At 34.0% G+C, this 490724-nt stretch overlaps 9 protein-coding genes, 1 long non-coding RNA gene and 1 pseudogene across 14 annotated transcripts; 7 read left to right on the forward strand and 4 right to left on the reverse strand.

Annotated features, from left to right (window-relative positions):
• Positions 1-1037: 1037 nt before the first annotated feature.
• On the forward strand, positions 1038-71295 carry LOC132705321 (uncharacterized). 2 transcript variants are annotated; one of them, XM_060675841.1, is made up of 2 exons: positions 1038-1314; positions 66813-71295. In XM_060675841.1, the coding sequence occupies exon 2, from the start codon at positions 66836-66838 to the stop codon at positions 67754-67756; it is 921 nt and encodes a 306-aa protein (XP_060531824.1). In that variant the 5' UTR covers positions 1038-1314; positions 66813-66835; the 3' UTR covers positions 67757-71295. The 2 variants fall into 2 exon arrangements, with proteins under 2 accessions (XP_060531824.1, XP_060531825.1); XM_060675842.1 differs by lacking the exon at positions 1038-1314 and adding an exon at positions 21593-21731.
• Positions 71296-71762: 467 nt separating this feature from the next.
• Positions 71763-102444, forward strand: LOC132704484 (hypoxia up-regulated protein 1). Its single transcript, XM_060674497.1, has 10 exons — positions 71763-71901; positions 71995-72610; positions 73518-74036; positions 75744-75950; positions 76008-76364; positions 76422-77523; positions 78888-79188; positions 84271-85525; positions 85822-85841; positions 91217-102444. The coding sequence occupies exons 2-10, from the start codon at positions 72001-72003 to the stop codon at positions 91364-91366; spliced, it is 4521 nt and encodes a 1506-aa protein (XP_060530480.1). The 5' UTR covers positions 71763-71901; positions 71995-72000; the 3' UTR covers positions 91367-102444.
• Positions 102445-106869: 4425 nt separating this feature from the next.
• On the forward strand, positions 106870-107442 carry LOC132704485 (uncharacterized). Its single transcript, XM_060674498.1, has one exon. It carries the CDS (start codon positions 106870-106872, stop codon positions 107440-107442), a length of 573 nt encoding a protein of 190 aa, XP_060530481.1.
• Positions 107439-108206, forward strand: LOC132704486 (uncharacterized). Its single transcript, XM_060674499.1, has one exon. The coding sequence runs from the start codon at positions 107439-107441 to the stop codon at positions 108204-108206; it is 768 nt and encodes a 255-aa protein (XP_060530482.1).
• Positions 108207-112741: 4535 nt separating this feature from the next.
• Positions 112742-127116, reverse strand: LOC132704960 (tubulin-specific chaperone cofactor E-like protein). Of its 3 annotated transcripts, none has more exons than XM_060675319.1 (7): positions 126979-127116; positions 117245-117510; positions 116534-117184; positions 114797-114981; positions 114243-114474; positions 114076-114182; positions 112742-113431 (listed from the first exon to the last, which is right to left on the reverse strand). In XM_060675319.1, the coding sequence occupies exons 2-7, from the start codon at positions 117497-117499 to the stop codon at positions 113392-113394; spliced, it is 1470 nt and encodes a 489-aa protein (XP_060531302.1). In that variant the 5' UTR covers positions 117500-117510; positions 126979-127116; the 3' UTR covers positions 112742-113391. The 3 variants fall into 3 exon arrangements, with proteins under 3 accessions (XP_060531302.1, XP_060531301.1, XP_060531303.1); XM_060675318.1 differs by lacking the exon at positions 126979-127116 and adding an exon at positions 124518-124728; XM_060675320.1 differs by lacking the exon at positions 126979-127116 and adding an exon at positions 119501-119647.
• A 3794-nt stretch (positions 127117-130910) lies between these two features.
• LOC132705446 (calumenin) lies at positions 130911-132698 on the reverse strand. Its single transcript, XM_060676033.1, has 4 exons — positions 132457-132698; positions 132072-132303; positions 131611-132019; positions 130911-131559 (listed from the first exon to the last, which is right to left on the reverse strand). Exons 2-4 carry the CDS (start codon positions 132293-132295, stop codon positions 131233-131235), a joined length of 960 nt encoding a protein of 319 aa, XP_060532016.1. The 5' UTR covers positions 132296-132303; positions 132457-132698; the 3' UTR covers positions 130911-131232.
• Positions 132699-133098: 400 nt separating this feature from the next.
• On the forward strand, positions 133099-134006 carry LOC132705447 (uncharacterized). Its single transcript, XM_060676034.1, has 2 exons — positions 133099-133438; positions 133491-134006. Exons 1-2 carry the CDS (start codon positions 133265-133267, stop codon positions 133596-133598), a joined length of 282 nt encoding a protein of 93 aa, XP_060532017.1. The 5' UTR covers positions 133099-133264; the 3' UTR covers positions 133599-134006.
• Positions 134007-143204: 9198 nt separating this feature from the next.
• LOC132704695 (uncharacterized) lies at positions 143205-481481 on the reverse strand. 2 transcript variants are annotated; one of them, XM_060674871.1, is made up of 9 exons: positions 481353-481481; positions 377839-378009; positions 343750-343796; positions 222587-222715; positions 198621-198708; positions 192312-192397; positions 161224-161331; positions 148633-148692; positions 143205-143759 (listed from the first exon to the last, which is right to left on the reverse strand). In XM_060674871.1, exons 4-9 carry the CDS (start codon positions 222689-222691, stop codon positions 143673-143675), a joined length of 534 nt encoding a protein of 177 aa, XP_060530854.1. In that variant the 5' UTR covers positions 222692-222715; positions 343750-343796; positions 377839-378009; positions 481353-481481; the 3' UTR covers positions 143205-143672. The 2 variants fall into 2 exon arrangements, with proteins under 2 accessions (XP_060530854.1, XP_060530855.1); XM_060674872.1 differs by lacking the exons at positions 343750-343796; positions 377839-378009; positions 481353-481481 and adding an exon at positions 226455-226567.
• On the reverse strand, positions 228846-233097 carry LOC132704489 (piggyBac transposable element-derived protein 4-like). Its single transcript, XM_060674504.1, has 3 exons — positions 231543-233097; positions 230395-230677; positions 228846-228942 (listed from the first exon to the last, which is right to left on the reverse strand). Exons 1-3 carry the CDS (start codon positions 233095-233097, stop codon positions 228846-228848), a joined length of 1935 nt encoding a protein of 644 aa, XP_060530487.1.
• On the forward strand, positions 237567-238269 carry LOC132705618 (uncharacterized). The gene is made up of 3 exons (XR_009619474.1): positions 237567-237644; positions 237704-237834; positions 237888-238269. It is a non-coding gene; the product is annotated as an uncharacterized LOC132705618 (long non-coding RNA).
• Positions 413090-416466, forward strand: LOC132704497 (farnesol dehydrogenase-like; annotated as a pseudogene).
• Positions 481482-490724: the final 9243 nt, after the last annotated feature.

Below are 490724 nucleotides of genomic sequence, written 5' to 3' on the forward strand. Positions count from 1 at the left end.
ATTCAAAAGCAATTGGTCACTTTCTCATATCTATGAATAGACCATACCATAGCAACCATTCGTATTTAGGTAATGTCCCCTAACCCAACATCAATTTTATCAATAATTTATGAGATCTCTTTTGGTTGCATATTCGGGACAACCCCACCACAAAGTACCCGTTAAGAAACGATTTACCCACAACACCCAAACAGATAGAAAAACTGCCACTGGCCTAATTTACCCGTTTCCCAATAGATGTAAAAAACATCTTATCAATTTATTTTTCAAGAAATGAAATCACATGCCACCGCTAAGTGGGCGAAAACTCATCGTGGAGCGGCATCGCCTGCATCGCAGCCATACTCTCTTAACGAGTGAATTATAACCGAACGGTTGCGTTTTATTTTCAAACTAACGACGGTGGAAAACGCGAGAACATCCGAAGAAGTTATCGAGGCATTCGAAATACATGTTTCTGTCCGTAACAATTTCTCAGTACAATGAGTGCTGAGAATAATTCGTGTTGGTTTGGGGTCACTCGATTCAGTTTAATACAGTCGTTGATCTTCGATTACCATTCACGAAATTTTTCCTCTCCCCGACGTCGAGTGTTCATTTAACGCGACGTTTCCCAAACATCGGAAACTCAAACAAACAAAAGCGATAAAGCGCGCCGTCACATCATCACCCGGAGCTCCGTTTATCTCGTCCGAAACCCGAAAGAAAAACATCGATGCACCGAAACCACACACACAAAATAAGAATTTATCATAAAAAGATAATAGTCTGAACAAAAATCTGTCTCAAATACCCTTAATTCCGCCGAAATGAAGCAAAGTTTCGAATCGACCTCGGAATCTGCATTCGTCGATGTCCACTTGCGCGGCGTTACCCGCTCGAAACCACTTTCCGCAACACGGCGCTCGGCGGAAAGCAGTTTCGGCAACGGCGATGGTGAAACGGCGAAGCAGCGACCCCGGTCGCTATCAAACTTTCCTACTGCGAAGCTCGAAAAGGTAGAGTTAACGATAGCGCGCAAGACAGTGCTACACAAGTGCTCGTGGTGGAATAGCACAGAAGCGCGACCAGGCTCTCTTTGCGTCTATTAACACAGTATTTTAAATTTTTTCATAAGCGCCTTCGGAGGTTTGAATGAATCTCGCGCCGCGCATTTTTTTCTCGATTTCATTTTGTTTTCGCGCTCACCGGGACCGCTGGGGAGTGAAGTGTTGACCACCACGGACATAGGTAGTTGGTGCGGAAGTGTTTTTTTTTTGGATTACTGTTTTTGGATTTGCTTTTGTGGCTAGAAAAAAAAAACTCGAAGACCAGGTAAGGAATTTCATATTGCAATTTGTTGGTAGTGGAGGAGGGGCTTTTATGAACTAGTTCTACCGAGCGTTTTCAATTGTCTGGGTTGCGTAAGGCAACCACCATATTTTCTTTGTGCAAGATCCAATAGAGATAAACAAGGTCACTTACATTCTATTCCCAAAGTCGTTTCGAGTAAATTTCTTACGGTGTTTCGTCAAGTCTTTGCCGTAATTTGCTAATTGAAACTGCCGCTTAATTATGTGACGAAGTCGGCGCGGCGTAGAAAAAGTATCTGGCTTATTTGCATCGTAACGACGTCTGTAAATTAAGTTGGTGACTTTATATTTCGGAGCTACGTGAACGTTATTCGATTGGAGAGATCGTAGTCGACAAACATCCGAATCATTTTTTAACGCGGCTCAAGGTAAACATTGGAAATAACCTTATAGTTTAGCTACGTGCAGGTTTTTCCTTGTCCATGTACGTACATAAATTTGTAATTGCGTCAGATCACGGCGATGACGTAGGCGTTGTTGATTTCGGTCCGATCTTGTTTACGATGTCGTATAGCGTATTGAATCGTGCTGAGATTCAACCCGTTGCGTTTAGACACTCAGCAAAGTTCTACATTGGTGGCAGATGGTTGGAAATACCTGCCGCATAAAAATTTAACTCGTGTGGTACTTTACACAATATTAATCTTGATAAGTGGGTAATGGGCGGGCGAAGGAAAGTGAATTTCCCGGAAAATTCTTCCGTAATCGCTTGCGGTAGAATCGAATTTGCCATTATGACCTGAATTTCCCGTTGTGCCAGTCTGGATAAAATATACCTTAGTAAGTACCATTATGGTCTAAGGGGCCATCCATCATCATTCGGGTCAAGTGGATTTCCCTCTTCCCTTGTTACTTGGTCACATTTGTATAATATGCCGTCACTTATTTTTCAAATTCAAATTTGGAAATTGCAAAAACCAAAATGAAACCTGATTAGAGCCTAAGTTTGGAACATGTACCTTGCCGGAGTTTGTGAGTAATCCCCCCCCCCCTCCCAACCATTCTCTTTGGATCCACAACTTCCTTCTTGATGCGTCAAATTTCTCATGGTTTTTCTGAAGGTTATTGCATAGGTACTAAAGCAGGATGACGTTGACCGCGTCAGGGTTATCAGTTTCAATAATTTAAAAACTTATTTACGACAATTATTTTTATTGGGTTAATCCTGTGATTTCACAGATGTTACGGATTCTACAAAAGATTTCATAGATTTGTAAATTTGTAAATTATTTTTCAGATTTCACCGATTTTGAAAAATACTTTTTAGATTTTGTCGACAATTTTTGTAATCCGTCATAATTAAAAATATATTAAGCAAAAATGATTTAACACAATTAGTGGGTATTTTCGATGATAATTCTTAATTTTCTGGATATAAAAAAAAATAAAGCCAAATAGGAAAAAAAATTATGTCCTTATCTCATGCCTGATATCTTATATATCTTAAAAATGCCAAGTGAGTTTGTTGAATTCAACACACATTAGATGAGTGGACAATCCAAAAAATGCAAATGAAGCATATCAAATACTTATTTAGTCACACAAAGAATTTTTGTAGAATAATTTGTTTATTATTTAAAGATGATTTAACTAATGAAAAGTGCCAAAAATTCAGAATAGAATAGAAATAAGGTTTCACGGATTTCACAGATAACAAAGATTTCACAGAGCAGGTACACCAAATTTGCCCCTCGCTTTTAACTAAAAAAAAATGCTTTAATGGTATAAGGACATGATCCTACTACAAAATACATTGGAAAACACTGATTCTGAAATTGACGTAGGAATTCTTTCCTACTTCCTAAAGTAAACAAATATAAAATGAGCCAGCCATTTATTACTAATTGAGCGGTTAACAAACTATTTAAATATGTATTAAAATGCAAAGTGATACCATGATTAATGTGTTAGTCTTATTCTTTAAATTATAATCTAAATGACAAAATTTGGGAAATGATATGACCGACCAACACGCAATAACCAAATCGCGAGCGAAATAGTGATCCTCTCAAACTAATCGAAAACCTAACCCTTAGTGGGGACACTAAAATGAACTAGGGTTTGAAATTTGAACAACAATAACTAACCAAAACGGTAATTGTTTTGTCGTTATGGTAAAGTTAACGTGTACTACATGGGTATTGTTGTAATCGTTTGCCAATAAGTTGAGCGTTTCATTGTCAGATTGATTAGATAACAGTATCAGCGCTACCAACGCGGATAGCGCGCGATAGTCAACAGTTTGGAAATAAGCGACGCTTCAAATGTGCTTAAAACTTTCAGTTGTACATCGAAGGTGTCATTTAATATTAAGCCGCGGTCTTTGTGTAGAGCAGTAAGTATAACCAGGAGGGTAGCACCCTTACCGTGTACTTTTAATTCATAGTTAGCGGAATTTGATTGGAGTAATTACCGAACAACGACAAATCGCTGACGAAAACCTCGGACACTTGACAACGTCGCGCCGCAGCTGTTCGTCGACTTCTGCGTGACGTCACGCAAACAGGTACTCGACTGCAGTAAGTGAGAGACGGGTGGCACGGCCAAGTCGGTGTAGGTAATCGAGGACCCAAGGATCTGCATCGTGGTAGTAACTGACCAGCAGCGTTCCGCTTGTTTTTTGATCAAAGATATAATGTAAACTAGGTAAATCGTACCTCTACATTAAAGAGCCGTTAACTGGCGAGGTTTTTGCACCAAATCACTTCGCTTGACGCGCGCCGCTGTTCTGGCAAATTCGTGCGACATAAAGGCCTATCCGCCATGATTTATTTATGGAATCGTAGACAACGACTAGGATATCGGACACTTGCGTGCCTCAAAGTCCTATATAATCGCGAAATTGGAATCACAAAACAAGTTTTTAAGTCGTAAAACTTCCCAAGTTTGCGCTAAACATCCGAAGATATAGGCGATTGCTCAAGGCTCAACCTTAAATATTAAATACCACCTATTTTTAATTTGTTAATTAGTTTTGATTTAAAAAAAAAACATGAATTATTTGTTTTTTTTATTTTAATTCATTTTTTTAAACTAATCTACTCAACTAATATTTCCGGTTTCAATTGTATCAACATTTATTAATAATTATTAAAAGTCTTAACTAAATGATATGAAAAAATTTACATTATTCGATATAAAATAACCAAGTTAACATTATCTGATCTGCCATCTTAAAAATATGTCATCAGCTATGTGAAATCCGTGAAATCTTTGTAATCTTTGAAAATCGTGAAATTATTACATGTTTCTAAAATTTTGAGTCTTGGCAGTTTTCATTAGTTAAAATCATCTTTAGATAGTAAACAAATTAATGTAAAAAAATTCTACAAATAATGAAATAAATCTTTTAGGTTATTTGTGGATTGCGTATATTGTGTGGCGTTTTGCATCTTATTTTTATGCTTTGCTTTATTTGTAAATTTTTTAGACACAAAAAATTAGTAATTACCGAAATTCATAGCTAAATATATTAAACATGGGAAAATATTATTTGTACGTATATCCTTTTTAAAAATTTATGGTTGTATTTTTTATATATCATTTTTACTCAAAATGGGTGTAGTCTGGAAAATTATCTAGAAATCTGTGAAATCATTGTAGAATCGGTGAAATTTGATATGGGAGAAATCTTTGTTAAATCTGTGAACTTTTGCTTGAAATCTGTGGAATCACATATTTGTGTGAAATCTGGCCTTCAATTTTATTATTAAACATTTAGTATATTAGTATTTTTAAATATAAAAGTATAAGTATGAAATGTATGTTTTAAAATTTAACATATTCATTAATTAATTCATGAGTTTTACAGTGACTTAAAACTTTTTTGGAAAGAGGTTTTAAGATAATGTGTTTTATATATGTAAATTAAATTTTAATTTAATAGTTTCTTAATAACGACGCAATACAAAAGTTTTCCATGTATTGTAAAAATTATTTTTCGAAGTTAATTTAGAGTCAGTAAAATCTTTGTGAAATGCGTGAAATCTGCGGAACTTTGTGTACCAAATTTGGATTGTAATGTTCCAATACCCTAGTACTCTATATGACGCTTAGAAGTATTATTAATAAACATTTTATTATTAGGATAAATGGACGTCCAAAAAGCAAAAAAAATAGCTCGACGAAAAAAATGAACGTTTCGTCGATAAAATATAATCAAAACGTATTTTCGCTGTCGTTCGAGTGTTAGGGCCGAGCGAGTGCGTATTATAATGAATATAAACTGGTTCCGAGAGACGAGGAAATCTGAACTTTGAGGGGGTTTAAGGATCGATATATGGAAGAGAAAGAACATTGTAGGATTAGGTTACAGTTTCGTGGCCCGAGGAGGGTTCGCCAACTTTATAAAGGCTTGTATGTATCTGAAAACCGACATCGATCTATATTAATACCTGGTTCGGCGTCGGGCGATAATGAACACGCGTTCTTTGGCGATGTAGACAAATTTGCCACGTCTTTCGTTTTTGGCGAACGTTATACGCTTTGAGAACTTTTCGAAACTTTCTAACGTTGAGTTTTTATGTAGAAGTGATTTTGTAATTCCAATACTTCGAATTGAATCTCTTTTAAATTTTCACACCATTAAAAAATAAACATTGAGGTAAATCACCATCCAAAGGCGGTACACCAAATTTCACCCAAAATTTGACAAATTTCATAATTTTTTAGGGCAAAACTATCAAACTTAAAACTATTAAAGTAAAAAAATACTTCAGACGTTTGTTCACAAAGTGGAAAAGGGTATCGTCCGTGTTGGCTCTGCTATTTTTTTCTCTCTTGTCAAATTTGAATAATTACATTCCGAGGTAAATTTCTTCATGAAAAAGAAAAAAAAAGTGAGAAACTAAATTTTCGAGAAAAAAAAAAGAAAAATATATTTATGTTCGTTTTGAAAATGTATGCCATTTCTAAATCTATTTATTAATTTAACACTGACTGTCACTTTTTGAAAAAAAAGTTTTGTATATCATTTGTACTTCATATTTTTTAAGTTAAAAAGCTTCAATTGAACAACATATCACGCATAAACCTATTTAAATTGTATAATACGTATGCTTATGTAATATACTTCTGGTTACCAATTGCTATTTCTCAAAATTGGTTAGGCTGTAACCAAACCCTCCTTAGACACATTCTAGTTTATTTAATTTTAATTATTTTCTTTAATTATTAATTTTTCTTATTGTTTAATTAATTATTTGAACGTTCTCAAAGTACTATAGAAATAAGTTATGATTTAATAAATATTTATTGTTTTTTGGTTGCTTAGTTTTGGTTAGTTTTGATTATTAGTTCTACTTTCTGGAAATATTCTTATATTATTTATTGGTGTTTAGCGACCCTGCAAGAGTGATTACTTTGAATTATTTTATGAATTTTGAAAATGAAAGCAACGACTTCAATACTTTTCTAGTTATTACGAAAATGTCGGCTGCTAATATTTCCAATTTCAGCTCCTTTTAATAATGATTTATGTGCGCATTTTTCGAGCGTTGTTTGTTGAAGGCCCTAAATTTACATTTGTTACACAAATTGTTTTAAAAAACCCATGGTGGATTAGACCAATGTGCGTTGTTTCATCAGAAAGTGAGACGATCGCCAGAAAACGTTTAAAAGCACCGAAGAGAGATTGACACATTCGGAAGCTAAACCGATAGCGAAACTAATGCATTCGGCAAATCGCACAGTAATTTCGCTTCACGGGGCAGTGCGTTTCATCAACAACCCTATATGAATTAATGTGCCGTGTTGTTTCATCTGAAAAGCTCATATGAAATGAACGCGGTCACGAATGTCGAACTCTCGATCGAGGCAGGTGTTCGTGTTTAAAGCAACTTAAAGTTAAATAAGCTCTATATGACAATATAGCATAAATGTTATAAAATAATTGTTGTTAACTTGATTCGCACGTTTTTCCATAAGAAGTGGAGTGTTTTACTACTCCATGCTGAGCATGTTAATTATTCGTCCTGATATTTATTAAAATCTATATAACAATCGCAGACCTTATCTTACTTGCTGATGATGCCGAATTTATTTGAGTAAAGTCAAAGAATATTGGGCAACGAGAGTTCTTCAGATTGTTTGCCGAATACCTAGTTCAGATTAGGGCAACTTAACTAGTTCATCTGAAAAATGTATTATATTTTACTATGGTGTTAGGCCATGGAAAGGTTCTGCTTACGCACACAGCATTTTTGTTCTCTAGTGAATAATGTGCATAGCCGCCTATACACTGACAACAAGGATTCCTTGATATGAAGAAATTTGACGTTATGTTAAGGTCGCTGATGCATTTGAAATGGGCGAAATGTATATATGTTTTTATTCAATACAAATTATATGAAATTCAGGCATTAACTTATAGTTTTGGTTAGAAAATTCGGAATCTTAAATGAAACGAATTATTAGAAGCCGAAAAAAGATTTTGTTTTTCGCTTACTCCGATTTTATACACCAATTAAAACTAATATTTGAAATGACACTTCATTGCTTATTCAAGGTATTTACTTACTTATCTTTCAATATTTTCATTGTATGGCTTAAACGATACTTTTCAAAAAGATTTCTGAATTCCTCTAAATCAGCCATAACTAACCAAAATTGCACAATGCCAACACCGCTAGTGCAATGGCAATCCGGCAATTTTTATCAGTGTACGGACCGTTTTTTTTTAAAGAGATTCGTGATACTTCAATCAATTTGCCTCGTGGAAATACAGAAATAATTATGTAAATCCTTTCAATATTTTTTTTTTGTTAAATTGTTTACTGGGCCATTGCCCACTTTTATACGGCGTAAGTAGGTGCAAAAATTACGTCTTGTCTGAAATAATACGTTTTTTCATAGAAAATTTTGAAATCTAAATTTACCGCCAAGAATGGAATGGAATGGATCACTAGAGATTTCATGTCACCGCCGATAATGCACTAACTTAGGAAGCATGAAAAAATTTGTGAGGTGCTCTATTCAAATGCGCATGCGCGAGATTTAAAATCGTCAGATCGTCAATAGGTTTAGATGCGGCATTTTTACCATAGTATTTTCTCAAAATGTGCTTAGATGTTCTGGGAAAACGAGTTAAGTGTGTGGAAATCGCAGTTTATGCGCTGAAAAGCTTCTTTCGCGAAAATATCAATGTCGCTTACGGCGCACCAATTTTTATCGTGATAATGCCAGTATATTATAGTGTGTAAACTTTCATAATGTTATTACACCATTAAGTCACCCTTACGTTACCTGTATTTACAAAGTTTTATAAAGTATTTTAACACAATTTATGTAGGTAGAACCTTTTGGTAAGTATTATTAACTGTAATAATATTTTATAACATTAACCATTTCTAAATGAATATTGTTATGGTTGATGTGTTTCAAAGGAAATATAAGCAACTCATAAATAATTTGCAGGAAAACAATTGAGATCGAAAAACTTCTTCAGTCACTCTTTTAATAAATCCTCCGCTCCACTCGTGACTAAAATGGCGTTTATCAAGCTTATGACATAATCTACTATCTTTAAAATATATCGGTGTGCGTAACTAATCTTTCATCCAATGTTAGACCGTATTTTCTAATTTCCTATAATGTTGGGAAGCTAATATAGAAAAGTGCCGAAAAAGCTTTTTAAACCGAGGCAACTTATCCCGTATTTTTGTTGTGTTTACAACCAATTTATTCACAGGTTATTACTGACGCAGCGGGAAATTCATCTGAAAAGTATTCGGTTGTGTACATGCGGGAATACCTAAGTGTGTGTATTTTTAGGAACTAGAGTTCAAGTATACATATCGGAATACACCGGCGTGCCGTCCCGTGACTAAATAAAATCTTTTAACGACAAACGAAAACGGAGAGGAGTGTATTACTTGGAAAAATGTGACGCGGTAAGTCGCGGTTAATTAACTAATTTTCGAAAAAATGTTTGGCCGTAAAGCGAGCGTTATAACCAGGCGTCTATTAAAAAAACCGTTGGTGTTTGAGAAACGTAATTGCAGGGAAACGTTTCAATGTCGAAATGTATAGCGATCGTGATTCGAGGCGATTTCGGGGCTTATAAATTATTACTAAATTATTGCGTGCATTTTAACCGATGTTAAGCTTCAATAACCATTCACGCTTTGTTTGCCGATTACTGAGTTAGATCTATGGGAACATAGGGGAATAAAAACCTCGGTATTATTCCTTTTCACTGCTTTGTTTATAATAATTATAATAGCAACAATACTCTGGTAGAAACACTAAACTTAATTCAAAAAATTGAGCAACACTGATTTGGAAGAACCCCAGGAGATTAAACAAGAGCAGGATCGTAAAATTCAGATGATTGCAACCAAATTCCACATTGGAATGCCTCTACATTCAGGGTGGTCGGGGAATATCGTGCATTGTTATGAGAAGCCCAAGCAAAAAATATGCGGCGGTATTTACTCCAAAGTAACTGCACTGAATTTACATCAGCGTAACTTAAATCCTGACACTACTGAAGCTAAAGATTTAATACGAGACTCGAAGCGAAAAGCACTCCATGGAAAATACCCAATTTATTTGGATAATGCGCAAAACGGCCAACGGCAGTCGATGGTCTTTGGTGACAATCAGAACAAACGCGCAACTACGAAAGACATATCTTGAAGACACCTGTGGAGGATGTGCGCCTCAGGTGCGAAGATGCGTTCACGGTTGGTCTTTGGTGACAATCAGAACAAACGCGCAACTACGAAAGACATATCTTGAAGACACCTGTGGAGGATGTGCGCCTCAGGTGCAAAGATGCGTTCACGGTTATGAGCATTTGCACGGCCACGAACCTCCATCATAAGTTATCGCACGACTTCAGACTTCGGAATAAAATGGGACCAAGCCATAAATACTCACTTCTAGAAAACAAAGAAACTATATGTAGGCCAGATATTATAATTATAAACAAAAATATCAAATCAAGTTTGGTACAGATCAGCAAACAACTTTAAAATTATCCAAGCTCTACTAAACGAACTCAAAAGAGTGTGAAAATTGAACAGCATAAAAATGATACCAGTTGTTATGTCTGTAGAAGGAATTGGGACAAAACGTTTCCAAAATATTAGGGATATTGGTCTACTGCATCGCACATACGAGTACCTATGCAAAAAGCGTTATCCTAAACACCTGAAGTAAAAAAAGCAAATCAGCTGCCCTGTAGAATTTAATGCTACCAAGGGTATTAATATAACTATGTTTGGCACCCAATTTGAACTTTGATGGAGATTCAGCCTGACCGACTCGCTGAAATACTCAGAAATATGGTTGTATTTCCGGAAGTAGATAACTGAACAGTACATATGAATCTTGAGCCTTTTGTAAACCGCTTCTATCAATCTGGGGCAGGTCGGTCAAAAACTACCCTACAATCTGCAAGTTTTATAGAAGAAGTTAGTTGGCATAGAACCAAACTATCTCACTGTCTAGGTTTAACTTCTTTCCTCAAAGCGTTCTTATGTGTAAATTAGATTTTTAATTTGACATTCGATTTTTGAGGTAAAATCAAGACATGACGCGAGAATCTAAAAACTTAGGTATGGCCGCCAAGCACTAACATTTCTCCCTTGTAGTGTGTCTTAAAGTATATACTTTAAGACAACTATAACAATAAATATGACATCATCGTCTTGGTTTTTGAGGGTTTCTTCCCCAGAGGGTAATTACGGCTTCAGGTAACCAACAACCAATAATTTGTTTATAGTTAAGGGACTAGTCAGGTAGATGTCGACCTGGTGTCAGCTGATATCAGTGGCAGTGTTGAATATCCCCCTTTTTGAAAAAGCTTCTTACTGTCATGAGATGTTAAACAAATTGTCGAAAATAGGTATGAATGTTAAAAAAACGCCAATATCCTCGATAGAGGATATTCCGTTTATCAAAACCAGATTGCTCCTACTTTAGATAAACTGAAATGGAAGCTAAAGAAAGCTGAAAACAAAATTTGAGATTGATTTAAATACCGCAAAATAGCCAAAAAACAAGTGCTGATTAGATATTAAATTACGTTTATAATTTACTTAGAGGAAATACGATACGGTACCGAATTGATTTCAGTACAGACAAAAGCATCTTCAAATAAAGGAAAGCGCATCAGTGTAATTCACGGGACCGGAAGAGCGAATTATTCCAGACTTCTGCTGCTGATGTTTGCGAAAAACATTAAGGACTGTGCAGAACTATTTCGCAAAGTGTGATTGTATTGGTATAAGCTAGAAGGGTTAGACTGCAGGTAAGATAGACCCCAAACCATTTAATTTAAGTTATAAATTTAATTTTTGCACCACCCGTCGTTTATATATGGGCAAATGGAATAGGAACTATTAACTTCGCTAATAGTAAAAGAGGCCAAAATCAGATTAAATACTAGTAAATACCAATTATAACGAGCTCTTTACCGCATTTGGAACAAATGGTACGAGAGATACGGCTCCAATAACTCTTCCCGCCTTAAAGAAGGAAGTTATAATTTAAAAGAACAGTCGTTATTTTCTATATGCTCAGCGGATGGCATGTTATTACTCAACCTATAGGCAATAAATTGCTTTCGGCGTTGCGATGGAAACTATTAAATCCTAATCGTTAAATTTCCGTTTTTTCGTTTATTTGTAATCGGAACGGCAAAAACCAACGCCATCTGGGAATTCACCGCGATAACCGGAGAAGCTTTTCGCAGTTCGAAACTAGTTTTTAGGAGTTGTTTAAGTGTCCGTCGGAAATAATTAATCCCGTAACTAAGTGTAATGGAACGTCTCCCGTTCCTAATTTGCGAGCGCATATCGTTTTGTTTATGGGTTGTGTTTATCTTTGACTAGCGATGGTGCGTCCCGTGTTAAAGGTTATCGATAATGCAGCGCACCAATGGCTGCGAATCGAGCGCCACGAAAAATCAAAAATCGCTAAGGTATTATGTAATTCAGTGAAATGTAAATTTAACCTGAATCTTCAATGAAACTTTGAAATATTTGAGTTTATGTACATCCGAGCGTATATAATTGCCCCATACTTTATTTTGCTGTTTTGAATAATTTATTTTGAAGCTGGAAGAAAAGTATAACCTAAAGAACATTCAAAGGTCATCATTAACTTTAAGAGTTTCTAAGAGATATGGCGATAGCTAAAAATAAAGTAAGTGTGCTGTTTTGTTTCAATTAAGTTCTAAATGGGTAGACCAACATCATCGGCCAGCACAGGATGAGTGACAGAAGAGGAAGTCAGGAGTAATGTGTCTCTGAGCTACAGAATGTTGGTGGGGCAAGGTAAAATTCGAGGTTAAAATTTCTTCATGTCGAAATCTTATTTAGTCTAAAATAAAATATTATTTTGCAACAGAATCAAGGAATGCCATTTCCTTTAAACCTATAACGGCGGTGATCTATAGAATTGTACAATGTTATGAAAAATTCGTACAACAAGGCTGCAAAGATCAGAACGAAAAATGGGAGATAAATCTGAATTTGTTTATTTCAGTTTGTTTTGATCAACAACATTTGAGGAAACTGGTCTTGGCGAGGATGCTCTGCAGAATCCATTTTCATAGATTAAACGTGAACAGAAAAGAGATTTGTACCTCAATAAGTAACTCTTAACGAAAGTCAAACTACATTTCGGACTAAATAAAGCTTTAGCCATGACTGACAAAGCATGTTGTTTTCTAGTGATTTTAGATGGAGATAAATCTTTTTGATCATTAGAAAGTCTAATACGCATATAATACATCACACAAATATCTCTCAATACCGGAAGTTTACAGCATTCCATGCATATGCGCCTAAGAATACATTGGAGAGACAAGAGGAAAAACATCAATCGCCATATCGATCGAAAGGCAGCGGTATGACGTCACGATCATTCCCGCGGATTTACTGTCGTTTAAACGGTGTCACAACTTGAATTATTTATTGCAACTGAAATTTTGGGTTTTGAGTTCTGATATTTGGTATGCGTTATTTCTATACATAAATAAACGTATTAAAGAAATAAAAAAAATGTTCATGATTGCCCCTCGAGTCTACCGTTTTTGCATCGGTCAGAAACAAATTTCAGATTTCTCTTAAACTTGACATACGCGCAGCAACGGTTCGAAAATCGCAAGAAGCAAATCCTTGTTTTGATGTGGAAACAAACCTAATATAAATAACAAATGCATTGTTCTATAATCGCGAGTAATCGCTTCAATTTTTGGATCGCGCGAGATTGCCGTAATAATACGTTCTTCGCTTTGTTTGAAACACATTATAAGTTTCGCAATAAAGATAATGGCCGAGGGAAGAGGAGCGACTTGTAGTCGGACGTAATAAACGTCCAATAAAACGTTGCGGCGATAACAATTAGCGTCCCGATGGGCAATTTCAATAAATTACGGATTTCATAAACATCAACGAAAACACTATTAAAACGTCGACCCGTCGTCCGAACGGGGAACGCAGAGAATCAAAAATCTCGGTCCATTGTTTAATTCCGTTAAGCTGGCAGGTCTCCAAGACAATAATGTCAAGCAGAAGTTCAAGTTTCAAGCAAAACAAATTAGTGGGTTTGCCTCTCATTTAAATATTCAGAGACTTCTCGGCGCTAACAACGGGCAACGAGTTTTTTCCCTTTTCGCGTCGCATTAAACCTTTTTATCGCATTAAATATTTTCGATTCGGCGATCCTTATTTGCAATTTTTATTTCAAATCTGCGGTGCGCCCATTTGAGCGATTCGGCTCCGCAGAGAGGGATGTCGAAAATCGGATTAGATTTTCGCTGTTTTTCGTACTTTTTACGATGACGCGTTTTCTTTGGAACTTGAACGCGGAGTTTTTTGTTTGCTCCGAGCAAGGTCAAAGGAAAATTTCTCATGAGTCTAACGCGCAAAAGCCGATTTTAAGATGAAGCAAAATTGTATTAGGCTTGTTCAGTCACTATAACCGATAAGGTTTCCCCCTTTGGACTCGCGCATGCGTACTGATTTCAACCAATTGATTAAAATAAATAAATGGCATGGTAAATAATCAAACGAAAAATATTATTCGGTTATCAACAGCAGAAGATTTGCATTTTTGTTTGAAAATTCCTGCCCATACCACAATTTTACGAATAATTAATAACTTCGAAGAGCATGGTTGTTTACTTAATTGTAGAAAATGCTTACAGTCTTCTGACCAGCAATCTGTTCCCGAGGGTCCCTTAAATGACCTAAGGGAACGTCGACCGTTGGAAGTTTGTGCTTTAGTAAATGTAAACTTTCCGTGCAATATTCAAATATCCCGGAAACTTGAGGTAGAACCAAGAACAGTGCAGAATATTCTCAAGAAAAATGGGTACAAGTGTTATAAATTACAGATCATGCAGAAGATTTTACCAGCAGATCATGAGAAACACATGGTATTCTGTAAAGAAATGATTTGACGAGCTAACCAAAGTGAATATTTTTTATCGAATATTTTATTCACCGACGAATCTTCATTTAATGACACAGTATCCGGAAAGGTCAACGTATGGGCTGGTATTTTAAGAAACTATACCATTGGTTTTCTTTTTATTGATGGGAATTTAAATATAGACAAATATTTAGATCTTTTGCGTGATCAAATAATTCTAGCTGTTCAAGCTCTTAATATCAGCCAGTAAGTTGGTTGCCCCATACACAATGCTAGTAGAGTTCAGGATTTTCTGAATGCAGCATTTCCTAATAGCATAATAAGTGGAAGAGGAATAATCAAATGGCCATCTAGATCCCCAGATCTAGCACCAAATGATTTTTTTTTTGGGTTACATTACCTAGCACTATTTACAGGCACACACACGATCGTGCAAATAATTTAGAGAAACTTCGTAGTATTATTAGCAATGTGACTGCTGAAATACAGGCCAAAGTTCGTTAAGAATTTTATGATAGGTTGGAATCTTGGTCAGCTAAAAATGGTGGACTTTTTGAATCTCAGATTTTTTTTGTTTTAGTTTTATTTTTCAATTCTGGTCTGGTTCTGTTTTTTTTTTTCGTTTTCATTTCAGTCCAAACGAAAACGTATACGAAAACAAAGAACAAAAAATAGGTATGTTTTTTAAAACACTGTAAAAAAATGCGTCAAGTTTAAAAATCGAATTCCAAGAAGGACGCCCCTTCCTAAGAATTAAATTATACTAAAAACTTATTTCTAACTGAAGCCTCATATTATTGGGACTGACGAGACATTTGGCAATATGGCAAAATATTTGCATCTCACTTCGAATAATATTTTTCGTGGCCTGTGTAATCAACACATTACCAACGTGGAAGTAGTGCCCCAGATAGGAAAAGCCAAAGAAATAACATTCACTATTACGAAAAGGAAGATTGAATACCTCAAGTGATGAAACATAACAAACTCCATTTATTGTGGCATAGTCCAGGAAAAAATAGACAGCAGATGAAGACGAGGACATTCGTGGTTCCACAACTTACCCAGTGATAAAATTATTCAGAAGTGTAATCAATAAAATTTGAATTGATGTGCTGATCTCCAGTGTCCCTGACGAACATGGCACATAAAGAAGCAGCTATTTACAAATCTTCTGGATTCCTCCTGCGTCGGTTGTTGATGAATCGAACTTGCTGACGTTTCGGGACTCAGGAAGAATCCAGAAGATTTGTAAATAGTATTGCCGTAGCCTGTGAAAGATTCTTTGCAAAAAGAACATGATGTAGTATATCTTCGTAGTATGAATTAGAATAGAATAGAAATGGAATAGAAATTCTTTATTGTTTTATAATCCTACACAGAGTATATTAACATTATCAAGAGGTGCATAAAAATATATATAACATTTGGCGACAGCACACATATTTCACTCAATATAGTAATATAGTATAAAACATATGAAGACAAAATTTACTACATTAGAAAAAATAAAAAATAAATAAAAACAATAAAGTAAGGGCTTTATTTTATGTTTATTACATTGTCTATGAGGTTAGCAATTGGCGTATCGGTCTCTGCAATCGAAAGGATCTTTTGTGACTTCATGGCTAGGTTTGTCTCTGTGATTAAACTCCTATAGCTTTGATAGTTGCTCGTTGCTTATGGCGTTCTCTTCCACTCCCATTAAGTCCGCAGTGAACTTTCCATTCTTATGGCCTTTCTTTTAAAGCCCAGCAGGTATGCTGTAAATTTACCATTCTTACGGCCGTTATTTTTTACCTAAACAGGTGTGCTGTAAATTTGCCGGTGAACTTCTACGCAATTTTTGGTCTGTCCTCATCCTGGCATGTCCCTCCACCATTCTCTTTCCCTTTCTATACATGTTTTGATGGTTGATTTTGCTCCGCGCCAAAAAATTCTGCTGCATTCGCGTGCTACAGCGTTACTTTATTCTGACTTGCCATCTCCCTTAATGCCTTATTACAATCCAAAAGTAACAAAACGAAACCAAAACAAAAAAAATGATGTGCTAAATAGTCATACGCAGAATATGATCAAAATGTCCGTGTTTGTACAGTGATATGATTTTAAGCCTTTCATTTGAAATGAAAGTATTTTTATGAAACATATATTTAAGTTTAATAAGACCCCTTTTGAAGTAAGTTTGACGGGGAATTAGATTAATCGACTGAGACAGTTAAAATGAATAGTAAGTGCTTTATTTAACCTTCATTGCTTTGTCTATGTCTGGCTAACAACTACTTTACTTTAAACAACAATAATTGTTGAAATTATCCTTGGAGGAGCATCCCAAGATCATCATCTGTAATCAATATAGTATATTCACCAGTTATGCTACGAGGTTTATTTGTTTATGTTTTTAGTATACTAGAGAAGGACCAGAATGCATCCCTGAGCGTTCGCTACAAGTGTGTCTACTACTAACGTCTCAACTTAGGATTGAATTAATTTCTAATTTAATTTATTTGCGACGGACTATCAAAAGTTTTCGACAAATCCATGCACACCATATAGTTCCTATAGTGCGCGAATAAGGGCCTCCTCTAGTAGATTTATTCATTCACACATTTGATAAAGACACGGTGTTGTCGAAACAATTGTCATAATATATAATTTCGTGAAAATCTGAACTTTTAGTTCTTATTTATTTTGATTAATATACTCATTTTATTTTAATCCGGCACCCCCTAACCTAAGACGCATAAGATCCGACACAATCGGAGGATCGAGAAAATACCGTCATTTCACGCTACGCGTGTGTCGGGCGTTTCAATCGGGTAACTATTTTTGGACGGCGAATGTCGTCGGTCTTATAAGCGGTATGAAGTTTTCTATAACATAAGCGAGCTTTCTCGGAACGGATGTGCGATACGTCTATCTGAGCGTGATTAATTATACTAACGACTCAGTCCCTTAAACTTTTCAATGTAATTTATGTTTCGTCCATGCAGTTGTAAAGGAATTTTTGAATCCACCGAGTGTGTATTGTTTGTTGAACCCCAAATGCTGCTTTGCTAGTCGGTTTAGCTTCGTTTGTTCGATTTTTAAATCCGTCAATATAGAGCACAACTGTCAACATCCTAAACAAAATCCTCAAGGGGTGGTTAGCTCAATAGAACGCTGCACGGTTTCTTCCAAAACCCTTTGAGAACCTTTCAAAACCTCTGGAAATAATTTAATAATTTAATTTTAATAAAGTCGTATTCGAAATCTAAGAATAATCAGTTAGGGTTCACCATAGAGAAAACTGATAAAAAAAGAAAATTGTAGATTCACTGGTAAATATCGCTAGCGCCACCGTGGGCTACAGTACGAACTAATTCTTGGCGGAGCATTTGAACAAGGAATTTTAGAGGATAGTGATTAAAATGCAATGCTTCCTAATTAATATCACTCCAACTCAATAATATGAAATATAAAACGTTATAAAAATAATTCGTTCGTTTTATTATAAAACTTACATAATTACAAAAATTATGTAGTAAACTAAATAAAAAAATGTAACTTAAATGAAAATAAATACCCCTAAAATTCAGTAAAACTATTCAAGATTCAAATTTGCAGGGTGGAGTCAGACAAATGGTCTCATAATGACATTGGCTGAAGGCCGTATAGTTTAAGTCTAAAAGTTTTAAATACGAATATAGCCACAATCTTAAGTAAGTATTATACGTTCATGCTCATTTGCTAAAATAAAAAACACAAATATCAACGGAGGTGTATTGTGTTTATTTTTGCAGCCGTCATGCAATCTAAAAAGTTATTAACTAGAAACAATTATTTCTAGACTATTTATTTGCATTGTTTTGGAATTGTTTTGATGGGACTTTGCGATGTGCCAAAGCTAAAGAGTATTGCAAATTGAAAACCAAACCTATAAATAATACGATATCGAGTACGATATAGCGATTGATTAATTGTATCTTTAATTGTGTCAGCATTTTAGCGCGTATTTCAATTTATCTAGTTTACTTGGAAACAGTAGATAGAGAATTGAAATATGGGACAAAAAACAGAAGGAATGAAATGCGACATTAAATGTTCCAATACGGTCGTCTGCCCAAATGAAGCCTCATAGGCCAACAGACTAGAATAACTTCTTTCTAGTGTGCCTCTCTCAAAAGCGCAAAATTCGCAAAACCACCTAACGGTTCGAATTTAAGATCCAAGTATCGCTATTCACTCAGAGGGAATTAATTCGTGTTTACGCTCTGGTTAAATATTCAAATTTAATGTTTGGAGTATAATATAAATCTTTATCGGTCCCTTCAGAAATAACTCGAACGAAAACCGTTTTCGGAGATTATTGAACCCTAATGGTTATCTCGAGTGACACGACGGACCCTTTTCACTACTGCTTCACTTAGTAAAGCTCGCAGACGCACACGTGTTTACATATTGAAATCTGAGGATCGAGCGAGAAGCTTCACGTGAAAATCTGTCGCGTTGCAACATACTTTGTTAATTTGCTCCACATCATGTGGATTTTCGTGAAATTTTGAAAATCCTACTCGTAAGTAACGTGACAGGGCACCGCCGGAAATATATATTTTTAAGTGTTTTAAAATTTATTTTATCCAGAGTGTTTCCCAATACATGCGCTGACTCGAGACAGCGCTGCAGCCGAGGCTGCAGAATCGTCATCCAAAATTAAAGAAAAACGTTCATATAAACGTAAAATTGGATATGTTTAGTTTCCAAGGTTGCCAAGTCTTTTTATTAACGTTAAACAGTTTTGGTAATTTCATTTATAATAACAAAGGGCTAATAGCGTTTTAATTAAATTAAAATTGTGGAAGGTATTTATTTAAGCTAATTCTATTGTATCAAAGAGATAAACGCCCCTGACTTTTGCAATTTTTGTTATTTACTTTGAATAAGCCGCTAACTGCAGTTTTAAATTGTGGGTAAAGTTGAACAAAGTTTAAATTTTGAATGTTTATAAGATTCTTTGCCCTTTTGCTTATTTTTAATATAATAGCGTGCCTACGCAACCTTTTGGGACAGTTAGAACAAAACAATTTTTTCATGTTTTTTGTTTCAAAAAACAACCCCGAAAAAATTTCGTTGTAGTTATTTTATACTGTTCCTGTGAGGTGGTGGAGAAGAAATGAACGTTTCCACGCCTTGAAAAGGTTTATAATACTGTGTAATTGGAAAAAACCCAATCCGAATTAGTTTTTCGCCTAAATAGGCATGAATCGATATTATTTATTTTGTCTTTGGCAAATTGGATACATTTCTCAATATCTAACGAAAAAGCTGGTATTTTCTACACTTTGCCTTTATTTTGAAAAAAATATTATATCTTTTTTCGGATTTGATGAAAAAGTTTCTATCGAAATTTAGATTTAAATTTAAATTTAGTTAAGAATGCTAGAGATAATTTTTTTAAAAAATATGCAGCAAGTGTATTCTTATAATAGTAATCCTTCCGTAATATTTTATTTTTGTTTTTATGGTAAAAAATAAAAACATTTCTTTATAGGTTTGTAGTGATGACTTTGATCCAACGTTTATATCAGAAACTACCCTTCATTTTAAACAAGGCAGCATCCCTTAAGTTTTCGCGTTTGTTTTGAAACACCCTGTATATGGTTTTTGTTCAAATTATAAAAAAAATACATCGGGGTCGATCCAAATAATCATATACAAAATTCGATATGGTCTTTAAAAAAATAATAATAATTCGTTTCGATTTTGGCGTTAATGTTATGTTAATATGTTGTTGCAGGTAGTCTGGAAAACGCGTCAATTACGTCTTAAACAACTCTAGTTACACTTTAAGGAAAATATTAAAATAAAAGGTTTTAGTTAGTTAAATTACTCTAATCGAAATTTTCGCAAAATCATGTTGAATGAAATATACATTTCGTTGCTAACAGCGCAATGTACTTGCATTTATTTCCTCGTTATTGAATGTGTTTTTTTATAATTTGCTAATACGTATAACATCCCCGTGGATTGTTTGAAAAAAAAATATTTTTATTCCTTACCAAAGAAATTAAGTTAGGAATTGTCATATAATTCGGTAAATAATACAACATTTCTAAATTCAATATTTTACCTAGCCAAGCATTAACAACAAAAATAAAGAGAATTATAAACTTTCAGAAATTATTTTCTTAAAATTTCATTGCAGTGTACTAGGTAGTTATTAATTGTTTATTATAAAAAAGAACAACTTTTAAAAAATCTGAAAGCAAATATGGATATCAATTTTTTACCTCCAAAGGAATCATCCTGTATATTAACAATAAATACATATAATCGGCAATAATGGATAAACCAAGATTAGATTATCTTTCATTTACAGCAGGTAGATTATAAATAACAAATAAAAAATCTGATTTTAAAAAGAACAAAAATGTGATTGCCCATCACTTTGTTGTTACAACCCTTCCTTCAAGCAGGCTTTATAGTATTAGTACTTAGACGCGGTATCAAAAGAGTTTCTGGCTGAAAGGAAATTGTATTCTCCGTATCACGCCAGCACATTAACCTCTTACCATAATAAAACACTGCCAACAGTTCAAAATGCAAGCAAGAGACCTCTCGTGCATAAAAAAAACATGTTTTTTCTGCCCACTGCACGAGGCTTCGCCTTATATCGGGATCGGATAAACTTTTTTTTTGCCTGTTAATTTTGTTTTTTGTGATAATCCAAATCAATAGCACGACAAAATCAATACCCAGGTGATAATTTGCTAAAAAACTGACGGTTTTTTAGCAGGTCTTGATAAAAACTAGGCTATCTTAAAAAATATATTAGTTCATCACATTAGATGCTATTTGCCATGAGACAAGAAAGGAAAAGTTTCATTTAGAATTTTTCCCATCACCCACCTCTCGCGTACTTGGTTGGTGGTCTGTCAAAGGAGTAGAACCAGTGGAAAATACTTAAAGCACACCATGATATTTGTGATAATAAGCAAGAAGAAACGAATACAGGTAGGTAAATAATATTTTGTGTTATTATTACATTTTTAATTAACCTTTCATCTCGTAAAAGGTAGCAGTATGGTATTCACAAAACGTTTTCATGTTATGTCCTTTTCGTGTTTTCTTGCAAAAATGTTAATTCATGCATAGTTTATTTATGTTAATGTTTATATTTTTTAGATACTTACTTATTTTTATTCTTATTCATATTGCAAAATTTCTTTATCTTCGAAAAGAATGTACATGATTAAAAAAAAAGTTAACCGTATAAATTTAAGTCCAATATGCTCTTTACTATTTTTTAATAGGAAATTGGGGTATTTGGTTTATTATTTATTAACAATGGTATAAATTTATAAATTATGTTTTTAATGTTTTTATTTTCTTTTGAGGCACTCGAATGTCGCTTGACAGTTCTGTAGATCTTGCTACTGCATTGTCTTCCTCGAGTTCCACACAAAGATAAAGAAAAAAACTGTAAATCAGCCTAATTTGAGTAGTTTCGCAATGCAAACGGCTGAAAAAGAAAGATTGACAAACAAATAGCGAAGGCAATTATTGCTACTAATTTGAGCTTCCGATGCATTGAAAAAAAGTAAAAAAAAACTTTTTTTTTTTTCTGTCAGGGCAATGTGTGACTTGTGGTCGATAACAACTGAAGATGGACTAGCGCTTCTTTACGGAACTATTGATACTTCGGGAAAACCTCATACTTCACAATATTTGACTGAAGTAGTTTGTGACCTAATTTCTTTATGTGACCCTCATGGGAAAATAGACGGACTCAAAAGTTATAACTTATGGCTGCTCTGCACCATATTTTGAATTTACTTTGCAAAAACTTACAATGCCAGACGTCAAAAAACATATAATTCAAATTGTTAAATATTTTTGCGATAACCATCTAGCTAGAGCGAAATTCAGTCAAGCAGGAGGCCAAGCGTTGCTAATTGTTTATAGATGTACGTCACTCAGTGAGATATATTATTAAAAATCTGTGAAGAAAACAAAAACGAAATTGATTTGATCATTTACCAAAAGGTTTCAAATAATGGGCTTAAACATGCAGCACAGGAATATTTAAGCATTTTAAAACCAATATCAGCTACTCTTGATATTTTGCAAAGCAAAATCGCTGCTATCTCAGATGCTGTAATATATCTTCGAGAATGTTGTAGAATTGCCTTTATCAAAAATACAAAAAATTCAAGATCGATATAAGCAGGCACTCACGCCATATCATTTCATGTTGAACCCTCAAAAGAAAAAATGTGAGTTAACACCCGAAGAAAGGAATCTGGATTTAGAAACAATTAATAATTTTTGTGGAAACACTGGACTTTTGCCATTAGTAATATAGTTGAATGCCTGCAGTTGCCCATTTAAAAGGATGAGCCAGAAATTGCGAAACTGCGACCAATAACAAAACAGTTCCTCTGTGTAACTGCATTCTCAGTGTCAGTAGAACGAACTTTCAGCACTTTTGGTTTTGTACATTCAGATATAACGAACAGGATGGGGATCGAAAAAGGGAGAAAATTAGTATTTGACTTTAAACTGTACAACGAAAATGCAGAAGTATAATGTTTTTTGTCTAATTTTTTTAAAGAGTTGTGCCATTTGTGTTGGTCTCAATAAAAAAGATTTAAAAAAATAGAAGTTTGAATCGTGAAACGCTGGTGAAAGCCAACAAATATGTTATTAAATAAAACAGCGGTCACAACAAAGATTTGGTTAGTTTTGCTCGACGCGTTAAAAAAAAACGTTAACAACATAAATGTTTACATACGGCGTACGACGCGACGTTAAAACCTCCCATTATTGCACAATAATTAATCCGGCGCGTAGGCAGGCAACGAAAATGATAACAATTTAAGTATTGTGTTCGGTAGGTTTCAAATGGTACGGCCGCAGCCCCGCCATGGAGTTTCTCAACAGGTTATTGACCATATCGTTTCGATGCTCAGAAGATATGCAACGGTATGCACTTGTAATTACAAACTTCGAGTTGCGTATACCTTAATTTTCTTCGTTCAATTACCGCGCGGCGGTCGAGATGATATTTTGCGATGCACTTGATAATGTTAATTTGTCGTTTGGAGGAGCTACGGGACTTTTGACATAATTCGGTTCTTTTTTAAATCAAATCTTGCCCCATTCTACCCGCTTTATACGGAATATAATAATCACGATCAATTTCTTTACAAATCGAAATCTAGAAACTAGCAATATAGCACTGAAACACGGAATTTTTCGAGGGGATAGTCTCAGTGCCCTGTGGGTTTTCCTTGCGTTGAATCATCTGTAAGAGAGCGATTGACTCTACTGGTTAGTTTCATCAATCAGCCTAATCGACCGTTTCAAGGTACCAGGGCGATCTTCAAAAGGAGACAGCGGATAAAACAGCTTCACTGCACTGGCTGAGGAGCGGTTACATTTTCCATGTGACTAACCATTAAAGATAATGTTGTCAACACAAGAAGCCACCGCGAGTACACATCTTGAAAGAAAGAAAATATTGACAGAGACAAGTGCAGGAAATGTGGTTTTAGTTCCGAGCTCTACAACACATCATGTCCGTTTGCCAATGCCTAGCAGGCAATAAATCCTTGGAAAGCCATAATAAAGTAGCCGCCATAGTGTACCAAGAACTTCTTAAAGTGCATAATATTGATCAAGATTCCCAAACTCCCTACTGTAAGCTGGGCCGTCCACCATTGTTAGAGAATGATGTGTGATGGTGGTGGATGTATCGATACCAAATAATAATAATATGGACACGTAAATAAAAGAAAAGAGATTCTCTACATAGAAATCATAGGATTACGTATGGAGTCGGTATCTCAGTGAAAACTTGCCAGTCTATGCAGACACCACGAATATAGTTAGGTCGTCTCTGGACACGTAACCGCAGCGTTGTGAAAGCCGATCTGTCACTGTAAAACATACCGATGTCTTTGATTTTCCATAATATGGATGAACCAGTGCGCAAAACAAACTTTAAAAAAAGTAATCATGGCTGAAAAAAAAACACTTACAACTACATTAATTAAAATTTTAAGTATTTTTCATCTCCTTTAATTATTGTTACTTCCAGAGATTAACAATGAAGATTTTGTGCGGTTTACATGAAGATTATGGCTTTTAAAAAGCTCAATCGGTCAGTGATTTTGGGGTGTCTGAAGTATAAAGAAGGAATAGGTAGGCAGTGGCTCGTTTATTTTAGTTTTTATTCCTTTCATTCGGGAAATGTCTAGAACATCTTTCTTTGTTCATAAATATTAACTCCGCTAATTGTAAAAATAAAATAGTTACAGGGTGAGTCGAAACGATAGGTCAAATAATGACAGAAACTTTGTGGGAAAATATTTTCACTTTCACTCTGCGATTTTCTAATATTGCATTGAACTTTGTTCAACTTTTTTTTTATAAATTTAGCAGTTTTTTAAATCTTTTTTTGAAACTTAGGACTTATTTCGTTTCATAAGCCTCTTAATTTGCGTATTTTTTTCCTCATATTTAATTTTGATGACAATTGTAGTTTTTGAGATACGTTAATCGATAAATTAAAACTTAAAAAATAACCAGTAGTAAATAATAACATTTTTTTATTTTAATTATTATCAAAAAAGCATGAAAAAATAGTGATTTTAAAAATAATTCTCAACCGTGGGAAAATAGTGGTCAATATTGGGGGTTTCTGTAAATTCTATGCAAATTCTGTGCAAATGTCTTAGCATTGGAAAAACTTAAAAATGAATGAAAATTTGTGTTGTATGTTGCTTAGTGATTGTTGCTGTTGATTGGTTGATTGTGTTGCGATTTCTATGGTATTGTTTGATAAGCCAACAAATGGTATTTTTTTAACTTTTAATTTATTACTACTCAAAAATGCAATTTTCAACGCACTTGTGTATTGTATATTAAAAATATGCAAATTAAAATTCTTATTAAACGAAATAAGTCGTAACCGAGAAAACCATTTTTTTTGTGCTAGTATGCCCCAAAATTTACGTGAAAGGCGTGACCTGACAGAACAGTTATGCATAGCTACCAAGTTTCAACGAAATATGTGAAAAACTGCAAGGTTTATAAATAAAAATATTATTTTTTAAATAATGTTAACATTATTTCTCTCTAATCACGCGCAATGTTCAACAAAGTCGAGTTCATTATCAATAATATCAATAAGTATTTCATTTCGTTCATTTTTTATCTGCTATTTTTAACTCGTGCAATTTATTAATAACATTACATGGTTTATCTAAGCTTATTATCTTTCAAGTGTGTATTGTTTTCCTTTTAGCACTCTTAAATGTTACGCCTGCTTCGTATAGTACGAAGGAAATATTTTCTTGTATATTTTTGGGTTATATGATTGCCACTGTCTTTGAAGTCATTTAAATAATATTTGATTACTAGCTATAGCTATAGCTGTGTGCTATGTAATACCTGACGGAATAAAGTATTTCTTTCGATATCTCCGATTAAGTTTTGTGTGATGAAAACTAGGTTATTAATTCCAAAAACAAAGTGCACCAGATACACTGTTGCAAGTTACATTTAAGCAAATAAATAACGTTAGGAAACCAAGGCGATTCGAGCGACTTTTACTTATATTATATTTACCGTGCAAATGGTAAACATACGGCAGATATTAATTAAAACTTATAAACCAAGATTGTGTGTGACGCTTTGACTGCTTAATAAACACACAACTAGCGGATACCGTTATTAAAGTCGACCCGTGGAAAGTTTGCCGGTAAAAAGCGTTTTGCAACGTAATATAACGATTTACTCCGGTTTCCCACAGCGTAGAACAAAACGCAAAATATTCAGCAGATATTTTATTTTGTGCTTGTTGCTTAACGATCGTTTGGTTATCTTTTTAGTTTTCGCCGGTCCAATTGCTTAAGAGGATTGTTACACATCAAAGTAACAACAATGAGAGCTTTCGGTGTTTTCAAAATGGTCGTGAAAGTTACTGTGTTGGCATTAGTAATTAAGGAGACTGTATTATAACGAAGTTCTTCCAAAGTTGGACGAATTTAAGAATTTTTTGGTAATACTAGGGATGAAATTGTTTGTGCGCAGATACATGAAACAAGTAACTGTTGCCCTTATTATTATCTTTCGAAGAAACGACTATCTGCAAAAAGTTTTATGAACAACGCTTTAGTCACGAATTGGTTTAATAAACGAATGACCGAACAAGTTTTGTGGTTCATACTACAATATTTTTATAAGTAACCAAATTTATACCAGGACCATGTGGCTATTTGGGATTTTGAAAGGATGGTTTTGAGAAAATGTGTTTTTCTACTCCCGTCTAGCATACGGGAAGCGTCACTTTACCGCTTCGTCTCCCACGAATCCAAGCTACTTCGGACATTTCCGGGATTTTACCCCACGGGTTTGGGAGCAATCGGATATTTTCGGAGATATTTCCCACGCCTTGAATTTTGACGTTTGTCAATTCTGTTGTTGCGTTGTTGCATAATATACTATTACCTGTTCGACATATTTAAAACCTAGGCCTCTGTATTTTATTAACTATCATTTGACTATATTTTCTATTGTAATTCGATAAATAAAAAATACGTAAAAAATTAAAAAGATAAAAATAAGAGGACGTTAAAAATTTAATGACTGCGCCCTTGCATTGTAAATTTGTACCCGTAGGCCAGTTTATCAGGACATAAAAATGCAAATGAATCGAAATTTCTAAGGTAATGAATATTTTGGTATAATGATATATATGTCGCTTTTATCAAGCGATCATTAACTCTACTAAAAATCTAACTTACCGATGATAGTTTTGTTCTAGAATAGTTCTGGAAGTCCGCGCAGATAGGCGTTATGGATTTTTTATATCTTGGTTAGTTTTGGTAAATTTCAAATCGAGCTGTAGTGTTGAATGAATTGATAAAGTTAAAAGTTAATACTAATATAAAAGTGATACAGATTTATTATGATTAAATAAATAATGTGTAAAAAGTTACGAGCATTTTGACTGATTGATAAATCATTAGTGCTGCAGCTTAAGGGCAAATGCGTGTTTAAAAATTCCAGGTTCAGTTTAAACTATATGAACTATTCCAAAATCTATAAACTAGACCTTCTTTCACCAGCGTAACGATTCTCAGGTAAAGTTCGAATTTTTAATGCAATATCAATTACTGTTTGAAGTTAAAAACTATAAATGATCGATCGATTAACACGTTAACACGTTTATGGAACTCTGCGGTATGCTATACTTGTTACAACCCTAATCAAGTATTGGAAATTAACAAATTTTATTAATTTGTTGATTTATCTAAGCGGTAACAAGTGGAAAACAATTTAGGAAATAAATAATATCTTCTCAAGCAATTACGTCCTCTGGTGGTCATTTCAGTAACTCCTTTTTGCTTAATACGAATAGTTCAAGTATTTCTATACTACGCTCTTTTTTGTTTGTACGGCAAATAAGCATTATTATTTTTATTATCTATATATAAAATCATTTTGTCGGTCAAAAAGCGACCAACGTTTCGCTGCAATCCCGCCAAATTTCGTTCGGAACGTTTTATGCAATTTTCGATGGCGTAAAATGTTGATAAAATAAAAGGGATATGCCCGTCGGGAGCCCATTAAAAATTTATTCGACCGCTGTCATCAATATGGAAATAAATTATTTTGTGAAATATCGTGGAATATACAAGCGGCACGCGATCAAAATATTTCATTAGATATTTTTATGCTGGAAGACACGGTTTTCGTGTTTCCTTTGCGGCGGACGGGATATACGCCTTTTAGGGGGGGGCTCTCTTTGTAGTTTCCACGACATGAATGGGATTTTGTTTTATCGAAAATAAATTGGTTTCTCTCGATTATTGCGCGACGGTCGCGATAGTGTTAGAGTGTAAAAGTATTTGTGTAATATGTACTACGCTGATTTGATTTGAGTACATTTAAAAGGGTAATTAATTTCAGAAGGACTTGTTTTAAACATAAACCATTTGAAGATATATATAAATATTACAACAGAAAATTCTTCAAATATTGTAATATGTTGGATGGGATTACCGGATTGTTACTATGTTGTTGCATTTTTGTTTATTATTGTGATATTTACCAAAAAAATTGTACGCACTTACACATAACGATCCTCTAATTAAATTTTTAAGTTGATGTGGAAATTTATGTTGCAGTAAAATCGTAAAGCCTAATGCTCGACTTTGGAAACTGGTTATTGATCTTTTAAAAAGGTTTAAATAAAAATAAATCATCAATGCATTTCTTCAATCTAATGCAACTTAACGTGCTTGAATTTTTAAGTTAATCGCACTATTAAGCAAACTATATCACTATAAACCAACCAAAACTATTAAGATCCTATGCAAAGTTGACTATCACGGCAAACAAAAGTAGTTGCGGAATTATTATAACGGAAATAATTAATAGAATCTATACGTACGTGTGTACGTCCAAACGCATTTAAAAAAACAGATGAAGTTCCAGCAAGCCATAGTGCGATAATATTGGAAATTGCAATTTGCAAGTGTTCAGCATGCAGTTGAATGAATTCACTCTCGCCTTTTTGTATTTTGCAGATTATTTCACTTACTATTTTTATTATGATTTCGAAAATTTTATTGTTTAATTGATTGGAAAGTGTCTATATGAAACTCCTTTACTTCTTTAATGGCAAATGTCCTCTAAAGCAATGAACGAACGATATTTTAAGGCCATGTTATAAAGAAAACTTAAGGAAAACAAAAAAACAAATACAAAAACATCTATAAATTTAAAAGTTGCCGCTCAAACCGAGAGAAAAAATTAAAGTTGTGGAATTGACTAGTCTAATTTTTTTGTTCACATTGACCAGTTAGTTGACCGAAATTATTTTAAAAATACCATGAAATTTATATTTTTTATTTATATTTATTTATATGGTGCATTACGTCTCCGTCGCGTCGTTCTGAGAACTAAATGGAGTCGATATTATTATTCTCCGAATCGCTATGGGTAAATTGGACATCACAAACGCATAACAATTTATTATAAAATTTATATTATTATTAAATAATGATGGATAACACTCTACAATTGCAAGATGTTATTTAAAACATTTTTTGACTACTCAATTAAGAATTGGTCAATTAACCAGCCCCAACATTACCTATATTGAGGTATCTACATTTCAATTCAATTCATTCAGTATATTAGAACAAGTGGGGTCTCTAAACTAATAGCATAGAGCACGCCTCCGTATGATATTTGGCACAAATAAATGTTTAAGATATGGACGTTCGGAAACAAGGACAAACCCAGAATAAACTATAAAACCACGCTGACGTAATTAGTGAAATACGAAGTATCGTCCGCAACGAAGTAGAAGGAGTCTTATGGTAATCATAGACTTTCACTTGACGCATGCGCCGCGCGATAGACATACTTAACGGTTGGCAAATCGAGGTCGAATCGTCGAAGCCAAATTTTAACCATTCACTTTTTAGGATTTAAGCGGATTTTTGGTAGACATGTCGAATTAATTTGAAAGTGAAATTTTCATTCTCTTCAAAATCCGCATAATAAATATGCAGTTTTTGTTGCTTTACTTGCTACAGAGTGTTTTGGATGTAATGTTATTAATTATTGATGAAATATTTATTGGTTTGATCATTTTCAAAAGTGCCAATAACTTGTTTCATTTATGAAATTTATTAGTGCACTTTTATAAATCATCCGTGGCGTGCTTCGATTTCAACTATACCTCTTGAATGAATGAATGAATGAATACAAACTTTCTTGGAAATCATAGTTAACGGTGTGTAGATAAAGACGTAAGACATTTTTAGATCCCAGCATGTTTTGTGTGGGTACGAGTAGACCGTGCACCGTGTATATAGCTGTCAATATCAATTGAAGACGTCAAACAGACACTTCAAGAATTTAGCTAACCGAAGAAGAATTTTAATTTTTTAAATTATTCAAGAAATACGTTGTTCTCAATATAATAGACGAAACACAATAACAATACGAAATATTAAAATATAATCTAAACCTAATAACACTTCATAACATACTTTGCGTAATTTTGATACATTTTGAATTTGGTTGGTCGCTTAAACTATATGCTACAAAATGCAAAATTCAATAAAGAATAAAGGTGACGCTTTTAAGTGTTATTGGTAACTATATACTCGACCCACTTATATCTCCACCAAAAAGTTCAAAGTATTTGAAATGTTAAGTCTATCTAATTCAGAAATAGGGTTTTCATGTTAAATGAGTTGAAAAACTACTTTTTCTACTCTTTTTGTTTAATTTTTTCTAACACCCGTGCTCGGTTATTAATTGTTATATTATAAATTAGTTATAATCTATTCACCTTTCATCCGCTTGGTTTCTATTGATCGATAACCAGCACCTTTTACCCTAGATAACGAAGGCAAGTTTAATTTTATTTATATTCGAAGTTCTGGGGAAGTTCAATCATTAGATTCGGAAGAATTTGTGTGGTGCAAATCGTACAGTTTTGCTTTTATTACTCCGTACTATAATTTTGGTTATTCGAATTTTGAAAATAATTCTTTGAGAAGGCGTTGGTGGAAAATTACGCTTTACTTAGGAGAATGTTCGGAAAATGACGTAAATGACAATTCCGAAAGTCTTTTGGTGTAAATTCGATAAGAAGTCTTTGTAAGAATGCGATTTATCCTAGCGGGCATGATTATTTGTCTGCAACTCGTTTTTTCCAGCTGTGAGAACAAACCAAACGTTAGGTTAGTATTACAAAGCGATGTTTAAATATCAACTCAAAACACATGCAAACGAACTCTACTCTTTCGACTGTCGGACACGTCCGCAAATTCAGTTCAAAATCAAAGATCTCGATTTGAGGCGAACGGCGGCGTAGTTTCTAAATTCTATAATTGAACCTATTGGGTATTTCATCTCCTTTCACTTGTTAAAAACCGCGAAGTGTGTTTCGTTTTTATTATGTACCGTAACATTACTTCCTGGTACGTTACGGGTAACATTTTTATGCAACCATTGAAAAAAATAGACCTAATGGTATTGGACAAGTTTTAACTACCGCTGAACGCCAGAAGAAGTAATAAATGAGGATGTTGTCATTGCGAATCACCTTTAAATATGTATATTTTATGATATTACTGTATACCCAGTAAAATTTCAATGCCGTCGAAACCCGTATATATACGAAAAACTTTTTTGTTACAAGGCTAGCAATCAACATTAAACCAAAAAACTACACGCAGCACAACATCTCGGAAAAAAATTAATCGCGTTGACTACTCTTTTACACACATTCTCCAATATGCAAATGCGAACCCACTTGTTTTTGTAATAAGGCGCGAGACTTTCTCTTCTGTGTGATTCTATTTCTGTGTATATTCTTTCGCGAAGCGCCGGCCTTGGTGAAGAATGTCTTCTTTATGGTGCCGCAATCCATTTTCACCTTGCTCATTTTTCGAAGCATTCCAAATCTGAAGTTTTGTTATATTTAAGGAAGCGCTTATTCTGTTATTATATGGTTGACCGCGGAGGTTATTATGACCCATTTTTTCGGCAGTTCTTAAAACAACAATTTAAAAATGTCAAAAAACATGTTTTTTTTGTACACTTCCTGTTTTTTGGTTGGTTAGACTAACTAAGACTAAGACTAACTAAGTAGTAGTCGAATAACCGTAGATAGATCGCATAACTAAACTGGCACCGTATTTTTGTGACCAAAACAATGATTATGCAACAATATCTCGTTAAATTAGCTAACATGACAATCTCCAAATTTGTGTTTCTAAGATTTCTAGGATTCGAGATTTTTTAGATTTCAAATTGGGTAAATTGAACAAAAAAAAAGAAAATAATTTCCAATAGCAACGAAGCTTAAGAGCTAGAGAAGAAAGAGAATGTGTGAAACAGAAACGTTCACAAGCAGTGACCGTCCTTTAACTAATTTATGCCTGTTACCATTTACCATAATTATTTATATACGTATTTTCTTTTTTGTTTAAATCGTTGGTAAGTAAAACTTTCCTGCTGCTATGACGGATGTTGGGTCAAATGCCTTTTACTTGCTCCATATTTAATTGAATTAGATTTTCTCTAATATAACGTAAAAAATAAGAACAGTTGCTGATCTCGGAATAAAAATGCAACAAATTCCTGTAGTAACATTACAGTATATCCTAGTTGTATAAAATTAAATAGATGAAAATCAAACGGAAAACAAAATGCTGGATCCAAAAATGTAAAAAATACCGGCGTCATTTAAAATTTGAAAGTTACTGTCATTTTCAGCCAAACCGGAAGTGAATATTGTTAAAAAATTTAACGATGCGTTTTGTAGATTTTTTTGTTGGTGTTTTGAATATTGAAAAACTTTGAATGATATTAGCGGTCAATCTTTGAGTTATTTCAAAACGTATTAAAAGGATGTAGAAAAAATATTTTAAAAAATTCCATTTTACAAAACTATTTACAAAACATTACAATCATCCTGTTGGCATTTTACTTTGACAAACTTAACAAAAACCGACTCAGGAGGAATCCAGAAGTTTTGTAAAAAGTATTACAAGTAGCCTGTGAAAGTTTCTTTGAAAAATTAAAAAATATATTTAAACAATGATTTTCGTTGTCATCGTTATTGTTCTGATCATTTGTTAGCCAGATGTAGAAAAATTGTTTAATATTAATATGGACACGGCACTAGTTTTTTAAAAAGCGTTTGACAATTAATATATTAATTTTTTATTATAATTCAGTACCTCGGATAATAATATCAATACATCAACAACTAGTATCTAGTATTCAGAGTTTATCATAGTCCCTATACATAGTTTTTAATCCATCAGAAAGTTTATTGTGTGTTGAAGCTGATTTGAAAATATTTTTTTTGTTACATATTTGTTTCTTACCACTTATTTTGCAAAATATGCATTGAATTAAAGTTCGAGAAGCACATCCCACACAAATAGTAGAGAATGGTACAAAGAGAAAGCTATCAAATAATTTCTACTTCTACATTCGGGAATGTTATTAGAAATATTATTTACATTATATATTATTATATGTTATTTACATTATTTGGCATTGAATTAAAGCTAGAGGAACATATATTCCACACACGAAGTACATATCTAGAGTGGTTCAAAAACAAAGCTGTCAAATAATATTTACATATTGGGTCCTGTTTACAGTGTTTTATTATTAGTTGTAAAGTCTATGTTATTTACTATCGTATTCTTTTAATTAAGCAGTATGCAACCAGTCTGTTCTATATTAATTTTTATTTTATTAGACAAATAGACACATAGACCTTGAAGGTTCGATTCAATACATCCCGATGTTTTTTTCTGAAGTTTATTTAGAGTAATTATTGAACGACAATAAATGAGGTTAGGATTTAGGAGTAATTTTAAAATTTGTTAATGTCTCCAAAAAAAATCAAATCTATTGAAACAATCCTTTCGTTCTCATCTTTATTGTACCGGCCATCGGTTATAGAGTCTGATTTTCTTTATAAATTCAGTTCCGGTTCACTGAAACTAAAGCGGTCTGATACTAGTCTTCTTCGGAAATTACGAATATGAAATAAAAACGAAAAACAAGATTGCACGTGCCAGAAGTCAATATACCCGTTTTGTTATTTGCGTTGTAGTACAATGTACCCACGGCTGATTGAAACCGCAGCGCGCGCTCTCACACACAGGCACACACATTCGCAACTCTACCTGGGCATTCCGGTTTAATAACAGAAAATCGTTTTCTATGCCCACGGATCGCAAACTCTCTAGATTGGCGTATCTAATTCGAAGGAAGTACCGAACAAGTCCCCAATTAGCACAGATCACGCGGCGTTTATTATAACAGTTCGTTTTCGTCCTCGCAGGCCTTATAGTCGCCGGGAAGCTTGTCGATAATTTCGTAACATTGTAAACGGCATCTACGTCGCGGCTGTATTAACTCCGCGTAACGGTGCGAAAATACGAGAGGCCATATTTGCCGGAAAAATTGGAAATGCGAAAGAAAACACCATTACTCACGGTAATAGGGTTATACAACGCTCGACAACCCCATAAATTTCTTCGCCGCGTTGCCGCGGTTTTAAAAATTGATATTGAACGAGTTAACAACAAAACTGCGGCATTTTATCGGCATTATGTTAAGCAAATGTAGAAAGATTTTTTTTTACTGATCAGGCATGCGTAAAGTTTCACTTGTGGACCTCAATGGCCGTGAACAGTCACACCGATGGCGTATCATCTAAGAAACGGCATACTTCTTGCGGCGTCCCTCAAGGATCCGTTTTGGTACCCATTTTGTTCTTAATTTAAGTTAATGAGTTAACGCAACTTGAAATCACAGGCCGATTCGATTTATTTGAGGATGATACGACTGTGACTTGGTGCAACGAAGAGTTAAAATAGCTAATAATAACTACTAAGATAATAAAATATGATTAAGAGAAATTCACTTCCTTGGATTAAATTATTATGCTGTTATGTTGGGTATGGGTTTCTTTATCGACGAAAATTTGGAGTTTCATATTCACGTTTATAAATTAAACAAAAAGTTACATATACAACTCTTATTTATTTTTATTTTTTTGCGCTCGTGTTTAATTTTGTTGTTTATTTCTGTCTGTGTTCTACGTAACATATAAGATGGCGCAACTAATTTTTTATCTGATTTTTTAAACGAAACGTCCCATATCTACTTTGTCCTGTTCCGTTGTTGCGATTGGAGATTTTCCAAAATATTCGTTTTTATGGAAGATCGGCAAGAATTCGTTACCAAATAGCTATAGTATGATCTGAATATAAAAATAATACATTTACATCTACGCTGCTTGCTCAAAAATACGTTTTTGTTGTTACTTAATAACGAATTTTGGTATTTTTTGCTTTTATTTGCCATCGTCGGATAAAGAACGTATTTAAGATCAATTAAAGATAAACCCACCGTGGATGGCGAAAGTGTTAATAAGAATTAAAATAAGAAAAACATGTCGATTTCGGTTATGATTTCAAGGGAAGTATCGAGTCTAAAAGATAATTGACGTATTGGTATAGAACATCTTTGAAGTAATTTATATATACAGGGCTCCCTATATAACAATAAGTTAATATAATCTTTTAAGCGATTAATAGAAACGTTAAAAAACAGGAGAAAAATTAGTTTTTAAAAGTTCGGGAAGTATATAATTCAGAATATTTTTTAATCGTTTGTCTTTCAATTTTATGGAATTTTCCTAAATAATTACAATGTGGTGTTGAGTGTCAATTATTTTGTTAAATTAATTATATTGCATAAAATATTTCATTACAGTTTTTCCGGTAAAATCTTTCAGATATGTATTAACTTTGCACGTTTTTCTTTGAAATTGAATCGGCAGCGAAGCTCGTTTGTTTTCTCTACTTACTAAAATATATCCGCGTAATCGTGGCAACCTCGCTTGCCGTCCGGATCTTGTACAAAACCGTAATAAAAGAGTTCCGTTTTTATGCCTCCTATTTCCCCGCATTTTTATATAAGTAAAATGTTTCACGTTTCATGTGCTTGCGTTTGTGTACGGGCAACAAGTAGCCCTACGCAGAATGCGTCTAATGAACAAGCCTAAAATTAATGTTAGATCGCGATAATAAGTATAGTCCCGTGTGAGTGTGCATGTGTAGGGCGTTATATGCCCACACGAACCACACTTTAATGATAGAGAATTAGAATTGGTAAGAAGATTTTAAGGAAGTACTTAGTTAATTTGTCTTGGAATTATATATATGGAAGACGTGATGTTCGTTCTGTCTTTAGTAACCTGGAAACAACGTTTTGCTGATAAAAATATAGTGAATGGAAATATAACGAAGCGGACAACAACGACAGACTACCTCCTATTAAAATGAAAAGACAAAGTAATAATCCAACATTGATAATAGTAATAATGTTTATTAAATCAAAAGCAAATTAAACAAAACAAAAGAGAAGAAAATTATAAAAAATTACTAAGGTAGATGGTAGTTCGTAGGAAAGAAAAAAATATATTTTCCGGAGCTCCACTACTTAAGTAAAAATGCAGAAATAAATCAATCCTTCATTAAAAGTTAGTTTGACATATTTTTAATGGCTTTTTATTAAAGATGATAAAAAGGCTGAAGCAAGTACATATTATATACTGAATTGCATACTTAATTAACTGTATTGTATGAAAATTAAATAAAACGAATAACCTATAAATGTATCAACATAGTAAATTTATATCAAATTGCTTGAGATTCGGCAGAAAAGTAGAGTAGAGAAAGTATCAAACCGAGCAACTAACGTTGTTGTTCCTTTTTGGTATTTATAATCTTTTTTAAAATTAGTCGATTTATGGATATGGAGGCACCTGGAGAATTTTGGGACTTGTTTCGACAGGAATATTCCTTGTTTTCTGGCATATTGGAAGAGACAGTTAGTTATTTGCTTTAATTTAAGTAGGTGCTTGCGCGGTTGGTATATTATTTTTTGTACAATAAGTAGAAAATATGTTTTCAGGGTAATTGTCTTAGGATCTTCCTTCTTCAGGGGATTTGGACAATCTCGTACGACTATTAAATACTACGCGATCGCGGTATATTTCGGTTCGTTGCTCCGCCTATTGTTGTATTATTCTATTTGAATATAAAAGTGAGAAGCCGTTAAACACAAACGTGATCATATAACCAAAACAGCGGGGTCATTTACTGAAGTGCTGCAGCCTTTCGTTTTTGTTTTCTTTTCGAAAACGAACGGATGTGAATAATATGTATAAACAATCGCGTAGACGCTCCATCAGATATTTATTTTATTCTATTACCGAAAATAAAAGTTTTTTAGAAGGAATCGCGTTCAATTTTCTTTATCGGCCAAACCTTCCTCCATGCCGGTCGCTAACAAAGACGTGCAAGTTTCGATAAAATTACCTAACGCTGACCCAGTAACCTACTTGACAAGAAGCTACTACATGAATTACGTCTTTCAGTCGGAACTCGTTTCAGAACATATTCCGCGTAGTAGCGATCTTTGTGTAATATTTGTCAATATATATATTGCAATTGCCGTAAAATTGCCAAACTAACGTAAATAATATGTTATCATTGTCTCCAGATCATACATTCCCAAGTCGCATTCTCTGTCACTGCTTTCTGATTTTCCGTTTTTACAATATTTAGCGATGTGATGTTCGGAGGAAAAATGTTTACAATAATCTCTTAATCGGTTATAAACTCACTCGCAGTTGTTTGATTAGTACAAAAACTGCATTTTCCATTTTTGATCGACTTTTTGTGCGACTAGACAAGACTGCGAAGCACGAAGGCACAAGGGAAATTAGTTTTATATTTATAATTTCTTAGAATTCTTCTGGAATTCCCTTTGAATCTTTCGCGAAATTCCCTACACTCTCTCTCTCTCTCTCTCTCTCTCTCTCTCTCTCTCTCTCTCGCATTCTTCGCAGAATTCCTTGGAGTTGATCTGGAATTAGTTAAACGAAGATATAAATGTTCCAGCTAGTTTCCTTCTCATGCGAAAAATTACATTACATTGTGTTATATGTCTATATTTGAGCTGAATGCGAATTTTATTTTCGGCCATTAGAAACGCCGGAACTATATTCTACCATGACGCATTTATTTAGTGTCTAACGATTATTCTGGTGGGTCCAGTGTGAACGCTCAGTTTAATCTTGCAATAGCGGGTCAGAAAGTGGACCCGTAATTCCTTGGGCTTCGCGGCAATTTTGTCCTTATTTAAATTTTTTCGTGATCAAAGTCGACAGAAAGTGTGTCGCGGTGGTATTATGATTTTACGCTAATTTCTATGCATGTAATTTAAAATGTATCGTTTGCAAGCAAACCATTTCCAAAAATAAAGGCAACTTTCAAATGTCGTGACTACTAAAATATTTGATGTCACTAAACTAATTTCATAGAAAAATTTTCATCTTGTCGTGGGTTGTTGCCTCCCCATATAACATAGACTCTCTTACAGTAATCGCTAAGGTGTAACTTGAAATTCGTGTATTAAATTATCATTTGTATTTAAAATTTTGACTTGCAGTGATTAAATAAAGTGAACGAATTCGGAGTGAAGGAGTTAGATTAACGAATATCAGCATATCAACATTTCTGAGAAAATATATATAATATGCCCACAAATTAAATTAAAATATATTTTCTTCAGCAGCTTAATAAAACAAAACAATTCGTGTTTTAAAATCTATGTGTTAGATTTTTGGATTTAATTGGGCAGTTTATCTAGTATGACGGTGAAAAAAGTTTAGATAAAAAGAGGTTTAGAAACTTGGTACGTAATATAAGCAAACATGTTTTTCATGTGTAGTTTGTGAACGTAATTCTAACTACCTAACTAATCGTGAAAAAAGAAACATGGCGATGCCACTGTTACCTTCGTTAGCAATGCAGAACTGAGGACTACATCACCTTATTTTTTTTTTAGTAAAAAAACCTAGGGTGTACTTGAGGGGTTCTCCAAGGATCTATACTTGGGCCAGCGTTATTTTTCGTCTAACTTTTTACAACGTCGGACTTCAACATAAATTCTCAGTCCTGTTCACTAAAAGGGTCAAGAAAGTAACTGGACTTTACATATCACATATTTCTGTAAAACAATAATTAAGCACTTTTTTTTGAACTGCTATTACTAATTATTTATTTATTATGAGCAGGTTGTTTAAAGTTAGGTGTACGTGTTACCTCAGAACCTGTCAAGGTCAAAAATTTGTAATTCCAAAGTGGTTTCGATTCACTTGTAATTTCAAAATATTGTATTGATTGTCTATTTTCCAGCTAATATTTCTGTATTGTATAAATTGTTAAAATCTTTCGAACTATATATATTTCATATTCATCCTATGAACGTAGTGTGCCTAAAATATTTTTAAATTTATGTTAAAAGTGACGATTGCAGGTTTAAATATATTTGTAATGCATAACTTCAGGATGTCCAAAAAGGAACATAAAAAAAAATAAATAAAAATCGTTAAAAGTTTATTTTTTATAAGGTTGCTTATTTGAAATAATTGTATATTTCGTAATATTACCAATAAAACGTTTTTCACAAAAGTTATTTACATTATCTCATATATACAGTTCTTCGCGTCTTATTAATTTGGTGTTTAAAATCTTCGAGCATTGTTATTTTTTGTTTTTGAGGAGTTGACCGATAAGCATTTTATGTATGGTTTGGCTGATGGCAGTGCGCCGGTAGCTAAGCGATTATATCAAGAACGCATTCCTAACAGAGCTAGACCAGATAAGCGAACATTTTCAAATATACATAGAAGGTTGACTGAAACCGGTATCTTGACGCAAATAATCATTTAAAAGGTGCCCATCGAACTGTAAGAACTGCAGAAATTGTAGAACCAGTTTCAAATTCTATTGATGAAAATCCTTAATTTAGTACTAGAAAAATTGGAAATAATCTGAATATCTCGGTTTGGAAAATGTGGCAGGATTTTCTATTGTATCCATATCATATTCAAGCGTCTCAGATATTTTCCCAGCGTGTTAATTTTGGTCAATGGTTTTTGTACAAAATTGTTTACAGATGGAACTTTTCCAGAAATGGAATTGTTGAAAATTACTTAATTGGAACCTTTTAACATAAAAATCAAAATAAGTTAGAAACTGGGATAGCCTATTTGAAATATATCTAGGAAGCTCCGAGGAATTAAATATACTTAATATGCAGGCCCTATACAACACTTTAGTGTAGTAGCAGACGGTTTTATTTATTACTATTTTATTATGTAAAAAATCCATAGCGTTCTGTTGGTTTTTGTTTGTTCAAGTTGAAAGTTTTTATCATTTCTTAATTTCGCCATATCACTACACAATCAAAAACATAATAAAGTGTTCTGTTATTGTTTTTTCATCATAAATCGTATTCTTATCAGGGAGCGCGTCGCGTCGGTTAAAAACAGACTGGTGTATAAGTGACGTATTATTCTAAACAAATCAAAATTAATTTCACAAATCCGTACGTACGAGGTGAATATCGGGTCGCCGGCTCCACGGGGCCTATAAATAACCGCGGAGTAATCGCGATTTAGTTACATATATACCGAGAACCGCAATAAACATCTTTATCTAACAACTCGCGCCTCGGAAATTCAACGTTAACATCATACAGAGCGTTCCGCTAAATTGGAGCATTTAAACTTTGCGTCACGTACCGGGCACATAAAAATAACCGCCTGCCTTTTCCCTTCTTTTATTCTGTTATTTCGTATTTTCCGGTTTCTGGGAATATGTAAGTAATTGCGTTTTGTTGTTAAATTATTAACGTCATTAATTTATCAAAGGAATAACGAAACTTTTTTCTCTGAATCGACCAACGTCCCGTGCATACCAAACACTTACCCGGACTGTGCTACGCAGTTTCCTATAAACATGCGGCGAATTAAGAGTGATCTCTAACTAGGTAACCACAAACTGAACTTTTCGGACTCTGGAAAGGACTTCTGGGTATTACATTGGATTCTCGGCTTGTTTTCGAGATGCACGTAAATGCATACGGGTGACTAATGGGTTTAATTAAATCTTTGATAATACTTTTTTACAGTCTTGTCAGACTCGTGTTGGAATATGCTACTGCAGTCTGGAATCCAATGTATTTTAAATATATAGAAATTTGTAAATGCTATAAATTATAGATTTAATAGACAGAGACATTTTATTAGTGAAAACCTTCGTTTCTATTGTATGCAGTCTTTGAAAAATCGTAAAACAAATTTTGATTTAGTATTTCTTTATAAATTTGTAAACAATTTGATTGAATCTTCTTTCGTTTAAAAAAAACTTTAACTGTAATCCATTCTTCGAAACAGGCATACGTTCGCTGTATCTACATATCACTCAAACTACTTTTCTAACTCTCCTATTAGAACACATGTTTCCGGATTTTGACCTATTTGCTCTGAGTTTTGAAGCCTTTAAACAAGACGGTATACCAATTAATAACACACTAATTAAAAAATGTAATTAGTTCTTAATTTGGTTTGTAAAAAATAATTTAAACTGATACTGACTAAGCATCTTTTTTTGTGACTTGTGCTTTCCTTTTATTGTTTATAAATAAATAAATAAACTGTCTCAGAGATTATTGAATAGTGTACCTTATGATTTCATTAGCAGTTGCAGCTCTCTCAGTCATTATTATACAACGTACACTGACATCATCGAATCCTGTGCGAGCAACATTATTTCATATACGTAAACTACATACTACGTTCCATATAAATTGTAAAAAAAAGTAGAGGTCTGACAGAGAAACGAATAATGCTAATAATAATGGAAAAACTCACGGGAAAACGAGAAAGTCCTAGCTAAAGTCTCTTTTCACTTTTAAAAACAAGCGTACAATCAAAGAGCGTACCTAAGTGATTTCTAATTTACGAATAACCAAAATCACTACTATTTTCACCAACCACATCTCGTAGATTTAAAATCTGCAGATAAAAAAATAACCAATAATTTTTGATCTATAGCTCTGACCAGTAATTTGTCAAAAATTTGAAAAATGTATTAAATTATGCTTAATCCGAATAACTCGATAAGAATCAGAATACCAGGCTAGACTAAACTCTAATACGGAGGAAGCAGTCGAAAGCAAGAAATGAATGGGAATTTTTCTCAACCTAGGGAAAACATTTGACACAGTGGCGCACCAAAACTTGCTAATAAAAATTAGAAAACTGGAAATGGGAGAAATTGTTAATAAACTATTCCAATCTTGGAGTGTAAAAATTAAGATGCCCTTAGTAGTTTTCCAACAGTGAATGTCTTACCCGCAAGGGACGGTGCTCAATCCATTGCATTTAAGTTAATGAGTTAGTTAGCTTAATATTCAAGGAACAGGGAGACACGGTTGAAAAATATAAAAACTTGGTATCATAAAAATCATTTAACCCTAAACGTTGATAACTCGTACATTCTTGGGTTATCTTGGAGTCCTTATAGATTCAAATTCAGGATGGCAAGAGTTTGAATACATCTCTAATAAAACTAGAAAATCAATCTATAAATATTATTAACTAAGCCAGGTTATGATTACAAAAATGCTAAAGAAGTTGTACTGTGCATTAGTCTGCAATAATTGGCAAAAAAAAATATACACAAAGCCACACAAAATATCAAGAAACACTCAAAAAACAGTAACTGCTTTATTCCAAATGCAAGACTCTCTAAATGTCAAACACATACTTTTTTATACCATACCAAAAACATTTAACATGTTACCCGTTGAATTTAAGAATAAACCATTTCATAAAATAAAAATAAACTCAAGCAGTGGCTAATAAATAATCAAAGAACTTGTTCTGTGCTAAGCACACTCGGTATAGGCTCTGCCTATTCTTGTTACACGTTCTTTAAAACTCATTCCATTTGTGTCTTTTATAGTGAATAATCCTTAAATTGTTGTAATATTTAAAGCAAAAAGTAATTTTGAGCCATTTTCGACACAAATTTTATTATATTGTTTTGTAGTTTGTTTTAGGAATTTGCAAAAATAGTTTCAGCACCATGTTAAGTGCACACGCAGACTGTGAAGTCCACAGTGCATGATTGTTGGTCAATGTTATGTTTTAATTAATTTTGTTGAAAATAAATGATTATTATTTTTGATTACAATATGAGTGAGGATGTCGTGTTTTTTACTGATAATTTTTTGACAAAAAGTAAAATATTTTTTCCTTCTTTGCATGAACTATAAAGCAACAACACTCTTCACAAAAGAGAAATCCCTTGCTCTCATGCTAATGGTGAAATGTTATTTTGACAGTTTAATACGTGTCCAAAAACAACAGACGAGCAAGGTCACCGTAGTTATTATTGTTACATAAACGGAAGTTTACACCGAATTTGTTTTGGACCTGGATTGTTTTTTTTTTTAAACGTTAATAAATCGTGCATTAAGTACAAATAGAGATGTATTTCTTCTTAAAATTTGCCCAAAGTGACTTACATCGTTTCCTCGTGTGTTTTTTAGTAACATAAAATTCCAAAAAGTGAAGTTTAAGGTTACATTCCTATTTAAACTTGGTTTTGTGCGGTATGTAAGCAAATAGGCTTCTTCAAAAAATACCTTCATGTTGTTTAAAGACAAAAGCATATTTTACAAGGGTGATGAGACTATCTAAAGAAGTTCTTATTGAAGTTTAATGTTCTGAGACCTGTTAATCTAAATTCGGTGTTGATACACAAGAACTTCAGATATTTCTTGTGTATTCGAAGTCGAAAAAAAAGGAGATGTGCCAATCTGATTTGACTACGATAAATAATTATATGTTTCGTGCGAAAATTTTATTCTTTGGTATAAATTGTGTGGACGTTTGATAGAGAGCTTTTTAATGATATATAACTTATGTATAAGATTAGTAAACACCTTTTTAATGGAATTGTCAATATGTTTTGTCAATCTTAAGTAGTTTTTCTGTACCTACAGTAAAGTTTAAGTGATTTTGCTGTTGTTTCTTTGTGGATAATTCCAAGCAACGTCTCTGAAGTACCTTTTTGAAAGTTCATCCCTCAGTATATTCAAAATTTACTTAGTATACACAAGGATGGTAATTCGAATAAGTCGTTCATATTTCAAATTTATAAAAAATTATTATTAAACCTTTCTATCATTGAATTTGAGTAACACCGAGACGAATGGTAACTTATGGTATAAATCTTAGACAAAATCCGACAAAAATGTGTTTGTGCTAAAAAGAGACCTTGTATATTTTGAAATAAGTATTTAAAAAAAAATAATAAGCTCCGTTAAAAAACATACAAATTGCATGGTCGCGAATAAAAAAGTATATGCTACGTCAGACGAATTTCGACCTCCCTTTGTTTCTAATTTCGAAACATCACCGTCATTGATATCAAACAAAATTAATTGATGTCTAGCAATTCCGTAATTATCGGAGTCCCTTTAGCACTCCTAGCGTTTTAGTAGTAAGCGTAATATTTGCGTTCGAAAACAGTTTTAACACAATTCCCCGTTTTATCTCGGAACTAGTAAACAGAAACAAAAAAAACTTGTTTGCTGCTTGCGTAACCTTGTCAATAGATTTATTCAAGGCTCTGCCGCTATAAGAAAGTTATATTATTCGTTCAGCTTCAGGAGTTATTAAAATTTTTCTTTTTATTTTTTTCTTAAATTCAGCATTAAGTGCAAATAAGATGTGGTTTCTATCACTGACCATGGTTTGATCGTTAGCAAATAGCCGCTCATACAATAAATTATATATTAGTCAATTTTAGAAGCTTATGCCTTACATAATTGGGAATTTAATTTAAAATATAGTGATAAATAACGGAGATATATTACCTCACCACTTTATAACTTTAAAATGAAATGCTGCGCACATTTTTACTATCTCTAATAGTTTTGGAGATAATAGGGTAAAAAAAATTGAATAAGGAAAAACATTTTAACCAAAAGGTAAAGGTAAAGGAATATTTTTTATAGTTAAATACCTTATATACTTTTTTCCTTCTGTTTATTGTAATTGGTTTGTTTTGGTTTTCCTTTTTCTGCTTCATACGATGTGAATAAGTAAAATATATCACTGTTTTAAAAACGCCTACAGACAACAAAAAGTACTACCTCAAGTAATGATTAAATCAGCTAATTAATCATTTATAATAACCTAGCAGGCATTTTCACTGTTTGGCTGCATACAGTATGTTCTAATAGAAGTGGTGTTTGTTTTAATAATATTTTCTGTAATTTACTCTAAAATCATTATCTTCACAGCCGCTAGTAAATTTACAAAAGATAGTAGGTCTTATAAAGGAGCATGTAGGTCTAATTTCCCGACAACTAATATATTAAGATGTTTCAACAACGAAGCTACCATATTATAAGGTTCCGAAGTTAGTGTGGGTACTTAATGTTTAATGTGGGGTTAATGTTTTTCTACTCCCATCTGTAAAATACCTTATTACCCACCGATCTAGCGTGCGGGAAGCGTCACTTTACCACGTCAGTTTCGTTTCCCATGGATCCGAGCCACTTCGGATATTTCCGGGATTTTACCGCACGGATTTGGGAGCAATCGGATGTATTCGTGTTGTTTTGCGAAAATGTACCCAAATACTAACGGTCGTATGCAACACGTTCGGCAAACTTTTTAACTCGCTTGTTTATTAAAAACTCGCTCCGCTCGTGTCAAATAAACTCGTGAGTCAATTGCCTTTTACCGCATATAATATACTATTGCCGTGAAATTACCTTCATTCTTCTAAATATTTCTAGCAAATTCGAAGAAACAATTTCTATAAAAGCGCATCTCCAAACTAGAGTCGAAACCTGCCAAAATAATCAACATAAAAGCGATTAATTCGGCAGAATCCCGAGTGTGTTTATGAAACCAGCAAATAAATTACGACCGATTCGAGTTGTTTAACTGAAAGCTCTTCGTTATATATATTGTTCCGAGGCTAAAACGGAAAGCCCGAACACCGTTTCAGACTTCGATGTGATTAGATTGTTGCTCATTTCGTTCACCGGAGGCTTTTATTTCGGTTGCCTTACATAAAAAATCCTCCCCGATGATAATACAAACGTGTTTATTTTTATACATGCAACTGGCACGCTGTAAGACTAAAAAACAAATACAGGAAGCGTTTATTTAGCGAAAGAAATGATCGATTTGGATTTTTCACTTAAGTACACTAGCAATTTGTTGACTTCGTAAACAATATTTGAGTTCAAAAGTTCTATTGTCGCGAGTACCTTTGGCACGAGCGGAGCGAGTGACTTAAAAAGGTTGCATGCTGTTTCTGCGACCGTTAGTTTTGGGCTACAATTTTGCAAAACCACACGAATACATTCACTGACCACTGACCGCCAGAATTAACAAACGTCAAAATTCAAGCCGTGCGGTAAAATCTCCGAAAACATCCGATTGCTCCCAAACCCGTGCGGTAATATCCCGGCAATGTCCGAAGTGGCTCGGATCGGTGGAAAATGGAAGTGACGTGGTAAAGTGACACTTACCGCATGCTAGATCGGTGTATAAATTAGGTAGTAAAAAAATATATTTTGGAGACGGGAGAGAAAAAATCCTTTTTTTAAATCATTTTTTATTATTGAAAAATAACGTCATCAAAAGCAGCCCTGTCAGAAACCGAAAACTGATATGAAGGGAGTGAAAGTGCACAAGAGGCATTTGGTTATCTATTTTCTTGACACTCGAAATACGTTATTTTTGGCGTTAACTGAAGATGAGCGCATGAGTACTTGACCCTTTTTTTATAATCAATGAGAAGGTTGTTTCTTTCATATTGACTTTTGAGAAATTTTCGAATTATAGTTTTGGATTTACAAAATTTCCTTGCTTAAGACAATTTTTGTTAGAATTAATTAGCAAGGGTTTTATAACCTTGCTTATAATCTCCTTCTTTAAAAAATAAATTAGTTTTGAGTTAGAAAATATCAAGTTCATAGTTCAATGTCTTAATACTCAATGAGTTTAGCTCCTAGTACTCTTAATTTACTTATGCTCGAGTGTTCTCTTCTAGCGCACATGCTTCCGTCGATAATCCCGCATTAAGGGCTAAAATTCAGTTTAATAATGGTTAATATATTCGTTAGTTGAATTCATAGGGACGCCATTTGCTAACGACAGTTTTTTTAGAAGCCGATTAAACGCGAGTTATGTTGCTAACACGCCGGGAATTAAAACCTATAGGAAAGGTCATGAGCGAATAGCATAACGAACTACCTGTTGGCTCAATTAAAACGATCTAAGCGCACTGCAGGCGGATTAACATTCTTTTAATGGGTCACTTTCTCTTATATATATTTGACTTTCACCCTGGACGACGACTCGGTTACAAAATATTAGAATGTGCGATGCGGCGACGTCGTATTGGTGTAATCGCTAACGGCTGTAACCCCATTTTTTTTAAATCGCCGTACTTTAATTTTTAATTAAAATTTACGCTCCTTTTTATATAAACAAGACAATAGCGGTTCGTGTTTTTTTGTGGTTAACGACGGAACGGTCATTTTTTTTGCTTTCGTGAATAATAATTGTGGTTTTTATTACTCCTTGTTGCTTTTAATCATTTTTTGAAAGAAAGAAGTTAATAAATTTTACGTAACAGTTAAGTTTTATTGTCCGGTGGATTACTACCCTTCCGGGTTCCTTTTATTGCCACATAGATAGTGAAATACAAGTTTCTTTTTTTTTGCAAAGAAACTTCCACAGGTTACTGTAATACTATTTACAAGTCTTTTGGATTCCTCCTGCGTCGGTGGTTGACGAACTGAACTTGCTGACGTTTCGCCAATCATCCTGTAGGCTTCTTCAGCGCTTAACTGTAACTGGCATTCTACTCTGTACCTGCTTATATATTCTTGGAAGGGGGCGGATCTAAAGCAAGTGCATGACCATTATCTCGGATGACTGATTCTTATATTGGTGAAAGGTAAAGACCTCAGTCGCGGTTAAGATTGTTTGGTTGTTTAGTGATTTCTGTTCTTTGGTAGAAGAATTCATTACATGCTAAAATTTTACTTTCATCGAATAAAATTTGATGTCCGGTTTCGTGATTGTATTCGACAACTGCTGATGAGTTTATTTGTCATAGTCTTAAGGTTCTTTCATATTCGGTCTCTCAAATGTAATCTTTGCCGCATATGGATGGAATGCTGTAAACCACTGGTATCCTAAACGGAATTTTGTCTTTGATGTATCCAAGATGTTTAGAGATTTTTAGACAATTGGTAAACCTGGATTCGACGCAATATTCCTTAATAATTTTTGATATGTGGTCAGTTGATTTCAGACTCATATCTGTAATGTGGAAGTAATTGAAAAGAGGAGGAGATGTAAGGTGTTTTAATTCTGGGTTCAATGAGTCGGTGCTCTATAAACAGAATAACCCAATGTTCATTCTGATTTTCTATTGTTAAGAACATCTAAGAATAGAAGATTATTATTAGTTTCCAATGGTAAAAAGTATGTTAGGGTGTATAGAGTTTAAATGGCTGTTAGGGAAATTAACAAAGGTATCATCAACGTCGAGTTTCCATAATTTCGGTTTTAGATGAAAGGTTTGGTTCCAGATTCTCGGATTTTAATATATCTGAAATAATGTTGAGGGTTTCAGGAAGATGGATTCTACGTTGAAACTAACCGGAATATCCTCTGGATCTAATTTAATGGTTTTTAATTGTTTAATGCAATGAAAGGAATTAGGAACGAATGGTTATTTTGGTTATTTTGCTACACTATATGTTGGTGAACCTATTGGAGGCCGAAGTGGTAATCCTGGCTTGTCAATCTTAGGAAGTGTGTAGAGACGAGAAATCTATAAGCAACCAAACGATCTTAACTGCCGTTCTTACCAATATGGGAATCAGTCATCATTATCCGAGACAATGTTCATTACTCTCCTTTATCTCCGCACCCTTCAAGCAATATCTAAGCAGGTACAGAGTATAATTAGCATTTAAGCTCTGAAGAAGCCAACATGATAATTAGCGAAACGTCAGCAAGTTCAAGTCATCAAAAACCGACGCAGGAGGAATCCAGAAGACTTGTCAATAGTAATACAAGGTTGCATATCTCGCTCCAGAAAATTTGTACCCAAAGCATATTTGAACAAAACCAGATCCAACACCTTGACTGACTTAGAAGAGCAGATAAGACCCAAAATTCCAGCTATAACACCGAATGCTCTCCAAAACACTGGGAATTTACAGACCGCTGTCAAATAGCAGAAAGACTTCAGTTGCATCATTTAATAAAACAAGTAACTTATTTCTTTGTTTTTTTTATTGTTAATTAAGTTTACCAATTCGTTTCAATCATTAATTATGTCGTTCATAAATTAAATTCTAGTTTATTGATTGAATCATTAACTATTTGCGATTTTTGTCATTCCTACAAAAACGGCTGAATTTGGATATAGCATATGTTACACTAAAAATACTTGGAATTTTTCGAGCAATCCAAGACTGGAATACTAACGCTAACGATTTGGTCAAAATTAGATTGTGCTTCATTGGTGCTGTTTAATAAATCGATAAGAAACTATGTAATTCTATAATTTCATCTTGAAACTAACATGTGCATGACAATTATTATTACTCATTCTTCTTAAAAGAAAAGCATTGTCTGCATTTGGATTGAAAAGGAACCCGTTCAAAGTATAATTAATAGATAATAAAACATCACAAAATATTATTTTAAATGTTTAAAATAACAATTTAAACATATTATAGATTTTAAACAAAGAGGTCAGGATAAATTGCAAGGAAAGTCCTTGTATTATGTTAACGCTGTTCTTAGGCAAGAATGTCCTATTTTTTAGTTTCAGGCGCATCCTTTATTGACTTAACAGGTTTTCTTATTAAATATAATATTTTTATTTGAATTAAATTAATACCTCTACTATCTAACAAGATAAAACAACAAGTGGACTACAGAGCGGGAGCACGCAACCCTAATGGCGGCTTTATCCCTTTGTTCTATTGGTTGGTTAAAGTCACATTACGCCAGACCCCCTTTTCTTTTTAAAATTTTAAACAAATCTTTTAGAAGTAACAACCGACCCCCCTTAAAATATAAACGTTGGAGTTTAAATAATGTAGTCATCTTATTATAAGACGACGGAAAAATGTCCTTTTGTAATAGGCAAGTAATAATTTGTTTTGAACAGAAAAGAAAAGAAAATCGATGATGGTTTAGAGCGACTAAACTAATAATTTGAACAAATCCATATCAAAATATATTCAAACGTACCTAAAATCTTAAATTTTGATTAGTTGAATTGTTAGAGTTGATTTATTCCAGGGTAATTTCTTGTGCATTTCTTTCTGACAATTGTAAGATGTTATTTAAAATATTTTGATCAAAATTGACCAGTCAATTGACGACGATCAATTGACCAACCCCAAAACTATGTAGCAGTCTAAGTAGAAAACCCTGTATACTAAATTCCATAAATTAGAGTCTATTAATTCCTGAGATATATGATATATGATATATGGTATATGGTTGCGTAACTTTTGCATAACTAACCACATATGCTTATTCAACCATCGTTCTGCGACATAGAAATTTCGAAGATTAATTCATCCCTATCGGAAAACTGGAACCTGTTTTGGAAGATCGTTAAGCAAGTTAGCATCATGAGCAGATAATATCAACTGCTTACATGATCTGCTTGATTATCAAAACGATCGTCCAGAGCGCAGCATAACTCAATATGGTGTTGCAAGTTAGATATCACTAATTGAACCCCACAGATTCAGATTATGATGATAACATAGTAGACCATCTAAAAAAAAATAACACACATAAATCTTATCTATTGCGAGGTATTATGCCCAGGAAAAATCTGATCATGATTTATGAAGCACTTGTCGAGTCACTGTTAAATTATGGTGTATAACTGTCATCTAAACTAAGTACAAATAATACAAAACCATAGCATATTGCGCCATAAACACCTAGAATCTATCCAACAGATCTTTTGTACAACAGGAGCTTAAGAGTTTTTATTTGATAACTGCGTGCAATTTTGTACACTTAACCGAAAAGTGTATAAGGACTTTATTGGCCGTCATTATGAAACAAGCCGTTATCATGAAACTTGCCGTAATTACGAAACATGCCGTACAAATAGTCAGGGACAACACTTTTTTTCACAAATAGGTTAGAATTATTATAGCCGATACGTAAGATCCAGGAAAAAACTATTTAGTACAATGTTTAAAAGTCATTTTGTTTTAAATAAGTACGCCTTTTTGGCATTTTAGATTTTGTTTTATGAATTTCTCTCTGATACTCGGATACATATATACAGGGTTTTTCACTTAAAACTCCGCACGCCAATAAGTCCAAAACGAAAAGAAATATTTAATTTATGTAAAAAGTAGTCAAAGTGTGGGGTCAAGTAGATATTTCCTAAAGTTAAAAAAATTCGACGCCTGCAAAGAGCTGGGCGTCGCGACGCGTCGAAAAATTATTCGATTGCAGAGACTTTGGAAATACGCGCATACAAAATTACATATTATTTAAAAACTTTTTTGTTATTTACTCAAACTTATTTACTTTACCCGTTTCTAAGTTATACCGATTTAAAGTAAACATTTCTTGATTAATAAAAAATGTGATTAACGCTTATTTTTACAAGTATGCCGTGAATGTTAGTTACTATGACAATCATTGTTATCGCAGTTGTAAGTGCAATTACAAACGTAAGTTGTTATTGCTGTATCAAAAAATTGTCACATTTCGTCACAAGAAATATTCAAATTTGTTCGGTTTAAAAAAAACTAAGAATTATTATGTGAAAATGGTGCAATTTAGCAATGAAGAAAAAGTAGACATGTTACTGGTGTTTGGAGAATGCAGATGCAATTGTAGAGAAGCAAAAAGAGTTTACGCACGGCGTTATCCGCATAGAAGAGTCCCCGATGCAAAAACCTTTTCAAGTTTATGTAAAAACTTAAGAGAATATGGCAGCTTCATAAAACCTAAAAGAGATAGGAATAGGACTGCTACAAATGATGAAAATACTGCTGCTGTAATTCAGCAGGTTGATAATAACCCCAAGATATCCCTATCCGAGATAAAAGAAAATACCGGTGTTACTATAAGTTCTTCGTGGAGAATTCTACATAGAAACTCTTTTCACCCGTACAAAAGTAAACTAGTTCATAAACTAGAACCAGGCGATTATGCTAGAAGAATGTATTTCTTAGCGACATTGTCCGATTTGTATAGCCAAGATGCAAATTTTCTCTCGAAAATTTTATGGAGCGACGAAAGTCGATTTCAAAATAATGGAATCGTTAATAGACACAACTGTCGTTTTTGGTCCGAAAACCATCCTCGTTGGATTACAGAAAGAGGTAACCAACGAATTTTTAGTATCAATGTTTGGTGTGGCATATTAAATGGATTCCTTATTGGACCTTACTTTTACGAAGGAACTTTAAATGCAGATCGCTATTTAAGATTTCTTCAAACTACACTTCCGGAACTATTAGAAGAAGTGCCTCTTGACATTAGAATGAATATGTGGCTACAGCAGGATGGAGCGCCTGCACATAATGCCCAAATAGTAACGAGGTATTTGAGCCGAGAATATCCCAATAGATGGTTTGGTACTAATGGACCGGTAAGGTGGCCGGCGAGGTCCCCGCACATTACACCACCAGATTACTTTCTTTGGGGCTACCTAAAAAACGTTATCTATGAAGAACCTATCGAAGATATGGCTGATCTCATTAACAAAATTAGTGCAGCGTGTGCCGCTATCACAAGAAGGGCTCTCCTACAAGTGACCCAACCAAGCTCATCTGTTAAAAGTTTTTGATAATTGTGTTCGAGCAGACGGACATAATTTTGAACAAAATTTTTGAAATGTCTTATTATGTAGTTAATTGCAATAATAATTTTGGTTATTAACTTGTAGGTATTTTACTGTTTTTTTATTTATTTATCATGTTATCAGAACTAAATCGATAAAAAATAATAAATAAAATCATACTAAAATAGTTGAAATCTATTGTTTGTAATTGCACTTAAAACAACTGCGACAACAATGGTTGCCATAATAACTAACATTCATGGCATACTTGTAAAAATAAGCGTTAATCACATTTTTTATTAATCAAGAAATGTTTACTTTAAATCGGTATAACTTAGAAACGGGTAAAGTAAATAAGTTTGAGTAAATAACAAAAAAGTTTTTAAATAATATGTACTTTTGTATGCGCGTATTTCCAAAGTCTCTGCAATCGAATAATTTTTCGACCCGTCGCGACGCCCAGCTCTTTGCAGGCGTCGAATTTTTTAAACTTTAGGAAATATCTACTTGACCCCACACTTTGACTACTTTTTACATAAATTAAATATTCCTTTTCGTTTTGGAGTTATTGGCAAGCGGAGTTTTAAGTGAAAAACCCTGTATATACTACTAGACTTTCCAGTTATTCCATACATACGTGCCTGGTAAACAACGAATGTGAAATGGTGCAAGTAAATGCAAAATTAAAATAAAAACTAAATAAGTTGTAAAATTCTAAATAATACGAACCACATCCGACATTTCCATAAATACCGATATATTAAGTTAAAATCCTTCTTATTTTAGTAAAACTTTAACAACGTCCTTAACTCCGAACGAATGCTTGCAATAGGGATCGAGATATGTCATATTATCCTTACAATTTTTTCTCAATTATTTATCCGCGCAAAAATTTTCGTTCCGTCGGCATATGCGTGACCCGTATCCTACGTGAACAAATAAAATCATCTGCTGAATGAAAATCGTTTACTTCTCCGCCGTATATATCGTGTTTAGAAGCGGAAAGACCCTTATCGCCCGAGGTTTATGCTCTCTTTCCCTTCTTTTGTACACTTGCCCTTTATTGGGGGTAAAGCGGCGAACGAACCCCATTACCCTCTTGATTTATGTTTTTTGTATTTGTTAATTTAATGCGTGATTCTACTGCAAATCGTTAAATTTTACTCGGGTCCACCGACGCCTTCCATCTAGGTAATTATTTCAATTATGACAGACGTTTCATCCCGATTCTATCTCTAATTGACACAATTATTCCTAGATTAGTAACAATACTATTGTTATTATTCGGCATTCTATATCTAGGAAATGGCTACTAGTGCTGCCGATAAATCACACGTAAAATTTGATATGAAATCCATGAAATCTTGGTGAAATCATAAGTTGCTTCTAACATTTCGAGTTTTTAGCACTTCCCATTGGTTAATTCACCTTTAAATAATAAGCAAATTAATCTACAAAAAATCCAATATGTGCTTAAATATCTATTTGCGAGACTATTTGATGTCTAAATATCAAGAAAAAACATAGTTAAACCTGAACAAATAAAAAAAGAAAAAAAAACACGTTTTTACAAAGCATTTCAAAAATATTATGTTTTCATCCGTTGTGAAATTTTATGGAGGTTATAATGACAAATCTCTTTCACACTTTTTTAAGTGAATTTTTTATATATATGTTTTGCTTTGTAGTTTTTTTATTTACTAGAGAACTCAAACATTTTTCATATAACCTTAAAAAGTATTTTTCAATATCGTTTAAATCTGGAAAATCATTTAGAAAGTTTTGTTAATATGTGTCGATGAGACGCTGTGTACTGAAAATTTTGAGTTCGCTCATGTACAATCCTAATGTTTGCAAAAAATGGCTCTGTCGGCCACTATTAAAAGTTTTTTTAGTCTAGACTATAGATTCGCCGTTTTTGCCTGAACTAATAGAGTATTCTGCAACAAGTTTAACACTCAGAAGTTTATCAACGTGTTTCATGTGCTATACTTTTCCCACGACCATTACGAGTGATTTAAAGCGTTTACCAAGTGTGTTGCACACTATACTTTTTCTACGACCGCTAGTTTTTGGGTACATTTTTGCAAAACAATTCGAATACATTCACTGACATGAGCCTCAGATTTTAAAAACGTCAAAATTCAAGCCGTGTGATAAAATGTCCGGAAACATCCGATTGCTCCCAAACCCGTGCGATAATATCCCGGAAATGTCCGAAGGGGTTCGGATTCATGGGAAACGAAACTTAACGTGGTAAAATGACAATTTACGCTCGCTAGATCGGTGTATAATTACGTATTTTACAGAACGGAGTAGAAAAATATATTAAGACCACAAAAATTGTACATACAAAAGCAATTTCATATAGCATTTTAAATGTTTTGTTTTATTTTATTAACTTAAAAAATTTAAAGTAAATTAATTTTAATTAATTTTGTTGGTTTTTGGAGAAAAATAAGATCGGTCTTATAACGGAGCATGTAGATCCAAATTCCCAACAACTAATATATTAAGATATTTCAACAACGAAGCTACCATATTATTCCTAAGTTAGTGTGGATCCTAATTTTCCCACAAAATTAAATTATTCAATTCACCGTAATGGTCTAACTGATTAATAATGTTTTTCTACTCCCGTCTGTAAAGTACCTAATTACACATCGATCTAGCGTGCGGGAAGCGTCACTTTACCATGCCAGTTTCGTTTCCCACGGATCTGAGCCACTTCGGACATTTCCGCGATTTTACCGCACGGGTTTGTGAGCAATCATAACTGTTAAAATTATTAGCGGCGTACTATTTTATTTAGAAAAATTATAGAACATATAAATTTTACGGACAGGCTTCAAGGTGTGCAATTTCAGTTTCCCTCCTCTCCTGTTTTAGAATCGAATTCGAAAAAGTGAAAATAGTTTTTTGTTTAGAACTATATATATAAAAATATAAAAAGTTTATAAAAATGTATGATGTATAATACGGTTCGACGCTAATATCGTTTACTTAACTGCCGGAATAAACACGGGCGAAAATCAAAACAGACTCGTCTTTAAATTAGTGACATTGAAATACTTTCAGGTAAAAAGGCTAACCCTAAAAGGTCGACGGTAAATTGGACATGCCCGCGACCGTTTTGAAATTTAAATGCGACTACACAAACGTCCAATAAATTATTATAAATAATTCAGTAGGGCTTGTTGACAGACGTTCTGTGTGCACATGTGCGCCCCTAAAATGCTTATAATAGGAAAACGACGATGCAAGAGATAACATTTTTATCGTCGACCTAACATTTGACCGACCAGTTCATTGTTTCGGATTTCCACATTTTAGGCGTATTGAATTAGGTTGGTATATTGCACTGTGGGTAGATCTTTCAAGTTAACCACCCAAAAATCATAACTCCATAAAATTTGTATCGCCAATCGGTATCTACTAATAAACAATCGCAATATCGTTTCTGTGTCACTTTTTGGGTATAATTATGTATTTATTAAAGTATGGGCCTAGTATGCTTTTGCAAAATATTTTGGTAGCGTTTATACGATATCTCAGCCAGATCCATGTTCATCTTCAACCGTGCCCTTTAATTACGATCTAGTCAACATACTATATTTACCATCCAGGATGTCTAATCAGCAAGCAAAGCACTCAAAGACAAAACGAGAGACTGTTCCCACGTATTGTGTGCTCCTTTTGTAACCATTTCTAACCTGGTACTTGAAACGGGTGTTTCTCCAGAACTTTGGAAAATTGCCGAAGTTTAGCCGGTTCTCAAAAAGTTGATCCTTCCGCAGTTGAAAATTACCGACCTATTTCGATCTTATGCAATTTTTCGAAAATATTGGAAATAAAGTACTATTATTATTATTATTATTATTATTATTATTATTATTATTAAATGTATTAATATGTTTTGTGATGACTGTTTCATCTTGGAGAATTTTACAATATAATAATTTTTCATTGCTTTAAATTTACTTTTAGTACATTATTCTGCAGGATGCAATATTACATTATATCATATGCTAATATGAAAGTTTACCAAGAATTATGACATTAAAATGTGGCTGCCACCCGAATTGATTGAATATGTTTTGTTTTTTTGGCCCGTAATCAATGCGCCAAAAAGAAATTCTAGATTAAACCCGTGAAAATAATGATATTGAGCCAAATTTGCGTTGGTAAAACGTTGCTCGTAAAGTTCGAAATTATTATATTTTAAGTACTTAAGGGGTCCCTTTTGTATTTTTTTAAATTTTGTTAGAGAAATGATCAATAAGTAAAAAAGGTCCTACATTTACTTCGGTTAAATATAATTTTCACAAAAAAAACGGCTACTGAGAGATCAACATTTCGGAGTTGCATATGTATAGCCAGTTCGGGCCATAAACAATTAGTTTACACGTTACAACTAAATTGACATTTTTTTTTTAAACAAACTTACTATTTTTCATTTTTAATAGTGTTTTACACAAAAGCATACCAATTCCTTCGTGTGAATTTGAAAATATCTCTTTAAATCTGTATAAAACTGAAGCATTGACATTTCAGTGCGGTATACATAAAACGTGTCGGTACACGGGATTTACGTCTGGAAGTGACGCAAGTCAACACGAAAACGACACAATGTTTTGTTAATTCCAAAGTTCTTATTCGTAATTGATATATTTTCTTCTCATCGTTGCTATCTAAAAGGTTTTCTGGAAAATTATACTCCCGTAAACGTTGATGTACCGATTCTGAAAATGCCACCCTCCGCAAACGCTAATAATTGATTTCGTTCATGCGTGAAGCCATTTTGTTGAGTTCTTTTGAAGACGGACCATCTGTCGAGCGAATCCAAATTTAAAGTATGTATGCGTTTCTTCTCATTTCGGTATAATTCAGTCAAATTTTGTATTATGTGCTAAACCAAATTTTTGCAGTCTCGACTTCACTCTAGACTAAACTTTTTTAAATGGTATTTAAAGGGCTGTAAAAACGAACAACTAGCAAGCTGTGATTGTTCATTCGTTCATTCATCCATTCATTATTTTCATTCATTATTCCTTATATGTTTTAAGAGTGAAACGTTCTAAAATAGAAGTATTTGCGGATGATTGATGACACTCAAATAACCCACATTATTTTAAAGTGCAAGCAAGTATTAATTTAGGATTTCCAACAAGGTTAATAAAAATAAGTTGTACTACGGTTTTTCCAAAATATAAGTAAATAAAAACTGTCGTTTTGTGGGCTCTATATTTAAAACTTGGACGTCCCTGTTGACAACATTTTCCGTTAAGTATATCATTCAAAGTTTAATAAACGGCATTTTAGAAACCAGTTCTTTAAGAGGTGCCTGAAGAAGTTCATGAACTTTTTTTTTTATGTTCTTTGCATATAAACTTATTGATCTAAACCAGATTTTCGGTAAAGTCTCTAAAAATTTAATTTTGAATGATTTGAGTACAATATTTATTTTTTTTAAGTTAACATTCTTGTCGTAGATAAAAGATGTAAGGTTTTGACTTCTTCATTCATGTATGTGTCAAATTCCTTATAATTGCCAAATATATAAGAACTCTGAACACGAAATTAGTAAACCATTATCTTACTTAATAAACAAAATTTTTGCAATAGGAAACTATCCTGCAGAATTTAAAATGTCTATTGTAAAACCATTATTTAAAAATGGCGACAGAAAGCTCCCAGAAAGCTAACAACCTATAAAACAACAGCAAAATTTTTTGAGAAGATCCTTAAAGAGATATTAATCTAGTTAATAGAGGAAAACAAAATATTAAATATAAATCAATATGGATTCCGGCAAGGTAAGTCTACAGACGATCTTTGCGAGGCCTTTGACACAGTTGATCATAAACTGATGTTGGAGGTCTGGCAGGAAGCGGAATACCTTGGAATTTAAAAATTATCTTACGGAAAGAATACAGAAAATTAATAATAATTATAGTTTAAAAAAAAAACATTTCCTATGGTGTCCCCCAGGGATCCGTTTTAGGGCCAATATTATTCTTTTTTTTTTCATAAATAATTTCTACTATGTAAGTTTTTATATACGGAGATGATTTTTGGGATAATCTTAAAATCAAAGTGGAAAATGACTTCAGTAAACACTTGAACTGGTTTAAACAGATATCACTTACGGTGAATGAAGAAAAAACACTATAAATTATTCTTCTGTACAACTGTTTAGGGAGTCGAAATGTTTTACGGTAAGGCAGTTATTTTTTAAAACAACGGTTTTAAATATTTTCAAAAATAAAATCGAACTACAAAATATAACTCATTCTTACAATACAATAAATAAAGTAAAGGGAAATGCGATAACAAATAAATGTAAAAAAACAAATAGGGCAAAGATCTTCTCCATTTTTGCAGGCTCGTTTTTATAATTTCCTATATGAGGATTTAAGGCAGAGATTCATAGTTTTTACATTTATTAAGTGTTTTTAAAAAACATCTCAAAAAATGTATTCTATCTGTAAGCCTCGAATCAATAAATATAAATTCACAAAAGAACACAAAAGTAAACAAAATATGAGAAAAAAATAAAATAACAAAAAAGGGGAAAATGTCGAAAATAAAAAGACTAAAGATTACATGTAAGATTTGCTTATTTTCAATATCAAATTTGAAGTAACATTTTTATATTCCTTTAGACATTATTTATTAACATCGCTTTCTGCAATATGTGGCAGGGTAAATTTATGATATGTGATCCCGCACAACTTGAGGGTTTTAGTTAGAATTTTCATTTGTTTATTTTCTGGATATACATGATGTGATTATTTTTAATTTAAATTTGTCGTTGTCTACAGAATAAGCATATTATTATTTACTATTATTATCATTACCATGATCATTATTGTTATTATATTATCATTATTATTATTATTGTCATTCGCAAGTACTTGGAATTTTTCAAAATATAAGGGATCTTAGAATATCCGAAGTGTAAAGAAGAAAGAGGTGATCAACTTTAAAACGCGCGATTCGTTAAACATTGTCGTGAGCCATTTTATTACTTATTAGCTGATTGACTCAAATAATGATAAGATGCTGGTCATTAATAGATTAAAGAGTGTAGCTATATTTTTGATATAGATCGTTTTGATACATTCCACTTGATCTCATAATAAGTAGATAGTGCGCTAATTACACATAACGTTCTTCTTTGACCATTTCGTTATTTTTTGTTATGAATTGTGCGAGATAGACCACCAAACCGCTCTGTTTTAAAGATTATAAATTCGCCCGTAAGTGCGTTTGCATCGTTCGAAAATTCAATTCACTTTGCGCTCATATATTGTACGGTTGTTCTACCTGCCGCGTTTAGTTGTCATGCATGCAAAATACCGTTTTCCTATGCCACAACATTATTCACGGCGTATAAGTGAAGTAACGCTTTCAGTCGCTACTTCAATCTCCACGCCATTAACGACGCGAAATTTTTGCGCCGTAAGTTCGTTTTCGTGTTTTGTAGTTAAAACATCAAAGAAGAGAAGTACGCTTACGAGATTTTTCATTAAAAAAAAACACTTCCCCCCAAAAGAAACGGCGTTGAAAAAAGTATTGTATTACTAATCGAGTTCAGAATCAAAATATACGAAGTGCGAAGAAATAAGTTTTGCTTAATTGATTTTTCTTTCGGTGTTCAACAAGCCGCGTCGACGTACTCCGTGACAATCATCCGATCTGTAACAATCGCCGTTCGGTTTGCAGCGTTTTCCGTTTTGTTTCGTACGACCTTGTAAAGTGCTTGAACCAACACCGTTAGAAAAGTCCACGGCGAGGCAGCAATTTACATTGTAAATTCATACCGTGAAATGAGCTAACAGTATTTCGCTATTAGTTACCAATCTTTTACGATACAATGACGTCGAAAAAATATGACGATAAGTACCTCACGGATTGAGTAATAGTTATCCATTTTTCAACAATGCAAGAAACGATAAAATAAACCCGAGCTTTTAAAGTGCTATTAGCTTGACGTTGATTTTTTTGAAATTGGACTACAACGTTACGAGGAATGGAAAGGGTCAAATAAAGCAATTTTTGAAAGGATATTTATTAAGCATTTAAACGAATAATAGTTGATGGTTCAGTTTGAAATTTGGTTTAACAGTTGTGTGGAAAAAAGTATGGAAACTTTTTAATATCACGAGGATATCTGTTTCTGCAAATTATAAAACATCGTTGACATAATTGTAATATTAATATTTTTAAATTTTAAAGAAATTTCAATTACAAGATGGAAATAAGTATTGAAACTTTTTTTATTGTATGGAAAAATATTTTACAAAAAAGTATTTTGTAGCATAGCTTCGAGCGTATACCCCAGCCCGGCACCTTCTAGTTAGACATAGAATTCACCAATTTTTGCAGAAATTTGCGACCACTCTGATTTGGTATTACTAACGATTTTTAATATTGGAATGCATTCGAATTCGCCGATCTAAGATATCCCATGGGGTATTGGTATTGGTATTAAGGGGGGACGCCCCCGCCGACCAGATGGGCCCGTTGTGCCCTCAGGCCGCTCTGGAGGGCGTCCAGAATGCCGCCCCTCCTATAGAAGGTAAGCAACTCCTTTAGCCCAATACCGTGCACTGAGTCCGGATCAATCAGGGCCGTTCCGAAGACTCCCAATCTTGCCCATGTCAAAGCAGGGCACTCGGTGAGCAGATGATACGGGGTCTCCTCCCCTTCCATGCACCACCTGCACTCCGGGTTGTCTCCAATGCCTAGCAAGCAAAGATGCCTCTTAAGCCTGCAATGTCCTGTGTAGACCTCTGTTAGTGCTCTAGACCCCCTACTGGTCAGTCTAAGCAGCTCCTTGGTCTGAGGCAGGGCGGGCCCATCCATCATAAGCCTGCCTCATTCCCTGAGCAACTCTCCAGCCCACCGCGGCCAGGTACCTCGCTCAGGCTTCGAGAGCTCCCCGCCTCACACACGGGGCGATCCCCAAGCGGGGCTCTGGTCCCATATGCCTATGCGAGGAGCCCTCCCTGGCTACCGGCGTGACCCGAGACCCAGACCAACGTGACCTTCCTCTCCTCAGCCACTCTCCTCAGTACCCCTTTACACTCCTTTATCAACAAGGAGCGCGTACGCACTGACTTCAGCGCCATAAGTGCAGCCCTACTATCCGAGCAGAAGAAGACCCTCCTGCTTCTGTGGTTCAGCCGAAACACCTCTCTAGCCGCCATCAATAAAGCGAAAATTTCCTCCTGAAACACAGTGCAGTACTGACCCAGAGGGACCGACAAGCTTGACCCCGTTGTCTCGCAGTACGCTCCAGCTCCGGCCAAATCTTCCATTCTGGACCCGTCCGTGTACCAGACAAGTCCATCACAGGACCCAACTCTACCCTCTCTCCACTCTTCCCTTGATGGGAAGAGAAAGGTCCATTTATCAAAGAAGGTCATCTCGGGGACCATGACGTCACTCGGCATGCCCATGACCCCGCGATCCCCGGGCCAGCCCTCTAAAATGTCGTACGGGCCCCGATTGAAGGTTCCCTCCCTCCAGAGCCCGCAGCTCGTCAGCCACACAGCCATCCTGGCCGCCTCCATCCCATTGGGTTCAGATCTGGCCAATTTTTTTTTTGTCTAAATCATTCTTTCACTAACTTAGATGAGTGCATTTCGTTCATTTTACCCGGTACTGAAATAGTTGACCCTGTCCCAGATCGAGAAAATCATCCCCAGACCATTACATTCCCCCTCCATGTTTTACAGTAGAAATTTGGGACTTTGACTTGAATCTTGCGCTAACCAGCCTTTTTGACATATTAGGTGGTTTTATCAATCCTGGAAGTAGTTTTACGAGGTCTTGCCGACTTGGACGTATTATTCACATCACGTATTTATGTTTCAACTTTTGCTTTTGGAAATATTTAATACCGACTCTTTTTACCAATTTTCAATAAATCTAAAAATTTTTGTTTAAAATCAGGGCGGGTGGGCGTGGTAAATTACTATTTTTACACGACATTTACAGTGTATAATCTGAGTTTCAGTACATTTTTCCACCACTGTCGGTCAAAATTGTTCCGCAAATGCCACTTTGGGATTTCAAATAAAATATCCAAATTTTATTTGATTTGGATCTTGTTTACCTACTTTGTTAACATCTGTTTACGAAAAAAATTGATGTTAATAAATTAAATTGACTATTTTTTCCGCAAGGAATCCAGAAACATTTAATTTAAACAATTTAATAATGATAAAAACCAACCAAAATTGCAGTTGCACTATTTATGTACTTATCCTTATACCTATTTTTCACCATTTTTAAGTGCTATAATAATATTTCTACTTTGAGTTCCAAGAAGTTTGACAGTAACAGACAGTTTTGCCCCATTCGATCGAGGCACCGAGGTTAAGCAGTTACAAGTAATTTATGAAGAAGAACCCATCATCTAAAACTGGTACACCCGATTTCACACAACCAGGCAAGATTTTACGTTTTTTTAACAAAGATTTTACAGATTTTGCGATGATTTTACGGATATCACTGTTTTTGATAAAGAATTTTTAGGTTATTTGCGGTTTTTGATATATGCACCTTCTTTATAGTTTAATTTGTTTATTGTTAAACGATGTTTTAATCAAGGGAAACAACATTTCAGAAATATATAATTTCAGCTATTGCACGCAGTTATAACACAAAGATTTCACAGCTGGTACACCAAATTTCACGTGCCCTTTACACGTATACATGACGTCTGTTGTGATGTATTTCAAAAATATATGGGCAACTTTCCTCAAAAATATGTGCAGTGGTCATAGTGGAATTTTCGAATTTGTTTTTCAGCTATCATGTATAATATAAAACGTGTATCTTTATAATTACATATACACCCTTTGTATCCTTGTAAAGGATATTTGGACAATGTTCTCATTCCTTGTACGGGAGAAACTGGACAAACGGTACATATTATCCAGGTTACGTGTTGATAAAGCGTGAGGTTAACGAGTCATATGAATATTAATAAAATGTACATATACCGTTCCGACTTTTGCACAACATACGGTTCATTAGAAAATCTTGACAAGACGTAACCATTTATGAACGTGCTAATTAGCTTGCTTCAATTGTAACTCATAACGTTAAAAGATTATTATTGACAATCCGACTTTATTCCGATCGTTTCAAAAAAATTTTATTATCCGCCCGATCGATTTGCTGTAAGCAGAGCGTCTATACACACAACAATTAATTTTAATGGGATTTAATGCTCTAATAGGATTGCGGCGGATTATCTGCAAATACAGTTTTGTCTGGTTATATTTATATATTTACTTACGGGAAGGAAGTTTAAAATAATTCCTCGTTGCTAATTGTCTTCAATGTTCCGTGAAATGTCTATACGACTGGTTTTTAAAATTCAACTTGAACAGCGTAATAGTATTTTTGAAAAAGTGAACCACGCAATCAACTCTTCAATTCAATACGCAAAAAAATATATTTATAGAAATAAGGAACGCATCGAACGCATGTCTTTGTTATTATGTTATTATTTGTTTATTATATCTCCGATAACAGTATGTTGAATTTTCAAGGTATTCGTGTTTGTGGAATGGGTTTATAATCTATCCATTTGCTTACACAAGGGACTGAAAAATGGCATACGGATAATATTGATAATGATTTAATAGACGAATTTGTCGAATTTAAATAATTGCCTCTTTCTCTTTTTTTTTATTGCTCTATTAGTCACTAATGAGATCTTTACGTCTAGTTTATTGCAAAACCTTATTTATCAGTGACTCATTTGCCGCGGGCAAAAGTTTGGGACGCGTTGGCCCAGGTATATTCCTTGTTTCGCCGTTCAAGTTGAGATTGGAAACCAAGATGTTTTCCTTCCGTTATAATGTCTAACGGTCGCTGTTGCGTTTAAAGCAGTAACTTTCGATTAATTGGTATTAGTTTTATTAAAGGGCAATAATAAAGAAATAAATATATACTTAATGGTCAAAATAGAAAAAATATGTACTTGGAATTGTCTATTACTATAGTAGTTTGGAAAAAAAATAAGTACGAAGAATATCAGTGAGCAAATGTTAAATTTATTCTTACCCTACCCTACCCTTTGGTTCCGAGAGAAAAAAAATTACTCCCCCATTAAATGGAAATTAGTTTGGATACCGGTCACGCAAATTTGTTGGGATTAGCACCAAAAGAACTGAAAGCTGTTTTATTTTAAGGTCTTCAAATTAAAAGCATCTTGTTCAAGATCCGCCATCAATGAACGAGACTGCATCTAACGCTTAGTGTTCATTTGTTCAAGTAGTACAAAATGAGTATTACGTAGAATTAGTTTAAGCTAAGCTTTCATATTCATATATATTCTGGGTTGCATATAACATGAATAATGAAAGTTCACTACCTCTGCAACGACATAGGTCGATTTCCATAGAACTTAGGTGATTGTAATGAAGAACAGTGGAAAAGATTCTATCAAGATGGAAGATCGTTGTCAAGGACGATGGGATAGGCACATGATGTCCGACTGCGGCTAAAGCTTTCAGCAAGACTGTCCTAGTAGCATCCTGGAAAGTGGTAGCAAAGAACATTTTTACTTGACAGATGACTAATGAATGTTAATTTCGTTTTTGTGCCCATAGGTTGTTTTGTTTCTCTTAACTGTCAATAGAAATATAACATTTATAACGTGAGAGTACAAGATTGCTTTCGCAACCTCGTCGCTGCGCGACTCCACCTCTCCATGCGGCTTTATAAATTAAAGAAGTCGCTTCGCCAACCTAAGCCAAGACCCCCATTTGCACTTTTTAATATAGTACAAAATGTCCCGTCCACTTTTTGCAATATGCGAAACCATCAAATATAAAAATTTTAGTTGTCCATACTGTCGGTGTGGCCATGCAATACAGAGTGATAACTGAACCATAGTCCTCTAGTTATCTTCAATTTTCTGTAAAAAAAGAATCCATTTTTTAGTTTTTTGCAATTTGTTGACGCACCCTGTACATTATCAATAAATATTATTCCTAGTGATGTGAATCTCTCTGTTTAAGATTTTTTATGAACGTTGCAAAGGTGGTGTTTATTTTTTTGAAAATAGTTCCCGACCTCCAGCCCCTCCGTTTTAATAGGTTCCGTTAGAGGACCTCGTGCGCTAAATTTGAAGTGGATAGCTTGTCGTGTTTCATTAAGATGTACGAAAAACTTAAGGAGCCAAATATCAATACTTTAGCTCAAACTGTTTCGAAATTATTCGCATTTTTATATATCATCGATATAGAACAGAGAACGGAGAACAGACAGACAAACTAATTTTTTTTAGACGCTGATCATTTCTGTCCCCTATATCTCTGCAATGTCAATTTGCAGAGATATAAGTTACGTTGCCAAGCGCGTAAATCAAATATAGACCATTAGAAACTAGGTGCATTGGTCCTTTTAGATTATGCACTCATAAATGACCTAACGACAGCCACCAACATGTATGTTGGTCTAAGTGATTTATTTCGAATAAATTTGTAAGTGGCCAACATAAAAAGTTTTTTTTTTGTATCTCTGCTATCGACCTTGTGACGTTAGTTTGATTACCGTTTTCGACAAATTGATAACAAGATTCTCATGACGTCACGCACGTTACTGTCTACAACTCTCTTATCTACTACGATATCGTTATTTGAACGTAGAATCTGAAGGTAGTTTTCTATTGTTGCAGATTCGTCCAAGATTGTACAAGCAATGAGATCCCTTGAAGTGAACGAACCTCTGACTGCTCCGATGGACGAAAACGACGACATATTCGGTCCTCCTCGCGTTTACTCAGCGAGTTCGTTTGCTCCGAAAAATCGACCCTCTATGATCTCGGCCAAGTACAAACAGAAGGAGGAGCGACGCAAGGTGCTCAAAATCAGCCTAAATAAGCTCAACAAAATCGAAGACCCGGAAGCAAGCCTGTGGCGGTCGGTCTTGATCAACAACACCATGAAACGGCTCCAGCAAGAAACCAGCGACGAGAACTTGCAGAAGCAGCAGCTCAACTATCCCCGTTGCTACGACAACGATCATTATTTGAACATTAAAACGGAGTTTTTGCGAAACGAGAGGGCCCACGACGAGCAGGAGAACGAGAAGGTACTCGAAATGTTGATCGAGAACGATTTCGATACGAAGCTGGAGGAGGAGATCAAGAGCGTGAGCATCAAGAATATCGACATACTCGATAACTTGGTCGACAGCAATTCGACCAGCAATTTTTCTTCGGTCTCTGAAAAATCGTCGCCCCTCAGAAAGCGTTCGTTCGACGACATGGACGACAACGACAGTCAGGACGCCCTTTCCCAATTCTACATGCCCCCTACGCCGAGGATGCTAACCGGCATCGACGATGACGAAGACGTCAACATTGTCGACGAGGATCCCCTGATCAAAAGACTCAAAATGGACGAATCCTCTGCCCAAAGCGAAACGTCGAAAAGTTTCTCCGATTACAGTGTTGCCAGTTTTATAAACAACAATATATCGCCTTCGAGGTACTTGGGCGGGAGCCAATGCTTGCTAGACGAGTCCAGCACCAATTCGTACAGTTGTGGCCACGCCTCCATGTTCTGCGAGCTTCAGAGCAACGTTTATCACAACCTGATCGCTTCTTTAGAGACGTAACGTTGTCAACGCAGCATGTGAGCAACGATATGGGGCTTTCAATTTCTCATGTGATATAAACGGTACGGTTAGGTTGGCTGCTTTGATATAAGATTTATGCTACCCCACTCAGCCGAACTATTTCTTTTCGATTATCCGCGTCCATGGAGAAAATTAATTAAAAAAATCGAGTCGTATATGTTCCCCGGTAAATATCTATTTTTCTGACTTTGGGTGGCGGGAAGTTTGAATCAGGGAAGTCTTTGAATTTTGAACATAAGTAATAAAACCGCAATGTTTCGTAATTAATGTCGCATTATGTCAAAAATAGAAGATATAATACTCAACAGAAAGCAAAATCAAACAGCGAAGCTCCTATTAGAGGTTGCTTATGCTTTATTATAACAACATGGTCTTACATTTTTTCCTTTCCAATTTCCAAAGCTAAGCAAATACCAAAAACAAATACCTATTATATTATTTCAATTATTTTAATATAATTTTTAAATAATGAAAGCCCCTTTACCCATTTTATTTAACTCTACAATACCTGAGTTGTTCCAAGCTGTGATTCGTTTTTCACCAATACGACTTAAACTTGACAGGTACAAACATAAAAACACCCAGCATAAAACAAAACACTAATACTATTCGCAAATGTTCTGGATTGCTGACGTTTCGCCAATCACCCTGTTGGTTTCTTCAAAGCTTAACTAAAACTGGTTTGCAATCTACTCTGTACCTGCATATATACTGTTGAAGGGAGGCGGAGCTGAAGCTACCTTCCATCAATATCCGAATCAGTCAGACAATGTCCATGCCCTGCTTTAGCTCCGCTTTCCCCAAACAGTATATAAGCAGGTACAGAGTAGAATACAAACCAGTTTCACTTAAGGTCCGAAGAAGCCAACAGGACGATTGGTCAAACGTTAGCAATAACCGACACAGGAGGAATCCAGAAGATTTGTGAATAGTTTTATGATGATGATATTTGATAATTGATATTTTGTTTTCCGGTTTTTTTGCGTCGATCACGATTTCATTATGATCGCTAAATACCCTCCGACGTTTTTCCTTTTTTGATGAACTATTCCAGCGGGCACAGATAAACGCGCAAAGGCCCACATAAGTGGTAACTCGATTTGTTAAAATTTGAGACGTCTCGAGTTGCCGCATTTAGTTCGCCACTCTCGTTTTATTAGTTTTTCTCTATGGCTGCAACTTTTTTTTACGATTCTCAAGAAAAGTCTGGAAAATTGAGCCGCGCAGCACTGTCCGACTCGTCAGTTCCTAATAATATCTTGGCAGTCGCGATTTCGCTGCGCAAGTTCCTACTCAATGGCGATTGGTCGTTTCTCAGACATCACGTCGGAAAAGAGTGGGGTTGTGTAAAGGAGCATCGCGATTTAAAGCAGTTTTCTTACATTTTTAATAGCTCTCTCTCTGCGGCAGCAAAAGTTGACAATGGCGTCTCGCGCAAGCGCAGATACGTAACTCGTGGTCCACGTAACATTAATCGCTCTTAGACCTGATAAATAGTAAGATGTACAAAATGAAGTTTCTTTTAATTGACTTAAACTTCTTAAGCGTAAGACATATGTGTATGTGTGTATGACATCTTTCAATTTTTATATATTTATACCAAATAAAGTTTATCCCACCCTATGCTAAAAAAGCAAATTTTCAAGTGTTACAATGTTTCGCGTTTTAAAAATTTATTCTTTTAAGTAGCCCCCTGAACATTAAAAGACAATTTGAACGACATATAATAGTCGTGCTCTAAGGCGACTGTTTCGGAATTACGTACCATCTTTGTCACAATTTAGCTTTATGTGGCTGGTTATAAAAATAGTGAAGAGCAAAGTCTTAAAGTATAAAATACTAGTTTGGTGTTTTTGGCACTAAAATAAAGTCAATTAATTATTCAAAGAGCATGATGGCCAATGATTCTGGAAAGGTTAATTTATACCTTTATTGACCAAAAATAACCATCAAATAATATAAGCGGGAGTTCCATATAAAAATCTTCCAATTTGTTTTACTAGCATAAGGCAGCACGAACTTGAATCTTTTCAACGTTTTGGTATGGTATTTGTACAGTATTTAAAATGACAGCTGTTTCTACCTGGCCAGCCAGCGAAACTAATTACCCTGTACATCTACATAAAAACCATGGCCTTAAGAAGTTTTATGTCAATACAATACATTGTTTGTATTAAACTTTTTTTTGTAGATCTTACAATTTCCCAGATCGGATGGTGTTGGGCCATCTTATTTAGACCCCACTGTACTTGCGACTCTATCAGTGACAGTTTGTTAATCAGTTTTAATGTTTTGTCTCATCTTTGAGGTCACCGCAAACGCCTTTTGTATTATATTTGTTAAAGCGGCAAGTAAAAAATCGTTCTCGTTTATTGAAAATCAAAATGCAATTAGCATCGATAGAATGGCCTATTAACACCGATAGCGATCGAAAAATATTAATTGTAATAGGTACGCATCATCGATCGCTATGAACGATGGCCTAGGTAAATTCGAACTTTTTTTTGTTTGTTTTTAAGTTTATGTTGCTTCATTGTCTTAATAGTCCGTATAGTTTCATTGACCGTTTCTAGTATTCTCCACGATCTTACTCTATTTCGTTTGTTTACCGGAAAAGTTTACCACGCACACACGTACACATGGCGACTATAAATAGAGAGCAATCAGGCTGTGATACTTAAATAATTAAAGCGTACGTTAATAGTTGAAATATATATTTCGGAGAGGTGACGTGATCGCACTTTCTTCCGTATTAATGTTCAAATATGTCTCGTCGCGTCATTCTAGCTAATGTGAAATTTCGAGGTTTTTCTACGTAGTGGCTTGATTGGTAGCTGCGTGAAACGTAATACGTATATCAGGGGGTCGCAAGGGTGCGGGGACGGGCCCGATAATTTTAAAAAATCGACACAACAAAAATACGTAAAATATTGTGAAGGGTTCGTCCCGCGCCGCTCAGGCCGTCTGTAATTTTATTGGTTCGCTTCCTCAAATCGGAAGCCTATTATCATATGTGTGAGTGTTACTAAATAGACAATTTAAACGCGTTTTATAGAATTACTGATAGGATAAGTTTTAGCGTTTTCAAGCTTGTTTTATTAAATTCGCGATTTTTTACATTCGTATGTGTATTTTTTGACTTGCGATTTCTGTATTATTATTTTATTGTTAATATTTGCTTTGTATAGTTTTATCATTTCCTGCAAAAGGCGTAAATCCTGTTACTCTGCCTTCTGTTTAGTTAATTGTATTTTTATTTTAATATTTAATAGTTTTCTCAAATTTAATTTAGTTGAATCTTTGTATTTATTCACCGTTTATTATTGCTGTTACGTAAGCTTATGAGCGTTACATATTAATAAATATGTAGTCTTATTTTTTGTATAAAATGTTTATTGGTGTACCAAATCATGTATAATGTTACCACATTCAGACTTGTCTCATTGTATATTACCATTTATTGTATAAAATATGCGTACATGAAGGCATCATTCCATTTGAGGAGTATGCAATAAAGTACCTGCAAAAATTCATATTGTTTTTTGTTCTTATTTTTCCCTAAAAGTAGTAGTGATTAATATGGAAAATAATGACGGATTCCCGCAAGCATCATGCTCTGAGGTGCTAATGAGAGCCTATAGGACACCTTACTATATATGTAAGAAATTAATAGTAAAGAGCTAGCTATATCTGACATCAGATATCAGAAATAAGTTCTTTAGAGAAATTAGGTATTTGAGCGTTTTGAGAATAGAGAATACTCGTTAAATCGCAGAAATGAGAAAATAGAGAATAGGTCAAGGCAAAAATTATACCTAATTTTTTTACTGTCCCCATCTGCCGCCCAACTGTTGAATTAAATTTAGTGTTTGGGAGCGTACATTTTCGCGGCATATTTTGTCAATCCTTTGATAGATGGCGCATAGCGTGAGTGTGAGGCGGATTACAATAAGCCAATGAAAAATTGCCACATTTGACAGATGAATTTGCATTTGACAGCGAAGCCGGTTGTCAGCTGTGTTGTGAACACTGACGTGGTTAAAAGTTTTTCGATGATAAACGATTATTACTGAATCAATTACGACACAGATTTCTAGTCCTCGGAGAAATTGCAAAATTCAAAAGTAAGTACACATAATTATATATAAAATATGATCGTATAACCTCAAAATGTATTGTCTGTGAAATTCATTCAACACATGGTATTTTAATTTCAGGAGAACATGAGACTGCCAATTACACTTTTGTGTTTAGTAATATCGCATATGCGGATAACTAATGTTGCTTCATTGGCGGTTATGTCAGTAGATCTGGGTTCAGAATGGATGAAAGTGGGTATTGTCTCGCCTGGAGTTCCAATGGAAATAGCCTTAAACAAAGAATCCAAAAGGAAGACTCCTGTTGTCATTAGCTTTAGAGATAATGTAAGATTATTTGGGGAAGATGCCCAAACTGTAGGTTTAAGATTTCCAAAGCAGGCATACAGTTATTTAATAGAGTTACTTGGTAAAAGTATAGATCATCCTTTAGTAAAGCTATACCAAAAAAGATTTCCATATTATGAAATTGTGCCTGACACAGAAAGAGGTTCAGTGCTTTTTAAACAGGATGAACAGACATTTTACAGCCCTGAGGAATTAGTTGCGCAGCTCTTAGCTAAAGCAAAAGAGTTTGCAGAGAATGGAGCTCATCAACCAATTAAAGAATGTGTTTTGACTGTTCCCGGTTTTTTTAACCAAGTTGAGAGGAAAGCCTTGTTACAAGCGGCACAAATGGCTGGCCTCAAAGTGCTGCAGCTTATCAATGACTATACAGCTGTGGCCCTCAATTATGGTAAGAAACTAAACATAGTTTTTGTAATTATGACTTCTCCTATTTGCTTGTAAAACCAAACCTATTTTTGTTTAAACATTTGTTAGTTTCCAGCCATTCAGAAGTACTAAAGTTGATATTTTTAAATGGCATCCATAAGAAGATTTATTTCGAAATAAACATTGTTCTGAATTATATTTCTTCCTTCAAATATCCCTATTTATGTTTTACATGCTTTGAAATAAAAAATATTTCTGTGATTTTACAGTTCCTGTTCTATCAGGTTTATCTAAAATGTAATGCCACCAATGCAGTTTAGTCAAAAATGAAAAAAAAAGCTAATAACATAACAAAAAAATGTTTTTCCATTTGATTGACTCATTTTACATTCACAACTCTAAGTTGGCACAGTTCTTGGATATTATTACACTACAGGTATAAATCTACATTTTTCTTTTTCAGAGCTTTATTCAACCGAATTCCATTACAATACTCATTGTAGTCTGTTAAAATTAACAAATATGTCTACTATTTACAAACCTGGATTCGACTTGCGTCGGTTGTTGATGAAGTGAATTTGCTGCAACAACCGACTCAGGAGGAATTCGGAAGACTGTTGAATAGTATTTATAGTAGCCTGTAGAAATTTCTTTGCAAAATTAACAAATATATCTTTCGGCTTGAATATATAAGCGGGGTCGAAATAGGTTTATTTAAATCAGTTACTCTCAAATATATTTATAATACAAATAGTTGCTTGTAATACTATTTGTCACGTCCCATAGCTTAAACAAAATAGAATGCACAACCAAATTTAACACACTATGAAATTAAAATTTAAATTCCTCTTTCAAAAGTTTATTTGCGAAAAAGTGATGCAACAAGTCAAATATGCACTTATTAACGCTTCCATTAAATTAATTTTTAGGCATTTTCCGTTCAAAATCGTTTAACGAAACAGCACAATATGTCATGTTTTATGATATGGGTGCGTCTTCCACTACCGCCACCCTCGTCAGTTACCAAACATTAAAAACAAAAGAGAGAGGTTACGTCGAAACAAACCCGCAGGTTAGCGTTCTCGGTGTGGGATACGATCGAACTTTGGGAGGCTTGGAAATCCAGCTGAGACTGAGGGACTACTTAGCCACGAAGTTCAATGAAATGAAAAAGACACCAACGGACGTCTTCGAAAATCCCAGGGCTTTGGCTAAATTGTTCAAGGAAGCCGGCAGGCTGAAGAACGTTCTGTCGGCTAATGTGGAACATTACGCCCAAGTTGAAGGATTGTTGGATGAACAAGACTTCAAATTTTTGGTTACCAGAGACGATTTGGAGGGATTGATAAAAGATTTGTTTGATAGAGTGCCTAAACCAGTTGAACAAGCTTTACAGGCGGCCCATTTGACGTTGGATGTTATTAATCAAGTTGTATTGGTTGGAGCAGGTAAGAACCACTGGTCGAATGAATATTGCTGTGTATAAGGCAGGAATATTTCAAAGGCAGGGTGCTACAAGGAAATTTGGAAACATAACTTAAATCTATTACTTCTATTACTTGAAGCTATTACAGGAAAACAAAGTGTTGTGCTCGAGTGTGAGTTTCACCGCTGAAACTACTAAGCACTGCTATTTACGAATGTACAGTGTCTTTTTTTTAAACAATGGGTACCCCCTATGTTATAACACTCTGATCAACATGAGCATGCAGGTGTTTTGATCTATATTTAGGGTTATTGTAATTCCAAACAGAATAAAGTGGTCAATGCAGAAACAAAATCTTTTTTGGTCTTCTCTGTTGGGGCTAGATTGGCTGTTAAAAAAACGTGGACTTAAAATGGATCTATTTGTCATTGTATGAACAAAAAAACGGTACCAAATCATTAGGAACTGTTTTAAGCTCAAATTGGTACTTTTTCGGGATTAATTCTCATTAACAAGTGCATTATATTTAAAGAACTTTGGCGAGATCACCCCTATCAATTGTGGTAATAAATACCATTATGGTTGTCAGGTTGTCAAAATTTTAGATATCCTTATTTCCAAGTTTAGTTTTGGTTTTCGAGGTTAAATAATGTAAAAATTAGCTAAACAAGGAAAGACTTGAAGTTTTCTTTATTTATTGTAAGAATTGAGAATTTCTGTTTTTGAATTAAAACTAATTTTAAGGACGTTAAAAGCTTTTAGTTCCGTATTATTGTTAATAAATATGTCTTAAACAATTAGTTTTTTGTTGCTGTTATTTTAATGACCAAGAACTATGTTTTTGATTTTATCATTGGATCTGATAAAAAAAAAATCAGAACTCCTTTTGTCAAATCTGAAACCATTTAGCGGTTTTGGACACACAAAAAATTTGTGTTATTGCATTTTCCTTATGAATGAGTGTGACAAATTTCCTCTGGGTTAGAAAAACTGTGGAAAAATTATGTTAAAAATGTTATTACTTTAAAAATTTAAAAATTTGATTGTGAGAATTTCATATCAATATTTATGCAGGGTGTTATCGAAGTGACCTTTAATGAGTGAATGCAGGGTTTATAACAAATGTAAACAAGTGGAAAAAAATACTCTTAATGGTTGGAGCGTAATATTCCCTAAAAAGCTCCAAAGTTTTTGAAAAAATACCTAAAGTTTTCCGTATTAATTTCAGTCTAAAACAAAACTACATATGAACGCACAAAAATGTATCTGTTGCTGCAATGAATATGCACGGTGGCATAAAGAAAACCATATTATAATTACCTCGGTTTTCAGTATTTACAATAAAATTTTTGTAAAATTCCTTCAATTTTGACGAAGTTTCTTGTCTTTTTTAATTTAAAATAAAATGTGAACCAGTCGATTTGTCACTTTAGGGTTTTTTTTTTGTAATTTTAGGTCTTCAATTTCAGCAGAGGTCAAAGTTATTTTTAAGATTTGTAATGAGAATAACCTAAAGTGACAAATCGACTGGACCACAGTTTTATTTTAATTGAATAAATAAAAAGAACTTGGTCACCTTCTTTTCAAAAGTTTTTGCAAAAAAGGACCTTCATGGGAATATTTACATTAAAATGGCCTTCCCAGAGTATGTAATGTCATATATTTTTGTCACTTTCGGCTATATGGTTCTGGTTTTCGTCTATAACTTCAGTTTGTTGCCCTTTTCTAGGTACAAGAGTTCCCAAAATTCAAGAAGTGCTGCAAAAAGCGGTTAATCAAGAGTTAGCGAAGAATTTAAATACCGATGAAGCCGCTACGATGGGTGCCGTGTATAAAGCAGCCGACCTAAGTACTGGGTTTAAGGTGTCTAAATTTATAACCAAAGATGCTGTTCTTTATCCTATTGTGGTTACGTTTCAAAGAGATGTTGGGGACGGTACGCCGTAATTATTAGCAGAATTACATACTGAGTAACAAAATATTAACATTTTAGGTGTCAAAACTGTTAAACGCACACTCTTTGGTCTCATGAATCCCTACCCTCAAAAAAAAATCATAACTTTCAACAAACACGTCAGCGATTTCAACTTTATCGTGAGTTACGGCGAATTGGAGCATCTGCCCGGAAACGAAATTCTCAATCTTGGGGCCAAAAACCTCACAGAGTACAAACTGACTGGGGTCGAAGAAGCCATTAAGAAAACTTTGGGTGAAAACATGGAAAGTAAGGGAATTAAGGCTCACTTTAATATGGACGAGTCCGGAGTTTTGCATTTGGCAAATGTAGAATTGGTGGTGGAGAAAACAATTTTGCCATCCGAGGAAGACGAAGGAACTTTGTCGAAAATAGGTTAGTGCTGTAGTTTAGACATGATGGAGACTGATTTACTGTTTAATTACACCGTAGGAACGACGTTCAGCAAATTATTTGGTGGTAAAGAAGAGAAACCGGAACCGGAAGAAAATCCTCCAACGGACGAGAAACCAGTCCATGAAGTGCACGAGGAAGAAGCGAAGCAAGAAAACGTCAAAAAGGAAAATTCCACCTCGGATGAAAAGAAACCAAATACTATGGAATTTAAAAACAATACGGGAGCGCAATCACTGAAAGAAGAAAAACCAAAAATCGTCACCGTAAAGGAGCCCATACAGTCGTCGGAAATCATTCTTTCATTGGGCGTGTTAGGCAAGGACCAATTGGAAAAATCACTGGAAAAGATAAAGCTTCTCGACGATATCGAACGCGATATTAACAGAAGAGCGACGGCTTTAAACAATTTGGAGAGCTTCGTTATCGACGTACAAAATAAGTTATATGAGAACGAGTACAGTGAAGCCGGCACGGAAGAGGAAATCGGAAAAATCCGCGATGTTTGTGCCCAAATCTCTGATTGGTTGTACGACGAAGGTTCAGATGCTGATGCCAACACTTATGAGAAAAAGTTAGATGAAATTGCAACCCTCACAAAACCACTGTTCAGTCGAGTTTGGGAACACAAAGAAAGGCCTGAAGCACTGAAAGCTTTGCACTCGATGTTGAATCATTCCAGTACGTTTTTGTTGACTGCCCAAAATTTAACAGCCGAAACTAATCCTGACAAGGACATCTTCACCGATGTAGAAGTGGAGGCTTTGTCAAAACTGATTGTTGAAACCACAGAATGGGCAGAGAAAACAGTGAAAGATCAAGAGGCGTTAAAAAAGCACGAGCCCGTTAAGTTGACGGTAAAGAGTCTCATGGACAAAATAGGAGCTTTAGATAGGGAAGTAAAGTACTTGATAAATAAAATTAGGTTATTCAAACCTAAAAAACCGGAGAAACCTGCGGAAGAGAAACCGACCGAGGATACTGGCGTAGCAGATGAAAAAGTAAACGTCGAAGAGGAAGTTAAGGAAGAAACTCCGACGATAGAAGAACCAGAAATAAATGCGCAGGCAACGGAAAATGGGGAAGGAGAAATAAAACCCAGTGCTGTAAAGGACGATAAAGATTCTCACACGGAGCTATAGTAAAGTTTATGTAGTATGAACAATCTTAGGTGCATTTAATTTAATTTTAATTTATTTATAAAAACTTCCATGTCATCAATAAAAAGTATTTTTGTTTGTTAATTGTTTTGTAATTATAAATTAAAATATTATGGATATTTTCTAAAATATTTAACAGACTTTAACTTTTTTCATTTCAATGGAAGGTAAAAATTTAAAATAAACGCAATTATCACTAGACCTTTGTATATTGAAAATATTCTTAAATAAACAAAGTGGAGGTGATCAACATATTAAAGTAGATTCAGGCCTAGACGCTGTGCAGATGTAACTGTTATGAGATCATTATCAAAGAATGAAAATGCCCCTTTCGCCCCTTTACTTAATGTGGTTTAATTGTTCTACACCTTTTCCTAGAGAAGGTAACTTTTTTCCGCGCATGCCTTTCCATTTCACCCACTAACCTTGGGACCATTTTCTTTCTAAACTGCGATTTTCACGCTTAACTCGTTTTCCTAGAACATCTGAGATCTAGGCATATTTTAACAAAATATTGCCGAATTCAAACTTATTGATGAGTTGTCAGTGGCCATGTTAGTTGGCGAATATCGCAAGGTCATTGGTTAAAGACGAAATTTTAAATCTCGCGAATGCGTATGTTGAATGGACCTCATTTTTTTTTTCTTAATTACGTCATAAGTTCTTGCACTGTCAGCATAGGCAGGGCCTCTATATGTCTAGTACGTATATGATGTTAAGTAAGCCTTTGGGCATTTTCTAAAGGAATCACTGAACTCTAGTAAGATTAGCATCGATTTGTTTTTATTTTGTTAGTCGTTTGTTAATTTAGTTTTAATTTTGGATTATTATGACCAAATGTCAGAACGATGAACTTGTGACATTTTGAAAATTATACATATCATTTTTTAGTGGTTATGTCCTATGTTTTCTTTTTTTTGTCGCTTTTATAGTAGACCTAATGCTTATTACACTAAACCTTAAATTTAGAAGAATCGATGCAAATTCAGAAAATCGTTCTTCTGTCTTATTGGATATCAATCGGATGGCAGTTTGATTCACCAGACGTAACTCTTTTAAGTCACTAACCAAGTGTCTTAAAATACTAATTAACCATTCCCTAGCAAACTTGTATGGAGAGGTAATGCGCTTATGTTATAAGCTATTATTTAATAAAGGCTTATTTTATAACAGAATGGCCGTTTTCGATTATTGCCATTAGGCCGTGACTGACTTTAACTCTAATATTTAGTTACTTTCTTTTTAATAAAATAGTTTTATTCTGAATTATTATTTTTGTTTCAAGTGAATCGGCCAACGTCACTGCACCAGCATGTGCTGACGCTAACTGATGTGAATAATTTCGTCAACTTATTATTCCATGGTCTATTCCTTTCTGCAGTTCGTGCCTGTGCTTGGCTTGGCTTGATTTCGCCATTTTGTTTCCGGTTATTGTCGAGTTGGGCGTCGCTTCGCTTTATTTTAAGAAATTATATCTTGTAATCGACATGGATATTGAAAAAGGAGTCAAAGAACCAAAAAATGAAGACGTTAAAAAAGAAAAGTCGAATGTAGATCACGATGGGGAACCAAGGCATCAAAGTTTTGGTAATAGACGTGGAGGCGGCTTTAGAGGGAACCGCTTCGGTGGCAGAGGAGGACCAAATGTAAGTTTTAATCCAGTTTATCATATGTGTATACATATTTATTCAAAATGCGATTACGAATTTGTCTTTATATGGACAAACATGCATTCAATTTATCGTGAAATTAAGTTTTGAGGTTCTTATATGGTCGCTAGTTCAAATTTATTCTTTTAGTTTCTTCAAAATATGTGCAAATTTAAACTGGACTTCTAAATTGCAAATGCGATTTGTTGGGTAACAGTCAGGGAATATATATATTTTTTTATTAATCTTCGTTTTTTGCCATTTTACTTATATGCTGTAGGCGTTTTCTTTAAATACAATTTTTTCGTTTGGTTTTGTCTCTATATAATTATATTTGTTATATAGTTAAACCAATTTGCAAAAGTTGTATCGCTATGGCAGACATCGGAATTGATGATTTTTTTAGTTGCTCTTCTGTTGTGTTGACCGCAAAAAAAAATTATTTTCAGCATTATTGAATTTTTCGATGGTACATGCCATAATGAAACTAAATCTTTATTTTTTAAATATTTTTCTATTATATTTCTTTTTCATATTCAAATTCTCTCTACATGTAGTCTGTTAGATTGAAAAAAAAAATTGGTGTTTGGTTTGGAGCTTGGAAACTTTTTTTGTATATAATTGAGAATGGCGTTTGGAGATTCAGATAATTTATTTAGACTCTCAATTTAGGTATTTTAACTATTAGAAATTGGAGCAGGAATGCCAACTATATTAAAAGTCCTGTTATTCTTAAAAAGTTATATAAATTAAATCCTAAATCCTTACTATGACAGTAATAGAGTTTTCTTGTGAGAAAATTTGCATTTTTAAAATTCTAGTTGTAGAATCTAAAGTTTTTAAGGTGCGAGAGACTTCAGAATCAATGCGACCGCTTTAAACAATATAAATATTTTTCTCGATTATAACAAGGAATCTGATATTACTTGATTCAACCTGGATGTGACTACGTCTGACAAAGACGTTTCTTTTTGACTTTACTCTTGTACACCAAATTTGCATTATTGCGCATAGAATTTTTACAGTATTGACCACGCGAAAAACCTTATTTTCGCAGGGTGTTTATATAAATTTTCTGCCTTAAAAAGTTGAACAAAATAAGTCGTTGAATCGACCAGTCAATATTTTTAAATCTTTTGATAAATCAATCAATTACTGAAGTGAATTACAAAATACAATGACATAAACAAATACAATCAAAACTGGATCAGTTGTATAAAACATACACAAAATATAATAAAAGAATACTGGAAAAAAAGATAAACTTGATTTAGCAGTACCACACAATTATCATTTCTGGTAGTAGCAGTTCCAATTGTGGCTCTGATGATGAAGATGTTTATTTCATCGTAAATACAAACGAAATATGGTTTACTTGTGTATTTACTCTTGGCAAATGATTTTGTATACGGTATGATATATGTTTTTTTCATTTTCCGATTTTTTTGGTATTGTTTTAATTTTTATCGCTTGGACAGAGTTTTCGGATAATAGTTTATTAAACAAATTATCATAATTTAACCGTAATCTATTATTACATAAAATATACATGAATCCATCTCTGAGTATGGGCATACTAATAAAATTAATAAATGCAAAGTACAACTGATTCTGTCTCTTTTATTCCCAAGTAATATAATCGTGATCTGTTGAAGTATAAGTGGAGGCAAGATGAACAGTCTATTTTATTCTCCATAATCAAATTAAGACTACTATTAATGCATACAGCAAAGAGGAAAGTAGTGTTCTCGATAATCAAACTTAATTTTTAGAGCGAAATAAATTATTTTTATTAACCAACTTTGCTGAATTGGCAATTGATGAAATAGAAGCGATAACTGGTACGGCTGTCTTGCAAGTTACATACTCATTTGGTCACCTAAAAAATAATTGTTTTAATATCTACTTATCAAACAGCTTTTGTATAATAGTCGGATTGAGTTCTCGGTTGAATCAAATAATCACTAAAAACAAAATGTCAAACTCAGCATGTGCTCAATACATGGAAGACTCGCTTGTGTATTTCCTATTTCCTCTTATTGGTCACTAATTCTCATAGTATAACCGTATTTTACATTCAATTGCCACAAAATTGCCTTATTATTTTAGAATTATAATATTTTCTCTAACATCTAACTCTACACACTCTCATTTTCGATGATGAGACACCATAAGCATGAAATAAAGATTTCACTTCAAAAACGCCAAATGTCGGCAAAACTCATAATTTTAATTAAAAGTTTCTAAACGTAGGTGCATAAAAAAATGTAACCAGTGAAATTTGAAAAGGACAAACATATTTTTTTTGACAGGATGAAGTAGAAGAAACGGTAGTAAATCAAAATGTAAAAAATCAGACACCACTCTGCTTTTCATCAGCCAATTAATAAACTTTAATTTATGAGGTGTTAATTCAGTATTGTATTGATTTGTTTTTCTCACCAAGATAATTTGATCTGAAGTACTTAATTGTACTCAAAATTAAAAAAAGATATACCATTCCAATTAGTCTTTCGGATTACTTCCTTTAATATCTACATTTAAAAGCCATAATTTGCGTGTGCAGTGCAGTGTGGGTTTCTTCATAGTTAACAACACATACTAAATCGTTTGAGAATTTTAATTTTCTTTCTATTTGAGTTGCTGATGGCGCCAGAGTCCGAAATTCCAAAAAATTAAGCGATTCTCAAATTTGGGATATAAGTTCAAGTAGACACGAAATCAATTTGCAAATGTAACGGTTTCCACCTAGTTAAAATTTTAATGAACAGTTTACATATTAAAACTAAATTTACGTTAGAGATCTATGTGGCATAAAGTACTCGAGTAACAGATTTATGGAAACCGTAACCGTATCTTATAACGTCTATAAGTACAATGGACTTCAGGAAGAATAAAAAAAAACTGATTTAAACGTCTCGTCTCGATAAAGATTGTGTGCAACACACGACTTTGGGCAGAGCGGGATTTGTTTTCTACTTTTTTATATTTTTAATTTGTTTTCTTTTTTCCTTATATACTACTTTTATTTCCAGTTCTAGAAAATTTCCATTTTTGAGTTACTGTTTGTTAAGGATCAGACATAATACGCAAGTATCTATTTGAATATTCCGTTCAGTGTCGAGAGGTTGAACTTGAACTTTTTGTAATTGTTTTGGACTCCTTTTTTGTAATCAAAAGAATAAATTTTGGGATACTTTCTGTATCATTTTGTTGTGAAATAAATATTATTATTATTAATACCTATTTTTCACATTCTAATAAAAACATTTTAATCAGTTTATTTTGGAATATATAATTTTTCGTCCCAATGTTATATATCGTTGACAAGAGAGAAAAATGGTCTAATTAATTCAACTTTCATTGTACTCAGAGAAGTGGTAGGATTCTCAGTACATCTCAGCAAATCTGCTTTACCAAAATCTATATATACAAAAATCTATTGTATGATTTCCTTCCTTTTGTGATATCCATCACATTTTTTATGATTTCATTTTTTTTTTAAATATAAATTGTTAATTGTTTCTAAAGTCAGATTCTCTTCTTCAAGTGTTAACTCATATTTTTAACTTTAAGGGTTCAACATACATTCTAGACAATGATATGCTGTGAGTGTCTGCTTATATCGATCCAGAATTTTTTGTTTGTGGTAAAAGTAATTCTACAAAATTCTGGAAGATATATTGTAAATCTTTTCACTGCTCTACAGCATCCGAGTGTTTTTTTCTGCAAAATATGAAAAAACTGATATTGGTTTTAAAATATTCGTGTGCTGCATGTTTAAGCCCAATATTTGACACCTTTTGGTAAATGGTGGAATCAATTTGGTTTTTATTCTCTTCACAGATTTTTAATAATATATTTCACTGAGTGACCTCTTTAAACAATCAGCATCAAATTATCGTTGCTATTTGTTTATCAATCTTTTCTTTTCAAAACTACTCAAATTAGGCTGATTTTCCGTTTTTTTTTTTTTGTTTTTTTTTTTGTTTATACTTTGCGGAGGTTTCCAAAAGCTTGACAAATCTGTGGTAAGTGTTGTGGAACTCGAGGCAGACGATGTAGTAGCAAGATTTACAGAACTCTCAAGCGACATTCCAGTGCCTAAAAAAGACATATTTTATAAATTTATTCCGTTGTCAATAAATGATAAACCAAATACGCGCCCAATTTTCCTTTCCTAAGATAAAGAAATTATACGATATGAATAAGAAATATTATTTTTTTTATGTGTCGTAAAAAATAAAAATAAGTAAGTATCTAAAAATTATAAACATAACGTAAATTAAATATGCATGAATTCAAATTTTTGCAAGAAAAGACAAATAGGACATGACATTTTTTAATTAATTAATACCTTAATTCTTTTGAAAACGTTTTTCTGAATACCATATCCTTTACTAGATGGAAACTTAAATAAAAATGTATTCGTTTCTTGCTGCTCATTATCGCAAACATCATGGTGTGCTTTAAGTTTTTGAGCTATCGTTTTAATTTCTTTATTGCATATTTTACAAATCGCTCTACACCCAGATTATTTAGATCTGTTGTTTTAATGTTAAAGTGTCATATGCCATATTTTCTTTTCTTCTCGTCATTTAAATGTTTTCGCCTAATGGTCTATTTTCCACAAGTTCTCCTCCTTTGACAAACCAGCTACTAAATACGAGAGACGCATTCGACAACGACAATTTATAGATCGAGAGAATAACAGGTCGCGAAAGAAATTTTCTTGCAAAGAGCGCGTGCTTAGTGTGTATATTGTACTATATTGTTTATAGTGGTTTTAAAATATTTTGTAATTGGGGAAATACATATTTTTATGAAGTTAAAAAAAATATATTATTAACAAAATCAAAGTTTGCCCAACACTGTTAGTCCTTTTTTTGTAAAAATATTTTGTCTGTTTCTCTATGACCTATCTACTTTGTAGTGCTTGGAATTAATTTGAATAAAATTTTTATAAGAACTTTCAGTCGATTTTGGACTTATCTGTTTAGTTCTCTTGTGGAAAATCTTAAAATGGTAGATTTATCTTTTATTGGGGATTTTTAAAGTTAAATGTTTTTTTTGTTACAGAGATCTGGCGATAGAGAGGGCAATTTTAACCACCGCAATGATGGAGACTTCCAGGGCGGTCCGAGACGTGGGCGTGGCGGTTACCGCGGAGGTCGCGACGGTGGTGGATTTAACCGGCAAGACGATATGGATCTCGGCGGTATGGACCAAAGGGGTGGCGGTCGCGGACCCGTCGATAAAATTCAAGAAAAACTTAACGCCCTTTCCGGGCCGACGTTCGATCTGCCTCCGATCGACATGAGCGAGAAGAAGTTTAACGGTCGAAACAGGCTATACGTCGGCAATATCGGGAACGAGGTTACCGAGGAAGATTTGATCGAACTGTTCAAGCCTTTTGGCGAAACCGCGGAGATTTTCGTCAACAAGGAAAAGAACTTCGGGTTCGTCAAGCTCGACTATCACATGAACGCGGAGAAAGCGAAAAATCAACTCGACGGTACGGTTTTGAAAGGGAGAAATTTGAAGATTCGATTCGCTCCCAACACCGCCACCATAAAAGTGAGGAATATCACGCCGATGGTCACAAATGAGCTCTTGCATTACGCGTTTAGTCCGTTTGGGGAAATAGAAAAGGCGATAGTTTGCGTCGACGAGCGAGGCAAGCCGACAGGCGAAGGCATCGTTCATTTTACAAGAAAATTCTCAGCCACACTCGCGGTTAGAAAATGCACCGAGGGATGTTTCTTCCTAACATCGTCTTTGCAACCGATCGTCGTCGAACCGTTTGAAGTTGTCGACGACCAGGATGGCTACTCAGACAAGAACATAAACAAGCGCAATCCCGACTTTATGAAAGAACGCGAACAAGGTCCGAGATTGGCCCACCCGAATAGCTTCGAGTTCGATTATGGTCAGCGCTGGAAGGCGCTGTTCGAACTCCATCGTCAAAAGGAAGAGGCGTTGAAGAAGGATCTGCAACTTGAGAAGGAAAAACTCGTCGCTCAGATGGAGTATTCCCGGTACGAGCACGAGACCGAGATGCTACGGAATCAGCTGCGGGCGCGAGAAATGGACAAGGAGAGGCAGAAAAGGGAATGGGAAATGAAGGAGCGTCAGGCGGAAGAGGAAAGGCAGAGGACGGAGGAGGCGATGAGGCGTTCCCAGGAGGAGATGGAAGCCAGGATGTTGGCCAGCCAGGAAGATATGAGACGAAGACAGCAAGAGAATAATTTGTTTATGCAGGCGCATAACTTGGATAGTCTTTTGGATCAGACTGAGCAGGCCTATGATACCCCTTCATATGCAGATGCTCCAGGTAAGACATTAAGTTGCGCAAATTTATTTTGTTTCTTTATTTTCCTTTATTTTCGAAAAAGATTTCTTTTTTAAGTTATGACAATATGATTAAAATTACTATCAATATTAGCAGGCAGAGCTTCATAGACTTTTATATCCTTGTAGCCCTTTTCAAACAAAGTGGGGAAATATTAGCTGGAATCTGCAGATGTTTTTAAAATGAATGTACATATTTTCATATAGGCTATAGTTACTTTGAAATAATGTTTATTTTTATTTTTTTTATGTTTTTAATTATTTTATTTTTTTTTTTAGCTGGAGGCGGTGTTGATGTGGTAAGTGTTTTCATGTTTAACGATTCTTTTTGGGTTGCGGTTATGGGTATATTTTTATATATTTATAATAAAATAATAAGGGCATTGTGAATATCGCTGCAGCTTAGTCAGGTTATTTTGGAATTGGAAATCAACTTATTTATTCCAGGATTATTTCTTGGCCAATATCTTTTGCCTTTGGTCATTTATCCGCAAGTCGAAGCCGGGACATATTTCTAGGTTTTTAATTGAAGAAGTAAAGTTAAAGAACGTCCTGTCTAAATAATATTGAAATTTGCAGCTTTAATCTTGATTTTTCTTTCAGAATATGCTTTGCTATGTATTTGGTGATTGATTCTATTGTTTTGGTCAATATTCGGATAAAGTACTGAATAATTTGTATATTAAACATTATCTGATGTTGTCATACTTGAGTTATTTTTGTAAAAAGGTTTTGAAAGATTGTGAAGAATTCGTTATTTTCGAGTACGCTAAGACGAGCTTCGTTTATTATTGTGGGGTGGGGCTATAAGAAATTAATTGTCAATTGACTGAAAAAAGTCGTGAACCCTATAACGCGTCTTACAATATTTATAACATGATTTCGATCGCAGTACTGTGTGTGAAATTATTTAACGCTGATTGAAGATCGAACTTTATATATTGCTTAGAAAATTTTATCCCTAAATTGGCAAAAACGTGGAATGTGCGGTTACCTCTATACTAGCAAAGCTAAACAATGAATTCTTCGGAATTAACCGCGAGGGATATGAGTTTTTTTGCGTACCTTTGTTTGTTATTGATCTGATATTATTCTTTGGCGCTTCCGTGATTTATGAGAGTAGTGTTAATATTAACGTATTGCTGCGTTGCAATTAAGAAGCGGCCTGAACTGAATTGCTCGGGAAGTTTGGTAAAAAGTCGATAATTTACAATCTGGTATTTGAAATATTCGAAATTTGGACTAAAATTGGCTTTCCTACCGTCGTTGAACCGTTTTACACCTGTGTAATTGTTGTCATTTAGCATTTATTTATTTTATTAATATTATATTTTGAAGCCAATAACACACACATGTGGTTTAGCAGTTGGTGGTGTATTTGTTTTTCGCTGAATTTCTACTATTGCGAGATTGGAATAATTATTTAATAACCATGGATATTTATACTAAATATTATTATTAGTTATCATTACCATTATTTAATTATTTAAAAACCAAATTTGAAAGTTCTTGTTGAAGTGTTACTAAATTTGGTATTTTTCCCCGTTTGAACTGATTAAACATACGAATAGAACTGAAATATTTCTTAAACGTTATTATAGTATTGGCCGCTTTTTTCTTTAGTATGTTGTCACGCCTTCAGATAGCCATTTTTCCTATGAAATATTGTGTAGTATTTCCTATTTCCAAATTTGAAAAAGTGATTATTTTTCTATAATTCAATATTCACGTTGGGAGATTTCTCTTGTTGTGGTGTCGTCTGCGTCGTCTTTAATTGAAGATTTTCATTTTGATATTGTTTCTCCAAATTCTTTTTATTTTACAATCGATCACTAGCAACTTGATAACCGAATTAATATATCTCTACAACCATAGCAAATTTCAGTTTGTTTGTTATTTCGCAATTTTTATTCATTCAAAACACCTGGTTTTTCTGCCGTCCGAAAAGGCAGTCTGATATGCATTACAGGTTGCCCACAATTAACTCTTGTTTTATTTCTCTATGGATTAGGTAATTAAATATTCCAGATTGATTTTTGTTTATTGTCTTATGATGTCGTTGATGAAATTGTCCGTGTTTTTTCTATGGTACATAAAAAGATTCAAAGCAATTACTTTTTTTGGCTGTGTAAATTCCACTATATTCTAATCTCATAATGTCAAGAAACCGATTCGTTATGAAAGTTTTTTCTTCATTTTTTTGAAATAAAAGGCCACAATCTGGAAAATTGTACTAGACTTGTTACATTTTTAAGCGAAGCACATTGCATATTTTATTTGGTTTGCCTCATTCGTCTTGTTTTAAGCGTTTCATAAAAATATAATATTTTCAACATTTAGAAGTTCATTTTTAGTTCACTGTGACTACAAACATTAGCAGGCGGAGAATAGATGTTTTCGGGCTAGTTTCACTATCCACTCACTATCAGCCAATCACTTAAGAACACGAAAACATAATTTATAGCCTCTAGTGACTATTCGCGATGAAAAAGATATAAGTAAGCCATGTGAGAATTCTAAATTATAAACGCACAATTTTACTAACAATAGTATTAGTATTAGTAGTAGTACAATCAAATGACTTGTTAAAATTTAAAAAATATGTGTGAGATCAGCAATATCTACAAATCACATAAAGCACAATACAGCGCAAATATACGACAATTAAACATACGGCCGGTATACTTGGTCGATACGCAGAGTTCTGAAAAATGGGGGGAGAAATCTCTGTAATGTTTCGCGGTTCGATTGAGATGAGCTTTCTTATTCTTTTATTGTTCTGTGCTTAGATCTGCAGCATACTATTCTTTGCTTTTTATTTAAAAATGTAATGGAAATTATGTTGGAAATTTTGTATCATACAGGACTAGTATAGTAATATAAAAAAATCTGGTGCATAGAACAGCACAAAATTATATTTTTCTTTATGTACAACAATTTGCGCCGTTCAACAGTCGTGTTCATTAGACGACGAAGCCCAAAAGTTTTGTTAATCATCAGATATATAATATCTAATTAGTTCTGTTTCATGTAAATGTGTTTTAGTCGTAATACGAATTTATGAATATCTAATATTAAGATATGTAACTAGAAAACGGATCATATTCTTAGCTTGCGGTGTGCCGATCATCCGGCATTTTAAATATTTAGAATTTGTACCATTATAAATTATTATATTCGGTTTATTTTTATCATTAACCGCGACGGGTATAATTATAATCAGATCAATAACAAACACTTCGAGGTATTTAATTATGACTAGCTTTAAAAATTGCTTAATTTGTATGGATTTCAAACAGTTTTTTCTAAGTTTTTATAACTAATTTATTTTTTGCTATTCTTAATATCAATCGATAAAGCTAGTCTATTGATTAACCGGGATGATTTAATTATTTTTTTTGTGATGTGGACCACATTTGTTGGCTATTAATGAATTTTTGATTTGTGAGGTCATTAACAAATATGACCTATTTATAAAAGGTTTACCGTCAAATAGCTGAGGTTCGTGCTGCACCTGACGCGATTAAATACACTAATGCCTCGCTTAACACGTTCTGAAAAACATACGGGTACTTTTTACAAATAAGAGATACTATTAGAAACGTTGTTCATTTTCTAAAATCTTGCTGCCTTCCAACCTCATATACCTTTTTTGGTATGCGAATAATGCCAAAACAAATAAGGCGAGAAACCAGGATCACGTTAAGTGGGGTATTACCGTATACTTACCAGTTTAAGTTCGGGTTTATGTTTTCGAGATTTGTCTCGTTTAACTGATGAGATTTTGATTTAGCTTGTTTATGAACACCAAATTAAACCAATTGCAATAAAATGTGGATTTGCCAATTGATTATTGATATAGGATCTTAAAATTAACAACTGTACTCCATTCGCAAACAAGACAGAGTAATAAAATGATATGAAACCCTGGCCCGAGTTGTAAAATATAACGATGGCCTATTTGCCAAATTTTATATTTTTGTAGCATTTACTATTATTCATTATTATTTAATTTTGAAAAATGTTTGAACGCGGTATTGGCATTATTATACCGTAGGCTTTGTTTAATCGCATTTATAGATAGATTTATAGCAAAAGGAAGGACAATATGGCTGCCATATTGAGCTCAATGCGCAAATGATAGGGCATATGAGAATATCAAGCTCCATAGGAACGAGAAGGTATTTTTGGCTGTCCCTAACCGTTTAAATTTGAATTCAACAATTATGTGGTGCCAATAGAAAAATAATGCACTGACCACGGCAACAAATCGATATTTTCCGGGTTTCAAGAAGTGTCTACGCCTGTCTTATTATTTCTTTCACCCTGCAAAAAAAATCGAAAGAAAATTGTTACTCCCGTTTATATGATTTAAAAATATTTATACCAATATCGAAATAGAGAAAATCGCGCGTTTTTTGCTGACCTGGTATACCAACATTTTATTATCAAAATAAACGGAAAAAATAAAGAAATTCGGGATATCCGTTTGTTGAGCTACATTGGATATATAAATTTAACATTGTCTTCAAATTTGAGCGAGGAATTTGAAATAATTGACAGCCAAAAATTGTATATATTTCTGGATTGTTTTGTATTGCTATAAATAATTAATTAGTCTCATGGTTTGGCATATTGTCAGTACCTTTTTTATTTGGTCTGGAGTATTTATTACTATCTCTCCAAATGAACAGAGCGTGGTATGAAGTAGGTTCTCATTTTTTTAAACCATTTGTTTGATTCAATGATGAAGCGTTCAATTTGGTGTGGATAAGCAAATTAACTCTGGTTAATTTCGACATGTAGGTCTATTTCCGGATTGGGCCAGTATTCTTAATTTTAAGGAATACGGATGTTGTGAGCAAAAAAATGGGGGGGGGGCGTGTTTTTCTAAAATTTTAAAATGCTGTATTTAAAAAAAAATCTATTAAAAAAACAGGGAAATTTTTACTCCACAGGGAGGAATCTATTCTGTGGGTCATAAATCATAGAAATTGGGGAAAAGGCAAGATATACGTGTTTTTCTTTCGTCTTTTGTGGTTATTCACGATATTTTTGCTATAAAGTTAATATTTAGCCAACTGGCATGACATTATCATTGCCGACTATGGAAAGGCTTTGGGTGAGATTGAGATTGGAGGAGGTCATTTTTTCAAACGGTTCCCTTTTAAGTTTCTAAGAGAAAAGATATTTCGACTAACAACACCAATCTATTGTTCCACAATTTGTGGGTGTGACCACTAATATTTGAAGCTTTTTTATGGTAGAGTTGATGGTATATTGGATAGTTGTAGTTATTGAACCACTATTCTCCGTTCCATTAAAAATAACAGGTTAACCCGACGTTCATTGGGTTCATGGTCGTTGAAAAATTTGGCAACATGATTCCTTTCTCCCTGTTTAAATTCTGTTGTCCGATTTTGGTTTGCAGAGAAATGTTTAGGGAACAGAAATCTTAAAACCTTCCTGGGGAGTAAAATTTTTCCCTTTTTCAAGAATAGGCCACTCAGCGCCCTTTTTATTAGCTCAGGAGATGCAAAAATAAATGCCCGTTTCGGTTAGTGGATCGCAATTAATGCAGAACAAGGAAATACGCGAAAATGGTATATTAAGAAACGCTTGTGAAAGTTCGACCGAATAATGTCTGTAACATGGTCTTGTATTATTATGCTAGGATCCGAAACAATTCATGAGCTCATACGAGCGACACAACCGTTATGAGGGACACGAGAATGTCGGGTCACGTGGTTCGAACGTTGGAGGTAGAGGTCACTGGGTGTCCGATCGTCGTGACGATTTTCAGAACAAAAGGCGCAGATTTTGAAATACCGAGGAGCCGCCGCCCGTTTGAAATATCTGTCGCCGTGTGTAGTTTCGGGCGTTTGCGTGCAACTATCCCATTCGCCTTTTTATTTTAGTTTTAAATTCTTGAAATTAAATACTTAACCGATAAATTTCATTTTTGTCTTGTAAGTATATCATCACGTAAAGTTCGTCTCGAATGCTCTTCTCCGTTTTATCCAGGTTGTGGATATTTTGCACTACAAACTTTATTCTCCACAATAAAATACGATAAAGATTATCCAGCACCCGAAAAAACGAATTTTTTATTACTGGACTTGAGCAGTTCTCGGTTTGATGAAATTTTTTCTAGCGTTTGAGACAATTTTATTTAATGTAGGAAGTATTGATAATTGTACCGTTGTAGTAGTTAGAGGTTATGCCCTAATCATCAGTGTGTTTCGTGTCCTGATTTTACAAGTTGTTTTGTCATTTAATTGATACACAAATTAATATAAAGTAGCAATGTCTGATTTAGCTTGAAAATAAAATAGCGGCCACAGTATTGGATGCATATGATTTTATTACCTATATACTGACGGAGATTCCTCTAAGCAACCCTAAGAATCTGATTTTTATCTGCTGTTTTCTTTGTAAGTTCAAAAATCTTGCTGAACAAGTGACTTAATTATATTTATAAAACGTTCACTTCTTTGAGCTGACTGTTTTTCTGAGGGCTTTAAGTATTAATTTCATACCATTTTTCTATCTGTTCCAAGAGCATATTTGTTGCTAGGTGGTTTCCTAATGTTTTGATTAATTTAAATTTCGTCTTGCAAACGATTTCCGTTTCTGCTTAGATAGCTACTGAATTTTTTAATGTGTTATGCAACTTCGTGCTACTGGAATTGTTGAAGTTATGTCATTTGGTTTTTCTGTTAGTTTCGAAGCCGTTGAGTTGTGAGGAGCTCATAAACAGTTTGACTGTTCTCCGTATAAGGAAGTTTTTAATAGAGCAAGAGGGACTTCCCGTTGCCTGTTGTTGCAGAACCAAAAGTATACTGGGTTGCCAATTGAGGAGAGTAGTGATTTTAGTTTGTTTAGTTAATCTCGATGCGATTTGTCTACAATTTAAGAAATTAATTTTTATTTTAAATAAAGCAAGAGTTATGAAGAACTTCAACGAAATAGGACTAATTTCTTCAAGAGTCGTAAAATTTACAGAATGCGGTTATTTGTACTTTTAGAAGAAATTTTGAAAATTGTAATTTATTAAAAATATAGAAAGTTTTACTTGGGTAAAGTTCAGTCAGAGCATTTGTGTGGTGCATCATAGCATAACATCTTTATTTAGTTCATGACTTAATGTCAAAATGCGCCAAACTTTGGTGAAAAAAAGCAGGACTTGTGGATTGTTTCACTCTGGAAAAAAATGCGGCGAAACCGCTTTTACCCTTAAACGCAAGTATTTACTGTCCATACTGGAAATCATTTTATTTTTATGAACGACCAATTTAAGTTTCTGAAAATTATTAATGAGTTAGGTACTGATGTGTTATTGTAGCGTGTTGCTGATGCATTCGATATGTCTGTAAGATCGGTTTCTTAACTTGTTTCTGGAGGCATCAAAACCGTTCATGAACATAAAGTTGTTCAAGAACATGTCGCAGTAGAATCGTTATGCCAAAAATTTTCCCAAAATCGAGGGTACTGATGTTTCAAATGGTTTATTGATTCATGCATTAAAAAAGTTGAAATTTTGTTGGAAAAAATGCAGCATTTCCAGCAGGATATATGTGATGGAACCAACCATACATTGCTCATAAACGACTCACATTTTTGAGAGAAGACCTGAAATATCAGGATGAGGCCTTTTCATTCAATTCAGTATTTTTTAGCGAAAAGTAGAATTTTTCTAATCTATGAACAGAGGTAAAAGTTTTAGTTTTGTACCTACGGACACTCTCATTTGGTCAATAGTAATGGTGAGCGATGCATCGAATATTTTCACAGTTCTCGATTTGCATGAATCAGTTTTTATTACCCTTCTTTGCTCTTTGCGTTGTGGATTTTCGTTTGTGTTGTTGAAGAAGAGGGAGTTTATCAAAAATAAACCTACCTAATGGATATTTGTTTTCTCTGATATATTTGAAGCGTTTTATTTTGTCCGTCGTGTCCGTACGTCTCAATAAGTCACTAAACCAAGTTGCCATAATCTCATTATAACAAAGTCGTACGTAAGTACATGGCCTTTCTTGCGAATGACGGTTTTATGACCATGTTTCTAGTAGGTTCTATAACACGATGACTATCGTCCCCGTTGTAAAACCCATACAAAATAGAAATTAAATTTTATTGTTAGAATTGCATATCCGAACGTACCTATTGTAAACTTATGAATTAATTAAAATCGGAACGCATCTAAAAATGGTAGCAATATAGTTAAGACCTACGGATCATTTTTGATTCCGTCACAATACGTGACGTAACTGCGTAACAATTCTGACTGGAGTATATTCGTTATTAATGCTTCGATATTTGTTTTATCTTTTTTTTTTTCTATTTAAAACTTTTAATGTAATTTAACAATTTTTTGTCAGGCGAAAAGGGATATGCATCAATTTTATTCGAGGAACTGCCTGGAAAAATGGCTGAAATAAATTTTTATTTGGAAAACAAAACTTTATATTTTCAGCAGAATCTCAAGGACATGCAGTGTGATATCAAGCCAAGAGCCAAGGAGTAGCCACAACAATGCATGTTATTTATTTTTGAGGGATGAGCACACCTCTCGTTAAAATTGAAAATATTTGATTGATTTGTTCAATATCAATTATCATGTCTATCTGCGAACCACCCCATGATAAATAATTTATTTAGCTCCGATCATTTTCTTCAACTTTTGAGGATTTTTCCATGATTTAGGTGTGATGAAGTCAAATATTTTGTTTTATCTTGGTCATCTGGCTAATATTTCTTCTTGTGGCTAGTAAAAATTACAAAGAATAAAAAAATCTCCAAAGTTAGGTGAGTATTACGCACATAAGATTTAAACATACGTGTGTGCAAGACTGAAAGGACGAAGCATGAAAGATTTTTTAATGTATGTTACTCAATTTGTATTATTTAAGTGAATATATAGTGTGATGATTATAAACTGTTTTGCATGCACCTATAAACTGTAAAAAGTAAGTGGCGCAAGATGAACTTATCAATTAACTGAATTAATATTTTTGAGAAAAATTAGGTCGCATTTATACTCTATGGACTGAGGATAGAAATTTAGTTCAAGTGAAGAATGCGAAAACCCAGTCTACGATTAGGGCGGATATAATCGCAATGATTAATAGACACCAGTAAGCATCGTCATAGTCGTATTGTATTATGTACATGCTCCAAAAGAGGTAATTCAATATACCAACAGTATAAACGCGGCCTAACATTAAATCATGTTTTCCGATTCGAGTTAGGATTCTCGAAAGATCTGGTAATTCGGTATTCGTAGTTATAGTTTTTTTTTGCTTTTACCAAATAATTATTTACACATGCAGATGAAGAATATGGTCTGCAGTTCGCCAACGCTGAAGAAGATCAACAATTTAATTGGTCGATGTTCTTAAGGTATTTCATTAGTATTTTAGTACAAACTAATTATTTTGGTATTTTTGGTTTATATACAGGTAGTCCCTAAATTAGACGTCAAAGTCGCATTTTTTCCGCTCTATAATAGTGACAAAGTGGCATACCGGAGTGTGATTTTTAGGTATTAACAACTCGACCCAATAAATTACTATGTTTTTTCCGGTTCCATAAACGCTGTCCATAATTTCGTTGTCGACTTTAGTGTTAAAAATTAAGAACTATTTTTTAGTTAAAAATATTGCGGTATATATTATATTCTAGACTTATTGGAATTGTAGAAAACCATCACGGATTGCTTTTACTTCAGATATTGTGAAATATTTTTCCTAATGAACGGTGACAAGTAATCTCGTTTGAATGATTTTATTATACAAAACAAAAATTTATTTTGAAAAATGAAGTCCGTGTCACTGTTATCAAGGCGCAAAAAAAATCTTGATCCAAGAATGAATTAATTCCGCGAGTGGCACTTGGGCGATGAATTCCTTGGGAAAAGAAAATAAGGGAATGTTTTTGTTACTTTAAGACTAAATTAAACTTAATTTAATAACTAACGGGTTTGTTTACTTTACGTTTATCTTAGTCTTGTCTTAGACAAAAATTGCATTTACACAATTATTCAATTCAGGTTAAATTTAAAATACTTGGCAATTTCAATCCATTATTCATAATAATTAATTTATGTATTGAAAAAAAAAAACTTAACTTTGCAGCAAAATCGCTCCTTTTTCAACTGAGCCTCACTTCCCGTCAACTACAGATTTGAAAACTCCCCAACAGAGACTGAAAGCTATCCAACCCTTTCCACAAAGGCTAATATCTTTTTGCGATTTAGTACCCTTTTGACCAGTATTTACATAATATTCACATGGAATCACAAAAAAAAAATCAAAAATAGTTAAGTTTAGCATCGATTAACTCTTTTTTTGAGGAGTTTTCAAAGTTACCGAAAAATGTATAGATGTACAAAGTTTTGTACTTGATTTTGTTATTTGTAAAACTTAAAAATGCTGTTTAAATTTTGAACATGAATAAGCCACCGGTTCTATCATCAAAATAAATAATTGCGATCAGTTACCCGAATTTCTTTTTGACTTTTTATAATTGTTTTTAGATTTGGTTGTCAATAATCGCCATTTAATCTGTTTCCTGAATCCTGTCCTCTTTTTCCTTGAAATCAATTCTACCCTTTAAATGAAAGATCATTGTTATCTACGAACTATTGTTAGCAAAGGAAAAAAAATGATACGTGACGTTGGTCCCTTCACAGGTGTTCAAATGTACTTTCAGGTTATCGGACATGGCCGTTATGGGAGACACTGTATAAAGGATGGTCGGAATTATGATGGAGCGCATTCACCAGATAAAAATAAGTAAAAATGTTCATGTAAACTGATGTGTAAAATGACACTTTCCGCAAGCTAGGTCGGCCCATAATTGGGTATTGAAGAGAGTAAGTAGAAAATAGTATATTATGCAATAAGTGTGGTAAACGGCACTTGAGTCACAAGTATTTAATAAACGAGTGACTTAAAAAGCTTACCGAACGTGCTGCATACTATACTTTTTCTACGTCCCTTAGTTTTTGGATACATTTTCGCAAACGTTGGAGGAAGTTCATCATCAGAATCAAAATCATCTTCTCCTGCATCTTTATAACAGTTTGCAATAGTGTTTTTGCTAACTTCCTTCCAAGCGCAGTGAATACAATTTACAGCATCCAATAAGCTCACTGAAAACGTTTGTCCATCACAAATTGCTTCTATAATCTTTATGAGCACACTTTAGGGAATGGATTTTGCGTTGATCCATGGGCTGCAGTTTTGAACTGGTATTGGCCGGGAATATTATCTACTAGAAGATTTTTTTTTCTTCAATTCTGTATCCCATTGGAGCAGCTCATCGGTTAATAAGTCAGATGTCATCCACGTTTTGCTGTTTGACCTGTGCTTGACTGGTAGGGTCTTGTTAAAACATCTTGGGTTTACTGCTTTGCCGATAACAAACAGCTTTCTCTTTTCCGTCCCAGACATGTTTTGCAGTAACCAGAATTGTTATTCGAACCTTGGACAATTTACCACCTGCACATCTTTCTCCTTGGAATTCTGTCTTATTAGGGGTTAGTTTGCAGAAAAGGACGGTCTCATCGGCGTTAAAAAGATTGTGCGGTGCCATAAATTTTGCAAAGATCATGTATTTCAAAAAGTGTTCATTATACCGAGTGTTTGCAATAAACTGGTTTGCTATATACGAACTCCACTGTATTTTCTTAGCAATATTTCTACTCTCTGTATCTCCAAAATGAAGCGTTATCCATGATATCATAGGTAACCAACAACCATAATGAAGCATTTTAGGATATGTTTATACGATTTTTTTACGTTTACTTTATTTTTATTTATTGAATACGGTGTTAAAATGTCTCTATTAGATATAATTTGGACCACCATGAACATACAAGAATGAACTCGAACCAAAAACATTTATTCTGACTTCATTCATATAAGTTTATTCTTAGATTTAACATGATTTAATTCAGTATCGTATTTGTGTTCTTGTTTTGAGAATAGCATTTTATTATATATTATTAGATTTAGTGAAGAATTGCCATATATGTCAATTACTGACGCATGTGAAACGTGCACATCTCTCTATAATTAGTCGTGGGAAAAAGTCTTGCAATTTGAAAGAAAACCATATCGAACTCGTCGACATAGCTCGAAAACAAACGACAAGGCCGAGAAAAAAAAATGTCTTTTATAACTAATATGTATAATTACTTTCACATATGTTGACGATTTTGTGATGTAATTTCAAATCATTGTGTCCTACCTTTTCCTTTTCTTTTGATGACGCATGGGTTTTGAGGCGACGTCATTGTAGTCCTTATTTATAGTGTTCCTTAATCTTTCTTGCTGTATTAATACGAATTGATTACGACGTTTAATTCACATCTTCCCACATTCAACAAAAAGTCGGTAGGGACGATCGATGTGATTATGACTGCACTATGATTGGATATTGAAATGGATTAAACGGGCATGGCGGTCAACACGAATAAGCCGAATTTCTTATCATCCAGCAGAAATAATCGCCGCCCCGATACATGAAGAAGAGCTGCTATGAACTTTGGAGGCAGCTAGAAGATTTCAGCTGCAACATCCAAACATGTAGGAGGGTTTTACATTCCTAGGAGAGATTCCTTTGAGCGGTGAAATAAGCACATCTATTATTAAAATCTAATTTTTTTCTTTGTACTTGCCTTCATTTAACTTAACCGCGAGAAAAAACATGTTCTGCAGGTATTCAACGAAAACGTGTTTGGTAATTACAAACTAATATTGTTCGTTTCAAAATACTTAACTTTATAGTAGTATTTATTCTTTTTGTTTGGGATTGCCATGTGAGAACTACCGAGTAGCGAGAGCATTTTACTGATCACTGCGCACTTATCTATCTGTACCGGGTGATATAAGTGAGAAAAGTTTAACTCTAAAACGGTAGACGAAATATGAATTTTATTATACTAATATGTCGTCGAATGGTTGCACTTTTGGTTTGAACTGGAATAACTTTAATTTAGCATACTTTACGCATTATACGTTTTGGTTAGTTGATTTAAACGCTGAAATTATACCTGACTTAATTTACCAAAAATTAACATACATTGCCTATTTTGAGTAGTTTTCTCTCGTTTTTTTTTTTGTTTGTATAGTTTTCTAAAAATATCAAGTAGTATTTCCTCATTTGAGTATGATTATGCAATGTGTTTTGGGATGTTATTTTAAGTGCAAATGCAAAAATCTTAATTCACTGTCTACTACAAAACATAGAAATGTATCGTTTACCAAGATTTTTGCTTTTCTGGAACCGGGGGCAATCGACAAAGTTTGAACTATCGTCCCTGGGGGTATTAAGGCCCACAAAATTAATGCAAGAAATATTTAATTAAATAAACATCGTGCTGGTATTTTTATTTAAAACAGTTCCCTTGTAAAAAACACAGAAAAATAAAACGTTACAAAATATGAAACAGTTTTTCTTTAAAAAATTAAAAATTAAATTATTTCTGTAATGGAAAATAAGCAAATAAACTACTCATCAACTCCAGACATGTAACAGGCGCCCGATCATCTTCAGATAGCCCATACAATCGTCATGCATCCAAGAGATACAGTTTCTACATTGTCTCGTATTTGCTACTCTGTTTTCACAGCAGATAAGGCAAGACCAGTCCTCATCTTGAACGACATTTGCCGAGCTGCTACTACGTAAAGGCACAGGGAATCTTTTTTAACTTCCCTGGAGGCTTTAGACTTTAAATTTCCTGCTGGCTGACAGCTTAGGGTAGCAAAAGGTAAGTCATCGATCATATTGGAATCTTCCGAACTTTCCAAATTACGGTCTGCATCAGGATCTTCTGGACGAATGGGCTTGGTTTTCATTTCAACTTGCTTTCATTGTTTGGAAGACCAACTGGGCCCAGGAAGATGATCTGATTTGAATGCCTTTTTTAGACGTTTCTCATTTGAAATCTAAAAAAATATATTTCTTTCTGTTCATTTGTTTCCGGTTGTTTGCGACCGGTGTTATATCGGGATAGAAACTGTTTTCTTTCGAAGGAGTAACCTGAGTTAAAACAGCAATAGGAACATTATTATCTGAGTTAAAAACGTCAGGTTCATGTTGAATTCCTTTTTGCTGTGTGGGAAGACTTGGCCCATATGCATGGTCAGGAATTACACTTTTATCAAATGGGTAAATCCCTGTCGCTCTCAATTCATTTGTAATATTATCGATGTTAAGACATCTCCCCCAAACAGGCGTAAAAACTTCAGAACATCTTTTTTTGTTCATTTTCCTATCTGGGAATGTGTCGCAATAGCGCAACAACTCTTCATCCGAAAAATGTCCGAAAGAACAGATCACGCTTTTGTCGAGGTGTTGATGTTCATCTGTGGTATTTGAAGGAAGGCATAATTAGTGAATTTCCAGTTGGTCGATAAAATCAACAATTGAAACGTTGAGATGTGGCGCAGCACTGTCAAATATTAAGAGAACTGGCGGCTGAATTAACTTGAAAAAATTACTAAAATAATTAATAAACAAGGTAGTGGTCATGCTACCTTTTTGGGAGACATTTTCACTTGGTAATTCGTAATTCGTCACTAAAATTTGATTTCAGCGTCTGCCCTTTAAACAATATCATGGGTTGCGTTTGAGCAGATAACAATCTTACAATTTTCAGCATGTTCTGGAGCAACCGGATGGATTCGCTTGTTCCCTGTTTTGCCAATGACTATCTGTTGATAATGCAGGGTTAGTCTGCATCCATGTTATCGGTTGATGTTTGAAGCTATGGTTTTCGAAAACATTCTCAGGTTTTTCAAAATAGTCCTTAACAATGAAGGGATTAAGCTTTGCCGCCCTTGCAGGATTCATTGACTGGGGCCTTCTGTTGAGACAAGGAAGGATATCGCTTCATAACTGCTTTCACTTAAAGCATTGTTTTTTCCCATTGTCGAAACGGCTTGGTTTTCAACATACTTGAATATGCTTCGCCGTAGCGCCTTTGGTGTCAAGGGCAATCCTATGTCAGAATATTTAATGATTTTCCGAACTAAATCAGTTCACATCAGGTCACATTGCTATGTTAAATAAGGAAATAAGATTTACTGGCCTAGTAATTGCATTAATGTGTAAACTAAAACTTGATTTTGCTATCATTATTATCTGACTTGTTTTTTGAAAAAACGCTAATGTTCAACCATAAATTTTTATAGATTCGACCGGACACATGGCAAAACTTTGAATACTATCAGTCGAAAACTGTCAACCTTAATTTGGGTAACAGATCAACACATAGATGGGGATATAATACTTAGAAATTCTTTTTTATTGTTAATTGGGTGTACGGGTCTTATTACCTGCGCGGGTCTTATTACCCACAGGGACCTTAGAAATAATCGTTTGGCAAAAAAGTAAAAACTTCTATCCGTGATTTTTGGCTGACTCTCGTGACTTTACTATATAATAATTATTGTTATTATTAACTTTTATTTAAGTAAAGAATCGTTTAGTTTTAATATTCCAACTCGGAATTTAATGTCATATATCCTTACATTCTCATAACATGATATGAATATTTTCCAATAGAAATTTGATCACTATTAATTGGCTTTTTTTTTAGTTAGAAGTTATCTCTTTTGTTTCAGTTATTTTTTTAAAGGTTGAATTTATGATTAATTGGAAATTAAAGGTCAAATAAAAACTGCATTTCATCACCGCAACTCGTTCTCTTCTACGCAACGTTCAGTATTAATATTTTAAAGGGTAGGTAGGTATGAGAGTTATGTCGATTGAACGGAGACACTCTAAGGATTTTTACTGAGAGATTCTCCTATATCGGTTGAATCGATAATTGAAACCGTCGTACACGCCTATCCTGTAACGATTAATTGATTTGGAATACTCTATTTCTCTCATGTGCTATCCTTGAAACCTACACGCTAAGTTTCGGTAAGGTATATATAGAACTCATAAGAGTACCAGCCCAACTTGTTAGCTTGTTAAATAAATAGAGTACACATTAAAAAGTGATCAACGTTAACTGAACACGAAATGCCCAGAATCACGAAAACATTTCTAAAGAAACCTGATATATCGAAACAAATTGTTGTAATGATTTATACAATAATTGTAACTTATCCATTCAGCGGTGATTTCTGCTGAAAATAATTTGTATATACTTAACCAGTACTGCGCAGATCATATGAGATATGAGAATTAAACTGTAGGCGAAAACAACTCTTTATGGAGCACCATTAAAATTATTGGAACTTGAGTCTAGCGTTTTAGATTTAATCCCCCGAATAAATGAACAAATTGAAGGTTAAAGAGAAGAAACTTCTCGGCGGAGTTCCCACTGGTTCGGAAAATTTGAAAAATAAATTTAAGGTTGGCCTGGAATATCTGTAGGTTGAGTAAACACTATGAAATACTCGGCGTGGGTTCTCACCATCCTGAAAAAGTCAAGACATTCCTAAAACGTCTGCGAGTTATCTAATTCAGTGTTTTAATGATTTCGAAGAAACGTTACAAATTACTAAGTTGGATGTATAGAATAAAAGTACTTTTTAAACTACCACAAATAAGGTTTTCATTTCGTCATAGTGAATAGTTTGAGAATAAGAGTTCGGCAGAATCAAATATATATTTGTTTAGTTAATTAATTTCATAAAAATAATTTTTAAATAAATAAAACATCCGTGTAATTTGTCTCAACACACTTAAATTTTTCAAAACTTACAAACAAAAATGTATTCTTCGCGTGAGATTTGATGACAGTTATTCATTGAACATTGGCATTATTTATTTTAACCTGAATTTTTCCAACACTGATGAATTTGTGGAAATAATAATAATTGTAAGAATTGAAGTTGGCAATATTTAAATTTGCTATAATGTATTTTTTCTAATTTCGCAGGGTTTGTCTTTAAGAGGACGATCTTGTATCCTTGGTTGGTCTCCGACTGTCACTGTTTCCAGTTAATAGGTAAGAAGTCATAAAAATCGACTCATTGATTAAGGACCAATATTATCTCAAACCTGCAGTTTCAGGTAGATCTGGTTACTGCTAATCACAACATGCGCTATTTTTAGCAATACGGATATTTGGGTGGAAGTATGACAACAAAGTGGTAAACAAATTCTCAGGGAGTAAGTTGATTCGACATCAAATCGCACAAAACCCTAAAAGAAAATATCTGCTCATTAATGTACATTGGATGCCCGATGGACTGTGAGTTGGATACACTTTCAGACGTCTTTTGTACTGAGCTATATCGGGGTATGTTGTATGGATCACTTTTCGACGTATAATGGACATTATGGGCGGCCAATGATTTTTTATTGAATTATTAATAGATATTGATTATTGAATTTTTAATAGATAGTCCTAAAATTATCCCTTCCAGTAAACTCGATGAACATATATTATTGGCCACTAGATATTCTATGTATGTATTACTGAAAGTTATTTATACAAAATAACCATTAAAATGGTCTAAATTTACTAAATATGGAACAAAGGCATTCATTTTGTACTCTTATGTTTTAACTGCATACATTGTCGGTTCCTTTGGCTCTTTTAAACAGTAAATGTTCTATCATATATATATATATACAGGGTTTTTCACTTAAAACTCCGCACGCCAATAAGTCCAAAACGAAAAGAAATATTTAATTTATGTAAAAAGTAGTCAAAGTGTGGGGTCAAGTAGATATTTCCTAAAGTTTAAAAAATTCGACGCCTGCAAAGAGCTGGGCGTCGCGACGCGTCGAAAAATTATTCGATTGCAGAGACTTTGGAAATACGCGCATACAAAAGTACATATTATTTAAAAACTTTTTTGTATTATTTACTCAAACTTATTTACTTTACCCGTTTCTAAGTTATACCGATTCAAAGTAAATATTTCTTGATTAATAAAAAATGTGATTAACGCTTATTTTTACAAGTATGCCATCAATGTTAGTTACTATGGCAACCATTGTTATCGCAGTTGTTTTAAGTGCAATTACAAACGTAAGTTGTTATTGCTGTATCAAAAAATTGTCACATTTTGTCACAAGAAATATCCAAATTTGTTCGGTTAAAAAAAAACTAAGAATTATTATGTGAAAATGGTGCAATTTAGCAATGAGGAAAAAGTAGACATGTTACTGGTGTTTGGAGAATGCAGATGCAATTGTAGAGAAGCAAGCAAAAAGAGTTTACGCACGGCGTTATCCGCATAGAAGAGTCCCCGATGCAAAAACCTTTTCAAGTTTATGTAAAACTTAAGAGAATATGGCAGCTTCATAAAACCTAAAAGAGATAGGAACAGGACGGCTACAAATGATGAAAATACTGCTGCTGTAATTCAGCAGGTGGATAATAACCCCAAGATATCCCTATCAGAGATAAAAGAAAATACCGGTGTTACCATAAGTTCTTCGTGGAGAATTCTACATAGAAACTCTTTTCACCCGTACAAAAGTAAACTAGTTCATAAACTAGAACCAGGCTATTATGCTAGAAGAATGTATTTCTTAGCGACATTGTCCGATTTGTATAGCCAAGATGCAAATTTTCTCTCGAAAATTTTATTTAGCGACGAAAGTCGATTTCAAAATAATGGAATCGTTAATAGACACAACTGTCGTTTTTGGTCCGAAAACCATCCTCGTTGGATTACAGAAAGAGGTAACCAACGAATTTTTAGTATCAATGTTTGGTGCGGCATATTAAATGGATTCCTTATTGGACCTTACTTTTACGAAGGAACTTTAAATGCAGATCGCTATTTAAGATTTCTTCAAACTACACTTCCGGAACTATTAGAAGAAGTGCCTCTTGACATTAGAATGAATATGTGGCTACAGCAGGATGCTACACATAATGCCCAAATAGTAACGAGGTATTTGAACCGAGAATATCCCAATAGATGGTTTGGTACTAATGGACCGGTAAGGTGGCCGGCGAGGTCCCCGGACATTACACCACCAGATTATTTTCTTTGGGGCTACCTAAAAAACGTTATCTATGAAGAACCTATCGAAGATATGGCTGATCTCATTAACAAAATTAGTGCAGCGTGTGCCGCTATCACAAGAAGGACTCTCCTACAAGTGACCCAAGCTCATCTGTTAAAAGTTTTTGATAGTTGTGTTCGAGCAGATGGACATAATTTTGAACAAAATTTTTGAAATGTCTTATTATGTAGTTAATTGCAATAATAATTTTGGTTATTAACTTGTAGGTATTTTACTGTTTTTTCATTTATTTATCATGTTATCAGAACTAAATCGATAAAAAATAATAAATAAAATCATACTAAAATAGTTGAAATCTATTGTTTGTAATTGCATTTAAGACAACTGCGATAACAATGGTTGCCATAGTAACTAACATTCATGGCATACTTGTAAAAATAAGCGTTAATCACATTTTTTATTAATCAAGAAATGTTTACTTTAAATCGGTATAACTTAGAAACGGGTAAAGTAAATAAGTTTGAGTAAATAACAAAAAAGTTTTTAAATAATATGTACTTTTGTATGCGCGTATTTCCAAAGTCTCTGCAATCGAATAATTTTTCGACGCGTCGCGACGCCCAGCTCTTTGCAGGCGTCGAATTTTTTAAACTTTAGGAAATATCTACTTGACCCCAAACTTTGACTACTTTTTACATAAATTAAATATTTCTTTTCGTTTTGGACTTATTGGCGTGCGGAGTTTTAAGTGAAAAACCCTATATATATATATATATATATATATATATATATATATATATATATATATATATATATATATATATATATATATATATATATATATATATATATATATATATATATATATATATATATATATATATATATATATATATATATATATATATATATATATATATATATATATATATATATATATATATATATATATATATATATATATATATATATATATATATATATATATATATATATATATATATATATATATGCAACTATGTCACTAGAAACTAAACAGCTGCTCCCATCAAAATGCAAGATTTAATTTTTAAACAGTTATATCTAACCTCCATACATTTAAATCACTGGCCAAGCGCATTTAACTCTTAAGCAGTTTAATAAGTTTTTCAGTTTTTATGTAGATAACAGTACTCACACACGCGCGCGCGCACACACCCACACCCACGCACACGCACACACCCACCCACGCGCGCGCACACACACACGCAAACGCACACACCCACACGCAAACGCACACATACACACGCGCGCACACACACACACACACACACGCGCGCACAGACACCCACACCCACGCACGCGCACAGACACACACACACACGCACGCGCACAGACACACACACACACACACACACGCGCGCGCACGCAAACACACACGCACGGAAACACACACACACACACGCACGGAAACACACACACACACACACACGCACGGAAACACACACACACACACACACGCACGGAAACACACACACACACACACACACGCACGGAAACACACACACACGCACGGAAACACACACACACACACACACACGCACGGAAACACACACACACACGCACGGAAACACACACACACACACACACACGCACGGAAACACACACACACACACACACACACACACACACACACACACGCACGGAAACACACACACACACGCACGGAAACACACACACACACACACACGCACGGAAACACACACACACACACACACACGCGCACGGAAACACACACACACACACACACACGCACGGAAACACACACACACACACACACGCACGGAAACACACACACACACACACGCACGGAAACACACACACACGCACACACGCACGGAAACACACACACACACGCACGCACGGAAACACACACGCACGGAAACACACACACACACACACACGGAAACACACACACACACGCGCACGGAAACACACACACACACACACGCACGGAAACACACACTCACACACACACGCACGGAAACACACACACACACACACACACGCACGGAAACACACACACACACACGCACGGAAACACACACACACACACACACACGCTCGGAAACACACACACACATACATACATACACACACATACACACACACCCGCAAAAACCACATGCCAACGACGTTCCACGGGCAATCAGTCATCGTAAGGTGGATCGTCGAAAACCAAGAACAAAGGCCATTCTTGTGCAACCAACCGAGGGTCGAACGTACGCTGATCTTCTTAAGGAGATCAAAGCCAAGGTCAACCCGACAGAAACTGAAGTGGACATAAAGTCCATAAAACAAACGAGGCGCGGGGGCGTTCTGCTAGAAATGACCCGCAAAACTGAAGACAGCACCGCATTCACGGCCGCTATTAAGACAGCAGCCGACAATATCGGTACCGTCAGAACGCTGATACCTACAGCTACGATAGAGATTCTAGACCTGGACGGAGTCTCCACTGAATCTTACGTCCGTGATGCACTTGGGCGAGACTTCACGGCAAACCTTGAAATCAAGCGAGTCAACCTAACTAAAGTTACCCAACGAGGTCAAAGAGCGGCTTTTTGCGAGATTGACGAGACCAATGCGGTCAAGGCCCTCAATAAGGCTCGCATAAAGGTTGGGTGGGTTAGCTACCGCGTACGGCCGGTAGCGAAAGTGGTACGCTGTGCCAGATGTCTCGGGTATGGGCACGCGATGCACTCCTGCAAGGGGCCAGGCCGCAGCAAGTGCTGCTTTAAATGCGCAGGAGAAAGTCGCAAGGCAGCCGACTGCATCGAGCAACCGAAGTGCTTTCTATGTCCGAATGACGTTAAGGACAGCCTGTGGCGTATTCCTGGCTCCGGAGCTTGTAAAGCGTTCCGCGCAGCCCTAGCTGAAGCGATAAGGGCACAAAAATGATCAGAGTCCTTCAAGGTAATCTGAATAGGTGCATACTAGCACAACACTTCCTTCGCCAAAGGATTTTAGAAGGTAAAGTCGACATCTGCATCAATTCCGAAGAACATTCAAACTTCCACTACGGGTTATTGTTCGCAAATGAAACTGGGACAGTAGCACTATGGATCGCAAATACAAAGAACGTTACCGCAATCAACAGCGGAAGTGGAGCAGGCTTTGTCTGGATTCAAACCCCTACAGCCTACTTCATGAGCGTCTACCTCTCGCCTAACGAGGGAATCAGTGTGTTCCGTCAGAAACTGGCGACCATAGAGGACGCTATCGTCAAGTTCAACGGCGGAGTCATTGTAGCTGGTGATTTCAACGCCAAATCGGCAGAATGGGGCGCAGCGTTCTCTGATACCAAAGGCAATGAAGTCGCTGATGCCGCAGCAAGACTCGACCTCATTGTACTGAATACTGAAAATACCACGACATTCCGGAGATCAGGGTACCAAGAATCCATCCTTGACATTACGTTAGCGACCCCAGGGATTGCGAACACGATTGAGAGCTGGACCGTATCCGAAGAATACAGCGGTAGTGACCATCAGTATGTGACCTTCAGTGTTGGACTTGTACCTGGCTCGGCTCCGCAGTGCACCCTATACAAAAGAAAGTGGAACGCTAGCAAGCTTGACCTCGATGCTCTACGAACATACGGAGCATACCAACTCTCCAGAGAAACCCCAATCCAAGCACCCGCAAGGAGACGGAAGAAATAGTGACAAGAACCATGAACGTTATTCTCGACTCATGTAACGCTTCTATGCCACCACTGAAAGTTCGGGGTGCACACAGACCGGCATACTGGTGGTCACTGGAGATAGCAGAATTACGAAGAACATGCCATGTGCTACGTCGCCGCGCAACGAGGGCTGCAAAACGTTCACCCGATCAGGAACTGTATGTGATCGAGTCCAAGCACGCAAAAAAAACCTTTGAATAAAACCATCAAAACACAGAAAGCGACGCTATGGAAAGACTTATGTAATGACCTCAACAATGATATCTGGGGTAAAGCCTACCAAATTGTCACTAAACGACTTGGAAAAGCTGCACCAGAAGCGCCAAAACCCCCTCCGTGATGTATAGCATCGTGGCGGAGCTGTTTCCCAAACACGCGCCGCGGACGAAGAAACACTATGTTAAAAGTGGCGAAACGACTCCCTTTACTACCAAGGAACTGCAAGACGCGGCAAAGACCATCAAGATAGGAAAAGCACCCGGCCCAGATGGCATTCCAGCCTTGGTGATCAAGACTGTAGCACTGGAATACCCGGACATACTCCTGGGCACCTACAATGCATGTCTTGCAACTGGCACGTTTCCCACGGTCCTGTTGGACAAAGGAAAGGGAACCTCAACACCTTCTTCGTTTAGAGCACTCTGCATGCTTGACATCGCTGGGAAACTGCTCGAAAAGCTCATTCAAGGCAGGCTTCGAAACGACATTGACCGTGCTGGAGGTTTTGCTACCAACGAATACAGGTTTCGGAAAGGTAGATCGACGATCAACGCGATTCAGATGGTGATAGAGACTGCAAGAAGAACATGGTCTGGTAGTCTCAAAACTCACAAAGTATGTTTACTTCTAACATTTGACGTTAAAAACGCCTTTAACAGCGCGAATTGGGGAGATATTCTGGACGCCCTAGAACATAAATTTGATATAGAGCCAGACAATCTGGAAATGGTTGACGATTACCTCGACGAAAGGACGCTAGTTGTAGAATCGACGGAAGGTCCGCAGGAGCATGAAATAACGGCCGGCGTGCCTCAGGGCTCAATCATGGGGTCCGATCTAAGGAACGCAGACTATGACGAGCTCCTGAGGATCCCGCTGACTGACACCATCGAAGCCTGGCTTGAAAAACATCACCTGACACTTGCCAAGCAGAAAACAGAGATGGTTGTACTGACTCGACAAAAATGGTTCCCTAAACCATTCACCGTAAACATGGGAGGTACAACTTTGACGTCAACGAGAGCTTTACGCTACCTAGGGGTAATGATAGACGAAAAACTATCTTACCGTGAACACCTTGATAGTGCATGCCAGAGAGCTAGCAAGACGGTATCCAGCTTATCAAAGATCATGGCCAACACGATGGGACCTCAAACCAAAAAAAGACGAGTCCTCCTCGAAGTAGTTCACTCAGCACTGCTCTACGGAGCAGAGATATGGGCGGACATCATAAAGCAGAAAACATACAGGCGCCAAATAGCAGCAGTGCAACGGAGAGGGTTGCCTGTGCATACCGCACCGTCTCGGAAGCGGCAACACTGGTCATTGCGGGAGCAACGCTTATCGATCTATTAGCGTTTGAGAGAGCCAAGCTCTATGACGCTAAAAGGAAATGCGACAACTTCAAGGAGGCAAAAACAAGGATAAAAGCGGAAACCCAGCAAGAGTGGCAGGACCGATGGACGACGGGGGAGACGGGCAGATGGACGGAGCGTCTGATTCCGAACATCAATGTTTGGCTTTCTCGGAAACACGGGGACACAGACTTCTATCTGACCCAGCTACTGACGGGACATGGACAGTTCAACGCTTATTTTTTAAGATGGGCTTACACAACACCCTTATGTGTAAGTACTGTCCTGATAAAATTGACGACGCCGAACATACGTTCTTTGAGTGTGCTCGGTGGAAGGACTATAGAAGTAGCACCGAAGAGATCATAGGCGCCAGGCTCTCCCCCTCAAGTCTGGTGACGTCTATGATCGAACAGGAGGCAAACTGGTCGGCTGTTGCAACCTACGCACACACACACCGCGCACGCACGCGTGCGCGCACGCACAGAGAGACACACACTGACACGCACGCACGCAGAGAGAAACACACGCACGCACGCGCAGAGAGACACACACACACACACACACACGCACCCGCGCGCGCGCACGCACGCACGCACAGAGAGACGCGCGCGCGCACAATAATAATAATAATGAGTTTGTTAAATGTTTAGTATAGGTAATTCTGTATAACGAAGAGTTATTATTTTACAGTACTTGCGAATTACTGTCTGATGTTAAGAACACCAGCGAGGAAAAAAGAGACAATGAAATCACCGAATGAAAGGGATACCGAAAACTAAAGCTCTTGTAGAAATTTACGAAAAAAATGTGTTTCGAAAATGTGTGTTTTTACTTACCCAACTTACCCTTACAAGTTTTACGAAACAAAATGTAATTGCCTACTAAAAAATTGTTTTATAATTTTAAAGCTATTGAGGACGAAGCAAAATGTCAAATGTCAAAAGCAAATATGTATTGGTCCAGCCGCACGAAAAAGTGCACATTGAGATACAGGATCCAGTTTAAGAAAATGTTACTTTGTTAAGATTGGCATTTTCTGAAGTGCGCCACCGGATTCGTCGTAAAATATTATTTAGTTTTTTTTTTCATGTCAATAAAGTAACTAGTAATAGAAATAATAAAACCGGCAAATGTTTAGAAGTACCCGCCCTGTATCTTCTAATCTAGTTATCATAGATCTTATTGCGCTACTAAAAAAAAGGGGACCTTTCCATTTTTTTGTATCTCCCACCATTAGTCTATTTCCTATAATATTAACTGAAAATAAAATGTCTATATATAACTCAGTTGACATTTTAGTTGGTAAAGCCAGTTACTAGGTTTTAGGCAAACTCGACTAAGCAGATAGTGAGTTTTCTGCGTTTCACTTAAATTGGTTCGTTGTGAAGTTAATCTACCACACTTATAATCTGATTATTTTGGCATTTTGAATCGACGAAGCTGAAGTGAGACTTTCGGTATGCTGAACTGGATAATATGCTATGTTTTAGAAAATTTTTGACAGGCGTATTTACTTCATTTTATATGATATAATCGAGAACACGTCGGTAAAACTTTTATAATGTATCCATTCCAAATATCGCTTAAAGAGGTAGGTATTTTCTCGGTCTACACTTATAGCATTATTTATTCAATAATAAAAACAAACTATGAAATAAGAGCGCTAAATACATACGCACTCTCGATAATATAGACACTTATGAAGCACCAGGAAAAAAAAAACGCACTCGCGATATTTAAAATCTAGTTTGTAACCGGTAACTTTGCATTGCATTCAACAACCAACATGGCCGCTAACACATCGTCAATAGCTTTGGATGTTGCATTTTTACGACAGTATTTTCTCAAAATTCCCTTCGATATCCTTAAATTTTGTTCACATTGGCTCATGCTTAACTTAATTACGTAGCTCTGGGAACAGACAGGATTTTTGGTTAGTTTAAATGTGCCTAACGAATAAAATTAAACGATCTTTGGTTACGTTATTTAAAGATATAAAATTTAATTAAATCCTAGTTAAAACGAGACCCTGATGCGCAAAAATACATTTAAGACTACTGTTAAGGTGCCAGTAAATTTAAACTGAATTTTAATATTTCTTGGAACGCTCCATCTTTGTCGTAAAGGGCGAATCATTGAGTAAAGTAAAAACTGAGACGAGTCTCAAAAGACCGCCATCTGAGAGCAGTGCAATAAGCTTATGAGCATGTCCAGATAGACTGCAGTAAAATAAATTTTGTCTAGATCAAAATCTCAAGCCATGCTATCAGTTTTCGTAACTGAATTGGTAAACAAAATCACGACCAAGCATTAAACTAGAGATGTTGTTTGGTACGTCTGTGAAAAGACTAAGTAATAAAACTCCGACTTGTTTAATAATTTGTATAGAACTTCTGAAGGTATCTTTTTTTGAAAAAACTGAAGTTGCGTTTCCGAAATAACAGGTAGTTGCACTGGGGAGTCCCCTTCTTTTGCAATTTTTTTTATTTATGAGTTTTTTTTTCAACAGAGTGTCCAAATCTTTTAAACTAAATACTAAAATAAATTATTTTTCGGGGCTTGAATTTATGACGTAAGCAATGTTGGCAAAAATTGATCTTATATTGTTAGTAGAGCAATTAATAATCCTTTTTTTAAATTGCATTCAAGAATTAATTATCCCCTATCCAATTCATTGGGTTTAATTAACTATACATTCCACTATATATGACATGCTGTACCCGAAATATAAACATACAAATAAAATTGGATCTCCTTAAAAAAAATATTCTAAATAGGTCAAACACTCAATAAGTATGATGTCCATAATACTTCAGAAATTATATTCTGATTTGAAATTTTCTTAGTTGAGATTTTTCAAAATTAAAAGGTTTATTGTAAAAATAAAACTATAACAATTATACTAAACATATACTTTTATTCTATATAAGTACTAATTATATTAGTAAAATTCTTATCAATATAGTTAGGTTATCACTTATCACAAAGTGGGTTGGTAGTCTTTCGGACCATCACTACACTAAAAAAAAACGGATTATATCCTCCCCTTGAAACACATTTTAGATTTATCACAACAAAGACAGTTTTCATAGGCTGTATGAAAATACCTTCGGAAAATACGATAATGTAAACAAAACAATATATACTGCACAGCAGTCATTACAAATAAGATGATCATGCCATAAACTTTGAGTAAGAACTCTTATTGGCAAAAATATCACAAACGTTACAAAAATAATAAAGTAATGCTGCTAATAGGGTTAATAAATAAATCTAAAATATAACATTTTATTGCTTTTCTAATGTTACTGTGTACTCTGCCCGATACCCGAGGAAATTTGTTGGATATGGCAAAAAGTTCTGAATAAGCAGAAGTTCTATACTTACATACTTTATTGCGGATCTAGCAGAATTGACTAGCACTCTTGCTGATTTTAAAAATTCTTCCCTGCAGTTTGTCACTTTCCAACAAATTTCCTTTAACCTGAATATAATCATAAAATGTACCATTTTCTTGTATGTATTTAATCTCAATAGAGTTAAAAGTTTTACCGGTTTTCCGAAAATAACTGCTACCATATATATTCACAGATTGTAAATCTCCTTCTCTTTGCTTTCTGAAAATCTTTAAAAAATTCCAAATTCATTTTTCTGTCAAAAAGTGAATGCAACAAAATTTTGTATACAGTCTCCTTCAATGATTTTTTTAATTCCGAAAAATTGAATATTCTATAGTACTTATTATTGTTATGTTAATTGTGTTAAACTGGAATTAAAACTAAATAAATAAAATAAATAATAAGACTGTATACTTTTACAAAAATAACAGTTTCAAAATGTAGTCGTTTCCGCCAGCAATTTTAGGGTTAGTTAGCTGTCCTAAGGACAAACTAGATATAGTTTTTTTTATTTTACAAGTTGTTTAAGCATATGCAGTGGCTCCATTAATTTTCTTCCTAGGGCTTTTCTGTGTTATTGATTGATGTTAATATGGTCTGGGTCTTTTGCCCCACAATTGAATAATAAAAGAATAAGATAAAAAGATTCAATTTTCAAAATTTTACAAATATTTTCTCAATTATTAAGAACAACATTTATGTATTTTTTTATTGGTGTTAATATTTCTTTGAGTAATCATACAAAAATTGGAACACTACAGTTAGTAAACACTGAAAGGCATCCCTAAAGGGATTACTAAAAATATGATAACCTAAAAAGTATACTGGTGGAGACGCTTTTAGCTGTAAATCAAATACAAGGTATAATTACTTTGTTTCGCTAAGCGTTCTTCTCTTGCAATCTATTATGATCTCATCCCCCGATCTAATATTGTAACTATAAAGTTGTTTGTGTGGATATTTCATTTCTTCTGGACCCTGATGGACAATAGAAAATTAGGCAACAAATGAACGGAAATAAGTTTCAAATTTGAGTACCTGGATGTCCCTGAACTCTTGGTCTACATAAAATAACCTCATTTTGGCAGCAGAGAATCCGGCAAAGCTTTCTAATTTTGATTTTAAGTCGCTAACCGTTCGATAAACGTCGACGGATCTAACCTCACTGTTGGTCCCACAAGTAAAAGTAACTTTTACTCTCTTCTCTGGTCTGAGATCGACGTTAACTAGGGGGTCTAGTTTACCATGAATTTGGACTAGTTCAAAGTACCTATAAGAATGAATTAATTCATGATATGGGTTCACGAACAAATTTGGTGAGTGAAATAGATTAAATTTTTATTTATTTTATTTATTCACGTACAACGTGTTCTAATTTTCGTCAAAATATGCGATTGAGTGCAGAATTAGAACTACAAAGATAAGGTGAATCCTCATAAGAAAATCATCAATCATTGCAGTAATTGGGTAAAACTAGTATTACAAATATTATGAAGAACAGTGTATCATTTTTAAAATCAGTATGAATTATATTAGTAAATTTAGCAGACCCCTAGGTAAAACGATTTTTTTTAAGAGTTCCGATTCATTACCTATCTGGGCGATCACTTTCTGGCTTATCCATGTAATACCGAATAAAAGCTCTTTCGGCATCCTCTCGTTCGTCTGCCGAAATGGCTCCGCCCCCGTTGAGAGTTTTAACATTGGGAAGCCTCGCGATCAAAAGCTGCCGTCTTTCGTGTTCTGTGTATTCGTTGCTTTCCCATAAAGGACAGCCCTGCGGGGATGTGCCAGTAAATTTTGACCGTATATTTCAATAGCATCCATTAAATTTGATTAATTGATTATATACAATAAAAATTCAAAGCGGAAAAAAAAACGTTTCATAAAAACATTTTTAAAATAACTAAATGAATATTTATGTGTAGATGACCATATGTGCAAATTTAAAGTGAATATAAAAGACATGAAGAGGCGTAAGACATCTTAGTGCTACTGAAAGGGCAAAAGAAAGGAAGTGTGAAACTGAATTTTATCAAAAAGGACACACAGTACAGTATTTACTACAGTTAGCTATAAATACAATTATGCACATAACTAGGTATATGGATATAGAGCACTGAGGTGATAACGCAAGCACCTTTTGTAACAAAAAAAAATTGAAAAAATAAAGGGAAATGATAATTTCTCGGCATTAGGTCCAGTTAAATAGGTGGGAGAGTTGTTTTAAAAAAATGTTGTGAAGTGCTGGGGAGTGTGTGAAGTTTATGGGCATGCGTGAAAGACTATCCTGACCTGTTTTTTTTTAAGAAACAAACTTTTGCATATTATTATCCCTCATTATGAATACATCTTGGAATTCATCAATGTAAAATTCTGGACATTTTAAATTAACAGTTTTGGGTATACATCCAAAATCACTTTGAGTGTCTCACTCGAAATAGAAATAGAAAAGACTTTTTCAAATAACTGTTAGCAAGTAATATGATTCAGATACTTGAAATGGTGACTGCTATCAAATTTAAAAGATATAATGTAACATCAAACATTGGTAACAAACCAAACTCCCTGTATATCCAAAAAAGTTTGTTCTAATTCTCTGCTTTTAAAAATTGCAGTTCTGGATGGAAAATTTCAACTTCTTGCTCAAAAATTACATACAAAACGACCTTCCAAATAATAACTCATCCAGTTATGTAATATAAATAATACATATTTTGGTGTTCCTGATTTATTTGTCATAAAAATTTGATAAACTAGTCGTTGTATTTTCTGACCAATACATTTTTTTAAAACCTTGGAAAGGAGTTAATATTTTTAATTCCTAAGTAATATCATTTTGTATACGATTCTTTTCGGAAGATTTTAAGAAGATCAATTTTATTTGTTACAAATATTAACAGAGAAACTTTGTTTGACCATCAAATTATAATATGTAAATGATTTTACAGAGAATTATCAGACAAAGACAGTGATACTCATTACTAGCCGTCTTTTTCTATTGTGAAAATTTGCGTTGCTTTTTATTACGCAGGGGCCATTTCAGTTAAGATCGAGGCCATTGGTAGCTGGTTGGGTTTCCCCTTTAAAAGTTACATAGAAAACGTCTTTTTAAATGTAAAAATAATTAGTTATGGAGTGAGGGTAGAACGAAACGCTTCAAAGGAGTTGGTTGCTTTCCTCAAAGGGACCAAATCCTTATATTTGACGTCATATCTTCTGCTAATTTTCAGCAGTGTTAATTTCAATGCGTTGATTCGACTTCCTTGGAAACAGCTTTTATTTGAAGTAAGATACTAACGCGTACTAAGCAAAGATGCAACTCTCACCTGGATTCTCACGCAGTGCAAATTGGGAAACTTTGAAAGTTTGCCGATATCGTCCCACGAAGACAACATTGTCGAGTTAAGATTAAGCACTTTGAGCGTTTTAAACGCGTCGTGAGGCGCCTCAATGTCGTCCCATTTCCCCGAACCGCTCCCCTTTGTGTCGTAATTTTTATTACCTCCAGAGTTCTCTTCTTGGGTTTCCGCTACCTCGATAGACTTTATCGGACATTCGGCCAACACCAAAGATTCGAGTTTTGGAAACGCGTATCCTAATTTGCTTATTTCTTTCCAGTCGTCTACGGGATTACCGGTAAAATGCAAAATGCGTAAAACCGAATGTTTGTGCTTCACTTTGTAATTTTGGCAGTCGCAGTTTTGGTTATCATTTTGTGAACACTCGCAGTCTTTAGGTTTGTGTAAATCTACGTTGTTGTAATCGTTTAAGCTGAGGTGCAACTCTTCAAGGCAAGGAAGGTGGTCTAGGATTTCTTGAACGCTATCCCAATTGACGAAAGTCGAGTTCAAAACTAAACTCTTTAGCTCCTTCCATTTGGTACTTTTGTCCAGGTTGACTTCGAGGGGTTTTGACAATACGTTGAAACTTAAGTTGACGAATTTTAGGCGGGGCATTTGTTGCAAAATTCCAAAAACCTAGAAGTGGCAATGGTGAAGCGCTGAAATTATATGCAAAGACGAAAAGGTTCAACTCACTTCATCCCAATGGTTCAGTTTATTTTTGGCAAGGTCCAATTCCTCGACGTTGGAACATTTGGCAACCAACGCTTCTTTTTCGCCGGCTGTGGCAATGTCGCAATCATTCAATACCAGTAACGCCGGCACCAAGGCTCTAGGTGATTTGCATGGTACAAATATAGCAACCGAAATACCAGCTTCCTCATCGGAACCTTCCGAATCAGTGGAACCCTCGCCGTATTTTTGTTCCAAAGCTTCTAATAGGGAAGGCATTATGAACAAGGCTAAAACAAAACAGAATATTATACCTTACAATAAAGAGAATATAGAAAATTATTTGTTTCATTACAAATATGTCGCCGCCCTTAGTTTTAAATGGTCGATACTCTCACATATTTTGTTTTGGATGTTATAGATTGTTTATTTTTGACTCGAATTATTTATCGGTCTAGACTAAACAGTTATAATTCTGTCATTCGTAATATTCGCACTGGGCAGCGGGGAACACAGGATACACTTTGAGAGCTGTAAGTTACTAGCATCGGTCAACGACTATCACAACAGACTAGTCAGGGAAGCCATTGAGATACAAAAACACCCGCACAATTTCAACCGAAAGGAGGAAGCCCTTAGACTCAACCAAATCTGGAACCCGATCCTTAGGAACGCCCGAGCAGTACCGATCGATATCCTGAGACCAACCGAAGCGGAACAAGCCCCGCCCACCACCAATCGCCATAAATACAACCTGCGCAGGAGAAATCGTCAGTCTACGTCCAACATCGGAGATGGAAGGACCTCTGAAGAAGCTCGCCACTCGTGCTTGCGAACCGTTAGGAAGTAATTCCAATCGACGACGGCCTTTAAACCCGAATCAAGATAATAGCTTATTACAAACGAATTTTGTTGAAATTATGTATGGTGAATGCTTAACAAGAATTGCTAGGTTTAGGTTTTTAGGGGTTTTTAGAAAGAATTAACTAAATTAGGAAGTGGTCGATTCGGAGCGGTGGTTAAAACACCCGTTAAAATTATATAGCAGAGTTCTGTAAATTGGTTTATCCATGTTTTTAATTTAAAGACGCAAACATAAATCTGACGACATCAGCATATGTCGATATTTAACAATATGGTGACTAGCGATCTGAATAGAGCTGACCCTGGCTTTCAGAAAACTCAGTATATCGTCTTTGTTTTTTTTTATAATCAACCCCCAAAAAGTAATAACGACCTTCATACCTATTGTTACTGGGTAAACCCAATACCAATAGATTATTCATAGGTAAGAGGCGAGCCAGGTAGATGAGAATGACATGTCGGCTGATATCGCATTTGGAAAACGCTTGTCATTAGTTTGAGACGGACTACACCGTGATTACAGATGCCGCTTATCGAGAAGACGACTGCGATATAATAGAGAAGCACCTATCCCTGGCCAGTCAGTTGAAAAATGAAACCGTAGAAACGGGGAAACAAATAAAAATAACCAATTGCAATAAATAATAGTTAATAGTAGTGTGTAAATGGTTACAACTCTAACTTTTATTTTATATGAAATAAATTTTCAGCTACGTTAAGTCTTGCGCACATTAACTTATTTGATTTCCCCGTCCTATTTGACGAATCCTTAACATTTTTTTAAACGCAAGTTTTGGATTCGTTAATGCTATCAATTTTCATTCAATTTAATAATTACAAAACAACCATCTTTCATTCGTAGAATTATTGCTTGAATTAAAAAAATCTTCAAAAAACTCAAAAATTAGCACCTTACCAGCCAGTCTACAGGGTAATTCACGCTGGATGGATAAAATAAAACAAATGGAATGTATTATATTTCCCTATATTTATCTATAGCGGATTTCGAGAAATTAATTATTTTGCTAACAAAACTAACCCAAGCTTACATAATTGACTGTATAAAAGTGATATAGTTTGTTATAATTTTTATTATTGACAGATTTAAATAGTATATTAAGGCGATTTATTAACAAATATATTTTAAAAAAATCTGTTCGTCTGATAAGATTTCAATCTTAGTTGTCTTAAAAATGCGTTTTTTATGTTTCTATGATTAAGAAGCGCGACTTCTTGTTATGTGTGGTTTTTAAATACCTATTTTTTTTTGTGCTAACTAAGCAGAATATTTCAAAAATTATTTCTCATTTTTAATATTATTAGTCTCATTGAGAAGCAAAGGGGGATTATGCGTCAATTTCGGTAATTTGGAGCATTAACTGCTCTTTGGCGTATTGAAAATAGCTATGAACTTACCCCCTGATATAAGCTCTTCCCAATTAATACCTGATGTTAATAAATAACACCACAAAGGTATTAATAATTATTGAATTAATTAGGAATTGTACCGACAATGCACGCAACACATTCAAAAAATTAACGGCCTTGTTTCAAGTGAATTATTTCCAACCCAAGGGTCCTCATAAATTCTCAAAGAAACTAATTGTTAGTTTATAAATGCCGAGTTTAACTATAGGAGCTCAAAAATAAAATAAATTGCAATGCAAACATTTTTATCTCGGATTTGATTTTGACGTGAGTTTATCTACTAAAAATTCACAAATGATTTGTTTGTGTATACTTATTAGATTTATTGCATTGTCTGAGTATGTTGCCAAGTCGTTGCTGGAGCTGATAACAAAAATATGAAACTACGGGTCCGTTGCGCTTTTCCGTCCCAGATTTTCGAATAATTTTCTTTTAGCGCTCTGCGTACCGCTCAACTTATTATTGCGCACCACACCTCGCTCAGGAGTTAGAGTTGTATATTTTTCGTGACCTTCATTACTTTAAAGTTTATTTTCGAAAATGCTCAATTTTGGTTAGTTGTTTCATTTCAATAACTTTGTGACTCGATCCCCTATATGTTTATTCTGAAAGCGTCAGAGGACATCTTAAAATTGAAAAAAAGAGAGAAATGTAAACCACTAGCTCCTTACAATTTTCAAACCGTTCTTGTCCGCATATCAAGTTTAACAGAAATGTTGTTGTCGATCGATGTTGCATAGACTAATTTTGATATGTTTAATAAATATTTGAGAAGGAAGACCAGCCAACCGACTCTTTTTAGGTTATCTTTGTTTGTTGTTACTTGAAAGTTCTGGAATCATAATTTATCATCAAAGAGTTGGCAATTATTCATGTTCCCATAACGCTGAACTTTGTGCCTGTAAGTAAGTATTGAACATTGTATGTGAAAACGACAATACTCAATTACTACTCATACGAAATAAAAAAAAAAAACATTTGTTTGGTATCTATTGTTGACAAGGGACAAAGTAATGGTCAACGTTTTCTATTCAACCTCAATTAAATTACATAAAAAACGAAGGACATAATACAAGTAACTAACTATAGCCAGCGTATTGCAGTTTGCTGTTTCGTTCATGTAATTTCATTGGTTATCCAATTAATTAAAAATCAAATCGCGTTACGCGGGTTAAGTAACGACCAAATAACTATAGTATCATTATTTGCGGATACTACCTCCATAATATCAAACGAGATTAATAAATATTCGGCTTTTATTTAAACGATAGATGGACAAGGCCAATACGTAATACGCGTACGTCTCGTTTATTTCGCGTTTTAATTTTAGTACGCCGCGGCCTTCGCGAATTTTCAGCGTAGTGCCTTTTAGAAAATATGCCGTGACGTAATAACGCTCATCTTCTGCGTATTTTGCCTTATCGCCCTGCCATCTTTTCTACCTATACCACATGGGTAAATATTCTTATTCGTTGAAAATATTAATCGTAAAACTTGACTTTCGAAAAATTGGAATAATTTCAAAAGCTGTAAAGATATTAGTTCGAACCTTGAGCGCTTTCAAGGTGAGTGATGGATAATATGTCAATTTATAATATCAAAATTCCATTTCAAAGTGTAGAATTTTTCTTAATACCTAACAACATTTTAAAATTTCCTTTGAGACATGTTTCGTCAAATGTTAAATATTTGCAAAAGAAAACGTCTCTAACTTTCGTCTTTAAAACTCGACACCCCATGTCTCTCGCAACCCCATTCTCACTTCTTTTTCCGTTGTCTGTTTTCTAAGCTAAGGGACAATCGGGGTCTATTTTTCCAAAGATTGAAAGGTCAATGTTTTTCAGATCTAATAGTGATCGAATCGTCAATCTCGCATAATACGTAGCGTACTATCGCCTGTGTCCAAAACTAACTAAAGTTAAATACCGACATTGCGCAGTTTTTATAATTTTATGTTATTGTTGGAACTTTGAGGACGTTTTACTGCGCGTTGAGTCAAGGTTGCCAAGTGTTCTGCAAAGGTGAACACAGACGGATGAATATTTTGACTACTTCTGTCTGTCTGTCTGTCTACTACTGTCAGTGAATAAGGTAAGAGTAAGAGTGGTAAGAAAGCCGCTAGAATGTTGCGAATTTTGACTTCACATAATTTTAAGATCCCAATAGAAAACTCAGCAACGCTTAGTACGCTGGGTGCCAATCCAAACGTGCCCCGTACATGTGTTCTGCCACCGTCTGCTCAGAAAGAGTAGCATCAAAGAGAAAGCGACAGATGGAACATTATGGGCGGAGCTCAGACAGCTTTTTTTTTCTTGTACTTACTATAATCAAATTGTACAACGAAACAGTTATAAACGTGTAGCAGATATTCCAACTTATTTATCGAAACTAACATGATATTAGACGAACATATTTTTAGATCATTTGGCAACATCGGATTGTTTGACGGGTATCAGTCTGACAGTGGGTTGTTTGACTATAGTCAAAAAATGATTTAAAAAAAATCATGAAGGTATTTGGGGTAGGCCTTGGGAAAACGATTTATTAAATATCTAAAATAGTTACCTTATTTATGCTTGACAGATATCTAGATATTAAAACAATTATTTAAAATGATAAGGAACATAAAAATTATTACTTGTTAGCACTTTTTGCAAATCTCAACACCAGTATTTTAATTTATAAAGCTAACAAAAATGTCGACCATTCTTTCTAACGCACAACCAACATACAGTTTCAATCCTCTCCAAAGCTTTCAGAATAAAAAGAGGTTGCATTCGCAAATTTTCTGGTTTTGGTTTGCCTTTTTTACTAATTATCGGTCATAAAGCTATGTGAAATAAGGTACCGCAAATACTTCATGAAAATTTAAAAAATACAATTTTGAGAAGTAATTTATACAAATAAATTGTTAAACATCTTTGAGAAGCTTATTATAATTAAATTGGCCTATACTATAAGATATAAAGATATAAGATATAAAAATATATAGATAAGATATAAAGATATAAGATATATAAAAAAAAAATTTTTTTTCAAAAAGACAAAACCATTTAGGAAACAGCTGAGTACGTCACTGAATTCGATGTAAAAATCCATATCGCATTCGCTTTTCACCTTTCCGACATTTTTATAGGGTATCCGAGCCTTGCGAAAACGCAAGGCTCTGTCTTCACTAACAACGGACACCGGGACTAAAATGGGACACAGTGTAGATATTATATAGGTATTACATAAAATAATATACGATTAGCGTATTTTCTATTACGTTTCGACATCTAGAATATATACGTGGTGTTGCATTCTTTTTATTTCGCCTCAAACACACGAGTACGGCCACATTATGTAATAAAAAAATTTGTTTAACAGCGATAATAATTTGTTTTGAACTTCTCTCGTACATCGAATATTTTTTCAGATAAGACGATAAAACATGCGTCCTATGCAGTCGCACTTGTATAACGTCGCAGCAAATTTTAATTACAATACTTTTCCAGTCGTTTTTTAAAGCGCAATTTCGTTTGATGCGGGACATTTTAGATCTGTGTTAAAAACGACAGCTTTCGAAACTTGCCATTATCTTCTTGGTTCGACCGTTACATGTTGCCCATTGTAGGTAGGTATACCTACGACGTTTAGCGAATCGGTCTAAACGTGTACAACCTCAATGTAGCGGCGATATCCGCTCGGAGGGATAAGCGGTCGTAACTATTAAAACCACAGAAAACGCATCGATCCGTGTAATAATAATTAGGCCCGCGGTGTTGCGTCATCTCAAACGCATGTGCAACGAAATCAGGGAAATGAAAGTAAAATACGAAGCAAAAAATTATATGAAATGATAGTTCACATCTATTTAAACAATTATGATTTTTCGCGTTCGCGCGAGCTCGGCGATCGCGCGCCTATTGCGCAAAACGACCACAAGAAGTTTGCGACGTTGCCTGACTTCCTACCGTGGCCTATTTTTGGTAGCGTTCCTCCATTTCTTGATCATTTTTAGTTAATAATGCTTTAAAACTTATTCTGGGTTACAATTTATGTAGGCCTTTAGGTTTCTAATACCTTTGACATAGGTCAGTAAGGTATAATTTGTTAAATATCTTAAAATCGTTGAATTTGTAATGAAAAGTGCCTCGAAATACTCATACACATACCTTTTTTGAGCATAATAACAAAAAACAGTTTATTTCTGACCAAAACTAACTTTTAAAAAATCCCAACTCATTTATTTGGTAATTTTCCAGTCTCTATTTCACTATACAAATTATACACCAGAGCAACTGGAATTTATTTTAAGCAGGTCATTTTATAAAGAAAGTCAGATTTGTTCAATAAATTTGGTGCACACATTCACACCTTTTGCGATTCATAGTATCGTTTGCCGTTCAATGAAGAAGCTATGTGACAAGACATATTAAATTTAAGTTTGGTTTAATTAGGCTTTAGTGTAATTTAAAATTTAAGGAAGCTTTAAGGAAGTTAAATCTATGCAAATATCGTTGCAGGCTTATGAACACCATTTAAGCATTTAACGTAATTGAACAAATAAGAGAACACGTCCAACTTTCAACTTAAGCTTCAATCTTTTAACAGCTTCCGTGTAATTCGGCTTGCGCAAGTGAGCTAGGAATATCAACCGCCTTCTGGTACCAAGATAAATTGAATTTTTTAACATTTTGATATTTAAGTTTAATTTTGTAATTGCCTGTGATTGATAAATTTGTATAACGGAAGAGACAATTGAAAATTTCTTTCAGTTCAAATTAAAAGTTACCGTAGAGTTTTCACTTAAATTACATTGAAAACGTCAACTATTAGGTTAAGCCAATAACGTAATACACCTTATCCATAAACTGACATCACAAAATAGTGAACCATTATTAAACTTTGGCATCCAAAATAGGATTTTATTCCTAACTTGACAACACCGCACGGAGCCCAAGGCTCTCCGTTGTTTACATAATAAACCGATCTACCGCGAAAACCGCCGAACGCAGCTTACCTGGACAACAAAGGATCGAACACCAATAAACAAGAAAATAACATAAAATTTCCTTAGGCGATGGTGGCCATCCGAAAAATCGCGTTAACCCGAAAATAGCACCGATCCAATACCTCACGCCTGTTTAGGCAATCTAAAAGGAGCTATCGACGAATGGCGTCCGCCATCAAAGCTCTATCTACGGCCAACGTATAACACGCGCTCGCTGGTCGAACTTCGACTGGCTTGATTCGGGATCCATTTCGCCAGCGCGCTATCTGCGCCAGTGTTTTGTTTTCACGATCAGCTGTCAGAATCAGCTGATCCGGATTAAACTTGATTTTCGCGAACTTGCCTTTTGCGCAGTTATATTTTCCGCGCTATATTATGGAGACGTAATATTTTCCCAAGTTTCTAGATAATAAATTAATCCAAACTTGATACCCAAAAACACTACAACATTGACAGTTCGGACATTTTCAGTACCATATTTCATAATAAATTTGGTAATTAAAAGATCCACATTTGATGATCAATACGTCATTGATAAAATCAACATGATGCAATGCGACAATCTTGATGCACTCTTGGCGATTGTTTTCGTATGAGTTTCATGTTGAATTCGTCGAATGATTTGTTGTGCTGATATCACTTAAAAAAAATAGTTCGTTTGGTATCATTGGAGATTCAGTGCCTTTATGGATTCATGTTCGGCATTAAAGGAAATGCTTGCCCGTTCTATCCAATCCAAACACAACACAATTATGTGAGAAAGGTGTGGAATAATAAAATCTTATTAGGTATGCAAAGGGACTACAGAGCCACCCAACTAAACACAATAATAATAATAGTTTTAAAAATTAATTAAAGTCTATTTCAGAAGGGTGTGGAGTAATAAATAATTAGATATGCAAAGGGACTATAGACTGACTTACAGCGTACTTAAGCCGCTTTTATCGATTGATTTCATTGCATCTAACCTGAAAACTTATGGCCTAAGGAATACACAATGTAATCTTTAATCTTACAGGGAGGAACAATAACCGTTAGACAATATGGTTTATTTGAACTTATACTTATTTTTATCCACAATTAACTAGTGAATACTGATTTTCAAAAATATATAAAAGAAGTTTAGTTATAATTTATAATATTATAATATAATTATATTTATTATAATTATATTTATTATAATTAATTATATTTAATATAATTCATTAAGAAATTTGGTTATTACATAAAAAATCACCGTTTGTAAAGCCCAGTCGCGTGAATTGGTTGTGTGATAGTTCCGTTATACCTTATATTGATAGTGTGCACGTCACTTTTAAATATTTTTTCGTATAAGTAAGGAGGAGATTTATTCACCAAAATCTTAGAAAATAAGCAAACGAAGTGCGTATATCTTCGATTTTGTATGTTTCGCCATCCTACCATATGGAGAGTGTGACTTATACCCTCAAATTTTGTTACACCGAATATATCAATGTGATTCAAACATGGACGAAAGATAACATCACAGAAACTAAGTTGTGATAACACTTACCCTCAATGACTCTCACAACAATGCTATTGTTTTCCTATTTAAATAATCCTTGTTTTGGTAAATAATCGTTAAATTGAAGCAGTAACCTTTTTGAAAGCATTTAGATATGTGATTTGAAAACCGCAATTCACTGTCCAACAGTAGACTTCAATTTTTTAAGGTGTCATTATACTGAATTAAAAGTGATTCTTTAAATGTATGTAGAAACTTCTGTTTTTCTTATATTCAAACAATGTAAAAACGGACTTGTAAGCATTTAGTTGCAGGCAGTGTTTCTAAGAAATTAATAAATCTTCTTTGTGCAATGAGTGCGATGAAATCTTTGAAATAAATTTTGGTAAGTCTTGTCCTCTTGGTTATAGGTAAGTTTAACAAACCATTTTTGAGTATTGCTTAGAGCTTTCAAATGACATTCAGCTACTCCACTCCATCCTAGTCCCATACAAAAGATGTCATTAAAGTAGGAAGAGGTACAGTAGTCTATGCTGATCTTGTTCGAAGTATTGCTTGAGTTTTTTTTATTTATACCTGTATAGTTATTCCCAGATATTTACTTGATGGTTCCTTTCCGGATTTCTTCATTATTATTTATTTTAAAAAAACTGAAGCTTTTCAAACGAATCTAATAAATTGCAAAAGGTAAATAATATTTCTCAATCTTGTTCGGCTAGATGTTTTAACTCATTCCAAGCATCTAGCGAGCAAAAGACAGCGGTTTAATCTAGGAAATTTACAATTACAACGCAGAGGCTGCGTTTGGTAGCGTTAAAGAGTACTCTTACACTTTTAAAGCCATACCGAGCAATTTGATAAATAAAACCCTAAATTTATTTAGAAAATTGGTTATTATTAATCGAGTATTTTCTAACAGTTTAGAAAGAACCTGCGACCAAGCTGTTTTAAATATACGCATCACCACCAGAAAGATTTGCTCACCGGTTTTGGGATTCCTGTGCGAATTTTTGTCCTGCCTAATAAATATAAGATTTGTCAAATCGCTTTGGAACTTTTTGGATGCTTCGACATAGTAGGGGATATCGTCGTCGATTGCAAAACCGAATTAGCAAAATAAAACACGAGCGAAACCATTAGGTACTGCTTTCAGTTTCTGAATCACGGACCGTAAAACATTATGCTACACTGAATTACGTTATTATTTTGGAAAACGGTCGGTCATTTTTAGCAAAATAGGTCAATGAGCAAGTGGTTTTAGGTCAGGGAATTCAGAGGGCCGTTTGGTTAAATTCGGCCTCCGTGCCAAGTTCTCCTGCTTCTATTTCTGTTGCCGTAGGATGTGAGTTATATATGTTCTATAATAATAATTATAACATTTCAGTTAGAGTTTTGCAGTGGGTTGTTTGCAATTCCGCCGATAATAAAATTCATGTGTTTTAATGAAATACATCAAAAAGTCTCGGCTTAATATTTAGACAACCTTGATTCTCGGTATTATTTTGATCCATTTATGGAATACGGATATTTTAATAGGCGGTCATACGAGTTTTAGCGAGCCACTAGACCGGTCAGCCTTGAGTGGAGAACAAACGACTCATTCCTCGTCTAAGTCGCTATAGCTGTTTTAATAATTTTTGTCCGGAGTATCGGTGGCCCCGGAAATAGGCGGGTTACATACTGAAGTCTAAATAAAAGGTGCAGTCTAAACATTTCTGTACGGTAAACTATTGTTCGCCATCTCAACCTGTCGTCCTGCTTTGTACAGAGGTTTTTTAAATTTGTGATTTAACCTTTTCATAAAAATGGTTAAAAGTGATTTTATCGACTAGTCTGGAAGTTAAGACTTCTTGAAATGATATTACGTTTATAGGATTTTCTAGAATAAAATTGAGCATTTTCCCATTGGCTTAAGCACTGATTTTAAGGATGATATTGATTTCTTCTTCTTCTTCTTTCTATTGCATCTGGGATGATTCCCTGTTTTTCTTTACATCTTTGTCATATTTAGTCATTTGGAAGGTTGTCGCCCCACCTTTTCCTACGTCTTCCAAGGCTACTTCGTCTTGTTAGTTATTTATCCCTCGATATTTTCACTATTCTTTCTTCCGCCATATCATCAATGTGTTGATTCCATTTTATCTATTCGATCCCAACACCCATCATTGGTGTTATCTACCCCGCGCACTCGCTTAATATCTTCACTTGTTTCCCTATCCTTGAGTGTTTTTCCCGCTATTTTTTTAAACTATTTTCATTTCTGTGGTCTCTAATATTCTTTTTGTTTGCATAAATGAGTTCAGGTCTAATATCAATTTATATATCCGGGCTATTGCTTCAGTTCAAATGTGTTTGTTTTCGCCAGATGGTATCGTTCAGCTATGCAGCTTCCCTAGACGCTCTTAGAGCTTGGTTGCTTGCTTCTGTCTCAATATCTCAATAACTCCTTCAGATATTTCAATTCCTAAATATTGAAATTCCATTTCCTGTTGTACTACTTTGTCTTCAACCACAAGTTTCCATCTAATGGGTGACTCATCGATTTTGTTTTTGCCGCTGATATAACCATATTAAATTGTTTGGCTGTTTTATTGAACTGGTACAGAAAAAAGTCTTTGAGGGTTATCTTCGTTCTCCGCCACAAGAACCGCGTCATCTGCATAGCACAGAATTTTCATTTCCCTATTTCTCATTTTGTATTCCCTTAGTTTGCGAAGTTGTTTTATTATTTCATCCATTACGATGTTAAAAAGAAGCGGGCTGAAAGAATCCCGTTGCCGAATACTGGCAGATATTTTTTGAGTTAGTTTGCCATTTATTTTTGCTCGTGCGTTATTTTAAATGTATATATTTTCAATTGTTTTGATGATGTTCAATGAAATTTGTCAATTGTAAAGAAGGTGTATTATATCTTTCAATTGTATTCGATCGAAGACTTTCTGCAAGTCAATAAAATACATGAAGGTTGGTCGGGTGTATTCGATTAATTTTTCTGTTTTTTGTCTTATAACACAGATGATATCTGTGCAGGATCTTCCTGATCTAAATGCTTATTGTTTTCCTGATAGTATGATATATTCATTAATATTGATCGCTACTATCTTCGTAGTTAACTTCAGGGTCGCACATAGCAAATTTATGCCCCTGCAGTTCTCGGGTTTTTTTTATCTCCCTTTTTGAATAAGAGAATCATAACGCTAGTTCGCCATTCATCTGGTATTCTATGTTGGGCGAAAATATTCTTGATTAAAGCTGTTCCTTAAGCTTTTCACCTTTATTCTTTAATTTTTGGAGTGCCGTTACTATATCTTTTTTTTCTACATCGATCTCATCACCTGTTATTATATTTGGTGTATTGGGTTCAGTTTTGGCCTCCTTTCTATTGTAAAGTTCCCCCAAGTATTTCATCCAAATATTCTTTTCTATGTGTATTGTATTTACAAACTCATTTGTTTCTGTTCTCTGGTTTCTTATTAATCGGCATATTTGCTTCAGCATTCCATAAAAGTAACGTTCTATCCAGTGCTGGCCTGGGATATTGATTTGTTGTTATTTATGGATATAATAGGTTCGCCTAAAATTGTTTTTAATATTTTTTATTATAGATTTATATTCTAAACTATGTTTTTATATTATTTATTCATGAAAGTGTGAAGTAGTAAATGATTCATTTTACTAGTATTATTAATATTATTAGATCCATGGTCTATGATCTCAAAATATGGACAAAAAAACAAATATATTTTTTTTAAATCAACGTTGGCAAATCTGCATCGTTTCTCTACCTATTGTTGGGATCCATAATCCAGTAAAAATATTCTATATGAAGTATACCATGAGTATGCAACCAATAAAACGCTGCCGTATTTTCACTGACTTGTTAGTAAATGATTTTCTCTACTCCCGTCTGTAAAATACCTAATTACACACCGATCTAGCGTGCGGGAAGCGTCACTTTACCAGGTCACTTTCGTTTTCCACGATCAGAGCCATTCCGGACATTTCCGGGGTTTTACCGCACGGATTTGGGAGCAATCGGATGTTTCCGGCGATATTTCCCACGCCTTGAATTTTGACGTTTGCCCATTCTGACGATCACGTCAATGAAAGTATTAGTGTGGTTTTGCGAAAATGTACTCAAAAACTCAGGGTCGTAGAAAAAGTATAGTATGCAACACTTTCGGTAAACTTTTTAAGTCACTCATTTATTAAACACTCGCTCCGTTCGTGTCAAATAAACTCGTGAGTCAAATGTCGTTTACCGAACTTGTTGCATAATATACTAAATTCTTATCATCTAAGATGAGCATTTACTTTCCTCGCATGGCGGAAAAATGTATTATTACACACACTTAACTGCAAAAAACTAGTATGTTTTAGGTGATGTTTAGATTTCATAAACGAAATATTAATTAAGCCCAGATCTCACAAATCACCAACCATTTATAAACCAAAAAAAAAACGTTCGACTAGTTAATAAAAATAATGAAAAGGCAAATGTTTTAATCAGTCTATTAATACCTGATGTATTAATGAAATTATAAGTTTGCAAAAAAAGGAAATACACTTGAAATGTGGAAATACAGTGTTCTTTAACAAATTTAGGTAAGTCCAGCAGCACCTAGCTAAATTTTTGTAGGATTTAATTTATTGTTACAGTTTTACCTTGTTCAAATTTGGCTAAAAAAATCTATATAATTCATTCGATAATTTCTACATATTTAATATAAAATCAAATGCCATTATGTTACTAAAATAATTGCACATAAAGACATATTGCACTATTTAAATGCTATAAAGTTACTAAAAAAATGGCACACAAACACATATTGCACTAATTGTAGTGTTAATGCCAATAATTACTTTAAATACAAAAGTAGACATATTTTATTATTAATTATTATTATTATTATTTATTATATTTTTATTCCTTTGAAGGTATAGTCTGTAAAAAATAGATATGCATGTATATAATTAATTTAATCATTTCTATATATTTGGTATAAAATCAAATGCCATAGAGTTATTTAAAAAATGGCACATAAACACATTGCACTAATTGTAGTGTTAACACCAATAATTACTTTAAATACAAAAATAGACATTTATGTAAAGAATATTAACGTCATATCAGTATTACTGTCAAGGAGATTCACAATATAAGTAATAGGACACCTTCCTGCGGGGAAGAAACCGAAAACAATAGTAGACGTTTTAAGCTAAATAAACGTTACGCTTTTAAAATTCATCATGTCTTGTTAAAGCTTCTCCAAAATCTGTCGCTTGAGACCCAACAAACAAATCGTATTTCTCCAACACTTCTTCCTTTGTTAACTGTTCATCGGCATCTGAGTCTGCTTCATAAATCAAATGTCTGGCTTCAGCGTCTGCATGATCAAAATCTTCAGGAAGAATCCAATTTTTCACCTCTTCTTCATCCATGTAGCCGTCACCATCTTTATCACGGTAAGTGTTAAACTGCTCACGTTCACTTTTCACCCAATCAGGTTCAAGTTCACTTTCCTCACTATGGTACATGTCACCAATATATTCATTCAATGAAATCTGAAACATATATTATTAATTTGATTTATGCTGCATTGAAATGTAACTCACCTTTCCATCATTATCCTTATCAATATCTCCCATAGTTTCTTCAACTACAATATTTCTCATATAGTCAACCTCTTCTGGGTGTAGAAATGCAGCAAATTCTTCCTTTGTTAGTTCATCATCCCCATTCAAATCCGCTCCATGCCACCGTCTTCTATCCCTTTTTAACATAGCTTGGTAAGATAATGTTTCATCCCTTTCTGTGACATCATGAATATCATCCAGGAAACCATAAACCAGCTTCTGATAATTCTCCCAACTCACTGTTGGATTATCGTCTGGGTTTTGTTGTTTCCACTGACGATCTACATCTTCCGAAATGTATCGCTTTTGTGTGTAACGTATCCAGTCCTTGAGTTCTTCCCGGGATATAAAGCCATCGTTATTGTTATCAATTTTATCAACTATAATCCTTAAAAACAAAAAAAAATAGTACTTTATTTCGGTATATCACAGCAATTTACCCCAATCTTCTCTTGCTTTCCTCAGGAGGCAGCTGATCAAACGTTTTCGCCTCTTCACCAAGAAATGCTTCATGATCATATTCAGGGTTGTGTTGTTCATTTTCGAAGTGTTGTTTGTCACTTAATTCTCTGTCATATACTCTTTCTTTTGATGTTTCATCCTTAGGAAGCCCGTAAATAATTGTTAAAAGGCTGAGTAACAAAATTACGCCAAATTTTCTCATTTTCAAAACTATAAATTAAACGAAAGGAAATTAGGTCACCCTAATGACTATAGTATATGGAGTGATTCAATTGGTCCATCGAAAACGTTAACACCGGAAACGATCGTCTGTTAGAATCATAAAACGAAAATAAAAATATCTCTAGAACATCTTAAACTTACTTAAGATTACAAATGGCAAATATATTTACGGACTGTAGATTGAATATATCTGTCAATATGTTACATTTAATAAATTTCAGCTAAATTTCTTGTATTTGTATTTAAACTGAAAACAGATTTGTAATTTTGACTTCCCACAAACTTATAAGCACAGTTAAGTCGTGTCTCACGTGTCGTCGTTGTCAAGTAATTAAAAACCGTATAAATACCCCTTACATTTTCTTTTAACCTGAAATAACTGTGGCATAGATAGCGTTTGGTTAGCCAAGAGGCTGGATAAGTTTCAAGGAATTGACCATGGAATTAAATTGGACATCGGTAGGCCACTACCTTTACACACAATTGAGAGGACAGAATTCCCCAAATAATATCCAGACTAGCGGGTTCACCGATTTGTTAAAAATAAAGTTCTAATAGTTTTTTTTAACATAGAAGACCGAATATGGTGTACTTATATGATTCAAAGAACGGCACTTTTAAGCATTGGAACAAGAATAAAAGTTATAAACGGTGCAATAAGGCAATTAATTAGAACATTGATTATGTGCTCCCTCATAATTCTGGAGTCGGTACGCCTTATTATGGACTAAATCCTCCGTTCGGAAAATTAAGTCTATCAGCACTTCCAACCAATGCTTTTAGGAAACCATTAATTCTCTTTGGCTTTAATTAACGGAAACAACTTTATTGGAAGAACTCTTAGAAAATCACAACATAAATAAAAAAAGCACTTCTAAGCAATCTTACACAATATATAAATCTTTGAAGAGTGATCGAGCTAATCATATATCTACTGCTTCCGGATGACATGGCAAAAATGTTGCTAGTTTTTTTACTGTCTCACATGGTCCTTAGCCAGACCCGTGAAATTTTTGTAGACGATGAAGTACCTATATTCAAGGTTGATGGCCACGACAAAGTCGAAATTGCTGAAGACGCTAAAGAAGAAATTGAACACGCTCCTTGTCACATGGAATATCAGGTAAGTACGCAATAATACTGAAATACTGAAAAATGTTTCTTAATATTTAAAGGTCATGAAACGGGTTGTCGGTACATGCATCAAGTTAGGGAAAACGGCAATGGGTTGTGTGGCAGGGAATTATTTACATCCGCTACATCCTGAATGTATGGCGAGTTAACTTCGAAGATAAGCATGGATGGAAAATATGGATTTTATATTTTTATTTTTCGACTGTTATTTTTTGCACATGAGCACCGCGTTTTGTAAATAAACATTTCCATGTCTGTCATGCGTTATTTGTTGTTTGTTTATAGAATAGCTTCCTTTTCATATCGCCATAGTTTCGGTTGTCAAAGATAATATTGTTTGTTGAGGCCGTGCATTATAAAATGTATTTTCTTCGTCATTACATTTCAGCATAATCACAAAAAAATCCCGCTGAGTAAACACATCATTATTTTTCTACCCAAAACCACTTAATATTTACAGCATCGGTGTTGCCGCTTCTATTGAAAATTTGCTACAACTCAAAATTCTCAATTAGGACTTCGGATAGCATTTTTTTTATAAAATAAAAAATAAACTCAGACAGGGGCTAATAAATAGTAGAATAACTTGATTGTGTGCTTAGCACGAATTACGCTGGGTAGACAACAACCCTTACATGTTATAATATTTAAAACAAAAAACAATTTTGAGCAATATATAGTCCATAATATAGGATATAGGATGAATTGTATTGTATTATTTTGAAATCTGTTAGATTTGGGAGTTTGCAAAAATAGTTTCAGCACAATATTAAGTGCACACACAGACTAGGAAGACCATAGTGCACGATAATATTATTGTGGAATCTTATGTTGTAATTAACGTTGTTGGAAATGAATTATATTATTATTATTATAGTGTTTTCCTGTGACCGGCTGTGAGTTTCGCACCGAATTTATTTTTATTTATTTTATATTCGTATGAACCTCCTCCAGATTCATAAGTGGCAAGTCAAATATGTCAAAATAATCAGATTTTTAGAGAAAATGGCTTTTATTTCGGCATCCTTTCCGTTTAGATATAGAAATATTTTAGGAACGTTTTTTTGGCTTTGAGTCAATTTTTTATGAGAGGGCAAAATCATTATTTTCTAAACACTCTGTCATCGTAAAAGGCACCAGAGAAAACGGGTGCCCATGATATTGCTCAACTGCAGCCACATAAGAATATAAACTGGGGTAGGGGGTTGGAGTTTGGAATATAATGGGGGTTGTTTGAGCCTAAAAATATGGAATATTTTACAAAAATGGTCAGACATTGGCAACGGAGCGGACAATGTAACAATATACAGGGTGCCTTATTTAAGTTTTTATCCACTTAACTAGGTGAGTAGCAACACATAATTAGACCTAAATCTAAGTAAATATATAGAAAAAAAAACAAAAAAACAAAGATACATCAACAGAGACAACTCCCTTTCTATCGCTCTATAAAGTTATGATGAATTTTTAAATGAAATTATTTTGCGATATATTAATGCACAGTAGACTATGCTCTTGCACTTCATATTAATTTGTGGCGTACACCATTTCACAGAAATTAAAACTGCAGAGAATAAGCGAATCTCACAGCATCCTCCAAAGATATAAGGCATTACGGGAGTTATACAATACACTCAGAGATGTGCTTCTCAGATCGTAGGTCAACATCTGAGCAGTCCCAGACTAGAGTCAAAACCTAAGTGACCAAATTTTCAGCAAATTTCTACCTCTCGTATTTCCAAAACAATGTTCCATGGACCGTGAGACACCCTGTATGTGAAACTGCAGAACGGCACTTTCGAGAGTGTCTATCAATCCGTATTTGATAAATGGCTCTCTTGCAAACGCAAAGATGGCGTTTCGTATTTCGGCTAAAGGAGGCCTAATGAGCGAATCTATTTTCGAAACACGTAACCGTTTGACATGGTCGCAGATTTATATTCCGCACGCGTATTCGAGCCTGTTTACCGAAGTCACGAAAGCTTTTAGGAGCCTTCTTGTCTCTGAAGTGCGCCATGTATTTATTTCGTGATACCATGAATGGTGCGTTAAGTAGCACTGATATCTATAACGAAACCGACATTGTCCTTTATTGGTTACAATTTGCGGCATTTTCATCTCCTAATAAAATTCGGTTGATTTCGTTAGACCAGTTTTTTAGGACATTAAAACCTTACTTTCGCAAAATAAGTGCAGTATCGGCGCATTTTATTTCAAACGAGCCACTTCTTCGCTTTTTTCTATCGTACTCCTGCGGACCACTGTGCGACTTTCGCAAAATTAAAACTTTGTTTTGTATGCACCCTGTGCAAAGTAAGAATAAATGTTAGTTTGTGCCTGTAGCAGTGATATTCTATATTTTGTCTGGATGGTAAGGTAAGGTAAGGTAAGCATGTATTCATTCTCTTGAACGACAACGTATACAAAATACACAATACAACATAGAAAACTTAGTCGTAGTAATAATAATAAACCGCTTGAAAAATTGCAATTGATATACATAAGTGTAAGTAAATTAAGAAAACATGCAGCAAAAGGATTCAAATAAATCGCAGCCCTCCAAACAAAGCCCAAATAATGTTAAAGGCTCTTTTAAAAAGACAAATCATTATTCCAGATAGCAAACAATAAGCCTTATATAATAAGTAAATAAACAATAAATATCCAAGAGGGAAGGACAAAGGAAAAGGCAGGAATAAAAGAGAAGAATAGGAGAAATTGAATAAAAATGAACAAGTATTGCAAGGCACTACTGTTGACGTTTGAAGAAAATTATTAGAATTTTTATGTGGTAAAAAAAAACAAAATATATCTTTTAAACAATCTTTATTTCTAAGTACATAGCTCAACTTTTGATTTATTTTGATATATTTATACATGTTACATCAATTTAGCAATAATATAAAAACATTTTACACCGAATTTTCACAATATAATTTCGCGCCCAGGATGACACATGTTACAATATTGTCATGTGAAAATGTTGCGCCCAGAGTTTTTCAAAATACGTCTTTGAAAGACGTAAAAAATAGAGCTGTATTTCACAATGCAACGCACAAAAATTGCCTAACTTTTTTATTATGAGGTTTAAAAGTTGTTTTCGATCGAATTGTTATTGTGTTGGATCTTAGTCAATAGATATTGTCTTTTGATGAAATAAGTGTAGCTCGGTTTCGCTCTTTTCGCCATATAGGCTGGTAACCAGGCCGGATGGGCCCAGAGGTCCGTGGTAGAAGCGAGGGGACCCGCGTTTTTTATGGCATCGGTTAATTTTTCTTTTTCGACGAGTGTCAGTAAATGAATCGTTAACCTTATTTGTACCGCACCATGATACACCTATCAACGAGGAATCAAATCAAAATCTTACTTTTAAGTTAAAGTAGGAATTCTTCTTGCGGTACCCGGTGCAGCAGAAACCTGTAATTTTTGAGGTTATTTTGAAAATAAAATTTTTAAAAAGCAGCCTCTTCATCGCTTGAATATAACTAGGGTTTTATTTCTCTAAAGTGGTTGCAATAGAAAAACAATTGAACTTTGTGTTTACGAATTATTTAATAAAACGGGACACCTTGTATGTCCGTTAATCGATTCGCACCGCTTTCTTGAATATGAAAGGTTGTTATGATTTTTTGCAACTCCAAAAATTGATGTTTTATCTTATTTGTTATGCGAAATATAAAAAGGCAAATACAAAATTTGTTGTTTTTGTCTATGGGCCGTAGAGTCGTTTATGGGGAAAAATCTTTAACATCGTAGATAGCGGTAACGAACATCAAATTAGAATATTTATGTAAACTTTAACAATGAATAATCCTAGCAATATGTCTTTTATCTTAAATCTCGTGACTAAATAGATAAAATTGAAGTTGACTCATAACTAATCCATAAAAAATTTGTTTTGTCGAAAAATGTGCCAGTTGATAAATGAATAGTGAAGGATTAAAAAAAAATGTTTTTTTTTTGTCGCAACCGCGAAAATTAATTATATATTTTCTTATTGACTTTATTAAAAATTAATTCTTCAGTTAATAATTTTTTTATTCATAATTATTTTTATTTATATTTAGCTACTTGTAATAAATCAATTAAATGATTGATTATTTAATGAAATCTCCTCCAACCATGTAAGATTTGAAATGAGTTTGGATGAGTTTGGATGAGTTTATAGTACAGGAAAGTTTTATTTTTATGACTCCTGTTTAACCGCTTGGTTAGTTAGTTCCTTGACATTCCAAATATATTATTTTAAGCGTTAGCGGAAGATGACAACTTGGGTGCATTTTTTTATTAAAAAGGGATTTTATATTAAATTGGTGTGCAAGAGGACAAGGTTCCTTCTCTTCGCTTGCAACTTCACTTTGAGAGAAGAACTACTTTTGTAATTTTGATACTGTCATAGCCGGCTGAGGTCAATCAACCATCATACACAAGCGTGTAATTGGTTGCATACTACCGTCACATGTGTTCACTGCTTTATGTTGTGTGCCTCTGGGTACAAAGTGAAGCTTTAGGGGATTAAAAAATTAATAAATATTAAAATTAAAAAAAATAAATAAAAAGAAAATAGCCTTACGAAGCCATAAATCAACAAACCTTTCGACCCAGTGATTATTCGCATTTACCCTAGAACGCTTTCGAGCGCGATTGGAACGGGATTTGGGATTTGAAAAATTAGGATTGATATATATTAATGATTTTTTGACATCAACCGTATCGTCCGTCCCCGTCTAGATCCGTCTAAACAGTATGAGCGAGGTAAAAATGCCACCGCATTTTCCGAAAATGGTTGGTTACTTTTGATATTTGAAAAGTTTAAAGATTTCAAGCGTTTCATAAAATGAATTACTAGTCGCCTCAATTGCAACTGAGAATAATTTATAATTTTAGTTTTTCTAATGCTTTTGGAATAAAAACAAAGTTAATGGTGATGACTTAAAAAAGAAACGCCGGATTGCACAAATTTTAAGAGGATTTATAGATTTATAGTCAATAATATGGATTAAATCAAGAAATCAATTTGTCGTTTATTAATTATCAATTATCAATTTTTGTTTCTTAACATTTCCGTTTTTGTATCATTTCAATATATTTATTTTTCTCATTGATTAGGGCTTTTTAATGAAATATTATAAAACTGGGCTAACAAAATTCAATTAATCGTAATAAAAATTGATTGTAACTAGTGTGAGCGGTAATAGTAATTGCGGCAGGTTTTCCAACTTTATATACACGCATGTTTTCATTCATTTATTCATTCGGTTCATTTTTGGTTACATTGCATCCGGAGTCATTAAAATGACCAGAAAGAACAATAAGAAAAATATATATATATATATATATATATATATATATATATATATATATATATATATATATATATATATATATATATATATATATATATATATATATATATATATATATATATATATATATATATATATATATATATATATATATATATATATATATATATATATATATATATATATATATATATATATATATATATATATATATATATATATATATATATATATATATATATATATATATATATATATATATATATATATATATATATATATATATATATATATATATATATATATATATATATATATATATATATGCTTTGTATTTGCAATTTTGTATTACATACTTTTGAAAAGCTCATTATTAAAAAAATTAACTTTGTATATCATAATTTGTGAGTTTCACCCTGTACACACAAGCCAGCTTTTTTAATAAGGCAAGCACGCCCTAAACTTATCAAAAATAGGAAACAATGCAATCTAGGAGAAAAGTATTTGAGTGACTTTTGCTTAGTTTGGTTATGCGTCTTTGAAAAGCTGGTTGGCATATACATTTTTGTTGCCAGTTTCAGTATGCGGATTTTTTGCTATTAAGGAAGGACCACAACTAAACCACATACAACTACTAAAACTAAACAACAGAATTTGTTTTTTTTTTGAAAAGAGACATTGAACTTCTTCGTGCAAATGAAAATTGAATTTGATTATTATCAGTTAGTTACTTGGTGGCTCTTAAAATTGTCATTTTGTTTATTGTTGAACATCTTGCGTTATCCTACACTACGGTCACCAACTTTTTTCAAATAAAAAATAGTATTTTAAGTGTGAAAATAATATAGTACACCGGCAACAAATACATATATTTAAAAAAAAAGTCCTATTTTTTTCGGACTTTCCTTTCTGTACATGTACATGTCTTGCAGGAATGTAAATTTAATTTAGTATTAATTGGAAGTTTATTTTTTATTCATTGTAAACGACCCTGTTTGCTATATCTTCGATAGTTCATTAACGAAAAAAATGCCTCCGTAAAAGCAGATACGGTAGGCATAGAGCGCAAATGGAAAATGTGTTGGCATTTTTGGTCTGGCCGTTTGTCCTTTGGTCTGATGATTAAGCAATGCAGGCCTTAGTTTAATTTGTTGTCGACCTTTGATGGCAAACATATAATATTTTTGCGTATCTTCTAAGCTGAAATATAGTACAGGGTGTGTCAATGTACAACGTAAAGTTCATTATCTAATTGGTTTCAAAAGTTATGAGAAAATGGTAAATACAAAAGTTGTACAGATTGTTAGGGTTCACAAATTAAAATTAAGAATATATAAACGAATAAAATGTATTTTTTTTAAAAACGAACACCCTATTTTTAAATTTTGTTGTGAAATCCTCTTAAAATTCTTCAGATTTTTTATTAATACATATACCTGAACTTAATAGCTTTCCAAAAATTTTAATTTGTCTAAAAAAAACTAAAATTAAATATTAGCGTTATTCGAAGGTGGCGTACAAAATAAACGAATATATTTAGATAATTTTATATTGAAAAATTTCAATTTTCTTTTTTTTTCCAGAAATCTTATATTCACAGAAAAATTATGTTGGCTTAGTGGTCTTCACGAATTGATGCAGAGTGTATTTTCAACTATTTATATTCAATTAAAATACAAATTTGTTCGAAAGAAAGACAGGCGTGTTTACTCATCAGACAGTGGTCAATATGATTTCTGTCTCTTGACAAATGAATATACCAATAAAATAGCAATGCTATTCAACACTTACCAAAGTAATTAATGTTAAATACGTATAACAACAAATTAACTTGTCTTATTTTTAATAATTATTATGGCGCAATAAATGTTCAGCACTATGCCCTTCTACTTGTAAGGTACTTATTTTGTAATTATGCATATTATGTTTCTTCACTATCCGTCGAAACTTCGATAACTCGAATTTTTGATAAGTCGAACCAAATTGGTTGGCAATAGCGTCAAAAGTAGGAAATGCGTGTTAGTTTGTCTCGATTACTCGAATATCTTGATAACTCGAACGAAACGTTTGGTGCCAACTTCGATAAGTCGAATTTTCTCGGGGAACCCCCTAATTCCGACCGATCTTAACCTGTCTTTTTGACGTATCTATGCAAGCAGTTGAATTTCTGTGCTTGCTAAGTTCACTTGTATGATTTACTACTTAATACTAAGTGAAAAATACTGTCCCTATTCAATTTACACATTATATTAACGACATTTTTGGATTTTTGCATTTGTTGATATGGCATCAAAACGTACTTTAAAAGCTTTGTCTGTTGATCAAAAATTCAAGGTTATAAAAGAAGCGGAAAGTGGCTCAAAAAATATAGATGTAGCTGTGAAGTATGGGATTTTGGCAAGTATAGTGTCTAAAATTTTGAAAAATAAACATTCAGTCATCACCGCAGTGGAACGTTTCGAAAAAAACAAAAACAATAACATTACACTAATGGATTGTGTTGACGACGTAACTACCGCATGGAATATCGACGTTAAGCCTAAAACAATTGCCAATTGTTTTAAAAAAGCCGGTTTTCGTCAGTATTCTGAATGGGACGAAGAAGATGAGATTCCCTTGATTTTCCTAACTGAACGATTGAAAGAAAAGAGTGAAGACGAAATCCAAATAGAAAGCTAGTTTAAAGCTTGGACAAACATTAGAGGTATAGCAGAAGGTAGCACCATCAACGATTTTATACATGTGGATGAGGATATTGTTACTTCAGAGTTTCCTACTGATGAAGATATTATCGAGTCCTGCAGATCCGAACCAGTACAGTTAAACATCGAAGATGACTGCGAAAGTGACACGATGGAGGAGGATTGAACAACCGATTCCCTCTATGATTGTTTAAATAAAATTGAAGCTTTTGTTGAAAACCAAAATAAGAAATCCGGTCGTCGTCGTCAGTCACAAATAATTGACTTTTTTCCAGTAAAAGAGTAAACTTTAATATGTACATACATATGTATGTATATGTGTATACATACTATGTTTATATATACTGGGTACATATACAATACATTTGTATGTACATATATTACGTAAATGTTATGTAATATAATGTAAATAATATATACATACATTTGTACTACTATTTCATAATTTTCGTTTTTTGTTCAAAAATCATAGATATTAGAGCATTTATGTAACGTATAACCCATTTTAAAAAATGAATGAATAAATGTTCATTCACAAAAAAGTACATGCATTTCTAGTTTTTATTGGTAACTCGAAGTCTTGATAACTCGAAATTTTCAATGTATCAAATCGCAGTTCGACTTATCGAAGTTATCGAACAATTCTTTGACACTCACCATAAATGTAAAACAAATTCTAAATATCTACGTTTGCATAATTATACATTATCTTGCTTTGTCAAATAAATGCAACTTTTAACTATGAAAAGGCGATAAAATAAAAAAAAAATATATAACAAAAACTAGTATTTTTTTTTAAGCAAAATATTGGAACAACTATTAGGTTTAGGGTAAAAAAAAAGCGATTTTTTTTTTGGATCTGACGCACAAAAACTGGTTGCTAGTTACCTCTAGAAAGCAATTACCATGTATGAGCTCTTAATATTAATCGGAAGGTTATCCTCATTATAGTTTTGCATTTCCGATTTAGTCTCATAAATAATTATATCTTATTACCAATAGATCATTATGCCAATTTTATTGATAATTTATCACTGTTTGATGATAGTGTACCACTATATATAAATTCTAGGGTTAAAAAGTTTAAGATCGATTAAAAGAACATCAATTCGATTATTCAAAAGGACTTGAGTGACTTCTTTTTTTCAAAAATTATACCATTTGATTTCCTTGATGTGGACGTTGCATTGTGTGCTTCAAATGAGACTTATAAGGAAAATGAAGAGTATTTCAAACAAATAAAAGATGTAAATAAAGCAGCAGAGCGTGGAGTGGCGAGATAGTTTCAATATTTGCTGCACGATGCAAAGAACATCGAGGACTATTTCCTGACTGTAATAAAAGTAGATTTGTATAACTAAATAAGTATAAATATATATATATATATATATATATATATATATATATATATATATATATATATATATATATATATATATATATATATATATATATATATATATATCCGAACACTCGAAGTGTATATACATATATATATATATATATATATATATATATATATATATATATATATATATATATATATATATATATATATATATATATATATATATATATATATATATATATATATATATATATATATATATATATATATATATATATATATATATATATATATATATATATATATATATATATATATATATATATATATATATATATATATATATATATATATATATATATATATATATATATGTGGAATTTTACAGGGAATTCAAAACAAAATTTAAAAATGAGGTGCTAACTTTTGAAGACAATGAGATAATTGTACTCTACCATTGACTCACACTGTGCAATACTTTATATATTATATAATATAGTACCGTTGGCAACCACATCATGTGCTAAAGTAACAAGGACGGAGATACGAATGTCTATTTCACAATAACGCTCGTGCGTTTCATTTATTCCGACGAAAAGTGCTGTGGCGCGAATTCGCACGAAATCAATAATAAAATATCCGAAATTCTTAATGCCGGATTACAATATTCATTGGCCAAAGCCGAACATCCGTTCCGGACGGTAAAAGTATTCGTATTAAGTGGAGCGCAAAATGCAAATAACTTTCAAACTTTTCGAACTCGCCAAACTTTCGGAGAATTCCGGCTTTGTTCGTCACGTCACCGCGTGGCGGCGTCCTAGTCGTCATCCTGCACGCGAAATGTTCGACGGATGTTCCGTCTTTAAATCAGAGCTCGATTATTTCCGGTTCCTTCCAGTTTATCCCAGCGCGCAGCAGGTTGCAGAACCGCATAACGTAACTCACCGCCACGATCTGAAATTTTATTTATTTTAGTTTTTAACGATTTTTCGAAAAGTGTATGTTTGAGTTCATTCACTCATTCATTCATATTACTAGTGCAATTTGCCAGCACGGTTCTTATTTCTTTAAAAAATCTCACACAAATATAATTAGGCGTTCACGACTATCGGGGGGTTTCGAATTAAAGCAGTGGTTCCTAGCATTTTTTTTTCACTTTCAAAATTTGTTTTTTTCCAGTGAACCTCTGGACATCCACCTGGGCCACTTTGGGGACCACTAATCTAAAGTCTAGAACACTTATGAACAGGTACCGCTGGTTTCATAAAAAAAAACTGATACGACACTCAAAAGAACAGTTTTGAGCAGTGTATTATAGGCCACCATTTTCCTATTTCTTATACTGTCGCTGTCAAATAAAAAAAAATTGTCAGCGTTATCACAAATACATTAGAAAATAAAAGCAAGTGACACATACGAGCAGAGAGTAAAAAGCTAAAATTGTGACCAAGATAGAAAATGGTTGCCGTTTATCAGAGGTAGCTCAACATTTCAATGTAAGCAGATCAACTGTTTTTTGCATTAATAAATAGTGGAGACAAGAAGAAACGTTTGAAAGGAAAAGGGGATCTGGCAGACAAATAGTTAGCTCAGTTCAAGATGATCAGGCGTTCCTTTGGATAGTCGAGGATGACCCTTTCTAAAGCCCGACGAACGCTTTTACTACCCCAATTGAAGGAAGATTTAGTAGTTACAATTATGCCCAAATATTGTAGAACAGTGGAACAGTGTGGAACAGTGTGAAACAATGTGGAACATATTTACCCGGAAGGTAATTATATTTTCCAACAAGGCAACTATCCATAGTTGCACAATGGCTTCAAAAGACGAACATTGAAACCTTGCCATGGCCAAGTAACAGTGCTGACACTAACTGACACTAACTGACGCCGAAGCTGTGATTGTTCTTCTTCTTAAAGTGCCGGTCCTCTGTGGACGTTGGCTATCACGTTGGTCCATATTACTTTGTTTACTGCGGATCTGAATAGGGCTGTTGATGTCATTCCAGTCCATGCACGTAGGTTCCGCAGCCACGATATTCGTCTGCGTCCTGCCGATCGTCGACCCTCTATTTTCCCCTGTAAGATGAGTTGGAGTAGGTGGTATTTCTCATTGCGCATAATGTGTCCAAAGTATTCCAGTTTTCTGCGTTTGATGTTTGCTAGTAATTCCATTTCCCCTCCGATGCGCTCAATGACCGTTTTATTTGTCACATGATGTACCCACGAAATTCTGAGGATGCGGCGGTAGCACCACATCTCGAAGGCATCTATACGTTTGCACGAGGCATCGGTAAGGGTCCATGCTTCTGTCCCATAAAGGAGGACCGAGAGAACATAACAGTTCAGGACCCTTATTCTAGTGCGGATGCTGAGGGATAGGTTACAGAGTATGTTTCTCATTTTGTTAAATGTGCTTCTTGCTTTTTCGACTTCGGCACTTTATTTCTCGAGAGTGGTCCCAATCTTTGTTCAAAGTACAGCCCAGGTATGTAACTGTCTCTGCTGCTTTGATGGTTTCGTTGTTTGCAGTAAACTGTAGGTTTCCAATATCGTTTTTACTGATAATTAATATTTGTGTTTTTTTACAGTTTATCTTCATACCGTATCCTTCGCATGCAGTCGCCACTCGGTCCACAAGTCTCTGAAGCCCCTCGGCAGTGTCGGCCACAAGAACGGTATCATCCGCATATCTCAAGTTGTTTGTAATTTGACCATTTACTACAAGTCCGTCCTCTGTATCATCCAATGCTTCCTTGAATATGCAGTATGCAGCCCTGGCGCACTCCCCTTCCAACGCTAAATTCTGCTGACGTTGTGTTTTCTACTCGAACCATAGCCTTTTGTTGTAAGTATAGTTTTGCTAGGATCTCCGTGTCTCTGTTGTCCATTTCTGATTCTCGTAGCATTGCGATGAGCTTATCGTGCCGAACCCTGTCGAAAGCCCCCTCGAAGTCTATGAAACAAGTAAAAACGTCTGCATTGACGTCCCGTGCTCGTTGGATCAGCACTTGTATGGCCAACAAGGCTTCTCTAGTGCCAAGTCCTCTCCTGAAGCCAAACTGATTAGCACTTATGTTCTCGTCGAGTCGTTTGTAAATTCGTGCTTGTATTATATTGAGGAAGGCCTTTAAAGCATGACTCATCAGGCTTATAATTCTGTACTCTGAGCATTTAGTTGCGTTCGCTTTCTTGGGTAGCGGGATAAATGTTGACTCAACTCTTCAGCATATCATTGAGCGTTACTGTAACGAAAATAGGGTCGCGTCAAGGGTAGCTCCAAATAAGATCTTCAATGAAAGTGAGGAAAGATGGATTGTAAGAAAGGTATCGATTTATCACAAAAAGTGCTCCAAAAATGTGTGTCGAGGTGGAAAGACATTTAGGAAAAAAGGTATAGACGCGTTAGATTGGCACTCGCCAGAGAGCATATCGATAAACATTTAGACTTCTGGAATTCAGTAATATTTGCCAAAGTAAACTTATTTGGATCCGACCAAAAAATATCAGTATGGATAGAGCCTAAGGAAGAATTAAAATGGAAAAATTTAAAAGCTATGGTGAAGCACGGTGAAGGTGGAGTTATGTTATGGGGCTGTATGTCATCTGCTGGAGTAGGTAATATGCATGTCATTGAAGCAAATATGTGTATTTGGATATATTAAGACAGCATCTGGATGTTAGTGCTCAAAAATTAAATATCTCTCATGACAATGATTCAAAGCACATGTCATTTCGGGTCCGCAGTTGGTTGCTTTATAACCTCCCAAATGTTATTAAGACACCAGACCAGTGACTAGACTTAAATGTAATTGAACATTTGTGGGTGATATTAAAAAACAAACTAAATGGTCCCCAATATCTAACAAGAATGAATTCAAAGTAAAAATTACTTAAATATGGAACACAATTTCCCCGGAGTAATGAAAATTCCAATTGTTCCATATCTCACAACCAATCATATTATCCCCTATGACTTTGACTGATATTATGGATGACGTAGTAAAAGCACAAGATGAGAACAATGCTACGGTTCTAGTTATATTTGATCATCAAGGTACCTTAATGTCTATTTTAAGGTATATTGATTTTGATGCGGCTGCCTTCCCACTAATAGTCTCATTTTTGACCGATAGGTATCAGAGGATCGTTTACGATCGCTGGTCTTCAGATATAGTTAAGGTTAGAATGGGAGTCCCTCAAGAAAGTATTCTCCTCCTTCTCCTCCCCTTCCCCTCCTTTATGGTATATATATATGTTTAACGTCGTAAATTATCTCCAGTATTTTTCAAAGAAAATTCCACAGGCTACTGTAATACTTTTTACAAAACTTCTGAAGCTAACAGGATGATTGGCGAAACATCAGCAATTTCGACTAAGCAAAAACCGACGCAGGAGGAATCCAGAAGTTTTGTAAAAAGTATCTTCAGTATTGTAAGTATCTTTTATACGCCAACGATATCCAGATTTACACATTCTTTTCGCCGGCGCACAAAATAATTAAGTCAAAATATCCTCCCTATCTTCAACTAATATATCGTACGGATGTTCACAACATTAGTATTCGTATACAACATTTGCTAACTATACCTGTTCATAAAAAAGATTTTTCCAATTGTTTTTCCTAGCAGATTGCGTTTATAATTAATAAATACAAAATAAATGATTTTACCCAATCTATTTTCTCATGAAATGCAAATTTTTGACACTCTAATAACTATCACTGTATTTTAACAATGGCTAAAGAAACATCCTTTTTTCTCTTTGCCTGTAGGCTTATCTTCTTTCTTTTCTTTCTTTTGTATCCTGGCATTCTTCTATACCGTTCTCTACACAAGGTAAACTTCAATTACTGTATTTAAGGCGAATTCGAAGTGTTGTAATGTGTATTATTTATTTGTTATAAGTTTAGTTGGCTTCAACAGCACCTTCCGACGACATTATTGTTTACTATTTTACCACGTTCTCTGCGTATGCAAAAATTGCTAATGCTCAATATGCTGAAGGAATCAAGTGTGTTCTAACCAAATCTAAAGTTGCGAGTGGGATATCTGTAAACAATACCTCGAAGAAGACCATTTTCCGCAGTTTAAAAAATGAAGTTGAAGAAGAAGAAGATAAAAGTTAATAAATCAAAACATCGTACAAGGTTGACTGACGATAATTTAGAAAATTCTTTACGTCTTTCTATCAGTGGAATAAATCCAAATTTTGCGGTTTAATTATAATGTACCTATTGTTTTCATTTCATTTTGTTATTGTATTAAATTTTTCATATTAATAATCCATAAATTTTATAAAATTATGAACACTACTTTGAAATACGCAGCTCGCGAACGTATTTGCATATTAAAGTTTGGCCCACAATATGTCAAAGGTTGCCCATACCGGATTTCCGGATTTAGGCTTAGGTACACAGTTTCACAAAACAACACAACAAAAAATGTCATTGCAAATTTAATTAACTAAATTAAAATTAAAATATAGTATAGTACACTACACTTTTCTGAAATAGCCTATAACGGATTCAAAATTATAATTGGCAAAATGTTATCGTGTGGGGAATTCAATTTTAAAGCGCGTTACGCGAGGGAAACTCTCTCCGTCCATAATATCATCAAAACAAAACAGATTTCGGTGTCGGCTCCAAGAGTTAACTAAACACCAAATCCGAGGAAGAGAAAGGAAACAAAACAAAGAAGAAAAAACGTAATTTAATTTGGCCGAGTTCCCTCCGAGGGACCGGAGGAAAAATATATAAATTATTCATTCGGCACTTATCTGGAAACCCCGAAACAGGCTTTTTACAACTTTTATTTTTCACTTACATTAATCAGCGTCCTCGAGATGAAAAACGCCACTTCTGCTTTGCACAGCGCGTCGAATTCCTAAAGAACACAAAAAAATGATTATAAGGCGAGGAAAATTGATATACAATGAGTTAAAACCTCAGCCCTGATAAATGCCGAAGTTATATGGTATCGTTTATCAAGGCAGACGTAGAAGTCGTTTATCTTATGCCCGATAGATACGGTACACCTTATGCATGTGTTTCCCATGTATTTTTTTCTAAAATATAACTTTATTGCTCATTGCTCATTGCAGAAAAACTTTGTATATAGCACTTTAGTCAAGCAAAATATTAAGTATACTGTATTTTTGGTAAGGTAAATTTAAGTTGCTTTCAATGATTCCGGTTAGCCAATTAAGGAGACTCGGACCTATCTCCCGTGGTGGGTGGTGTTCGAACATTTTCGGAAATAATTGTCAATAGCTTCAAAATGGCTAAACGCATTTTACCAAATTCAACTGAGCAGATTGATTTAGATTGCTTGCATCGCCGTGTAACGGGTTCAATTTGTGATTGGCTACTTCGACTTATGTTTCTCACAGGTAGGTTAATAATGCTCGGAGACTACCTATCGAATGTTTTATTCTCACAATTACACACTGTCTTAATCCTCAAAACTACTGGTATTGCTAATTATTCTTCACTACTTCATTCTGTTCGAACACACTGTAACTGCTTAATTGATTGGTGTGGTTTGCCTGCCCTAAAATAAATGTAAATAAGTGCAAGCCCTTACTCACTTTGCTACCGATTTAAAGCAGTAAGTATAGGACCCAAGCAGCTCAGTTTCTCAAAATATGGGCGGGGTATAGAAAAAAATAAATAAATAAATAAAAGGTTGGAAACCCGGGCGCCAGCTAGGATAATACCCCAACCTATACTAAAATTTAGTGACAGTGACTAGTGTCCTTGCTCACTAGCCACCAAACAAACTCACAAAGTTAACAAAATCCTAGGCAAATAAATAATAAATAAACAAGACAGGCACATCAGTTTAAATCTCCATATATTGGCTACTGGATCAGATTCTCAATCACAGAGCTGGGAAACTGAGTACACGCCAAATACTTAAGTACACAATAAACACAGGAAGCTTGGTTACGATCGATCGTTTACAAACAATTATCACAATTGGTTACTTTATCTTTACCCTAACTCAGCTCTTTAATTTATATTGGTGTTACACACATATTGAAATTTGTGTTTAATAGGCATAGAATTAACCGGAACGTAAATAAAATGGGCTTATCTGTGATCCTCCAGTTACCAGCAACGAACGAGTGGGGCAAGCTCTAGGACAGCTGTTCTGTATACTGCCTACGTTTGAGAGTCCTTTTCTTAAGTGGGGATAGAACATTTTGTATGTACAAAGTCTCGTCTCTCGGTTAAAGGCGGGAGACATAAAAAAGTGTTTCACGTAACTAAAAAATGCCTAAGAGTACGCCCAAGGATACACACATGTTTGCAGTTATAAACTATAAAAAATGGACCTGGTGGCGAGCTGAAAAATAAAAAATAAAAATGTCGGAGAGACATATCCTATGACAAATGAGAAAGGATTAGGGAAAGCATCGTTAAGAAAATAAATAAATAAAATAAAGTAACTAAATAAATAAATTTAAAAAAATCTGGTTTCAGATTTCTCTGATCTGGAAGACAAATGACGAGGAGGTGTAACAGTGTCTAGGTGATGATCCAAACAAACCGATAGATAATCAGTAATATTTGCACCCTGAGTTAGTATCCATATGGAATACTGAGATAACCATAGCTCAGGGGATTTCGCCAGAGGTGAAAAGCACATTGTTAGAAAAATACACTTTACAGGGGAATTATAATTTAGAGCCCAGCCAAGTTAAACCAAGATAATACCTCGTTAAGTGATACGGTCAGGAAACATGATGATCACTTTATAGACACTCGGAGATTGCTTGAAATAAGAATTGCTTTGTTAGGCTTGGTGATTTCTGAACTGTTAGAAAACAAAGAGGAGGGAGTAGATAGACTGCACATTTTGGAAAAATTATGTGATGTTGGAAAAGTGTTGGCTCAAGTAAATTACCCTCAGTTGTTTGCTCGTAAAGCGTATATTTCCCCCGGACTGGATAAAAATATTCAAAAGGTCTTTGATTCAAATACAATTGGCACCCATTTGTTTGGAGAGAGCCTAACCCAAAAGCAAAGGCAATCCGAAAAACAAGTTTGGCATTGAACCCCAGTTTGACGGTAAGAGCTACAACACCAAGAACCAATCTACTCTGAGTACCAGGAAGTTAAACTGAAAAATCCCACCTGTTGGTCAACCAAACTACCGACAGGTTGGCATCACGGTACGGAGTCGAACTCAACAAACGAAAGCGGGAAGAGTAAAGGATTTTTCTTAAACATTGGCGCCATATAACAAGTGACTCAAGTTATAAGATTACGTTTGCTAGGAAAACGGGACCAAGTTTTGTTTCGAAAGAGCAACAGTGGTGTAGCTAAGGATATCCGGATATAACATTAGCATTGAATAATTTGTTGGTTATCGGGGATATATAGCCTTGTATATTTGATGAAGGTCAGTTAATTGCATCTTGTTTTCAGTTCCAAACCCAGATGGTACAAGAGATTTTATATTAAACTTAAAAGAGTTATATAGGTTTATCGATAGAGTCTATTTTAAGATGGAAGATATTCGAACCGTTACAAAATTATTACCGCAGGGTGATAGTAAAAATTTTTTTGAGGTTTAATTTTAAGGGTAGATTATTTCAGCTTTGTTGCTTGCCATTCGGTTTATCTACAAGTCCATATGTGTTTACAAAATTTTTAAAATCTGTAACAAACCACTTAAGAGGAGAGGGTATGTTTCTGCTGTATATTTAGATGACATTCTTTGTTTTGGAGCATCATATAAAAGTTGTTTATGTAACACACATGCAACGATATCCATATTTACTTATTTAGGTTTCCTTATAAATTATAGAAAGAGTTCTGTACCTGCACCTTTTTAAAAACAACTTAATTAATGGCTATGTTAAGATGGTTTTTGCGGTAGACGATGTTGCAGAATTAGAGAGTTTTCGCGGTTAATAGGACATTTAATTTCAAATTATCGGGCCATGGATTATGGGTGGATGTATAGTAAACATCTAGAACGAGAGAAATTTGTAGTTCTCATTCTTAGTGATGGTGATTATGACCATCATATGGTTATATCGAAGACTTAAGATTTCCTTTGGTGGATATTTCATGTACAGAATTCATCTAACCCAATCAGGAAATTTCAGTTTAAGTTAAAGATCTTTTCGGCTCAGAAAGTCCTTTGCAAAAGACTTAGAAAATTGCGAAATCCTAATTATATCAGAATACGACAGCAATATTATATATAAATAGAATGGGGGTGTTCAGTTTCCTCGTTAAAAGGGGTTAACCAGCTCAATTAGCAATGGTGTGAACATCGAAACATATGGTTATTTGTATCATACATCCCAACCAGGTATAATTTTATTGCAGATGAAACATAATTAAATACAGAATGGCAATTAGCAAATTGGGCTTTAAGGAAAATAGTTTAAAAAATTGGTGAACCCCAGATTGATTGTTTTGCGCAAAGTGTTTTGAAGAAAATAATATTGGAAAAATCGGAGGAAATTTTAGTTTTAACTTTATGGACTGCGCAATCCTGGTTGGTATCCTGCATTCCTTTCTCTGCTTTTAGAGGATCCTGTTATTTTTAAACATGATGTAGGTTTACTTCTCTCTCCTTGCAGAACAGTATACCATCCATTGGCAGCTAAACTTACGTTGATAGCAGGCAAGCGTATAAGCGCATCAGTGTCATCTTATGATATCTTGTTAGCGTCTATCTCCAACGCCATACCTAAGCAATATGATTTAGCGCTAAAACTGGTCTTTTTTTTGTTTTACTAATAGAGTATGTCCCTTTTTAAATTTGCTTTTAATGATGTGTAAAATTTTCTCACTCAGAAATTTAATGGAGGTGTTTCTTATGCAACTTTGAACACCATTAGTTTAGTGATTTGATTAATTTCTTATAAATCTGATCCATGCAAAGGTCAGATAGTAAAAAAAAAAAATTTTAAAGGGATTTTTAGGAAAAGACCTTTAAGGCGCAAATATGAGAAAATATGGGATGAGTCACTTTTTTTAGATTTCATCAAGACATTTTTCGATTGAGTCTTTGTCGTTACAGAAACTGACTGAGAAGGCTCTCGTGAGTGTACATCGGGCACAGACGTTTACCACTATAGATACTGATAATACGAAAAAAAAGTAACGCATCGTAAATTTCATCCCCTCCTAGTATTACCGTTTTTTGAAGAAAAAGCAAAACTGTGTGTAACAAGTACTCTTGTACAATATTTGGAAAGGACCAAGCTTTTAAGGGGTAATGTGAAAATTTTATAACAAACTCATTTCGGAAGAAAAATAAAAAGATTAGAAGTCTGGAAGAAGGATTGTTATTTAATGGAAGAAAAAGAAAAAGAATAGAAATCTGGAAGAAGGATTGTTATTTACTTTATTAAGTGTTGAACTTTAATATTGATAGATAGAAGTTGCGTGTTGTGGGCAATGTTTTAGGTCGAATAAAGATGCGTTTTGCTTTAAACATCTACGTTATGTGTAATATTAAAGAACGAAGCTGAAATATAGTTAAATGATTAAACAAACTTACCTAAGTGAAATTACCTTTAAACGTTATGAATTATGATATCGATAGCGGTCGGTGGTGAAGAGGGACCGGGAGGGGATTATTTTTTGTTTTCAGGCTTTGAATTCGTGACGTCATCGGAGGTCGTAGTACTACGTTATGTGTACTCTTAAAGAACGAGGATGAAATATAATTATGATCGAACTTCACTAAGTTCGTTTGATCATTCAATTACCCATCTGTCCACGCGAAATTTTAAATTTTTAAAATTGTGTGTTTTGAAAAACAAAGTATCAAAAATTATGATGGCGGTGTGGTGTTTAAGTGCCAATCACATTAAGATTTTATTTTATGTATTTTGGGTGTTGTGTATTTGGGTGGCCTTATTTGTAAAAAAAAATGTGCATTTATATGTATATATCTTGGGTTTTGTCACCCAATAAAATAATAATAAATATTACAATAAAATCCATTATTATTGTTATTATTGTTATAGCTGAAATAAAGTGGTAATGAAAATGTGCTTTTAAATTTGTGCTGTTGCCAGAAAAGAAATTAAAAAATTTGTAGCCGAGAACAATTTGTTTAAAATAGCATTCTATGCAACAAGTTATACTTGTTATAAGATCATTAGTTTTGGGGTATATTTTTGCAAAATCCGCTACTAAAGTATCTAAAATTTTCGAAAATGTTCGCGATCCCGAACAACGGAGCTGACGTCTTAAAGTGACACACACTTTCCGCATGTTGTGTGCATAATTGGGTATTCTAAAATGGGAAGTAGATAAAATATCACTATTAATTTAGCAAGTGGCTACAAATATTTTTCAATTTTGTTTGATACATTTTCATATCATGTTAGTTGACGAAGTTATAAGTTTAGGGCAAAATTTTCTTATATTGAATTTAAAAATACGTCTTCAAAAATGTTGCGCCAACGAATTTCTGTTTTCCTTGGGATAGTAAAACTTGATTTCTGTGTAGTTTTTTAAGTAGTAGTAGTATTTCATATCTAATAAAAATTACCTGACTTTACCATTTTATTTTTAAGGAACATCTATTACATTTTTTTCCTTTACACTTTGTATTATTCACTGCTATTCAGAAACATAATAGTAAGCTATGACTCGCCGGGGTGAGACTGGTGTTACTTATACATACATTTCAAGTTTAGGTATTTTATTAAACTGCGTAATTCGTGGAATGTTAGCAACTAAATTATATTTTACTCTAAAACCGTAAAAGATCTAAAAAAAACGTAACGTAAACGTTATAAAGTTAATTAAATGAAAAGTTTGTAATGGAGACAAAATAAAGCACATCAAATTTGATTTTTTCATTTTTTCAACTACAGGGTGTTGAAAAATGACATTCCTAAAGATGTATACTACATTTCTGTCCCGTGATTTCTCGCCCGTCCTTTTGTCGGACGAGTTAAGGAACACCCTGTACAGTTTAAAATAGGCTTAGTACGGTTGTGACACATTATTTTTAGATCATTTTATTGCCACGATAAAAATTGTGTATATCTACGCATTCACAAATTGAAATGCTACAGATGCCACTATCAATTTAATATTCCAAAAATACCCGCTCCAAAATTTCCCTCATAGGGGGTAAAAAATATGTGTGTTTATATCAGTTTTCCCAAATGGCTTTCTATATAACGAAGTCGCTTTTTCGAACGAAATGGGCCAGCCAGCAGCCGCTCGGGAAAAACAGTTTTTTTGTACGCATTTTCCGTGTAATAAACTTTCAAATAAATTACGTTTATACCTTCACAGTGGGCCAAATCGCTTGGTTCTATAATGCGGGACCCTTTTTCAGTTAATGAATTTATGAGACCGTTATACAGAAAAAATGCAATCCAGTTCTGCATCGTTGGCACAAAAAAGTAAAAGCGTGAGACCACTAACTCGGAAAGTGCCAGTTCCTCCTACTTAAGGACCGTATTCTCAAGGGTTGAGGATGCCTTAAAAACTTTTGAATGGGCGAGATGTGTTTCGCAAATTATGATGTGACATTCTATAGGCTTACTTGGCGGAGGAAGCCTTAAGTATCAATGAGGAAATCCACCCTAAAGCATTTGTAAGTAATAACAAATTGATCTGTAGCAAGTCTGCTCTATAATATATAAAAACTCGCAATGGATCTTAGTTGACGTTAGATGTTAGTTGATAATGAAAATTGTTAATACATAATGTGTTACTTGCGGATTATTAATAAAAACAAATTACTTTGTAATATACGGTGCGGAAATTTTGTGGCCAAAGTACAAAGTTTTCAAAAAGTTTTACTTTGGAGATTTGCAAAGTCTTGTTAAAGGCACACATAAAATTACTTTCATACTATACAAGTTGAAAATATCAAAGTTGTATTTTTTTAAATGGAATCCCCTTTAGCCTATATCATTTTTGGATTCTACAATCACAATAAGTATGCTTTGATACCTTAATATTAAGGTTTTTAAATAATTTAAATAAATAGTAGAATGTATATATTCTGATTTTTCATGATTCTGTCTCATTCCGTTCGTGTGGAGTAGTACAAACTACCACAAAAATTATCTTATAATAATGGTTGGTTACTCTGGGTTAAAATGTAGTTGCAGTTTAGTAATTTCGCTCTTATTCTTTAAAAATGTATTTGAGAAATTAAAAATTAGGTTTTATCTCGATATAAACGTTATTGAAACATACATTCATTTTGGTCGTAGAATCTAAAAATGCTATAATATACAGGGGGTTACATTTAAAGAAATGCAACTTATGTGTTATGGAACAACTCGTGTAGTATGGAACTAATTTTAAAAAGTGATCATAATACATTCGAAAAGTGAAATCGTTGAATTTTTGTGACCTTGTATGTTTAGGTAAATATGTGTATATTTTGACAATTTCTTGCAAAAATTCTGACAAATAAATACTGCTATTGTTTGACAAACATTTTTTTTTACACATTAGAAAGTTAAATATTTTGAATTTCAAAGCATTGCCATTTCTAAGAAAGTTGTATGCGTTTTTTCGGAAGTTTTTTAAGAAATCAGAATATTATGAATTTTACTTTATACAAATATTAAAGGAAATGATTGTTTAATCAACAAATAATACTGTGTAAATAATTTCAATGAGAATTTATCGGTAAATAGGTTAATTGAACACCCCATTCTCTCATTTATATTAACGAGCAAGACAAAGACAATAATTACTCCCTAATACCCGTGATTTTCTATTAAAATTTTCCTCACTTTGCCATTTAACTTTAAATTGGGTTACAAAGTCGAAATATTCATAAATATATTAATTTCCTTCATTATAGTTACAAAAAATAATAGTTCCAAGATTTTATCTTAATTATTACAATAATCAGATCACACTTCTATGTCAGTCAAGCAAGCAGAACTGATGTACTTCTTCGATAATTTGTTAATTGCACTGTTAAACAATATTTTTCCATTTCCTGTTCGTATAAGTGTTATAATGGGTGTTTTTTTTCGCTATATAGAATTTTAAGTTGGCATTACTGTTCAAGATGGCGACCGATTTAACAGCTGTCAAGTGATTTATTCTCAGTTTCGTTTTGGCAATTCATCATGAATAGTCTCACGCCTGAACAACGCTTGCAAATAGTGAAATTTTATTTCGAAAATAATGGTTCTGTGCGGAATACGTATCGCGCACTACGTCCATTTTATCGTCGATAAAATCGTCCATCAGAGCAGTTAATTCGATTAACCATGGAACGTTTTCGCACCACGTTTACTCTTATTGATAACTCGCATCCCCAGATATGCCGTACGGTGCGTACAGAAGAAGCTCTTGCTGTTGTAGAGCGTAGCATTGAGGAAGACCCGAATGAGTCCATCCGCCATCGAGCACAGGAATTGGATGTGTATCCATCCACTTTATGGAAGATTTTGCGGAAGGATCTTGGTTCACGTGCTTACAAAATCCAACTCGTGCAAGAATTGAAGCCAAACGATCATCAAGTAAATGGGCCCAAAACGAGATTGCCGTTGTTCCCGATTTTCATAAGCGAATTTTGTTTAGCGATGAAGCGCACTTCTGGTTGAATGGCTACGTCAACAAACAAAACTGCAGCATTTGGAGTGAAGCTAATCCTCAAGTGTATGTAGAAACACCGTTACATCCAGAAAAACTGACTGTTTGGTGCGCTTTATGGGCTATGATTACTAACTCTTTCATTCCTGAATTGAATGACCATGATGTCCAGGAGATGTGGTTTCAACAAGACGGCGCAACATGTCACACAGCTCGTGCCACAATCGATTTATTGAAAGACACATTTGTTGACCGCCTAATTTCACGTTTTGGACCTGTGAATTGGCCTCCAAGATCTTGTGATTTAACACCGCTAGACTACTTTCTGTGGGGCTATGTAAAGTCATTGGTCTATGCGGACAAGCCACAAACACTTGACCACTTGGAAGACAACATTCGCCGTGTTATTGCCGATATACGGCCACAAATGTTGGAAAAAGTCATCGAAAATTGGACGTCCAGATTGGACTACATCCGAGTCAGCCGTGGCGGTCATTTACCAGAAATCATATTTAAAATGTAATGCCACAAGATTATCGTTCGGAGAAATAAAATTCATGGCAATCGAATAATCCGTCGTTGTTTAATTGCAACTTAAAGTTCTATACATCGAAAAAAAACACCCCTTAAGTAATTAAACTTCATAATATTATTATTATTACTGAGGGTTTAGTTATTAAGTTCTTAAAGGACACCTACAGGACGGTTGCAAGTCATAATGAATATAAAAGTCCATCACCTGTTTACGCTTAGCAGCAATTGATCATAAACCTTTTTCGCCTGCAACCAACGTACGTAACTCCTAAGGGAGCACCGCATGAGTGATAAATCGAATTATAAAATGGGATTTATCACTTTTTCCATTTACAGTCGGGCGAAAATTTATAACCCATATCTTTCGCGCACGAAAGTTAGGAAATGCATTAGCATTTTACCCTTTCTCAGATTGGACGAAAAGATGTGATTTTCACTGTACGGACGGAATCAGATATCTGTTAAAATATAACGAAATATAACAACGATCTCGCATAGGCTATATTTATAATGCTTTGTTGGTTAGTTGGCATGCAGTGTAGTAAACCATGATATTTTTGTCTTGAAGTAAAATTTTGTTGGAACTTACCTTAGGCATTCGTCGATATGTTCACACAGATTTAACAGATTATCAATTGTAATTTGCTGAGAAAAAATCTTTGTTTGTCGTAATAACAGAAATAATTACCACGGAGTTGTTGTTCTTAATATTTAAATAGTGTTTCTTTAAAAATTCGATTTTTTGGCACGAATCGTAGTTTGCTACTACTTGCTGAGATTCCTCCAGTTTAAAGAAAACAGTGATAAGAACATGACTAATTCAATGTCAATAATTACGAAACTGAAGAATGAACATATGTCCTAAACATATTTTTTAATATCTGTATATCTGTAATACCACTGGAATTTGGTACACATGTACTATGTATCAAGAGACATTATCTAGTGCAGGAGAGTGTAGGGCAAGGCGCCCAACTTAAGCTTTTTATCATTTTTTGTAGATTTTAACTAACTTTTACTAAATTTACCCGAATTTTGGCGAAGCTTCTGGCAGTCGTGCCTCACTCTCCCCTTTTTATAATATTATATATAATAATTATAATATTATATATAATAATTACCATTATTTATTAAAAAATATTTAATAAGAAAAATGTTACTGATTTGTAACTATTTTTGTGTCGTTTTTTAAAGAAACTTCCACAGGCTGCTGTAATACTTTTTATAAAATTTCTGGATAAAACTGAGTAAAATGCGAGCCAGTTTCAGTCATTATTTTTATAAAAAGTATTTTTGTATCGACTAAAAAATTTGTTATTGGTATTTATAAGATTTTTGAAAGTTCTGGCTTTAGGCTAAATCCATAGAATTTTCCAAAAAATAACACTTTCCATAAATTAATTATAATTCAGTTATAATAATATGGGATAGCTTTTTTTAGAATTTTTAAACTGTCCATTTTACCTCTGGTATTACGCAAAGGGTTAAAATTGTACAAATCACCAGAATTTATAATTATTAGAAGAAAAATAATTTTTATTTATTGCTTTTTTTAAATCCGATGTACAGTTTTGGCTTAAAAGAATAAAAATCTCTTCTCTGCACGGTCACAACAAAATGTTAATATGACATCGGCCAGAGAAATTAGTTTTTATTTTTAAGTCAAAATCGTGCCAAGGAGCAAAAAAAGAGATCAAATCTGCTTATAAATTTTAATTTAGTTTCCAACTAGTATCTTTTAGAAAAAAAAATAGAAGCCTTTTTACTTTTACAGTTTTAATGAAAAAATATACCATACTAACAACAAGATAAATAATAAACGATTCTTATTTAAAAAAAGAACACTACCTACTATTAATAACTTTTAATAAAATTGTCTGTTAATAAATTAATAACAACCTTTTTGAAAAAAAGTAGAAAATAAAAACTAGATAAGTTGATGAAAGTGACCTCCACCTTGAAGGGTACACCTTTCAGCTCTTTTCCTTATATTGCCGCGTACTCTTTTAAGTATAACTCTAGTGTTTCTTCTAAATCTTAGGAAGCACTTATGCAACCCTTCAGCTCTTCTACGGTGTTAACTGGGGTGTGAGAAACCAGATGTTTAAGATGCCCCCATAAGAAAAAGTCCAAACTATTTAAATCTGGTTACCTAGAGGGTCATGGTTGAGGTCGGTCGCGACCTACCTATCAGTTATAAAATGTGTGATTGAAATATTGTCTTACTGGATTACATGGATTCTGTTCCTAATTAAATATGGTACTTCTTCTAGCAATATTGGCAAATACCCTCCTAAAAACCGGATATAATTATCGGCATTGAGCCTTTCTGCTAGAAAAAATGGTTCAAATAAGTCATTTCCAACAATTCCAGCCCAAACATTTACCGAAAACTGTTCTTAATGTTTAAATTCTGCAACTGCATCTGTAATCTGTGAATAGTATTTCTTAGTCAAACAAGGGATAATGCGCAATTTTGTCCAGAAATCATTGAACAAAATTAGCACCTGGGATATATCAAGATTATTTCCAATTTTTTTAGTACTTCAGTTCAGAATTGTCATTAATAGAATTTAAAACAGCTTCTTCAATTTCAGGAGTTCTTACAGTTCTTACGATGGGCCCCGTTTAAATTATTATTTGCCTTCAAAGTACCTGTTTCAGTCCACCTTCTATGTAGATTTGAAAATGTTCGCCTATATGTTGTGACTCTATTAAGAAAGCGCTCTTGATATAATCGCCTACCTTCCAGCGCACTGCCATCAACCGAGCCATGCATAAAATGCATATCTGCTAACTCCTCATTAGTAAACTGGACCATTCTTTTTTAAAATAACAATTCTAGGAGATTTTAAATTTATAAGTGGCGAAGAAATGAATTTAAAACCTGATATCCAACAACTTTTAAACAACCATCTTACAGACAGCCTAGAATGATAAAAAATAATTCTAAAGATTTCAAAAATACTCCTCAGAGCTTACGTACTTCGTATTCGTACGTTGGTTTTTTGAAGTATTTTAATAAAACAGATAGGCATTTAAGTTATTAAATAATAATGATAATTATATAGGATATTAAAAAAATATATTTTAGTTATATATTTAGTTTGAAAACTTTACCATCCTGTACCTGAAAAATTAAGATGTTCATATGAAGTTTTATTTTTAAAATGGATCCAAAAATCGCCTCCTTAGTTAGCGACATTCAATTAGAAAACGCTATGTATATTTCCCAACTACTTTCAAGATATTAATAAGGTATTTCAATGCTTGATGAGACTAACTATGTAGGTGGTAAAAAAAGGTGGAAATTTACCTTGTTTACGTGATCTCTGAGGACATTGGAATAAACCATTGCGACAGCCTCCAACGCCATGAACGTTATCGAGCCAATAACCCATGGTATAACAAGGTTAAAATTTTCCTGAAATAAAAAACATACTGTAGCGTATTAACTTAGGTAGTTGTTTACGTAACAAGAGGCAGAAGTTACTCAATATTAAATGACAAACAACAGTCTTCCTGAAAAAAAAAAATATTCCGAATTTAAAAAAATCGTCCGATACTATTTGGGTGAAAATTGGGGAAATATGTTTTTGGTATCTAGATAGAAATTAGTATATTATGCAACAAGTGCGGTAAACGGCATTTGACTCATGAGTTTATTTGGCACGAGCGTAGCGAGTGTTTAATAAACGAGTGAGTTAAAAAGTTTACCGAACGTGTTGCATACTATACTTTTTCTACCACCGTTAGTTTTTGGGTACATTTTCGCAAAACAACACGAATACATTCACTGACATGACTGTCAGAATTGACAAACGTCAAAATTCAAAGCATGGGAAATATCTCCGATAACATCCGATTGCTCCCACACCCGTGCGGTAAAATCCCGGAAATGTTCGAAGTGGCTCGGATCCGTGGGAAATGAAACTTAAACGTAAAGTGACGCTTCCCGCACGCCAGATCGGTGCGTAATTAGGTATTTTACAGACGGGAGTAAAAAAAGGTAATTTCCGTTGATGATGAACATCAAGAGAGCTTTTCAACAACAACAACGTAATTTTGAAAAGGGAGAACAGGATCAGAAACTAAAAATAAATCTTTATTAATATGCAAGAGACCGACAAAGACAGAACTTTATTAATCGTTCAAGTAAATTTTACAAAATAGCATAGGTTAGTCGACAGATAATATGGCAAGCGGTTTGACAATAAATCATATGTATAGAGTTATTTTCTATATTTACGTACCCACCTACGGAGGTTAACGGAAGTTACCGAGAAAAACTTTTAAAATAAAACAAATGCGCATCCCAAAGTTGAGAAGCAGTAGCAAGTTTTTTATTTTTAAAAGGAACACCCAATACATTTTCTGTCAGGAAGAAAGTCCTTTGTTTGCAGTTGTTTATTTTGCTCTATTTAGAACTTTTCAGAAAATCGTGAAAAGTCAGTCTCAATTGTTGCTGCAAAATTGGGTATGTCATATTACAAGATTAAAATGTTATATCACGGCTTATCTGAAGGTTACTATTAAAATTATTTTTACTGTTATATGTTAAAATAAGCATTATTGGGCAAATGAAAACCCACATAAAATTCAACAAGTAAATATACAGGGTCGTAGATGGGTTCCTGTGTGGAGTAACATGCTGAGCCAACCAAATAATAGGACTGATTTTTCTTGACGGATATCTGACGGGTAATCGCAATTTAGATTCAATTCAAAATAATATTGAAAATTATTTGGAAGGCCTACCAGTTCGCCAATACAATAACCTGATTTGCTAACAAGATGAGACACCGCCCCACAATACCGATCTAGTTACTGAATACCTAATTGGCATTTATGATCATTGGATAGGCAGACATGCCACAATTCAGGGACCCGCTAGTAGCCCCGATTTAAACCCTCTTGATATTTTCCTATCGGGAACTTTAAGAAACGGAGTATACAATGACAGACCTCAAGATATACGAGTGCTGAGACAAAGACTTGAAAAAAAAATGCTCAATATATTGTTATTATGAATTGAGAGATACTGTTAGAAAATATATGAGAAATAATGGTGGATATATGGAAAACACATGCCATTTACTTCACGTTATATCATCATTATTGTTCTTTGAATTATCGTTGTTATCCGCTTTATTATCTTTTGTTGTTGTTGATGTTATGTTCTTTAGAAAGACGCACTACTTGAAGCTTTTTTACTCTGAGTAACCCATTTTCCGCACTGAAGGTTTCAATTTGTGGAACGCCTGGTCAATTTGATTAACATCTGTTTAGTTAATCAAAAATTTAAATTTAAAGAACGGTCTATCCAAATATCAACAATCTATATATATATAAAATCAGGAGAAAAAGATCTTTCGTCATAAAAAAAAATATATGGGTGCATTTAAAAATAAAAAACCGGCTACTGCGCATTTGTTTTCTTTTACAAGTTCCAAAGATAATACTGCAAAAATTATACAACTTTTGTATTACATTTTTTTGTCGGTGACTTCCGTCAATCCCAATATATAAAAAATAACCCTGAATATTATGAATCTGACACAAACTCACAGTTATATTGTAAGTTTTGTTTGCTTAAGCAGGTCCAAGTATTTATAAGCGCTATACAATGGAATCTCTAACAAAGATTGCTTCATTATCCTTTTGAAATTTCTGGCTAGTACAGACTGAATATTATTTGGTAGGGCATTAAAAATTTAACATTGATCTAATTTATTCTGAGATGACGACAGCCTGGAAAAGCGAAGAGCTATAGCTTTCTTTCTCAACCCAAGCATAATACCGTAGGAGATCAGACTATAAGATATACCAAAGTGTGTTGTTCCCAGGACTGGTGGCGCCACAGAATGGAAGGATTTGCTGCGATGAATAACAAATCTTAGGAGAGTTATCTTGAACCCATGATAGGGTCAATTTTTGTGTATGTGTTTTTTTTTTGTGGTCGTGGTCATTTCTGCTTTATCCAGTAGCATTTGTGGGTATTTAGCTTCCATAAATGTAACCTCCAACTATTACTAAATAAAAACACAAGACTATCGTTCTATCGTACTATCGTACCTAAGCTATATTTATAACTCGTATTCAGTATCTACTTAAACGCATGAAATACTTGAGTTCAGAAATTATTTCTTGACATATGGTGGTTTTCGCATTAAGTGACAATTTCTCCCAACAGAATGTATATTTTTCTATCTAAATTGTGTCGTTGTAATAAGTACAGTTACTTATTACAAAGACATATATATATATATATATATATATATATATATATATATATATATATATATATATATATATATATATATATATATATATATATATATATATATATATATATATATATATATATATATATATATATATATATATATATATATATATATATATATATATATATATATATATATATATAAATATATATATATATATATATATATATATATATATATATATATATATATATATATATATATATATATATATATATATGTCGCGTTAACTAATTAATATTATTTCTTATTTTTTAAATTTAAAAAATAAGAAATCTGTGAAATCATAAAGTATTTTTAAGTTTTCATTGTAGTTTTGAGCACTTTCTTACGTTGAGATGATGAACATGTATTTTGTATGGATACAACGTTCATTATATTCAAATTTCCGAGGACAGGTAATATATAATTCAGGGAGATTCATAAGGAAAATAATATGAGCGAGCCCAATATGCCTGACAAATAAGTCGCTGGTTTCGGAATTTGCTCATTAATGGAAAAGGTTTTTATAGAATATTAATAATAATTGGTAGGTTCAGGGTTTTTGACATAAATTGAAAAGTTTGACACAATTGAAAATTATTTGGACGTTGCTCCTAGAGGGCATTAAAGTTACCGTATTATTTAGATAAATAGAATGATTCTTGTTTTAATGCGTCGCGTTATGGTTGAAACATGATGACAATCTGAAAGAATGTTTAATTTTTAGAGAAAATGTACTCTTGATTATGCTGTCTAATGCTCTCTGGTTTTTCACTGATTTGCATTTAAAAAGTTCAAGGTATTTCTTCCAATTCCAATTCTTCCAAAAAAGCTACATTGAATAATAACAATGCACCGAAATTCTGACGCTGCTATTTTCTGCTAAGTAGACTTGTGTCAGCATTTGTCAAGTTTACGTGTCGAAATATTTTGGTTAGTTTCATATAGCTATTATTCACGTAAAATGGCGCATCGAAATTTATTGACGATCTGTCAGCGGCCATATTGATTTTTGAATGCTGCTGAAGGTCATTGGTTAAAAATCATATTTTAAATCTCGCGCATGTGCCTATTGAACAGACCTTCTCATAATCTTTTTCAATGCTTCTATATCTTTAGAAATTATTTCGTTAGTTTACCTGCTTATTACTACTTGCGCAAAGGTATTAGCAAGTAATCACAAAATACAACGACATAATCATTTTTCTAGCTAACCGAAACTCCGTTCATATCATTATATTTCGGTTCAGCAATTATTGGCTTGAGATTTACCAGCTCGCCTACAATTTGCTCAATTTTTACAAATTATACAAGCCGCAGGCACGAATTTCCTTATAAGATTCTTTTTACCGACTAGACTACATTTGCAAGCTTTAATTGAAAAATAAGCAAAAATTATACATTTTAAGCATGAGTTTAAGTTGAACATTTGGTGCGGTTCTTTCAGCATCATCTAAATGTTCTCTAGAACAAGAAGGGACATTGTTTTTCAACCAAAGAGTTCAGGCTTAAATCTTCTGCTCATACTTCTCAATATGGTTACACTTGAAGAATATAGTATGCGTTGAGAAGTTAATTCTTTGCAACACCCGGGAACATCTTTAGAAATAATAGAGAAGTTTTGTTACAGAGCAGTTTTGTATTTTAAAGAAGCTGTTTTGCGTCGCGTCGCGTCGCATTGTGTTTCTGTCGTGCTCCTGCGGATCACTATGGAACTTTCGCAAAATCATTGTAATTTTATTGTTCATCCACTCTGTATAAAACGTAAATCACTTTTCGCCGAACTTCAGAGTTTACAGCAACCTTTGGTAAATTTAAAAATTTGTACTAGTAACAGCGATTATATGTCGCTCACCCTGTATGGCAGACTAAAGCCGGCAATTTTCTGGGTGTTTTTAATTTTAAGTTATAGCACTGTAAATGGTTTTCGATAAAATATTTGTTCCCTGAAATCATGCAGTATGTCGTAATAGTAAATGACAAAAATTGTAGCCCTCGATGCGTCCTATAAAAATATATAAATCAAATGGACATGTTTTTTACGAATTTTGATATATGGTTAATTATTTTCTCCCGAAAAGAAAAATTTCCAATGTATTTTAGATTTCTATTTAGATTTTAGAAGTTCAATACCTGCGTCAAATTTAAAGTCGATGGCTTGAATTTTCGGACACTTATTGTGTTTCATAGCGATGTAGAAAAAACAGACAACTCAAATTTCAATACTTTAGCTCAAACTATTTGGAAGTTCTTGGATTTTTATGGCGCGTCGACAGAGATCAGAGAACAGAGAACGGATAGACAAAATTAAAAAAAAAATTTTTTCGACGCTGATCATTTCTGTACTAATGGTGGTCGCGTAGGACCTAGGGATTTCGGTTCGATTTTCATCACGTTTCAACCATAACTCAACAGACAAAATAAAGTATGATTCGAATTTTCTAAATAATACGGCGAAACTAGCGCCATTTAGAAACAACATCCCAATAAGTTTCGAATTAATGAGAAAATTGGGAATACAATTTAAACTTGGGACGCTCTGTATCTTCGAAAACGGCGACATTTATGTGGATCATATCGAGCTCAATCATAATATTTTGGTGTCCAAAGTCTCCAGTTTCGAGATTGCCCATTCTTTATAAATTACCCTGTATGTTCATCGGATTTACTAGATGATAGATAAAAACCCAGAAACAATTTCCGCTAACAACGCGCGGGGATCGTATCTCTTAATAAAAGTCGTGGCTTTAACCGATTGCATTCCCGATTCCTTATATTATTTGGAAATTTCCCGCGTGCGACGACTGTACGAAATAAATGGAGTTTAGTACTCTGGTAATCTTTTGGGTGTTTGTATCTTGGCGAGGATTTAGGAGCGCGATACCGAGAAATTGGAATTCAGTGGTGTAGGTGCAGACAAAAAGAAATCTCGAACTTAAATTGAATTCTTAGTCTGCGAAAAAAATCTAATTTAATTTTATACTATCCAGTTCTTGAATTTCTAAATTTCAATCATTTTTAATATAGAACGTAATTATTTGTATCTAAATCTTGGAGAGCGAATTCTAAAGGGGAGGTAAATTTCTTCATATTATAAAAACAAAGATATACTCAAATAAACATATCCTCCTAGGAAAACGCATGGTTCAAAGCAGTCAAAAAATCATAATGCCTACGTCTACACATTGTAAAATATCGAGAGTGAGCCTGGCAAATTATATTCAATAGCATCAATACTTAAATTAAGAATTTCAGATCTCCAATTTAAAACACGATCAGTGCTATGTACTTCAGCAGACCAATTGGACGGGCCTTAGATTAAATTCGCAGAAAGCGCTTGCGTCTATCAAACTTGTTATTAGATATTATTTAGGTATTCGGCAAAGCCTTTTGGAATATTTTTGGTGAAGCAAGTTGACGCGATAAAGTATACAAATATTTTTGAAAACGATGGAGAAATTGCCGACTGGCTGGGGGATTTCGAGGTTATTGTTAATATTACTATATAGGGACAGTCACACAGGAAATGGTTTTGAATGGAGTTCCCCACGGTTCCATCTAGAATCTGATTTTGTTTAGCACTGCCAAACGGTCTGTAATGTACATTTCTACTCAGAGGACACTCCATGGTTAAGAATTTAACTGAAAAAATTATCGCCAAGCTATAACAGACATGCAGGACCTAGAAAAAGTACTAGAGTGTTCCGAAAATCATCAACTGGAAATCAACGCAGAAAGATGGCGAACTTTACTTTGCAATAACAACTTCAAATGAAAATGTTTTCTATAATATATATTGAAAGGCAAAAATAAAATAAACGGATTCACTCCTTTTGTGTCATTTTAAAAAGTAGAAAAAGGTTTATTTTAATATCAGAATGTACAATCCTGTTTTATTTCTTTCTTTTTCTTTCATTTGTAAAACAGCTAAATCCGGATTTTCTCTGCCTGTGGCACCATTTACCATGCCCAGCATATATATTCTAATACTAATATTTACTAATTTATAATAGCGTTCCCCAGCAACACCATGACTTTTTTCTTTTTTTACATAAAAAAATCTTTTCCATTGTGATTCCTTTTCTTCATTTCAATTACTCAACAAATAGAACAAAAAATGTAACAATACAAAATTTTTTACTATATTTTCTTTTTCATTCCGCATCTTAATTCGCTCATGATTCAAAATTTCATATATATAATATATATATATATATATATATATATATATATATATATATATATATATATATATATATATATATATATATATATATATATATATATATATATATATATATATATATATATATATATATATATATATATATATATATATATGATGACACTATACTCCGGGATATCATCCGTTCGCTCGTTGAACTCCGACTGGAATCCTGCATCCGACTGGAATCCTGCAAATCCTGCATCCGACTGGAATCCTGCAGACGTTTCGCCAAAATCTCACTTGGCATCTTCAATGCTCGCGCTCCGAAAACACTTCGAACACTCGGAGCGCGAGCATTGAAGATGCCAAGTGAGATTTTGGCGAAACGGATGCAGGATTTGCAGGATTCCAGTCGGATGCAGGATTCCAGTCGGAGTTCAACGAGCGAACGGATGATATCCCGGAGTATAGTGTCATCACATTTTTCCATCCGTGAATCAATACGTGAGAATATATATATATATATATATATATATATATATATATATATATATATATATATATATATATATATATATATATATATATATATATCTATTTGTATATTTTTCAATTTCCAAACAGTTTCCACATATTGTACAGCTTTTTTCTTAGGACTTTTTTACTGGTCTTCAATGTAAATAATTTGAAGTACTGGTTTCAAATTCAAATTAGAAAGATGCGAATTCTCATTATCAGATTTTTTATTTAAATGTAATAATGTGTTACTTTAATGAAAACGTTGTTTTCTTTACCATTTTTGGACTTTTTTTATCATAGATTTTGGTATTGAAATACAATTTTTTTTTCGCCGTCTCTATGAGGTATTTTAAAGCAGATTTATTTTAGGGTCTGAGTACCAATTTGGGGAAAGACCGCCACTTTTTTCTTGACTTTTAGTAATTTGTTGTTAATTTCTAACTATCGAGAAAATGTTTTAGTTTATTATCCTCATTTTAATCGATTATTAATACTGGAAATAAAATTATTGGGTAGGATTTTATGTACCGGATATGGAACTGTAATATTATTGGCGTATTAGATATGTCTTGCGAACGGATCAACTTATTTACTTTAAATTAGGCTGTAAGAGGAGGTGTCCTACACTCTAAAATTGTTTCAAGCGTTGCCACTTCTATATAAACGTGGCAACACTTGGCTTAGTTTAAATGATACCCCCCGTATATCATTTGAATTTTAAAAAAAAAAATTTCAAGGACTTATTGAACGATCCTCGTATTTGGCCTTCAAAGCGATTGAAATTCGAATGGTGAAACTCCAGAATTGTATTCTGCCAAATAAGGAGCGCTATGGGCTTACAAAACGCCTGAAATTTATTACCATATCATAGTGTAGTGTGTTTGGTTTGAGCTTCAATCGAAAATGGAATCTTAGACAGCCAAACTCTAATTAATTTATTACTTCTCGAAAGCAATCGTGGAGGGGGAAATTACAAAGATTCCAGCAGGTGAGGCGGTGGGCGGTGAATTTCTCATTGAGTAAAATTCTCATATTGTGTGTAACTGGAGAAATTAAATGCGGAAGAAATGGAACTCCGAAATTGCAGGTATAATACTCCACGCAAAATTCCCAAAGCGTGGGTGGAACAGCGTCGCGGTGTCATTTTATATAAAAGCGGAATAATTAACCATAAGGTAATCTGCCCTTTACGTTAACGAAGTGTGATTTGGGTCTGCGAAAATTTTTATTTAACAGTGAAACAGTTTCTCAAATCCTATATTAACCACCACTGTATTCTAGTACAACTTGTTATAAGTGACTCTTATTTTCATTTCCGTTACCGTGGCAAATTGTGTGTGAAGGTGAACAAAAACACACAACTCTTACCGTGATCCTCGGAAACAAGTGTTTTGTTATTTTTTCCACCCCCTTCTGTAAAATACCTAATTACAATTTTACCATTTTACAACGTCAGTATCGTTTCCGACGGATCCGAGCCACTTCGGACAATTCTGGGATATTACCGCACAGGTATGGGACCAATCGGATGGTTTCGTCAATTCTGACGGTTATGTCAGTGAACTTATTCGTGTTGTTTTGCAGAAATTTACTCAAAAACTACCGGACGTCGAAAAAGTATTGTGTACAACACATTTGGTAATAGTATATTATGCAACAAGTGCGGTAAACGGCATAAAAAGTTTACCAAGCGCGTTGCAAACGTTAAAATTCACGCCGTGAAGTCAAATCTTCGAAAAAATCATAACGCTCAAAAACCCGAGCGGTAATATCACGGAAATGTCCAAAAGGGCCGCATCCGTGGGGAACGAAACTGACGTGGTAAAATGACACTTTCGGCGCGCTAGATCGGCGTATTGGACAGATCACACGTCTGTCCTTGTATATATATAATTTTTTTAATTATTTTATTTTTTGGCAATTTGCAAAGAGAGAAAGTTTTCTTATGTTTAGTCGGGTTTTTGGGACAAATAATTTTGTGCGTACTCAAATAAAAATTTAAGTTGCTGGAACATTTTTTACGGCGGTATGGCCGTTAAAGTTTTTTTTTGCGTCAACCGATCGGGAGTGCATTTATCATTCCGTGTGCGGCAGCAGCGAGATCTGTTGCGCGTTTTCCGCGAAGGGAACTTTAATTCTTAAGATTCTCGTTGTGCGTTTATGTTGTCCGTGGCGTAACACCCGGTCAGTTCTGCGAATTGAGTAGCAGAACTTACACCAAGGAGGAAGCAGGCCTGCTGAGGAGACGGAGGCGTGCGCTTAAGGTAAGACCTCAAACTTCTTTAGCGGCCCGTTTGGCGATCGGTATTATTTCTAAATTCTTAAAGCCTACAGTCCACTTTAAAGCTCTTCCGAGCTCGCCGCCCATTTTCTTTTCATATCGGTGGTTAGCAACCTCTAGTTTTACTCCGGGAAAAGAAATTATTTGGTCCTAACGATCCGAATTCGCCAGTTTTTAGCCTTAGCTACGCAACGGAAAACATTTCTCTCTTAGAGAAGTTAAAATAAATTCATTATTTCAATCCGCATTATTTTGATTTCGATTATTACCACGGAGAGGGCACAATTTTAATTAAGTTACTTGAAATTGGGGTTTAAACATTTTCTGCCAAGATCTAATTAATTCTTGAGCAAAACAAAAAAAAATCGATGACCTTCGCATTCCTTTTATGTACCTTTCGTCCATACAATACGCAGTTGTTCATTTAGATAATTTAATTTTTAGTCAGGTAAATAGAGCAGGGCACATAATTTAATATTAGTGTGTGAAGACTTTGACCAGTTTTCGTTAGGTTTGAACCGTTTATTTTTTACTCACTGAGAAAAAAAAATGGGTGATTATAAAAAGAATAAAGTACTCCGGTCGACTGAAATTCATAAATTGAACGAAATATACGATGTTGCTCTGAAAGTTAATGCCGAAGATGAAAGTTTTTATCCCATTCTTGAAGCTATGTATAAAGAACTTGAGGCAACTCGAACCAATTTTTATAAAATTCACAATAAAATTATATCAATCATATGTGAAAAGGAAAATGCGGATGAACTATTCAAGATTGAGGATGATTTTCGGAAAAAAATCGATATTCAATATTATAGAATTCAAGCTATTTATACGCAACGTTTAATGAAGCCGATGACGCAATCTGTTGCTATACCGGGTGAACAATTGCCCATCTCTGCATATTTAAATGTACCCAAGCCTGAGTTACCGACATTTAGCGGAGAAGTTACCGAGTTTCGGAGTTTTCTCGATCAACTTGATGCGCGTGTTCATACGGTCCCCCACTTAAAAGCGATTGACAAATTTAACCTATTAGTTTCTTGCTTGAAAGGTGTCGCTCGGGACGCTGTCGACCATTTGGATATCACAGCAGATAAGTACACAATTGCTTACGATTTACTAAAAGAAAGGTTCAATAATGTGAGAGTTATTGCTTCAAATTTATGGAATAACCTCGTAAGCTCACCCAAACTTACCTCAGACAATTCAAAAGAGTTATGCTCTTTATTAGATACGTTTTCAAAAAATGTCGCAGCTTTGGAAAAACTAGGGTTACCCACGGAATACTGGGATTTTATACTTGTTCAAATGATGCTGAAAAAACTCACGGTTTCTCTAGTTACACGACTTGAACTTCATCACAACGACAGTACTATTCCAAGTTATGATAAATTAAAGCAATTTTTAAGTAAAAATTGTCTGGCGTTGGACAATATTAATTTTCAAACTAGCAAATTTTTCTCAAAAAGCCAACTTTGCCCAAATCTACAGCAATGCTGGCTCAAACTGAAAATCCACCAAAATGTCCTGTTTGTAAAAATTCTCATTTTATTTATAAATGCAGCGAGTTTTTGGAAAAATCTCCCGCAGAGCGCTACATCTGGTTAAGAGGGGAAAAATGTGCGTAAATTGTTTAGGCTCTCACCGTTTTAGTACCTGTACATCTACGTGGAGTTGTCATATGTGCCACAAAAAACATCACACATTACTTCACTTTCAGTCAGCCCCCGCTAACAATGATTCGCTTAAGCTCTCTGACCACATAAATCCGTAACTGCAGGTTTTTCTTCAGCCAATTCGAGCGTTTTACTTTCCACTGCTTTTGTCGAAATACTCGACGGTCGCGGAACCTACCAGCCGATACGATGCTTACTCGATTCAGGAAGTATGTCATCATTCATAACTCAAAAAACAGTTAGCCGGTTAGTTTTACGACCGTCTCCCCAAGAGGTTCGTATAAACGGGTTAGGCGCCATGCATTCGCAAGCTGATTTAGGTGGAGTAACTATATCTTTTAGACCGATATATAAAACTCATCCTGTTTTAACCGCTGACGCTTTAATTCTGAAAAAAAATTGCTAAGACCAGCCTGCTTTGGATATTAAACATGGTCACTGGTCCCACATAACTAATTTACACTTGGCCGATGACCAATTTTCCCGCAGGGGACGGACGCATCCCTGGATCTAAAGACCAGCCCGACGCAATTAATACAATCTTCGGCTATGTCCTTACGGGGAAAATAAATAATTTCAAAGCGCCTGCACTCGCTACGTTGCTTTGTCATCTTGAGGACACGGTTTCCCTTGATCAACAATTGGACAAATTCTGGGAATTAGAGACAGTTCCTGATGCACCTCGTTTATCTCCCGATGACCTTAAGGTGGAACAAACATTTGTCAGCACTCACCGGGGAGACCAGCCATCAGGTCGGTTCATCGTCGACTTACCTTTTAGGGAAGAAGTTCCTATCTTCCCAAATATCCGATCTCTGGCTTTACAGAGGTTTTATTCCCTTGAGCGGAGACTTTAGAAGCAGCCTGAGATTTACTCGCAATATCGCGATTTCATGAACGAATTTATTGCGCTTAACCACATGGAATCTATTCCAGACGATTCGTTCAGTTCCCCTCACTGTTATTATCTATCCCACCATTGTGTTTTAAGGCCGGAAAGTTTAACCAGTAAACTAAGGGTGGTTTTTAACGGTTCCGCACACCTTCCAAACCAGCCTTCCCTCAATGATAAATTATTCACCGGTCCAAAACTCCAGAGTGATATATCTACAATATTATTAAATTTTCGTTTATTCAGTTGTGTTCTGACCGCCGACATTTCCAAAATGTATCGTCAAATTTTGGTTAATCCGCTTCATACGGACTACCAACGAGTTCTTTGGCGCAACACGCCTAACGAGCCTGTAAAGGACTTTCGAATAAATCGAGTCGTGTACGGTCTTTCTTGTTCGCCTTACCTCGCCATACGATGTCTGCACCAATTGGCGGTCGAGGAAGGGCGTAAATTTCCCCTAGCTGCCAAAGCCCTTAAAAGGAACACCTACGTTGACGATATTGTCGTCTCTTGTTGTTCGATCCAAACCGCTTTAGCTCTGCGCGATGAACTCATCGCATTATTAAACACGGGCGGTTTCGAGTTAAAGAAATGGTCCAGTAACAGTCCCGCCGTATTGGAGGGAATTCTGACATCCGATCTGGCGATTAACCCCCTTGAATTTGTGAGCAAACTGTCTTCCCCGACTCTAAGGGTTTTAGGATTAGAATGGGATGCTCCATCCGATACCTTCCGATTTAAAGTGAAGGCTTTTGATTCCGGTTGCACAAAGCGACTCCTTTTGTCCAACTTAGCGCGGATATTCGACCCCTTAGGCTTTCTATCTCCCGTCACTCTCCTCATTAAGCATATCATTCAAAAAAATTGGACTCAAAAAATCGGTTGGGACGACAAACCCTCTAACGATGTGGTTCGTTGGTTCGAAATTTCTGTCCTTGGAAATCTAAATATTGCGAGACGCCTTTTACCTAATGAGATGTCCAAATTGGAAATTCACTGCTTCGGCGACGCTAGCGAAATAGGTTACTGCGCTGTGTTATACTTTCGATGTTTAACGTCGTCAGCCTCACCCGTCCTTCATTTCGTAACGGCTAAATCTAAAGTCGCGCCTGTCAAGAAAATAGTATCAATTCCGCGTCTGGAATTATGTGCAGCCGTGTTAGCGGCTCGCTTGGTGTCATTTGTGGCCACGGCTATTAAGTCATCCGATATCGAAGTTACAGATATTTTCCGTTACTCTGATTCCACGGTTACTCTGGGTTGGTTGAGATTTTCTCCGCACCGTTGGAAGACTTTCGTCAGTAACAGGGTGTCTTTTGTTCAGGAAAGAGTTAATCCTTCCAGTTGGCATTATGTCTCATCTAGAGAGAACCCCGCTAACCTTGGATCCCGTGGTTGTTTACCTTCCGAGTTAGTGAACAGTTCTCTATGGTGGGCGGGGCCATCTTTTTTGCATTGCAATCCCATTATTTTAGAACGTGACCCCACCGACGTCCACGACCACGAATTAGAGGCTCGCACCTTAAACCTCCATACCACCCAAGCTTCCACAAATTTTCTAGACACCATGCTCGAGAACTCTTCATCCTTAAACAAATGTGTTCGGTCGAGCAATCCGCAGGGTTTTGTCCAAATGTGTCAAATGCTTTCGAGTAAACCCCTGTTCCTTTAATGGGAAACTTACCCCTATTGCGCATTTCCGAACTTAAGCCCTTCAGCACCGTCGGCGTCGATTTCGCAGGACCTTTCCCAATTGTAATGTCCAGGATTCGAAAGGCACCGATCCTTAAAGCATACCTAGCACTCTTTATTTATTTATTTTATGGGAGTCCAACATCAAAACGGTTAAGGGTCACATAGCCCGTACGATTGGGGGAACAGGTATTAACTTTTGAGGAACTCTACACTTTATTCACCCAAGTCGAAGCGATAATGAATTCGCGCCCGTTATGCCCTCTAAGTGAGGATCCGAACGATTTGAATGCTTTAACACCCGGGCACTTCCTCACAATGGCGCCTTTGAACGCCCCTCCCGAGGACCTCGTGCAACACGTCCCGAACAATCGCCTTTCTCGTTGGCAGCATCTCTCAAAATTTCACCAACAGATCTGGACTCGATGGTCTAAAGAATATCTCCATACGCTCCAACAAAGAGCCAAATGGAACAGTCTCTCTCCAAATGTAAAACCGGGCGCTTTAGTGATTATAAAACAGAGCAACTCACCTCCTTTACAATGGCCCATTGCTCGTTTAAGCGAACTCCATCCCGGACCTGATGGTGTCGTCCGAGTGGCTACCATCCGGACCATCCGTGATTAAGTTGTGTCCCTTGCCTATCAACCCATGACAATATTGCGTATTGTGGTGGGCGGTTATGGACAGATCACACGTCTGTCCTTGTATATATATAATTTTTTTAATTATTTTATTTTTTGGTAATTTGCAAAGAGGGAAAGTTTTCTTATGTTTAGTCGGGTTCTTGGGACAAATAATTTTGTGCGTACTCAAATAAAAATTTAAGTTGCTGGAACATTTTTTACCGCGGTATGGCCGTTAAAGTTTTTTTTTGCGTCAACCGATCGGGAGTGCATTTATCATTCCGTGTGCGGCAGCAGCGAGATCTGTTGCGCGTTTTCCGCGAAGGGAACTTTAATTCTTAAGATTCTCGTTGTGCGTTTATGTTGTCCGTGGCCTAACATCTGGTCAGTTCTGCGAATTGAGTAGCAGAACTTACACCAAAGAGGAAGCAGGTCTGCTGAGGAGACGGAGGCGTGCGCTTAAGGTCAGACCTCAAACTTCTTTAGCGGCCCGTTTGGCGATCGGTATTATTTCTAAATTCTTAAAGCCTACAGTCCACTTTAAAGCTCTTCCGAGCTCGCCGCCCATTTTCTTTTCATATCGGTGGTAAGCAACCTGTAGTTTTACTCCGCGAAATGAAATTACGTATTTCACAGAAGGGAGTAGAAAATAGTATACTAGGTAACAAGATTGCTTTCGAAAAATCGTTGCAATGCAACTTTCACAAAATCGACTGTGACGGTAGTACCTTGTAGAATTAATTGTACTGTCCATTTCCTTCACCTTTTGCTGTTTGGCGAGTGCTTCTTAACAATTAAAATTCTTGTTTATTAGGTTCATATCGATTTTGCGATTTGAACACATGTTCTTTTGTAGACTCGGTTCCTTTAGTTTCGGACTTGTACTCCCCGGCCGATTGTGTTGCCGAACCATAAATATTTTATGCTGCAACGGCGGTGTGCGTGGCCCCTTGTTCGCTTGGTTTTCTCTTAAGTGACACCGGTTTACTGAGAGATACTAATGCAAAAACAGAGTATTAGTTGCGCATTAGAAGGAGTCATAACCATTACCATCTGTCACCCTATGAGACTAGGGACCACATTTGCTTTTCATTGCTTCGGTATTCCTTGGCGAGCCTAGTAAACATTGTTTTGTTTCTTAACCTATTCTTCCTCGATTTTCTGTGACTGGCCGTCCGGTCGCCACCATAGATAGCGTTCGGGTAGTTCGATCTCGTTGACGCAATCTGGATTCTTTGACACGGGCCATACGGCATTCACCACAGATATAGTTCGGTTGTTCATTCTACTGGCGGCGTACCGTCGACTAGGTTGGCAAGAGTGGCGTTTTCCCTCTAATTTTTTGTGCCCGTTTAGCCTTTTAATAAAACTGGTTGTCTGAATCGTCCGGCATTTTGTACGCTAGCTTTTGAAGCTTGGGGTTGTGGCAGGTTTTCTTTTGTGTGACCGATTTCTTTTTGAGCCGGTAGTGCTACCCCAATAAGAGGGGGATATGTAAATTGGTCACTAATTTATGATTTCCCATACTTTTGGATCTATTTGGAGTTTGGAATGGGAATCTTCCTCAACGAGGGATTTTGAAAAGAATTGTCATTGCCCCACATTTCCAGAAAACCCTCGAATCGAGGGTTTTTTTTTTAATTAGTATTGTACGTATTGTTGCTCCGTTTCCCGCAAACCTTCCACGTGGTTTCTTCTTTCACCGGAATACCAGACCAGACTTGGTGTCTTGCAGTGTATGCTGTCTCTTGGGCACATGTTTAGTTGTGGAGTTTCCCCTATCGAGCAGCCGGCTTTCCAGACGGACTTTGCTAGGTTAACTGGGACTGCCCACCTGCGGCTGTCCCATTGAGCCACCATTCCATCTTGGCTTGGTTCCCGGGATAGTGACAGACAGTTGTGTAACGTTCGGGACATCTTGAGGTTTGGGTAGCTTAAGTGGCCTGTTCTCTTCAAGAACGGTTTGCGAAACTTATAGCCTTAAATTATAGTGTCTTACATTCTTTTGCACCGCCAAAACTTGAAGGTGAGATTTGACACTCACACCTACCACCAGGTTGAAGGAAATAAATTATTGTTCGTGATTCACTTGTTTATTTCCTTTACGGGTTGGAACCTCGGGTTTCGAATCACGTGGCGCCTACCTACCACCTTCCGGGACTGACCGAGGTGCCCTTCACCGCCTTCCAACCTGGCTTTGGTTTAGTATTTATTTTTTTCTTTTCTAGTTTATTAATTTTTCTCGGTTGTTAATGAGCTAGCCTAGGCATTGTCTTACCTCATTATTAAATTACGAATTTAATTAATTAATGCGTTTCTTTTTCACGACCCTGAGATGGAGAGGTAAGAAACTGGCGCCCAACTGAATATTTTTTTGAGTGTGTTCAAAATCTTTGATTCTCTTCAAGTTTCGGTGGTTCTTTTATAACAAGTTTGTATACATTGCTGTTTTACTATGCAATGCATTTCATTTTTGCGGTTTAATTAATTAATTAATTTTTGATTGTGTGATATTTGGACGATATCTATACCAGGTGGATACATTTTTTGGTATATATCCCTTTACTTGTGGAGGATAACTGTTGCTATTTTTTTTTCAAATCGGAGCACTGCGGAATTTTTGTATATTCAATATCGGTAAAGTTGTATTTATGTTTGCATTGGAAAACTATTATTGTTAAGAATTTTTTTTTGGAGGTGTCAAATTTCACAAAATTCTAGTACTTGGCTGGTGGTTATAACGGTGACTTCAAAATTGAGAGAGCAGTGTGATTGCAATCCTCCGACCTCTTCTGTGATTTGGAAATTTATTTAAAAGCTTTTGGAAGTAATTACCGATAGTTCTGTGTACTTTGCCACGTTTTCAGTTTATTTTTCGCGGATCTTATTTGATTATTACTATTATTATTATTTTCAATTTGCGGCTTCTTTGATCAGCCACAGGGGGCCTAGTGCATCGCTAGTTGTGTGCGGGTGGTATTGTGTTGGTCCATTATTTAGTGGCTTCTATTGCGCTGTCGTTCTCCCGTTTTTCTTTTTCTATTTTCCTTATACCAGGAAGGGGTGGGGAATTTAATTATTTAAATTTTAAATGGAGATTAATCGGCTTAGGAGTGATGAATTGACGTGGGAGTTAGCTGCTAGAGGTTGTGATGTGGGGTCTACAGTGGATGAAAAGAGAGCTCAGTTGCGGGAAGCATTTCAGCGGAACATTCGGGAGGATATTAACATCCATTTTGAGCCATCTTCTGAATTGGGCATATGTGCATCTAAGTTGGATGGATTGGTGGGCCTTATTCAAGAGTTTGATGCGGAGAATAGAGAGAATGAATTCAAGAAAATTTACAGCAGGCTAATGCATGTCAAAAGCAGATTGCACAGAGTGGTAGCTGAGGCTCAGGACTTGAAATCAAAAAAACAAAACCTGATGTTTTTATTGAGTGGGTGTTTTGACGCCTTGCAGGACGCGAATCACATCGCCAGCCTTTGCCAGACTAGTGTTGGAGCAATGTGCACACAAAATGAATTTATTCATCCGGAGAGAATGGATGCTCCTGTGGGTAATTTGATAGATCTGGGAGGTGCAGCACCTGATCATAATCCTACTTTGGAGAGGCCGGGAGACTCTGGATTATCACGATCGCTCAATAATGATGTAGATTCCAACCTTACAGGGAACTCGTTTGGAGATGCAAGGAGGCGAATAACGGAATTTGAATTGCAGAATTTAGCTCAAACAATCAACCGTCGAGCCTGTACCCAGTTGGCCGATCGGTTGGCCGCATTTACAATTTGTCCGATTCCTTTTATGACTGAGGAGGCAACTTCTAGTACTCGTCGAGTATCATTTGCGACTAATCCTGACTCAAGCGCGGTACCAATGATCCAAACGTGCTCTCAATCCGGAGGAAACAGTACTTCTAGGCCAAATGGCAGCATATCGTTAATTACAAACCCAGTGAGTCACATTGGTGCACCGTCTCATGCAGGCTTGTCTAATGAGAAAGGTGTGCCTCGAGCCTCAGGATCATTCGTATCAATACACAAATGGAACGTTTTCTTTAATGGTAGTGGCAGTGTCACTTGATTTATTGAAGATATAGAGCATTTGGCGGAGTCGAGAGGAGTGACTGAAGATCAATTTTTCCATTCAGCTTACCAAATCTTGAGAGGAGATGCACGAGATTGGTATACGCCCCGAAGGCGGTCGTTCCTTGACTGGCCCGACGATATTAAGAGACGTACTCAGGGTCAAGATGAACGATTGCTATTATATGTTACAAGGATGCAAAATCTTTTTATGAAATTGTCTTCTAGCAAGCCGTCCGAGAGCGAGCAAGTTAACATTATTAGAAGAAATCTATTACCACACTTACAGGTAGCCTTGTCCCCCACCTACGCATCCTCGTCTAGTGCAGGAACCTCATTTGGCGTATCGTCGGCAAACTGCAAACCGTCCTGTTCAGGTCAGAGCGGTGGAGACGGCAGTCCAAAGTCCTAGAGCGCAGCCTCGCTGTGATTTCCCAAGGAGACCAATTGAGTGTTGGAATTGCAGCCAGACGGGTCACAGACGATCCAGTTGTCCTCAATCACGTCGCTTACTTTGTTTTCGATGCAAGCAGCCAGGTTATACTATTAGAAACTGTCCAGAGTGCTCAAAAAACGAGACTCAGGGGAATTAAGTGGTCGGTTAGTGTCCCCTGTGAATGTTTCGACGACCGATAATGTACACACTTCTGCTTTTCTTCAGAAGCAAGCATTGATTGATTACGTAATATCCCATTCAAATCAGGATCAGAGACCGCATATAGAGGTTACCGTTTTGGGACATCCCATTCTGGGTTTGTTAGACTCTGGGAGTAGTGCCACTTTAGTTGGGAAGTCAGGTTATATGACATTGATGCATTTAGGTTTGAAGTTGGATACCTCTCGGAAAACGTTGTGCTCTGTTGCGAGCGGAAATACTTGTCGGAGTATTGGATCCGTAAAGACGCCAATGTCCCTGATGGGGAGGGTGTCTATTATAGATGTTTTAGTGGTACCGGAGCTATCAAATAACTTAATTTTGGGAACCGATTTTTGGATTTCAATGGATGTAGTACCGAATTTGAAAAGGAACGAGTGGCGTTTTGGAGAATACCCTATTGTGGAGGTTTGTGGTATTACGGACGAGAGCACTTTGACTGAGGACCAACGAGAAAGATTGAACTCTTTAGTGGATGAAAAATTTGAAAGAATGAGCAAAGGTTTTGGGGTATACTACAGTGGCGACTCATGAGATTGTCTTAGAGGAGACCGTTAAGCCCATTAAACAGCGATATTATCCCGTTTCACCCTTCAAGCAGAAGATCCTTGATGAAGAAGTTAAGAAAATGCTTGAAATGGACGTCATCGAGCCTTCTAAGAGCGCTTGGTCTTCACCAGTACTTCTTGAGCCCAAAGAGGACAACGCCTATCGATTTTGTGTAGACTACAGGGCACTTAATAAGGTTACTAAGAAAGACACATACCCTTTACCATACGTTTCATCAATTTTGAACAGGCTGCGTGGAGCCAGATATTTAAGTTCCATGGACATTAAGTCGGCATTTTGGCAAGTGGGAGTGAAGAAGGAGTGTCGAGAGTATACCGCATTTACAGTACCACAACGGGGACTTTTTCAGTTCAAGCGAATGCCGTTCGGGCTTACTAACGCACCGGCAACAGTATGTTTTGGTGTATCTGGACGATATTATAATAATTTCTCCCGACTTTGAAACGCATTTAATCATTTTGGGTAAGGTATTTGATCGCCTAATGAAAGCAGGTTTAACATTAAGCCCTGGGAAGTGTAAGTTTTGTATGCCCTTCCTTAATTATTTAGGATTTGTAGTTGACTCTAAAGGTCTTCATGTAGATGTCAGAAAAGTTGAAGCCATAATGACGGTTCCTCCGCCCAAGAATATTACAGAGATTAGGAAATTTCTAGGTATGGCTGGTTGGTACCGAAGATTTGTGCCAGATTTTTCCACCCTGACCGCGCCGTTAACCAAATTGACCCACAAGAATGCCTCTTTCGTCTGGGATAGCAATTGCGAGGCTGCCTTTAATCATATTAAAAATGCACTTGCCTCAGCTGCTATATTAACGTGTCCAGATTTCTCGAAACCCTTTGTCCTTCAGACCGACGCTTCTGCTTATGGACTTGGCGCTGTTCTGACCCAAGAATCGGGCGACGGAGAAAAGGTAATCTGCTTCTTGTCACGTTCGTTGACAAAACAGGAGGGTAATTATTCCACTACTGAGCGTGAGTGTTTAGGTGTCATTTGGGCTGTCGAAAAACTGCGTAATTATCTTGAAGGGAGCCATTTTACTATTGTCACGGACCATGCTTCACTCATTTGGCTTAATAATCTGAAAGACCCAACCGGAAGATTGGCCAGATGGGCTCTTCGTGTGCAACCCTATGATTTTGACATCGTACACCGAAAAGGGAAAGATAATGTCGTTCCGGATTTTCTTTCGAGAAGTGTCCCGATCAACGTGGAAGTTGTTAGTACGAGCCCTGAGCAAGTCCTTGATTTTGGCAGTAGTACTGATGCGTGGTATAGGAAGATGATAAGTAATATTGAGAGTCGACCGGAGCAATTTCCTCAATGGCGTGTGGAGAATAATATTGTATATAAATATGTAAAGTGTCCGATTCCAGAACTTACTGCTCAGTCTGACTATTGGAAGATTGTAGTACCCAAGGACCACCGAAATAAAATCCTTAGGAAGTATCATGACGAGCCCGTTTCCGGTCATGTTGGAACTTATAAGACTTATTGGAAAATTCATAATAAATATTTTTGGCCGAAGATGAGAGCAGATGTAAAGAAGTATGTTCGTAGTTGTCGCATTTGTGCCCAACACAAGCCGGAGCAAAAGGCCTCAGCAGGTCATATGGGTACACGACCTGAGATAAACCGCCCATGGCAAATGATAAGCCTTGACTTTATGGGACCATAAGTTCGTTGCTCTGTGTCCATTACGGAACGCTACTTCAAGCGCCCTGTGTCGTTTCGTGGAAGAGCAAATATTTCTGGTGTATGGAGTGCCTCAGTTCCTCATTTGCGACAATAGCAAACAAATGAGAAGCAAGGAATTTAAAGCCTTGTGTTCCAGATATCATGTGAAAATCTCGTATACCGCATATTACCACGCGCAGGCGGACCCTGTTGAGCGGTACAACAAGATTGTGAAAACCATGGTTTCCATCTATTTGGGAGAGAATCACAAAGAATGGGACAAAAATCTTGCTGCAATTGGATGCGCTATAAGAACCTCTCGAAGTGAAACCACAGGTTATACCCCATACTTTGTCAATTTTGGACGAGAGTATGTCGGAGATGGTACCGAGTATCGTTATATGTTTAACAATGGTAATGATGATCGAGTTGAAGTACAGACCGAGATGAAAGCACGCGTAATAGGTTATAGAAAACTTTTTGAGGATGTCAAAGCCCGTATAGCTAGAATGGCGGACCGATCCCGTAAAATATACAATTTGCGTAGGAGACCAGTTCACTATCAGGTCGGAGATCAGGTTTGGAGGAAAAATAAAATTCTCTCCGACGCGTCGAAAAACCTCAATGCTAAACTTTGTCCAAAATTTATAGGCCCCTTCACGGTTAAGCGTAGAATAGGAGGTTGGACGTATGAGTTGACGAATAGTCAGGGTAGGTAGTCGAGTGTTTGGCATGTTAAAGATTTAAAACCTAGTTATTTTGCTTCTGCTAACGATTGATTTAGTTTTGGTGAACAACTGGTTTGGATTTACAATCTATTCTTCAGACAGCTGTTTTCGTGGGTTAGAGGTGGGTTACTTACTTATTAATAAGCACTGAAGTTTATGAATTTTCTGTCTCTAAACTTTTCAGTTGCTGTTTGAAGGCCGTACATCGATGCCTCACCAGTCTGTTATTCTTTTGACAGATTTGGTAAGCTTTTTTTATATACTAAATCATATTGAGAGTGTTGGAGAGTTATCACCAATAAGGTAGGGCTCCTGCGAGCTCTCACCTTTTCTTTCCCGATTAGTGTCTTTGGTCTTGTTATGCCAGGTTGATCTTGCGCGGCCGCGTGCGTCGGTTTCGCTTGGTGGTGGAGGTGTAATCCTGTGGGCTGTTGTGAGGGCTAATACACGAGACTTGTTTACCGCTGTAGTAACCTGTGCAATTTTACCCTACTAGGTCGACTTAACATCGCGGTATATAGATTACCGACGGCCTAGTGTTACCACTCTAGTCTGGAGGTTTTCCCTTCTGCTTCCGGTGGATTTCGTCGTTGCGCTGTTGTTGGGGATCACTTGGGTATAGCTAACCTCTTTTAAAAATTTTTTTTTTCGGCTTCTTATACGGCTCTCTGGCCCAATGGGTGTCGTGCGGTTTCACTGCTGCGTCTCGCAGGTATGTATTGGTGAGTGCGATGGATGTCTTTGGCGTGGAGCTTAGTATTGGGGGGCTCGAGATTGGCCCGAATGGTAGCTTCGGCGAGCCAATCAATTTATGGGAGGTCTCGGCTACTGGTATTCAAGTGGCCCGCCTTAGGTGTGGTAGTGTCTGATGTGCGACAGTAATGGGTTAGGGATTAACCTGTCAAAATTATTCAATTGGTATTAGTGGATGCGCAGGCTCCACTAGGTAGTGTCGAGCCCAACAAGAGTGCGCGCGATACTGCTGTTTCACTAGTTGTAAGTTCTTGTTTTTTTTTTCTTCGGGCTTCACCGAGTTTTCGGGTGATATTGCTGCTCTTTTACTAATATTTAAGTTTTTTTTTTCGGGCGTTTCGGCAAGTTGTACGCTATTTTGCTGTTCTGGTGGAAGTCCATGTGTCGATCGGTGTTCACCTCTGACGGAGGAAGGGGGGAGTGTGACGGTTTCATATTTCAATGGTAAAATTTAGCATTTTTAAAGTACCAGTGCTGGCACATTTGCGAAGTAACGGGTTTATTTTATTAGTACCTTGTAGAATTAATTGTACTGTCCATTTCCTTCACCTTTTGCTGTTTGGCGAGTGCTTCTTAACAATTAAAATTCTTGTTTATTAGGTTCATATCGATTTTGCGATTTGAACACATGTTCTTTTGTAGACTCGGTTCCTTTAGTTTCGGACTTGTACTCCCCGGCCGATTGTGTTGCCGAACCATAAATATTTTATGCTGCAACGGCGGTGTGCGTGGCCCCTTGTTCGCTTGGTTTTCTCTTAAGTGACACCGGTTTACTGAGAGATACTAATGCAAAAACAGAGTATTAGTTGCGCATTAGAAGGAGTCACAACCATTACCATCTGTCACCCTATGAGACTAGGGACCACATTTGCTTTTCATTGCTTCGGTATTCCTTGGCGAGCCTAGTAAACATTGTTTTGTTTCTTAACCTATTCTTCCTCGATTTTCTGTGACTGGCCGTCCGGTCGCCACCATAGATAGCGTTCGGGTAGTTCGATCTCGTTGACGCAATCTCGATTCTTTGACACGGGCCATACGGCATTCACCACAGATATAGTTCGGTTGTTCATTCTACTGGCGGCGTACCGTCGACTAGGTTGGCAAGAGTGGCGTTTTCCCTCTAATTTTTTGTGCCCGTTTAGCCTTTTAATAAAACTGGTTGTCTGAATCGTCCGGCATTTTGTACGCTAGCTTTTGAAGCTTGGGGTTGTGGCAGGTTTTCTTTTGTGTGACCGATTTCTTTTTGAGCCGGTAGTGCTACCCCAATAAGAGGGGGATATGTAAATTGGTCACTAATTTGTGATTTCCCATACTTTTGGATCTATTTGGAGTTTGGAATGGGAATCTTCCTCAACGAGGGATTTTGAAAAGAATTATCATTGCCCCACATTTCCAGAAAACCCTCGAATCGAGGGTTTTTTTTTTAATTAGTATTGTACGTATTGTTGCTCCGTTTCCCGCAAACCTTCCACGTGGTTTCTTCTTTCACCGGAATACCAGACCAGACTTGGTGTCTTGCAGTGTATGCTGTCTCTTGGGTACATGTTTAGTTGTGGAGTTTCCCCTATCGAGCAGCCGACTTTCCAGACGGACTTTGCTGGGTTAACTGGGACTGCCCACCTGCGGCTGTCCCATTGAGCCACCATTCCATCTTGGCTTGGTTCCCGGGATAGTGACAGACAGTTGTGTAACGTTCGGGACATCTTGAGGTTTGGGTAGCTTAAGTGGCCTGTTCTCTTCAAGAACGGTTTGCGGAACTTATAGCCTTAAATTATAGTGTCTTACATTCTTTTGCACCGCCAAAACTTGAAGGTGAGATTTGACACTCACACCTACCACCAGGTTGAAGGAAATAAATTATTGTTCGTGATTCACTTGTTTATTCCCTTTACGGGTTGGAACCTCGGGTTGATAAGTCTACCTTTTTCGAATCACGTGGCGCCTACCTACCACCTTCCGGGACTGACCGAGGTGCCCTTCACCGCCTTCCAACTTGGCTTTGGTTTAGTATTTTTTTTTTTTACTTTATTAATTTTTCTCGGTTGTTAATGAGCTAGCCTAGGCATTGTCTTACCTCACTATTAAATTACGAATTTAATTAATTAATGCGTTTCTTTTTCACGAGCCTGAGATGGAGAGGTAAGACGACGTAATTATACTGTGCATACACGCAGTATAAAGAGTCTTTTACTTTAAAGCCACAGCCAACTATGATAAATATAAATGTACAAATGATAAAGATTTACAAATGATATTTTTTCAAGTATCTCGCGCAACCCTGTACATTAGACAAAACCTTACACCCTCTCTTGACAAAATTCACGATACTGCTTAAACCAAATAATCTTATGTTTTATAGTTTTTCATTTACGACTAATAATTTAAGCAACGAAAACGGCAATTTTCAGAGACTTTTTGATTTTTTGCCCATAATCGACACACCCTTACATAATTGAAAAAAATTTGGATATAGAGGTTATAGCCTTCGATCTCCTACGTTTCCTGGTCCAAGAATTTTACCGATAGAGAAAATGGTTTTCGAGAAAATAAGTTATTCTGAAACCACGCAGTGCGCCGTAATAATCAATGAGGTCATCACATCTGGACTCAACCCGAGGTATCGGATTTTTTCAATTAACGGGTGATTCAATAAGAGTTTCCACATTACAATAATAAAAAAAAACTCGGAAGAATATAAAAATATACAAACATTTTTACTTGCCAGTTTAGATTAGTGTATTACAATTAGGTATGAAAGATGATGTCATTCAAATGACCCCCGCGACTCATGTGGCATGACGTAATTCGTTTATTGAAATTTCCTATCACTGACACAATTCAGGTTCTATGCCGGCTATTTCGCTTCTAATCTGTTTCAGCTCTGGAATAGTGTTTGGTTTATTTCTGTATACTCTGCTTTTTAGATACCCCAAAAAAAAATCTAGGGAAGTAAGATCACATGATCGCGGCGGTCAATTGATATCGCCGTTACGTGAGATAATCCGGCCAGGAAACCTGCCCCGCAGCAATTGCATCGTTTCTCTGGATGTGTGACAAGTGGCTCCATCTTGTTGGAACCACAAATCTTCAATGTCCATACCTTCCAACTGCTCCCAGAAAAAATCAGTATCATGTTTTGATAGCGAACACCATTAACCGTAACAGCGTTCTCCGCATTATCCTCGGAAAAAAAGGGCCAATTATTCCTCCGCACCAAACAGTCACTTTTTGAGGATGCATTGCTTTTTGAACAATCTCTCTTGGATTTTCTAATCCCCAAATACGAGCATTGTGTTTGTTTACAAAGCCACCAACGTGAAAATGTGCCTTATCGCTAAAGATGATTTTCGTTGAAAAATGAACCCCTATTTGAACTTTATATGGGTGTAGATGCAAGTCCTTTGTTAAAATTCGCCGTGTGGTTGAATACGTAAGACCCACTTGCTGTGATCGATGACGAATCGATGTGTTTGGATCTTCGGCTACACTTTCGCGAACAATGGCAATATTTTGATCTGACCGACCTGCACGAGCACGTAAAGGACCTTGAGGTTAGTTACAGATCTAGTTTGCTCAAAATTTTTGAACCACATTCCAAATGGTCCTCTCAGAAGGTCGATTTTGCGAGCTGAAAAATTCACGTAGAGAAATGCATTTTTTCTTGATCGACCATTTTCATAATAGACTTGCACAATTTTTACACGTTGTTCAGTCGTATATTGCTCCGTGACTAATTTTGTTTATGTTTTGAGGTTAGATGTTTCCTTTGACACTGTTTGATTCTATTGGTCATATTTTTACGTTCTTTGATTCGCGGTTAATAATTTACTCTGGAAAAGAACAATTTTCTGGGTCTTTTAGATTTTTGTCTATAATTGGAAAACCCTGAAAGTAATCGAAAAAATGCTTGACATAAATGTTATAGCACTAGATCTTCCACGAGTTCTGGTTAAAAAATTTTGATGATCCGGTCAATGGTTATGGAGAAAAGCATGTTTTTTTGTAAGCCAAAATAACCAAAAAAAAGATTTTTTTTTTAAAAATACTTGATGAAATTTGATTGCACCCAATTTCCACTGTTTAAATGTGGGCATGGACTTTTACTTCTCTGATAAATTTGAAGTCGATATTTGCAAATTTAGGAGACTTAACTTAACACTATCTTTTAGTTATAGTCAGTTTTCACTATTAGGGGTACCCATTTCTCAGTTTTTTTGAAAATGCGGCCCACCCTGTACATTCTTGAAAAATTATCAGGAATAAAAGAGCCAAATGTTGTCTTCTCGTTCAAGAATTTTTTCGGTTGCAGAAGCAGTTTTCGAGAAATTATTTGTTTGTTAGACCCTTACAAACGCGATTTTTAATTTTTTTCCTGACCCCCCAACCGCCCAATTTAAATAGGTTTCGTTAGGAGACTAAGCGTTATTCGCCTGCCAAATTTGAAGTCGATAGCTTCAATTTTCAGCCACTTATGGACGCCGGAGTTTGAACGCAGCCATTTTTACATATCTTATACATTCCATGGAGTACAAAAAAGGAGCAAAATTTAAAACGTGTAGCTCAAACCGTTAAGAAGTTATTGTCCAAAAACCGAGAACGGAGACGAAAAAAAATGTTTTTTTTTCGACGCTGATCATTTGTGTGATGATTTCTATGCCAATGGGGGTCCCATAGAACTTATCGTTACCGAGATCTCGAGTTTACAGAAAAGCGCGTATAATTTCGAAAAATTCGATTTAATCGATTTTTCAAAAGTAACAAGTGCGGTTAACGGCATTTGAGCCCCTAGTTTAGTTGGCACAAGCGGAGCGAGTGTTTGATTAAAAAGACTTAAAAAGTTTGCCAAACTTATTGCATACTATACTTTATCTACGATTGTTTAGTTTTTGGATACAATTCTGCAAACAAACACGAATTGACAAACGTCAAAATTCAAAGCGAAATGTCCGAAGTAACTCGGATCCGTGAGACAAGAAACTCACGTCGTAAAGTGACGCTTTCAGCACGCTAGGTCCGTGTATAATTAGGTATTTTACCGAAGGGGGTAGAAAAACTTTATTAAACACTCGCTCCGCTGGACTCCGCTAGTGCAAAGTAAACTCGTGTCTCAAATGACTTTATCAAACTTTGAAAGATACCGTTGTTTGTGTTGTTTTCTCTTACAATATCGATTCTTTATATCCATAATATTTTTTTTGTAAGTAGTGCGCATAATATTAGTTTGGCGATCGAGAATTGATTTTCAAAAAATGATGTGGAACTGGTTTAAAATCAATAAAATCAGATAATAACTGCAACTGTGAAAATAAAAGGGTAGTTACTAATTAATTATTGTTAAACATTTTATAACAAATGTTTTTAATATTTATTTGATGGAGGCACAAACATTAAAATACGAACAATCATATAGTTTTTACAAGCAGTATAGGAAATATGTATTTCACATACGGTGTCATGGCAACATAGGAAAATGAAAAAAAAAAGGTCACTTCAGCACCTCCTACATCACAAGACGTTAATAGTATTAGGGAAGAGGATTAAAAACGTTTTAATTGCTTTATATTATTGAAATGTTTAAAATATACTACAAATATGTAGAATAGGTAAAAATTGTCTAAAATAGTTAAAACTGGTCAATAGAGGTGGGTGCTTAGAAATTATAAAAACTTTATTTTATTACACTGGTTAACAAAAAAAAAAAATTGTGTTTCGGTTCGCATGCGTAAATTCTGATTTTAGACATTGAAAAAAATCCAAATTTCCATTTTTAGTTCATAAAGTTTGATTTTGCCTGATTTACGTCGATGAGTATACTTTGATTTATTTTACAAGCCAAAAATGGCACTTGATTGACCTAAAAATGATAGAAAAAGGCATCAAGACAGTGTAAATATGATGTTGATTCATTTTGTTTTATTTGTGGTGAATTCATTTTAAAAAAATGCTTTGTCAAACAATTTGAAACTTTGCGAAGCCTATTTTAATTACAAAATCAGAAATCAGGATCAAACTGGGTACCACACTTTGTCTGCATTAAATGCAAAAATTCTTTAGGAAGTAATAAACTAAAATTTAAATTTAAAAAATCCGACGTACGAAGTTTGCGCCGCCAAGGCAACGCTGATCTTCCTTCAACCTCAGCTCCGATACCACTTGATAACAATTTTCCCGTGCCATCACGTTCAGATAGCACTGAAGTTCAAGCGTCTCAAAGTGGCACAGAGTCCGGTACATCTCTAACCAAATAGTGATGGTAGTGAATTTATGATAAAATCCCAAAGAATTTAGTGATTTAGTCCGAGACTTGAACCTATCCAAGAGTAAATCGGAAAGTCTAGACGACACGACTAGAGCAATGGAACTTGCTCCAAGACGATGAAGAAATAATTAATCAAAAAAGTTTTCTATGTTTTTTCGCAAAAGAAGCCGGTATTTTAAAAATGATGACTTCACCAAGCTTCTTAGTGCTTGTGACAACTGAGCTTGGATGAGTTTTAAAGCAGTAGTTGATTACTTCCTCGGAAATCATAGAGCTGACAATTATAAACAATTGATTAAAAACATGCTTCAAAGCTTTAAAACTATGGGTTGTAGCATGTCTCATAAACTTAATTTAAAGATAACTTGGATGCTTACTTCGAAGAAGAAGGAGAACGTTTTCACCAAGATGTGATGGACTTTCAACGGCGTTGTCAAGGGCAGTACAACGAGAGTATGACGGGAGTTTATCCGAGAGAGCCGACACGAACATAAACAAAATACAACAAATATTCATTTTTAGACACTTGTTTCTTGTTATTTTACCTTTATATGCTATTGCTAATTACAATTTTTGAATAAAAAAGACACTGATATTAAAAAAAAATGTTTCTTACCATAATTTAAAGTAAAGAAGAAATGAAAAATATGAAACTTATTTTTTTTTAGATCCTTGTTTTTAGTGTAAGGCAATCTGAAATTTAACATGTAGATAGACCGAAAAATCGTGTGTCGGTGTTATTTTTTAATGAATCTTTCGAAGAACATATTTTTGTATCTATTTTTGGTATCAAAATCATTTCAAGAGCATTATATAAAATTAAATTTTATGAAGCACTTGAAGCAGTAATAATAGAACTTTTTAAATGTGGCGTTGTTTTCATAGAGACTTTATCATTTATTTATGTCTTCCCTCGGAACCCTTGTCATTTTCTTACATTTGTAGAAAAAATTCTATTACCTTGGAATTTCACATATTCTATAAAATATTGAATATTGAAAATAAAAGATTTCCGGACATGTACAGAGGGGACCAAATTCGACAATTTTAAAGGGAAACTCCATTTTCTGCAGGAGTCAGATATCTAAGTCTTACCGTTTATGTCAACGCCAAAGTCGGGTCTAAATATATCTATTGATTTCTCCGACTGAAAGCCTTTTGTTATAAATAAATATAAAAATAAAATATACATAGGTGATTTCTTTATAGGCAGCGGATTTATATTTTAGTAGTCTTGCGTTTTTTTTTTAATCAATAGGTACAACTTGATCAAAAAGTAACATTAAACATTGAATTGAAAAAATTTTATTAACGAAAACACCCCATTTTTATAATTTTATCGTATTTAGCATTTAAAAAAAGGTGGCTTTATGTAACGTTGCCTATTTGAAAAAGTTATAACTTTGGAAATATAAGCAGTACAACGTTTTTATTTGTAAAAATGCGCTGACCGAGAAATATGCGAAAGAAAACAAAAGTTCAGTTAAGGGAAGCTTTAACAGGTCCACCACAAACACACACATAAAATATTCATAAAAAGACTTACCTTATATATTCCTAAAAATAAGACAATGCTTAAAACTACCATAAAGAGTTGCGTTCCAATTATCACTAGATAAGCGATTTGTACACCTGGAAAAGAAGAAAAAAGTAAACAGATCCTGTTAACTCTTACAAAAATGAATTATATATATATATATATATATATATATATATATATATATATATATATATATATATATATATATATATATATATATATATATATATATATATATATATATATATATAAATATAACTTACACAATATACAAAGCAGCAGTGGTAGTTTATTCAATAATAAAAAAATTACCAAATAACCGTACGCGACATATTAAATTACAGGAATAAGAAATAATTAACATTTTTAGCATTTTCGTGGGATGTTAAAATCAGTCTAACGAAAAAAAGTAAGCTTTGGTAACGTGCTTAAAAATATAAAATAATTAATAACAGCAGCATTAAAACTCATAAACTAATTTTTCAAAGAAACTTCCACAGGCTACTGTACTGCTTTTTACAAAACTTCTGGATTCCTCCTCGTCGGTTTTTGCTTAGTCGAAAATACTGACGATTCGCCAATCATCCTGTTGGCTTCTTCAGAGCTTCACACAACACCAACTCAATACAAGTTTCAGTGAAGCTCTGAAGAAGCCAACAGGATGAATGGCGAAACTCAGCATTTTCGACTAAGCCAAAACTGACGCAGGAGGAATCCAGAAGTTTTGTAAAAAGAACTCATAAACTGTTAAGGTGAGATGGAGCTGTTAATTAGAGACTAGCCGCAAAACAACTAACGTACAGCAAGCCGGTGAACTTGGATCCGAAAGTGAAATCGTTAATCAGTAATTATCTTTAGTAGACACATCAAAAGCAAAAGTAACCAAAATCACCAACACCAAAAAAAAAAGCAAGTTTACCGAGACCTCAGACGCTTATCGCAAAACAGATGGACAGCGATGGAAAAATACTTATTTGATGCCCATTGCAGTTATTTTTTTTGTAAGTCAAAGTTTGTGAGAAAATTTATACACAACAAATAAAAGTGTTTAAGAGTTGCAGAGTTTATTTGGTGGAGCTGGTGTCGAATTCCTAAAATTAGCAATGATTGCATCAAAAATTAATCGGGAACCTTTTGTAGCGTTAGTCATAAATAAGTGTTTTAAGTAATTTAAGTAGTTTTAGTAAACCAAATAATAAGTCCGCTTGACTCTATTTTTACTGTCTTTACATTGAAAAGTATCTTTTGCAAGAAAGCATAGCAGTTTGCACCACACCGACCCCTATAATAGGGAAGTTGAACATTATTTTTTCTTTAATACATTTATTTATGTATAGAAATAATGCATAACAAATATCAAAACTCAAAATCCAATGTTTAAGTTGGAATAAATAATTGAAGTTGTGACACAAAGTTATTCCTTTCAAACAACACTAAATGCGCGGGAATGATCGTGACGTCATACCGCTGCTTTTCGAATGATACGGCGACATGTTATAGTGTTATTCTTAGGTTATAGGCCGAGAAATATATTATTTACGTTTATTTTTGGCTGGCATATAGTTTTTATTTAATCTATGACAGTTTGTATTTGTGGTATTTATTTGATAATAATGGAAGCAACACAAAAACAATATTACAAATGGTGCCATCGTGTTTTGGTACAGCCCATAAAACTTTTTATTCGTCTACCAGAAAATAAAAGTCGTCGTTTTTTGTTAACATTATATTTAGGTGTCACGTTAACCTTAATCTTGCAAACATTTTTAACTCTTGGAATTTGTACCCATCCTATTGCAGTCTCCATAGGAACACTTTGAATTTTAAAAACTAGGAAATTTTAAGACTGTTTAAAAAAAGGCTTCGGTCAGTTTCATAACTTTTTTTTTCGATATTAAACACAAGGTAACAAAATCAAGGGACAGGATTAAAACTAAAATTAAAATTAAAACCACCAAGGCGAACGCGTTGTCGTTCTCTAATAGCTTCTCTGCTACCGTCCGGCTGTCGCGTAGTCTAACGAACGAATTGACGTCACAACCGGTCATAGCCAATGGCAGCGCGTTTCAAAGAGGATTGATATTTTACAATTTTTAATTGCTTATATTTATTACATAGAACTTCGAAATTATTTGATTTTTGTGGTTCTTTTAATAGCAAAATTTATAAGCAATATTTTTCAAATTAAAATTTTGTTCAAGTTCCCTATTTTTCAGTTAAATAAATCGACTGTTTGATATTCAATTCAAGAGTTCGCATTTTGTTTTCGACTGTGTAACACTACAGATAACATCAAAATTCGGTATTTATATAACGGCTTACGAATAGTTCAGTTCCCAATGGTATACAATTCAATTTCGAACGATTTTGATATTTCAACCACGCTCTATTTTTTGGAATTTATTTCTCGCCATCAATTCGCACTATAAATATATTTGCGATTCGATATTAATTTGTATTTGATTTTCATTCGAATGTGTATCCGGTGCAATTCGCGCAAATACAGAATTTAATAATAATTTTGGTATTAGTTTTCGGCGCTCCGAATAATTTTATCATTGATAACACGATAGTGTTTATATGGATTCCCACACACTCGCAGAATACAAAAACTTGCGAGTCCCGTTTTTTGTATAATAAGTGTGGTATGCCGGGTCGATGGTTCTACCTTTGCTGTAGCCAAGCTTTCACGAGCTAAAATTAATACAGCCGCATTAAATGCATGATTCAGTATAAATTCCTACATAAAAAATGATGGGAGGTACCTTTACCATTTATGAAAACCTTTGATTTTCCTTTCAATCATTCTGTTGTGTTTTATCGTTATGAATGTTTAGTTCCCATAATATGAGAGAGTTATTAGTTTGTAAGTTTTGCGTTAGGTTGGGATTGACGCACTTCTCACTGGGTTATTGGGCTCTTGTTTGACTATTTAACATTCGTATCGTATCGTTGCATTTTTTTTTCAAAAAATTATTTATTCTTGGCCATTATGTCAGAAAACGTCATCTAGTACACAATCGCAATCATCGCCATCCAAGATTTGAATTTCTATCAGCTTTAAAACAGTGTTCACTCTAAGTATCATTGAAATATGAAAATTTTGCAAAAAACTGGGTTTAAAATGCAAGATGGCAATTACCCCGTCTGGTGCCAGTTTCGGAACCTCAAAAATAATTTACAGCATTTTATCTTTGCCGATTTACTTAATAATTATTTTTTCAAATTTTTAGGAACATCCGTTTCTCCAACCATACCTCGGTACTAGGACACTCAGTATATGTCGAGTGCGGTTTTTGAAGTAATAATCATTTTTCTCCAAAATGTGATACCACTAAAACTTTAACTTAGCTGCCACTTGAACTCGCAGAAAGCGCAATAGATTTATCTAGATAGAAATAGTATAATATGCAACAAGTGCTGTAAACGGCATTTGAGTCACAAATACTCAATTTGGCGCAAGCGGACCGCAGCAAAGCGAGTGTTTAATAAACGAGTGACTTAAAAAAATTACCAAACGTGTTGCATACTATACTTTTTCAACGACCGTTAGTTTTTGGGTAATCCTCTCTCTCTAATTTTCATTCTCTAACATGACTGTCAGAATTGACAAACGTCAAAATTCAATCCGTGCGGTAAAATCTCCGAAAACATCCGATTGCTCCCAAACCCTTGCGGAAATGTCCGACGGGGCTCGGATCCGTGGGAAACGAAACTCACGTGGTAAAATGACGCTTTCCCCAGGCTAGACAGGTGTATGATTAGGTATGTTACAGAAGGGGGTAGAAAACATTTATTCCATAGTGTGCAAGGTAGTTTAAAATTAATGATTTGAAAATAAAAGTTATGCATGCAGTTTTAGATCATGATGTTGCGGTTCAGATAGGGATACTTGTGTATATAAAAATTTGAATTTCCTTTAAGTTTTGAATCACAGTCATATTGTATTTGCACGAATTTTCTTTCATTAATTGTTTGCAATTCGTTGAATATCCTCCAAACCCTAACCCAAAGTTAAAACTCCAGGTAGCGTTTTCAATGTTTACGGTTCGAGAACAATTGAACAAGTGACTGAGTGAATAAAATATTGTGATATTATGAGAAGAAAATAAAAAAAAAAAACAAGACCCTGCTCATATATTTTTGTTTTGTATCTAAATATTAAGTAAAATATTATGAATGCAAGTTTTAAAACTGATTATGTCCTAAAACAGTAATTGAGCGATTAAGAGCATGGAGTTCCATGGTTAATTAATGCAAATTTTTTTGAAATAATGACTACTTTGAGAATTTTAGACGTAATTTCATTGAATGTTTTTTTCCTTTTGAAAATATAAAATTTAGAACTTTTGTGCGTTTCACACCCGAACCACTAACTTTGAACGACCCTGTTTACCATGGAATAAATCTATCTAAAAATTATCAAAAAAATACTCAAAATTTAGTGATCTTAGCCGTATTTCAGAGGCTTGGTATTGTATGATTGTCAAGGGTGGTCCCGTGAACGGCAGGTAGACATGGACACGCACCTTAACGTTTAAAATTAGAATTTTCATTACTTTCTAGCAGTTGTTGGCAAAGTTTAATCTTGAAAATGACTAGTCTTTCTGAATTTGTTGCTGAGAAACGGATTAGTAAAATTTCGCTTTCTAAAGACGAGAACTTCGTCACCAAATCACATTATTCAGAGTTGCAAGAATAGTTGAGATGTGTTGAAATATGACTGGAGTCCGAGAGCCAACAATAGACCGAGTTGTGCACGAGGATAAACACGGCTCACCAAAAAGAGGTACAAAAAAAAAAGACTGTAATAAATAAGCATGAAAAGAATAAGGATAAGAAGAATAATACGCTAATTTTATTTAAAAAAAGAAATACCTACCTCGGAGAAATTAATGTCTGAAATGAAACAGGATGATTGCATTGCAAACATAACGAGAAATTGTGGAAAACTTTGAAGGAAATGAATTTTCATTTCGAAAAAACTCAAAACGGAAAATCACTGTTAATACAGAAAGATGAAATTATCTGCTGGCGATAATATTTGAGAACTGTTTCGAAGGGAAAGCAGGAATAGAAAATTTACGGCAGGCAAGCTTTCATGGAAGGATGGTCTAATTTATTTGTTGGTGACGACTTGATAGAATTTCAATCACAACGAATTGGAGACTATCATGAAGTATGAATGTTGATGTTTTTAAAAAGTACTCTCAGCAAATGTTATATGTTATTCCTCCTGATTCTGTTTTAGTCATGGATAGTATCAGCTACCACTCAAGAAAATCGGAAAAAATACTTACGTATAACCTTGTGAAAAAATACTATCATTCGTTAGCTTACTGAAACTAAGAAGCAATTTCGGTAAGATATGCTGAAATAGGAGCTATCGGAGATTGTAAATTTGGTAACGAAATTTGTTTTCGATAAAATCCCTTCGATAGTAGATTTTGATTTAAATAATAATTGTTATTACAATTTATGTATTTTCATATTATTCTTACTTCCACATAAGCTTTTATTTGCTTGATTTTATTAATTAATTATTTCAATTATCTGCTCATCTCTATAATTATAATCATGTGTAATTGCGATTATATTTAATATTTCGATAATCTTCTTGCATTAACGGGGCTTCTAGATTAATTTCATTCGTCAAACTCGTTTTTCTATTGTATGGCAATTAGTGTGACCGTTATTTATCAACTATTCGAAGTGTGTAGGGCTTAAAATAAGGAATTTATCGAAAAGTATCACTGCAATTTATCTGAACTTTACGATATTCGAATTAAGAAACATAGAACAACAATAATATAATTTAAACCTTAAGGCGATCCAGTGCGACAAAGGCAAGCTCTGGTTTGGCATAAATTATGGGTCACAGTTGACGTGATCGGACCTGCCTTCTTATTATTTTTCCGTTTGCTTAATATTCTGCGCCAAAGCAAATTGTGGCTAAATTAGTTCGGAACCTTTGAAGAATGTTAATGACTTTTTGACCTATTAATAACGCCGCCCAATTAAAGATGCTTGAAAAACAAAACAGCACTTTAATTTTGTTTACATTCTGCACGCTCGGCAACGAAAGCACGCGGAATTAAGGAAATTTATATCTTTAATTAAAACCGGTTAGAATTGTTGTTCCAAGAAAATATTCCTCCTCATTTCGGAAGAGTTTTGGCGTGCAATCTTTGGGGTTGTTCTCGGCTCTTCAAAGGATTGAACTTAATTATAATTCGCTTGGGGCTTTGAAGGTTTGGAGAATAATTTGTTACGAGGGTAGTTTTAATGAATACGCAATCGAATTGAGTTACTTACCATAATAGACATCTTCCAGCGATACAAATTTCTTGCTGTTTACATTTATCCTCCAGCTCGATATTAGCACCACCAGGATGGATATATTCTGAAACAAACACAAACGGTTTACGAAGTAGGAAATTGGCAGTTAATTTTAAGCTTCTATACTTTCGCGGTGATCCCCGGAGCTTACAATAAGTTAATCGCACTTTAACAAGGTTTAGAGTTAATATAAGTTTAACGTTATCGCTGAACGTAAGAGCCCATTTAACGGAAATTAACCTGCGGTGTAGGCGGTTTAATCGGCTTCCATGCTTTCGCAAACCGAACGAAAATAAAACTATTTAATAAGTCCTTAGTTTAACTGGAACTCCGGAAATTGAGAGCGCATATTTTAAATGTTTACCTTCACATTTTTTGCAGCTTAAGGTAACTGATACCATGGATTTGTAAAAATCCATAGTTTTTACGAAACTTTGTATGGATGTATAAAGAAGGGTCCACACTATATAACAGTAACGTACAGGGTGAAGTATATCAAGAGGGACTTATTTTCATATTTTGAATTTTGGCATTAGTCAGAAAACGCGCAACCGCCATACATCTCAGGAATTATTAGACTTAAATTTGTGAAAATTCTAATTAGGCTGGATCAAATGGTGACGTAGGCGATGCTGCCACATTTATGGTTTTTCCCTAAAGTACCAAACTTTTGGGTAGCATAGGGAAAAAACCGTTAATGTGGCAACGTCGCCTATATCACCCTTGCAACCAGTCTAATTAGAAACCACTGCATACTAACTTTCGCAAATTTAAGTCGAATAATTCCTGAGATGTATAACCGTTGAGCGATTTTTGACTGTATGAGTAAGCTAGTGCATCTGTTAAAAATATTATTAACAGGGTGTGTCATGTTGTCCTGCTCAACATCAGCTTTTGTGATTTGTAATGGAACACCCAGTATTTTATTTAATGTAAGTACCCCATATCTGAGACGAAGAGTTGCTGAGATATTTAATTTTTTCTGTAAAAAAATGTACTTTGTTTAAAACGAAATTACTCATTATTATACTGAAATAACTTCGACCACAGGGCTATCTATAGACGTCCTATAACATTTCCTAAAGCTTTACAGAGTGTACCAAAAAAATGGTCCCTAACTGACAAGTTTGGTTGATGAGCAACGTGCGCATGCACGGGAACATCAATTTGTCTCACACGACGTGTTAAACCCATCCCTTGGAGATGAAGATACAAAAACCAAGGTATTTGAAGATCATGTCACCCCTAATTCAGGGAATGTATTCATGTTGTTTTACAAAAATGTTCTAGAAAAAGTATAGCTGTATGTAATCAATTCTTCAACTAAAGAAAAAATTAAAATGTCTAAACAACCAAACAATCTTAACCGCGACTCAGGTTTTTACCTTTCATCAATATATGTATACCACAGGGAGTGGTTATACATGGCAGCTCCACTGGGGTACTGTGCCTCTGAAATTTGTGTGATATTGTATTGTGCTCAGAACAACAAGCACGCCTATATATGCAGCAGTAATGTCATATCTTGGAACGAAGTCTTTCTTTCGAATAGCAGATAGAGTGACGAAGAGCGGGGTGAATAAATGTCTCGGAAGGCATTTCTCTCCACGCCTCAGGATAAAAAGGGAGATCTGTCTCAATAGCGCACGATTACAAACGCTGGTGCTGGTAGGAATCCCAACTGTATTTTCGAGAATAGCAAGAAACTCCAATTTTTCTAACCAGCCGCGCATTAGGAGCTGATTGTATTGAGTCTGAGGATTTACCCAGAATTCCTTGCGAGTTCAGGGCCTTCTAGTGGAAGAAGCGAAGATATGCCTAATCGCTCTAAAGGTCTGAATGGGGATTAGACAGGAACGCCCTGTAGATAGAATAGGAATAGGGATAGACCATAGCAAAATAGATAAGAAATGAAGGTTCATTTGGTTTCTTTAACAATAATTTAGTTATGAATTTTCTTGCCCGAATTACCTTGTTCAAAATGGATATCAAAACATCAAATAAGATTTCGAAACTGCTTCTCTATGGTGAACATATGGCAAACAACGCTTTGAAGTACTCAGCACCATGTTTCTTAAGTCAGCAATAGCCAGGATATCCTATCGCAGGAGAAATACGGAAGATTCATTTTTAAATCCCGATACAAACTAAACGCATGTCAATACTTAATAATAATATTTATAATAATTATTATTATTGCTTTACATATAAAAAATATTCACTAATTCTGTCGTCGGTGGCCTTTCCAAAATCACCGAAGCTCTATCGAAATTTATATTCCGAGCACAAAGGATTTCGATCGAAGGGCCTTAATGTGTCTGGGTGTACGTTTGATTTGACGATGGTAAAAAAAGATACGCGAGAAAGCTTCGTTCCAATCCTTCGTGGAATAATATTATATTGAATCGCCTCTCTTCCGGACCACGTCGTCGTCCGCTCTTTCATCGCCGAGATAAACTCTTTACTTTAGTAATAACGCGATGAATGGCAGATTCCGGGAACAATTCATAATCCCAAATTGAATTTTACTTCTCGATATCTTAACCGATATGGAAAGGGTCCGCTTTATGCGAAAATCTGCCGGCGGGAAATTGAAAAGATATTTTAAATTTTTGGTACGAAATTCGGTGTAAAATATACGCTTTCCGAGTTACCTACGCGAACGGAATCAATATTTTTCGTCCGAATTGATTGACGTTGGAAACCAGTGAGTTCAAAGTTAACACCCGATTAGGTCTGTTTTTTTTAGAAGATATTAATTTCGTTGTGTCCATCGATCAAATGGGGTCAATTTTAGCTCTCATAAATGTCCACTAATAATAACAATAATAATAATAATTCACTTTATATGGTCAATCAAAAAAATAATTTTAAAAGTAGTGACAAAAAGGAGCCCCTCTCGATTATAGCAACAAAATGTGCCTATCATAATGATAATTGCCTGAAAGCCTAAAAGCGCCCAAGTTTATTGTAAGACTAATAGTAAAGAAAAAAAAATATATTTGACGAACAGAAATAAACTTTGGCGCCAAGGGAAACAACCAGAGAAAAAAGAAACCCAAAACCGAAATCGACGGTGAAATTGGTATGGAAGAACATATTACGCCAAGAAACAATTTTGTTTTGTACGTAATTTAGATTTTATTGATTTGGTGTAGATAGATATCCCTATGTTTATTATCTGACTGGTAAGATTATTCCAAATCTTCCTTGCCACATATGTAAATGATCTCTGGAATGCCGAAGTTCTACGACGAGTTACTAAGTCAAGTTATTCCTTGTTCTTTGGGAACGTCGAATAAGTTGGAACCTCTCGTTTAGATAAGTTGGTTTAACTAAAATATTGAAATTATTTGAAAATGGAGATATATGACTACGGTAAAATATGGTCTTGGAGCGTTGTCAAACGTCAAACTTAACAAATCCTAAAAATAGACTTATGAAGAGTGTTTTGGACTGTTGTACTGTTGGAAAATGGCATTTCCCAATGTGCATAAGGAAGCATTACATTCTAGACTGTACTGTACAAACTATCTTGAAATATCCGCTTGCTTGCTACCTTCCATGAATGCATTCACAGCTCTCTGCCTCGAGTTTTTTGACCTTGGAATTCCGGTTGGCATGACTAATCCAGCACAGAAACGTTAAGAACAACCTAAAATAAATCTCACACAATTACTTTGACCTTTACATTCGTTGAAACAAATTATTTAAATGTTGCTTTTCTCTTGACGCCTTATAATTATAAAATCTACCTTCCAAAGGGCAAATCATTAATAAGTAAAGTTAAAACAGCCCCAAAAAACACCGCCATTTAGAGAGCAGTGCAGAACGCCTTTTGTTTGTTTAAGGGCCGACGTTACTTTTTGGTTGCAAATAAGAGTTTGTGTCGAAAAGTGATCTTTTACAAATGCAATTTATTTTCTCAAAAAACTCAAATGCAACGATATCACTTTTATTGCAACAAATATGGGTCTAATAATGGGTGTTTTTTTTCGATGTATAGAACTTTAAGTTGGCATTACTGTTCAAGATGGTGACGGATTTAACAGCTGTCAAGTGATTTATTCTCAGTTTGGTAAAGAAAATTCATTATGAATAGACTCACGTCTGAACAACGCTTGCAAAAAGTGCAATTTTATTTCGAAAATAATGGTTCTGTGCGGAATACGTATCGCGCACTACTTCCATTTTATCGTCGACAAAATCGTCCATCAGAGCAGTTAATTCGATTATCCATGGAACGTTTTCGCTGCACGTTTACTCTTATGCAGCTTCTGTACGCCGTACGGTGCGTACAGAAGCTGCTGCAGAGCGTAGCATTGAGGAAGTCCCGAATTAGTCCATCCGCCATCGAGCACAGGAATTGGATCTGTGTCCATCCACTTTATGGAAGACTTTGCGGAAGGATCTTGATTTACGTGCTTACAAAATCCAACTCGTGCAAGAATTGAAGCCAAACGATCATCAAGTAAGGCGTAGATTCGTCGAATGGGCCCAAAACCAGATTGCCGTTGTTCCCGATTTTCATAAGCGAATTTTGTTTAGCATTACTGTTCAAGATGGTGACGGATTTAACAGCTGTCAAGTGATTTATTCTCAGTTTGGTAAAGAAAATTCATTATGAATAGACTCACGTCTGAACAACGCTTGCAAAAAGTGCAATTTTATTTCGAAAATAATGGTTCTGTGCGGAATACGTATCGCGCACTACTTCCATTTTATCGTCGACAAAATCGTCCATCAGAGCAGTTAATTCGATTATCCATGGAACGTTTTCGCTCCACGTTTACTCTTATGCAGCTTCTGTACGCCGTACGGTGCGTACAGAAGCTGCTGCAGAGCGTAGCATTGAGGAAGTCCCGAATTAGTCCATCCGCCATCGAGCACAGGAATTGGATCTGTGTCCATCCACTTTATGGAAGACTTTGCGGAAGGATCTTGATTTACGTGCTTACAAAATCCAACTCGTGCAAGAATTGAAGCCAAACGATCATCAAGTAAGGCGTAGATTCGTCGAATGGGCCCAAAACCAGATTGCCGTTGTTCCCGATTTTCATAAGCGAATTTTGTTTAGCGATGAAGCGCACTTCTGGTTGAATGGCTACGTCAACAAACAAAACTGCAGCATTTGGAGTGAAGCTAATCCTCAAGTGTATGTCGAAACACCGTTACATCCAGAAAAACTGACTGTTTGATGCACTTTATGAGCTGGTGGAATCATTGGTCCGTACTTCTTCAAAAACGATGATGGCCAGAACGTTACAGTCAATGGTGATCGGTATAGAGCTATGATTACTAACTCTTTCATTCCTGAATTGAATAACCATGATGTCCAGGGGATGTGGTTTCAAGAAGACGGCGCAACATGTCACACAGCTCGTGCCACAATCGATTTATTGAAAGACACGTTTGGTGACGGCCTAATTTCACGTTTTGGACCTGTGAATTGACCTTCAAGATCTTGTGATTTAACACCGCTAGACTACTTTCTGTGGGGCTATGTAAAGTCGTTGGTCTATGTGGATAAGCCACAAACGCTTGAACATTTGGAAGACAACATTCGCCTTGTTATTGCCGATATACGGCCACAAATGTTGGAAAAAGTCATCGAAAATTGGACGTCCAGATTGGACTACATCCGCGCCAGCCATGGCGGTCATATGCCAGAAATCATATTTCAAATTTAATGCCACAAGATTATCTTTCGGATAAATAAAATTCATGTCAATTGAATAATCCATCGTTGTTTATTTGCAACTTAAAGTTCTATACATCGAAAAAAAACACCCCTTATAATTATTTTGAGCTATTCCTATCCATAATGGCGCAGTCTAGCATCTTCTACGAATTGAAGCAGCTCAAAAATTCCAGCTAATTAAATTCTTTTTATTTCGAAACAGATTCACTTCTATTACAACAAAATTAAATTCTAAAATAGAGACTGTCTCAATCTGCATTTAAATGTATTTATATTTAAAATTTTTTGGAACATATCGCTTTGTCGGTTGTTTTCTTTTATTCTATATGTTATAGGTTGGATTAAATGATGACAGGATTTTTATATTTTTTGAATTCTTTTTTTTTATCGGTTTGTTTGAAGCCAACACTTAAACTGTGATAGCAGGATATGCCTTCTATACCAAATTAGTCTTAAATTGAAATACGCCTTTTAACTAAATATTTAAGATGTTCTCTAAAATGAAAATTAGTATCGATTGTTACGAAATTTGATGCTGATCAGTAAATATTAGTTTAATATTGTTTTTTGTAAAATCTAAATATAAACATTAACTTTTGACTTCTTTAGAGTTATTTAGTATAAAATTATGCTCAAAGGAAGTTGCATATGCAGGCATGTTTACCGGAAACTGATAGGATATGTGGGTATTTAGAGCTTTTTAGATATGAGATGTATTAATAAGGAAAAACAGAGGACTCAAACTTGAACTCTGTGGCACTCCAGATAAAATTTGAACACTTAAATAGAAAACATTTTGATTAGATATTCTGTGACTTTGCTCGTTGACAGATAATAATATAATTAATACTTATTCAATATGATTGAGTATTGAGATATATAGATCACCGCTATGGAGGTACTTACTTCAGATCGTATGAAAATTTCGCAGTAATTGTATGCCTTTTAGTTTTTCAGTATTATTCGAAACGATGTCCTTCAAGTAACTCGATATCAAAAAAGGAGGCGGGCCATCTAATAAAGGCTTATTTATCCTCTTTAAAGGGAATTTTATATCGAATGTGTTGTGCGTTATAGTGCACAACGTAGCGACATATTGTTACTATATTAGCAAATGTGTTCTAAAAGGGGACATTTTCTGGAACTTCAGGTAATGAATTATCTAACCAAAACTTATGAATTATGAAAATAAGGCGCCAAGAATTCCATTTTCACGAGTTTACTGAAATATTATATTGTTATAGCATAACAATAGAAAATCAGCTCCAGCTCTTCTACGTGGAGCATTCCACCAATGAAATTCAAAAAATAAGAAGCTTTTAAAGAAGTCCTATATCTCTGGCTCTATTTTCATACTGTTGATGGACTTCCGGTCACGAGCTGCTGGACTGTCCAGAATTCAGAAACTCAGAAACAAGCATATTCGAGAAAAAATGACTGTAGAAACAACGATCATAGGCCAGCTCTGAAAGTACGATGATCTGCACAGAATGTCTGAAGAGTGAATTCCCAAATAACTAGAGTAAGTGGAAATAGCGGTAGGTCGAAAAACATATGGAAACAAAGAGTTTAAAAGGCCATCTCAGAGATACATTTGATGCTAGGAGAGTAGATCGACCAAAGGCAGCGAAAATTGAGAACTCAATGGAGTGGATCCTTAATACCTTTATTTTTAAGAGTTCTAAAATATTTAAATTATAAAAATCAGGATTACTGGGTTAATACAAACAGAAACACGAAACAAAAGAGGGGGATAGGTTATTTAAATTTGAATGATTTGTTCAATCTTTGGTAAATATGTGCTTTTTCAATTTTTATATGTCCCCCAAAGCTGATTTATTAGCAAATAAGCTTCTTTGTGATCCTGTGCTTCCTACTTGACCCACATATATTGTTGTAGATTTTCTTTTTAATAATTTACCAAAGCAAAGAAATCAGGAAGTTTGTTGGCTTTTGGTTTTCAAATAAGTTTTTTGGTACAGTACTTTAGTAGGGTTTTATGTTAATTGTTGTTTACTGTAATCTTTTTATTTTGTTTGTATTTTAAAAGATCAATTATTTTAGCTACTTAACCTAGACTCGCTATAAATTTAATAATCTATAATTGTTAACAATATTTTTTTAATTTTGCTTGTGTTTTGAAATTTTAGTTTCCTCAGACCAATAATTAATAAACGCACAATTATAAAATCTGCTCTCGCTAAATCTATATTAGTATTTCTAGTTTGGTCCGAAGTGATGGCAAAAACAATTTTCACTCAAAAAAGTAGCGAATTGAATTGAAAGTGAATATTAAAATAATGTTGTTTGTCATTTCGGACCATTGCCTATACAACCATAAATCTCAAAATTACGTAGAAGAACCGTCTGAATTGAAAAACCTAACTGGACATATTGCTAATCACTTTGCCATTGGCAATGATGAGTGGAATCCGAAATTCGCAATCGAATTTTAACCGAATCAGAATAGCGCGAATGGAAAATGACAAAACTACTCACGCCATACGTTAACTAAAGCAATTTTGAAATTCGAATTGACGTTTTACATTTCCATTCATTTTGCTGATGAATATACCGGGATTAATTTCGCATTATTATTGTTGCGTTATCCCCCGAATTCAAATATATTGCGCTCAACTAAGTTATAATTTGCATTGCTAATTATATTGATAAAAGGATTAGTTTTTGGAGGAAGTCGGTATTTGAATAACTATAGGAATAGGTATACAAACATCAAACTTCGGTATTAACTCCAATCAATATTATATTCTGCGAGACGAGAAATGGTGAAAACGAATGAAAATGGCGAAATATCGGATTCTTTATTGCGCCCAAGCTCGCGTGACGTAAAAACAAATGACGTCACACCTCGGGAAAGGAATAGGCAATAATTATTTTAGTAAACTCATAAAAATGCAGAAATGTTTTTGACTTCCTTCGATAGTAACATGATTACATGATTGGTTGGTTGCACAAAACTCAAGAAAAAAATTGATTTTACGTTCTCTACTCTGAAATACCCAATTATCTGTCACTTTTGAATTTCAGTTTCGATAACCACGGTCGTAAGTCACTTTGGCCGCTTGCGGCACTTCAGCAACGAGTTTTTTATATTTACGTTTTTGGTCATAGTATTTTGACGTTTGTCAATAGTATGCCGCATACTTATAAACATATTCCGCACTTACTTTTTTATTTCTAGGCGAAGAACACATGTAGCGGTAAGTATTTTCAAAATAAATGCATTAAATTTACAAAAATATCTTCTTGTCATAAATTAACAATAATTGTTTTCGGTTTCCAAAGGAGACTTAGTTCTAGGAAGGCGTAGAATTTCCACATTTCTAACGATGGCATAATTTCGCTTCCTTACTTTCACTCACTGGTTCGAGTATATACAAACTAGTGAGAAAAGTGTCCTTTATGAAACTTGTTGCATATTAAATGATTAAAATTTACAAGTCGACTCTGCTTTCGTGGAAAAAATTGTTAATGACACACCATGAATTGACTTTAACATTGTTAAATGGCAAACTAGCGATATCAAAACTGCATTTCGATATTTCTTTCGTAACCGGTTAGTAAAATAAATAAAAACTTGAAATAATGTCTCATCTTTGGCAATATTTTTAGTATACATATAATAAAAATAATCCTAATAATTGAATATTAATTTTTGTTTTTTTATCCAAATATCTAAATTCACTGCTAAAATAAAACAATTATATTTGAAATGTCAATCATAGCTAATGGTACAGAAATCTGCTTTGGAACTCAAAATGGCAAAAATTATAACTTAAGTGTCAATCATATCAAGATTGTATTTTTATGGCCTTATTTGCAAAAAAAAAACACCTTTTCCACGTGTAAAAGTGTTTATTTTTTAAACTTTGACAATTCCAATGTTCCTGTTAGAATCTATGCGATGGAGTTATCCTGCCTGTGTTACTGTTTTTGATTATTGTATTACTTGTATTTATAATTGTATAATTGTATCAATAATTATCATTATAGTATTAATTATTAATATTATAATTTATATACGTTTTGCTTAAAGAACGAATATTAGCTTTTAATAAGTTTTGGTATAATTTGCGAATTAGACAAATTGGCGAGAAACTGGACTGTAAAATTCTTGAAGCATTACCTTATTGAGTGCTTTAAAACTTATTGTGTTTGACGCAACGTTCTTCCGAATACCGAATATAGCAAATTGCTTTCCTTTTAATGTTATGACAACAAACAATAGAAAAAAGACCAAAAATGAATTAAACTATTAATACAAAATAAAAACGTAACGGCATCCTGAAGCATATTTCCAAAGATGGCGACATTATTGGGATTTTATTTCTTTTACCGATATAATTGTTGATTGGATATCTTTTGTTGCAAAATGAAATCGTTACATTTAATCTTTCCCCTCAAGTAAGCGTTGGTCTAATGACATTTATTTCAGAAAATATTCATAACCCCCTTAAGATGTATAGCGAAACTATTGCACGAAAAAGATTCCAATTTATTCTAGAAATTCAAAATAATTTCCAGCATTTTCTCTTCGGTGCTTTACGTTTTTCACCCCAAATTTTTACTACAATTATTACTTTTCAACATAGGCTCCAGTGCTTTTCTCACAAATATAGCATGTCATGCAGTCATGCATATATATTGTATCAGCAGAAAATGTATTAATGTGTTCCACATAACCAAAATTCAAAATATCAAACTATACAACCACTTAGTTCAAAGAAGGATAAGTGAATGAAATGATTTTTTTATTCCGAAATAAACTTTAAAAATAAAAGCTTGAATCGAAATTTGATTGATTCATTGAAATTTGAAAAATATTGCCGTTCCTTTTTTCCTGTTAATCTACGGGGTAATTGAGGTCTTCCCCCGGGGGGATTAGGAACGCTATAAGGCATTTATAAACGACAATGTGTTGAATTTTTCTAATGAACTAGAATTTATTTGTACGGCATAAATCACAAACGTAACCTTTACTAATCTCGCAGGTACTACATTGTTCATGGGCACATAGTTTACAAATGGCACACATGATCCAATGGTCTCTCGGTGGGGATTCATACTTTTCATTACACATTATGCAATGGCACTCCTTTTCGTTTTCATTGCCTTGTAGAGCCTTCTTCAAATTTCTGGTTGCTTTATCCTTAACTTCTGGCTTTTTTGTATTGCCACAATGTTCTTTCCTAGTTTTTTCGTTGGAACTTTTTCTTCATTAGCTTTTCTTATTTCGTCTTTACTATTTTTCCTGCAGTTGCACTTTTATCAGTGTTCTTACTTATGTTAGCAATTTTGTTGTACGCCTTTGTAAAAAGTTCTTCGTATCGTATTGGCTTATGCGTTTACCAAGATTGTTAGCCATATAGAGTTTATATTTGTTATTGTATCACACTTTACTTGAACTGTAAGATCCAGTGGTTGCATTTTGTGAGAAGGAATGAACTTGCAGGTGGTGTTTTCGGCAAAGCTCGTATGCTCTGAAACTGATATGACTTTCGTTATTGTCGAAAAGTAATAATACTGGTTCTTCCTTCTTACGTTTCACAGAAAAATTGTCATAAGTATTATGGAAAGGTGGGCTCGTTTATTCAACCAGAATTAGAAACCGTGGTAACCATGCCGCTATTACAGCTTTTAGGTAATAGTTCGTTTATCCTTTCTTCTGAAGATAAATAAGGGAGGTAAATGCTGATATTCTATCGAGTGAAGTAGCTTCTGGAGAACTTAAATTCATAGAAGCAGCTGCCAGCTGGGTTTCCTTATTAAAATTGTGTTTCAGTATGTTAACTTCAGCAATTCGAAAAACAATTTTACGTATTGTATTTGGTGTCACGCCATAAAAAAAACTTGCAGCAATTAAGGATGTATTTTTCTAACTGGCACTTCGATTCTTTATTTTGAATTCATTTTGTCTGATTTGTTTGAATAATTTCGTTTTTGGTACAGAGTATTTGGCGCCAGCTTTGCCCAATGTGAGCCTGCAACTGCCCAAGCTCTGCAACTTGGTAATTTTATTCTGTCTTTATAACATATTTAATAACAATGAGAAGAAACTTGTCTTGTGTAATTTTAATTATTGTGATTTGGCTTGAATCATCAGGGTAGAACCCGAATACGAAGAGTTCAAAACTTATGTCTCCACCTTGTAAATGGGATTCGAAAATTTTATCATCTTTATAGCGATATAAATTGGCTGAGGATGGATGCTCGCCATGTTTCGTCACTCCTTTTCGTATGACTCAGTGCGTTGTTACAATTCAACACCCAAACACTGTTTATATAAAAAAAATATGTTAAATTCGTTTTAAGCTAACAATAATTTTTTCATATTGTAAAACTGTTTATGGTTTTTATAGGATTTTTTTATATAGGTATTGACCCCAAAAAGGTTATACTTTTATTGTTATCAATTGCTTGTAATCTTCAGTATAGTAGCTTTTAAGCTAGACTGAGCCAGACTTGTGATAAATTTATTGTAACATACTCTTGTTCATGATACATTATTATTAATATTATTATTATTATTATTATTATTATTATTATCATTATTATTATTATTATCATTATTATTATTACTATATATATAAACCTTGTATATTTCCAGAACAGTTAAAAATAAGCAGGATTGTGCCACTACACAAGAAGGGAGATACCAACGTCCCCTCAAATTATAGACCTATTGCAATCATCCCTATAATAAGTAAGATTGTCGAAATAATTTAAAAAGATCATTTACAGAACTATTTTGAAAAACATAAACTCTTGTGCAAAGAACTGTTCGGGTTTAGGGGCGTTAAGTTAAGTGTTAAGTTTTGTTGGGAGCATTGTCGACGGCTTTGACGCTGGTGAAATAGCAGAGGCCACCTTTTGCGATCTCCCGAAGGCTTTTGATTGTGTGGATCATGGAGAAGCTCGAGTGGTATGGCATCAGCGGCATGCCTCACAGATTATTGCGCTCTTGCCTGAGCGGCAGACTTTAGTGTGTCGAAGTGAATGGAAGATTCAGTAGTTCTGGCTTGCCGGTATCGTTTGGAGCATCACAGCGTTCGGTCCTCGGGGCCCTGCTGTTCATAGTTTATATCAACGATTTGATTTCCCACATACCATGTAAAACTACGCTCTACGCTGATGATACAATTCTTTTATCCCGAGCAAGGAACCCATATGAAGTATTGATAGTGTGACCAACAAGACTAGAGTGCTTGAATGGTTCGGGTTACAGTTAAACGAAATTAAAACGAACCATCTTATTTTCTCTTGTAGCAAGGTGCACAATTTAAATAATGCTCCCGTTAAGGTACTTGGAGTCTGGATCGATCGTTCTCTTTCTTGGAAAGATCACATTGAACACCTTTGCCACACACTGTCAAGTCAATTGTTTCTAATTAGATACTTAAACAAGTCACTCATTCCTATTATGTCAATACTTGCTTATTTCGGATTGTTCCATTCGCACTTAGCGTGCCCCATTATTTTGTGGGGTGGTTCCATGCATGTCCGCAAGGTTTTTCTTATGCAAAAAAGAGCGGTACGTGTGATTGCTAATGCAAAACCTCGTGATCACTGCCGCCCGCTCTTCTCAAAGCTTAACATTTTGACCTTACCATCACTATTTATTTACCATACAGTCACCCGAATACATGAGCTAAAGAACGATATGCCTAAGCACTAATCACTAGACCAGGGGATCTGAATTAATTGTCCAGGGAAATTCTAGGCTGTGCTCATCCGAGATGAATAAATTGTACATTAATTGCTACAATATTCTATTCTATTCTGTTGTCAAGAACTTATCGTACACTAAATTTTATAATATAATAAAACAATTTCTATTGGAGAATGCATTCTATACTACAGATGAGTACATCCGTGTTGCGTCACGAGTGTCTCCATATTACTAAGTGGGATTTTTTTTTAGCTAATTCTTGTTTCAATATATACTATTTGTCAATTTGATAATTATGTTGCTCCCTATGAATGTTATTAGGATGTGTTTGATATTGTGTTAATTCATTTTCATTCACAGATGTGACTTGCCATTTGTTGTTCTTGTAATGTATTTAATCGCCAATAAAGTCTACAGTCTAAAATCTATTATTATTATTATTTTTTTTTTCTCCTTATTAGGGTAGCAGCTTTAGTGGGGTTTATTAACCAGTCATTAAAGTTGGGGGGGGGGAAGGTTTATGTCTCCGGGATATTCAGGGTCTTTCGGACGATTTTGCAAGTTTCAAGTATTACGGACTTTTGTATTTTTGTAACGATGGTTTTATTCGTTATATTCAGTCTTTCCAGGTATCCTGCAAGCTTCTTGGTAACTAGCTCAGTGGCCGATATAATTACAGGGATAACATGTACTGCTTTTAGGGTGAGTATTTTTTTATATTCCTCTGCCAAGTCGTAATACTTATTAATTTTTTCTCTTTCTTTCTGTTCCAGGTTGTGGTCCGAGGGATGTGAGACGTCGATGAAATACGCCTTTTTATTAGCCTTATCCAGCAGAATAATGTCTGGTCTATTGCTGGCTATTGGTTTATCTGTTACTATAGGCGTATCCCAGTATAGCCGATAATTTTCGTTCTCAAGAACTGGAGCAGGTGTGTATTTAAAATATGGACTGTATTTTCCCTCTCCTAGGTTGCATAGCATTGCTAGTTCTTGGTGTACAATATTTGCTGTTAAATTGTGCCTTTTGGTGTATTCAGACGGAGCTAGCGTTTGACATCCTGCTATTACATATTCGATGGTCTCTGGCACCCGTCCACACATACGACATTTATCATCATCTATTCTGATCTTTTGGATATACTTCTTATAATTCCTAGTCGCTATGCTTCCATCCTGAATAGCTGTGATAAATCCTTCAGTTTCAGCGAATAGCTGCCCCTTAACTAACCAATTTGTTGATTCGCTCCCAGCAGTTTTTAGACTAGCTGGATATTTTCCATGTAGGGGCTTGCTCAACCACTTTTCTTTTACCTCATCAAGTGTTTGTATCTCTTTTATTTAATTTTTTCTGAGATCTACAGCTGAGTATCTATCCGACTGACAAGCGAGCTTATGCAACGTCGAAGTATCTTTTTTTACGGTGGAAGAACTTCTTTAACTGATTTACTTGACGCCTATGCACTATGTTGAGGTCAGCCAATCCTCTTCCGCCCGTCGATCTTGGTAAGTATAGTCTTTCAGTGCATGCCTTAGGATGGTGAATTCTATGCTCTGTCATGAGGGTCCTTATTTTCCTGTTCAGCCTCTCCAAGTCAGTGTTAGACCATTTTAATATACCAAACGTGTACGTGATTACCGGTACCGCCCATGTGTTTACAGCTTTAATTTTGTTTTTTCCGTTTAGTTCCGTTTTTAATATTTTTATCACCCTGTTTTGCAGTTTAGTGTCTATATTAGCCTTAGCATTGTTCTGATTATTATTATTATTATTATTATTATTATTATTATTATTATTATCATCATTTATTTATTTATTTATTTTTTAATTATTATATAGCCTTGAGTTCGTCCAGAGATTTTCTCTTTATCTTTTCAATTATTTGAAACCTTCCTTCCATGATTTTTTTGAGTTTCGGGAACAGGAAAATGTCCGGTGAATATGGCGGCTGAGGCATGATTGTGCAGGTGCAATTCTGGACATTTTCTTCGTCGTGCGTCTCGCAAATGGTACATAACTTCCAGGTACTCTTTATTGACCGTACCACTTTGTGGTAAGAACTCTTGATGTACTACGCCACGCTAATCAAAGAAAACAGTAAGCAAAACCTTGACATTTGATCCAACTTGACGTGCTTTTTTCGGTCTTGGCGATTCTTGGCTCTTCCACTGGGACCACTGGGGTTTGGTTTCGACGTCATAAACATGTACCCATGATTCGTCATCAGTTATGACTTTTTTGAGCATATCACGATCATCATTAACGTCATCTAACAGCTCTTGTACTCCTTCTCAGTGCTTTTGTTCAAAATGAAGCAGTTTCGGAACAAATTTTGCTGCTACACATTTTATGTCCGAAACATCGAAAAAATTGCATGCCGACGTCTTCAGTCACTTCTCTAATAGCGATTCGACGATTTTTTAACACCATTTGTTTCACTTGTTCGACGCTTTCATCAGTTATTGACGTGCTGGGGTATTCAGAGTGAGGTTCGTCATCGGCGTCTTTTCGGCCATCTCGTGATGAGCTGGTACCACTTATAAACTACTCAAGATTGGCTGGCACAACGCAACACGCTGTATGTATGTATGTATAATAGATAGAAATGCAATAAATAAAATCTGTACTTAAGGTTAAACACTTATTATTGTATTTAACTTTTTTTTTTCAGTGTGGTACTTATTGAGACATTTTAACTGGACCACTCTGTATATCATCAAAATTATTATATATTTCAAAAATACGTAAACTGGCCAGCCTAAATTGATCTAATTTAAAATTTGAGTATCGAAATAACGATATAATTTAAAATCTCTTTTGACGTACGGTTTTCAAAGAAGCTTTAATCATTTGAAATAAAGAGTATTCGATTTCCAGAGTCCTTAGCTGAAAGGGAAAATAATATAAGAATAATCCAATACGACGGGGACGCGAAAGATTCAATTCTCATTAGTATAATATCTTTTTCTGGTATCTACCAAATGAAGATAAAAATATAAGGTAACGGCTGAAATGGCGGAGTTATCTAAAGTCGAACAATCTTCCACAAATTTCGTCAGCGGCATAAAATTTTGCGTAACTCGGAATCCGAGTCGATATAAATTGTAATGACGATGATATTTTTCGCGTTGTTTCCGAATAATTTGGAGTTTGGCCACACACAATTGAACAAAATGCGAAAAACGATGTATTCATATTTGGAACCAAATCCTTACGAATTTATCATATAAAATGTTATCGCGGCAGTCGCAGTTTTTATTTGTCTTATGGTTGTCCGTACAATAAAACGGCCTTATTTGTATCTGTACGTGGCTGAATATATGTTTCGTTCGTAAAATCGCAAAAATGGGATCTGATATATGTTTGCTTCGGACCTGAATTCAAACATGTCTTAGGCTAACAATAAATTCGGTGAATTCTTTTTCTACCTAAGGCTTGACCACCCACACCATTATAATATTATTCCGAATCATTGTGTTTGTTTAAGTCCATTTCGTATTATTATTTTGGACCCATTTTAAATTTCCTTGAGGTAAGAGGAAATGGATGACATTTTATTGACAGCAGTCATTCTTAAAATTGCCATTGTTATGGTGACAATATATGAAGAGCGAAATGTGCAGAAGGTCACAAGTGTCAAATCACAAAACTTGAATTAGGAATCAATAATGTCTTGCATAATTTAAATAAAAACAAATTTGTTGAACAAAATGTAAAACGGTTTATAGATTTTTTTTTCTACTCCAATCTGTAAAATACCTAATTACACACCGATCTAGCGTGCGGGAAGCGTCACTTTACCACATCAGTTTCGTTTCCCACGGATCCGAGCCACTTCGGACATTTCCGGGATTTTACCGCACGGGTTTGGGAGCAATCGGATGTTTTCGGAGACAATTATGATGGTCATGTTGATATATTCGTGTTGTTTTGCGAAAATGTACCCAAAAACTAACGGTCGTAGAAAAAGTATATTATCCAACATGTTCGGTAAACTCTTGAAGTCATACTTGTTGCATAATATACTATTATTTTAGGAACTTAAAGTTAAAACGACCCAAGTATATTATCATATATATTATTGCATACGTAAAGTAACTTGACAAACTATTTATTGAACTTAAAAAAACACTTTATGATTTAGTATATATAGCAAAATGCTAATGTAATCAATTTCAGTTCGTGTATTCTCTTATCTTCTGGATAAGCTGGTAATAGGAATCTTGGTTTTTTGACTTTAGGTATGGTACTATATTTTGTTTAAAATTCTTTACTCTGCAGAAAGGAGTTAGTTTAGAGTAAATATTTTTTTCTTCTCCCTTCTGTTAAATCCCTAATTATACATCGATCTAGCGTGCGGAAAGCGTCACTTTACCACGTGAGTTTCTTGTTCCACGAATCCGAGCCCCTTCGGACTTTACCGCACGGCTTGAATTTTGACGTCTGTGAATTTTGCCGGTCATGTCAGTCAATGTATTCATGTTGTTTTGCAAAAATATACCCAAAAACTAACGGTCGCTGAAAAACTATAGTATGCAACACGTTTGGTAAACTTTTTAAGCCATAAAACACACGCTTTCCTGCGCTCCGCTCGTGCCAAATAAACGCTTGCAGTAGATTGGTATCTAATCTAAGCATTATAAGATTCAAAGAAGTTTTTAAATTCTCTTTTGCCATGGACATCCAGTCGATGAAGTTTCCAATGTGTTTGACTGTAAAGGGTTTATTTTGCTTGGCGCTTGCAATTATTTAGATTAAACCACGTGGAACGTGGTTTTTCTCGCCTCTTCACTTATTAAACCCCTGTCACACGATTGAAGTGTATGACCCGTCTGAGGAAATTTATGCAACATTTCATTGAAATACCCTTTTTCAACGAAATTAATGTAGACTGCCAAGATTCCTTGATTTTTAATTTGACCCCCGCAGCTGTCAGATCAAAGTATTAACGACTTTTTTGGAGTGTTTAATTGGTTTGTTAGAAAGTCAAAAATTCATTTCATCCCAATTTTTCGGTGGTTTCATCGCACACCCAGTATAATACTATTACATCTCCGTGCGTGTCAATGATGGTATATAGAACTGTTTTTGTAAATCAAAGGATATAACACAAGGAAAATTTTGGGCACTTTCTGCTTTTTTATGTTGTAAGTTTCGCTTCATCTGCACGCTCTTCTTTTCAATGGCGTTAGCAGTTTTAGATGGAATTTGTGTAAATCACGTTCGCTGCAGATGTCAACTCTTGGAGGGTCAAAGCAAAGATTGAAGTTATGTTTTCTGCTGTGTACAGGGTGGCCCGTTTAAGAGGGGCCTGTATCTTATCTCAAAACCTACGAAGATTACAAAAAAAAATGAAATACAAAAGTTGTTTTTATTCAAATGACCTTATGTCCTTTTTTCTAATTTTCCTCATCCCCATCATCATTTTTTTATATACAGGGTGGTACAACAAAGTTAATGTTTTTTTTTTAAATAGACCAGCCGACATTTTATTCATTTCATATACAAATTCGAAGATATGGGTATGGGTCTGTGATGCACCGTTATGAACTTATTAGCGATCATCTTCGGAATTCGGATTAAGTTTAAACCATCATTGTTGGTTTGCTTATTAACTTTTTAAACTTTTTCCATCAATTATTTTTACGAAAATAATGCTTTTCTTTACGCGATCATAAAATATAAAATAATTTCTTAAAATACTGCCAGGTTTCGCAAAATGATCCTTTTCTCAGTTTTCTTAAATGAGAAACCCTGTATATTATTGGATTTTCGAATTGCCACTTTAATAGCAATTTCAATTATATAATATAGTACGGGTCTTTGACTTACCGTCTGGCTTAATTGGCAAATATTTTCCAATAATACATAAATTCTTTTAGATTCATAATTCAAGAATCTTGTAAATAAGGTCCTTAAATGGAGAAACAGCCTTTAAAATATATTCTTGGCAATATATATATATATATATATATATATATATATATATATATATATATATATATATATATATATACACAAAACGGTAGTCGTGACCGGCTAGTTGAACAACAAATTTTAGTTAATTGGGACCGATACCCCAATTAACTAAAATTTGTTATATATATATATATATATATATATATATATATATATATATATATATATATATATATATATATATATATATATATATATATATATATATATATATATATATATATATATATATATATATATATATATATATATATATATATATAATAAATATAATAAACAAAAAATTGATGATATTATTATATATTATGTATATTTTCAGCGTATTTTTTCAGACTTGCACTATTTTCTATTTGTTTTATTAGGTTGCATTTTTTTTTAGGCTATTTTGTAGGTACATGTATGTATATGAAGGAGGAAAAAGTTGGCCTATTGGAATGTTACATCGTCAATAACAAAAGTTCGGCTCTTGCTCTCAGACAACGTAGAGACAAATTTCTCCATAGGCGATTGATAGGAAAAAAAAGATTTGCAAAAATGTACCAGCAGTTTCGAACAAATGGCAGTGTTTTAGCGAAAAAAAGTAGGAGCCGAACGGTTTTGGATGAAAATACGCAGCTACATATCCTTCTGCATTTTGAAAATACTCCAGAGAGCTCCACCCGCCTTGCCGCTTACCACACTTGAAACCTGTTTAAAAATTAACAGTTATAAGCCATTTAAATTGATACCAGTACAAAAACTACAAGAAGCAAATTTCAGCATATTTCAAAGTATAATTTGGACCAATGAATCAATATTTACAACGTCTGCGGTGTTATTTAATTATTGAAGTTAAAAAAAAATGTGTATTGAAGTAAACAAGCATGGGCGAAGATCTGTGAAAATATGGTGCCCAATCTGGAGATCTAGAATTTTAGGACCCATATTTTATCAAAATTTAACATCCTTACGATATTTAAACTTATTAAGGAACGAAGTACTTATACATAATAATATTTGTATACAATAATATACATATACATATAATACATATACATATAATATAATAAAATACCTCAAATAGAGCATCCAAATTTAATTTGACAGCAAGATGGCGCTCCGTACCATCGAAGTACTGCAGTTACGCGATTTTTAAACGAAAGTTTCAGAGAGTGGATTGGACAAAACACAACCATCTCCTGGCCAGCGAGGAGTCCAGATTTGACCCCCATCGACAACAGTTTTGGAAGTGCAGCAACGAGTTCTCGCGGCAATGCACTGAATGAAACGAATTACGTCTCAAATTTAATTAATTTTACTTGTAAGTAATATGCATTAGTAATTAGTGTTAATTGTTTTATTCATTTCACCTAGACATTTGAACGTAGAAATAAATAATTTGCGACATTAGGCAACATTGTGCAAAGCTTAATATTCTGTTTTTAATATGACTTCTTAACAATGCTCTAAAATAGTTGTGAACAGGTTCATATCTTAATAATTTAAATCTTATACCCAGTTTTTAATTTCATCTCCCAATTAAGCCAAAACGATAAGTCAGAGACCCGTACTATGTTATATAATTGAAATTGCTGTTAAAGTAGCTATTCGAAAATCCAATAATATTCATGGTGTCTCATTTGAGAAAATTAAGAAAAGTATCATTTTGCGAAACGTTCCAAGGTCGAGTATTTTAAGAAAATATTTTAAGTTTTACTAAATAATATCTGCACGTACGTTGTTTCCTACTAGCTTTTGGCATATTAGCAGAATAAGTGCCATATTTTCTGCGCTTTATATTATCACTACGACTTGCAAGCAGAGTTGTATTTACAAGAGACATAAAAAATAGTCTAAGATTAGACGCATGAGGCTACAATTGCGGGCAGTAACAATGCTGCGGGAGACTTTTCTTTCCTGGAACGCAGAATTCTTTCTTTTTCTAAAGGTGTCAAATGTTTCTTCGCTCTTTACTGTCTTGACGAACGTTACTGGTTTTGATCATTTCCTGCCTTTGAATTTCTATTGGAATGTCATCTTCTATACTCGCTGATACACCACTTTTATTTGCAAATTTTCGCTCATTTTGTGGTTTAAAATGTAAAAAAAACAGCACCAACGAAAAAGCTGTTAAAGCTGTACAAGACAAAGTAACATATGTGTTCGTCATGTGCAATATTGTGACTCTTAGGCCTGTTTATCGGAGATTTCAAATCACTCCTAAAGATGGCGGCATAAAGGTTTATGTACAAGTTCCTGATGGTAGGCTGCAAAACTGCAACAAAAGCCGTTTCTAATAAATTGACACATATGCCCTTATGGATATTTCACTCTTCGTATGTATTTAGACAATGGACTAAATAAAAGTTTATTAAAAGAGTTTATTTGTTGTATTATTAAGGCTCTTAAATGTTCTTTTGAGTTGATATTTTTCGTCCTTTCTTTCCAATGATTCTTTGTCGCATATGCATGGAAGGCTGTAAACTTCTGTAAACGTTATTTTGTCTTTGAGAGATCGACGATGTTGGAAAATTGTTGGACAAGTGGTAAATCTAGTTTTGTCATTATATTTCTTAAGAACTTTTGCATTGTGTATAAGGAAGGACAACAGTGGCAACTGTGGGGTTGCTTTCTTGGGAATGTGGAAATTACTAGAGAGAACAGCAGATGTAAGGTATGGGTTTAGTGACTCGGGTTGAGAGTTGATAACCGATGATTTTCGGGCCGGATAGTGATGTGATAATGCATTAAGGTATTGGTCTGTCTGCATAGATTTTCTGTACACAGAGTGACCTTATATCTAAGAAGGGGAAATTATTATTACTTCCATTAGAAACTCAAATAATCTCTTGAATTGTCAAACAGATGTTAGGTTGTATAGAGTTAAAAATCTCGTTGAGATTCTTGTCCATGGGGCCAAATAACAAAAGCATCTTCAACATACTGTTTCCATAATTTTGGTTTTAGATGGAAGTTGTTGAGGGCGTTTCTCTTAAAGGCTTCCATATCTATTCGCGATGACTGGTGGTAATGGAGAACCCATAGATATCCCCGACGTTTGTTCAAAAACTTCAACGTTATAAAAGAAACATGTTGCAGACAAACATTTTTCAAATAAGATGAGAAGGTTTGGATCCAGATTCTTTTGGATTTTAATATATCTGAAATAATGTTGAGGGTTTCAAGAATATTGACTTTAGTAAAGTGGAATTCTACGTCGAAACTAACTAGAATATCCTGCGGATCTAATGTTATGGTTTTTAAATGTTTAATGAAATGAAAATAATTAAGTCCGAAACTATCAGTGGTCCCTGTAAAGGATTTCAATATATTTTGTTGGAGTACCGATGTTGCTGACAATAGGTCGAAGGTGTAGTCCTGGTTTCTGAATCTTAGGGAGTCCGTAGAGGCGAGGAGTTTTAGAGTCAGGGTTTTGACAGACTTTTTCACGGGTTCTGATGATAAAAAGCCTTAGTAAGAGATTTAAGGTTGGGTTCCATAGATTATATAGGATCTTTTATAAGCTGACAATAGGATCCGTCTGTAAGACTATCTTGATTTTTTTCCTGATATTCATTTGTGTTCATGACCACTATTTCCTTTATCTGCTTTTAGAATTACGATGTCGGGGTTTGATTTAAGAGATTTTAGAGCAATACGTTCAGGCTTTGGAATATTAGATTTAGGAGGTTTTGTTTTTTAAGAATTTTAGCTGTTTCAAATCGAATTTCATTAGCTGCTTTTTGGAACCTTTTGCAAGAACTGATTTTCCTTCTCAGAAAGTTGATGCCATGATACATCTACCAACGTTTTTGGTAGTTCAGAATTGTTGGCCACAGTTTTTCAAATTTTTGAATGTGGTTCTGAGTAGAAGATAAATGAAGATTTTCAACTTTGTCGTGAATCGTGTTTGAAATGGTATTGAACTCGGACGGGGACAAACAAGATGGAAGCAACTTCAACATGTATAGACAGACGAGTCTTATTGATTTGTTCTATTTCGTTACGGGTATGATGAATGCTTTCTTTTTGACATGATTGGATATTTTATGGAGATTAGGGAAAACGTTATGGTCTCTACAACGTAACAAAAATGTCAAGGTGCAGAGTAATCTTACCAGTTTCATTCGGTGATCTTTTAACTTTCTGCTTTGGCACTTGATTTCCTCTCCATAAAGGCTTGTTAACTGAACTGAGGTGGCCTTTACTTGATGAAAATCCATTTATCAAAATAAATAAGAACTATTTTGGCTTGTTAACTTTTTAATGATATTTCAATAGGCAAGCAAGGCATAGCAAGTTCGATTCCTCAATCATCGACGTAGGAGGAATCCTGAAGTTTTGTAAATAGTTGAAATATTTTGCCTCTATGTTAGTGAGAACATGATTATTTTCCATAATTCTGATTAAATTTCAACAACTAACTCCATATTAATATCCTCGTTGTCCATGTGTATACAGAAACGTTAAAATCTGCCGCTGGAAATGCGCTATTGTCGGCATGCGCCGGTGTCAGTTAAAACCGTATTGTTCTCGCAAACTCGTGAAACTTCTCGTAATCCTCGATTATTTCAACTCGTGTCTGAAACTTACCAACGTGTATATCGCAGCGATTATGGCGGTATGTTTTGCGTTAAGTACTCGGAAACAACCTCTGCCGACGACGACTTCATAAGGATCGAGCAGGGCGGATTTCATTGCAAACTACAGCATGCCGACGCTCTGCGAAAAAAAGGAAAACTAATTATGGCATAAGTAACAAAGCGGAATAGAGAGTGCTCTAAACGCAATTAATATCACCGCGGAAAATGCAATTTGCACGGAGTTATTGCGGAACTTAATCTCAAATATAAACCGGCGCTTAGACGAATGCGCATGCTAACTAATTGTGTGTTATTTTAGAATAAACGTCACGTACTGCGTTAGGAAATTAATTTATCATCATGGTTAAGTTATCAATTAAACACACCAACAAATATTTTGTGATTTGAGTGACTGAACTCACTGTATCTAACTAACGCGTTCATCTGTTGGATCTCTACCACGAAGGTTTTGATACAAGAAGAGCTATAATTGAGTGGCTGCCTTGGTTACCCGACCTAGTGCTATTAGAATTTTGTTTTGTGCAAAAATACAGAAAACAGAACTCCACGTGACACATGTTAATATATACGAATACTCGAGTGTTTTAGAGGGTACGACAACAGTTTGAACATTAAATTGATTAATGCGATAGGTTTTTAAGAAAAATTAAAGAAATTTTTTCTTTTTTCAAACTCGTTGGTATTTCAGAGCTTCATTAATATTTTTTTTAAATAAACGGTTTTCGATTACTGAAAAGTATAGGTTTATAAAAACCTTTTTTACCTTCCCGTCATTAATATTTCAAAAAATAAACAAAAAAATAAAATAGGGACATCCTAGCTTAGGGGTTTTCTCCTTTTTCATCTTTCGGTCTGGTATAGTTTAGCATTGTGTTTTCTAATTGAATGTCAATAATTACGGGGGCGACTTTTGGGTCCATTTTAACATATGAGCATATGTCCAAAATGTCTTAACTTTTGAGATACAGGTAAAGTTTTGAAAAATGAAAAAATTTAATGAAATTTGGCACACATGCCGTATATATCGAGATGCATTATTTAGTGTAACACATTTTTTTAATACAACAGTGGCGGGCGTGCGGATTTCACTTGTCTATTTTGCCAGACATTGCTGGTACTCCACTGATTTCTCTTAAAATAAAAATTATTCTTACAATATCCGATGATTTCTAAAGAAATTTAATTCCTTAATGTTATTCAATCCGATGTATGGTTTTTGCTTAAAAGAATAAAAACCCCTTCTCTGCATGGTCATAACAATATCGTTAATATGACCGCATGCATAGAATTATTATCATCATTATTTTGTATTTAAGTAATGATCTCTCTGTATTATTAAAATATGAGGTGTATTTCATAAATCTTTATAATTATTTGTTAACATTGTAGTAGGCTGTGTGTGTAAGAATTATGAATTCTGTTGGTAAGGCGGTTGTTTGATAGTTCAGTTTTTAAATTAAATTCTTCCGGTCTTATTAATTTGGTGTTTAAAATCTCCTAGAATTTTTATTTGAAACAAGAATGTTCAAGTTGATTAATGAGAAGTTGACAGATATGAATTTTATGTATGGTTTGGCTGATGGCAGTGCGCCAGAAGCTAGGCGATTATATCAAGGGCGCTTTCCTAATAGACTCAGTCACACCACAGGCGAATGTTTTCAAATATATATAAATGAAATGTATATGACTGAAACAGGTACTTGACGGCAACTGATTATTTAAAAGAAGCGCATCGGTCTGTAAGAACTCTAGAAATATAAGAAGCAATTTTTATTTCCATTGATGAAAAGTCTGCACTTAGTACTAGAAAAATTGGAAATAATCTGCATCTATCGCACGTCTCGATTTGGAAAATTTTGCACGATTTTCTATTTTACCTATATCATCATATCCTTTGCGCGTTATCCCTTGTTTGACCAAGAAATACTATTTACAGATGAAATGGAATCAGAAATTTCCATAATAACCATATTTGGGCCGATAAAAATCCCCACGCAATTGTAGAATTTAAACATCAAGAATAGTTTTTGGTAAATGTTTGGGCTGGAATTGTTGGAAATTACATAACTGGACTCTCTTGCCTGCCAGACTGGCTAAAGGGCCTTAATTATCGCCGATTTTTAGAAGGGTATTTGCCAATATTGCTAGAGGAAGTACCATATTTAATTAGAGCAGAATGGCGGCGCGCCTGTTCACTTTGGTGTTGCAGTAAGAGAATATTTAAATCTCACATTTAATAACCGATGGGTAGGTCGCGCCGGACCTTCACCATGGCATCCTAGGTCCCCAGATTTAAATAGTTTGGACTTGTTCACAAGGGGCACCTTAAAAGTCTGCTTTATCGCAGCCCAGTTAACACTGTCGAAGAGCTGAAGGATCGTATCATAGTTCGATTTAATAAGAAACACTGAAGGTATACCTCAAAGAGTGTGTATCAATATGACGAAAAGAGCTGAAGCGTGTATCCTTTACGGTGGAGGACACTTTCAACAACTTATCTAGTTTTTATGTACTACTAATTTTTCAAAAACTTTGTTATTAATTTATTAACAGACAATTTGGTTAAAAATGATTAATAGTAGGTAGTTTTTTTTTAAATAAGAATAGTTTATTATATATCTCGTTGTTAGGATATTATGTTATTTCATTAAAACTGTAAAAGTAAAAAGAACAGTCTTATAATATTTTTTCTGAAGCACACTAGTTGGTAAACAACTGTTTTAGATAGATATTTTATTTTTCAGAAAAAAAATTCTCGATTTAACCAGTGCAGTGGCGACTTAATTGTCCAAAATATTATTTTGTTCATAGACAGTTAGTGGCACCTCACTGATTTCCTTAAAAAAATAATAACTTTTGCATTCATTTGTGAGCAGATTTGATATTAAAATAAACAATAAAAACTCATTTCTTTGCATGCTGCCATATTAATGATTTGTTATGACCATGCAGAGAAAAGGTTTTAATTTTTTTAAGCGAAAACCGTACATCGATTTGAAAAAAATCAAAAAATTAAATTTCTTTAGAAATGATTGTAAGATAAGAAGATTATTTTAAGAGAAACCAGTGGCGTACCAATAATGTCTGCCAAAATTGACATGTGAAATTTTGTGCACCCGCCACTGGTGTATTTTAAAGAAATTGTGGTATACAAAAAAATGCCTTCTGATACATAGAACATGTGTGCAAAATTTCATTAAAATATCTAAAGTGGTACTACAGATATTATAAAAAATATATTATTCTTGAGAACTTTAAAACCCTCTTTTTAAAATTGAACCAAAAATCACCCCCTTAATTTTTGACCTTTAATTAGAAAACACCCTGTATAGGCCATGTCGATGTTGATTTTTTTCGATCCAATTCAACAGCTCAATATTTGCCATCTAATAACGACGGGAGACACTCCGACGAAAATTGAAATACAAATTCGGGTCCTCCTCGACCCTCGTTTACACACGCGGACCGGTTTTCACATTTTCAACGAATTCGTCTCCTGACCCCTCTCGACTCCGAAAATCCCACTACCGTTAAATGCACCGGGCACGATAATAGATTAATGGAATTTGTAAATGGGCTATTCACCGCGGCTAGGAATTAAATTCGCGTGCCTCCGACGTATTATTTGAATTCCTGAACAAATAATATTCACCTTTCGTCAAATGTTTTGCCATGCCCACTGGATTAACGTGGTTACGTCGAAATTTCCGACGCGAGCGAATATCTCACTCGATTCGAGGGTTAACTGAATAATGTTTCGTGCTAACACGAATATGGCCGCTATTTGCTGTCGCATAAAACTGAATAAAATATCTCCTTCTACATCTTATTTATCAATGATTTCGTTCATCACCTACCTTTCTTGAAAAAAGCCTTTCTTTCTCGGAGCCCTTTCATTTTATCCATTATAAATCCTATTTACAAAACTTTTGAATTCGTCCTGCGTCGATTGATGATGAACTGAACTTGCTGACGATTCGCCAATCATCTTATTGGCTTCTTCAGTACTTAACTGAAACTGACGCGCATTCTACTCTGTACCTGCGTATATTTTGTTTGAGGGGGCAGGAGCTAAACCAGGGGCATGAACATTGTCTCGGATGATTGATTTCCACATTGGTGATAGGTAAAGACCTAAGTAGATTTCTAGGGAATCTCGGATTTTTCGTTGGTAGAAGAATTGATTACATAAATTTTATGTCCGGTTCCGTGCTTGTGTTCGGAAACTGCTTCTGGACTCATTGTCTTTGGAAGGTTGTGTGCATTTTGTGACGGAACGCTTAATATCTCTAATGTGCAAATAATTAGAGAGACGAACAGATGCGTTAATTTTGGGTTCAGTGATTCGGGCTGGAGATGGAAGAAGTACCGGTGAAGGGTACTTGGTCCTATCTCGAAATTGTAGTAAAAGATTAGGGTGAAAAAAGAAATTAGACTAAAGCGGCCAAGGGAAAGAGGTAGATATTATCTCTAAATTTCTTGAATGACAGCTAGATGAGGCGTAATCACATTCGTAAATTTTAAATCCAGTTTTTGAAGTAAATGCAAATGCGAAGCATCGTTGAATGGTTGGTTTTGGGAGTGTCGGAAATAAATATCAATGACTACATCGCTAGAGGGAGTGTTACGACATCGCCGCAAGTTAAATTTATTTTATTATTATTAATTTATATCACTTTTATTGCAACAGAGAGAGCCAAATAGGAGTTTAACATTCTGATGAAAACCGCATTTTAGATATATTTTTTCTAACATACAATGTTAGTAGAAAAACTAGAACTGGAAATAATTATCAGAATACCTAACAATAATTTTCCTTCTTATTAGTTGCGTTTTAAAAATTAACTGGAATCATGTCAAACAGTTGTAGAGGTTTTTTATTTTGATTTAGTTCAAAAGTGAATACTCATATTAAGTGAATATGTGCAAAACTATTTTTGGTTTTCAACCCTTCTATTGATATTATAGATTAGGAAAAGTATATCCAAATGCCGTGTTTACTAGCGTGTTAGGCCCTTATTTGACAGTATTTTGTTGCAATAAAAGTGGTATCATTGTCTTTAATTTTCTTGAGAAAAGAATTTTTATTTGTAGTCATGCCCGTGATACAAGCAATCTAAATCAAACCACCCGGGCCTCCGAAGTTAGCCTAAGAAGCCTTTCCAGCCGCTCGAAGTTTGACAAAAGACGCTTAGTCATTCTGAAGTTATTGATGTTTATTTCCGTAAATGTTCGGACACAACCGCCTTTCCCCTTAAGTGGTAAAAGCAACGAAAAAGAATCGAATTAAAAGATTATTATTTCCTCTTAGTCGCTTTAGTCCTATAATTTTTTACTAGTAGTGTTTACGACAACTACTTTTCAAGGTGGTCGGGTGCTCCTCCTAATTGGCTGCAATAATTGTCAAGCAAATAAATTAATATTAATATTGGCAATGCTCAAAAATCTGGTAATGAACTAAAATTCGGGCCGTAACAACGTCTTTGCAGCTGTATCCTACTGGAGTTGTGTTCTAAAAAATTCATAGGCGTTTTGCTAATAAAAGATAAGAAAATAAAGTTTTTTTGAAATTTTGATGTTATATTTAGATACTATTTAATCACCCCTATGACAGAAGATCTATATGGAATATTACCTGAATCGGTTATATTAAGACAGTGTAGTAGAAAAAGACGGCTAGCACTTGGAATTCTTGTCTTTTTCTTGCTCGTTTATTTAAATAGGTAAGTGGGGTATTAACATTTTTTTATGACTTTATTTGCATTATTATTTTATCTTCAAACAATATTTTCTTTAATCATTTGCATAAACTAAAATTTAAAAGAACTTCTTATAAAAAACCTTCTAAAAAACGCATCTACAGTTAGAAATTGAAAATATGCAAGTTTAGTTATGTGTTAGTAATGTATTAAAATATTTATTATTAAATATTGGTTAGAAAATAGCAATATGTATTTTTTTGGGAGTATTAATCCAAAACATATTTGGTAAGTATTATTATATTTGGTATTTCCTAAAGAAGGAAACAAATTTAAACTTTCTTATTAAATCAATAGGTAATAATAACTAAAAAAAATTAAATTTAATAGTACTAAATTAATATTTATTGATCATGCGAAAAATTTAGCAGTAACAATCGATACTAATTTGCGTTTTAGAGAACATCTTAAATATTTAGTTACAACAAGCATATTTTATACTCTCACAGTTTGACTATGAACCTTGTTTGACACAAATCCGGCATTTACTCATAAAATTATTTCACTACTACTGCAACGTATGACTATATTTTCCAAATCTTTATATTTCAGTCGATTACCCTGCACATTCAACTTCCACACAATTCTAAAATTTCAATAGACATTGAAAGAGTTTCTCTTGAGTAAGCTATAATAATGGCAATGGGTTTTTGTGCAAGTGCTGCTGTTCGGGAGATTACTTCAGCGATTTCTAACATTTTTTTAAAGTTCTAAAATTTAATTTTGTTATAATAGAAGTCAATATGTGTTGAAATAAAAACAATTTAATTGGTTAGAATTTTTGAGCTGTTCAAGTTCGTGGAGGTTGCTAGACTTCGCCTGTGTGTATGTTATAAACAGTATTATTTGTTTTTAATAAAGGCTGTGGTGTATTTATTTTATTTATATCTAAATATTACGCTCAGTTATTTTGAAATTATTTTATAATACTTAATTTTTGTAATTAGAGATCTTTTGCATATTTACGTACATACATATTTATATATTTTATTTATATAATAACCCAATGAGTATTGTTCACTGCAAAGAACATGTAATGTGCAATAGAACGCAGCACAATATTTTTTTAAATGTTTATTAAGTAACACTAGCACGTAGATAATATTATACAGACATGAACAAACTATTCTGATTTTTGTGTACATGAACTTTTTTTCTGTTAAACTTACCGATTAACCGTGCGGAAAATGTCACTTTAAGACGTCGCTTTGTTACCCATGGAGTTTAAGCCACAGACGGTATTTTGACGTTTTGCAAAAACTAATAGTCATAGAGCACTTATAATATGCAACACGTTTATAAAGTTCTTTGAACACTCGGTTATTAACACTATACCGGCCGTTTAGAAATCCTAATTACGTACGGCGCTTGCCGAAACATTGTCCTGATACCTAACTACCGAATACCGTCAATGCTCAGTGATGTTGTTATAGCTGAGAGCCGGCATATTTTATTTTAAAGTAGGATATAATATTAGGGCTATTTGATTTCAATTGAAAAAACCGGTTTTATTTTTTCGATGGGGGGCAGGGGGGCGAAGTCGGGGGGGCTATCTCGGAAACGGTACGACCTGGGGGGTCGGGGTTCTCGCCATCGAATTCAGAAAAAAATCTCGAGGAGGAAGCGACCTCAAAAAATCGCTTTTGAGGAGGTAGCCCTTTTTCGGTTTTTCGAGGTTTTCGGAGTTATTTGAGGTCGGATCGGGGCGCGGACGGTATATTCGCGTAGAGGGGCCCGAGGCGCACCGGAACCCTCAAAAAGGACGCCCCTCAAAATTGAGGAGGTATTGAGGTTAGGGAGGGTCTCGTCTCCTATGGGACGGATCGAAAATTCGAGTACCTACGTCGACGCGCCTATACCCGGGCGTCGTTCTGAAGGCCCATGTCCTATACCCGTCTGTGGAGTTTTTTTTGAGGGCGCCTCCTCAAAGTTCAAAAAGTTTGCTATCTCCGAGGTTTACCGGCCGAATCGCTTCGAAACCGGCACGGGGGGGTTTCTCGGGTCGGAAACGCCGGATCCGCCCTCAAAAATCTCCTACCTCAAAAACTCAAAAATATGACCTTTTTCAATGTTGTCGTTGAACGCGTCGATTAAGGTCGCGTTAGGTCCGGCCGGGTTCGGATCGATACGGGAGGTGGTCGAAGGAACGGCCTTTCTTACGATACCCTCCTCCCCGATCTCCTCCCAAACGGGGGGCGACAAGGGGGGATCAAAAAAAAGGACCGCGTTTTTCACTTTCCCAAAATCGGAAATCGAAAATTCCGACCTCGGGGCGTGAGTGAGGTCGCGGAGGGGCGTCGAGCGCCGCCTTGCCCTACCTCCTCAAAAATTCCTCAATATTGAGGTAGCGTCGGATTTTTGAGTATTTGAGGTCGGGGGCGGACCCGACCCGGACGCCCCGAAAGCCCTATACTCAGGCCACGCGTCGAGCCCGAGATCGACAATTGGCGAATTTTTTTGTTGAGGTTTTGAGGAGGTCAAAGGTCAAAAAGTTTGCTATCTCCGAGACCGTCGTTCCGATCGGGACCCAACTCGGTAAAGTTCTGGAGGAGGTCGGGGGAGGAAGTACCCGACCTCCCTCCTCCTCCCTCCTCAAAAAAATTTTTGAAAATTTTTCGGCGGCGTCCCTTTCGAAAAATTCCCCCTCCCGCCCTATGGGACCGGGAGGGGCGCCGAATTTTTTTTAAGTAAAGGGAGGACGGGGCTTTCGCCTGACGCGGTCGGATCCGAGGTCGGTCCCATAGGGAGGGAGTGCCTCCCACAAAAAAAATGCTCAGTGATGTTGTTATAGCTGAGAGCCGGCATATTTTATTTTAAAGTAGGATATAATATTAGGGCTATTTGATTTCAATGCTACATATTTCTCAATTTTAGGTTTTTGTAGTATGATAAAATAGTTCACTCGGTTGCTAAGATGGATAGAAATATAGTTCTGTGCAGTGTTTCGATTAATAGATTTTAAAATATTTAATCTTAAAAAAAACAAGAAAAAAATACCAACAAAAATTATTTTTATTATATATTGATTTATTATTTAGATTTAATAATTTTTTTTTGTGTGATAATCCTCAAAACATTTTCCCATACATAAAGGAATTACACAATATGAGCACATGAAACAGGTTTCCTTCCTTTTTCCGTTTTTTTTGCAAACTCTGCAGCGCTTTTGAGGAAACTTCTTATTGCCTGAACTAGTAATTTTCACAATTTTATGTTGTCTCATGTCTGCAGAAAGTCTCATTGGTGCATCTTCGCGAGAAACTCTCTTGGATACATTTCCTGGACTCTCTGAATGAACATATCCTTTTTCAATCCAGTTTTGCGCAATATTTTTCAAAAAAGATGAAAATTTTATTTTTTTTCCTGGATTCAGAACCTTGAAGACAACAAATGAATTGAACAGTGCAGTATTTAATATGAACATAAAAGCCTTCTTTGTCCATTTCACAGTTTTTCTTATAATAGGATTATAAGCAAGGTATTGGTCTGCTATATCAACTCCCTTCATGTACTTATTATATTCCAAAATTGTTTCTGGTTTTTGTATCAGATCGCCAGTTTTTCGATTTATTTTCTGGGTTTGTATCATTCGAGCCTGGTGTATTGTTGAAATCATTCTTACAACTCTTTTATCTTTCCAAATATGTATTAGAATTTCACCTTTTCTACGGAAGTTGTGTTGTCCTTGTTTTAAAGTAATTTTTTTTAGATCGTGTGGTAGCCCGCGGTTCTCTCTTATAGTTCCACAAATTCTTATCTTTTTGTAGAGTAACTTCTGTGCTAACTGAACACTGTTGTAGTAATTGTCCATGTAAACATGGTGCCAAATATTTCCATAACCATCTAAAAGGTTTACGACCAGGTTTTGCAATGTTTCTCCATTGCCACTATATAATTTAAATTTGCATATATATCCAGTGTCGGATTCACACAACATTCTCACTAATAACCCATACTTTGTAATCTTTCCTGGGTTGTACACTCGGAAACTTACTCTACCTCTGCAAGGAATCATGGCTTCATCCAACGATAGATTTTGTTTTGGTTTATAGACTTTATCAAACTTCTCTATAAAGTATTGCATTATTGATTCTACTTTAACAAGTCGACTTGCGTCATCAGGGATTGCACTATTATCGCAAAAATGTAGTGATTGTAGTATTTGCCTGAATCTATTTCTAGTCATGATTTTACCAAAAATTGGTGTTTCCATGTACGGATCAGTAGTCCAATAATCGTTAACATTATTTTTTTTTACTTGTCCCATCAATATATTCAAAGCTAAAAATTTCTTGATTTCTGTTATCGTGGTATCTCGCCACTGCTTTGTGCTTTTTACACGTTTATATTTATGCATGTTTTGCATATAATATCTATTTGTCTCTGTTACTAATAATTGAAAAAAATCATCATCTATAAACAAATCCACCACGTCTGAAATATTTTCTGCATTTCTTGGGAACACTTTAACCCCAGAATTTCCCAAAAATGGGTTTACTGTAATATCGTTATCGATTTGGGACCAATTTGATGTTGAACAGTTCTGTTCGTTTTCCAATATCGTGTCTTCTGAATCGCTGCTTTCAGATTCACTTATAATTGGCAAAACATTTCTTTTTCTGCTACTTTCTGCTAAATCTGTATCGTCGCTGTTACATTCTTCATCATTTTCAAACTCAGATAATATATCGGCACATACCTCATTACATTTATTAATTAATTCAAAGTCGTCTTCTTCCATGATATCGCAGGGCAAACAATTAAATTAATATATAAATTACTTAATTAATCAGTCAATTCGTAAGTTAATTATTGCAGAACACAAGCTAACTCTTAAATTATCAGTTATAATGTGACATTTACTATGACAACAAAAAACGTACTACTACGTCAACGGCGCCTAGATTTACAACCAAAAATAACGTACCACTACGTCCACGGCACCTAGATTTGTCACAATTAATGACGTATTACTACGTCAACGGCTACAAGATTTTGGATGAAAAAAACGTATTAATACGTCAACGGGCACTAATGTGTTAAACACCCGCTGCTATGCGTTCTGCCGAGTCTAAATAAACTGGTGACTAAAGTGTCGTTAATAAAACTTGTAGCGTAATATGCACTTTTTTTTGCTTAATGGCAGATTTTACTAGCGCCATTCAAAATATATTTTACGTAGAGCAATTAACTATGAAATTTTACCGGTTAATTTAGACTGACAATTTGTGGGGAATAAGTAAGGTGTAGGAGGAAGGTTGGAAACCGCAAAAGGGCCTCAAGTGCCCTTCTCCCCCGCTGGTGACTATACTTGTCATTAAGAAACACATCCTTTTTGCTGTCAACGTTTCAGCTACGAAAGTCCGGGAGAACGACCAGCTTCGTATAACGAAATGTTTTTTGTTGATTGGCCGTGTAACGAAATTAATAAAATGATCGGGTGGCTGCCTAACGGGAAATAGATCCTGTAAACTGATGGTTTTTTCTTGTAAAATGGGCGTTTTTATTTTCAGCAAATGTTGTTTGAAATGACCACCAATGTTGGTCAAACTGTTGCAAATGTTTATAAATAATATTTTTGCAATTAATGACCGTAAAGATTACTATTAATTTCTATAATTCTATATTTCAGCTCAATTGAGAAAAATTATCCTTTTCTACTACTTTCTGGAAAATACCAAATTATACACCAATCTAGAGTGCGTGAAGCGTCGCTTTACCATGTGAGTTTCTTGCCCCATGGATCTGACCTATTTCAAATTACCAGGATATTACCGCACGACTTGAATTTTGACGTTTGTTAATTCTGACGATTATCTCATTGAATGTATTCGCGTTGTTGTTTTACGTTTATTAAACTGGAGACTCACATGGCGTTTACCACACTTATTGCATAATGTACTACAAATAATGTGGCTTTAATGGCTCTATAAAATGGTGATACCATTTGAAGCATTTCAACAAATTCAATTTGATTTTGGAATCTAACCAACAGCGTATCCGTACTAAAAATTAGCAATGTAGGTCCGCACATTTGTTACTCAAATATTTATATAATAATTCCGGTCCTGGTGAGGAACGATAAAGTTGTTTTGATTATTGCTCCGTGATTAACTCCAAATTTGGAAAGAATTACGAGCAAATAAATTGACTAAGTGATTACAGTGCAAGCAAATGGTTTACGACAAAGCATAGTGAAGACAATCCATGTAAGATTAAATCTGTAAAATCCGGATTCACCGATAAAGGTCAAGATTCGACGGGTAGACCGACTGACGACTTTTTGCGCGGTGAATAAGGCAATTTCAAAAAACTTTCCGATAGTACGATAGGAAGAACAGAGTGAGCTTGGAAATAATTGCGTAAAACATAGAAAGATAATAATTACTGAGTAAATATGGACAGCGACGGTAATACAACGGATGAGGGACGAAAAAGAGATGAACCTAATATCTTTGAGAGGAGTAAAAAAACCAGTAGAACCCCGAGCAAGACGCCCGAATCTAACGAAAACAAATGGGATTTACTTCTACGAGAATTGAGAGGAATTAAAGGAGAAATGCAACAGATAAGAGATATAAAACAGGAAGTAAAGCAGATAAGAGACCAACAAGAATACAGAGAAGAAGTGAAAAAACTGAGAGAAGAGATCAGTAGCATAAAAGTGGAACAAAAAAGAATTCAAAATGAATATATGAAGCAAAGAGAAGAACTCTTGGAAATCAAAAATACGCTTGAAAGACTGGAAAAGGCATAAAGAAAGAATAACATTGTTGTGAATGGATTACCAATTGATACCAGAGATCCAAATTTACTTAAACAAACTATAGGAAAATTTCTGAAACAGTATCTAAAACAAGAGGTTAACATCAAAAAGGTACATAGATTAGGAGAAAAAATATATCTAAATATATCTGTATTGAGTAAGGGACTCATAAATAAAAAGGAAATTTCTAAGGAAACTAAAATGAAAATTTAAAAAACAATTTACATGCCAATCCTTACATATGGCTCTGAATCTTGTCAGATAGGGACAAAAGCAAAATTGGAGCAGCAGAGATAAAATACTTGAGGAAAGTGAAAAGAATGACCAGAAGAGACAAAATTAGAAATGCACTTTACAGAGATTGGGCAGCACTCTACAGGTTAAAAGAGTTTGGCAGAGTTAAATGCTGGGAAAATGGAAAAGAGGAAGACCCAGAGAAACGTGGGACAGCACATTGGGAAAGATTTTCAAAAAGAGGGGACCAACATGGTTAGAATCTAAAAACTTAGCACTAAATAGAAAACATTGGAAACTTTTTATCGATAGCTGAATTGCATGCAGAAATGTCACCCTTTCACCCTAGTTGCGGAAAGGGACTAGATTATAGATATTTATATAATAAACAATTAAGCATAATATCAAAAAAGTGTAGTCCAGTAGAAGTTTTACTCATGTGTATGAAGACAGACAGGAATACAGGAATTACAGGGTGTCAAAGATTGTTTTCCATTGCATTTTCCTTAAAAAAGTTTTCTCTAGTTTGTCCAATAGTTTCAAATTTTTCGCACTTTTATATTTTCAAATTAAATTTTGCACAAAACCCTTAATGCCAAAACTTTCCTAAAAATTTTAGAAACCCACAATTAAAAAAGCTTTAAAACATACCCTCAGTTATTGTATAAGATTTGTTAGGTCAAGAGTATGTTTTTTAATGGAATTTAATTTTAAGCTTTGAAAATTTGCAATACAAATTGAGGACATTTTTTTAATGTCACGCGCAACTAAGGAGCTTTGGTATTAAGTCCAATTTGGTCTAAAGATACAGTGCCACGCAATATTTATTTCTCTAGTAGAATCAGCCCTTAAAATTTTTGCTTATCATTTCAGAAAACTCTGTACATGAATGTGAAAAAATGAAGAGAAATATCGGTGACAGGGGAATTTTCAATTTCAAGTTTTTATTTGATTTCTCCCCCTCGTTCTGCGAGAACTGTGTTTCGTTGTTCTTTTAACAATGTAAAGTCGCTGGTTCTAGAGGAGAGTCGTAAATTACGTTAAAAGAAAGAAAGGTTAATTTTGCCGCTGCTGTTGGATGGATGTGCCAAATTAAGAGTGTCCTATATATATGGAGACAAACTTGGAAGGGAAAAATCGCCTATAGAAAAAAGAGTTTCGTTATATCTATTGCAACTTTGTATATTATACACAGTTATATTCAACACTGAATCGACGAAGGATTAACAAGATAGCCAAACAATCTAAAAATATGTTTTTTTTACTGATTCAACCTTTTCTTAGCAACGCCATAAGTAAATATCAAATTAATCAGCTTTTTAATAATAAAATAATAAAATAGGAGCTAACAGTTGCTTTGAATAAAATGTTTTTTGAAAATCATGACTTTTTTGGTTCGTAACCTACAGCAAGTAAGAGAAGTCCTTCTTTTATCCCCTAGAAAAACTTGATATCTTGTTTCCTCGCGGATGATAATAATAATAATTTCAATTTTGTAAACTGCTTCGAGATATTTAACAGGAAATGATAAACATTCGAGTACCTCGATCGGATCAAGTTACGAGATACGCCCGTTTCCCTATCCCTAACTGCACATCCTACGTCTATGAACGACCCTTAAATTTGGTAGTACTTAACATCAGTCCCCGTTTTCCTGCCCCGCAGCACAGACTTATATTTTAAATGGAAACGCCAGAAGTCTCTCGTCTCTCAGAAAATCCTTTGCTAAGGAAGATGAATTATTGTAATATGGCATTAAAAAACTCTGACGTTTATCTGACAGTAAAAGCGGGGATGCTATAGATTTTCGGCGTAATTGCGGGTTCAGACAGGGAAAAGTGGAAGGCGAATGCGGAATGATAAGCGAAATACGGTTTATAAATATAAATTGTAAATCGTTCGATGATCACCGTGAAATGGTTCGAGCACGCAAATTTGCAATTTTTAACTTTTCGAAAAAATTTTACACTTTATAGGAGTACAAAAGCTGTTATTCGACATTAATCGAGATTAAAGCATTATTATACGGGGTGTCCCACGACATGACCGCAATAGTTTGGGAGTGTGTTGCCGGGGTAATTTCAAGTTAAAATTGTCAAATGAACAAATACCGGGAACGCTATTTTAACTGATCTACAACCGCTTTATTGAATTAATTGTTCCAGGATTACGTTCGGCTGTTAATATTATTATTAAAAAGCCTAGATTGCTGAGAATCTTACATACTGACAGTAAACGTCAAATTTTGAGTGTTTATTTTCGTGTGTTACATTAAAATTCTCTTTAAGGTACAATGTTTACTTTTTCGAATGAAGAACATTTACTATGTTTATGGAACTGTTTTTAGCAATACGTATCGATGCATCGACAGGCAAGTTTCCTACAGCTATTTCTGAACGTCCCCTTCAACAGGAACTTGCTCAAGAAAAGGCAATACTTAATACAATTGATGCTCAACCTTCTACTAGTGTGTGAATCGTAGGTAATAGACTAGGCCAGATGAGATTATGGAGAACTTTACACAATTTCAGGAATTCACATTGTTGGGCACTTGAAAATCCACAACAAACTTGGAAATCCCATTTCAAGATAGATTTTCGGTGAATATTTGGTGTAGCATTATTGATGACCGCATCATTGGTTCGTTTATAATTGAGGAATGTCTTACGGACATTCGTTATTTACCTTTCATTGAAAATGATCGTCCAATATTGCTGGATGATATTCCTTTTAATGTAAGACAACGAATGTCGATTCAGCACAATGGCGCACCTCCTCACTTTGGTCGCTAAGTAACAGAATTTCTTAATCAAAATTATACAAACCGCTAAATTCAGCAATTCCTTGGCCGGCAAGGTCGCCTGACCTTAATCCCTCAGATTACTTTTTATGGCAGAAACTATTCTTGCTGATCCTGAGACAGTTAGCAGCAATTCTAAGAAAAGCTAAACTATGTATACAGTAACTGGGTGGACATTTTGAAAAAATAGTGTAATAAAATAAAATATAAATAAATAGATAATAATAAAATATAAAATTAAGGGTTTTCCTTTAAATAGTCTTTAAAATTTGAAATACTTGTAGCTCAGTTAGAATAGCGTCCCGGGTATATGTTTATTTCATATTTTTAACTTGAAACCAACCCAGCAACATACTCCCAAGCTATGGTCGTCATTTCGTGGGACACCCTGTATAAGTCAATTTTTAAAATTTTATTGCTTATTAGAAACACAATAATTCCATTATCGCTTTAAAAATATTAACGGATTCAATTTAATTTTTTTAAATAGAATAACATAAAGTAAATTCAAATCCAGTCTTATCGTGCCGATTCATAGGTTACTAATTATATGAATCAAATCAGGAAACACAGCTACCAAAATTATATGCAATATCAATTATATTAGAACAAAGCAAAACATTATTTTTACAAATATTATGTTACAGTAGGAGTGACAAAAAAGCTAAATGCTATTTATTAATTAATAACAATATTTAACAGTCAAATTTATGTTAGAAATCGTCTAATATCACTAGTGTTTAATACGCAGCCAGTCATCAAGAAGCAGTGCGGAAACAGTGGGAATCAGCTTAAGGAAATAGGACATAGGAAATTATGTATAGAGAAATCATAATATAATGAAAGTAATAATAATATTACTAATAATGATATTAATAATAAGAATATCAATAATAACAACAATAATAACAAAGTCTCTCGACAACTTGTAAGACATTACAATATAGAGTTATAATTCAAGAGTGGAGACATTAGCAAATTCGAAAATAAAGAAAACATCAAATTAAAAAAACACGAACTATCACAATATCCATATCCATATCTATACCACTATTATTGTCCACAAAATATACACTAGTATATACATCGTAAATACAAGAAATAGACGCGCATCATAAACTCATAGTTTTTTGCTGGTTGGCCAAATGAATAATACATATACTTGTTTAAAGGATTTTATTGTGGGGAGGGATGTTATATCATAAGGTTTTTCGTTAAATATTTTAACTGCGTTGTAGCTAAAATATCTGTGGAAAGTCACCGTGAATATAATTTCCTCTGCATGTTTTATCATACAAGTATGACGGCGTCTTATTAGCGTTTAGTAAAAAAACACAGGCGGCGAACTGAACTTTATAAGGGTCCTCCAGCGGGAGATACTGGGAAATACTTTCGGAGATGATAAATAAAACGAATACAAGCATTTTGAAGGCGTTGGAGTTTCTCCTTATCTCGATTTAGTATCAATATCAATCAATTACCTAACCAAAACTAACATAGCACAGAGTTTAGGAATGATCCAACCAACGATTTACTATAGTCCAAAAGTATGACACAAAATGTTAATTTAGAATCAGCTGCTCTTAACAAATGATCAGTAACATAAAGCCAAGCAGGAGCAGTGCTGTGAAGAGATCGGAACTCTAACTGAACGTCTGTGAGCATTCTGTTATCGCATAGGAACTGACGAAGTTCTTTAGTTGCAATTTTTTCAACTAATTTTGTGATGGTGGGCAAAAATCTGATTAGTCTAAAATAATTAATGGTATAACTTTAGCTTGCTTCCAAGAGTCAGGAAAAAGCCCAAGATAGAGGACACTTGTTAACAAGGAGAGTGATATCAATACCACCGACAGATCCAAAAGAAGTTAAAGCAACATTAAAACTATTAGGTGGACCTAAATTGTTTTCAGACATTAAAATAGGATTGCCGTGCAAATAAAGTCTAGTCAGAGTAGGAGCAGTGTTAAATGTGCTTGCAAGCAATATCTGACTTATGACATAATACCAGGAACTTAAACAAAAGAAGCTGCTTAATGTTATTGACAAAAAAATTAAAAACCTTCTCCAGTACCACAATGATCCTCGTTGTCAATCCCGTCAGTCCCTGTTTGGTTTTTTATTTATTTATTTAAAGAAGTCTACCTAACAGGCAAAAGCCCAATTAATAGGGACGTTGTAGTACAAAGTATTAAATAGTTACAGAGGCGTCAAATAAACTCAAATGCCGTTTAGCGCACTTTTTGCATAATATACTATAAAATTTTCAATAAATTCATTAAAAAATGGTAATCATGGAGATCGCTAAGAGACACATAACCAATTCTATGTAATAATATTGTATGCGAAAAGCCTTGTGGGGATATACTCCGTCCAACTTATAACATACATCAAAAACTTGCGCTGAGTTTTTTTCCAAGTTATTAATATAACAATTGTACCTAAGAGACCAAAACTACTGATGCATACTCCAACTTAGACCTGAAATCTGAGGTATATAATATTTTTATCACTTCTGTACAACGTACGCTAAATCCATAGCTTTTTGAGGCTTCCGTCAGTACTTTAACATGAGGAACAAAGCATAATTTCGAGAAGAATATTACTCCCAGGCCACAAAAAGTGTTGGACTGGGAAAGAGTTTTATGTTATGTCAATGTCATTAACGAAAATGTTGCATACTAGTTGGCCGAATATTGAGCCTTGGGAAATGCCTGAGGAAGCAATTTATTCATCTGAAGTGTGACCGTAGAGATAGACGTACTGTATAGTAGCACTAAAATTTCGATCTATTCGATAACCATTATATTACCTCACTATCAGAAACAAAAATTCCTCGCGGACGTATTGTTAAATATTTTGACTGTTTGGTAAGTAGACCCTTAACGTGATAGTAAATTGAAACGTACTTGTCAGCTTTCTTAGGTATCACCATACAGGGGGCAGAGTCAGAATGTAGGTTACTATTGGAGTGAGATGCCTATGATGACATTAATTGCTACGGTCCGAGAATACTTGCTTTAAGCCTGGCACATGCGCCTCGATACACAGTGCAACCAGATACATTATTAATTTATAATATTATATTTCATTAATTAATGTGAACCAAGACATCTTTTGAGCTTGGCCGAATTTAAGACCATCATCTACATATTTTTCGTAATGATGTGGAGGCAATAGTAGAACCTCATGGCCATATTCACCCATTATTTCACCTATGGGACATTTTTCGGTGTCAGCATATTTGGTAAAGGATTTTGGTTCTGTTCTATAAGTCAGTGCTGAATATTATTTTTCTGCCAAGACAAAATAGGTTTCGTATTTAAAAGTTTTGAATGATACGCTGCGTTGTATAATGACAGAGCATCCAAATTTGATATCAGTTCTTTTAGCCATTTTTCAAACATTAGTGAAAACTTTTTGAGTTGGAAGGAAAATTAAAATTTGCCCCTGGAATATATCCTGTTGAACATGCAAAATTAAAAGCCGTTTTCCCGTGTCACATCCTTTCCTCTTGACACATTTTGCAGATCCATCTTACTCAGGTTTCGAACCTTTTTCATTGAAAAATATCGATGTTTAATATCCAACACACTGCATTTTTTTAGAATTTCTTTTAAAACAGAAAGAGTTGTATTCGTTTTTGATCTTTATACATCATAAATCGCATTCCAGAGAATTTCTATTTTCACATCTTCACTCAAATCTTCAATCACGGGCTTTCTTCGTTTTCACTAATAAGAACTGAAAGTTCAGGTTTTCACGAAATTATATATTTTTACATGACAATTGTTTCGACAACACCGTGTCTTTATAAACTTAGCAGACACAACTTTTTGCAGCACTCGTACATTAATAGAGAATTAGACTGTTTAGGGATCGATTGCGAATTAGCAATTAAGAACATTAACGATTCCAATTTAAACAGACATGTATTAGCGAATATAATAAACTCTCAATTAATAGACAACAAACACAAAGAAATTTCTCAAATGTCACTAGTAAAAACTATCAAAAACAAAGCTTCTGAAAATAACATAATATTTACACGTGCAGATAAAGGGAAGACAGTTACAGCTATCGATCTCCCAGAATATATTTCGGTAAGCAACAATTTTCTTAAACCAGAACTTTTCCAATGTATCAAACACGATCCTACCGAATTATATCAAAGAAAAGTCAAGGAAGTAATTACTAACTCCACACTATTTAGTGACAAAGACAAATATTTTTTAACAATTATGAATCCACAACCGGCGAAATTATATTCTTTAGTTAAATTACGCCCATTAGACCAGTCGTGTCTTATGTAACAGCTCCAGCAGTTAAACTCTCAACAAAGTAGTAAATATTTTAAAGTTCCACACAGATTTTAAACCAAAATTTGCAATAAAAAATTCATATATCCAAATCCCTTCTAACGCAACACTTTTGTCTTTTGATGTACAAAACTTGCAGGTTAAAAAACAGGTTAATCCATTGGTGAAACAAGATTTATTAGATTGCTTAATATTATCTTTAGACCAAAATTGTTTTGAATTAAATGGACAGATTTACATATCTAAAGAAGGTTTGATTATGGGAATCTCACTTCGTCCTTTGTTGACCGAGCGTTTTATGGATAATTTGCAAAATATCATACTGGAACATCCTTTAAGTAAAAGTTTTCTATGATGGTATAGATACGTGGATGATGTCTTTGCTTGCTTTGTTGGAACGGACAGACAATTGAATTCTTTTTTAAATTACAATAACTCATTACATAGACGTATAAAATTCACTATCGAGATTGAACAGGATAACTCTATTAATTACTTAACTATTACGAAAGCGCAAAACAAATTAGATTTTTGAATTTATCACAAATCTTCACGCACGGACACAGTCACACATAACAGCTCAAATCATCCTTATACGCACAAAATCGCTGCATTTCACTCTTTTATACACAGACTTCTTAATACGCCACTCTCAACAGAAAATTACAGTAAAGAACTTAATATCATCAAACAAATTGCACTGAACAACGGCTACAATCCGTCCATTATAGATAAAATTATAAATAAAATACAAATCCAGACAACAGTAAATTCAATTTATCCGAAACCTAATACAGAACACGAACAATTTAAAACAATTACATACATAGGAGAACCTAGTGAAATGTCCAAAATCTCAAAAATCAGGTGTCTACAGGATGAAATACGGATCTTGTCCTGAAATTTATATTGGACAAACACGTAGATCCTTGAAGAAATGCATAAACGAACATAAAAGAGCGTTTAAAAACAATAGTCTAGATTCTAATTATGCTACACACTTAAACACAGAAAAACACATTTTTGACGACAATTTTGATATTTTACATACAGCCACAAAAAGTAGAAAATTAAATTTATTGAAAGCCATGGAGATTAACAAAATGACATTCAAATGTGTTGCTTAACTATCAATTAGATTTAAATATCTCGCCTTTATTGACCTTAAATTCTCACAACTTTAATTAAGGTTTTATGGTCATTTTTCGGTATATATATAGTAGCAGGTAGTTTGTAAATATTACATTTGATAAAGACACGGTGTTGTCGAAACAATTGTCATGTAAAAATATATAATTTAGTGAAAATCTGAACTTTTAGTTCTTATTTATTTTGACCTGTAAAAGGTTTTATTTTTGGAAACTTATCGCTCACATTGAACCACCGCTATTATTATTAAAGTTAACCAGGTTTTTTCAAAGTAAGCACGGCATTCATTCCTTACAATTTTTAACCCTAACCCCTTCGAATAAAATCGAATCACGTGTTTGCGAAATAACCTTGTCTATGAACATCGAGTTGACACTATACCAAGGGTTCAATTCAGGGAGCCATTCAGTATAGGCAATTTTACCTTAATCCATATATGTGTGAAACAACTGTTAAGATATTTTATCAAATAGCCACTTTAGCAAATAGCAAATTTGATAAAATTGATAAAACAATTTTGGTGTAGAGAATAAAAAAAATTTACATATAATTTCTCTGCTCTACATTCTAAAATACTCAATTATGCGCTGATCAAGCGTGTGCACAGTAAGACTTTAAAGCGTTGGGAAATATCTGCATATTTCGCATATTGACTGAAATATGGGTAGATAGTACGCAAGACAAAACTTGGAATGGGCAATATCACGTAGCTATATATACGTTGTAGACTCGATGCAAACACTACTAACAATGGCGACGTTATGATTTATCATTTAAACAATAGTCCTAATTGGGTTAATTTGAAAATTGTCCAGAGGCTCACTCAAGGGCTGTGCGGACACTGTACCGAGTATTTCATAGATTTAAATTTATTTTTCTACTTCCTTCTGTAACATTTCGAATTAGCATGCGAAAAATGTCATTTTTAATATTATTTTTTAGAACCTTGGTTAGGCCCAGCAAGTGGCCGTTTTCTTCCCTCCTTGACGGAATCTGCATTTCGTGTTTTATCCCACTCCCGTTAGGCTTAGCTGCTGAAGTTAAGCCTGCAGTGGCCTGTAAGTAGACCTTCCAATATATTGACTGCCTTTTATGCACTCAAAAAAACTTCCTTTTAAAATGTAAAAGAAATCACCTTTTGGTGAAAATATTGACAATTTCACTGACCAAAATTTATCATTATATGTACGTCTGTAGATATTCTTTTAGTTTTGGTGAGTTAGTGGTGTTAGTGGTTAGTTAGCAGTTGCATACGTTACGGTGTGTTTACCTCCTAGAGGTATTTATAAAATGTTATTTTAATTTACGTTAGTTATTAGCATCGTGGATAATTTATGGGGTGCTTTGTATTAATAGTTAGATATAGGAATAACTTGTAGAAGATTGGTTTATCTTTCCAAGGACATCATTTCAGATATAGTTTCATAGTAGAAACTTGGGAAAAGTGATGTTGGAGAATGGCTGACTTATTATCTCGTTTGATATCTTATGGTGTGGCTTGGCTGGCTTGGCTGGTAGGTGGATCGTAATTTTTTTATTACAATTTTTTTCGTTTTAGTTTCTGTTGCACAGTGTTCTAATAATAATATTAATAATAATAATAATATCTGCTTGAAACACTGCTGTTAGCTTGCCACTTGGAACACAAAAAAATTTTTTTGAGCCGTCTCACAGTGTTATGTACCGTGGACAAAATTACTTAAAAAGTTAATTTTCAACTTTTTATTTTTAGCATTTTTTGTTACAACGTTGGGAAGATCATTTCTCACTTAATAACATACAAACATTATTTTATCTTGGTTAGTTAGCTTTTGTTTAGCCACGCCTCCAAAGTTTCACAACTGTTAACGTTAGCCGAGAATTAAATATTTAGCGCGACTTTTACTGCACTTCAAAGTTATTTTTTAAGTGTTTAGTATTATTCTTTCTGTATAATTTAAAAATAAGTACTTCATATTGTTATAAATTAAATTACCGTGAAGTTTTTTGAGCGAATTTTATAAGTTTGTGCAGATTTTATAGCATTTTAATCTTTGTCCAATTTTTTTTTTAAATCCCTTAGCATCACATTCAAATTTTTTTAATATACTATTCATAAACTATTTTACTATTTGCTTAAAAAAACCTACTTGCTTTGGGTTGCGATTTACGGAGTTATAATTTTTTTTAGTGACATATGTTACAATAAAAAATAAAGACCTAATAGACGTTTGACTCCAAAAGGTTATCGAAAGCAGTCGGTTTATGATAAAATCCTTTCCCTACTTGGTATTGAAGAACCGTCCAACAGTTTAAAAAATCAAATTATGAACTGTAGCAAAATTTTTGGCTTAAAAATGGCCACTAAATACGACAAAGTATGTCGCTCCCGCAAGCGACTTTTGGAAAAAGAGGTGGCCTGGCTGAACCAAATTATGTATTACGAAAACAATTTACCAGAAAATTCCCCAGGTTCTTTTTGAAGAGGCTTCAATTAAAACAAAAAAAAAAGACGCGCAGCCGAATTACCGGACAGAAGTCCAGAGGAACTACAGTTTGCTCCACAAATTGTAGCTTCGGGAAGTACGAGTAATCTTAGAAATGCGATTGGCCATTAATGCTAAAACCCAAAATTTTCTTCCCAGCTATTTTCAACTAAAAGAAGCCAAAAAAGAAAATTTTTAGGCAAAACAATAGAAAGCATTTGAAATTTAACTAATTTACATGGTTCAACGAAACTAAAACTTATATGCAAGTATGGCTTTGGCGGTAGTTCTGGGCATAGCCAATATAAACAAAATTTCAATAGCCCTGAAAGCACAGACGAGTTTCTATTCCTTATTGCGATGATGCCTCTAAGATTAATTGATGAGGAAACAAGGCACGAACGATGGCGAAATCCTAGACCCTCCTCTACTTTGTATTGCAGAACCATAAAATTTTTATTTCAAAAAGAAAATGCTAATCTAGTACGTAATGTAGAAAAAGATTTAAGGAAAAAATTCAAAATTTACAAGAGTTTGCAATGCAAACTAGGGATGGTATAATATGTAATATTCGAGCTGATTTGTGGCTAACAGTGATGGACGGTAGTGTCACAAACATTCTATCAGAAACAAATTCGGCAACAAAATGCCTCATTTGCGGAGCCACACCTAAAGAAACGAAACTGTAATTGATCGTCCATCCAACTTAGATAACTACCGCTTTGGTTTGTCCACTTTGCATTGCTGGATTCGTTTTTTTGAGTGCCTTATTCATATCGGATATCTAATGCCAATAAAATCGCGGGAAGTTCGAGGCACCGAAAACAAGGCCATTTTAGACAACAAAAAACGAATCCAGGCAGAGTTTAAGGCTAAAATGGCTCTTACAGTGGACAAACCAAAGCCAGGGTATGGCTCCTCAAATGACGGCAATACCGCCAGAAAGTTCTTCAAAAACTCACGAATCAGCTCAGAAATTACAGGTGTTGACCCAATGTTAATAGAAAAATTTTCAATTATATTGCGAGTGTTAGCCAGTGATGGTGTAATTGACTTAGATAAATTTAAAATATTACTAAACGAAACTAGAATTATGTATTTCAATCTTTATGATTGGTATAATATGCCCAAACACTGTACACAAAGTTCTTGTACATGGCTGTGAGTTAATCAATGCCTTCTCATTACCAATCGGTGAACTTTCTGAGGATGCTCTCGAAGCTAGGCACAAGGAGGTAAGAAGACATAGATTGTCTCACACCAGGAAATTCTCTAGGTTAGCATCAAATAAGGATTTAATGCGCATACTTCTTCTCAGCTCAGATCCTTTCATTGCATCTACAAGAAACATAACTAACAAAAAAAATGGACAGTCTTATGAAGATATAAATAAATATTTAAAGCATGACAAAAATTTAAGTTATAACAATTTAGGTTTAGATATGGAAGAATTCTCTAATTATAATAGTTCTGATGACTTTTTTCATGAATAGGTTTCAATTTTGTTTTTAAGTTTTTTATATCTCTGTTCCGCACCAAAACTTTTCTTTTTTAAATTTTTAAAAACAGGTTTACCTACAATTGTGACTTGTCACAATTTTTTTTGTCTAAGTCATTTATAAATTTACATGTTTATTCCACTTCTTATCCATTTTAAGGTATAATATAATATATAAAATATTAGGAAAAGTTTTTGTTCTGGGGAGTAGCACCGTGGTTGCTGCGCCCTCTACCGAACACTAAATAAACTGCCAATAATTTTGTGTGTGCTGTTAGTTAATACATTAAGTTATTAAATACCGTTTACAGAACTTAAATGAATGCTTTCATTTTTAAAATATTGAATTTTGTCTTTATACTATATAACACTGTGCGTCTGTGTAACAGATTGTTTCTGTCCCTATTGGCAGGTTATTTTTCCATTCTCCTCGGATTGGGATCTGGGTCCTGTAATGTCACAGATAACAATTTTATAATAGAATAGTATGAGACTAATCGATACAAAACTTTGCCGTACGTTGAGGTTTCATCGTATGTGAGATCCCAATGTTAAAAAAAGATTTTTCTGGAATATTCAGTGCAACTGAAGTTCTTCGGAATAAACTTGCTGCTTATTTGAATAGCTACTGCTTCTGATTTCAATTTTTGTATTTTATTTTATTGCATCTGGATTAATGAATGTAATCCAATGATGTGACCTGTATGCAAGTTCTGGTTAGGAAATTTCACGAAAACTTAAACAAAATAAACCAAACCGCGAACGCTCGTCGTGTTATCAGGCGAAAGTCACGTACCCCAAATAAGTTAAGCTGCTTTTCTAATAGGGCGAGGGTAATTACTTATGCAATTATTTTAAAGAGCGGTCTTGTATTCGCCTACAACGTTGGAACCACGAGGAGCTGTACAGTGAGAGATTTTGATAAAATAATAGTGATAACATTCTGCGAATAAACAAAAAAAGGGGATGTTCAAAATACGGGTGCAGTTACAAGTGCTCTCATATAGGATGTTTATATACAGGGGTTATTCAAGCGATACAGCAAGGAATTCTGTGGCGAAAATGCAGGGTTTTTAAAAAGTTTTACTTTTGGGATGTCTAAAGTCTGATTATGGTAACTTTTTATACTTACTTTATTTTATTTTTCTATTTTTCTATTCTGCAAAAAGATTTCAATAGCATTATTCATGACAATGTTTTTTAAATAATTTAGATTTTGTCAAAATGTAACTTAAATTTAAATTCTCAAATAGATAAGAATATGCAAGCAATTGAACTTAACAGGGAATGTATTTTAATTTACCTATTGCACGGTTTAAGGTTTCGAATTTATGATTTTTTGTGTTAACTAAATATTTGATTTATTGCATCTACTTGACTATGGTATTTAGAAATAACAGATAATTTAATGAGGTAGCCAATTTGATCTGATTTTGCTGTGAGGTCTGTGAATTTAGATATTTCATGATTGCATTGATGATTTTCTATTACTATTCTATTACTCAAAGTTACAACTTCTGTTTAAAAATCAACGGGTACAACAGCTAGGATAGTACTATAAACACTAGCATCTAGAATAGCAATTAAAAAGTAATTTATTATCCAGGCTACTAATTAATGAAAACTTACTTAATGGTAAAATAAAAAAGAACGAAACAATAAATTTCCACACGTTTACATATTGATGGGTTTCAGTGTTAAAAGCGTCTCTAATATGCATTTTCACATTATCTGGTGTGGTTGGAAGCGTATTATAAACAATTCTTTTTGTGTATCCCCATAAAAAGAATTCTACTTTTCATTAGATTCCCAATATTTCCAAATTCCATAGGCAACGAGATGTAATAGAATTATTCATTTTTCCCACCATTCCAGATAATTGAGAAATATATTCTCTGCTAAGTTAAAAAAAGTCTATAAATGAATAGAAAGGTTTTTATAATTTTGACATACAATATGGTCTATTGCAGATTACATTTTAACAAAATTCAAATTATTTAAAGCACCTTATTTGGACATACACTTATTTCCAAATCCAAAAATGCACACATAATACTTTTAATGCATTTGCGACAATATGTATATTATAGATGTAATTTCAAAAACGTTTTTTTTTAGTTATATAACTTACTAAATTTATAAGTTACTGAATTATTAATAAACAAATTCCTTAGTAATAAAACAAGTTATAATCACTTCACTTCATGTATCTCCAAGATATTTCTCCTTTTCGATTAAATCAGCTTCTGTATATTCCGATTTAAACTATTTATTTTGAACAGCGATCTGACCACCGCAGACAGTTCGTTAGCACTCAAAAATCTAGAACTTTCGTCTAATGTCAACAAATAACGACTCATCTATTAATTTTATATTCTATTTTTTGTATTGATTGATTTTTTATGTTATATAAATTTTCTATTTTCAAAGGGCTTACTTTCTCTGCTGGTTGTCCGGAATTTTCTCATTTAACTTTCTTGGCTTTCCAGCATACAGTAATTTTATATGCAAAAGAGCCCAAGTAGTATTTTTCTTTTAGGTTTCTTTTATGTAATTTAAGTTTTAACGTCAATTTATACCTTGATGATACCAAAAACTTGTTTTACGACGAAGCTGGACGGACATCATAGCCAATCAATTTTTGACTGCAAATAGGCTATTATTATTTTTTTTTAAATAAATATATTTGTTCCTTCCTTTTTCGGTTCACTTCCACGCACTCAATTTAACAAACCTTTAAATCTTGCCTCACCTTTCTAATGAAAGTCTTGATAATGGACGACAGTTGTCTCCGGATACTGTGTTTTGATTGCCAGCTATCTCTGATCAATAACACAACGCACACCAAATTTAACTTGACAGGTCAGATCAAAGGGCTGTTTCGTGAGTTGGGTTATGGTGAGTGGTGGAGCAATCCATCATATATCAGACTGAGACGGCAAAAGAATGACGTCGTAGAATGTTTTAAGCCAAAACTTTTTCAAGCAGATCTCAACATTGCAATCGGTCCACACTACACGAACTTTTACTCAAGCTTTGCACACTCCGATATACCACCCAGCTACTTAAATTGCCAATGGCTAATGTCCATTTTAAGAATTATCGTACAAGTGAGTAGTAACATTTTATTGAAAATCTCCTGCGCTTATCTCATTAAACCCGATCAGATTTGCTCCGCATGTACACTAATTTAATTCAGTTTACCACTTGCCCGATGTAACCCTATTAGTTTACTATTTTGTTTTTTTTTTGGCTGATGTAACATCTGATGCGAATTTCTTGTTGTAGAAATCTAATTTCTGATAAACAATAAATAATAACAAAAAATATTAATATTAGCGAATACCAAACATTTTCATATCATAATCAAAATAAAATTATATGAATTTTTAAAGTCAGATGTTCCAGTCCACAAATAACCAATACTGGTGCAGCCAAAATTATAGTACAGTATTCGGGCCAACCCTTAAACCCGCAGTAGGTATAGTCTGCCTCAATTTTCATCGTGCTGGCTGGAAGTTACCTGCCAACGGCAATAAACCTCGGGTCCGGTAGGTACGGCAGAACACTAGGGACAGACTCTCAGAGGTTTTGGTAATAACATATTTTTTTTTCTTCATTTAGGTGGGTATAATCCTATTAAATTACACTTAGAAAAAACAATGACATTAAATATAGACAATAAATTCATAGCTTGAAATATCTATACATAATTACCTTTTTTGCTCTAAATATCTAAATCTAATTCTGTTGCACTAGCGGAGTTCTCATTGAGATTAATTATAATTGGATTTATGTTGTTTTTTACAGAAATGTGAGAGCCCTCCATTTTTATAATGTGCTGTAATGAATTTTTCCAGCTCTCAGTTGGTATGTTATTAATTTCATTAAAACTAGGAGTAACATTTTCTGCTCTGACTTTTGATATTACTTGGTTCCACAAATGCTCTACGGAGTTAAACATGGAATGATATGGAGGAACCAGAATGCATATGAATTTAGGACTACTAAAAGTTGCGCTTTTTTGTAACTGAATTCAAAATGAATATGATTTTCTAACAAATATTCCTAGATTTCAGTTTTTGAACTTGATGAGCCTGGTGGTTTGCAGACTGCTGTGGTAGCTTGAAAATATTTTTTAAAACATTGTTTTGAAACCAATTTTCAAAAAGTTCGGCACTTGCACCGTCATGATAATCCAAGCTAGAATCCTTAATATTTTTTGCAGACAGCAGCAAGCAGTTTCGGACAAATCCGTCTTCTGGCCCAGCGTGTATTATTATGGTGATAAGTTTTCCTTTATGTGAAGGTGCATTCGTCTGACAGTTTTGAGTGGGATCAACCCATCCTTTGGATACAGTGTCTTGTGTATCAATGTAAATTATGGATATGTTGTCTAATCTATACTTTTTAATTTCCTGAAGGTAATTAAATCTTTAAGTGCGTAATTTGTGTGATTCCATTACTACTTTCCTTTTGTCTATTTTTCGGTCCTTGAATCTCATTTTACAAACAACTGGGTGGCAGGGCTTATATTTATATTGGTTTCATCGTCTTCTAGCTTCTTTTTCAGTTTCTCCAAGGTAGGAACAACTTCGCTTTGATAAAGAAAATAAATTTCGCTTGTTATTTATCTCCTGATCACTATTGTCTATTGAGTGAGTTTGAAAATCAGTATGTTTTGTGAGTAAACAGGTTTCTTTTAAAGTTCCTTTTTTAATAAGTTGATAAGCTAATTAAAGTTTCATGTACATTTTTCACAACCTGTTTTGCACCAAGCGACAAACGCACGATTATTCAATACTGCGACAAAAATGGTCAACACCCAAGAAATATATCAGAAAGAAAGAAATGCACCTGACCCACCTCCGGCTTGTTGCTTAAGTAAGAATAAATGTTTTGTTTATGGCTTTACCCAATAACAATAGGTAATAACATCGTCAAAGTTTTATTGGACAGGCTTCATCGGAAGCCAACACGATGAAGATTGAGACAGACTATACACAATCGGTCATGACTATCAGTAAAATTTCCGTAGTTCACTTAGGAATTTGTTTGAAAAGTTAATACATTTCCGAAAACATCTTGGTGCTTTAGACACTTTAAAGAAATGATTTTAGATCCGTTTGGTTTGCTAACTGATCCTTTGGTGTGCGAAGCTACCTAAAGGAAAAACATTTAGTAAACTATTTTTGACGTGGATGGCAGCTAAATTTAGGTTACTCTTCAGCCGACGTCCTGGCGATTCAAATAAAATTAGGTAATTAAATACATCATATGACGACGTCAGTGCAACGTCAACATGTAGCGAAACAAACTTATTTTATTTAAGGAATTATCTCAACCCGTTTCATTGTAAACCAAATAAAGTTTCCCAACGCTGATTGAGAGTTTTTGTTCCGGCCAATCCGCACTCTCCTCAAAAAGCGAATCGACCGCGTCTCGCTGCAAGCAGGCTTGTTGGAAGAATATATTCTTAACTGCAATTATGCTTTTCTAGCCCCTGCACGAATCGCTACAAGTCTTAATAATTGACATACTTTTCCGAATTGCGAGGTACTTTCAATCGGGCTTCACAATACTTATATCAACGTATTTTTTCGATAAAATCTAGTCTCGAAGCTTACCGTTCAATATAACGAGGGAAACGGCTTAAACTCCTCCTCAATTTAAACTGGAAATTGATTGTCGTCCATTTTAGTCGGTGTATCTTAGACAGTTCAATGGGTCGAGAAGCGTTATCCAACGCGAACAAACAGGGCATTGAAGTCAATGATTTGATTAATGTGTGTTTAACAGTTCGGTTCCCTTTTTCGTTGGGCTAATAATATCCGAGCTCGGGCCTCAAAAGCGGAGCCTCCGCGTTAACGATCGCCGTCTATCTAACGTCTTCAAAATAAGTTTCAGATTCACAAACTGTGTTTGCTATTGACGTAGCGCACGAATTGAGATTTGTTGCCGATTATAGGGAAGCGGCTCCACGGCTTTTACGAAGTTGTCACGCTCGTATGTCTAGTCAAAGTTATAGAATAAACTTTGATCTAGTTAAGTCTTTGCAAAGCGAAAAGATTAGTTTAATTAACGTGCTCATGCTGGAACACTCATCATCACTGCTCGATGAGCATGGTGTCACTACAGTTTTGAGAAATGACACCAATACTGTTTTAAATCAAGATAAAAAAAACTTCGAGATAAATTTAGAAGCGATAATGGCAATCTTTGGAAAACTTTGCATTATCTGGGTGGCCAAGACGAGCAAAAATTATATGGCTGTACTCACAGGCATCCAACTAATCGAGACCGGAAAGATACACTTCCAATTAGCACTTCGTCACTGCCGGAGGAGTAAAAGGTGCTGCATAATTCTTAATTTCAAGTCAAAGATATGTCTTCCGTACAAGATGATGAATGATTTCAAACTCACGCTATAGATACGACAATTGTTAAACCTAGGATCTGGCTTCCATATGTTGACGATACTTTCATCACCTGAAATGGAATTTATAGACAGCTAGATTTCTTTGTGAATCATCTTAATTCCTTGCGACCGTCAATTAAATTTACCGATGAGAAAGTGAAAATGAAAATGTAAAAATAATGGCTCTCTCAGCACCTCTGCATATAGGAAACCTACAACCAGAAAGTATTTAAATTTTGAGTCTAACCATTTTGAAGCAACTAAACTAGAAATCATGCAATGACTCTGCAAAAGAGCGATCACAATATACATTGACGAAGCATCACTCGATGTAGAATTAAGATGTATTAAAAACGATTTACGGCTACACTAAAAAATGTATGGAGATTCTATTCAAGTCCGGAACGACATTAATGAGCATACTTACAAGAATAAAGCCAGAAACATCGCCTCAAGAGAAAGAGTTTATCTACCAAATACCCTTTGAATGTGGAGAGTTATATATCATTCATATACGAGGTCTGTTCAAAAAGTAAGGTCACTTTCGTTATTGGGCGGGCTACGTACCTTCGACCTTCGATATTTTTGTTATACTGGTATACATATCCTTAAGATATGTTCGCAGTTTCAGCCAGTTTTCACGTTTACTTTTTTATGGGACAGAAGCGTTAGCCGTGTTTCGTGTTCTCGGCGATTTCCTCCTTTCAAAAAAATGGAAGAAGGAATTTTCATAAAATTTTGTAAAAAAAAATGGAATACATTGCTTCAAAACACTTAAAATGTTGACAACGGCATATGGTGAATCCATTTTAAGGAAAAAAAGATTTATAAGTGGTACAAGCTGTTCCAAGATGGCCGAGAAGACACCGATGACGAACTCGCTCTGGACTCCCCAGCACGTCAATAACTGATGAAAGCGTTGAATAAGTGAAACAAATGGTGTTGAAAAATCGTCTAATGACTACTAAAGAAGTGGCTGAAGGAGTTGGCATCACTATTGGCTCGTGTCATTCAATTTTTTCCTAAGTTTTGGTTAGTTTTGTAACAGCAAAATTTGTTCTGAGACTGTTTAATTTTGAGCAAAAGGACCATCAAAGGAGCATTGCTAAAGAACTGTTAAACGACGTCAATGATGATCCTGATATGCTCAAAAAGATCATAACTGACGTCGAAACCAACACCCAGTCGTCCCAATGGAAGAACACAGATTCGCCATGACTGAAAAAAGCATGTCAAGTTCGATTAAATGTCAAGGTTTTGCTTACTGTTTTCTTTTATTATCGTGGCGAAGTACATCAAGAGTTCTTACCACAAGGTCGTATGGTCAATAAGAAGTTTTTTTGAAGTTTTGTAGGAAAGCAATTCATGGATTTTGCATCACGATAATACACCTGCTCACTCATCGTTGCTTGCACAATCATGCCTCAGCCACCATGCTCACCGGATATGGCCCGCTGCGACTTTTTCCTGTTCCCAAAACTTAAGAAACCCATGAAAGGAAGGAGGTTTTTGCAATGATTGAGAAGATAAAGAAAAAATCGCTGAAAGAATTCAAGTCTATACGTGCTTACCAGATAACCCAGGATTACTTTGAAAGGGACAACTCTTTTTTTTTTTATAAAACTTAAAAGTAACCTTGCTTTTTGGATACAACTTGTACATCATATATCACGTCGAAATGGTAACAATGCGATCTCCCTTAGTTATACATATTTCTATGGATATGTTTCTACCAATGTCGATGCAGGGACAGTTAATAATTTTTTCATCCTCTTCTAAATTCTACGAGGCTCATGGGCTGTACAGAAAATTTCACGTTTTTTTTTTAATTAGAAAAAGAAACAGAACAAGAAGTGTTACATAGTTTTTTAGCAATTAGAATCTCCGGTAGGTGATGTGGACAGAATGTATTTGGTTTTTCTCACTATTACTCTCGCACTCAGGCACACGATCTATTTCCAAAAAACGAATCCATCTGAGTTTTCCGATTTCCTATTTATCGATATTTCACCAACCAATTTGGAGGAGAAAATTCTATGTACTCCAATAACTTTTCTCATTGAAGAAATTAACGCTCTTTCTCCTGTTAAAAACCAACTTAACAACAAATCTATTTCATTAACTAACAGCGTAAAAAATTTTGCAGTTAGGTTTACTGATCTGCATTCTTGCATCGAAATCGGAGGAGTTGGCAGATGATCAAGAACCTCTTAAAATACGAAATCAAATTAAAAGTACACATTAACCATTAAACCATTAAACATATATATATATATATATATATATATATATATATATATATATATATATATATATATATATATATATATATATATATATATATATATATATATATATATATATATATATATATATATATATATATATATATATATATATATATATATATATATATATATATATATATATATATATATATATATATATATATATATATATATATATATATATATATATATATATATATATATATATATATATATATATATATATATATATATATATATATATATATATATATATATATATATATATATATATATATATATATATATATATATATATATATATATATATATATATATATATATATATATATATATATATATATAACCTATTGTTTTGGTCTATTTAGTAAAATAAAGGCACTTACTAAAGTTATTTTCAGTAACATTTTTTTGATATTTTTGAGGTCTTACTAAGTTCGAAATGCGCAATTCATTGCAGTAAAGATAAATATGGCATTCCATAAAATTATGACATGTATCGTAGAAGTTGTAAATCTGACAACCTTGCTGTTGTTTCTATACCATTTGGCAAAATGCCACGTAGGTATTGTATAAGTATAGATGTACAGAATTTTTAATTTTTCTAAGATAATCTTAATCGAAAATGATGGAAGATCACAAACATAGTTCAATACAATCAGGGAAATAAAGACAATGCACCCAGTGCCTAATTTATTTAAAAATTAAAAGCAAAAGAAGTACAACCAGTATTTACATAATATTTCGCCAATTGGAACTTCCGTAGCAGTATACATATATAAAAAGAAATGTACAATAAGAATGAATACATTGTTGCTTCATTTCATTATGTCGGTACTTCTATGAATTTTAAAATTCCCATTTTGCTTCAAAGCTATCTCTTGCCGGATAACATTTGGTGTGTTTTGGTTTCCCCTCCATGAACTGGAATTTCCTCTACAGCTGATTTCCTTTTTGTTTAAAAGATTTCAGTGAGTATATTTGTAATTTGCTTTCCCAAGAGCAATAAACAATGTTATTTCACCACTGGAACATTACAAACAAATTTCAAAACTTTCCTATTTTAAATTTGAACCTGCTACTGCTAATTGAATCTTTTTATCGTGTTTTATATGCGACGCGAGAAATAAAACTTTTCGAGGAGGCAACAAAACTTTGTGTGAAAATACGTCTGTGGCAAGCCACAACGAAATACGACTACTTTTCAGGAAAAGGTCCACCACGCGAAGAACGTCGTTCTATCCAAACTTAAGATGTATTGTTAGAAGTTTAAACTAGCCCGCATTGATGGTAAAGGTTGTTTTGTATAATAAACCAGCAAAACTTCACCAATACAGCCTCTTTCTTCGACACACACAGTTAGATAGATCTTTTTAAGGGTCTTTTGGTAATCTTGATTATTTTGATAGTGGAGAAAATAAAAATTTAAAGTAATAAATTCATATGCACCATAAACCAATTAGAAACAGCAACATACCATTTATCTACTTCATAAGAAAAATGTATGGCTATCCCTGGTATATGTCAGCAAGAGAAAATCATAAAGTAGCAGAAGAATGATTTTATTACTATGTTCACATCAAACTTGGCTTGATGAAGCAGTTTCTTAAAGCCTTACACAAAAATGGACAGTGTTTCAAATATTTGGTAGAGCAATTTCCTGCCATATCTGATGCTGATTTGATAAAAGAAGGAATTTTTGTTGGCCGCAGATAAGAACATTATGCAAAGATAAGTTCAAAACACAATTACCAATGTCGAGAAAAACGCCTCAGTTTCATTTAAAGAAGTAATTAATAAGTTTCTTGGGATCTCTAAGGACGAAAACTACGAAAGTATTGTTCAAAATATGTTACCACAGTTTCATCGTCTAAGTTGTAATATGAGTTTGAAAGTGCATTTCCTGTTTTCACACTTGAACAATTTTCCTGAAAATCTTGAAGCAGTTAGCGAAGAACAGTGAGAGAGGTTTCACCAAGACGATACCGTACGATGGATTTTAAAACGCGATATGCCCTAAAAACGCAGCTTTCTGGAAAAAAGACGAACATTTCACTCAAAAAAGCCTTTTTTTTTCTACTCCCGTCTGTAAAATACCTAATTACACACCGATCTAGCGTATGGAAAGCGTCACTTTACCACGTCAGTTTCGTTTCCCACGGCTGCTTCGAACATTTTCAGCAATCGGATGTTTTCGGAGATTTTAATGCACGGTTTGCATTTTGACGTTTGTTAATTCTGAGGATCGTGTCAGTGTTCAGTGTGTTGTTTTGCAAATTAAATACTACGTGCTATAAGCTACAATTAAAATCTGGAGGACTAGTGGGTAAGTAAAGTGACATTTATGATATAAGTGTCCTTCAGAAATTTTACATACCGTTTGCAAGAAACTTTAATGATTTTTACAGTTTTTATATTAATATCTTATATACTAATATACTATCTTAAAAATTTAATTCTCTCGAAAGCCATATCGTTGGATGATTTTTATTCCAATTACAGTCTTTTTCTTTATACAATCTATTTAATGATCAATTGTAAAAATTAAATAAACAACATAGCGTTTTAAAATTGTGTTTATTCCGTTGTTTATATGGAATATCCAATAATACATCTCTCTCTGTCTAACGTGCACAGTTAAAAAAAGACAACAATATCAGAACCGATCGGAACGATAAACGAATTGGTTTAATGGCAACTAGTAAATATTTTGTATGAATAGTACGAAATTTGGTAATCCGATAATCTGTAATTATTTTTAATTTGTTAAATTGTGATTTTTTGGTGACGGTCGTAGAAAAACTATAGTATGCAACAAGTTTGGTAAAAAGTCAAATGTCGTTTACCGCACTTGTTGCATAATATACTTTTTTTTTACTTTTTTAAAACTAGGATTCCACTTTTTTACTAAATAAAAAAATAAGTTATTCTAGAAATATAGTTTGCGTAATACAAATAAATGCATAGCATTTTTGAAATTAGTATACCAAAATTATGCAAAATCAGTTTCCAAAATAAAAACATATGCCAAAAATTTTAATTTTACAGACCTGCGTTATTAATGAAGTTAATTTTTTTTTGTATTTTTCTATATTTTTCTGCAATATTTAAGGTTAACAATAAAGGATATAAACTAGACAACTTGCTTATGAGCTCAACAAACCCAGAGAACATACAATAGTATATTATGCAACAAGTGTGGCAAAAGGCATTTGAGTCATGAGTTTATTTGGCACGAGCGGAGTACCGGGTAGTGAGCGTTTAACAAATGAGTGGAATTCCCACAATGAGCGTCGAATTTGAAACACCCTGTACAGAACCTACACTAATTTGCAATTTTTAAATAAAAAACTTGTTTAAATCCGAAAAGGCATATTATGCAGTAAAATGGAAAAAATACGACCTTGATATTTTAGCACGCATTTTAGCGGCAATGTGTCGTGTCGTGCACCTGCACACCGGCTTGCTTTTTTGCTAAATAGGAATTACAGTCGGCTGAAGCGTCGAGTATAGAATTTCAGCGAGTCGAAGGCAATCATCAGCGAATATCCAAATATCTTCAGATGTGAATGTGAAATAGGTTACCGTACTCCTATCAATTATTATTACCTATTCGAGAATTAATACATTAATTAATTAACGATCTGGGTGCCAGAGGCAGTATCGCTCAGTCAGGTGAGTCGGGATTAGTGGTTTCCGGCTAAAGGAGGTGTGGTTTGGCCGTACACGCGTCGTAAGTTTTGTACTTGAATATTCCTAGAAATTAGATAGGTATGGTCTGTTCATAGAAATAAGAAAGTGATCAATTGCTTTTGAATGGGATTATCCAAGGGTGGTCATTAACATACAATGCAACAAGATTATTAGCTAAAGTTTCGGAATTTAAATTCAGGTAAAATTGTGGTCCGTAATAGAAAATAATTTTATACCTACCTGTGTTTAATTTTATTTGGTTTGGTATACTACTTAGTTTAAGTTTATTAGTAATTATTCTTATTTCGTGTCTAATGCAGCGTGTGTTGAATCGTGTGCGAATTATGCAAAATATGTGCTCAAGAGATGTTCCCGCCCAAATGTAAAAATCACTATTCTATTGAGACTAAGGAAGTTATAAACAATATTTATTTGACTCTCATTGAACGTGGTGCCAGCAAGCGAGCATATTTACAAGAAATGGCCACATTGACGATAATTCCAACATCAACTGTATGGAAAATTGTGAATAATCCTATTTCAGCGAGGAAAAAAAGCAGCGATGCTGACATTTTCTCGAGTGTAGATGAAAGTGATCAAGATAATATACGGTGTAAAATTTACCAGTTATACGAGGAACAAAGCGTGCCTACATTAGATATCTTAAATAGGAGGCTTGAAAATGATGAAACCGGTGTTAAATGTGGAAGAACTACCTTATGGAAGTGCATTCAACACATGGGTTTTAGATTTAAAAAAATTGAAAAAAAGCAAGTTTTAATGGAATCTTTTAGAACTGGGAAATGACGACTGTAATATCTAGAAAAAATTAGGATTTACAGAGAACAACAAAGGCCAATTATTTACTTGGATGAAACCTGCTTCGACTCTTATGATACCCCGGAAAAGGGTTGGGTTGACTCAACTGATAAGTATAAAAAAAACGCGCCACCAAAAAGAGGGAAAAGAAAGTTGGTTTAAAACCAAACTAGTTCCAAACATTCCTCCTAATAGCGTCATTGTAATGGACGATGCAAGTTATCACAGACAGTTGACTAAAACCCCTTCCTCATGTGACACAAAAGCAACAATCCAAAACTACATGTATAATAACGACGAAGATTATACCAAAAAGCAATTAATTGAGGTACTTCCAAGCTTGAACCTACAAAAGGAATACGTCTGTGATAATTATGCAAAAAATCTAGGGCATACCGTTTTAAGGCAGTTTAAGACATCCATATTGCAGATAATATAGAACAAATAATAATTAGAACAGGCGATGATAGCGATAGTGATGCTGATATATTATGTGAATAATTTGAAGTAATTTAAGTAGGTAATAAAAATAATTTGTAATTTTATTTTAGATATAAACATAAATACATAAATGAATAAATATTGTTTAGTATCTTTCCTAACAAAACCCCAAATAATTAAATTATAAGCAAGGTATGGGGACCTGTTCGGCCATATTTCATTCTTACAGCGTGGCCGGGTCTTTCCTTAATTCGTATCACTTAATCACTTTCTTATATCTATGAATAGACTTTACAGTTTTCCTCATAGAAAACGGGTATACTTCAACCCGAAACATAGTTGTTTTACAACCGACCTCGTTATTAACTTTGCTTACTGTTTATTACTCCAAAACTCCAGCTCCTTATACAACACTCTGTCGAGCAGATCCTTACCCGTAACAATTCCAGGACCATCCTAGGAATTTATCTATTCACACTAACAAGCGGGATATAAGTATGTTTTCCGTCCGTTGGGCCGAACAATTCTTGAAACATGTATATAAAAAAAATAGTACAAAGCAACAATTTATTAAGGTCTATTTCATTACATTTCTACATAATATCATTATTAATATACAAAATATTAAATATAATAATAATAAAGTATCACTTAAAAAATCGTCACTATCGCTACTGTCGCCACCTAGTTCAATGATCAACTCCGCCACTATTGTTCTCGATAAATATTTCCTTCTATTACTCGTTTTTCATAGTTAGCTTTGTACTGATATTTTATTATTTTATCACTAAATTTTGGTGCAGTGTTATTTCTTCTTATTAGCGCTTTCAACGCAGACCATTTTTTCACCTCAGTCGAGTTAAATATACAATGATATGGGGGTAATCTCAAAATTTCATGTCCGTTTTGTTGTGCTATCGAATCGATTTTGAAGTTTTCATTAAAATAAAAATTTTTATTTCAAGAAGTGTTGTGAATTCTTCTAATTTGGGCTGGATGATACGAGGCATTTTCCAACACAATAACAGTATTTGGCGATAGTTTTGGTCAACAGTTTATTTTCAAATCAGTCCTCAAATATTTCGGAAGTCATGTTTCATGATAATCCACACGTTTTTGGCAGACGTAAGCAAGGCATCTTCCATCCAACCAATTTTAGACCCAGCATGAAAAATTATTATGCGTTTTCCATGTGAAGGTACATCTAGTACACACTTGTTACTGTTATCACACCATCCTTTTACTGTGTCCTAAGTGTCGAACCACCTTTTGTCTAAATACACTATTGGCCTATTTTGCTCTCGAAATTTTTCAATTGCATTTAAATAATGCGAAATTCTTTGATATTGCATTAGTAGTTGACCCAACCGAAAATCCATTTTCTTCAAAAAAGTACGCAACTACTCTTTGGCACAACTAAAAGTCTATTAGTATTTTTTTATGCAGTTCTTCTAGGGCTAAAACAATATTCACTTTATAAGGGTCATAGATAATACGCCTAATTAAAACTGCGTGTTCCTCTTTAAAAATTCGCCAAGTACCAATGTCTTCTCTAACTTTGCTCTCCCACGATAAAATCTAAAGTAAGATGGACTATTCACGGTGCAAGAGAATCTAACGAAGGGGCTCCCGATTTTACTGTAAATTTTAATGTTGCGACTATTTTGCATTCGCAAATTATCGAGGGTGGTACAGAAACGGACGTAGACTGCGTCCAACATCGGAGATGGAAGGACCTCTGAAGAAGCTCGCCACTCGTGCTAGCGAAACGTTAGGAAGTAATTCCAATCGACGACGGCCTTTAAACCCGAATAAAGATAATAGCTTAAAATATCTAGTTTTTAGTTATCAACTAGTGTCCTTCAAAAAAAAAATTAGAAGACTTTATTTTACTTTTACGGTTTTAATGAAATAATATAACAAGATAAATAATAAACGATTCTTAATTAAAAAAAACTACCTAATGTTAATAATTCTTAACAACATTTTTTGTTAATAAATTAATAACAACCTTTTTGAAAAAAAAGTACAACATAGAAACTAGGACTCATACTTCAGCTCTTTTGTCGCGCACTCTTTGAAGTATACCTCTAGTGTCTCTTATTACATCGCAGGAGGTTCTTATACGACCAGCTATTTAAATCTGTGGACCTAGGGGCCATAGCTGAGGTGCACTGCTGCCTACCCACAGGTTATTAAATGTGTGATTTAAATATTATCGTACTGCAACACTAAAGTGATCAGGCGCGCTGTCATGCAGGAACTACATTCGTTTCCTAATTAAATATGGTACTATATCTAGCAATATTGGCAAATCGGTGATAGTTATGGCCATTTAGCCTTTCTGGTAGGAAAAAGGGCCCTATTAAGTAATTCCGAACCAAACATTTACCGAAAACTGTTCTTGATGTTTAAATTCTACAACAGCATAGGCGTTTTCATCGCCCCAAATATGGTTAGTGTAGAACAATGGATAATGCTCAATTTTGTCCAAAAACCATTGACAAAAACTAACACGCAAGGCAAAATCTCTGAAAGTAGACTCGTTGAATATGATATGGGTACAATAGAAAATCAGGCAAAATTTACCAAACCAGGAGGTGCGAGATATTCAGATTATTTCCAATTTTTCAAAGTAGAATTTAAAACCGCCTTTTCAATTTTTGGAGTACTTACAGTTCAATGGGCCCCTTTTAAATGATTATTTGCCCATAAAGTACCTGTTTCAGTCAACCTTCTCTTTTTGATATATAGCTTAGCCTCCGATCACTGCGTTCGGGAAAACCATACCTAACATGCATATCTGCCATGTCCTCATTAGTAAACTCGACCATTCTTTTTTAAAATAACAATGCTCAGATATTTCAATGATGAAATTGATAAGACGCGAAGAACTGAATTTAAAAACTGATGTCAAACAATCGCCTTGACAACAGAATTAATAAGTCTTACACTTACTTACTTACTTACAGCCTACTGCAATGATAAGAAATAATTATAGATTTCAAAAATACACCTCAGAATTCGTATTCGCACTTTGATTTTTTGAAGTATTTTAATAAAACATAGAGACAATCGCTGCCAATGCTGCCATATTAACGATATTGTAATGCGCTTTAGAGAAGATTTTTTTATATATTCAAGCGAAAACCGTATATCGGATTAAAAAAAAATCAAGAAATATAAATCAGTAGTGTACCATCAATGTCTGTCAAAATAAACATGTCAAATTTTCTTCTGTTGGACATATTAGGCCAATTAATTTCTTTCATTTTCGTTAGGTTTGTGGAATTCGGTCTTTTCATACCCAAAATAAATATAATGCACGCAGAATTCTGCATTTCGACCATCTAGGCGATGTTCGTACACTATGTCACAATAATTAAAATGGGAGAAGTGGCAGAGCTCCGTATATATTTCGATCTAGATATCGTCTGTGGGTGATTTTAAAGCACTCTATTTCGGACAGATTGGTTCAAATAGTCGAAAAAATGGTCAATAATATTTTTTATGCTATAAATTATAAATTAAATTAAAATGAATTATTAATCAGTCTCTTTTTGTTATTGTTATTTGTTACGTTGCGTTTTGCAGAAATATTCTTAGACATTAAAGTCATTTATCTAATTTTAGTAAAACTTGATTTTTCAGGGATTGTTTTCTTTCCTTTCTTCTGCCTTCAATTCGGAAAAAGAACCGACATTGAAACGTGTCGATCTCAGATTGTGCTAATTTACTAGGAAGTCATCAAGCACTTTTTTCTACAGGTCCTCTCGAAACAATTTTGAGATCAGGCGTCATCGCGTGCTTAATAAATCAATATGGAGGCATCGGGTGAAAGTTGGGAAGTGTAAGAATGTGGTCCTACAGCCGTAAGTTCTGTTATCTGTTATCGTTCATGCACTGAAAATGTTGGATAAACACACAATAATTTCACTAATTATCTTGCATACTTGCAAAAATCGATGAAATCGAATGTTTCGAAAGCCCGTAGTTGTTGGTACAAAAGTGATTAGAGTCGAACACTCATTTCTTTTTTTCTGTTTGTTTGTTCTCCGTTTTCTGTGGAAAGTATTTTATGGCGATAAATTTTGAACCTTTAGAGATAAAATTATGATTTTTAGCTTCTTTTTTCTATTCTGCAGGTCCACACTACATATTTAAAAAGGGCAAAAAGCAAAGTATACGAAATTTGAAGTTATCGACTTTTATTAAGGGAAGATATAGAGTTTGGCCTCCTAATAGAATCAATGGAACCTGGGGGGAAAAGTATTTAAAAATATCAAAAACTACATTTTTACTGGTTGAACCGTTTATAAAGATGCAGAAGTTTTTAAACCCGCAGACAAGACTATGGGCCACCAACTTCTTTATTCATTATGTATCAAAAATCTACGGGGTGTACCATAGAAGTTAAGCGAGATATTGAAAAAATACACTTGGAAATCGCTATTACTGGTACAAAATTTGTCATGACTTTGAAGTTGAGTTGAGTGTGTTTCACGGCTGATGGTACATTTTATACGTTTACGGAGGACGGTAATTGGATTGTTCTGAAAGTTTGGTTAGTTCCGTAAGCGCCGATGCTCTGTCGATCTGAAAAATTATTAACGGTGCCACGTTGCCGCTTCTTTGAAAAAGCAGCCTTAACATTGAAATTTTAATGTCATGTTTACTATTGCATTTTCATATCCAATCTTATACATATCAGCGGTTTTCGAGAAAATAATTATTTTCTTCTTTCTTCATTGGTCCGACCAAAACATAGCTTCAATTAAATTTTTGTGACTACGATGCTGGAGCCAGCAGGAATTTAAAATTTTGGACATAACCTATGGAGGTGTCGAACATAATTTCTTAATATCGAACGTAGTCCTATATCATACAGGGTTGGTCAAAACTAATCATTTTCCGACGAGATTCAAAAATGGTGAAAAGTGTATTTTTTTTTAATGGAACACCTTAAATATTATCAAATATTCTGAAAGCAAATTAAATTCGCTAACAAATGATGTATCTATATCATTTGATTTCTGAAATAAAAATAAATTTCTGGATTACTTTGGCATAATTCATCTTTTAGGTGGCCATGAAATAGCCTTCTTAAATAAATTATTTTGCTTTTAACAGTTCATTATTGATTGTGGTGCAAATTTTGTTGATGAGATATTTTAATGAAACGAATCATGATTTACGACACTTGAAGGAAAGAAAATTTGTCAGATTTAAGAAAAGCTTGACAAAGCATTTTGAAAACTATTTACACTAACAAAATATAAAATACTTAAAATAAAAATGGCACACAGAAAATAAATCCAATTTTCTACTTCAATTGTTCGAAGTGTTCACCATTGCATTCTAAACACTTTAAAATCCGTTGAAGCATGGTACAATGAAATAAAATGCGACGCACAGTATACGTATTTTGCCAAAGTGATCTAGTTTACTTTGTACAGGTATTTGGGTGATCTACTATTGCTGAATTAGTTAAAAGTTAATCGTCTGCTGTCACTGAATTTTTCAAAAGTTAAATAATAAAACGTATTTCATCACCTTTATGAAAACGAAAAACTGAAAGAAATTTTTTCTTGTTATTCCATTGGCTTAACAATATTCGACTTCGATCGCCCCTGAAATGGTAGCTTTGTTTGTTGAAAATGCCCTCCCTGGAAAATTTAGTTTAGTTAAAGATCAGAACCGTTTCACAAAAATTGAATTCTATTTTGATTATCCTCCGATTCCAGTGCTTGAAGTTTCAAAAATTTATAATGAAGCATTTATCGTATAGGCTTGTTGACGATTGGTCTGTCTCCATTTCTCGATTTGTATTTTTTTCTCTTTCTTTATTAATGATTTCTGGGTGCATAGAAATTAATGTTTTTTTTACAATTCTGGTTTCTTAGTTCTGGAATTGCTTTGGTTTCGGGATATGATTTAAATATTGTTGAAATACTAACCGCGCATGAATATGCCTTGACAGGGTAACAAAAATCCAATTGTACTTTGTCTCTTTGTTTTCCATTCTTTACTTCTGGGAGATCTTTCCTATTTTTCTCCCATTCATTTTTACTTGCCTACTTCACTTAGCGATCGGTCGTTGTTATGACCTGAAATATCATCGAGTCAAATATTTTCTACTTTTGGAAGTTCGGTGTTCCGTATGTGCCGATTTTACAAATTGGTGTGTGAAAATTTAAACAAAAATTTGTTGCGTAACCGAACAATGATGATGATGATGGACGGATTCTTTGGATTGAAGCATAACTTATTTCTAAATATTCTCCTGCTCTTCTTACGGAAGTCAGGTCATAAAATATGCTAGAATATTTATTAGGTTTTCACTTGACATCACAGGTTTCAGTAAATATCACTCCGCTTTTAGTTTCAAACAATAATTAATGAAATTATTTTGCAGTCCGCCGAATTTCTTTCCCATTGGTCCTAAATCAGGATACGAGGTGTGTTCAAAAAGTAAGGTGACTTTTAAGTTTTATCAAATAGTATTTATTTATTTATCAAAATTAATGTTGCTACTTTAAATCATCCCCCCCAGATAGTACAATTGTGAAAACGTTTTTCCCAATCCTCGATGCACTTCTGGTAAGTACTTTCTGGTATAGCCTTGAGTTCTTTCAGCGATTTTTTCTTTATGTCCTCAATCGTTCCAACCTCCTTCCTTTCATGGGTTCCTTGAGTTTTGGGAACAGGAAAAAGTCGCAGGCGGCCATATCTGGTGAATATTGTGACTGAGGCATGATTGTGCTTTTTTTTTGGCGAAAAAGTTAGACACAAGCAACGATGAGTTAGCGGGTGCATTATCGTGATGCAAAAAACTTCAAGGTAATACTCTTTATTGACCCTAAGACCTTATGTAAGAACTCTTGATGTACTACGCCACGATAATCAAAGAAAACAGTAAGCAAAATTTTGGTATTTGATAGAACTTGACTCGCTTTTTTCGGTGTTGGTGATTCTGGGTTCTTTCTGTGGGACGACTGGACAAAATTTCGACTTCATATCCATATACCCATGATTCGTTACCAGTGATAACCATTTGACCGTTGTCAACATTTCAAGTGTTTTGCGGCACTGTATTCCATTTTTTACACAAAATATTATGAAGATGTGAAGATTTATGAAGATTGGCGATCACCCAAAACACGTCTAACGCTTCCCTCACAAAAAAGAGTAAACGCGCAAACTGACTGAAGCTGTGAACATACGTTAGAGACATGTGTACCAATATAACAAAATACAATCAAACATCGAATTTGCATAGCCCGCCCTATTACAAAAGTCACCTTACTTTTTGAACACACCTCATATATTTCATTGAAGTTTCTTCATGCTGCTGAATAAACAAATTCAACAAGACTTCATTTCTTTCACCCTACAATTAAATTTCAAATGTATTTCAAAGACCAAGTATGTTTTTTTTAGTTAAGAAACAACGATCTTTGCAGAGACTTCGATGAAAGATGAAAATCAAGTGGCATGCGTGTAAAACGTTAATCAGAAATAACAACCCCGACATGACATACGCCGTAACTTTATAAATTAAATTTGACCTGTCATAAACACGCTCAACTGAAGGCCGATTACGCGAAGGCAATTTTTCAGTCATCCCGGTCTTATCTGATACTCTCCTTGGGAAGTATCAAACTCGGTTAACAACTTTTCGAAAAGTTGGCGAGATATTTATCATATCCGCGCCACCCCGCACCGCGCGACCACCACCCTCGCAAAAAGGGGTTGGATATGCAGATTTGCCTTCGGTTGACGTGTTAAACGGCGGATTATTCCATGCTTAAATTTATACGGTCGTAAGCAAGATAAGCCGCGACGCTCGTGTGTTAATGATCAACGTATCGTGATACGCTTTAAGTATACGGTAGAACAAACAAATAAATCCATGTAGCGAATTTATACGGGTGCTTCAAAATAATAGAAGTTTATTTCCAACAGGTAACATTACCCAATTACAGGAAATATTAACTCATATGATATATTTACATCATATGATATTTTTACAGGAGACTAAAAAGGTAATCTTAAATCTACTAATCTTATAACTAAGAGAAAAAGAAATAAGAAGAAAGAAAAGCCAATCGAAGTTGACTAAGTATCGAATGGAGACCATCATTATATAAATCACAGTGCTATGATAATTTGTTAAAGGCAACACACATTTTGTAAATAGGGTTTTGAGACTGTATATTAGATCTGGATAACTGTGTTAAGAAAGTTGATTGATGTCTCCCTAGCAGCCGAGGCACGTAATGAACTGACTTGTAGAGAAATGATACAGATTGATAGTCTCTGCGTAAACTGAAGCAGCACAGCGATCCTTTTCAGTAGAAGATCATGATCAACTCCCCTCTCAACCAATGGTGGCTATGCCACCGAGCCATAGTAAGACTTGGACATAACGTAACAGTTAAATAACAATTTAATAGTACCTGAGCTACAAAAATGCTGGAATTTCTCATTACGAATCCTAAAATTTGCATTGCACTGGAAACCATTTTATCTGAGGTTCAAAAGAGAATGTCTGGTCAAATAAAATCCCCAGATGCTTTACAGCGGCAAGTCTATTCAGGGTAGTACCCTCCATACTATAATTAAAAACTATAAGAGTTTTTGTGCGGTGCTAAGAAACCACCACATCATACTTGGTGTTAAGATGCAATTTATTTTTAGTACACCACTGACTGACAATATTGATGTTGGCCTGGAGAGTCATGCAGTCCGTGCCGGTTTTTCATGCAGCGATATATATATATATATATATATATATATATATATATATATATATATATATATATATATATATATATATATATATATATATATATATATATATATATATATATATATATATATTCTCACGTATTGATTCACGGATGGAAAAATGTGATGACACTATACTCCGGGATATCATCCGTTGAGTGAGATTTTGGCGAAACGTCTGCAGGATTCCAGTCGGATGCAGGATTTGCAGGATTCCAGTCGGATGCAGGATTCCAGTCGGAGTTCAACGAGCGAACGGATGATATCCCGGAGTATAGTGTCATCATATATATATATATATATATATATATATATATATATATATATATATATATATATATATATATATATATATATATATATATATATATATATATATATATATATAGTTTTAGGTAATCTGCATAGGCAAGCTTGAGGCAGATGATCAAAGATATGGAATGGTCTATAAATATATTGAACAGAAGTGGTCCAAGGTTAAAACCTCGAGGCACATCAGACGGTGGAACAAAAGGAACTGATCTAAAGCCCTCAATCTCAACGAACTGTCAACTGTTTACCATTTTTTTTGAGACGCTTTTTCAATCAGTAAGTGATACCTTATCTTGTCAAACGCTTTGTGGAAGTCAGTGTATATAACATCAACTTGACCTTGCTGGTTCAAAATAAGATGTTGTTGGCATACATATTTTGCTGATTTAAAAAAAAATGAATGTATCCGATACGAGGGCTGCTTTTTAAGTTTTTACAAAAAGTGAAACAGAAACGAACAATTTACAAATTTCCTGGATTCCTTCTGCATCGGTTGTTTATAAATCAAACTTGCTGAAGTTTCGCCATCAGAGCTTAACTGAAACTTCTACTCTGTCCCAGCTTATATTTTGTTTGAGAGGGGCGGAGCTAAAGGAGAGGCTGGGACATTGTCTAGATGACTGCTTCCCATATTGGTGAAAGGTAAAGACTTGCGTCGCTGTTAAGATTGTTGATTGCTTAGGGATTTCGATAGATTCTCGGATTTTTCGTTGGAACGCTGTAAACTCCTGGCATCTCAAATGGAATTTTGTCTTTGACGGACCGAAGATGTTGCTAGATTTTTGAACAAGCGGCAAATCTGGTTTTGACGTTATATTGCTTAAGATATTTCTATATGTGCGAGTGTTGTGAATGTAAGGAAAGACAAGAGTGGCAAGTGTGGGGTTTCTTATGAACACATTGTCTTTGGCAGGTTGTGGTGAAATGTAAGATGTTTTAATTCGGGGTTCAGTGACTAGAGTTGAGACAGTTTTACGACTCTGTAAACATGAGAGTTGATAACCGATGATTTTTGGACACGATGATAATGTGACAATGCTTTAAGGTATCGGTCTGTGTAAGTAGGTTTTCTGTTTTCTGACCATATGTTAGGTCTGATTTTCTATTGATATATCTAATGGGAGATTATTATTAGTTTCTAATTCAATGGCGAAAAGTATGTTAGGACGTATACAGTTTAAATGGTTAAGAAAACTTGACCCATGAGGCCAAATAACAAAAGTATCATCAACGTAGCGTTTACATAATTTTGGTTTTAGATGGAAGGGGCCCAGGGCTTTCTTTTGACCAAATTTCGCTACATTCATCAGTGACTAACACATGACCACGACGAAATTTTGCAAACCAATTGTAAAAAATCTTCGCTAACGGTGCGTCATTACCAAAAGTTGTTTGAAGCCATTCTATGCATTGTTGTTAAGTGAGTCCTTTTTTAAAATCATCCTACTTGAGTCTTCACGGGTGATTTTTATTTTTGCATAAACTTGCTTCTTTTAAACTTTCACTGTTAATACTTATTCAGTCAATTTCCAAATTGCCACCTTCTGCGCAATAATAAACCTCAATATTTACCAATATAGCGATGACACAATTCATTTTTTGCCTATACACGACACATGCTGTATATAATTCAAAAAATATTCGAAGTAGAGATTATAGCCCTAGATCTCCCACGATTCTTATTCCATGAAAGTTCCCAATAGAGTAAATGGTTTTCGAGAAAAAAAAGAAATGTTCTGACCATGCAGTACTACGTAATTTGTCAATGACATCATCGCATCTAGACTGAGCTCGAGAAATAGTGATTTTCATATTTATTTTTTCAATTGTCTCGAGCAGCGTGTGTGATAGACAAAAACCATAAATACAAAAATTGTAGCTCTCGACGAGGCCATGTTTAACCTAAATAGCCGTATTTTTCACAAATGTTTATTTAAGGCTAATAATTTACTCCCGAAAAGAACAATATGCGGGGTCTATGAGATTTTTGTCTATATTTGAAAAACTCTGTAAATTATAAAATAATACTTCAAATAAAAGTTATAATCCCGGATTTTCCACGTTTCCTGGTGCATAAATGTTACCGATCGGGTGAGTAGTTTTCGAGAAAATATTTTTTTTCTAGAAGCGAAAATAATAAAAACAAATTTTCAAAAATTTTAAAAAAATACTTTGAGACGTTGTGTGCCCAACTTTTAAAGTTCAAAGGTGGTATGAACTTTTTCCTTGCCAAATCTGAAGTCGACAGCTACAAACACCGATTACACTTTTTAACACACCACAAAAAATCCCGAACACCCTGTACAATATGTAAAAATTTTAGCTGTCCATACGCTCGACATGGTCATGTGAAAAAATGGGACAAGTGAAACATGATATTATAGTTATATCCAATTTCCTTTAAAAGAAATACCCATTTTTAGTTTTTTGGAAATTGCCGACCCTCGTTGTATATTTCCAAAAAATATAATGATTTTTTGATCCGGGCCTTGAGCGTTTTGTCGGTCAAGAATTTTATCGATCAGATTTATCGTTTTGGAGAAATGATTTTTTTCTCAAACCCTTGCAAACACGATTATTATTATTTTTTAAATACTTTCCGACCCCCCAACCCCCCAAGTGGATAGCTTTAAATTTTGGGCACTCATCGTGTTTGATAGCTACATTCGAAAAACAAAAAAAATGCGAACAAAAGATGAACGCCACGTTCCGATTGGACCATTTAAAATAGGCTTATGTGTCTCCTAGGTTGTTTAAAAGGAGCCAAGTTTCAATTTTTTTGCTCAAATCATTCGAAAATTATTCGCGCTTCTAATGAGTGTCGATAGAGAACGGTATAGAGAACGAAGAACAAATAAACAAAAAAAAATTCTTTCGACTCTGATCATTTTTGTACATGGCGGTCCCCTAGTTCTGAGATGTAAGTTTCGTTGCCTATGGTGTATACTTTCGCAAAATTCGATTTCATCGATTTTTCGAAAACAATAGGGTTGACTGATTCGTTGGCTTTAAGTCACTTTAATTTTGGGGATGCTGTATTTGGCCCATGTTTGGCTCGTGTGTCATCAACAGAGTACATAAAGGGTCCAAAAGTCAAAAAGTTTGCGTTTCATTTATGATATATGTGGCATGTAGCAGGGATCCAGTTTTATATAAACTTCGAGAAACAAAGTGTCTAACAATGTAAAACAGGCGTAAATTACACTCAGTTAATCTTTTCCATAATATAAAATTGAATAAGTATTCCCAGTACCTTTATAATAAAATTAGCTATTGCACTGAAGTGCGTACGCTGCACTTGAGATTTCGTCGCTATATTACTCCTCCACCGCATCAACCAACCTTCTTTCAAAGATCTTTCTCTTATAACGTCTATGATCTATACAAAATGCTTAAGCTTAAACCCATTTAAATGTCTTTATAGAAAGTACCTTCTCGAAAATAATTGTGTGGAATTTGTTATTTTTCTTTTTCCTTGTTTATTGTTTTTATTAGTTTCTTTTTTTGATTTTTCCTTGTATACTATTTTTATTTGCAAGCTTTTGCATTTATTGCTTATCTTAAGTAACTACTTTAATATTATTTTCAGTATCTAGAGGATTAATTTGTAATTGTTTTCAATTCCCTTTCAAACCATAAGGCTGGATTTTGTGATACATTCTGTATTATTTTGTTGCGAAATAATAATAATCATTATTATTATACATTCAATTTTCACAGGTATCTCCTGGCAACAGCAAGCGCTTATTTATCGGTCCGAAGAGATAAGATGATACGCTTATTGATAGCGTTCGCAAACACTTTTTAACAACTCATCACCCTACGAACTATGGCGCACGTTTCTAATCGCACTGATTTCTGTCTAGGCATAATTCTAGCCCCAGCTATTGTAGACTCCTTTTATAGGTTTTTTTGGTATTTCTCCTGTTTTACATAAGACAATTGGGACAACAACCACATGCGTCGAATCTCGTCTGCCAAAGGTAAACATTTTGTGATTTTTCTCTGCATAGGCCTTTTCTATGATTGACGATAGCGGTACTGCAAAATCCACAATTAAGACTTTATGCATATTTTTTGAGCTAAGTACTATATCTGGGATATTATTTGGTATGGGACGATCAGTGATGATTTTTCTGTTCCAGTACAGGCTGGCGTTTTGATCTTCACGGAAGGACGGTGGGTCGTACTGGTAGTATGGCTCATCAGAATTTACTCGCATGTAGAGCGTACTTTTTGTTGGATGATCTTCCCACTCTGTCAGCATTGAGCATACGCCGAGGATATGATCCAAGTATTCTGACTTGTTATTGCACATCCTACACTTCACGTTATGGAGTGCTTCATATATTATTGCTCTTTTAGATATTTTTGTGACGATTACCTGGTGTTAAATAGCGTGCTTCAGGGAATATAGCCCCCAGACGCAGGTAAACACCTTTCTATCCATCCCGTCTGATTCTATACCTGTCAAGTATTTGCCGTGCAGGGGCTATCCTCTCCACTGCTGCACCTGCTGATCGGTCGCCTAGTTAAAAGCCGAGTCTGCAAGTCTCAGTGATGTTGTCTTTCTGTCTGCCCTTGAAATCACGGGGTCTTCGATATTATGTCGCTGATGCCATTGGTCATGAAGAGAGAAGTCAGGTCCGGTTTGGCTAACAGGTGTCCTTGCGTTAAGATTCTTACATCCCTTTTGAGTTTAGCTATTTTTGTGTCCAGCCCTTTTTGCCATGGGTTTGCTTCTTAACTCCTATGACTTACATGGAAACGGCTTAGCAATACAGACAGAGTGCCGCACAGACACCAGAGTGTTAGAGAGGTGTCGTGATAATCTCGTTTATTTTCTGTATGATCGAAGGTGTATTTGGTTTAAACTTCGGCCTTGGTACTTTAGGTCTAGCCCGAGGGTCTAGACCATCGTATTCAAAATGGGCCCTCTGGAATTCTATATCTGCCGAGATGGCTATCCTATCCGGCGTTAGTGTTCACTGCAGGTAGATGGTCAATAGCCAGGCCCAGCTCCACACCTGTCTCTCATCTGATGCAGTTTGTGGTCGTTGGAAAAGGTAGACCTTCGTTGATCTATAATATTTTGCACTGACTATTTTTGAGTGCAGGGAATTTTTCTAGCATTGTGGAGTTCTTGATGAAGTTTTAAGTGATTCTAATCATGTTATCTGAAAATAGAATCGAACCATGTACTGGTTCATGCTTTTGGTCTAAATGGTTCTTTGCATTGACCTGCCCTGCGAAGTGGGCTGAGCTGTAGCCACCTCGTTGTCTGATAGTGCGTCTCTGTTTTCGTTGGTATTTCCGTGTTCCAGTATTCGTTGATCCTGTTTTCGTGTACTGTGCGTCTGTTGCAGGTGATTCCGACCCAGGTCCTGCTGCCCTGACCCACCAGAGTAACTCTTGTGCCTTGTGATTATAACATTTCAGAGAAGTTGCCTGGCGGGAACCTTTGAAGAGCCTTGCCACTCGTGCTAGCGAAATGGGATCAATTCTAAATTTCCATTCCAAAAAATTGCATGTTTAGCCTATATTAAGCCAACTTAATTTGAAATCGCCGGGCGAAGCGAAGTGGTCCCATTCTACGATGAGATACTCCGGGCAAGTGTCGATAATACCAAAAATAAAAATTGCTTCCTCTTTATACTGATCTTTCCAATTACGTTTGTTGATGTAACCGACAGTTTCCAATCTTAATTGTCGATTTGAGAGTTTCAGTCTTGGATTGGAACCGAGGGTGTCAAAGTTGCCAAAATACAAAACGAACGCCGATAAACCTAAGTGAACCATCGTCACCGAATAAAATGTAATTTTCTCGGATAATTAAGTGTGCGAAAAACTTGTCTACATGAAACATGTTTTTAAGTTTTTAATTGTGAAACTTTTAATTAAACTTCATCGGGAACTGCGTCCCGAACAAAACTCTAAACATTCGCTCGAAATGTGATTTGCCCCCGCTACGAGCGCTTAATTGCGGCATTTCTTTTTGTTCGCCAAATTGGTCAAAGTTTTACGCAGATTGACACCGTTTATGTTAATTTACTTGCCTTTGAGAGGCTACGCCAAATGAACCTGCAGCATTATAGCAACGATTCCAGAGTACTTTAAATATGTATATTCGGCCTGGCTTTTGCATAAAAAGGCAATAGAGTCTTCGCTCTCTGAAATCTCCGCGTATATATTTTGCGGTTTTGGTCTTTTTCCGCCAGAGAGTTCCCAGAGAGATTTGAAACCGTTTCGTCTCATACAATTTATAAACTAGCCTCTGACGAATACATTTTGGTTGCACTGTGTACTAGAAATTTTAGTATTAGTAATTTCTCTACTGTTAACGAATGATCGACAACACACGCTGCAATATAATTATACTGGGTTAAGGGTGTGATTCCTTGGATTAGGAAAGAAGGTTTCTGTGAATGTAGAATCGAATTCGCTTAATTTTTGTTATACTGGTTGTGCAAATAAAAAAACGGTTTTTCTTTATTTCCACTGAAACTGCTTTAGATATTTTGTTGAAATCTGGCTGGGGCATAAAGCACTTTTTTGGGTTAAAATTATGTTTCTGCTTTCACCAGTGGCTTTCGTGTAACTATGACACTGAATAATCTCTTGACTTTGTGTCGTTCGGAGAAGGATTTCCAAAATTTTTATTTATTATTATTATTTTCTCTGGCAGAGTGTGAAAAAAATTGAGTGTTTTCAAGGTAATACAGTCAATTTGAGATCTACTTTATAATTTTTGGAGTGCGACATTGTACTTTGGTAGAATCGCCTTCCTGACTCAGTTTGAAAATCAAGGTATATGCACATAAATGCTTTTTTCGTCGGAAACCCTTCGTCGAGCAAGAAAAAGTCAAAAGGTCATTTTGACTGGGAAATGAATCGCGATTTAAAAAATGCACGGCGTAGCATTTTTTTCTATAAAAATTTTTAGTATGCTTGCTTCGATGCTATGGGCTAAAAAAGAAAAATAATTGTCACTCAAAAATATTGTTTCCATGCACTGTAGGCCTCCATCAAACAGTCAACAAAATATCTAAAGCAGTTTCAATGAAAATGATTTTTTTTATAATTAATATTGATTATTATGAAACACTCTGTATAATAAAAACACATTTGCACCTTTATTAGTGTAATGTTTAAATAACGTCGATATGGTGATTTCTCGAGAAGTGACATTTATCAACATTTTTAGTCCGTGCAGTTCATGTTGTGCTTAGACAATTTGATGGTAAATAGAAGATAGTATTTGTAGTGAGACATTGATAGAATGTATTTTAAAAATTTATTTTCAATATTTTATTGTTTATCATACACATATTTTTATTTGTTTTTTAGCGTTACTACTTAACTTAGTTTTTAACCTATAGTTATCTGATTATCCAAAAGCGTTCTTGTTCATTGGCTGTAACTTCGAATACATTTTATTAGTTTTTGCATGTCCTTGCTAGTATTTGGCCATATTTTTGATAGAAGTAAACCATTTCATCAAAAAGTAATTACTGAGTTCTTCCTTTCACCGATTATTTTCTTTTTGGACTTTTTCACAACGTATCTGTAGATACAAATGCACTAACCATCACTTTTTCCATATCCTTAATATTCAGGTGTAGGAACCTGATACATCATTTGAAAGGGTTTTTGAGTAAGTGACCTTTTCTACATAAAGCTATTGAATGAAATCTTCCTAAACTGTAGCCAGAATTTACCTAAACTGCTTCCGCTCTATGATGACTGGTATCGGATTAAAACCCGAAGCACTAAGTCGGCTAAGTTAAAGTATACTTTCGCTTTCGTGGTAAAATCTGTTCATCGATATAAGAAAGTGACTAACTGATACGAATTAAGGAAAGACCAGGGCAAGCTGTAAGAATCAAATATGGCCGAACAGGTCCGTACTTTGCTTAGAATTTAATTATTTGGGGTTTTGTTAGGAAAGATACTAAACAATATTTATTTATTTATTTATGTTTAAATCTAATTATAAATATAATAAAATTATAAATTATTTTTATTACCCACTTAAATTACTTAAAATTATTCACATAAAATATCAGTATCACTATCGCTATCATCGCCTGTTCTAATTATTATTTGTTCCATAGTATTTGCAATATGGATATACGATTGTTCTACTTTTTCTATATGTTTAACAGAATTTGCCCAACTTTGTGGAGGGATGTTAAAAACTTCGGTTTCTATAAGTTTGAGGACATTCAAATAAATCAGCGGTAGTGTGGGCATTTGACTCACCAGTTTATTTGACACGAGTGAAGCGCAGCGGAGCGAGTTGTTAATAAACGAGTGAGTTAAAAAGTTTACGAAACGTGTTGCATACTATACTTTTTCTACGACCGTTAGTTTTTGGGTGCATTTTCGCAAAACACAAATACATTCACTGACATGACTGTCAGAATTGACAAACATCAACATTCAAAGCGTGGGAAATATCTCCGAAAACATCCGATTGCTCCCAAATCCGCGCGGTAAAACTCCGGAAATGTCCGAAGTGGCTCGGAATCATGGGAAACGAAACTGACGTGGTAAAGTGACGCTTCCCGCACGCTAGATCGATGGGTAATTAGGTATTTTACAGACGGGAGTAGAAAAATAATTTTATTGCACAAAGTCCATACATATATTGGCAATAAATATCGAACGGAGCAATTATTAGAAAATCAAGTCAAACACGATTTGTCCCACTGCAAGCAACTTTGTATAATTAGTCTAATAACTCGCATATAAGCCGAATTGAGAACTGCACGAAACTGTAGCTATTGTCACTCGTCATCGCGTATTCCTTATTGCGACACATTGCAAAATTAAGTTGTAAGATTTAGCAAAGTTAGGTACACGCCCGTCAAAGCGGCTTTGTCCCGAAAAACTTTTGTTTGTCGGTCCACCCGAAGCATGCTTTGTGCGGCACTTCATAGGGAAAATTTGATTCCATTCCCGATTAAAACGAAAAACAGTTCTGCAGTTTTGTTTGCGATAGGTTGTCCAGATCACACACATACACACGACCAACGCGATGCGACGGTAGAAACATAAATATTTGGGCTATGCGGACGCGGTATCCGTTTCGGCTTTCGGGTTTTAGCTTTATGTAATTAAACCCGATTTATTCATTTTATGGGATGCGAGCAGCGAGAACGAAGAGCTGAGATTTTTATCAAGGCTAAAATTGAATTTGTTGGCGGGAATTTATTTTAGAATTGATGACGGTTGCACAGCTGAACTAGACACACAGACAGAACGGAAACTCTACAGGATCTGCAAAAGGAGAGAACATTCTCATGCCGCCACCTATTTGAGATGTACAGGTCTCCGACGCTCAATGAGAAGCCCGGTATATCACCAGTTTTCAACACATTTCTACTTTTTCAAGAGTGGTAAACTGCGCCCGTAATTAATAAACTGATAATGAAAATATAAAGATTAAACAAAATAAGATTTCGTTTTATGAAACTTTACTATTCAGCTACAAATATACCAATTATTTTGAAATATACCTCGTACCTGCAGTTATATCAAAACAGAGATACCATAGTAAATATTGTTCAATTTATAAAAATAGGACGTAGTTTAGGCTTGGCGCAGATTGATGATGGCATACTTTAAGCATTCTACAGAAGTCACAACATTTATTGAATATGTAATAGAAGTTTTCTATAGAGTTTAGAAGGAAAAGCTTGCGAGAAGAACTAGTTTTAAGGGAAAGACAAAATACACTAGATTTATTTTTTCTAGATTACTCTACAACATATCACACAAATTCAGTTGTAAATTCTATGATAGCGAAAGTGTCAGGTCCAGATTTATCCGAACTATCTGTAATCAGAAAAACAATGATGTTAGCATTGCATAAATATTCTTTTATTAGTATTTTATTAATAGCGCTCTCATCGCTTTGATTTTTAGATGTTGGTTATCTCAGTTTTACCCAGTAGGACCTTTCTGAAGAACATGATGTGAACAATGTCTACTCGTCACAGTTCATAAGAATGACGTCATTTTTTTGAGAGAAGGGCTTTGCGCTGATCATTATGGCCTTAGCTCCGCCTTTTAAGAGAGAACGCGGTAGCACACTATCTCAACTCAACTACAGTTGTTAGTTATTGGCTAGACAACTGGGAGCAGGCATTGAAATAGTTATGTTTTTTTTAATTTATTAAAATTGTGTTCGTTTACTTTTTAAGTTATTTTAGAAGATCAGTGGATAGTAATAATGATAATAAATATTTATTTTTCTGTATATACAGGGCGGAAATTATCAGGATGTATATAAACATCGGCTACAACGACCATTAAAATATTCGTGACATTGATATACAAGTTCCTTGAAGTTTCCCAAGGCTCCATTCGTATATTCGTATTTAGACATTTCAATTTCCAAAAATGTTCTTATCATATGTGCATTGCTTTTATGCAGATGACACTCAGCATTCGTACTCGCCCCAGCTTCCACTTGAAATTTTCCAGTTCTTTTATGACATCAAAATAATTAAAAACTGAAAACGCATATTTAAACTTTTAACATGTTAAACATGTTAACGTGTTCTGTTTCTCCACAGGCTTATTTCTTTAGGTATTACTGTTCTCTCTTATATTAAGCAATTGAAAGCTCTCAAACAATAATATAATATAAACTATAAATGTTAAGAAATTAATTCATTATTTAATTAAGTTAAATTAAAACAAACGATGTTAAGATTCTCACAAATTGTGTATTGGTGTATGACAGCTACTTCGATAACACTGTGCCGTCATCAAATAGAAAACATTACAATTTAGATTTAACAACGTGACTCGATTTAAATCCAATTTGTCATTAAGGTCTCCATAGAATTCGAACTTTTTTCATGCGCTTTTTATGTTTGTTAATGTGTTTCTTGAACGTTATAAATGATTATAACCTGTTGAACCATTGAGTATTGTGTGACTTATTGTTATTGTTTTCTAAATGTTGCTATAGTGCTGCTAGGTTCTCTATGCATTTTATTGTTTTAAGAACTTTAAATGGTGAATTCAACATGTGGTAAATAAATTATCTTTCAGTTTATTATTAAAGAAAATATCAAATTTTTCCAACTGCATTTCTTCAACCAGGAACCTTTGCCGTTCTGTTCAGTATCTATGATTCCTTATTTAAAGATATTGCTGATATTGACGCTCCAGCACAGCACATATTTATCTTACAAACTTGATTTTCATTTACAATTATCCAAACGAGTGAAGGTTTTAATGGATGGCAAGAATTCTTCGCACACAGCATTTCCAACATTTTTCCAGGTTGCTCATATGTCATAAATATAATCTCGAAGATTTATCCACCCAAGATAAAATGTAAGAGGTCCATCTCGAAAATTACGGCTGCAAAGAAGCCATTGTTTTCGACTGAACAACTGCTGTTCCGTAAATGGAGTATATTAAATTTGTCAAGTTGTAGAACAAATTTATAAGATCAAACTTTCGTCCCTATCGAATTTAATGCCACGACGGGAAGTTGTAACTGAATTACACCGTCGAAAAGTATGATATTAAATCTACCAATTTCGTTTGAAAAGTTAACGAATTTGTGACGTTCCACCACCAGGTCGTATCGGTCTAATAGGTTAGTTTATTTCAAAGTTTAGTCGCAGTTTAAGGTTGACATAATTATGGACGATAGTCATTGAAGTACGACTCAAGCACGGGACGTTCACCCAAAAGTTAGTCTTAGTTGTGTGATGGTTAGTTTTGGTTGTCCTAGTTTTGTGGGGTTTCGGGAAATTTGTACCAGTGAAACGCACAAAATTAATAATTAAATAATTAACTAATTAATTAATTAATGTACTGGAATTATAAAGGTGCTAAGTGACTTCGACTTACTTTTTAAAAATCTTACTTAAATCTTGCTAACTTCACCTTAGCGGTTCTTTCTACTTTCTCACAAAACTATTCACTGCAGAGACGTGCTATTTATGTAGCACGTCCAGTAAGTACCATCAACAATTTCCAGGCTTGTTGTGAACGTAATTTTTCTGAAAAATAACACTAGCTTTTAAATGTCCATTTAAACTTAGTCAAGTAAACTAACTAACCAAAACTAACATTACTTTTGCTACCTCGCTTCATTTTTGAGATATAGAGGGCCAAAAAGCCCCGTACCGTAGTTATTTTTAAACTAATCGAAATGAAAAACTGTTACTTATACAACTTTTTTGCCTGTCGTTTTTGGACTAAGCGCACTGGTTCAAGTCAAGGATTTATGGGACGTAACTGTAATAACAAAAACAATAACTTAACTTTGAAACTTACAAAATAATGCTAAATCCAAAAAAATATGATCTACAAACTTTTCTTTTAAGTTTTAAGTTTAAGGCTTAAAGAAAAATTTTCATAAACGCTCCTTTTAGTCGGTGCATATTTTATAACGTTCTTAAGCAATTCGTTCCTCCAACTTTGGTTTTCGTGTCTGAAAGTAAAAAGGCATTAAATTTATAAATATTCATAGACACGAAAATGTTTTCTCGATACGTACCCTTAATTCATTTTCTATCCATCGAACTAAAAAAAAATGGGGACTGCCAAAATGTTGTATTACTAACTTACTACTGTGTTTCTTTTCGATGTATAGAACTTTAAGTTGCAATAAAACAACGATGGATTATTCGATTGACATGAATTTTATTTATCCGAAAGATAATCTTGTGGCATTAGATTTGAAATATGATTTCTGGCACATGACCGCCACGGCCGGCGCGGATGTAGTCCAATCTGGACGTCTATTTTTCGATGACTTTTTCCAACATTTGTGGCCGTATATCGGCAATAACACGGCGAATGTTGTCCTCCAAATGGTCAAGCGTTTGTGGCTTATCCGCATAGACCAATTACTTTACATAGCCCCACAGAAAGTAGTCTAGCGGTGTTAAATCACAAGATCTTGGAGGCCAATCAATCGATTGTGGCACGAGCTGTGTGACATGTTGCGTCGTCTTGTTGAAACCACATCTCCTAGATATCGTGGATATTCAATTCAGGAATAAAAGAGTTAGTAATCATAGCTCTATACCGATCACCATTGACTGTAACGTTCTGGCCATCATCGTTTTTGAAGGAGTACGGACCAATGATTCCACCAGCCCATAAAGTGCATCAAACAGTCAGTTTTTCTGGCTGTAACGGTGTTTCGACATACACTTGAGGATTAGCTTCGCTCCAAATGCTGCAGTTTTGTTTGTTGACGTAGCCATTCAACCAGAAGTGCGCTTCATCGCTAAACAAAATTCGCTTATGAAGATCGGGAACAACGGCAATCTCGTTTTGGGCCCATTCGACGAATCTACGCCTTACTTGATGCTCGTTTGCCTTCAATTATTACACGAGCACGTAAACTATGATCCTTCCGCAAAATCTTCCATAAAGTGGATGGATACAGATCCAATTCCTGTGCTCGATGGCGGATGTACTCATTCGGGTCTTCCTCAATGCAACGCTCTACAGCAGCAACAGCTTCTTCTGTACGCACCGTACGGGGTCTCTGGGGATGCGAGTTATCAATAAGAGTAAACGTGGTGCGAAAACGTCCCATGGTTAATCGAATTAACTGCTCTGATGGACGATTTTGTCGACGATAAAATGGACGTAGTGCGCGATAGAACCATTATTTTCTAAATAAAATTGCACTATTTGCAAGCGTTGTGCAGGCGTGAGTCTATTCATGAAGAATCGTGAAACCAAACTGAGAATAAATCACTTGACAGCTGTTAAATCGGTCGCCATCTTGAACAGTAATGCCAAGTTAAAGTTCTATACATCGAAAAAAAAAAACATCCATTATAAGATTTAGTTAATAAGCTTTTTCTAGCGGCGATATTTAGATTTACGTCGTTTCCGTCCTCAAGCATTTGTCAGCTTTTACAGTATTATAAATGTAAGGATAAAAACAGCATAAGACAAAAGAATCCTTGCAGATATTTTTTTTATTGAATGAAAAGACTTAATAGGACTTAAAAAGTATCTCTCTTAAATGTTTTTACCATAAATGAAGTATTGTATGTCGTAATAAATAATTAAAATTTGAACAGAACAGTTTCCCGCGAAAAATTTATTGTGGACATTTCAGCTGTTGGTGGCATCAAGAGATACGTTTTCGTATTGACAGTTATCAGCTTAATATTTTTTCGTGAGTTTCCAGTTATTTTTGAGAAAATTGTTTATTGTTACTGCATCGTACCAGGTTGTAAAATTACAACCATTATATTACCTATTCAAGAAAAACAACGAAAAATATTTCCAAATGCCATTAGTGGCGAATCTGGAGATATTTCATTGAAAGGCCTCTTTTTGAAGATCATTTTAACGACAGCACTTTAAACTCTACTTTACGCGTCGATGAATGTCACACGAAAAATTATGTATTAAAAAAAATGTGGATAGCCAATGTTCAGTGCAATATTTACCTAATAATAAACAGGTTCTTGTCCTATAAAATTTGTATCTAAAATTATTGTTTCATCTCTAATTAAGTTGCCTAGTCTAAAGTTCCTCGGAATCATCTGTCTCGGACTTTAAACAGAGTACAACTTCTGAGACTAGTAATTTAAGCGATACTGAATTTGAACAGTTTTACAGAAAGAAACTAAAGAAACAATATCTATGTTCAGGGCATATCGTTTTAGTTGCACATGCAGAATCTCCATAACTTTCCCTTTTAGCTCAAAAACAAAACAAAAAATAGACAAAATAACTTGCGTACTTATACCAGTTCAAATTGAAAAACGTCTGAACTTATTATAATTACTTTTACGTTTTAACTTCACGTTGCTCAACAAATGTAAACAATTCGTTCTTGGCGAAGATCAAAGGCGGCTTATTAGGTTGTGCTTTTATAAATTCTACGAAATAACAAGATTTTGTTGTGATATCACTTGGTACCAGTCAACGTTAGAAAAGAATAAAATCAAGTGCAAACCACAGACATTACTTTTTTATTTAAGGGCAAAAATACACCTACGTTATTACTCGTTCGAAGCAAATGCAATTGGCCCGAAAAGTCTCTCACTTGTGAAACTATGAATTACTCTGTTGCAAATAAATAAACAATGCCTTTATTTAAATTCTCTCAAAAATTATTACTGTAGGTGGTGAGATCTAGCACAATGCTACTCTATCTGGGCACCTACAGATGAAACATTCGAGCAGTAAGTAAGTAAGTAAGTAAGTAACAAATAAGAGAAAAAAATAGTTAAATGAGAACACATAACTATGTAAAAAATACTACTTGTACTCTAGCTTTAATTTGACAAGTATTTACGAAGAACCGTTTTAAGGGAGGATACCGTTGGTTACTTTTTATTCTGGGCTGATAGAGAGTTATAAATTGTTACAGCATTCGAGGTAAATGGACACTGAAAAAGTGCAATTTGATGCCTAGGTGTCCTATACTTGTCTTAATGTTTAGTATTTTTTAGTGTAAAGGTTTGAATCTTTAATCAGTTTTGAAAACTGCTTAATATTATATATTATAGATGCGATATATGATTGCACTTTCGAACGCTAAACTAGTGAACAACAAAACAACAAAACAGTAAACAAGAATTTTGGGGTTTCTGAAGACTCACTCACTTTTTCTCTATTATGAAACACAGAAATACGCAGACACTGCGTAACAATGACCCAGAGATGAGAGGGTGAGTGAGTCACACAGACTTAATGTTTACTGAGGCACGCAACTTTAATTTAAAATAAACATTTTTGCAATAGTACTGCCACAAGCAATTTTTTAAAGAAACTTTTACTGTAATACTTTTTACAACACTTCTGGATTCCTCCTGCAACGATTTTTGTTGAGTCGAACTTGCTAACGTTTCGCCAATCGTCCTGTTGGCTTTTTCAGAACTTAATTGTTCAGCCAAACCAGAATGAAAGGCAAAATCGAAGGTCGCAGAGGTATTGGAAGGAATCAAATGTTATGGCTAAAGAACATCCCGGATTGGACCGGAATCCGCAGTGGCGAACAACAATTTAGATTAGCCGAAGACCGTGATCAACTCGCCAATGTGATTGCCAACGTTAGGGGGACCTGATATGGCATCGAAAGAAGAGAAGAAGTAGTGCCACCAGGTTTCGGAAGCTCAAGCTAATGTCAAATAGAATCCCTATTTTTTTGCACAGTAATCTGCAAAGTCATAGTATTTAAAAACATATTTTAAGTGGCCTACTACGATCCTTGCCGATCATAAGTTGTGTTATTAATATAATTTTTTAAACAATTACCTAAGTCCGCAATATACAGAGATTAAAGAGGGATGCTAAGCTAGAGCACACCATGGGACATCATTCCATATTTAAAAATTTCTGCTTTTAGTTTAACTCGTTAATTTCGCACTGCCAAATAATATGCCAGGAGTTCTATAGAACCCGGTCCAAGACCCAAATACTTAAGCTAGCCACCAGCAGCCTGTAATCGAAGGCATCAAATGCTTTACTATAGTCCAACAATACAAGGCAGGTATTTAGTCCCTGATCACCGACTTTATATATATTATCAAACATGTGTAATAATCTTGTTGTTCTGCCATGTGGCTGTCGAAATCCAGACTGGGGGGCAATATTCTGTCCACAACCTACGGTGTTGATATAGGATCTTTTCAAATAGTTTTCAAAGAGTAGGCGGTATACTAATAAGCCGAAAGTGTTGGAGCTCAATGGTGTAATAATCCCAAATAATAATTTTTGGGAACCGGTATTACATAAACGTTGTTCTATGCACAGGTAAACTGCCTCAGTCAGAATTTATTTTAAAGGAGCAGTTATATCCGTAACAACGTATCTTAAGCGAGACGTGATCCGGACCGACAGTATTGGCATTTTGGAACATAATTTTCTTAACCTCTTCTTCGGTGACTTCATGAAAAGACAATTCGGATATTAAACCACAAATTTTGCTAGAACTATATTACCGAATAGTGTGTTCATTTTCTTTTGAGAAAGGTACACTTTTGATAAAAGTATCCAGGTATCCTTTTAAACTTGTAATTTGAATACGCCTTTTTTTCGTTACAAATAACACGAAACTTTGCCACAAAGGCGCATCATGAATTCGATATTAATTATGATCGAGCCGGCAGGGACTCTAGTAAACCTAGATGCTTCCTGGTATATATTAGGATATATTAGTATCCACTATTCATAAATACTTTGTGTTATGCTAATTAGAATACAAATTAATTAATAAATTTTAGTCATCATATTCCGGGTATTCAGATGAACTATAGTCGTTGAAATAAAGAGGAATAATAACGGACCCTTAAGTGTTTACTTCAAAAACGGTTTTATGCCTTGCTACAAACCCTTTCACTTGCGCCCATACCCATTCTAAAGGGTTTAATTTAGGGTGATATTGCGGAAGGCGACATACCGATATATTTTGTCTTAAAGCGATTACGTAGACAACAAATTTGGTACAAAGAGGTTTATTCAAATTTACAATCTACACTTGCTCCTTTTTCAGGATATCTTTCTGAAATTGTTTTCAACGAAGTCGATGAATGACGCCATTTGTTTTCCAAGAAGAAGTGTGCATTTTATCGGGGTTTCTTGAGTGATTTGCTAAAAGTAATCTTCAAAAACATCAGCATTCTATAGTCTTGATAGTCACTAGTCCGTTGTAATTTAAATGCTACTGAAAAATCCTTTTTTGCTGCCAAAGTGAGTTATTCTTTATGTTTTACTTTTTTTATCATTTTTACCATGAAATCTTGTCTGGGGTTTTTTTTCGGTGTAGTCTTTATTTACGTAAGTTTTATCGAGATAATAGGTATTCCTGTTTTTCCTTAAAAAGTGTCTAACTGCTCTTAAATATCGTTGTCAGCAGAAGATAATTTGGTATCTCTCCATTAAAAATGAGTTTCTGTTTTCGTTCATTCTTTTTTTATTTCAGGAAAATTATAACTCTTAGGTAATTGGATATTTGACTAAAATATTTTAAATATAACACTCTATATATCAAATATTTTGTACAAAATAGATAATTCTTCTTTTAAATAACACGAGTGTATTATTCTTCTCAGGCTCTTTTCTTCTGTATACTTTTCTTTGGTGATCCGGTAGGGTATGGTTTATCCTCGTGCGCAAGTCGGTATATTGTTGACTGCTAGTTTGGCCTTTAATTTTAATTTTGACTTACCCGTACTGTCTGCGATTGTATACACTAAACTCTCGGTGAAGAAAGTAAAATAGAGGGAAGAAAAAACCAAGGCAAAGAAAACTCACCGAAGTCTGTTTTTCCCCAAAACCCGTTAACTTTGAACTCGCGTATACCGGACTTTTATTTCGTAGGTTTACCGATCGATGCTGATTTTCGACTGACCTAGATGGGTTCTTAAGGTGGTGTTGCCGAGCATTTTACCGAAGATATAAAAACGCAAATAAAACAAAATAAATTCAAAACGCAAATAAAACAAAATAATATTTCAACTATATTTATTAGCGATGGTGGGTTTTGGTAGCGAAGAGCTTTGAATATATTGAAACACTGACTATTTCCAAGAACGAACTTTGTTGTCGTATCATTTTAAAATATGGAATAAAAAACAATTAGATTTCGTTGTTGCCTTTGCGGTGTTATTACCGTGTGGCAGACCTTATATTGTACTAAAGAACAAAGATGAAAGGAACCGTACGACATCTGCCACATTCAATGCAAGTATCAAACTATCTCGAAGAAAATTTTCCGGGTTTAAGATCCTATTAACAAGAACGACGGCGATAGTAGCTACCGCTCGTTAAAAGCTTCCTACGCCAACACACAGTAGCGTTGCCGTTAAAACTTCGTTACAGGTAACCCGCTTCCGCGAAATGTAAAGCGGAAATCCCTCCAATAAAGATTAATGTTAAGTCAGGTTTTCGATAGACGTAAATATAATAAAAATTGCACAAGGTGTAAAAAATCGTGGGTGTGGTAATTCCTACAGTTTGAGGGAGTGAGGGGTGTTAAAATTGTCAGTTTAAGAAATTGGGTCTCCAAAATTGTAATCTAGAAAACTAGATAAATGTTAGAATGAGAAATCTATAAAAACAATATGTTTCTTTTGCGATCCATGCTTTTAACAACTTTATAATAGAAATATGAAATAAAATCTTCAAAATTACATTCTAAACGCATGTCAATGCCCTTACCACTTGGTTTGATAAACGCCATTTTAGTAACGAGTTTGATTTGGTCCAAGCCGCCAGAATCGACAAATGTAAAATTACCATCCGTGGCTAAAATCTCTCGAAAATATCCCGAAAAGTTTTAAGTGTCACGCGACCTTGAGTAACAAAGCTGAAGTCGTAAAGTAACATTTTCCGAACGCTTCATCCGTATATATATTTCGGTATTTTAGATCATAATCTTTGTCTCTTTAGTTTGAATAAACATTGAAAATTTTAATTCTTTTGTAAACCACTATTAAAAGTTTTTAGTAACGAAGAGGTACATATAATTGATAATTATATGATTATATAATAAAAAAACAAATCGTGGTCAGGATCTCTATATTGCGTAATAAATTTCTTTTCGATTTGGTCACCAATACACAAAAAATAATTTGGATCTACTAAAGTCGGCTATTTACACCTCTCGCCATCAAAATGACCAACTCATATTTTTAAAATGTTAACATTAAATTTGGCAAAGATTTACTTCTCTCATTATTGACACATTGTTTTGGAACACCTTATACAGTTATACAGGGTGTCCCGTCAACAATTTCGTCAATCTGTTATGGGAAAATTTTAAATATTGAGAAATCGGGTATTTGACTAAAATATTTTTAAGATGTTATGATGATTTTAAATAGATCACCCCATATAGCATTTCATTTTGCCATTAAATAGCTAAACCTGTAATTGTTTCTATATAAAACCTTTTTTCAATGAAATATGTAACAAATAAAAAATGTAAATAAAAAATAAAGGATTTTGTTTCTTAAAGCAAACTAACGAATGTTTCTATCTTGGAATTAAAAATTACGGTCACATTGTGTGTGTTTATGTAAAGATTTGTAGTATAGGAAATATTAACATTTCAATATTTTGTGAATAAAGCTGATAACTTCTTCCGAGTTAACCATAACGGTGTATAGTAGTTTCATTTAAAATAAAATAGTTGATACCTATTCGGCATAACCGGAAGTGAAATTTTCTTTAAACAACCTATAGTAATATTTTTCAAGAACCATAAGAGAAGTTTAAAGTTAACTCAAGTCGCAACTGATATATTTCTTAGTATCCGAATCTACAGTGAAGTACAGGGGGCTCCATATCAAATTCTAAAATTGCTACTGGCAAGATGTGTTTAGATCTGGCAACTCCGGCCACCCATTATCTCCGTATACCAAAGGTGAAAAGCTTTCCTCCAACTTCAAAGTAATAAAATGGGACATTACGCTCAATTTCGATGTTGGACATAGGCGTAGGTAAATTTTTTGCAAAAAAATGATTTTTGAACCTTATTGGAAACTCGATACCAATAAATAGGCTATTATCGTTCTGATACAAGGGAAGAGGATTTTTATTGTTTATGAATCGAACTTGCTCACGTTTCGCCGATCAACCTGTTGGCTTCATCAGAACTTAACTGAGACTGCCTCGCATTCTACTCTGTACCTGCTTATATATTGTTTAAGGAGCTAAAGAAGGGGTATGAACTTTGTTTCCGATTACTGATTCCCATATTGGTGAAAGGTAAAGTCACGGTTAACGAAATATGGGAACCACTCATTCGAGAGCAGAGATATTAAGCGTTCCATCACAAAATACACTTTACCACAAACTTCTGAAGACAATGAGTCCGAAAGCAACCCCACACTTACCACTGGTATCGTTCCTTGCAGTCAAAACATCACTGACCACATATCAAAAGTTCTTAAGAAATATAACGGTAAAACCAGATTTACCACTTGTTCAAAAATTTCTCAACATTTTCGATCCGTCAAAGACAAAATTCTCTGAAGAAACCAACAGAATGATTGGCGAAACGTCAGCAAGTTCGATTCATCAACAACCGACGCATGAAGAACCCTGATCATTGTTATGGTCTGTTCATAGATATAAGAAAGTGACCAATTGCTTTTGAATGGGATTATCCAAGGGTGGTCATTAACATACAGTGCAACAATATTATTACCTAAAGTTTCGGAATTTAAATTCAGGTAAAATTGTGGTCTCTAATGGAAAATAATTTTATACCTAGCTGTGTTTAATATTATTTGGTTTGGTATACTACTTAGTTTAAGTTTATTAGTAATCGTTCTTATCTCGTGTGTAATACAGCGTGTGTTGAATTGTGTGCGAATTATACAAAATATGTGCGAGTCTAGTGTATCTCAGGATACGCTCCAGCCCAAATGTAGAAAACACTATTCTATTGAGACTAAGGAAGTTATAAAATGTTTATTTGACTCTCATTGAACGTGGTGCCACCAAGCAAGCATCTTTAGGAGAAACGGCCACATTGACGAAAATTCCAAAAAAAGACGCGATGCTGATATTTTCTCGATTGTAGATGAAAGTGATCAAGATATAATACGGCGTAAAATTTATCAGTTATACCAGGAACAAAGTGTGCCTACATTAGATCTTAATTAGGAGGCTTGAAAAAGATGAAGCCGGTGTTAAATGTGGCAGAACTACCTTATGGAAGTGTATTCAACACATGGGTTTTAGATTTAAAAGAATTGACAAAAGGCAAGTTTTAATGGAATCTTTTAGAATTCGGAAATCTAGAAAAAATTAGGATTTACAGACAACGACAAAGGCCAATTATTTACTTGGATGAAACCTGGTCCGATACTTATGATACCCTGGAAAAGGGTTGGGTTGACTCAACTGATTAGTGTAAAACAAACACGCCTCCCAAAAGAGGTAAAAGAATAACTACTTTGCATGCTGGCTCTAAAGATGGTTGGATTCCAAATGGACTTTCTCTGTTTGCGAAATATATTAAAAATTCTTCTCTGGATTACCATGAAGACACCACCGCTGATTTATTTGAAAGTTAATTTAAAAACAAATTAGTTCCAAACATTTATCCTAATAGCGTCATTGTAATGGACAATGCAAGTTATCACAGTAGACAGTTGACTAAAACCCCTTCAACATGTGACACAAAAGCAACAATCCAAAACTATATGTATAATAACGACATTACTTTTCACGAAGAATACGTCTGTGATAATTATGCAAAAAATCTACCACTGTATATTTAATCCCATTTAACATATTCGGCACCAACTGAAATCTGCCATTCGTCGTAACAATGTTTTTCCCCATGTTAACTCCAATGTCCTCAAACTTATAGAAACTGAAGTTTTTAACATCCCTCCACAAAGTTGGGCAAATTCTGTTAAACATATAGAAAAAGCAGAACAACCGTATATCCATATTGCAAACAATATAGAACAAATAATAATTAGAAGAGGCGTTGATAGCGATAATGATACTGATATATTATGTGAATAATTTTAAGTAATTTGATTTAATTTTAGATTTAAACATAAATACATACATAAAGAAATAAATATTATTTAGTATTTTTCCTAACAACACCCCAAATAATTAAATTCTAAGCAAAGTACGGACCTGTTCGGCAATATTTTCATTCTTACAGCTTGCCCGGGTCTTTCCTTAATTCGTATCAGTTAGTCACTTTCTTATATCTATGAACATACTTTACCTAGCAAGAATTCTTAAGTTAGTAACAACCATGATTATTATTATCTCTTCTTGAGTTTTACCAGTTGGCGACAATATAAGGTATTGTTTACATGGAAAACTTCTTTAACTTTATTAAATAGATCACAGATCCATACATTTTCAGTTTGCGAGCTGCTCTTAAAACTCACCATGGCCACAATATTTATTGAGAAGACAGTGGCGAATTGTAGTGATAACAATTGAGCTTTAAATGGTTTAATTTACTTATATTTTAAAACATCGGGAACTTCCTATAACGGTTTACTTTTCCATGGATACCAGCAAACTAAATTGGTCTTTTGTGGGTATATTTGCATTTAATTTGTTTTTGTATATAATGATTATTATTAATATGTATTACGACATGTAAATGGCATCAGTTGCTTTCAATAGGACCCCCAACACGAATCTTCTTTTAGAAGTTTTAGAAAAAGAAGAAACAAACAAACAAAAGAACAACATTTTCAATTTTTCAAGATATAGTTAATTATCGCTATAGCTTGTTAAGGAAACTGTAGACGAAATTCGCTGAATATTTTATACGTTCAAAAAACTCATCGGCAAAGTTTTCGCGAACGAGTTATGACGTTTGCCCCAATGCCCGCCCCGTCTTTTTAAAATCAAATTTCAACTTCCGCGTCGGAATAATTCCAAATGGAAATACAATTCGGACAAAAATTTAATCGCCGGTGCGTCGGTTACCGTAAAGTTAAATCGCCAAAACTTTTCTAGATTTTTATTCTATTGAGAAATATGAAGCTCGCCGGTTTGGAAAAATATCACTTCTTTACATTCGAATGAATGAAAAGCCTTGAAAACAGGTCGCGATTGCTTTTGCAATCTTGGTGGATTAAATTTTAATGGAAATTTTTTTAAAAATGTGTTTTACGATTTACAAAGTTTTGATACTGGTTTTTTGTATTTGTTTTGTGAATTGTGTCTGAATTTTCAAAAACAGAACTGCAAGAGGAATATAAAAAATCTGATTCCGTTCAGGTCGACTAAACTCCATAGGGCGTTGAATGAAGCCTAATAAAATTATTAAGGCGCACCTGATGGTCCAATAAAAAACAAGATTGCTTTCGACAGATCTTCGGTGGGCAGGGCGAAATCGTAGCGCGTAGCGCTAAGCAGACTCGCCCTAGAGAGACGCTTTTTTTAAATCGTGTTCCTCATAATTTTATGGCGCATGCACCCTGTATAAAGCCACGTCACGCCGAACTTCACAATTACGATCCCGTTCAAATAAAATTATCCCATCTTGACTAGTTTTTCATTTATCACCAATAATTTACCTTTTTTCTTAGGATAAACACCGTCTCGGATGACTGATTCCCAAATTGGTGACAGGTAGAGACCTGAGTCGCGATTAAGATTGTTAGGTTGAACAGTGAACAGTGTTCGAAGTGTTTTCGGAGCACTTCGAACACTGTTTTCGGAGCGCGAGCATTGAAGATGCCAAGTGAGATTTTGGCGAAACGTCTGCAGGATTCCAGTCGGATGCAGGATTTGCAGGATTCCAGTCGGAGTTCAACGAGTGAACGGATGATATCCCGGAATATAGTGTCATCACATTTTTCCATCCGTGAGTCATTACGTGAAAATATATATATATATATATATATATATATATATATATATATATATATATATATATATATATATATATATATATATATATATATATATATATATATATATATATATTTCGCGATAGTGGAGAACCCATAGCTGTTCCCGACGTTTGTTCAAAAATTTGACCGTTATAAGAAAAATATGTTCCCGATAAGCATTTTTCAATTAAAGTGAGAAGGTTTGGTTCCAGATTCTCGGATTTTAATATTAAATGATGTCGAGAGTTTCAGGAACTTTGGTAAAGAGGGATTCTGCGTCGAAACTAACTAGAATATCTTGTTTATCTAATGTAATGCTTTTTAATTCTTCAATGACCTGAAAGGAATTATGTACGAAACTGTCAATTTTCCCTGTAAGGAGTTTTAATAAGGAAGCTACATATTTTGCTAGAGATTATGTTGGTGCTGACAATAGGTCGAAGGGGTAATCCTAGTTTGTGAATCTTTGAAAGTCCGTAGAGACGAGGAATTTTAGAGTCGTTAGGGTTAACAGATTTTTTCACGGAGTCTGATAGAAAAGAAGACTTAATAACAGATTTAAGGTTGCGATCCATAGATGGCGTAGGATCTTTTTAAGTTGACGATATGATCCGCCTGTAAGAATATCTTGAATCTTTTCCTGATATTCATTTGTAACCGTGACTACAGTAGCATTTCCTTTATCTGCTTTTAGGATCACGATGTCTGGATTGGATTTTAGAGATTTTAGGGCAATGCGTTCAGGCTTTGCAATATTGGATTTAGGAGGTTTTGATTTTTTAAGGATTTTTGCGGTTTCAAATCGAATTTCAATAGCTGTTTGAGATGGCAGTTTGTTTAGGATAGACTCGACATTTGAAATGATTTCCTCATTTGGAATAATACGTGGCGCAAGGACGAAGTTGGAACCTTTTGAAAGAACTAATTTTTCAGTTTCCGAAAGTTGGTGCGATGATACATTTATTACAGTGTTTGGTAGTTTAGATGGTTTGATGGTTTCCCTAGTGTTGACGTTAGTTTTTCAAATTTCTGAATGTGATTTTGGGTAGTGGATAAATGAAGATTTAAAGCTTTGTCATGAATCATGTTTGAAAGGGTATCGAACTCGGATGGGGACAAAATTGAAGAATTTTCAAGGTGTAGAGACAAAAGAGCCTTATTGATTTGGTGTATTTCCTTACGGGTATGATGAATTCTTTTTCGAAGTAAAGCGAAATTAGATTTTTAAAGAATTTTATAAGGGGATGAGGTTGTGATGTGATGGGACATTTTAAGAAAATTGGGGATAACGTTATGGTATCTACAACTCCGAACAAGCCAACAGGATGATTGGCGAAACGTCAGCAATTTCGACTAAGCAAAAACCGACGCAGGAGGAATCCAGAAGTTTTGTAAAAAGCATTACAGTAGCCTGTGGAAGTTTCTTTGAAAAATTATAAAAAGGCTTGTTGAATAAATTAGGTGGCAAATAGAATATATAACGCTCTTCCAATATATTTGGTTGTTTAGTGTTGACTATGACATTCTGAAAGCTATAGGTTAGCTGTGAATAAAATTAAGTGGGTGATAAATTGAATAACAATGTGAGTTAATTTAAGTTTAAATCAAATATTAATATGAATTTAGCCACAACTAGTAAGTTAAATTGCATTAGACTGGACAAATGAACATAAAAATTTCTCAAATTCATTGTGCATTTGATATATTTTTGAATGTATTATCTAATTGTTACTTTAAAAAGATATGTAACAAAAATTATTTATTTTTCGGAAATCATGTTTTATTTTCAACCTCCTGCATTTTTTTAAGGACTAACACTTTCCGCCGCCTCTATTGATACAATTTTATGAAAATTTATGACACGCTAATATATTCAAAGCCGCAGTCCCATATTAAACGTCCGCAGGAGCATAAAAAGTGGAAGGTGACGGATTCGATAAATTTAACAGTGCTGTTTGCTTTTCCACTTAACTTCATTTGACTATACCCATCTTAAAGCATGAATGCAGGCAATGAATGTTTGTTAATAACTTGATATGTTGGTTTACTTTTATAGATATATTTGCCAACTCTATAAAGTCGGCTACAAAGGTACAAATGAGGTTTATAATTATATTTGGTGCATTATAATTCAAACGTTCGGTTATTAAATGTCTATCACAACTTTGATTGAAAATATAATAAAAATTAGTTAAAAATTTGTAAATATCATTCGTTATTGCCGACATTAGATAAAATTCTGAAATTTCGTTATAGCACGCACGTTTAAAGTTGTTTCTGTTTTTTTTATCTGCTCCAATAAACAAATTTTGGTTATCAGTTTTAAATGTACGAGTATTTTACATTTACGTTCCCGTGTCTAATATCGTTTACGAGATCATAATTGCGGAGCACGAATTTAAATTGTCCGGTCAGTATGTTCGGAAAATATTTTGAGCGAGAGAAATGGAACCATTTAATCCGTTTAATTCCTAAACTCTTCTACTGAAAATTGGATCGAGTTTAACATAATTTAGCGTTAGTTTCACTTAAAAACTGCTGAGTTAGCAAATGGCGACCGGTGATTTTATTTTATTCCCAGCGGCTCTCTGTATAGGAAATTTGCACGTGACAACTTCGCCATTCGGTTCGCATTATGACGATGCCATTAGAGTTGGGTTATTAGTTTGGAAACTACGTTATTAAAACAGCTATAGGTTGGCAATTATTCGAGTTAAATTACTTGCTGAACTTCCACTTTGCTAAAGAAACAGGTATCTGAAATCGATCAATTCTGCAAGATATTGCCACAGCATACTCGAGAGAATAGCTCTCGATAAATACACTCGCTTTACAAAGAACATTAGCATTTAGTGACTTCGCTTAACATAATAGCAGATGCAGTTAAGGGGCCAGATACCGAGTCTTTCAGGATTTTAGTCTGGACCGAAGACAAGCTACCAGCCGCTAGTCAAATTCTGACTAGAGAACACTGCTGGCAACTACCTCATAATGATGACATCAGCAAATGTCATTAGAATCCGCTTGGTGTCGTAATCGTAATCTTTTATGAATTCGAGAATTTCTAATTATATACGTAATGTCAATTCTAAACTACCATTCGATCTTTTTTTTATTAATTGAGATAATATTTGCACTCCAATTCCAGTAGGTTGCCACTTGTCCTTACAGAATTCCATGACCTTGTTTCACATTTTTTGTTAAATTTTGGATACTAGAGCGCGGCCTAGCGGTGACGTCATTCCCTAGATCAGATTCGGCGTCAACATCCAAGTGGAGCTCGTTTAATTGCAAAATGGCGAATTTAGGAGTTGTGTACGAAGGTAATATTGTAAAATGAGTGGAAATGAAGTGCCTAATAGGTTTTATGTGGTCCCTAATTGCCCCAATACTTCCTGAAAACTATTTATTTATTTATTATGTATTATTCTTTTGGCTGAGTGCGATGCGATTTTTTTGTCAAACAAAACCCGAGCTGTTGTGAAAATCATTCTGACATAAGTCTTTCATATCGATTACTACTGATTGATTTACTAAATTTAAGTTGTCAGTTGTAAGTACTTTTCTGATATTTTTATCTTTCTAGGTAGCAGAAACATATAAAAATAACACACAGTTTTGATTAAATTTATAACAAAAAATTGAACAACTAACAAAAATTGCCAAATCGAAAAGTAATAAAACATTTTTTAAGAACATGTATCGAGTCGCTTTACCCAAATTGTATGTACAAAATGAAAGATACTCAACATTGTTGCAGTAATTAAGAGCATAATTCAACATCGGCACATGAGCAGTGCGATTATTGCACCCACAATTCATTTACAATACAGTGCTGTTGACAAAATTTTCCTTGGATTCAGAATCCAAGCTTTGTAATTTTCCGTTATAGTTTAAACAAATTTAGCTTGGACATGGACGTTGAGTTTGATGCTGTTAGATACTCAGGCTCGGCGAATTTATTAGCTTCCTTCGCTTTTATCCCTTCCATATTAGCAGTTGCAGTCAGTAGGAGCACGTTTGGTCTTTTACGGGATTTTCTTCTACCTTGTCTAGTCTGGAAAAATATGCGGATTTAAGGGCAATATGCCTGTCTTCTTAAAACCATTGCCCGCGTTTTGTACAGTTATTGCTTTCTTATAGGATTTGCCAAAAAGATATTCACTTTGTAAGTTACGACCCTGCATCAGTTTAAGCCACAATATAATTTCTTGATTAAAGTATCGTACAATGTTTGGATTCTAATGGCCGGCAGAGAGAAGAGAATTATTCCGCTTCCTTTGGCAAAATTTAGGGCGTCAATTGCTTTGTCACTAATATTTCCGTCTAATATAAGTAGAACTTCGTCGTTTTCGAAGTCTTGATGCCGATTGGTGCCCCATCAGTTAATTTATTTTTCATATTCCTTCGAGGAAATATGAGAAATGAAGGTACAAAATCGCTTGTTGCGCCCATACAATAAACAGCAGTTACGTTGTGAGGCCTTTGAACGGTGGATAAACCTGACGCATCAACATTTTACTGTACAGTTCTGTATTACTTCCTGTAGTATTTTAAAAAACCTTTCAAATTGAGGTTTATTAAAGGCCTGTGTTCTGGTAGTAGAAGTTAGTTCGGGCTTTCTTAAGCAGATATTTTTATTTCTTTGTCGAAATCCAAATAACCACTCTTGATCTGCTCTTTTGTCCTTATTAAAGCGGTGATAGCTAGCCGTTGCACTTGCATGTAAAGTTAAAAATCTTGTTTCAAATGATTTGCACGTTGTCTTTCTATTTCCAAAGGGAAAGTAGTCCTGAATCTTCTCTTTGCTATTAATTCCTGCGCCATAAATTGGCCTTGCGATCGATAATTCACTCCACTTCTGACATTCAGCAGATCTTTTATAATTGTATGGCATTAATTTTAAAAAGAATATGCACGCATGACACACTGTTTTGTTTAATTTTTTTTAAATAATTTGAACAACTAATAAAAGAACTAGCCAGCTTAATTAATGCTGGTATTTTAGAAATTAAAAAAAAACACACTATTTATAAAAATTGGTAAAATAAAAAGTAATAAAACATTTTTATAGAAGATGTATCGAGTGATTTTACCCATACGGTAATGTACAAAATGGTATAGGCAAAGTTGTTGCAGTCATTAAGAACATAATTCATAAACAAATATTTTGGCACCTTTTGGTATACCGACAAATGCATGCATTGCACCCAAAATGTCATTTGCTTTTGAGCGCGAATACAAATCGTTGCGGTTAATGCATGGGCAGTCAGTCCCATCGTCGCTGTTGACTAAAGGGATCTTCCTCGGATTTACAATCCAAATTTACGGGCTTAGTAATTTTCCGTTTTAAGCGAGACAAACTTTGCTTGGACATGGACGTTGCCATCGACGCTATTAGAGGGTCAGGTGAATCCGGACCAAGGTTTATAATTTTGGTGACTTTTTTCTTGGTGTTGTTAGTAGCTTCCTTTGCTTTTACCTCTTGGATATTAGGAGTTGAAGTTATTACGAGTAGGTACTACCTGGGCATTGACAGTCTGGAAAAACACTGATTTATGGACCATATATATGCCAGTCTTCTTAAAATCATTGCGCGCGTTTTGTACAGTTGCTGCTTTCTCATACGATTTGCCAAAAAGATATCCAATTTGTAAGTGAGTTACGACCCTGCCTGGATACTTTTTAAGCCATAAAATAATTATTTCTTTATAAAAATATCATCCAATGTGTGTGTCAGTTCCTTTGTTGCTAATATGTCCGTCTGATCTAAGTAGAACTTTGTCGTCCTTGGAGGCTTTCACGTGGGACTGAAAATGAGCAAGCCATTTATAAAATATGTTGATAATCATCCAGCCAGACTTTTATGCTACACCTACGGTGCCGATTGGTGCCCATCATTTTTCATATTCTTTCGAATCATTTGAACGGTAGATAAACCCGCCTCATGAACATTGTAGATACGAAATATTATTGTTTTCTATTTCTTCTTTTAGTATTTAAAAAAAAAATGTTCAAACTGAGGCTTGTCTCCTGGTAAGGGAAGTTGGTTCCGACTTTCTTAAGCTGATATTTTTATTTCTTTGTCGAAATCCAGATAAGCACTTTTAACCTGCTCTTTTTTTCCTTACTAAATTGGTACTCAAACTATTTTTTTTCTGATAACTGATAAGATAGCTCTTGTTTCCATTAGTTTCAAATGATTCGCAACTTGCCTTTCTATTTCTAAAGGGATGGTCGTCTTGGATCTTCCCTGCCAACCAACTATTAGGTTCTACAATTTTAATTTTCTTAATCGCATGCCGTAAGGTTGCTTGAGGAACTCCGAATACATTAGCCGCTGTCAATCATCCCATTCCATTTTTATCCACCGCATTAATTACCCTTGTCATCGATAATTCACTCCCCTATTGACGTTTAGAAGATCTTTTATAATTGCATGCCATTGTTTATATTTAATTTTAAAAATATTTAAAACATATGATATCATTCTGGACATTGTTAGCATATGTCATTTTGTCCATAAATCAGATTCATTATTTATTCTAAATTAAAACAAAAAGCACATTTACCAAATATATATGTCGGCGCCCTTAGCTTTAAGTGGCCGATATTTTCTCATATTTCGTTTTGGGTGTTTTGAATGTTTATTGTTGACTCGCCTTATTTATCGATCTAACTTGAACAGTTATAATTCTATCATTCGTAATATTGTGGACCCATGGGAACCCCACTTTGGCATTTTGCCGAAGTGAATGGAACGTGAACCAGAGAAGATAGAAGATAAAAACACTGGTTAGGTAGGATTTTTAGGCTATGTTGTAGTTGATCTCGCGGGTCGCGGATCGTTGGATTCTCTTTCATAATTAATTAAGTGATTAGATTATATATTTGTTTTAAGCATTGTGTAGTGCATTCTGTTAATATGTCCGAGAAGTCTAACACAATGTCGCCTCGCTCGCCATCAGAACCACCCACCACGGGATTTTATTTCTATTTTAATATTTTTATTATATTATTTCGATTATTTCTTACGATCTCCGACATATATGATTAACCAAATGTGACTACTTAACATGCAGACCACTAGTAAAAAATGCCAAACCTAATTTGAAACTAAAACTAAATATCGTAACGCCAATATTCAATATCGATAAGAAAAACTCGAGCCCAAGAAAAACATGTAACCGGATGTCCGTCATACTCGATAGGGTACGCGAGCCGGACTAAGTTTTTCACAGCATTGCCTGGCTATAAAATACCTTCCGGCAGCACTCAAGGTCAACGGTGTTTTTAAATTTGTGGCGCGATTTGAAATACTATGTTGTTCTACCCGTATATGTCATATTGTACGTATTTCCCCTACTTAATCTCGAAAATATATATTATTTCGAGGATTTCAAAGTTCTTTTATATTATGCATATTATAAATACATAAAATAAAAATTATTAAATTAACAATTTACTTCATAAATTTCAACTAATTAACCGATTTATTTATCAATTTGATACGGATGTTTCAATTCATATTTCATCAACTAAATTAGTGACTTCTTTTTTAGGTAAAACAAGATATAGAAAATTATATGTATGGGGGGATCATTTACATTTAAGATTTTATTAAACGTTTGGGAAAAAAAACGTCAAATAGAAAAGTTGTTCAAAAAATTATAAGCTATTTCCAAGATATATTTTTATATATACTGGGTGTTTCAGAAATCATCCACAGATAAAAGATATACTTTTAATGAAACACCCTGTTATTACACGCTTAATAAAATCTCCTAAAAATTCTGCACATTTCCTCTATAATATGTCCTATACCCAAATCCAATATTTTTGAGATATATGCGCTTTTAACATAAAAGCAAAAATAAAAAATAATAATATTCTAGAATTTATAATTTATATCTTAGGTGGCTGTGAAGTAGGTTTTCACCAAAAAACAAAATATTTGTTTATAACTGACAGTGACAGTTATCAGTTACAGATTAGGCAAAACTTAAGTTCTTTTTATTAAAAAATGCCTTATTCTGAGAGAGAAAACCAATTAGTTTTGAAAACGTTTGCTAAAACCACAATGAAAAAAGGAAACTACAACTACTCAGCTGTTTTTTACATAGAATCATTTACAAAAAATCCCTCCTTATGGTGAACTTTTCTCTACATTGATTCTTTATTAAATTAATTTAATCAATTATCGTGTGAAACTATGCACCTATAGTACGTACGTCACCTTCAAACCAGTTCATTACCATATAAATGTCAACTTCGACTAAAGTTTCAGAAATCTGCATTTTATAAACCATGTTTCAAGTGATTCACTACAAAACCACTTAAAGAACAATATTACTATAAAAACCAAATACACACAACGAACACTGTTTACAGAATATAATGAACGCTACCAATGCAGGGAATGACGCCACGAATCTGTCGACTCTTTCTAGCGCCTTACGATCTTTGAACTTACATAACTTCAAAATGAAAAAAGCTAAATGCATAAAATTTTTATGTATGTTTTAATGACAGAAGGGTATCGAATTAAGTGAAAAAAAAACTGCGAATCGAATGTTACAAACAATCCCATTAATTTAACTCATATTTACGGTATACAATTAAATCGAAAAACAATCCGTAGAATACTATTTTATGTAGAGTATATTTTCTCGGACACGCAAAATTTTAACAAAACAATTATGGGGTTATTAATAAACTGGGTAAGGATAATTATTATCTATCCATACAACATTGTTAATAAAATACGCAAAATCTAACTTATTTTAAACTACTCTTAGTGAATGGGCTTAGCATTCTCGTTCATGTACTGAAACAAGATATATATATATATATATATATATATATATATATATATATATATATATATATATATATATATATATATATATATATATATATATATATATATATATATATATATATATATATATATATATATATATATATATATATATATATATATATATATATATATATATATATATATATATATATATATATATATATATATATATATATATATATATATATATATATATATATATATATATATATATATATATATATATATATATATATATATATATATATATATATATATATATATATATATATATATATAGTTTATATTTTGTTTTTTCTTAGACCTTCTCTATATTTATGTTTAGCTTTTGGTTCTTGGGTTATAGGTCTTTGTATTAAAAGCGATTAAATTTTTTTTTGTCCATATATTGACGTTTCGGTCTTCTATGACCTTCTTCAGAAAGGGGTAGTCTAAAATTATGTTATAGTACAGTTCTTTTTTTTTTACATATACACAACGGAATTACAAAGAACCTTACCAAAAAGAGACAAACACAAATCTTAAAATTGAAGAGGTAGCATCATATGGAAGTTTATACTTTAAAAGCTTTTGGTTTTGTCATAGTGCCTAGAAATATTATTGTTTTGGTTTTTTCCAACTATGAGAATAAAAAAGTCATACCCTTGATAAAAGATAAAAGTCCAACAAAAAATGATTTGTATACGGCACTCACACACATAATACACACAAATTTAACGAAACAGTTAAAATATATATAAGAGTTTAAAATAATAATAATAATATTAATTCCGATACGCGAGGTTTGCTCGCGTCGACGTTACTGTAAAAACATCGTACGATGCACGATTGTTTTGGTGCAAGGTTCAGAGGATATACAGAGTGTTTTTGTTAATTTATAATTTTTTTCTTTTATTTATTTTAAATTATTTTTATATATTATAATTTTATATTAATATATCCCTATGTTGTTACTTTCATTGTTGTTTTATTTCAGAATGTTGCAATATAACTTACTGAGATTGTTGGTGTCTGTTTTCGAATTTATAGAGTTCTTATTTTTTTGGATCTCAACCATTTCCAGAATTTCCCTTTTTTTTGTATTATTTTCGGTTTTTAGAATTTTTACTTTCGCAAAGTTGAAAGAATGCTTGGTTTCCGCGCAATGACTCTTCAGGGCAGTCGTATTTTTTTTGTCGTATTTGTGACCATTAATTCTGTTTTTAAGATACTGGCTTGTTTGACCGATGTACACACCCCCACAATCGTTGCAAGGTATCTCGTAAATGACGTGACTCTTCTTTTCGTCCGGTATCTTGTCTTTTAATTTACTGAAAATGTTTTTTACCAAATTGTATCCTTTGTGAGCAATAGTAATGTTGTGATTCATAAAAATTTTGCTAAAATTTTCGGACATATTGGGTATATAAGGAAGCGAAAGATAATTTTTTTTTGTTTTTGTTGGGTGTTGCTTTTTTGTTTAGTTTGGTTATAGAATAGGTGTATACGTTTTTTGAAAATGGTGTTAATTAATCGTTCCGGATAGTTATTTAGTTTTAATGCTTGTTTTGCTTTAGTAATCGATTTTTCTCTGAAATCCGGATCAGAGAGTTTAATTGCACGGTCAGCCAAGCCAATAATTACGGATTTTTTTTGCGATATAGGGTGCTGGGAGTTAAAATTAACGTATCTGGAAGACCAGGTCACTTTAGTGTACCATTCGGTTTTAATTCCTTTTTTTAAATTATGAAGGGTTAAATCTAAAAAGTTGATTTTACTTTGGAACTCTATTTCTATTGTAAATTGTAATTTCTGATGGTAGCTGTTGAAGAGTTGAAGAATTTCGTGTTGTTTGTTTTTTGGTATTGCCGTTATGCAATCGTCTACGTATCTGTAGAAAAAAGGTATGTCAAAAAGGGCATTGCTAAGGACCGACTCCTCCAAATCTTCCAGTACAATTTGTGCGATGGCGCTGGAAATTGAAACTCCCATGGCGCATCCGTCGATTTGTTGATAAAAAAATTTGTTGTATGCAAAATAGGTTGATTTTAGTGTTATTTCGACTGCTTCTAAAAAGTCATCGAGCGGAATATCGGTAAAGGTTTTGATGTTATCCCATTTTTTGATGATTACTTGCTTGGCAATATTTATTGGAATGTTGGTGTATAGAGAAGCAACATCTAACGAAACTAGGATGTAATCGTTGGGTAGAGAAATATTTTTAATTTTGTTTTTGAAATCAAAAGAGTCTTTAATATAGTATCTATTTTTATGTATTACGTTTTGCAGGATGTTCTTTAAAAATTTTGAGAGTTTTTCAAATGGTGATTGGATACATGATACTATTGGTCTTAGAGGGATGGATTCCTTGTGAAGCTTGGGTAATCCATAAATTCTGGGTGGCTGAGAATTAAGAATTTTTAAGCTTTGCGCTGTGCTATGGGAAATGTATAACTTTTTTTCCCAGGAGGACACTAAGTCGTTGTTCTTTCTCTGAAAAATAGCTGTTGGGTCGTTTTTCATTTCTCTGTAGGTGGTAATGTCTTTTAGTAGATCTAGCATTTTTTTGTCATACTGAGCGTCCGTCATAATAACTGTTTTATTTGTTTTATCTGGTATCAAAATTTTGAGTTCTTTATGTTGTTTCAGGAAACGTTCTGTTTTTTTAATTTTAGCGCATAGTTTTGAATTTTGTTTATTTTGATCTGTTTTTTTTGGTTTTTTGTTGAATTTATTTTTGTAATTAGTTATTATATTGCAACATTCCGATCGCACCCCGTCCCTATTTTGAGTGTTAAGACCGTTTAAGGAAGTTTCGATACCTGCAATTATGTCACCGATTGGTAACTGATCGGCTCGTTCTAACGGTGTAGCAAAATTTGGACCAAGACTCAAAACTTCAATAACGGTCTCTGTTAGATTTTCCACCCAATCGGTGACACAAATATGATGCTACCTCTTCAATTTTAAGATTTGTGTTTGTCTCTTTTTGGTAAGGTTCTTTGTAATTCCGTTGTGTATATGTAAAAAAAAAAAGAACTGTACTATAACATAATTTTAGACTTGCCCGATACACCAAAAAAAAAAAAATTGTAGGTAATATAAAGACCCAACCCAGTGTTTCGAGAAAAAATTGTCTCGATTTATTCTACATCTTCTAGAAATTGCGAGAAGAGTTATAAATAAATAAACGTATAAACCGACATAAAAGCAACTGTAATATTATTATTTTGATAGTGGTCATAAGTTTAAATTTAGTTCCACCAAAGAACCCACATCGCTAACCGTTAGAAACTCCCAATAGCAAAAATGCTTTATATACATAAATTTAAGAATGAATTGGTTAATTTTAGATCACATTGTAGTAATTTAAGCTCAAGTTAAATTATATGTTATATTTTTAAGGTTATTTACTGATTTTTTTTTGTGCATTTTCTTATAACGCCGTGTTTGTTTATTGACGCAAACTGAATACAGTCTAATTAGTGTCTCTCCCTTAATCACTGTGAGTTGACGTTGTTATTTTGTCTGTGTTTGTATTTCTGCTGTTACCGATTTTATTGATCTGTTCTAAATTGTACTACTTTCGAGGAAACCACGATGTTAACTATTCACTTGATAGATTTTACAAAAAAAAGTCCATATTTTGAAGAAACTTGCACAGCCTGTGGATTTCTTAGATTTCTTTAGAAATCCAGAATATGTACTATGCACTTTACATCACGTTCAATTTTTGATTGATGTATGTAATTATTATTGTTTTTTTTCTGTTCTGTGTGTGTTCTTTCGTTTCCGCTATTAATTCTTAGTGGTTGGTTTGTATCTGGTATTTTTATTGTAATATTATAATTTTCCATTCTTGACCACATCCTGTATTTTTGCTTATTGGTCCTGGTAAAGTTTAAACGTATTCAAAGAAACGTTTGCCAAAACTCCGACGGTTAATTTGTTATCCTAGAACCGATCACTAATATTCCAGTATTCGTTGCAGTCCGTGTTTTTCCCAGCAAAATGTACGCTTAATATTTTAAAATTTAATAGTATCTGGATACAAAATACTGCCGGAAAATGGCATATTAAGTAATAATTTTTATTTGTAAATGAGGTAGAACTTTTGCAACCATATTGGATGAGACACACAGTTTCTTTTTAATCAGCACACAATTAATTTAATTAATTAATTTTCTGCAAATTCTTAACTCCAACCAATTAATTTTTCAATTGTAGAACAAAATAGGCTTTCGTTATGCGATTAACTTATCGCAATCGTTAAATTAAAACTTTTTAACTAAGGCATAATGCGTTCAGTAAAACGGACCACCTGACGAACAAAATAAATAAACTTGTGCAACTTTGATATAATTTCGTTATATATAAAGTTTTATGTTCCATCGGAACGAGACTTGTTTAAAAACATACATTAAAAAGTTTTTCAATTCTATACGGTCGTTTTCAAACCGGCTGTATATTCGTAGAGAAGTTTGCGTTATTAAAACGTACGAAATAATGTCCGGAAATGGAAAAAGGAAGGAAGTTTCTGGAGCTATTTCTTGACGGATGATTATTCTGCAACTAGCGCGCAAATGAAGGCGATAAAGTTAAAAGGAAAGGAAATAATAAGCAATTTTAACAGATGTAAAACTTATTCTAGATTATGAGATATCGGGAGTCAACATAGGCTCGAAAGTCCAAAACCTAAATGGATGAATGTAGAACCAAAAATAGCAACATAGATTTTGCAAAACCCCCATACAGACATATAAATAAATGAAGTGAATCTTTATTAACATGTGATTAGACATAGCGAGTAACATGAAACTCAAAAAATACTCAGAGAAAAAGTTATAAATCGGAACGAGATTCATACCTTTAACCAATTCAACCAATTCATTTTAACAATAATTTATTAATAAACATTAATTAAATAATTCATATCTGCCATTTCCGTGTTAGTGTAATTAACCATTATTTAAATAAAACTCTTATGAAAAGATTAGATAATAAATTTTGGATTAAATTAGTCGCCTTAAGAAGCAACAGAGGTAATTTAGTTAACAATAATTCCTCCCCCCGCTTTAAAAAAAAAATAACAAAAATATGCAGAAAGTTTTGATTCCGAAATTAAACATTTCGTTTTTAAAAAACAATTTTACTAACAAGCGAGCTAAGATACATCTGTCTGTTAAATGGGGTTAAACATATATTTGTTAGCGATATCTTGTATATGGCCGCCAAATGTCACGTATGCTGATTCAGGACGGCGAGCGGCATGCGATTCCAGCTACACAAGAACGAACGGCATTACGACGTTCACCGAAGAGGCGAAAGCCAATGTTGTAAGAGGTGGTGAAATAGAACAGTGCTTTAGTTTTTGGGGAAAGTTTTAGTCAGCGTTGACACCCTTACGCAACCCCTTAAGTTTACATCAGAAGTGGGATAGTTCCGTGTCCAGTGTGGCAAAAACAATACGAATTATTAGTGAAAATAGTGTGACCCGAAAATAGCGAAAGACAAGCGGATATAATGGTCGAGTCTATTCCTGAACTTTCGAAGGGTACAATGCAGTGGCAAGAAACTTTAATCACTTTAATCGCTGCCCAACAACAACAAATTGCTCACTTGGCGAAATAAAAAAATATGGCGATGATATCATCGTCACATTCACAGAAAACGCCAACGCCCAACCGTCTCATAGCAGCCGGATCAAGTACGCAAGCGTCAACATCAATATTCAAATTAACCAGCTACGATCCGGATAAAAGGCGCTTACGCTTGTTAGAAGGATCTACGAAATTAAAAGACGAATTAAACGTCAGCGCTAATTTAATGATCGCTAAAGCAGGCGAGGCTTTGAAAAATCGAGGTTATCGATACTGTTGAGAATGGCGACGGATCAGCCGATCTTGAGAAAATTTTTGTGTTGCGTTTCCGGATAAAGAAACACCCTGAGCTCGAGCATTTAAAGCTGCCTCATTGCGAAGTCGTAATTATAATTCTTTGTATGACTATGGAAATTAGAAACTTTGCAGTATATACAGGTTTTACGCAAAAACTGCCCTGGGACAAGATTGAATATGGTTTAGATCACGCAGAAGTACGGACCTCATTCCATATACAACTATATCAATCCGATCGTGAGGTGATGACATTACTAAGCGAATATGATGCAAGACGAAGTGCAAAACGTGCTTTGGAAATTGATGAGATGTCTAAAAGAAAACTTCGTTTTGGGGAAAGACGAGAGATAAGCCATGAAAAATCAAACATTTTTAATGGATCGTGTTTTAATTGTGGCCTCTAAGGACACCATAGTCATACTTGTCGCAATAAACAAGAGGCACTAAACGCAGTTCGAAAAGCGATTTTAGGTTCATCCAAAATTGAGAAAATTGACAACAGTGGAAGTGGTTGCTGACATAAGAATGGGAAACCCAAAAAGACATTTTCACTCGATGCGATAATCAAAACAGACGATAGATCCGTGCTTTCTCGGGATTTGGGACCCAAATTGTTTATGCTATCGGTGTTTGTAATTTAATCACTGTTATGGATATTACTTATGCGGTCGTTCCGGATATTGTTACTCCAGGAAACATTGACCTAATTATTGGAAGGAATGTCATCAGTCGACGTTGTTTACGAATCGGAAAAAAAAATTGGGCTCGAATTACACCATAATCTGCTCAATATTTCGAACGTAATGACTCTAACAGGTGTGGATAATATTGTGATTAATCAACTTGACTTAAAAAAGGGGTTGAAATTAAGAATAGAATCTTTTATAGTCTTTTATAGTTTATAAGAATAGAGTTCTACAAAAATAAAACTCCCGACCATATTATGACTCGGGAAATGACATTAAACTTAAAGGACACGACTCCAGTAGCGTATCGAAGTTGTGCCTTTAACAAGCAGTGAAGAGGCAATGCAGAAGCTGGAAAATGTACTTAATGCGCTATTTACCAATCGGTTTGCTTTGAACTATGAAAACAACATTGACTGCCTAGAAAACAAATATTGACTGCCGTACTTCCTGCCATAGAAGAAAATATAAATTCTATAAACCATTCAGTAACAGGTTATACACCTAAGGCATCATAGCAGAAATCCGAGGTTTCCAGCCACTTAGCACTTCCTATTTGAAGCACCACCAAGCAATAATTTTGTTGAACTTGACAAGGCCGTTGCAGATACTCACGGACTTTGTTGCTGTGGAAGATTCAATCAGAACTCCTCAAACTATTTGATGAAAGAACAATCACGCTCACTACTCAAGTGTTTAACAAGATTTACAGCACCGGAAAAATTCCATCCGAATGGCTGAAATTTGAATTTGTTGCTATTCCGAAGAAAACACGAGCAAAGAAGTGTGAAGAATATCGAACAATAAGTCTTATGAGCCACCTTTTAAAAGTATTTCTTAAAATCATACACAGGAGAATATACAACGTGTGTGAGAGCCAAATATCACCAAACCAATTTGGCTTCGTAAAGGCAGTCAGTACTAGAGAAGCACTCTTTGCAGTGCAAGTCTTGTTCCAGAGATGTCGAGACGTGAATTGCGACGTATATTCATGCCTGATTGACTATCAAAAAGCATTTGACCGAGTAAAACACGAAATTATGGTCAAAATACTGAAAGAAACAGGTATCGATGACAAGGACCTGAGAATTATCGGGAACCTCTATTGGAACAAAGTAACTAACCTTAGAGTGGAAGCAGAACACACCGATTACGTAAAAATAAAACGAGGGGTCCGACAGGGTTGCATACTTCCACCGCGTATATTCAATCTCTACTCAGAACGCATCTTCAATGAAGCCTTGGACGGCATGGACAGGGGAATTTTGATAAATGGACACAGGCTCAACAACATCAGGTATGCTGATGATACAATTGTCTTTGCTGACACTCTCGAAGACCTACAGGCCCTGATGAACAAAATTACCCAGCGCAGCAGTCGATACGGCCTTGAAGTCAACGTAAACAAGACCAAACTTATGATAATCAGCAAAGAAAAAATCACAGGAAGTCATCTAATTATAAACCAAGCTGCTATCGAAAGAGTGGATCACTACAAATATCTGGGAACCATCATTAATGAGGACTGGAATAACGCACAGGAAATAAAAACACGCATAGGAAAAGCCAGATCAACCTTTAACCACATTGGTGCATTTTTCAAAAGTCATAACCTCACCCTTGACACTAAAGTAAGGCTCCTGCGATGCTACGTCTTCTCCGTTCTTCTTTATGGTGCAGAATGCTGGACGCTCAACGAAACCACAGCCAAAAAACTGAACGCTTTCGAGATGTGGCTGTACAGGAGAATGCTAAAAATCCCCTAGATGGCAAGAGTAACGAATACATAAGTTCTGAGAACAATGAAAAAAGACCTGGAACTAATGAACACAATTAAAACCCGCAAATTAGAATACCTAGGTCACGTTATGCGGAATGAAGAAAGATACGGTCTGCTGCAGACAATCCTACAAGGAAAAATCCTTGGACGAAGAGGACCAGGCAGACTCAGGATATCATGGCTTAAAAATCTCAGGACCTGGTTCAACAAAATATCAACGCAACTATTCCGAATTGCGGTAGACAAAGTCCTAATCGCTATGATGATCGCCGACATTCGCAACGGATAGGCACCCTAAGAAGAAGAATAACATTATTCACATGTTTGAGTAGCTGAAAAGTACACGGTGATCTTCAATTGTTCTTTGCATAGGAATTGATTGGGCTGTAATTCGAAGCATTTTTCTTCCTGGATATATTGATTAGGAAGGATCAATTATTATTAGGAACTGGCAATGGAAACAGTAATTGTAATTGTAATGGTGATTTGTCTTTGTATCAGCCAAAGGAAATTCCAAAATATATGTAACTTGAAAATCTTTAATAAAACATTTATTTTCGATAATTTTTTTAAAAAATATTTTCATTAACATTAACAAAAGTGAATATTCGATGATATTCTTTAAATTATGTGTTTTCTAGTTCTACCCGCTTAATTATTTTTAATAATAATAATAATAATAATAATAATAATGAAAATAATAATAATAATAATAATAATAATAATAATAATAATGAATAGTCTTTATTATAGTAGAACAAAAAGAATATACTAATATACTACAATAGAGTTGAACAGGTGGCGCGGTCTAGCAGCTACTTCACCTGACCACCGATTAAATATAGTAAAATATTGAATTTAACAAGAAAAAAAAGCTAACAAATATAAATAAGTCCCTTACTTAAGTCCACCCAAGATTCACAATTTGACAATTTTAAACAAATCAAAGGGGGATAAAAAAGAAAGAAAAAAATAGCAACTGCAATATTCAAAAACGACTAAAAGAAATAAAGGCAAAAAAAATTAAGCGGTTCAGCCTCTCCTTAATCTCACCAGCTCTTTTAAATTCTTTTTATATGTAGAAGTGGATGCACAAGTAATAATATCCAGTCAAAGTGTAATGGTAAGTTTAAATAGCGTTATATGTGAAACGCAGCTGTGCTATGCTTGGGAACATAGACCAGGTTACGGTGACGAGTCGCCCCGTTATCTATGTCACTACCCCTGACCAGTCTATCATAGAGATACCGGAGCTTTTCGTACCTAGTAATTTTATACACTTATGTAGATAGATGCACAAAATACTTTTGAGACAGATTTAACTACTGAGAATCCTTGAGTGCCGGCATTATATGAGCGAATTTATGCAAACCATAGCTGTATCTCAAGCAGGCATTTTGCAATTTTTGTAAGCTGTATCGGTATTTCCGTCTTAGAGCCGGCCAGTATATGACGTCCGCATATCCCAATAGAGGGAGTATAACAGACTACCACAATTCAAGTCCAATTTCAGTAGATAAGTAGTCTTTATCCATGTAAACGGATCAGAAACATCTGCTGGGTTGCAGCGAGGCCCCGTATTAATGTTCAAATAGTTCAGTGTCTTCCAAAAGCTTTTGGGATCTAAGCGCAATTTATAACTTACACAAGCTTTTTTTTTTCATATCTGAGAGCCATAGTAAAAAGGTTGCGCAATCATTTTTTGCTGCCTCAGTCATTAATTTTTTGTACTTAGACAAGGCCTTATTTCTCAGTCGTTTCATAAGTCTCAAATTATCAGTAAACCCAGGTGCTGACGCTTTGGTTATCTTTGATGTTTTCAGGGGAGCATGAATATTGAGTAAATTATCTAAATTTGAACAAAGGACCAATGATTAGAGATTATTTTAAATGTTTTTAGTTTCAAAGGAAAGATCCCTGGGTTTTCATTTAGGATGTTGAATTTTACGTTGGTAGCTGAACCGTCTGTAAGAATGGGTATTATTTTACTTTCGTTGATATCAATTATTACTTTTCTTTTATTTTTGGGATTTTCTATTTGGATTTTGCCGTTTTCGAGAATTTCAGTTAAAGTGAAAGGACCTAAGAATTTATTTTTTAGTTTATTAGATCTTTGATCTGACGTTTTAAAAAACTTGAGAACCTATAGTAAGAATTGTAATGGTTTTAAGTTAATTTTATTTAGAGTTTTTTGTTTTAAATAATAAAATAATCAGAAAATACGTGCGTGGTAACGAGATTCATAGGGTCCCGAGAATCCGATGTCCGTGTTCGAATGGGGTGAAATTAGTTATCGAATGCTGTTGTAAGCAATAATAGCATAAGGGTGATTTAAGCTTTTGGATCAATATCTTTCAATATTCGAAGATGTTCGATTAATGTAGAGTGTAGACGCTCTACGGGGGAATTTCGGGGAGTCGTGAAATGTATTTTAATTTTATGAGGCCTTAAACTTGGGGACACCTAGAAATGAGAAGAATGTGATAAGGAAGTGCTTGTCCAAATTTCGAGAAATTCTCGATAAATGTCAGGAATTTTTTATTTCCTGCAAAACGTGTCAATGTGTACTATTTCAAACGGTCTACAAAGGTTAATCGGGTGGTTTAATATTATTTTTAGATCGCCGATAAATTGCGCAGTTGTTGATGTAATTGGTTGCATCCGTTTTTAGGGATTTCCAATAGTAGTTTCAAAAATTTTAGGGTTTCATCTATGCCACGGTGGTTTATTTTGCCTTCGTGTTTGTATTTAATCAATAGAATTTTCTCGTCTTCTTTAACATTGTGAACTAATTTCGTACATTCGATTAGTTGCTATGATTCGAAGTTATTAAGGTATTGTTTCAAAAATTTGCTAATTATTTCTACGTTTAAAGCTAACGCGTGAACTATTTTATTACCGTCGAATATTTCTTATGTTACTTTTACATTCTTTCATTAATATTTGTGGCGATTTGTTAATCATTTTCATCCGTGTTCGTGGTGTGAACAGTGTTTGATCTATCGGTTGGGTTCCGACTTATTTTTGGTTGATTAACCGCAATTTGATTTTGATGAAGCTGGTTTTAATAAATTATTTGATATTATTTTTATTTTTTAGGATTTTTTTATTTTATTGGGGTCGAAACTTTCATCAAGAAATTTAGTGATGTCCTGATTGATATCTCAGGGAAAGTTGATTACAGAATCAGTTTCAATGGCATTAAGCTGAATTCGGGAAAGTGCGTCCGCGTTAGTATTTTACATTCCTTTTTTATATAGTATTTTATAGTCGCATTCCTTAAGTCGAAGTCTCCAACGAACTAATTTAGTGTTTGGTTCTTTGAGATTGAATAACCATACGAGGGATCTATGGTCAGTATATATTTTAAATGTCCTTCCATAAATATAGGGGTGAAAATATTTACATACAATACTTAATAACTCCTTTTCAGTGGTGGTATATCTTTGTTCAGGTTCAGTTTCATTTAAAGTGCGCGAGGTCTAAGCAATGGGATGATCGTTTAAAGAAGTGCCTTGTGACAATACGGCACCAAAGGCTACATTTGAAGCGTCAAAATTGGTCCATTGATCAAATTTTTAAGAAATTCCTGCGAGTGGACAACTTTCGAACCCTTTTTTGAGCACAATGTAAGGAGTCTTGTGTTCTGAGCAAAGTTTTTGATGAAGCGTCGGTAATAACCGATTTTATTTCTTTTTGCGATTTTTACTTCACTAGTGATCTTATTACCTAGGTATGCTACTTCTTTGTAAACGAATTCGCATTTATCTAATTATAGTTTAAGAATAGATTGTCTGGGACGCTCAAAAACTGACTTCAATCTATCGATATGCTCTTGCAATGAAAAAATTATGATATCGTCGAGATATACCAAACACATCTCGTTTTGGAATCCTCGTAGAACATTATTCAACGTAGAAGAACGTAGAAGGGGCGTTTTTAATTTCAGACGGCATACGTTTAAGCTCATAGTGTCCAGTCTCGGTCGAAAAAGCCGTTTTATAAATGTCGGTGGGTTCCATCTTAATTTGATGAAAATTGTTAGCGAGGTCCAGGGTTGTGAAATGTGCCTTTCCTAGTTTATCGAGTATGCCAAAGATGTTGGGAGGTAGAAACTTTTCCTCAATAAGTTTTTCGTTTAATTTTGTATAATCGAATACAATTCGTTATTTTGGTTTGCCTGACGCATCCAATTTTTTGGGGACTACCCAAATGGGACTGCTCCAAGGAGAAGTGGAGTCATGGATAATACAATTTTTTAACATCTTGAAAATTTGTGTATAGACCTCTTTTTTATGAACGTAGAGGTATCGGTACGATTTGGTAAAAATGGGGATGTCTTTATTTTGTGTTTAATTTGGTTAGTGAACGTTAGCAAAGTTTTTTCGCAATAGAAAATGTCCCGATACTTGTAGCACAATTTACGTATTGCTTCGTATTCTTCTTTGTTACAATGTTTTAGCCGTAATTCTTTCAAATGTTCTTTTTGCAAGTTGTCACATTTGGTACAATCAAAATTATCGTTTATTTGTTCCAACTGATTAATTTCTGTTTCCTTAATTAATTCAACTTTAAAAGATTCTAAAATTTTGATCTTAATTGGGTTTTCGCTTGTGTTGCTGATAGTTGCTAGAGCAAAGTAATGTTTTATTTTTACTAGTGATACAGAGATTTCTGCATGACCAAGGTCTGTGTAATTTAAAATGCCTATATCACTGGATTCATTGACAACATTTTAGTAGTTGGAGGTGGAATGATTGTTTCAATAGGTTGTTTATATTAATTATATTCGATATTGTTTTGACAATATAAGGGTAAAATTGCATATCCAGTTTGTACATAACAATCTTTTAAATTTTTAAATTTAAAAAGTCAAAAAGATAAAACTTTAACATTTAAAAGAATTAAATATCAGCAGATTCAGAGATACGACGTAGCGTGGGCTGATCGTACGAAAAACAATTCAGTTGTTATCGTGCTGGAAGAAATATGATACGCAGGATTAGGTTTAATTAAACTGTGACCGTTACCTGTGTCAACTAAAAAATATGCATTTATTTCCGGAAGGTAAAGGACTGGCAAATTAGCGTTGGCGTAATTATTTAAGTGTACTATCTCTGTTGCTGAATATTCGGGGATTTTGAAAAATTTTGATTTGATGATTTATCGAAATTTACGGGGTATTCAAAATCGTTTTAAGTTTGGTCGCGATAGACATTACTTTCACATTGTTGACTAACCTCTGGGTTGAGTTATATTGATCGAAATTTCATTTTATTCCTTTGAATCACTGGGATGTTCGATTGATTGATTGAAAAGTTCAACTATAATATCGCGTAGAGGGTTGACTCGTGATGTGTTTTTTATTTTAGCATTACTAGAAGAGGAATGCATCGATTCACGTCCTTATATATATATATATATATATATATATATATATATATATATATATATATATATATATATATATATATATATATATGCGCTATATAATAATGGTAATAATAACAATTGTATTAAATTTGTTTGCGGGAATTTACATATAAAAACAAGCGAAATGGCCACTGAACTCCTGTAGCCTATGTACTAGAAATGGAAAATGTCTCATTACCTAGCTGTTTTTCATTTCAAAAAGTAAGACACATTATTGTTATGTTATTCGCAGATCGTTTTTAGTCTCTGCATGCTGCAATGCGACGCCATTTACTAGCCGGAAATGGCTGCGTTAAGTAAACGCAGCAATAAATATTATAGGTCTATAATTCGCCCAGAGCAAGTCAGCCGCAGGTCGTTAAAATGTCTTCCGCTTTGCATCAGATACAAAAACTTGCCTGCATTTGCGTCAGCAACACTAATACGCAGATATTTTTATTAAAATCTCGCCCGAAGCAATTTTACGTTCGCCATGTTCGTTCATTGGCCAATGTAGGTGCATATATTCAAAATGCACTTTTGCCTTCATATTTCGTTAACGAAGGGTCGATGTTTTCAATACATATCCTCTAATTGTTGTCAAAATGGGTGTTATTTTCACGAAATGGCATGTAACGATCTATAAATTTTCTCAACGAAAGCAAAAACTAAAAATACTCAATATTCGAAACAGGGTTTATATTTTATATTTCGAGTAATACAGATAACACGCGTGATTGGCATACAATGAACTAAGCCGTGCGAACTCTAGTGTACTATGCGATCTGAGGCAATAGTAGTAATAAAAACAATTTATTGAGAAATTTTAAATTATTGCACAAAATTTTCATAAAATTTGTTTTATACCAATATAAAGTAATATACTTATTAGGGTGGGTAAAAAAACATTTTTTTTTAGATCTGACACATAAAAACTAGTTGCTAGTTGCCTCTAGAAAGTACTTACAACGTATGAGCTCTAAATATTAATGGAAAGATTATTCTTACATTACATTACATTTGCATTTTCGATTTAGTCTCATATACAGGGTTATTCACAGTGAGTGTCCTATTAGACGTTTATGGAGAACGACTTAAGGTAAAAACCTGAAATTTTGGTTACTTATGTAAGCGAATAAAGCTACCTATGTAAAACATTTTTGGTCATGCGGTGTTGTCAGATATACTCGTAACGTTAATCAATTTTCGTTTTTAAAACGGAATACCCCGCATATTATTACATTTTTCGATTCTGCGAAACATTCTGGAACTTTTTTATGTAACATGTACCATACCTATCTTGAACATTTTCGGAGATAAAAAAAAATTCTAAGAAATTTGCCACAAACAAGCCGATATAAAATATTTTTTTTCGCAACTCGTACAGCAAAACACTTGAATTTTCCCTATTAAAATATTTTATCATAATATAGTATTAGAATTAACTTATCGCTTAGCTTATCGCTTACATAAGATAACTCCAAATTGGCAATATATAAAAATCCATATTTTGTGGGAATTTTTAAACACCTCATATTTTATATTGGCACGTAAATAAGCAATTAATTAGCCATCTCAAAGTACCAAACCAGGGTATATCTATCTTTACTGGTTTTCGAATTATAAGCAAAAAACCAGAATATTGCAATTAAAGCGAATTAAAGTAATCACATTTCATCTGGATACCAGGTACAATTAACAAAAACTAACAATTTTGAATTGGATTCCCAATGAGTTTTTAGTAAATATTTTCAATCTATTGTAATGCAAATAGGAAAACAATTCTTGTTCCATCATATAAAATTATATACCTTAATACAGTATTAGTAGAAAAATATAAATTGTTGAGATTTAGTTATACAAATCGACTTTTATTACAGTCACACTGATTATATTCAGGGACTAACGCTACTTTTATCTCTGCTGAGTCACTTACAACTTTCATTCACTGTTATATACCGGGTGGCAACGAAAGTACTATCCACACCGGCATTTTAAAACAGCTTGAGATAGAAATATTCAATTTGTTGATAGGGCTGAATATTGTAAACTTTGGTAGTATAAAAACAATTGAATGTCGTTTCCGGTCTCACCGAAAATATTCTCAACTTTATAATTTTGAATATAACACTCTGTAACATTAATAAAATTAACAGTTTTTAAATAAAACCGTTAAAAAATATATCACAAAGAGTAAGAAACCATCATATTTATTGTTTTGTCATAAAATAAAAAAAAATCTTAGAAGTTTTATATATTTTTTAACGGTTATATTTAAAATGACTATTGGCTTTCGATATAACGTATGTTAGGCAAAGGTTGTTTACAATTGTTTAGTGAGCCCAAAAAATTAAAAATATACAAATGATACGTTATCTCAGAACCTGTAAAAGATATAAAAAAATAAAGACAAAATGCTTCACTCATGCTTTTAAAATATTATATTGCTTTGTAAACAGGATGTCTGTATTTTCGTGGGCGAGCAATAAGTTACAACCTGCATAATATTATATGTTGGTATTGCTCGAAACTTTCTAGCCATATTTCATATATAATAGCCTATATCTCAAGTCTTGCCATTTTCGGCATATTTTGAATTCTTTCTCAAAAGTGAACTTCCCAGGTTTAAATATATCTATGGTTGTTTCTGGCTGAAAGGCTTTGTTTTGGTACTGATTTTCTTATAGAAGGGGATCTACTTTAGTCGTCTATGATAAAATATTAATGAAAAAGTTGTTCACAGTCATTTCTTTGAAATGGAAAAACCCCGTTTTTATATTCTAATTGTAATTAGCATTAAAAAGGAGGGAAACTTTGTGTAAAGTTCCCTATTACAAAAAGTTGTATTTTGGAAATATTTACAATAATATGATTATGATATAATCTATCAGTGCTTTGTTTGTTTGTTGCGAAAAAAAAAGAAAAAACCGTCATGTTTTAACAGTCATACATTTTAAGAAAAGGACTATACAAACTTTTTTTGAATTGAATAGATGGAAGCCCTACAAATTGTTATTAGTGCAAATAAAACAAGGAGATTATAACAAAATATGAGAGTTTTGTAATGTATTAATGGACAGACATTTTGATGAAAATATTTTTCATAAAGTTGCTTATATATTGTTATAACAGAAAAAATGTATTATTGAACCAATACAAATGAAAAATAAATAAATAAACATAATAAATAGAGCTACTACTTTATGACGAAAACTTAAATTCTGCAATATATTTTCAACATTTTAGTAAGGGCCATAAACATAATCAAGAAATAAACTGGCTTAGAGAAAACACACAAAACAATCTTGGGTGACCTGTCAGCAGTCCAGATTTTGACTGCCATGGACTATTTGTTTTGGGGTATCCTAAAAAATATTTTATGTGAGTAAAAACAACAGCCAATGAATTGGTCCACGAAATCTAAGGTTATGTTTCCTTAATCAAGGTCAATTTGTGCAGAACGCACTTTCAAATATGAAAAATAGTCTTCACAAGATGGCAGGCAAATACTGCTACAATTCTGTGTTCTTATTTTAGTAAGCATAAGTTAGGTTTAACAATTTAATAGTGAAAAAATTGTGTAAAGTATTAATTAGGGATATATGAATGAATATCTACAAAAAACTATTCCTCGTCTATAAACCAGTCCTAAAATTTTCATATTATTCATTTAACACTGTTTCTTGCCGGTTTCTGTATATTTGAACATTATGCTGTTATAATGTCAATATCGACTTATTTTTAAAAGGGAAAAACGTTTTATTACATATATTTGAAAATCTATAACTTTTTGTAATTTTTAAAGTTTGTAAAGTTTTTTAATTAAGTTGAAATGATTTTTTAATGTTAGTGTTTGGCCACCCTAAAATTTCGATACCGACCACTAAATGTCAAAAAATGTCGGTCTGCACTAATTTTTAATGCTAAATTTCCCTAGTACGGTCCTCAACCTCGTTCATTTATTTACTTATCGCCACTAGCCTTCACTGCAATTTTTTCGTGTGCTCCCCATAAGCAGAAGAAAAAATTTAAGAAATTACTTCAGTTATTAGAAAACTGGTAAGTATATTGTTATTTTATTTTCTTTTTTTTTCAGTTTACCGAGACAAATGTCTTGTTTTTCAAATATGAGGGTTTACATATGTAATACCCTTAACAGAATTTACATGAATTCTGAAGTTTTGGACCGTCAAATGCAGTGCAATAACATTAATTTTTTCAATATAGTATTCACATGCATACTAAATAGAATACAATACCCTTAACTTTACTTTTTGTACAGAATTCATATCAATTCTATTGTTTGGCACCGTCAAATGCAATAACAATATTTTCAATAAACTATTGAATATATACTATATATATATATATATATATATATATATATATATATATATATATATATATATATATATATATATATATATATATATATATATATATATATATATATACTATGAAATATATTGAAATTGAATATAATACACTTAACTTTAGTTTTTCGTACAGAATTCGTATGAATTCTATGGTTCGGCAATGACAAATGAAGTGGAATAACATTAATTTTTCAATATAGTTTACATGTACACACTAAATTGAAAATTTTAACTCTCGTCTCAAACGTTTGTTACATGAACAAGCGGTCGAGGCTTATCGGTTGCCTGATTTTATCTTGGAATTCGAGTTTTTAACTTCTGATTTTTTGCAGGCTCCTCTGTAATTTTTTGTAGCAAGGACTCAAAAATGGACTTGGATTCCGATACCCCTCTTTAAAATTGCGTGCAATTTTCATCTGCTGTTCAAACTAGTTTTATTGATGATATCGCTCTAAATATTTTATCGTTGCTAAGTAACCAATCCTCGATTATTAAAGGCCCTGAAGTTCACTCGGATGTAGGTGCTCTTCTTAATGACTTCCGCCTTAAAAGAGTTGAAAATGAATTTCGAATTACCGCTATAGATTCTTATCCACGTATTTCCAACTGCCCGGCCCTCCAACGTCCTGAAATTAATCGGGAAATCAAGTGCAAATGCATTAAAACAGGATAATTTTCTACGAAAACTGCAATCTCAGTTGGCGGCTGGTATAAGTGCTTTAGCGATTCCGCTTGGCGAACAGTACGACATAATGAAACGGAATGCAACAGAACTATCAAAGAAGGAGCTGGCAAAGAGGTGTGATCCACCAAAAATATTCTCGGGTTTCCACACATTATCGCTGTCTAATTATTTAGATAAATGGCCTCTATTCACTAATTACCATATTGTTTTCTCTTGGATTTCTTTTTATAAGATTCCTTTTAACAATAAGCCAGAACAAACCCATCTACCTAAACAATGCTTCTCTATAAAAGAGTTGTCTAGGTTAGAGGACGCTATTGCAAAATTATGATAGGTAGGGGCAGTGTCAAAAACGCACCAAAAATTTGGGCAGTTTTGAACACCAGTTTTCTTGGTTCCCAAACCTGATGGTTCGTTCAGGTTTATTTTGAATCTCAAGGCTTTGAATCGCTTCCTATTATCTCGCCATTTTAAATTAGAGGATCACAGGACGGTCTTTAAATTAGTATTCCCAATTTGTAAAATTCTTAAGGTCTAATGGCATTTTCTGTGTTAATAATTTAGATGGCATTCTCATCATCAGTAAGACTATCAAACTACAAAATGTTTTTTGGTGGTTTCTTAGCCTAACTAAAAGAAAAGTTTATTAGTGCCTTCTCAAAGTGGTACCTTTTTTTGTTTTGTTCAAATTGACAAACTTTCATCAAAGGAATTATGTTGCTGGCTCAAATTATAGGAAAATTTGTAGCTGCACCCCACTGTTCAATACGGTTGGGTTCACCTAAAAATCTTAGAACCAAAAAAGTATTTCGCGTTATACAGCAACTCTATTTTACTCTCAGAATGTATGAAATCGGAGCTATATTGATGGTACTAGGCTATAAGTTAGAAAGGTCCTTCTGTAGTGACAAATTCAATATTTGCTCTAAAAATATTTTCTGACGCTTCTCTAATAGGCTGGGGTGCCAAGTATATGAATAAGGTTGCGCATGGTTTATGCCATTTTAATGAAGAAATGTTTTCTTCACTGTGTCCCTCATATATTAATACCAAGGACAATATCCATGCAGATAGGAAATTCCGTTCTACACTAAGTAACACAGAATATGAATTATCTACTTATGCTTTCCGCGATATATGTGGCTGTTTTGGAACAACTACGATTGACACACCTGCTTTACAACTCCTTGAAAGGATGAATGTTTCTATGCCTTTCAAGAATGTAATCTTATATTAAAATTTTTACAATTGCTGAAAAGTCCACGCTAGAATACTTAGCCCTGGGTTTCTGTCTTTTGTAAACTTCTTGCAAACTCTCCTTTTTTCACCTTCCAGGAAACTGTCATCCACTATGGCAAAGTCTTTCCCTGGAGGCTGGAATGTTATCCAGGAGCCTTTTCACAGAAGAGCTGACTCCTTTATTAGCGTTAGTCACAAGCTACAGACTACAAACTCTGACAAGCATCCGTTAAATTTCCAGATAGAATATAAATTAGAATTTCAGATTAAATTTCATCAAATAAACATTTACAACCATTATTAGTAATACCATATTTTAAGGTAATTTTACCTATTTGCTTGGGAACTGTTATTATTGATCATTATGAACTAATCATTAGTGACCTTCGTCTCCCTGATACTGACTTATTTATGCTAACTGTTTACAAACTTTTTTGATCAGCGTCAACGCGAAGATTGAGCAAATGCATTAAGCTTACCCTTGGGACTAGTGGCATCGATACCATCCATTTTTCGGGTTAGATCACTCGCCATGTTGCCACTTTGGCAGGCTTTAGGATAAGAATATCCATTGAAGTTATTATTAATACGACAGGTTGGACTCAAAAGTCCAACATGTTTGATAGATTTCATAATCGACAGTTGACAGATGACCCTGCAGCATTTGCTAAACGGATCTTAGGCTCTGTGGATCGTTACTTGTATTTAGTTTTAGGTATTTGTTATTTTAATATAATTATGTTGCATCGTTGTTGAGGAAATTCTAGACCTTTCTCTTTAAACATCTTCAAGTAGTTATTGTAATTCGAAAACGGCAATATGAAATATAAATAAATGATCAATGGACTTACTTTGAGGAAAATTGATCCATATTATATGAGTATTTCCGTTCGAAGAATTACAAACCCATCCCATCATTCCACCCAGATTGATCTAGAATTTTTAGCAAAATTCCTGTGATCATTTTTTCTTAAGGTAAGTCAATTGATAATTTAATTATATACAATTTAAAATAAGAAAGTTATTGCTTGTACCTGTATATATAACAATATCATATTTTGAAAGTATACGTGATTTAAAAAACTTTTTTGTGTTCAAGTTTTTTAATGTTTTTTCCAGGTGCTGAGATAAAGCATCATGCAAAAATGCCTAATTTTTATTCTGTTCAAATAAAAATCTTCCCGTTTCTTCCGTTCCGTTGGTGAATGGATAACAATTGGCAAAACCAAACGTAGGTTGTACTTGCTGCACTCGAGAAAAACAAAGAAATTTGGGATGAAATCAAGGCCAAACAATTAAAATTAAAATGGTCGTTGGATCAGCCTGTAGTGTCTTTGTATACCTAATGAGGTTTTATTATTTTACACCTTTCTGAAATATACTCTAAACTGACATCTATTATATAATAAAGCATTGTTATTATGTTGCGTTGCTTCTGTTAGATCAGCGACTTCATATGCTGTTTTGCTTTTTAACTCTAGTAGAGAATTTGCTTCTAATTATCAAAAAACAACCTTTGAAATATGGCGCCGAACAAAAAAGAGACAGTGGTATGTGGGTGGTTGGTGCTTAGTGAGTTTTGGAAGTTCTTGGTATTAACGTGTCGCACAATAAAGTAAAAGCTGCGGTCTTAATTCCACCATTCCAGTTCGCGAAACTCTCTCTGATCTTCCTTCGTCAGTTTGCTAACCACACAAATCAAACACGACGCATGTCGGAAAAAATAACGATAGCGCTGTGGGTTTAGGAAGCGGGAGCGGATACGAGAAATTATATTGATTTCGACATATTTCTTACCCTTGTTATGAAAAAAGATAAAGCTATATAGGACGAAATATTCCTCTGTGAAAAATTGGTGCGAAACGTTCACCTAATCTGTTTATACCGGGTGTCAGCGAAAATCTGAACTAACATTTCACAAGGTCTTTTTTCAATTGGAAAAGATGATAAGATTAATTATTAAAACAGTGTTTTCAGTTACAATTTTTGTTCATTAACTTATCAAAAATAAAGCCTCAATTCAATTACGTTTTTGTTTCAAAACTAGTTAATTTTATCGATATTAAATAATAAAAATAATATAATAATGTATATCATAAAATTAATGCGTTTTGGTATAATAAATAACACAACAATTGTATTTTCTAGAGATCAGAGATGTTTGTTTTTTAATTTTTACATGTTTCTATATTGCCAGGGTCTGATGTGCCTCGTTTATTATTTTTTTTTAAATTATTTTGGCTAACCACAATGGCTGTCTGATCAAAATATTGATTCGCTAAGCTTAGCTTTGAATTATGTTTCTATGTTTCTGCCTTCTAAACATTGTATTATTGGCCCATTTTATGAACAATTTCGCTAGCTAAGAAAATTTTTAGAAACTTTATCTTTTGTTTTGGTATTTCATAAAGCAATCGGAACTTTCTCAGTAAAATATTTTCTTGGCTTGAGACTTAGACTACTCTCTTTTGTAAAAGACCTAATTATACACGGATCTAACGGGCGGTAAGTATCAATTTACCACGTCAACTCCGTTTTCCACGGATCTGAGACACTTCCGGACGGGATATTACCGCACGGGTTTGAAAGCAATCGTATGTTTTCGGAGATATTAGCGCACGGATTGAATTTTGACAATTGTCAATTCTGAAAGTCGTGTCAGTGAATGCATTCTTGTTGTTTTGCAAAAATGTTGTTTATAATATACTCGTGACCCCACCTGTATAAAATAATAGGATATTATGCAACAAGAGCTGTAAAAGGTATTTGAGTGACTAGTCTATTTGGTAACTAACCCACGTCAAAATTCTCAATCCTTGTATAATTTGGTATTCTTGATAAGGTGGTAGAAAGTTTCTTTGTTTCGTTATAGTCACTTCGGATATATCCGGGATATTACCCACGGGTTTGGGAGCGATCGGATGTTTTCGGCTTGAATTTTGATGGTTACAATTCTGATAATAATATTACACATCACTTAGTGAATGTGTTCGTGTTGTTTTACAAAAATGTACCCAAAAACTAGTGGTCGCAGAAAATATATACTATGCACTCGGTTATTTTAAAAAGAAAAATTCATATGAAGATATGACCTAGCCGTCTTAACTTTCGAGGATGGTAAAGTTTTCAAAAATTAAAATATATTTTTTGAATATCTGTAAAACCACATTATTTTAAAATACACCAGTGCCTGGCATACGGAATTTCAAATATCTATGGTGATGGTATGCCACTGATTTCTCTTAATATGAAAATTATTCTTACAATCTCCAATTATTTCTAAAGAACGAAGAATTTTCTTGATTTTTTTCAATTCGATGTACGGTTTTGGTTTAAAAAAATGAAAACCTCTTCTCTACATGGTTATAACAATATCGCTAATATGACAGCACGCAAAGAAATTAGTTTGTATTTTTATGTGAAAATGAATAAAAATAAATTAAGAGATCAAATCTACTCATAAATGAATGCAATAACTGTCTATGAACGAATAATATTTTGGTTAATTAGGTCGCCACTGCACTAGTTAAATTGAGAACTTTTTTTCTGAAAAATATTATAACTCTCTAAAACAAAATATCTAGTTTTTAGTTACTAATTGACGTCCTTCAGAAAAACAATTTTAAGACTGTTCTTTTTACAACAAGGTAAATAATTTTTAACGAAAAACAACCTTTTTGAAAAAAAGTAGAACATAGAACTAGATAAGTTGTTGAAAGTGTCCTCCACCTTGAAGGATAGACGGTTCAGCTCTTTTCCTCATATTCCCGCGCACTCTTTGAAGTATACGTCCTGTACAGTACAGTAGCCTGTGGAAGTTTCTTTGTAACATTAAATTCAGGATATTCGTCAATAGAATTTAAAACTGCTTCTTCAATTTCTGGAGTTCTTACAGTCCGATGGGCTCTTTTTAAATGATTATTTGCCATCAAAGTACCTGTTTTAGTTCACCATCTATGGACATACTCGGGTATCTGGTATGAATCTATTTGGAAAGCGCTCTTGATATAATCGCCTAGCTTCCGAAGCACTGCCGTCAGCCAAACCACACATAAAATGCATATCTTCCAACTTCTTATTAGTAAAATCGACCATTCTTTTTGAAAACAACAGTGCTTCGATATTTTTTAAACACTAAATTAATAAGAACGCGAAAAACTGAATTTAAAAACTGATGTCAAACAACTGTCAGACAACCGTCTTGACAACAGAATTAATAATTGTTACGGACACAGCATGCTACAATAAGACATAGTTATAAAATTTCAAAAATACAGCTCAGAGTTTACGTACTTCGTATTCTTACTTCGATTCTAGTATTTTAATAAAACAGATAGATAATAAATAGATCCCTACATCGGATTGAAAAAATCAAGAAATTAAATTTCTTTAGAAGTGACTGCAGATTGTAAGAATATTTTAAGAGAGATCAGTGGCGTACCATCAATAGTTGCCAGAATATGTATGTGAAATTCCGTATGCCCACCACTGGTATATTTTAAAAACATTTGTCGTGTATCAAGAGGTACTAGAGTAGTACCAAATTTCATTAAAATACCTAAAGTGGTATTACAGATATTAAACATTACCACCCGGTATTTCAAAAATTAAAACATTTACGACATATGTTCATATGCAGTTTTATTTTTAAAATAGACCCAAAAATCGCGTCCTTAATTATTGCCATTCAATTAGAAAAAAAACCCTGTACTATTATATACTTTTCCAAACAAGCCATGACGTCTTCGTATCATGTAATTATTGACTTGGACCTAAAGTAGTTCCACTCCTTGGACTAAACCAAACTTGGTTGATCCATCCAAATCGTCATCATCAGCCTTTGTCAAGTCCACTGCTGAACTTTTTGCATCCAACTGCAACACAAACCACATTGTAATATTTACAATATAATGATAAATCTTTATATTTATCTCTAAACGTCCTGTATATAATTTGTTATCTGCGTTCAAAAATTGAGCAATTTTATTTTCATTCTTTTCCACGAAGCCGCGAAATGTAATTTATATTTTTCCTCTTCGGCTACAAAAAAAAATTAAAGGGAACGTGCTCAAATTGGAATCGGGCGGAATTATAAGGGTTTTAATTTATTTGAATAGATTTGCATATTTTTAGATTTAGATTGCGTTTTTTTTATGAAAGCCTATTAATTTAAATCGGGTAGGAACGAGAAGGTTTTTCCGTCGTAATGTTTGAAATAAATTTTAAGCAGCCCACGCATAATATTGTTGAAAAATGCTATATTTTATGAATTCGCAAAGTGTTGTTATGGTAACTTTACTTCCAAAAAGTGTTAAACCATCAAAGTTGTATTATTTATGGGACCCTCTTTTTATAGTATAGCATTTTCATTAGTGGATTATACGGATGTATCGGGGTGTGTTTTAGTAACTTTTATGATAGCTAGAAATTAAGGTTTTTTTAAATAATTTGAAATATGTCAAAATGTAATTTAATTTTAATTTCTCAAATATATAAGAAATATTTAATTTTTGTAAGCGAAATCTACAGTAAAGTTTTACCACAGAGCGTTTTAGATCTCAATTATAAAGGCTTCCCCTATTATACAGGCTGGCCAAAAATGTATTGTATTGAATGTATATTTTACTTACCTATCGGATGGTTTAAGGTGTGAAACTATTCTCGTTTTCAGAATACCCGAAATTATGGTGTTTGGTGCTATTTTTATTTTTTTTATTTGTTTATTTTATTTCAAACAACATTAAATACAACCTAACATTCCCTGCCAATAATATGGGGCACTATGGACTTCACAGTTTGTGTGTGCACTTAACATGGTGCTAAAAATGAAATGAAAATGAAATATACAATTATATATTATATATAATAATATTGCACAAAATTTGTTTTAAATATTATAACATTTAAGGATTATTAACTGTGACAGATGTGAAGATGTGAATTTTAAAAAAGTGTAACAATAATAGGCAAAGACTATATCCAGTGTAGTTATACAATTCGTACTAAGCACAGATCCAAAATATTTTATTATTTAGTAGCCACTGTTTAAGGTCTTTTTTATTTGATCAGTAACATGTTAAATAATTCTAGTAACTTGAAAAAAATATATTTTTGGCATTTAGTTAGTTTTGCATTTAAAATAATACAGTTATTATTTTGTTCGTGTCTCGTAGTATTCACATTGCTTTTTGCAAGTACCTAACGCACAGTAGACATTTTTGTAATCATGACCTGTCTGAGTTGATAATATTGATAAACTCCACTTCTTTTTGACTGGAGACCTCAATATTCCTAGAAGCTATATATATGGTACTTAATAATGACAGATAATTTACTAAGGCTCTTAATTTGGTGTGGTTTTGCTGTAAAATCTGTTTATTTAATCAGCTACACGTGTTCTTGTATTGGGTTTTGTCTGACACTTCCACTTTCATTAAATTGGTGTAATATTCCTAAAAAAATGTGTGTTGGGCTGATTTATTTCAGGAAATCTTTGCGGATTAACTCGAGAAGCCAATAAACAATTTTGATGGCATTCTCTAAGAATAAAAATCATATCACTATACTCACACATTCGACAATACAATAATTTCAAATAATAATATCTCTCTGCTTTTTACAAAACTTCTGGATTCCTCCTGCATCGGTTTTTGCTTAGTCGAAATTGCTGTCATTTCGCCAATCATCCTGTTGGCTTCTTCAGAGCTTGACTGAAAGAAAAAGAAGAAAGCTCTAGACACCTTTCATCTAAAACCAAAATTATGGAAACGCTACGTCGATGATATATTTTTTATTTGGCCTCATGGTCATGAAACCCCAGTAGATTTTCTTAGACATTTAAACTCGATACACCCTAACATACGTTTTACCATTGAGTTGGAAGCTAATAATAACCTGCCATTCTTAGATATACTCATCAATAGAAAATCAGACCTAACATTGGGTCATTGTGTTTACAGAAAACCTACGCACACAGACCGATACCTTAATGTATGGTCACATCACCTTTCGGCCCAAAAATCATCGGTTATCAACTCTCTTGTTTGCAGAGTCGTAAAACTATCTCAGCCCGAGTCACTGAAAACAGAATTAAAACACCTTACCTCTGTTCTTCTCTCTAATAATTTCCACATTAAAGATATTAAACGTTCCATCAAAAATACTCTTCACCACAACCACCACCACCATACCACACCACCACTGTGGTCCATCACTGACCATATATCAGAAGTTCTAAAGAAGTATAACGTCAAAACCAGATTTACCACTTGTCCAAAAATCTCTCAAACATCTGCGCTCCGTTAAAGACAAAATTCCATTTGAGACGCCAGGAGTTTACAGCATTCCATGCATATGAGGCAAAGAATACATTGGAGAGACCGGACGAAAAATATTAACTAAGCTCAAAGAAGAAGAAAAAAGAAAAAGCCTTAGGACTAAGACAAATAAACTCATCAGCTGTTGCCGAACACACTCATGAAACCGGGCATAACATTGTATTTGATAAAACTAAAATTCTTGCATGTAATCAGTTCTTCTACCAACGAAAAATCCGAGAGTCTATAGAAATCTATAAACAACCTAACAATCTTAACCGCGACTCCCAATCTGGGGATCAATCACCCGAGACGGTGTTTACACCTCTCATTATCGCCCACCACAACAAAATTAAAAAAACAAATTGATGATAACGCCTTATCCCTAGTCACAAGTTTTTAAAACGTGGTAATAACAAATGCATGAGGAATATTGGGAAAAAATACAAAAAAAAAAACAGAAATAATGTCTACAGCAAATTTTGTAGATGCAATAATTCTTTCTAATATTTAATTTTAAACCTATTAGAATTTAAATTTACCAGCTTATTAGGTATTGAATTATAATATTTTATGACGTTATACGAAAAACTCATCCGAACCACAGCACTCTCATGAAGAGACATTGTTAAAAAATCGCTAGCTCTATCATTCATGTTATGAATTTCGGGCCTAAACACTATTCGTTTCCGAATCAAGGAAGAAATATCGGGATCCTTTATAGTCTTTATTCTACGAGACTGCATGATAAACTACCCAATCTGTTTATAAAAATTAAAAATATGATCATATTTTCTTAAGTCATACACATAGCGCACACAATGGTTTTAATTATTTTTTTGAATTCTACACTTACTTTCATTATTTAAACAAAAACCCTATACAAAATTAAGATTTGATAAGACAAGGGACTCGCACAAGTTCTGTCTCAACTCTTGACCTTAAATTTACTATTATTCTTGAAATCTTAGCTAGCTATCAAAGCAGATATCGAAGTTCTTAGAATTATTAAGGAAGTTAAGCACTGTGCCATCAATTAAAAAATTTTTTCCACTCCCGTCTGTAAAATACCTAATTACCCATCGATCTAGGGTGCGGGAAGCGTCACTTTACCACGTCAGTTTCGTTTCCCATGATTCCGAACCACTTCAGATATTTTCGGGATTTTACCGCACGGATTTGGGAGCAATCGGATGTTTTCGGAGATATTTACCACGCATTGAATTTTAACATTTGTCAATTCTGACGGTCATGTCAATGAATATATTCGTGTTTTACGAAAATGTACCCAAAAACTAATCGTAGAAAAAGTATAGTACGCAACACGTTCGGTAAACTTTTTAACTCACTCGTTTATTAAAAACTCGCTCCGCTGCGCTTCGCTCGTGTAAAATAAACTCGTGAGTCAAATGCCGTTTACCGCACTTGTTGAATAATATACTATTATATATAGCGTGCGGGAAGCGTCACTTTATGACATCAGTTTCGTTACCACCGATCCGAGCCACTTCGGTCATTTCCGTGATTTTATCGCATGGATTTGGGAGCAATCGGATGTTTTCGGAGATATTGCCCACGCTTTGAATTTTGACGTTTGTCAATTCTGACGGTCATGTCAGTGAATGTATTCGTGTTGTTTTGCGAAAATGTACCCAAAAACTAACAGTCGTAGAATAAGTATATTATGCAACACGTTCGGTAAACTTTTTAACTCACTCGTTTATTAAAAACTCGTGAGTCAGATGCCGTTTACCGCACTTGTTGCATAATATACTATTACAGGTGAAGCAACATTTACACGTAGAGATCCCTTTACTTCAAACATAAGTATGCGTTTGATCTAAAAAATTCCCATTTGATAATTGAACGGCATTTGCAACAGGCATTTAAAATAAACATTTGCTGCAAAATAATTTTTCACGTCAATTTCGTTTCCCATGATTTCGAGTCACTTCGGTCATTTCCGTGATTTTAGCGCATGAATTTGGGAGCAATCGGATGTTTTCGGAGGTATTTCCCACGCCTTGAATTTTGACGTTTGTCAATTCTGACGGTCATGCCAGTGAATGTATTCGTGTTATTTTGCTAAAATGTACCCAAACGGTCGTAGAAAAAGTATATTATACAACACATTCGGCAAACCTTCGAGAAATGCAACAGCACATGAACAGTGGAATATTCGTTCGTAAATTTTTGGAATTGCGGGAAGAATGCTTATCAAACGCATATTATTATACGTCATTCGACAAGAAACTTTGGGTAATGGGTTCCCTATTGATATCTTCCACTCGTCCGGAAAGTAGCTTATTTCGATACAGCAGTTGATACGTGAGTAATATATTTCTCCATATATGACACTTTATTAACGGTGATAAGCTATCCAGACCGTTTGCATTTGCATAAGCGCGTTATTTACTTTTGTTATTGTTGAAAGCTTAAAATAAAATTGCAAATTACTGTAATAAAGATTGCTGCCCAAAAATGTGATTTTTTCATTGCAACCGGAAACATTCAGAATAAATGTACCAGAATAATTATTTCAATTATTAGGATCCAAAAGCCTGTTCGGTATACTCTGATTTTTTTTTGCTATTTTCAATGTTAATTAAAATTTCATTTGAATAATACTCAACTTATTTTTAAAACCTTAACATCTAGGCAACAAAAAACCTTTTTGAAATACTGATCGACACTTTTAACACTTTTGGGGCGCCCTGCATAAAATGACTGTAATTTTATTATGTTTACATAATAGGACTTCACATATACCAGAACTCCAATTTTTGAAAAACCTGGTATTTGGTCACAATATGTACTATACTGTACTATATAAAGTACAATATTATAATAAATGTAAGAAAGAGAGGAAGAAAAAAGTTTTCCTACGAAAATCTTATGGGAAAATACACACGGTATCGAAAAAGAAAAAAAATGGAAAAGAACTAAATGCAAGACATGCAAGACTTCCAGGAAGATTTGTCGAAAATCATACATACTTGGAGGGTTTTAGCTTACTTTATTCGTAACTTAAGAAATGTGTACTTTTTCGTTTTTTACGATTGATTCCATGTCATATAACCAAAGGAAACGGAGAATCCCTTAGTAAGTACTAAGTATGACCCTTCGAACCCTCTTTCCGCGTCGTTTGTTTTGCCTCGCGACATTTTTATTACGCTCTCTATTTTACTGCGCCAAGGGAGTAAAAGTAAAGTAACCTATGTTATGTTTACATCAAGTGCCGTAACGCATGTCGCCGTTATAATCCTATATTCTTTGAAAGCCAACTTTAGTATATTCTAAGTGAATAGAGCTGCCGCTCTACTTTACTCGTCGGGACGCTGGCGTCGACCCTAATAAAATTTTACCCAGCCAATATAGAACGTCTTAAAAATCACGAAGCATGGAAGCAAACAGTTCACGTACAACATTTTCATACGTCAGTAGAAGTGTCAACAAAACACTAAAAATTTTGTTATGTTAGAAATGTGTAAGTAAGAGTGATAAAACCTCACTTGGTACGCTAATTTTTTTCTTTTTGTAGAGTACAGATAGTATCACACGAGTATGGGTTTTGCCCATAAACTCTACTTCAGTCAGGAGTTTGAAACCGAAACGATTTTAACGTTTTTTATTACAAATTTAATGTACTTCCGCAGATAAACTGTGTTTCTTTGAAACTATCACCAGTTAATAACTCAACTAGCAATTTATGTTTTATAAATGGCCTATCAACGTTTGCAAAACTATTTTTATAAAATTAAAATGTCGCTATAAATATTGAATAGATGGTTTCGATGTTATAAAATACTTTCAGCACCCGAGTAGTTATCATATAAATTGGTTATTTTATGAAAGATCTTTATGAAATATTTAATTTATGAATATATTTTAGTTAAATAGGAAAAAAAACATGAATAATTGTTATAAATTTAGTTTTTCTGAAAAAAAAAGGCTGCAAGTTATGCTTATGATTATCTATTATGTATATTTTAAAAGAAATGATTTAGTTTATTAGTTTAGTTTTTTTATTTCCTTATAGAGTCTATTTTCAGTAGTTCCAATTTTATATCCACTTTTGCTTACAATGCGTGAGAGTAATTGATTGTGTAATTGTAAAAGTGGATATAAAATTTTAACTACTCAAAATAGACCCACTAAACTGTATAGTACTTATTTGGAATCAAAAGAAATTTTACCATCGAAAAATCAAATAAATGAAAATATTAAATTTTGGTATGTTTTCAAATCACCCTGTATACAGTCATAATCACTAGGTCTCTTACTTTTTACGCATAATTTACTAAAACTCCACTATTTACGTTTCTTTTACATATTAATATATATACACTTATGTACATGCCTCTTTAAAACAAGCCCGAGTTTACTGAAATCGGATAATCCGTTTAAAGAACCAGTGATTTTAAGAATATATATATATATATATATATATATATATATATATATATATATATATATATATATATATATATATATATATATATATATATATATAGTATAAATTTTAATGATAATACAGTACTTTACACTATTATTCCGCTACACGTAAAAATATACAGTGTGGTCCAAAAGTCGTACCTAAATTAAATACTGATTAATATTTTTTTTTTTAGAATGACGTTAGAACATTTTTAATTTAGTTTCTTACATGTTCACATTTTTACGTAATCCATTTATTTTTCAGTGACAGTTATTAAAACTTATTTTAACAACACCAACAATGTGTATTATTGAGGAAAAACATAAAACAGTTCTAATTTTAACCTTGAAATATGATAATGTATATGTAATTACAAAAACAATATTACAAAAAGATAATGATAAATATTTTAGAGAAAAGGGGTAAAAACGAAGATGAGATATTGATATTTGAGTACTTTGAGTATTAAGAATTTCTATTGAACTATTGAAATTTGTACAGTTGCGTCTATGAAAATCTAGTACAAAAACATATCTCATAATTCCTGGCCTATTATAAAAAAAAATCTGATTAAATACCTAATAACTTTCTGTGTCCCAAATTTTTAAAATGACACATTGCAAACACAGGTTTTAGACTGTATGTATGCTATATGTCATCCATTAGTCAAAAAACACTTAATAGTCTAGGATATAATTATTTCTTCTCAAAAAGCTGTAAATCTGGCAAGATTACCATTAGCATTTTTGAATTTTGCATGTTCAAAAACCCTGCAATAGTAAATTTTACCAAAGTTAAAAATATATACCAGCACTGACAGCACTTCTTAAAAAATAGATACCATTAAGATCGCAAATTATCGCATAAATAAGAAAATATGTCTTTTTAAGAACATATTAAATAAGAGTTCTATGCTAATTTGAAGATGGGGAAACGCGGGGAAATGTACTTTTTGTCCAAAGAAAACGAAACATTTATGTATTTTAAGAAGTGACGCCATTGTGACATTAAAACAATTCATAGATGATAATAATTGCATAGATAATAATAATTATATGCTTGTACTTACCACTAGCAATAGGATCCATACTATAATTTTTATTATTTTTCAATCACCAACTTTCGAAAAAATGTTTAAATTCACACTGATGCACTCTGATTAAATGAATACTAATTAGTAAACTTTCAAGTTTCAATAATATGGCGAGTAGCAACGCGAATCAAAACAAAAGTTTGTTTATTTATAATAGCCAGGTAACTAGATTACTGAAATGTAATGGATTTAACTCAATATTTTTAAGTTAAATTCGCCTGTGTGCGACGTAGAGAGAATGAGTGAAGAGCAAATGGATAAAATACGCACCAGCAGAAAGAAGGAAAAAGAGAGACCGAAGAGATGTCAGAAAGGAATCTACAACCGGGCGATTGCGAAGACCAAAATGAATGGAAACCTGAACAATTTCAAAAAAGATACATATGTTGCACCTCAAGAAATTGTGTGAGAATGATTCTGGTATTAGTTTGGTATTCAGTTGAAGTATCCTATAGAGTAATTGCCCATTAGTTCGGCTGCCGTATTGTTTCGCAAAGTATCGGGACGTAAGCGGTTCAATCGACCGCTTCGAGTGAATTTAACGTTGATTATGTTGTAAAACGGACTTCAAAATAAAGTTTTCATTGCCTCTACTCTGTTTCGTCGAAACGCCCTAATGAAAAGTTCCGAGAGACGCATAGAGACGTGCTCGCCGCTTTTGGGGCTCGGCTGAAAGTTAAACTGTTTTGTCTGAAACTTCGCGGCGAGAGTCTTAAAATCCGGTTTAGCATTGTCGTTATTTCAGTGTGCCGTTTTAAAATACCCGAAAAAGCTTCTCGCACGCTTGAGGTCGCGAGTTCATTTACAATGTCGCACATTGATAAGCGAAATACTAGTTCAAGACATGCATTTAATAAAATGCAAAATAAAGACTTTTTCTGCTAAAAAAGTGGCCTTTATAAACTTTACAGGGTTCGGATGAGTTTGCCTATGCGTCGGGGTTGATTTTGTTATGGAACGTTAAATGTTGTGCAACTCTTGGCCAGTGAAAAAATTTAAAGTATTCTGCAATTCCTGCAAAAACAATATCTTAACCAATTATTAATTTTCTCAATTATTTTTTCATGACAAACTCCAAGCTTGCACCGTAACAGATCATTCTTTGAAAGTGCCCTTAAAAATCGAAGAATTTTTTCCCCGGATTCTCGGAAGTTACACTCTCAATTTTTAGATTTTGCTCTAGGTCGTCCAAGCTTTATCTTCCCCACAAAGTAATCAGAGAAAATAATACCGGGTGTTTTCAAATTGTTCTCATTTCGTTCTGATGTGTTCCGTTTGAGTTCTGCCACTTAATTCTATTTATTGTTATTGTTATATTTTGTTCTGGTTTCTAGTTGTTATTCTGCTGTCTTTCTATCTTTGCCTTTAATGAATGTAAAAGTTTTGTAAATTGGTTAAACCGTAAATAAAAAAATAAATAAAAAAAATTATGAATGTCAATAATTAAGGGAACGATTTATGGGTTCAGTTAAAAAAAAAAGAAAAGCACTTCGAATACACGTGTTCGAAGTGTTTTCGAAGCGCAAGCATTGAAAATGCCAAGTGAGATCTTGGGGAAACGTCTGCGGGATTCCAGTCGGAGTTCAACAAGCTAAGGGGTGATATCCCGGAATATATTGTCAACATATTTTTCCATCAAACCAAATTTGTACCTGTCTTCGACAAAACGCGCATCATCAGCAAGGCAATCAGCAAACAACAGCAGCCGCAACAGAGAGTGCAGGACGAGACCCAACGAAGATCGAACGCTATCCTGCCCAAAACAAAAAAATACTCTGGAAAACCAAGGAGTATACAGTGTAGAATGCGAATCGTGTAGCATGACGTACGTGGGACAGACCAATAGACGGATTTCAGCCAGCCTTGAGGAACGAACAAACAACATCTGCTTTATTTCAGCATCATCACCAGACAGGCCATCAAATTGATTTCGGTACTTGCAAACAAATAGCTAATATTTCTGATTTCAGGACCAGGATTATACGAGAAGCCATCGATACGCGGCAGCTAACGAGGACATCGCAAATACGATCGGGCAAAATTAATAATGCGATAAAAGCAGCACCGTTACTACCTCCGCCGCAGGGTATAAATACAGCACGCATCGCCGATAACCTACTAGTGTTCGAAGTGTTTTTGGAGCGCGAGCATTGAAGATGCCAAGTGAGATGAGAGTTTAATATTGTCATATTGTCATATTCACTTACTGCAACACTAAAGTGAGCAGACGCGCCATCATGCATGAACCACATTATGTTCTTAATATCTAGCAATATCGGCAAATCCTCTTCTAAATCCCGGCGATAATTATAGCCATTTAGCCTTTCTGGTCGGAAAAAGGGTCCAGTTAAGTAAGTTCCAATTCCAGCCCAAACATTTACCGAAAACTGTTGTTGATTTTTAAATTCTACAACTGCATGGGGGTTTTCATACGCCCAAATATGGTTATTGTGGACATTTCTGATTACATTTCTTTAAAAGTTTACTTCATATGCAAAAAGTATTCCTTAGTCAAACAAGGGATTGACAAAAATTAACATGCAAGGGAATATCTCTGGAAAGTAATGCTTGGACTCGTTGAATATGATATGGGTACAATAGAAAATGGTGCCAAATTTTCGAAACCATATATGTAGCGCGATAATCCCCAATGGTTGGCTTTTAACCTCATATTTATATAACATAGTACGCTTTATTTTGCAACCTTAAGTTTTCTCCATTTGTGTCGAAACGCTCTATAAAAGGTATTCCATTGAAAAAAAAAACTGTTTGTTTGTCTTTGTCTTTAACATTTGTTTAACATATAGAAAAAAAAACAAATTACAAACATTTTACTATTTTGAAACACTTAAAATAAAAAAGTTAAAGGGCAGCGACAATATAGGGGACTGCATTTGTAATATCTGGCAAAACATAAATCCAAATTTTAACACGACAACCTGGGTTGCGTATCTATATTATCTGCAATATACCTCTCTAATTTCATTCCGATATAACAATTTACCGTCTTTTGCGTTTCAGGAAAGTCATTAATCCATGACATACGTAAAGGAAATACCCAAACAAAAGATCTATTGTGCCAATTCTCCAGCAGGTACTCCGGTTTTAATTGGTTTCTATAAACTTCGCATCCTAAAGGAGCTTCTCGAAATTGATGAAACCATAACACGAACGCCAAAAACCCATTTGGGCTGAAATACATTTAATTGGTTTCTAAATTTTAAAGTCAACGCTGATGTATGTAACGAAAACATGCAATTTATTTCTGAGATCTTTATAGTAATAACCGCTGTTTGACACTATAACTAAAATTATTTCGCTCTGTTACACAGATCTCTAAGTTGCATAATTTTTTAAACTCAATGCAGCAATACATTTTCTCTAGTCTCTATTCTCAAATACTCAATTATGGATTAAGAGGGTTGAAAGTGTCACTTTAAAATGTCCGTTTAATAAAGGGGAGGAAGCTGCAATTAATTATTATGAAATTCAACTAACAGGTAGGTTGTAGTACAAATTATTAAATAGTTACAGGCAGTGCAATTAATAATGATATTCCGAAACTTAACCTAAAGTCTAGCCTAACTTAAGCATTAACTCTAATAAAACACCATGAAAATAGTAATAGATTGCAAAAAAAGTCCAATTCGAGTATTGTGTTTCGTGCACATTGAGAAAATGGGTGAAAATTTAGAAATATTTGTTCTTGTTGTGGGCAATGAATATGTCTAGAGTTAATACGGAGGAATAAGAAAATTTCGTCTATATAATAGGTCAGAGCAATCAAACAAGTTATTTAAAATTTTAAATAAAGTCATTAAATAATGGTAATATCGGCGAGTACTAAGACATATCACAACACATAAGCAAATCTGATCAATAATATTGCACGTGAAAAGTCTTGAGGGGAATATACTCCGTCCACACATATTTCTCTGATTTTTTTTTCCAGGTTATTAATATGACAATCGTACCCAAGAGACCAAACTGCTGATACATACTTCAACTTAGACCTGACGTATGAGTTATATAATATTTTTATCACTTCTGTGTTTTTAAAGTCTCTGGTGCAACGTACGATAAATCCATAGCTTTTTGAGGCGTCTGCCAGTACCACATTAACATGAGAAACAAAGGATAATTTCGAGTCGAATGTTACTCACAATTCACAGAAAGTGTAGTTTTATCAAATTTCGCAGTGTGGTACGAGAGACTACATTACTACTTGGCTGTATTAAGTGGCAAGTTATTATTTAGAGACCAATTGTTGATTTGCTGCAAACCACGCTGGAGAGTAAGAGTTAATTATCTGTTATTAAATGTTATTAATGAAAATGTTGAATAATAATGGCCCCAATATTGAGCTTTGAGGAATGCCCGAGGAAGCAATGTATTCATCGGAAGTGTAATGATAGTGATAGACGTATTGAGTGCGGTTCGACAAGTATGAAGAAAATAAATGAACAAGCGATTCGGAAAATTCAAAAGCACGAAGCTTGTGAATTAGAATTTCATTATCAAGACTGTCAAGCGCTTTTAAAAAATCAAGATATAGGACATCTATTTGAGAATCTTCTTCAATCGAATGAAATTGTTAATAGTGGAAATTAGGAAAAAAAATTATGATTTTCACAGCCCGATTTTGCATGCAAGCCAATTAATTTTCCATTTCGAATATTTATAAAATGTCTTCACTGCATTCATTTTGTTTAGTCCAAAGCCAAATGTCGGTACGTTTGAAGTATTCATATACCTTTCCTACACCTCTATTATTCGTCCTTCACTTCTTCTTTACTTCCATACAACTCTCCTGTTCCTGTATACGTTTTCTATTCTTCCATATATGTTAGGTATGGAAGTAAATGTCGAGTATTTCAAATCTACTGACCTGTCAATCTCAAATTTAATTTTATCTTTAACGGATCGAAAATATTGAGAGATTTTTGGACCAGTGGTAAATCTGTTTTTTTTTTATTATATTTTTTAAGAACTGTTGATGTGTGGTCCGTGATATTTCGAATGTTATTGGTTGTTGTTGTGTTATGTTATTGTTACTGTTGTTATTTTCTTCATTTAGAAGTATTTTTAATAGTTGTTATTTAATAAATGGACCAAATAGTTTTTATTGATATGGAAAAAATACATATCATCAATAATTATGATTCTTTTAAAGAAATACATGAGCAATTACCATAAATATTCATCAATCATCGATGAATGTAGGAGAATCAGCAAGAAAGGGACCTTCACTAAATTTGACACAGGAGAAAATGCCTAAAATGAAAAACTATTTGTACTTTTTCGAAAAAGAGAATTTGCGGGGTATTCCATTTCAAATTTTTGCAATATCGGCCCTTGAAATGAAAATTATTTTTCCTCCTATTTCAGGTTATTGAAAATTGGCGATAATGTAAGAACAGCATATCAAAGTTCTCTACGTATAAGCAGTTAAAATGTGTCAGCTTATAGATGAACACCCTATTTTGGAAAAATTAATGGAATTAAAATTTTCAAAAAATGTACTACTTTCCAAATGTTTGTGGAGGATAAACAGTTAGTTTTGGTTAGTTTATGATACATATTTTTTAATATAATAAGTCCAATTTGGAAAATGCGCCTGTTAGTTAAATTAATATGTTGAGGTGGCTTTTACTTAATGAAAATCCATTTATCAAAATAAATAAGAACTAAAAGTTCGGATTTTCACGAAATTATATATTTTGACATGACAATTGTTTCGACAACACTGTGTCTTTATCAAATGTCATTTGTCAATGTCAAATATCATTTGATAAAGACACGGTGTTGTCGAAACAATTATCATGTCAAAATATATAATTTCGTGAAAATCTGAATTTTTAGTTCTTATTTATTTTGATATATTAAAATGCGTTGGAACTTCACACATCGCCACAGAAAATAGTCTAGCGGCGTTAAATAGTACGATCTGGGAGGCCAATTTAAGGGTCCGATACCACTTGTTGGAATCACAGCTCCTTCACATCTTAGTTATTCAATTGATAAACGAAAAAGTCAGTAATCATGGCTCTATAGCTATTGACTGTAACGTTCTGGTCAACATCGTTTTTAAAAAAGTATGGACCAATTATTCCAGTTCAACATATTGACGTATCCATTCAACTAACCAAAAGTGAGCCTCATCGCTAAACAAAATTCGCTTATGAAAATTGGGATCAACGGCAACCTTGTTTTGGGCCCATTCACTGAATCTACGCCTTGCTAGATGATCCCGAGGCTTCAATTCTTGGCCGAGTCATGAACCAAGATGTTTCCTCAAAATCTGCCATAAACTGGATGAACTCATATACAATTCCTGTGCACAATGACGGATACACTGATTCGAGTCTTCCCCTTCATTACGCCCTACAGCAACAATGACATCTTCCGTACGCACTGTACGATGTCTCTGTGGATGCGTATTATCATTTGGAGTAAACGTGGTGCGAAAACGTTCCATGGCGGTGGACGATTTTCTTGACTGTAAAATGGAAGTAGTGTGCAATACGTATTTCAAACAAATGTTGAAATACCAAACCAAAGTGAACCACCAACCACAGGCTATTATTTTATTATTGCTATTATATAATAGTATACTGTGAACTGAACATAATTCACTTGACAGCTGATAAAATGAGCGCCAGTGAAAAAAGTGTTAAAGATATTTACTTCTAAAAAAACACCCTTTATATTACTCACTCTATTTCCCAGTTGAGCGACTTTTGGCACGAAGAAACGGTAAGACTTAGGTATGGTATGTTTTATACAAAATATGTCTAGAAAATTTCGAGCAATTTAAAAACGCCATAAATATTAAATATATTAAAAATTAGAAAATTGTTACTTGCCCTCTAAAATACAGACATTCAGACAATATAATATTTTAAAAGCATAAGTGACTTCAAAGAACTTCTTACCTTTAATTTTTTTTATGTGTTAAGTGTCATTCCATAATAAATGGGTACAAATTTACTGGCTCCATACGGGGAAAAGGCGACGACATTGCCAAAAAATTTGCCAATCTGCAAATTCCCCATCCAAACATGAAAGAATCTTGTCATTTTAATAAACCGACTGCCATTATATAGGGTGACGGAAATTGGATACAGTTTTAATACCAAGCTAAGTAATATGGAAAGTGGATTCGTTCGAGCGCGTAATGACTGTTTACGTTGATTATTATACACATTTAGTTCATTAGGTGATGAGCTGAAGCGATGAAGGCAGACATTTTTTTATAATACCGATATTATTGCGAATAACACTTACCCCAGTAACAATTATATGGACTCGCGTTGTGAAGCTTTAATTGCAATCTGAAACAAAAATTGTAAATCGTTAATTTTCCAAATCATTACATTTGATGACTTATGTTCATACGATATTTAGTGCCAACGACGTCAATAATTTGTTACCCGTAATGTAACTTGTCTAATTTATAAATTATTATATTGGATACTATACAAATGTATTTGTATCTTTTACTTCTTCAAATAGAGAAAAAAATGAAATATAATTTTTATTTTTTTTTAAATATTACCCACAAATATACATTAAGTCATACAAATGATAAAACCAAATTAACGATTCCAATAACATATTTATTTTCTTAATTATTTATTGACAAAACTATAAAATATAGCAGCAAGTTCTTAGTACCAGGGACAGATGTTTATTGACACAAACAAAACTACAGGGACAATTTTTGTAATACACTAATAATACTTTACTACAGAACACTAAACAATAAATTATATTTGACCCAACAACCAGGAAGCATTGTTGCTTAAAAAGTCACAAAAGTATCCGGATGCGGCGCCATCTAGTAACGCGCGGTGATACGGAGTTCAATACCAACAAAAAAAAATCAGATAATTCAAAATAAGTTGGTAATTTATACTAGCATGAAATTATCAGTAGGTATTCTACATACACAAACAAAAATATATCACAACCACTTAGTTCACAGAAGGATAAACATAAAGTGGTAAGAAACTGGTAAGAAAAAGTAAGAAACATTATGTCCAATCTCTCTTATGAAGCAAATCTTTCTATTCAAACAACACATTTAAACAGTAAAAGGTACATATCCACTAATCAGCGGATCTGCTTTAAATTATACCGGGTGTTGAAAAATTAGATTATAGCTCTAAAATATTTTGATATTCACTATTGCCTCTTCAATATAAACGTGGCAAATGGGTACACAGTGCTTAGATTAAAGTATATTTAAGTATATCGTATCATTTTTAGATTTTGTTCAAGAAACAAAGTAGATTTTGTTCAGGTTTCCCTATATCAATGACGTACTGTGATGGAAATAAGAAATAATTTCCTAAATTTTTAAGCATTTGACAAGAAATCTTAATTGGTTTAACTAAACAGAAAGCCAAACATTTAAAGACAGTTCCTGAAAGGGTTCTGACAATCTCTCCCGGCATATCATTTTAAGTGTAACATACAGGGTGTATTATTATTAGATTTGTATGGGAGTTCTGGAAATACGATTTATTGAGTTTATCAAAAGTACGCTCTGTATATTGTTTCATTTTAGATTTATGTATGACCTTTTAAATTGTTATCCTGTTCGGAAAGAAGGCTTTGGACCTTGAAAGGAGAGATAATCTTCGGTCTTTATTGATCGTTCAGTGACTTTCGAAAAAGCGCAAGATAGCTAGAAAAAAAACTAAAATGAAATGAAAATAAGTTCTCACGAAGTTCATTCTCTCTATGGGCGCAACTTTCTTTGAATTGTTGATATTACGTAAAAATCATGAAAATTAATTTTCAGTTCAAATACGGTAAATTGGGTTTAGTTTCTTTTCTATAAGTCTAAAATAAAAGAACATATAGGGTGTGCTATTTAAAAGAACTCAATAATCCGAGTTTCTAGAAATCCGGTACAAAATCTTATTTTTGATAGACCCCGTAGGTTCCATCTACAATGGCATGAAAGGAAAGAATGTATTAGCCCTTCCAGAAACCGTCTGGAAAGCAAGCAAGATATTGCTTCCTTTATATAGAACCGACAACACTGCATACTTGAAAATATTTAAGGGCGATAGAGCACCCCCTCTTACAGCAACCTGTGTAATTTAAAGTAAAGTCTATCCGTTGGCAAGATGCTTCTAAACATTATTCTCCATTAATCTAACATTTAACAACGTGTGCAAAACCACATCTTCACATCCTCAATGTGTCGAGAATAGGACACCCTGTATATATTTTGCGATATTTTTTTATGTCTTCTATATTGTTTATCGTGTTCTTGTCCGCACGGCTGTTTGGTATAACAAATTAATCTGCAAGAATATTTGTTATGCGCACGTTATTCCAAGTGCTCGTTGAATATATTCACAATCTAAATAGCGTGTACCATCCCGAATGTGAAAATGACAAACGTGATATTTCCTTATCTCTCGGAATATGTTGCGGACTAGAATTTTGCAGCCTCCACAGCTGGGTAGTGACGGAATTTAAATTGAATAGGCTAGTTTTATCAACTTTAAAGGTTTTTCGTACGTTTTATGACTGAAAAGTAGGGCAATGTTTCCTGCGGATATATAAAAAAAAATGTACGGTAGTCTTGGTTTTGTTACTGATGTATTGTAAATGTAATATCTAAAAATATACCCAATGTTTTATAAATAGTGAATCGAACTACTTTTGTTGCTTTTGTTTTCATGATAAATCATGCAATGCCGAAATTCGAATTCTAAATTTCACGTATAATAAAGAAACTATCCATCCAATGGCGCCACATGTTAGTTTCTACACTAGTGATATTCCAATAAATAAAAATTTATTTTGACAGGCAGGCATACACAATTTGACGAGAATATTCCCAAATCAGTTCAAATCACTTTGCTGCTATCCAACAGATCGAGGTCACTAACGTTGTTTCCGTCGGTAAACTAAACCGTAATGGCTCTAAATTAGTTAAAGTGACACTGTCAAAACCCACTGTGCTAAAGAGAACCGCCATATTTACACCGAAGCGGAACACTCTCCGGCGCAATGTAGATATTCGAGATATTAAAGAAGAACTGCGAGAAAACAATCTGATTCTAAAATATATCCGCGGTGTTCACACAATCTCTACAAAAAAAAACAGCCCCGCCTCCACCCCAACCAAAGAATTCACCTGTATCTTTCAGATCGTTCGAGGTCTCAGAACTAGGACACATGTCTTTTACAATTGCATAACTTCCTCAGGGTATGATATCGATATGTAAGATTATTTTGTATTTTATGTATTTATAGTTCACATTGCCCCAAACGCCGTCTGCTTCGAAGTTTTTGAATCCATATTGAATCTTAAGCAGAATAACTCTGATTGAACTGAGGTGGCCTTTACTTGTTGAAAATCCATTTATCAAAATAAATAAGAACTAAAAGTTCAGATTTTGATATGACAATTGTTTCGACAACACCGTGTGTTTATCAAATGTCATATTTACAAACTACCTGCTACTATATATACCGAAAAATGACCATAAAACCTTAATTAATGTTGTTGCGAGAATTTAAGTTCAATAAAGGAGAGGTATTTAAATCTAATTGATCGTTAAGCAATACATTTGAATGTCTCATTTTGTTAATCTCCATGGCTTCCAATAAATTTAATTTTCTACTTTTTGTGGCTGTGTGTAATATATCACAATTGTCGTCAAAAATGTGTTTTTCTGTGTTTAAGTGTGTAGCATAATTAGAATCTAGACTATTGTTTTTAAACGCTCTTATATGAACGTTAATGCGTTTCTTGAAGGATCTACCTGTTTGATTTTGGACATTTCGATTTATTGTTTTTTAAATATTTTCCTATTGTGTTGTTAGTTCTGAAAGCTATTTTTAAACCACATTTTGACAAATGTTTTGAAACTTTTTCGCTAGATTCGCCTATGTATGTAATTGTTTTAAATTGTTCGTGTTCTGTATTTGGTTTCGGATAAATAGAGTTTAGTGTTGTCTGTATTTGTTTTTTATTTATAATTTTATCTATAATTGACGGATTGTAGCCATTGTTCAGTGCTATTTGTTTAATGATATTAAGTTCTTTGTTGTAATTTTCTGTTGAGAGTGGCGTATTAAGAAGTCTGTGTATAAAAGAGTTAAATGCAGTCATTTTGTGTGTATAAGGGTGATTTGAGCTGTTATGTATGACTGTGTCCGTGTGTGAAGGTTTATGATATATTGAAAAATCTAATTTGTCTTGCACTTTCGTAATAGTTAAGTTTAAAAAATTAATAGAGTTATCCTGTTCAATCTCGATAGTGAATTTTATACGATTATGTATTGAATTAATGTAATTTAAAAAAGAATTCAATTGTCTGTCCGTTCCAACAAAGCAAGCAAAGACATCAACCACATTTAGAATAACTCTGTGCTAACCTAAATAATAGTTGCGTAGACCTAGTTTTTACCAACTTCGAATCTGAGATAGTGACAAAATAGTTTCCCACCGAGCTCTTCTACACATCTCAAATGTTCCAATGAATATTAGCGATCAAACCCAGTTTAACTTCATGAAGGCCAAGTATCCTTATATGTATGAGCATATGCAGCATGGAGACTGGAATAATGTTATAGAGTGCTCGGATGTCGACACGACTTTAACACTTTTTTTTACGACAATCTGAACAATATTTTTACCGTTTGCACGACCACTGAAACAGGCGATTTCTACCACGGTTCATCAAAGAAATGATCGTAAATATATATGGAGGAGAGAGCTTTGCGCAATTTTAAGCAACACAAATCTTATTATTTGGGCAGATATACCGCACGGCGCCTATACCGATTTTGTTCGTCGTGCTGAGTTAAGCAGACATGATAGTCCTACCAATTTTTGGTCACTTGTTCAGAGTAAAAAGGCAGATTCGCGGATCGTACTCACGGTGTCTTATTCGAATCAGCCCTGCCATGCTTAGTATGGTTATTGCAATGTGGCAAAGTATTTTAGTAACGCTTACACGATATCCCAACCGGATCCATATTCATCTTCAACCGTGTCTTTCAATTCTGATCTAGTCAACATACCTACCCTTACCCTCCAGGATGTCTTATCAGGAAGCTACGCACTCAAAAACATAATGACTGCCTGTCCTGAGAGCATACCAAGTTTTATGGGCATTATTATTACGCACTGTGTGCTCCTTCATTTTTAACTTGGTACTTGAAACGAGTGTTTATCCAGAAACTTGGAAAAAGTATTCAAAAGCAGCACATCATTATTGCCAGTCAGTGGTGTACTAAATATAAATTGCATATTACCATCACCAAGTGAAATGTGGTTTCGTATCACCACCCAAAAACTCCTACAGTCTTGAATTATAGAATGGATGATACTATCCTAGACTTGCCTCTGTAAAAACATTACTAAAATAATTTCCAGGCATTTTTGTAGCTCAGCTACTATTAAAATATTATTTTACTGCTCCGTTACGTCCAAGCTTGACTATGGTTTGGTGGTATTGTAACCAATATATAACTGCCACGCTCATTTCAATGAGTGTGCAGAGAAGGTTACTGAAGTATCGAGTGTTCAGGGAAGAGGGTTCCTATCCCGAGAGGGGATCACTTAGAAGATTCGCTGTACTGCCCCTGAGCTTCTCTTTTTTCTTTTTTTTTAGTTATAAAATTCAAGATTAGTTTTTACTTCCCCTGTAAACATATCACATGATTTGTATTTCCTGTAATTATTATTAATATTATTATTAATAGAAGATTAATTATAAAAAAAAGGAACTTAAAATTTGAATTTGTTTAGATATTACGAGTTAGTGATGACTGATCACCACTGAACTGTTTTCCCCCATTAAAAAGCAGTGCATGTAATCATTTATTGGTTTGCATTTTACACAAATATTGTTTATTTGTTCGAGTGTAAGCTATTTATAATCGTATGTTTCAGATAACCCACTCTAATTACCCTACAATATTCTATTAAAAACAGTTTGCACTTTTTGGGTAAATGCGTTAGCAAATAAAAAATGAATCAAATAATAACCAATAATTATAACGCAGTGCAATTTAATGAGAACTTCTTGGAAATTTAAAATTTATTTTAATTTTTATCACAAATTTAACTTTTAGTTGAATTTTAGCAAATAAGTTGTTTCTGCAAATTCGGCAGCCATTAACGACAGGTTGAACCGATTTACGGGCACAAAGTGCTAAACTTAGCTTACATAATCGCCGCTTTCTAAGTCGCGAACAATTGTATCGCAATCCCACTGTGCGAACTAAACTAGAGCTTAGTTAGTATTCCGGATAAGTCATGCGCTGAGCAACTGGAAACGAAGAAGAGGATCTTATCTGATTATAAAATCCGAGTCGTATTTGCACAGCTCATTTATCTAAATCGCAATTTGGTTAGCAATTCTCCTTTAAAATTGAAAATGTGAATGCCGAACTTTTTGCGCGCTCTTAATCGATATGTCCGTTACTTCATGAACGTTGGAGCTGACGGGATTCGCTTTTTTCGGAAATAAAAAGGAAAATCTTCCTTCCTTAGTTTCAGTCTATTAATAATTTGCAGTTATAAGTAAATGTTTCCTAATTCAAAGTTTCCCTTATTCATTATCTTGATTGTCTTGATTTATGATAAGAAAAAATATAAGTTTGCTGATCTGAAGGTAATGGTTATTTTGTTACGGATATTACCTGCAAAAAATAATCTTGTGGGAAATAAATCAATGCTCTTGCGATAAAATAAGAGTGTTGTTGTTTTAAGATTTTGAAATTGTCAAAGCAAATAAGCAAATATATATATATATATATATATATATATATATATATATATATATATATATATATATATATATATATATATATATATATATATATATATATATATATATATATATATATATATATATATATATATAATTAAAAAAAGATAGTATGCAACACAAAGTTTATATATTCAGCACAAACTACAACGCATTTACCTAATTCTTACACAAACACATCTATTCTGCGGTATAAAAACCATATAAATAAAATCGGGATGAAAAGTTGTTTTTAGTCACAGGCACTGGCTTTCCTCCGGAACAAAAACGATGCTTTATGCCTCTTTAACACTATGAATTCATTAACAGATTATTAATTTAAATACTCCTTACAGTTTTTGGGGTTAAAGTAAGTGTTAAGTGTACTTCTATTTTAAAATGTTCATTATTAAAAGTTGAGATTCTGTATGAAATAATAATAAAAAAATAGGTATAATGTGCTAAACCTGTACTTAACCATTTTTGAAATATTTTACCTAGGATAAAAAATTGTGCCTTCAGCTTAATCAACTTTGAAAAATAGGCTTATGTTCACGTTTTGGTTTATGTTGTTGTCTGTTTTTATTCAGGGTGTAAAAAATTATGTCTTAAACATTCACAATTTCAAAGTGCTAAGCTCAGTTTTTTCAAATACGACTTTAAGTGTTATGAAATCCAGAACTTATTTCCATATTATTGTACCTATATCAATTCCGAACCATATTCGAAATAATTAGGTTTTTTGATTGCATCGTATTTGTTCGTCTGAACATTTTCCCAATAGTGGAGGTGAGTTTGGGAGTTGCTGTATGGTTATCGTTATTTGACCATATTCACGCCGATTTTCTAAACTACTAGACTCATTACATTCATTATTTCCGTCTTAGTAACAAATTTTTGGTCCTTCTTTCAAAATATCTATGTCTTCCGTTGGTTTTGTAATTCCTTACCTGAAAACTAAGATTTTTCGTAGAAATAACACATTAATAGAACAACTAATTTATTCTTTTTTCTAGGGATTTATCAACGGCCAACAGTTTTGCATCACTGCATTACGATTTTTTACTTCGATTCGACAATAAGAAAATTTGTTAGAGAAACCTAATCAAACGGAATCTGAAATTTATAATTATAATTTTATTCATGTTGAAATTGGAGGTTTTGGAGCTTCAAGGGATTCAAACCTTTTCAAAAAATAGATTAATTATAGTAATTATAGGTGACGAAGCATTTTCTAAATTAAAATTTGTATTACGGCCATATTCCGGTAGAAATCAATTAATTAGAAAAGAATTCAATTACAGACTATCAACAGCCCAAAGAATGATTGAATGCACACTTAGGAATTTAGCCGACAAATAGCCGGATACTTCACAGAGCACTTGATACCTCACTTGATTTTAGTGAATCTATTATAAAAGCATGGTGCATTCTGAATAAATGCCCGTTCTGTAAGTAAGAATTAACACTACAGGGATTTGAACTGGGGATAATTTCACTTCCCGACGGTACGGTAAAATTTGACTCTCAAAAGCATTATTTGTTCTGGTTTGTCGTAAAAGAAAAATATAATTAAATATTACGTTATTTTATTCTTACCTTTTATTATCTTCCAATTGGTACCAGTTTTCAGGGAGAAATACAAATGTTGGAATCAAAAATACTTTTGCGAAACCAGCTTTTATTTAATATTGAAAAACAAGAAGATTGAGCCATAACTTAGGGACGATAAAAATTTATATATTGTCAACACCGGAAAACAGCGCGCCCGTTATGGATCGTAGTTGGAGTGTCGCCTTTAAGAAATCCTACTTTCAAATAGTCGAAGCGCTCTGGAAAGTTTAAGGGTTTCGGAGGGTTTCTCTGAATTGCAAGTCGGCGTAGATTATGCTCCATGGCAAGGAAAAACAAAGGATAAATTCGGATTCGTAGAAATTCTCTGCCCTTTTTCGCAATACCACTTTTTCCGATTTGAAGTGATTGTGCGGTTCGTTAACTATTTGCGAATGCTTGGAGCATTACGGATTTTTCTTAACTAGTGTCAGTAACCGCGTCGAAGTTAAATTGATGTACGTTCTAGGCTTTTATTTTCCTCGCGTCTAATTCAATTCGAACGAAAAATGCAAAATAAAAGGTTTTTGCTAATTCGATCAGAAACAAGGTAAGGAGTAAATTGACACTTGGTACTTGGTAGGTTTTGATTTTTTGTTTTCTCAAAAATGTCTTGTTAATGTCTGGAAAGGCAGTTTTTAAAAAACCTACTCTACTTTCTATTTAAAATTCAATTGGATTAGTTGCCCATTGGAAATGAATGTCATATCATAAGAAAATAAAATCCATTCAATTTTTTCCTTTTTAATAAGGTATCACAATTTTTTATCGGCTATTTTATCTTACTAAACAACATTAATCCAAAACGTTCTTAGTGTCATAGCTATCCAAAAAAGTACAGAACGTGTAATTTTTTGTGCATTATTATTTAATTTTTTAGAAGACTTGTTCAAAATGAAAGAACACGCTACCGAGGTGTTCTCATTTCCGTCTCCGTTTCCGTTGTTATAGTTATTAAAGCATCTCGTATCTATTAGGGAGTGTCAGTTGTTGTGTATTTTGAAAGTTCTTCGCGGGTATTTACTGGGGGAGGTCAAGCCTTAAAAATAAATAAAACAACAACAATCAAAAAATAAAATTAAACTTCGCAATTCAAGTTTTGTGAAGACTGCAGTAAGTGTCAATATGTTCTGGATTCTACTACAAATAAACTCATGCACTAACAGTATCCGCAAAGAAGTAAGAACTAATGCAAAAAAATAAGAAAATGAACGCTATTATTCGAGTACGTTCTTTATTTTTCATCTAACAATAAAAATCGTATCGAGCACTTTTGGTACCGCTTGTACTTTATTGTATCGCTATTGCAATAAGAAAGCTTTACAAAATTATCTACGCATGTTGTTTAGTTAGATTTTTGATAAAATATCCGATAAGAAATAAGAAAAAATTTCTATGATATAACGTTTCCCACATTTTGTTCATTCCAAACATAAGCCCATAGAGTCGGGCAAGTCGAATTAAAAAAAATAGTAGAGTAGGTTTTTTGAAAACTACTTTTTAAGGCATTATAATTTACGTTTTTAAGAAATAACAGAAAAATTAAAATATCTGAAAACCTAATAAGATAATGCATAGGGTTTAATTTACCGCTTACCTCCTTCTCCGTCACACCTTTAAAGGGATATATCGAATTACCAATAACCAGGTATATTGGCTAACTAACTGGTAGTTTCGTACTTAATTCCTTTCATTTCACTGAACAATTAAAAACCATTACATTAGATCCACAGAATATTCTGGTTATTCCTATTCGTAAAACACTCAACATTATTTCAGATATATTAAAATTCGAGAATTTGGAACCAAACCTTCTCATCTTAATTGAAAAATGCTTGTCTGGAACATATTATTATCATAAATGTTCAATTTTTGAACAAATTTCGGGAACAGCTATGGGTTCTATATTAGCGCCAGTCATCGCGAATAGATTTATGGAAGCCTTTGAGAAGCAAGCCCTCTACACCTACCACCTAAAACCAAAATTATGGAAACTCTACGTTTATGATACTTTTCTTATTCGGTCTCATGCCATTTAAACGTTTTACCATTGAAATAGAAACAAATAATAATTTCCCATTCTTAGATATTCCTTATCATTCTGTATATAGAAAACGTACGTACACAGATCGACACCTTGCGTTGTCACGTCATCATCCGGCGCAAAAATCATGAGTTATTAACCGAATCACTGAAGCCAGAATTGAAACATCTTACATCTGCTTTTCTCGCTAATAATTTCCACGTTAGAGATATTAAGCGTTCCATCACAAAATCCACTTCACCACAAACTTCCAAAAACAATGAGACCAAAAACAACTCCATACTTGCCACTGGTGTCCTTCCTTAAATTTAAAACATCACTGACCACATATTAAAACTAGATTTGTCACTTGTTCAAAAATCTCTCAACATCTTCGATCCGTCAAAAATAAAATTCCGTTAGAGGTACCAGGAGTTTACAGCATTCTATGCATGAAAAATATCAACTAGGCTCAAAGAACATAAAAGAGCCTTGAGACTACGACATCAGCAGTTGGTGAAACCGAAAATCAAATTTCATTTGATAAAACTAAAATTCTTGAATCTAATCAATTCCTCTTCCAACGAAAAATCCGAGAATCTATAGAAGTCTATAAATAACCATTTTATTTTAACCCCTCCTTTAGTTCAGCCCTCCTCAAACAATGCGGTTGGCGAAACGTCATCGAGTTCGATTCATCAACAGCTGACGCTGAAGTTTTGTAAATATTATAATATTTATTAATCCTTTAATTATATCTTGTCCATAACAGTTTTTCCGTGGTTTTCAAAAATATTGTTATTACACCAGAATCACTTCAAAAATTGCATCTACAAACCATATTCATACAATATCAAAGAGACGTTGCGCTGAAATGTGCAAAAAAGGTGGTTGGAGCTTAATTAAGATTTACTTAAATTATACATATAAACATGAACAAACGGCATGACCAGAAGTGTTGGAATTGTAACGGAAATATACCGGAATCAGTCAAAGCAAGGAACACTGACTAGACGACTTGAAGTGTGACGAAAGTCTGACTAAAGTTAAGGTCTATAGAATCCTGAGGCGGTATAATATATTATGCACCAAGTATAGTAACTAGTATTAGCGGAGCGAAAGCTTAATTAACGGGACATAAAAAGTTTACTAAACTATATATTTAATACTATACTTTTTCTGCGGTCGTTAATTTTTGGGTACATTTTCGCAAAACGACACGAATACATTCACTGACATGACACACACAATTCACAATTGACAAACGTCAAAATTCAAGCCCTGGAAAATATATCCGAAAAAATCCTATTACTCTCAAACCCGTGTTACAATATCCCGGAAATGTCCGAAGTGGCTCTCAGCCGTAGGAAACGAAAGTGACGTGGTAAAATCGGTATATAATTAGGTATTTTAGAGAAGAGAGTTTACTTTAATCATGTTTCTGAACTGATTTAATTTCGTCTTATACTGAAGAGGAATATTATTGTTAGGCGATATGTTGTGTAGGTGCAACTTGTCTCAAATATGAAGGGGACATAATTACCACTACCTTGGTTTTCCTCACTGATAATGTTTTGTTCGTTTCATATCACAACTATCTTATTTTACTACTATGGCTACCATTACTGAGATCAGCAGTAAAGAACCCTTCGCTGCGGATCCCATAAAGAATTATCACTGAGAGTGTTTCCATATGATTGGAAATACATAGACAATGACATTTGTACGAGTATTTTGCTGGCCAATAGTTTCAAATCTTTTACTAGAACCTTCCTACGACCAGTTAATTTGAGTGGTAGGCAAATCTTCTACTGACTGCACAAAGTCTACATTTTAAAGTAAGATTATTCTAGAAGAACCTAACATACGTATATATCGGTTGAAAAATGTCAAAACTGTAAAAAAGTGGAGGCGCAAATCGCTATTAAATTTTTAAGAATTCCTTTCCATAAACTTGTTGGAAAATGTCAGCAATTGTTGTTCATGTTTTTCAAAATATTAATAAAACAAATTTACATTTATTGGATGGTGTAATTTCTGTCACGCATTATATGTAAATAGTTCTTTACCTAAAATAAGATTCAACGCGGCAACTGAAGCATATATTTTGGTTGACTTGGACTACTATGATGAAAATGGTGTAAATTGAATGTCAGTAATATAGGACCGTATCAAAAATTTGAACGTGATGATTTATCCAATTGTTAATGATGTCTCATTCTAATATTATTCATTTGCCGTTGTTATCTAAACGTCATTTGAAATATCGATAAGAAATATCGAAAAAATTGTTGTAATCAAATATACATTTTTATCATGTGGCACTGAAAACTTCAAAATAAACGAATCAGAGAAAACATGATGTATGCACACCAATATGTTTATAACGAGAAACGCATACATAAAAAAACGTGCCGACTTATAGTTGTGATGAAAACTTCTAACAAGGCAGTTAGAAGCGACTGAGTCGATATGCGCCTAATTGAAAGTAATGTCACTCCCTAGAAAAAGACATGATATAGATTTTATTAAGAAGCACTTAAGAGAAGCAATAAAATTACCAAACACGGAAATTTTGTGACGTTCAATTTTATTATACTAAAAGGTTTGAAGGTTTCCCGCAATTTTCGTCACTGAATTCATTGTCTGGGTAATATATTATTTACGCTGACAAAAACCATTTATCAGCATTTTCTCCTCGTTTTTCTTCAACGCTTTGTTCATTCATATTCATCAGCTGTTACCTTAAAAGAGTTGGTCATATTTATTAACGTGACTCTATATCATATGAGAAAAAGAGAAAGACAATTCCAGTTGCTAAATATAATTTTTTCACAAATCACAAAACAAATAAGTATTACTCTTATTCAATTTGTCAAGGTCGGTTTTTTATTTCAATTTTTCGGCATGGCTTCAACAAATCTATAACGGTTATTGGAAACAACCTAAGTGCAAACAAAAATGAAAAGAAGGGATATAATTATTTTGAAAGTCAAGAACGCAATTTTCAAGCCTGTAATTATGATGAAGAAAACTACTGAACACCGACATAAATATATTAAAACATAAAATTAAACACTTTGTTAATTGATAACAAATTTTAAGATCATATTTTGTTTGTCATTGAAATCCTACTCCTAAGTAGGCATGTTGTCAGATTTTATAAATCTAAACAGTACAGGGAATCAAAGTTAATTATACGTATATTTAATCATAGAGAGACATAGAACTAATAACATATAAATTAAAACACACATATCATTCCAATTATAACCGAAAAATAACGATTTTGCATCGGTTTGTTGTTTAAAAATTATTCTTTTGAAGCCGCTTGGTAGTTTTGAGTTTAGAAAAATATCGATAATGAGCAAGAATATAGTCTTATACCAGCAAAAATTATTAGTATTTTAGTATTAGTTTTAGCACCAGACATATTATTAAGGCGTTATAAGTACTCGTCCGAAATTAGGACAGATTCTTATAATTTATGCAACTTTACTAGCACTATAAACCGTGAGGAAAATGTTACATTTTCGGTACTTTGGTTACGAGTTTGGCAGCGATTGTGTGTTTTCGTAGACTTTAGCCCCTATTTTCATAATAGTGAGTTGTGATGGTCACCTCGTACGTCACTCAGTCAATGGATTCCGGTTGTTTTTCATAAATGTAGAGTTCTTTGCTGGTTCGCTTAGCTTATGCCATTTCAAACTCGTGACTAAAGTGGCATTGGTCAAACTTGTTGCATAATAGACTATTTCGTTTGTCTTATGTGAGCTGTCTCGTTATCAAAATCTATTTTGCTTGGTAGGGTTTAACAATTTCTTTTTAAGAAAATTAAACACACACTTATTTAATACAATTTCTAAATAATAAGAATATAAAATAGCGACTGAAACGAGTTGGATAGCAAGTCAAAAATGAAAATAAAAGGCGCTTATCAAAAACTTTTTTTAATGTAATTAATGCTTGCTTAATATTTCCTATTTCAATGTCAATGCTTTAAAAAGAAGATTTATTTGTGTTATAAATACAATATAAATCTATTCAGATATGACGAAACATTTTAATCATAAGATCTGTATTATATTAAACAATATTTGTAGTTTGACAAAGTCTTTTTCTCACACCCGGTTCATTTTAAAGCTATTATTCCCTCCAATTAAATGTCGGTCCCCTTTCAGCCATTATCAGCGACAGAGACCTAACTCAATAAAATGTTTTCACAAAGCCAATAACGGGACTGTGTATGTTTTAATTAAATTCTTTGCCGTCGGGTGAGAAAAAACGTGCATATTGCGAACCAGGTCAATCTCTATCGCCTTATAAGGCGAAATGCATGTAATGGGTAAACTGAGAAATTTCAGTTGGCAGTTCTATTGTAATGTCGGAGCTTATTGAATAAAACGAGGGCACACAAATCGTAATTTAGCCTTGTATCGTTTTTCACAGTTCGCGACTACCGCTGAAAGCCAGTGCCAGTTTGTGATATTTTCAAATACCAGCCCTGGTGCATTTTAAGGAACATTGCAGCTTATGCTGAAACATTTAGCACAATGAAAAATATTGAAAATTCTATTCAAAAATGTTGATATTAAAAAATATATACAGGGTAGAAAATAGTGTTTATGTTTTAGAAAAATTTGTTAAAAAAAATATATGACTGGTGCTGAAGAAAACTAGCTGCTAGATTTCCTAGATAAATACAGGAAGCTACCAAATTGAAAGTATTCATTGCTTTTCAAAATCTCTTCAAACTAATTCGTTTTTAATAGTATCCTCGAAAATGGTTCCCACTTTTGTTTGCTAGACTACACATAAAATTTAAAATATAAATTCTAATTATTTGGGACAAATGATTTATATATAATTTATATGTAATGAAAGACAAACACTTGATGCTTCGTCTGGTTTTGGCATAAATACAAACCTAAAGAAAAATACGCAACTGTTTATTATTTTTGTATGAAATTAATAGTAATAGAAACGATTTTCCACTCCATATTAAACCCATTGGTCTTCTCTTAAACTGAGCGGGATATCACGCGTCATTAAACCCGAACCAAACACAGTCTTGTCTCCTACGCAACTTCACTGTAATTTATAGGCATAATTAATCTCGGCGAAAGCCGACATGCTTAATGTTGAATCAGGAACAGCTATTAAATTTAATTGTTGCGGAAAATAGACACAACTATTAAGCTGGTCTTGGTCGCCGATTCCTAATATAGAAACATTGCAATTTCCGTTAGCTTCTTTCCTCTAAACTGTTCCTTTATTCTGATTTAGTAATCTTCAAGACGATGGCAGAATTGAAGTGATTTTTTTAAGCGTTTGGTTTTTAATTTTCAAAAGATTAAGGCAAAATTATAAAAAAATATAATTTGTTATCGGAATTGAAAAATCAATCCTTGCCATTTACTTTTTAGCAATAATTTTTTGTAAATGTTGAGAAGTTCAATTTTGAGTCTCGAGCATATTGGCTAGTATGTCACCGATAGCAAGTCTAATATTGTTTTTTACTGGCCACCCCACAAAAAATAATCCAACATTGTCAAATCGCACAATCTGGACGGCCAATTCTCTGTACGTGTGACACCGTCTTGTTGAAACCACATGTCAACCAGATTGAGCTCGTCCACTTTTGACAACAAAAAGAATCAATATTTTCTTTTGCACGTGCTCTACGCACACGGCATATTTTTTTACAGATAAAATAGCAACGCAAACTAAACAACTCTGGGTATGATACATTTCACGAATCACATGTGATCTGCCCAAAACAGATCGCTTAAAAAACAACTCAGCATCTATATACAAATCAAAAAATTATTTTGGAAGTTAATGTATATTTTTATCCTAAAGGGCACTGCTCCCTGTGTTATTAAAGGGTTAAAATGCAGGTTCAAAGTATAGACCGATTCTTTTATCTCTCCGGTTGATATGTATAAAATAATAGCGAGTCCTCAAAGTCGGTTGAGAAGTCAAATCAGTAACCAAATGTTTTTTTCTACTCGTTATTCTAAGATATCCAATTATGCGCGGCTTAACCGGGTAGAAAGAGTGACTTCCGACAACTCGGGTTCTTTATTTACGAGTTTGGGAGCCATTGGATATTTTCCGACTATCAAAATAGTGGCTAAAATATAGGTTGCGTCTTTTTATTAAGGTGTGTATTTATGCCAAAACCAGACGAAGCATCAAGTGTTTGTGTGTTTTTCATTACACATAAATTATATATAAATCATTTGTGCCAAATAATTAGAATTTATATTTTAAATTTTAAGTATATTACATAAGAACGTCCAACTGAAATTTCTTAGTTTACCCATTACATGCATTTCGCCAGTTTTTTATTTCAATATCAATGATTTTATAAAGATTGCTTTCCTTTAATTTTATGTGCATTATAAATACAATACAAATCTATGCAGACATAACCAAAAAAACTTTTAAATATATAAAATAACTATTCCATTCTCCAGTGCATAAAATGTGGCGTTTAGCCTTTAGCAACACACCAATTTCATTTAACAATTAAAATCCATTACATTAGATCCACAGGATATTCTGGTCAGTTTCGACGTGTAGAATCCCTGTTTACTAAAGTCCATATTTCTAAATCTGTCAACATCATGTCAGATATATTAAAATTCGAAAATCTGGAACCAAACCTTCTCATCTTAATTGAAAAATGCTTGCCTGTAACATATTTCTCTTATAACGGTCGACGTGCATTTAACCATTGAATTGAAAACTAATAATAATCTCTCTTCCTTAGTTAATCTTATCAAAAGAAAATCAGACGTAACATTGGGTCATTAGCCCTTTAAACTCTATATACCCTAATATACGTTTTACCATTGAATTGGAAACTAATAATACTCTGATATTCTTGAATACTCTTATTAATAGAACTCTGTGAACAACCCGCGCTTTGGACCATTGGATGTTATGTTGTTTGGTCCACACATGTCCATTGTATGTTTCTTATGTCCTTCAACTCTTATTTTTAGAGGTCGTTTGGTTTCGCCAATATATGACTCTCCGCATTCACAGGGTATCTGGTAGATACACTCTTTCTCTTGAGTCGACGTTTCAGGCTTTGTTTTTGTGAGTACACTTCTTAATGTTGATCCAGATCCAACAATTTGGCAACCTCTAATAAGGCGCACCAATGCTGGCGTTCGAGTTGAACAACTTCACGCTTGACTACACCCGACTCCGTCATGGATGAGCGCCGTCGCCTAGTATATAAACCTTGTAGCCTTAGAATTAAGTTTAGTTTACGCTTGATAACGGGTAGTGATACAACTGTCCGAAACGTTGTGTAAGTTAAAAATAAAGACAATGGAAGTTCGACATCCTTTTAATATTTTTACAGCATTTGATGCATATGTGGTTAAGAATACAACCTCCACCTCAAATCAGCAGTTGCCGAATATAATCACGAAACCAGGCATCAAATTTTATTCGACAAAACTAAAATTCTTCAGTTCTTCTGTCAACGAAAAATCCGAGAATCTATAGGAATCTATAAGCAACCAAACAATCTTAACCGCAACGCAGGTCTTTACCTTTCATCAATATAGGAGTCAGTCATCCGAGACAACGTTCATACCTTTACCTTTAGCTCCGCTCCCCACAAAAAATATACAGGCATGTACAGAGTAGAATGCCAGTTTCAGTTGAGTTCATCAACAACCGACACAGGAGGAATCCAGAAGATTTGTAAATAGTAATACATAATATCTTGAAATGGAAAAAATATTTATTTGGTGTTGAGTTGAGCACATTTAAATTTATTCCAGTCTAAGAGATTTATGTCACTATAGAATGCGAACCATAGCGTTTTTGATCGGATGCTCAAACTAAATTAACATATAATCAAAATTAAAAAGGAAATAAATATGTACGCTTGAGTACACGTCGAAACTTGACAAATTCAGTCCATTAATCAAATTAGCAATATTATAATATTTAAAAAGTTTCTTTCGGATCTGCGATACTATAAGTAAAACTTTTGTGTAAATTTAAATCATGAGCACTCACTCTCAATGAAACTTTCTGATAAGGAGGGCATTTTTTTAATGTTAATACAATAAAAAAAATGCATATGTAACTCAAATCTGTTATGCATATTAAGCCATTCTAAAATTTGTAAGTAATTTGAAATATGATACCACCTTTGTATCCCGTAAATTAACATGAGTTTTTGTACACGTCTTTTATCAACTGAGTCGAGACAACGGCCAAAGATTGTATAGCAGTGATCTAACTGAGATAAAGCCAGGGAGTTACAGAAAAGTTTTTTGGTGTCTCGCGATAAGCATTTTTGTCTGCGGGAGTAAATAAAATTTTAATGCATCATAGGATCTCCTTTGCTTGTAAGCAAAGCGTTCACTCAATCGAAGTTTATAATCCAGGTAGGGGTCCAGGCTTTTCTTTGTTTACCTTTTCAACCTGGATATCATTTTCAACGACTTTGTGGGATTCATTTTAATAAAAATTAGTTATATTCGTCAGTTTGTTGATGGTTACTATCATCATCATACGTATACAAATTAGTGTAGTCGTAATATAGATAATATATGTTATTTAAGGGACCGATGAAATTGGCAATTAGAAATAGTGTACAGTGTGTCCGAAATTCGTTGTCATTGCGGGATATCTCGGTTATGAGTAAAACTAAAGGCTTGCAATTTGTAGGTCATGGTGCAACTTTTTTTCTGAAGCGAAAGATACCGTTAACAGAATTTTTATATCCTATTGCGTTTCTGAACTTTTGCAATTTGCGGCATCCGTCCTATCTCCATTAATATTTAACATGTCGAAATAATAAAAACATAAAAAACAGATGTTTTACATATAATCCAATCGAGTAGCCAGTTTTACATATTTTAATAATTTTTTTATTATTTGTTATGAGACTGTATAATTTGAGGTCACTGTATTGCATCCACTAAGGGTTTTCCGAATATGTATAATATTTTACTATTTCTTTTTCATTCAGTTCTGAATTCAGTATTTTAATATTTTAATATGAGTTCTTATAGTAAGCCATGAAATACAATAAATTATTATTATTATTAAATATTTTATTTATTATAACTATGTTACACCATACTTGCATATATTTAATAATTAGTTAGTTTTCGCAAAATTTGTATTAGTGTAAAAATTGTATTTCTTAGAATAAAAAGTAAACCTCCTTTATATTGAACATTGATATAATTTTCTTGTTCTGTGTAACACATTAAGTAATATAATGGGGCGGGCTTGCACATTTCCCTTTCAGTGGCATTTCACAAACTCTTCATTCACTTTCCCTAATTCCCCGATTCGCCAACTCTTTAATATATTAAATTAGAACAAAAATGGCACTTTAACAACTAAATTTGAAAATAAAATAAATTACAAATAAAAAAATAAATAAAAAGTGTTGTATATATTCGGAAAGCCCTTAGCGGATGCAATTCAATAACGTAAAATTATAAATTTAGAAATAACCAACTTTATGTCATAATTCAAAAAATAAAAAATCTGACGTATTTTTATTTTTTCGATAGCTTAAATATTAACGGTGCCGCAAATCGCGAAATTTTTAAAATCACCCTGTAGCTCAGAAACAAAATGGGGTAAGAAAATTCTATCTTTCGTTACACAAAAAAGTAGCAGCATGACCCGCAAACCGCAAGCCTCTAGTTTTACTCATAACCGAGGTATCTCGCAATGACAACGATTGTCGGACACACTGCACACTGTTTCTAATTTCAAAATAACTTAAATATTCTATGTCATAACAAATAACCAAAATTAAAAAAAATTGAAAAACTGACTACTCGATTGGATTATACTTAAAAAATCTGTTTTGTTATGTTTTTATTATTTCGATATGTTAAATATTAACGGAGACACGAGGGATGCCGCAAATTGCAAAAGCTCAGAAACGCAATAAGATATAAAAATTCTGTTGACGGTATCTTTCGCTTCAGAAAAAAGTAGCACCATGACCCACAAACTGCAAGCCTCTAGTTTTACTCATAACCGAGATATTCCGCAATGACAACGAATTTCGGACACACTGTACACTATTTCTAATTGCCAATTTCATCGGTCCGTTAAATAACTTAAATATTATCTATGTCCCGACTATACTAATTTGTATATGCCTGATGATGACAGTAACCATCAACGAAATGACGAATATAACGAATTTCAAACAGACTGCACAATAGATTTTTCAGGATGTTACTTTGAGATACCCCGGATATAACGTCGTTGCATGCTATCGTTTATGGTTTCAAAAATATTGAGTGACTGTCGAATATAAAGGTTCGGCTTTGTTCCTATCCCGAAACGATTTGTTTCTCGTTCGACCTAACTAATGCTTCGTTTTTGACTCCCAAAATTTGTAGCGACACTTCGCTTTTCGCAAAATCGGTACAAACAGACGCGTCAAAGTTTAATTACGGCAGCTTCAAAGCAACCTCGTTGAAATATTCGATTCTATTGACGCCATAGAGAATCGCATTTGCAACGCCACAAAAGCGTAATAGTTACATCGGATCCGGGCAAAACAAACTAGGTTATTCGGGAAATTTAAAAAACTCCAATTCGATTGTGTATTCGGGGGAGCAGAGTCCGACAGACATTTATCCGATAATTGGTGACGTCATTCTTCCGTTTGACATCTGTGGACCTTTTAATACTTCCAGGGGTAGCATTTTAGTTAACTTTGAAAAATGCCTTCGTAAAAGTTAAGGGCAGTATCTACAGGATAATTCAGTAATAATATCAAGGTGTGGGAGTTATGAAAAAAACAAAGATTTAATGATCAGAATAGCGAATCTATTGAAGCATTTTCTAGTTTTACATTAAATTTAAGCGTTCGATAAAGTATTCTATCCTCTTTTGCATCAGAAATTAACCTTGTTCGGTATGCACGGATTATTTTACACTTGGCTGGCCTCTTACTTACCAGGACGTACTCAATTTGTGGTATTAGTTGTTTTTCTAGTAGCATGTTAGTTACCTCCCTTGGGTCTCAGAGTTCGCACTTGAGACCACCTGCTTTTCTCAAATCTCTTGTGCGATATCAGTGATAAGTTTTTACTATTCCAAAAACTTGTCCTTGTTTCGAGTGTATATTGATAAAAAAAACTTGCCACGTAAATGCGGAGTTTATTGTGTCTTATATCCAAGTATTTTGGGTCAATTACTGCTACCGTTAGACAGCTACTTTTGCATTAAATATGAAAAGCAGCTTAAAAAAATAATTGAAATATCTGAACTATAAGTTCAACAGAGGTTGCCGGGGTTGCGCGACCCATTTGCAGTTTTATAATTTGCAGCTAATATAGCATCTATTGTACAAAAATGCTGAAACAATCAAGTAGACAATGAGATCGTACAGTTTTTCGTCCTAAATTGTTGATTTATGTTATATGTTTCCCCGTTGTTCTAATATGGAATTTTTCATAAAATTATTTCTAGAAAAAGGTGTGTTTAACGAATAGAGTCAACAATTTCGGCGATGGAGGATGATGAAAAAATAACAAATGTAACTAAAAAACTAGTGGTCCTAAAAAAAGCGTAGCGTGCAACATCTTGCAACTTCTTCATTCCCTCCTTTATTAAAAACCCTACAATTCAAGATTTAGGTTTAGGAGAGCAAGTAGCTTGTTCATCACCGCGACCCAAAATATCTAGTTTCCACTAGACTGCGCAGCTTCGATAGTGATTTTTTGGTTTGCGACGTCCCCCTTTTCTTAGGCAGAATTTGCATTTAGTGTTTTCTTCCACTCCAATTAGGGTTAGATGCCGCTTACGATTACAGTGTCTCGTCAGTAGGCCTACCATTATTCCTATGGCCTTTCTTTGGTAGCTTTGAAGGTCTGCTTTAAATTTAACGTATGAACTTCTGAGGAACTTCTGGACCTGGTTGATCTTTAAGATTTAAACAAACAAAAAACAATCAACAAAAACAAAACAACTGTACAAAATTAATGGTGTCATGTTAGTCTTGAAAAAAACATAAATCAATTACAATTAGAAAATATGGCCACTTGGTATTATTTGAGGTTACCTTGGAGCTAACCGTATGTGTATACAAGTCACACAGATTGTAAGTCGGCAATAGTTGTTTACCAGTCAGCCAAGAGCCATTTCAGTTGTCCGATGGTAGAATTTCGTTATTTTTGAATGTCTCCCACGTCTCCTAAGGCCTCCGTCTCTCCACAAGTTTAACATCATAAAGTTTTGGATGATTTTTTTTAATTGAGTATATGTGATCCTATAGAATGATATCATACATTTAATATAATAGAATAAGAACCCCAAGATGAATGGTATCATTTCGAATATAGGATTACGTAATTGGTATAATAGATTTTATCATTTTTCTGTTATTCAGACTGATATTATGGTCATTATAAACTGCGTGCGTGTTTAGATTTGTTTCGCCACTAGATGTCCCCATGTGTATTTGTATTTAACTATATTTCCCCTTGATATTCATTACACCCTTATACAATTTTCATTTATGTCACTTGTTATATTTATTATTCCTAACGATATTTCGTTTATTATTAAGCTCTTCTGATTTTTAACTGTACGTTAGTTCCCAGTGCCCGCAGGATTTACATAGTTTGTTAGTGGATTTTTTTTAACAACATTGAAAAATGTTGTAAGGTAAGGTGAGCCCAAATAACGCGGGCGAATTTGCCTTGAACTTGAGAATGTACCTAATAATTCTTCGGTTTTGAAAACGTTGATTGCATGCTTGGAAGAACCCCAGAATAGTATCTAATATGAAATGCGCGACTGGACACAAGCAAAATAGATAGTTGTGATGCTTTCTATGAAAAGCGACTCTGTAGTCCTACGGACCAAAGCACAAAAACTGCTGAGACTTGAGCACAGATAGTTTATGTGATCCTCCTAACTAAGGGAGGAGTCAATAATCACTCCAAGGAATGTTATTAATAGTTTCCGCCTCTGGGATTGATTCCCCATTCAAGTTAACATATACAGAGTAATTCTTAACAGATAACTTCTGAAAAACAATGAAATCTGTTTTGTCTTCAATTCCAGATAGTTTTGCCTGCACCACTTTGCCATACGCTCCGCGGCAAACGCAGTGGCCTCAAGCAGACCAACCAGGGACAATCCGATTGCATCATCATCATACTGACAGAGTAGCCCTGAAGCGAATACATCTGCAAGCCCATTCACATAACCAATACAAAGAAAATGGAACCCAATATTCAATCCTGAGAAACTCCCTGTTGGTTGAACCATTATTAGTGATACACCTGCAGTTTATCTCCCAGATATGATTTTAACAAAGAGACGCAAGTAGCTCAATCTCAAGTTTCCTTTTGTCGACTATTTCTGTTATAAAAGTAATTGTCTCAAAAAAAAAGCTAATTCTAGGGATTTGTTTAGTAAAAACTCATATTGATTTACTTTAACTCAAACACATTCGACACCGACAACAGCGGATCTCCCTTTTTGAAAAGAAAAGATTCCAGATATTGCGCATCCATTAACTATATGAGCAAGTGGTGCTCAATCAATAAAGTATGAATAATAATCAACTTTACTATACTTTATTCATAATAATGAAATGTATAAAAAATGTAAATATGTTCAGGGCGAAGTCTAGCGTAAGGCTATTCAAATTAAAACCTAATTTATTTTTAATTTTAAATACACCAAGTTAGTTATAATTATTACCCATGCAGAGAGCTATAAGACTTTACCGACTTGTTAAATAAATGAATTTTGAAAAAGGCATCGATATTTTCAACATTATGATTTATTAAATTATGTGCAAAGAATGATAACGTTGAATGCTGTTATAAGTAAAAATTTTTTTTGTATGCTGCTGTTCTGTGTTTCGGTCTTAAAAATTTTAATTTATTTCTGGGATCTTTGTTATGCATATCAGAGTTCAGCTTGAATTTATTTTTGAGACCTTCTAAAGTAAAAAAAGAGCTGTTTGCTAAACCATGTACAAAATAACCCAAATGATAAGTCCGATAAAACATGTTCAACCACTGAAGTTCATTAATTTTGTGTTGTATGATCCGATTTTCTTAGGTTAAATATCAAACGATTGTACCGTTTGAATCCGATATCGCTGCAAATACCGAAGACAGGGGGACTGTAGATACAGCTTACATAATTAAAATGAGAGATTGCTAATGTCTCCCACAATGTAACTTTTATTTTGGTACTTAGCAAATGATGACTGGAATAAAGTTGCTTAAATAAGATATATGCTCTTGGGGTAATAATATTGGACACCAAGATTCCGTACCGTCTCACTAAATATTAAATTGTGGACGTCTATACTGATTCTAAAATTTGTTATTAAAAAATCTCTATTTGTCTTTTTACCAATTAGCAGTAATAGTATATTTAAATCGGAACTAATAGCCTCCGTGTAAGTATTAAAATCAGTGCAAGGAAAGTGATAATAAAGCTGTGTGTCATTAGCAACCCGTTATGCACAACCGGAATAACTTAATTGTTATTAAAGTATATTTGAGAGTATAAGATTTTTTTCCATAATTTTAGTAATTGCTGAAAGGATGGCTATAATGCACAGATCGTTTAGAATTGTTGGTGGTTTTGGATAAGGGAATTCCGATTTAATTCAATACAGCTGTTTATATTAGTGATGTAAGGGTCAATAAATGGGCTACAGTGTTTTAGCATAGATTCCGTTACTCCAAAAAAATATTGTAAACATTATATTTTTTAAGAATATACCTTTAAAATAGAGAGAAACGAGGAGAGAAAAAAACAGATACGCTTTGCTAATAATGATGCAAAAATATATTTTTACTTCAAAAAATTAATACAAACATTCAAAAAAAAGTTAATAATAATGATATAAAAACACATTTTATATTCAAAAAATTAACATAAACATTCGAAAAATTTTAAGCTAAGGAATTGAGTTAAAGATAAAATTATTTCTATACTGACAAAATTGACATTTTGCAGAAGGAAATCTGGGCAATGCATTTTATCACTGGGGTATTTCCACAGCATGCTGAAATCAACTTCTCGTATTTAAGAACTGAGAGTTTAGGCCTTTCCTTATTAAGCTTTTGAACAGGTAAATTTAAAACATTTGCCTGTGTTTTTTTTAAGGTAATGCTGCTGTAGAATTGATCACAATGTAGAAGATTCTACTTCCTTTTCAACGTTAAACTCCAAGATATCTTCGCTTTGTTTTTATTATCTAAAAAAAATCTATAAATTCTAAGTTGTTTACAATGTACTGTTGTTTTCTTGTAGAAATTGTCTGGTGACAGGACTCTGTTTCACTTTGCTCGTAAAAAGGTTCAAAAAATTTTAGACACCCTCACAATTTTTGCTATTAGTAACAAAATAAAGTAGCATGGAGGCAACTATCGAGTTTTTAATTTGCCCTGCACATCCATCAGCAAAAGAGACAGTTTTGGTGCCCTTCTTAAAAACGAATGGTTTCTATTAAACAGGCGTAACTCAACAACAACAATTAACTAAATGTAGCCAGCACAAAGACTTAATTGAAATCCAACACTGTGGTAAACTTCTTCAGTCACTCGTTTACTAACACTCTAGTATTACTTGTACTAGTAAACTAATTAATTACTTACCCGTAACTATAACCGACGATCATCGGTCTCCAGAAAAGGTTTCGTTATAATAAGTTGTAAATTATTTTCAGTGGAACTGGACATTTGAATGTAAATAAAAACTCTCAAAACTTGCAACTGTTAAACATATTAATCGTTTTCGGGAGGTCCTATCTCGAGAGATAAACGCGAACCGGGGCAATTTTTTACTTCGCATGCTAACAGAGAACGGGGCTGGAGAACAATTTTTCACCAGACTGGTTTTCTGCCATCTGTTACGTCGAAGACTCGTTTGAACTTCAAAAAACTCGACTGAGTCAGTTGTCAGTCGATGTACATTTGAGTTCTGCTGGATGTAATTTTAAGTCGGCATGGAGGTGCGTACTCATGGTTACATCCGTATCATCTTCACACTGCTATATAATAATTATAATAGTAATATATGGTACAAGCTTTTTGATTCAATTAAAAAAAAACATTAAAAAATTATTTTACTTCTGCCAAGGGTGATTGACTTTGCGGCTGATCGCGTGATAGAAAACCTCAAGCCTTTCCAGGTCGGGACTTTATACAATGTTGTACTCAATTAGTCTATAAATTTTTAATATTTTGTCAATTTTCACCAATGTTGCAATGCAGTTCCAGCTGAATATATTTATCCCAGTTAAACTTTCAAATTCACATCCCGTTGACGTTTTTTCAAATATGGGAACAAATGATAATACTTGGATGCAAGATCAGGAAAATAAGACTTGTGCTGAAGCAAAAGTAAAATGTTGCATTTGCTAAACTTGCTAAATTATGGGAGATATTTTTCTAATCTTCCCATCTATGATGAAGTTAGAATGTTTAGAGTAATTTAATTTAACTTTTGCAGAGTAATTTGATCGCATCGAACACATTTGCTGTAAACTCGCTGGCTATAAAATTAGAACAATTTCTTTATAGAAGAACATTTTATTTGTTTTACATAAATATATTATATCTACAATAAAAAAATAAATTACAATAATCCAACAACACAAATATCTTAAGTTACTTGGAAACCATATCATAACAAAATCCAACATTGTGAATTTATTTAAAAATTAACACAAAACACCTTCCTAGGATGTCCGAAAAATTACCAGAAAAAAGGAAAAAGCAAAACTATCTGAGGCATAAATAGTGTGGTCAGTTTAACCGTAAAAATAAAAGTATAGTTATCAATTTTTCAGAATCTGGTTGGTTCAAAGGAGAAAAGATGAAAAATGAAAGCGTTCGACAATTTTGACCCCAGAGGCATTTCTTCACAGGAAAAACAGTTCGCAGTAAACAGACTCACAGATCTTTTATTTGCTAAAAATAGGCTTGTTATGCTGTGCCGGAGATTTGTTATAAAGACAATGCCTATTTATTTAAAAATATAAGCCTCGGTAAAATGTTTGTATATGCTGAAAATAATATAAATATTTTATTTCGTTATTTGTCACTTTAACATTATTGCTTTGACCCAGTAAAACGCGCAAGAGCGATTTTTATTTTTATTTAAATTGCATCCATTCGTAATGGTACGCTACTGACCTCCAAGGTAAAACATTGATTGGACGAAAGGAGTAAATCGGGTGGATGAGAAAATGTGAAAATTCTTTGGGATTTAGTTAGAACCCCATAGAACGAACTGTACATTTTCTTAGAAACAATACACGTACATGAGAACTCCTCTGGAGTGCCGCTAGAAATTGTGTATTATTAAAACGATGCTTTCCTAGAACCTCAACATTTTTTTTTCAATAATTTATTAAAAGTTACACATTAATTCGTTTTCTTTTCGCAAAAATTGTTGGTTATGTTGATACTAAACAAGTATACCTTTTTTTTTTCGAAGGATCGAGCTACCCAAACATTTTGTGTTAGGTCTTTGTCATAGAGCGCGGGCCATCATATTAAATTTTTAATAAATTAAATACTTTCAAAGTTGTATAGAATAGAAAAAAATACAATACAGGAATTTGTCATGTTATTTTTTTGTGTTGTATCTGAATCTCGGAGATTTCTCACATTTTCCATCCCATCCAAGTCTATTTTTGCACTATTCTGAGGCAAGAAAGACAAGAATAAATTCCTACTTTCATATAAATCATGGAGTTCTTCAAAAGGGAACTTTGTTCAGTATAGCCCGACAGTAAAAAAATTAACATGATTGATAGATAGCGATCTGAGATTATCAAATTATTTTTCCTAATGTCTTTAAAAAGTCTATATACATTTAAAATCTATTTACCTTATTTGCACGAAAAAATAAAATTTAGAAGTATAAAAGTACTCTCTCACCTACGCTTTGCTCGACTTCTCTTTATAAGCAGGCGTTCTGTTGTGTGATCACAAAAATTATTAATGAACTGCCCAGGAATTTTAATGTGTTTACAGTGCGGATTAAACCACAATATTTTCGGGCTTAGTCAAGTTCACCCCCACCCCCAAAATCGTAAATTCAATGTACCCCTTAAACAATAACAAAATAATGACGGTTTACGCAATTTTGATGTTGCTCCCCAACAAAAGAGAGTACCCTACTCTCCCACATTATATTCTTTGCCCCCTTTTCAACATTTTGTATAAATTAGACAGGGACTATTGTTATCTCGGAAACCGTAACAGATACAGATTTGAAACTGTTTTGAAATCGAAAATCATTTCTATCCAAATTGTCAAACAAATATGGATGCGGTTGCACTAGCTGGGGATATTGACTTAGGTATACCGTCCAATTCTGCAATTTCTGAGTGAATTGTGATAGATACGTAATATATGGAGCTTTTCCACATTTCGCATTCTATAATTAAATACAACATAAAAAGTGGCTGGCACTTTAATAGTTAACAACTGTATCAAGACTGTTTGACATAAATGCTTTTGTTTCAGAGCCACTTTGTCTTTTTGTGTAAAAATCATTAACGATGACAGAAAATATTAAATAAAAAATGCAGGTGTCTATTTTAAAAACTGAAGTTGATGATGGGCACACAAAACCGAAACGTCATACTTAAAATTTAAAATAATGTTGATTTGTAGGGGAAAAAAGTTGCATGTGGAAAGTATCATTTATTTTCAATTATTTTTTTAAATTTTGATCAGCAAAAAAATCAAATGACATTGCTGATTTTCGGTTTTTCCCGGATATCTCCGACTCTAATCAGATTTTTTTCTATTTTGAAACGGTTTTAAATTAAGCACCAAAATACGCAACTTTGCCTCTATTTAGCCGACTTCGTATCTCTTACGGTTTCCGAGATCCCAATAGCCCCAAATTTGGGACAACCTATACACCCCAAATATTGAATATAAAGGCTTTTACTATTATTATGATTTTTTATGGTTATAATGTCTGTGGAACACCCCCAGGACATAACAAAAATCTGAAAATCTATTGACATTATTTAGTATTCGTCGTAAGCGAATTATTTTATAACGTAATTCCATATAATCACAGGATCGATCGTCGCACATTGTAACACCGCCACATCCACCTTAATTAGACCCGAACCCGTATTTATCTCTTTCCCCGTAACCCTCTTCCCCCCGACGCTCGTGTCCGCCTTTGTGTGCGTAATCGGCGTAATCGTTATAAAACTTCTCGTTACCGCTCGCACCCTTGTAACCCGCGGTCTCCTCGTCAAATCGCCCTTTGTCCTTCAACCCTTTAACGGCGTACTCCTTCTCGTGGTGTCCTTCGTCCGCGCGCTCGCCCTTTTCGAAAAATCCCTTCCTGTTCCCATGTTTCGCCTCGTAATCTTCGTATTTATCGAAATGGCCGCTTCGATCCGCTTCGTCGTAAAATTTGTGTTGTTTTTTGTATTCGTCCTTATGGAAAACCTTGTGATATCCGTCGGTACGGGATCCTTTTTTATGGCCGTCTTTCTGGGAAAATGAGCCTCCGAGCGTCGATTTTCCCTGCTCGTGTTTCTTCTCGTAGTCGCCGCCGATATCGTAGCTCGACGCCGTTTTGCCACCGTGTTGGTCGTAAAGTGATTTCTGCGCTTCGTCGTTGTATTTGCCCTTCAGGCCCTTGGCGAACTCCTCGCGGTTATCGTACCCGGTTTTGGTGCGATCCCCTTTTTTAGATCGATCGTCCGAGTGATAAGATTTGCCGTAACTCCTGAGAAAGCTCGTGTCATAATTGACGGGGTGATTGTAGCCTGGAGCGTAAGGGTAACTGGAAGAAAATTTTATTTAGTGGATTGTACTGGGAAATATGTTACGTTTCGAAGTTACGATATGGCATGTTGCTTTGGAAAATGTCGTGTTTCTAATCCCATACCGAAGAACATTTTTGTACTAAACGTTCTAAATACTGCAAGATTTACGTTTTATTTTCTGTTCTCTATAAAATCAAATTATTCTTTCTAAATTCGCTAAAAAAATCGGATATGGGATATTAAAATTAGGCCATTGCTATGGCTGGGGTTGTAGAATTGACCGGACATATTGTTTGTGCCAAATACGATGAAATTTATATTTATTTATTCCAGAAGGATCTTTTTTCCTAAACCAACTGCAAGTTCCACACATTTAAACTTAAATCCTGACTCATATTTGATCTGATCGGATCAATAACACAAGGCACTCAACTGAGCATGTCAGTGTCTGGTGAGTTTGGTTATGGTGAGTGGTGGAGCAATCCATCATACATCACGGTAAGAGAATCGGAGAATATTTTCAAACAATACTTTTTGAAGCAGATCTCAACATTGCACGTGATTCACACTACACCAATTATTACTCAAGCTTTCGACCCCCTGATCTACCACGCAGATATTTAAATTAGATTAAATAACATTTTTCTGAAATTCGCCTATAAAGGCTGCGCGTACTTCATTAAACCTGATCAGATTTGCTCCGTATGTTACACTAATCAATTTGAAACAATTTACCCTCTTCTATTTACTTGTCCCATGCATAGTGCTCTCCGTACCGTGGAGTTTTCCAATATTGCTTATTTTATTATAAACATATTAAAATTAATAATATATTTCTAAGAAATGAATAGAAATAAAACTACAATTCATAATAATAATAATGATAATAAATAATATTTATTTATTTATATTTAATTCTATTTTGCGTTGCGTAGCCGTCGCGTCGTTCTGGGAACAAAATGGAATGGATATTTTTATTGGGATTCCCCGAATTGGTAAGCATCGTATTCGGATTTTCCTGGAAGAGGGTTATAGGTAAATTGAATATCACAAACGCAAAAGAATTTATTATAAAATAAAAATTATTATTAAATACTGACAGATAACACTCTACAATTGCATTTAAAACATCCTGATTTTTGAGTTATTGAAAATATCTTAAAATTATCTTGTGTTGCAAAGTGCGCGTGAAATTACGCTGCCTGTATAGTAACGGGTGCGTAAATTTGAGGTTAGAAAGTAAATAGGTTGTCAAATAATAAAATGAAATATTAATAATTAAGCAGACATCCTTAGACGTTTATTTAGTAAGCCAGTCTACTTCTTAAACTTATTGTTCCATGTTCTCCGTAGCCCTTCGCTCATGTTCAGCTTTCCCTTGGATTTGTATATTATATGTATTGATGATTATGGATCTTACAATTTTGTTGAACTAGTATCACTCAAAAATTATGAAAAAGGACAAATAAAATAGAATTAAAACCGACATATTACCGTTTTTATAAAATTTTATTTTTCAGATATTTTAGGTTGGGAATGAGATATTGAAACACGGTTATTATAAGAGTGTGACATCAGTTCTCTATATTATTATTTAAGAAAGCATACCAATTCAGAGAATTTTGCAATTTCTCGAGCAAAGCTGTAAAAAGCATATAAGTTTTAAGTACATTTGTAACATGTATTTCAGAGAAGTCACTTCTTTTTGCCACCTCAGTAGAAATAGTTTTCGAGGTACAGTGCTGTGTATTCTTATCTACCGTACTTATTTACAATTTTGTATAAATATTTATTTTTTTGATTCAAGTTTTCAAATTTTTCATCTATCTATATAATTTTAAATATAGATGTGGCTATAAATTAAATAAAAGTACTAATCAGCAGCAGAGTGTTTGAGGTAGTGAGTAATAAAATTCTTTTTTAAAGTGTTTTTCAATTTAACGCTTTGTATTAAAATAATCAAATCAATATTAGCTATTAAAAATCTGATAAAAGTGTAAAAGCGCTACGTGCGTGGCAGTGTCCTCAATAGCGAACTAACCCAAATATGGTGTCCAGTTCCTCGGAAACTAGCTCGAACAGAGATTCAAGTGTCACAGTTAATGTGCAAGCCCAGACATTTCAACAACAATACGCCTAATCTGATAAACTGACAAGTGATAATTATATCAGAATAATGTAACTAAAAACACAAGAAATGGGTACCTTTGCCCCACGTTTTGGAAGCCAAGTTAAATAACTGAAACTAACTAATAACAAATGAACAAAATCAATTAGCGCTGTTTGACCAGACAAAACTTGCCTGCACAAAATGAAATTTTAATTATAAAACCAATAATGAAGCCTAGGAAGGATATCAATTAACGATACTATATCAATGAAGAAAATTATCCGCAGTGTTTAGAACGAGATTATATTAATTCCAGTTAATGTAAATAAAGAGAAAAAGGAAAATATTCCTTACCTCCTCGAATGAGGGAAGGAGAAGATTTTTTGGTTAATTTTGACACTAAATTGTCAGTGTTTAAAGACAATTAATTTTTATAAAATTGTTTCTTATAAAATATCGGTTACTTCAAGCCAAAATATTTCGATAACGGTTGCTCCTAGTGAATTACAATAGAAGGACGAAAAAATGAAGGAGGAATGTACCGTTTTTCCAAAAATTCAAAACGCAGGTATAAATAAGAGTAAAATTAACAGCAAATTCAATTTTCTCATTTCAAAGAAATGTTCGTAAAAAAATCGACAGTATTTAGAAAATTATGCAGAAAAAAATAAAAAATCCGTCCAGATCCGCTCAATTTCGGTGTAGGTCATAGGCGTAGACAAACTTTGAACAATAAACTTATTTTTGATCAGTGAATTCGGATGTTTTTGAAGACTCTTTTGGAAACAATGATAACATCTTTTGGTTGATTCAGTAATATGTAGCTACGGATAACGCAAGAACCTGAAACTAGTTTCAAAATATTTTGATATTGATTTGTTTATAAATTATTAACTTAGTAAATTTAAAAAATCAACGATTTTCCTTTTCTCTATATTTAATGTAATCAGTATTTGTTTTGAACGCAATTTTGTTCGAACAAATTATTACCAGCATATTACAAAACGACGTTTTTCCGCTCTCTTATAATAATAACATAAATACATTAATCAAATTTGAACGTTTATATTTTAAGTTTGGGCCCAGTGCACTTTAAGACTTCAAAAAGAAAAGAGGATCTGCTGTTATGTGACTTTTACAATAGAACAAAGTGATAAAGCCCCCATTAGCGTCTGCGTGCTCTTTCTCGGTAGTCCACTTGTTGTGTTGTGGAAGCTGTTAGTTGGTAGTTGTTTTCGTGAGTGAAGGACCGAAAGAATGAATAGCATCGAGGCGGCCGCTAGTTTAAGGTACTTTGCGAGTTTCGATGGCGTTTGGATCAGTAATTATACGTTTACGTGAAGGCAATAAAGATCCCACTAGTTTGAATTCTAGTTGTTTTATGTTCCCTGAGAGAAAGGTTACATGACCTCTTTGTTTTAATTCTATAACATGTTTAGATTGTTATTTTAAACATTTAAAATAATATTTTGCTATGCTTATTTTATTATCTGTTAATTATAATTTCAATGGTTTCCTTTTCAATTCAAATGCAGACAATTTATTTATTGTAAAATATTATAAATTATAAAAATAAATAAATATTATTATAATAAAAGATTCTGATGCACATGTTTGTTTAAGGAAGACATTGTCGAATCATATAGCGTCTTACTGATTTATTAAAAAGCATCAATAAAGCTCAATCAGAAAATCAACATAGTTCACTTCTTATTAGATTAGATTAGTATCTACTGACCGGATTATTCCTTCAAAGATTTACTGCAAAGTTACCCTCGTCAGGTTGCCGTATTCAAACACTGCTTCGGGCAGCTTGGCATAAGCAAAATTCGCAAAACGTCCGAAATTCCCCCAAGGCATCATCTGCCTGATTCCGGCGATGCCCGAACAACATCTAATAGAATCTTAAACGTTTGACCCGAGAGACGGCCATCCTAAACATCTAATAGATTCCGACTTAAACAATCATATTTACCCTGATAGGGTTGAGGCGACGCCGCCCCGGGAGGTAGAGATCCGAAACACTTACCTTATCCCGTCGTATTCCGCACGAGGAGGTTTCGCATGAGAGATGATTTTCGCCTGTGGCAAATCGTATGAACCTTCGTTTACGGCAAAGCTCGACGGTCGCCCGTGGTAGATGTTTTGGTCGGAATAGCCCTCGGAGGGTGCGAGGAAAGGCAAAAAGCCCTTCGCGTATCTGGAATGCAAATAGAGGTGCTTGTTACACGGACGCGTCGCTTCGAAATTAAATCGCTCCGGGAACGGCAATGAACAAAAATCTGAAACGTGATATTCGCTAAGTATAAAATGTGGAGCGTTTCGAACCCGGATTTTCAATAGATGGGCGCGTTTTTTGAAAATTTTAAAGAAAAGTGTGTCTCAAAGTATATCATCCTCGTTTTTCACGCACTCTCCTCGAAAAATTAATAATAATAATAATAACAATAATATTAATAATAATAATAATAATAATAATAATAATAATTAGTCGCAACAATAGATTGGCTCGGACAGCAAAACAAAAGCATCCATCTTATCTGGATATCAAGTCACAGTGGTATAAGAGAAAATGACCTAGCAGATCTAACATCAAAATTAGCGACCGCAGAACAGAAAAATGAAAGAAAAAATAATAGATGCCTGGCAATCTAATTTCAATCAAAGTGACGCAAAGTTAAAAGAAATACTGCCAAATGTACAAGACGACAACTAAAATTCCTGACTAGGAAGAAACAGTCTATAATGACAAGACTAAGAATCGGCCATATAAATATTACTTCAATGTACCTCCTGCGAGTAACTCCACCCCCAACCTATGATTACTGTCCTGGAATTAGGTTAACAGTGAAACACATCAATGCCCTCACTATTTAAGCTTCCGCCTAAAACTGAAAATGCCAAATAACTTAAGAAGATGTCTATCTGGCAACCAAACTGAAACGGCAAAAATACTTGAATTTATTAGACAAATTGGCATAGTTAACCGCATCCAAACCGGACTGCAACAACGGCTCAAGCTAGTACTAAAACTAAGATCCAAGTTTTATAATATAATCTATATCGATGTTAATCGCCACCCCTATATACAGAACTTTTTTAGTTCAAACTAAAAGTTGCAATTTAAACCGCTCGTCTAGAGTCAGCCAGCGTGATTCCTCAAGGCTCGCAGAAGTATTATCAAACTTATGAACACCATAAGAGAATCTGAGACAAGCATTCTGAAAACGCTGAAGGCTGAATTTACCTTTTTGCAGTAGGGCCGGCCAATAAACTACATTACTATAAGAAATATTAGGCAGGATTAGAGAATCGATTAGTTTTGACTTAATATCTGTGTTTAACACATCTTTATGAGAGTATCCGAAGTTTATAGAACGACTTTTCGATTAAAGAGGCTACGTGACCTTCAAAGCGTAGATTGTTATCAACAAACACCTAAATTTTTACAACCAGAAGCAGGCTGTAAAGTTATGACACTTAAAAAAAATGACCATTATTTTATCCAATTATTCTAGCTCTATATTTACCGAAAAATAATAATTGAAATTGGAATATTTGCGTATTGTCAGCATACTGGTGAGAAGAACAATCTTTAATCATTTTACATAAATAGAAAATAACATTCGACCCAAAATACTTTCTTGCGCCACTCATTTGTAAATAATTGTTATTATAATGCACTCTCTAGTACCGATCAGAGAAGCAACTTTTGAAAAAGTCCACAGCATTGTCGTCAAGTCCAAAATACTTTAATTACAAACGATGGTCAAGTGTGTCAAAGGCCTTGCTATAGTCAACACAAAGCACGTACACATATTAGCATGATAAATGTCATCACAGATTTTTAAGAAAGCGGTATGATCTGCCCTAAAGACCGATTGCGTTGCCAGAAGGATATTATGCCTACCTAATGAAATCACCTAATTGCTGCTCAACAATGTTTAAGTTATTTCGACATTGTGAGCAGAATGCTTATAGGTCGGAAATTAGAAAGATCATGCAGCTCAGTGGTCCTCTGTGCAGGAATAATGTTAGCATATTTCCATAGTTTGGAAAATGTATTAGTTAATAAACATTTTATTGATAATATACGTGACCTAATTTGATATATTAATTTTTCAGCTATGTTATGATCGACAGTTTAGAATGTAAATTTATCTTTATTTACAGAGCTTTGAAAACTTTTACGAGAGTAGTGTTTATTAATACATTCATTAGTCAAGTCGACTTGAGGGAAGTTATTATAAAGAGTTTACCCTAGCATCCACAATATTACAAAAAGGACCAGACCCAGACCCCGGACAAACATGAAGATATCTTAGTACACGCGCCAAGTTTCTTGAAGCGACGATAACTCAGTTTTAATCATCATTTTCAGGTTGTCGGATAGCCAAGGAGCAAGCGGTTTAATAATTCGCACAGCTTTTATTAGGACCTATTACACGATGAACCCAACAACCAATAATTTATTCATAGGTAAAAGAGGTAGTGGAGGAGTAGTAGTAAGTAGAGACAGGAGCGAATGAGACAGAGGTCGACCATGCGCCGGCTGACACCAGTGGCAGCAGAAACGGCTTGCTGTTGTTAGTCAAGAATATTAAATTTCCTAACTTGGACTCTCATGAAGATACAAGCACAGAACATTTTGAAATATTCCCATCACTGTAATGGATCGCACAAACTATCACAGTCGCCTGTTACAGAAAGCACCAAATTCATCAAATACAAAAAAATTAAAGATAATTTGTTACAAAATGATATTTATTTTGAATCCAGTTGCAAGGCAGCTTTTGGAAGTGTTAAATGTATTCGCTATTAAGAAACCTGTCGAAATTGACATTTGCATACAAAATAACACAGAGCTTATTGTAATTAATCTTAATAATAATAATAATAGACTTTAGACTTTATTGACCATTAAATACATTACAAGACCAACAAATGGCAAGTCACATCTGTGAATGAAAATGAATTAACACAGTACCAAACACATTCTAATAACATTCATAGAGAGCAACATAATTATCAGATAGACAAATACCAAACATTGAAACAAGAATTAGCTAAAAAAAATAAGTAAATAATTATATAAATTAATTCCCAATTAGTATCATGGAGACACTCGGGATGCAACACGTATGTACTCATCTGCAGTATAGAATGCGCTCTACAATACAAATTGTTTTATTATCTTACAAAATTTAGTGAATGGCAGATCCTTGACAACGCTTGGTAGAAAATTGTAGTAATAAATGTACAATTCATTTAACTCGGATCTGCGCAGCCCAGAATGTCCCTGGACAATTAATTCAGATCCCCTGGTCTAGTGATTGTGGCGATCACAGTGCTTAGGCATATCGTTCTTAGCTAATGTATGCGAGTGACTGTATAGTAAATAAATAGTGATGGTAAGGTCAAAATATTAAGCTTTAAGAAGAGCGGGCGGCAGTGATCACGAGGCTTTGCATTCGCAATCACACGTATCGCTCTTTTTTGCATAAGAAAAGCCTTGCGGGCATGCACGGAACCACCCCACAAAACAATAGCGTACGCTAAGTGAGAATGGAACAATCCGACATAAGCAAGTCTTGACATGATAGGAATGAGTGACTTGCTTAAGTATCTAATTAGAAACAATTGACTTGACAGTTTGTGGCAAAGGTGTTCAATGTGATCTTTCCAAGAAAGAGTACGATCGATCCAGACTCCAACTACCTTAACCGGAGCATTGTTTAAATTGTGCACCTTGCTACAAGAGAAAATAAGATTGTTCGTTTTATTTTCGTTTAACTGTAAGGAGTTCGACCCGAACCATCTACGGGCTCTAGTCTTATTGGCCACACTATCAATACTAAGTTCATATGGGCTTCTCGCTCGGTATAAAAGAATTGTATCATCCGCGTAGAGCGTAGTTTTATATGGTATGTGGGAAGGCAAATCGTTGATGTAAACTATAAACAGCAGGGGTCCGAGCACCGAGCCCTGCGGCACTCCAAACGATACCGGCAAGCTAGAACTACTGAATTTTCCATTCAGTTCGACACACTGAAGTCTACCGCTAAGGTAAGAGCGCAATAATCTGTGAGGCATGCCCCTGATGCTATACCACTCGAGTTTCTGCATCAGCACTCACACAATCAAAAGCCTTCGTGAGATCGCAAAAGGTGGCCTCCGCTATTTCATCAGCGTCACCTTCGACAATGCTCCCCACAAGACTTAGCAAAGCATGCGTGGTGGACCATCCGCCCCTAAACCCGAACTGTTCTTTGCACAAAAGTTTGTGTTTTTCAAAATAGTTCAGCAAACGATCTTTTAAGATTATTTGGACGATCTTACCCATTATAGGGATGATTGCAATAGGTCTATAATTTGAGGGGATGTTGCTATCTCCCTTCTTGTGTAGTGGCACAATCCTGCTTATTTTTAACTGTTCTGGAAATATTCCAGTTTCAAACATCTGGTTAATTAGATGAGCTATAGGGTCAGCTAAAAAAGTTGCGGTATGTTTAAGAATTTTTGAATTTAGGTTGTAGACGTCTAGAGAATTAGAATTACTCAAATGTAGAATTGTGCTATAGACTAATTCACTGGAAACCGGATCCAGGAAAAACGACCTCGTAGGACTTGATTGCCTTCTCATATAGAGCATTGAATCATTTATTTTTTTGATTTCGGCAGTAATGCTCAGTGCCACCTGAGAAAAATATAAGTTGAAATCATTGGGAGTAATACTATTAGGTGTTCGGAAAGTCATTTCGTTTTTTTTGGGGAACATGAAAGATAGTTTTCGTATAATGAATAAATATTTTATTTAATTATATATTAGCCATTCTGGTCCAACATCTTTTGCCATCTTTCTGGCAGTAACATAATTCCCCTCTCATAAAAGTTTTGGTCCTTGCTGGCAAAAAACTGGTTCAGGTGGTTTTTGACATCTTCATTTGAGGTAAAGGTTTTGCCATCCAAAAAATTTTACAGGGACCGGAACAAATAGTAGTTGGAAGGCGCCAGATCTGGAGAATATAGTGGATGTTGCAGTACGTCCCATTCAAGCTGTAAAAGTTTTTGGCGAGTGACCAAACTTGTGTGAGGTCTCGCATTATCCTGGTGGAACACTACACCCTTCCTGTTGATTAATTCGGGCCTCTTCTCTTTAAGTGAATCATTCAATTTCTCCAGTTGATGTCAATAGACTTCTGAATTAATCGTTGTATTGTCCGGCAAAAGCTCAAAAAAAACGATTCCTTTGACATCCCACCAAACGGAGAGCATCACCTTTTTTTGGTGAATGTTTCATTTTTTCTGCTCCATGACCTCTTGCATTTAACATTGTTGTATACAACCCATTTTTCGTCCCCAGTAATAATCCGCTTCAAAAATGGATCATTTTCTTGACGTTTGAGGAACAAATCACACACGTCAACGCGACGACACAAATTTCGCTCCGTAAGGACATGGGGCACCCACACATCGAGCTTCGAGGTTAAGCCCATGCCTTTCAAATAGCGATAAACAGTCGAATTCGACAAATTTAATCTCTCACCGATCTCTCGTGTGGTTATTCGCCGATTTGCATCAACTAATGCCTTTATCGCATCTTTGTCAGCTTCGACCGGCCGTGGTGCATCTTCGACATCAAAATTACCGGATCGAAATTTTGCAAACCAGTTCTGGCACTGGCGTACTATTAACACGCCTTCTCCATACACATCCGTCAATTTTTTTCTCGCTTGGACAGCATTTTTACCTTGTCTGAAGTAAAAAAGTAAAATATGACGAAAATGCTGCTTATTGCTCTCCATATTTAAAAGGGCACCAACCAAAAACTACTGCGTAGAATTAATAGAACTTTTTCACACACAAGCCTTGCAATATCAGCTCTCAAGACATATAATGGTTATGCGGCTTAAGTGTGAAGTTGGTTTCGAAAAAACGTAATTAAGTCCTCTGACGGGAAAAAACGAAATGACTTTCCGAACAACCTTATACAATTGATATATCCGCGATTAAGGTTTTTCTCACTGTTAATAAGTTTCCAGCAGCTACGACCAATATGGTCAGAGTTGTTTACCAACTGACCATAAGCTGCAGCTTTTGTCGACTGAACTAATAATAATAATAATAATAATAATAATAATAATAATGTCTTTGTTGTAAAATAGCAAAGGTCTTAGTTAAGTTTAGTCTTACGACTACTTGCAGATAACCAGTTAAAAGAAAATCTACAAAAGAGGAAAACAAAGAAGAATGCCAATTGAGGAAAATGTAATATTTTCATAAAGTAGTTATTGTTTTTAATTCCATTGTAACACAAAACTTCTACTAAGTGAAACGCGGATTTCTTTTGGCGTAAAATGCCGTCTAAGATATTTTGGGGTGATGAGGTAAGCAATAATTTGTGGGTGAAGACTGATAATTGAAACATTATGATGGTTTTCACGCGGAAAAAAGTCATTGGAGTTTTTGAATCCGAATTGGCGTAACAACATCAAGGCAAGAGAAATATGCTATAAGGCTAGAATTAATGACGAGTCTGAGAGTGAAACAGAATTAGATTCTTAATAACAATAGTAATTATTGATAATTTGTATGTCTTTAGAATTTTCTACTAGTACTGATATCATCTAATATTTTATATATTCAGGTGTATTGCCGATAATTTCCCTTAAGAGCCAAACGATAACTTATTGAAAAGTCAATTCGCGAATGTATTTTTCGCCGGAGGGGCGGCTAACGGCAATCAAACATGGCCGTTTGGAAGTATTTCGTAATGTTTACATGTTACCTTTGAAGCTTCGAACAGATCATTTCAATTGGATCTACTCCAGGCATCGATAACTAAAAGGGCATTTTCCAACCAGCGATATTAAAAACACTACTCATGAAAATAAAAGTCAATTAAATTTTGTCAAAGGCCAATCGCGATATGCAGTTATAAAGTCGATAAGCTGCAAATATGTTATTCAGAAGGCTTTAAAGTAAATACATAATTTGCTTTGATGAATAAGAATAATAATAATAATAATAATTAAGGGCCTTTATTCGGTTTCGAAGGAGATATCTTACAAAAATATATAACTGTGGGGGCGGCATCCAACATAGTTGCTCTCATACAATCCCCTAAAACGAGCATATGGCACTATTTATAAAATAAAATATTGTGTTGAAGTATGTTTGCGAACGGTAAACAGCCCCCTATGGCGAGTATTAACCGAATGAATATCTGATCCACGAGTAAGTTTGTCAAAAAGATACGTCGGACGTTGGAGAGACATTACTTTTTTAATTAGGACTCAAAGCTGCGATTTAAAACGTTCGTCTAATGTTAGCCAGCGAGAATCCTCTAAGCTATTAGATGTGATCAAATTTACGAATGTTGTATGAGAATCTGAGACAGGCATTCTGAAGATGCTGGAGACTAACCTTGTTCTTTTGAAGTAGGGCAGGCCAGTAAACTACCATACAGTATGAAATTGAGGAGAGAATTAAGAAACCAGTAAATTTTAACTTAATTGCCGTGTCCAGAATATCTTTATTAGAGAAGAGAATCCGAAGCTTGTAAAAAGATTTCTGGATCAATTAAGCTACGTGACCTTCAAAACGCAGATTATTATCCGAATGCAGACCCAGATTTCTACATTCGGCAACCGGCCGTAAGAGAAAGTCATTTAAGTAAATTTTAGCAGCGTCTGGACTAATTATTAATTATTAAGACCATGCTTACTAAAAATATTACTGAGAGCACGTAAGTCACTGTTTATATTATTAACGGCGGTATTAATTTGATAGTAATTAAATACTTGAGTGTCGTCTGCGTACTGATGGGAGGAACAATGCTTAATACATTTACAGAAGTCGGAGGTACAAACGGAAAACAGCATCGGACTTAAAATACTACCCTGTGCTACACCTTTGCGAATATTTACATAGTTGGAATAGCTGTTATTGAAGAATACTCTTTGACACCGATCAGAAAAGTAACTTTTAAAAAACTGCAACACACCAGCCCCCGCACCAAAGTATTTCAGTTTAGCGAAGAGCGGGTGGTGGTCCAGGGTGACAAATGATTTGTTATAATCAAGCAACATTAAGCAGGTATTCAGGCCTACATCATTTGCCCGAAATATATCATCATAAACTTTTAAAAGAACCGTATTTGTAACATAATGCGCCCTAAAGCCCGATTGCGTTGGGGGTAGAATATTGTGGCGAGCTATAAAATCTCCAAGCTGCTTCTCAACAACTTTTTCTAGCACTTTAGAGAATGCTAATAGGTCGGAATTGAGAAACATCATGCGGTTGAGATGTTTTAGAAACAGGAATGACGTTAGTGTATTTCCAGGGTTTAGGGAATTTGTTAGTAGACAAGCACTTATTAATAATATACGTAATATACGGCAAAAGTTGGCGGATAACGTATAATATCATCTTCCTATCAATCCCATCAGACCCCACGGAGTAAGTTCTAATTTGATGTATTATTATTCCTACTTTGTTAGCGTTAACACTTGAAAATGAAAGTTTTTCTGGATTTAAAGAGTTATTGTTGTTGTAGAACTGGTTAATGAAATCATTATTTAAGTTTGTTTGAGGGGTATTATTATAAAAGTATTGATTAAGGTCATTAGCATCCGCAATATTTGATAAATAATATAAGATAAATATATAAATATAAAATATAAATAAAATAATCATTAAGATATCTAAGAACATGCCAGAAGTTTTTTGGATCCATAAGAAATTTATGTTGTAAAAAAGCCTTATTCTCCAAGATTTCTTAACTCCTTGTATTCAATCCAGGATTGTTCGGTTTTCTGTTTCTTATATTTAGACAGTGCTTTATGTTTCAACTTTATCATTATTTTTAAGTTTTCCTTGAGCCAAGGAGCTGGCGGTTTTGTCATCTTCGCGGTTTTTAAAGGAGCATGCAAGCTGAACACTTCGAGAAAGTTAGTATTAAAAAACTCCACCATTTTATCGACGCCAGTTTGTTCGAATATTTTATCCCAATTAATATTGTTTAAATCAAATAGAAAATGTTCGTAACAAAAATTATAAAAATCCGTGTAGGTTTTTAAAAATCCTTTGGGTTTAGATTTAGGTACCGTCAGTTTGCAGTGTATCATATGATGATCAGAGATGCCCTCCATCTTAAATACCCCGGGCTCTATCACGATATTTGGAGAGATATTGACAATTAAGTCAGTGAGAGTCGAGGTACTATGACTAACCCTGGTAGGTTCCGGAATATGTTAAAAAAGACGGTACTTGCTCAAAAAAATGGATATTGGATATTGATTTTCTCGTGTTATTGATTTGGATTGTGATGGAAAACAATCAATTTACGAATGGAGACAAAGTTGATATGCTTCTGATATACAAAGAATGCAAAAAAAAAACTTTCCATACGCTTATACAGGAACATATCGGACATATGAGCAATTTTCCGGACATAACGATTATAATTTTGAGAAATTTTCAATAAGACCAATTACTTATACATTTTCAACTGCTGAAAGTATTTTATTATATATAGGATACCAGGCATGCAGTATTTAGCGGATTTCGGATTTTCAATAACAATAACAAAAAATAAAATAAAAATAGCTTGTATGGCAGGAAATAATAAAAGAACTAAACGCAGTAAACCGACTGACAAAAAATAATAGCCACTGAAATAGTCACTGTCAAATTATTTATTTTTCAAAGCAATTTTTATTTCAACATTTTAAAGGCCATTTTTGGCATAATTTTCAAATAAAGTGGATTAAGTATCTTAAAATTTAGTGGCGCTACTAATATAATAATTTAATATAAACAATGTTAATTTGTATAGCCATAACGGACACAATGTGTGTGAAAATATCACATTGACTGCATACCAGAAACCTTTGGTTAAATATGGTATTCATTTTGAAGGCCTAACTTGAGTTTTCTGGGGCCTATAATAATCGAAACAATCCCATAATAATGCGAAAAAATAAGAAAAAATAACAATTTCGTGGTATATATAGATCTTTATCAATCTTGCAACTTCAGTTAAAATATTTTTTTGCTATCTACACGTACACGTACACCTGATAATCCAAACTGATCAAAACCAGATTCGTGCAAACAGGAATTTATGAAATGAAGCAATCATTTGTGCAAGGGGATGGTCGGGGCCGTAATAATAAATAAATTATGGAAACTACGTTCTATTTCACTGAACGTTTCTAAATGTAAAAATCAAACTTATTTATGGAGAACTTATTACAGTTATAATTGATTCTAAACAGTAACGCTTGACAAATTTAAAATCTTTTTTTAATATCATACATCCCTTTCTGGGGTCTCTAGTTTCCATCATTTTTTCTACAAGTTATTTGAGGCAGTTTAAACCCTACCTTGTATTCTATAGTGTCAATTTTAATGTTCAAAAAAATCATAGAATATTTCCATAAAAAGATGGAAAAACGTCCCCGGATGTTGACCTAGTGATTCACCCAACATCATAAAGAACTTTCCAAGAATCCCCAAATTTTCCAAATCCCAAAAAAATTTTCGCTGCCTTGCATTTAAACCCTGTAAAACGACAAAAGGTTTAGGAAAACAAATTGTACACTACTGACGCATAGATATAGAATGACTCTTCGGACCACTGGCTGAAAAATCCAATATCGGCAAAGAAAAGTCTTAAAGTCTTAAAGTTTTACCTAATCGAAATTAGACAAATTCTTGGGTGTTCCACTTCCTCTGCAATACGGTTTATATCCATATCTAGTTTTCGATATGCTTCATTTTCAGAACCAAAGTTGTAAGTAACATAGTTTCCCGCTTTCTATGAAAATTCTCCTAAATTTTATTAAAAATTACCTCATGTCATTTGTTAACCGGCGATCATCAAAGTTACGTAAATTCGTAGAATTTTCGATTTGTCGAATAACAAACGACAAAATATCAGTCGGAAGGTCCCGGAAAGTGAAAATGTCCGACAAAGGCCTCTTTGAACCTTTAAATTACGACTTCGCTTTGACCCGTCGTCGTACACAATACACAAGACTCGGGTGATAAAAAAATCCCCCTTCGTTTGCCCCGAACAAACACAAATTAAGCCTAAATGGGACGACATTTTCTAAATGTCTTAAAATGGCTCCGTTTGACGCTAGTCTGTTTCCCGTAGCAAGAAGCAATTTACCAAATTGGCACCCTGCTACTTTATTTGAACTCTATTATGGCCGCTGATGAAGTCGCCGTCTAAATTATTGTGACGCGAAATTACATTATTTTTTTATTAAAAACCTAATAAATCTGCTGACGAATGGGAACAGGGGTGTTTTATTAAAGGTGTTGCTTCTGTACGCGAGCGTCGGATAACGTTACGCCATTTAATGAAAAATTTCCGCCCCCAAACTTTTCAGTTAAATTCTTTATCTGAATAAGTTATTATTCTGTGCAGAAAAGGAGAAATTTTGGCGCATGGAGGCAGTGTTAGTTAACACCTGTCGGCGAGTTTGCCGACTGACCAGCTCACAAAATGAAAAAATGAACATAAATCTTACGATATACAGGGTGATTTAAACGTAGGATCGTTCTTAAAATTTAGTTATTTACGTAAGCGAATAACTAATATATTTCTTTCCTAAAACTATTCCATTAATTTCTGGTTCCATTTTTTTATAATACCTCCCTATATCTTTGGCGTTTTTCGAGAAATTGATTATTTTCCCTATTTTTTGTTGGGCTGCAGTTTACGAAAACCTCTGCAATAGTTTTATGTAGACATGGTCACTCCGTAGCATACAATCAAGATAAATTTGCAAAATATATTTTTATTCTGTTTTCGTCAAACTAAATATATAAACTTGCTTTAATTAAATATGCTAGATTTATTATTTTTTAGTGACAGTCACTCAGTTTTGTTAAATGTTGGTTCATGTAAGTAACGAATAACGGGGTAAAGGCGAGTCGACTAACAAGTTAATTAGCAATATACGAACTGAACATTTTATATAGATCTTCCCAATACTTAATTTATGTGATAAATTGCTTCATCTTTCAATTTTTTTTTCTACTCCCGTCTGTAAAATACCTAATTACACACCGATCTAGCGTGCGGGAAGCGTCAGTTTCGTTTCCCACGGATCCGAGCTTCGGATATTTCCGGTATTTTACCGTACGGATTTGGGGGCAATCGGATGTTTTCGGAGATATTTGACGTTTGTCAATTCTGACAGTCATGTCAGTTAATGTATTCGTGTTGTTTTGCGAAAATGCACCCAAAAACTAACTGTCGTAGGAAAAGTATAGTATGCAACACTACCGGTATACTTTTTAACTCACTCGTTTGTTAAACACGCCGTTTCCCGCATTTGTTGCATAATATACTATTTTTGTTTGTTTTTCGCAATTTTCTAGTTTAATTACTATTATATTAATTAATGTGACAGCAAACAGATGACAGAAAAGTACATTACCCACAAATGCCGATGAACGGTATTTTTATTAAACTCACTTTTACATATTTTTACAGTGGAAAAAAAGTTAATATATACTTAAATGCCATTTAGCAAATTTAGAAAGCTCAAAACTTGCGCTCAGGAAATGCAAAACAGCGTGTCATTTTGGACAATATGCAAATGAAAACATGCCTTTCAAGAAACTGTTACATCTAATCAGTATTTTGGTGAATATTTAAAAACGAAAATTTGGTCTTTGTCTGAATATAATCTTTCTTAATTCCGCAACGGTAACTCTCAGAGCCATGTTGCTGAGTATCATTGGAAATCATAGAGTATTTCCATAAAAGATGGGAAAACGTCCCCAGATGTTGACCTAGTAAAACGACAAAAGGTTTAAGAAATCAAATTGTACACTACTGACGCATAGAAAGAAAAGATTAATGATATATATTATATCATTAAACTACTATATAAATTTATAATGTATGAATGCTGTTTCAAAGAAAGTTTGCATGCCAATATGTATTAAAAAAATTTAAAAAAGAAAAAAAAAGTATATTATGCAACAGGTATAGTAAACTGCATTTGATTCACGAGTTTATTTGGCACGAGCGAAGCGCAGCGAAGCCAGTGTTTAATAAACGAGTGACTTAAAATGTTTACCAAACGTGTTGCATACTATACTTTTTCTACAACCGTTAGTTTTTGGGTACATTTTACCAAAACCACACGAATGCATTCACTGACATGACCGTCAGAATTGACAAACGTCTAAATTAAAGGCGTGGGAAATATCTCCGGAAACAGCCGATTGCTCCCAAACCCGTGCGGTAATATCCCGGAAATGTCCGAAGTGGCTCGGATCCGCCGGAAACGAAACTAACGTGGTAAAGTGACTCTTCCCGCACGCTAGATTGGTATGTAATTAGCGAGTAGAAAAAGAAAATTATGTATGCCCCGTTAGTTAGTGCTACCCGTGCAGTAAGCCATGAGTCTCTACCTGATTGTTAAATAAATAAATTTTTAAAAAGGCTATGAATTTTTTATCTTTACGATTTATTTATTAAATCAGATGGCAAACTAACCAAAACTAACCACCGCTAGGGCTCAATATGTTTACGAAACCCGTTCTGCACAACCGGAATAATTCTGTTGATATTAAATACTAATAATAATAAAAAGTTTATTTATCAATCAATACAAGCCACAATATCACGACTATAATATAACGCAATTCATACTAATTCCCGTAAATAAAAAAAACGTTAAAAAATAAAATTAAACCAAAGGTTATTTAGTACAAGTGGGAGTAAAATAATTATGATTATTTGATAAATAGACTAAAATAACACCAAAGAAATACTTCTTGTCGGTGAGAATTAAACTTATAGGTCTTATGTAATTATGGAAAGTAAAAAGTGTTAATGAAAGATAACGAATACCTACGTAAATTATACATGTAATTAAATATGGAAATATCAAAGTCAAAAGGGTAATGAAAAATCGAACAGTGACAAATTGAATAAAAACTAAAATGAAAATGAAACATAAGACGTAGTTTAACAAGCTAGAGAATGAGTGATAAAATTATGTTGTAATAACAAGCTTGTTTTGGAATGTAATTGTATTAAAATTTATTAGCCATTGGATACGTTTTCTTGGTTATGTGTTTTTATCATTGTTGGGGATACTTTGACACATTCGAGAATTTATTTTTTTGTCGTACTTTTTAAGCTAGCCATATTTTTTCATTAGCAGTGCATGAATTCTCGATCTCTCTTGACTTAGCAGCCATTTGTTTAGTCGAGATTTAAACAAAGTTAAAGAATTTATATTTTTGATTTCAATCGGTAGCTCACTGTGGCCATTTCGGCTTAGGTACAAAAAGAATCTTTGCCCTAGTGAGGTCTTGGTTTGAGGAAGGTAACCTGTTACTACTTTTTGCCTGGTGTTATGATTATGCTTTATGGTTTGTAACGTGTCTTTTTTCTTATGTTGTCGCATTGCCATGCATGCATCCCGCTCTCCCCCCAAACTAGTATTCCATAAGTTAAATGTGGTTGAACAAGTGCGAAATATAAGGTTCTCAAGTACGACATTTCAAAATATGTTTTCAATTCTTTAAATTTTCTGATTAAATGTCTTAAGCGGTTATTTTACGTGTTCGCTCCACTTTAAATGCGGATCAAGTGTAATCCTAAATATTTGATTGTGGTTTTATATTTTATGAGCACAGAATGATTCGCATTTATTTTGTTATTCAGTTCTTGGAAGTCTGGGAGTGAGTCGGAATAACATCCAAAAGGCATAATAAAATTAGCCTTTTGGTAATTGACGGTAAAGAGATGGTTACTGAACCATTTAAATATGTGCTGTGGGTCATGTTCGGCTTTGTTTTTAAGTGCTTGCCAGGATTTATCTCTGTAGATTATGGCAGAGTCGTCCGCAAAGCATATTAGTTCTCCAAGATATTTTATGTTAAATAAATTATTAATATAAAGTATAAACAATACCAGACCCAAAACTGTCCCTTGGGGACCGCCAAACTCTACATTTCCTACTTCTATTTTCTGTGTTCTTTCAGAAAGGTAATTTTTTAAAGTACGAATACATTCAACAGTGTTTTCCCATATTTTTAGAAATTGCTGGCAGGCTGGCTATAATGCGCAGATCGTTCAGAGTTGTTGGTGTTTTGGTTTTGGGTAAAGGAATTCCGATTCCGGCCTTCCAGCTTTGAGGAAAATGGTATATCGAATATGTAATCTAAAAGAATTGTCGTCTGCAAAACTCTGGCTACGACGGTGTGCCTAAGTAAATGGAAATAACGTCGCGAAGGGAAATAAATATTTGGTTTTATTTTATGTCAGATGATATAGTTATTAGTCGTACAGTTTTCTTTTTAGATAGTAATATTTTTTGAGATCTATATCTGACATTTCCATGAGTTTGATCATGCTATTTTGCGCGAAATATGTCACCAGTTTTTCGAATAAATTTTTTATTTTTAATTTATTTATATTATTTATATTGAAAAGTTCCTGTATTATTAGCGATAAAAAGCGATCTTTTCAATACGCAATTTCAAGAAAATTGTCAGCTTAGACGTTGTACTAAGCTCTTACTATGGTTACTTAAGTTATAAAAAAATATTTATTTATTCATCAAAATTAATGTTTACCAACGTTTTTTATTTTCCTCGAAGCACTTCTGGTAACCACTTTCTGGTACGGCCTTGAGTTCTTTTAGGGGGCCATATCCGGTGAACATGGCGGCTGATGCATGATTGTGGTTTTGTTTTTGCTTAAAAACAAGCGACTATGAGTGAGCATTATGGTGATGCAAAATCCATGAATTTTTTCCTCACAATTCCTGATATTTTCTTCGTATTGCTTCTCGCAAGCGGTGCATAACTTCAAGGTAATGCTCTTTATTGACTGTACCACCTTGTGGTAAGATCTCTTGCTGTACTACGCCATGCTAATCAAAGAAAATAGTAGGTATAATGGTGACATTTGATCGAACTTGACGTCCTTTTCTCGGTTTTGGTGAGTCTGGGATCTTGGTTTCGACGTCATAACCATATACCCATGATTCGTCACCAGTCACAACTCATGAGCGATGCTCCTTTGACGATCCTTTTGTCCAAAATTAGGCAGTTTGGGAACAAATTTTATTGCTCACGTTTCATGCCGACGTCTTCAGCCACTCTCCATTTTCTACACAAAATTTTATGCAAATTGTTTGTTCCATTTTTTTTTGACAGCAGAAAATCGCCGAGCATATCTAACGCTTCTGTCTCACACAAAAGTAAACGTGCAAACTGGCAGAAGCTGGGAACATATGTTAGGGACATGTGTACCAACATAACAAAAAAAATGTCGAAGATTGAATATTCGTAGTCCACCAGATCACAAAAGTCGCCTTACTTGTTGAACACACCTCGTATGTTTTGTTTAATTTTAAACTGCAGTTTTATTCTTCTATTTGGTGTACCTTGTTGTACTTTTCACATACGCTGTTTCACTCTTCCATGTTTCAAATCCAGAAAAATAAATTTTTAAATCCCGGATTTAACCAAAAAACGAAAATCACTAAACTCACTTTTACACAGAACTCCAAGAAATGATTGTTCAAAATCATTACCAACTTGTGTAGTAAATATCACACCGTCGAGAGGCAGGTCACCGAGCTGTTGTCAAAGTTTGAGTAAACATATTGGCCAAAGCAAAATCAACTTCTATCATTCATGTTCCCTTTCCTCAATATTGAGCTCACGGCGAAGCGAAGGATATTATCCACACAATGTAAAGTTTATTGCAGATTTGCGGAATCCTGACAAGATATAATATTTGCGAAGAGTTTCGGACCGATTGCACTGACTGTGTTTGGATAAAAGTATGCATACATGAAAGATTTCATGGAATTTGAAAGAACTTCGAAATGTATTTGCATATATCCTTTTAGCACCAGTGTCATTTATATATATAAGGGGCATAAAAATAATTTATACCGAAATTTTTAACTCCGGACACCAATATTTTGGAAAAGGAAGCTGTGCTTACAAAGTAATTGTAATTGTCCAAAAACTTAAACGAGTTTAATGTTAGAGACACATTTCAACCAAAAATTTTATATTCGGTTGACATTAATAATTTTATAGAATACAAAACCTGGATTTCAATAACTTTTCTAATAATAACAGGGAACAATAATAGTTATAAAAGTTAATTTTTCAATTCTAGTGGCAATATTTCTATCAATTTGGGTAATTTACAACTGTCTATCTGTTATTCGTAACTGTCTAACATTGTATTGAGGTTTTAAGTTCATCAACCTGTGGTATAATATACTGTTTTCATTAGTTTCTACGTACATTTTTCCTAAACTGCACGAATAAATTCACTTAGTGATGTGTGACCAGACCGTCAAAATTGACAAACGTCAAAATAACATTTGGGTAAAATCTACCAAAAACATCCGATCACCTCCATCGCATATCGGTTATAATAAATTGATAAATACTCAGAAAACACCGAAAACACTTATTGTCATAAGAAGATTTAATTCTTTGGCTTGGTATAGTATTTGTTAAGAAATAAGAAACAAAAAAAAGGAGAAAAAATTTAATGTAAACATAAAAAGGACAGAAAAACTAGTTGTGAGCGTGAGAACAAGGTCTAAAGTTATTTATAAGTTATAATATTGTAGTAAAATGTTTTGAAGATGTAATTACTTTTACTATATAGCAGTTTGTCCTACTCAGATAGGATTTGGTCTAGTTTATAATTGGTCGGATTTTTTGTCTTGACTAGACTTAACTTTTTAATATGCATCGTTGGCTAAGAAACGCGGTAAAAATTAAAATTATGGCAATTACGTTAATAGGTACCAAAAAGATCATTTTTCTTTGCTTGGAAATATGATTAGTATCCAGAGCCAAACGGAAAGTTATTAAAAAAATCGAATGAACCTATTTCCCAATTTCTCTTAATATTATTACCAAAATTTGCATTTACTTACTTATTTTTTATTTATATTAATTATTTATTATCTATGTTTGTTTAACAAGTTATAAAACATAGCCCTATAATCACCGTTTGTAAAATTTGCTTTGAAAGCATGTTTACATTATATTATCCAACAAATGTGACTTCAAAAGTTTAATAAACGTGTTGCATACTATACTTTTTCTAGTTTTTGGGTACATTTCTGCAAAATCGTGCGGTCAATGTCCGAAGTGGCTCGGATCCGTGGGAAACGAAACTGACTTAGTAGAATGACACTTTCTACACTCTAAATCGGTGTATAATTAGGTATTTTACAATAGGGGGTAGAAAATCAATATAGAATAATATAAAAATATATAAAACAACCGTAATTATAATAATGAAATTTCTAGGCGGCAATTCCAGAAACGACTTTCCTTTACAGCAATAAAATGTTGAATCTAGGAAGTATGTTGCAAAAAAAAACCGCTGCTGTAATTAAAAATGGAATCTCGAAATAAAATTTTCATGCCGAGCGCATCCCCCGAAATAAAACTTTTTTATTGCAGCTGAAATGAAAATTCTCGAAAAAGTCAACATACGCCGATTTCATTAAAATCATAGGCTGTATACGCAGTAAATTCTCATTTTAAACATATTTCGTTGGTTGAAGCCACTTCCGGCTAAACAGCAATCAGTGTTAAATAGAAACCACCCATTTTGCTTGGATATTCTCATTAAAATAATGATGATAACGATATTGCAAGGTTGAAATTACTTCCGGTTAAACAGGAAGTGATTTCAGCAGACTAAAAATGTCAAAAGATAGGGCTTTGTGCACCTCTTAGTACATAAATAATATTCAGTGTAAACGTAATTATCATTTCGTATCAGAAATATTTCATTTGATCCCGAGACAACCTGTCGCCAAATCCCACTAACTTCTCGGCGCACAACCGCTTAATTTTAATATAAAGTTTGCCCGAAGAATTAAAACTTCCTCATCTAATTAGGAAATTTTGATCAAAAGCAATGAAATATTTAATTAAAATTTTACATTAATCATGACCATAAATTAGTTCGCCGGCAAAGTTTGAAAGCATTTTCATTTGAATAAATGACACGTCATCTTAGTTAAGGAAGTGTTACTGGCAGCAGCTTGTGGCTTGGATACATCTATCTAAATTTTATAATAGCTGGAATGAATTGAAATGAAATGAACGATATGATCTGGAAATTGTGTGTTGTTTTTACTTAGAAACGTGCACCAAATGAGATGGCACAAAAGGAAATTCTGAATGCTGGGTATTCGTATTATTCGTACATGTTTGTAGAAATCTAAAATGTGATGCGACTATTTTCATTGCCTTTATACTGTCACGAAATGACAAACAAGCAAAAATAGGAAACGTTTAGTTTTTCCTGCGGACTTTCTTAATTCTGAAAGTTTCTCTCTGATGAGAACTTATTTTTTATCAGCACATAATATTATCCTCCGGTTTTGAGTAACGGTGGTTGTCGTAAACATCTATTAAAGTTAGAATTAACTTAAATTTTAAAGTTAACAGAGTGAATTGTAAAATTAAACTTGTACCTTGTTATTAATTCATATAATTAATATTTTGGTCTTCTTCAACTAACTAAAACTAACCAAAACTATTTTGCTGCTTTAGCTACTCGTTTACTGAGTACTTGATCAGTGGCACTCTGCTCATGCCAAATGAAACTCGTGACTAAACTACCGTTTATTAATGTCGTTGCATAATATACCATTTGTATTTGAAATATTTATCTAGATACCAAATTGCTTTCGCGACTCTGCTTAATGTTATTTTAATATTGGCTTTAATTAAATTACAAAGTAAAAAGGAAGATTCTCAGCAGACTTGATATTTATTTTAATTTATCAAATGAAACGGACGATATTTCGACTTAAATTTTTATCGTCGGGAGTGCAAAATACTAAAAAATGTTTCTTTTGGAATTTTTTGGAGCACTATTTCCAAAATTTTGTAAATTGTTGTAATGATGTTTTGATAGCGTGAATGATTTTTTTAAAAATTTTACAATAAATGTTTTTTGGATAAATCACTCAAGTTTGTCATAAAACTTTGGTGGTTGGTGGATCGATAAATTCAAAAATGCATAAAGAGTTTATGTTTTAAAGAAATTTGCCTGGTTTTAGCTGTATTTCATAGTTTGTAAAGTATGCTTGCCTATACAGTGGTGGTCAATGAAATATATTTTGTGGCGGGTTAACTTTTAGTATCGCATTTAAGTTATAAAACAAATGTTATGACAAAAATCTAATTAGTAGCGGAAAAAACTAATATAACATCGACAAATATAAAATGATTATATTACACACAAACAAATTTAAATATTTAATACCTAGTTTTATGACTTTTGTGTTTAATAACTTCATTGCACCTTCTTGGCATAAAATTCTACTGATATTGCCTAATTATTTCTCAAAGTTCTTCATAAAAGCAAAATAAAATTATTTAATGACTTTGAGCTATACCTAAATGCTTATGTTTCTAAGGCCTTTATAAACAAATACCACTTTAGTTCTGCTAAACGACTGTGACTTGTTTATTTAAAATTTTTGGTTTTGTCTTAATCTTAATTTATTTTTACCAAAAATTGCTATAATAAATTCCAACCAAAATATTTTCAGATATATATAAAGTAAACTTTTATTGAAAGTTTAAACTGACTAAACTGGCTATGACTGGCTATAACATGTGGGTACATGAAAGAACTTTTTTATTACCGAAATATAATCCTACCTTTCGACAGTCAACGGATGGTAACCCAACTCTTTCAACTTTCCTAAAGTCGCCTCTCTGTCAAATTCCGCTTCCAGCGAAGACTTCGGTTCTCCAGAGTGCATCGTATAGGAATAACCGGATCCCGACATGGCCTGATCGTTCAACTCCTTCCGTTTCACGTACATCGAACTCCTTTCCATCGACTCAGTCACAGTTACCATGCTAACGATCACTAGATAAAGCCACAAATCCATTTCGGAAAAATCTACTGCGTGCACAGCCGAGTATTTAGAGGAAACTGCAATTCGGGTCGGTCTTTTAGCTTTTTATACTTCGGATACAAACGTTTGTTGGAATTTGGTAACGCCGCCGCCGATTTAAAGGACGAAGATTTCACAACTCCGGCGGGAATATTTTCACGGGTGATTGAGAACCATCGCTTAATTCGCCGGAACACCGCAAATTGGGCAACTAATGACATTGCTGATTTTGAGTGCAGGTTTCGCGAGCGTTTACCGTTCTGCGTTAACGGTGCGTCAAGGTCCAAACATTTCAACGTTATCAGTTTTTTTTTAATAAACTATACTAGGTGTTTGGCAAAGGGTTTGCCATACTTGGTGGACCTATAAGTAGGTCCAATTAATTTTTATTTATTAGTAGACTTGTGCCCTAAACAGTTGTGCCTGATTTTTTTAGAGTTTAGATATTTTTGGAGTTCTTATTTTTGGGTATTTTTCGTTGTATGTCGTTCATTTCGAGCAACATTTATAAAATACTTTTTTCACAAATTTTGTTGAAACTTGGCTTTGTATACACGTATATACGGTTAGGTTGCACTTTAAAGGAGTGTCCTGGACCCTATAACTATCCCCCTCCAAAATTTACTCTATGTACGCCTATGGTCTTAAAACGCATTATATTTTTTGAGATGTTGCACAGGGCGTTCGAAATAAGATTCCCTACCCTTTAACTACGAATGATAGAAAATATTCGAACAAATGGAAATTTTCAATTTTGGTTTTTATTGCCTCCTGCCTTTATTTTTTAAAATGAAGAACACATTTTCATGGCCACTTTTTCTGCTCTCTAACTCAGTATGATTAAATTTAAATACAAACGATTGTTTTTTCAATTTATTCAAATTTTTAATCAATCAAAATTTAATCATCACTCTGAAAACGCAATATATCGTCACTTTAGTACATTATATTTTATTATATATTATATATATTATATTATTATATTATTTTAACCATAATATGGCCCTGAACTACATTTTTAGGTGAGAAGGTGAAAAAAAAAGAAAAAATCTATTACATTTTCGTGATGTTTTTATTGCAACTCATCGATATCTAACAGCGCAAATTACTTTATTAACAGAAACTGTCATGAAATTAAATATAAGATACAAATAAAATAGTCCAACAAATCAGTTTACATAAACAATTATTAAAATATTAAAAATAGACATGGAACTGCCGTAGAACAACAACAGATTATTAATGAAGTTAGTTTATTTTTAATTTTTCTATATTTTTCTACAATATATTTCTATTTAAGGCTAACAATAATCCCATGAAATCAACTAGATAATTTGCTCATGATCTCAACAAACCCAGAAAACGTAAGCAAAATACTTTACATGCCCATGGCTACAAAACGTTTGCAATACACATTAATCAAGCACTCAGGTCAGAAGATAATCAAAACCGTCTGGGGTTTTGTAACTACTTATTTCAAAAAATATATTAAAATGTAGATTTCTTGAATAATATAATACTCATGGACGAATGCAGCTCCTCAACTAGCGGATTGATAATCCAAGAATAAACCAGCATGTACGAATGCAAGGGAAAACTTCATTCAATGTATTCATTGGTATGTAGAAGTGTAGAATTATTGGACCTTTCATTTACGACGGCACCCTAACTTTCGAACGTAGACATGTAAATATATGGGTAGGATTTAAATGAGTAGAGAACGTACCCCTGTACCCTATACCTTAAGTAATAAAGTAAAATTTAATTATTTTTTTGTATTTAAAAATAACAACAAATTCTTAAATATAAAATGTTAATAATAATTTAACAAATATAAATTAAGTTCTTCGTCGGTCGTAATTGAATAAAGAACATTTTTCAATTCTACGGCAGCCTCCAAATTCGCTGCCTCGAACGGTGTTCAGTAGTAATGGCAGACGCATCAACAAAATCTTTCATAAACTTCCGAAAACTGTAATCCAGAGGAGTAAATTGCGTGAAACGTGCCCTCATATTTCTCTTTTTTTCTTTTTAACTATTTGAAATGGCAATGTATTCCAGAATAATTGAATTTAGGAACAAATATGAATTATTTTCTAAGCATGCGTATTTGAAAAATATATCAACTAGCACCGTCATTTTTCAATTTACTAAAGTAAATCTCGAACAATTTGAAAAAACTTGACCATATTACAAATTGTGTTGCTTAAAATGCAGAGATACAAAATGGTACTGGAAAAACTCTTTGCGTCTGTGCTCATTCTGAATTTGTTTTACGATGTGACATAATATTTTGGGGTAGTGCTTCTGATATAAAACAAAGAAGATCAAGTAATGACTGTGTATGCAATTTATATTTACGAAAATCTTATATTTATATTCAAAAATAGAAATAAGGTCACCGGAAATATAATGCATAGATATAACAATCAAACCTAGAATATGTTGCTACCAAACCCACTACCACCAATTCTATTAAATGTATCAAGGAAATATTACTCAAAACGAATTGAAATAAAAAACTTGTATTATTATTATTACTATTATTAAAAGGGCACGAGAGTGTATCAACTAGGATAGGATTGGACATAGAATATTTATTTTATTTTATTTAAATTAGCACCTAATTTTTATACTTAAGAATTTTTTATTATTGGAGTAAAAAGGTGTTATTTACTAACATTTATTTTTTACTATTAATTTATTAAATCCATGTAGGGTGTAAAGAGAAAAGAATTATGCAAAGTAAGCGAGAAACTGGGACCGAAAATGAAAAGAATCTTATAATAAAAGTCTCATCTCTCATCTCATCTCATCTTTTCAGTAGTTAAGTAGTGCTGGTTCTAAACCACTTTTGGTCAGAAACTTATAAATAAAATTAGTAAAAGTTGTTAGTGAAAGTTGTTTACAATTGACATTATATTTTTAAAAAATGCGCTGCATACATAATGCATATTGAATTACATACATATATCAATATGGATTGTCAGGATACAACAAAAGCGTTTATGTTGTGGCATTTAAGCCCTTGTGTATATTCGACAAATTCCCAACGAGTAATTTAAATCATAAAATTATCAGCAATTAGTGATCGTGCGGAGCTGATTTCGCAAACGCAGACTCGTCTATTTTTAGTAATTGGAATTTATGAGTTGATTTGCTTATTTGGAGTCGATTACTGCTATGGACATTCGCAACACATAAATCTAATTGTGATTGGCATAATATCAATTCGGTGAATTTTAAACGGAAGCAAATTGATATTGAATTTTGCCAACAATTTATTTTCATTGGCGTATTATCGCATTACTAAATTTTGAAGTTTTAGGGAAGAAAATGTTTTTCTTCAATGTCACAATCAATATCTCAATTTTCATAACAGTGTACTGTTATATACGAATACGGATTAGCTTCCTACAATATGCAGTCAGAAGAAGTCAATTGAAGTTACTGTACTTCAAAAGTCTGCAGTGTACACCGGAATCAACCAACCAATCAACAGAAATCCCCAAAAGCTTGTTTAGACTTGTTTACCTTGTCTAATGTATAACAATTCCTTGGCGGAAATTAGGACTTTCCAATAACCTCCAATTTCTGTAATACGAAAATGGACTTTAAGAGAGTCGGATGTTTGTATAAACCGCCTATTCAATTATTTCCTAGATAGAGTTTTTTAATACCTTGCCAATTTGACGAATTTTGAAGTAATTATAATAATATTCATTGCATTCAATCGCTATCTTGTGAGCCCTGAACATAAAATGAAGGAATATATGTAAATTTAAATATTCCAACTTGCTTTAAAACATATTTCGTTATTATTAAATAATTAATTTTTAAATATTTTGTGTTTATTTACCAATAAAGAAAGAATATAAATAAGAACATTTTTTCAAGATGTGTTCGTACGAACTATGTATTCAAGAAGGTCCAGAACAGCTGTGCCCGATTCGTTTATGGTTTGAGAAAGTTTGATCGTATATCAAAAAAAATATTTGCTTTGAAATGGCTCAAAACTAAATAACGGTTTCAATTTTTACTCGCAATTGTTCTATTTAAGGTTATGAAATACATTCTGGATATGTCTGGATAATAAATATTTTGAATCCAGCAGAGTTCTAGTATTTAGGAAAAAAATTAAGTTCAATTTATTGGAATTACAAAACTCTCTGTCCTAAACAAATTAATATTTAACTAATAATGAATTTTTGGACTATCATTATTATTAATTTGTTGTTCCATTATTATTGTAATATTCAGATAATGTTGAGTAGCTGAGATCAAGATCTTAAGCTAGACTTCACCGTTTGAGATGTGTAACTATATTAGTTGGTATTGGTATTAAGTTATTTTCTCTAAATATTATGAAATAATATAAAATGTCTTAATAAAGATTATTATTATATTTTATTATTATATATTGTTTTTATTTTTGGCCATTAAAAACAAAGAATTAATTTTCAAATTTTATTTACCAAAACAATATTTAATAGCTGCCAAAAGTAAAGCAAAGTAAGTATACCACTAATTTTATTTATAATTAATAAAGACGAATATTACCGGAAAAAAATTAACCCATTCCATTTAATACTTTTAGTAAGCCCATGTCTATGTGCTTTACTAAAGTCTTCGCAATACATTTGACTAGCTTTAGGTCCATTTTACATATTACAAAGGCTGCAGTTAAATGCTCTAATTTTTCCGAACGAGTTGACAACATCGCATTTAAATATTAAAACAAATACCGTATCATACAAACATATCGCCACACTTTTATGAAACAGACCGTATAATTAACAACACTTATCAAATGAACTTTAGATGATTCTAAAACTCGACTTGATTGACAGTTTCGGAAAACCCTGAATTTCTTCCCGTCACTATCCTCATAGTGGGTAAACCATTTCGTACATTTTCGCCCCTATCCTAACGACTTTTGCGACACAAAAATACCGTTCAAAAAATTAAATTTGTCAAGCCGGCAGTGTCCCACTTAGCCTGATAAAGTGTCCTATTTTGTTCTTTTTCCGTTGCTACCATCGATCAATGGAGATCTGGTAAACTGCCCGGGAAATCGAGCCACGGTACATATTTACGACCGAATAGAATTGGGAAGGACCATAAAACACTCGGGGGTGTAAGTAACTGTTCGGAGTTGGCGAATAAAAATTTAAGACCTTAAATTTGGACAGACACTTGCAAGCAACTGATAAAGTACTGCTTTTTTCGGTTTCTTTTTTTCGATTTATTTCCCGAAAACCTACGCAAGCACTTTTGCCACGCCAAATGAATTTCCATGACCATTTTTTTTGACAGTATTATGCCACGCAGGTCACATTTCGAAATATTTTTATTTCTCAGGACGCTCAAGGCCATCTTTTGATCTGTCATCAACAACTCATTAGAAATATTATCGTCTGTTGATGACTTATCTTTTTTTTTATTGTCTTTGGTCCGTTTCTTATTCTCTGTGCTTTTTTCTTCTTTCTAGCTTAGGATCCTCTCTGCCACAGATCCGAGTAACTTCAATGCAATTATAAAACTTTTACACATCAACATAATCTATGTCCTATAAAATTAAGATTAGCAACAATTACGAACAGAAATTTCAATGGTGAATCAAAAAAGTAACTTTGTGGTTAGAGGAAAAATTAAGAAAGGTACATCAATCATGTTAAAAGATAGTAAAAGTAACAGTGGAAGTACGCACATTTTTAAACTTTTCAATTTCAAAGACGATCTTTAAAATCGCTTTTTTTAACCACTGTACAGTGTGTTCTGCGATTGACGGGTCAGTTTAATAGTGAGATTGCTTTTTTTTGTAGATGTGTAAGTGATCACCATCCAGTTAATTTGTTAAAATTATTTATTTATTTTTGATTAAACTTAATCTAATAATAACGTTGATGATAATTCCTAAGTAATTGCAGATGTCTTAAATATTTAAGAATTCTTTTTCAGTTAAAAAATTACACAAATCCCAATGTTTGCTCCTTTGCGGATATCTCCGGAATCTATGATATTTTTAATCATTTATTTATATTTTATTACTATTGGTTTAATGCGATTTTTTATACAGGAAAAAAAAAGGTAGTCAATGTGTAAAGATGGCGCGATTTTTAACTACATAAACGGACATACAATGGGGACGTTTTGAGCCTCTTGAAAAACGAATTTCTGTAGTTATCATTATTTTCACGGCTGCGCAGTTACAAAAAAGGGGGAAGGAGACTTATTTCGAGCCGATTACGTTCTTTTATCCGTTTACGTTAGATCTTCAATAAACATAAGCTTTCCACGCGAAAGATTAGATTTTCCGTTTTGTCGTTTCGATTGTTGTGTTGGTCGTTTTTATAAGTTATATTTATAGAATTAAAATTATAATAAAACCTGAACCCTTTTCTATATAATATGTACATTCGTCATCTTCATTTCTAGTTATTTTATCATTTTAAATTCATTGAAAATTTTAAAATTTAGCTTTCTTATTCCCTCGCGTTTTCTTGTTTTAAATTTTGGTCCTGTCAACCTGCAATAAAATACCTGAACAACTGGTATTGTAAGACAAAACATCAGGGACGGACTTTCATGTTTATTTAGATATAATAAAATCAAATTAGTACTAATAGAAATTGCGATCACACTTAAAATATAAAAATTATCAATAATTACCTAAACCAGTACGTACTTATTTAAAATCTTCTTTCTATTCCACTTTCACTCTTAGAGTCGTCATTAAGATCAATTATAATTAATTGCTAGGTTACTTTGTGGGCAAATCTTCAATTTTTAAAATATTCTGTACTGTATTTTTCGAGCTTTCGACAGGTATGTAATTAATTACATTTTTTATTAAATTTATTTCACTTGCAATTGTTTCTGCTCTCAAATTTGATTTTATTTGTTGCCACAATCTAGGAAGAATGGACCCACTAAATGTAGCGATTTAATACTAATCAGGTTGATTAGTAACACCCTGAAAATTATTTCTTCAAATAACACAAAACTCAATGTTCCTTTTAGTTGAAGGTAATGCAAGTGACAAACAATTTGGATTTAGAAGTGGCTTGACGACTAGGGAGGCTTCATTCTGTATGCGCATCCAATTTTAAAACAGTTTTTTACTGAGAACATCACAAACCACTCTTTAAATATATGCACACAGCAGGGCTAGATAATTATGACACCAAACTATTAAAATACTCACCAAACTCAAAAAACCTAGGTGTCGTATCAACATATACTTGGATAGCAGACAAGACAATCTTGCTGATTGTAAATGGCTTTCTGAGGTATGCTACTCTAATTACATAGCAGATAGTGATATACTGTTGAGGGAAAATCCAAATTCTTTTTGGAAGTATTACATTGATAAGATATCAAGTCACACTCTTCCCAGGTCAAAATAGAGCCAGGTTATTTGGTTGGAGTTTTTCCAGACCGTTTGTGTTAAAAATCCTAATTCGTTAAAGTCACCAGACTTAAGTATGAAGAATAATCATAGCGTTAATATACAGAATTATTTGATCAATTAAGTAAGATGCCACCAAAGCTCTTTGCGGGTCCAGATGGTGTGCCTAAATAAGTCTCTACACTTTCTTCGCTTTTTGAGCCTCACTGGGCGGACGCAGTGTGTGAGGATGGGTTATTACTTTTCTAATATAATTCACGTAACTTCTGGTGTTCCTAAGGCTTGTTAATGATATATTAAATGTTTAAAAGCTTGTAAAATACTTGAGAACACCATTGATTAGAAGCTTTCGATGCTGGACCTTGATCGTTTCTGTGTTTGGTGTCAGGAGAACAAGCTGGAGTTAAATGTAGAAAAATGTTATACTATCAGCTTTTCTTGCAAAGTAAGTAATGTAATGTAATGGTCATATTAATGCGGTACCTATTAAGGTTTAAAAATAGGTGGGTATTTTCAGAAATTCTCAATTTCTTCCATTTATTCAACCAGACACTATTGCCCTCTGGTGAGTTCAATAATGGAATATTGTTCTGTAGTTTGGTTCCCCATATTTTCAAACCAACATTGATGCACTTGAAAGAGTTAACCATACATTTTTGCATATAAGTTGGGCACTCAGATCACAATTATGATTACAGCGTTTTGGAGGAACTGCGTTCATAACTAACATCTCTGCAAATGTAGAGTTCAACTGGGTAGAATTTCTTTTTGAACTGGTGCATGGAAAAATTGAATATCACGGTCTGTTGAGCAGGACTTAGATATCATTATACTTTTATCACACGACAATATAAGGTGCCAAACTAGACATAGATTATTCATTAAGTCAGTTTATGAGTTACCTTAAGAGCTTGTGCACAACAACTTATCTCCACCAGTGGCGTTGGTGCACCATTCGTATAGCATATTTATGACGAAAAAAATATTGCACTACTCATTTTTTTTCTGCTAAATATTTTCTTCGGATGGTCTATTCATTTTTGCATCAATGTCACCTCTCTTGTTTTTCTTATCAGATGCATCGTTCTTGATGAATATAATTAACTTAGACACCAATGTGACGTTGCCGCTGCTTTTAATTTTTTTAAATTGGACACCTTGTCGGTTATTGCATATTCCAGTCTGTCATCGCTTTCTGGTTACTTTTGTATAATACGGTTGTCGAGAAATTAATAATTTTCTTTATTTTTTGTCTAATAAAATATTTACTACAGTCTTTATACTAATCGAAAGCTGCTACTTTTTATACTAGTGTCAGACCTAGCGCGTTAATAGCGAAAAATGATTTCGACATCTGCGGAAAACTTTCTCTTGCAAATTTTCCATAATTTTCGCGAAACGACGAAGCAGCCCCTGAAGGGATTCGGGCATATTATATATATATATATATATATATATATATATATATATATATATATATATATATATATATATATATATATATATATATATAGAAACCAATTTTAGTATACTTTGGACCTTTCTGGTTTTATTTTGTCTCTGCGACGGTAAAACTACATTAATAAAATCCCAAAATATACGACCGAGAATTAGAGTTATTGCAACAGCGACATAAAATGGAACGCCGTTTTATTATTGGAATAAAACATTCTAATTGGCGCTAGCAAATAAAGTAGCTCGTAATCTGGCTTTATGACGCCTGTATGTTGATGAAATGTCGCAGTGAAAAAAATTCTGCCGCCTTTTTTTGCCTCCTTCCTAGAGTCGTTGGTATTAAGAACATTGTGACTGTCGATCTCTATTTAATTAAGATTCTTCTAAATTCCGTACTTGTAATTAGAAATAACATGTTTGTTACATTACACAGTCTTATAACCAAAGTTTAATATGCCTCAGCTATTGTTCAAAATTTGAATTGGAAAACAAGATTTTTTGAAAATGTCTGGGGATAATTTGTTTCCTTAAACATTACAGTATGTTTCTAAATTTAAATATTTTTTAGCAACTAAAAACAAAATAACCTCATTGTTTTTGTTCGAAAAATCGCAAAAATAAATAAAATAAATGCTATAATGCTATAGTACTTTACGCTTTTCACGTATATCCTGTCAAAATGCCAAAATACCAGAATTTTTCAAAAATTTTAACAGTTTAAGCATAGCCGTCCAACTAAAATAAACGGCATAAGTCAATCATAAAATTGCTATTGTTGGTATGAGAATATAGACATTTAAGCAAGGGACAAGTGGAGCGAGAAGTGTTACCTAAATATAAATAGTTCCTAAATATGTCCCACGTTAAGGTGGGAGAACATAGGGGCAAAAATCATTGGCGTAAGAAATTTTGAATTACACGATTACATTATAAATACATACATAAATTAAACACACTTTCAGAGATAATGGAGACCACATTCCGTGCATTTGAGTACATCCGCCAAGTTCGTTGCAAACTTCACAGATTTTTTAACAGCAATATCCAGAAACACCTTTTCACTTGCAAAAAGTCACTTTTTCACAAAAAAAATACAACAGCAGATACGATATCGAGGTTGAAAATTCCCCTTCATTGCCGTTCATTCGTTGTAACTAACACACTAAAAAAAGAAATTACTTACAAACCACATCCGTATTGTTGAAACAAAAAATGGTTATTTTATGGGTAACGCTTAACGAAATATTAGCAGGACATTTTGTTAACCTATGTTAAGTTAAATTTCTAATTTACCTATGGTTTTGAATACATGAAAATGTTATTCTGCACTAGCAAAATTATATCAGCCCGTTAAGATATTGGCATTGCGTTAAAATGCAAACACTCTTATCTCCCTTTATTAAATATTTATTACTCAGATTTCAACCTCACATATCCCATTCAAAAATAATTTCTTCCTTGTATACTGCATATAAAAGAAATATATTTTGTAAACATCCTGTAGGTGATTGTGGAATTTTATCGTTAAATGAAAAACACTGCGATGTTAGAATGTACCTGACAGAACTTGGGTTAGTGAGCTTTTTTATTGAAATAAATTTAAAATTTAAAAGAGGTTGAAGCTAGATGTAGTAGATACAATAAATTTAAAATTTTGGCAAAATGCAAACCCCGAATAACCTATAGGATATTCCATTTAAAATATCTAGGTTTATATTATAAAAATTATTACTTTTAGGTAGATTTGGCAAAACGGCGATAGGAAGAACATTTTGAGCTGTAACCGCAACAAAATTTTGACAATATCGCTCTCAGTTCTCTGAAACTTCTAATAAGCTGTACGAATACCATTCCACGATATTCCGTCGATAACTAATCCCGTAGCAGAACAAGTTAAGGCAAAATCCAAATCTTCTGCATAAACTAATCTCGAATTTAGCCATAAATCGTGGAGCATTATCGTTTCAATCAAGGGATATTAACACCTCACCAATCGAGATACATCGTTTCTGGAAATGCAATAGTCTGTTCGCATCGGAAAATTTGGTAATAAACTTCCTTAACTGAACCGAAATGACGAATGGCATTTGAAACACAAGCTTTATGTTTCGTGAAATTCATATCTTGTTTCAGATTTAAAAAGTAGAAGCTTGGGAGAATGGACCGTCGAAAAATACAACACCAAACAAAAAAAAAAGAAAATCAAAAAGAAGTTGGCAGTTCCAAAATACAGATTGACGATCACTTGCGATCTATCGAGTACCAACAGAGAGTTCAACTTGATATTCCCTTCTGGTGTTTATGCAGAGTAAAAAATAATTGCCTCGACGGGCTTATCGTGAGTGACGAAGCGCACTTTAACTTCTAACAGAAGATTTGAGACTGACTCAAGAGCCAGAATTTCACCCAATAAAATGCAGTTTGGTGTGGCGTTACCAGACAGAGGATCATCAAACCATTCTGGACCAGCGAGATGGAGTCACATCTGGCACTGCAAGGTACACCATGTTTCTCTTAAGGCAATTTTTTTAGAGCACATAATTTCAATAAATTTACTTGTTCTTACAGTTCCCTAAATCAAATGAAGTAAAATATTCGAAATGAAATCAGATTTCTGGGCCAAAAAATTGTAACGCCTATAATGGAAAACTCACAGTTGTTAATGGGCTTAAATCTCCATGAAATTAAAATAACAACTAACCAAAACTAATCGAGTTTTTCAAAAAAAAAAAGATCTAGCGTCTTTTCGATCAATTGTATTCCACTGTTGCGTGATAGCGAATATACGGTTTTTTAAACAATATCTCAAGCTCGCATGTTGAATGTAGTTTGCTATTACGCTGACATCAACTGCTAGACACATTTTATTCTCTTAAGTTTCAGCACTTTGACATGCAAGAGCGCACCTAAAGTTGCAACTGCAATCCTGATCAAATTGCTGTAGCTCTATTTTATAAATGCATTAGCCCAAACTTACTAAAAGCCTACTGCAGTAAAATGTTTTAAATTCGTTAATAAATCGATACTGTGTGAAACATCGTCGAATTCGTTTTTGTACCTACCAGGTGACTGTTTCTTGCCCCATAAAAACATTTGCCCTATGCATAATGACTTTCACTCAATTAAAAAAAAAAATAGTATGTTGTAGTCCTTGAAGTTTTGAAAAAATGTTTTTCGAGATATCGCAAAGTGCGCAAAGTTGAACAAACTAGAATTTTAATCTCCTAAATTTACTGACAAAATTGTTATGGAAAGACATTGCTTATTGTATGGTCTTTTAAATATGAAATTATTTTTTTATAAAAGATGAGGTTTATTTTATTACAATTCAAAAGTATTCAAAATTATCGCACCACATCTTGAGAACAAAATTTTCACAAAACTTCTAACTTTTTTTATATATCGGTGGCCAAAGAGAAATGAGGCGATATGTTGTTCAGACGGCGTTACATAACAATGGGTATAATGGAGTTTAATGGTCTCAAAACTGTTTGATGTATGCATAGTTCCAGACCGTACCGGTTTTGAACAAAGGGTGTTTTAAATTATGGAAAAATATCTGGAATATAGAAACTAAAAACTACAATAGTAACTTGAACCCACATACCCTAGTCCAAAAGTTGGCAGGTAAAAAGTTGCTAGACAATTTAATTTTCAATTTTTTCATTTAACATCAAAACTTTATAAGGATTTTGGATGAATTTGTGCGTGGATAGTATATAGTTTTATATAAATATGTTGAGGGTGTTACATGTAGAATTATTTTTGATGATTAACAATATAAAAATATATTTCACTTGGCATCTTCAATGCTCGCGCTCCAATCGTTTCGACAACACCGTGTACACGGTATATATATATATATATATATATATATATATATATATATATATATATATATATATATATATATATATATATATATATATATATATATATATATATATATATATATATATATATATATATATATATATATATATATATATATATATATATGTATATGTATATATATATGTATATATATATATATATATATATATATATATATATATATATATATATATATATATATATATATCCTCACGTATTGATTCACGGATGGAAAAATGTGATGACACTATATTCCGGGATATCATCCGTTCGCTCGTTGAACTCCGACTGGAATCCTGCATCCGACTGGAATCCTGCAAATCTTGCATCCGACTGGAATCCTGCAGACGTTTCGCCAAAATCTCACTTGGCATCTTCAATGCTCGCGCACCGAAAACACTTCGAACACTGGGAGGTTATCGGCGGTGCGTGCGGTATTTATACTCTGCGCCGGAGATGGTAACGGTGCTGCTTGTGCGTGGGGGGAGGTGGCTCCGCCCCCTGAATTGTCGCGTTGTTAATTTCGCCCGATCGTAGTTGCGATGTCCCCGTTGGCTGCTGCACATCGCTCTGCTATTAACACACACTAATAGATATCTGAACGCTAAATCTCATCACCACCCATCACAGATACAGGCAGTGGCAAATACATTAATTGCTCGGTCCTTCAGGCTCACAAACGAGAGGAACAGAGATAAAAAACTGAAGAAAATTAGTACCTGTCTTCAACAAAACGGATACCAAAGGCGCACCATCAGCAAGGAAATCGGTAAACAACAACAGCCGCAGCAGAGAGTGCAGGACGAGACCCAACGAAGATCGATCGCTGTCCTGCCATACATCAAGGGGGTTACTGACAAAATCGGCCGAATATTACGGAAACACGACATATCAACGGCATACAAACCTGACCATACCATCGGAGCAATACTAAGAAACCCAAAACAAAAAATTACTCTGGAAAACCAAGGAGTATACAGTGTAGCATGCGGATCGTGCAGCCTGACGTATGTATATATATATATATATATATATATATATATATATATATATATATATATATATATATATATATATATATATATATATATATACATACTTGATACAGAAAATCACTTTCAATAGAAAAATACGAAATCACATGCTGACAATGACGAGAACAGTTAGACAGTTTCGAAGGGAACACAAGTATATCTATTATCTGGACGAAACTTGGGTAAAACACTTGATCTGAGAATAATCAATATCTGTATATCTATATAATTATTATTACAACCACCTAAAGCAAAGCCGCTGTCACATTTCTTCACAACATTCGCTAAACTCGTCTTTTTATTATTCGCAAATTAGTGTTACCCTAAGTTTAGGAACATTTCGAGGTGTGAAATACGAAAAACAATCATTCCAATTTATCTGACCTTTACGATGTAACTTTTTTTTAATTAGTCACTCTATCGCGTTAGTAAACGAAATATAACAACATACTGGGTTTCCCAAGTTGCAGCTTCAGCATCTATACTTGTGAACAACGCCGGTTTAGCGCAGGACACTACTCTGATAGATGGGGATATCACGAAATGGAAAACTGTAATAGGTGCTGTAACTATTATCCGGTTATGGACATAATGGTGCTAATTATTTGAAATAATCTTAATATTATCCTTCTTTCAGATACGAACGTTCTTGGTCTTTGCATTGCAAAAACGGAGGCGATTAAAGACATGAAAGCTAACAACATTGATGGTCGCATAATTCACATTAACAGTCTTACAGGCCATAAAGTTGTATTCGCTCCTGTTATCAATGTTTACCCCGCTACCAAATTCGCCGTTACGGCTCTGGCGCAGACCTTGAGACACGAGATAAACAGTCAGAAACTTAAAATCAAAATAACTGTTCGTACTCGATTAATATTACTTTAGAACTATATTAGAAAGGTGTCGATCTGTCCTGTAGACTTCGATCTGAAGATATAGCCGACAGTGTTGTTTACGCGCTATCTACACCTCCACATGTACAGGTAAATGTAACGCAGAGAGCTATGAAGTATAAATAAATAGTGAATATGGTAAAAAAATGAATATTTCATTAAATATCTAACATCAATATTTTGGTTAGTTTAGTTAGTTAGTACTGACCCGATATTTGAATGTTTTGTATATATTTTTAGCTTTCCGAGGTTACAGTTCAACCGGTAGGGGAGAAATTTTGAGAGCAATAAAAAAATCGGCAACAATTATTACCGAATCCCTGTTGCAATATTTGCAATTGTTAATGCATTTTTTACCTGGGTATCTATTGTATACCGTCAGTTATTGTTTTTGATTTTCATTATATTTTTCGTGTTTTAAAAATATACCATTAAACTGCAATTTGTTTTATATATGTTTTAAAAATATCTAGTGTTTGGCCAAAAAAAATAAAAGTACGGAATATTGCTCCCACATACCATAAATTAAAAAATCAGAATGACCTTTTGACAAAGAGGATTTAAAATGAAGTTATAAGTGGTCAGAAACAAGTTTAAAACTGTTACAAGAAAAGGAATAAAATAATCTTGACATGTTTTATCCTGTACTACTAAGTTACTCAGCAATTCCATAACAATTCTTTTGAATATATATTAGTCTTATCAGTCAGTGAAGTATACATAGAGACTGCCACATATCTGAACATGTATACAAAAGTAAACAAATAATTAATAATTAATACTGCGTTTGAAGTTATTTGAAGTTTTACGATGTGATAATTGATAAGAAGAAAAAATAATCGAATAGAAGTTTATGTTGGATCGATATTTTAAGGCATTTCGGGTGTGGGGCACTTTCGTCGAAGAAACTTCCCTACAGTTATCGTTATCTTCGTTACGGAGAATTTATAAATTTTCTTTTACGGGTACACCGAATGTACTTATATAGTTTTCTGCTCTTTATATAACTCCATAATCCCGAATCGTCGCATCTCATACCGACGGCACCCCCATATAAGGAGTGTATTTAATAAACCTGCCTTGCGTTGGTTATAGAGTGAGGACCTTTGACAAAATGTATCATTCATTTCCGAACGTCATCCCCTTTTTCTATCCCCGTGGACAGGGAGAGGCTGTTAAGCCCCATTTCTATAAATAATACCTTGTTTCTCCTTTTTATTTTTTCTTCGCTATTTGTTTCTTTTCTTATTTTGCATTCGGTTGACCTCAGTTATGCTAATATAGAATCTTCCCAAATTTTATTGTATTTTAAATTCGGGCTTATCTCCTGGTTTGACCCTTCGTTGGCAATAATATCGAATGAACATGCGGACGAATATGACCGTATTGAGAGATTCTGGTGAAAGTTTTGCTCTATAATGTTTTAATTTAATTGGTGCAAATAAAGAGTGGTTCTTAGATTATACAAAAACTTGTTTTTAAATGTATCAAGCAATGTAGACTAAATAACGCACCGTGTATAAATAATAAAGAGATATCGCGTTGTCATCAACAGATATCTACTGAACCTATCAATTATCTACTATTGATTTTCAACGGGTATTATAAATATTTCAAGTAAAGGCAAGGTCGCCGTCGTGACAGGAACCAGCGCAGGAATTGGATATGCGATAGCAAGATAATTAGTAAAAAATGGACTTATAGTAAGTGAAAAATATCTTGAGAAACGAGATATTGTTGTTAAATACGGATCTACATTTTCAATAGGTTGCTTTTTTACTTTTTTAGGTTGCTGGGTTTGCCCGTAGAAAAGAGCGCACTGAAGAGCTGTCTAAAAAATTATCAGCTGAGAAAGGAAAATTGTACGCTTTAAAATGTAACATAACCAAAGAGGAAGACATCTTGGAAGCTTTCGCGTGGGTCAGAGAAAATTTTGGACCGGTATCTATCCTTGTGAACAACGCCGGCCTAGGGCAGGCCACTACTCTGATAGATGGCGATTCAAAAAAAATGGAAAACTTTATTGGGTGCCGTAACTATCAACGAATTGTAGACACAAAGGTACTGACCATTTGTAACAAGTTCGAATTAATCTTTCTTTCAGATACGAACGTTCTTGGTCTTTGCATTGCAATAAGGGAAACGATTAAAGACATGAAAGCTAACAACATTGATGGTCATATAATTCACATGAACAGTATCACAGGTTAAAGAGTCGTATTCATTCCTATTGCGAACGTTTATCCCGCTGGCAAATTTGCCGTTACTGCACTAGCGGAGACATTGAGACACGAGATAAACAGTCAGAATCTTAAAATTAAAATAACGGTTAGTACCAAATATATATAAACAATTGTTACATCACATATTTATTTGATAACACTGAACTTATTTAATTAAAAAAAAAGTCTAGGTTTAAAACTAGGACTAAAAAAAAATCTTAATTGCTTATAGAGTGTTAGTCCTGGACTGGTAGATAATGGAAGTTCTGAGAGTTTTGGAGACGCCTTAGATTTAAGCGTCTTTGATTTCAAAAATGTACTCAGATCTAAAGATATTGCTTGATGCTGTTGTATATGCTCTATAGACACCTCCACATGTCCAGGTGAGCTTCATGGGTGGAATTTTTATAAACTGGCAATCGAAAAAAAACCTTTCATTCTATCCAAAAATTTTGAAAAAAAAAGAGAAAATCTGAAATTCTTTTAAGATAAAAATGTCACAACTCACTCATTCTGTATATAAGCGTTTTGTATATATTTTTAGGTTTCCGAGTTAACAGTCCAACCAGTAGGGGAGAAGTTTTGAAAGCAACATAAAACTCCAGAACTGCTATTACCAAGTGTCATCGCCTTTATTTTAATATTCATAATTACTAATAATTATTTCACTGAACTTTAGAGAGAGTATAGCAAATAGGCTGATGATATTTTTATATTCAATATCTTTGGGCAGACGTATATAAGTAAGAGTAAGAAATAGTAACAATCATTTTACCATAACGTTATTTAATACATATATTATTATTAGCTACTCGCCAGTTGTTTTACTCTGATATCGCCCCAATTAATTGAACTGTAGTAAAGGGAGCAACAAAAGATGTTCAAGCTCAGAGTGAAGCGGCAATATTTTTGAACATGTATATACAAGACGAAAATTTGCCAAAAAACATATCAAATTACAAATTGAACCTCGGTAATTCTCAGACATATTAATTAATTTTTGCGCTGTATATAAAAAAAAACAAAAATAAATATAAAATAAGTATACATTTTGGACATGAAAGCTTTTTCGAATATCCGGAAGAATATGAAACAATATATTATGCTTGAGTTCAATTTTGACAATTGCAACTGTTAAATAGAAGATATTAAATTAGATTTTTTTTTCTACTGTAAAGTACCCAAATATGCACTGATATAACATGTCCCGAGCCACTTCGATCTTTTGAAGTACTTTAGTTACCAGTTTCGCAGACTTCGGAAGTTTTCAATGAAAACCTGATGCTAGTCTGAAGTTTGTCAGTCATGGGTCTTTTAAAAAACATGCTATATGTACCATTAAAAATATATTAGAAATTGTGAGATTATACCAGAAATTCATTCGGTTTACTGCTGGGGGCATATAATTGTCAATTATTCGCACCTTTGCTATATTCATGCTAAAACGTTTTTGAGATTTTTGCTGGTTATATTTGTTGTTATTGAATAAAAATTCTAAAAACCGTTACTCGTTTGCTAAGTACATTAATTAATTAATGTATTTATAACCACATTATTGGCCCAAAAGAATAACGCACTTTGTATTAATTCTAAAATTGACCATGCTCTGTTTCTTGATTCGAGGGAGCTATAAATACATAATTACAAGTGTTGTAGAGCTCCCCAAACACCGTTTTTACGAAATAATACGGTAATATTTAGAAACCTTCCGGATTGCTCTCGCATCGGTTGTTGTTGTGTTGATGAGTTCATTTGTTGCAGTCTTAAGGCTCTTTCATTGTCTTTAGGTCTAGTTGATATTTTCGTCCGGTCTCTCCAATGTATTCTTTGCCGCATGTGCATGGAATGCTGTAAAATCCTGGTATCTCAAACGGAATTTTGTCTTTGACGCATCGAAGATGTTGAAAGATTTTTGGACAAGTAGTAAATATGGTTTTTGAAGTTAAATTTCTTAAGAAGTTTTGATATGTGGTCAGTGTTGCTTGGAATTTAAGGAAGGACAACAGTGGCAAGTCTGAGGTTGTTTTCGGGCTCATTACCTTTGGAAGGTTGATGCAGTTTTATCGCTCTATAAACAAGAGAACCGACGATTCAGGTATAGGTCTGTGTGTGTAGATTTTCTGAAAACAGAATGACCCAATGTTAAGAATACCTAAGAATGGGAGATTATTATTAGTTTCTAAATGACGATTGGCGAAACGTCAGCAAGCACGATACATCAAAAATCGAACCAGGAGGAATCCAAAACTTTTCTAAATAGCTTTCACATACATGTTCGAGTATAAGGCTATCTCTAGGTACACTTTATCAATCTTTAAAACAAATTGACAATGTTTGCTGCGTAAGTTAATGTACTAAGGATGAGAAACATCGTGACAAAATTATTTTTATTCATGATTGTGAAACAATTTTACCAGTTTGAAGTTTTGAACTTGTTTTGAACTAACCCATTTTCGGTTTCTTTTAATTGCTCTTGAAATATTAGAAGAGGAGTAATATTCCCCAAATAAGAAATTATGAAAATAACTTGTTGCGTATAAATAATTTATTTAAAAACAATACCTGGAGTATGGAGTAAAACGTATGTTAGGATGTATAAACTTTAAATGTCTAAGAAAATGTACTGGGGATTCTTGACCATGAGGCCAAATAACAGTATCATCGACCTCCATAATTCTCCATAATTTGAGTTTTAGATGGGGTGTCAAGAGCTTTCTTTTCAAAGGCTTCCATAAATATTCGAGATGACTGGTGATAATGGAGAACCCATATCCTGACATTTACTCAAAAACTTTACCGTTGAAATATGTTGCAAACAAGCATCTTTCAATTAAGGTGAGAAGGTTTGGTAATAGATTCTAGGATTTTAATAGATTTGAAATTATGTTGAGAGTTTCGGGAATAGGGACTTTGGTAAATATTGATTCTACGTCGAAACTAACCAGAATATTTAGGAATTAAGTACGAAACTATCGGTTTTCCCAGTAAAAGGTTTCAATAAAGAAGCTAGATGTTTTGCTGGATAGTATGTTGGAGAACCAATGCTGACAACAAGTCGAAGGGGTAATCCTAAAATTCCTCGTCCATAGAGACGAGGAATTTTAGAGTCAGTAAGAAGAAGCCTTAATAATAGATTTAAGGTTACGTTCCATAGATGACGTAGGACCATTTTTAGCTTGACGATCTTTAAGAATATATTAAATCTTTTCCTGATATTCGTTTGTGTTCATGACTTCCATGACCATTTCGTTTATCTGCTTTTAGGATTACCATGTCCGGATTAGATTTTAGAGATTTTAGGGCAATGCGTTAAGGCGTTTACACTTATTTGACTAACCTTCGCCATAGTGTTTAAAATTAGAATTATAGTTACTTTCCGGCCGTTATTGCCAAAATTCGTCCTAGAAAATGGATAGTGTTTCTGAATTTATTGCTGAGAAACGGAATAGTAAAAATGCGCTTTCTAAAAATGCAAAATTGTAAAAACACTTAATGTGTTCAAATATGACTGTAATTAGACAGTCAATAATATACCCACTTGGGCGCGAGGATCAACGCGGTCCTGTCAGGTCACCAGACAGAAAGAAGAAAATTAAGTAAAGGAAGAAAAACTGTAATAAATGAGAAGGAACAATTAATTACAATTTAAAAAAAGAAATCTACATCGGACCAAATAATCTCTGAAATGAGAAAGGAAAGAAAGCTTGGGTAAAATACTTGGTCTGAGAATAATCAATATCTCAATTATCTGTCCATCTCTATAATTATTATTAAAACTACCTATAGCAAAACAGCTGTTACATTATTTTCATTCATTAAAAACTTCGAGAGAGGCGATTAAAAACATGAAAACTAACAACATTGAGGGTCACGTACTGCACATCAATAGTCTTGCAGGCCAAAATAGTATATTATGCAACAAGTGCGGTAAACGGCATTTGACTCACGAGTTTATTTTACACGAGCGGAGCGAGTGTTTAATAAACGAGTGAGTTAAAAAGTTTACCGAATGTGTTGCATACTATACTTTTTCTACGACCGTATTTGGGTACATTTTCGCAAAACACGAATACATTCACTGACATGACTGTCAGAATTGACAAACGTCAAAATCCAAAGCGTGGGAAATATCTCCGAAAACATCTGATTGCTCCCAAACTCGTGCGGTAAAATCCCGGAAATGTCCGAATCGGCTCGGATTCATGGGAAACGAATCTGACGTGGTAAAGTGACGCTTCCCGCACGCTAGATCGGTGGGTAATTAGGTATTTTACAGACGGGAGTAGAAAAACATATTTTCGATCCAGTTATCAACGTTTATCCCGCCAGCAAATCTGCCGTTAGGGCATTAGCAGAAACCTGGAGACATGAGATAAACAGTCAGAATCTTAAAGTCAAAATAACGGTTAGTACTACGTATTTATACTGAACAAATTTAAAATGAAACAGTTGGTTGAAGAAAAGACACTGTATTAGCTAAACGGTACAATTATTGTTTGTCCTTAGAATATTAGTCTTGTAGTAGTAGATACAAAAATTTTTCAAACCAGCTTTGGACACGCACTTGACACAAGCACTCGTTGACGCAGTATCCACACCACCCCATGTACGGGTAAATGTAAAGCAAAATTCATATTACTTAGCAGTTTTAAGAAGTAGTAATTTCTTTTGAAATATTCATGTTTTTAAACAAATTATATATTTATATTTTTTTAACTGGTAGAACTCAATTTTGCTTAAAGTACAGAAAACCTTATAGTTATAACAGCATGGCAAAAATAAAAAATATTTTCAGAAATCACAGGCCTCAACAAATATTTTTACTTTTTATCAGTTTTGTTAAAACATTTTGTAAACCCAGAAACTGATATTTCATTTTTTCTTAATGAAATTTCGTAAAAAAAATATATTTGTTTATAACTGACAATGACAGTTACCAGTTACACATTTAGCAAAACTCCTTTTTATTATGCAAGAGAAAAAGAATTAATTTTGGAAACGCTTTTAAAAGCAAATACGAGGCCTAAATTGCCTTAAAGGGAACTAGGTGTAATTAAACACGAAGCATCCAGCCTAGTCAGAAAAAAGAGAGCATTGTAAAGGTATTAAGATAGTGATGTAAAGGTAATATTTTCATATGAAAAATATTGGAAAGCACGAAAGAAGAGTTTATCATTTTTCACAAAACTTCTGGATTCCTCCTGCGTCGATTTTTGCTGAGTCGAACTTGCTGACGTTTCGCCAATCATCCTGTTCTTCTTCAGCAAAAATCCAGAAGTTTTGTAAGGGGGCGGAGCTAAATAATTGGCATAAACACCGTGTTTCGTAAACTCCTGGCATCTTCATTTGAAATGCCGGGAGTTTACAGCATTGCATGCATATGCGGCAGAGAATATATTCGAGAGACCGGTCGAACAATGAATAAAAGAATAAACTCATCAGCTCTTGTTAAACACAATCACAAAACCGGACATAACATTTTATTCGATAAAACTAAAATTCCTGCATGTAATCAATTCTTCTACCAACGAAAAATCCGAGAGTGTATAGAAATCTATAAAAAAACCTAACAATCTTAACCGCGACTCAGGTCTCTACCTGTTACCAATATGTGAATCAGTCATCCGAGACGGTGTTTATGCCCCTCATTTAGCGCCGCCCCCCGCCAACAATATATAAGCTCTGAAGAAGCCAACAGGATGATTGGCGAAACGTCAGCAACTTCGAACGAAAACCGACGCAGGAGGAATCCAGAAGTTTTGTAAAAAGTATTACAGTGGCCTGTGGAAGTTTCTTTGAAAGATATAGTATACAGGATGTTCCGTTAAAAAATGTAGTGAGTGATGGTTTACTATTTTTCGAACAACTTTTGTATCTGGCGCTTTTTTCCCAAACGTGAGATATAAAATTTAAAGGGGGAAACATTATAAATGATCACCAAGTATATAGAATCAAATTGTGCTCATAAAGATATTTGTTCAGAACGATAAGAAATATTATTTTCCTTTTTCTGTTTTTAGTCTTTTAAGATAAGTTTTGGCTCCCATATTCATAAAATACCAAGTGACGCAGAAACATTCATTGTGTTTAGAGCCAGTTCGAGCGTTTCCGTTATTTTAATCACGGGTGGGAAGAGAAAGCACGTTTTCGGTAGGTATGATGATGATGGATGATGTTATGTTTTCAAAGAAACTCTCCGAGGCTGTGGAACTGGGTACAGGCTGTCTCACATAAGGTGACCTCAAAACCTGTAATAATTATCTAGAAATGTTAATTACAAAAATTCTTTCTATTTGAGAGAATTTTTAGATTATTCTTCACTTTTAGATTATAATATAATGTCTATAAAGATAACTGCGCAATTAATTATTAGGTAAGTTCAAATAAATAAAACTTATATAGAAGTAAGAATAATATGAAAGTAGATTGATTTGTAATAAATAATATTATTTAAAAGACGAGCTACTGTACATGTATATTATATGACTAACCTAATCAACACCGCTTATGAAATTTATATCAGGATACCAAATAATCTGAAAATCATAACAGAAAAACTTATAGAAAAAATGGGTTTCAGAAAATGTAGATCGAAAATATATGGAATATTCACAATATAACAAGTCATAAAAAATACAACTGAGAATACAACAAAAAGAGACACTTATAAGCTTTTTAAACTTTGAGAAAGCACTTGACAATGTGAACAGATGCCGAGTACTCTTCGATATTGACATCAACTTTGGAATTTTAAATGGAACACATATTTTATTGCCTTTTTAAATTTGTTGGTGAAAACAAAGGTAAGTTTCATCAGACAGACCTATTATATTTGGCGTGCAAGAGAGCGAATAGTAATAATGCCCCATAAAAGACCTTCATCCATATATATTAAAGATACCTCATATTATCCAAGTCATCAATCTTTTAGACTTTTAGTAACTAAACTTTTCCTCTTCCGACCCGCCGGTTTTTATTAACCCGGGGATGATTTCCGACAGCCCCGCAAAAATCGTTCTAGCCTGGAATGTTCGCGTCCTTCGTAATAAAAAATCAAGCGATGCCGCGATTCGAGCTATGCAATTTATGACGTAATCCAATCGGTGTATGTATATCCAGCCTGTCGTCAAAGATTTGCATTTTTCGAGCGGTTGCATTATTTTCCATTGTCCCGAAAAAGAGCCGTATTTTTTCCACTACGAATATGTCGGATCTACTATATAACTACATTTTGTTGTTTGCTTTTGGTGCTTTGTACCGGTGCATTCATTCGTGGTGGCGTGAAGTAATTAGTGCTGGAAGTTTGGAAAACTTTGGGTACTCGAGCAAGAAAGGTTGCTGGCAATATCAATCAAAAAATATTTTGAATTTAACGAAAACTAACCTTCACATGCATGTTTTTGCTGTTAATTATCAAATTTTCCGTCCTTCTTCTTTGCTTTCCTTTCTTTCCATTATTTTTTTCTTTATTATTTTTTCCTATTCTGACCTATATTTCATCTTTTAATATGCGAGAGTAATGAAATTCAAATTTTCAATGACGGGGATTATTAAACAAAATGGAAAACTTAAAGGTTAGAGCCTAAAATTTAGATAAATTGCAATGATAGTTTCGGATAAATCTCGCATTAGTGCATAATTATAATTATAGAGAGGTGCAAACAAAATTTGATGAATACATCAGATAACAAGCAAAACGAAAATCATTGCTTTTTCAGGTAAATATCCCAGAGATTTTTTCATAACGAAAATTCACTTCCTTCAAAGTTTTTGACAATTTCTTCTTATCTATAGGTGAAAAGAAATCATCCTTTTTCATTTCAGAAACCATTTTATCCAAGTTAGGAGTAAAATGAGCGTATGATTCTTCTTCATCCTCATTTATTACAGTTTCTTTTTTTCCTGTACTTTTCTCTAGTAATCTGATCTCCAAATCCATTTCTCAGCAATAAATTCAGTATTTCATCATCATTTTCAAGAACGAACTTTGACGACAGTAGTTATAATTGTAATTTTAATATACTAAGACACAAATACATCAACCTGCTTGTCTATCTGCCACTCAGTTCCATTGACGATCAATCAATACAATACTACACCTATGCCTATGGAATATGGTCAAGACCACTAAGCTTTAGATGTCAATAATAATTTATAGCTCTCTCGTATTACGAAGCACACCATAAATTATCACATTCCGTCACATCACACAAAGGTTTATCAAGTAACTATAGAAATGTGAAATCTCTAGTCCCAATCTTAATATACGCCCGTCCAGAAAAAGTACAAAACCAAAAACAATTGTTGAAGAAACATCTCGAGGAAAATTCGTTCTGTTCACTTGGAATATTAGTATTTATGACACAGAATATCTTGAGAGGCCTGTACTTGGGATATGATTTTCTTGACCACACTTTCACATAAATTTTTAACTAACGTAAGTTCAGTGAATTCTTGACATTAAAAAAGCTACTTATTTTGGGACTCCCGTGTCTTAAAGTTGGTACAGTTCATTCCTGGTTACATTTCTCCTCTTCAAGATATTACATATAGAGAGATAGATATAAGATATTTCTTGCCACGGCGACAGCAGTATGTGACAACTAAGAACAAAATCCCAGTATTCTTCCCACAGTGTAATTCCAGTCCTTTCCAGAAACACCACACCATCTTGTTCAACCCCGACCAACCTTTATTTTATTTTTCTATTTCTTTCCATTTTAGTAACGTAACTTATAATGTTTAGTTACATTTTGACCCACGTTTAATTGGCAATCATCTATCTCCACATTTCTTTGACCGAAAGAAGTTATTCCTCTAGTACTAGAGGTAGCCTCGGAAATAACTCGCAATTTACGTATTTCAGATTATTGTTATTTCTAAAAGGCAATTCAAATTGATTATTCTTCAAAGAAAAAGTGAGGGTTTTATGTTGCTTGGAAAATTTTCTTAGGCATAAGCCTCTTGTCACCAGTTCAGGGGACCAATACTGCAAGGACAAGGGAGATCCTATTACTTTATTCTTTTAAGGCTCCTGATGATTTTAGTTAAAACCAGCAAATCCCTATTTTCATTTTTTGTTTTTGTTATTGATTTTTGAGAGAAAACGAGTTTGGTTGTTTCATTTTCTTTTAAGTTTAGAAAAACTTTCCTTGGCCGGCTGTTAATCCATTGGTGATTTCCCATGGAAGGAATTTTTCTCGGATAGATCATTGTCGCCCTTTAAGCAGTCGAAAAGAAGAGAAACTTAAGTCCGAAGAACTACTTTAATACAAAATGATTTTAATATATTGCATGTCTATAGACATTATTAAAACGTACCGTCTGAAACTCAAAAACATAATTCCGTATAATCACTTAACGAGAAAGAAACAACGGCGCTACACGAAATCTGTTTGCGAGGCCGCTCGAGTTTAATATTAATGGCCTTCGAATGAATCCAACTCGAATTGTTGTTGGGGCACGTTTGCTTCGTTAATAATAATCGGATAATATTGTATGAAATATGACTGAATGCAGTCATTAAGCCGGATATAAATTAGTCATTTCTTTATCTGCCATCCGCCAACTTGTATTTAAACTACAAATCCATGTTTATGCATATATAAATTCATTGAACACAGCACGTGCAGTGTGCCGTAGAAATTGAAACGTCCAGTATATATTTATATTATTTTGCCTAGTTTGATTGCCTGTGTGATATTTAAAATATAGACTGGCTCCTGTAAAAAGACGTGTATCCTCAATTGAGTGAATTTGGTGAACTGAGGTGCGATCGGAGTCCCAAGATCCATAAACACAATACAATAGGTTGCTTTACGCTTCCTCTCACCTCAGTCCCTCAACTACTAGGGGGTGATGTCACTTTAAATGATTGGGCTTTGAAATAAAATATATATAATTTTGTTGCCAGTTGTTATAATAAAAATATTAAAAATAAAAATATATAATATGCACTTGCAGCAAACTGCCAGTGCACATCGCATTTCAGGCATATCTAATAGTTGAAATCTAACGAAATGTCACGAGCTGAGCAAAATCGACTTTTCTAAATGTAAACACGACAAGATTTCATCCGGAGTCGCCAATCGACGCGTCACCCCGCACCTCCTGTTCCCCTTACCAACTTGTAGTCCTTGTAGTCCAAGGAGAGACTAGAATGTGTTTTTGAGAACTTGGAAACAGAATGATACATCGTCCACATATATTTTTCCATGGAACGTGGTACTGGGGTGTTATGGTTTTTGAGTGAAACATGCATGAAATATCTTCAGCAACTGTAAAATCAAATTTTTCAACAGGATAATGCCCAACCTCTGCAGTTACTTCTCTTTTTCGTCTTCTTCTTCTTCTGGGGCCCTCAAGTTCACCAGACTTTTTGCCTATTGATTCCTTAGAGGATATAATGAGTAGAGGGCCGTGTCGGTTTCCATATATGTGCAACGTCTACTTCATGAGATAGGGTTAGCCTGAAAAGATCTACCGCAGTCAGAAGTGATTCAGTTAAATAGCGCGATGCCAAAGAGTCACAACTCCCTATTCAATTTTTAAGAATGCCTTTCTTATGTCACCTCAAACAGTATATATTATTAATTATTCAATTTTGTTTCTTGCGAATATCCAAATCGAAATGCAATTTATGTGTACCGTAAGTGCTTTCAAGAAATTAATTTTCTTTTACTTTTCTAAAATGGTTCTTAGCAACTTCGCACTTGACGATGATTTTTAAAAGGTCTTTAATCGATCGAGAGTCCCATAGCTGAATAAATTAACCCAACATTCAAAAGGCAGTCCGTGCGCTGAATTAATTATTTCTTCTTCCGCACGGTTTGCGTTCGCAGACTCCACCAGTAGGATTATAGTGCCCTTCTAATTACGCATCTATGTATTCTCGCCATGTACAAATAAAGGTTCTCCGACATGTTAATTTGGACGACAGAATTTACATTTACGAGTTCGAAAATACATCGGGTGGATTCAAAACATTAACCACGAAATAGAGCGTGCCCGATTAGATGTTTATAGCAAGCGAAACGAATAATTGTTCTGGAAACGCACCGCAGTAGTCAACAATTCCCTAGAATCTTTCTTCTACCATTAGTGCAGCGTTTACCTGCTAATTTCAGTTACGCTTTGAAGAATCCAACGTAATGTTTGGCGAAACGTGTGCAAGTTCGATTCAACAACAACCAATGCAAGAGGAATCCAAAGTTTTGTAAACAGTTCATCTTCATTATTGGACCGATATATAAACTGATTTATCTAAGGTATTTCAATATTGTTTCAAATTCTCTTAACGCATTAAATAAAACTTGGCTTTTATTTGTTTTGCAAAACTTGCATTTTTATTTAAGAATTTTGAAGTCTTACTGTTACTATAACTCCATAAAAAATATGGAGTTTGACCCGCGCTCCTTGGGGCAAGGGTATTTACCGTGTTGACCAATTCATTACTTATACCGTGTACTTAAATAGTTTTCTATGATAAATTATTACTTATATTTTAGGACCGCCTTCAATACAATATATCTAATATCTAGTTGCTTTTCTGCACTGACTGCATCTGACGACGTCCTTTCTTTTTGTAATATAGGAAAGTCAAAATTATTTAATAGTATAAAAACAATTATTGTTATCAGATTTCATAACTATTGGAAAATTGACGCTGCATGTTTTAAATGTTCTTCAATTCTACAGGATGTTATATATTTCGCTGCATATATTTTAAGTGTATATTGTTGAGCCAATTTTATTTGGATAATAATCCTCGTACTGAAGATGATCACCAATAATTCAGAAACGGTGATTTGTAGACTCCCTCATATTATATATCTTGAAGTTCGTTTTTGAATGGTCTATTTAGACATAGCATAATACATGTAAATGATAAGAGTAATTTGAAACAAGACTGAAATAACCATTTTTTTCAAAGAAAATACTGTAATACAATTTACAAATCTTCTGGATTCCTCCTGAGTCGGTTGTATATAAATATTGAGTCATCCTGTTCACAGAAAACCCACGCACACAGACCGATTCCTTAATGGATTGTCATATCACCATCCTGCCCAAAAATCATCGGTGCTCTTGTTTCAAGAGCCATAAAACTATCACCTACGATCCATACCTACCAGAGCAACCATGCTATAACCCAGACAATAAAATTATATCAGATTATAAAGGACAAAGTTGAAACTAACCTGTTAAATAAAGAGTTTTCGAGTTTACGAACGCGATCCAGTCTCAAACCAAGCCAACATTACGATTGGCGAAATGCCTTAGATAAATCGGATTAAATATCGGGCAAGTAATGAAGATGAATCATTAAACTCAACTTTTTAAATCAGTATTAATATACAAGCTGTTCCATTTGAAAAAAAAGTTCGTAATTTTCATGGCGAGACGAGTCACCCTGTATAAACGAAAATATTATAAATGAGAAGTTCAAATTGACCCGTTTGGAATAATAGTGGTTGATCTTCACACCTTTAGGCTTATTCCTGTATTGCAGTGATTAAAAATATTGATACGCTATTTATATTCAGTAATGATTGATCATTCCGTGCTATATGGAATATTGCAGACTTTCGTTTTACTATAGGGCATTTTTGCACAGTAATTACCTAAGTTTCAAACAATAGAAACCGCCAATATTTATGCCTTCATCGTTTAGAAAAAAAAATTTACTCTTAGCCTTTAAGACTCAATTTCAAAAATAAAGAAAGGGAAGTACTTATTTGCACAATAGTATAATATGCTATAAGAAAAAAAACGTTTTTTCGACGATATAGGATATTTCCGCGCGAGGTGCGGGCAATTTACATCCTGTATAGAAAATACTTTCAAATGACCGGAAAGTCATTCCAACAACCACCGCAAGTACATCTTTCAACAAAAACATTTAATTCTCACCAACGTATTCTCTACTAATATTAGTGTTAGCTTTAGATTTTATTTATTTATTTTTCAAATATGCATAATGCAATTTTTGTTGTTTAAGAAGTCATATAAAAATTAGTATCAGTTTTACTTTTAAACTTGGGCTCAGTGTTTCACTCTGTTACTCAATTTTAATTGACGATATAAGCAATATAAAATACTTATGTCTTGTATGCTAGAACCTTTTTACTTACTGCACAAGTAAATCATTATTTTTACATACTCTCACTAATAAAAATTAAGGTACATTTCAAAATATACTCTCTTTAAAAAATTGTACATATTTATATATTAATAAGTTGTAGGAATATTATTAACTTATAACATTAAACCAATGCACCTAAATTTTATATTTTATTTATATATTTTTTCTCTGAAGTAAAAAATAATAGCATACCATGTTGCTGTACTACGTGCATATAAAGACTCGAGAAATTGGAACGATAATATTGATCAAGCCATATTTCAGTTATTTTTACGGCGCCAATATGAGAGTGTTGGCATTCTTCATCTCCCCCAAGACTGTGAGTTATGGTATAAATAACCGCCAGAATAGACACGAAAGGCGGGAAGAAAGAGAAAATAACGGAAAAATAATCATTATTGTGCTACAGAGACAAAGAAAAATCTTAACGAACGATGAGAACCTGGAATAGCCGTTACCATAACAATTATTTTTCTTAGATCGGGTTGAAATGCTATTTTTTTTATGGATGCCATAACTGATGTTAAGCAAAGTAAGGACTCATGAGCGCGCGAAGAATTACAAAACAGTTAAGTACAAAAAAAAGTTGATCGTAAGATGACACAGAGTCACTATCATACCACGAGGCATCTCTTCTCCAGGATGCCTGTTGCAGTTTTATTCCATATTTCTGGAGTTACAGCGCTCAATACTTCATCCTCCTATTCACGTTACGAATACTAGCAATATCCAACCTAATAATATTGGTTAGTGCCTTCGGTAAACAACAAACGACATTCTTTTACTTCATTATTCAAAGCTCTTGCTGATGATCAAAACGTTCAAATCTAGAGCTACATCAACGCGCTACAAAAAAATGACTGTGCTATGCTGTGAACCTACTGATTAAAACACATGTCTGTAGTAGCTAACAGTATTATAACCTTGTTTTACATTCACCGACGTTTATCATAGATTCTAGGGGTTAAGACATGATGAGTTTTGTAGAAAAGATACAGGTTCATTTTTTGATCTCATTTCTTTGTCTTTCAAAAAGCACACCAGACTACTTAGCACTTCTTTAAACCAATTCTCTTAAATTTTCCCTACTCTTTTTAAAATGGGCCTTATCCTGTCTGTTGAAACTGATAGACATGCCTGCCAACAGACTATCCAAGTTGTGTTTTCTGAGTCTCTCAAGTCTTAGTGGCAACAGTTACGAGCAATGTTACTGGATCTTATAATGGAAAACCAACCTCAATTAAATTAAGGTTTTGAATTTGTGTGAGGAGTACTAGTGAAATAGGTGAAAAGTTTACGAACCAGCTTATTTGGAGAGAAACTGAATTCGAATGTTTAACACAATTCCGTATTGCAGTCAGATGATTGGGTAGGAGAAGAGGACGGATTGAAGACAGGATTTGCACATGACAACCGACGCAGGAGAAATCCAGAAGATTTGTAAATAAGCTCTTTGCATCATCTCCACAGTCATTGTGACTCTTAAAACAATCAGGGCATAATTATTTTATCCAATTCTTTTAAAAAAAACATACATGACCGAAGAAGAATATTGCTGTTTCTGGCAGACATTCTTGGCTTCTTAAGCCACACGGGACGCGTGGTCTGCCACCAATGAACTTGTCATTGTGCTTTATGCTGACGATCTCGTTATACTCGGTGATTGACACTAGATGCAAGCTAAAAGTCTTGAAAAACACATTCACGTAGTCTTTAGTAGTTAATATTGCAAAATTATTTGCTTTATGCTCGGTGGTCCAAATCTTCCGGAAAAGTGATAGTGATGTTACAATGCATTCAGGAATCGGTCTGTGTGCGTAGGTTTTCTGCAAACAGAATGACCAATGTTAGGTCTGATTTTTTATATCGAATATCGAAGAATGGGAGTTTATTATTAGTTTCTAATTCAATGGTGAAACTAATAATAATCTCTCATTCTTAGATATTCTTAACAATTCATTCTATTTACAGAAACAGACAGCACACAGACCGATTCCATAATGCATTGTCACATCAACGTCAGGCCCAAAAATAATCAGTTATCAACTCTCTTGTTTACAGAGCCGTACTAATCCGTAAGCCGTAACTATCTGAACTCGAATCACTGATCCCAGAATTAAAACATTAGAGATTTTAAGCGTTCCATCAGAAAAAATTCTTCACCACAACCTTCCAAAGACAATGAGTCTGAAAGCAGCCCCACACATGCCACTGTTTTCCTTTCTTATATTCAAAAGAGCATAAACAAAACTAGATTTACCACTTGTCCAAAAGTTTCCCGACACCTTCGATCCGTCAAAGACAAAATTCCGTTTGAGATTCCGGAGTTTGCAGTATTCCATGCAAATGCGGGAAAGAGTCCATTGCAGAGATCGGACGAAAAATGTCAACTAGGCTCGAAGAACATGAAAGCGCCTTAGCACTACGACAAATAAACTCATCAGCAGTTGCGGTACACAATTACAAAACCGGGCATCAAATTTTATTCGATAAAACCCACTTTAGCTACGCCTCCGTCACACAATATATAAGCAGGTGCAGAGTAGAATGCGAGCCAGTTTCAGTTGAGCTCTGCAGAAGCCAGCAGTGATTGGCGAAACGTCAGCAAGTTCGATTCATCAACGACCGTCGCACGAGGAATCCAGAAGGTTTGTAAATAGTAGCCTTGAAAAATTAATCCTATCTCTTCTTCGTCGCCTTTTAGGGAAAAATGAAAATCTTCTGAAATCAAGGCTCACAGCTCCTACTCTGTGTTCTATAAATCTAAACTTACCTCCTGCAGAGCATTAATAGAGTTTTGCAATAGTACCACTGTCAGTTATTTTTCTAGTAACATTGATATCTCAGGTTTACGCTATTTTGATATTTTTGAAAGAAAACAATCTAACTTCCTCAATACGCTTCCAAAAATTGTCTAAATTTACTCCTTCAGCCCTCTTGCGACCTGAGTGTGGTATAACTCATCTAACTAACTTATTTTAAACAAATCCCTCAACTCTAATTTGTCTCTTCACACAACTAGAATTCTAGCTCAGCTCATTAAGGTTTGTCATCTTCACTAACATGAAACTCTATTCTACGTACTATTTGCAAGTCCCCATTAAAAGGAGGTTAGAACTAATCTCTTTAAAGATGTGGAGTTTTTTGTAGAATACCTGAATAATCTTACACCTAGAACTGAAGTGGATATCTGTAGAGGATTCTAAATCTTAGATCCCGCCTCATTAATGATGATTTTTTTTCCTTTTCATCGAATTTTCGGGAAAGCAGTGTTTCTGTTAAAATTAACTGCCACTTTTTAAGAGATTCTTGTTAGAGCAAAAATTGTATTACCTTCTAGACAATAGAATAATAATAAATAATAATGACAAGTCTATTGCTCCAGCTCCCTCGACGTTTTTTGTTAACCAGATTTTTTCGTCCTCGACTTCTGGTCACGATCGAAGTTAATTTTCTTAAAACTGCGTCGCTCTTTTGATTTCGAAATGCAACTCAAAGATCGGGACCCGTCGGTCGTTTCGTCTCGGGAAATGAAAATTCCGTTTCACCGGAAGTCACGGCCCTTATGTTGGTAAACGACTGAATAAAATCTCCATCGCTTTTAAGTCTTGCGTGTCATTTTGCGCCCGAGCACTTTGAGGTTTTCCTTTGTGTCTCGCCCGCGAGGTTTTTTTTTATAAAAAAAATACGGGTGACACTTGGAAACGAACGGATCCGATTTAAGTCGGCCTTTTCATTTTATTCGTCACATTTTTATAACGTCGTCGAAATTTGATTTTGTTTAAATCGAAGGCTAACACATTTTATAAAGAACAAAAACTGTTTTGGTAAAAAATGAAATACAAATTTGCAAAAAAAGTATTGTTAAAGCACTCTCCTCATTTTGGCAAATTCGTGACGTATTAAAGGTACAGGATGACTCTTTCAAAAAGTTAAGAGCGTCGTTGATATTTTAATTTAATTTAGATTAACGCTCAGCCGTCGCTTTACACTTAATTTTATATCTCTCTGATGTCTTTAGCTGCTTGAATTGGTTGAATTACAGCCATAAAGTTAATAGTTGGTCAACACAATTAATAGACATGTGGGTAAGACTAATTGATACATATTTGCAGCTCAAAAAAATAAAACAGGAAAATACAATAACTTCTGCGAAACCAACTTTCGGCTATAAAAACGATTCAAGATCCCGTCTTTTTAAATTTGTACAAAATCATGAAAACACGTTATAACGAAGTGGTTCAGAATACAAAAAAAAACATCTGAAGACTAATAAACTATAATAATAATAACCTCTAAGCCTCAGAATAACATTAAATCCTGCCTCACAGGTGATCAATTTAATAGATTTTTTGCAACTGTTACAGGTGCAATGATTTGTTCGTTTAAAATTGATCCATTAGAACACAATAAGATAATTGAGAGAATACCATTAACGGACAGAAGATTTCATTTTTATATTACCAATGAATCTGAAGTATCATCCACTATATGCTCATTGAAGAATTCTTCATGTCATGATTATTTTCAACGGTATAGTAGATTATTAAAAAATATATGCACTTTTCTTATAAAACCTTTAACAGTCTTGTTTATTGAATCAATAAGGACTGGAGTCCTCCCCCACAAATTAAAAATATGGAGGGTAGTGCGAATAATGCTGGTATCTACCGCCGTAGCTCCATTGTACCGCTATTCGGAAAAATATTCGAAATTTTATTTAAAAAAAGACTTAGTATTTTGAGCATCATAACATAATTCACTACAACAGATTTAGTTCTCGCTGTGGTAGGTCATCAATCGAGGCAGAATATAAGGTGGTGGACTTGAGTAAGGTTATTTGACACAGTTAATCTTGTCTCACTCGAGTAAAGCTTTCGATTAGTCTCTCATGATCTTTTAACTGCCAAAATGAAAAGGTATGGGATTCCGGATATAGATCTAAACTTATTGAGTCGCACATATCAGTTCCAAGGAGAGATATCAACTTTAAAAAGTCTACGATTTGGAGTGCCTCATGGTAAGTACCTAATTATAGTACATCATGCCCTACTGCTGTAAGGTAATTCTTAAGAACTATTGCTAGAATTGCTATCGTGATCATTGTCAGCCATGGTTTACAAGACTATGCCATTATCAAAAATTCCGATAATAATTATCATTAGCCAAAATTTATAAAAACCTTGTCATAGATTCAGGGTGTCTGTCGACAATAATCTTCATTTTTACTTGTATAATCTTCTGAGTGTCAACATAAGATCCTTAGATCACATATCCTCTAAAAAGAAAGTTAACTTACCACTTCACTGTTTCTACTAAATCGTTGAATTTTTGAATTTAAAGATTAAGTAAAAACTAACACAGACCTATTCATAGTTTAATACCTAGTTTAGTTTAATACTTTAATGTTCACTGCCAGACATCTTTTTATTTTGATTGATTGTTTGTTTTTTGTGATAATTTTGTTGTGAAATTCTTACTACTATTACTCTTACAAAACGTAGTAAATAAAAAAAAAGAAGTTGTACAAGCAAAATATGGAAAAATTCATTTAAAAATTAAGTATTAGATATCAAGAAAAATTCTCCCACACGTCAATAATATTTTTTTCTTACTCATTTTTTGCAGAAAATAGAAATATAGGGTGAGTCGAAAAGTAGATGTATGTGTATAAATGGAACGCCATATTTCTCAATTTTACTCTGAGTCAGTTTTCTTGAAATCGAATACCCGATTTTTAAATAAATTTGTTCCATAATTTTGCCGTTCAATATAGATGTAAATAATTAACATTATTTACTCCGTACTGCATTTTTGAACACCTAGAAAGCTGAAATTTTTCGAATATTTTAGAATGGAATTTATAGTCGTTCCTCTCTCGCTTAGACCTTGCCAATTTCTTAAAAACTTAAGAATGTGAAGATTATAAAGATGTCACATTCTAATGTCTTTCTGGGCGGAGGAATCCTCAAGTATCGACAAATTCTCTACCCTTATCGAAGGCGTATGCACTTGTTCCCAGTGGCTTGTTTTTTGTGGTTTGTAATGAAAACTTAATTTTTTTTAATGGATAATTTTAGAAATAGTCAACAATTCTAACGAATATTTTCAATTGTCATTCTGCCATTAGAGGAGCTTATACCAATTAGTTTAAAATTGATTTACAACTGATTTGGCTACCCAAGGTTTATATTCAAATATAAATATAAATAATTAACATTATTTATTCAGGAATAAAGCTGAACAAATATTTCCCAAAAAACTTTATATCACATTGAAATTTTGAAATATCGACCGGTGGTTGTTTCCCAATCTTTGAAATCCTTGGCCCCTAGACACCTTCTGAGCACTCCTCATTTTAATGACATTTCCTCAATGGCCAATCAATAACTCGTATGTATAGTTTTTATGTCAAAAATTGGATTAACGCCTCCTGTGTTAGCTGCCCAACACCATGAGTCAGTGCCTCATTCAGTTGCAACTCGATTGATCATTTGCCAAGGTGCTTCAAAGTAAACTCTTAAATTACCGTAAATACCAAACATAGCTTAAATTACCTTATATATTATTGAACTCACTGATACGCAACTATGTTCTAATTTAAGCCACAGTTACAGGGGGTCCCAATGCTGAGAGTCGAATTTCAAGTAATTAGCATTAGGGCTAACCCACATTGAAAATTAGACAAATATAGATAGCTACCGAAATTTTCTGCTATTCTCTTTTTCACTTCATGACAATACGAAAAAGCGTAGCACACAAAACTGCTTTTAGTCGATATGCCACATTAATCTTAATATTAATGGTAACTCGATAGGTTTATTTTCCTTTACATATTTCTAAACGATTAAAAGTCAATATATTCTTGCTGACCCAATCATTGTGCGGTACCAAATTTCTTCTGGAACAAGTTTCGTCCTAGAAATTCCAACTATGTTTAGCTTCGTCCTTCATTATGAAACCGTACCCTTTATTTTTAATGTGTCAATCACATACTCAATTAGAGAATGGTATATTATACAATTAAGTTTTATTAATAAGACTTTAGCCACGAGTTTCTTTTGAAACGGGCAGTGCGCAGAGCAGGCAAAACAGCAAAAATGATATAAGATATTATAATGGGTGTTTTCTTTTCGATGTATAAAACTTTAAGTTGGCATTACTGGTTCAAGATGGCGACCGATTTAACAGCTGTCAAGTGATTTATTCTCAGTTTGGTTTGCCAATTCATCATGAATAGACTCACGCCTGAACAACGCTTGCAAATAGTGCAATTTTATTTCGAAAATAATGGTTCTGTCCTAAATACCTATCGAGCACTACGTCCATGTTATCGTCGACAAAAGCGTCCATCAAAGCAGCTAATTCGCACCACGTTTATTGATAACTCGCATCCCCAGAGACGCCGTACGGTGCGTACAGAAGAAGCTATTGCTGCTGTAGAGCGTAGCATTGAGGAAGACCCAAATGAGTCCATCCGCCATCGAGCACAGGAATTGGATCTGTGTTCATCCATTTTATGGAAGATTTTGCGGAAGGATCTTAGTTTACGTGCTTACAAAATCCAACTCGTGCAAGAATTGAAGCCAAACGATCATCAAGTAAGGCGTAGATTCGTCGAATGGGCCCAAAACGGGGTTGCCGTTGTTCCCGATTTTCATAAGCGAATTTTGTTTAACGATGAAACGCACTTCTGGTTGAATGGCTACGTCAACAAACAAAACTGCCGCATTTGGAGCGAAGCTAATGGTCAAGTGTATGTTGAAACACCGTTACATCTAGAAAAATTGACTGTTTGGTGCGCTTTATGGGCTGGTGGAATCATTGGTCCGTACTTCTTCTAAAAAGAATATGGCCAGAACGTTACAGTCAATGGTGATCGGTATAGAGCTATGTTTACTAACTCTTTCATTCCTGAATTGAATAACCATGATGTCCAGGAGATGTGGTTTCAACAAGACGGCGCAACATGTCACACAGCTCGTGCCACAATCGATTTATTGAAAAACACGTTTGGTGACCGCCTAATTTCACGTTTTGGACCTGTGAATTGGCCTCCAAGATCTTGTGATTTAACACCGCTAGACTACTTTCTGCGGGGTTATGTAAAGTCATTGGTCTACGCGGATAAATCACAAACGCTTGACCGTGGCGGTCATATACCAGAAATCATATTTAAAATGTAATGCCACAAGATCGTTGTTTTATTGCAACTTAAAGTTCTATACATCGAAAAAACAATATATATATATATATATATATATATATATATATATATATATATATATATATATATATATATATATATATATATATATATATATATATATATATATATATATATATATATATATATATATATATATATATATATATATATATATATATATATATATATATATATATATATATATATATATATATATAATAAGATATTTGAAATTTATTGGCCCAAATTGGGTGTCCAATAACTTTTGCACAGCCCAAACTAAGAGCATCAACGGTCTGCCATTGCAAGTCATTGACTGACGTATACCTCAGGATTCACATATCGATCCTGTTCTCTTCAATTCATTTTTTTAGGAAATTGTACAATTTGTTATGTTTGCCGCCCTTTGAGTTGTGCCAATGATTTTAAAATTTTAAAGATCATTAGGTCTAATACAGATTGTCTAACGGTCCAGTCTGATATAAATTCAATTCACCGACATTAATGCAATTAATCAAAATATAAAAACTCTCTATATAAGTTTCTCTACCAAATATTAAACAATTAACTATCATTATTTCTTTTAAATCCCATGAACTTTAAGAGAGTGAACAAAATGAAAGATTTAGAAGCCTTACCTGACTGAAAATTTTCTATTAAATTTTGAAATTAATTATTATTATTATTAATTAATATTGAAAACAAAAACGTATTGCAAACATATAGATGTAAAGTGCCCAAAGGTTCATTTCAAGTTATTGTCTGGTAGTTTTGTTCTTTCAAAATTGAATTGTAGAATTTAACATAGGATCCGGTCTAAGGCTTTATTTTATGATCCATTTAATGACACTTACTATTGCTTAAACAGTTTATTATCCATAGACAGTTTATTACCCATGATTTAAAAGTTTCTGTCTGAGGCATGTTAAACCTAGTGAGATTAGTTAGTTGGAGTTTTGTAAGTATTTACAACTAATTTCTAATTTCCTTTGTTAGATGGTGTAAACGTTAATAACAATAACTAAATGTTAATAATTATTATTGGAGTAGAAAGTGGATAAAGTATATTGTCACACAAGAAATAAACACAAAATAATTGTTATTTGTATTTATAATTTATTATTATAAACGCGAACTTTTTAAACGAATAAAATGATTGACTCGTAGTTTGCCATTAACCGTAATTTTGCAAGTCATTTTGTTGCGGAATAGTACACAGAAGTAAATCCCACAACCAAATTGATTAACGACGACCGCAGTATATATAATAAATATATAAAATTAGGTTATACGTAGTATGAAATGGCGATTTTCAATATAGCCAGCGAGCTCTCTGGATATATTAATTTTCGATTTAATATCATCACATCGCAAAGTCTCAGAAAGATAGTTCTGTTTGGAATTAGGTGTCACGTGCCAATGAAATCTCAAATTACTATCCATGAGAAGCCCTAAATTTTTTACGCTGCTGGTTAATGAAAGAGATTTGTTGTTCGGTTGAATTTTGGCAATTAAGTTAAGGGGAGTTGAGATTTTCCTTTTTTTCCTTCAAAGCCAGAGAGTGCGCGTCCGAATGCAAGGTAATATTATGAGCAACAATAAGAGAATCATCAGCCAAAAAGCAAAAGGCTTCATAATTATGCAATTGAAAAGCCTTCCAAAAAGTCTAATCACCAAATTGGTCGTATTTGAATACACGACGGAAATAAACAGCGTTCTTCCACGAAAGTAATCCATTAAATACGTACAATCGAATGGATACTAATCCGATTTCCCGCGAACGTAAACTGAACGAAAATCAAAGATTCCAACCAAAGCGCCGAAGTACGCTTAACTTCTGTTAATTGCTCGCCATTGTTGTCGGCCTTAATCACATATTCAGACTGCTACGAACATAAAGACTCCATTTGCTTTTGTTGTATCCACAATAAAGATAATCCGCTGTTGGTTTGAATCGTGATTCGACTCGACTAATACTTGTTCATAAATACACGCGTATCATTCGCATCCCAATCTGGCAGCAGACGAGAACTTACGCCGGCAAATGGACGCCACAATTAGATGTGGATGATGGAACAATAACGGAGAATTGTGGCTCTCGGTATTAGTCACAAAAGTTCAATGCAGGTGGTGAAAAGATTTCGATCTTAAACCGATGATGCAATTCTTGCAAAGACAGAGGTTGAGATAAAACTACTTCTCCAGCGAGTGGAGCGTTTTGGCAGAGCTGTCAGTAACCTTAAGGTTCTCCAATTACATTGTATCGGTACTTGTATTTGAGATCTGTATTCAAGTTTCTGTTCCCAACGAGTTGGGACGAATTAATAAAGCATCAATTCAATTCTTCAACCAGAAACGATTTCAAAAATCTACGAATGGATGAATAATTCATGGAGTTTGGTAAACCCAAAAATATAGAAAAACACACTGTCATGCGAGATGCACCTAGACACCCAGTAGCCAATTAATATCTCGTTTGCATACTTTTTAGGTCAAGAATTGGGAGAACTCCTACTCTGTTAGCTCCCCAACACCTGGAGTCACTGCCTCTTTGAGTTGCAACTCGATTAATCATTTGGGAAGATACCTCAAAGTCAATTACCGGAATTACCAAACATAGCTTCAATTATTTAGCATATGCACTGATATGCAACTTTGTCCTAATTTAAGGTACTAATGCTGAGACTCGAATTTGAAGCAAAAGTCATTAGGGCTAACCCAGATTTCCAATCAGACAAAGATAGCAAGTTACTAAAATTATCTGCGTTTGTTTCTTTGAGTTCATGACATTCCGAAAAAGTATAGGACACAAAACGGCTTTTAATCAATATGCCACGTTTATCTTAATATTAAATGTGACTCGATAGATATTATTTTTCTTTAAATATTTTTTAGCGAATTAAATAATAAATGAAATAAAATCTTCTTTCTGACCCAATCATTGTGCAATACCAAATTTCTTCGAGAACAAAATTCGTTCTAGAAATGCAAACTATGCTTAGCTTCGTCGTTCATTATGATACTGAACCCTTTCTTTGTAATGTGTCTACTCTACTACATACTACATACTCTACTAAAGAATAGTACATTATAAAACAAGTTTTATTAATGACACTTGATCTACGAGTTTGTTTTGAAACAAGCGGTGAGCAGAGCAGGCAGAACAGCAGAAATAAAGTACTGTCTCGTACCTTTTGCACAGCCAAAACAAAGAGAATCAACAGTCTGATATAGCGAACTTTTTTCAGGTGTACCTCGGGATTCACATATAGCCTGGTCTCTTCAGTTTATATATTTAGGAAATTGATAAATTTGTTACGCTGCAACTCTTTGGGACTTACCGATGGTTTCAAAGCTTTAAAGCTCATTAAACCTAATATAGATTGTTTAACGCTCCAGTCTGATATGAATTTAATTTACCAACTTTAATCTAATGAATGAAAAGATAAACAAATATGAAAATAGTCTCTGTATAAATTTCTCTAGGAAATATTCAACAATTGACTTTGATTATTTCTTTTGAATTCAGTGAACTTTAAAAGAGTGAACCAAATGAAAGATTGAGGGGTCTTGCTTGATTGTAAATTACCTGTCTGCAATCTTTAATAGCTAAGGGCTATATGAGTTTCGGTTTTATTAGTAGGTTTAGCGTTGATTTCATTAATTAATTAATTTTAGTGCTTGAATTCTATCAGTCACAAAAGATTTTAACCATTCATTTACATTTTCACGCACACCATGAGCAAATAATTTTTCGAGAAGCAAATGAAAAAAATTCACAGGTGGTTCTCCGGTCTTGATCTAAATTGAGAAGAATATGTTTGTAGGGTGAAAGAATTGCTTGATCTGTAGAACGCTTTCTACAAAACCCGAAGTGTATATTTGCAAAAAATATATATTTATGTCCAAAAATGATAAGAGGCGCATATAAAAGTCATTTTCAAAGATTTTAGAAAATACTGACAGCAATAGTTTGAAACTAACCTAATGTCACACTTCTTGTAGACGAAAAAGTACGAGAAAATAATTTACAAGATATGTCCGCGTCAGTAAATGGGGCAAGATAAAGACTATTAGAGATAGAGGTGGTAAACAAATCCAAGGATGCGGCAACTAGACGCTGGACGCTAATAATAAAATGAAGATTGAACTTTTCAGCACCAACCACCCCGCAAGATGTCGCTTGACCACTCGAGTTAACAAAGCACTCAGGAAGTTTGGAAAGTGGTCGCACTTCTTTATTAATAATAGTCCATGCAGATCTCGAAATATTATTAGATCTGCGCAGAAGACCATTGTTGTAGTTCTCCCTTGCCAGGCGGACATTTTTTCATTTAATTTTTTATAATTATTGAGGGTGTCTTGATTGGCAAAGAATATGCGTTATCTATTTAAATCCCGCAACCTAGCACTCTCACTAATAATGTCTGAAGTTATGGTTTCCTGGAATAGGTGTTCCTGAAAACGATTTCTACATAAGGAAAAGCATAATTAAAAATATCTAAAAATATGCTACGAAGGTAATTAAATATTTTATCTAAGTTAGATTATGCTAACAGCACCTAAAACAGACCAGTCAACTTTTGACAGTTATTAAAGAGGTAAAAACTTTTTTAAGTTCACGCGGCAATACGAGCAACAAAAACGATGTATTTTTCTTAAATGATTTATAAATTTTGGTGCAATGAAGCAAGCGGCAGCTTTGACGCGTACGCCAGTGAGTGCAGTGTGGGATGTTGTACACCTATACCAAAAAGACGAAATGAAAAGACTCATTGTCAAAAAACTGTAAGAGAGTAATGCCGACATAATTTGTTCTAGAAATTAAAGAAAAATAAGTAAATCGGTCAAAATAAAATTCTGGAAATTATTTTCGATTTTCTTACTTAGTTGTTATTTTGAATTTCGAAAACTCGATTTCTACAAAAATTTGCAAGGTTAGGTTTAATGCTGCGTGCTTTCTCTCTCTCTACAAGGAAAATGATAAATGTCCATATCTCCAAAAAGGCTTAAAAGTTTCCATGTTTCCAAGTTTAAATGTCAAAGAATGGCAGCTTAGTTCTCGACATTTCTTGACATAGCCTATTTTCTAACCCCAAATTTACTCACCTGTCATTAGTTGGGTAAATCCATATACATATTAAATGTTTGATTTTTGATTATTGATATTTTCGTAGGGAAGGGAATGATTTTCCATGCATGCCTCTACATTTCACCCAATAACTTGCACTTTGCGAGATTTTCTTTGTTCGATTTCAACACACTTCTATCAGCGACCATCTTAGTTGTTGAATGCCGCAAGGTTGCACATATTGAAGTTTTATTACTCTACACCTTTCTGAAATTTTACCAAATATTTACTAACCTTCTTCGCACCTGAGCCTAATTTAGTAGGTTGTTTGTCATAACAGTCGTTGGAACTAAAGACCACACAGTTTAGAAGTGCTCAAAGCGCTTTTAGTTTAGTCTATTTTAATAATTACAGCCCATCATCCGCACGATATATGTAGAATATTTCAGATAAAATTGAAATAGCAAGGGTAAACTTTAATTTTATATTCTATTAAACAAGACGAGGGTTTCTGTATTGATATAGTATAAACTGCGCACTTATTCAGCAAGTCAATTAAATTAGATACCCCCAGAGTAAATTACTTGGAATATAAATTGGATCAAAGCACGACGCTTCCGAAAGGGTTTCGCATATTTATTTATGGGTAATTATTTTGTAAGCAAGAGTTCCAAATTATCAATATCATGCAGTGGGGATATAAAATTGATTGATATATTTTCATTCTTGTTATGATATTGTTTTTACTTTTTAGTGAGAGAAGAAGTTTGAGCAAAGAGAAATAAAATAAAATCGCCGCAAACGAAACAAATCGATTAATTTGTTGGTATTCAATCTAAATCAATTAATAATCATTAAAATCAGTATGCCAAATCATTTCTTGAAACCCTATGCAAAGAATTAGAAGAATTTTTAAAAAAAGAAAATATACAGGGTGTATACAAAAACGTGGGCTAATATTCGGTTAAAGATCCAAAAACAGCAAAATTGATAACATAAACGTATTTTTCAAAAGGATTAGCTTCCAAGATACGGGTGCTAGATATTAAAAAAAAACGTCCCGGGAGATATCACCAGAGATATGCAGCACTGACTTTTGCAATTTACTTTGAATAAGTCATTAAAATGACAGACTTGAGATGTTTTCGTATCTCACTTCGTGAATACTGACAAAATCTATTTTTATAAACATCTATTTTTTTTTTGATCCTTTGATACAAAATTAATTAAAAAATTAATACTGATCACTATCAGGGTTGGGAGAGAAATTGAAGTTTCAAGTAATTACTTTATGATAAAGATTTAGGTATATTGGAAGGACCAATAAAACACTGCACCCTTTTTTTTAATGTGTCAATAATGTGAAAAATAACCAAAATCTAAGAAAATCGAATGATATGAAAATCTATATATAAAAACTATAAAAATTTCGAGGATTCGGTAATAAAATTGGTACAACTGAAATAGCAATCTCGGTTTGACGATTCATTTCGGTATTGCGGTATTAATTCCGCGCGCGTGAAAAATGCCAAATTGATGTCATATTCCTGCTGTATAAAATAATCAAAATAACATGGCCCTGTTGGTTTGGTCTGAAGGTGTTCAAGATAAATGTAGTTCTACTTTAATCCGACTTGAATACAAATGTGATGCATTGTGCAATGGTTTGAAAATAGTGTTTCTACAGAGGAAGTCCAGAGAGGAAAAAAACATTCTTACACTTCTAAAAGTAAAGGACACAACTGCATCCCGAAAAAGAAAGTAGGAAATTCTACGATGGATCCACGAAACCAGTGGTGCGCAACCTATCTTCATTTGCGACCCTCATTTTTTTGAAACAATTTGTCGCGACCCCTGAGTAGACAGTAGAGGTTTTTTTTACATCGTCAACGTGGTTAAAATGCAACTATTTCTGAAATATCCTTTTATTAGAGGTTTTTACCCAACACAAAATTTTGTGAAACAATGGTTTTATTTATGCATATGAGTACAAATATTTATTTAATAAAAAAAATAAATTTAAACATTTACTCATAAGAATTTAATGTGAGGTTTGCACTTGCAAAGAACTCATGATCGCTTCCATGTTCGGAACTGTATGGGAAATCGCAATCCGTAAGTCATCCTCTGAATCTAATCGATATCGATATTTTGTTTTAATGGCAACTAATTTTGATAAGCCGGATTCACATGAGTAGATCGATGCGAATTGAATCAAAATATTGATCAAAATAAATAATGACTAAAAGTTCAGATTTTCACGAAATTATATATTATGACATGACAATTGTTTCGACAACACCGTGTCTTTATCAAATGTAATATTTACGAACTACCTGCTACTATTTATACCGAAAAATGACTATAAAACCTCAATTAATGTTGTTGCGAGTATTTAAGTTCAATGAAGGAGAGGTATTTAAATCTAATTGATCGTTAAGCAATACATTTGAATGTCTCATTTTGTTAATCTCCATGGCTTCCAAAAAATGTGTTTTTCTTTGACGACGACAACAATTTTCATATATTACACACAGCCACAAAAAGTAAAAAATTAAATTTATTGGAAGCCATGGAGATTAACAAAATGAGACATTCAAATGTAAAGCTTAACGATCAATTAGATTTAAATACCTCTCCTTTATTGAACTTAAATTCTCGGAAGAACATTAATTAAGGTCATTTTTCGGAATATATAGTAGCAGGTAGTTTGTAAATATTACATTTGATAAAGACACGGTGTTGTCGAAACAATTGTCATGTCATAATATATAATTTCGTGAAAATCTGAACTTTTAGTTCTTATTTATTTTGATAAATGGATTTTCATCAAGTAAAAGCTACCTCAGTTCAAAATATTGATTGCCCTTTTTTTCCAATCGGCATATTTGTTTTCAGCTGATAACCAAAAAATTTTGGCAAGTCAGAGACCTAAATTGAATACGCAGAGTTTTGTCACTTGAAATATCAATTAACTGTTCTTTTCCATTTAAAGGGATATTGAAATTAATAATATCAAACGAAAATGGATCACGGATCCAATCTAACTGTTTATCTGGAAATTTTTCGAACCTTTTCGTAAGGCACGGAAACATGTCTATGTTGTTTTTGTTTAATTCTTCTTGCCAAAGCATCAGCTTATTCTGAAAAGCTTCGATTTTACTGCTCAGCGTTAAAATGTTTGTACTCTCACCCTGCAAACTCAAATTGAAATCATTAAGTTTTTCGAAAATGTCAACCATGTAACTGAGATTTCATGCATAATTGATGTCACTTTAATTGCTGAAGGAAGAATGAGGGATTCTCTAATGGTATATGGTTTCAATTTTTTTCCTATTAAATATGAAACTTCAAAGGATGCCCGTAGAAATTGTTGCATATGTTTTCAAAAATACAGTTTTATTTTTCATACTTTCAGCTGGTCTTTTAAAAAAATTTTCAGATTTATTTGCAAATTCTTTATGTTTCGTTTCCAAATGTCTTTTTAATTTAGCAGGTTTCAAACTTTCATTTGCTAATTTATCCGAGCAATTAACACACAACGGACGTTCTTCCCCATTAACAACGCAAAATGTAAATCGGTATTTAATAAACTCTTCTTGATATTTTCTTAATTTTTTATTAGATAACATAGTTTGTCCAATATTTTTTGAAGTAGCAACAGAGCCACTGGATTCATTGTTATTTGGGTTTTCATCCACACTCTTTCTAAGTTTAGTAGGTGTTGATCCATCATTATCATTGTCATTCTTGTCATTTCAGGGCGTTGGATACCTATATTTAGCCACTTGTCTGTTATGTGAGAATCGAAACTGAAACAAAATTATAAAAAAAAAAATATTTTTTTGCTCTAAATTTAAAATAGTAACTACACTGGTAGCGTTTCCAACAAAATATTAGTTGAGGATAATTGATTTTTGAAAAAATTAAAAACGAAAGATGTGATACAAAAATACATGCAAAACATTTTAGAAAAGCAAAACAGTTTTCCTTTATTATAATTTTAATATCGGGCCTGCGACATGCGCGAAGATAACATGAGTCAATAAAATTACTTAGAGTGATTGACATCAATGACATCACACCGGGTTTACGAGCGCGCCATATTTTTTATTGTAATATAAATTTCTTTAAATTTGGCGACCCTGAACATTTTTCTCGCGACCCCACCGGGGGTCGCGACCAATGGGTTGCGCACCACTGCACTAAACAACTGACTACTTAATAATTTTGCCTTTATATTGCGATTGGGCGACTAGAATCCGGAAAACACTATCACTGAAAGAAAGAGTTGAAAATCATTAGGATTGAAAGTTAGTGAGAATTAGTGGCCAAGTTAGAGTAACTTTAATGAGGAAACAAATAGTGTTGATTATAATAGAATAAGCCAGTGATGGTTAATTTTTTACTATTTAAAAGTTGCTATCAGTTGTGTATTTCATTTCATTTTACGGCATTATATTTTTAACTTATAAATATATTAACATGTTAAATACTCTTCTGCCTTATTTGTAACTAACGACATTAGAACGGAAAGATTACGTTTCAAAAAAAAATCAACCCATAACACTCCGCCGCCCGGTAAGTTTTCAATAACAAATTAACGGAAGAAATTTTTAAGACAGCGCACTAATATTGTTAATTTTTGCCTATATAATTCCATACAACAGAATTTCAATAAAGGTTACGGAACTTTTAACATTTTTTTTTGCATTCCCCTAAACAAGACTAAACAAGACTAAACTAGACTAAAAATAAGAAGATTAATGATTACCGGGATATCAATCACAAATTTAGCAGTCTGAAATTACGCGATAACGCGGAATAACGGCAATATGACGTCGGGCTAAAATATTCCCGAAATTGAGCCATTATATCCTTTAATTACATTCGATTTTGGAACATCGAAAGGTCTGTTCAATTAAACAGCGTCATCGACGACCGTCAATTAGTGTTGGCTGTGGCGAATTATCGACAACATTGGGAAAACTGAAACAACTAAAACTGCACCGGAACAGTGATAAATCAAAACAGTAATCAGGACAAGTAAACAACTCGATTTATTGTATATGTGTCTCATACTGGAACCAAAGGAAATAATACGCCCATCTCATGTAACCGAGAGATACAGCTTGTCTTATATATTAACAGATATTTTCTTTACATACATGGGAATAATGTAGCAAAGTACATGTTTTAATTAGCGGTCTAAAAAAATCAACAGCTTAACTTGTTGGAACATAACTGATGAAATATTTGTAATCTACTAAGGAACGAAGATTTGCAGAATATTACTTAATCTTATAGATACTTATCACACAATAAATAAGAAATAATAAAAATATAAGGTAGTGCAAACGCTATTAAACGGTTTAGCAAATATACCACATCTATCGACAAGTTGATTCTCGCTTTACGAGGACCAACCTACTGAATACTATTATCCTGAACAAGGCACATCTGTCGACATACTTTCAATGCAAGCTCCACTTCCAACGGAGTGCTTAGTCAGCATGAACGAGCTTTTTCGATGCCAGACACAACGTTGATTGCGAAAGGCTCCGGCGAACAAAGTAAAAGATTCTCGTGTTTGGACAAGTTTAAAATTGGTTTGATCAGTTCCACGTTATACGAGAGAGCATTATCTTCAAATGAGAGTAAAGAGCCTCCGGTTTTTAAGAGAATTGCTAGCGCTGTACGCAACGGGTTTCGGAATGTTTATAAAGGATATTAAATAAAAATTTTAACTAAATTTTCTTAATAGTTATTAAGGCAACGAAATATTTTTGAACCTTAATAATTACAATGTAGAAAATTTTATGAGTTGTTCGCTCAAAGGAAACTCTGACTGTCTTAACCATATGAATAAAAATAATGTGAAAGTTTTGACCTCATACAGTAAGGTTTCTAGTTTCCATCTTATTTACATAGAACAAAAAAATGCTTTCAATTCTTAAGTTCATTTTAATAATAAAACTTTTTCAAAATTGAGTATATACCTAGCCTTTAAAACTAAAAAGAATTCGAACTTTAGTTGTATTTGTTACAGACTACTGGGACTACTAAAATTCTAATCCCAAAGTGCCACCTTTCGGTATGAACTTCGTACATTTAGAGGACGTTTTATCCCTTGATATCATCCGTTCGCTCGTTGAACTCCGACTGGAATCCTGCAGACGTTTCGCCAAAATCTCACTTGGCATCTTCAATGCTCGCGCTCCGAAAACACTTCGAACACTCAGTATAGTCATCATATATATATATATATATATATATATATATATATATATATATATATATATATATATATATATATATATATATATATATATATATATATATATATATATATATATATATATATATATATATATATATATATATATATATATATATATATATTAACACATTAAAACTAATTTTTTGACAACTAGTTTTCTATTTGGCAGAGCTGTCATTATTTTTCACAGCCTTCTTTAAACAATTTTTTCTGCACCTTTATCGAATATTTAGAAATAATGAAACCGCTTCTGCTAAAAGCAGGAGACGAAAAATGTTTATAATAAGTGAAGACTTGGAAATTGGTATTATTAATATTTTTTCTTACCTTCAAATAAAACAATAAAAGAAAAATGCATTTTCATTTCGCAACCACTTATAGCCATCTAGTCTAAAGGAAAAATGAGCTGATATTTCGGTTATTTTCAATTTTAGGCCAATTATGAATATGACCTTTTTTTGTTCTTTTGGTATTTTACAAACGTTAGAGGAAAAAATATACAGGGTGTTCTATTTAAAAAGAGCATGTTTTTCTTATTTTTTCTTACATTCAATTGTTTTTCTGCTTTCACCATCGTAATCAGTGGAAAAAAGAAAAAGAAATGTTACTAGTTTTCCAATTTAACCTACTTTGTATCTCATAAGAAAGTTACCAATGATCAACACTTCAGATCAGTCTGCATATTTATTGATTTCATGATATATTGATATATGTTGATTCGACGTTTCGAATCTGAGTCACACGATTTCTGAGTAGTGCTAGTTCACCTAATGTTCTAAATATTGCAAATTTAATTGTTCCAGAATTATTGGACAAAAAACTTAGATATTGTCCCGTATATGATGCAAATGGTAAATTTGATAGTCATTGATAATTATTGAGATTGAGAAAAAAAAACCTCCAGCTGTCTATCGGTTTTAGATTATAAACCAATTTAGCTTGTTTGTTTGTTTGTTTGTTTAGTGTATATTAGTAACCATTTTGTCGAAGAAACGCAATCGTTCTAAGACGTAAAAATATGTGATGATGATGATGTGAAAATGGCAGTGGTTATAGGTACGCTTCTTCTGGATTTATCGAGCGTAGGGTATTTACTTAAACATATGAAAGTACTACAATGGCAAACGAAGAATCATCTACCCAGTAGCTTTGTTTAAGTAGTACCGGTGAAATCTAATTTTTAATCGAACGACATCTTGGTAATGAAATTTGTTTGAAAGAAGAACTGAGATGGGTTAATTCCTGGTTAAGAGATTAGGGTTGAGACAGTGATGTTGCTGTGAAAACTAAGAAGTTAATCGGGGATGATTTTTGGGTTGGGAAATGGCCTAAGATTACACCTCATTTTCGATTAATATTGCTTTATACTTGACTGATTAGGTTAACGAGTTCTAGAATAGTGCAGATTAACAGTGCCTCCTCTGATAATTCTATCGACAGTTGTCACGGGCATTCTTTTGTTTTTCGCGAGACACATAAATTCCATTATGCAAACAACCAGATTCCATTTAAATTTTGTTATTTATTCAATTTGTTAAGGATATTATATTGATGTACACAAATAATTTGATTTAAAACAAATCCACAAATCAAATTAAATCGATTATTGATACCGAAGGTAAAATATTTCCTAGGATTTATCCGGATCACATATTTTTCAAGTAGAAAAAGTACTTAATCTGCTCGGCTGTATCCACGCGTTCGAACCACACGGGTCATTTATAATTCTTTCTGACAAGATAGCAATGAATTACAGGCGTTATGGATAAAGTTATCACGCCGCTTACGGACAATATGGTCATCCACAAAAAACGAAATTTTTATCGCAGAACTTTCGTTTAAGCGCACATCTGCGGAAAACTTTTGGGAAAAGTTGCCGGAAAATTTGTAACCGTGGATAACGATAAAATGCCCCGCCCAGTGAACTTTCGCTTACTACTGACCCATTACCTACTATGTACGATGCGCCGCACACCGGATTTAATGTACCGGGTGTCCCCCAGTAAGGTTGCAGATGTACGGTGTTAGGTAAACGGACGGTCCTACACATCTGGGAAAAAAGAAAACCGGCCATTTTGACGTTTCTGAAATGACCATCAGGAGGACGTAAACCACTACTGTATTTATTTATTTTTGTATTGAGTGAATAATTTTGTATTTTGTTGTATATTAAAGTGTCTTTTTGGGAACTTCTATTTCTATTTGAAATTTGCAAATTAATATTATTATTATTTGCTAGTTTGATTTTTTAAAACCCGGTTTCTTCAAAATTTTCTAGTATGGTTTATCTGAGTACTGTTTTAAAACTGAGACTAATTCAAATATTGTTTGATTAACTTGTGCTATTTCTAAATTATGATTTAAAAATTATTTACAATTCCACTTTGCTGGTTGTTATTATTGCCGAATTATCCAGAATTTATTAATTAAAACGATATAAAATGTTATCATTATTTATATTAATTACTTTTTTACAATTATATTATTATTAAGCATAAAGGTGTGTCATTATGGATTCAATTATGGTAGTAGTTGTAGTAGTTCTATGAAAAAATTTTTGCAAAATCTAATATTTTATTAGTATAAGAGGTCGTTAACAAACACACCATGCTACATATGGGAATTTTTTTGTAAGAAATTGGTATTATGGGTACCTACAAAATTGGATCATATTTTTTCGATAATAACTTAAATTCTGGGTGATATTTAAACCTTGTGCAAATAAAAGTAACAGAAGATCTTATGAATCTTCCACTAACAGCTCTGCAACAAATGTTTTTCTATCAAGTCGGCGCACCGCCACACAACGCACAGATTATTACCAACTTTTGAAATGCAGGATTACCCAAATAGGCAACCTGGGACCAGTCAGATCGCCTAAGAGATCCCCAGACACAACACCCATTGATTTCTTTGTATGAGAGCACCTCAAAAATCAAGTAGGTCCTATGGAAACGTTGGAGAATTAAGAAAATCTGTTACAGAAGCTGTTAATAATATCACTAAGCAAATGTTAAGACGGTCCTGTAAATCAGTGTTGAGAAGATGTTTGTTATGTGTGCAACAAAAGTTCTGTGTATTTTCTTCGGTTCTTTGAGAGTTAAAAAATTAATTTAATGGTATGTATGAAAATTTTACTGACTTCTTTTCTTGATCCTCTCTCTTCAATTTTATTGACTCCTTTTGTTGTCCACTCATTATTTAAATGTGTTTTAAAATTGAATAGCAACATCAAAGCCTACTATTCTGCATACTTATTTCTGTTATTCATTCGGAGTTATCTTGATCAAAGGGGAACGTGTTACATAGTACTTTTCTTCCATTTGAGCGACGCTGGTTATACTGGACACCCGGTATGAGAAAATAATAAATGCATCCCTTAAGTAAAACCCGAAAACCCTCTCCGAAAAAAAGGCCGAGTTTCCGACCTAACGGAACATCGACTGTTGTTTGAACTCACTGACCCGTAGATTTCTCTCAGTTTAACTGTGAATTTTTTTCCTGGAGCAGCATAGAAATTCAAATTAGCGACCCTTACAAAACCGCGGGAGCGGCAAAACGTAGAGGATCTTGTTTTTTAGCACTTGGAATAATTGTTATTTCTAATTTGAACCATTTTCCTAGAATTTGTTTGTATGGTCCGTTTTCACGTCACTTTCTTTTTTGCCTCTTTCAGCTTCGCTTCAGCGGGACCCGTAATATCAGAGAATTGAAATTAATGAGACCATGCTAAAACGGTCGGGTTAATTTTTTCAAAAGCGATATTCTGCTCCTAACGAGGCCTCTTCCGTCGACTACATCTGGAGCGGAAACGGAGCGATCCTTTCATAAGCAACGGCTCGAAGTTCTTAACTATTTCCTGTAATAACGAACAATCTGCTGACTGGATCCTTTACGACACCTTACCAGTTTCAGATAACAATCGCATTAGAGGTTTACTGGAAGTAATTATGTTATTGAAAGCCATATATGGCGGATGTTATCGAGTAGAACTTTGAAAGCTCTTTATTATCTCAATTTTCTTATATTAACCACAATTACAGTGACTAATGCTTTAAAGCCGAGTCAAATTCAAATCTTTTTTATTTAATGCTCTAAAAAACATGTAGTTGGTAAACAGGGCTTTTGCTAAACTATCAATCGTGCAATGAGTAATGCGATCACTATTGCTTATCTTATCGCCAGGTGTTTTCTAAGCTTTTCACCCACTCTTATTATGGTTATTATAAAAAAAAATCAGAAACCGAGTGAACATTTTATGAACTCTAAAATAATTTTCAGTTTTTTTACTATGGCCTGTTTTCCTGTTTTAGTTTTACTACCACATCCGATAGAATCAAAATAATAACTGCAACTTTTTTCCAACTTGAGTTTCCCTGCCATCAACAAAAGAGATTCTACTGCTCTTCCACATTATATTCTTTGAATTTTGCACAACCAATTTGGATTTTTTCGCACTTTAGGGGGAAAAGTAAGTTATGACAACAAAATTATAACTTTTTGCATCATTAGAATCTTTGAATTTTGCGAAACCAACATTAAATTTTAAGCACTTTCCTGGGGAAAGTTACGACCTTCCAAAGTTTTCTGGAAAAGAATATGACAATCCAAATATTCAAAATTTCATTCCTGTTTCCAACCAAATCCAAATGTTTTGACATCATAAGAAAGTTATAGATCAGATGTGAATATTTGTTTATACAATTCACAGTAATACACTTTTACAAATAGAAAAATAGTCAAAATATTTCTGCATAACCATTCATATAAAATCCCATTCTATATGTAAGTTCGAGGTAATCCTTCCTAACAACACATTAGTGTAGCGTTCGAGAACAGACTAACAGAAGAATACTTCAATAATTCACATAAACAATAAATAACAGAGGTCTCAGAAAACTTCCCTGTGGGACACTCCGATTACTCTCCACCTTGCTAAATAACTTGCAAACTATTGTAGTTCTATTATCGCCACTGCCGTAATTTCTGGATAAGCATTTTCCTGTAAATAGATTCAAAAGACCGCTGCAAGTCTCCAAACACGCTAATATGTGTTTGTTCCTAATCTCCCGATTGTCCAGTAATTCCTTCATTGACTCCAGGTAAATCCTTCATTGGTTACAATGCTACTATTTCTAATATTTTATTTTTTTAAAGTTCATTTCATGTTTTTATAGTATATCGAATTCCATTGTCGTTCTCGTATACTAAATACAATTATTCTCCAAACTGTCCATACAAAGTTTATTATAATTTTCCTCAATTGAACCCTTATAAATTCTAAAGGCGATTCCCAAAAAGAAATGAGATTTGTGTTTTCTTTCTTATCAAATCTTTTAACGTTCTGCTATCACCCTTACAATCTTTATAAAACATTGATTTTTCACACACGTAGTAATGTGGAAACTTTATTTCACAGGTTCTGATAACAACGCCAATCAACTTTTTTTTTGGTGAAACGACATTTTTGTGGTTACCGCTGCCGTGATAACTACTGCAGTTTTCCGCTTTTAGTTAATATCTCCGCTTTTCAAATTAATGATGTACTCATGCACTGTAAAACTGTCCCAATACAGAAATAGCTTTTTGTTGCTGATTGAGACACTTACACCACATCAAACCGAAGTTAATTCTTGAGATTTTTTTTTTGTTATTCTAGCTTCAATAAGTTCTTCCAAATATCAAACACTGACTTATTTATTAACATTCGGACACCCACTTTAATTTATAGAAACATATAAATGCAAATTATCAAGATGATATTTTATAGGTAAACAACACTTCTTCCCCACATGGTATATTTTCTCGCAGTTCCGTACGAAATGAGGACATTTTTTCACTTCATTACTAATTAGCGATTTTTGCATTTGCACGTTTATAAAATATTTCGCTTTTAATTAAACAAATAGCTCACACTAATGGAATTAAAAAAATTAAATTTTACACCAGTCGGTGCAAGTTGGTGGGACAAAATTTGGGCATTTTAATAGTATAAAAAACCTTTTGTTTGATTTGTTTTGGTTACTTGACTGCTTTGGTTAAAATCGGGCTAGGTGGGAATTTTAAAATTTTGAAAATAACAAAATTTGGAATCGCTCAAAATATTTATCAGGGATCAGATTCACTCATTAAATTAGATTGCCAGTTCAAGAACGCCCTGTATTGAAAGTGTAAAGAATCTTCACCCCTTATTTCGTTTACAGAAGCAATTCTGTCACGTAATAAATCGAATATAAAAACAGCGACACTATTCGACACTGTCTGATTTCTATCATTGGGAATTCTTTCTGCAACCAATAAGATATATGTCGCATAGAAGAACGTGAGGGAATATCGATCACGCGACAAAGTACGTGGTCTAGTCGACTCGACTTGCTGTGGCACGTTTATAGACATTATTATCGCGAAGTAACAGAGTTGATAACATTAACGAAAAAAAATGAAATCATTGGTTTTACGTGACTTCACTTTGTTCACTGCAGTATTTGAGACTGAGCTGGTATTTTTTTCCCTTCGCTATCGTACAAAAGACATTTTAGTACGGTTTTGCCAACTATGAAAAAATGTATTATACATTAAAGTAATTATCAATTATTTTTGAAAGCTAAATGGATTCTTGTCGATAATTCCTCAAAGTAAAACAAATTGTCCATCGATTTGACAAATTGCATTCAATAATGCTTATCCACGTCGTTCTATCAATAAGTAATTTTACTGGTTCGAAAACAAATGCAAATTATCTGGTAATATAATAAAATCCAAACCCTACAATTGACCGAATTGTTCAAGAGTTTCTCCATAGCATAAGCGAAAAATACACAAGCAATTTCTAATCAAAGTTAAAGTTTATGCGGATCCTCGATATCAGCGGTATAGTTGTTAACTTAAGGGAGTGGCGTAAGGGTTTCAACCCTGAATAAAACTCTTGTTAAAAACCAAAGCACTGATCTATTTGACCAACTATTACAACATTGCCTTTCGGCTCTCCGGTTTATGTCGTGCTGCCGTTCGTTCTTGCGTAACCGGAACAGCATGCCGCTCGTCCGTCCTGACTCAGCATACGTGACTTTTGGCGGCCATAGAAAAGATATCGCTACCACGGCCGTATGTTTTAAAAAAAGAGGTTAATAATGGCAATCTCATTATTAAGTAGAAGAATAATGGCAATCCCATTATTAAGTAGAAGAATAATGGCAATCCCATTATTAAGTAAAAGAATAATGGCAATCCCATAATTAAAAAAAAAGAGGTTAATAATGGCAATCCCATTATTAAGTAGAAGAATAATGGCAATCCCATTATTGAAAAAAAAAGGGTAATAATGGCAATCCACTATTAAGTAGAAGAATAATGGCAATCCCATTATTAGTAAAAAAAAAGTGAGGTTAATAATGGCGATCCCATTATTAAGTAGAAGAATAATGGCGATCCCATTATTAAAAAAAAAGTGAGATTAATAATGGCAATCCCATTATTAAGTAGAAGAATAATGGCAATCCTATTATTTAAAAAAAAAGTGAAAAACAGAGATAATGGCAATCCCATTATCGAATTAAAATATATAAATAAATCATGTTACAATAGCAACCCAATTGTCTGTTTGCAATGAGTTAAACTTTAAATAGTAGCATTTACAAACATTCTGTTGTTGGTTTCTAAAATTTTAGAAATAGCGTGAGGACGCTTTCAGAGCAGGATGGCCGTGTTAGCGATATCTTTTCTATGGCCGCCAAAAGTCACGTATGCTGAGCCAGGACGGACGAGCGGCATGCTGTTCCGGCTAGGCAAGAACGAACGGCAGTACGATATAGACCGAAGAGCCGAAAGGCAACGTTGTAATTGGTGGTCAAATAGATCAGTGCTTTGGTTTTTGGAGAGAGTTTTATTCGGGTTGAAACCCTTACGCCACCCCTTAAGTTAACATATGTTTAAAATGTTAGGATTGTAATGCAGCTTATATCACACGAACACTACCAGGGATCAAGAACGTCTAATTTTGGTGAAAGAGTACAAGGACACCGAAACGACAGATACCAAATCAGCTTTCGAAACTTATTTTTTGTGCACGGATCATAAGTTTTCTCCTAATTGAAATGTCAATATTCCAGATGAATGCCCAAAGAGTAAAAAACTTAATCTTCTGAAGAAATTAGACATCACCAACCATCACTAAACTGTTTACAACAATTGAAAATTGCAACCGTTTTTTTACTTCATTTTTTAGATCACGATTAAATCAAACGCATTTGGGTCTGTGTGCTTTTGACTTTGTATATAAATTAATAAATTTATGTGTCTTTTATGCTTCGAGACGCTGTCTCCAAATGTCTAACTTTTTCGCACTTGGTTTTAAAACGTTCAACCACATTTCTTTGTTCATAATTCCTTCTATAAAATTCAGCTCCAGTAGCCCCGCTATGAAATTTTACTCAAGAAGCCCTTCGTTAGGTCTCCGCCACACTGTTACACGCCCATCGGTTGCAAAACTCTCATGAGGAAATATAACTGTTTTCTAAAATGCAAAAGTGGCATTTCGATACTCTTATACAAAATTCATTTTTTTATTTCTGTTTATTAAGGTTTTCTTCTAACAGTTCTGATAATTATTTATTTCCAAAAATTTCTGGATCATGACTGCCAATTCCGGAGAACTTAATTTAAGTTTTTTGATAGTATCTTTCGTCTGATTGATCATTTTGGATGAGTTTTTTTTAAGTTAAAATTTAAAAACATTTTTTCTTTTTTATAATTTATTATCATAATTATATAATAACACACTGAACTGTAGTGTGACTTCTATTTACCATTTTGCCAATTTCACTTATTTCATAGGGATTTTACGTTACTGTAATGAAAACTAATCAGATATTTTTATACAATTTTTCTATTTAAATAAAAATAGCGACGCACATGCTTTGCCGTCACTTTGAGATAATATTTTTAGATTATTATTTACTTTTTTTAATAACAATTTTGTATTTATTTTTTTAATTTATACTTTTCATTCTAATCCAAAATAATGCATTAAATTAAATTTTCGTTCTACATACTCAATATAAAGTTCACTGCATATTATTTTATCTTACTAAAAAATTCTTCTAACGTTCAATAATGATGATATTTGTGAGCTTGACTAGAGGGTGTTTTTGAATCCTTAGTTTTTATTATTCCTCAAGTTTTGTGTCAAAGCTTTTACTTTACAACCTTGTGGGTATAAAAAAGTACTATATTTAGTAATATTGAGTATACTTAAAGCGATTGAAGATCGACTATTTCTTTAATCAAAGAGTATATTTTAAAATAGTGTTGATTAGAAAAAAACAAATAGCTTTTATCGAAATCATATTAATGCGTTTACAAAATACAAAACCTCTTAGAATCCAATATCAGCACCCTATTTAAAAATAATAAAACTAATTATATTTTCGGAGATTTCTAGACCCCAGAATTTTCAATTAGGAATCATTGTTTATATGTCTTAGCTAGTCGAAACATTTGAGAGCCGCTTTGAAATACACCAGCAAGAACCAGAATGGTATATCGCTTTTAGGCAAATGGGATTTTGAGTGTCTTTGCATGTCAAATTTGGCCAGGCTTTAACTAGAAACTTTTACTGTTCGGTTGACAGTGTCATCAGTGATGATTTGGTGATTATGCAAAAAATTAAGCACGTCTCTATTATTATCGCAACTTTCGTCTAAACACGTTTTGTAAACATCATAAACTTATTAATAATCAATATAATTGAAAGCGATTCCTAGTTGAAAAACTACGATCATGTCACTGAAAATATTGAAAAAGATTTTTGTGTTCGACAGACACGTTTGCCACTTCCGTTGAGACAACAGTTTAAGCCTGCCAAAGGAAATACTTTGGAGCAGGATCAAAAGTACGTAATCCCATTTCTAGAGTAAATAAGAAGTTACGACCATTAAACCCTTATACTCGAAATAACAAGCGCCATTGTTTGTTTTAAGCCAACGACGATTAAATGAGATGATAATCGATTTCCGTTAATACAAAAGTATAATTATTCATTAATTTTTTTTTAAGATTTTGCGTGCATATTCGCATCACAAATTGTAAGAATGATAAAGTGTTACGTGTTTGAGAAATTACTAGAATCATAAGCAAACCATTAAATCATTTAAACGCAAAAGTTAATTCTTTATACAGGGTGTCTCGCGGTTGATCAAACGCTAGAAAAACGAATTTGTTTAAAATTTGATCAGGTAGGTTTTTAATGCTCTTCTATCGATCTAAAATATTCTCACTATGACAGTGTTGCCGGCTGTATCGAAAAGTATCGTCAGTTTTAAATTTTGGAAATTTTATATTTCACATTTTCTCTCCGCTATCAATATCTGATAAATTTTTGTTAAATGTTTCTCTATCATCTATATATTAATTATTTTCTATATATTTGGGCTGAAACAAACATCAATTGAAATACATGGTTTTCTTTGAGTAACATCCTGCAGTGCACAGGATATTAGAAATTTATGGTTTACTGCCTTAGCGAAAAGTCGTTTTGCCAAATGCAGTATTGGCATTCAAATATTCTGATAAAAAATAAAAAGAAAAAATGAAAAGAACTTTCAATTTATATATCAAATTCCTATTCCCAAATTGTAAAGTTTTCGAAATAAAAGCAATAAAAAAAAACGAATGAAATGTCATAATACATCTATTGAAATTGAGATTAGGGAATTAATAAATATCGTGAAAATCGATATAGGGTATGACGATATATTTCGGAAAAACGATCATAAAGTAACAGCGGATCGAAAAATAAAAATGATATATCCCATATAAAAATCAAAGCTGTTGCGGCTTGTCGCTATAACCGGCAACATTGCGAGACTGATATTTTAGGTCAAGGAGATTCAAAAGCTTATATGATCAAAGTCTCATGTTCCATCAACCGTGACACACTCCGTAAAATATTAATTATTTCAAAAATGTCACGAATTTGGACAATCAAACAGCAACTTTTATTTTCTTAGAATAATAGTAAGTTGAAAATGTTGTAAACCCGTAAGATTATGCAGAAAAAATAATGGCAGCGTTCCGAATTTTAAAAAAATCTATAATGTAACGTAAGTTTGTTGATCTTCCATCACAGGTTCCAGTCTCCCCGAATAGATTTAAGTGTGTTCGTTAACTGTGTAGTTAATTGTACTAGCAAATCTGATGCCTAGTTTGGTCAAAAGCACTGTCTCAGTGAAGTTGACTCCAACTATCAAAAATACGATTTTTTATTAAATGTTTCAAAAACTAAAATGTAGTTCTGATAAGATACGATATTATTATTTAATATTAGGGCAAAATACAACATTTTTTTGTAACAGAAAAAAATTTTACAATATGAAAAATTGTCGATTAATAAAAATCAACGAAATCAAATAGCAGCAAATAACCGCTGCGTCACATCGCCTACCGTTTCGACTGATTACTACTTTAATACGTCTAGACATGAGGTCAATTAATGTTCAGCAGCCGTCTGGTGTAAAAGTGTCCCAAATTTCGCAATTCCAGAAGCGGTTCTTGCAGGATTCGATTGGAGTTTTAGCATCATTGTAGAGTGGAGTCAACGATTGGTTTCAATAGTTGTAAGATTGGTAGGATGCACAATTTAATATTGTTGTAAAGTATACAGGCCAGAGTGACTTAAAAATGTGTGACGACTAAGCCACACATTTTCTTAAATGTAACATCCTATTTTTAAATTTTGTTTTGAATTCGTTTTGAAATTCTTCTAAGTACCCTTATAGACGTATACCAACTAGACAATCTCTTCAGTGTTTAATTGAACGGTTTGATGCTGTTTGATACTACCGAATATGAAAACGGAAAGAGGAAACCGAAATCTTACCGACATTCATTATCTCAAAAAACTAAGTCTATTCTGTGTAAAACTTTAATACTATCACATTTTAATTTTGTTGATACAATATATGGATCATTTCTGGATTCCGTTGACATTAAAAAAGTCAAAAATTCTTGTATAAGGCTAACGTGCTTTGCATTCGGTATGTCTTTATTACAAAATAAGTCAGTCAAAATGTCCTCCCTATCTTCATGAAAAACTGACATATCGTATGGATGTTCACAATATAAATATTCGTAGACAACATTTATTAACTATATCTGTTCATAAACAAGAATTTTCCAAAAAGTGTTGTTCCTATCAGATTGCGCTTATAATTAATAAATATTTATTGGCTCATTGACAAGACAAGATAATTAGCAATTTTTATACTTCTACTCAATTTTGTTGTACTCACTCAAGAAAAATTCTTCAGAAGAATTCTTAAATTTCTTCTAGAAAAATTCCATCAAGAGTTTAGGTGCATGTGAGTAAATATAACCCACAACCCAACTTCTTCGCCAACTCTTAGACTTTTTCAACATTTTGTTTTACCCCCTCAAGAGAAGTTTTTTGAAAGGGGGTACATAGGGATGCTTTTCTGTTGCAATTTTTTCTTTCCCCTAGAAAAATTGTTTCAGGAGTTGAAATGTAGATGTGCGTAATCCTCTTCGGCGGATTTTTATACATCTTCACCAATTTGTTATACTTCCTCAAAAGAAATTTATCGAAAGAAACAATGAAAAAATTTTTATGTTTCAACTAGAGTTTCATAATATTATCAAATTCTATATTTCTTCACCATTTTGATATACTTCGTCGAGAGAAATCTATCAATGAATAAAATAGGTAGTTATGGATTATTTTCTTATGTGATAAATCCCAATCTACCGTTAATAGCACCACCAGAACTAAACTAAACTAAACGAAGAACTTCCAGACCGTAATTTTGAACAAAGGGTAAACTTCAGCACATTTATAAATGAAGCAATAGAGTACGATCCAAATTTTTGTATAAAATAAAATTTTCCGATAAAGCTATTTTTCGCAGTAATGTAGCAGTTAATCGTCATAACATGCGTTATTATTCAACAGTCTATCCATTCTAGACACGAGAAGGGCAAAACCAAAACAATTGGCCACTTAATATGTGGTGTAAAATAAAACACTTTAAAGTTATTGGACCATAATTTCTTTCACATATTTAAACTTTTTACAGAATGAGTTACCTGAACTTCTTGCGATTTCAACAAGATGGAGCTCCTCTGCATTAACATCGAAAAGTTCGAAAATTTTATGATAATCATTACTTACAGAAATGGATCACCCCTAAATTTCTTTTTGTGGGGATATGTTAACGAACATCATTTATCTGAATCGCCCTACAAAACCAGAATAGATGAAAAAAAAAACAGTATATAACAGTTATTTAATATTATTTACTTTTCTGTCAATTTAAAATTTGCATTCATAATACTTCTATACACTTCACTTGCTGACATGAATGTGCAATTTAAAACAAAAACCGGTCACTTAACTTTCCAGAAAGTCATTCTAAAATGTTCCAGCTATAGTTCTTAACACATGACTCCTAAGATCACCAGGCATCCTTCAAATCTGGATTCATCGCTCTAAATAATTTACTTCCATTGGTTCGGAGATCATAATTGGAGCTCTTTGGCCCACGCTAGTCTGTTTTTCTTCGGAATGTTTGTCAGCAAGGACTTCTTTTTGTCTAAAAATACCGAATTAATAACGAATAATAATAAATTAATAAGCTTACATTCCAATTTTTAAATAATTGGGATAGCTCCACAGAGCTTGTCACAACAAGTTGCTCTTAAAACTTTTTCGAGGTTGTCTGATTCCATTGTTTTTTGTGATTTGTTCATATTGTTCTCATTAATAATCCGTTTAAGGCCGTTAAGTTGGAAAATTTATTAATAAAGCGGCAAACGTCCATTTCTGGATTTCTGACCCACAGATCCAGTTGTTTTGTGCAATTGACTATTACGAGCTGTATACCTCGATTTGTTAACACTGTTAGAGACGTGGGAAGCATTTCCTTATTTTACCAGAAGTAGCTTTCTCACGAACCATTTTAAATTGGTAACAACAACACCAATGCATTGAAAGTTGATTTAAAGGTTAAAATTGGCTTCTTGAGAACATAAAATGATATATTGCGCCAATTATGTATATTACCCTACAATTATCAGTTTCCCATAAACATTTAATAAAAATATATTTGAAATAAAATTTGTATTTGTACACATATAATTAACAAATATCATGTTTATTGGCGTTGGACCAACTTCACTGAGGCAGGGTTCGTAAAGTGAAGCATTTAATTCAACGTAATTTAAGAACATGGTTATTTTTGGTTATTTTTTGGTTAGCATTGATTACTTGATTAGAACAGTTCCCAACTCCAAATCCAACTCGACTCTCAAAGCTTTAAGATTATCTTTGATCCTATTGCTGAATTAAACACCGACGAACAAAAGGAACTGATGAAACGCCCTATGAAATATGCAGTAGCTTGAGAAATTCGGAAGCTGAATAGAAATGGGCGGACCAGGAAACAGCTTTGAATAAAATATGGAAGGGTTAAGCAATTTGTTATGCTAACGTTTGGATAAAACCTGTATATTTTTCTCACCTCCTGTATTAACTGATTTTTTTTATTCTAACGCGCCACAGATATCATACAAGGTAAACTCCGACCACCTCGAAATAGAAAAAACGGTCAACAAATTGTTAGATGGATTATGTGTCCTTGTACAAAAGCGAATCCCCTTGGAAAATTAAAAAGGAAATGTTCGTTGCTAAAACAAGCATAGAACGGAAAAAGCCTACCTATACCGCGGCCCTGTCAATTAATAAAACCGACCTTTGTTTACACGAGAACTTGGTAATTTTCTCCAGGAAATGTGATTTTATTTTGAGCTTGTGTTTGAGAAATAAGTTATAATGGATATCACAAATCTATGCATAATACATCTACATCATTTTATACAGGGTTCTCGATGCTTATATATTTGTATGATTCCTAAGCAGTGAACGGATTTCAACAAAAATGCTCGCACATAATTTTTCCTCGTGCATTTTTGCAGTAAACGGAAAACATAAAGGGTGGGTCAAGGTCTTCTTTTTAATGGAACACAATTTTGTTGAATCAATTTCCGAGTTCAGTGTCAAACTAAAATCAAAATATAAAACGGAAATTTAATTTTGAAAAATTAACAGGTACCAGTAAAGTTCTTAATTTGTCACAATTACATTTCTGTTGGTAAAGAAAGTGAATATGGCGCACCTAAATGAAACCGAGAGAACTGAAATTTTAATTTTTATTGGATATCGAGACAAAACGAGAACTGAGGAAGAAGTTTGTAATTTGCTTAACGCGAAATATCCAGAAAGACCCGTCCCAAGACCCACAGTCAGTAAAATTGAGAAAAAAATATAGAAAGGGCATACCAAAGAAATTATTTTATTAGGTGTTAAAAATGGCTACCATTGAATTCTTGGGAATACGATAATCTGTTTAATAGTATATTATGCAACAAGTGCGGTAAACGGCATTTGACTCACGAGTTTATTTGACGCGAGCGGAGCGAGTGTTTAACAAACGAGTGAGTTAAAAAGTTTACCGAACGTGTTGCATACTATACTTTTTCTACGACCGTTAGTTTTTGGGTATATTTTCATAAAACAACACGAATACATTCACTGACATGACCGTCAGAACTGCCAAACGTCAAAATTCAAAGCCTGGGAAATATCTCCGAAAACATCCGATTGCTCCCAAATCCGTGCGGTAAAATCCCGGAAATGTCCGAAGTGGCTCGGATTCATGGGAAACGAAACTGACGTGGTAAAGTGACGCTTCGCGCACGCTAGATCGGTGGGTAATTAGGTATTTTACAGACGGGACTAGAAAAAAGCCTTTCCCAAACATTACTTAGGATATTTTCATTAATTTGCCTTTTTTCTAATTCAAAATATTAATTTTTCCTAATTCCCTAAACACTTTTGATTTAAAATATTCAATATTCAGTATACACATGTTTTTCTACTACCGTCTGTAAAGTGCCCAATTACACAAAGATCTAGCATGCGAGAAGTGTCACTTTACCACGTTAGCTTCGTTTCCCACGGATCCGAGCCACTTCGGACATTTCCAGGATATTACCGCACGATGTCTCGACATGAATCAAAACGTTTACGTTTCCTTTGTTGATTTCGAAAAAGCCTTAGAAAGGATTCGTCATCAAAAACTTATAAAAACGTTACAAGACAAGAATATTGATAGTTGGGACATCAGAATTATAGCAAATCTCTAATGGATCCAAAGAGTGAGAGTTAAAATTGAAGATCAGCTCACAGATGCAGTAGAGATTCTGCGAGGCGTACGTCAGGGTTGTCTTCTTTCTACGCTGCTCTAAAATGTATATAGTATGTGAATAGCTTACGTTATGCTGATGACAACATTACAAATAGAGACAAGCTAAAATATTTCCAAACCTTTCTGCAAAAATTATATCGATTCTGATATGGATTAAACATAAACTTAAAAAAAGAAGACAATTTTTAATGGAATCATTGCTATACACAACACAACAATAGAAAGAGTAAGAAAATACAAATCCGTAGGAACATGCAACATTGAAGCAGTCTCATGATTTATAAAAATCAACAAAAAATCTTTGCAACAAAGACACAAATTTTGAATTAAGGATAAGAATGCTTTGATGTTGCGTTTTTCAACATTACTTTGAGAATCAGAAGCATGGTCACTTCAAAAGGCAGATATGGACAGTATAAGGGCTTTCGAAAGATGGTGTTATGGGCGAATGATAAGAATGTCATGGACTGACAGGGTTTCCAACTTAGAACTGCGACAAAGGTCTCAGAAACTGAAAGAAATAATGGACACTTCAATAAGAAAAAAGTTAGTTAGAATAATTTGCGATGCGATGATGCTACAAAATATTATGGAAGGAAAGTTCAAGGGCAGAAGGAGTCAAATATTAATAATATTAATAATAACTTTTTTTAAACCCATGCTTAAAAAAATAACAGCACTAGGCAGATAAGATACACATAAAAAACCAAAAAATAGTAAAATTTTAGCAAATAGAAGGAACATACATGTAACGAATCGTTTATAGTGTAAATTATTTAACGATCTTGCACTTGATGCGGATGATGTGGAAAATGTATTCCATAGTAATTAAGAGACTGATCCAATGCAATGCTTTAGCAATGTCATTTGTAAAGGATCTTCTAAAAATTCGAGAGGTGTGACGTGAAGGCTTAAGCAGGATTTTAAACGTCCATGCGATTATGTGTTTTGAGGTAGCAGCTGTGAGACAGGGGCCACAGACAACGTTACAGTGGTTGAAAGAAGATAAAACTATCGAACTATCGGACTTAACAATTTGTTTAAAATATTTTTAGAACCATATAAGTATTTTATTGGCTCAAAAATGTAAGGGAAGACATCAATGCAGCTATGCAGGGCAGCTGTTACAATGGCTCCTCTCAAGAAATACGAATCCGAATTAAGCCCGTCAGAAGCACATTTGCAGATTTGATGGGTAGAGAAAGTAAACAACGTGGAAGTGATTAGCTGCATGCATTAGAAAACAAAACTTGTAGATACAATTAACAGAAGAAAACCGATGTACATACTACAAATCAATATGCAGGTCAGAATCCAAGGACCGTAGGACGGAGTGGTTTGGATGCAGTAACCACGAAATGCAGCTGCGGTCTCAAAAAAAAAAGAATTGCCAACCTTCAAAACGGAAAAGAAGAAGAAAAAGAAGTCGGTGAAGGTGATAAACTAGAATGGCGCCAACGTGATCATAGAACAGTGAGGCAAATTTGATACTAGAAAAAAACTAGTAACAGAGATTGTTTTCTTTCTCATGTTCGTCTATACTCTCGTTGCTTGATTATTATTTAGATGTCAAACAATATTTTCTTTAAATATTATCCTCTGGAAAAAACGCATGTGAATTGCAAATATTTAAATATTTCTAACGTTTTAAAAAATATGTTTTTCAAAGATCATTAATATGTGTTTTCTCAGAAACGTTATTTGAGGGAGTATGTTTTGAGTCAAATGCGGTGGCGTACTCAGATTTTTTTGTCTATAATTTTCCTTTTTCTTAAGAATGCATAGCATGTTCTGATTTTATCTTGCAATCATAGTTGACTGTGGCCTATGCCATGTTTCGTGGTTTATGTGTATGATTTCTGTGGATGTAGCTGTCAATGTCAATTAAAGACTTCACCTTTAATCTGTATTGGATATTGTATTTTGTCATACATAGCTTTAGAGGCCAAACTTAAGCTTTCGGTGCACTTAGCAGTTTAAATTCATTTAGTAAGTAATTGCTGAACATAAACGCAGAGGCACTTTATTTCAGTACATATCAAAACTAATCAACAGTTTTTATTCTGCTACGAATTTATTGTATAGGTTAAATTTTATTATTTTGTCTTCTCATTTTTTTGTTCCGTTGCTTAAATTAAAGTAACTGTAAATTCGTCAAGACTCTTCAAAATATATGAAATATATATAAAAAATAAACAATCGTTATTTAGAAGGTAAATAATTATTTTTTTAAAAGATTAAAAACGTTGGTTATTGGTCTAGTTAGGGCCTTTAATAAGATTTATCCAAAGAAAAAAGAAGAATTATCAAAATTGAACCATAAACAAACATTCTACAGCGCTTAAGCAAAGTGACCGCAATATTTCGAGCTCCCTGTATTCAGAGAAATTAGCAGAGTTAGGTTTTAGGTAGTCCTGAATAAGAATCCGAAAGCCCGACTAGCCATTCTAGATATTTGATATAACAAAATAGCAACATAAATGTTGAATATTAATGTGCGCTTGAGAGATCTGTACAACAACAAAAATTATCAATATCAAACCGTAAAAAAAGATATTTCCTACAACCTATATTGAAACACGATAGAAATTGGTATAGCTGGGGTCTGAGAACTCCTGAAAAATGATTCGTTGATAAGTTATTCTTTAAAAAAATATCTAATAGTACTTTTCTCTTTTCTCTCTTTTGTTAAATAGTCTCAATTGGCCATGGCCGTACGTTGAAGCTATAAACAAAACAAGGTTTTAATGCATGTTTGAGAGATCTATCCAACAAAACGAAAATTACAAAATCGAACCATAAACAAAGATTTTACAAGGGTGTATTTATACATGAACCAAAAATGCATTATATCTCGGCCATTTTTTTAAGCCAGATACCAACAACCGTGCATGATTGAAAAGATCTTAATATGAACATTTTCTAAGGAAGTAGTCCACTATGGATTCATTTTTTAGGAAACTGAGACTCATAGAATAAATCTAAATACGCCAATGCATTTGATTCGAAAAATGTACCATAATACGGTTCGTATCCGAATCAGAGAAAGAGAGATTTATTATTTTTATTATTTATTATTATTTTCAAAATGGCTGAAAATTGGAAAAAGTCATATAACTTTCCTCTCTCATAACCACCCGCAGTCTCCCCTATCTATTTGCAAGTAATTACATTCTGTTTTGACTTAACATAGGCTAAAATGTCGCGCAATTCGAAAATCTGCTCGCTTCAAATCGACGTCTCGATAGATTGCGGCGAATCTTGGATGGAAATATACCTTTGTAGTCCCATTCTGAAATGCAAAATTTGAATGACGCAAGGCTATTTTGAAAGGCCTCCTTTTTACCAAATAACGTTACCTTTGTGCCGGAGATTTTTTCAGTCGAATGCTTTTGTGCAAGATTTTCCTGCGATTTAGAATTCACGCGTACACGTCAAACGGAAGATAAAGTTATTGTAGACGCTTTTATGTCGATTGCTCCGTCGAAAAATACGACCGATTGTTAATATAAGTCGTGCCTTTTTATCGTATTCGCTTCGACTTTCTCAATTTTTGGATCGTTCTCGAAAGCAGAAGCTATAAATTGTTTTCGCATTTCCATCTCTTTTTCTATAATATTTTTCACAGAAACTGTTACGTTTACAAGGTCGTTCAGACTTTTTGGCAATTAATTTCGGAAACATGTTTACAATAACACATAAAAACTCCCTGTATGATGTTATGTAAATAAAATTGCTTGTAATTTTTGGTCCTAATAGTTTTCACGTCTCTTGCACAGGCAACCAACTGTGTTGATGAAATCCTCAATTCTGACTGATTAAACAATTTCCTCATGTTCATTGGGTACTGATATTATCTATCTACTATTCGTGAAAGCGTGTTTTACTTTCAGTTAACCGAGCGTGTAATTTAGCAGAGATACTTCTAAATTTTTACATTTATTTATTATCTCTTTGTTGTTTAAGAGTCGCTTCCTTCTAAACTAAGTTTCGGAATATATTCAGTAATTTGGTCCATTCGAGAATAAATTACTTCATATATAATATAATACATTCATAAAATTGATGTTGGGATGCAAATATGGCAAGAAACTAAACAAACAATGTACAATAGCACAAATACACACAAGAGAATAAGAACACTCGCCTTAAAAACACTTAATCGATTTATTTGCATGCAGATTAAATATACTTACGAATTCAAACCGCCAAACGCTTTGCCAACTTCACTATGGCATTTTTGCAATCAGTTTTTGTAAAAGCAATATTCAAAAATATCTTTTTACATTCAAAAAGCAACTTTTCTCACAAAAATGGAATGCATTCTTGCTTATATGTTTACAATGATATTACTGATTATTTTGCCTCCATTCAGTATTAATTGATAATGATTTAATTGATGGTAATTACCGCAGAAATATCCTACTAGAAACAGCAATGCTGATTTCCTGACAACTTCCATAAACTAGCGATGCCAATTTCAAATGGTAAAGCATGCTAAAAGAAATTTTTAGAACCATGCTTAAAGGGTTCAAAACAGACTCAGTGATTAAGATACTGTTCGGTATTACAACGCAACATAGTAGGCGCGTGACCCGGCTTCGCGAGGGCATCGTAGGCCGCCGGCCCCTGGAATGCTTTGATCCGATGCCGGTCCAAACCGGTCAAAACAGTTTGAAACAGTTCGATGAGTCTCTCTGGCAAGAAGTTGCGAAAAAGAGCTAGAGTCAGCATTCATCTACCGGGCTATGTACTTAATTTAAAGAATGTTAGTCCTTTGTTTTCTTTAGAAAATGTAATTTTTTTTCATCAATTAAAAAAAATCGTTTATCAAGAAATTTGGGTATTGATTTATCGAGTGCAACAACGAGCGCACGGGTCACTCATCGGAATCGCAAACAGATACTTTTACATCTTTTGCATTTGCACTTCTCTCCACATGGGGGGGGTTTGAATATTTAGATCTAAACATAAATTCCGAGAAATCGGATGCAGTGTTATTCGACAAACCCGGCAAGATTTCTGAGAAATCTCATAACTAGTCAGGGAAGACTTATACTCGGAAGGGATCATGTTAATTACTTTAAATATTTAGGGACAATATTCGACTTTGGTCTTACATGGGACACAAAATTCCGGAAATGAATAAAAACAGAGAGAGGGATGAATAATGTCAGAGTTGCTTCGGAATGTTCCACAATATTGGTTCATATGCGGTTTATTGTTGAAATAATGACAGCGATAAACCAGGCAATAAGGTTTGCCGTGGGGTTGCCAAATCGTGTAACCCCGCGTTTAATATGAAAAAAACCATTTCAATGAACTTAATATTTGTTTTATTAAGACTACAAAACAATTACTAATCTCAAATTCTAGAAGCAAAAAATTATTTGTATTAATATTAGTGTTAGCAACCAAATATAAAGTTTAACGAAAAAACTTATAACTACTAACCCTTGAAAGGATTTCTGAATTATGCAAGTGCATTGCTAATCAGGTACTCTTGCAGCTTACGTATTTATTAGATGGGAAAATTTTGACGGTGTTCCCTAAATACCATCCATCTGGATAGTGTTGCCAAGCTGCTATATTTATTCGATATAATAAAAAAAAAGTGGTTATACAGGGTTCTAGGCGTCTAGGTCCATGGAATTGGCCACCGCGTTTGCCAGATATTACACCTTCGGGGCGCCATTAAAGAAAGTACGTATAAAACTCCAGTTGTAACAATAGAAGATTTGGAACCCCGTGTCAGATAGGCTTTTCAACAACTTCATCCAAACGAAATTCAAAGGGCAACAGCTTCCAATGTTGTGAAGCCGTTTAATAGTCTTTAACATTAGTTTTGTGTATAACAGTTTCTATATATCTTAAATTTTTGATGGCAGATATATTTCCTTTTAGTTTGACTATTACAATTACTCATTTGAAAATGCTAATAACCCCATATTGAGCTTATGTATGTCAAAGACAAATTTGTTTACAAAAAACAATACCATGGCCGGCCAGAACCTGCCATCCAGATGAAATGTGCTTACTTTAATTCGCTTTAATTGCAATGTTTTGGTTTTTTGCGCGAAAACCAGTAAAAATAGATATACCATAGTTTGGTACTTTTAAATGGCAAATTAATTGCTCATTTACATGCCAATATAAAATATTTTTATGTTCATGTTTCATGTAAAATCTCCATTCCGAGAAAATTTCGCAATGATTTCAAAATCTGCAATTATAAAATGCACAACTTTTAAGGGTAATATTTTATTTTATTATTCTAACAACGTAACAACGATAGCAGCATTATATGCCAAAATAGTTGTTGACACGTCAACATTATCATGAAAACAGTATCACTTACGACAGTAGCATATGTATCAGCAGATATTCTATAAAATAAAATAAAAATTTCTTAAAGTTAATACAAATATTATTAAAATTAAAAAAAAATGTCTAATCTCTTTGAGACCTTCAATAACCATGTTCGATATTAAATGTTGCGGCAAAGGAAGGCCCAATAAGTATATATTAGGGAGGGTATGTCTTAAAAGGAGATGGCTTCGAGCGAAAAAAAATTCTTCCACTTGTACGTTAGGTCGGTCCTCTTTATGAAGTACATATGATATTGCAGCCACACTGTCTACTATTCCCAAATTGACGCCTCATCATCAATATGATTTAAAACTAATATACGTCTTGAAGGGTCCAATTTAAAATTGCCTGTCGATCGACAATAATAATTGTAGGTACAGGTCCACGAGCAGTCATAAAATAAAAATAAAACACCAAAAATTGCGAGCAGAAAGTAGGATCTGGGAAATGATAATTGAATATTTGGCAATGATGGGTGAAAAATTCTATAAAGAACTATGGTTGCGCCAACTAACACTTTTGGTATCTATGACCCCATGTACTAAATACGTAAAGTGCAGGATTGGCGCTAATTACATAAAGCACCAAAGAATAATTTGCTCCATTATTGGCGTTAACAAAATTTCACCACCATTAGTTCAATGCTTGCCATTTGAAAAGACTGATTAAGACCTCTTATTGCTTTGTCCACTAACACGACATAAGGTTACTGATTAAGTTTTGATGCACATTGCAACATTGCTAATTTTAGAAATTTAACACCATTGGTTAACCAATAGCTTAATCAATCCGAATTACAAAAGAAAGTGACTTACCAGTGCAACTATTTTTTCTTACAGCGTTGCAAAAGCTTCTTGCTTCACTAAGTCACACGACAATTCACTATTTGTAAAATTATATGTTCCAAATCATCATCCAATAGGTCAAGGTTTAACCCATAATAGCTATTAGATAATATAGTGATAAAACTTCGGTAAAAATTTTTGCGCCGCAGGCAGGTGATGATTTTCCACCCATGCCTCGACATTTCACCCACTAACCTGCAGTTTGCGCCACCTTCTTCATAAACAACGAGTTCCTTACACTTAACTCGTTTTTCCGGAACATATAATGAGATCTAGGCATATTTTGATAAAAAACTGCGTAAAAACGCCGCAAGTTGCTTCATAAGTTCTTGCATTGTTGGCATATAGAGGGCCTCTAAATCTCTAATAGTTATATGGTTTAACCAGTCTAACTTTTGCTCTTAATTCGCTTAACCACGCCAGTTACAAAAATTTTGAGTTCATGATGTTAAATTGAACTGCAATCTTTAGATTATATTGTATGAAATTTCGATCAAACTGTAGTTGATAATCCCCAATAAACTCTGTGATTCACAATCACTTTATTTCTTGTGTCTGAATGAGCAAATTTTCTTAAATTTCGCTTACAACCAAAAAATTACTACAATGGGCATATCAAAATTGCTCGTATTGGTGTGTATTGGTATTGGTGGTAATCCGGGTGTTCATCCGTTCGTTGTTTGACCCTGGAGTAGGATCATTCGCCTGACGTTTCGCCAAAATATCACTTGGCACCCCCAGAGGCAGCGCGTCCATGTCACTCTTACGTGTCCGCACTTAAACTTCGAAGTGTTTTCGGAGCGCGAGCATTGAAGATGCCAAGTGAGATTTTGGCGAAACGTCTGCAGGATTCCAGTCGGATGTCGGATATATATATATATATATATATATATATATATATATATATATATATATATATATATATATATATATATATATATATATATATATATATATATATATATATATATATATATATATATATATATTTATATAAAACTAAAACTTACAATACTCTTATTTGAACATTCGTTTACTTCTCAATTTATTTATTTTTTAATGTTCTTTGGCGTTTCTTCCTTCCGTATACATTTTAAATTTGCAAAATAATCTATAACAATTTCAAAATTAAGGACATACCTAATTTCAAAACTGGCTACATAAGGCCCGGTCTCCTAAATAAAATGTATTATATCAAACATCGCTCTCATTTGTACATATTGGGCTGATGTTTTGTGTCGGTTTTTAATTGAGGCACTTGAAAATCCCTAGCTATAGTCACTTTATTAAAAAAAAAATATGTGAATCATAACCTAAAAATATCAAATAAAAGCAATAAACTTGGTTGTTGTATTCTGTCTTCGCGCCAAATTTCTGTATTAAAAATTCGCGATAATATCCGAATTCAAACGAAGCGACCTTCGATTCTGATCGATAGTACTGCCTTCTCATACAGTTTGATTTTATTCGTTACACAGATTTGAACTAACCAAAAATTCTAACTGTGGTAATTAAGTGCGAATCTATGTCCACAAACGTGCATTCTATTTGTTTAATATTTCTTATTCTAGTAATTTAATGTGTTCCATACCATTATTTGATGGTTTTCCGATTATTGAAGAAAATACAACTGTTGGATTATGTTATTAATTTATAGTGAGAAATTACCCACAGTTCGAAACAATACTTGAAATGGATACATTACAAAACTGCATCGGGTGAGTTATAAAATGTGCAGCTATGGAAGCAGCATATCTTGTTTATTGTTCAACCTGATAACCATCGAATACTATTGCTGCTTAATAATTAGTTGAAAAAAAAACAATACCACAGTCATCGGACCTCGAGATATCCAAACGCAAAGAATCATATCGTAATTAAGCAGACTGGGCAAAATAACAATTCAAAAACGTATTTTTAAAGTCGCTTAAGCTTCTTAAGGAATTTAATGCGGCACATCGTTCAAGCGAAAATTGAATTCGCAACAAATTGGCCCGCGAAATTAAGGGGGTGATAATTGCCGCAGAGAAATTAGGAATTTTTTATGGCGGTGCAAATTTAGATGGCTATAAAATTCGCGCCAGCGCTGTCGTTACCGCCAGTTTTAATTATTATCTTTACGATCGCAATTAATATGGTTGCATCCATTTACGTACAGAGCAATCAAGTGTACGCACCTACTTTTATACATTTATTGATTTTTAATATTAAGTAGTGTATTAAAAAAATTGCGGCAACGCAAATTGAAAGAGACAAAATGATTGAACAGAAGGAATATAATCCGAACTAGGAGACACAATAACCGATGCAATAAAAAATGTGCCCAAAAAAAGAAGAACACTCAGAGGAATAAAGAATACAAACCAACATAAAATAATATAGCCAAACAAAGAAATATCAAAAGTCAAAGAATACAAATAATCGAAAGAAATAGCATGAAAGTAACGAGAAGAAATTGTATAAATATTGATGGTGAGTGTCTGAGTCAATTCTGCTTTGCAGATGATTTAGTGCTCATATCGGATATTTTCTCAGGGCATAAAGGACATAACTTGGACAACAAGCCAGTAGAGGCGAGAAAGAAACAAATAGAAATAGGACCATGAAGTGAAATTAGAGACAGCCAAACAGCGGAACTGATTAGAAGAAAACCATTGGGATATGAGGCATTTTCAAGGTTGACATACCTATCGTCCTTAAAAGGAAAGCTTTCAATCAGTGCGCCTTGTCCGTTCTATCTTATGGAGCGGAAACACTAACACTCACACAAGCCTCAAGAATGAAACTGCGAAGAACGTAACGGAAAATAGAAATATCAGTGGTTGGACTAAATCTAACTTTGTTATAGAAGTGGAAGATATAATAAAATATATAATAAAACCTAAGAGCAAAGTGGGCCGGGACCCGATGCGAGGCTACAAGACGGCGAGAAGAATACTAGAGTGGAGACCTCGAATGAATAAAAGAGGTACAGGGAAACCAGATGGACCGATGATCTTTAAAAAAAAGTACAGCCAATAGCACAGAATAGGGGACAAGAGAAGAAGGCTGCTGATGATATAAATATATTTATTGTTAAGGAGGCTAAGAATTTAATAGTCGTGTTCAACAAATATCTTTCTTTCTAGCCACACATCAATAATTTCTTCCTGTAATACTATTTACAAATCTTCCGGATTCCTCTTTCGTCGGTTGCTGACTGAAACTAGTAAGCATTCTACTCTGTACCTGCTTATATACTATTTGAGGGAGACGGAGTTAAAGAAAAGACATGAACGTTATGTCGGACGGCTGATTCTCATATTGGTGGAGATTTCGAAGGATTTTCGGATTTTTCATTGGTAGAAGAATTGATTTGATGTTCGACAACTGCTAATGAGTTTATCTTAATCTTAAGGCTCTTTCATGTTCTTTTAGCCTAGTTAACATTTTTCATCCTGTCTCTTTTTGCCACATATGCATGGAATGTTACAAACTTCTGGTGTCTCAAAAAGAATTTTGTCTTTGACCGATCGAAGGCGTTATATTTTTTTAGAATTTTTGATATGTGGTCGGTACTGTTTTGAGGTTCAGGAAGGATCAAGGTGGCAGATGTTGCTTTGAGACTGATTTTCTTTTGGAGTATTGTTGAAGTGTATTTTGTAATAGAACACTTAAGGGAAACAACAACCGACGCAGGAGGAATCCAAAATTGTTGGTAATTTCTGCCTGCTAAAACTAAATACGATAGCCTTGTTTTGTCTTTGATTCCGCGGATATAGTTAAGGGAGGTCCAGCCCATGCCATTCAGAAAGTTCAAATCTGTTATATGCGTCTATCTCACAAGAAGAACCATTTTAAAACCATTTGGTGCAAACCGATGTACGAACATTGCTAATATCTTAAATTTACCTCGTAAAGAATCTGACCCATTACTAAGCAACATAGGTATTTAAACACAATTTTATATTAGTTTTGGTTGGTGTAATTAGACTCGCCACTCCAACTACTTTTTCTTTCAGCACCGCACAAGATTTTTGCTTTTAATAAAATTATTAAGAACTAATCAATCACTCAGCCTGGCCTTTTTTAAAAATTTCATTTTACAAGTTCTTATATGAAGTAATGGGATTCATCTGGACCAACATTCTGTGATCTTCGCTAGTAAGATAACTCACTAGAAAATTCACTGTTTTTCAAAAAGCCTACATTAAAGCGTTATGCACAAATTATTCGTCAAATCACAGTTCCATTATTTAGTTGTTCCGTAGTCCTATCGAATAATATTTGCAGCTTAACGTGTGGTCATGATTTTTTTACGCCATCTACGAAAACTTCCCATTCATTCTAGAAATAATCTATAATTAATTCACAAACACTTTTATTGCTGTGCCTCATCATACATATTCGCAATCAAAAAGCAACTTAAACAATAATAGATTGCGGAAAGTGTTGCTTTAAGACGAAATAATCTTTTCTCATGACAATACATTTTAGTACTTACAACCTGCCCACAAACTTATTTCTTAAGGTATTACTTAAATGTTAAATTCTCTTTTTGTTAATATCTTTTTCTCTCTTTTCATGTAAACTGCGCTAGCAATTGTAAACTTACTCACAATAATATAATATATTCCTTTTTTTTAGTATACCGTATAAGTGTTGTGTAAGAATAGTCAGCATTCCTAGAATATTAAACTCCATCTGTACATGTAATTGTTCCTTATATATTGTGTACCGAACTTGATTTAATAAGGAGCTTTGTTATTATAATTATTATTCCGTATATTGTGAATAATGGATTGAACATATTAATGGGAATCGAAAATTCCCAGAGAATCCTGATTGGCCGACCAAAGCCCCAAATATTTGTGATCTGTTAGAAACATTTATTTTGCAGATAATAAAATTTGATAAACTTATCAACCGAGATATCAACCGTTGTTATATATTGTCCCAAAAATTCGGAGTTATAGAGTTTAGAGTTATCAGAGTTGAATATATTGCTGGAAATTCCGTTTGAAGCCTATTTAGGTCACGTACAGAATTGGTCTCCGATAAAGGTTTTATTACAAAAAGCGCTTCTAACAGATATCTAAATTTTCGTGGCATTTTTCCTGTTTTTCTGCAAGTTTTAAATTAAATTTAAGGATCGCAAAATGAAAACTTTGTTACAAAAGACGTTTTGGGATGATGTCTGGCGTCATCTTCAAGTATAACCACAATTTGGATGAGTAAGTTGTTATTTTTGAGTATGTGACTAACCAAAACTAAGTAAATATGGTACAGAACGTAGCTTTATTAGTAAATTGACAAATATTTTTGAAGAAAAGAAATTTTTAAACTTTAAACATTACTCTTTTCATACATTAGCATGTAATTAACACCTCTTTTTCTTCTAGATAATTAATTTGTCGTTGCCTATATTACTGAACAGTAACAGTAACGGTAACAGATTACACAATTTGAGAAAATTATAAATTTGTAAAAACTCGTTTTTCACATATTTACCAATACACTCTTCATAACATACGAAACTGTTGAAGCTATTGGAAAATTCGTATTAGCAAACATTAACAAACCATGTGATATTTTGTCACATTTGATGTTGAATACTACAAGTATACACCACCTATCGCCATTATGATGGACAGTTTTGGTAGAACTCATTTAAATAAGTATAACGCATAAAATAAACACAATTAATAAAATAAAATTTAGGTAGGGTAATCAAAATAATGCATTCCAATGAAAGACGCACTGAAGTCATCAAGTATCTATGCAAAACGACTGCATTGATTACATTGCAAAATTCTTTATTTTTACCAAGTGGTTTACCTTGGTTTGGATCAATTCATGGATTGTGTTTATTATTTCTTTCCTTTTCTTGAAGGTTCCTTAATTCCCGTTGATAGGCCTTCTTGAAACCTTGATAAGCACTGATACTATTTTTGTTTTTTTTTTGGTGTTATATAGCCGCCATTATCCACGTCTCATCAAGATAAAAGTAAAATTGCTTTATGATTATGCTTTTCACGGGCAAAATCCATATCCATATTTTTTTAAGTGGCTCAAAAAGGTTTCCTAGCTATCAAATCTTATCTAGGGTAGATATTTCTTTTCTGACGTCAAAGAGGGAACTTCTCTTTCCAACTTCAGTCCTTCGGTCGACAGTTTCTGGTACAGTAAAATTCGAGTAATCGCATGAGACCATATAATTTTCTGAAAACTTGTAATAGTAAATCAAGAAGAAGTTTTAGATCATTTACTTGCACCCTCTATTTTATGACGTTTTTGGATTTAGTGGTAAAAATGATAGTAGGTAACTATTTGACTTGCAAATGAAACATATACGCACCAGACTTAGATTTAATTAATTTTCGTGATTTTCGAGTCTAGAGTTGTATAGGGTTGAAATTGGTAAATATGTAATATAATATGGAATTATTTGATTTTTCTCAATTTGTACGCATTCCATTTAAGAAATAATGTAGCACACTGAGTATTGCATTCCTCCAAAAAAATCTATATTAAAAAGTTTATCTAAGAGAAAAAACAATGACAATATCGTAAACTTAAACAAATAGTTTTATTATGAATTATTCAAGGAAGGGCAAATATGCAGAAAGTGATGAAATTAAAATACCCCGTACAATATTTTAAAGATAGGAATTTTACAATTGGTTTTCTATATTTCCACCATTTTCTGCAATGCCTTGCCTCCATACTTCGGATTACGTCTCGTCCAGCACCAGAGTTATATTGTAATGCTGACGTAGACCTGGATCATTTATTACAGATTGAACATAATAAGATGAACACTGTCTTGCTGAATAAAGCTTGATAACTACAGGTTTCGAGACAAGCATATAGGTTACCTTATGTGAGTCACCCGGTACATTTAAAATAATTTCTTTTTTAATTTCCGATAGTGCGGAATTATTGGAACATATTTTCACTGATGTAAATGTCGCCATTTGTTATTTGTAATACTGTGAACACAACAGCTTAACTGTAAATGTTGATGTCTTAAACTAAACAAATGTACAGGCCGAGTCAACGATAGAGTAAATTTCATTATCTCATTGGTTTCAAAAGTTATGAGAAGATGGTAAATGAAAAAGTTGTAAAGATTGTTAAGATGCACAATTTTAAATTAATTTTAAGTATAGAGGCTGGCTCAAAACTGTGTCACGAATATAACACACATTCTTTTATATTTTTAAATTTTATGTTGTAGTGAATATGTTTTAATGTTTTCCAATACTTTAATTTTTCTAAAAAAATGTTTTCACTCTTGCAAAAATAAAATAGCGCCAATATTTTTAAAGGTAAATGACACGCATATTTGCTATTAGCGTTACTTGAAGATGACATAACAGATATATGCGGAATTTGAATTAAATGCTACAGGGTGTTCAGAAAAAAGGAATACATTTGGATCATTAGTTGCCATGACAATATGACATTGTTATGGCATTGTATATACTAGACAATCTCTTCAGTGTTTAATGGAACGATTTGGTGTTAGTGGTAGTATTGAATATGAACACGAAAAATGGTAAACCAGAATACTACCAATGAGGCAAAAGAATTGGAAATTTTACTTCCAGCAGCCGTCAAGTAGATGACTTATGTGATACGTCCTAGAAAACACATGGCTTCCATTGAACAAAGGTAAACGTCTGTACCGTTATGAATGAAATTTTTGTATAAAATAAAGTTTTTCGCAGTAATGATGCAGTTAATCGTCATAACATGCATTATTATTGAAAGGTTGACAACTCTAGCTACGGAAAGTGCAAAAGCAAAATCACTTAATGTGTGGTGTGGAATAAAACACCTTATTGGACTATATTGTTTTCGCGAACCACTTTGTTGTAGAATGATTTCCTTAACTTAAAATGCGATTTCAGCATTGCCATCGAAAAATTCGAGAATTTATAAATAATCATTACCCACAGGAACAGAAGGCCCCCTCGATCATGTGACTTAATAGCACTACATTTTTCTTGCGGGGATATGTTAAAGATCGTGTTTATATGAATCGCCCTATAACACCACATATGGAAAATAAGATTCGGGACGCGCGCAGGAGGATAACACTGTTTATGCTAAGGAACGTCCAAGAAAATAGAAAAAGATTAAAACATGTGTATCCAACTCTCATTATGTCATAATAATAATTAAAAATGATATAAGTTAATTTGTAGTAATAGTTATTTAATATTATTTCATTTTTCTGCGAATTAAAAATTTGCTGGTGATTTTCACCAACATAATAACTGTCTGTTGTTTTATCTACTGCTCCAACAAAGTTATTTCTCCTGTTCATTTTTTTATCTTAACAGATCCCTGTTGGCTAATAGTTTTTGTCATGTTCAACCATTATTATAGCAATAGCCTTAGACAGAAAAATGGGTAAATATTGGAAAAGTTAAAATAAATCGCAGTTTTGAAAATAGCTATAGCTGAATAAAAGTTGTACGTTTTTGTAACACCTTTCAGAAAAAAATGAAGAAGTGAAAAGAAGAATAAAAATGTCGCAAACATTATTATTATTAATAAAATCAATTAATTTTAAAATAGGGAGTTTCATTTAAAAAATGTTTGTTTTATTCGTCGCGCCTTCTCAGCGTCCCTGTATACTTTAAAATAATTTTATTTATTATAATTTATTATTTTAATTTGAGCAACCGTAATAATATATTATGCAACAAGTGCGGTAAAAGGCATTTGACTCACAAGTTTATTTGTCAAGAGCGAAGCGCAGCGGAGCGAGTTTTTAATAAACGAGTGAGTTAAAAAGTTTACCGAACGTGTTGCATACTATACTTTTTCTACGACCGTTAGTTTTTGGGTACATTTTCGCAAAACAACACGAATACATTCACTGACATGACCGTCACAATTGACAAACGTCAAAATTCAAAGCGTTGGAAATATCTCCGAAAACATCCGATTGCTCCCAAATCCGTGCGATAAAATCCCGGTAATGTCCGAAGTGGCTCGAAATCATGGGAAATGAAGTTGACGTGGCAAAGTGACGCTTCCCGCACGCTAGATCGATGGGATATTAGCTATTTTACAGACGGGAGTAGAAAAATATGTTTTAATTGATCCGTCATTAAAGTGTCATTCATTTCCCTTTATACCCTCATAAATATATCAAGTTAGATGGCAGGTGTTCAAAATTAAAACGAAACCTATCTAGAATAGGGATCAAAAACAAGGGAAGAATTTCACATTTTAATTTTTTACGCTTTTCTGCAAAAGCCTATAACCGATGTCGAACATCTGTTAAAATTCTACCATTTTTATGTCAACCAAAACTGGAATTTCCATCCGAAAAAATACCTTCAAGAAACGTCAGTTTTGAACTTGATTAGTTTAAAAACAAACAATCACGATCTAAAGTTTAGTGAAACTTGATTTCCATTTGCCAATTTTGACGATGCTTATACCAAAATTAGCTGTAACCTAATGTCCAACAAAAAAATATTTACGTACGTACCGTTAAAACCGCGGCTGTACGCAAAGGCTACGGCGACCTCACCACGGTCCAAATTGAAGCGTTGCGAAAAATTTTCGGCGGGAAATTCGACTACGAACTGCGGGGGGGATGTTTCCCGCGACGCGCTTCGTGGAAAACTCGCGTGAAAACGAATTTCAATGCCATGCTTAGCGTCGGTTCCCCGCCATCCCTTCCTTCCCTCTTGGCGGCAACTTCTGCACGTTTTGAGGGCGCATCCAGTTGCGTTTTCGCAGACGTACCTTTGTTTATTATTATCGTGACGTTAACATTGCTCGGAAACTTGACGAGGACAAAGAATAAAGTTGATGTAACCAGGCGGCCAACAGTAGAAGGATTATTGTTCCAGTTTTGCACTGACAGTAAATTATATGGCGTTAATAATAATTATAATATAATAATATTAGTAAAAAAAATAATTACAAAAAAAATATGTCCATGCATATACATATATTTATACTGCTATCATTGTCACGTACTTTTATATCATTGTTTATTGCGTCCATGGCATCGTTGTTTCCGATTATCAGACGCAATAAAATCAAACAGATAGAGATTACTTCTTTTGATCTAGTTTTTAAATATACTAGTTCCATCTAAAGGGATTCTAAAGATATTTATGGATTTTTAGTTGGGCCAGGACGCAATAGTATATCCAATTCATATATACTCTATACAATTTTTAATTTTCGCAAGTTATTGCTTCTTAGATCTGGCAAAATCATAGTCTATTTCTAGATGAGTATTTAAAGATAAAAGATAAAAGCGGGTTTTCATCCATATGCCTCAGAATAGAGTTGTTCCTATACGAAACTTAAATTTCATTTCAGTTCAGTGTGTTTGTTGCATCTGATACTAATTCGTGGCGTAAGACATAAAATATCGCCCGGTCCAAGATGGATTTAAAGACAAGCAAACCAAATTCCAAATCAAAATAAAAAGGTTAATGAAAATCGCAATTGCAAAGCAATGTCGGTATTGAAACACTTTAAATTCAACGTAAAATATTACTTTTCCTGTGTTTGAACGAATACTTTTATTTTCAACCAGTCCTTGTTAATAAATAAATCTGTATATAAAAATTCGAATGTTTCTCACACATGTCTTTTAGATGTTCAAGGAACAGGTTTTCGATTTTTCTTCATTTTCAAGAGTAAAATTTGACTTGTGTATTATTAAAACTTCTTCAGGTTCGTTAGTGTCATTATGATCACTGTCATTTTCTAAGCGATATTCCTCCATATCTATTTCAATTTCCTCTCAAGACGCCTTTATTTATTGGCCTCTCCTATTTCCATAATCAAAAGCAATGTCGATATTCAATTAAATTAGAACAAAAAATGTTCAGATTTTCATAGTTATTTAATGATTAATGACAGCTGCTTCTGCAACAACGTGCCTTTATCAAATACAAAATGTGTATTTTATTGTTCTATAAATTTTGGGAACCGTTTTTAAAATGGGATATACAGTGTTCGGATCTATTTGAAACTGCTTTTTAGTTATAATCTTATCAATCAAAAAGGGGTTGTAACCATTGTTAAAAGCTATTTGCTTTATAATATTTAATTCTTTTTCAAAATTTTGTGTGTGAATAAATAAATAAAAAAATCTAATTTATTCTGTAATTTACTTATAGTTAAGTCCAGAAAACTGAAAGAATTATCTTTATCTAGTTCCGTCTCTATGGTAAATTTTATACGGTTATCATATTAACTCCATACATAACAGAACAAATTAGATTTTTTAATTTACCATAAACCCTCCCACAAGGACACATTATAATACATTATAACTCAAATTACCCTCTCTCACACACACACACACAACGGCTTCCTTTTATGCAGTTTCAAATAACTCTGAACTCTTTCTATCCCATATTAAACACGGAACCCAAAATTTATAAAACAATAAAATACATAGAAAAACCTAGCAAGAAAATTTCGAAACATCTTCCTAAATTAAGTCTTAAGATTACTTTTAAAACTGAAAACAAATAGGTAGAATATTTAAGAAACGTATTAATGAACATAAAAGGGCGTCTAAAAACAAAATTTCGGATTCTAACTATGCCATCACTTTCATTGTAATAGTCTAATGACATTCTCTGTTCACAAGGTTATTATGTCCGTTTTCACTTTGATTTTAATTTTGATTTAAAGTTAATAAATACATTTTTTTTAAGTTATTTTTTGAAAAGTGAAATATAATACACACACACACACACACACACACACACACACACACACACACACACACACACACACACACACAGACACACAGACACACAGACACACAGACACACAGACACACAGACACACAGACACACAGACACACAGACACACAGACACACAGACACACAGACACACAGACACACAGACACACAGACACACAGACACACAGACACACAGACACACAGACACACAGACACACAGACACACAGACACACAGACACACAGACACACAGACACACACAGACACAGACACACAGACACACAGACACACAGACACACAGACACACAGACACACAGACACACAGACACACAGACACACAGACACACAGACACACAGACACACAGACACACAGACACACAGACACACACACACACACACACACACACACACACACACACACACACACACACACACAGACACACAGACACACAGACACACAGACACACAGACACACAGACACACAGACACACAGACACACAGACACACAGACACACACACACACACACACACACACACACACACACACACACACACACACACACACACACACACACACACACACACACACACACACACACACACATATATATATATATATATATATATATATATATATATATATATATATATATATATATATATATATATATATATATATATATATATATATATATATATATATATATATATATATATGTGGATGATATCCCGGAATATAGTGTCATCATATATATATATATATATATATATATATATATATATATATATATATATATGATGACACTATATTCCGGGATATCATCCGTTCGCTTGTTGAACTCCGACTGGAATCCTGCAGACGTTTCGCCAAAATCTCACTTGGCATCTTCAATGCTCGCGCTCCGAAAACACTTCGAACACTGTTCGAAGAAGTATCCGCAGTCGCAGAAAGATGTGGATTGTGTTTTGCTATAAAGTGATTCCTCACTTTGAATTACTTTTTAATATACACCTGGACATCAACACCAAATAACACCACACCACGTTATCCTCTAATGACTACTTCTTTACCGCACGGGAAAAAATATAGTATGCAAAACGTTCGGTAAACTTTTTAAGTCACTCGTTTATTAAACACTCGCTCCGCTCGCGTCAAAGAAACTCGTGAGTCAAATGCCGTTGACCGCACTTGTTGCATAACAGTTCTGTCATCTTACGCGAGGTAACCTAAATAAAATGCTTATCCCTGTGTGTTTTTAGAGGTCTATGGAAAGGCATTTTACTCACGTTACGTTGCATTAGATAACAGAACTGTCAAGAATACGTCTCGAAATGATGATATTAGATTCCTCGGAAATTAGGTTGTTTTTCACATTGCAACCAAGATTTTTTGTTGAAGCTGCAAAATATGTGGCTAAATATAATGCTGAAAAGGATGTTTCAGTCTCGCCAACTTTTGCAATCAATATTACTTCACTTCACTTAAACAATGTTGTGATATTGCAATCTCTTTTGCATATAAAAGACGAGATCCTTATGTTTCAATTTCTAGCGCGACTGTGGAGGCAGCCCTTAAAACTTTAATGCATTTTTGTGAAACACACTGGAGTTTTGAGTTGTTATCGTAAAGAGCAAATAATTTAAATCTGAACAAATTGAACAAGGTGACGATAATTCTGGGAAGCAATTTAAAATTACTAACGTAGCATATGACTCAAATTGCAGAGGATTCTCTAAAATATTTTGAGAATTCGTAAAGTGAACTTGGTATAATAAGTGCCGTTCACAAATTAAAAAAGAAACAACGCAATCGAAGCTTATTTTAGCCTTACAGAGTCTGTCCACTGCTTAACAGAAAGCGTAAATTAGTCGTCGAATCGAGAGTATCAAGAGTTCTGCAAAAACAGTTTCTCTAACAACTGAAAAAGTGACATTACAATACAAATATACAAAATGCGTGTGATAAGGAGAGGCCGTAAGGAGGAGCGTAAGTCTTTAGGGGAAACTGATAGATATTTAAGAAAATCTCTTAGAATATGACACTAATCACAGTGAATCTGAATGAAGCTGAAGAAGATCCAATAATACACAGTCGTGAACAGTCAAGCAGTCAAGCCCATGCCACGACAAGGTAAATTTTTGAGTTGAAAATTAAAAAGACTAGAAAATTTGTTTCTTTAACTGATGGACAGAGAAAATTAAAAGGAGAAAGGCACCTAAAAGACATGAGTGTGAAACACAAAGCTTGGTTGGAAATAAAATTGTTCCTGCAAAACGTTTACACAAAGAAAAAGTATTATTATATGTTAAATTTAAAGTGTTTTAATACAGGTGCTTTGCGATTTGCTTTTTTACACTTTTTTATTTTGATTTGGACTTTGGTTTACCCGTATACATTTAAAATATTTTTGTAAGAAATAAAATCAATTTTATTATATCATGGGACTATTTGAATATAGTTATCGTTAGTGTGATATTTTGTAAAGTAGCCTGTTTCGGTAATGTTTTAAAGATAATGATGATACTTTACATTATTATACATGGTGCTTATTGTTTTACTTCCATAAAAAACAAAACTTGTTTTGTAATAATAATCTAAAAATCTAAATAATGCCTTTCTTTTAACTTCTTGTTTTATTTTGGCATCCCTGCACTGACGCAATAATGTATAATATTGTTTATATTTTTATATTTTTATTATATTGTATTATATAGATTTGAAATTGATAACACTGGACTTCAAAATGACGCAATAAAATACGGATGAAAGGATATGAAAGGAAAATTTGGTTGTGAATGAACAATATACATGAACAAGAGAAAATTTGAAAGAATTTAAAAATGCTTTTCAAACCATTTTACGAAAAAATAAAAACTGAAATATAAATCCAGCTTTTAAATTAGGCGTTCCAAGTATTAAAATGCATTTTAAACACTTCAAAATTCTTTGAAGGGTACTGATGGTAGTAGCCTTCTTTATCTCCGATGGAAAAATCTGATGATGTGAGATTGGGCGATCTCACGGTCCCGAACGAAAAAACCAATAGTCATTAAATAATTCTCGTGACACCTCCTCAGAGCAGTGAGCCTAGTTGGTAGCAAGAGATCCGAAGTTCCTGAGTATAGGGGCATGATAAATCATTAGAAAAAGAATTTAATTTGCTCTTAGAATATGTGATATTATACAGAGTGTTCCATTAAATAATGCGCTTTTCACCAGTTTGTAGTTGTTATAGTCGACCGTAGAATATTAAATAACAAGTTTGATATGATCCATTTTAGTCACGCGTTTGTTCTGTTTAATAAACGGGTGTCTGAAACAAGTTTATTAAGGTGTTAGTTTTGGCAACGTCGCATTTCTGTTCCCGTCCGGCGTAAAATTCAACCGCAGTTCATTTATCAAAAACTATTACCACGTATTTTGTTTTGGTTATATTTAAAGGATGTGGTGTATAACAGCGATGTGATAATTTAAATTATATCCCACCATAGCGATAACTAGTAGGAGCATAAGGTTTTTTCAAATTTAAAACTAAGTAGCTACCTAAATGTTGACGACATAATATCTCTATCAAAATTTATCCAGCACTATTTGCGGAATATGTAAATTTGTCAGTTAATTGATTGTTGCGGTAATTTTTTAATTTCCGCACCCTTTTAATGATTAAAGAATTTCAAATATTTACACTCTCGACGAACTCATATTTAAGGTAAACAATTTTCCCGGCTGCTTGTCCCGTATTCGCATAGCACTGAAGCCATCTGAATATGACACACTCGACGAGTGGGTAAGCATTTGTAAGTGGAATGTTTCGAGAGCTGCTCATTTTTGTCTCTTTGTCGATCCGCCATCCTCAATTTTGCTCGTAATAAAGATAATAAATTCTTCCGTGAATTACGTTTTCTGTTATTTAGTTCCCACAAGATGAACTCAGTAGGTAGTTGTAGTTTATATCAACACGATTTTTGAGGCCGAGTCTTACGCTAAAACCAGGAAAGATTTTTTTAAATTAAATTTTGCTTTTGTAGAAACGAAAACAATTTTTCATTCTTTCTGAAAAAATCATTCAATTTTACGGTTTTTTCATAGTTTTACTTTAAATTATAAGAAACTTTTTTTTAATATCATTGTCTTTTTTATTTAATATTTGTAATAAACAATAGTATATAAATGTCAAATAACTACTACTTTAAAACTCTTCCAGCCTTGTGTTTTACAAGCACTAAGAAGCTTGGTGAAGTCATCATTTTTGTTTATCCCCTCTAATTTTAGCTTCAGACAACGGAGGAAAAATTTCTCTCAAATATTTAAAAGCTTCGGAATTCGGATTCAGAGCTTTCACAAATTACTTCATTAAACCCAATTTTATATGTAATGGTGGCGTCAGTACATTTTGCCGCTGTACGATTGGTTAAAACTTTACGTTTTTTTCCAATACGAAATACGACTCGGACAGGCTGTTGATAATGTACTGAATCTGCTCTGTCGTATGAGCAAAGATGACGGGGGTATTTAGTATATCCACCTTGCATTCCCATCAGAAAGCCCACAATTTGAAATCACCGATCACTGGCCACAGGTATTCCGTGTATTTCAATTTTTCTGATATTATTGTCTCGCTGTTATAGCTTTGTTTCAACAATACAGAATGTGGTAGTGGAAGGCTTGTCAATTCATTCATTCCGTTATTCAATTGCTTTTCAAGTTTCAGTATGCCATTTTTATTGAGGTACCATTACAATCTCTTTCTTACCAAATACATGATTCAATTTTGTTAGTCACTTACCATGTCCAGCGACGAAGAATAGTTTTTTAAGAATTAAAACTTTACATGAGGAGTTGCCAAGATACTTGGCATGCGTTCGTATGAATAATTGCATTTTATCACAATTAAATTAGAGACAAGTTTTGTAAGTACTAAGTACCGATACAGTACGGTATCTGGAAGGCGAATCTATTTATTGAAGGTTACAAAGAGAAACCCAAGCGGGGTAGGCCTGTAGTTAGACCTTCATAAAAATTTACCAAAGTTAAATACCGAATTATGTCGTATAAAGGGTACATGGTTTGAAGAATTCTACTTACAAATTACACAGTTCATTTCCAGGCAGGTGCTGTTAAAACCTTCACTTTCAAAACTAGAGCGACCAAGAATAAAATGTACAGAGTTAGAAATCTGTCAATTTTATATAGAAACCATTAAGGTTCATCCATAATCTGGAAATTGTTAGCGGCATTACAAATTTGTGTGTCGCATTCCATTACTTTAAGTGTAGTACCGGGTAATTGCATGTAATATGTAAACGGTGTGCAATCTATCAACGTCAGAAACGTATGACAGGATCAGCCATTAATAACATCCGTTATAGACTCGCGATCATGTTGCCCGCAACTTTAGCAACTTTATTAAAGAATTGCGTTTGTCGGTTAATGCATATGGCGTCTTTCAGCAGTGAATACGTAAAATTTATTATTTGTGGAGCATACTGTAATTTAATAGACTCCTATATGCTTTATTATGGGTTATATCAACAAATGATAAATAAAAAAATGTATTGGGGATACAAGATATGGTTTTAGAAGTTGTTGTTGTTCGACTCCGTATTTAGATTTTGTTAAATTGAGAGACTGATGATGCTGACTCACCAAATTTTACTTTTTGTACCTAGTAATAATAGTAACCCAAGAAAATAATTGACCAAATCTGAATTAGTGATTTGGAAACGCCCAAGTATATGCAAGTAACTTACCAACTTACAACTTTGAAAATAAATATTAACAAAGCTGAAACCTAGATTGATACAAGCGTTATAGAAATGCTTTCTTTGGTTAGCTCTGAAATTCAGTGGGCATTAACGGCATGGCCTCCTATTCAGGGCCTTATAAATGGCATTGCAATTAATAACATTACGCAGTTTCTTAATGCGAATTAAAGTTTCATTTTGCGTAACAGATCCAATCCTGCGCTGCAAAAACTCCGACATAATTAATGACCTTCCCACTTACGGCAAATGAATTGAGCAGTTTTATGTTTCATTTTAAATACCATGAAAAATACCGATTTTGTTGTTACAAAGAAGTATGTTATTTACATATAAAGTATTCGAGATTCATTGATTGATTTAAAAAAGCTATTCCGCAAGTAGCATCGAAGTTGGAGAGCGTCAACCTCTGCCGTAAGCGACTGGTACCAGTATTTGGCATAATTTAGTAGGGTGTATACCACCACCATATATACAGACCATGAAAACATTATTAAGATTGGCTATTTAATATGGGCAAAGGTCATGTTAGTGCCACCATATTTTCTAATAGCTATGTGATATCCATACTTCCCAAGTACGACTTAAATGTTTAAATAAAACACCCCGTTAAATAGGTAAGAAGTCATATTTGATCTTTTATTTTACATTTAGATATTTACAATTATGACTGAATCGCCATGTTTGGTTAGTATATATTTATACATATTAGTTACATCAGGGTAGGAAATTCCCTTCCGAATTTTTTTCCGAATTGCTGGCTTGACATTTGCGGAGGGTAGTAGGATTCTCAGCAATTCTTGAAAAACATAAATCATAAAAAACGGACTGGAAATTATCATCGCGGCCATTTTGTCTTAGCTTCTGCTTCCCGAGCAGTATTGAAAAGAAGCGAAATTAAAGCTGCATTTCTTCAAATGCCTGTTTTAAGAACATTTTGCATATTCTTGCCACATTTGGCCGCATTGTTCCTTGAAAATGAACCATTTCATTCAAACTTTAAGACTCTCGCAACTGTCAAGTTTTGTAAATGCTGAATCGACATTTACAATTTCATGGGTCCTTAAGGCCAAATAATGCAATTTTTACAGAAATTTGCATCTACCCTTAACATTTGAGAATGTCAACATATCGTTAAAGGGTTCCTTTTCCCAGAGTAGTCGATAAAATATATAAAATTTCATTTTACAAATGAAACTCCATTTTCCAACTTGTCTACACAAAACTAGTCTATGATACCTTCATGAACTATAGTCAAAATTTCTACTCTCCACGAATTGAAATATAGCCGTAGTAAACATTTCTATTTAGCTATATTAAAAAAAAGCAAAATAATTAATTTCATAAAGGGCTAAAAAATGGATCAAATACATGTTC

This window comes from Cylas formicarius, unplaced genomic scaffold (assembly GCF_029955315.1).
Source record: "Cylas formicarius isolate icCylForm1 unplaced genomic scaffold, icCylForm1.1 PGA_scaffold_7__23_contigs__length_41026272, whole genome shotgun sequence".
NCBI classification, from domain to species: domain Eukaryota; kingdom Metazoa; phylum Arthropoda; class Insecta; order Coleoptera; family Brentidae; genus Cylas; species Cylas formicarius.

Excerpts from the sequence above, each read along its gene's own strand:
- LOC132704489 (XM_060674504.1), bottom strand. The coding sequence starts at position 233,097 with ATGGAAGAAGACGACTTTGAATTAATTAATAAATGTAATGAGGTATGT. Across the intron at positions 230,678-231,542 it reads TGTGAAAATTACTAGTTCAG|GAGGTAGGGCAAGGCGGCGC; the intron begins GCAATAAGAAGT and ends GGAATTTTTGAG. Across the intron at positions 228,943-230,394 it reads CATATTTTTGAGTTTTTGAG|AATTGTGTGGAAGTTGAATG; the intron begins GTAGGAGATTTT and ends TTGAAATTTTAG.
- LOC132705447 (XM_060676034.1), top strand. The coding sequence starts at position 133,265 with ATGGCAAAAATGTTGCTAGTTTTTTTACTGTCTCACATGGTCCTTAGC. Across the intron at positions 133,439-133,490 it reads CTTGTCACATGGAATATCAG|GTCATGAAACGGGTTGTCGG; the intron begins GTAAGTACGCAA and ends TAATATTTAAAG.
- LOC132704695 (XM_060674871.1), bottom strand. The coding sequence starts at position 222,691 with ATGAAATCCGCCCTGCTCGATCCTTATGAAGTCGTCGTCGGCAGAGGT. Across the intron at positions 192,398-198,620 it reads GCTGGAAGATGTCTATTATG|GTGTACAAATCGCTTATCTA; the intron begins GTAAGTAACTCA and ends CTTCTTTTCCAG. Across the intron at positions 161,332-192,311 it reads TATTTTTAGGAATATATAAG|GAAAATTTTAACCTTGTTAT; the intron begins GTAAGTCTTTTT and ends TTTTTATTTCAG.
- LOC132705446 (XM_060676033.1), bottom strand. The coding sequence starts at position 132,295 with ATGAGAAAATTTGGCGTAATTTTGTTACTCAGCCTTTTAACAATTATT. Across the intron at positions 132,020-132,071 it reads GAAAGCAAGAGAAGATTGGG|GATTATAGTTGATAAAATTG; the intron begins GTAAATTGCTGT and ends TTTGTTTTTAAG. Across the intron at positions 131,560-131,610 it reads ATAAGGATAATGATGGAAAG|ATTTCATTGAATGAATATAT; the intron begins GTGAGTTACATT and ends TATATGTTTCAG.
- LOC132705321 (XM_060675841.1), top strand. The coding sequence starts at position 66,836 with ATGAGATCCCTTGAAGTGAACGAACCTCTGACTGCTCCGATGGACGAA.
- LOC132704485 (XM_060674498.1), top strand. The coding sequence starts at position 106,870 with ATGACCCGCAAAACTGAAGACAGCACCGCATTCACGGCCGCTATTAAG.
- LOC132704960 (XM_060675319.1), bottom strand. The coding sequence starts at position 117,499 with ATGCCTTCCCTATTAGAAGCTTTGGAACAAAAATACGGCGAGGGTTCC. Across the intron at positions 114,982-116,533 it reads TGCACTGCGTGAGAATCCAG|GGCTGTCCTTTATGGGAAAG; the intron begins GTGAGAGTTGCA and ends ACATCCCCGCAG. Across the intron at positions 114,475-114,796 it reads GAAAGTGATCGCCCAGATAG|GTACTTTGAACTAGTCCAAA; the intron begins GTAATGAATCGG and ends TCATTCTTATAG.
- LOC132704484 (XM_060674497.1), top strand. The coding sequence starts at position 72,001 with ATGAGACTGCCAATTACACTTTTGTGTTTAGTAATATCGCATATGCGG. Across the intron at positions 77,524-78,887 it reads GATTCTCACACGGAGCTATA|TCAACTTATTATTCCATGGT; the intron begins GTAAAGTTTATG and ends TGAATAATTTCG. Across the intron at positions 79,189-84,270 it reads GTGGCAGAGGAGGACCAAAT|AGATCTGGCGATAGAGAGGG; the intron begins GTAAGTTTTAAT and ends TTTTTGTTACAG.
- LOC132704486 (XM_060674499.1), top strand. The coding sequence starts at position 107,439 with ATGATCAGAGTCCTTCAAGGTAATCTGAATAGGTGCATACTAGCACAA.